At 42.9% G+C, this 516,455-nt stretch overlaps 3 protein-coding genes and 1 long non-coding RNA gene across 10 annotated transcripts; 1 reads left to right on the top strand and 3 right to left on the bottom strand.

Annotated features, from left to right (window-relative positions):
* The first annotated feature begins 35,432 nt into the window (after positions 1-35,432).
* Positions 35,433-301,058, top strand: USP34 (ubiquitin specific peptidase 34). The gene is made up of 80 exons (XM_084622930.1): positions 35,433-35,715; positions 63,772-63,859; positions 64,702-65,122; positions 70,966-71,016; positions 71,935-72,084; positions 81,354-81,421; positions 82,672-82,864; positions 99,537-99,598; positions 108,667-108,748; positions 108,841-108,933; positions 113,693-113,818; positions 114,264-114,393; positions 115,085-115,120; positions 115,533-115,663; positions 116,299-116,930; positions 119,180-119,394; positions 120,535-120,650; positions 120,733-120,860; positions 131,445-131,534; positions 132,332-132,427; positions 133,813-133,895; positions 136,705-136,859; positions 138,384-138,497; positions 167,973-168,072; positions 168,265-168,424; positions 169,661-169,787; positions 169,892-170,039; positions 177,954-178,054; positions 179,210-179,419; positions 180,079-180,204; positions 182,111-182,233; positions 182,360-182,443; positions 182,877-182,963; positions 186,400-186,600; positions 187,510-187,592; positions 188,414-188,454; positions 190,156-190,280; positions 191,203-191,355; positions 191,548-191,652; positions 207,492-207,547; positions 207,637-207,757; positions 215,762-215,945; positions 226,285-226,448; positions 227,772-227,837; positions 229,559-229,705; positions 229,796-229,852; positions 229,971-230,048; positions 241,336-241,430; positions 242,905-243,077; positions 243,881-244,034; positions 246,217-246,295; positions 247,685-247,738; positions 247,845-247,940; positions 250,522-250,586; positions 250,685-250,760; positions 250,857-250,904; positions 254,935-255,000; positions 256,752-256,832; positions 258,757-258,842; positions 260,875-261,043; positions 261,133-261,207; positions 261,968-262,119; positions 262,511-262,559; positions 262,656-262,760; positions 262,891-262,935; positions 264,454-264,558; positions 265,365-265,512; positions 267,900-268,534; positions 274,401-274,558; positions 276,235-276,313; positions 278,332-278,458; positions 279,015-279,122; positions 280,281-280,385; positions 280,511-280,635; positions 288,985-289,108; positions 290,501-290,580; positions 294,421-294,561; positions 294,686-294,832; positions 298,239-298,398; positions 299,771-301,058. Exons 1-80 carry the CDS (start codon positions 35,673-35,675, stop codon positions 300,379-300,381), a joined length of 10,671 nt encoding a protein of 3,556 aa, XP_084479056.1. The 5' UTR covers positions 35,433-35,672; the 3' UTR covers positions 300,382-301,058.
* Positions 301,059-317,256: 16,198 nt separating this feature from the next.
* Positions 317,257-337,880, bottom strand: LOC311517999 (activator of 90 kDa heat shock protein ATPase homolog 2-like). The gene is made up of 9 exons (XM_084623382.1): positions 337,282-337,880; positions 336,818-337,008; positions 324,943-325,028; positions 323,982-324,096; positions 323,242-323,330; positions 322,389-322,511; positions 321,060-321,161; positions 319,011-319,062; positions 317,257-318,705 (listed from the first exon to the last, which is right to left on the bottom strand). The coding sequence occupies exons 1-9, from the start codon at positions 337,359-337,361 to the stop codon at positions 318,530-318,532; spliced, it is 1,014 nt and encodes a 337-aa protein (XP_084479508.1). The 5' UTR covers positions 337,362-337,880; the 3' UTR covers positions 317,257-318,529.
* Positions 337,881-350,303: 12,423 nt separating this feature from the next.
* Positions 350,304-352,831, bottom strand: LOC311518973. The gene is made up of 3 exons (XR_014711167.1): positions 352,747-352,831; positions 351,907-352,016; positions 350,304-350,359 (listed from the first exon to the last, which is right to left on the bottom strand). It is a non-coding gene; the product is annotated as an uncharacterized lncRNA (long non-coding RNA).
* A 105,672-nt stretch (positions 352,832-458,503) lies between these two features.
* SANBR (SANT and BTB domain regulator of CSR) lies at positions 458,504-506,664 on the bottom strand. 7 transcript variants are annotated; one of them, XM_084622268.1, is made up of 21 exons: positions 506,334-506,661; positions 501,154-501,319; positions 496,409-496,595; positions 490,563-490,656; positions 487,788-488,026; positions 485,410-485,468; positions 483,679-483,839; positions 481,047-481,133; positions 480,825-480,935; positions 476,275-476,398; positions 475,582-475,734; positions 474,744-474,889; positions 474,243-474,342; positions 472,436-472,468; positions 470,762-470,861; positions 468,509-468,600; positions 468,366-468,394; positions 468,208-468,281; positions 464,072-464,160; positions 463,461-463,552; positions 460,289-460,462 (listed from the first exon to the last, which is right to left on the bottom strand). In XM_084622268.1, exons 2-21 carry the CDS (start codon positions 501,301-501,303, stop codon positions 460,426-460,428), a joined length of 2,157 nt encoding a protein of 718 aa, XP_084478394.1. In that variant the 5' UTR covers positions 501,304-501,319; positions 506,334-506,661; the 3' UTR covers positions 460,289-460,425. The 7 variants fall into 7 exon arrangements, with proteins under 7 accessions (XP_084478395.1, XP_084478394.1, XP_084478393.1 ...); XM_084622267.1 differs by having other exon boundaries at positions 480,825-481,133; positions 506,334-506,662; XM_084622271.1 differs by lacking the exon at positions 475,582-475,734 and having other exon boundaries at positions 506,334-506,662.
* Positions 506,665-516,455: the final 9,791 nt, after the last annotated feature.

Raw genomic sequence — 516,455 nt, 5'->3', positions numbered from 1 at the left:
AATGCTCCTGTAACTGCAATGACAAACTTTAACATGCAAGAGCTCTTCAAGAAGAGCTTACACGTGTTTTCAGTTCAGAAATTAAAAATGAGATGCCTGATTTTGACTAGGCTAGCATCAGCAGGTCTGAACAATATGAAACTATTTTCACCTACATTTTTGTAGTTTAATGCCTTTCAAAGGTATATGAAGTAGTGAGACCAAAGGCAAGAAAACTGAACACTTTGATTTGACATCCTGGCTTCCCCTCTCTAGCATTTCTCCTTTGCCATCTAACAAAGGAATGTATGTCTATCCAAACTATTGATGTCTTGATTCTTGGAACAGCTTGCATTCCTCTGGTCTGCAGTCTTAAGACTGTCACAATGATACTAAAATACAACATTCATGTGAAGTTGTAAAGGAAATGAGGTTAGTTGATTAGTGTGATCCTTTTTTATATAAAATTTGAATACTGTAGTTACTTTTTTGTATTGTGCGTTTATTTTCAAATCAAATTAAAGTTCATTAGTCAGCAAGTGTCTACGTAGAACATACTCAACCAAAATGTTTGTGGGTCTGGGCATTTTCCCCACAGTTGTGCCTAAGAACATCTCTGCTTGCTTGATTCCTTTGCCTAGTACTAATAAAGACCGATCCATACCTGTCTGCAGAACCTTTGGCAACACAAATGCTGTTAACCTGAGCCATTAATGCTAGAGGGGGGCAATACCAAGACCAGTGATTTTCAAACCTCTTGTGTCCTGGGACACGATATAACTTCGTTAGGTTGAGCCATAAGACTCTCAACTCCATACTGGCTGTAGTGCAGCTATTGCTCTCCCCCTTTATGCAGACATTTCTTCAGAGACGGGGCTACATTAATATCCATAATGAGCGTAACTTTGTTATCCACTAATTGAGCATATGTTGCAACAAGCAGATAAAATATTTCAGTTTCTAAATACAAGTAATGATGGAGAGGAATCTAAGGTAAAGTTTATTTGAAATGGATAAGTTAAACTACTTGTACATACTCTGTTCTGAGTTGGCTGTAATTTAAGAGAGCTAGGCAGTGAGAGAACTCATTGAATACACATGTGCAGCAGAAATCAAATAGACAAAATATGATCTATTAAAATGGAGAAAATTCAGGAAGTATTCTGTAAAGTGATTGTATCACATGAATGCCTCATTCTTCTGGTCAACAAAGAGCAGAAATAAGAAGTCCTAAAAATAGATGAAGGTAAGAAGTGCCTTCCACATAAAATTTAAAATAACTCAGCCTATTTAATGGAAAGAAAAATAGAATACTTTTTCCATAATAACAATTATGGAAAGAGAAGAAATCTTTCCATCATCTCTCTAGTTAAGGTTGAAACAACTCTCCCATTATGAAGCTGATTTCTCACACCCACAGCTTGATTTATTTTTCTCAGGTTAAATTGACGTTTCTCAGACCACATCCTACCATGATAATTTATTTAAATTGGGGCTCAGCAAACAGCTATTTTATTATTTGAATTAACATTTTGGAGCAGCTGCAACTTTAAAATGTTTTTGGATTCATTCTAACTTGAAGGTTCCTTTTAACCTAGAGACCCCACAGTGGTCTTACTTTGTTTTCCTGAATATTGGTGCCTTTCACTGTCTTCTGCAGATTTAATGGATCTATGAGGATTCATGCCTGTTACCAAGTACAGTAACTCCCCACTTAATGTCCTCTCACTTAACCTTGTTTTGATCTTGCGTCCCTGCTCCATTACAGAACATGCTCCATTTAAAGTTGTGCGATGCTTCGCTATAACGTCGTTTGGCTGCCTGCTTTGTCCACAGCTGGCAGCCCCCCAGCACCTCCCCTACGCACCACCCCCCCCCAGCACCTCCCACCTGCTGGCAGACCCCACGGATCAGCGCCTTCCCTGTGCTCCCCCTGCCTCCTGCCCGTGGCAATCAGCTGACTTGTGGCATTCAGGAGGGAGGGGAGAGGAGCGAGGACTCTGTGCACAGACTCCCCTTCCCTCCCCTGCCTCCTGAACGCTGCAAACCAGCCACAGGCAAGAGGCAGGGGAGGGGGGAGGCTGCGCACCAAGTCCTCGGTTCTCCCGTCATGCCCCCTGAACACCACAAGCCAGCTGATTGCCACGGGGATGGGGGGGAGGACACAGTGCGCCTCTCCGCTGCTTCCTGCCTGCGACAATCAGCTGGCTTGCGGTGTTCGGAGGGAGGGGGAGCTTGTGCCCTGTGTCCTCGCTCTTCTTCCCCCCTCCCTCCCGCCAGCAGCAATCAGCTGGCTTGCGACATTCAGGTGTGCCGAAAAAAGGGGGGGAAGAAGAGGCAGGTTAAGGGTGGGGGCTTGGGGAAAGGGGTGGAGTGGGTGGGCCGAGGGTTGAGCCACCTGCACATGGGCCCTCCTCCCTGGCCCCTATCTTTAAGAGATCCAAATGCAGGTATTTTGTGCCAACCAAGGGCCATGAATACTTACATTCCCTCTCTGCCCCCAATTCCCTTGTGGTAGAGGCAGTTAACCACAAAGAGAGGCAAGAGCAACCCGGGGTCACCCCCAAAAATAAAGACTCGAGGAGGCTGGATCTCTTTGGATGCAAAATTTGTCTTCCAGCCTTCAGCTGAGAGTGGCCAACCACCAAGCCCTCCTTGGCTAGTATCACTTCAATATGTGGCAAGCCATGGCCAAGTTTGAAGGGTTGCTCCCTGAGGCTTCCAAGAAGGGGTTTCAAGCAATCCTCGATGAGGGCATGACCGCAGCCAGGGTAGCCCTCCAGGCAGTGTCGGACGCCACTGATGCTGCCCACACCATGGCTTCCACTATCTCCATGCAGTGAGCCTCTTGGCTGCTCCTCTCTGGCTTGTCATCTGAGGCTCAGCAGTCAATACAGGACTTGCCCTTCGGCAGCCGAGCACTATTTGCGGAGCAAACAGATAGCAAGTTGAATGGCCTCAAGGACTCCCAGGGTTTTCAGGGTGGTGCAGGTCCTTATGTCCCAGCCCCGGCGTGTAAGCGGTTCAAACAGCAGCAGCCTCAGGGTCAGGGGAGCCAGCCTCGGCAGGACGAGTCCCACAAGCAAGCCAAGGGCTACAAGCGACATCCAAGCCACCTGCCTCCACCCTCTTCCCAGTTGGGCTCAACCCGTGCCAAGCAAGGGGCCAAACAGTCATTTTGAGGGTGCGCCTGAGGGTGACCTACCAGACTATTCCCCGGATCCATCTGTCCCAGTGTTCTCCAACTGCCTTTCCCTTTTTTTCTCCCTGCTTGGACTGCTATAATCTCGGACCAATGGGTCCTCAGCACAGTGAAACAGGGTTATACCCTCCAGTTCTTTTCTACCCCCCATTCCCACCCACCTTCCCCATCCCTCTTTAGGGACCCCTCTCATGAGAGTCTCCTCGCACAGAAGGTAAAGGGGTTGCTACAGCTGTGCAGACAGTCCCTGGCTGTAGTCAGAGGGAATGGGGAGACTTCTGCGATGAGGTTCGTCAGCCTGTGGAATCTTTCCTGTGGCAGGAACGCCCTGGTTCAGGTCGAGTCAAGGATTGTTCTGATGAACTCTGTCCTCTGCACTGGCACTAACATTGACTTTTTGTTGTCTACCAGAAGGCCCAGAGAGCAGCACGTGGCTTGAAACACTGCAACTCTTTGGACTTGAGACCTGTAACTGCCCTTGACGAGCCGCTTGTCAAGGTATGGGTCGATCTGGGTACACCGATGCCTGAGGTAAGCCACAAACACCGACGTGCACTTGGTAAACACCCTCGGTGCTGTCGCCAGGCCAAATGGAAGGACTAAAGACTAGTAGTGGTGGGGCCCCACCATAAACTGGAGGAAACATCTGTGTCCTTGAAAGATCACTATGTGGAAGCATGCGTCCTTCAAGTTGTGGGTGGCATACCAGTCTCCGAAGCCAGGGAAACCATGCAGACTTTTAACTTCTTTAGGTACTTGTTGAGCTCTCACAGGTCCAGGATGGACCGTACACCACCCTTGGGCTTTGGAATTAAAAAGTACCAGGAATAGAAACCCCTGTTCCTGTAGCGGCTGGGGCACCCAGACCTGCTGGGCTAAAGTGGCCCAGCCCCAGGCGTGGCTGGTGTGGCACAGCTCTCCCCCAGCCCGGACCTGCTTAGGCCGGGAGTGGGGTGCCTATCCTACAGCCTGAGCCCCAGAGCTGCCGCCACAGGGAAAGGTGCCTCTCCCCTGCCCCCAGCCTAGGTGCTGCTGCAAGGGGAGAGAGCTGGGGGAGTCCTTTCTCCCCACCGTAGCCCCTGAGCACCCTCCTGCACCCCAAACCCCCCTGCACTCTGGCCCCACCCCAAAGCCTGCACCCCCAGCTGGAGCCCTCAGCCCCTGCACCCAACCCTCTGCCCCAGCCCCGAGTCCCTCATTCCTGGCCCCACCCTAGAGCTTGCACGCCCAGCCGGAGCCCTCACCCCCTGCACCCAACCCTCTGTCCCAGCCCTGAGCCCCCTCCCACACTCCAAACCCCTCGGCCCCACACTCATCCCATGAATTTTATGTGCACCAATATGGAGGTGATGTGTCACACATCACCTCCATATTGGTATACATAAAATTCATTTCATACATGGGTGGGAAAAATTAGAGGGAACACGGGTCGCAACCTGTTCACACTACCATCAACTTGGGAGGCATTCGTGGCAGCCAGGGACCTACTTTTGTTGCCAGTATCTGTGTCTCTGGTGATGCAGGATTCAGCGCTGCTGGTACTATTGAGCAGCAGGGATGCATCCCCCAGCCACCACCTGGTACCAGGACTGTCTTCAGCGGAAAACCATCCATGGTTGTCATATCGTAGGCTTCACTGCAGCACTGATCGCCAGCACCAACAGGGTCCACACACCCCAGGACTCTTCATTGTTGTCTGAGTCAGGAGTGGGGTCCTACTCTTCTTGTCATCGCAGTGCCTGCGCTACTCCCATGGAGGCACTCCTACTCCACTATGGCCCCAAGCGGGGGGATACCACCAAGTTTGGCCACCTGGTCCATAGGGGTTGGCACCCATGCAATGGCCCTTCTGGAACCCATGGTGGTTCTGCCCAGGCCAGGGCACTCTCTTGAGACACTTCTTCTCAGTGGTCTCTGAGAGCAGAGGACTACTGATACCTCGCTGTGAGACTCCCAATATGGACTCCGGTACCAAGCTCAGCACTGCACCTCAAGAGGAGGCCCTGCAGATCCTGGTCAAGACAGGGAGGATTGGAGGTCCCTTAACCAGCTCCTCTTCCTCCTCCCCAGATGAGGCTGTGGGGGCAGTGGGCACGTCCCCTCCACAAGGCTCACCAAGACTTGCTAAAGCAGGTAGGCTCGAATCTATGTTTCCAGGCAGAGGTGGTCAAGGAGGTCTCCCACAGTCTGCTGGACATTCTGATGGTGACAGGTCCTTCAAAGGTGGCTCTATCCCACAACAAGGCTGTCATGAACCCAGTTAAGGTGCTGTGGGAGACCCACGCTTTCCTCCCTCCCACGGCAAAACATGGAGTGGAAGTATTTCGTACTTGCCAAGAGTTGTGAGTTCTTATGCTCTGATCCTCCTCCAGGATCCCTGGTCATGGTCGTTGCCAATGGGAGAAATTTCCAAGGACGGTCGGGCACAGTGCCTAAAGCAAAAGACCCAAAAAGTGCGACCTATTCAGCCGGAAAACCTTCATTATAAGAGGGTCGCAACTTTGTATAGCAAACCAGCAGGCGCTGCTGGGCCGCTATGATTTTAGTATGTGGGAAGCTATGCAGAAATTTAAAGATCTGCTCCCTTAAGATGTCAGACAGGAGTTCTCACTGATCAAGGATGGGAAAACAGTAGCTAGAGCCTCCTTAGAGGCACCACTGGGCACAGTTGATTCTATGGCCTGGTCTATGGCCACAGCTGTAACCATGGATAGAAGCTCTTGGCTACAGTCATTGGGTCCTCCCCAGGAGGTGCAACAAACCCTCTGAGATCTCCCCTTTGAAGGGTCCTCGCTCTTCTCAGAGCAAACCTATGCTAGACTCCATGGTCTTAAAGACTCTAAGGCAACTCTGAAATCCCTGGGGTTATGTACCCCAGTGGCTTCTAGAAAGCATTACAGGCCCCAACAGACTGGCTGATACTTTGCCCAGCCAGCCACTCAGGACCCGCAGGGGAGGAAGAATGGGGTTCAGGCATAAACCACCTCCACCAGCTCCCCCTACAGGGCTGGTGCAGGCCACCCCCAGGCACTCTGAGCTTGAAACACTCCTTTTGACGAGAGGCTCGAGGTTGACATCTTAGGCCCTGTAACATCGAATCCAGTTACCCCTCTATTTTCTGACCACCTGTCCCTCTTCAGTGCTTAGGCTCGCATTACTTCAGACCATAGAGTGCTCAGCACAATAGAAGTGGGATACATCCTCCAACTTGTGTCACGAGCAACTCTTGGTGCAAGAAGTCCAGTCCCTCCTTTGGGTGGGAGCCGTAGAAGAGGTTCTACATCACTTAAGAGGAAAGGGGTTCTATTTCCATTATTTCTTAATCCCAAAACCTAAGGGGGTCTCAGATCTCATCCTAGACCTGCATTGCCTCAACTGCTATCTCAAGAACTTCAAGTTCCAAATAGTCTCCCTGGCTTCTATCATCCCCTCCCTGGATCTGGGAGACTGGTATAACACCCTCAATCTGAAAGATGCGTACTTTCACATCGCCATCTTCATGGGACACAGATGCTCCCTCCAGTTTATGGTAGATCCCAACCACTATCAGTTTGCGGTCCTCCCATTTGGCCTAGAGACAGCACTGCAGATATTCACCAAGTGCATGTCGGTCGTGGCTGCCTACCTCAGACATCAGGGTGTCCAGATCTACCCATACCTCGACGACTGGCTAGTCAAGGGCAGAGCCAGGTCCAAAGGGATGTCGCGATGCTGTTAGCCACCTACCATTGCCTCAGTCTGTTGGTGAGCAACAAAAAATCCAAGTTAGTTCTGGTACAAAGGATAGAGTTCATTGGAGCGGTGCTCAACTCGACCTGCGCCCGGGCATTCCTGCTGCTGGAGAGATTCAGGGCACTGACGGACCTCGTTGTGGAGGTCTCTACGTTTCCCCTGATCATGGCCAGGGTTTGCCTGTGCCTACTAAGTCACATGGTAGTGTGTACATATGCGGTGCACTGCGCCAGGCTCCAGATGCGACCCTTGCAACAATGGCTGGCGACGGTTTAACTCCGAGTCCAGGGACCACCTGGAGAAGGTCGTCACCATCCCCGCGACAGTATTTACCTCGCTGCGATGGTGGACCAACCCCAGGAAAGTCCTGGAAGGAGTTCCCTTGGTCAGCACTCCTCACTCAGTCAAGTTGGTTTCGGACACCTTGGACCTTGGCTGCAGGGCACACCTCTCCACCCTCCAGACCCAAGGTATGTGGTCCCCAGAGGAATTGGAGCTACACATAAACATCAAAGAGCTCAGGGCAGTGCGCAGAGCATGCACAGTCTTCCTACCTCACCTTTCAGGCAGAGTAGTCAAAGTCCTCATGGACAACACAGCCTCAATGTTCTACATCAACAGGCAAGGTGGAGCACGATCCTCGGCCCTCTGCCAAGAGGCACTCTGGGACTTCGGCATCAATCACAGAATCTATCTAGAAGCATGTCACCTTTCAGTTGCCAGAAACACGCTAGCAGATCACCTAAGCAGGGATTTCTCCTCTCACCGCAAGTGGATGCTCCACCCGAAGGTAGCCAGCATGATCTTCCAGAGGTGAGGAACTCCCCAAGTGGATTTATTTGCCACCAGGCAGAACAGGAGGTGCCACAGGTTTTGCTCCAGACGGGGTCTGGGCAAGGCTCCCTCTCAGATGCTTTCTTCCTGCCGTGGGCAGGAAGCCTGATGTACGGGTTCCCTCTGATTCTGCTCATCAGCAAGGTCCTAGCAAAAATCAAGAGGGACAAGGCGCTGGTTATCATGATCACCCTGGCATGGCCTCACCAGCACTGGTTCGGGATGCTATCAAGCTTGTCAGCAATCCCTCCCTGGCCCCTGCCAAACTGACCGGACCTGCTGTCACAGGATCATGGCCGACTCTTGCACCCCAACCATGTGTCCCTCCACTTCACAGCATGGCTGAACCCAGATGAATGGGCCTGTTTGGAAGGACTCAGGAAGGTCGCCCTCAAGAGTAGAAAGCCCTCGACTAGGGAGACCTACTTGGCAAAGTGGACAAAGTTCTCCCGTGGGGCAGCCAAAAGGCGCATGTCCCCTTCGTATTCTTCAGTGCAGTCGATCTTGGACTACCTGCTTAATTTAAAGAACCAGGGCCTGGTACACTCCTCTATCACGTTGCATCTGTTGGCCATTTTGGCCTTTCATCCACCAATCCGGGGCAGACTGTGTTCTATCTATGACATGACGGTCAGGTTCCTTGGAGGCTTGAGAGACTCTTTCCTCAAGTGTGGTCCCCAGCCCCTCAGTGGGATCTCAACTTGGTTCTGCCAGGCTCATGGGCCCGCCCTTTGAGCCTTTGGTCTCATGCTCTGTCTCATCTATCATGGAAGGTAGCTTTCCTGGTGGTGGTGATGATGTTGGCGAGGCAAGTCTCCGAGCTGCAAGCCCTGACCTCAGAACCGCACCATACGTAGTCTGCTATAAGGACAAGGTACAGCTCCGGCCCCACCCGGCCTTCCTTCCCAAGGTGGTGTCTGCTTTCCACATGAGCCAGGACATCTTCCTTCCAGTCTTCTGCTCTAAGCCCCATGAGACTAGTGAACGCTTTGGATGTAAGAAGTGCTCTGGCTTTCTACCTAGATCAGACAAAGCCTTTCTGTAAGTCTACTCAGCTTTTCATCTCTACAGCTGATAGGATGAAGGGCCTCCCAATGTCCACGCAGAGGATTTCTAAGTGGATCACCTCTTGCATTCAGACCTGCTATGAGTTGGCGGGAGTCCCTCCACCGTGAAGAGTCAGAGTCCACTCGCCCAGAGCGCTGGCCTCTTCGGTGGCCTTCCTGGCACACTTCCCAATTTAGGATATATGTAAAGCTGCGACATGGTCCTCTGTGCACACGTTCATGGCCCACTACGCCATCGCTCAGCAGGCCAGGGACAACGCTGGGTTTGGAAGAGCTGTGTTGCAATCTACATATCTGTGAACTCCTTACTCACCTCTGAGGGGTACTGCTTGGGAGTCACCTAAGTTGAATGGACATGAGCAAGCACTCAAACAAGAAAAGACAGTTACCTTTTCCATAACTGGTGTTCGAGATGTGTTGCTTATGTCCATTCCACAACCTGCCCTCCTTCCCCGCTGTCGGAGATTCCTGCAGGAAGGAACTGAGGGTGCGGGGAACCAGCGGCGCCTTTATACTGCGACGTGTGTGCCACTACAGGGGGCGCCGGAGCCAGTCCCCTATGTATATTGCTGAGGGAAAAACTTCTGGCACTAGTGCATTTGGTGAGCACACACATCTAAGTTGAATGGACATGAGCAACACCTCTTGAAGAACACAAGTTATGGAAAAGGTAACTGTCTATTTTCCAACTCTGGGGGGCTCCCCAGATAGACGCAGATACATGTGTTTGGTACCCGAAGCAACAGGAAATGCCACCAGTTCTACTCTCTCCGAGGCCACAGCCTGGGGTCTCTTATGGATGCCTTACTGCTATCGTGGATAGATCATTTGTATTCCGCTTTTCTTCCTATCCCACTAATGTACAAGGTTCTGATGAAGATCAAGTGGGACTAGGCATGAGTCATTCTCATAGCTCCTGTATGGCCCTGGCAACATTGGTTCACCACCCATCTCTGTGGAGGCCCCGCTTCTGCTTCCGCTATACCTGGACCTGATCGCCTGAGACCACAGTCATCTGCTCCACCCAAACCTCAGCTCTCTTCATCTGACAGTCTGGATGATCCACAGCTGAATCCTGAGGAGCAAACATGGTTTGAGCAAGTCTGTAAAGTTTGGTTAGGCAGTAGGAACCCCTCCACCGGACCACTTACCTCCGAAAATGGAAGCAGTTCTCCGCCTGGCCTTCCCAGCGCAGAGTTCCACCTGTGCAATCTTTGTTGCAGTCTATATTAGAGTACTTTTTGCATCTGAAACAACAAGGTCTAGCTATTTCTTCAAAGTCCACCTAGCAGCGATTTTGGCCTTCCAGCCCCAGTCAATCTCTGGTCTTAAAGGCCTAGAGAGGTTATACCATGCCCAAGTTAGAGATCCTATTTCTTCCAGGTTGTATTTCTTCTTAGGCCCTGAACCTCATCTTATTTTAGCTTATGGGTCCCCCATTTTAGCCACTGGTAACGTGCTTGCTCGTTCACCGCCCTTGGAAAGTGGCCTTTTTAGTGGCCATCACCTCAGCCAGAAGGGCTTCGGAAATTCATGCCCTCACATCGGCACCCCCATATATGATCTTTAAGGATAAGGTGCAGCTGCATCCGCACCCACCTTTCCTTCTGAAAGTGGTTTCACAGCGCCACTGCAGTCAAGCAATCTTCCTACCAGTGTTTTTCCCGAAATTGCATCTGAACAGGGAGGAGCAACATCTACACTCTGGATGTTAGGTGAGCCCGGGCGTTCTATATACACAAGATGAAGCTGTTTCACAGATCAACTCTGCTATTCATAGCAATAGCAGAGAGGGTGAAAGGCCTTCCCTTCTTCAAGTGCTTGCTCATGTTGATTCCGTTCTAGGTGTGCACGCGCCCACATGCGTGGCTGTCAGAGATTTTTGCCTTAGCGGTCCCCATAGGGCTGGCTGCGGTGCCCTCTGGAGTGCCGTGCTCATGTCCTGGTATATCAGGCGCCACCATCCCTGCACCCTCTCAGTTCCTTCTTACTACCCATGGTGGTCAGTCGGAGCACCTTTCTTGCTTAGTAAGAGCTAGCAGTTGTCTACCATTCTGAACATCATGCCTTAAGGCCGTTGTACATAATTCACTTTTGCTAGTCTTAAGTAGTTAAATAGTTAAGTAGTTAAGTGATAGTAGTTAGGGTCCCAGCGGGACTTTGCCCCAGGCACAGCATGTCCCGGTCTGCCGGGTTTAAGCCCTGCTCAGACTGCAGCAGGCCTATTTCTGTGAGTGACCCACACGGCAGCTGCCTTAAGTGCCTGAGGGAGTTCCATGTTAAGGAGTGGTGCCGGATCTGCAAAAACTTTCGTCCCCACACCCCAAAGGAGCAGGACATCTGCCTCAGGGCTCTCCTGATGGATTCCACCCTCCGCCCAGCTTCTGAGCCATGCAGACAGGTTGTGCAGAATGCCACAGCCTCTATGCACAGCACATCGCCGGCACCCGGCTCCTCCTGGCACTATTTGCCATCACTGATGCCAAAGAAGAAGGCCAAGAAGCTCTCCGCGGCACCAAGCAAGAAGGCCCACGGTCATCTATCAAGGGACCTGGGCCTCCCTCCAGGCTGTTCCGGAGTCACAAGATTGTGCCTCCCTGGTTGGGGTGCCAAGGCCCCTTAAAGGCCTGCCACCGACTCCTGGGAGCGGTCTGGGACCCATACTTCTGCCTGCACCTTCATCATCCCAAGCTCCCTCAGTGCAGAGAGAGCACAGGTCTCCACCTGCTCCGATGACAACCCCAGTCTTGCAGGACCCAGCTAAGCTTCTCCAAGAGGCCAAGCCCACCATTAAGATCCCTCAGGGGACAGGGGAACAATGCCAGTCACTGGACAGGAGGCGTCAATCTTCACCGCCATGTCAGGGATCCCGGGGCAGATCCCCATTGTGTCGCGGGTCGCCTAGTCGAGCTCCCAGATCCCCGCGACGCTATTCTCTGGCACAGAGCCACCACTCCCATTACTATTCCTGACACTGCTCACTTTCTTGGTGGTCGTTCTTTAAGCATCTGTCCCGATCACCAGCATGGTGGGAGCCTTCCCCGTCCCAATACTGGTCTCCCCAGCACTGGTACTGCTCTCCACGCTACAGTTACTGTTCAGTTACACGTGGGCAATTGTCACTAGTAGCCACGATCACCAAACAAACGCAGGCGTCGACAACCCCTCCCTGGTTGCCGGAAGGGGGTTCCTCTGGGACGGAGGGCCAGTTTAGCCTATTGCCAAGGTCTCATTGGCATGATTGGGCACCGGAGCCCGCTCCCTCGTCTGTGGCACCGCACCTGGAGCATGGCCAGTGGCCAGCACAGTGGCCTTATTGGAGTGCATGGGGTGTACTGGTTGTGACTATGCCTCCTTCACAGCACTCCTCGGTGGCCATGGCAGAACATCGAGTGGCGACCCCACCGGACCCGGTACTGGAAGCCTGTTCTGAGGTCAGGGCGGAGGAACCTATAACCACCCCAAAGCCTTTTTCTCCGAAGGTGGTCGAGACTCCAGCACCCCCAGCAGTGGTCCAGTCTTCCTTGTTGTCCCCAGACAAGGCAGTCGTGGGACCTTCCACAGCCAGCCCGCTGGATGACTTTAGGGAACATCAAGCCCTTCTCCGGCATGTGGCTGAAAACTTGAGGATCAAAGTACAGGAGAGGGCGGAGCATGAGGACATTGTCTTCAACATCCTCTTGGCCTCTGTGCCCGCCCTGGTCGTCCTGCCTGTGCATGAGGGGGTCCTCAAGATAGCCAAAGATAGCTTTGTGGCAGACCTCCTCCTCCATCCCGCCCACCTCAAAATGGGCAGAGAAAAAATACTTTGTGCCAGCCAAAGGTTTCAATATCTCTATCCCCACCTGCCCCCGGGCTCAATGGTTGTATTTGCAGCCAATGAAAAGACAAGCAGGTCCCCATTTCTTGACTCCCAAAAACAAAGATGCTAAGAAGCTTGATTTATTTGGGAGAAAGATTTATTCTACCCCTAGCCTGCAATTTTGGGTTTTAATTTCTGGGATGGTCTCAAAAAGTTCTAGGAATCCCTTCCTCAGGGTTTGGCACTCTGATGGAGGAGGGTATGGTGGCAGCCAGATGCTCCCTGCAAATGGCATGGGACACGGACTCAGCGGAAAGGGTGGTCACATTGGCAGTGGTCATGCAACATAGTTCCTGGCTTCAGATGGCAGGCCTCTCCCAGGAGATGCAGGCCTCGATCCAGGACCTCCCCTTTGACAGAGTTGGTTGGTTCTCAGATCAAACGGATGCCAGGCTGCATGGGTTGAAGGACACTAGGGCTACCCTTCGCTCGTTGGGCATGCACACGCCACAATCAGCTAGGAAGCCTTTCTGACCACTGCCACTTACAAGACCCTGGTAGCCTTGTCAGGGACATGCAAGGAGAAGGGACATTAGTTTTAGTGGCTGTCGCCCTTCTTCCTCCCACTCACCAGCCCAGCCTGGGATGGCCAAACACGCAGGGGGCCAGAAATGATCATTTAGGGTGTGCCTGAGAGCTATGTCCCAGTTGACCAGACCTTACCTGTCTTTTCCTGAACTGCCTTTTCCCTTACCACTTGGCCTGGTTGCGGGTTACGTCGGACCACTGGGTCCTGGATATAGTGGCTCGGAGGTATACCCTGCAGTTTTTGGCCGCCCCTTCTTCCCACCTCTGCATTTTCCCGTCCCTCTTCAGGGACCCTTCTCACAAGCAACTTCTCGTTCCGGAGTTAGAGAAGCTCCTGGGCTTGGGGGCTGTGGAGGGGTTCTTCAGGACATGGAAGGAAGAGGATTCTATTCCCGCTACTTCCCCCCTTTGACCTTCAGGATTAGACCTCAGGCCCATCCTGGACCTGCATAGCCTCAACAAGTTTCTCAAGAAGTTCCGCATGGTCTCCCTGGCCTCTATCATTCCTTCCCTGGATCCGTGGGACTGGTACACTGCTCTCAACTTAAAGGATGCTTACTTTCATGTCTCCATATTCCCGGGCCACAGGTGCTTTCTGCATTTCGTAGTGTCCAGACATTATCCTTTGGCCTGTCTTCGGCCCCCTCACTAAGTGTGTGGCTCTGGTAGCGGCTTACCTGAGACGTCGGGGGCGGGGGGCTCCAGCTCTTCCCGTATCTCGATGACTGGCTCATTAAAGGCAGGTCTCTGGAGCAGGTCTGACGGAGCTTCGGCCTGGTGTGGTCCGTCTGCAATGATCTGGGCCTGTTAATAAACACAGAAAAATCCACATTAACACTGGTCCAACGCATAGTTTATTGGAGTGGTTCTCGAACTCCACACGAGCCAGGGCCTTCTTTCTGGAAGCTCGGTTCCAGGCCATGTCAGATTTCATTGCCCACGTGAAGAGCCAACCGCTTACCACAGCCCATACGTGCCTGCGTCTAATGCGCCACATAACTGCGTGCACATACATGGTCAGCCATGCCCATCTTCATCTACGACTTCTGCAGATGTGGCTGGCCTCAGTCTATATCCCTAGCAGACACGCCTGGACCAAGTGGTCACGGTGCTGAGTCACATCCTCTCGTCCTTGGACTGGTGGCTGGATCCCAAGTCGGTGCTACAGGGGGTTCCCTTTGTAACCCTGTCTCCATCGCTTACCCTGGTTTTGGACGCGTCTGACCTGGGCTGGGGAGCCCATCTGGGCAAGCTCAACACCCAGGGCCACTGGCTACACAGTGATCTGGCCCTTCACATCAATGTCAGGGAGCTCAAAGCAGTTCACCTGGCCTGCCAGGTGTTCTTTCTCCACCTGAAGGGCAGGGTGATGCAGGTCCTCATGGACAATATAGCCACGATGTACTACATCAACATGCAGGGTGGAACCAGGACTTTGGCCCTTTGTCAGGAAGTGCTCAGCCTCTGGGACTTTTGTGTGTGACATACCATTCGTCTGGTAGCTGCCCACCTGCCTGGAGCCAAGAACGTCCTGGCAGATCGCCTCAACAGGACCTTCTTGTATTGCCACAAATGGTCACTCCATCTGGAGGTGGTCAGCCTGATCTTCCGCAGGTGGGGGACTCCCGAGGTGGATCTTTGTGTGTCAAGACAGAACAGGAAGTGCCACATGTTCTGTTCTCTGCAGGGCGGGGACAAAGGTTCCCTGTCAGATGCCTTCCTAATCCTGACGTTGGGAGCACTGATATACAACTTCCCGCCAGTACCATTAATCCACAGAGTCCTGCCCAAGGGAAAGCAAGGCAAAGCAACGATCATCCTCATAGCCCCGGCATGGCCTCGTCAACACTGGTTCGGCATGCTGCTCAGTCTCTCAGCAGCCACCCTGATGCAGCAACCTCTTCGGCTGGATCTGCTGTCCAGAACCATGGCAACCTGCAGCACTCAAACCTAGAGTCGCTGCACTAGATGGCTTGGCTGTTCTGTGGCTGAGTACGGACGAACTGGGGTGTTCCACTGGTGTCCAGCAGATCCTTCTGGGCAGCAGGAAACATATGTGGCAAAGTGGAAGTGGTTCATGTGTTGGACCTCGGATCAACACATTCATGTGGAAGAGGCCCCGCTGCAAGACGTCCTGGACTATTTAATGAACCTTAAGCATCAGAGTCTGTTTCTATCTTTGATCAAGGTACACCTGGCAGCCATTTCGGTGTTCCACCCTCTGCTTCAAGGCCAATTGGTCTTCCCCCATCCCATGATGGGGCGCTTCCTGAAGGGTTTGGAGCACCTTCACCCGCATGTTCGAGACCTGGTCCCCCCTTGGGACCTGAATCGTGTGCTGTCCAGGCTCATGGGTCACCCCTTCGAACCCTTGGCTTTCTGCTCCCTTCTGCTTCTCTCCTGGAAGGTCTCCTTTGTGGTCGCTATAACTTGGGCCCGTAGGGTGTTCAAAATCAGGGCACTCATGTCAGAGCCCCCCTATACAGTCTTCTATAGGGACAAGTTCCAGCTACGTCCACACCCAGCCTTTCTGCCCAAGGTCGTCTCCCAGTTCCACACTTGTTCAAGACATTTACTTACCAGTCCTCTGTCCAAAGCCTCATGCGATGGATGAGGAGTGCAGGCTGCATATCCTGGATGTCATATGGGCGCTGGCCTTCTACTTTGATAGAACAAAGTCGTTCTGTAAGTCTACACAGTTGTTTGTTGCTGTCATGGATAGCATGAAAGGTTGCCCAGTGTCAGCCCGGAGAATCTCATCTTGGATCACGGCCTACATCCGCTGCTGCTACAAGCTGGTGAAGGTGCCCCCCGCCAGTGATCGTGATGGCTCATTCAACTAGGGTGCAGGCATCGTCAGCTGCCTTCCTGGCGCAGGTGCCAACCCACGAGATCTGTTGGGCTGCGACCTGGTTGTCTGTCCACATGTTTGCGTCACACTACGTGCTGACCCAGGAGGCTTGAGGCAATGCTGGCTTTGGCAGAGCAGTGCTGTGAGGCTGTGAACTCTGAGCCCACCTCCGCTGATCCTGCTTGTGAGTCACCTGGAATGGAATCAACATGAGCAAGCACTCAAAGAAGAAAAGACAGTTACCTACCTTTCATAACTGTTGTTCTTCAAGATGTGTTGCTCATGTCCATTCCATTACCCACGCTCCTGCCCCTTTGTTGGAGTTGTCAGCAAGAAGGAACAGAGAGGGTGTACGGGCAGCAACACCTGAGATACTGCAGCATGAGTGCGGCACTCCAGTGGGCACCACATCTGGCCCTATGGGTACCGCTAGGCAAAAATCTCCGGCTGCGCATGTCTAGAATGGAATGAACATGAGCATCCCATCTCAAAGAACAACAGTTACAAAAGGTAGGTAACCGTCTTGCCTCTGCCCAGAGAATCTCACCCTGGATTACATTGTGCATTCATACGTGTTATGAGCAGGCTGGCGTTCCGCCTCCTGTGAACCTGACCACTCATTCTATAAGATCGCAGGCCTCTTTCCTCGTGCAAGTCCCTATTCAAGACATCTGCAGAATGGCAACCTGGTCTTCAGTGCACATGTTCCCAACACATTATGCCATCACTCAGCAGGCCAGAGATGATGCTGGCTTCGGCCGAGCAGTTTTGCAATCAGCTTGTTCATGAACTCCGAGCCCACCTCCGATGCAACTGCTTGAGAGTCACCTACATTGGAATTGCAATGTGCGAGTGTGCCAAGAAAAAAAAAAGGTTAGTAACCTTTCTGAAACTGATGTTCTTTGAGAAGTGTTGCACATGTCCATTCCAAAACCCACCCCCCTTCTCTTGTTGGAGTCAGCTGGTAAGAAGGAAGTGAGGGGTGCAGGATCAGCAGGGCCCTTCATACCAACGCTATGGGTGCACGGCGCAGAAGGTGATAGAGCCGACCTAATGGATACCATGAGGGGAAAAAATTCCATCACCTGTGTTTGGGGTGCGCATGCGCCTCCATGGGACTGGACATCTTGAAGAACAGTTACAGAAAGGTTAGTAACCATTTTATCTCTTTTTTGTGTAAATAGGACAGGTGTGTGTCCCTGGACTGGAGAAGTCCTGGTTTTCAGGATCTGTCTTAGCACTATTATAGAAAGTAATGTTTGTTCCTAGCATTTGTAAAACCGAAGAGACTGGCTACCTGATGAAATCTGGTAAAACTGTGTACTGGTGAAACTGACAGCATGTTGGGTGAATGCATGTGCACCTCATGGACCATTCCCAGGTTTTGTGATATACTGTTGTTGCCATGCAGTCTCCTGATGACCATCCTTCTCACACTACCCCTTTTCTGGATCCATTTGGAACCTGAGACTGTGGGCACAGCTGCAACCGGTGAGCCTCTAGCTCATTGCCATATGCAGCACTATGGGACTGCTGGAAATGCCTCTGCTTATCTCCCTTGCACCACAGGTGATCACTGGATTGTGACAGGAGAAACAAAAAGGAGCGTGGGGGAGGCAGGATTGAAAATGGAGGTGATGGAGGATATGGCAGCGAGAGTGAGAGATACAAGGATGAGAATAAAAGGGCAGCAGAACCACAAGAAAATTAAAGCAAGATGGAGAAGAGGGGTGAGTAAGGAAAAAGGAATGAAAAGAGGGAGGAATGAGAAGCTTTTTTCTTCCCTGCCACCTCCTACATGCCAAAAACTTCCTGTGCACGCTGTCCTGACTCTGGTAAAATATCACCAGTGAGCTCTCCCACACCATGACAAGGGGTCCGATTTTTCACCTGAAAAATCTGACCACTCTGTAAATATTTTTTTAAATGCCATTGCCTCAAACTACTACTCTCAATTAGTTTCAGTTTTCTGTCTTAGACAAATCTGTATGTAAATTTAGTTGACATACTTGAAGCTTTCTGACCATTCATGTTCTGCTAGTATTATCACAAATCCTAAATCTTTCTTGATTCATTAAAGACTTTGAGTAGGTATTGATGAACTTAGCCTGGGGGTGGGGCAGGGCAGGAAGCTACATTCTACAGAAGCCATAGTAACTGGCTTTAGTGAAGGAAATGTGCTGTATAACAAGTGTGTGGATGGAAGTCTACTTTTTACAATAAAGATTTTTTTAGTGGTGCTGCAGATATAACCCGCTTCATTTCAGTAGAACTTTGTATCACCTTTGTCAGTGCCGAATGACGTAAGATTTTGTTTGGTCTGTTAGTGCTTCTTTGAAAGCTGAACTCTGAATCCAGACTTGGCATTTTTGGGTGGGCCTGCAAAACAATTTTTTGTATTACCTACCCACCTTCCTGTAAAATATTCCTGCCCGCCATGACCATACCACCATTCACAGGGCTGACCTGAGGATTTTGGGGAGCGCTAGCAAGGAGATACCTTGATATGGCACACACATAACTAATGTTTATATGTAATGTGTGTGGTGGTCTCTCTAGGTCTATTCCCCAAAATTGAGACCTATGAATAGGGTTTTCCACTCACAGAAGGGGAAGCCTAGTCTACAGTAGAACAACTTCCCCAATATATCTATACCAGCAAACCCTCCTAACCAGTGTTCCCTTATACTTTTTACAGCCATGTGTGGAATTAATTTTATTATGTGCACCAATATGGAGGTGATATGTAGTGGGGTTGGGACCGAGGGGTTTGACATTTGGGAGGGGGCTCAGGGTTGGGGCAGAGGGTTGGTGTGCGGGTGGGTGAGGGCTCTGGCTGGGGGTGCAGGCTCTGGGGTGGGGTCAGGGATAAGGGGATTGAGGTGCATGAGGGGGCTCAGGGCTGGGGCAGAGGATTGGGATCTGGCGGGGTGAGGGCTCTGGTTGGGGGTGCAGGCTCTGGGGGAGTGGGGGGAGAGGCTACCCCGGGGCTGCAGCAGGATGAGAGGACTCCCCCGAGCTCACTCTAGCCGCAGCAGCTCGGGGCTGGGGTGCCTCTCCCCAGCCATGGCAGCTCCAGCAAGGCTGGGCCAGGCTAGGCCGAGGGAGAAGCACCTCTCTCCGCCTGCATGGTCCTTGATAGCTGGCCACACAACTTAGAGGGAACTTAGCTCTGAAGGTAGATGCAGCCTATGCTGGGGTTAGTCTTGGCTGAGTTTCCTCCTGTGGACTGTCACAAGTCTGCTACATTGGACCCAATCTTTGGATTCCATATACTTGGACCCCATGAGCTTCAAAGTGGTATCCAGACAGTGTCTCTAGGTCTGGCCTCTCAGGCACACTCCTGGGATGCAGACTCTGTCTTGTATACCTTCTTGGAATGTGGGGTCCCCATGGCCCAACTTGCCTATACCTGAAGACCCATGCTGAACCCCACAAGTCTCCTCAGTAGCTTATGTACACTCTAGCCAGAGTGGGCACTAGTTTACAGTTTAACTCTTCAGGGACCACATGGCTGCTATCAGAGCACAGACTTTGCAAAAGAATTTCTTAACCACACACACTTTACTGATGAAAAGTATAAAAGTTACTGAATGCAAACTACCTGTATGCAATTGCCTGCCTGAGGATATGGTTACTCTGTCATAAAAACCCAGGGATGGTGTCCCTAGCCTCTGTTTTCCAGAAGCTTGGAATGGGTGATGGGATGGATCACTTGATGATTACCTGTTCTATTCATTCCCTCTGGGGCACCTGGCATTGGCCACTGTCAGAAGACAGGATATTGGGCTAGATGGACCTTTGGTCTGACAAGTATGGCCGTCCTTATGACACCACCTCTCAGTTGACTTGGGCTTACAGGGCTAAAAACTGCAGTGTAGAGATTTGGGCTCAGGCTGGAGCCTGGGCTCTGGGATCTTTCCCCTCATGTGGTATCAGAGCTAAGGCTCCAGCCTGAGCTCGAATGTGTATACTGCCATTTTATAGCCCCACAGCTTGAGCACTATGAGCCTAAGTGTTTGTCTACACTACAAAATTAGGTTGAATTTATAGAAGTCTATTTTTTTTCAAGCAACTTTATACAGTTGATTGTGTGTGTCCCCACTTAAGACCCTTAAGTCAGTGGAGTGCGTCCACAGTACCAAGGCTAGCGTTGACTTCCGGAGCGTTGCACTGTGGGTAGCTATCCCACAGTTCCCACAGTCTCTGTTGCCCATTGGAATTCTGGGTTGAGATCCCAATGCCTGATGGGGCAAAAAACATTGTCGCGGGTGGTTCTGGGTACATGTTGTCAGCCCCCCCGCCCCATGAAAGCAACGGCAGACAATCATTTTGCACCTTTTCTTCCTGGGTTACCTGTGCAGGCGCCATACCACAGCAAGCATGGAGCCCACGCAGCTCACAGTCACCGTACGTCTCCTGGGTGCTGGCAGATGCGGGACTGCATTGCTACACAGCAGTAGCTCATTGCCTTGTGGCAGCAGATGGTGCATTACGACTGGTAGCCAGCCTCGTTGTCTCCTGGGTGCTCTTGGCTGGCCTCGGTGAGGTCGGTCAGGATGCCTGGGCAGACATGGGTGCTCCTGGCAGACCTCGGTGAGGTTTGTCAGGGGCGCCTGGACATAAATGGGAGTAACTCAGGTCATTCTGTTCTTTAAGTTTTGTCTAATGGAGATTCAGTCCTGCCTGGAATATTGGCAGAGGGATAGCATTGGCCTGCTAAACCCCGGGCTGAGAGTTCAATCCTTGAGGGGGCCATTCTGCCTCAGGCTGCTCTCCCAGCCAGCAGCACCATGAGTACCCAGGAGACGACGACGGCTAGCAGTCATACTGCACCGTCTGCTGCCAGCCTACCCCTTGCTCCCCCCTCCCTCCACGAAAGCAACGGTCAACAATCGTTTCGCACCTTTTTCCGTGCGGGCGCCATATTGCTGTCAGCATCGTCATCTACCTGCCACTTCCTCTGCCACCCTGCTCTCCTGCAGATGCCATACCACAGCAAACATGGAGCCCGCTCAGATCACCGTGGCAGTTATGACCATTCTAAACACCACGTGCATTATCCAGCAGTTTATGCAGAACCAGAACCTGCAAAAGCAGGCGAGTAGGCGATGGCAGCACAGTAAGGAGAGTGATGAGGACATGGAAACAGACTTCTCTCAAAGTACAGCCTGGCAATTTGGCTGTCCTGGTGGCAATGAGGCAGGCTCATGTCATGGAACACTGATTCTGGGCCTGGGAAACAAGCACAGATTGGTGGGACTGCATAGTGTTGTAGGTCTGGGATGATTCCCAATGGCTGCGAAACTTTCAGATGCATAAGGGCACTTTCATGGAACTTTGTGACTTGCTTTCCCCTGCCCTGAAGCACAAGAATACCAAGATGAGAACAGCCCTCACAGTTCACAAGTGAGTGGCGATAGCCGTCTGGAAGCTTGCAATGCCAGACAGCTACCGGTCAGTCGGGAATCAATTTGGAGTGGGTAAATCTACTGTGGGGGCTGCTGTGATCCAAGTAGCCAACGCGATCACTGAGCTGCTGCTATCAAGGGTAGTGACTCTGGGAAATGTGCAGGTCATAGTGGATGGCTTTGCTGCAATGGGATTCCCTAACTGTGGTGGGGCGATAGACGGAATGCATATCCATATCTTGGGACTGGACCACCAAGGCAGCCAGTACATAAACGGAAAGGGGTACTTTTCCATGGTGCTGCAAGCACTGGTGGATCACAAGGGACGTTTCACCAACATCAACGTGGGATGGCCAGGAAAGACACTCGCATCTTCAGGAACTCTGGTCTGTTTCAAAAGCTGCAGGAAGGGACTTTATTTCCAGACCAGAAAATAACCTTTGGGGATGTTGAAATGCCTATAGTTCTCCTTGGGGACCCAGCCTATCCCTTAATGCCATGGCTCATGAAGCCATACACAGGCAGCCTGGACAGTAGGCAGGAGCTGTTCACCTACAGGCTGAGCAAGTGCAGAATGGTGGTAGAATGTGCATTTGGACATTTAAAAGCATGCTGGCGCAGTTTACTGACTTGGTTAGACCTCAGCAAAACCAATATTCCCATTGTTATTACTGCTTGCTGTGTGCTCCACAATATCTGTGAGAGTAGGGGGAGACATTTATGGCGGGGTGGGAGGTTGAGGCAAATCGCCTGGCTGCTGATTATGTGCAGCCAGACACCAGGGTGGTTAGAAGAGCACAGGAGGGAGCGGTGCGCATCAGAGAAGCTTTGAAAACCAGTTTCATGACTGGCCAGGCTATGGTGTGACAGTTCTGTTTGTTTCTCCTTGATGAAAACCTGCCCCCTTGGTTCACTCTATTTCCCTGTAAACCAACCGCCCTCCCCTCCTGCCTTTGATCACTGCTTACAGAGGCAATAGTCATTGTTGTTTCATATTCATGCATTCTTTATTAATTCGTCACACAAATGGGGGGATAACTGCCAAGGTAGCCCGGGCGGGGTGGGGGAGGAGGGAAGCACTGGCTGGGGTGATGGAGGAGGGGAGGACGGAAGGACAAGGCCACACTGCACTTCAAAAACTTACTGAATGCCAGCTTTCTGTTGCTTGGGAAGTCCTCTGGGGTGGAGTGGTTAGGTGCCTGGAGACCCCCCTCCCCCACTGTGTTCTTGGGCATCTGGAGAGGAGACTATGGAACTTGGGGAGGAAGGCAGTTGGTTATTCAGAGGCTGCAGCAGTGGTCTGTGCTCCTGCTGCCTTTCCTGCACCTCAACCATACGCTGGAGCATATCCGTTTAATCCTCCAGTAGCCTCAACATTGCATCCTGCCTCTTCTCTTGCTTGTCCCTCCTCTCCTCTCACTCGTCCCTCCTGTCCTCACGTTCATTTTGTGATTTCCTGGACTCTGACATTGTCTCCCTCAACGCATTGTGCTGGGCTCTTTCAGCGTGGGAGGCCTGCATGAGGTCAGAGAACATTTCATCGTGAGTGTGTTTTTTTCAGCTTCTAATCTTTGATAGTCTCTGGGACGGAGATGATATGTGGATTGATGAAACATTTGCAGCTGCGGGAGGGAAAAATGGAGATTAGTCTTTAAAAAGAGACAGTTTAGAGAACAATGGGTCGACTCTTTCACGGTGAACCAAGCTGTTAACATTACATAGCACGTGTGCTTTCTTTACAAGGTCGCATTTTGCCTCTTATATCAAGGGCCTGCTGGTACGGTGTGAGAGATCACACACGCAGGGCCAGCAGGCAACAGAATTCAGCTTGCAGGCAGACATGGTAAGCTAGTCTTTTGGCTTCTTTAACCTTCCTAATATGGGAATGGTTTCAAACAGCAGGGCCCCCATTTCACATACCAAGCACTCGTTGGGTTGGCCATTTAAAAGGAAGGGCTGCGGTTTTCGGGTTAACGTGCAGCACAAACCCAACTAACCACCCTCCCACCCCACACACCCAATTGTCTGGGATGATCACTTCACCCCTCCCCCCCACCTCGTGGCTAACAGCGGGGATGATTTCTGTTCAGCCACAAGCAAACAGCCCAGCAGGAACAGCCACCTCTGAATGTCCCCTTAATAAAATTCCCCTATTTCAACCAGGTGACCATGAATGATATCACTCTCCTGAGGATAACACACACAGAGAAAGAACGGATGCTGTTTGAATGCCAGCAAACACCGGGACAATACGCTGCCATGCTTTGTTATGCAATGATTCCAGACCACATGCTGCTAGCCTGCCACGGTAAAGTGTCCTACCAGGGAGGACGGAATAAGGCTGCCCTCCCCAGAAACCTTTTACAAAGGCTTTGGGAGTACATCCAGGAGAGCTTCATTGAGATGTCCCTGGAGGATTTCCACTCCATCCCCGTACATGTTAACAGACTTTTCGAGTAGCTGTACTGGCCGCGAATGCATCCCAAGTCTTCAGGGCAAATTAATCATTAAACACACTTGCTTTTAAACCGTGTATTATATTTACAAAGGTACACTCACCAGAGGTCCCTTCTCCGCCTTCTAGGTCCAGGAGCCCGCCTTCAGTGGGTTGGGAGGGTACTAGATCCAGGGTGAAAAACAGTTCCTGGCTGTCATGGAAAATGGTTTCTCTACTTGCTTGCTGTGCTTCAACCTCCTTATCTTCCTCATCCCCAAAATCCGCATCCCTGTTGCATGAGAGTTCATTGACAGAGTCCACGCACAGGGCTGGTGTAGTTGTTGGGGCACCCCCTACAATAGCATGCAGCTCATCATTGAAGTGGCATGTCTGGGGCTCTGACCCGGAGCGGCTGTTTGCCTCTCTGGTTCTTTGGTATGCTTGCCTGAGCTCCTTAAGTTTCATGTGGGACTGCTGCAAGTCCCTGTTATAGCCTCTGTCCTTCATGCCCTTGGAGATTTTTTTCAAATATTTTGGCATTTCGTCTTTTTCAACTGAGTTCTGTTAGCACGGATTCGTCTCCCCATACAGCGATCAGATCCAGTACCTCCCGTTCGGTCCATGCTGGAGCTCTTTTGTGATTCTGGGACTGCATGGTCACCTGTGCTGATGAGCTCACCACGCTGGCCAAACAGGAAATGAAATTCAAAAGTTTGTGGGGCTTTTCCTGTCTATCTGTGCATCTGAGTTGAGAGCGCTGTCCAGAGTGGTCACAATGGAGCACTCTGGGATAGCTCCCGGAGGCCAATGCTTTTGAATTGTGTCCACACTACCCCAAATTGGACCCAGCAAGGTCGATTTCCACGCTAGTCCCCTCATCGGGGAGGAGTACAAAAAACGGTTTTAAGAGCCCTTAAAGTTGGAAAAAATGGCTTTGTAGTGTGGATGGGTGCAGGACTAAACCAATCTAACGCTGCTAAATCCGACCTAAACTTGTAGTCTAGACCAGGGCTAAGTCAGCTAACCTAAGCCAGCAATAGCTCAGCTGTAGATCTTTTATCGGACTGTAAAGATACCCTTAGTTTCCTCACCATTCCTGAGAGCCTTTTTAGTCCTAGTCAGCATTCTTCTAGGTGTCCAGGCCCTTCCTGCCCAATCTTCTCCTGTTCTATTTTCTCATTCTGCCGATAGCATCTCCCCCTGGCTTAGAAAGACATCTCTCTTTAAAAAATCAGTCTGTGATACCTTCTCTTCTTTTCTTACTTTCTCTGTCACCCCTTGAGTGGAAGTGCTGACAGAGTGTCATTAAAAGTTAATGGATTTGCCAATAACCTCCATTGTCCCACCAGGGTGAGACTATTTAGGTGTTGATGGCACTTGATCCTCTCGTTTAGGGTCAGACACCAAAGCATCAGCTCCACTTCTACCCAACACAAGAGGGATGATGCACACTAGGGGTTTTGCCAGTATAGAAATATGGCAAAAAAATCAGTCCCCCAACTTGATATTACATTAGACATTTTTGCCAGTGTAGCAGACCTGGCCTGAGACTCATCTCTACATTGGGACCCCAGAATCTTTCAATATACGCACTATGATTCTTACCACACCCCACAGTAGTTGTTAACATTCATGCCTTTCTATTCAATATAGCACACAAAGGAGAGTTTAATTCATCCACTGAAATGTTGAAAAGCCAGTTAGACATCTTCTTCATTGTAAACTTAGTAAGACTCAGCTGTACCTGAGAGTTACCTATTGTTATATAACATGTTAAATATGTGTCCTAATATACATCACTAGAAATTACTTCCAGTTTATTCTCTCTAATCTAGGGAAAGTCAAATGTTGTGACTTTTCATCCTCACAAGATGTTGACTTAAAAGTCTAGTTGTGTTGGTTGAAACATAAGGCTTATAAAACAAATGGTTAAACATGCAAATACCCTGTTTGAGTCACTGAAGTATAATTGCAAGAGTGTAGTTTAGTTTAGTTTTGAAATTTAAATGGAGGGGTGGGAACCACTTACATTTATATGCACTGAGCAGACTGAAAAAATCTATCATATGTGGCCCTTCAAAAATATATATCATTTAAACTGGTGGTGAGCATTTTAGCCAGCTGTAGACTTTCACAAGTAAGTTTAACTTTTACTAGTGGTGAGATACAAAAAGGGAGATTTCTCTGTACGAGTTTCCTTTTAGTGAAATCAAGGATTCTCCACTGCAATGGATTCCAACCTTTCTGGATAACTGTACCAATTTACCAGAAGTACTGCCTTGGTTGAATCAGCCAGTGTCTGATGCTGCACACAATTGTGTACACTAAAAATGACCCATTATAGACTGCAAGACTGGGATTTGGACTTACCACACTCCATTGTAGACATTGGGTATGTCTACACTGCAATGTAAGCCCAGGGCTAGTGGGACTCGAGTCAGGTGACCTATGTTAGGGAACCCTGGGCTTGAGCATCTACATTGTATTTTAACCCTAGGGCAAGAATTTTCTGAACCGTGCTTGAACCTAGGGCTCTGGCATCCACACTGCAGTGTGCAGACCCAAGTCAAAGTAACATTATCCCAGAGTCCCTAGCAGGCCTTTTCTCCCCGACCACCCTGCCCCTGAAATGTGGCCACTCTATCCTTAAGACCATGGTGCACTTCGGGGGAAAACTTTACTGCATGCCCTGCATATTACCAGGAAACAGCTTGTTTTGCAAATAGCTTTATAGGTTTGCTCTCTTTTGCAAAACCAGGAGGCTCTCTGATAGTGTGCTTGCAGATTGGTGATCAGAACAGAATGGGTTAATGCTGTCATTAGTGGAGGTAAGCTGTGGAACAAATTGATTAAATTAAACAGTAATAAGTCACCAGGACCAAATGGTATTCACCAAGAGTTCTGAAGGAACCCAAATGTGAAATTGCAGAACTACTAATTGTAGTTTGGAACCTATTATTTAAACCAGCTTCTGTACCAAATTACTGGAGGATAGCTAATGTGATGCCAATTTTTAAAAAGGGCTCCAAAGGTGATCCCGGGAATTACAGGCTGGTAAGCCTGACTTCAGTACCAGGCAAACTGGTTGAAACTATAGTAAAGAACAAAATTATCAGACTCATAGATTAATATAATTTGTTGGGGAAGAGTCAACATGGTTTTTGTAGAGGGAAATCATGCCTCACCAATCTTCTAGAATTCTTTGGGGGGGTAAATAAGCATGTGGACAAGGGGGATCCAGTGGATATAGTGTACTTAGATTTACAGAAAGCCTTCGACAAGCTCCCTCACCAAAGGCTCTTAAGCAAAGTAAGCTGTCATGGGATAAGAGGGAAGGTTCTCTTATGGATTGGTAACTGGTTAAAAGATAGGAAATGAAGGGTAGGAATAAATGGTCCATTTTCAGAACGGAGAGAGGTAAATAGTGGTGTTCCACAGGAGTCTATTCTGGGGCCAGTCCTATTCAACATATTCATAAACAATCTGGAAAAAGGTAAACAGTGAGGTGGCAAAATTTGAGGATGATACAAAACTGCTCAAGATAGTTAAATCCCAGGCAGACTGTGAAGAGCTACAAAAGGATCTCTCAAAACTGGGTGACTGGGCAAAAAAATGCAGATGAAATTCAGTGTTGATAAATGCAAAGTAATACACATTGGAAAACATCATCCCAACTATACATATAAAATGATGGGGTCTAAATTAGCTGTTACCACTCACAAAACAGATCTTGGCGTCATTGTGGATAGTTCTCTGAAAACATCCACTCAATGTGCAGTGGCAGCCAAAAAAGCGAACAGAATGTTGGGAATCATTAAGAAAGGGATAGATAAGACAGAAAATATCACATTGCCTCTATATTAGGGCTGTGAAACAATTAAAAAAATTAATTGTGATTAATCGTGCAATTTAAAAAATAATAAATACCATTTATATAAATATTTTTGGATGTCTTCCACATTTTCAAATATTTGATTTTAATTACAACACAGAATACAAAGTGTACAGTGCTCACTGTATATTTAGATTACAAGTGTTTGCACTGTAAAAAAACAAAATAGTATTTTCCAATTCACCTAATACAAGTACTGTAGTGTAATTTCTTTATCATGAAAGTTGAACTAACAAATGTAGAATTATTCACAAAAAAAATCTACATTCAAAAATAAAACAATGTAAAATTTTAGAGCCTGCAAGTCCACTCAGTCCTCCTACTTGTTCAGCCCATCACTCAGACAAACAAGTTTGTTTACATTTTCAGGAGATAATGCTGCCCGCTTTTTCTTTACAATGTCACCTGAAAGTGCATTTGCATGGCACTGTTGTAGCTGGCATCGCAAGATATTTACGTGCCAGATGTGCTAAAGATTCATATGTCCCTTCATGCTTCAACCACCATTCCAGAGGATATGCGTCCATGCTGATGATGGGTTCTGCTCGATAACAATCCAAAGCAGTGTGGACCGATGCATATTCATTTTCATCATCTGAGTCAGATGTCACGAGCAGAAGGTTGATTTTCTTTTTTGGTGGTTCAGGTTCTGTAGTTTCCGCATTGGAGTGTTGCTCTTTTAAGACATCTGAAAGCATGCTTCACACCCTGTGCCTCTCAGATTTTTGAAGGCACGTCAGATTCTTAAATCTTGGGTGGAGTGCTGTAGCTATCTTTAGAAATCTGACATTGGTACCTTCTTTGTGTTTTGTCAAATCTTCAGTGAAAGTGTTCTTAAAACAAACAACATGCTGGGTCATCTAAGACTGCTGTAACATGTAATATATGGCAGAATGCAGGTAAAACACAGCATGAGGCATACAATTCTCCCCCACGGACTTCAGTCACCGATTTAATTAATGCATTATTTTTTTAACGCGTGTCATCAGCATGGAAGCATGTCCTCTGAAATGGTGGCCAAAGCATGAAGGGGCATCTGAATGTTTTGCATATCTGGCACGTAAATACATTGCAATTCTGGCTACAAAAGTGCCATGCAAACGTCTGTTCTCACTTTCAGGTGACATTGTAAATAAGAAGCGGGCAGCATTATCTCCTGTAAATGTATACAAACTTATTTCTCTTAGCGACTGGCTGAACAAGAAGTAGGACTGAGTGGACTTGTAGGCGCTAAAGTTTTACATTGTTTTGTTTTTGAGTGCAGTTATGTAACAAAAAAAATCTACATTGTAAGTCGCGTTTTCACAATAAAGAGATTGCACTATGGTACTTGTATGAGGTGAATTGAAAAATACTACTTTTATCATTTTTACAGTTCAAATATTTGTAATAATAATATAAAGTGAGCACTGTACACTTTGTATTCTGTGTCATAATTGAAATCAATATATTTGAAAATGTAAAAAAACATCCAAAATATTTAATAAATTGCAATTGGTATTCTATTGTTTAACAGCGCAATTAAAACTGCGATTAATCGTGATTAATTTTTTTTAATGGCAATTAATGTTTTTGTTAATTGCATGAGTTAATTGCGATTAATCGACAGCCCTACTCTCTATAAAACTATGGTACGCCCACATCTTGAATACTGTGTGCGGACGTGGTTGCCCCATCTCAAAAAAGATATATTGGAATTGGAAAAGGATCAGAAAAGGACAACAAAAATAATTAGGGGTATGGAACGGCTTCCATATGAGGAGAAATTAATAAGACTGGGCCTTTTCATCTTGGAAAAGAGACGGCTAAAGGGAGGATATGACTGAGGTCTATAAAACAAGACTGGTGTGAAGAAAGTAAATATGGATGTGGTGTTTACTCCTTCTCATAACACAAGAGCTAGGGGTTACCAAATGAAATTAATAGGCAGCAGGTTTAAAACAAACAAAAGGAAGTATTTCTTCACACAACGCACAGTCAACCCGTGGAACTCTTTGCCCGAGGATGCTGTGAAGGCCAAGACTATAACAGGGTTAAAAAGAAAACTAGATAAATTCATGGAAGATTGGTCCATCAGTGGTTATGAGCTAGGATGGGCAGGGATGGTGTCCCTAGCCTTTGTTTGCCAGAAGCTAGAAATGAGCGACAGGGAATGGATTGCTTGATTCTCTGTTCTGTTCATTCCCTCTGGGGCACCTGGCATTGGCCATTCATGTTGGAAGACGGTATACTGGTCTAGAGGGACCTTTGGTCTGACCCAGTATGGCTGTTCTTATGCTGACCTGAGCTGCTACCATTTGCAAAGGGGGTGTGGCTTCCACTTTCAATATAATGGATTACTAATTGTTGGGATAGCAAGGACTAAGGAAGTGGTCCCACAAAATTGTGGGATACTTCCAGCTGAATCCTGGGACCTCAGTCAACACTGCAAAGCAACAGGGCTCAGAGCTTGGATCCTGGCTTGATTCAAGCTCAGACCCTCCAGCCCTGGATCTCAGCCCTGAGTTAGCCTTGAGCCTGGGCTTAAGCATGGGTTTACATTGCAGGAAAGACACTCCCACTGAATCCTGAGATTAGGTCTGAATAAAGGCTGGGAGTGGTTGGGTCATTACAAAACCTAAACCTAATTTCCCCAGTACTAATTTCCCCCTACTGTTACTCATACCTTCTTGTCAACTGTCTGAAATAGGCCACTCATTACCACTTCAAAAGTTATTTTTCCTCCCTTGGTATCCTGCTGTTAATTGATTTGTCTTGTCAGACTGACCTCACACTTGGTAAGGCAACTCACATCCTTTCATTTTCCACTCCATGCATCTGATGAAGTGGGTTCTAGCCCACGAAAGTTTATGCCCAAATACATTTGTTAGTCTCTAAGGTGCCACAAGGACTCCTCATTGTTTTTGCTGATACAGACTAACATGGCTACCACTGTGACACCTGTCACCATGCAAGGCACTGAATTTAGCCATATGAAGTGGAAATCCATCAACTTCATGAAAAATCTCGTGAAGATACAGACAGACATCATCTTCCTTTCCAAATGCAAACAAATGGGCATCATACCAAAAGGACTGAAGGTAAAAAATCCATTACAATCAACATATCACACAGACTATAGTGAGAGATTGTGCCACACACTCTCAAAGAAACTGGAGAACCACCTGATCAACATCCTATACAGCAAACAGGAGAAGATCAAGAATGAACTCTCAAAACTAGAAACTCTCTTAAAAAAACAATCTTCCACACAAACGCCCTGGTGCCTGGACTTTACAAAAACTAGACAAGCCATTTACAACACACACTTTGCTTCTCTACAGAGGAAAAAGGACATTAAACTATCTAAACTCCTACATGCCACAAGGGGCCACAACAGTGGTTCCTGTAACTCACCCAACAATATTGTTAATCTATTCAACTATACTCTTAGCCCGACAGAAGAGTCTGTCCTATCTCGGGGCCTCTCCTTCTGCCCCACCGCCCCCACAAACATGATGCAGTTCTGCGGTGACCTAGAATTCTACTTTCAATGTCTCCGACTCAAGGAATATTTCTAACACACCACCAAACAGTACACTAACCCACAGGAAACTTCCTACCAAGACTACAAAAAGAAGGATTCTGCGTGGACTCCTCCTGAAGGTCGAAACAACAGACTGGACTTCTACACAGAGTGCTTCCGCCAACACACACAAGCTGAAATTGTGGAAAAGCAACATCACTTGCCCCATAACCTCAGCCGTGCAGAACACAATGCCATCCACACCCTCAGAAACAACTCTGACATTCATAATAAAAAAGGCTGACAAAGGAGGTGCTATAGTCATCATGAATAGGTCTGAATTTGAACAAGAGGCTGCTAGACAACTCTCTGACACCACATTGTAATGTACACACATTGTACATTACCCTCTGACCCCACTGAGGATTACCAAAAGAAACTATACCATCTGCTCAAGAAACTCCCTAAAGAAGCACAGGCACAAATCTACACTGACTGCATGGCCAGAGTTGAAACCCCTGTTCCTCAGTGGTCTTAACTTGCTTTGAGTACTGCGCTTCTCCTGTTATTGCTGTATATTGTTCTTCATAGTATAGTTGTCCGTCCTCGTTTTTCCCCATTCCTCAGCTTGTTAGTAGTCCATTTGTTAGATAGGAATTGGAATCAAAGCCTTCCCCCTTGGCGGGACTCTTCCTCAGCCGGGGATTATGCCCAGGCAAGCCAGGTTTAAGTACTGTGCTTCTTTGCCCTTGCTCATTTTCTGTGAGCAACAAGCATCAATGCTGCCTCTATTGCCTCGGTGAAGTTCATGTTTCTGTGTGCTGCTCTATCTGCAGCTCCTTCCCGCTCCGAACCCAGGAAGCTCATGAGCTTCGCTGCGGTAAGTTCCTGATGCAAGAAACAATGTGCCCTTGTGCGCCACAGAATCAGGCACCAATGGATCCGTCGGACCACTGCTCCACCCCAGCAGCCAGTCCAGCTCCCATCCCGTCCTGCCTGGCACTGGCAGCACCGCCGCATCTGCCCAAACAGCATCGTGTGCATAAGAAGTACACATGGGCACAAGGGTGGCTCCCCCAATGGAGTCCGCCCACAAGTGCAGCGTTTCCTCCCTGAGCCGTGCCTGAAGTCTCGCTTGAAGCATAAGTCCAGGCACCGTGCTCCGACAACATCAACGTCGGCCCTGGTGACTGCTCCCCAGCCCTTGCCTCCGCTGCTGTTCACTTCACTGGGACTATCCGGTCTCTCCCACTCAGTTCTGTGCACACCAGAACACCTGTCCCCCTTGACTGCTATGGCTGAGCTGATGCTCCCATTTGCTGGCTCCACACCGCGGCCCGCACTGGCGGCTACTGTTGGTCCTCTGTCCCCAGCTGAGGAGCCTTTCCTATTGATGGACCACCTTCCATTGCCTCCTGCTGCTACAACGGTTCCGCCTCTGCCGGAATCAGACTCGGACTGACTCTTTGATGCGGATCCTGCCTTCTCGCCAGCCCATTGCCACCCCAGATGGCAGCCCTACCCACCAGCTTCCAGGCAATTTGCCAACCCATGATTTGCCTACCCGTCAACGCTCTCCATCCACCGCCTACAGTGCTCATTCGGACATCCTTGCTCCGCCCGATCTGCTCATGCCACAGGCGTTGCCGGAACTGTAGGCCCTGTAGGTCTCTACTGGTGCCTCTTCCTCACCCAACTACGCACTCATCCCTCCCTCTCTCTTGCCTCCAGCCGACCATGCTCAATATCAGGCCCTTCTTCATCATGTAGCCACTGTCCTCAACCTTCCCATGGAGGATGTCCAGGACCCACAGGACCAGTTCCTGGATAGTCTTCAGCTTCCAGGTCCTCCTCATACTACCTTACCCATTCCTAATGCCATCCTTCAGCCTCCACAGGCAGTCTGGCATACAGTGGCTTCCTGCATCTACTCCTAAGCGGGCTGAATGCCACTACTCTGTGCTGCCCAAGGATATGGACTTTCTCTTTCAACACCTGCTTCTGAATTCCCTGGTGGCCATGGAGCGTGTCCCCTAACAACACCTTCACTCCATCCCCCCGACCAGGCAGCCAAAAAACTTGACCTTATCGGATGTAAGGTTCACTCTTCTGTGGGCCTCCAATTCCGTATCATCAGTTACCAAGCTATCCTGGCCAAGTATGATTCCCGTTCATATACCAAGCTCAGAGTTCCTCGACTTCCTTCCCCTGGAGAAACAACAGGACTTTCAGTCGCTCATGGATGTCTCATTTCAAGCTGCAGAGGACGCCACAGCTACCACCTCCTGATCGCTGGCCTCTGGGGTGGTGCTCCATTGCGACTCATAGCTACAATCCAGTGGCTTCCCTAAGAAGGTCCGGACTCCCTTTGAAGACCTTCCCTTCGATAACCACAAACTTCTCAGTGACAAGACTGATAAGTCCCTTCACTCCCTAAAAGACTCCAGAGCCACCCTCTGATCCCTGGGCCTCTACACCCCTGCCCAACTTGTAGGCAAAACCAATCCTCCTTCTGCCCCACCCCCAAAAAACATACCAATCTTACCCCCAATGCTAACCTGAGCAACCTCACCGCCATCTGCGGCAGTCTACCACCTCTACCGCTTCTATGTTCACCCACCGTTCCTCTAGACAAAACTTTTGACTCCTTCACAGAGAACCGCATGTGATGGGTTCCCTGCAGGGTGCCACCTGGAACTGAGGTACCACTGAGCCCTCCTGATCCAATAGCTTGGGCTCCCTCTCACGCTACTTCTGTGACAAGCTGCAAAGCCTTCCAGTCTGCACTTTCACCAACATTCACACAAGTGGGGATACACCCACATGCAGTTACACGCAAACTCTCTAATCACCAGCTTCCCAGCCTAGGACCCCTGAGCAGTACCGTCTGGCCCTTGTCAAATCTGGCCAGTATATGGGTTTAATATCCGGTCCACCTCTCCCTCAATATGAAGAGACAAATGCACACTTGTGGGGTAACCAAGCAGAGATTTTCTCCAAGCTCTCCAGTCAAAGCTCACTGATTTAGGCATTTTGGAGAGTGCATGTGGAAAGCCACATGGCCCAGGGCCTCTGATTGCTTAGGGAAGTGAGAATGCCCATCAATGTCCTTAAACTCCACACCATTTGCCTGGCCTGCAACTCCTCTACTCCTGCTCTGTCCAACTGCTCTCCAACAACATGGCGATGGTCATATATGTCAACAAGCAGAGTGGGGCCCACAAAATCCCAACTTTTGCATTGCATCTATTCTTTGGCACATAGCCTGTGAATATCGGTTATGTAAATCTATGTAGAACAATACACTACTTTACCATGGGGTGGAACAACATGAACGAAAAAGCAGTTTTTAAAATGTAGAAAATACTGGGTTTTGGGAAAGAGCAGTCCAAGGAGACCATGTGATACCTGCAATAGACGTATGTTTTGGTAAAGGTACGTTCAGGCTATAGGTGCCCTCTTCAGGTACTGAAAACTGCAAGGTTTATCTGAAAAGTCATGTTTTAAATGAACGCGTGGGTTGAGAGACTTAGGCTGAATATGTGATTAGGGCAAGTGACTGCACATGGGTAGCTGCAAAGGCAAGATGTCAGTACTAGATTCCCGTGTACACTTTAGGTTGCTTTTAAAAAAATTTTTTTGAAGTGTTAAAGAAATAAAATATTGTTCCCAAGACTGACTTTTTTCTAAAAATGTTAGATTTCTCACTGATGACAGGAGTAAGAATCGTGAAATTAAATGGCTCCAGGCAGCCGGTGCGTTTGGCAGAGCAGCTCGCTCTTCAATGAAGCCATGGAGGGCACGCGGGTGGGGGAGAGGGAGTTGAGGGGAGCCCCCCCGCGTGCACTGGCATTCGGGTGTGGGGGGGGTTGTGGGGAGCCCTCCCCTGCCCTGGTAGTCGGGTGGGGGAGGGGCAGCCTGAGCCAGGAGCAGCTGCAGCCGACGCCATTTTACGCTTCCGGCCCCGACTTCCGCCCCCCCCCCGCGCGCTCCGTCCGGGGTGGGAGGGGTAGAGGGCCGGCCCCGGAGGGAGGGGCGAGGGCGGCGGGACTCGGCTGCCTCCGTCCCCTGCCTGCTCGGAAATAGCCGAGCTGAGCCCGAGCGCCCTGCCCCCCTCCTCCTTCCCCCACAGCAAAATGGCGGCGCGTGGAGTCCCTGGGAGCCAGTGAGTGACTCGGCTTCTCCTCCCCGCCGCCGCCGCCGCCGCCGCCACAGGCTCATTTGCATTGATCAGCCGCCCCCTCCCCCCGCCCGGATCCCAGGCCGGCCCCTCTCCCCCCGCCCGGCCCCCCATCAATCATCAATCAGCACCGAGTGGATCAATCAATGGTCGGGAGGAGGCGGCGGCGGCGGCTGCTGCTGTTAATGAACAATGTGTGAGAGCTGCGCCGAGCTGCTGGAGGTGTTAAATGAGAGTAAGTGCGGCCGCCCCCTCGCCCGGCCGGGACCCCCCGCCGGGGTATAACGGCCTTCCCGCCCGGCTGGGCCTCCTGGAGAGCGGGGGTGGGCTGAGGAGACCCCTCCGTACGGGGAAGGGACCATCCGTCTGGCTGGGCCCCGGGCGGGGTCACAACTCTCCCCGCCTGGGCCCCTCAGTGCAGCGAGGTCGCGCCTCCTTGTAACGCTCCTGGGCCTCCCCCAAGGGCCCCTCCCGGGGCCGCCTAGTCCGCTCCTTCCATCGCGGCCTGGGAAGCCGCAGCGAGGCCTAGCGCTGCCGGGCGAAGAGCTGGCTGCGAGCTGCTCCCGTGGCTGAGGAGCTGGAGGCCAGGCCTGGGCAGGGTCCCTGTGAGCAGGCAAGGCGGCTCTGGTTGGGCGGATGATCCGCCCCCCCCACCCTTAGAGTGAGGTCCTCGGCTGGGCAACAGTCTTGTGTCGCTATTTTCAGACGGGGCTGGCTGCGGAGGACCCGGCCCTGACACGCGTCTGTCCCTGCTTTGAAACGGTTTCTTGGGCCGGCGAGCTCCCTGGTGTTTCAGATCTTGAGACTTGGCTCTTGCCTCCTTCCAAAGTTTCCGCATCACAAGTGGGAGTTACCTTGGGGGGGCCCCCCGCACGCTTGCAGCCCTGGGGGGTAGGCCCTTCACCCGAGCCCAATCCGGTACAAAGCATCTTTCACCTCCTGTGCAGCAGGCCTTGGGCATCTCTTGGAACCGGTTCTAGCTAAGTTGTCGGGGGCAGGCCCAGTATCTCTTCCGTGTTTTGTAATGTTGTGTACGTAGGCAGTGCTTAATAAATAAACCAACTTCATCAAATACCTTTGGTATGGAGATGCTGGGTCGTTTAATAAACATATCTGTCTAAATCTGTGACTAGAAGCAAGTTTGAAAAGGTTTACATTTAATAAATGCCATTTAGATATTAATGTATACACAGTTTAGAGGCAGATCTTACTATGATGGAGTGAAATGTAGAGCATTTTACAAGTACTGCCTTAGGACTCATTTCCTTTTTAACTCCTGAGAAGCCTGATCACAGAGGTTGTTCAGTTTTAAAATACATACATACGTATCTGTCTCTGTTTACATGTGTTTTAGTGCCCCCTTTTTTCTTGCTGTAAACCCTTGCAACTTAGCTATGATCAACATCACTATTTTTGAGAAATATTTTAGTTATAAACCCAAGTGTCAGTAGGCCTGACGGCCTGGAGACATGAGTAAATCAGATTACAAATTAACCTCAGGCAACTCTTGATTGTTAAAATCACTTTACTAGCTGGTTTGGTCAAGTTTGTAATTTTAACATCATGTTTTGAGCAGTGCATGTTTTGCATTGTTTACTTATGTTAATCATCATTATCCTGAGACACAAGGAGGGTGAGGTAATGTCTTTTATTAGACCAACTTCAGCTCTGTTTAAGCTTGAAAGCTTCTCTTACCAACAGAAGTTGGTCCAATAAAAGATATTACCTCACCCACCTTGTGTGTCTTTCTAATATCTGGGACCAACAGGGCTACAACAATTCTGCATACATATGCTATCCTATCATCCCTCCCCCAGTACAATATTTGGGGTGGAGAGTAGGGCAAAATTTGATAAAATGTAGATTGTGTGTTTGATCTGCCAGTTTATTTCAAACAGCTGATCTTTAACAGATTGACTGTAGGACTAGTTCAGTTATCAGTGGTGTATTAGTCTGATAACTTTATTGGAAGAGAGAATTCATTTGGTAGTGGCCTGATGGCTTCAATGTATAAGTTTAATAAAGATTGGTATGTTGAATGTTGATTTAACATTGAATGTTAATGTTTTAGGCTGGAATAAAACATACATTTCAATGTGTGAAGCCTAGTGTTACTTGATTTCTATAATTAATCTAGTTTGGAAACCATTTTTTAATTGGGGTTCAGATAATTTGATCATTAATTAAAGATAAGTGTTTGATGTATGCCTTTGCTTTTTAAGAGTGGCTTATCTGTAAATAGGGTAGTAGGTTCTCGATATATTAATGATGTGATTTTGCTATTCTTAAATTTGAAAAGGGAAGATGACTTTGGTAGTTAATTTCCTGGGGAAAATTATGCTTCACTGTTGTCTTACATTTAACCTCTATAAACTCTGTTCAAACAACATAAAAAGCCTGTCTTAAACGCACAGAAACAATGTCATTTGTAATAAGGCTGAATATAATTTTTTGTGTTTAGACGTTAAAATACTGGTGGTGCAATATATAAGCTACCTGGAAAACCTAAATGTAATAGAGTGAATTAAAGAGGGAGTCTTAGCTTTATTATTAATATCTTGATTTGTATAGCTTTACTTTAGAGCCCTTGCGTTATTTACATGAATTTTTAATTTACGTGCACCAAAAAAATCATTGCACTCCTCATTTTGAAAAATCATCATAAGAATGATGCCCAAAATGTGTGAGCCAGAGACTCCTAGCAATTTTCTTTCCTGTCTGCTGAGCATTTGGGGTTGCCGCTTAACTGTACTAAAACTACTGAATTAGTATCTTGACAGAGATCCAAGAATGTAAACTGAAGTTCAATGGCATCATCTTGCTTCACTGTTAGAGGGCAGTTATTATACATCATAACCTCCATGCAAAAATACTTCTGCCTTTTGTCTTTATTTACTTAAAAATTCATGATGTAATTATCTGGAATTGTTTGTATTACAGGAGATTCAACAGAGAAACAGACTGCTGAGCCTCGATGCTCTGTTGAGAGCACATAGGAATTCCCTTTTTTGTTCATAGAGCCGTGCCTGCTTTGGGAAGGACAGAAAGATGAATTTTACCAATTTAGGGTCTGATAGTGCAAATACTTATGCACAAGCTTATCTTTAAGCACATTAGTAGTCCTGTTTGACTTCAGTGTGATAAAGCATGTGCATAAGTGTTTGCAGGATTGGAGCCCCAGTCCAGCAATGACCTCTATATTGGTACAGGGATCTGTCTGCACAGAGAGCGCTCATTGCAGGATCTCAGGTCCTTAGGCTTGATTCTGTAACCTTTAGCATTTGTCAATGGGTCTACACATGAGTAAATACTACTCAGTTTGAGTAAATGTAGCAATATGGGGCCCATAATTTAAAAAAAATTGTAGTTTTTCATGAACGGTACTGATCAGCGTAATTATTTTTTAAAATACAAAGCTTAAGTGCTACATTTAAGCATGTCAAACTTAGCTGTGTAATACCCTGTTTTGCTAGGCATTGTACACACATTTTGAAATAAATGGTCCCTGCTTCAAAGAGCTTATGAGCCTAGAAACATGTGCATACTTGGTATACATTTACAGCATGTGGTGTGATAACACTTACAGCTGCTATGTTGTATACTGTGACTGTGTACCAACTCTCTGGAGAAAACAGAAAATGTTGTACGTGCATACTCCTAAGGATTCATGTGGGTACCAGACTAAAAATGGTAAATATTCCAAGAGTTAAGAATGGAATATATTTATAAGTCTTGCATCTTTAAAAAAACAAAACAAACTTATGAGTTGTGCATACAGAGTGTAGTGACTTTTTATAAACTCCAATGGCTGTCTTTCTTATTCGGCAAACATTACAAAGGCCTGTTCTTGGTTACTCTTGTCACTGGTCAGGGCTTGCTGCACCTTTGACTTCTTCTCACATCTGAGTGCACCCCTTCAGGTAACTGGCCTGTTGTCTTTGTCTGGCCTCCTTCCCTGCAGTTGCTGCTTCTCTCTCTCTCTCTCTCTCCCCTGTTCTTTAGGGGTTATCTTTTGATTAGTTCCAAAATTATTTGTTTCCCCATTGTCTCTTGAATCTGCTTAAACCAATTTATGTGGCCAACCGGGGGTCAGGGATAGACTTCACAGCAGTTGCTATTAACTAATTGTCTCCCTTCCTGCATAGATAGTAACCCCTCCCCTGTCTTGTAATCATATTCCAAACAGCACAATAACTAGCAAACAGATGGGCATATCATAAAATATTTACAGGCAGCTTCATGTCCTTCAGAATTCTCAGATGGTCTGCAAAATTTGTTACAAAATAAATTGATGCATTTTTAAACTAGAAACCTATCAAACACTTGAAACCAACTTCAGGGGTTTTGCTAGTTTTTATAACTTAGGTACTGAAGACAGCTGGTTTGGCCTTCTATCAAATACTCTTGAAGGGATATAATACATATCTAGTAATGCATGAGGACTAGACCTTCCTGGAGGATGAGGCAATCCTAGTAACATTCTGTGTGCAGTGAAACCTCCTTTTACTGAACCTTTAACACAGTAAAACTGTACTTACAATTAAGTAGAACAAAAATCCCAAATTTTTCCAGTACACTTAATGTTTAATTTTCTGTTACGGGAAAAAAATATCACTAAGGCTATGTCTACACTGGCAATTGAGCAACAAAACTTGTCATTCAGAGGTGCTAAACCTGCCCTGCCCCACTGGAAAGACAAAAGTTTTGCTGCGGCAAGTGTCAGTGTGAACAGCGTGTTGTCAGCAGGAGCGCTCTTCTGTCTACAATGCGAACGCTGTTCAGTGTGGGTGGAGGAAATTTGTTGCTAGGAGTGCCGACAAACAGCGGCTACGCTGCCTGACTCGTAGTGACACGGCTGTGTTGCTAAAAGCTGTGTAGTGTGGACAAAGCCTGAAAAGGATTTCATGGTACTTAGTTGGTTTCTCTGGGTTGTATATCACTAACACCTAACTATTTTAATCTCAACCTGTTTTCTCACATTTAGTGTGGTAAATACTGTTCCAGTGACCTGTTTGTGGATATTGAACACATTTCCTTTCAAACCAATAATATGAAAAAATTAAAATACTGAAAATACAGAGTACTTGTTTTGCAACTGTTGTAGGCAGAATCCTGCTACACCTCTCCTAGTCATTCAGTGGTTATCATTAAATTTGGAAGTTAATGATCTTACTTGTCTAGAGCCAGCCTTTGTAGTTTTGGAGAGGCCTGTAAAACATTTTGCTGTATCTATTGTGGCCAAATTAAATCGTTTCCTGTCCACCATTATCACGTCTCTATGTGCAGAACCTTCCAGAAGATTGTGGGGTGGATTTGTTGGGATAACTGACTCACTTTTATATAAAAAGTGTGTTAGTGCAACTGTGGGAGAAGTGGAGCCCTGCTGCTTGTTTCTTTTAAAAACTAGCAATCAATTTACATAGCCGTGAAAACATAAGGTAGGTATTCTTTGTAAGGGGCCAGGCTAGCAATTTTTAAAAAATGAAAATAGGTTCTTTACATTAGTAGGTTTCAGAGCGGTAGCCGTGTTAGTCTGTATCAGCAAAAAGAATCATAGAATATCGGGGTTGGAAGGGACCTCAGGAGGTCATCTAGTTCAACCCCCTGCTCAAAAGCAGGAACAATCCCCAATTAAATCATCCCAGCCAGGGCTTTGTCAAGCCTGACCTTAAAAACTTCTAAGGAAGGAGATTCTACCACCTCCCTAGGTAACGCATTCCAGTGTTTCACCACCCTCCTAGTGAAAAAGTTTTTCCTAATGTCCAACCTAAACCTCCCCCACTGCAACTTGAGACCATTACTCCTTGTCCTGTCCTCTTCTACCACTGAGAATAGTCTAGAACCATCCTCTCTGGAACCACCTCTCAGGTAGTTGAAAGCAGCTATCAAATCCCCCCTCATTCTTCTCTTCTGCAGACTAAACAATCCCAGTTCCCTCAGCCTCTCCTCATAAGTCATGTATTCCAGACCCCTAATCATTTTTGTTGCCCTTCGCTGGACTCTTTCCAATTTATCCACATCCTTCTTGTAGTGTGGGGCCCAAAACTGGACACAGTACTCCAGATGAGGCCTCACCAATGTCGAATAGAGGGGGACGATCACGTCCCTCGATCTGCTCGCTATGCCCCTACTTACACATCCCAAAATGCCATTGGCCTTCTTGGCAACAAGGGCACACTGCTGACTCATATCCAGCTTCTCGTCCACTGTCACCCCTAGGTCCTTTTCTGCAGAACTGCTGCCTAGCCATTCGGTCCCTAGTCTGTAGCTGTGCATTGGGTTCTTCCGTCCTAAGTGCAGGACCCTGCACTTATCCTTATTGAACCTCATCAGATTTCTTTTGGCCCAATCCTCCAATTTGTCTAGGTCCCTCTGTATCCTATCCCTGCCCTCCAGCGTATCTACCACTCCTCCCAGTTTAGTATCATCCGCAAATTTGCTGAGAGTGCAATCCACACCATCCTCCAGATCATTTATGAAGATAGGATGAAGTGGGTTTTAGCCTATGAAAGCATATGCGCTAATAAATTTGTTAGTCTCTAAGGTGCCACAAGTACTCCTTGTTCTTTTTACATTAATAGATCCCTCTCCAGGGGTTGCTTGTGACTGTGAGCTTTGTAGAGCCTGGCTCTGAGTAGGTGACAATAACCAGGAAAGAAGAAGAAACATAAAAGTAAAATGGCAAGAGAGACCCCCTCCCCCTTAATAAAACTGACATAATAAACGAAAACAATAACTTTAAAAAGCAAAAACTAAGGTGAGAGTAAAAGATAATGTCTAAACTTTCACGTTAATGTTTGTAATTGTAAAGCACTTTGAAGATGAAAAGCACTCTATAATTGGTAAGAATTCTAGCTTAAAGAGGTTTCCAAAATTAGAAAGCTGCCTTAGTTTTTTGTAAAAAGAAAAGGAGGACTTGTGGCACTTTAGAGATTAACAAATTTATTTGAGATAAGGTTTCGTGAGCATTTACTGAATGCATCCGATGAAGTGAGCTATAGCTCACGAAAGCTTATGCTCAAATAAATTTGTTAGTCTCTGAGGTGCCACAAGTCCTCCTTTTTGCAGATACAGACTAACACGGCTGCTACTCTGAAACCTGTCATTAATTTTTTGTGCATGCAACTTTCAGAATTTGCCATTATTTGGTCTTATCTAAAATAACACTGTTTTTTCTTTTGTCCTGAAATTTGTCTGAGTTATACTACTGAAGATAGGTCTTTCCCATTACACAAACCAGTCTATTATTAATGCTGAAGATTAGTTACGTAAATCCAATTCTACTCAGTTTTATCGTGTTATGAACCAAATCAAGCAGTTACTACAACCTTTCTCTTGTATATAATGAGTATTATGATTTAATCTTGAGATACATTTCTTATAGTAGAAAATGGTATTGGGGAAATCACATTATAGCAGTGACTCTCAAACTTCTTCATGTTGTGGATCTTTTTAAGATAGAAGTATTTTGATGGGCCACCTTCTTTCCATATACCTGATCATGATTCTGCACAGTCTCTACAGTAACAGCCCTTCTTGGTTACATGAGTAAATTATTCAAATAGAATTAAGGAGACAAGATAAAATAGCTTTAATATTATTATGGATGTCCCTTTGTCACTTCTGCTAGTGTTGAACTTGAGACCAAATAATTTCCTGTATAGGAAAGTTCCCACTCAAGAAGTTTTCTTCCAACTTTTTGTGGGGTGTTTGATTTTCACTCTGTTTAACAAGAAGTGGGTTTGGTGTCTTTAAACTTGTGGATGTTCCAAGCAGATCCTGAGACATGTGCCAGGTGTGTTGTGCTTCCATAAAAGTTCCTGACCATGCAGCTCATTACAACATTGATTCCTGTAAGACAGTGGTGGGCAACCTGCGGCCCGTCAGGGTAATCTGCTGGCCAGCCACCGGACAGTTTGTTTACATTTCCAGACAGTGGTTCACCGTTCCCGGCAATGGGAGCTGCGGGAAGCAGTGGCCAGTTTGTTGTAAACAAACTGTCTGGTGGCCCGTCAGCGGATTACCCTGACAGGCTGCCTGCGGACCGCAGGTTGCCCACCACTGCTGTAAGAGTTCTGCTGCTTCAACATCTCCCTGATGTTATGAGTGGTTGTCTGTCTGATTTAGAGTAGGATGGGCAGGGTGGATTGATTTAATGGAAAACGATTTAAGTCAGCAAGTAGGCAACCTTAAATTAATTGTTTTTAATTGTATTTTGCACTGGTACCTTTTAGTTATTTTCCTAAAGAGCGATTTATACATATTAGCTGATAGCCATTAAAACCTATTATTTACAACTACATTTAGCCTTCATGCAAATTTTGGTACTACTTTTTACTAACCAGGAGGCTACACTATATCTATATAAATTTATTTAAGCATCTACTTAGCTTAACTTACATTATTCAGATTCTTAATTTTTCCATCTTTTATTATGTTAGAAGATGGTGAATGATGCAGCTCTTATTTACTAAGCAATGCTTAATTTTTTACTTGAGATTTGTGTCAGCCTCCTTGGATGAAAATTTGTATCAGCCATTTGGCATTTAAAACTAACAAAAGTAGTAGTATCTGCAGTTGATGAATTAAACTGATTGTTTCTAGTCACCATGCCCTTCAAAATTTTAGAAGTAGTAGAACTCATCTTCTCAGATCCAGTTTTCATTCATAGATTGGAAGAGGAAAACGAGCTCTTCTGCTTTTTCATCCCCCATTTGGGTTCTTTACTTTGAACTAAAGGAGGACTTCGAAAAAAGAAAAAAGGTGCCACAAGTACTCCTTTTCTTTTTGCAATTACAGACTAAAACGGCTCCTACTCTGAAACCTAGTTTGAACTAGTCATTGAATTGAACTAGCTGAATAAGCTGAAAAGAAAATAGTCTCTCCGCACCTGCAGAGGAGGCTATTGCTGTAAAAAGCTGGTTTAGAACTCCAACTCTGGTTCCAGGTGCCTAGCCAGGAATTTCCACCAGTTCAGTGGCCTGATTTTCTTTAAAATTTGGTAGCAAACATATACTGCTTAATATTTTTTTGTATTTAATGATTATAGTAAGTTATGCCTTAATATAGGTTGTCACTTTCAAATTTAATTTTAAATGTTTAGTTTTAAAATTTTAACCTGTAGAACATAATTCTAATTCTTAAGAACATAAGAATGGTCATGCTGGGTCACACCAATGGGCTGTCTAGCTCAGTATTCTGTCTCTGACGGTGGCTAGTGCCAGATACTTTAGAGTCAATGAACAGAACAGGGCAAGCATTGAGTGATCCAATCCCTATCGTCCAGTCCCAGCTTCTGGCAGTCAGAGGTTTAGGGACACCTTGGACCATGGGGTTGTGTCCTTGACCATCTTGGCTAATAGCTATTTATGGATCTATCCTCCAGGAACTTACCTAATTCTTTTTTCAATCCAGTTTTACTTTTGGTCTTCACAGCATCCCCGGGCATCAAATTCTACAGGTTGACTGTATGTGTATGTGTGTGTGTGTGTGTGGGGGGGGGGGGTGGGTGAGAAGTATCTGCCTCTGTGATTCTCCTTTCTTGTTTTTTTAAGTTGCTACCCCTTTCTTTCCTATATTTTCTACCCTGTATATGTAGTTCCCGCTTTCTCTTTTTTATTTTTCCCTGATCTGTGGCCTACCTTGTTCATTGTTCTTCTCTTGTCTGTCCTCTCTTTCAGAGTTTTCTTTTATTTTTCTATGTGTATGTTTTTCCTTTGCCTCGCTTTCTCTCCTAATTTCTGTGCTCTCCCCATTCTTCATTCTATCCCCCGGCTTCCTGTTTTATTCCTGGCTATGTTCTACTTAAAATAATTCCACCTAGAACTGCCCTCTTTCATGGTAGCTGCCATTTCCAGTTGTTCTTAGTAGGACAGAGGACACAGACTACTTGCTTAACTCTCCCTGAAAATATTGTGAGGCTGTGGCCGTTTTGAAAGAAGGCATTTTACCTGAGGGCAGCTATGATCTCAGTCCAGCTGAGAATCATTGGAGGTGGCACCAGTTTTGAAATTTTTCTGGAGGAGGAGATTTTTATATACCAGCCTCCGCTGATATCTAAACTTTCAGTTTCAAAAACTAATGGCAGAAAAATAAACAAAACTTAATCCTATATATGTATTTTGAAAGGCTACCTGTTGCACCAGATCTCCTCAGCAGATGGTAGGAGGGGGAAACAAGGTGTATATGTGGAAGGGTGAGTGGAACAGGAAGCGGGGGGAACTGGTGTGTTGCATGTGTGCAAGGGAGTGTGAGATACAAGGAGGAGGGAGAAGTTGGATGGTATGTGCTGTGAAATGTAGGGAGGTGCAAGAGTTGGGGGATTTTTGGAGGACAGGAGCTAAGGAGAAACTGGGATCTGCAGTGCAGCTGGTTTGCACTGTGGCAATGCAAAGTAGTTGTAAATGCCAGCGATCTGGCAAGTATGTTCTGCTGCTTTGTGCTGCTCCAGAGTGACATAAAACAGCTATACAGTATACTGGTGAATATTGCCATAAAAATTAATATAAAAAAATTAATACTTCATATAATCAGATCATTACATTGTATGGTAATATTTTCATTGGGCTTCTTGTTTGCTATTCGCGTATGACGTTTTTAATACAAAAAAAATTGTTAAGATAGAGTTAAGAGTTGAGAATATATATCAGAAATTTAGTAAAATATCTTACAGGGATGTAGCAGTTAGCTCTATCCCAAGTATTATGTATGCATGAAATGCAGAGTTAGGATTTAATTTAAAGGAAGTTCAAACATGAATTTCCGATGAAGTGGGCTCTAGCCCACAAAAGCTTATTTCCAAATAAATTTGTGAGTCTCTGAGGTGTCACAAGGACTCCTCATTGTTTTTGCTGTTACAGACTAACACGGCTACGACTCTGAAACCTGTCAAACATGTTACTGAAATATATAGTTAAGGCACCCAAACAACCCCAATGCTACCATATGTGGAAATGGCAGAGGTGCTTAATGACTTCTTTGTTTTGGTTTTCACCAAGAAGGTTGGTGGCGATTGGACGTCTAACATAGTGAATGCTAGTGAAAATGAGGTAGGATCAGAGTCTAAAATAGGGAAAGAACAAGTTAAAAATTACTTAGACAAGTTAGATGTCTTCAAATCACCAGGGCCTCATGAAATGCAGCCTAGAATAATTAAGGAGCTGACTGAGGAGATATCTGAGCCATTAGCAATTATCTTTGAAAAGTCATGGAAGATGGGGGACATTTCAGAATACTGGAAAAGGAGAAATATAGTGCCCTTCTATAAAAAGGGAAATAAGGACACCTGGACAACAGACCAGTCAGCTTAACTTCTATAACCGGAAAGATAATGGAGCAAATAAATAAGCAATCAATTTGCAAACACCTAGAAGATAATAAGGTGATAAATAACAGTCACCATGGATTTTCAAGAACAAATCGTGTCAAACCAACCTGATAGCTTTCTTTGACAGGGTAACAAGCCTTGTGGATGCGGGGAAGCAGATGATGTGGTATATCTTGACTTTAGTAAGGCTTTTGATATGGTCTCGCATGACCTTCTCATAAACAAACTAGGGAAGTACAACTTAAATGGAGCTACTATAAGGTGGGTGCATAACTGGTTGGAAACTCGTTCCCAGAAAGTAGTTATCAGTGGTTCACAATCATGCTGGAAGGGCATAACGAGTGGGGTCATCCAGGGATCGGTTCTGGGTCCAGTTCTGTTCAATATCTTCATCAATGATTTAGATAATGGCATAGAGACTACACTTATAAAGTTTGCGGATGATACCAAGCTGGGAGGGGTTGCAAGTGCTTGGGAGGATAGGATTAAAATTCAAAATGATCTGGACAAACTGGAGAAATAGTCTGAAGTAAATAGGATGAAAGTCAATAAGGACAAATGCAAAGCACTCCATTTAGGAAGGAACAATCAGTTGCACACATACAAAATGGGAAATGACTGCCTAGGAAATGACTGCCTAGGAGTACTGCAGAAAGGGATCTGGGCGTCGTAGTGGATCACAAGCTAAATATGAGTTAACAGTGTAATGCTGTTGCAAAAAAAGAAAACATCATTCTAGGATGTATTATCAGGAGAATTGTAAGGAAGACATGCGAAGTAATTCTTCCGCTCTACTCCGCGCTGATTAGGCCTCAACTGGAGTACTGTGTCCAGTTCTGGGTGCCACATTTTAGGAAAGATGTGGACAAACTGGAGGAAGTCCAGAGAAGAGTAACAAAAATGATTAAAGGTCTAGAAAACATGACGTATGAGGGAAGATTGAAAAAATTGGGTTTATTAGTCTGGAGAAGAGAAGACTGAGGGGATGTGATAAGTTTTCAAGTACATAAAAGGTTGTTACAAGGAGGAGGGAGAAAAATTGTTCTTAACCTCTGAGGATAGGACAAGAAGCAGGGGCTTAAATTTCAGCAAGGGCAGTTTAGGTTGGACATTAGGAAAAACCTCCTGTCAAAGTGGTTAAGCACTGGAATAAATTGCCTAGGGAGGTTGTGGAATCTCCATCATTGGGGACTTAAGAGCAGGTTGGACAAACAACTGTCAGGGATGGTCTAGATAATACTTAGTCCTGCCTTGAGTGCAGGGGACTGGACTAGATGACCTCTCAAGGTCCCTTCCAGTTCTGTGATTCTTTTTAGTGATGTGATGGGGGTTGAGGGCTGGTAATCTATGTCTTTAAAAATCAGCTTAATCTCATTTGGGACCACAAATACTGAAATGCATTAATCATATGGCTGTTGCATTGTGTCACTACAGGGAAGAATTATAGTTGTTCGGGTGTATTCACTGTACATTTCCATACTTCAACATGCGTCTATAACATTTGAGTTTGAAATAGAGAATATATTTTCACTATGGTTTTTATATATATTGGATAGTACTTTGTGTATAATCTGTTTCCCATGTCATTTGCATGGATCGTTCACACAGCAATATGGAAGAGTGAGACTTTTTAAGTAGGTAGGAAAATCTGAGTGTAAAATCACAAAAGTTTGCAGGAGGATATGGGGGCACGTATAATACCTGAAACTACTTACATTGACAACATGAAGTTGACAGTGTCCTTTTAGAATTCAATACTTCTGCTCCTGTGAGGGCTGAGATAGCTGCCAATGCCCAAGTCTTAAACATTTAAGAATTCCTCTAACAAAAAACGGGAAGAGAACCTTAATACGTCTCATATTTTTAAAGGGACGGGAAAAAAGCAGAGTTTAGTTTTCAACTTTTCAGGCCTTTCTTATATACCAGAGAAAGATCTTTGCCAACACAGTGCCTACATTTGTGTTTGTTTACCATCAATAACAAAAGAGAGAAAACAAATTAAAATAAATAGTTTTCAATTTATGTGTATACGTACAAAACATGTGCTGCCTGAAGGCCTGTCCAGTTCACTGCTTGAACAAGACTGTAATTCTGTATGCACAACACAATTATATGTATGCTCTGAGGCCGATGTTATTGCCTTTATGCTTTTTAACATAGCTCACAATTTTCAGTTCTCTCTATTCAGTCTGTATATAAAAAGGAAGACATAATTTTTTTTACAGTTTTCTATCTTGTAGGTAGGTAGGTTCTGTCGCTGCATAAATATTAATTTATCGGTATAGCTTAATCACTAGCTTCCATATATTCAAAATTGCTGTCATCGCAATTTAACATCTTTAAAATTGTAATGTCTCTTTAATATCTACATTTGTGTTTTGTTTATTTGACTGTTTTGTGATTGTTTACGTTCTTCTAGGTTTATAATAATTTTTTTAAATGAATGTTTTTAACTACAATTTGATTTTGCACTTGTGTAGTGAGTAGAGTGACCAGGTCTCCGGTTTTTGTCCGGAACACCTGGTCTAAAAGGGACCCTAGCGGCACCGCCAGTCGGGCCGTTAAAACTTTACCTGTCCTGGGGCACCCTGCTGTGCCCTGGAAGCGGACAGCAGGTCCAGCTCCTAGTGGGGGGAGCCACGGGGCTCTGCATGCTGCCCCTGCCTGAAGCACTGGCTTTGTTCCCAGCCAGTGGGAACTGGGGGGGGCTTGCGGGTGAGAGCAGTGCGTGCCGTGGAGTCTCCTGCCCCCTCCCCTCTGCCTAGGAGCCAGACCTACTGGCTGCTTCCGGGGTGCAGCACGGAGCCAGGACAGGTAGCACCGTGGTGATGCAGACTGGGAGCTGCCCAAGGTAAGCCGGTGCTCCAACCCTCCAGCCCTGAGCCCCCCCAAACCCGGAGCCCTCTCCTGCAGCCCAAACCCCTCATCCCTGGCCCCACCCCAAAGCCCCCAGCCCAGAGCCTGTACCCCCTTCTGCATCCCAACCTCCTGCCCCAGCCCTGAGTCCCCCCAAGCCTGGAGCCCCCTTCTGTACTCGAAACCCCTCATCCCCGGGCCCAGCCCAGAGCCCTCACTCCCTCCTGCACCTCAACCCTCTGCCCCAGCGCAGAGCCCACTCCCACACCCTAAAACCCACATCCCTAGCCCCACCCCAGAGCCCTCACCTCCTCCTGCACCCCTGCCTCAACCCGCAGCCCTCTCTTGCAGTCCGAATCCCTTGGCCCCAGCCTGGAGCTCCCTCCTGCACCCAGAGCCAGCAGCCCCAGCCCAGAGCCCTCACCCCTCCCACACACCAACCCCCTGCCTCAGCCTGCAGCCCCCTCCTGCATTCTGAATCCCTTGGCCCCACCCCCCATCCTGGAGCCCCGTCCTGCACCCCAAACACCTCATCCCGCACCCCCAGTGGGAACCCTCACCCCCTCCTACACCCAAACTCCCTGCCTCAGCCTGGAGCCGTCTCCCGCACCCTGAACCCCTAATTTCTGGCCCCACTCCAGAGCCTGCACCCCCATTTAGAGCCCTCACCCCCCCGCACTCCTGCTCCAGCCCAGTGAAAGTGAGGGGAGGTTAGAGTGAGCCACTGAGGGAGGGAGACTGTAGTGAGTGGGGGTGGGGCCTCAGGGAAGGGGGGGCTCGGAGAAGGGGCAGGGCTAGGGTGTTCAGTTTTGTGCCAATAGAAAGTTGGCAACCCTAGCGGTGAGTGACCTTTAGATATAAGATACCCTGCATGATGGTTGTCCTTGAGGTCTAATTACAATCTGTTCTCTTCGCCCTGAAATTCTTGCTATAAATGTATATATAATCTGAGCTTCATTTGTTTACACTTGGAATTATACATTCTCCTCTTCTAGTTGATTTAAATTTCTCATCTTTTGCAGTCTCTTAGTACCCTGCAGGTTTTTAAATGTCCTTTTCTTGACATGGAAACTCATGGTGGTTTTTTTAGTACTATAGTGTATATCAGCTATTCATGTTATTATGGAGAGGTCTGATTGTGGTGCCATAGTTAAGATTGCATTTAATTTTTCACATGTAACAGGGTAAAAATGGTGTCTTAAATGTAAAAGGCATTTCCTTTGAGTCTTATGTTCGGGCCCCTCTAGCTAACAATGGCATATTATTAACCTATTAAACTTTTTAGAAAGTTGAAACACATTTGAATATTCTGGGAATAGGCACGCTTGAAGAAAGTAAACTGATATCAAGCAGTTATTAACAATAATTGTTTAAAGAAAAGGAGTACTTGTGGCACCTTAGAGACTAACCAATTTATTTGAGCACAAGCTTTCGTGAGCTACAGCTCACTTCATCTTTATGCATCCGATGAAGTGAGCTGTAGCTCACGAAAGTTTATGCTCAGATAAATTGGTTAGTCTCTAAGGTGCCACAGGTACTCCTTTTCTTTTTGCGAATACAGACTAACACGGCTGCTACTCTGAAACCAATAATTGTTTAACTTACTTTTAACTTTGGGGCCCATTCAGCAGCTCAAGTTATTCTTAAGTAGTGTCACAGTGACGACAGAGGTGGCTTAACCAGTCATCATCTTTCCTCTCTATTTAATTTGCATGTTATAGTTCTGTTTGAAATGAGTTGATGGTGTCAGGGAGCACTGTACAGCTTAGAGTCCTCATTCATCTGTCCATTATGGAAACAGAACACTGCATTGCCTCCCAGGCTTTGGGCCTGAAACACCAGCCCTCACTCTCCTCTTTGTTACAGCTTTGTATCAATGGGATTCTTGTATAGGCTGCAAAGTTCAGATGCTGCTGTACTTGTCTGCTGGTAGTCTTTAGCCCCACACATGTAGGTGGTAGTGTCAGGCCTGTCATGGGCGGGAGTGGGGAAGTGCCATCTCCACAGTACCCTCCCTGCCTGTGTTCAGCATTTTGTTTACTTGTGTTTCACTTTATGCTACTCCTGGGGCATCTTACAAGAAGGCTGTAGGCATGTTGGCCTATCAGGGCTGTCAGCTATGTCTTCACGGAGTTGAAACAACCATGGGATAGCTAGACAGGCATGCTGAAGAATTTCAAAAGCCATAATTTATATTCACCTGTTTGAAACGTGGGATGCAGATCCTGGGCTAAGATTAATAGACCATTGACTGGAACCGCCAGAGTGACTGTCATAATGCAGAAATTGGCTTAGCCCAGTCTTGATAGTGTGACTGTGAGGCAGCAATACAGACAGTGGGGGTGAAGTGCACAATTAGAAGGTTGGAAGGTGGACTACAACACCTTGCTACCCTGGATGATGCAGCAGTTAGATGGCTGAACAGTCTAGATACTGACTTGTGATGCATATGAAAGAAGAAATACCCTCCCATTGCTCCCTCTGTGTGCTGGCTGAGCTATAAATAGCTCAGGACAGCTATTTGTGTCTCAGCACTCCTACTCCAATGCTTCAAGCCCCTACCTGGCCCCCTGCAGCCTTCAATCCTGACACCTCCCCCTTCCTTCCCTGAGCAGCATGCAGCACCTTCCCCAGTAACCTTTAGCACCTGCCCTTTTCACTCTGTGATCTCCCAGCAACACCTCCTCCAGGAATCCCCCTGTTCCACATCCAACTCTCCTTGTGTGGCCTCCCGCAGTTTCTTTCTCTCCCAAATGGTCCCAGACTAGGAATGTAAGGGCACCTCTCTGTCCTGGTTCCCTAATTAACACCTTCACCCTTCTTTCAGAGCTCCTTTATCGTCACTCTCTCCTTCCCCCACTGAATTTGCCTTCAGTATGCTCAGTTCCTTCCTGTCTCTCTCTCTCTCCTTTCCCCATTCATTGTCTGTTCCCATTCTCAACCTTCCGAGGCAACAGCACTTTCAAAAAGATCTTATGGAATGAAAATAAAAATGAAAAATCATACACAAAAACACTACGTTGTCACTGTATACTAAAAGACCACACATTGTATCCTTAAGTACCTTTTTTGGGGGGTAATTTGGAGAAAGAGGTGCTGGAAGTTAGATATTCTCATGAATTTCTAGCACTATCCTCTGAAGCAGCTGTTACTGGCCATCACTAGAAACTGGATTCTGGACTTGATGGACTGATGGTCTGAGCTGGGATGGCATTTCCTATGTTTAGTTTGTCCATAACAGGTGATTAAATCTCTTTCATCTCTTAGGATGGTGATTCCAGATATTACAAACGCTTATTCATCCATGCACATTCAAAATTGGTATAATTTTATGGAACATCTTGCCAAACTTCTGTAGTACAGTTTTAATTAGAGGAGAGAAAAGGAAGGATTCTTAGTGTACACAAGTGTATAAATCTACATAAAGTTCAATACTACATCCTTAACTCTGAACTTCTTACACAGTAAGTTGCAATATTTTTTATAGATGCTGACCAAAATAAACTTGTCTAGGCTGAAATAAAAGTCTAGATGTTAATAATTTAATAGTACACCTCTCAAAACAAACTATTGCATGTGTAAAAAGAAAAGGAGTATTTGTGGCACCTTAGAGACTAACCAATTTATTTGAGCATGAGCTTTCGTGAGCTACAGCTCACTTCATCGGATGCATACTGTGGAAACTGCAGAAGACATTATATATACACAGAGACCATGAAACAATACCTCCTCCCACCCCACTCTCCTGCTGGTAATAGCTTATCTAAAGTGATCATCAAGTTGGGCCATTTCCAGCACAAATCCAGGTTTTCTCACCCTCCGCCCCCCCCAAACTCACTCTCCTGCTCAGGGCGGAGGGTGAGAAAACCTGGATTTGTGCTGGAAATGGCCCAACTTGATGATCACTTTAGATAAGCTATTACCAGCAGGAGAGTGGAGTGGGAGGAGGTATTGTTTCATGGTCTCTGTGTATATATAATGTCTTCTGTAGTTTCCACAGTATGCATCCGATGAAGTGAGCTGTAGCTCACGAAAGCTCATGCTCAAATAAATTGGTTAGTCTCTAAGGTGCCACAAGTACTCCTTTTCTTTTTGCGAATACAGACTAATACGGCTGTTACACTGAAACCTGTCATATTGCATGTGTGTAGAACTATTCCTTCCATTCAACACTGTCAAATGCTTTGTAGGCATCAAGAGATAAAATTATGAGCAGATTGAAAATACCCCCAGGGTTGAATTGATGTTCTCATGGTACTGGCTCCAAATCTTATTTTTATAAACCCAATTTGTTCTTTGATAATCTTTTAAAAATGTTTTGGTAAGCATCTTTTCCATTATCTTCAATTCCCCCTGAGGAAGTGAAACATGCTGATTTTAGGAGGAGGATTTCCAGGCCAGTTTAAAAACAAACAATCAAATAAAAACCAACAAACAAACCAAACATCTGATTACCTGGAGTTAAAATTCAGAGAAAAACAAAGCTTAAGAGAACATTGTAGTATCCTTTAAAAATAAAAATGGAAAGCATATAAATATACAGATAAACTCCTATTTTTCATTTCAGGTAGATTGTATACAACTAAATTTCCAAAATTCTGAACCCTTTCTGGAAGCTTTTAAAGCAGTTGTTTAAGCTGTTTAAGGGCATTTCTGCACTTAAAAAGCTGCAGTGGCATAGCTGCCCCAGTGTAGCCCTGCCACTGTAGTGTTTCAGTGAAGCCGCTGCTATGTTAACAGGAGAGCTTCTCCTGATGGTGTAGTTAATCCACCTCCATGAGAGGTGGTCATTATGTTGACAAGAAAAGCCCTCCTGTTGTCATAGTTCTGTGTACGCTGGAGGTTAGGTCAGTATAACTGCATTGCTCAGGGATGTGGATTTTTCACACACCTGAGTGACTTTGGTATACCAGTGTATGTTTGCAGTGCAGACCTGGCCTAAGATATCTTTAAATATGGTAGCATTTTGCTCGTACATGGAATATGGTAAGTGTACTGTAGTCAAGACTCTGTGTATTACGTGGCAAGCTTGACTTAACGTCTGTGGCAAGGTTCTTGGATTCTGCAGTGCTCTGGTGTGGTCTTAAAGAAACCAAGTATCATGGGAGTTTGTGTTGTAAAACGCAAACGCAGATGGATCTCTGATGTAGCAGTGTGCAAAACTAAAACATAACAAAAACTTTACTAATAGTAATAAACCAGTATTCTTTGAGAATCATGTTGTTATATGTTTCTGGTTATGTTTAGGAAGGTGATAAGTGGACAGAATTAGGGGACTTTTCCCTAATTTCCTGGTTTATTTTTAAACAGTGAACTTGAAATTGAGTCAGGTTTTTTTTGGCTTTACAATCACTTTTATTTTGTAAAGAATTTCGTTCCAAAGTGGCTATGCCTAAAACCCACACAAACCAGTGGGAAAACAAGGAAACTGACTTTGTGTTGTGTTGTCAAATATATAAATCAAACTGAAAAAAACCCCTATTTTTTCCCTTTTTCATTTATTGTAATCTTAGGTGTTGCTCATACGAGATATAAAAAAAGTGAGACAAGTGTGATTTTTTTTAAGTTGATGGTGTCTTTTCTGATACATCACATTTATAGGCACTGTAATTTCTCTGTGTGTAGTGTATTTATTTTAAAGGAAACTTCTGTATTCTCTTAATGATTGTTCTCTGAAGTGATATGTTTCTTAACCTTACTTCCAAGTTAAAAGGTTTTTACACTGGAATTTTTAATTTTTAGAATTGTGTAGTGGCAGTAGTCTATACTGGGGCTTGCAAAACTGTGAAGGAATTCAAGATGAGATTGAAAGCCAGAAAAAATGAGATTGGAGCCAGAAAAAACCCTTAGCCCCCACACCCAGGGGGGAAGACCCCTCAGATCAGTGAGTTTTATTAGGTTTTTCTTAGAGCTGTCAATTAATTGCAGTTAACTCAAGTGATTAATGCAAAACAAATTCACGAGATTAAAAAATTAGTTACGATTAATCACAGTATTAATAGCACTGTTTAATAATATAATACCAATTTAAATTTATTATATATTTGGATGTTTTTCTACTATTTTCAAATATATTAATTTCAATTGCAACATACAATACAAAGTGTACAGTGCTCACTTTATTATTTATGATTACAAATATTTGCACTGTGAAAAAGATAAATGAAATAGTGTTTTTCAGTTCACCTCATATAAGTACTGGAGTGCAATCTCTATTATGAAAGTGCAATTTACAGAGGTAAACTTTTTTTTACACATAATTGCACTCAAAACCAAAACCGTGTAAAACTTTAGAGCCTACAAGTCCAGTCCGTCCTACTTCTTGTTCAGCCAATTGCTGAGAGACACAAGTTTGTTTACATTTATGGGAGATACTGCCCAATTCTTATTTACAATGTCACCTGAAAGTGAAAACAGGTGTTCACTATTTTAGCTAGCATTGCAAGGTATTTACGTGCCAGGTATGCTAAATATTTGTATGTTCCTTTGTGCTTTGGCCATCGTTCTCGAGGACATGTTTCCATGCTGATGACAGATTCTGCTCGATAACGATCTGAAGCAGTGAGGACCAATGCACATATATTTTCATCATCTGAGTCAGATGCCACCAACCGAAGGTTGATTTTCTTTTTTGGTGGTTCGGGTTCTGTATTTTCCGAATCTGAGTGTTGCCTTTTAAGACTTCTGACAGCATTTTCCCCACCTTGTGTCTCTCACGTTTTGGAAGGCACTTTAGATTCCTAAACCTACTTTGTTTTTTTTTTCCTCCCAACTTCTGAGTGTCTGAAGTGTCTATATTTTCAAGTTGTTTGAAATTAGAGACCAGTGTTTCCACTATATAATCAGCGAATGAAAATGTTATTTTTAAAATTATAAAGGAAGTGTTCAGAATGTCAAGATTCTATTTTGTGCTGGTTGAAAAGCAATAAGAAAATTTTAGAATGATCTAGAAGCCTAAAGGGGAATAAGAATAGTTGGAGTTATTCTTGGCAGGAGAAAGGGATGGAACTAGTGGGTAGAATCATCTGTGACTTGATATTGAAGAGAGTGGAGTAGGTAGAATTGAGTACTGTTATTGGAGTTTGGCTTGCCAGAATCTATACACTTCTGGGATCTGGGCAGGACAGCTGATATGGTTTGATAGAAAACTGGCTAGCTCATCTTATTTTTAATTCTTCTCTGTGTTGAATTCACTAGGTAGTTTCAGATTCTAGCTCTAGTAAATGTGACAAATACTACAAATGGATGATTAATCACTGGTAAACGTCAGTGTAGAAATTTCTGACTCAACTGGTCTAAAGTTGAAGGAAATGGTCAGAAACAAACAGAAATAACAAAAATAGATAACATCTAAAGTGAAATGTAAACACTGTCAAGAATTGTTAAGTAGAAAGATAGGATGCATGGTTACCTCAAAAATTTCGGACAGTATATCTTATTCTTCAAGCTCAAGTGTGCTGCTCAGTGAAATTGTTGAAGAGCACTCATTTTAAAAGTGCTGAGCACCCGATAACTCCTGCTGAAGTCGATGAGAGATAGTTGGCGCTTAACACTCTTGAAAATCAGGCCACTTATATATGTGCTTCATTATATGGTTTTAAAAGCCTTACTCTAGTAGCTAGTTTGAAAAGCTTGCTTAGCATTTTCAGTTACACTCATAAGAATCCTCATCCTTCTGTTTGTAAGATTTTTGGTAGCTAGGAGCACAAAAACTTTCCAACCACAATATGCTTTTGCATAATTGGGTGCCTAGACACCATAGGGATCAGGTACATTTTAATTGCATGATTTATAGAGATTTTACATTCTGCTTGAAATACCTGGCATAGCTGAATTTTGGCAGAGGATAGTAGACTAAAAGGTAGGGGAGGTAATATCTGTTATTGGACCAACTTCTGTTTGTGAGAGAGAGAGACAAGCTTTCAAGCTACACAAAACTCTTCCATAGCACTAAGTCTGTGTCTGCACTACACTGTCGGGAGGCAAAACTTATGTTGCTCAGGGGTATGACTAAACCATCTTCCTGAGTGACGTAAGTTACACCGGTATAAGTGCTCATGTGCACAGCGCTATGTTGGTGGGAGAGCTTCTTCTGTAGAGCATCTTCACCACATGCACCACACTTCTTATACACTGCTCCTGCAGTGCTGTAAGATAGACAGACTCTTAGGGTATGTCTACATTGGCAGAGTTACAGTGCTGGCAGTTACAGCTCCGCTCAGAGAGCACTGAAGGGAAACTGCTGTTGTGTGTTCACACTGTCAGCTGCCTGCGCAATAGTGTGTTCACACTTGTGGCACTTGCAGTGGTATTCGGAGCGGTGCACTCTGGGCAGCTATCACATAGAACATCTCTTCCTCTTCTGCCGCTAAGAGTTGTGGGAAGGCGGAGGGGGTTGCGGGGCATCCTAGGTCCTGTCTCAGTGCCCTGTGATGCACTGCTTTGCATCCCAGCAATCTCTGTGCTTCCGTCCGCATTTGGCACCATCTTTCAATGGTTTTGTGTACTGCGTGCTCTGCGTCTTCGGTCTGCACAAATGGCTCTGTTGACCAGTATGCTGGTCGCTCTCACTAACACGGCAGAAGTGGTAGTGGGGTTATTCCTTAAACTACAAAGGCAAGAGCAGTTTGACATTGATCTCGCCACGCGTAGTAGCTCCGACACGAGATTGCATTTGGCATTCATGGAGATGCTGACCACAATGAAACTCTGCTTTTGGGCTCGGGAAACGGGAACTTAGTGGTGGGATCACATCATCATGCATGTCTGGGATGACAAGCAGTGGCTGCAGAACTTTTGGATGAGGAAAGCCACATTCATGGGACTGTGTGATGAGCTTGCCCTAGCCCTGTGGCACAAGGACATGAGAATGAGAGCTGCCCTGTTGTTGGAGAAGTGTGTGGTGATTGCAGTGTGGAAGCTGGCTACTCCAGACTGCTACCGATAGGTCGCTAACCAGTTCAGAGTGGGAAAGTCGACCGTTGGAGTCGTGTTGACGGAGGTGTGCAGCGCCATTAATCACATCCTGCTCCAAAAGAACGTGACTCTGGGCAACGTGCATGAGATTGTGGATGGCTTTGCACAAATCAGCTGCCCTAATTGCGAAGGGGCGATTGATGGCACGTATATTCCAATTCTGTCACCAGACCACCTAGCCACTGAGTACATTAATTGGAAGGGGTATTTCTCAATGGTTCTCCAGACGCTTGTGGATCACCATGGCCGTTTCACGGACATTAACGGAGGCTGGTCCAGAAAGGTGCACGATGCACACATCTTTTGGAACACTGGCCAGTTCAGGAAGCTGCAAGCAGGGACTTTCTTCCTGGACCAGAAGATCACCTTAGGGGAAGTCAGAAATGCCCATTGTGATCCTGGGAGAGCCTGCCTACCCCTTAATTCTGTGGCTTATGCAGCCATACATGGGGCACCTTGCCAGCAGCAAGGAGCAGTTGAACAACAGGCTGAGCAAATGCAGAATGACTGAGTATGCATTTGGCCATTTAAAAGCTTGCTGGTGATGCCTGTATGGGAAGCTGGACATGGCCGATGACAATATTCCTATGCTTATAGCCACGTGCTGTACGCTCCATGATATTTGTGAAGGGAAGGGTGAAAGCTTCACTCAGGGCTGGACCACAGAGGCTCAGCACCTGGAGGCTGAGTTTGAACAGCTGGAGACCAGGGCTATTAGAAGGGCACATCGTGGGGCCATCAGGGTCAGGGATGCTTTGAGGCAGCAGTTAGAAGCTGAAAGCCACTAATATTAGTTGCTATGCTCGGGATTGTGGTGCTTGTAATGCTAGGAGGTGATTTGTGCATATCATGCAAGAAGGGTCCTTAACATAACTGTATGTTGCTTTGCAGTGGTCTTTTTGCTTTCACTTAATAGAATAAAGATTGCTTTCAAACAAATACAATTCTTTTATTGAAAGCCAACAACCAGAGGAGAAAGTCAAACGAAAAAATTCATCAGCAGGGAGGGGGATGGGTGATGGGGGAATGGAAGGTCTCAAGAGGAGGTGGGGTCCCAGGACGGCTACAGATTTGTGTATGTCCAGGGATCATACCCAACCTTCTCCTTTGGAGTACGATGCAGCGGGTGCTGTACTTCAGCAGGGCCAAACTGCAGATGCATGGGTTTTGAGTGTAGTGGGTATTGGGAGTCCACATTGCTGGACTGTGAGGAGGGAGGAGTGGAATACTGTGGGTAGAGAGTGGAACCAGGAGGTTGATAAGAGTGTGTTGGCGGTGTGTGTGTGGGGAGGCGCATTGGAAAGAATTTTGCGACAGCAGCTGCAGGGGAGGGCAGGTGTGGAGTTGCTCGGTTTGAAGAGCTCGTATCGCCTGGAGCGTGTCCACTTGGTGCTCCATAACTGTTAAGAGCCACTGTATGGTTTTTTTCTGGTGTGCTGCGTTCTCCTTTTGTTCCCTCTTCTTGCTGTCCCACCACTCAGCGGCGGAGTGCATTGTAACGTCACGCATAAAGTCCTCCTTAGTTCTTCTTGACCGCTTCCTAATTCTTCGCAACCATTCTGCCGCTGATAACAAAGAGGGAGGCTGTGCTCCCAAGGTCATCTCTGTGAAGTTTAAATGCAACATTTTACAGAAGCAGTATTGTTTGCAACACAGACAACACTGTTTCAGTGCTTTAAAACACAGCCAGTACTCTCACACCTGTCACTAACTGGCTGACCCCAGGCAAGCGCACACAAGCCACAAGACCCCCAAAATGATGGGTAGCCGCAGGGTAAATCACTGTTCCCGGACCCTGCTGTACACTGGGCATGTGGTTCTTGGGCACTTGGAGAGAGCCAGCACTGTAGGGGGGCTCTGATAATCATTCCTGTCCCAACACTTACCACAGGTGGTGATCATTATGGAAGATATCTTGCTGCTGAGGGTGAGCAGGGAATCAAGGGAGGGTCTTCTCCAAGCCTGTGGCTTCCGCTCTGGCCCCTATGCGGCTAGCCTGTGTGCAGCAATGATCTCTCCCCCCCCACCCCCTGTGATGGCACAATGGCATGGGAAATTTACCATTAATGGGCCAAGAAACAAAGCAGCTCTGCCGAGGAACCTGTGGGAGCGGATTGCCCAGTATCTCCACGAGTTTCCTGGAGATCTCTGAGGGAGATTCCCGTGAAGTGAGGGAGTGTATCAACAGCCAGTTCCGCCGCTCAAACAAGGCATGAGGTGGGAGACAAGTCTGCTTTTTGCAACCCTCCTGTCCCCAACAACTCGCTTCAGCAATTCCCCAAATCAGATCCACTTACCGGGGCCTCCTCTCCCGTTTGCTCTTCGCCAAGGTCCGACTGCTGTGACTGGCTAGGCTCCTCTGGGGTAGAAAAGAGCTCCTGACTGCATGCATCTCTGGCCTCCGAGTCATCCTCTGCCTCTGGTTCTCCCTCCCCATCTTCATCCAAGATTGCCTCCTTCTGGCTTGGTCCACTCTCGACTGGCATGTGAGCCAATGAAGTATCCACAGGGGACTTCTCAGTGGAGGTGGGGTCACCACCGAGTATCGCGTCCAGCAGTTTGTAGAACCGGCAGCTGGTGGGGGCAGCACCGGAGTGGTGGTTTGCCTCCTGCACCTTGTGGTAGGCATTCCGCAGCTCCTTCACTTTAACCCTGCACTGCAATGTGTCCTGGTCATGGCCCTTTTCTATCATGCATCTAGAAATCTGTCCATAGGTATCATAATTCCGATGGCTGGAGCACAGCTGTGATTGCCATTTCCAGCCCACCTGATGATCACTTTAGATAAGCTATTACCAGCTGGACAATGGGGTGGGAGGAGGTATTTTTTCATATTCTCTGTGTATATATAAAGTCTGCTGCAGTTTCCACGGCATGCATCCGATGAAGTGAGCTGTAGCTCACGAAAGCTCATGCTCAAATAAATTGGTTAGTCTCTAAGGTGCCACAAGTCCTCCTTTTCTTTTTGCGAATACAGACTAACACGGCTGCTACTCTGAAACTTGCCAGTGTAGACAAGGCCTTAGAGCAGGGGTGGCCAACCTGTGGCTCCGGAGCCACATGCAGCTCTTCAGAAGTTAATATGCGGCTCCTTGTATAGGCACCAACTCGGGCTGGAGCTACAGGCGCCAACTTTCCAATGTGCCGGGGGGTGCTCATTAGGGTGACCAGACGACAAGTGTGAGAAATCGGGACAGGGGGTGGGGGTAATAGGAGCCTATATAAGAAAAAGACCCCAAAATTGGGACTGTCCCTATAAAATTGGGACATCTGGTCACCCTATTGCTCACTGCTCAACCCCTGGCTCTGCCACAGGCCCTGCCCCCACTCCACCCCTTCCTGCCCCCTTCCCTGAGCCTGCCATGCCCTCGCTCCTCCCCTCTCCTCCCCCAGAGCCTCCTTCATGATCTGGAGGTACTCAGGAGGTACGGGGCGGGGCGGAGAAGGCACTGATTGGTGGGGCTGGGGGGAGCTGGGAGGGAGGGTGGGAGGCAGGAGGAGCTGGGAGTGGCGGGGTCGGGGGGAGCTGATAGGGGGCTGCTGACATATTACTATGGCTCTTTGGCAATGTACATTGGTAAATTCTGGCTCCTTCTCAGGCTCAGATTGGCCACACCTTGCCTTAAAGTGTCACAGGTAAATACAAGATTGAACAGATAGTTTAGCATAAGTAGTTAGTACATATTCTAAGGAACCATTCTAAGGAACCATTCAAGGTGAAGTGGCTCATTAACACCCCTGTAGTCATAGGACAAAAATGGGAGTTAGTGGATTACAGATTGTTGTAATAAGCCATAAATCCAGTGTCTTTATTAAGACCATGATTTTTAGTGTCTAGCAAAGTTCTGAATTTATACTCCCAGGCTCGTCTTTTGAAACTGTTGTGCAGGTTTCCTTTGAGGATGAGGACTGATAGGTCAGATATGGAATGATTGCTTTGCAAGAAGTGTTCGTGATAGTGGCTTTGTTTACACTACACAGATCTTAGTGGCACAGCCATGTTGACACGTCTGTCGTTAAAAGTCGGGCAGCGTAAATGCTGTTTGTCGGCACTTTTGCGGACTAAATACTTCCACCCTGTAAGAGCAGTGTTTGCATTGTCGACAGGAGAGCGCTCCTGCTGACAACGAGCTGTTTACACTGCCACTTGCCGCGGCAAAACTTTTGTCTTTTGGCAGGGGTGTGTGTCTGTGTTTCTTTAAACACCTGTGAACAACAAAAGTTTTGTCATTCAATTGGCAGTGTAGACAAAGCCAGTGTGTTTTTGTCTTTTATCATTTTCCTGTGAGAGTTCATTTGAGAGTTTAGTGATTATCTGGTTTCACCCACATAGTTGTTATTGGGGCATTTAGTGCAATGTATGAGGAACACCACATGTGAAAGGCAAGTGTAGGACCCATGGATTTTAAAAGGCGTGTTTTGGGGGGTGTGGATCATTGTAACAGTGGAGATATGTCTGCAGGTTTTGCATCTGTTGTTCTGGCAGGGTCTGGTGCTGCTTTGAGCTGGTGTGTCCTGGTCTGAGGGGAGCTTGGAGATGTTGGGGAGTGTTTGAAAGCCAGAAGAGGGAGTTCAGGAAAGAGTTATTTCAGGATGGGCCCCACTGAGTGTGGGTTGTAGTTGTTTGATGATATCCAGTACAGATTCCAGTATGGGGTGATAGGTGACAACTAGGGGTGTTTGGCAAGAGAGGGTTTTATTTCTGGATTGAGGCAGGTTCTCTTGGGATATTTGGGTGGCCCATTCCATGGTATGATCTACTTCTCTGATGGAGCGTCCTAATTTGGTAAAGGCTGTTTTTGAACATGTAAGGTGTATATCCTGGACTTTCTCTTCAGAGCATATTCTGTGGTATCTGAGTGCCTGGCTGTAGATAACAGATTTCTTGGAGTTGAGGAGGTTACTGGATCTATGAAGGTAAGTGTGGTGATCCAAGAGTTTTGTGCTGGAAAAACATCTGTAATATTATGTTACTGTATTCTGGCTAGCAATGCAGTTCCTGTTCTGAGTCTAATTTTTCTAATTTGGTCCTTTTGGAACAAAATTTATGTTTGATATTTTATGTTTAATGTAGCAGTTAAAAGTCACATTAAATATTACATATGCCATTAACAACTTACTCTTTTTCTTCAGTATCTGACATTGAAGGTGGTGATGGATTGCAGCTCCGAAAGGAACATGCACTCAAGATATTTGCTTATATCAACTCCTGGACGCAAAGGTATTTTAATCAGTGTCTTTAAACTCATCATATTGGACCCCATTTATTGTAAAAACTATGCAGGTAGTAGAGTGAATAGAATAAGTAAAGTGAATACAATATTGTCGTGTGACTAAAATGATGGGAGAATAAAGGAAATTCTGGCCTTCATTTACATGTAACTACTTTTGTGCCATGTCTCCTGCTAGGTGTGTGTGGAGAACACACCTTTGAAGCACTGACTGGCATTCCAGAAGCTGTTGAAGAACATAGCAGTAAACAGGCTAAGTGATAGTAATGAAAAATATTATAAAACCTTATATATGCTGTTGCTTAATGTGAACTATCCTGCCACATACTTTTTTTTCTAAAGAAAATGTGGCAAAAATCAAGAATTATTACTTTGAATTTCAGTGTCTTATGAGGATTTTTTCACAATATCCTGGTGCTGTGACTCAACAAGATGAACACATGCAGTCCATAGCGACCATTGTAAAATACATAAATAATTTAAAACTGCTGAACAATAGTTGGCACCGTGTAGTTCTCTGTGAGTGTCTGGAAATAAATGGGATGCCCACAGGGATTAATGAGGTAGTCAGTATTGGTGCTTGACACTGGAGTCTCAGTGTCACTTTGAATTTCCTGTCTTTGTTGGTCTGTCACATGCTTTGTTACTTAAAATATATTTAAATGTGAAACTTCCTTATAATTAGTCACTTTAAAAAAATTAAGATCAGTCTTTTTTTCTTTCTATTTATTAGTTTCTTTAAGTTGATGGAGTCCAAACTTCTCATTTTTAGATATTTTAATTCTGAGCCACTCCAGGAATTTTCACTTTTTTATTTTGTTTTTGTTTGCAGACAATGTCTGTGCTGCTTCAAGGAGTATAAGCATTTGGAGATCTTTAACCAAGTAGTATGTGCGCTTATTAACTTAGTGATTGCCCAAGTTCAAGCTCTACGGGACCAGCTTTGTAAACATTGCACTATTAACATAGATTCAACATGGCAAGATCAGAATAATCAAGCCAATGAGCCACTGAACGTAGAAAGAGAGTCTCATGAAGAAGAAAATGGAGAACGACAAAAATGCATAGAGAAAAAGTTAGACTCTGCAAGAACTTGTATCCTGACAGAGGAAGAATCTGCAAAGAGCACTGATGCTTTTAGCTTATGGAGCACTGATGAGAAGGAAAAACTGTTGCTGTGTGTGGCAAAAATCTTTCAGATTCAGTTTCCTCTGTATACTGCTTACAAGCATAATACTCATCCCACAATAGAGGTATATCTTATTCTAACTTGTGCATATTTTGTTTTTTTGTGAAACACAGTGTAGTTATCATCAAAGGGTAGACTCTGCTTGAGTGATTGTAGTTTTCAAACCAGGTGGATGGGGATGATTCAGCTCTCCCACTGAATTCAGTGGGTCTTTCCATTGACACTTTTTGGGAGATGAGCCACTCCCTTAATTACTTTCTTAAAATAATTCTTGATTGGTCTAGGCAAAAGCAGTTAATAAAATGTTGGATATAATTGCATAATTTATCATATAGTCACAGTAGTAGGAAAGCAAAAAGGGACCATAAATATGGCTTCTTTCCAAAAATAATAGAAAGTAAATTTAACTCCTTTTAGTTAAATCTGTTGTTATAAACAAAATTTACGAACTAAAACTTGCATGAGACCACACTTTTTTTGCTATTCCGTAATCAACTGAATAACTGTTACAACTGCAGCTCTGCAAACTGGACTACTATCTTTATACATTTTTCATTGTGATGTTACTTTGTTACTGCTAAATATATTTTTTTACATAATTTATTTTGAAAAAGTCACTTTCAGAACTCTTTTTTTACCAACTTTTTATTCCTAGATATAGAAGGAAATGCTTTTGTATTTATATTTGGGACTCTAGTTGTCAAATTAAAATAATTTTGTTCTTGAAAAGGTTTATTTTTAGTTCCACGTGTGGAAATCTGTTCCTGACTAAATAGAGCACATGCTACACTTACATACTGAGATATGAGTATATTTGCCATTGTTAAGAAAGCTTATACTGAGAAAATGCGTGAGAACACATTAATATGTTTATGTGGGTGTTACAAAATATTGGCACATTAAAATAGTTATCCAAAACCACAAACTTAAAGTATGAAAAAGCTCTGTCACTGCTTTGAGTAGTTAAGCTTTCAGTTTCAAATTATTACACTATTTGCTCTTAACTTGTAAAGATATACATAAATGATATGTGATTTGGCATATGTGCTACTGTGTTTGCATGAGTTATATTCAGTCCGTGAATAAGTGGATCTCACCAAATTTGGCAATAAATGTTGGTTTAGTTTAAAATTATTAAACTGGGAAGATGAGTGATTTTTGTTTTGTTTGGGGCATATTTGAGTATCTTTGCTATATTCGATCATGTTGGAGTATAAATCTGTAAGTTAAAATGTCAAACTGTGTTTACAAATATATGTGATCTCAAGTATACCTATATTAATGAACCAGAGAATGTTAGAATTCCAGTAAGTAAGACTTTCCTACCACATTTCAGTATGGTCTTCATAATTCCTTTTAAACGTTATCATCATAAATAAATAGGTCTGTGATGCATCTGCCCACTAGTAGAGAACAGTGAGGGAAGGTCTATCTTTTTGTTTTTCATACTGGTTAAAACTAATGTTAAAACGAAAGGGATTTTGCCTCTGTGTTTCATGGGGTAATTAAAAAAACTGATCTTCAGTTTTTCTCCCTGCCTTCACAGGAACATGGCAGAAACAGCTCTGGAGCAATTTTTTATGTATAAATAGACTTGCTTCTCTTAGAGAGAAGACAACAATCTTTTTTTCTTTTAGGAAATATTTGTCTGCCTTATTTTTTGTCATTGTGCCCTGAAGAATTAGAAATCTCAAAAGGGACATTGGCAAGATTTTTTTGGCTGATGTGCTGACATAGTGTAAGAGGACCAGGTTCTAACATAAATTGGGTGGCTGCATTGTGGCTCTCCAGTACACTCAAAAATATGACATCTTGAATTACTGACCACTCAGATTAGCAAGCACTGTTACTCCACGAATATATCAAAATCGTGGTCTGGAGAGAGAGACGAGAGAGAAGAAAACTTATTTGCTGTCTAGGCAAGTCAAAAAAATGATTCCCACTTTCAACTAGTTTCTCATACCAAATTTGTAATTTCTTCAGAGCAAGGATTGATAGATCTGTGTTTTGAAATCTTCTAGCACATTTTGATTTCTATCATAATACTGTATAATAATGCTAATGACGAAATCCTTCAGTGGGTTTATGGGCAAATGTGAAGTGTGGTCATTCCTTCAAAACGTTCTGTATCAGGTATAAACTGAAACCCAAATATGTCTTTTTTTTTTTTTTTTTAAATATTAGAGAGACCAGGTGGGTAAGGTAATATCTTTTATTGGACCAGCTTCTGTTGGTGAGAGAGACAAGATTTTGAGCTTACACAGAATTCTTATTCAGGTCTTCGCAAGTCCCATAGATATCCCCAAGAAAATCAGATTAAAAATAAGTAGAGAAAGCTCCCGACTACTATATGTGAAAGTGGGATTTCTCTCCCCATGGAACATGTGCTCTGGGTACTGTGCACATTAACATTTTATTGAGTTATGAGGAAATGCTTTTAATCCTCACATTAACGTCTGTTCTGGAAAAAAGGAAGATTTCCAATTCAAAATAGATCATCTTCCGAGCTGTGTAGCTGGTTTCATGAGTTCCTCAGGTTTGTAGAGGTGCATTCACACCACTTCATTGTGGCTAAGAAGTCTGGTAAAATTTGACATGTAAAATTGTCATTCAGCAGTCTCATACAGAACAATTACAGCTGCAAACAATAATTTCTACTCATTTCACACACTCATTACCTGGTTATCTCGACCAAAAGGTAATGTTGGTTCTGGCATCAGTCAGAAGAGCTCTGATGCTCTTACCAGGTACTTGGTGGAATCTTTGCAGATACTCTCACATCTGGGAGAAGAGAGATTTATAATGGGGAGAATTCCCTTCTGTCAGAAAGGGTCACAAAACTGCAATATCTAACAAGAACAAGAAAACAAGAAAAAAAAAAGATCTGTTGGTGTATAAGCCTACTGGGGACTTTACTGTCCTGCTGTAAATTCCATGGGTTATGGGACGTTTCTACCCCTTGAATTTTTTTTAACTGGCAACATGCATCTCTATTATAGCAAACATAGAGGCTAAACTGGAAGAGACTAATGAGTTATCTGAGCTGAACCGTGAAAACATCCTGAAGGAAAATTTCATTTAGGAACCAGAAAGAGTGCAGCTGACAACGGACACCAGCCCAGAATACTGGGAGCCCACATAATCATATTGACAGCACAGAGGACATGGCCTTCAAGGACACAGAACTGGCATATACATTTGTTAGACTTGAGAGCAATAAGACTAGCAGTCTTAAACCTCTGGACAAGACAAGTACATCTTAGTTCAGACAAGTTTGTGGTTGTGGTCTGTTTAAAATCAACAGGGACCACAAAAACAGAATGGTGGTACAAAAGTCTACCCTGCTAATCAGATGAAAAATCTCCTTTCTAGTGAATCTGTGTGTGTCTTTGGGCACAGGAATACCACAATTGGACTTGGTCAGTTGGAAGAAAATCCGCTTGAGGGCATAAACCTTGAAGGAAGAAACTTATGTGGAAACAAACTTGTTTACCCCAATGCAAAAGTAGTATCTGCTAACGTTCTTGATATCCAAAGAGAGATCTTCGCTTGTGATACATTTTTATCATATAAACATTCAGTCTTGCATGTGCTCTTCACAGGACTGAGAACTTTGACAGCAAAAACACTTAAAAAAACCCACAAGGACCCAAACAAGGGTAATCTGGAGATCCCTGAAATGGTTGAGCTGCATGAGGTCTGCAGGCCTGCTGTGGCTGTTTTGAGACATCTGTTAATTTTAAATGTCCTGCATCCGTGACCTTCTGTCAGGTCTATTTGTTTATTCAGACTTAGATTATGCAGGGGGTCTGTGAGATAGGTATTTCAGAAAGTACAGAATATGCTTCTGTCTAGAAAGAGGAATTTTTTCATTTTACTTGAAGTGATTACTTTCTATAAACCATGTAGAAGAAGAGGCAAAAACCACAAAGTGAGCTCCTGTTTTCCTTACCTTTTAAAATCCCTCCAGGCAGGACTAGACAATGAACTTTAAAGGAGTTAGCAAACCGGTCTTTAGTGGCTCAATAGAGGGTAAAACAGTAAGGAAAGGCATCTGTCTACTTTATTTTTATGCTTCCCCCAACATTTTGGCTCAGAATGAGGCAATTAGCAGCTCTGGTGGCAGTTCCCATATAAGTCTTTTTCTAGTAGGATGAATTTGTTATAGCTTTGTTCCCATGGCTGTGTCCACCATCACACATCCCAAGGTTGTGTCCACCATCACACATCTATTAAGGTGTTTCACCTTTGAGGTTTTTGTGCTGCCTTTGGTTCTCATAGGGAACACTCTCTTCTGTTACTTGGCTCAAAAGGTGACCTTGTGGAAATCTCAATGCCCTGAATTTTCTGTTTAGAACACCAAAGCAGGACTGTCAAATTTTCAGGTTCGTTCTAGCCAAGTAAGTCAAATCTTTTGTCTCTCCAGTGCTGCAGAGATCTCTTGCCTCATTGTTGTCAGTGATTACTCCAATATGGCTACTTCATAGGAAGAGAATTCTTGAGACAAGAAGTATGCAAAGCAGCTACTTGACATTCCAGATATACTTTCACTAAACTCTAAGGGCTTAATGCATAGACTTCCACTGTCTTTCAGCTGCCGGGTGCTAAGAGCAGTACTTTAACTGATGAACAGTTTCTGCTTCCCTCAGCAACTGATAATTTTCCCATGCATAATCTGTTTCTGGTAGTGGCATGGGCAGAGCACAGAAACACCCATTTTTCTTATCTATTGGCCAGAAAAATGTGTTGTCTACTCACTACAAAGCTGTTTTAATATTTAAAAATAATTGACAAAGAACATGATTAATTTAGTGATGATTTGGAGTTCAACATGAGGGGGAAATATGTAATATATTTAGATTCCTATATTGTAACCTTAGTGAATAGTTTAAAGTTTGATTCCATCACAACTAAAATACCCCCAGTAATGTAGTTTTAAATGATACTCTGGAAATTAGTCAATTTGAAATTAACTCCAAAAACTTCAGTTAAGTTAAATGTTTAAAAACCTTCCCTCCCCCTATGAATTTAAAGGGAAATTGTGAACATGAAAACTAGTAATTTTTTAAAAAAAGTTAAAATTAGTTTGATAGTGTTTCAGTAAGTTTTTTGGTTTTATAATCACATTTTACAATTTAAAAAAAATGTTTTCTCCCTTGCTATGTGAAAGATTCATACAAACAATACGGAAAATTGATTTAATGGGGGAAACTGTAAAATAAACTGTCTACAAAATGCTATCCAATGCACAATGTAAACATATATCAAAAGAAGTTATTAAACTCTTTAATTATAGTAATCTTCAGTGTTACTTGGAACAATAATAGATTTAAAAATTGAGAGAAATGTGATTTGTAATTTGACAGTTTCCCTGAAAGGATACCAGATACTGATTCTACAAGCTGTCAATTAGATATTTGTGTAAAAATGTTACAGGTGGACTTGAAGAAGTTTAATAAACTGAACTAGAATGACTAACTTTAAACTTTTTAGCTCTTGAATATTCATTAGATTTATGATTATACAGTATATTCTCTGTTCATTTACCTATGGCAGTTCAGATGTTTGGGTACATTACTTTCCTGCTGGTAATGGAAACATCTGAACTGGTATAGAAGAACTCCAAGAAGGAAAACTATTAGGTAAGAAATTTCCACTTATGGCTGGAGCATTGTCCTCAGTTTATAAGTACATATTTGTAAATACAATGTAAAAAAAATAGTTTAATCGGAAAATGCAAAAGTCAGTTTGACAGTTTTAAAATTAAACAAACTTAAGCTGCTTGAGTTTTATAAAATTAGGTTTCTGGAGTGTGCATCATGAGTCTTTCGGTTTTGTTTCCTTCATACAATTTGTTTCTATTCCTACTGTTAGCTAATTATATTTATCTCTTTTCTTTTAAACCAGGATATTTCTGCCCAAGAAAGCAATATATTAGGGGCGTTCTGTGATATGAATGTAAGTCATATATATTTCATTGATTCATAGACTTTAAGGCCAGAAGTGATCAAAATTATCACGATAATCTAGTCTGACCTCCTGCACATTACAGGCTACACAACCTACCCACTACTGTAATAGGTCCATAATCTCTAGCTGAGTTGCTGGAATCCTCAAATCTTGATTTAAAGATGTCATGTTACAAGGAATCCACCATTTGCACTAGTTCAAAACAGTAAGTGCCCCATGCTGCAAAGAAAGGTGAAAGCCCTCCAGGGTTTCTGCCAATCTGACCTGGGGGAAAATTTCTTCCCAACTCCAAACATGGTGATCAGTTAAACCTTGAGCATGTGGGTGTGATCCACCAGCCAGACATTTGGGAAATAATTCTCTGTAGTAACTCAAAGCCCTCCCCATCTGGTGTCCCATCTGAGACCGTTGGAGATATTTGCTAATAGCAGTCATGAATGGGTCATACGCTATTGTAGGCAATCTCATCATGACATCCCCTCCATACACTTATCAAACTCAGTTTTGAAACAAGTTAGATTTTTCCCTGCAGTACTGCCTCGGAAAGGCTGTTCCAGAACTTTACTCCTCTGATGGTTAGAAACCTTCATTTAATTTCAGGCCTAAACTCACTGATGGTTAGTTTATATCCATTTGTTCTTGTGCCAACATGGTCTCTTAACTTAAGTAACTTTTCTCCCTCCTTTGGTGTTTATCCTTCTGATGTATTTATAGAGAGCATTATGAGATACAATTAACATGTTTTTGGTAACTGTAAAATAGTCATATTTAGTGTTTTATAAACGTATGATACATTGATATTGCTCATCTGAACTCTTACCTTATATGTATTTAGTTTTTTGTTTTCAATAGTAATTTGTTTTTCTTTTTAAATAAAACTTTTATATTCTTCTCCTGTTTCTATAGGATGTAGAAGTACCATTGCACTTGCTTCGTTATGTTTGTCTATTTTGTGGAAAAAATGGCCTTTCCCTCATGAAGGATTGTTTTGAATATGGAACCCCTGATACATTGCCATTTCTTATAGCACATGCATTTATCACAGTGGTATCTAATGTAAGTATTGCCCTGAGTTCGTTAAATTTTTAAACCAAAATGCAACAAATATAAAGTGGGAGAGACTAAGTCTGGGAAAATTTGAAGAAGAGGGCCCTGGAAGCAATTTTCCTCTAGTAGAGAGAAGGATGTCTGGGGATTGCCCTGTCCAGAAGGGACATCATTTCACTCCAGTCGTTACCCTGAGATCTGTTGGAGGAATAGTGGCATCTGTAGGATATCTTGTTTTCCCTTCTCTTCCCAGACATTCTGGTTGCAGCGAAACTAGGCTATCAAGGTATCCCTTTGTCACTGCTGGCAAGAACTGGAACACTCTGGTAGTGGGAGTTAAAACATGTCTGTGGAGGTGGTCATGTGGAGACTAGGAGTGGCATGAGGATGTGATGGAAAGGGATGTCTTGCTCAGGAACATGGGTGTAAAGGAAAACAGAATTTTGCCCCTTAAGTTTAACTGTAAATACTTAGAGTGTAACTAAAATGAAATGCTGTGTAATGACACTCTATGATTTGATTCCAGTATTAAGTACTTTGGATCAGATCCTGGGTGTTCCCCTCTCCCATATTCCTATGTTACTCTCAGGTGCCACAGGGTAGCTGGAAAGCTGTTCTAAGTAAAGCAGCTGAGATTTAATCTTATATAGCTGTGATTGAAAGAAAGCCAGCACTGGTGAGTCTACACCACCTGCTTCTGGTTTAGGGGGGGATTCTCAGGTGAGCCAAAAACTAGAGGGTCTTGGTTAGGGAATGCAGAACTCCCTCAATCTTGAGCTGTTGGAGTAGTCCTTAGGAAGTCATTTCAGCTGACCTGATTTAGAGTAGCTCTGAGGCTGTAAGTCGGGGTTCTCAAACTGGGGGTCGGGACCTCTCAGGGTGTCACGAGGTTATTACATGGGGGGTCATGAGCTGTCAGCCTTCACCCGAAACCCCGCTTTGCGTCCAGCATTCATAATGGTGTTAAATATATTAAAAAAGTGTTTTTAATTTATAAGGGGGGATCGCACTCAGGGGCTTGCTATGTAAAATGGGTCACCAGTACAAAAGTTTGAGAACTACTGCTGTAAGTTATACTGGGGTCGAAATCAGCCCCTGGCAGCTGCCAGAATGGGGAAATATAAAAATGCCTTTAAGTTGTCCTTTTCTTTCCCCACCCTTCCCTAGTACTGCATCAATTGTAGCTCAGCCAGACCCTTTACTATGAATGTCACACTGACTTTAGACTTAAGTCTGTAAGTTAAACATAGATGCATAGATGTAGATTATATTCCGCAAAGTAGATTCCTTTTATATTTACTGGAATATATATATTCTTATGCAGTGGTTCACTGAATTAGGCAGGGTTGTGCTTCTGTATGTAGTGCGCTTTATTTAGCCAGTTGTAACAAAACATTTGATATCTAAGGCCCTGCTTAATTTACGATATTGCGGAAATTGCAGATCCTACAATGTTAGGCTTCCATCTCAATTTTTATGCTCAATTCAGGTGTGTGTATGTTACATTTTAGCAGTCAGCCCCACTGACACCCCTGCGCATGGCGGGGGCTCCCGCTGTCAGCCCTGGGGCGGTGGGAGCTCTCTCTCTCTAAGCTCTGGGGACCGCAATTTTCTGGGTCTTGTCCACAACTCAGCTGCAATTATTTGACAATCATCCCATAATTCAAGTAGAACCTTATTGATGTCTCTGTTTATAATTACTATGGACAGTAATGCTGTTCTCTTTAAAATATAAGAAGTTTGATTAATTCTAAATGTGACATATAATGGTCTTGGCAAGATAAATTTGCTAAATGAATTTTCTTTCACTTAACAAAGGTACATAAGTTTAAATGTTTACTTAAATCCTTTCCCGTCTCCTTTCAGTATGGTGCACATATGCTTGATTGCTCATGAAATGAAATACTGAACTGCAATAAAACAAGTGCACATTTACCAGAGAATATTTACCATCATTTTTGTGGAGAAAATCGAATACCTTTTTAGTACAAACCCAACTACTATGTGACTTTTTGTCCCATCCACTTCAGTTTATGAGCTTCACAGATAAATTAATGCAAGATTTATGAGTGGCCCTGTGAATGATAGCCCAGTAAGCAGATCTGCAGGGTAGCTCTGCAGTCTCAGCTGTTGCATAATAATTGATGTGTAAACTCAGAACTGTAGTGTAATGTTAGTTAAATGCATTTTCACAATAGTAGCAGCTCTTGAGAATGGCAGTTAACCAGCTCTTATTGTAAAGTTTCTTAGGCACACTGAGTCTTGGATTTAATTTGGAGCCCTGGGGAAGGATATGTTGTTTTGTCTTCATAACCTGTCTAGCTACGATATTATCGGTTAAAAAATTGTTTTTCTGAAAATGATTAGATTGTGGAGAGACTGGTAGTCCTTCCATAGTCAAGCTGGCAATAAGTGTCTCATAGTACAAAATTTGATCACCACTATCCTTGTACATTTAAAATAAAGGGTTCTGCTTCCAAATTTTACAGTTAATTCACAAGGGCAATTTCATTTTTTTCCTGAACATTTCAAGGAAATCCAGCAAGTAGTTTTTTTCAGGTGAAGGCAATAAAAATTGTCTCACTTTGGAAATTTTTGAAAATTGTCTGGTTCATGTTCCTCTGTAGGGAAAACAGACCAAATATAACTAAGGATTCACAAGAGATATGTCCATCATTAACTTGTGAACAGTTTAGTTTTCAAGGCAGTAAAATCCAATCTATTCTTAAGGGCATTAGTCAAAAATTAATAATATAAGAACAGCCATACTGGGTCAGACCAATGATCCATCTAGCCTAGTGTCCTGTCTTCTGACAGTGACCAGTGCCAGATGTTTTAGAGGGAATAAACAGAACAGGGCAACTTTTAGACTGATCCTTTCTCTGTCACTCAGTCCCAGCTTCTGGCAGTTGGATGTTTAGGGACACCTAAAGCATGGATTAGCATCCCAGATCATCTTGGTTAATAGCCATTGATGGACTTATCTGCCATGAAGTTATGTAGTTCTTTTTTGAGCCAGTTATACTTTTGGCCTTCACAACATCGTATGACAATGAGTTCCACAGGTTGGCTGTGCGTTGTGTGAAGAAGGACTTCCTTTTTTTGTTTTAAAGCTGCTGCTTATTAATTTCATTGGGTGATCCCTAGTTCTCGTATTATGTGAAGAAATAAATAACACTTCCCTATTCACTTTCTCCACACCATTCTTGATTTTAAAGATATCTGTCTCATCCCCCCTTAGTTGTCTCTTTTCTAAGCTAAACAGTTCCAGTCTTTCTGATCTCTTCTCATATGGAAGCTGTTTCCTACCCCTAATTATTTTATTTGGCCTTCTCTGCATCTTTTCTAATTCTAATACATCTTTTTTGAGATGAGGCGACCAGAACTGCACACGGTATTCAAGGTGTCCGCATACCATGGATTTATATAATAGTGTTATGATATTTTCTTTTTTATTATCTAATCCTTTCCTAATGGTTCCTAACATTGCTAGCTTTTTTGACTGCTGCTGCACATTTGAGCGATGTTTTCAGAGCACTATCCACGATGACTCCAAGATCTCTTACCTATGCTCCTGTCTTGTATAGAAGCTGATTTAAGATTGTATAGAAGCTGGGAGTCAGTAGTTCTGCAATTTCATATTTGAGTTCCTTCAGAACTTTTGGGTGAATACCATCTGGTCCTGATGACTTATTACTGTTTATACTTATACTGGTCCTATGACTTATACTGTTTATCAATTTGTTCAATAACCACCTCTATTAACATCTCAGTCTGGGACAATTCCTCAGATGTGTCACCTAACAAGAATGGCTCGGATGTGGAGATCTCCTGTACATCCTCTGCAGTGAAGAGTGATGTAAAGAATTCTTTTAACTTCTCTGCAATAGCTTTGTTTTCCTTGAGTGCTCTTTTAGCAGCCTGATCATCCAGTGGCCCCACTGGCTCTTTGGCAGGCTTCCTACTTCTGATGTACTTAAAAGAAAAAAATTTGCTGTTTTTGTGTCTTCAGCTAGTTGCTCTTCAAATTTTTTTGGCCTGTCTTCTTATATTTCAGAAACATGAGTCTCTGAAAGCAAAAGTTTTCATAGAATCATAGAATATCAGGGTTGGAAGGGACCCCAGAAGGTCATCTAGTCCAACCCCCTGCTCGAAGCAGGACCAATTCCCAGTTAAATCATCCCAGCCAGGGCTTTGTCAAGCCTGACCTTAAAAACCTCTAAGGAAGGAGATTCTACCACCTCCCTAGGTAACGCATTCCAGTGTTTCACCACCCTCTTAGTGAAAAAGTTTTTCCTAATATCCAATCTAAACCTCCCCCACTGCAACTTGAGACCATTACTCCTCGTTCTGTCATCTGCTACCATTGAGAACAGTCTAGAGCCATCCTCTTTGGAACCCCCTTTCAGGTAGTTGAAAGCAGCTATCAAATCCCCCCTCATTCTTCTCTTCTGCAGGCTAAACAATCCCAGTTCCCTCAGCCTCTCCTCATAAGTCATGTGTTCCAGACCCCTAATCATTTTTGTTGCCCTTCGCTGGACTCTCTCCAATTTATCCACATCCTTCTTGTAGTGTGGGGCCCAAAACTGGACACAGTACTCCAGATGAGGTCTCACCAATGTCGAATAGAGGGGAACGATCACGTCCCTCGATCTGCTCGCTATGCCCCTACTTATATATCCCAAAATGCCATTGGCCTTCTTGGCAACAAGGGCACACTGCTGACTCAGTGATGGACTTCATTTAATAAGAGTAAATGAAGGACTTTGGACACAGAAGACACTAAAGTCATAGAGAACATTTGATGACAACATTAGTGGATAAGTTTGCATAGTTATCTATCATTTTAGAAAGCATTTGTCCCAAGGTGTGCAAGAGAGGAGGAGGAAGAGGAACAGCTCCTTGAGTGTCTCCTAAAGTGTGTATGAAGGGAAGCCATACACCAGAGATTCTCAAACTGTGGTCCACGAGCTCCATTCAGGGGGTCCGTGGATAATTCCCTCTAAGGTGCGCGCCTGGGCAGTTGCATATGAGAGAATGAAGGGCCACCCACCTAATTAGTGGAGCTGCGCGGGCGTGGCTCCAGTAATTAGGTGCCTGGACCCTGGAGAAGATGCACATGTAATGTGAGGTGGTGGCCTTAGGAGGAATAGGGAGTAGGTGAAAGGGGGCAGTGGGGTGAGAGGAGGGGGTGGGGGAATTTGGGAGGGCTGTGGTGGCCAGAGGAAGAGATGACTTTCCCCAGCTCCGGGGCTGCAGCTGCCTGGGAGAGATGGCTCTCCTTCCCAGCCTCAGCTCTGTGCTGCTGTGGCGGGGGAGAGACCCCACTCCTTCCCATCCCGAGCCATGGGGCTGCCGTGGCGGGGGAAGGAGGGAGAGACCCCCCTCCTTCCTAGCCCCAGCGGAGGAGAAAGGGCACATCCATCGCATTAGAAAGATAAGACTACTGATACTAAAATATGAGTTGTGTGCTTTATTTGTAGAACAAAAAAAGTTTATTAAGGTTTTTTTATATAGCACTTTTATCCAAAGCGCTTTACAATAGTTAGCTAACAGTACAAACAACATTTGGAAAGATAAGTGGTCCGCCGAGACCCTCAGCAAGTGGTCTATGAGAAAAAAAAATTTGACAACCACTGCCATACACCATAGGCTTTGAAAGTGAGAAAGAGCGATGCTGCACTAGGGCTGCTTCTTTTTGGCCATCTCGGTCATTCTCTGGCTTTCCCCTTTTTTTGCTATCCATCTGGTCTGGTTCCTTCTTCTCTTGACCTTTCCCTGGAAAACCCAAGTTTCAGCTCTAGTGCCTGTGCTCCTTCACTCCCTGTTGTTCTCCTGCTCTCCATAATGGAGGACTAGAAGCGTGTCCTGTCTACCAGCAGTTGCAAAGAAATGTGTTAACTTCTAGTTTCTTCTATGCAGGTGTGAAATTCTGACTGGAGAAGGCTATGATTACTTAATTCTTCACTATTGTAGGCCTGCAGTTGTCATGAAGAATTACTTAATCATCGCACACTAGTGATGAAGAAATAGTGAACAATGGTCTGATGACTACTTCTAAGTTGCTACTTTTAATTGTATTGTATAAAATTTAGCAAGTTATGTTTAAAAAAATCCTGGAGTGATGAAAACATATTGCCTTTTAGCAGTGGGCTGACGATAACGCAGAACAAAATAGAAAAAAAATCTAAGTTTTAAAAATAGAAAAGTTTGTGGTAAATTTTAATTATTAGCAGGCAGAGACAAGAAAAAAAAGTATAAAGAAAGATATGAAATGCTTATGAGTTCATATGCTTTGATTCAGGCGAATTATTCCCAGTCTCATTAGTGTATTCTAGTAGCTAAAGAAGACGACTTGAGTCAGACTCCTAGGTTCTGTTCCCAAGATGGCCACTGACCTTGGACAAGTCACTTAACCTCATTGTGCCTCAGTTTACTCCTCTGTAATAGGGTGTAGTACTTTGTCTCTCAACCTGTTTACCATTATGGGCAGCATATGCAGCTCTCTATGCATTATGTGGGCCACATTCACATATTATATATACTACCTGTGGGACCCTGAGGATGTCACATGCACTGCAGCTGTGTGCTGATTGGGCTGCAAGCAGGCTGCGGGTTGAGAACCACTGGTGTAATATTTATTTCTCCCACTGGAGTGTGGATTGATTTAAATTAGATTTAATTTTAATATGAAGTTTGACTTTAATTATGGTTTAAATCAATAATAAAAATAATGTGGAAATCAATTATTTTTAACCATTTCTTAACATTTTCGTAAGTTTCACTCAGTTGGGAGTAGAACCAAAACATTGTTATTCATTTGATGTATTATAACGAGTGCTCGCTTTGCAATAGTTGATGTTGAGAAGCCTTTGTTGTTTAAAGAACAACTGTAAAATCTGTGTACTTGCTTGGATTTCCTTGAAATTTGATATGCCTCATCGGGGTGCAGGATAAGGTTAGTAGTCCAAATTTGAGGTTGGTGGAGCAAGGAGTTCCCGAGACACAGCTCCCTGAAAAAAACAGCATTCTTAAAGGTTGGCAGATTCTACAACTTTTTGTGTGTGTGCAGACCCGGATGTTAAACCATGGCTGTGCTCGTGCCCTGAATAGTCAGTTGCTTGACATTTACCTCAGCTAGTGCATGACACCCATGGTCCCCTGCGGATGCACTGTTGAAAGTGTTTTTCAGGAAACAGTTAAGTTGTCTAGATAGACACACACTGCACACTCATGTGCCAAATTAATTACGCTGTACACGTGCAGACAGACTACCCAAGACAGTCACTAGCCAGCCAGTTTTCATAGGACCTGAGTAGCTCAAGGGGACGTGCTGAGGCCATTGAACCTGAACTATACCCAGGTATTGTAAGTTTGAAACCCACCCTTGTATAGGTGCTGGAACTAAGGGTACCGGTGGTGCTGCAGCACCCCCTGACTTGAAGTGGTTTCTGTTATATACAGGTTTCAGAGTAGCAGCCGTGTTAGTCTGTATTCGCGAAAAGGAGTACTTGGGGCACCTTAGAGACTAACAAATTTATTTGAGCATAAGCTTTAGTGAGCTACAGCTCACTTCATCGGATGCATTCAGTGGAATTCAGGGTTTACAGTTTAGTTCAATGGCTCTCAACACCCCCACTATAAAAATTGTTCCTGCACTCTTGGCAGAAATCTGGGAGTGATCTGGAGGCATGTTGCCAAACACTGCTGCTGAGTAGTGGAGATTTTATTTTGGGGAATTATAATCTTATGCACTGGAAGAAAAAGAAAGGCCTCCAAGGTCTTAGAGTAACACATGAATGTAAACTTGTGAGTACGTGCACAGCAAGTGGGTACACTGCTAGATTTTTCGGTGATCCACTGGTTCATCCTGTGTGCAAAGATATCCTGAGTAGGACATTTGGTTTAGAAGTCTTCTTTAATTTTTTCGTCTACACTACTGCACTTTGTGGGCCTGTGCACAGTGTTTCACGAGTGAGTCGGCAATGGCTACAGTAGGGAGCTACTGCCAGATCCAAGTGATGTGGTCAGGCATGGTGGAAGAGAAAGAGGCCAGTGAGTTGAAATACATCTGATATTACTGTTGTGCAATACCTCAGGGTGATGTGCTCTAAGGTTAGAGCTCCTGTTTGTCTCATGGCTTGGATGTTCAATTTCTGCTTTCAGGAATGCAGGATACAGATTTTTTTCTCTTACTGAAAAGAGCACTGGGTATTGCAAGGGGTCTCCAGGAATTGATATTGTGGGGAAGAGAGCACAGACATGTAGATCAGCTCTTGCCCTGAAGATGTGCTAACATCAGAAATGATGTGGCTTTGCCTACCCCTTCCGGTACAGACACGTACATATTCATGGATGTGGCTGGGATGCTGGGGGCGGAGGAGTAAAGGGTAGAGTGAGGATCGTGAGTAGGGCCAGCCTCTTGGGGGCACACTAACTCCACAACAGTGGGTTGCCTCTCAGAGGGTGTACTAATGACTTTGGGGATAGGTGGATAGTGAAGGGTAGTGTGAATTCAACTCATTTGCAGTGGGGCATCCCAGAGTACATTACTTATCACACATTCTGTGTATGTCTTTTGGACATTCCAGTCCTTGGCGGAGGGAGTATGAGATAGTTGCTCTGTTTTTTCCCAGAATGCATTGATACAAACAAGGTTAGCAGCCTGCTAAATATGGATGTGCAAACATGATGGCAGAAAAGCTGCTCTGAACCATGTTACATTTAGCTGGGTAAGATGGTCATGCCTCTAACTGGTAACAAAATCACAATTGTAGTTGTCATGTGGATGAGCCCAAAGTATCAAATCTTGCACAAAACTCAAATAAATGGGTAGGATCAACATGGCCAAAAAGGATGTAAGCTTCTTGTAGACCCCTTAGAAGACAAGTCAATTAACAAATGGAGGGTAGAATAGGAACTATAGAATGCATTAGGTTGAAGAAACAGGGAATACAGAGTTGAGAAATGAAAGGCATTAAAGCACAGCAGTGTATGTTATTTGTTTACACTAATTTTTATTTTATTTTTCCTGTTGATTAGCAGAAAAAAATGTGATTCTGGATCTGGGTTAATCTATTAGCTATAGAAACTTGCTCCAGACTATACTTTTCAAAATAGGAAACAATCTGATTGGAAGTTACACAAGTTCACAAAAAGGCAACAACCCCAAAGCCTTATTTCTTTAGACAAAGTTTTGCATTTTTAAACCTTATTACTGGCTTTTGCATTTTAATTGTTCTAGTTACAGTTTATCTATTTTTGCATTTGCTGTATAGATCAGGATATGGCTACACATCCCTGCTGTCATGCAACACATTATACCCTTTAGGACCTATGTTATCAGGTAAGCTTTAAATATAACAAAAAGTTTCATTGTTTGACAAAACACATTTAGAACTTCGGATTGTACTAGAATTCAGAGTTTCTCAAAGTTCAAGCCGTTTCTTTGTTTAGTCCACATGTTCAGGGTTTAACTGATTGGCCATATTTGGCATCGGGACAGAATTTCCCCCCGGGTCAGATTAGCGGAGACCCAGTGGGGTTTCGCCTTCCTCTGCAGCATAGGGAATGGGTCGCTTGCAAGTTTAAACTAGTGAAAATGGTGGATTCTCTCTAACTTGAAGTCTTTAAATCATGTTTTGAAGACTTCAGTAACTCAGCCAAAGGTTAGGGGTCTATTACAGGAGTGGGTGGGTGAGGTTCTGTGGCCTGCAATGTGCAGGAGGTCAGACTAGATGATCATGATGGTCCCTTCTGACCTTAAAGTCTTTGAATCTTTAAAATTTCAGCAGCCAGAATCAAAATATCAGTTAGTTTGGGGCAAATCCATGTCACAGTAACTTTAGTAATGGCTTTAACTAAGTAAGACCATTTTTAATATTGGATTCAGTCCTATTCTAAAGTCTCTTTCCCATTTTCTGTGGGGGACCAAAGAAATCTGTGGATGATATGAATTCTGCACCTGCACAGTGGTGCAGAATTCCTCCACAAGTAACATATTCCTAGACTTTACTGATATAAAAATGGTTATACAGTATGGAAGGTGTCATGCAAACACAGTTGACATATGGTTGCGAGAGAGAAATTCTGAATATGACATGTTTGCTCTAACTATGTCAGGACCTGGTTGTACAACAATGGTTCTATTAGTCCTGTAGGTAGGGCCACAGACAAGGATATAGTGTATGTCTATACTGCAGCTGGGAGCGAGTCTCCCAGTCTGGGTAGACAGACTCATGTCGGTGGGGCTCGAGCTAGTGCCCTAAAAGTAGCAGTGTGGATGTTGCTGTTCAGGCATCAGGTCAGTCTCTCAAGCCTTGGGGGTTGTGTGATCAGAATCATGTTTACTAATAGAACCTAAATTATTCTATACAACTCTTTCTTCTTTTTATCTATTATATGATTTATTAAGTTATAGATTGCCCATTGCAACTGTATTATATTAATATTAATGTATGTTTTAGGATTAATACTATCATAAAGACTGCTCGTAATATATATTTAAAATAATCTTGCTGGATCATTATTTCACATACGTTTTATTTGGAATCATGTCATATTTCTTCTTTCTTCTTTTTGTATAATTTATTTTAGGTATTTATGTAAACTGTCAGACCAAGAGTTGCGACAGAGTGCAGCCCGGAACATGGCAGATTTAATGTGGAGTACAGTTAAAGAGCCATTGGATACAGCCTTGTGTTTTGATAAAGAAAGTCTTGATCTTGCATTTAAGTACTTTATGTCTCCAACTTTAACAATGAGGTTGGCTGGATTGAGTCAAATAACAGTAAGATTTTTTTAATCTAAAATTATATTTAGGAAAAAATGTTTTATTTCCCCCACTGTTTACAAGTTGTTATTTTTTTCTTGAAACAGTAACAAAGGACAGCAGAACTATCTTATAAGCAGTCACAGAAAATGCATGATAAATAGATAGTCCTTAAAGTGGGGATTGTAATTTGTCCTTTGTCATACTCATCAGATTTTGACTGTGCTAAAATAAACTGTGTTCAGAGAGATGATTGAAGCATGGCTCAGTTTTTTGCAATATATTGGACCTTAACCTTTTCCCTGAACCATTTACTATACAAAACGGTACTGTGCTTTAACCATATTGTGGGACAGCCATGATGTAGTTAGGTCCTTATATTTGGTTGTGTTTGTAGTTTAATATAGGACTTAAATCTGGTTTTTTGGTTTTTTTTTGAAAGTTTTCCTATATCGGAAATCCTATATAAGTGGATTCCTCTGTATACTGTAGAATCTTTTATTGACAATTGTTCATTATAGCCCTTTTCCTCAGGGTGAGAGCATTCATGCATCATTAGCATCATTCAGAATTTGATTGAAACAATTGATATTAGCAACAGAAAACATTAAAAAAACAACAGAGGAAGAGGTTAAGAAAAAAGAAAAGGAGTACTTGTGGCACCTTAGAGACTAACCAATTTATTTGAGCATAAGCTTTCATGAGCTACAGCTCACTTCATCGGATGTTAGTCTCTAAGGTGCCAAAAGTACTCCTTTTCTTTTTGCGAATACAGACTAACACGGCTGTTACTCTGAAACCTGAGGTTAAGAAAGAAGTTTTTAATTTTGGAAACTTAGAAACTAAAATAATAAAATACAAACACAAAATAATAACTTGTAATTTTAATGGTTTTATCTTTGAATAACATTTTTAATATTTTCTACAAATTCAGATACATTTATATGAAAGTGGTAACTTTGTACATAATTGCTAAATTGACTCAAACATGCAAAGAAGCCCTTTGGATAAACTATTTTGAAACTTTTGAGACCTATGATCACAACTGTTTAAATATGTGATATCAATAACCTATATTCATTTTCAGTTGTAAAAATAACACCTCTTTGTTAAAACTGATTTGGAGTACAGTACATTTTTTGTAAAATAGTTGTGTCTTGCTCTGGGTGGTTTTGACGTATTTCCTACTTGCAGTATATTTTTTACTAGGAAAAAGTAAAGAAAAGATTACTAAGCCTAGCCATCATGTCTTTGAAACTCAGTTTGTTGTTATGCTGTTCTTTTAATTTTTTATCAGTTCTGTTCGCCAGCTCAGTCTTCCATGTTCTATTCAGTTTTGATAATTTTGTAATTCCTGCTGCCGTAAAGATTCCATTACAAAGTAATGATGGGCGGGGAGGAGAAAGTACTCTGACAACAGATGCATCTGACCTTGTAGTATAAAATATATATATTATGGGTAGGCTGGGCAGAATTGCATTTTTATTTTTTTATCACTTTAGTAGATAATATCAATGTTTATTTTTAAGCATTTTTTCTATTTTTATCTACACTTCTACCCTGATATAAGGCGACCCAATATAACACGAATTCGGATATAATGCGGTAAAGCAGCGCTCTGGGGGTGGCGGGCTGCATGCTCTGGCGGGTCAGTATGTCTGGCTCTGACCCACTGCTCTGAGCAGCATGTTAAGGGTGCTGGGCCAGGGCCGAGGGGTTGGATAAGGGGCAGAGGGTCACGGGGGGCAGTCAGGGGGCAGAGGGGTTGGATGGTTCGGAGGTTCTGGGGGTGGGGTGGTCAGGGGACGGGGAACGGGGGCTTTGGATAGGGCGTGGGAGTCCCGGGGGGGCCTGTCAGGGGGCGGAGGTGTGGATAGGGGTTGGGGCAGTTAGGGGACAGGAAGCACACTCCTAAGCATGAACTATGTCTTCCTCTAAATCCACTTCAGAGCAGTTGGATTTAGTTCTAAGTAAGCCCATCAGCTCAGCCCATGATGACTCTAGTACATCCTAAGTCCCAGAGGCAAGACAAGAAAGCTCATAAACATTGGGCTATACCTGTCCTGGATCATGATATGTCGGTACTGTCATCCTCGGCCCCTCGAAAGCCCCCCAGATCCGTCAGCACTGGCAAAGTCTGATCATCATCAACTCGGGCATTGTCTTCCTTGCTGGCTTCAGTGGCTTGAACAAGTGGAATCCCTCTCTCACTGGGGAGATCTAAATCAGTTGTTGCTTCACAGGAAATTTTTACTCTCCTGGACTGAGAATCTTCTCCTCTGTCAGGGCCTCTCTGTCTCCAGAGAGATAATAACACCATCTGCCCGCTGGACAGAGCTTGTTGCCTGTCCAATACAGAATACAGTTCCTCTCCAATGGCACTGACGGTACTGCCACTGGACCTGGAATCAGCATTCTGTTTATTGGGACATTCTGAACCACCCAATGAACCTTCTCTCTCCCCCGCCAAGCCTATGTATCCTCTGCCTCCCAAAAGACCTGCACTGGTTTGGGGCAAACCTCTTTCTCATGTAACTCTGAGCTATTGGTACCCTATGCAATAGGAGGCTCCCGCGACCACCTTTAAACCCTTTTTATTGGCCATATTGTGGGTCTTGAGACCAGTCCCCCCTTGCAAAGTCGATCCAATCTGCTAGTGAGTCATCCCTTGTCTCCCCTCTAAGAGTCACTCAGTTCTCTCTGATCCTACAGAGGAGGAGAGGGAATGCTACACACTGGATCTGGCAATTCCACTGAAATGAGTAAGACTGCTGGCTTCATCTCCGGACAAATAGGTTACTTCTATGTCTCCTCCTCCTGATGACTTCAGACAGTTTCAGGATCATCTTCGCAGAGCTGTTGGAGAACTTCATATTCTTCTCAAAGAGTTCCAGGACTTCCAGCACAAATTCTTAGACATTCTCCACTCATCCGGATCCAACAAAATAACTCTCCCCGTTAATGAAGACATACTGGAGCCAGATAGGACAGTTTGGCATACTACTACTACCTGTGTTTCCACTTAGAAAAGGGTAGGCTAAAGGAACAGAATTTTTGTTTTGTCCCCCCACTCCCTTCTCACTGGCAGTCCAGGCCATTTCTGAAAAGGCTAGACAGGAACATCCCTGGTCTACTCCTACTGATAAAGAGTTTGGGAGAAATGTCTTTTCTTCATCTAGCCTCCAGTTCAGCTTAGCTAATTACCAGGAACTAATGGCTCCATACGATTTTCTGAACTACACCAAGTTTGCGGAGTTTACTGACAGAGTTCCACAGCAGGACAGAGCTCATTTGCAAGCTCTGATAGATGAAGGCAAACTGATAGCCAGGACCACTCTCCAATCTGCAGTTGATGCTGTTGATACCTCCTCTAGAGCTCTGGCTACTGCTGTTATCACGTGTAGGGAGTCATGGCTCTGTGTCAGGGTTCCCTAGGGAGTTCCAGAATACTATTGAGAATCTCCCCTTCGATGAATCACACCTCCATACCCTGAAGGACTCCAGGGATACCCTCTGTTCACCTGGGGTATATATGCCTGCCCCAAGGAGAAATTTCACTGCTTATCGTTGAGACCTAAAGATATGGCTCAGCAGTTTTTCCATCAGAGGCCCTATGAATCTCCATGCAAGAGACAGAGGATTCAAAACTCCCACTTCCCTGCACTGTCTGCAACATGCTCTGCATCAGTCTGAGTCCCTGGCTCGACAATATTTTTGACTGGTGCTAGACAACTGTGAAACACTAAGCCCAACATCTCCCGACCGCCACACACCATTTGGGGCTCGTCTAGCACTCTTTCAATATCTGGAGTGCAATAACAATGGACAGATGGGTGCTGAGTGTCATCTGCTCTGGCTATATGATAGTTTGCATCCTTACCTCCTCCAAACCCCCCCCATCTGGAGACCACTCTTATGAGAGTATTCTGAAACAAGAGGTGAATTCCTTATTGCAGTGAGAAGTGATAGATCACATCCCTCCTCAATTCCAAGGGAGAGGGTTTTACTCGACTTTCTTCCAGGTGCTCCGAAAGAAAAGGTGGGGGGGAGGGGCAGTTGGGGACCAATCCTTGACTTCCAGTGTCTCAATCACTTCATTAACAAACTCAGATTTCGCATGATCACATTGACATCTATAATCCCATTTTTAGAAAAGGGTATGTGGTTTACAGCTCTTGACATGAAGGACTCCTATTTTCACACAGACATTTATCCCGCTCACAGACGTTTCTTCATATGCATGGTGGGCTCTGACCAGTCTCAATACAGAGAACTGTCTTTCTGAATAGTGATTGCCACTAGAGGTCTCTGTAGTAGCAGCTCACATCAGATGTCGTGGTTTCATTGTCTTCTTCTGCCTGGACTTCTGGTTCCTTGTCACCAGGTCCTGCCAGGAAGCCTACATGTCAGTTTCTATGATGCTACACCTCCTCTCCCCACTGGAAATCAGCGTAAATGCTAAAAAACCTGTCCTTGGGATTTCATCGGGGCAACCTTGAATTCTATCACTGCAAGAGTGTACCTGCCCAAGGACAGGTTCCAGACCATGAACAATATCATAGTTCAATCACAAACAGCCCTCGAGTACTGGTCAAGACATCGAGGAGTCCGGTGACATCTTAAAGACTAACAGATTTATTTGTGCATAAGCTCTTGTGGGTAAAAACCCACTTCTTCAGATGCATGGAGTGAAAATTACAGATGCAGGCATAAACATGAAGAGAAGGGAGTTACCTTACAATTGGAGAACCAGTGTTGACAGGATCAGTTCAGTCAGGGTGGATGTGGTCCACTCCCAATAATTGATGAGGAAATGTCAATACCAACAGAGGGAAAATTGCTTTTGTAGTGAGTCAGCCACTCCCAGTCCCTATTCAAAACCAAATTAATGGCGTTAAATTTGCAAATGAATTGTATCTCTGCAGTTTCTCTTTGAAGTCTGTTTTTGACTTTTTTTTTTTTTTTTGTTGAAGTATGGCTAGTTTTAAATCTGTTATAGAATGTCCAGGGAGATTGAAGTGTTCTCCTACTGGCTTTTGTATGTTACCATTCCTGATGTCTGATTTGTGTCCTTTTATTCTTTTACATAGAGACTGTCCGGTTTGGCCAATGTACATGGCAGAGGGGAATTTAACACCATTAATTTGGGCTTGAATAGGGACTGGGAGTGGCTGGCTCACTACAAAAGCAATTTTCCTTCTGTTGGTATTGACATCTCCTCATCAATTATTGGGAGTGGACCACATCCACCCCTGATTGAATTGGCCCTGTCAGCACTGGTTCTCCACTTGTAAGGCAACTTCTTATAGATTCATAGATACTAAGGTCAGAAGGGACCATTATGATCATCTAGTCTGACCTCCTGCACAACGCAGGCCACAGAATTTCACCCACCCACTCCTGCGAAAAACCTCTCACCTATATCTGAGCTACTGAAGTCCTCAAATTGTGGTTTAAAGACTTCAAGGAGCAGAGAATCCTCCAGCAAGTGACCTGTGCCCCATGCTACAGCGGAAGGCGAAAAACCTCCAGGGCCTCTTCCAATCTGCCCTGGAGGAAAATTCCTTCCCAACCCCAAATATGGCGATCAGCTAACCCCTGAGCATATGGGCAAGATTCACCAGCCAGATACTACAGAAAATACTTTCCTAAGTAACTCAGATCCCACCCCATCTAACATCCCATCACAGGCCATTAGGCCTAATTACCATGAATATTTAATTACCAAAACCATGTTATCCCATCATACCATCTCCTCCATAAACTTATTGAGTTTAATCTTAAAGCCAGATAGATCTTTTGCCCCCACTGCTTCCCTTGGAAGGCTATTCCAAAACTTCACTCCTCTGATGGTTAGAAACCTTCGTCTAATTTCAAGTCTAAACTTCCTGATGGCCAGTTTATAGCCATTTGTTCATGTGTCCACATTGGTACTGAGCTTAAATAATTCCTCTCCCTCTCTGGTATTTATCCCTCTGATATATTTATAGAGAGCAATCATATCTCCCCTCAACCTTCAAGAGCTCCTTGAGTCTCTTTTCATAAGACAAGTTTTCCATTCCTCGGATCATCCTAGTAGCCCTTCTCTGTACATGTTCCAGTTTGAATTCATCCTTCTTAAACATGGGAGACCAGAACTGCACACAGTATTCCAGGTGAGGTCTCACCAGTGCCTTGTATGACGGTACTAAAACCTCCTTATCCCTACTGGAAATACCTCGCCTGATGCATGCCAAGACCGCATTAGCTTTTTTCACAGCCATATCACATTGGCGGCTCATAGTCATCCTATGATCAACCAATACTCCAAGGTCCTTCTCCTTCTCCGTTACTTCTGATTGATGCATCCCCAGCTTATAACTAAAATTCTTGTTATTAATCCCTAAATGCATGACCTTACACTTCTCACTATTAAATTTCATCCTATTCCTATTACTCCAGTTTACAAGGTCATCCAGATCCTCCTGTATGACAGATATCCCTGTCCTTCTCTAAATTGGCAATACCTCCCAGCTTTGTGTCATCTGCAGACTTTATTAGCACACTCCCACTTTTTGTGCTGAGGTCAGTAATAAAAAGATTAAATAAGATTGGTCCCAAAACCGATCCTTGAGGAACTCCACTGGTAACCTCCCTCCAGCCTGACAGCTCACCTTTCAGTAGGACCCATTGTAGTCTCTCCTTTAAACAATTCCTTATCCACCTTTCAATTTTCATATTGATCCCCATCTTTTCCAATTTAACTAATAATTCCCCATGTGGCACGGTATCAAACGCCTTTCTGAAATCTAGGTAAATTAGATCCACTGCGTTTCCTTTGTCTAAAAAATCTGTTACTTTCTCAAAGAAGGAGATCAGGTTGGTTTGGCATGATCTACCTTTTGTAAAACCATGTTATATTTTGAATCTCAAAGAGTCCAGGATGCACAACAATATCCTGCAGCTGGCAAGCAGTCCAGAAAGCTTGCAAGTCCTTTCTTCCATTCATCCATGCTCACCATGTCCTTTTAATGTCAGACAACATTACAACTGTCTTCTACATCAACAAGCAATGAAGAGTGAGATCCATCTCCCTGTGTGCAGAAGCAGTCAGCTTTCGGAACTGGTGTATCACCAATCGAATCACCCTATCGGCGGCCTACCTTCCTGTGAAGCAAATGTGCTTGCGGACTTCCTCAACAGACATTTCACAGTCAACCACAAGTGGGAGCTTCATGACTTGGTATTGTGCAATATTTTCACTCTTTAGGGAACCCCAACCAGAGATCTGTTCGCCTCTTAAACAGGAAGTGTACCACCCTAAGGTGACACTGCTTCTTCCTTGGTCGGATCAGTTCAACTATACCGTCTGTCCACAACCGCTCCTGCCACGAGTTCTACGCAAAATCTAGCAGCACAGAGCACGGGTCATCCTGATCACCCGCTGCTGTTCCAGACTGTTTTGGTTTCCTAATCTCCTACATATGTCATCCCAACCACCAGTCATCCTCCCAATGTTTCCCAAGCACCCTGATCTGCGTCCATTCCATCTCAGAGCTTTGTATTTGCATGGGCATTGTCCTTAGAACGTTCATGCACCACAGCTGTGTGAAACATCCTTTCTCATAGTAGAAAGAACTTGGCAAGAAGATGTTTCCTAGGTAAATAGAAGCGCTTTTATTCTGGGGCACATCAAAGAGGCATCTCCCAGAAACTGTAGCTATTCCTTTCATCTTGGACTGTATGCTCTCTTAGAAGATGTCACGCTTGTCCTCAGCTCTTGGCAAGTTCACTTGATGACAATCAGTGCGTACCATCCACCTTTTTTAGGGCTGTTTGGTCTCCGCACATCCACTGATCAATGGATTCTGGAAAGGCCTAATCAGAACCTTTCCACCCATTCAGAAACCTCCTCTCCCCATTCTGAACTCTAGGGAACAGATGTGGGGACCTGCATGAAAGACCCCCTAAGCTTATTCTTACCACCTTAGGTTAAAAACTTCCTCAAGGTACAAACTTTGCCTTGTCCTTGAACCCTATGCTGCCACCACCAAGCGTGTTAAACAAAGACCAGGGAAAGAGCCCACTTGGAGACGTCTTCCCCCCAAAATATCCCCCCAAGCCCTACACCCCCTTTCCTGGGGAAGGCTTGATAAAAATCCTCACCAATTTGCATAGGTGAACACAGACCCAATCCGTGGATCTTAAGAACAATGAAAAAGCAATCAGATTCTTAAAAGAAGAATTTTAATTAAAGAAAAAGTAAAAGAATCACATCTGTAAAATCAGGATGGTAAATACCTTACAGGGTAATCAGATTCAAAACATAGAGAATCCCTCTAGGCAAATCCTTAAGTTACAAAAAGACACAAAAACAGGAATATACATTCCATTCAGCACAGGTATTTTACGAGCCATTAAACAAAAGGAAATCTAACGCATTTCTAGCTAGATTACTTACTAACTTAAGGAGTTATGAAGAGCATTCCTGATCTGTTGCCGGCAAAAGCATCACACAGACAGACAGACCTTTGTTTGCTCCCCCCTCCAGCTTTGAAAGTATCTTGTCTCCTCATTGGTCATTTTGGTCAGGTGCCAGCGAGGTTATCTTAGCTTGTTAACCCTTTACAGGTGAAAGGGCTTTGCCTCTGGCCAGGAGGGATTTTATAGCACTGTATACAGAAAGGTGGTTACCCTTCCCTTTATATTTATGACACCATTTCCACCCAGAGAGTCTCCAAATAGATCTCTGGATGCATTCTACTGTATCACCTTTTGATTCCCCCACTCCACACACCCCTGCGCTCATGGAATAAGCGCTCATTCCACCTGAGCACAAGCAGCAACTGCAGGAGGTACCCTTCCTGGACATCTGTGAAGTGGCCATGTGGGGCTCAGTTCACACATTTATGAGATATTTTAGCCTGGTGCAGGACTTCTCTGCTTATTCCTCCTTTGGGATGGCAGTCCGCTATACAGCTTTACTGTCTACACTCTTACACTCTCCTCTTACTTAAGTACTGCTTATCAGTCACCCACAGTGGAATACAATCGGACCGTCTCTCAAAGAAGAAGGGGCAGTTACTGGCCTGTATCTAGAAATTCTTCTTGATGTATGGTCCTTATCTGTATTCCACTACCTGCCCTCCTTCCCCTCGGCTTTGATCTTATCTGAATTGCAGTAGAGAAGGAACTGGAGAGGTGGTTGATCAATTCTGCCCTTTATTCCCTCATATGGAGGCATGTGGTGAACCAGGGTGCCCTTGCGGACCAACACACAGTACTTCTAAATTCTCCGGCTCTAGGTGCATGGTACGCATGCATTTAATACAGATAGGGACCACACATCTCAAAGAACTTCCAGTTACAGATCAGTAACCTCCCCTTCTACTTAGGGCCTGTGTATGTTTTTCTGACCAGGGTTTGGTTCTGTCCACACAGTTTTTGGTTAAATCACATTAGAATTCTGTTCACAACTGAGTTTAAAGCTAATATTAGACAACTGAGTTTAAATCTAATTCTAAGTCTAATTTAATTATACAATTGTGTAATATAATTAATATATAGAAATATTTGAAAATAATATTAAAAGTAGTGGATTTGAGCTAACCAGTGAATAGTTCACATACAATTATTAGTTTTCCTTGTGCAAGGAATGTGGTTAACTTACATTAGAGGAGATGCACTAATTGTAGTAAAGGAAACTCTGATTGTTCATACATTGCATCGAATCAGTATTATCCCAATCTTGTTTAAAAGGTAACTGAATCTACAGAACTTTGGACACATTTTCAGATCAATTTTTCATTTAAGTGAATGTATGGTTGCTTGTAATATAATTTTATTCATCCAGTTGGATCTTCAAAAACAAGCTATCCAGAAACATAACTTGTGGATGAAACATCAAAATGACAGCATTTTAATATATTCAGTGTCTGATTTTTAGATTTCTGGTTGTGTTTAATTAGTATGCAGTGAACTTTCAGAGTGTTTCTTTTCAAAGAAAAATTTTCAGAAGATTTAATTTAGGGTCGTCTAGTGATTAAAATTAATCGCGATTAATTGCACTGTTTTACAATAATAGAATACCATTTATTTAAATATTTTTGGATGTTTTCTACATTTTCAAATATATTGATTTCAGTTATGACACAATGCAAAATGTACAGTGCTCACTTTATATTTATTTTTGAATACAAATATTTGCATTGTAAAAAAACAAAAGAAATAGTATATTTCAATTAACCTAATACAAGTACTGTAGTGCAATCTCTTTATCATGAAAGTTGAACTTACAAATGTAGAATTATGTACAAAAAATACTTGCATTCAAAAATAAAACGAGGTAAAAACTTTAGAGCCTACAAGTCCACTCAGTCCTACTTCTTGTTCAGCCAATTACACAGACAAGCAAGTTTGTTTACATTTGCAGGAGATAATGCTGCCCGCTTCTTGTTTACAATGTCACCTGAAAGTGAGAGCAGGCGTTTGCATGGCACTGTTGTAGCCGGCGTTGCAAGATATTTACATGCCATATGTATGTGCTAAAGATTCATATTCCTTTCATGCTTCAATCACTATTCCAGAGGACATGCTTCCATGCTGATGATGCGTTCTGCTCAAGAACGATCTAAAGCAGTATGGACTGATACATGTTCATTTTCATCATCTGAGTCAGATGCCACCAGCAGAAGGTTTTAGAGTGGTAGCTCCTGTATTTTCACTCCATGCATCTGATGAAGTGGGTTCTAACCCACGAAAGCTTATGCCCAAATAAATTTGTTAGTCTGTAAGGTGGCACAAGGACTCCTCGTTATTTTAGCAGAAGGTTGATTTTCTTTTTTGGTGGTTTGGGTTCTGTAGTTTCCGCACCAGCATGTTGATCTTTTAAGACTTCTGAAAGCATGCTCCACACTTCATCCCTCTCAGATTTTGGAAGGCACTTCAGATTCTTAAACTTTGGGTCAAGTGCTGTAGCTATCTTTAGAAATCTCATGTTGGTACCTTTTTCGCGTTTTGTCAAATCTGCAGTGAGTGTTCTTAAAATGAACAACATGTGCTGGGCCATTATTTGAGACTGCTATAACATGAAATATATCGTAGAATGGATGTAAAACTGAGCAGGAGACATACAATTGTCCCCCACGGAGTTCAGTCACAAATTTAATTAACACGTTTTTTTAACAAGTATCAGCATGGAAGCATATCCGCTGGAGTGATGGCGGCACCATGAAGGGGCATATGGATATTTAGCATATCTGGCATGTAAATACCTTGTACTTCTGTCTACAAAAGTGCCATGCCAATGCCTGTTCTCACTTTCAGGTGGCTGTATAAATAAAAACGGGCAGCATTATCTCCCGTAAACGTAAGCAAACTTGTTTGTCTTAGTGATTGGCTGAAGAAGTAGTAGTACTGAGTGGACTTGTAGGCTCTAAAGTTTTACATTGGTTTGTTTTTGAGTGCAGTTATATAATACAAAAATATACATTTGTAAGTTGCACTTTTGCGATTGAGATCATACTACAGTACTTGTATGAGGTGAAATAAAAATACTAATTCTTTTATCTTTTTAACAGTGCAAATATTTGTAATAAAATAATATAAAGTGAGCACTGTACATTTTGTATTCTGTGTTGTAATTGAAATCAATATATTTGAAAATGTGGAAAAACATTCAAAAATATTTAATACATTTCAGTTGGTATTGTTTAAGTGTGGTTAAAACTGCGATTAATCATGGTTAATTTTTTTGAGTTGATCATGTGAGTTAGCTGCAATTAATCGGCAGCCTTAATTTAATTAATCTTCTGAAAAGGATAGACTTGTATTAATCTTATAATGGTATATACTGTATACGCAGTGGTAAGTGTATACTTTTATGTCTGTGTGTTATCATCTGACAGAGGTATTTTAAGGTATGACCATTAGTTTGAGGATAAATTTGATTTCATACAGAAGTGATAAATTTCAAATTGGGTTGAAGAATAAAAGTCTTACCTCAACTTAAAATAGTACAGTCAGATTCTCTTAAAGCCCCCCGAAAACCCCAAACAATCCCCCCCTCCATAGTTCATGAGCTACAGTAAGAAAAGTCTCCATGTTGCTTGAGATGTAATTTCTAAGCAATTTACTTACACCTTTGTATGCCATTATCCTCTTTCTTTGCTTTGAATTATGCACATACATATCTTCCTTTGTGTGTCCTTACCAAAAATGGATTTCAGAATAAAAATGTTCGAGTCTACAAATTTTGGGTGTGTGTGTATGTGTGTGTATATGTATATGTGTGTATATATATATATATAAAAATATTGGTGTTAGTATAAAATTGTATGAACCTTTGAGGATTTATAACTTGTTTGATCCTGGGAATTGCAAAAGAGATATCATTGCTGAAGAATGCTCTGTGTGTGTGTATAAATATATACACAGAGAACATGAAAAAAATGGGTGTTGTCCTACCCACTATAACGAGAGTGATCAGTTATGGCAGCACCCATTTTTTCATGTTCTCTGTGTGTGTGTGTGTGTCTGTGTGTGTGTATATATATCTTCCTACTGTATTTTCCACTGCATGCATCAGATGAAGTGGGTTTTAGCCCACGAAAGCTTATGCTCAAATAAATTTGTTAGTCTCTAAGATGCCACAAGTACTCCTTGTTCTTTTTGCTGATACAGACTAACACGGCTACCACTCTGAAACCTCTGTTGCAGAGGAACCTTGGTTACTATTCTCCAGCTTTCCATAGTCTGTATTTCTATCAATGTCTCTAGTTTGAAACTGTTTGGTAAATCATCAAGGAAACAGATTTTGAGTGCCCTGCTTCTCATACTCTCTCAATTTTAATTTCACATACAGCACAGATTAAGCTCCATTTTCTGTATTTCACCAAGACATTTGAGAAGACTCACAACTAAAATGATTTTCTTTCCTCAGTTTTTGACCTTATCCATAGTGTAGAGAGAATTTAGCAAAGAACCAATTTCCCATCTACTCTTTCAAAGTCTACAGTTTTAGCAGAGTTTTAGACAAGTAGTTATTAAAATTTGGTAAGATTTTAAAAATTCACTTTCTGTCAAAGATTATTGTCCAAAGACAGTATTGAAGTTTGGTCCTGGAGCGTATATCTACACAGCAGTAAATATTCATGGCTGGCTGGTGTCAGCTGGCACAGGCTGTGTGGCTGTAAAATTGAAGTGTATGTCTGAAGCCCAGGCTCTGGGATCCTCCCCCGTCATTAAATCCCAGAGCTTGGGCGCCAGCCCAAACCTGAATGTCTACACAGCAGTTTTACAGCCCCATGAGCCCTAATCAGGTGACAAGGATTAGCTAAAGGTGTGTAATTGCTGTGTAGACATGCCCTGAGACTCCAAAGTTCAATTCCACGTTACAAGATCTTCAATCTTAAACAACATTACGTAAAATGTAGCCACTTCCAGGACATGCCTCTTGGAAAATAGACATGTTTATCTTTCTTGTGTGGGAAGTATATATCCTTGACAATGAACATATGATTAAGTAGAGTTAAGCAGTGAAGTCTTTTCCATTTTCTTGCTTACTTGCAAGCAGCTTAATCTTTCCTCTACTCATCGTGGCCAGCAAGAAGCCCAAGCATTCACCTGTTCTCTAATACTTACAATATCTACAAGTAGGTCAGTAACTCAAAATTACTGTTTGGAAGTTTTAAGAAGTACAAATATATAAAGCTTGCTCATGTTTTTGAAATTACCTTGTCTACTGTATTAAGAAAATAAATTGCTAATAGATCCCTATAAACTATATACCATTTTTTGATACACAGTTTGCAACAATTCCCCCTCAGTTTTTGCCCCTTTTTTTTTTTATTGCTATTTAGGATTTTTAGTAAGATTTGTGTTGAAATTATGGTAAGAGTAATAATCTGAGAAGTCTGACCTTTCAATATCTGAGACAGTTTGCTCAAGATTCCTTTGTGCCAGAAACTTACATTTTGGGTTAGTCATACTGTAATTCATAAAAGTCTGACTTCCATAAGTTCAAAATTACTGTGTCCCTAATTCTCCTTGAAATTAGAGTATAAATTAATATTTGACCACATTTTGTTTAAAAAAAAGGTTATTACAAGTTTCATTACAAATTGACTCTGTTAATGACTGGGTTGAGAACTGAATGGATGTCAGCAAGTCTGGAAAACTGGTGATGCAGATATCTGGATATGAATCAATATGTGCTGCAGGAATTATTGTCGCTAGAACTTGGTAACTAGAAGACTAAAAGGATTTCTACAGCTAGTAATATACTGTGGAGAGTGCAATCTATGTCAGATTAGATACTGGAGAAACATGGCAATTTCATCTCTTCTGGGATCATGCCTCCAGTGAAGGGGCCTACATGAAAGAATTATTTATAAACACTAAGAAAATTCACACATTCAGAATATTCAATACACAGGATAGTACATTTATTTAGCCTACCAAAAAACCACATAGCTAGTAGATAGCTAGGATTTAGAATTTTGATAATGTTATGAAGTTTTGAGCTGAAGTTTAAAACCAACCTTAATTCTGTCTCTCTCCCTCTCCTCCTTTACTCTACATATAATTTCATGAAATGGGTTTACCCCTCCCATACCATCCTGTACTATTTTTTTGATAAATCACATAATCCCACCCATTCTGGCCTATATCAGTTGAATTCATTTTAACTGACGATATCAGGAGGATGAAGTAGTGGGCACAGAGATATGAGGGGATTCTCTTGGCAATATTTGGAGGGTGATTTGGAGCTCTGAGGAGGAGGATTCAAGCTCATATAGTAAATAGGCAAGATCTCTCTGCTTTATAAATGGAGCATAGTAACGGTCAGTGTTATAACAAATTAAAAAAAAACAACCAATTCCTCATTTAAATTTTGAACTCTAATGGTCTATTAACAAAGTCTTAGGTAATGTGAACAAAATTTCAACTCTAACTATACAATCAGAATTTTTTGCTATGGAAATTGTGTTATACCAATAAAATTAAAACCATCAGGATCTTATTAAAGGGGAAAAAGCAAAATGCCAGATTTATTGTGAATACAGAAAGAATCATAGTAAGCAGTAGTTATAGCTATAACATTCCAGTCAATTTCATATTTATTCACACACACTCACTCACACACATATATTCTGTAAGGTTGTTATCATAGGTACCAGCCTTAGAGTTGCTCATGCCAAGCCACTGGCCAGGTGGCCTGGACATGAGGAGGGAGCAGGGCCTTGTCAGATGCTCATCTGATGCTGCTGGAAGTTGGTTTGCAGAATCAGACCCCAAAGTTCTCCCTTTCTAGAGTCCATTTTTATAGGAATTTCTTCCTATGCCAGTCTATGGGAATTGCTTCATCATGCTGTTGCTGAATCAGTCAGCAGATGGCACATTCCTGACGGCTCCGTGCTGCCAGATGTTATCTTGTTCTTTGGTTCTCCCATTCTTAGGCTGTTGGGTGGATTCCAGTCTGCCTTCCGGGGATCCTCTGGTTATTTCCACTTGATGCTTTCTTCAGTCGATGGACACTGGATTCTTAGGCTGGCACCTCCCTGATCATTCAGTTGTTATCCACACCATGCATCCATCCACATACATCCTCTATCTCTATTTTAATCACAATTGTTAACAAAGCGAGATGAATACAGCAAAAGGGTGGGGAGTCTCTGGGTGCTGTTTCTGTTGTTACAGAGTATTGCTGTGAGTCCCTCTCTGTGTGAGTAGTAGTTGTTACAAAGAATTGCTTTGAGAACAGACTCCGTCTTAGAATGTACTAACACAATTAGCAGCTTGCAAGTTTCACACAGAGAGGGAGAGAAACAGTACCAAAAACCAAGAGACCTCTTAATTAGTAATATCCTGGAATTTAAACTATGGGGAATCAAACTCATTTGTGATTTTAATACAGAACTTTTTTAATATGATCCAACAATTTTGCTATCTGTTTTGCTGTTGGAGATGTTACTTATATAAAGTTGGGCTGGTGGACATAAGAGAGAGATGATATTTCTTAACTGAAGTTAGCTTTTTTTTCTTTTTCTTTCTGTGAAGCCATGGATCCATTAATTCAAAGCCCCCACAAGCCTTCATTATATTTTTTCAGTTTCATTTCCCTCACTCAGTTCTTTTTTGACTCTTTTATAAAGCTACTAATAAATCACTTCTGAGAAGGTATAGTAGGCAGGATCGGATAACGTGGTAGCTTCCCCTAAAATGCCCATCTGTATAATTTTAATTCCATTTTCAATAAAAACTGATTTACAGAATTACTGGTAGAAGCCTGGCTTGAGTTCTAGAATGGGTGAAGATTATATATGTCAAAACATTGGTTTAGTAAAAATAAGTGTTCAAAAAGCCATTTTCTGGTTTAATAAATAAACTTACCCTATCCCTATTACTTACCGAGAATACTAATTAGTATGTTGTTCTGTTAATTTAATCAGAAACGTTTCTAATTCTGGATTAGCAAGTTTTGAAAAAGTATTTAGTATTAGAATATTTTATGAAAATTATGGTAATGAGACAAATTATGCTGTACATACCTGTTTAATATATTTTTGTGATTAAATAATCTAATTATCCAAAACGTTAGCTTCACTATTTATTTCTTGTCACTGCTAACATTTTTATACGTAAGAAAAATTACCACACAAAATATTGTTAAAGTTAGATTTTAATTTCTTCTTCCTTTTTCTAACTCTAGAATCAACTTCACACCTTCAATGATGTGTGTAATAATGAATCGTTAGTTTCGGACACAGAAACGTAAGTAGGAACATTATTTTGAGTACTTATGTTTAAGCACACTAGATAACTGTAAGGTTTCTCCGATAAAATTGTTTTAAATTTTCGAGTGTGGGCAGTAAAAACATTCTGAGATTTTTCTTAGAAATATCCTATATAATGCCTCTAGACTTGTAAAGCATTTGAGAAGAAATAAAATACCAATTACCGGTACACACCTCCTTCCAGTTTAGCTAAAAATTAGATTAAAAATAAACCCTTTTCCATCTACCTTTGAAAATAGATTGAGAGTCAGAGTAGAGAAATAGTCTGGAAGAGAGTTTTAGGATTAAGAGGTATTCTAGTGATAATCATAATACTTAACATTTATATAGTGCTTTAAATTTTCAAGATATTTTACAAATATTAGCGACATGCAACATCCTAAGGAGAGAAGTGGTAAATGTCCTCCAGTTATCTGAAGTTTATTGGTGTCGACAAAGAACTTTATATAATCAGAATTGCACTGTCAGATTTCCACCACTAGAAACAAAAGAGAACTGTAGAAGAAAATGTGTATATCAGAAATATGGTATTACAATTTTGCATTAACTTTTTTTTGTGCTCAATGGAATGATCTCACGTTTAGTGTGTCTGGTTTATAAAAGTTGTCTGGTAACAGTATTTTGAAACATGGTAATAGGTATAACGGGTAAAGTGAATTTGTTCAGTTTATGTTAAGGACCTATCATTGCAACATTTTTTTCTACATTAAGTTCAAGATACTGGTCATTTGAAACTGGGAAAGAATGATAGGATGTCTTCTAGTTGAATATCAGACAATTATTTTGGAGAGAATGAGAATTAAATTTGTATAATTTCCAGACAAAAGTGAAACTTTGAACCCTTTGTCTAGAAGAAAATTCCTGCAGATAATGAATAAATAGTGAGACGCAGTGGACTGATGTGGATCCTGGGGAACTCCTATACCATGATAGAAGGCAGAATGAGTCAATAGCAAACTTCCTGCTTTTACTTACAAAATAAATATACACACAAAAGAAACCCAGAATAGAAAATAGAAAGGACAGTTGTCATGATAATTAGGCACTTACTTCATACCTTTCACTGTGTTTTCATTTATTATATATTTATAGGCTATTCTATAATGCTATCTGTGAAGCATCTCAGCAGCTCACATTCATTTAATGAACTAATCTTCCATAAAGTGGGAAGTGTTGTTATCCTCATTTGACAAATGTTATATTTAGGGAGAGTTCGTTTACACTAGGATTAGCAAATGAAGAGAAGTTCAGTTTATGTGCTACAGACAATGACTTTGCTCTTGTACTTATCAGTGTAACCCTACTCAGATTGATGGAATTAAATTATGATGGAGTTAAATCTAAATCGGGGTTTACATTTACATTTTAATAAATTGTGTTAATTTAATGTGGAAACAAAGATTAAATTTATTAATTTACATTTATGTAAGTGGGTCCTTAACCTTGTTTAATAGAGTGGACCACAGTTTTGCTAACTGGATACTTACTAATAACAACACCTGAAAAATCATGTGGCAATAGGGATGGCAACTACCGCAAAGGAGTAAAGAAAAAAATAAAATACCTGAAAAAAGATACCTTCTTAAACTGTAGGTGAAGTAGACTATTAACATCATATAAAATAATTTTAGTTGTAGAGTTAACATAGTAAATTACAAAATATAGACCATCCATTTTGACGTGGATGGTTTTACCTTTTTGTGTCAATGAAATATTTGGAAGGGCCTATCAACTGATTATATAGCTGGTGAAAGCACAGGATCAGTGTACAAACTATGGCTCATGCTTGTAATTGTGACGACTCCCAAAAATATGAAGAGAACCTTACATGTAAAGAAGATTCCTCACATACAAAGTATTCTATGCTAATTCCAAAAAAATGAACCCTTGTCTGTGGAATTTTTCTAATAATTCGAAAGAAAAGTACCCCATTTCATGTGTATCCAATCTAATATAAACATTGCAAAAGGATTTATACTTAATAGATTAAAAATGTTTGACTTGCAAAATTCTTGTATAACAGCACTTGTGAAACTGAATCAAGGAGGGGATGGGCATAGTCAATCATTCTGGCCTCTTTCCATCCTAATTTTTTTAATGTTACTAAAAATAAACTGAAGTTCAACTTTGAAACAGTACAGGTCACTGATAAAGAAAATCAGTAGCTAATTCAGAAAAGAGCCAAAGTACCAAATATGGTTATCAATTTTAAATTTAAATAGTATTATAGTCAGATAATCTTTTGACAAGTTTATCCAATGACCTCACTACACATTAAGTGGTAGGGGCTTGTTGGAAATGGTGTGTAAGGGCTGTTCAAGGGTGAGGGAGCCGGAGAATGACTTTCTGCTGCAGCTGCTGATCAGGTCAGCGTAGGGATGCAGAAACCTACCCACACCTCCCTCAGGTGACTGAGGTGGGGGGACTATATGTAGGTCCATGACAGTGCAGGAAAAGCCCTTTTTTACCTGGACCAGGCACAGCAGCACCTACCGTCCCACCTCTGAAAGTAGTTAAGTACTGGGTTTTGTCAGAATCTGCTGTGGGCATTGTGATAGTTGCTCCTTTCTCGGGTCGTGGTGGGGGCTGGGAAAGAATGAAGTGGGGTTTTTCACCTTCCCCCAGGGGGTTCAGAGGGGCTTAATTGGAGTGAACAGGATGTGTGACTTAGGCCATGATGTTGCAACTCATTATGTAAATTAGGGGTGGACATCCAGTGCAGGTATTCCATAGGGTAGGAATACAATGATCAGATAAAATGAATTGGTAAAGGATTTAAAGAAGTGGAAATAGAGGGGGTTCAGGGCTCCTATGACTGGTATGGCAGGGAGCCAATCCCCCCCTTCCTTTATAGTCCCTCATTAACCCTCATTGGAGCAGAGGGATGATGAGGTCCCAGCAGTGGGTTGGCTGGGAACCAGGATGGGTAGGTACTGATGGAAATGTCCTGGGTATATATTGAAATGATTATGGAAATACCTGCACTGTATCCTTTTATCTCCTGGGTACACATCTAAAGTTATGGCCTAATTAAACCACATCCAGTGTCTCCTGTCCTCCTTCTAGCTTAGCCAGACAATCATTCTTCTCTTAGAATTTACAGAAATCCTCTCTTTTCTTGGATTACAGAAGAAGGTGAATAGACCTGTTTTTCTTCTTAGCACCAGATGCTCTTAACTCTGTTATTGGGATCTTTACCTCTCAGTTGTAACCTCACTCCTCTTCAAACCACACAGCTAGAACCACATTTGTATGCTTCATATTTCCAGGTATTAATGTCTTGATCTTGCCACATGCTAAGCACCCTTAACTCCCATTGAAGTCAGTTAGTGCTGAAGGTGCTCAACACTTTGCAGGAGCTACCCTAAGAGACCACTAAAATTGCTTTTTTCAGTAATTCCTTCCATATCTCTCTAACAAATTTAGTGGTAGTACAACCAGAGTAAATCCACACAGATTCTTAGCAAATTGACACGAGTTCCTTGAACACTAAAGAATTATGAAATATGGATATTCTGGGAACATTGGGTAAGAGGTACAATGTATTGCCATACCCCTCAGGTATTTACTAATTTGTAATTTATCCTGACTTGCGGACATGTTATCATATGTGTATTTAGAAAAAAGTTTGGGAGTCTGGTATCTATAAATACTTGAGACATGGAACACAATAGTTTTTCTTCGAGTGCTAGCTCATGTCCATTCCATTTTAGGTGTGTGTGATCGCACATGCACTGGGGCCGGAAGTTTTCCCTCAGTGGTATCTGTAAGGGACCAGCTCTGGCGTCCTCTGGAGCGGTGCGCACATGCTGCAGTGTAAGGAGTGCTGCTGGATCCCCCCACCCTCGGTTCCTTGTTACCCCCAGTGACTGTGCTGGAACATCTCCTTGCTTCAGCAAGCGCTTACTTACCAGTGGTTTCTCTTAGTGTTGTACGTAGTTAGAAAAGTAGTTCTTTTGTTTTCTTAACAGTTAGGGTGTTAGTGTTGTAGATAGATTAGATAGTCCCCCTCTGGGACTTAGCCCAGGGACCAGGCGTGCCCCGTTTCCCGGCTTTAAGCCATGTGGTTGCTGTCGGAAGCCTATGGTGATTAGCGACCCTCATCAAAGTTGCTTGACGTGCTTTGGAGGAGCTCATATCAGTGATAAGTGTTGCATTTGTAAAAGCTTCAAGCCCAGGACAAACAGGGAGTGGGACATAAGACTGAGTGCTCCTCCTAGAATTGGCCCTTACTCTGGGCTCCGAGCCCCTGAAGTCAGACTGGACAGTGAGTGCGGCAGTGTCAGTGCAAAGCGCGCCTCCAGCACCGGCCTCCCGGCACCGGTCCCAGTCCCTGGAACGAGCAAAGAAGCAAAAGGAGCACCAAGGGAGAGGGCATTTCATGGCCTCCCATGTAGCAAAGGGAAAATCTGGGAAGGGAGCATAGATTCTTAAGGGACAGTAAGCCTCCAGAGGTCAGCCAGGCACTGACATTGCCAGCCAGGCCAACTAGCCCTTCTTGGGACCCATCGCAAACCCCAGGTAGTCACAGAGGTCCCCAGCACCTGGAAGTCCCGTCTACTCCAGAGGCCTTCCAGGGTGCAAAAGACATTGTCTTTGCCGGTGCCCCCATCCCCTTGTCCAGATGTGGTTGTCTCCAGGGGGAAGCGAGCACTGGGACCCATACCACAGTCCCCTTTGGTGCAGCATCGCTCCCAGGCATTGCAGTGGTTGGTGTTGAAGCGACAATCCCCGGGGATGTGCTTCTGACCTTCCCAGACCTACTGGAGTTCCCGGCACCATTCACGGGACTCTTGGCACAAGTCCCCCGTGGGATGGTGTTGGTCGTTCAGTGGCCGGCACAGGGCCACGGTGCACCACCGGTCACCAGAATGGCAGCGGTCTCCAGTTAGGAGACATTGCTCCCCGGCACACAGGACCCCAGTGGAGCCACGATGCGGCTGATCCCCACAAAGGCAACGCCTGGGAGGGACAAGAAGGGTCACGTGCCCCTCCCCAGACACCTCTGGAGGGGCACATTTGGCAGGGAACCGCAATGGCTGCAGCTCCTCTAGCACGGCTGTATCGCCCCCAGCCCTTTCACACAGCTGCGATGCTGCATCTCCTTTCTCCTGTCTGGGGTCTGAACAGCCCTGCCAGAGGACAGGGCTGGGGACTGGGGGCAGTACAGCCATGGTAGAGGAGCTGCTGGCATGGGGCTGGCCAGCAACCCCACATTCTGCTCCTTTTGCTGCTGCAGTTCCTTGCTGATACCCGTTGCTGATCCGCCGCTCCGTACCCTGGCCCCAAGCAGACGCCAGGATCTGGAGTTCTGTTACAACCCCCCATCCCACCATGAGTGTCATGGAAGCAGGCAGGAAGAGTATCCTGAGGCCTCATTGGCACTGCAGTGGTCCCCAAGGCAACACCCTTCTTCCTTCTCCTCGGAGGTACTGGATCCCTCAGGCCAGATGTGCCTGATTAAACCTGGGGGCGCTTCCCCAGTGCCATCGGCCCGTGCCTGGGCCCAAGGCCAATGGCCTACCGTATGGCGGTTCTGGAACCTATATGGGTTTCTACAGGCACCAGGGACACTCATGCAATGCTCTGTATCAGGGGCATCAGAGAGGAGGTCGACCACCGTTTCTTGACCACTCCCGGATTCAGGTGCAGGGTCTGAGCGAGGTGCCCGCAAGCCTTCTCCAGCTGCAGTGGAGGTCACCCAACCAGAGGAGGCAGTGCCAACCCCTGTTCCTTCCCTCGCCTTCTTGTTGTCCTCGTCTGATGAGGCAGTGGCGGGACCATCACAGATGGTGCCACAGGACGACGCCAGGGCACGTCAGGAGCTGCTGAAGAGGGTGGCAGTGAGCCTGGCATTACAGGCAGAAGAGTTGGCAGAACCCTCTGATGCTTATTTGACAGCTTGGCCGCGGTGGCCCCTTCCAGGGTGGCGCTCCCTGTGCATGAAGGGCTGGGAAAGCTTGTAAAAACTGTATGGCAAACCCCATCCTTTCTTCTGCCCATCTCTAAGAGGGCAGAAAGGAAGTATTACGTCCCTGCTAAGGGGTTCGAGTATTTATATCCTCTCCTGGCCCTGAACTCCCTTGTGAGCTCAACGGACAATGAAAGAGAGAGGTAAGGGCAACCAGGCCTGACTCCCAAAAATAAGGATGGCAAGAGGCTCAACTTACTTGGGAGAAAGGTTTATTCGTCTGCCAGCCTCCAGCTCCGAGTGGCGAACAATCAGGCCCTACTCGGGAGATATGATTTTAATGTTTGGCAGTCAGTGTCCAAATTTGTGGACTTGTTGCCTGAGCAGTCCAAGGTAGAGTTCCTTGCCATCCTTGAGGAAGGTAAAACTGTGGCAAGGGCCTCTCTCCAGGCTGCCTCTGATGCGGCAGACTCGGCTGCAAGGTCCATGGTCATAGCCATGGCAATGAGGCGGGCATCGTGGCTGATGTCCTCCGGGCTGCCAACAGAGGCTCAGAGCCCAGATTGGATAAAATTGTAAAACCAGAAAATTTTGAGAAGCCTTTTGGTTTAAGAATCACCTTACCGGTATTCGCAAAAAGAAAAGGAGTACTTGTGGCACCTTAGAGACTAACCAATTTATTTGAGAATAAGCTTTCGTGAGCTACAGCTCTCTTCATCGGATGTTGTAATTCTTTACCAGACATTCAGTAGCCAAGAATTTATATGAAATGCACAGCAAATAACAGTGTAGAAATTCTTAACGAGGCCCTGAGATTATGCATTTCCAGACCGAGAAGGTTTCTATCTAGACCAGTCTCAAGCTCCCATGCATTGTTTCCACAACACCAGAATTTAAAACTTAAAAACTTTAAAAATTTAAAACTGTTTAGTTTCTCATCCCTCTCCTAGCAGTTTCAGATATCCTGTCACATTGATCCTCCATAGTGCCTGAGGGCCTTGTTTTATGAAAGAGTACTAGCTGATTAGGATTGCCAACTTTCTACTCGCACAAAACTGAATGCCATTGCCCTGCTCCACTCCTCCTCTGAGGCCCTGCCCCCCGCTCACTCCATCTCTCCTCCCTCTGTTGCTTGCTCTCCCCACTGGAGCCCGCACCCCCTGCCGAAGCCCTCACGGGAGGGCTTGAGAGCTCCGGCAGGGGGTGCTGGCTCTGTTGTAGGGCCAGAAATGAGGAGTTCAGAGTGCGGGAGAGGGCTCCAGGCTGAAGGAGTGGGTGGGGATGTGAGAGGGGATGAGGGGTTTGGGGTGTAGGAGGAGGCTCAGGGTTTTGGATTGTGGGAAGGGGCTCTGGGATCGGGGCAGAAGGGGTTGAGGTGCAGGGGGGGGTGAGGGCTCTGGCTGGGGGGTACAGAAGGGTGCTTCGGGCTGGGGCTGAGTGGTTTGGAGGGCAGAAGGGGACTCTGGGCTGGGGCAGGGGGTTCGGGTGCTGGGATGTGTGAGGACTCTGGCTGGGGGTACAGGCTCTGGGCTGAGGCTGGGGATGAGGGGTTTGGGGTGCAGGAGGGTGCTCCTGCCTGGGATCAAGAGGTTTGGAGGAAGGGAGGGGGAGCAGGGCTTAGGCAGGGGGTTGGGGATTGGAAGAGGGTCGGGTGCAGACTCTGGACGGCGCTTGCTTCAAGCGGCTCCCAGAAGCAGCTGCATGTCCCCGTTCCGGCTCCTATGCAAAGGTGCTGCCAGGAGGTTCTGCGTGCTGTCCTGTCTGCAAGCGCCACCCCCGCGGCTCCCATTGGCCATGGTTCCCGGCCAGTGGGAGCTGAGGGGGTGGTGCGTGGGGCGGAGGCAGTGTGTGGAGTGCCCTGGTTGCCCCTATGCGTAGGAGCCAGTGCGGGGTCCAAGGTCCGCTTCTTCCTGGGAGCTGCGTGGAGGCTAGCAGAGAGCCTGCCAGTCCCACCGCGCCGCCAACCGGACAGTCAACGTCCCGGTCAGCATCCCTTTTTGACCGGCTGTTCTGGTTGAAAACCAGACACCTGGTCACCCTATAGCTGATAGCTGAGGAGATAGTCAGTAGACTGTGTGACATCTTGTAAGCCAGTTACGTCTCATATATTACTTTAGGTGATGGGACATTGTGTTCTCCAAAGGGTATAAGGCTGGTGAGTGTTTTTTTCCCTTAGGTTCTGGAATTACTACAGGAAAGGAAAGAGAAGGGCAGGCATTGAGCACTCATAACAAATAGCTTTTGATGGTGAAGGTCTCTTGAGGCTTACCATTAGTGACTGGGTTTTTCAGAACAGTTAGGGAATTGACAACCAGTGCTAGGAAATTAAGCTTTACTTGCAGGCTCAGCTCCATGCTGCGGACTCTGCCTCCCTCCTTTTTGAGCCTGTGGACTCTTGTTTCCTTACTGTAGGTGATCATCAGGACTGGAGATGCTGAGGCTGTAGTAGTGGCCATGAGGGCCTTTCACTCAAATTCCTGTAGCCCATCCCCGTGCACAACTGTCATAACTGGGTTGTGTGCAGGGAACAGGATTTTACCCCAACAGCACATCAACTACAGTCTGTGCTCTGAACACCAAAATTATCACACATTGATCCTGATGCCCAAATCTTGGCAAACAAATTGGTCCATCTGCTTGCGTGGGAGGAACAAGGATATATGTGTTCGTTTCCAGATTGGGGGGAACTCAGTTTTTAGTTAGGAAAATTCAATCCCGTTATCTCGTTCTATTTGACAATTTATTTTTTGATTGGCTCTTGGCAGGGAGTCATTCTGTTATGGATCAAACTAAAATGTGATTTTGAAATACCGTGCATGTGTAATTAACTAGGTGCATTGTCATGTAAATAACACAGACTTTTAAAACTATGTGAATTGCTATTTCAGCAAGATTTGATGAGAAGGTAAAGTTTAAAAATTGCTCCCCTAGAAAAGTAATTTGTATAATTTCTACTTTTGTCAGTACTTGTGAATACCAGCTGAACACATTTCAGATTCAAAAATAGTTTTCTTGTAATTGTGAATATACAAATAAAATTGAGTAAAAGAACACTGTATTAGGGAAATGACTTAATATGAAATATAGACAAATAAAGAATTTATATACATATCAATACTCTTTTTCATATGTAGGTCCATTGCAAAAGAGCTTGCAGACTGGCTTATCAGCAACAATGTGGTTGAGCATATTTTTGGACCAAATTTACATATTGAGGTTTGTGTAAAATAATCTGATTTTTGGTGTATTTATGGAGGAGTAATTCTTTATTCTGTTAAATCTATCGTAAATATGTTCTCTCTTTGCAGATCATCAAACAGTGCCAAGTGATTCTCAATTTTCTTGCAGCTGAAGGGCGACTTAGTACTCAGCACATAGACTGCATTTGGGCAGCAGCGCAGGTATATAAAATATTTATATTTGTGAGAAGGAAATAAAACAGCCAGTTGAATTCCAGTTGGTCTTAGATTCACAAAGCAATGTTTCTTACTCTTTCCTGTTCGTCATTTACCATACTACTACATACCATACTACAGGATTTACCATGCAGTCATCTCTGCAACTTGAGTAAGATATGCAGATTTTCCTATACTGCATCTACACTAGCGAATTTTGCATCTCTGATTTGCTACAGGCACAGCTCCACCATTGAGAGCAATGATGGAAGCTGTAGGGTGTGGCTCATGTATTTATACTACTGTGTTGTCTAGTGAAACTGTCTGAGTCCTTTGTGCACAATAATTTACCACTGATAGTGCTACTCTGGAAAACTGTGGCTGTGATATTTACTACTGTAAAAGCAACCCTAAAATCTGAAGTTATAGAAAACAGTGAGATGTGGTATTGAATTTTCCCTTGGCTATATTGAGAACAAACTATTTGTAGATCATATTTGCTGACTTGTTTGAATTATTTTGTTTAGTATGATGTTTTCAATAATTCACTAATTGTTTTCAATAATTCTTTTTTTGTTAGAGATTTAAGTAATGCAGACATTTGTGTATTCTGGTACACACACACACACTGTGCAAGGAAAAAACCTCAGTGTAGTGCAGAGGAATGAATAAAGATTAAGATATATTTGATCACAAGCAAAGAAAAGTATGACTTGGGAGTGCTTTTAAATTTATTATGATTTTGGGCTATAATACATGTTTTCTGTTTTCAAGAATATTTCTCATTTGTTTGATTCTGACACCAGAACAGATATATTAAAACCTATATCTGTATATTTTTATACTTGGTTATTAGTTTTCATAGAAATGGGCACCGATGGCTTCTTGTGTTATTAGTTACTGTAAGTTGGTTTTGAATGAAAGCTGCAATTAGATTGTCTGAAGAAGGTTGCTAGTGCTTTCTTTATAAAACATTTCCCAAGGTCACTCCTCAAAATGTTATTTTAAAATGACAGGTTTCAGAGTAGTAGCCGTGTTAGTCTGTATTCGCAAAAAGGAAAGGAGTACTTGTGGTGCCTTAGAGACTAATCATAGAATATCAGGGTTGTAAGGGACCTCAGGAGGTCATCTAGTCCAACCCCCTGCTCAAAGCAGGACCAATCCCCAATTTTTGCCCCAGATCCCAAATGGCCCCCTCAAGGATTGAACTCAGAACCCTGGGTTTAGCAGGCCAATGCTCAAACCACTGAGCTATCCCTCACCCCGAACAAGTACTCCTTTTATTTTAAAATGCCATTTATTAAAATAGTGTTAATGAAAATTAAGGCCTACATTTGTTTAATTAATAACATGTTTCTACAGTTTGAAATCAGTTTTTTTTCTTCATTGCTGATAATGGGTGCGGATCTTTGGCAGACTGTGTTAATTAAATGCAGAGAGCTGATACCATCTCTCTGTGGTTATCTCCTGATTTCTTTCTCCCATTTTCCTTCCTTATACACCTGTTTTCCTTTTCTCACTACACCGACTTTTGTGCAAGCACTCCAGTTCCATAGTACTGTTGGAATCCTGGTTTTAGACATGAGTTTTGTTGCTGTTGTGCTTTTCAAGGATCTTTTATATTCATGCAGCTCCATGGAGGTAGCAAGGAAGATAAACTGCCATTTTTAACTTTAAAAAAAATCTCTTAGCAGAGCAGTACTATTCCAAAGAGCTTAAAAGGGACAAGAAATAATGTTTTATCTTTATTACTGCTTCCCCATGTAATAGTTAAATCAGTGTCAAAGAGCCTGACCCATGGATAGCAATAGAAACACATTGGCGTTAGAGTTTAAGGCTACAGAACTCTGGGAATTGTGCTGCTTGTTCAAAAAGTAGAGATGGAAGGAAGAGTAAGATGGAGAGGGAATGACTGAATCCTGGGACTGCAGAAAGGAGATCTAGGCTGAAAGCATCATTTGTATTTAATTAATGTACTAAGCCAAAGCACTTCTCCACTTTCAAGAGTAACATTATCAATGCTGCAGCTTCAATGCCTAGATTAGAAGAGAGCTGAAAGATCTATTTAAAACTTAGCACTTTATTTTTGATATAATTTTAAGTTATAGCCTACTTTCATTGTTGCTTTCACATACAGTAACTACATCAGTATCAGTAGGTCTCATTCATTGGCAGAAGTTTAAGCTGCAGCTGTTAATTAGCTCTTTCAACCTTAAATCTGTGTTTCTTGCCTTTCATGTGTTTAATTTCCCAGACATAATGTTGCATTAATGTATTTTTCATAGAATTGCATTGTGTGTATTCTGTTAAGTAGGGAAATAAAGATGAAAAAGCCCTCTGAACTCCTGAAATAGGGATTGGAAATAGAAACTTTTTTCAAGTTTAAATTTGATGTTTGTTATCAGTGCTCACTAAATATAAAAGAAACTTTCCTTAACAATAGTATACTCCAGATATGAGACTTAATTCTTTCTTTGCTTTGTGCTCAAAAAGATTCCTTTTTGCTGTAAGAACCTAGCAGGTCTAAATTGCTTCCCTGAAAAGAGTTTAGAACAGGGTTTCTCCACCTGTGGGTCGGGACCCAAAATTCAGTCACCAGAATGTTTCAAAGGGTTGTGTGGCAGCTCCTGTTCCACAGGGATGGCTGGTCTCGCCTTCCTGCTCCAGGCACTGGGCGGTGCAACCTCTTGAGGTTCCAGCACCACTCACGTTTGGCCCAGCCGTCATGATAATGAGAGTCCTGGTAGGCCAAATTTGAGTGAGAGGTACTGCAACCCCATGAGCCAGGTCACAACTCCACTCTCACGTATTTGGTTCAGTCAGGGACATGGGGCCAAACCTGAGTGGCGCTGCAACCACAAAGGTTGCAGTGCCTAGAATGGAGAGCCAAACCCAGCCAGCCTCACAGCATAAGAGCTTCAGGAACTGCCACTGTGGGGTGAGTACCAGGCAGGATCCAACCAAAACTATCCCAGGGCCTCAACCCCCAGACTATTTACTGGGTCCCAACAGGCCATAAATGTTTACAGATGGGTCCTGAACCCAAAAAGGTTGAGAGCCATTGGTTTAGAAGATTAGCTTTTCCCACCTGTATTCTGCTTAGACAGAGCAATGGAAAGAGGAAGAAGACACACAATATTACTTGGACTGTGCAGCTATTTAGACTGGTGAAACAAAAATGTTCCTAAATTTGGAAGAGGCAACTTTTGCTTTTGGAGCAAGAAGTTTTCAAACTGGAAAAGGTAGTAAGTACGTTTTTGAATAGTCAAGCAACTTTTGGATCTAGCCAAACTATTTTGGAATGGAGATTTCAACAACAATTGGATGATGGTGGTAAGAAGATAAAGACAAAAAAAGGTCAAAAGGCACCTGTTAAAGATCTGTTTTGTTATTAACTAAGGTTCTGATCTTGCAGACACAGAAGAACATGCATAATTTTATACATATGAGTTGTTCCATTGGCGTCAATGTGACTATGCATGTGAATCGTTATGTATATGCTTAAGCGATTGCAGGACTGGGGCACAAAGTTGAAAAGGAGTGCATATCGATTTGATACTAGTTTTTGTCAAGGACAGATAGTTTTTTAACTATTCTTCAATTCCAGTCATATACATTTTAGAAATCTCATACAATAAAATACGCAAACTAATTTCAGTTAGGTGCTGATGAGAAAAATGTCAGTCTTATTCAATGTATCTGAAAATAGTGAAATTATGTCTCAAGGGAAAACTGGATCCTACTCTTATTTTGATACCTTTATTTATTTGATGGCTGTAATGATTTATTTTTTTAGAAAAGCAATAATTTTATAAAAACGTCATTAGAGAAGTTGAGAGCTAAAACATCTCTTGTCCCTCCTTCTTCATACTCTAAATTGTGACATAAATCTCTTTTTCTTAAATTGTACATCTTGACTTTTACGCTCAATGGATGAAATTCACCCTTGTGTAGAAAATTTGCACCATTTTATTCCCACGTGACCCCTGTACAGACCAATGACCACCCCCTACTCCTTTTTCTCTTTTAGGCTGACGGTAAAATGAAAGTCAGTTTTTTTTTAAATTATATATTTTTGAAGTACATACTTGCTAACCTAAATCCAGAGCCTATTATACTATTATGTATATTATTTACTGAGTGTTTGATCCATACAAAAATATATTAATCCTTCAAAGCAAAAGTGAAAGTTGGGAACATATTCATGCAACACTTTGAAGTCAACTTTCCATTGTTTTGCGTTGAGCGCTGTAACTTTCTGGTGCAATAGGAGGTTCCATTAAAAAAGTCAGTCACTACTATTTCTGTGGTAATTAAAAACAGTTTTGATAAATTCTGTTTTATAGTTTACGTCTTAATTTCTAGTGCCTTCATTTGTATTCACCGCAAATGTAAATACTCTTTTGTCCCTTGGGAATTTATACACAAAACTTAATTGATTGAATTTATAGTTAAATCAAAAATGCAGAATAAGTTCTAAACAATTTTCTTTACCTCCCCCAAACTCTTATAGCCTCAAAACTAAGCAGGAGTTCAGTGATTTTGTGTTTCATTTTACCAAAGTTCAGGTGCTTAGAAATGAGAAGTTAGGTTAAATAAAAACTGAAGGTTTGATACTGCTCAGAATTGTTTTTGAATAATAAAGCTTCCTGAGAATTTTTATGTGAAGAAGCTTTTTAATGAAGACAATTTTATGAATGTTTGAATAACTCTTACAAAAACATTATTTTTCTCTCTCTTATGTCTTTTTGTTTGTATTTTGTAGCTGAAACATTGTAGTCGCTATATACATGATCTGTTTCCTTCATTAATCAAGAACTTGGACCCTGTCCCGCTTAGACATCTTCTTAATCTAGTCTCAACTCTTCATCCAAGTGCTCATACTGAACAGGTAAAAAAAACAAAAAAACAAACCCTGAAGTACAATAGTACATGTTTTAATTTCTTCAGTGTCATTTGTGACAAGAAAAAGAAAATATACATGATATTAGCTCATTGGACATGTAAAGTCTATTTCTTTTCATAATTCTTATAATGTAGGAATATGCAATAGTGTACCAAATAGGATTTTTGTGCTGCATCTTAAAATAGCCTTTTTGGCTTTTAAATTTTGATAGTTACCTGTTTTAGAAAAGTATATATTTAGAAGTTGATAAAGTTCCTTATGTTTAATATTGGACATTTCTCCATTTTGTATAACAAAACATTCACTTGTTTTCATGAGTTATTTACTTTCATGTTCCATAGTATTGGAGTGCAGAAGAAGCAATAAGTGTATCTTTTGCATTGAAAACCAATTGCTTTTTCATTGTACTATAATCTGGTTTTGTTTATAGACCTTATATTTGGCATCAATGCTTATAAAAGCACTGTGGAATAATGCACTAGCAGCTAAGGCCCAGTTATCAAAACAGAGTTCATTTGCATCTTTACTCAGTACTAATCTACCCATGGGAAATAAGAAAGGTGAGTATATATTTTGCAGTGTAATGTTTATGTATTGTTCCAAAGTAGATAATATAGTTTAGTCTTTGATTTTTTTTTATCAATCAGTGGTAACTGGTAACTTTGAACCATAAGCTCATGTGTAGGGTTTTTTAGTAGACACCATATGAAAGTAAAATTGTAAAATGGAGCTTGCTGTATCATTGAGGCATACTTTTCAAGTAAAGGATAAAAAAGAAGATTACAAGGAGATTACATCTATCCCCACTCATATCCTGTAAAGAGACATTGAAGTTTCATGAACATCTTTGAAAACCTTTCCATTCACAAACAATTCTGCTTATACATTCTCTATTTATACATTCTCTATTGTATACATTTTTTTCCTTTCCTTTCCTTTCCATGGGGCACCAGCTGACTGCACCTATTCTGTTGAATGTTTACAGCTGTAGTGCATTCTTTTGTTTTTTAAATCTTTACCTGATGTTTCACTTAATTTTCATTCCTTGACATTACATACTGCTCCTCTTTTCTTAGGCTTTTTTGTCTAGACACTTACGGACGGCCACTTTGGAAGGTGGTGTGGACCTATTTTATTGTAGGTTTCCTTCCTTTGACACTGTTAATTATATACTATAAGCAACTGATATGCTGACCCAAAGAAGCTCAGTCACTTAGAATGTTTCCCTCCTGTTTTTTCCTTTCCCTTCAGAGGAAGAAGAGCTCAGAAGAGCAGCCCCATCGCCTTGTAAGTTGAGTACTAGAAATACTCTGCAACCTAAGTTATAATCTTTTGATAGCACGAATGCCATCTAGAGCAATAGGCTTTGTATTATCAGAAATGAGTTTGCACAATTTTTAAAGTATATTTTAATGAGAAGTCAGTAGAAAATTCCTTTTTGTATAGAAGCTGACAAATTGATATCACTGTCAGATTAGAAAAGTAACATTGGAACTCATGATTTGCAGCAAAATGCTGACTACGTTTCAAAAATATTGTATTTAAATGAGTCCAGCTTACGTTTTGAGTTACATCCCCTGTTGAGGTGTTGTTAGGAATATGGTGTTGAGATCAAGGAGACTAGGTAGATATGTGTAATACTGTTAACGTATAGGTTAGTGAAAGTAACATTGTAACTGGGAGCATGCTTTTAAAATAGGGTCACCTGCAGCTAGTCCTCAAAGTAGTGACAACAGTGACACCCATCAGAGTGGAGGCAGTGACATTGAAATGGAGGAGCAGCTAATCAACAGAAACAAACTTGTGCAACAACGACTTTCAGATACAGAGGTACAACTACAGATGTTCTGTATTTAATTATTGATTTGCTATTAATCAGTTATGAGAATAATTTTTCTGAGACTTTAGGATAGTTTTAAGAGACAAACACAATTCACGGTATGCATGCATATATTCTTTACTTACTTATGTCTGTGGCGGGAGGTCAGGAAACCTTGCTTCAAGTTACTACTCTGCCTGGATACCTAAGGCCAAGGCCCAGTCTAGCCCTAAGTAAACAGACACAGTAAAGTGAAAGAATACTGCATCATAAAATATTTTTAAGTGAAACTCTACTTTAGTGTATTTGTATCATCTATAACTTAGCAAATGACTGCATGAACTTGGGAATGAACTTTGGTACCACACTATATATGTGTGTAGAGTATGTGATCTATTATGAATAGGGTAATTTGATTTTTTTAATGTTTTGTGTACCTAAATCTTTTTCAGAACAAACGTTGTAGCACTTGCACAGCGAAAGAACTCCTAAAGAATCGATGAAAAACAGTAGATTTGATGTATATCCTTACAATTAAAGAATTTTGGAATTTGTCTAACAAATATTTTGTTAATGTTGATTTTATATATGTATAAATATGTTTTAAAATTTATTTTTGACATAATCAATTTTTGTAACATTATAGGAGTCTATGCAAGGAAGTTCTGATGAGACAGCAAACAGTGGTGAAGATGGCAGCAGTGGTCCTGGTAGCAGCAGTGGCCACAGTGATGGATCCAGTAATGAGGCCAATTCCAGTCATGCAAGCCAGTCTGCAGGAAGTCCAGGGAGTGAGGTGCAATCAGAAGATATTGCAGATATTGAAGCTCTCAAAGAAGAAGATGAGGAAGAAGAGGAAGATAGTGGTCATAATCCTCAGAAAAACAGTAGGAGCACGGAGTTACTCAGCAGGAAGATAGAATCACAAGCAGGCATTTGTTTAGGAGATTCACAAGGGGCAGCAGATAGGAGTGGTGCAAGCAATGGGTCAGGAAAGGACCATGTTTTTAACACTGAGTCTGTGCCTCCAGTGGATAGTCGAATTAGAATGCTAGATGCCTGTTCACACACTGAAGATGCAGAACATGATATGACGGGGGAAATGAATCCGGCTCACATATCACAAGGGTCTCAGGATTCTTGTATAACACATACAGGGGACTTCCTTGGGGAAACCATTGGAAATGAATTATTTAACTGTCGGCAGTTTATTGGGCCACAGCATCATCATCATCACCACCACCACCACCACCACCACCACCATCACCATCATGAAGGGTAGGTTGGTTATGCTTCTTTTAATTTCCTTTACAATAGCAATAAAAGTGATTGCTAAATGTACACTTCAAACATGTTCAGAAGATGTTCCATGTTCCTGGATCATTCAGATGATTACTTTTTTAATATCCTACAAATAGTTGCACAACAATCTATTTTATTGTCTAATTAAAGTTGCTTGCAAAGTTTTTATACTGGATGAAAAGATGTGCTAGAAGAAAACACTAAGATTCTTTTGTTGGTAAATTTACATTGTTCAGCTAGTAATAACAACATGGTGACTTCGTCTTTCATTAATGAAGCCGAAGATTTGCTTTTTAGTTGTCTTTCTAATTTCCATAGTGATAAACTATGTTGCCAGGTGGTTCATATCTGTGTTTATCTGTATATAAGTATCTCTTCATGTAGATAAGTTTAACAGACTCGTGTGCTGTGTTGAATTGCTTCATTACGTACAAGTTAGGGCTGTCAATCGCAGGTAACTCACGTGATTAACTCAAAAAAATTAATCGTGATTAACTCAAAAAAATTAATCGTGATTAATTGCACTTATAACAATAGAATACCAATTGAGATTTATTAAATATTTTTGGTTGTTTTTCTACATATTCAATATTGATTTCAATTACAACATTAAATACAAAGTGCACAGTGCTCAGAGTGCTCACTTCTTTTTTATTATAAATATATGTACTGTAAAAATGATAAACAAAAGAAATAGTATTTTTCAATTCACTTCATACAAGTACTGAAGTGCAGTCTCTTTATCATGTAACTTACAAATGCCGATTTTTTTTTTGGTTACATAAGTGCACTCAAAAATAAAACAGTGTAAAACTTTAGCGTCTACAAGTCCACTCAGTCCTACTTCTTATTCTGCCAATCGCTAAGACAAACAAGTTTGTTTACATTGATGGGAGATACTGGTGACTGCTTCTTATTTACAATGTCACCTGAAAGTGAGAACAGGCGTTCGCATGGCACTGTTGTAGCTGGCATTGCAAGGTATTTACATGCCAAGTATGCTAAACATTTGTATGCCCCTTCATGCTTTGGCCACCATTCCAGAGGACATGCTTCCATGCTGATGATGCTTGTTAAAAAAATAATGCATCAATTAAATTTGTGAGTGTACTCCTTGTGGAGAGAATTGTATGTCTCCTGCTCTGTTTTACCCCCTTTCTGCCATATATTTCATGTTATAGCAGTCTCGGATGATGACCCAGTACATGTTGGTTTTAAGAATACTTTCACCGCAGAATTGACAAAACTCAAAGAAGATACCGATGTGAGATTTCTAAAAATAGCTACAGCACTCCACCCGAGGTTTAAGAATCTGAAGTGCCATCCAAAATCTGAGAGGGACGAGGTGTGGAACATGCTTTTAGAAACTACAGAACCCAAACCACCAAAAAAGAAAATCAGTCTTCTGCTGGTGGCATCTTACTCAGATGATGAAAATGAACATGCGTCAGTCCGCACTGCTTTGGATCGTTATCAAGCAGAATCCATCATCAGCATGGAAGCATGTCCTCTGGAATGGTGGTTGAAGCATGAAGGGACATATGAATCATTAGCGCATCTGGCATGTAAATATCTTGCAACATCAGCTACAGCAGTGCCATGAGGATGCCTGTTCTCACTTTCAGGTGACATTTTAAACAAGAAGCAGGCAGCATTATCTCCTGCAAACTGTAACCAACCTTGTTTGTCTGAGTGATTGGCTGACCAAGAAGTAGGACTGAGTGAACTTGTAGGCTCTAAAGTTTTACCTTGTTTTATTTTTCAATGCCGGTTTTTTGTACATAACTCTACCTTTGTAAGTTCAACTTTCATGAAAAAGAGATTGCACTACAGTACTTGTGTGAGGTGAATTGAAAAATAATTTTTTTTTTTACAGTGCAAATATTTGTCATAAAAAGTAAAGTGAGCACTGTACTCTTTGTATTCTGTGTTGTAATTGAAATTAATATATTTGAAAATGTAGTAAATATCCAAAAATATTTAAAATAAATGGTATTCTATTGTTGTTTAACAGTGCAATTAATCGTGATAAATTTTTTAATCACAAAATTAATCACGATTAATTTTTTAATTGCTTGATAACCCTAGTAAAAATATTTATTATTTCATCTGTTGTGACAAATTATTTCTGAAATTATATGGTAATTGGAATTTATAAAATTAGCTTTATTGTACAAAACATGTTTCTGAAATTATTCATTTTAATGCTTGTCTGTATTTTATAGACACATGGTTGATGATATGCTAAGTGCAGATGATGTCAGTTGTAGTAGTTCCCAGGTCAGTGCAAAATCTGAAAAAAATATGGCTGATTTTGATGGTGAAGAGTCTGGTTGTGAAGAAGAACTTGTACAGATTAATTCACATGCTGAGCTAACATCTCATCTTCAACAGCACCTTCCTAACCTTGCTTCTATCTACCACGAACACCTTAGTCAAGGTAAGAGTTAGTAATAGTAAGAAAAAAACCCAACTCTTTTTCTGTACTTCTAACTTTAATTTTGTCTTTTTAAAAATAAACTCTCCAGTAATTTCAACAAATAGATAATTTTTAGAAGCAAAGCAAATGAACAAACAAAACCACCAGACAAATCTCCCCTCCCCCCATGGAGGAAGTGTGTAAAACTATTAACAATTCGGAAGATGCTATATTATTTCAAAGGATTTCTTTTTACATGTATGCTATATAAATATATTTCTGTATATGTTTTCTTTCATTTCTTTTGTCAAATGATTTTTATGCAAGATAAAATAGAAATTAGTGTACTGTAGATCACTTTTTTAGCATTCTGCTTGAGATCTTATCCAGTTGTTTTTCCTTATGAAGACCCAAATTATGAATTTGAAAAGGACCTTTACCTAATTTCTTTTTGGTATTTTTAATTTTGCATGTGCAAATAATTGCAACATAATACATACAATTGTTTGCAGACAGATGTATTTTAAACATCTACTTGGTTTTGCCTGCATTTTATTTTCTTATACATCTGAATGGTATCAGTTGTGCCCACACAATTTCAGAAGCAAAACTGCCCCTATAAGTGTTTGTGCCTTATGGATTCTAGATGCAAAAGAGTGGTTTTTAAAAAAATCTGTTATTGAAATATTAATTTTTAAGTGGAAAACTAAATGCCTGTTTTTATTGTTGCTCTGTTGGATGGAAGAGGCCACTTAAAAATCACAGTACAATGTAAGGGAGGAAAATTTTGACATTCCTTGTGTCCTCCCCAAGATGGTTGTTTATGAAGACTCCAGTCCTCAGGTCTACAGATTGACTTTTTTTTTTTTTTTTTTTTTTTAAAGAAGTGTATGCAAGCATGTCTTCCATTAGCAGATGCAAACTATGAGCCTTTGGTTAATCATTCTTGCATGGTTATGTTGCCTTGGTTTTCTTTTTGAGTGTTTCCATGTGTGCAGAAAGTTTTCAATTATGCTTTTTTTGGATTTGAAAATCTGACAAAATAATAAACAGAGTTTTTAAACAGATTTTTTGAAACTAATAATAGCCATACATTGAAGCACAATATTCAAATTATTTTTTTTTGTGCATATTCAATAATAGCACCTGTGTTTTGCTTAGGGCCAGCCGTTCATAAACACCAGTACAACAACAACGCAGTGACGGATATTAACTTGGATAATGTTTGTAAGAAGGGAAATACTCTTTTGTGGGATCTGGTCCAGGATGAAGATGCAGTAAGTTAAATATCAGAAAAGAATATCTGCCAAAAGAAAATAAATACATGCTTGTCAATATCTTTTCTCTTACTTTCTGTAGATTCATCTCTCTGAGGGGTTAATAAATGAAGCAGAGAAGCTGCTCTGTTCCTTAGTGTGCTGGTTTACTGATAGGCAGATCCGAATGAGATTCATTGAAGGCTGCCTGGAAAATTTAGCAAATAACAGGTAACTGAAATTATTTATGCTATCACAGATTATTACATTTATCAGTTTCTATGTTCATGTATCAAAATAGCCATTTCTTTCTTTAAGCATATGCCTTATAATGGTCATGCTGAATATATATTAGGTTCTTAATCTTACTCAAAGGCCTGTTAAAGCTGATATGGGTAAAACATCAAAGTAAAGGGAAAAAAATCAATCTGAAGAGTGATATGAACCTTTCTGATATTGCTTTGAACTGGGACATGCTGAAGTCTCTAGGCTTCAAATACTGTTCAGCAATCCCCACTCCAGCTCTGTAAAGTGCCAGTGTGATGGTCACATTACGTGTAAATGCCCTGTTTGCAAGGGATTCACTCTCTGGACCAAGACAGAGAAAGATACAAAAGTTGGGTCAGAGACATTCTTATGGAGGCAGCTTTGTGCCCCCATTCAGTATTAAGCCTTTTGGTATGTGGAGACTCAGATTCCACACCCTTTCTCAGCACACTGCCAGACTTAGTGGCACCCAATATTGAAGGGTGTCTGATAGAAGATATTGCTTTCCCCCTCTGGGGCCCTGCAAGGAGCAGGCAATCCTGCTTTTTCTTCAAGGGCTTAGTCCCCATTGGCCCACCATGAGAAGTCAAGTACCGAGGTTAGGGCAGCCTTTGCAAGATTGTCCCCAGTACCACACTTGGGTTCTTTTGAGTCATCAACTCAGATACTGTCAAGATAGCCGACTTCGTCTGCAGCACCAACTTCGTATACAGCTTTGTTGGTACCAACCACACCTGCAGCATACACAGCAGCATGGGACCTCCTGTGTTTGTCAGTACCAGATTCATTGCTCATGTAGGATGACTCACTTCCTGCTTCCCTCTCACTAACACAGGTGTTCAGTTTATGTTTTGCTTCAGTCTTTATTAAAAGGTTAGTGATGACCATATACTCAATGCAATACTAACAACAAGGGGGAAGGAACACAAACCAGAATAAGGAAATAACAGGTTAAAGAATGTTTAGATAAGTTAGTTTAGATATGTGCGTTCAGGTCAGCAGGGCCTGATGAAATTCATCCTAGGGTACTTAAGGAACTAGCTAAAGCAGGGGTTCTCAAACTTCATTGCATTGCGACCCCCTTCTGACAATAAAAATTACTACACGACCCCAGGATGGGGAGTGGAAGCCTGAGCCCACCCAAGCCCCACTGTCGGGGCGGGAGGTCGGGGGGTAAGCAAAGCTGAAGCCCAGGACCTGTAACTTGAGTCCCAACATGCAGGGCTGAAACCCTCAGGTTTTGGGCTTGGATGGTGAGGCTTGGGCTTCGGCCCTGGGTCCCAGCAAGTCTAAGCCAGCCCTGGCGAACCCATTAAAATGGGGCCATGACTCACTTTGGGGTCCTGATCCACAGGTTGAGAACTGCTGAGCTAAAGCAATCTTGGAATCATTAACAATTTTCTTTAGGAACTCCTGGAGATCATGTGAGGTCCCAGAAAACTGGAGAAGGGCAAACATAGTACCTGTGTTTTAAAAGGAGAACAAAGACGATCCAGGGAATTATAGGCCAGTCAGCCTAACTTCAATACCTAGAAAGATACTGAAACAAATGATTAAACAACTTGTAAGCACCTGGAGGATACTAGGGTTGTAAGGAATAGCTAGCATGGATTTGTCAAGAACAGCACATGCCAAACCAGCCTAATTTCCTTTTTCTTGCCTAGTGGATGGGGGCGGGCGGGAAGCAGTAGATCTGATATTTCTTGATTTTTAGTAAGGCTTTTGACACAGGGAAACTAGGAAAATGTGATCTAGATGAAATTGCTATAAGGTGAGTGCACAACTGGTTGAAAGACCATACTCAAGAGTTGTTATCAATGGTTTTCTGTCAGAGTGGGAGGGCATATCTAGTGGAATCTGGCAGGGGTCTGTCCTGGGTCTTGTTATTCAATATTTTCATTAATGACTTGGATACTGGAGTTGGAGGTATGCTTATAAAATTTGCAGATGACCCCAAATTGGGAGGGGTCACAAACACTTTGGAGGACAGTATTAGAAATCAAAATGCCCGTGACAAATTGGAGAATTGGTCTGTATTAAACAAGATGAAATTCAGTAAAGACAAGTGCAAGGAAGGAAAAATCAAATGCACAACTACAAAATCGGGAATAACTGGATAGGTGACAGTGCTCCTGAAAAGGATCTGAGGGTTATAGTGGATCATAAATTGCATTTGAGTCAACAATGTGATGCAGCTGCAAAAAAGGCTAATATTATTCTGGGGTGTATTAACAGGGGTGTCTAATGTATGACGTGGGTGGTAATTATTCCACTGTACTTGGCACTGGTGATGCCTCAGGTGGAGTTTTACATCCAACTCTTGGTGCTACACATTAGGAAAAAAGGTGGATGAATAGGAGATAGTCCAGAGGAGAGCAACAAAAATGATAAGATTCAGAAAACCTGGCTTCCCCGGAAAGTTTATAAAGAACTGGGCATGTTTAGTCTTGAGACAAGACTGAGGCGGGGACCTAATAAACCTTGAAATATTTCAAGCACTGTTATAAAGAGGAGAGAGATCAGTTGTTCTCCATGTCCACTGAAGGAAGGACAAGTAGTAATGGGCTTAAACTACAGGAAGGGAGATTTAGGTTAGATATTAGGAAAAGCTTTCTAAGAACAGTTAAGCTTTAGAATATGCTTCCAAAGGAGGTTGTGGAATCCCCATCATTGGAAGTTTTAAAAAACAAGTTGGACAAACACCTATCGGCGTGGTCTAGGTTTACTCGGTCCTGCCACAGCACAGGAGGCTGGAATTGATGACTTCTGAAGGTCCCTTCAAACCCTACATTTCTCTGATCCCTTGATTCTGTGAGGTTGTGGAAGGCACATGTGCTGCCCTGAAGGGTACTGCTATGGGAAAAAATTCTCTGGCTCTGGTGCACCGACACACGGATGCCTAAAGTGGAATGGACATGTACAATATATCTCAAAGAACAACAATTATGGAAGTGGTAGGTAACTGTTTTTCGAGTGCTGGTCCCTGTGTGGATTCCAAATGCAGGTGAGCATGTGTGCCATGCACCGGAGCTGGAAGTGTTCATAGCAGTGCCTGTTGACCCACGCATGCATCATGCGTCGGGCACGTGGTATGTCCGAGGCTTTAAGAGGCTGCTCCAGTTTCCTCCTACCGCCACATGGCCAGAGTCTGAACCCCAATTCCTCTATGCTCTTAGCCACCTAAAAGTACTGCGTTCTAAACTTTCATTGTATATAGTTTTCTTATCTAGTTAGTTGTCCGTTATTCATTGTAGCTAGTTAGGTTCTCTCTTTAGACTTCCCCTCCTGGGGACTCCTCCCTTCCAGCTCCGGTTCTATGTTCCATCCAACCGGCTTCAAAAATTGTGCCTCGTGCCCTCACGCCTTTACAGTGAGCGATGAACACATCCATTGCCTATACTGCCTGGGTGAAGCCCAAGTAGTTTCCCGCTGCTCCATCTGCCGTTCATTGCTGTTTGACCCGAGCAGCTCATGAACTTTGTCTCTGTAATTTTTTAATGGAGGGGGCAGTGGGTCCACATGCGCAACCGGACCCGGCTCTGATGCAACCACTGGAGCGGTGCCCATCACTGGCGGTGAGCACCTCATCAGGTCCCTCATGTGGCACCGACGGCACCGTCACATCCGCCTAAGCCCCACTGCGTGCACAAGTACAGGCACAAAGGTGGCTCCCCAATGAGGACTGCCTCAAAACGCAGCGTTACCTCCCAGAGCCATGATGAGTCAGATGAGAAATCACGCGTCACAGCAGAAGGTTCAACTTCTACTTCAGCCCTGAAGAGAGTGCACAAGGAGCTCTGCTCCAAACGCCATCACTCGCCATTGGCCCCGCCTTCCATCCCAACACTGGGACCTTCTATTTCATTCCCAGCACCATCAAGTCTAATGGGACCCTCGGGCTTGACACACCTGGTTCCACCTACTTGGGGCCGTTTATTGCGTCCGACATTGTCGACAGCGCTTATGTTGCCCTTTGCGAGTACTCCACCACACTCCAGACCTCCGCCCGTCTCCAGGCTCCCTTCTCCGGCCAATGAAATCCTTGTCCTCCATCATTCTCTGGTGACAGACGAGCCCCACTTGATTGTTGACCGCCCTCCTGCTCCACGCCTGGCACTGTGGGTCTCGCCGGTGCCGATGGCTCCTCCTTTCCCTCCTTGTCTTCCGACCCGGACATGGACCTTTCCCCAGCCTGTTCCTACAATCTGGACCCTTGGACTGTGGTCCTGTGGCTGACCCATGGTTTCAACACCCACAGATACTGCTGCTGCATGGTGACCCCTACTCCTGGCCTAACTGGCTGTCGTTGGACCCCTACCATCATTGCAGTATGTATCACCTGTGCTGTTCATCTTCTGCCCATACTGCCACTCTCCAGGAAGAACCCCTGGTTGCTCCCTCTCCGTCGGCACCATTGGCCCCAGCTGCACCGTCGGAACCACCCATCCCTTCAGGCACTTGGTCATCACTGGATGACGCCCTTATTCCACCTTCCCTCTCACAACCAGATGACCAGGGACAGAACCTGTCCCTGCTCCATCACATGGTTACCTCTCTCAGTCTCCTGGTGGAAGGTGTTTAGGACTCCAAGGACCAATTCCTGGACATCCTTCAACCACCCAGATCCTCTCGTATGGCCTTAGCCATCCATACCATCATATTACAACTGTCGCAGGCTGTGTGGCACATGCCAGCATCCTGTGCTCCTACACCAAAAAGGGCAGAATGCTGGTATTTCATTCCCTCTAAGGGCACCGACTTTCTTTTTACCCACCTACCACCTAACTCCCTGGTGGTCAAAGCCACCACTGAATATGCCCATCAGCAACATTTCAAATGCACCCCCCTGACTGTGCTGTCAAGAAACTAGACTTGATGGGTCGCAAGGTTTATTCATGAACAGTGTTACAGTTCTGCGTCACCAGCTACCAGGCTATTCTTGCCAAATACAACTTTCTGTCCTACTCCAAACTGGCAGACATCCAAGATTCTCTTCCACTAGACCGCCAGCAGGATTCCAGATGAGGGCAGACTGGTAGCCAAGGTCATGCTCCAGGGTGGGGTAGACACTGCATCTTGCTCCTTGGCATCTGGCGTAGTCCTCCACTGCAACTTTTGGCTCCAGTCTAGCGGCTTCCCTAAAGAGGTCCAGATGACCCTCTAAGACCTTCCTTTCGATAATAAATTATTCAGTGACAAAACGGATGAGTCCTTTCACTCCCTTTAGGACATGTGAGCTACACTTCGCTCCCTGGGCATCGATATTCCAGCCTCCACCCACTGACAACAACGTCCACCCCTCCGCCCTTGCCCATGGACCACTTACCAACCATACCCCCATTTGACTCACCTTGCCCTCGCTCTCAACAACCCCGACATTCCTCTTCCTCCACCTCTACCTTTCACTGACCATCGAAACAACCCTCGAGACCTGCGTACCCTCCCTGGACCCTCCTGTCTCGCCACAAGTCGTCTTGCCCTCTTTGCCCGGAAATCACTTCCGACTGTTGGGTGCTGGACATCATCCATCAGTGCTACCTCATCGAATTCCATTCCTTTCCTTCCCTTCTGGCCACCCTCCGGTCCTTTCACAAGACCATTTTCTCCACAATGCCCCTCTACAAGGGTGCCATAGAACCTGTTCCATGATGCTATCACAGCCGTGGCTTCTATTTCCACTGTTTCCTCATTCCAAAGGAAGGGAATGATCTTTGCCCCATCCCGTCCTCTGATCCCTGAACAAGTTTATTCACAGCTTTCGATTACGGTTGGTCACCTTTCCCCTCATCATCCCCTCCCTTTCCCATGGAGCTTGGTTCGCAGCTCTCGGTATGAAAGATGCATACTTTCACAGACCTCCACCCCACTCACTGCAAATTCCTTCACTTCATAATGGGCGGTGCCCATTATCAATTGTGCATCCTTCCCTTAGGGATTGCTACCACCAACCCCCCCCCCCCCACCTCTTCACAAAGGTCTTCGTGATTGTGGCTGCCAACATGTGCCAACAGGGCCATACCCTTTTTCCTTACCTGGACAACTGGCTTCTCGTAGCACCTTCTCGCTTCCACCTCCTTACCACCGTATTGATTCTATGCACCCTCCTCCACAATTTGGATATTGCATCAACAAGGAAAAGTTGATCCTTGTCCCTACCCGCACGCTTACTTTTATAGGGGCACAGCTGGACTCTGTTGCGACCCATGCCTTTCTTCCCAAGGACTGCTTCGTCACCCTCATTTCCCTTATTGTGATGCTCTGACTCCGTCTGCACATACACATCCGTCAGTGACTCTCCCTTCTGGGCCACATGGCGGCTTGCACTGCTATTACACCATGTGCCTGCCTCTATATGCATTTCCTTCAACATTGGCTCCGTACTGTCTAAGATTCGCAGTCAGACTGACTAAACGAATTGCTCGTCCTCCCCCCTTCTGTTAGCTTCCCCTGGCTGGTGGTGCAACCCATCCACAGTCCTAGCAGGCTACCGTTTACACCCCCCACACCCACCACCACCCTTATCACAGATGCTACATTGGTGGGCTGGGCCGCCCATCTTGGCGACTGCACAGCACTGGGCCTTTGGTCACCACGAAAAGCGCAGATGCCCATCAACATCATAGAATATCAGGGTTGGAAGGGACCTCAGGAGGTCATCTAGTCCAACCCCCTGCTCAAAGCAGGACCAATCCCCAATTTTTGCCCCAGATCCCTAAATGGCACCCTCAAGGATTGAAGTCACAACCCTGGGTTTAGCAGGCCAATGCTCAAACCACTGAGCTATCCCTCCCCCACGAGAGCTCCAAGCAGTCCGCCTTGCCTGTCAAGCCTTTCTACCCTGCTTCTGCTCCCCCCGCGTTCAAATACTGTCAGACAACATGACAGCAATCATATACATCAACAGGCAGGTGAGACACTGGCCAGCAGAGGGCACTCAGAGGCTGGAAAAGAGCTAATTCCCAGTCGACCAGCAGGAGGAGCCATGCCGGTGAGTCTTCTCTCTGCTACAGGCACGCTGTGCTAGAATCTCCTCGCAACACCAATAAATTGCAAGGGTTCCACTGTTCTACTCCTAAAGGGGTGTGGGGCTGGGCCGGGCTCTGGGGTGATGCCCTTCTCATTCCCTGGACTTCGGATCTTCTCTACGCCTTCCCGCCTGCTCCCATTCTCCCCCAGGTCTTAAACAAGGTACACTGGGACTGGGCAATGGTAATCCTTGTAGCTCTCTCCTGACTTCGCCAATAGTGGTACAGCAACCTTCTCCGCCTCTCTGCTCACCCCGCAATCCTGAATCTCCTGATGCAAGTCTGCAGACAACTGCAAACCCCAATCCATGTTCTCCTCACCTTACAGCCTGGTATTTGGTTGGGGATCACGTGTAGACCAGGCCTACTCTGTGCCCGTCCGTAACATCCTCACTAAGAGCAGGCTCCAAACCACTCACATCTGTTTCATTGCTAAGTGGCATTGCTTCACTGCCTGGGCATGCCACCACCACAGCCCAGCAGAGTTTGTCTCCATTTCTACTCTCCTGGACTACCTCCTCCATCTCCGCCAATTGTGCCTAGCACACTCCTCTGTCCGTGTTCACCTAGCTGTACTCAGTGCCTTCCTCCCACCCATGGATAGCTTCTCCATCTTTACTCACCCAACAACTTCCTGCTTCCTCTGGGGCTTCCTCAATGTTTTTCCCCTGTACAATAGCCCGCCCCACCTTGGGAGCTCAATTTCGTCCTCTTGACCCTCACCAAATCCCATTTCAAACTCCTTACCACCTGCTCCCTCACCCACCGCTCCATGAAGGTCATCATCTTGATGGCAATCACCTCTGCATGCCATGTCAGTGAACTGACAACCATTATGATGGACCCCCACCCCTATTCACCATCTTCCGTAAGGACAAAGTCTCCTTATGTCTACACCCCATGTTTCTGCTCATTGTGGCTTCCTCTTTCCACCTCAACCAAAGTATACGCCTCCCAGTCTTCTACTCCAAATCCCACGCCTTGCCCATGGAACGCTGCTGCCACTCCCTTGATGTTTGTCGGATGCTAACCTTTTAAATCCATCACACCCGTGCCTTCCGCCCAACCCCCTCGGTCTCTGTCGCCATCGTGGAGTGTCGCCGCAGCTCTGCCCTCTCTTTGCAACGTCTCTCCAAGTGGATGTCTCGCTGCATGGAGACCAGTAATGACCTATCGGGCACTCTGCTCCTACTAGGAATCATGGTCCACTCCACATGGGCTGACACTACCATGTCCGCCTTCCTCGTGGACATTCCATGGCAAGGCATATGTCAAGCTGCCACTTGGTCCTCCATCCACACTTTTTCCACTCATTATGCCATTGCTCCCTCCACAACGATGGATGCTGCAGTCAGTCACGATGTCATACAGACTTGGTCTTTCTGATAGTCCTCACATCCCCCTCTTTCCTGACCACTGCTCACTACTCTTCTGCCTTTGGAATCCACATAGGGACCAGCACTTGAAGTGAAGACTACTTTGCTGTAACTGGAGGTTCTTCAAGAAGTGTGGTCCCTATCTGGATTCCAATCCCACCCTCCTTCCCCTCTGTACCGGGCTCCTCTGTTGCTGGGTAAGAGGGAAGTGGATCAGCGTCGACCCGCGCAGCTTCTTAAAGCCTCGGCCGCACCTCTGTGCCTGACGCATGACACGTGTGGGTGAATCGATAGTACTATGAACAGGTCTGGCTCTGGTGCATGGCACGCATGCGCACCTCTGTTTGGAATCCAGATAGAGACCACATATCTCGAAGAAGCTCCAGTTACAGTAAATAACTTCCTCTTTTTTATACATCTTCGTTAAATTGATATGTGTGTATATATTTAGTTACATTCTTATATGCTTATTTTCGCCTCAGGGGATATTAGTAAATTTGGTTAACTTTCGTGGGAGTTATATATGCACACTTAGAAGACCTAGACCCACTTAAGCAAACCAGAAGAAGATGAAGCACACAGCCTGTGTTTACTGAGGCAGGACAAGTTTGCTGACTGCAGAGTTATCTTAATAAACCTTTGGTGCTTTTAACTATGGCTAACATAGAAGAGATTTAGACCTTCGCAGTGCCAACAAATCTTTTTAGACTTCAGTCCTCTTCATAATTTTGAGAGAGAACCTGCATGCCTGTAACTCAGAAGAAACATTTAGCACTTTTTGGACCACGTCTCATTCCAATTTGGTCAAAACCCTGGTCTAATTGAGTTTCTGAAACTGGATTTTTCATGAGGGTGACTAAGGCTGGTTGCTTGTCCTGGGAGACATTATGAAGTTCAGGCTCACATTATTTTGTGCAAAATAACTTTTATTTTGTAATAAAAGTTATTTCAAATAGCTTTGTAATAATTAATAGTTTAAACTACTTAAAGAAACAGGTTAATCTCCAATATGCTAATCCAGAACCAAACTGATAAAACTTCATAGCGGAATCTTGCTCATAGTGGGCTAACTGATTTACTAACACCATGATTTATGGTGCATAGTATTTGTCATGACAGATGTGGTTATGACACAAACACAGCCATAGATCTGACTATCTAGGGCCCTTAACAAACCAGTTAAGGGTCGGTGATTTCAGTCTTAGAGCTAAATTCTTCAAGCAGATCCACTGCAAAGATAAGATGCTTAAATGGAGAATTATTTTAGCTTCAGTATGTAAATGGAGATCCTCTGGGCCATTCCTTGCCCCAACTAGGGATCTGCAGTGGTGCTGTATGTCCTAGGCATGTAAGTAGCACATTATTGATTTATATTCTACTGTCTGAAGCTCAGCATAAATAAAAACTAATTCAGGTGAAATAGGTGACCAAGCTGTAGGGAAACAATGGCTGCAATCACTTCCCTGTTATGTTCTGTTACCATTTTTATTAGGAACTGTTTTTTTTTAGTATTAGACGCATTATATAAACCTCTTATAATTGTTTTTAAAAATGAAATATAATTCAGCACACCAAACAGCAGTGTGCAACATTAGGCCATTGGGGCACTTCTTGGGTTGTTGAAGTTTTCAGCAATTAGCCTTGTTTTTTGCCTGCTCCTCAGGTGTGCACCCACAACCTACATATACATATCTAATGTTACTATATTGGCAGTTTGGGGCAGATCTAATTCTATTTACATACATTTCATGTGCTTAAAACTGGACCTATTTTGCTGAAATTTCAAAAGAAAATATATATCCTCTCAGCATAATAATCCAATATATTAATGAATGTGTATTTGGCATAATCTTTTGAAATATCAGACTTCTAGAATGAACAAAGTGAATACTATTTTATTTTATACTTGAGAGCAATATTGTACGTAAAGTATTATTATATATAAATATTTATAATATTCACACTCCAAATTGTGTTCATGAGAGGGGTACATACAAAGGTGGACTTCACCCAAATCTGCCCAATACTTTCAATTGAAAGTGAATTTGTCAGTGAAGCGCATGCACCCTTGACAATAACTTTAAATACTGTCAGTGATTTTAATTTACAAAATCATATTCCAGTTATTTCTTTTTTCCTCCCTTTAGATCTGTAGTAGTTTCACTTCGTCTTCTTCCAAAGTTATTTGGTACCTTTCAGCAATTTGGGAGCAGTTATGATACACATTGGATAACAATGTAAGTAAAAGTACCTTCTCTCACCTACACCCCCCAAAAAAAGGAAAGTGATGATTGCCAAAGGGCTGTTGATAGGATAAAGAGCCTTTCACATCTAGATAACACATTCAAATCTGGTCCAAGTCTCAGACTGATTATTACTCAAAGTATTACCATCTGGTGGCCTATATGAAATGAGTTTGATGTCTTTAGTTCCTGATGAAAAGTCGAGGCTCTGTAGCGCTGTTCTGCCTTGGGGGAAAATCAGGTTCAGTTTTTGGTCCCTGAACTGGCAGAAGTTTTGAGTGCTGCAGAGGAAGCACACCTGGGTTTTTTTGAAGGGTAGTGCATTATGTCACTCATCAGCAACTCCTGTAGCCATTTAGACCTTTATTCAGCAAAGTACATAAACACATACTAACTTTTAAGCATGTGAGTAGTCCCATTGAAGATCTTAAAATTGGTCTATAAATATTTGGCTAAAATATAGTTTGTCATTGGAACTGCTATTGATGTTCTTAAAGTTAGACACTTAAATACTTTGCTGAATCAGAGCCTTAAAGAGCAGTGTTGATGGGCTCTGAAGGAAGTTCCATCTGTTAGTCCTAGGCCAGAAAATGATGGCCACACTATGGAGCCTTAAGGGTGAGAAGACAGAGCAGAGAAACATTGTGGAGACTTTTCAAGATTCTATAAGTGATGAGGCACACCTCCAGGCATATGGAAAGTGCATTGTTAGCTTTGTTAATTTGCATATGAATTTTCCTACAATATATTTCTCACTTAAGCAAAATATTTTTTCCCTTTAAATTGCACAGGTGGGCAGAAAAAGAACTTAATATGATGAAACTCTTTTTTGATAATTTGATACACTACATTCAAGCAGTGAGGGAAGGACGACATAAACATGCATTGTAAGTATAGTGTATGCATCTGATTTTGTGAGTATTGAATATAATTATATAATTTTAAACTAATTTTTCTGTTCTTGTCCTTATGGTAATTTCTTCTGAGACAATTCTCTTTTTATTATAATAATTAATAACTCTTGTTGGGGAAAAGTAGGTGCAAGAAAGATGAGCAGTAGGAAGACTTGCTGCAACCGTATTATGTCTTCAGCCAGATATTTATAGACTGATTTTAATAAAATCATCCTTTGTGTCTCATATTAGCATGTTACATATCTGCCTTTAATTTTAAAAACACGTTAATCTTTTTAATTCTTTCTAAGAGTGATCCTTATTAATCATTATTGCTTTGAATGTTTACATTTACTGATATAAGGTAAAGATTTCTTTACAGAAATTGATCAAAGGCATCTAAATTAGTTTATTTAAAAACCTTTAAGGTGTTTCTACTAATTTTCCTTCTGCTATAAAATCTCATTAAGACAGTACAGTTAGCTTCAAGTGCTAAAACTTTAGTGCCCATTTTCTAACCTGGGTGCCTAACATTAGGTACCTACGTCTATTTTTAAACCCAGTTTAAACCCAGTTGCCTAATTTATAGCAGTGCTGAGCACTTGCAACTCACAAGTTCTGCATCTATGAAAATCAGGTCACTTTTATTTATGTATCTATATATTGATATAGGTGCCTAACTTTAGGCATCCACATTTGAAAAGTTTAGCTTTCAATTAGGGTCTAATTTTCAGCTTCACAAAAACCTTCATCTGCACATGCAAATCCCATAGTTAGAGATCTGTGCGATTAGTTACAATTTTAAAGGCTGGTTTGAAGCTGACTGAAAATTTAGCTTTTTATCTGAAATAGTTCATTGTTGAAAATTAGGTCATATATTGTTCCATTCTTCTAATTTACGTTCATTAAACCTGCATCTCATAATAGGTGGGGAATATAGTTTAAATTTCTAGGCAGCACTTGCAAAGATTGCTGAAAGAAGAGTAATTCATCTTTATGCAATGATTGGAAGCTCAGACATTTCTGAGCATTTTGCAGGTGTATTAGAAACTTAGTGAAGGCGCCATTCTGCATGGTGCTGAGCAGATACAGCTCCTACTAAAGGTGCATAAAGTACACACAAAACTCACCTATTGCCCCCCTGTTCTCTTTTTCCTATTATTTTGTATTGTTTTACAATCTGTATGAGTGGGGTTTACATTACTTTTTGAACTTAGTTTGAAGTTTTGAAAGTAGTTTTAAAAAATTAATGAGAAATTATGTTCTTATGTTTGCTCAAGTTTGTGTGTGTAGGGATGGAGAAGGATTGATATAAGTAATTAAACATTTGCAAATGAATTACAAATATGTTTTATTTAAAAAAAAATATTCACATGTAGGTACAGCCACAGTGCAGAAGTTCAAGTGCGTCTTCAGTTTTTGACATGTGTTTTTTCAACTCTTGGATCACCAGATCATTTCAGTAAGTTTTTTTTATATTACCTGATAATTAATATCCCTTGAATTTTACAATTAAACACATCTATATTTTAACAATCTGATTATTTTTTGAATTAATATGACCATATTTTTTTTAAAATCACAATATCAAAGGTTAATCTAAAACGCTGTACTTTAAGCGGAGGACAGTCTTGTAGGTAAAGCACAGAACTGGAGATCAGAACTTTTGGATTCTATTCCCAGCTTCGCTTGGTCATGTCATTTAACTTCACTGAGCGTCAGTTTTCTTACAAATGGGCAGGGCCGACCCTAGACATTGTGGTGCCCTATGCAGCCCCCCTGTGGCGGTGTGTGTGTCCTCAGGTCTCCGCAGGGGGGCAAAGGGGGGCTGCGCCAAAGGTCTGTGGGGGGCAGGAGGAAACCGCCCCCCAGCACGAGCCGAGTGGGTTGGGGCCAGGTCACTCCATATCCTGCTGCCCAGTGATTACAGGATGGAAAGTGCAATATGAGTGCAAAAATGTTTTTTATTTTTGTGTGTTAATAATGTAGCTTACACATGGTTTTCTGGAATAATGTCTTGTGTGCTAAATAATGGTAATATTTGGGGACAATTAAATAATATTTTAGAATGAAAATGATCAGTATACAAATTTAATTCCTGTAATGACATTAGTTTATTGAGTTAGAACAACAATCAGTGAACACTGATTCTAATGAAGTTATGGCACTTAAACTAAAGTATACATGACTGGATTAAGTATGAAGGACAAACATGCTGCTCATGTATCCATTCAGAGGAAAAGCAGGCCTGGGGGGAATTTATTTAGCAGCAAAGTTCGATTTTCAATAGAAGATTGAGATCAAGGAGCACTTCACAGAATACTTGCACATTATTACAGTATAGCAAAACCAAGAAGTTAACGTGGCAGCTGGAAACAGATGCATACAAAGAGAATCTGGAATATGAGATTGAAGTGTTGGCACTACTTCCCTGAAGAAAATTAATACAATCACAATAATTAATTAAATAAACTTCCACTTCCGTGTGATAACATAAGGAAAGGCTGGAGAATAATCATTCGGTCTAATTAATTGTATTGCATAATTTTGTTGGAACTTGCTGATGAGCACATTAGAAGCACCTGGTCAGACGTGAACAAGGTGTTTCAGCAGCAAGAAAGAGAGGAAGGGGGAGATACTAATTATTGGCCTTCTCTTTCTAACAGCACCAAAGAAAATGCAACTCCATACACAACAGCAAATGAAAATGAACAGTAAGAACATGCTACGGCTTCCAAATAGTGAATAAGCCTAGAAATTCCTGTAGTAATTTCTTTTCTAGTATGAACAGTCAAGATTAAGCATTAAAAATACTCCAGATATCCCACTTGGCTGTCCAGTACTCTGTTTATCTTGTTTGGATGAGGCAGTCTCTGATGGATGATAAGATCTGCTGCATAGCATAACTAATCCTTCAGGCTTCTGCAGGTTTAGTAGTACACTCTCCTAAAGTTAACTTTGTTTTAATTTAAACTAATTTGATTTTTTTAAATGTAAAATCTACTGCTACCAACATAGAGGGTCTGTATCATCCCCAGGCCTAATACCAGTTTACAGGGGTGAAGAAAATATGAGGACTCTAGGTGGTTCTGCAGTTGCTTTGCCACAAAGATTAGAGTTAGAGATAAGATAGTAGTTAGTGAGACTGTCAGTAACAAGCGATACTTAGTCAACCACTCATTTTTGTCCAGTCATGCTTTTAGTAGCCATGTGGTTCCAGCTAACAGTGTGTAGGCTGCAGCTTTCCAAGTACCTCCAGAATCTGCATCATCAAAAGTAACCAAAATTCAAGACGATATTACTATTATTGCCACCTGCTGGTATGGCTGTGCTGCCATAATCTCTTTGATTTTGTCGATGCAGTACAATAGATAGAAAATTCCTAAAATAGAGAAAATATTAATTGTGAGTGAGTTCTTGTGGATAAATAGACTGTTCACTTTTAGAATTGTTGTGCTGATCAAGACTTCATTGGTACCATGATGTAAGAAAAGAAAGGTTACTTAGCTGTCAGTATGGCACAGAACCTCACAATTTCTCTGTGCCTCAGTTGGTCGTACTCCAAGTTCAGTTTCCACCAATGGCACGCTAGACTCTTTCCCCTTATAGTTCATCTGTTATAGGTTGTCTCTGAATCAAGGTGACCTCAGAATGGCACAAATAGAGGGGTATTTAGGAGCCATAATATCAATAGTCAAGGGCAAAAAATTAGTATAATGTCCTACAGTGCCATTGATAAAATAGTCCACAGTGTTCTCCCTTGAAGAAATCTGCAGCCTAACCAGGAACACCAGTTTCTGAGTGCAAACCAATGAAGTCCAGTGCTTTGATGAGAGCTAAGTGGCTTATTGATCTCCCCTTGAAGGAAGTAACAATCAAATCGTGATATATAATTCTTAACCACTAGCTCCATTTCCAAGTCAAAAATGAAGTCCAGAATGTGTCTAAACACATGTATAAAGTGAGAAACCTCCTACGGTTCGATAGGAATGAAATCCTGGGTGTGTTTGTATGGATATTCACATCATCAAGGACAAAAAGCCATGGCAACTACTCAGTTCCACGCTGCACAAAAATGCCAGAGAGAGAGATGCTTGTCCGTTGATTGCTACGTATGGGAGATAAAAGGTGGTTCTGCTGCTAGACATATTTTTAAAACTTATCATCCTGACAAAGGGTTTTATGCCTTTTCTACCTCTTGTCCTGTTTTAGATAGAATATGCAAATTTATATGACATTATAAAGAAGCATTTACAACATTTTATTTCTAGGGTTGAGTTTAGAACAAGTCGACATTTTATGGCATTGTTTAGTAGAAGATTCTGAGTGCTATGATGATGCATTACACTGGTTCTTAAATCAAGTACGAAGTAAAGATCAGCATGCTATGGGAATGGAAACCTACAAGCATCTTTTCTTAGAAAAGGTATATGAAAACAGTTTTTAATTGAACTTCATTCAAGTTTAAATTTTTTTTTCTGTATCAAAGTGATTTTAATATATTTAAAGTTACTTCTGTGGGAAATCCTGCCCTTTCTGCAGCAATGGTAGGTGCCAGGTGCAATGGAACTATTCTTCTGCATTGTGAGGTGGAGGGGAATCCTATTCAGGTGTCCATCCCATCCCGGTGTCCATCCCATCCCCTCTGCCTGTCTTAGATTTCTAGTCGGCAGTGTCTCTCTGTGCATATCGATGGAGTCGGGTTTCGGGACAGACCAGAGCCAAGCTGCGGGAAGAGGAGGTTTGCCAGTATATGGATCTACTGTTCTTGCCTTCTGTGGAGTGGAGGCACAGGAGCAGCAGAAAGCTTAGGACTTTAGTAGTGGCTGCAAATTGACTGTTACTGCTCCACTGACTTTGAGGGAAGATACCTGTTGTCTGCCACCCTTCTTTCTGACACACCCACTCCCTTTGCTAAAACCGTGACTATTCTGGTTTATCACATGGAGCAGGATTACTAATTGCATAGTAATCAGCCATTGAAAACCTTTTTTGCTAGTGACTTTCTGTCCCTTTTCTTCCTTGGTATACAGCATGGATTGTGTATCCCTCTTTATTTAAGTAGGGGGTGGGAGAAGGGGGAGAATGTCATTTCCCTTTTCTTAACCCCCCAATTTAATCTATTTTTACATTAGACTTCTCACTCCCTCTCTCTTCAGTTTGTAAAGTAGGAAGTATGTTTTCTTAGGTAATCAAATTGATAACTAAAGATTTCGTGTCCAGGATGGAGCGTTTAATTTGAACCATGTTACTTCAATCCAGTAAAATAAAATTATATTCCCCTGATGATATACTTGGAAATTACAAATACAAGGCTGAAAAGTAGAATTTTTCCCTTCTTTTGATACATAGAATTCTTTAGCCACACTTCTATGTGCAAATCAGAATGTACTCCAACAAGTCCTGCACTTTAGCAAATTGTTTCATTCATCTTCAGCAAAACTTACAATATATATCAATTAGTTTTATGTGGTAATGGTCATACTGTAATGGAACTTACAGTAGGCCATGTATTATCTTTTTTTCTATGTACTCTGCTAATTATATAAAGTAAGACTGTTACATCTTGGTATGCAATTCCATTGTCCATAGGTACCCTAGTTGTTTTTAAACCCTGAAGAGTCAGGTATGTTAGCAAATTATCCTGTTGATGACAACAGTTTAAGTGCTAATGTTACAGTGCTGAAAATGTTGTCCAGTCTAAACAGTTTCCAGCACCAATTCAAGGGGGGTCCATTGGGGAGGATTGTCATCATTGGTGGCTTTGTCTGTACAAAGAGATTCACATCTTTTGCTAAAACAAAACTTTACTGACCTTATAATTTTAAAGTCTGTTTTGTGGTGGTAGTGAAGTTATTGTGTGTTTTGAGAGAATAAGTGCCCTGAAATCATTGTCATCTGTATCATTGTCAATTTTCTTTTCATACTAAGGCATGTTTATTTTATTTAGATGCCACAGCTAAAACCTGAAACTATTAGTATGACTGGTCTGAACCTGTTTCAACATTTATGCAACTTGGCCCGATTGGCTACTAGTGCATATGATGGTGGCTCAAATTCAGAGGTAAGTATGGACATCATGCTACAATTTCCCTTCTTCCCTAAAATTAAGTTAATTCTCTGTACGTTTTTAGCTGTATCTTAATATCCTTATTTAGTGAGAGGTATTGATCATGAAGTGGCATTAAATCACAACGCTGTATTGGAGGCAATGCAGAAGTCCACTCTAGTGAGAGCTTTAATAACTATAGGTCTCAAAGTTTTTAGATGCATGGGGGACTGTGAGTGATGCCCCACTTCTTAATGCTTGCATTCCTCTTCTTCATCTGTTGTGGAGAGGAATGGACTATGATTGTGACTCCTCTCTATGCCCCCTGGCAAGGACTGCAGTTATGTGGGTTGTTTTCTAATTTCTCTGGGTAGGGGATTGATGAGAGGCCACAAAGAAAATGCAGGCTGCTTCTGTCCACCCCCTACTGCCCGTGCATGTCTACAGGGTTTTCTCACTCTGACCATAAATGAAATGTGTTAAATAATAATTTGTTTAGGTAGGTAAATCAGAATAGGTCTTTGTGATGTTTACCTTTAGTAATAATAAATGATAATCTTCACAGACTTAACAACATATTCATTTTGATTAGAAATATGTCATGATATAATCTATCTTATATTCATATAATATGCTGTAGATGATAGAACATCTCTCCCTGATAGATTCTTAAGGTGTTCTTACACCATAAAGCACCTCAGAAACGTAACCATATTTGAAGTGGACGTTAGCAACCAGTTGATACACTGATGAACAGTATCCTGTGGGGAGGGCCTGTGTGGATATGAATGTGAAAATTTTTATTGAGTTCACTGATGCAAACCTCTGTTCTTGCAACAAGTGCCATGAGATCTTTAATGTTCATGTGTGCCAGACAGGACCTCTGTTTTTAAGGTCTCCTCTGAAAGTATTTCCATTTATGAAAGATGAAAATTTAGCGTCCTGAATTTCACAAATACGCTTTCTCTCTACGATTTAAAAAAAAAAAAAAGCTGGGGGGTGGGGAAGGGGGGATTTTAATGCTGATAATACAAATAGCTTGTGGCTATTCTGCAGTGGAAGATACTTTTAAATAATAAATAACTTACAGTGCATACAAACAGTAACAAATCAGAGACAAAATAAAATAAGTCATTCATCACAATTACATCATTAAAGGTTCTGTCATGCCTATTAGGCACAGTTCTGGGTTGGGATGGTGTAAAACTATCTACTGGATGGGGCGATCCCAGTGGAAATAAGCCTTCTGGAAACAAAATTTCTCCTGGAGATCCCTGGAGATGTCTGGGATGTGACAACTCCATACCATTCCAGCATGAAACTGCCACACAGGAATGATAAAGTCCATAATGATATAATTGTAGCAGCTGGTAGAATTCCTCCATGCCTGCTACCTTTTCACTGGGTGTAGCATGCTAGTCCTGGCATACTGGTCTTGCCTTGCAGACTAATGCAGAAGGAGAACAGGATCGTGTTCCTTTTGGGTGGTGGTTGCCCACCAGAACACTAACAGAGACCAGTCGCTGCACTACGAAGTCAGGAAATGTGATTTATGACAAGGCTTGTGTGTGGGGTGCAAAGAGAGTGAGGAGTTTTTTTGAGTACTTTTTCCTCTCCCCCCCACCTTTCTCTGCACATATGTAAGAGTCTGTCAGAATCTGGCCCAAAATGTTTATATGAAACACTTGTCATAAATATTAAAAGCTACTAAACATGTTGGAAACTGTTTAAAAAAAAAAAAGAAGAGGAGAAATTGTTGAGCTTGCTTATGAAACACATTTTTAATCATTGGTGGTATTTCACTTTCGGTTACTGTACTTTACATTGTCTTTTATGTACAGTGTTGCACATATTAAGACCAAAAGTGGTACTGTTCTTATGAAGTATCCAGGCTGAATTTCTCATAGTGAAAGTTGTGTTTTGTGCTGCTGATGTAGTAAATAATAGAACTAGTTCAGGAACTATTTAAATAAAACAAGAAAGATGCAAATATTTATTATGATATAAATTATATAAATATTTCACTTGCATTGATGAAGCCCATCTAATTTTGGCAATCTATATATAGTGTATTAGAAACATAATTATTTATAATAATTTTTAGTTCTTTGAATGTGTCAATTTGGATTCCACTGTAGTACGCATGTGCCTCAAGCATGTGAGATTGGAGTCTTTTTAATAGCAGTGGCTGCTGGGCCTGCGCGTGCTGCCTCATGCTCACATGTGAGGGCATAAAAGGCAGAGTGGCCATGACCATCTGATAGTTCCCTTTTGCTGCCCCTGGCAGTGAGAGAGAGCTCCGTGGTGTGTATTCTGCTACTGTCTTTAGTGTTTGCTACTCTTCATTTTCAAAACCATCTTGTGAAGAATTTGTTCCCCTTTTTTCAAAACCCCAAACCATGACCTGGTTCAACAAACCCCCTGTACAGTGGGGTCAGGTGTGTAATACTAACTGCCATGCATCGTGACGGACTCTAATGGTATGTCTACATTGCAATGTAAGCCCAGGGTTATTGGGACTCGAGTCAGCTCACCCTGGGTTAGTGAACCCAGGGCTTGAGCATCTTCACAGATTGTTAACCCTATGTTAAGAATTTTCTAACCTGAGCTCGAACCTGGGGTTCTGGAGTCCACACTGCATCATGCAGGCCCAAGTGAAACCAACCGTATCCCAGACTCCCTCCCGAAATGTGGCCAGTCCAGCGCTTTGACGATGGTGCTCTATAGGAAAACTTGACTGTCCACCATGCATGTTTCAGGAAATTTTGCTCTGTAGGATGTGTTGGCAGGCTATTCAGTCATTTTGGTCTGTGCACTCCCAGCTACCATACCCAGCAATGTGGAGGACGGTGTCTTTTGAAGAACTTCTCCTGCTTGAGCTTTCACTCCTGTGTCTGGAAACAGGCAGAGCTTCCATCAGGTGCTGGTGGACGTTTTGATCGCGTCTTGTAACCTCACCAAAGGCACCTGTCAGAGCCTATGATGGAGCACAAGGAAGAGGCGGAGGAGACAGACACGGCAGACCCAAACTGGCTGATGCTGCTTATGATACTTCCCACAGCCACTGATGCGTGCTATGAGGACCAGTGCTTCTGGAGCACAGTCACAAACACAGACTGGTGGGACCACATCATCTTGCAGAGCTGAGATGACCAGCAGTTGATCCAGAACTTTCACATGAAGAAAGCTACATTTCTGGAGCTTTGTGAGCAGCTTACCCGGACCCTCCACTGTGAAGACCTCATGCATGAGGATGATGTTCCTGCTTCGTTGGTTGCTGTAACCCTATAGAACCTGGCCTCTCCAGACTGCTACATGTCCATTGCCAACCAAGTTGATGATGGAAAGTTGACTGTGGGTAAAATGGTGGCTGAAGTTTTTGAGGCAATTAGGTGTATGGTTTACTCCGCAGTAGCGGATATAACTGATATTCCTGAAGTAACTGCTGGCTTTGAGAGAATGAGGTTTCCAAACTGCACCAGGGCCATCGGTGAAATTCATGTGCCCATAGTTTGCCCTCCTCAAAGAGCACATGAGTACATAAACCACAAAGGGTACTACTTCATTGTTATGCAGGCCTTATGGACCACAGAGGTTGACATATTAATAACAATGTGGGTTGTACTGGGAAAGTTCACAATGCCAGGGGTTTTTTTCCCCCCCCATTCTGGAGTCTATATTTGTGACAGACTGGGACACTATTCCCACCAAATGATGGTGTCATAAATGTAGTCCGTGTCCCCATGGTTTTCTGGGGTACCCTGAGTACCCCTTTTTTCCTTGGTATATGAAACTGTACTCTGATTTCAGAGACCCTGGCAAAAGAAGTTAATTACACTTTCAGTGGTATAGAATGGTAGCTTTATGAATGTGCTTTTTGTGGCAGGGATATGGGGCTCATAGGTTTTGGGGAGTTACAGTGGTTGGGGAGGGGTGGGGGTTGACTGCATGGCAATCAACTTATGAATGACGTGACCACTTATCAAATGTAGCGTGGTGGGAGGTCTGGCATTGATTCACAGTTTGGATTGATGTAAGGAAGTGACTGAAGAATGGATTGATGTAAACAAATGTATTAAGGAATAGTGTTTGCATACTAATTCCTAATTGTCCCTGATCATATGTTTCCCTTTCTTATTTTAAATACACATTGTATGATGTGATGTAGTGATAATATACACTTCTTTGATAAAATAAAAAGCTTTATTTATAAACATGTATTAGAAAAGTACAACAATAACCCATTGCCCGGCATGCCATCTGCCATTACCACTCCAAAACACCAGGAACAACAGAACCTTCAAAAAATCCCCAAAAACCCCAAACCAAAACCACCAACAAAGTGCATGAACAAAAGCAAACAGTGAAACCATGTACATGACAGAAAACCCCTACCATTGCATGACCTCTGTTTTCCTTTCCCTTTCTTCCCTATTTGCTGTGCTCTTGCTGTCAAAGGGGGGGGGGGTGGAGGCATCTAAAGAGGATGGGGTAAATATGGAGGGCTACATGGGGCAAAGTTGCTCTGTCCAGCTGATCTTGTTGTCCCGATTGCATGGGCCACACCCAGCCACAGAGTTTTCCAAGATGCTTAGGGATACTGCACAGTTGACTCTTGCAGCCATTAGTGATATGAGTCATTCAAACAGTTCTTTCTGCTGAGCTCTGCCCTCTTCCCTTGCTTCGCAGTTCCTGGAACAGGAATGGTGGCGAAGTGCCTGCTCCCGTGCTGAAACCCTGTCCTCAAGCTGTGCATCCAGCCTGAACCTTTCCTTTTGCCTCTCACTATGCCTTTCCTCTAGCCATGTCTCTCTGTCTCTTTGGTACTGGACTGCTTGTTGACCCTCTCCAGAGCTTCAGCCATAAGTTCATCATGGAAATGCTTCCTCTTGGAATGGTCCATGAAGGTATGTTGGTCCAGACTTCTACTGCATGTGGGCAAGCTGTGGAGATACTGCAGCCACTAGAGGTCATGGGGCCTGGAACAGGACAAGACCCAAAGGGTAGTTGTCTCAAATAGGTCAGTGCAGGAGCACAGAAAAGTTACTTTTCAAAACTGAACTTCAGTATATTATGAGAGGGATGCTTCATACCAGAGAAGCTCCCTGGACACAGCCTGGTTCATCTCAGCGAAAGAAGTGCTGAGACAATTGTAAGTTAAAAATTCAGATCTGTTTTTTGTTTTCTAAAAATTGAAGAACTACGTGGGTTTGGGGTGTGTGCCATCAGTGGCCATGCTACAAAAGTTTTTTCTATTTCAGGCCTTCTGCATTTTGGAGGACATAATAGTTCTTGTGGTGCCCAATTGTCAGAGAGGGAGATGTTATTTTAAGCTGCTGGTGGGAAACCTCCCATGTATGTAGCTGAAGTATTCAAACATATAATGACTGAACAACGCATCTCTGAGTGGAGTGGGCTGGTCAACAACTGGGATGGCCTTAGAAAATACCCCCGTCCCTGATCTGATTACCTATCTGGAGTTCCTGCTTTAGGAAAAGTTTGCAGCTATCAGCACCTGGGACTGTGTCTTTCTCGTCGTCCCTCCTCTCCCCTGTCACATTTCTGGACAGAATTTCAAACCCCGGTTGAATTTGGCATAAACGATGTTGTCACCTATGGACTGCATGGACTACCTTTAACTGAAATTGACTAGATTTGTAAATGGAAAACATTTCCACCTCCCCCCCCTGCAGTTCGCTGGTTCCAGGCGGCTCATTACACCGTTGAGTGGTTATAGAGTGGTGTACTTACAGACATGGCAATGTAAGGTTATTTTTAAAAAACAGGCATGCCCTGGCAAAAATCTGTACCTTCTTAAATAAAAATTCACTTTCAGTGCATTTTTACTGTTTGCATTTATTTCATGGTTGCCATTTAGAACTCCAGTGGGAGGGAGGAGGGAGAAGGGGAGGGGGAGATACTGGTGGCGTAGAATCCTCTGTTAGCTGATATGAGCTGCTAGCTGGGGCTTCTAATAACTTTTGCATTGGTTCATAGAATGGAAGTTCCTCCCATTGCTGTATTAATAAACATTAAAATGGAGCCAGAAACTTACTGCACTCAAGGGTGGCTTCTGTCCCTTCCGTGTCTGCTGCAGGCTGCGCAGCGGGCTGTTCTTTGGGGGGTATCAAACAGCTCCTCTGAGTGAGGCCTCAGGATGTTCTGTTGCTGCTCTTGCCCCAGAGCCTTTTCTGGAACCGGTTTCAGCAACACAGTCACTTCTCTGTTCTCACTTGATGCCTGCCACTCGCACCTGTCAGTCCCCATGCTGGATTCTGGGGCTAACAGGTCACCATCCTGGCTGACCAGGTCATTGGTCACCACCAGGGCTCTGGCTTTGGCGCAGTGCTGAGCATCCAGTCAAACTCATCATAAAATGAGCATGATGTTGGTGAGTTACCTGTGGTTCTGGTCCCTGGTTTTCCTTTACTCAGTCTTGAGCTGCTTACTCTGCTCCCTGTGCTGGTCACAAGGTGGGAAATTTGCAACACTGCTAACCTCTTTGCTATTTGCTGGTATACATGGTCTGCTTCTTTCCGTGAAGTGGAGATTCTTGGGCTAGAGAGGACAAAGGAAATTGACTCATGGGATTGTGGAATATTTTTGGTGGATTTCCAGGACTCAAGTTGAGGGGTGGGAGGGGAGGGCTGCGTCAACACTGCAAAACAATAGGGCTCGAACCCTAGGTCCCAGCTTGACTCGGACTCAAACCCTTCAGCCCTGCAGGATCCTAGGACCCTAGGTTTGAGCCCAAGACTGAGAGATTTGTGTGTAGATGGAGAGGGGGTTTGGGCTGAAGCCTGAGTCTGAGCCCAGGCTTACATTGCAGTGTAGATAGACCCTAAGATATCTGGATTCAAACCCTGCTCTTCATGTGACGGTCTTATCCTACTTACAGATGGCCACATAATTGCTGTGGGGAAAGCCAAATCCCAGATGTATGTTCAGTTTGCCACTCCTTTTCCTCCAGAAACGAAGTCCATAGACCTTCATTTCAGACTGCGTCTACTAGAGCAGTCTATGCTGATTTGGAGGAAACTGAAACTACCAAACCACCCTTGGCTAGTGTCCCCTCGAGAAGGCAGCCCACACTGTGGTCCAGTAGCGGAAAAAGGCAGCAAAGAAAGCACCAAGATCCACTGGCACGAGCAGCCTTGACACCAGTCCAGTATTGTCAGACCTGGACAATTCCCCCAACACCAGAGACAGTCATTGAGAGGCAGGGCCAGACAGAGCATAGGCAGAAATAAAGCTCCAAACATCACATGGGTCTGTCTTAGCAGGAGGTTCGTAAACACCAGTCTTCCAGAGACACAACCTCAAAGCCCTCTGTGGCTTCAAGGACTAGAAAGACAAGCTCTGCTGGCAGAACACACACAAGGAATGTCCTGATACTGATCTTGACGCCAACATCTATACCTTCCAGCTCTAGCGCCAAGGATTGAACCCATCACTGCCACAACATATATACTGGAGGGGGTGTATCCCCACCTGAGACATCCTCAGCATAGAGACTATTGTTGGCACTGGCTCCCCTAGGACCAAGATCATGTCGTACTCTATCACCTCTGTTCAAGGAAATATGCTCCTTGTGATCATTGGCCATTTGTTCTCACCAGCATCGAGCAGGGAGCCATCTCCCCTGTGTTTGGGAGAGGATCCAACAGAAAATACTGAGGGCTCCCTGTTCAGTGCTCCACCACAAATGAAACACAAGTGGCAGTGGACTGGCCAAACTCAACCCAGCCAGTACCCGTACAACATGCTGCCCTGCCCATACTGGGGATTACCTTTACTCCTGTCTCAAAGCAGATTCCCCCTCCCACTTTTTACTAAAAAGTTCTAGCAGAATCATGAACCAGACCTTCCATGCTGGAGCCAGATTTCAGTCTCTTTGAACAGGTTGAGATGGCACTGGCGGTGCTTCAGCAGTTGTCATCACTGGTTGAGGCAATAACGACAGCTACAATACTGCCACCAGACTATTTCAAAAGTGTTCCAGGACCTCCTGGAACAGATTGACCCAGATTGAAGAGATTCTGGATCCCAAGACCTTGGTGATTCCAGGTAATATTCTGTAAGCTCTTTGACATCCTGAAATTAACTCCAACTGGGATTGCCCTCCCCATTAGTGGGGGCTGTGCTCAGCCCAGCACAGGAACTTTGGCAGACCCTGGCCACTTTCCCTTCTACATCAAAGAGGGCAGAAGAATGGTACTTAAAACATTTTATGGCTATCCTCATTCAGGGTCACTAGTGATATCTGTGGAAGAAGAAAAATAAACATTAAGGGCACACCGAAAGAGGAGACCATAAGCGGAATCTTTTCGGACACAAGTAATATTCTTCCACCTCTCTACACTTAGAATCATAGAATATCAGGGTTGGAAGGGACCTCAGGAGGTCATCTAGTCCAACCCCCCGCTCAAAGCAGGACCGATCCCCGACTAAATCATCCCAGTCAGGGCTCTGTCAAGCCTGACCTTAAAAACTTGTAGGGAAGGAGATTCCACCACCTCCCTAGATAACGCATTCCAGTGTTTCACCACCCTCTTAGTGAAAAAGTTTATCCTAATATCCAACCTAAATCTCCCCCACTGCAACTTGAGACCATTACTCCTTGTTCTGTCATCTGCTACCACTGAGAACAGTCTAGAGCCATCCTCTTTGGAACCCCCTTTCAGATAGTTGAAAGCAGCTATCAAATCCCCCCTCATTCTTCTCTTCTGAAGACTAAACATCCCCATTTCTCTTAGCCTCTCCTCATAAGTCATGTGTTCCAATCCCCTAATCATTTTTGTTGCCCTCCGCTGGACTCTTTCCAATTTTTCCACATCCTTCTTGTAGTGTGCGGCCCAAAACTGGACATAGTACTCCAGACGAGGCCTCACCAATGTTGAATAGAGGGGAACGATCATGTCCCTCGATCTGCTGGCAATGCCCCTACTTATACATCCCAAAATGCCATTGGCCTTCTTGGCAACAAGGGCACACTGTTGACTCATATCCAACTTCTTGTCCACTGTAACCCCTAGGTCCTTTTCTGCAGAGCTGCTGCCGAGCCATTCAGTCCCTAGTCTGTAGTGGTGCATTGGATTCTTCCGTCCTAAGTGCAGGACTCTGCACTTGTCCTTGTTGAACCTCATCAGATTTCTTTTGGCCCAATCCTCCAATTTGTCTAGGTCCCTCTGTATCCTGTCTCTGCCCTCCAGCGTATCTACCACTCCTCCCAGTTTAGTGTCATCTGCAAACTTGCTGAGGGTGCAATCCACACCATTCTCCAGATCATTTTTGAAGATATTGAACAAAACCGACCCCTGGGGCACTCCACTTGATACCGGCTGCCAACTAGACATGGAGCCATTGATCACTACCCTTTGAGCCCGACAATCTAGCCAGCTTTCTGTCCACATTATAGTCCATTCATCTTTAACTTGCTGGCAAGAATATTGTGGGAGACCGTGTCAAAAGCTTTGCTAAAGTCAAGGAACAACACGTCCACTGCTTTCTCTTCATCCACAGAGCCAGTTATCTCGTCATAGAAGGCAATTAGATTAGTCAGGCATGACTTGCCCTTGGTGAATCCATGCTGACTGTTCCTGATCACTTTCCTCTCCTCTAAGTGCTTCAGAATTGATTCCTTGAGGACCTGCTTCATGATTTTTCCAGGGACTGAGGTGAAGCTGACTGGCCTGTAGTTCCCAGGATCCTCCTCCTTCCCTTTTTTAAAGATGGGCACTACATTAGCCTTTTTCCAGTCACCTGGGACCTCCCCCGATCGCCATGAGTTTTCAAAGATAATGGCCAATGACAGTTGGCATTCGCCAACTCCTTTAGCACTCTCGGATGCAACGCATCCGGCCCCATGGACTTGTGCATGTCCAGCTTTTCTAAATAGTCCCGAACCACTTCTTTCTCCACAGAGGGCTGGTCACCTTCTCCCCATGCTGTGCTGCCCAGTGCAGTAGTCTGGGAGCTGACCTTGTTCGTGAAGACAGAGGCAAAAAAAGCATTGAGTACATTAGCTTTTTCCACATCCTCTGCCACTAGGTTGCCTCCCTCATTCAGTAAGGGGCCCACACTTTCCTTGACTTTCTTCTTGTTGCTAACATACCTGAAGAAACCCTTCTTGTTACTCTTAACATCTCTTGCTAGCTGCAACTCCAGGTGTGATTTGGCCTTCCTGATTTCACTCCTGCAAGCCCGAGCAATATTTTTATACTTATCCCTAGTCATTTGTCCAATCTTCCACTTCTTGTAAGCTTTTTTTTTGTATTTAAGAGCAACAAGGATTTCACTGTTAAGCCAAGCTGGTCGCCTGCCATATTTACTATTCTTTCTACACATCAGGATGGTTTGTCCCTGTAACCTCAATAAGGATTCTTTAAAATACAGCCAGCTCTCCTGGACTCCTTTCCCCCTCATGTTATTCTCCCAGGGGATCTTGCCCATCAGTTCCCTGAGGAAGTCAAAGTCTGCTTTTCTGAAGTCCAGGGTCTGTATTCTGCTACTCTCCTTTCTTCCTTGTGTTAGGATCCTGAACTCGACCATTTCATGGTCACTCCCTCCCAGGTTCCCATCCACTTTTGCTTCCCCTACTAATTCTTCCCGGTTTGTGAGCAGCAGGTCAAGAAGAGCTCTGCCCCTAGTTGGTTCCTCCAGCACTTGCACCAGGAAATTGTCCCCTACATTTTCCAAAAACTTCCTGGATTGCCTGAGCACCGCTGTATAGCTCTCCCAGCAGATATCAGGGTGATTGAAGTCTCCCATGAGAACCAGGGCCTGCAATCTAGTAACTTCTGCGAGTTGCCGGAAGAAAGCCTCGTCCACCTCATCCCCCTGGTCTGGTTGTCTATAGTAAACTCCCACCACGACATCACCCTTGTTGCTCACACTTCTAAACTTAATCCAGAGACTCTCAGGTTTTTCTGCAGTTTCATACTTGAGCTCTGAGCAGTCATACTGCTCTCTTACATACAGTGCAACTCCCCCACCTTTTCTGCCCTTCCTGTCCTTCCTGAACAGCTTACATCTCCATGACAGTACTCCAGTCATGTGAGTTATCCCACCAAGTCTCTGTGATTCCAATCACACCATAATTCCTTGACTGTGCCAGGACTTCCAGTTCTCCCTGCTTGTTTCCCAGGCTTTGTGCATTTGTATATAGGCACTTGAAGTAACCTGCTGATCGCCCCTCTTTCTCAGTATGAGGCAGGAGCCCTCCCCTCTCACGTGCTCCTGCTCGTGCCTCCTCCCAGTATCCCACTTCCCCACTTACCTCAGGGCTTTGGTCTCCTTCCCCCAGTGAACCTAGTTTAAAGCCCTCCTCACTAGGTTAGCCAGCCTGCTTGCGAAGATGCTCTTCCCTCTCTTCGTTAGGTGGAGCCCATCTCTGCCTAGCACTCCTTCTTGGAACACCATCCCATGGTCAAAGAATCCAAAGCCTTCTCTCCGACACCACCTGCGTAGCCATTCGTTGACTTCCACGATTCGACGGTCTCTACCCAGGCCTTTTCCTTCCACGGGGAGGATGGACGAGAACACCACTTGCACCTCAAACTCCTTTATCCTTCTTCCCAGAGCCACGTAGTCCGCAGTGATCCGTTCAAGGTCATTCTTGGCAGTATCATTGGTGCCCACATGAAGAAGCAGGGAGGGGTAGCGATCTTAGGGCTTGATGAGTCTCGGCAGTCTCTCCGTCACATCGCGAATCTGCGAATCTTAGCTCCTGGCAAGCAGCAGACTTCTCGGTTTTCCCGGTCGGGGCGGCAGATAGATTACTCAGTGCCCCAAGGAGAGAGTCCCTGACCACCACCACCCGCCTCCTTCTCTTGGGAGTGGTGGTCGTGGAACCCCCAACCCTAGGACAGTGCATCCCATGCCTTCCAATCGGTAGAGTCTCCTTCTGCTCCCTTCCCTCAGACGTATCATCTGGTCCACTCTCTGCATTAGTACCTGTGGAGAGAACATGAAAACGGTTACTTACCTGTATCTGCCCTGCTGGTACATGGACGTTCCCCTTTTTTCTTCTGGAGGTCACATGATGCCAAATTTCTTCACCATCCTTCTGTCCCCGATGTGCAGCCTGCTCTGAATCTTCAGAACCTTGTGCCCGTAGAAGCCTATCCTGACATCCGTCCAGGAAATCTTCAGTTTCTCTTATGCAACACAGGGTCAATACCTGTTGCTCCAGACCTTGAACCTTCTCTTCCAGTATGGAGACCAGCTTGCACTTTGTATAGACAAAGTCGCATCTGTCCTGTGGAAGAAAGACAAACATAGCACATCCAGTGCAGGTCACAACAGCTGAACACCCCCCCATCCATATTACCTTCCTTCTACGAGCTTCCTCAGGAGTTGTAGTAATTACTCAGAGAATCCGGCAAGATGTAAGCCTCAGTGGGCTCTCCCCAGGCAAACTCCCTGGCAAACTCCTTTTGTTAGCTGCTCTGCTGTTCGCTGCTCAGCTGGTTCGCAACTGACTGGCTTTTTGTGCAGTCAGGCCCACTTAAGGCTCACCTGGAACAAAGCACACCCAGTTCCCCCCCTTTTCAAACAACCAATCAAGCACACAGTCACACTGTCCTCACAACAAACACTCAGATACTCATCAACACAGCCTCCTTAATGCAGCCCTTAGCGTACCTCCTCTCAGGCAGATCCCAGGCAAACTCCTTTTGTTAGCTGCTCTGCTGTTCGCTGCTCAGCTGTTTCGCAACTGACTGTATCTCAAACTACCAGGCTGTCTTACATGAAACAGAATTTTCTTATTTGAGAATTACCTCCTCCTTAATCAGAATCCCACAGGAAACTGAGGAATTGAAAGACGTTATAAAGGAAGGCCAGATGGTTACAAAACCAGTTTTACAAATAGCCATGGATACATCAGACCTGACTGCCAGGTCAATGGTTGCTGCTTTCACCATGAAATGAGCCTCCTGATTATGAGTGTCTAACATCCCTAAGGAGGTGCAGTACACCATTGGGGAGTTTGCTGTTTGTGGGATGGAGTTATTCAGAAACTGAATGTATGAGGAATTCCATTCACTTAAAGATTCTAGGGTCATGCTACGATCACTAGCAGTTTATACTTATCTCTCTGCTATAGGCCCTACAAGTACCAGTCTCAACAGAAATGAAGAACACCATCATACTCTGAGTCCACAACCTGAGAACTCACCCAGAAAGAGACCCCAGTACTCCAAGAGACGCCCTCCTTTGTCATGCACCCAACACCACCTTAGAGGTCGCAGGTTTGATGGGAATGTCTGGAACTACACTTGAAGCAAAGTGAAGCCTCTTATGATCTTCGGAAGCTGCCTTGCCCCTTTCCACTGGGTTTCTTCACACTACACACAGTCAACCTGTGGAACTCTCTGCCAGAGGATGTTTTGAAAGCAAAGACTATAACAAGTGTGACCAGCTCGGGCCAGATGGCCACAGGAGAGTAATAGAAGGAAGATATATTAGCCCCAGGTTAATCAGGACCCCTTTCCCTGGGTAAGGTAACAGAACAATCAGGAACCCTCTGGAGACAATGAAGACCTGGAGTAGAGAGCGGGCCCGGGTTCCCCCCAAACCTCCCAACTTCTGACACAAGTCAGACACAGGAGGAGTCGAACTGGACTGTGGGTTCAGAAAAACGGCCAAGCTGAGGGCTGCCGTGAAGCTCCAAGGCAAGCAAATACGCCAATAAGCGCAAGACCCACCAAGGTAGAGGAGGAACTTTGTCCACACAGGGCTCAAAAAAACTACATAAATGAATGGAGGATAGGTCCATCAATGGCTATTAGACAGGATGAGCAGCGATGGTGTCCCTAGCCTCTGTTTGCCAGAAGCTGGAAATGAGCGACGGGATGGATCACTTGATGATTATCTGTTCTGTTCATTCCCTCTGGGGCATCTGGCATTGGCCACTGTCGGGAGAGAGGATTCTGGGTGAGACAGACCTTTGGTCTGACCCAATATGGCCATTCTTATGTCAGTGAAAGCTTATTTTCTTGAGTACAGAGTTCTGTCACTACCGTTGTTTAGTAAACTAAATAAAATCAGATCCATCGTTGAGCTGATATTTTATTGGTGGGGATTCCCACAATAGACCTGTTCACCACCAAGGAGAACATCAAGTTCCAGAACTTTTGCTGCACAGCGGGCATGAACCAGTGTTCATTTCTGGATGCCTTCCTTCTACTGTGGAATTGAAGCCTCATATATCCATTCCCGTGATTCCAAAGATGAAATCCAAAAATCAGGCAGGGCAAAGCCATGGTCATCCTTGCAGCTCCCTACTGGCTGAGACAGTTTTGTCTGACAGACCTACTAGAGATGTCCCTCCATCCCCCTATCCAGCTCCCAGAATGTCTGGACCTGATTTACAGAAGCACAACACTGCAACCTGAAGTCATTTAATCTGACTTCATAGATATTAGCTGGCTCAATACCTTTGAAAGAGATCCAAGAGATCCTGATCCAGTGCAGAAAGACCTGTGTACGAGAAGGATTTATTCCTCAGAATGGAAGGGGTTCTCTATATGGGCAGCCCAACACAATCTGGACCTGTTGCCGGCTCTGATCCCGAAGATCCTTGATTTCTTTTTGCGTTTAAAGCACTCTGGCCTTTTGTTCAGCTCCATTAAGGTCCACATTGCAATTGTTTCGGCTTGCTATCATCCTATACTGCTGCGCTTGGTCTTGTCTCACCTGCAGGTATTGAAGTTTCTCAATGGCCTGTTACATATTTACCCACTGGTCATGTTAATGGGCTAGTCAAGTTACTATTACAACACAAATCCTCTAGCAGGTCAACCAGATACACGCCCTTCCCCCCTCATCCTCCGTATCTATCACTGCAGGTGATGATGACTGTCAGTGTACTAGAAGGCAAAAGTAAAGGTGCGAACAGAACAAGGTTTATTAAACAAAGGATTCCATAACCAATAACAGTGAACAAGCAATAAAGGACTCTGATGTTAACAAACGAATAAGCTTGAAGCCAAGGAACCCAAGCAATACAGATGGTTGGTAGGTATACAATAAAGCAAGAAAACTAATACATCACCATGTCTCTGGCAAACATAGTACAGAACAGGATCATGCAAGGACTCAGGGACAGGAACTCGGGAATACACAGGAACAGCGCAGGAAATCAGGAACGATCGGGAACAACAGGTAAATAGGTCTTCTGCTCTTCTTATATGGTCTTTTGGTCTTGACTTGACGTCTCTGCTTGGATCACACACATTAGATACTCGGCTGCTACTGGGGTGGACATCACAGAGTGCTGTGTGCTAAGTCCTTATATAACCTCCTGTCTCTAGGCAGATTACAGTTGTTACATATGATCAATTACTGCCTTAATTTCAAAAGGGCACCAACTTAACAAACAAGAAGAGGTACCAACATGGAGGCCAAACAACAACCCTGGAAAAATAAAATAGCGATTTAGGAATTGGCCTTACAGTCAGAGAATCTACATTTGCATGAATTGCAAGGGGACTGGGGGAGACTCTTGACCACTCCATCCTTTATGCCCTCAGAGTAGTGTGAGGAAGCGCAAAGCACATGCACAACCCTCATGGCAATTGGTGTTCAAAAGATACTGAGATTGTGGACATCAGGCATATGCACATGTACCGTGGGATCCAACATGATGATAACATCTCAAAGAACCACAGTTACTGTAGGGCAGAGGTAGTCAATAGGGAGACCGAGGGCCAAATCTTAACTTCCAGACACTTTCAGTGGACCGTACAGGTTGGAGCCGTGTGGCGCCATGGCTGCTCCCCAGCCGGGGTCTAACAGCTGGGCTGGGTTGCAGGGCACAGTGTGTCCTTGGTGGCTGCTTGTGCAGCCGCAGCCACACGGGCAGTAGCACAGGGATGTGTGGGGGAAGCAGTGACACACCCCTCCCCCCGTGAGCAGCTTATTGTGTCTCCACTACGCCCTGTCTCTCCAATCAGGGAACGATGTGGTGTCACATGCTCACTCTGCAACTCAATCAGAGGGCAGTGCTGTCTGGGCCCTGATTCAAATTCTTCTCTGCTTTCCCTGGAGACAGCGGGGCTGGCTGGACTATGGAGCGGCCTTGGGCCCTACTGGGCAACCTGGCTGGTAAGTGCCTGACAGGGTCCCGCAGCATCCACTTGTGCTGGGGCATCGAGTTTAGCACAGCACCCCCCTCCCCCACTCGGACTCCTCCTGCCTAGCCTCATGTCCACGGTGTCCCCACCCTGGCCTAGCGCCCTTCCCACCCCCATCCTTCGGGGCTGGTCCACAGAGCCCCCTCCCGCCCCAACTGGCCTCTTTTCCTCCCCAGTCTGCCTCCGGTCATCCGCTTCTGCAACATCCTGGCCTCCCCACATCTCCCCACGGCTACTCTCTGGAGTCTCCTTGTTTCCTACCACTACCAGAGTCTCTTTCACTCCCTCTGCTATCCCAGTCCCCAAAGGGGCATTGCCCCACTAGCTGGATCAAAGGCCAGCAGCTTCACTGCCTGGCTCTGAGCTCAGAAGTACTCACCCACACCCACACCCTCCTTTGCTGCATATATCCCAGCTCATACCAATTCCTTTTCCTCCAGCCCACATCTCTGCCACTCGGCTCAGTTGGGGGCACAGGACCATTTGGAGGAAGAAGGGGTGTGGCAACAGCAGGTGGCTCAAGCCAGCCCCGTGCATCCCATTTTCAGTTTAGGAAAATAAGGTCACCCTACTGTCAGGTCAGGTGGGGAGCTGGCAGGAAATTGGTTGTGCAATCAGGAGCTATGGAGAGGAGCTGGGTAGGTGGGTGGGTGTCTGGATCTTGACTATACCTTGACCAAGAAATTTGAACCTTGACAAAAAATAATGTACTACCCCAGCTGTAAGTATTCTGTGTATCTATTACACCACTGTTAAACCTGAGTAAAGATTTCTAATAATTAGTGGATATAAATTGTATATTAAGTAGTAATATTTATTCTTCAAGTGCTTGCTCATGTGTATTCCGCAGTAGGTGTGCGTGTGTGCCACGTGCACCGGTGCAGGAAGTTTTTCCCTTAGCAGTACCCATAGGGAGGAGTGGCACCTCTGTATTGTGCTATAAGGGGAGCCGAGAGCTCCCCCCACCCTCAGTTCCTTCTTGCCGCCAGTGAAGGTGCGTCAGAACTTCTTGCTCCAGCGTTGCTGCAGCCTTTCCAGTTGATCTTAGCGGTACCTTTAGCTAGTTGTTAGTAACTCGTGGAAAGTAGTTTCTCAGTTGTTAGAGTGGGCCCGGGGCGTGCCCCGTGCTCCAGGCTTCAAGTTGTGTGACTCCTGTCACTGTTCCATGCCAAGGAGTGATCCGCATGCTGAGTGTCTCCACTGCTTGGGCGAAACTCATGTGAGTGAACGCTGTAAGATCTGCAGGTCTTTCAAGCTGCGAACTAAGAAGGAGAGAGGCATCTGGCTTCGTGCTCTCTTCATTGAATCGGCGCTCACTCCAACTCCAGTACCCCGTGTGGACTCGGCACTGGGCTTCGCATCGTCGGTGCACAGTGAAGCCCACTCCACCAGTCCGCACCTTTCCCCTTCCAAGAAACAAAGGAAGAGCTCGACTTCGCAGCGGCTCTGAGAGAAGGAAGTGGGAGAGCCTGGTCCTGCATTGGGTAGCCCTCGGTCCCCCCCGGGCTCAAAACCTCCGACTAGTGCTGAGCGGAGTAGCCCAGCAGCGCCGACACGCGCCTCTCCCGCGGTCAGGATGCCATCAATGCTGGAGGCTCTGCAGGCCACATGAGACATTCTGAGCTTGCCGGTGCCCGGGACGCCCCCAGTGGTGGGCCCCCGGTCCCGAGGCAAACCGCAGCTGGGCGCTCGACAGGCCTCCCCAGCACAGCGCAGCTCTCACTCTGAAGACCGCTCTCTACCTTGTTCGGTACGCAGCGACCGGTCCACTTGCAGTTCGTGTCCACCACCCTCGACACCAACCAGGATTCCATCTGGGCAGGAGTCCCCGGGTCCCTCCATTGCATGCAGCAGCGCGCGCAGGCACTGAGATAAGCAGGCGCTCCTCTTCACGATGCAGCTATCGTAGCCGGTCTTGGCACGACTGACGTCAAGGCTGGAGCTCCCGCTCTGTCAGGCGCTGCACACAGGGCTCCTGCCGCACGTCACCCGCACCGCAGCTCCAGGCGCTGAAGCAAGTCTCGAGACAGTACTTCCGGCGGGTACCGGTCCTTGACATCGAAGTCCCAGTCCCGTGGAAGACAGCATCATAGGCACCGCCACCCCCACTGCTCCTATGGTACCATTCGGTCGGTGGTGACCTTGGCCTCGGCACCCAGCCGCCCCTTGCTGGGCCGTACCGCTCAGCCGGACCAGATAGCGCCACCGTGCCCTCAGCATGGACAGTGGCAAGGGGCCCCATGGCAGGGACAGTGGTGTCAATGGGTACCGTGGCTGCCAATGCCCACTCAGGCGGGAACCCGCTCAGTGGCTGGGGCATCCGAGGGCCCATCGGCTTCATCTAGGTAGAGGGACAAGTCGACAGGTCATGAGTCATCGTCTCTGTGCCTGGACTCTGACCTGGGGGTTGATCCCCTGGCACAGGCTGAGGCCCACAGCCCAGTGCTGGCCTCCTCTCCTGCACCAGATGACACCATCACGGCACCGCCGCCCTCTGCTCCACAGGAAGACTTCAGGACGCATCAAGACCTGCTAAAGTGGGCAGCGTCGAGCCTCCAGCTGCAGGCCGATGAGATGGAGGGCCTGTCCGATTCCCTCTTTAATGTACTGTCCCCCTCGGTGCTGGACTGTGTGGCTTTACCCCTTCACAAAGGAGTAGCCAACAACTCCAATGCCTTGTGGCTAACTCCTGCCTCTTTGGCCCTGATTTCCAAGAAGGCTGAGAGGAAGTATTTCTTTCCAGCCAAGAACCACAAATACCTCTACTTTTACCCAGCACCTAACTCTCTTGTAGTGGAATCTGTGAACCACTGGGAGTGGCAGGGCCAGCCCGCGCCCACCCCCAGGAAAAAGACGCCAGGAGACTAGACACTTTAGGTAGAAAACTTTAGTGCTCTTTGAGTTTTCATCTCAGGGTGGCCAACCATCAGGCCTTACTGAGCCGATGTGATTTTAATTTGTGGGAGTCCCTGCCCAAAGTTTGAGCCACTCCTCCCAGAGCGGGATAGGAAGGACTTTAAGGCACTGGTGGACGAGGGGGTGACTGCAGCCAAAGCTGCCCTGCAGGCAGCGTTGGACACGGCAGATACGGCAGCTCGCTTGATGGTCTCCACAATCTCCAAGCGCAGGGCATCATGGCTCCTCCTGTCCGGGCTTTTGGCGGAGGCCCAGTCCCTCATGCAGGACCTGCCGTTCGATGGGAAAGTCCTGTTCACCGAACAGATCGACATCAGGCTGCATGGGATGAAAGACTCTCGCACCACCCTGCAGACCTTGGGCCTATACGTCCCTCTGGCTAAGGACAAGGCCAAACCGCAGACGTCTGCTTACCCTGCACAGAACAGATGTGAGCCCCCTTACAAGAGGCTGAGAGACCAAAAGCACTGGCCTCAACAACAGTCCCGCTCTGCCCCACAGCCTGGGCCCTTTAAGGGCAAGATGCAGGGAATGAGGCGGTTTTGACTATTTGCAGGGGGGCACCAGGGTAGTTGTCATGGAAATCTCCCTACTAATAAAGTTTGTGTTCGGCAACCGATGGTCTGCCTTCCACGGGGAATGGTCACGAATAACCTCGGACCGCTGGGTCCTCAACACCATTTCCAAGGGCTACAAGTTGCAGTTCAGTTCACCCCCGCCCAACCATGCCCCCATCCCTGGTGGGCTTGCGGGACCCGGAAGACGTTCACCTCCTAGGTCAGGAGGTGGAAGGACTACTACGCCTGGGGCGGTGGAGAGAGTGCCAGTAGAATTCCAGGACAGGGGCTTCTACTCCCGATATTTCCTGATCCGAAAGGCGAAAGGAGGTCTCAGGCCCATCCTAGATCTGCGGAATCTCAATCAGTTTATGGTCCGCTCCTAGTTCCCCATGGTGTCCCCTGGCTTCTATTATCCCCTCCCTGAACCCAGGGGACTGGTAGGTGGCCGTGGACTTTCAGGACGTGTATTTCCACATCCGTATTTTCGAAAGATTCAGGTGCTTCCTCCGTTTCCTGGTGGGGTCCAACCACTACCAGTTCATGGTTCTCCCGTTTGGCGTATCCATGGCGCCCAGGGTATTCACAAAGTGAATGACGGTGGCGGCGGCCTACCTCAGACGAGAAGGGGTCCAGATGTTCCAATATCTGGATGATAGACTTCTCAAGGGCAACTCACGGTCTCAGGTAAGGGCGCATGTGGATCTGCTCCTGTCTACATGTGCCAGTCTCGGCCTGTTAGTAAACAAGACCAAATCAATGCTCATCCCAGTATAGCGCATAGAATTCATAGGGGCACTACTGGACTCCTTAAGGGCCACAGTCTCTCTCCTAGTGGCAGGTTCGAAACCCTTAAAGGTCTCATCACCTCGGTCATGGCTTTTCCGGTGACAACAGCAAGGGTGTGCCTTCAGATCCTGGGACACATGGTGGCGTGCATATATGTGGTCTGCCACGCCAGGCTCTGAATGAGGCCCCTCCAGCAATGGCTAGCCTCCCACTTTTCCCAGGCACGGGATGGCCTGGGCAAGGTCCTCACAGTACTGACCCCAGTAATTGCCGACCTACAATGGTGGTCCTCCCCGGGCAACATGCTCCAAGAGGTTCCTTTCCGGGAGACGGCCCCGTCAATAGACCTGGTGTCCAGTGCATCGGAGTTGGGCTGGGGAGCCCACATAGGGAACATGCAAACCCAAGGGATGTGGTCAATCTTGGACATGTCCCTCCATATAAATATCAGGGAGCTCAGGGTGATACGGTTGGCGTGTGTGGCTTTCATCACGCAGCTTCACTGCAAGGTGGTCAGAGTCCTTACGGACAACACCACCGCGCTGTTCTACATCAACAGGCAAGGTGGGGCACGGTCCTCGGCTCTGTACCGGGAAGCTCTGAGCTTATGGGAGTTCTTTATAGGCCATGACATCTCCCTGAGGGCTTTCCACCTATTGGGTGCCCGCAATACACAGGCCTATTGCCTCAGCAGAGTTTTCTCCTCCCATTACGAGTGGTCGGTCCACTCAGAGGTCACTCACTGGCTCTTCTGAGAGTGGGGAATTCCCCACATGGACCTGTTCGCGACCTGCCAGAACCAGCGTTGCCCCTGGTTTTGTTCCGGGCAGGGGTTGGGAAGGGATGCGATCTCAGATGCCTTCCTCCTGCAGTGGTCGGACCAGCATTTCTATGCTTTTCCACCATTTCCCCTTATAGGAAATGTTCTAGAAAAAATGAAAACAGACAAGGCATGTATCATCCTTATTGCCCCAGCCTGGCCCCATCAACACTGGTACGGGACCCTACTGGACCTGTTGGCGGCCCCTCCAAGGAGGTTGCCGCTTTGTCCAGACCTCCTCTCCCAGAATGAGGGCCGCCTCCTTCATCCCAGTCTGGCCGCTTTCCACCTGACAGCATGGCTGCTCGGGGGCTAGACGTGGAGGAGAGGAGGTGTTCTGAGGAAGTCAGGCGGGTCCTCCTGGAAAGTAGGAAGCCGTCCATATGCCGGACGTACCTGGCGAAGTGGTCCAGATTTTCCAGGTGGGCAGGGGAGCGGGGAGTCTCCCCATTGTCTGCACTGCTCCAGCTTATCCTTGAGTACCTTGTGTCCGTTAGGACCCAAGGGCTGGCACTTGCCTCTGTCAGAGTACACTTGGCGGCCGTATCGGCCTTCCACCTGCCGGTGCAAGGTCACTTGGTCTTCTCCCATACTATGACCTCCCGCTTCCTGAGAGGCCTTGACCATTCTTTCCCATATGCTAGATCCCCTGTACTGCAATGGGACCTAAACCTGGTGTTGTCCCGCCTCACGGGGCCTTCCTTTGAACCCTTGGCCACGAGTTCCTGGTCTCACCATTCCTGGAAGGTAGCCTTCCTTGTAGCAATCACGTTGGCCCAACGTGTCTCAGAGCTCAGGGTCTTGACCTCGGAACCTCCATATATGGTCTTCCACAAGGATAAGATCCAACTTCGCCCACACCCTGCATTCCTCCCAGAGGTGGTTTCCGCCTTCCATATGGAACAGGACATCTTCCTTTCCGTGCTCTGTCCCAAGCCCCATTCTTTCAATGGGGAACGCCGCCTCCACACGCTCGATGTGCGCAGGGCACTGGCCTTCTACCTGGATTGGACTAAACCGTTCCATAAATCCTCGCAACTCTTCGTTGCCTCGGATGAGCACATGAAGGGGCAGCCTATTTCCACCCAGCACCTTTCTTGCTGGATCACCTCGTCCATACGCGCGTGCTAAGATCTGGCAGGGGTTCCCCCGCCATCGATCGTCAGGGTGCATTCAATGAGGGCTCAGGCCTTGTCGGCTGCCTATGTAGCCCATGTCCCTATCCAGGACATCTGTAGGGCTGCCACCTGGTCTTCAGTGCACACGTTTGCTGTGCGTTATGCGATCGTCTCCCAAACTAGGGATGACGCCGGGTTCGGCAGAGTAGTACTATGTCCCGGGAACTCATGAACTCCTACCCACCTCCAACAGATATAGCTTGGAATCACCTACTGTGGAATACACATGAGCAATCACTCGAAGAAGAAAAGACAGTTACCTGTTCAGTAACTGGTGTTCTTTGGGATGTGTTGCTCATGTCTATTCCACATCCCGCCGTCCTTCCCCGCTTTTGGAGTTGTCCGGCAAGAAGGAACCAAGGGTGGGGGGAGCTCACGGCTCCCCTTATAGCGCGATATAGAGGCGCCACTCCAAGTGTCGCAGCGGTGCTCCCCACCATAGGTACTGCTAAGGGAAAAACTTCCAGCACCGGTGCACTTGGCGCGCACACACACCTACTGTGGAATAGACATGAGCAACACATCTTGAAGAACACCAGTTACAGAACAGGTAACTGTCTTTTGTGTCACACAGTTTGTATTATGGTTTAAGTAAATGATTTTTATTTTTCATATATTGTAGCTAAGATTCATCATATACGTTTTTAGCAAATTAAATTTAAGTGACTGTTTGAAACACTCTGGTACATATATTTCTTTCATTTATATGTAAGTGTAAATCTAAAACAATTTATTTTGGACATACTTTTGAGGCCTACCCCTCCACCCTTTAAGTAGAATACTCAGTAAATAATTACATTCATTTAATTGAGAGGAGAATATATTATCAACTGCTTTGAAAAATAGCCTTTAATTATTTGCTATAAAATTTAAGTCTTTGTTTAAAATACTGTGTAAATTTGTCAACAGTATGTTAAATTGAAAAATCTTGACTCTTCTTGAAGAATTTGTTGATGGATATCTGTGTGTGCCTTAAACTTTTTTATATATTCTAATACTGCAGACTTCAGTGCCCTTTATTTCCCTGAAGTATTGGTTAGATTGAAAAGACACTTTCAGTTTATGTTTACTATCTTTATTCACTATTTCATATCTCTACTTGTTTTTTATTCCATTTATTCGCTGTTTACTTTCTTCCTGTTGAAAGCTCTTCGCACATCTGAAGCCTGTTCTATAGACACGTTTATGGCACCACAATATATAAATACAAATTAAGAATGACACGTAAGCTTTCAGTTTACAAAGAAACTGAAGAGTGAAAAGTACTGTGTAGCAGTGTCCTCTGAATCATTCACCTCAGCAGCTTAGCTTTGTTGTTTTGACTTTCAGTTTCTGTGGAGGTTGCCAACCAAAGCTAACAGTGCTATGGGCCTCCTGTGTTTGATAGGAATACTGGATATCAAAGTATTCCTCTATAATTAAATTTTGCTAGTGTTTAAAGTGTAGCATTAGCAGTAAGGCTTACAGGAGGGTTATGTTTGTAGATCATGACCTTTCCCCCCAGTCTGAGAGATTTGGGCTGCATCTCCCTTTGAATCATACTGAAAGCAGTTCATACTTTTCCAGGGGGCTCTAAGGCTTCGTCACATCACTTCCAGCCTCATGCCAGATTATCTTCCTCAGGCCATGCATACAGAATTGACCCATCATTCCTGCCTATTCCATTACCATGTTTATTTTTAAAGCTAAATTTTGGGGCAGACATGAGATGTATTCTCCCTTCCTCTATCCATCACCTAGGTGATGAAATTATTTTGAGGATTATATCCCATAATGCCACCTGCTGACCTCATTTCTTCCATTTGTTTCTATCTCCTCAGTAAAGTAGGCTAAAAATCCTAGGTGAAAGGCCAAGAGGTACTCCATTTGAGAGAAGGCCCTCTCAGGAGCCACAGGAAGGAGCTTTGCCATAGTTGCTCCCAGCTTAAAGACTCTTGTTTTGTCAGCAGAAAGGTTATAAAGGACAGCACATTGGGGCTCCCACACCACCCAAGGCACTTCCAGATATACCTTTGCAATGGTGGGATATGGCCTTCTTGGGATCCAGCAGCCAGGTCCTTCCTCAATGATCAGAGAATAAGTACAAAATTCTTTCAGCTTCCTCCATCTGTCCAGTCTACCTTGAAGGTGAAATGGTAAAAAGTATCGGCCTCCACTCTCATGTTCTTAGTAGAATCCCTTGGCATTTGTTGTGACTCTTCTTTTTTTACCAGGAGAAGGATCTCCTGATTGATCTCCTGCATTTCCTCTCCAGTTATACATTGGATAATGGGGGGAACACAGGGACTCAAAGCCATCCCTCTGACTTATCTCTCAAATGGGAACACCACTTAGGACAGATTCTCAGATGTGAGGGAAAATCCTCTAAGAGGCAAAAGGAGCAAAAAGTCTCCAAAGACCAGAAAACACAAAAAATACCAAGAAGCCTTTCAGATACTCATCTTATTCCATTAGGTTCTATCTGATCCCCTGCAAAAGAGAATTGTCAGCTTCAGACCATGCCAGAGATTAGAAGAAGTTTTTTCCTCCATACACATTTAAGACAATGGGGAGAAAGGTGGTGACCACCATCGAGATTTCATCAGGATAAAAAAAAAAGCAACCAAATCCAAGGGTAAATAACTCCATCCAAATCCAAGACAGAATTTTCCATCTATCTTCACTCCTCCTTTGAACAAGTCATTGTGAAGGAATAGGAGACTTACAATAATGGGGAAAGGCTCAGTTAGCAAGTCATTAAATTCTACTTACTTCATACTTCCTAATGTTGATTCACAAGGGGTCATGGCAGAAAACTCTGCAACTCCTCTGTGCTTTTTGGGTTTATAATACATGGAAAGAAGAGCTCCTTGTTCCCTTCTTAGAGGGCCGTCCACCTTGGCTTTGAAATAGACACAAGAAGAGTCAGTTTGTCTGACAGAGCAAAGTTTCAGGAAGATCCTGATCAGGTGTCCTGCATTAGAATATCATTCATTTGTTTTGCCTGTACACCTAGATCTTCAGGTCTCTTGCATAAAGATTACTCCATGGGCAAGACAGTTCATGAGAGTTTCAGGGATTGCTCTTAAAAGTCCCGGAACCATTCCCAAAGAGAGATGCAGAGCAAATTAAAGATGCCATCTAGAGTAATTATAACCCTCCGTTCATGAAAACAGAAGAACCATGGGGTGGTAGCATCCTCTATTCACAATCTGTACTCCAAAGTCCTGACCTCAGATGTGGCAACCTTGCAGGATGGTGAGCTTACTTGAGCTGCCATGTTATACAGGAAGTGTTGTCAGAAAGGCTCCAGAACATCAGCTTGCCACAGGTGAGATTTGGTCATGATAATTTTTCAGGGTTTCCAGGATCGCTTGAGAAAGGATAACATCTTGGTTCAAGTTCATGACACAATGACTGTGGCATACGTAAATCAGCAAGTGGGCACAAGGTCACATAGCCTCTATCTATCTGATCAACATAAGATACAATGTACAAAAATGCAGACTAAAAATTTGCTGGCAGATACATAACTGAGAGTGGTCCTTAAGCAAGGATTGTTGCAGCTGATATTTAGGGAGCCCTCCAGGTGGATCTGTTCACATCCAGTGCAAACAAAAAGGCCTGGTGGTTCTTTATTAGCTAAGACGACCAAAGGTCAATAGGAACAGTTCTTTGAGTGCTTGCTCATGTCCATTCAGCTTAGGTATGTGTGCTCGCCACATGCACCGGTGCTGGAAGTTTTTTCCCTCAGCAGTATCTGTAGGGGACCAGCTCCGGCGCCCCCTTGAATGGCACACATATACCGTGGTATATAGGGCGCCGCCAGCTCCCCCCACACTCAGTTCCTTCTTGACGCCAGTGATGGTACTGGAACTGTTGCTGCTTCAGCTAGCGCAGTTGCTTTCTTGTTTGTATGAACTCGTTAATTCTTGTATTATCGTGTATATAGTTTTCTGTTAGTGTTAGTAAATCCCTTATAGACTTCATAGCTCCCAAAACGGGACTTTGCCTCAGGACAGGGCATGCCCCAGTCCTCAGGATTTAACAAGAGGCCCATGCCCATTAGTGATTCACACAGCAGCTGTCTGTGTTGCTTGGGCGAAGGGCACATTAGTGAAAAGTGCAAAATTTGCAATTCCTTCAAGCCAAGGACTAAGAAGGGGCACAATATTCACTTAAGAGAGCACCTTGTGGAGTCGACTCTCACCCCAGCACCAAAGCAATGCTCCGACTCGGCACCGAGCACTGTGACCTCAGTACACAGTGCCACACCGGGTCCGTCCACTGACCAGCACCAGTCCCCATCTGTTGCTCCAGCTAAGAAGCCCAAGAAGATGGTGCAAGGTTGCTCTACAACCTCCCACAAGGGAAAGGATAAGACTGTGTGCGAGCAAGGTCCCATGCTAGGCAACTCTTCACCCCTGTCGGGATCTCGGGCCCAAGGTCCGGTTGAGTGGGATAGCCCAGCCCATTCACCAGCCACCCCAGATACTGGCAGAGGCCTCCGCCAGCTCCGGATACCGTCCACGCCAGAGGCCTTGCAGGTGGTGGAGGAGATCATGTCCCTCCTGATGCTGCCCACACCGGCTCCTGCGGTTCCCTGGACCGCCCTGGTCCCCCCCACAGTGGCACTGTTCCCTATCGCAGGGGACGTCCCACCAGCGCTCGCCCTCCCGTAGCTGCCACGCCTCTGACTGTGAACGACAGATGCAGGGCAGCCCCGTTCAGTCCCTGGAACTTGGGCATGGGTAGACAGGCTCGAGGTGCAGCTCGCCAGCGTCCGGGTGCAGACCTTTGGAAGCACGTGCCCCCCTGGCAGGAGTACCAGTCCTTGTACACAGTATCTCCAAGACCATGGTACCTCTCCAGAGATTTGTTGAGGGATCGACGCTACCATTCCTCGGACCGTCACCAATCCCCTAGGAGGGCATCACCGCGTGTGGGCACTTCCTGGCGCGGAGCTACCCCTAAGAACAAGGACTCCTAGGCCACGTCTACGTTACCCACTGGATCGGCGGGTAGTGATGGATCTATCGGGGATCGATTTATTGCGTCTAGTGTAGACGTGATAAATCAATCCCCAATCACTCTTCCATCGACTCCGGAACTCCTCCATGGTGAGAGGCGGAAGCGGAGTAGATGGGGGAACGGCGGCCGTCGATCCCACCCCACGAGAATGCGAAATAAGTGATTCTAAGTCGATCTAAGATACGTCGACTTCAGCTATGCTATTCTCGTAGCTGAAGTTGCATATCTTAGATCGACACTCCCCCGCCTCCTCCCAGTGTAGAACAGGCCCAAGAGACTAGACTTGTTACTAGACGCCCGTAAGGTTTATTTATCCTCTAGTCTCCAGTTGAGGGTGGCCAACCATCAGGCGCTCCTGGGACGCTATGACTTTAACATGTGGCAAGCCCTGGTCAAGTTCAAGGGCTCCCTGCCTGAGGCTTCTAGGAAGGAGTTCAGGGCAGTCATGGAGGAGGGCACGACTCTGGCCAGGGTGATGCTCCAGGTGGCGTTGGATGCAGCAGATACCACCACCTGAACCATGGCCTTGGTTGTTGCCATGTGCCGGGCATCCTGGCCGCTTCTCTCTGGCTTGTCCATGGAGGCTCAGCAGTTGATGCAAGACCTTCCCTTCGATGGGCAAGCCCAGTTTGCGGAACAGACAGACAATAATCTTTCCATAAGTCGACTCAGCTTTTCATCTCTACAGCTGACAGAATGAAGGGCCTCCTAATGTCCACACAGAGGATTTCTAACTGGATCACCTCTTACATTCACACCTGCTATGGGTTGGCGGGAGTACCTCCACCGCCGATCGTCAGAGCCCAGTCAACCAGATCTCAGGCATCTTCGGCAGCCTTCCTGGCACACTTCCCAATCCAGGATATCTGTTGAGCCACGACGAGCTCCTTGGCCAGAGATGACGCTGGGTTCGGCAGAGCTGTGTTGCAGTCTACACATCCGTGAACTCCTACTCATCTCCGAGGGGTACTGCTTGGGTCTCATCTAAGTTGAATGGACCTGAGCAAGCACTCAAAGAAGAAAAGACAATTATCTTTTTCCGTAACTGGTGTTCTTTGAGATGTGTTGCTCATGTCCATTCCACAACCCGCCCTCTTTCCCCACTGTCGGAGTTTGCAGCAAGAAGGAACTGAGGGTCGTGAGAGCTGGCAGCACCCTATATACCGCGGCATTTGCGTGCCACTCCAAGGGGTACCAGAGCTGGTCCCCTACAGGTACTGCTGAGGGAAAAACTTCTGGCACTGGTGCATGTGGCGAGCACACACATCTTGAACACCAGTTAGTAACTGTCTTATATTGGCTCGCAGATAGATGAATTGTCTTCTGTGTGTTTCCCCCTTCCTCCCTCCCCCCCCCTTTCCACTACTAGAAAAAGGGATCCAGAAGATTAAAAAGGGGGTCAGATGAAAGTGGCCATGTATGCTGTGATAGTCAAACCTAATGTAGCTTTCATAGAGATCTTTATTCCATCTCCCCAGCAAGCCAGGATCTCCCATCTCAGGGTTTGCTTCTTCATCCCACTTAAGAGTAACTGGGCCTAACAGTTTGACTATTGAGCAGCAAGTCCTATAAACAACGTGGGATATTCCTCTCTGAGCTTTTTGCAAGCCTTGTGTCATTTTTGCTTACTCAGGAGTTTACACAAAGTTCTCTGATGGATGCTAAGATACAAAGATTAACTTCAAGCAATCAGGCAGTCCAGCTTCCATAGGTTTCTTTCAGGATGACTTAGGCTTGGCTTTAAGATCTTCTACCATCATTTCTGACAGTCTCACTGCTGAATAGTACTATCACTTGAATGAGCTTAAGTTTTTGGGTAGATAGCACAATGTTGTCAAGGTTCCTTAGGGTAGCATTTGTTTCCAAACCAATAGTCAGACCTATCTTTCCTATCTAGAGTTTGCCCATAGTGCTTCAGATGCTCAGGTCCCACCCATTTGTGGCTTGGCCCAATCCCAGCATTCTGTGGGAGTATCTCCAGTATTAACAGGAAAAGACGCAGTGTAAATGTCTCAAACTTAGGGAGAGATGATTCCCAAGAGAAAATAACTACGTGACAAATTTTTCATTTGTCTTAACAGTTGTGTGGTATGGACCAATTCTGGGGCATTGCTTTAAGAGCACAGTCTGGTGATGTCAGTCGAGCAGCTATCCAGTATATCAATTCTTATTACATTAATGGTAAGAGTTCTCAGTTTTATTTACACGGGTATACTAAAATCCAAGGATATTGTACAAAATAATCTTAGTCATTTTTTTGTTAAAAAGAAAATCTTTTAAAGAATATTAGTTTATCTTGTTTTAATCTTGAGTGCTAAAACTTGCAGTTTTCAGTACATTCGGCACATAGTTACTTAAATATCTGACTTGCAGGTAAAACAGGTCTGGAAAAAGAACAAGAATTTATTAGCAAGTGTATGGAGAGCCTTATGATAGCTTCCAGTAATCTTGAGCAAGACTCCCACTCGAGTCTCACCATAATTGAAAGAGGACTTTTAATGCTAAAGACACACCTTGAAGCTTTTAGGAGAAGGTAAACAATTTCTTCAATATATTTTGAGTTGGGATTTATTGTAATTTATTTTCCTATCATTTGAAATTTGAGTTGAGTGAAATACTGAAAAACAGAGATGTAAATTACTCATTTGGTTTCCTCTGTGTAAAATGGGGATAATAATACATACTTTGCAAATATTTTGTGTGAAGCTTAGTCTGTTAAAGGTTTTTGGCCAGGAAAAAAAAGATGGTTGTCCTCTTTTGCTGTTTCATGATTAGGGCCATATCAAATTCACAGTCCATTTTGGTCAATTTCATGAGTTTTAAAAATCTAAAATTTCAGATATTTAAATTTGAAATTTCACATTGTTGTAACTGTAAGGGTCCTTACCCAAAAGAGGGTTGTGGAGGAGTCGTAAGGTTATTGTAGGAGGGTTGCAGTATTGCCACCCTTACTTCCGCGCTGCTGCTGCTGGCAGCGCTGCCTTCATCTGGGCTACCGGAGAGCAGTGGCTGCTGGCTGAGAGCCCAGCTCTGAAGGCAGCGCTGCCGTCTGCAGCAGTTCAGAAGTAAGGATGGCATGTTATGGTATTGCCACCCTTACTTCTGCGCTGCTGCCTTCAGAGCTGGGCAGCTGAAGAGTGGCAGTTGCTGGGCCAAGGCCCCAGCTCTGAAGGCAGCAGCGCAAAAGGGTTGCAATCATACCATACCATGCCAGTGCTGCTGGTGGCAGCGGAGCTGTCAGAGCTGGGTGCCTGGCTAGCAACCACCATTGTCTGGCCACCCAGCTCTGAAGACAGCGCAGAAGTAAGGGTGGCAATACTGTGACCCTCCCCCCACAAGAAGCTTGCTTCTCTCCCGCCTCCCCTTTTTGGCTCAGGACCCCCAGTTTTGGAAATGCTGATCTCCCCCATGAAATCTGTATAGTATAAGATTAAAGTACACAAAAGACCAAATTTCACAGGGAGAGACCAGATTTCATGGTCCGTGATGCATTTTTCACAGCTGTGAATTTGGTAGGGCCCTTTTCATGATGTTTAAAAAAAGGTGGAAAGTGTTTTGTGTTTTGTTTTGTTTTAAACTAAAGCAATTTCAGGAATACAAAGTCTTGTCTTTTTTCTTTTTGTGTCGGAATCTCTGCAGGACCAGAGAAGTGGAGCTGGGAGCTTTCTCAGCCTTCTTGTCTTCCTACTGTTTGTCAGGCTTTTGAGTTAAATAGATGTTAACAAAAACATTTGGTGTTTTTATGTGTGATTTTTATATGCTTCTTAAGGTTTGCGTATCATCTGAGACAGTGGCAGATTGAAGGCACTGGTATCAGCAGTCACTTAAAGGCACTTAGTGATAAACAATCATTACCACTAAGAATTGTATGTCAGCCAGCTGGACTTCCTGACAAGGTAGTTAAAAGAACTTTGGTTTTCCAAATGGATTTTATTCCTAGATCATTTTGTTTCATAACATTCATTGTTCATTCTGAAAAAATGTGTGCATTATGTTTCAGATGACTATAGAAATGTATCCTAGTGATCAAGTGGCAGATCTAAGGGCTGAGGTTACCCATTGGTATGAAAATTTGCAGAAAGAACAGATAAACCAGCAAGCTCAGCTTCAGGAGTTTGGCCAAAGCAGCCGGAAAGGAGATTTCCCTGGTAAGTTGTACAATACTCTTAGCCATAGCTTGTGCTTGGCTAATTGATCGTCCATAGAGGTTGAAAGATGATGTGTATTTGACAGATTAGGGTACCTGGGGAAAAATAGCAAGTATCACTGTTGGTTTTATTCCATTTGCTCCATTTATTTCATAACTAGCATTAGCCTGTCACACTTCATTATTAAACAGTGCTTTTGTAAGTGTTACCGTTTCATTTAAAGTAGAGAGAGAAAATTCAGAAGTAACAAGGGATATGCACTACTTACACATGGTTTTTCACATCACACGATTTTTATTACTTGTAACTTTTCATTCTTCCCTTCCTTCCACGATTATATTCTCCTTTCCCCATTGCCATTATTCTTTTTATTCATTTTATTATGTCTTATTTAGTGTGAGTTCCTTTACTGCATCTTTCAGTCTTTTTGCAACTATGTTAAAATAGTTAATTTATTACTGAACATCCTGTTGCCAAATTGATCATTTGCTTATTCTCATCTTCCTCGTTATGCTCCTTCAAAGCTCTCCTTTACCTACAGGATGCCTATAAAAATTTGACATTGGTTAGGCTTCTGGTGTGCTAAGACCATAGCTTACCTTGCAGACCAATACTGTATAATAGTTTCCTTACAGTCCCAGTCTGTATCCATCTGGTGTCTCTTGTTTTGTATTTAGACCGTGAGCTCTTTGTGGCAAGGACTATTTGTTTGTTTTGTGTTTGTACAGCACCTAGCACAATGGGGTCCTGGTCCATCGCTGGGGTTCCAACTAATAAATATTAATAATATTAATAATTGTATATGTTACACAAATGCTTACTTGAGGACAGGATTTGGACTTGTGTGATGCAGTTGATGATACCATTTTCTCATTAAATAGAAATATTTTAATCCTTTTTTCCCTTACTTATGCCTGATGTTAAAGAAATTGATTACTTTAGCCGTGTCTGTTTAAATGGTATTGTAAAGCTTCTGCTAAACCCAGCTCCTGTTTATTAGGAAACTCTGAAATGGTTGCTCTGTCATTCTAATTAAGGTGGAAATTCAAGTTGTGTTCAACAATTCAAGTTTCAACAAAAAGCATCCTCATTCATGGTGACAGAATATGTAAATGTTTTCACTATCCTCCTGCTTAAAGGGCCAAATCCTGGCATCCTTAAGTAGTTTTTTTGACTCAGTTCATTCACTGGGAGTTTGCTTGATTTTAGCAATTGTGTAAAAACTGAGTAAGTATTTAAGGAGTTGACCCTAGTACTTTAACTTTCAGATGTATGCGCATAACTTTTATTCCCCAAATGATGGGCCCTGTTGTATCCACTGACGGTAATGCGCAAGTGCCATGAAGCTGGAGCTTTTCAGAGTAGTAGTGTCAGTCAGTCTGCGCATGCGCCCTTGTGCCACCTCGTGGTTTCACCCGAGGCGATAAAGGGCAGGTTAGACCAACTTCGCTTTCAGTTCCTTCTCAGCGCTGCATGTTCAGAGTTGGAGCTTCTGCTGTTCTCTCACCCTTGGTGATGCACTTTCCTCCTTTTCTTTTTCCAATCTTTATAGAAAAACTGTTTTTATTCGTGTACATAGAGTTTTATTGTTTTTGTGGTAGTTTTAGTGTTTGTAGTAATTTCTTAGGATTAAGGACTTTGGGACGCTGCTTTGGTGGTTTCCTGCTACCTCCCACCCCCTGCCCAGCACCTGTATCTATATACTGGATTATGCTGCACTTCCTGCCCTCGCTCGTTTTCGATCAGCGATGCGCACCAGTGCTGTCTGTACGGCTTGGGGAAAGCCCATGCAGCATCTAGGTGCAGGATTTGCCTCTCCTTCCCTTCACCTTAAGAAGCACCTCATGGGGGTAGCCATGGGACTGCAGTCGGATCCTGGCCAGGGAACCCTCCCTGTACATCGGCCTGAGAACTCCAAGAGTGCGCCTCTTACTGCAGAGTCTCAGTCTGGTTCAGCTGGGACCAGTGCTATGGATCCTGCACTGAGGCCGAGCCATGAGTCACAGAAGCATGGCAATAAGTCTTCCTCCAGATCCAGTAAAGATGCTGCATTGTCCATGAGTTCCAGCCATGGAGGAGCGGTGTGTTCCAGGGCCCACAAGGGTGACAAGAATTTGCACTGCTTGACGGATGTGCCGTTCCTGGGCATCATACCCCTCCTGCATCAGTTTCACCAATGTCTCGTGGATCGTCGGTCCTGAGAGAGGTTCCCTAACCAGCTCCATTTCCATCCGTGGACCGAGTACCATTGATGCTGGAGAGACTCCAATGTGTCCCTGGACCTCATGAACTATTTGCCCTGGAAGGGATGAGGTCTCCATGTGCTCTGGTCCACTCACCTGCTTAGATAGCCCCCTCTTTTACATTGGATCTGCTGCCTTCTGGCCACCCTGCGATTGCTAAGCATTTATAAATCAGCGTCCAAAAGAAAATGTTATCGCCCGCTAACTACACAACTCTACAGAGCTCCCCATTTCTACCACCAGCAAGTCTTTGAGCCTCCACAGAAGCGCCCAAAGGTACAAAGATCCCATCTTTCTGGCCCACCAGGGCCATCCTCCACACAGCACACACTATCTTCTCATAAGCAATATTTCTGAGTGCATCTAGGGCACTGTCAGTCACTTTGCACTCCAGCGCTCTTGCCAGCCACCCTTTTCAGAGGCAATCTCAAACTTTCTGCCAGAATGGAGCATGATAACAATGGACAAGTGGGTCCTGGATGTAATTCGACTTGGCTATAACGATTGAGTTTATGATGCTACCTCCTCCACATCCGCCGCAACGGTCTCATCTCAGGTTCCGCTCTCGACAGTGGAAGTGGATTCCCTCCTTGCCATGGAGGTGGATTCCCTACTGCGGAGAGGAGCAGTAGAGCCAGTCTGTGCAAACTTTCAGGACACAAGGTTCTATTCCAATTATTTCCTGGTACACAAGAAGAAGGGAGGATGGAGACCAATCCTGGATCTCCGATGCCTCAACTGTTCCATTTGCAAGCCAAAGTTCTACATGGTCACACTTGCGACCATCATTCCCTTACTAGAAAAAGGCCAAGTGGGTTATGGCTCTTGATATGCAAGACACCTGCTTCCACGTCAACATCCACATGACCCACAGATAGTTCCTGAGGTTCACGGTGGGTCCTTGGCACTTCTCATACAGGGTTCTCCCATTCAGACTTACCACTGCTCCAGCAGTCTTTACGTAGGTACGTGATAACAGTTCACCTACTTGGATGCCTGGCTGCTGGCAGCATGGTCCAAAATGGTAGCTCAAGAATTGATTTCCCAGCTCCTTCTACTCCTCTACTCTCTAGGGATGAGTGTGAAAGTCAAAAAATTGTCTTTGCATCCTATGCATTTCCTGGAGTTCATTGGCATACCCATCGACATGCACATGTGCTAATCTCCTGAAGGACAGGTTCCAGACACTGCTGGACCTGATCACTTCAGTGACATCCAGCCCCTCGGTCTCAGCCAGAACTTCTGTCCCCCTCCTAGGTCATATGGCAGTGTGCACAGATGTCAAGGCCTTCACTCTGTTCATGGCTTCTGCTGTCTACAACTATGGCTGCTCCCCTATGCACCAGTCCATGGACTCCATTCTTACCATTCCACAAGAAGTCATCTTCTCATTTCAATGGTGGACATATCCGCTCCAAGTTTCCTCCAGAATGCCCTCCCTTCCATCCTTGCCAAGCATGACGATTATAAAGGATCACTTGATGGCTGGGATGCTCACGTGGTAGATCACATGACACAGGGAACTTGGAACACTTGGGAACCCAGGATGCACATCAACACTCTGGAACTTAGGGTGGTACGCAGGGCATGCCATGCATTTTTACCGTCCATCCACTCTTGTCATGTTCTCATGTCAGACATCACCACTGCGGTTTACTACATAAACAAGCAAGGAGGGACAAGGTCCCCAGCACAGAGTGTGGAAGTGGTATGCTTGTGGAAGTGATGCTATGCACACCATATCCTATTGTCGGTGACCTATCTCCTGGGGACCCAGAATATGATTGCCGATGTGCTCAGCAGGAATTTCATGACCGACTACGAATGGGAGTTGGGTGACGTGGTAATCACTGATGTTTTTGGGTGTTGGGGACCCTGGTCAGGGATCTCTTTTCCTCTCATGCCAACAGCAACTGCATACAGTTACTCCTGGGTGCATTCTGTGCCAAAAAATTTAAAATTCTGCACACAATATTTTAAAATTCTGCAAATTTTATTTGTCAAAATAACACTACATAATCATGCCGGTTTCAATTCTTTTGGTAATTTAGTTCAAAATGCTTGTCAGCAAGTATGTCTGTAACAATGCAGACACACACGAAAATTCCCCCAGGAGTAGAGTTTAAAGAAATCCCTATGACAACCCAGTTACTGTTTCTCTCCCCCTACCCCGAGGCTAGGGATCCACAGGAAGAAACAGCTTGATGCTTGGTAACAGGCTTGCATGGAGTTTCCTGCGTGCCACCCTCTCCTTCCCTTAGGACATGCTGGGAACTACAGCTGCCAGGAACCTTCTAGCTCCCTCTCCTCCCCGCAGCAGTGTCTTCCTTGTGCGAGCTGGGCTCTGCTGGGTCCAGTGGCCGCTAGTGGCAGCTAGCAGCACTGCAGCCCATTTCTGTTCGGGGAAAAGAAATTCTGCACGCTTAATAATTTCTGTAAAATTCTGCTTTGCGCAGTGGTGCAGAATTTTCCCAGTTTTTGCCAGAGGGGACAGAGCCTGCCCCCTACCTCCTACCTGCCTCCTCAGAAACACCCCAAAGCCCTGCCCCTCCACACTGTGCATATCACAATAGCGAGCAAGAGGGACCGAGTGTCACAATCACACACACGACTGCCTATCCCCTCTCCACCCCCCTGCCAGCTGCTCTGGACGCCCAAATGGACTCGCCTGTGCTGCCAGGGTGCTGCCACTCTTGTGGCTTCTCTTTGCTTTCCCATTAGAAGCCATTTTTCTTCAGGGAAGCAAAGAAATCAGTGGGGAACATGAATTCTGCGCATGCACAGTGATGCAGAATTCCCCCAGGAATAATCCAGTACTGTTCCAGGGGAGGGCTTGGTGACAATTCACAGGGCCACGCCTTGGTCATCAACTGGTCCGATCGAATAATTTACACCTTCCCTCCCCTACCACTCCTGCCCTATGTCCTTCACAAACTGTGACGAGAGAGAGTGACGGCCATCCCGATTGCCTCATTCTGGCCTTGCCAGTTCTGGTTTCCAACTCTTCTCCGCATGTCAAACCATCCTCCGCTTCTGATGTTCCAAGAACTGCTCACACAACGCAATGGCAGGTTCAGGCATCCTGATCCACGGACACTTCATTTGGGAGCTTGGTTTTTGGATGGACACCTCCAGTGGCACAGTAATGTTCATTGGCAGTGGGAAATGTCCTCTCGAGTAGCAGGAAGGATTTCATGAGATGATCCTACCAATTCGAATGGATATGTTTCACTTCCTGGGCCCAGCAGAAAGGTCTTGCTCCTGAGGCTGTGGGCATCCTGATGGTCTTAGACTACTTACTGTGTCTGATGGCCTCAGGGCTTGCTCTCAGCTCCATTAAAGTGCATGAAGCGGCTATCAGTGCTCTCCATCCTCCTGTGGAGGGGCATTTGGTTTTCACTCACCCTTTAACTGCCTGATTCTGGAAAGGCCTTGTATACAAATACCCTGCTGTTCAGCCTATTGTTCTTCAGTGGGACCTCTGCCTAGTCCTTATGGCATTGATGAGCTTGCCCTTTGAAACTCTGGCCTTTTGCTCCCTTTCTTTTCTTTCCATGAAGGTCATTTTCTTGGTCACTATTACCTCTGCAGAAAGGATTGGTGAACTGGGGCCATGATGGCCAATCCTCCTTTCACTACCTTCTATAAGGACAAAGTCTCATTGCACTTACATCCCATATCTTACTGAGAGTGGTTTCCTGCTTCTACCTTGACCAACCCATACATTTGCCCATCTTCCTTCCCAAACTGCACACCTCAAAGGAGGAAAAACAGCTTCACTCCCTTAATATACATAGGGCCCTGGCCCCTTACCTACAGAGGACGAGACCTTTCTGGAAGTGTCCTAAACTATTTATTGCCATAGCAGAGAGAATTCAGGGGCAGGCCTTCTTCACCCAGAGAATCTTGGTGCGGGTTCCACAGTGCAATCACTTGTCATGGCAGTCCCTACCAGGTGGGATATGGGCCCATTCCATGAGAGCACAAGCATCGACTATGGCCCTGGTCCATTATGTGCCCCTTATGAACATATATAAGCCAGCCACATGGAGTTCAGTGCATGCCTTTTTTTCCTCACTATGCCCTGGTGTAAGATTCTGTGATGGTTGCCTTGTTTGGTCCATCGGTCCTCCATTCTACTGTTCCATCATCGTCCTCGCACCCTCCTCCTATCAAGGTACTGCTTGTTAATCATCCTTAGTGGAATACAATTGGGACCATCACTCAAAGAGGAGGTGTTTACTTACCTGTATTCCAATCCCTCCTTCCTTCTCCTTTGCTCTGGATTTGGTAGATTAGTTGTGGAGAAGGAACTGAAGGTGTGGTCAGTCTGCCATGCCCTTTATTGCCTCTGGTGAAACCATGAAGTGGTACCAGGGTGCATGAGTGGACTGATGGACACTATTACTTTGAGAAGTTCCCGCTCTAGGCACATGGCATATGCAAATAACCCTCAGTAGAATATAGATAGGGACCACGCATCTCAAAGAACCTCCTGTTACAGGTGAGTAACCTCCTCTTCACTTTTGCTTTCTTTTTAATTTGCTCTGTTTATGACTGTGACTGGTGCCTTGCCACACCATTTGGCACTTTCAGTACTCTGTGACCTTTGCCAGCCCCGTTTCATCACTGTTTAGATAGCTATTCCACTGGCAGGGTCTTTGCTTTTGACAGAGCCTAAGCCATTATTTCACTCCAGCTTCTGCCTGCTGTAAGGTCAGAAGTCAGATTTTTTCTGGTGTTCACAAACAGATGTCACCTCCAGTTCACATTGACTTAATTATAAGTAAATTTTACTAGAGAGATTGAAGAGGAAATTATGAACAAAATATATGTTAAGCAGCATATAACAGAGTGAGACAAACTATTCATTGTGGAAAGTTGGAGGTAGATAGGCTCTAAGCTTGGTTACGCTGTTTGCTGGTTTTCCTTCAGGTGGCCTCATTATGTTCCCAGTCAGGGGCTGCACTGACCAATGCAGCTTGGAAAGTGAAACCTTCTCCTTATAGCAGTATGTGTTAAAGCTCTCACCTGCCCCTCCAGTTCTTCCATTCTGTGTTCCCATGTGTAACAAAGCAAGGCTACAAAAGGGAAGGAATGGTTCCCTCTGCCACCTGCGTTCCTTCCAGTCTTAACAGCAGATAGATGTGAACCTTTTTGGATCCTTCAGACCTAGAGCCTTCATTTAGAAGATTATAGTGCTTTATAGTGATTTAACAGTACACACTTTAGGGGCAATTAGAAGATAATTCCTGTGGCATTCAAACTTAGTAAAACTATCAGTATTTAAAATAAATGCTTATAGAATAATTTTCCAGCTCTGGAAGAATTTAATGATAGTTCTTTCAATGTGGAATTTATCCATTATCTCTCTTTCCTCCCTACAAGACAGATTTTTTTCCCTGTGCCTTTTTTATTACAAGATATAATTGAATCATACTGCTAAGGAAATATTTAGGGACCTGATTCAGAGGTCAATGAAGTCAGTGGAAAGATTCCCATTGACTTCAGGTGCCTTTGGGTCAGGCCCTGAGAGTTACCAGGGAGCTGTTTTTCTAAAAATTTTCAGCAGATGCAGTATCAATGTTAATATTCATTTTACTTTTAAAAATTATGCTTTTTAAGTAGTCAGTGAAATTCCAGAAATTCATTATGTTGTGCTTTATTGTAGGTGGTCTCATGGGACCTGTGAGAATGATTTCATCTGGGCATGAACTAACAACTGATTACGATGAAAAAACACTTCATGAATTGGGCTTTAAGGATATGCAGGTATTATCAGTGTAAAGATAAGACTTAAAGATAAAAAGATCATTTGGCATTCTGCTTTTGTCATGTGATGACCAGTAAGTGTATTAGGTGGTAAAATGTAAAATTCACTTTGGCAACATCTGACTGTTTTCTAAAACCATTATATTGTTTTCTGCTGTATAGCATAAATCCCCTTTACACCCAAAATAAAATTACAGTTAGTTCCTATTAACATACATTTACATTCTGCTGCTCTATTTCCTTACTGTTGTAAAAAGTAGTCGTTGTTTAAAAAGGCACATTCTGGGTGTATTAGTAAATGTGAAGTAGTACGTGCTGAAGGATCAAAGTAAAATTTGGAACCATTTATCTTTTGTAGAGAAAAGCAGGGGCTGGTGAAAATAACATCAAACACTAAGATTTTGGCCAAATGGTCACAACTGTTTGATTTTATGAACAGGATAGTGCCTCAAAGCATTTTGACATGAGAGCAGGGAAAAGAGGGAGGGCAACAGCCATTGAAGCTGTCAAGAGTCTCCTTTCTCCCTTTTGATGCTCAAATCCAAAATATCCTGTAAACCAACTCTCAAAAGTCCAGAATCCCTGTCACATCGTCATTTATTATAAGGCCTATCAAGGCTTGCAGCCCAGATCAGCCTACTGCCCAGAACATGAGCAAGCTTCCTTAGAGTGTGAATCCAGCCCCAGTGCCTAAGAAAGATAGGACATGTCTACTTTGCAGGAAGGAGGATTAACCTTACAACCACTGCAGATTGGAGGACTCGACCTTGCACAACCCTTCCCTTTGTCACTCCTCCCTGTCAAAGAAAAAGGCAACTTTAGAGGATCTGACTCCTAAGTTTAGCATACATTTGAATTAATTACTTTTTAATTAATCACTCTGCTGCTTCCACCTTTCGTACTTACCGTGTCAGGCAAAATCAAAGTAAATCTCCAGTGCTGCCCAATGTATATCATTTTTGAATTGTGACATTCTGTTGAAACATAGTTAGATAAAGGATCAACAGTGAAGATATTAATGTATCGTCCAAAACCAGGTTCTTAATTCTATTCTTATTTATGAGATGTCTCTGGTTTAAAAAATGGCCATTGTAGTTGTGTTGTTTAAATAGTCTCTTTCTATCTCCTCCACCCGGCCTCCCCCCTTGTTTCTAGATGGTGTTTGTATCCTTGGGTGCACCACGGAGGGAGCGTAAAGGTGAAGGTGTTCAGCTTCCAGCATCTTGCCTACCTCCTCCTCAGAAGGACAACATTCCAATGCTTTTACTTTTGCAAGAACCTCATCTTACCACCCTTTTTGATTTGTTAGAGATGCTTGCATCTTTTAAACCTCCTTCTGGTGAAATGGCTATGGAAGATAGTGAGGTAATTTAGTGATCTTTGATTAGGATGACTGAATATGTCTAGTTTAATTTCTGTCTGATCTGTTACTTCTGTTGGCCCCTGACCATGGTATCCAAACATCATATACATCTAATATTTCTATCTGTATATTTAATGTTGTATCTATAGATATAAATATATAAGATTTTTATAATCAAAATGGTATTATATTATTTACTAGTTACTATAAAAAATGTATTGCTCTGGAAAGGATATGTACTACTGAAAACATGTATGGTGGTTAGTAAGGGGATTTGGCTTGAAAACATATTTTTAAAGATATATTGTACAACTCAGTGACTCATATTCGTCTCTCGTATAAGTCCATATAAACCAATGGGATTTACATTGGGAATTTATTGGAATCAATAGTTGTGTATTTAAATCTGGGATTTATTTACACTGAATCTTTGTGCATGTCTTTATACTGTAGTGCATAAAGTAACTTAATTTTCTTCTGTTTCAGTGAGACCTGAACTATCATGCTGTATTTATAGATTTATTTAATAAACTTTAATTTGAGAATGAATTGCTTTTGTTTAAAATATTAATAAATAAATAAACTTCAAACCCTAAAATGTCAGTGAGGTTGCTTTTCTTAAGAAACTATGAATAGTAATAGATTTTTTTGTGTATGTTAGAGTGCAAGATGTGAAGAACTCCACCTTCATGCAGAAAACCTGTCCAGACGTGTCTGGGAACTGTTAATGCTTCTACCTACATGTCCTAACATGTTACAGGCATTCCAAAATATTTCAGATGAACAGGTCAGCCAACAGTGTTTGTTTTAAATGTATATAATCTGCAATTCAGTTAGACTTTTTACAGTTTACCCCAAATTGAATGATGATTGATCCAACAGAGTTAAGTAAAAAATAACCAATTTCTGCAAGGGGGACATTGTCTTGAATGAAAGGCAGAACAGTTTCAATAATAATAAATCAGGACAGGTCATAGAGACATATATATTCTCTGGCTTTGTCTTGGGTATAGTGAGAAAATAAATAAAGAGGGGACATTTTCACTTATTCTTCTCTTACTTTGTTGAAATAAAAATCAAAAGAAGTCTGTAGCTTTTCTAATTTAGTTTCCTGATTTGTGTCTTTAAAGGTAATGGGTTTTATTTAATAAGAATTAAATAAGTTAAATGATTAGTGAATGTTATCTCTGGTGACTTTACTGGTTCATGTTGAAATTAAATCTCATACATCTTGAGTTGTACAAAGCAGGTTGAAGCAATTTATTACTTTTTTTTCAAGAATTCTGTGGGTTTCATTTTAGAAGTAAATAACCTCAGATATACTTGATCCTAAAGCAATATTCTTGAACTCTAGCCTCCAAATTTTATGTGGCTTTAAAACTGAATCTTACAGTATTATTTGCCTTCCAGGTGCCTTGTTTTAAATCCCCCACTCCAGCTTTGCATAATTATAAAATACAATAGCAAGCAACCACCCACTGTTCTGGGTGTGCTTAGATTAGGTTAAATTTAAAACTGGCATTAATTGAGGTGTGAATTTTTTTGTAATAATTTTGAATGGGAGAGAATTTAGAATTTTATATTTTGTTAAAACAATATGGAGGATGTTGGGTAACATATGATTCAATTTCAGTTATACTTTTTTGGGGGTAAATGTTGTTGGGATAATTATCTTGAATAAGTATCTTGAATTCTGAAGTACTTCTGAGCATTTTTAATGTAAAAAGAGCAAATGTGTGAATTTTAAGCAACTTTCCAGTATGAACCAACCACATGTACATACACAGTTGAGTGTGTATAAAGTAACATGTTTTCTGATGTTTCAGAGATGATTGCTAATGAAAATAAAATGTTGGGTTATCATTTCAGTACCTGTTAATGGGCAGTAAAAAGTTCAGGTATGTGAGGGTCCCCCCTAATTGTAGCTGACTGAGGAAATTGTGAATAAGAGTTCTGGAAGATCGCTCTTTAATTGTGATTGAATGTACCTGAGGAAAATAAAACACTAAGAACAAAACAAATTTAAATGAAAGAATTGTAAGAGGCAAAACTACTGGGATTTTTGCCAGCAAAAATGTATTTGGCTAAATGGACTTCGTGTCAGCAAGTAAGTAGATGTTAACGGCAAAGAGAGAAGCTGGCTGCAGGGGTCAAAATGTTTGATTTTCCCTGGATAAAATTAATTGGACAGATTATTTTATTCTTTGATTAGGTTGGATTAAGTAGTGGGGTCTGATTCTGCTTTCCTGTTTGCCTTTTTGATGGTCTTTTAATGTAACAATCATGTTTTGAAACTCAGGAATCTAGCATATTGAATACGTGTTGAAGAGACCGGGAGGAAGGGTGGGTAGAAAAGAATAGGTTATCCATTCTCTGCTGTGCTAACCAGCAGTCATCATACCCTTCACAAATTTATAAATGGACCTGCAGAGGTTCTCCCAAGATTTAGTGAAGGCAGGGAGAGGGAAAGCTGTCATATAATCCCAATGTACACATGTTTAAAATACTTTAAAAATAGAACTTAAATTGTTGTTTAGATATTATGATAGATTTTGTAACTGTGCAAGCTTGAACTAGGATCTGTTTTGCCATTGTCTCTTCAAATTACTTGCCATTGTCTCTTCAAAAATGCAATTACTTTTGCCTCTATGGTCAGGCCAACATTGGATTTAATTTTCTTAACTTTTTTTAAGGGTAATGATGGATTTAGTTGGAAGGATCTCCTGCGAATAAAAAGTGCCCATAAACTTTTGTATGCACTTGAAATCATTGAAGCTTTGGGCAAGCCTAACAGAAGAATAAGGCGAGAGTCTACGGTAATATAACTTCTTCTTATGTAGTAGAAAAATAAATGTTTTTGTTTCTAAATTCTTATGGGTGAAATGTTTATTACTTTAAATTCTAGTATTGTTACAGTAATTTATTTTTCTGTTTATCCTCAGGGAAGTTATAGTGACCTTTATCCAGACTCAGATGATTCGAGTGAAGATCAAATAGAAAATAGTAAAAACACCTGGAGCTGCAAGGTTTGATTTACTTAAGTATTTTGTAATATGTAGTGTAGATTTTTCAAAATGACATAAAATGAAAGTTCTTTTAAGTTAGTATAAGATTTTAATATTTTGTTTCACTCCTTGGAGTCTCTCGATTTCAAGCTCATATCATTAGCACATAATACTTTTTGCATTAGGACACTGTCAGGAAATCCCAGTTCCTGGGCCTAAATGATTAATGAAAAATAAAATTCTTATCTAATTTTAGTGTTTTTTGCCAAAAGTCACGCCTCTCAGTTTATTATATTTTTATGCAAATTTTTCTCATGTCCTTAAAAAAATAAGTAACAGCATAATTTATCAGTGTTTTATTTCTGATTTTAATTGTGTATCTTGTAACTTAGACAAGGAGTTTTAAATACATTATGTACCTGATTTTTCTTACATTATTGTAATTTACTTACAGTTTGTTGCTGCTGGAGGGCTTCAACAATTGTTAGAAATTTTTAATTCGGGAATTCTAGAGCCTAAAGAGCAGGAACCATGGACTGTGGTAGGTGACAAGTCAGTGTTTACCAGCTATAAGATAGTTATCCCATTTGAGTGCTTCCATTGCTAGCAGCCTTTTTTATATTTACTTGCACCTTTTCTGTAGAAAAAAGAGAAGAAATGAACAATATAAAATGAACAATGAAAAGTATTGCTCATAAGCCAATTATTGTGCATTGAAAGTTGTTTATTGAGTGCTTCCATCTGTAATGGATACAAACCAGCTGCTAAATTGATGCCAATAAACACTAATTGTACAATGTAGTATTCTTTTTTTGGGAAATGTAAATTGTTGGAATAATTGCAGTTTTAATCTCCCTTTTAAAAACATTACTATTTTTATCATTCTGACTTTTTGCTATTTTGTGACCACACTTCTATATCTTTTCTGTATGTTATTTTATTTATTATTTTTTTCTGTAGTCCTAAGAAAAAATGTGCTGGTTTGTAGAACTAAAAAATAATACACCCCCCCCCCCCCAACGCCCAGATTGAAAACTAGTTTCTGGATTCATACATGCGGAGCTTTGCATCTGCACAGACCTGACTATGGGATCAGAGCTTAAGTTTGCAATAACGTGGTCAGAATATTGGAAAACAAAAGTATATTTAAAAGGGGGGTTGATCAGTGGTTTCAAGGGGAAACCTGTACTTCTCAATCTTACTTTAAAGCAGTATTGTGTTTATTTCTTGGTACATAACCCATTGTTGGCACTGAGAGAAATCACTACCACTACGGTCAAGGGGTTTATAAGGAAATTCCCTAACAGTGCACACTGGTGTTAGTCCATTTAATATATTTTGTTCATTCATTTCATTTTGTTTCCATTTTCACTAGAAAGTTTAGTAGTGATTGGATGTCTAACATAGTGAATGCCAGAGAAAATGAGGTAGGATCTGAGACTAAAATAGGGAAAGAACAAGTTAAAAATTACTTAGACAAATTAGATGTCTTCAAATCATCAGGGCCTGATGAAATACATCCAAGAATACTCAAGGTGCAGACTGAGGAGATGTCTGAGCCAGTAGTGATTATCTTTGAAAACTCATGGAAGATGGTAGAGATTCCAGACGGCTGTAAAAGGGCAAATATAGAGCCAATCTATAAAAAGGGGAATAAGTACAACCTTGGGGAATAATAGGCCAATCAGTTTAACTTCAGTACCTGGAAAGATAATGAAGCAAATAATTAAGCAATCAATTTGCAAACACCTAGAAGTTAATAAGGTGATAAGTAACAGTCAGCATGGATTTGTCAAGAACAAATCATGTCAAACCAACCTAATAGCTTTCTTTGACAGAGTAACAAGCCTTGTGGATAGAGAGGAAGCAGTAGATGCTGTCTATTTTGACTTTAGGGCTTTTGATACTGTCTTGCATGATCTTCTCATAAACAAATTAGGGAAATACAATTCCCTATTCATCTATCCACTGTAAGGTGGGCGCATAACTGGTTGGAAAACCGTTCCCAGAGCACAGTTATCAGTGATTCACAGTCAAGCTGGAAGGACATTTTGCATGGGGTACTGCAGGGATCACTCCTGCTTCCAGTTCTGTTCAGTATCTTCACTAGTGATTTAAATAATGGATAGAGAGTACACTTACAAAGTTTGCAGATGATACCAAGCTGCCCCATGAGGGAAGTCTGAAAAAAATTGAGTTTGTTTAGTCTGGAGAAGAGAAGACTGAAGGGTGGACATGATAACAGTTTTCAAGTACATAAAAGATTGTTACAAGGAGGAGGGAGAAAAATTGTTCTTTTTAACCTCTGAGGATAGGGCAGGAACCAATGGGCTTAAATTGCAGCAAGGGAGGTTTAGGTTGGATATTAGGAAAAACTTCCGAAGTTTCAGGGTAGTTAAGCATTGGGATAAATTGTCTTGGGAGATTGTGGAATCTCTGTCATGGGAGGTTTTTAAGAATAGGTTAAACGCCTTTAGAGATAAGATAATGCTTAGTCCTGCCTTGACTGCAGGGGACTGGGCTAGAGTTACCTCTTGAATTCCCTTCTAGTTGTATGATTCTATGAAATTCTATATCTTATCATCACTATTCATCTATCCATTAATGTGAGATAAACTCTCCTTATGTTGGTTATTACTTTGCAGTTTGGATTTCTTTTCAGTCTGTGTTTGTTAGACTGAGTTTGTTTTATCTGTTTGTTTTCAGTGTGAGCATTTTGTCATGTTGTAAATATAAAGTGTCATGGCTTGTGTATGTTTCAGTGTTTAGGATATTTAAAGTATCTCACACTTAAAAAAAGTAGCTTTATTTTTTATGGAAGGAGAATATTTTTGAGCTTTGTTTTTTCAGTTTTTTTCTCTTTCGAATCTGTATAAATACTTGTGATATACACTTCTCTAACTCTCTCATGATGCTTCGCATCTGTTGGTGCTCTCTCTGGAGCAGGTTTCAGAGTAACAGCCGTGTTAGTCTGTATTCGCAAAAAGAAAAGGAGTACTTGTGGCGCCTTAGAGACTAACCAATTGATTTGAGCATGAGCTTTCGTGAGCTATAGCAGTGAGCTGTAGCTCACGAAAGCTCATGCTCAAATCAATTGGTTAGTCTCTAAGGTGCCACAAGTACTCCTTTTCTCTCTGGAGCAGTGTCAGGAGAAGGGAGATGCTGTGTATTTCTCTCCATTCCCAGCATAAGCCGAAGAGTCTATTAGTGCCTTAGTTGATCTTGCATTTAGGTTTGCAAGGGGAGGAGTGGCAAATTGCAACTAAGGCACTGATCCTGCAAATAAATATTCTAGTGTAGACTCCTGCACGTGTGCAAAGTCTTATAGATTCAGTGGGATTCTGAATGGGTATAGAGAGCTAAGCTAGTGTATCTGTTTGTACGATCTGGGCCTATGATTGTGTTAGTTTCACTTGTATCGTACAACTCCTGCTGGTTGTGCTGGGCAAATGTACATGCAGGAGTAATAGTACATGTGAGATCTTGGAGATCAGAGTCCCAGAAGGAAATAGGAGGAACAAAAAATCAGAAATTACTGAGTGAATCAGAAGTTTTCATCTCTTTGTGATATTACAATACAAAATGGTATTTTTAATGTAGTTTGTCTCTACATAAGTAATTGTTTAATTTAAAAGAGTAACAAGCCATGTTAAATATTGCTTTCTGAGTTAAATGTAAGTGCCTAAAATGCTGTAGGCTGTAAAACTGAATCTTCTGCACAGAATATCATATCATCTCGTAACTGTACCTGTAATTTGGACTAGTTCTTGAAAATACTCTCTTCGTAAGAAATAAAAGATTTTAATACCAGCCCCAGTTTCTGTAATGTCTAGTACAAGTCTTGTTAGCTCTTGCCAATTAGTGCTTTAGTTGTTAGCTTTGTAGGACATTTACGTTTTGTGTTTCAAGTTCCAAAATAGACAAAGAATTACTAGAATTCGTGAAAAAGGAAAATTGCATTTTCTTCTTATCCACAGTGGCAGCTAGACTGTCTTGCTTGCTTGCTGAAGTTGATATGCCAGTTTGCAGTAGATCCCTCAGATTTGGATTTAGCTTATCATGATGTCTTTGCCTGGTCTGGTGTAGCAGAGAGTCACAGGAAAAGAACTTGGCCAGGGAAATCAAGGAAGACGGCAGGAGATCATGTAAAGGGCCTTCATATACCTCGTCTCACAGAGGTAAGAAACAAACTATATATACATACAAATACCCACATGCTGTAGGGGAGATGTTTTCTTTTATCAATCAAAGGGGGATGTGAAGTGAAAAATATTATTACTTTTTAATCAAATGAGGAAATAGCGTATTGAAAAACAATTATTAAAAAATAAATCTAAACGACATATCAGGAAATAACATAATTAACTAAAATTAGATTAAAGATGTGCAGTTTTAAAAAAGCTAGACTTTCAAGTTTATGTGCAGAATGTCCCAAAGACACAGAGTAAATGGGTATTTCTGAATGTTTCTGATGATTACTTTTTATGTTTTGTTTCAAGTATCAGAGGGGTAGCCGAGTTAGTCTGTATCCACAAAAACTATAAGGATTCCGCTGGCACCTTAAAGATTAACAGACTTATTTGGGCCTAAGCTTTCGTGATCCATGCATCTGAAGAAGTGGGTTCTTTACCCACGAAAGCTTATGCCCAAATAAATCTATTAGTTGTTAAGGCGCCACCGTACTCCTCATTGTTTTTATGCTTTGTTTCCTCCATCAATTCCTGCTTTGGAAGATGGCCCATCACACCTGGTGTTGAACAGTGCTAGAACCTACCTGTTAAGTCCCTATTATTCTTCCACCCCCAACAGTAACCTTTTTTTAAGCTTGGTTTTCATATTATATTTTACATGCTAAAGGGGACAACATATTAATATTAATAATGTTAAAAACAGTGAACTGTTGGAAGATAGGGATTTTGGTCCTGCTGTAAGTGAGAATTACAATGCAAAACTGTGTGTTTACTGCCAGTGTGTCTTGTATAGTCACTCACCCATGCAGTTTTTGGTTTGTTTTAAAATTGACATAATGAGTATAATCTAACCCCATTGTTATATTAACTTTTTTCTTTTAACTTCAATTTTTAAAGGTATTCCTTGTACTTGTCCAGGGAACAAGTTTGATTCAGCGACTTATGTCAGTTGCTTATACGTATGACAACTTGGCGCCTAGGTACAATAACTTTTTATTTATGTAGTAAGGTTTAAAAAATGTATGCATTTTCATGATAGCTTTAAACTTAAATCTATGGTTTTTCAAAGGTCAGAAATGAATAAAGGGTATGAAACATAAACTAAACTATGGTTGTATAGTTCCTCTCATTAATTTAGGCAAGTGGTTCTCAAACTTATTTCACATGATGGACCACAGTATGATCCTTTCATGAACCATCTCGCCTCCCAGAGCCACTTCTGTGCACTCTCTGCAGCTGTTACAGGTCTTGATTACAGGACAGTATGAAGGAGAAAAGATTAAAATAAATTTGCTTGAACGCTATGTGTCCTTTTCCTGTGCCCATTCGCTATTTGGTGTTGATAATGTGTGTGTACACTTACGTACGATGCCACCTGAGGACTACATTTTGACAGTTATTGTTTTGGCTTATTTAGATGAACCTTCTGTATTTGTTGTATAACGTTGTATCAAAAAACTTACAATTGTTGGTAATATGTGGTAGCACCAGAAAGAAAAGCACCTTTACTTTTTGATTCCAACTTGAGTTTTCAGGCCCAATAGTTAGAAAAACTGTCTTATTTATAAACTGAAATGAATTTATGTGGAAGCTATTGAGTGACAATAAACATGGAATCCTATAATGCCATTATAGTCACATCTGAGAGTAAAATTACTTTTAAAATTATACTTTATGAGAGGAAGAATATATTTTAAGTGAATATGAGAAAAGTACATTTTCAGTTCTTACATTTTCAGGTATAATATATTTATTTTGTTCTGTAGTAACATTTAATTGGTTTGATTTTCTTCCTGCACAGGGTGTTGAAAGCTCAGTCTGATCACAGGTCAAGACATGAAGGTTAGTGCTGTAGAAAATAGTTAATTTTTATTAATTGATCATAGCAAAAATATCATACAACTATTACAGACCATGGGTTTGATTCATCCCAGCTAATGCAGTTGAAAGGACAGAAGAATCCCATGCACCGCTACAGACTAGGGACCGAATGGTTAGGCAGCAGTTCTGCAGAAAAGGACCTAGGGGTTACAGTGGACAAGAAGCTGGATATGAGTCAACAGTGTGCCCTTGTTGCCAAGAAGGCCAGTGGCATTTTGGGCTGTGTAAGAAGGGGCATTGCCAGCAGATTGAGGGACATTGGCGAGGCCTCATCTGGAGTACTGTGTCCAGTTTTGGGCCCCACACTACAAGAAGGATGTGAAAAAATTGGAAAGCATCCAGCGGAGGGCAACAAAAATGATTAGGGAACTGGAACACTTGACTTATGAGGAGAGGCTGAGGGAACTGGGATTGTTTAGTCTGCAGAAGAGAAGAATGAGGGGGGAATTTGATAGCTGCTTTCAACTACCTGAAAGGGGGTTCCAAAGAGGATGGCTCTAGACTGTTCTCAGATGACAGAACAAGGAGTAATGGTCTCAAGTTGCAGTGGGGGAGGTTTGGGTTGGATATTAGGAAAAACTTTTTCACTAGGAGGGAGGATGGTGAAGCGCTGGAACGGGTTACCTAGGGAGGTGATGGAATCTCCTTCCTTTGAGGTTTTTAAGGTCATGCTTGACAAAGCCCTGGCTGGAATGATTTAGTTGGGGATTGGTCCTGGTTTGATCAAGGGGTTGGACTAGATGACTTCCTGAGGTCCCTTCCAACCCTGATATTCTATGATTCTGTGTGTTCCCTTGTGTCACTGGAGCTGCTTTGCCCTAGGTGGGGATTCACATCCCCAGAGCAAGGCAGATAGTATTTGCACCACAAATCTCCCCTGGAGCTTCTTTTAGACAAGTACAAAGCTTCAACCCGAGGCTCAGTCTACAGAAGAGTCCTGCCTGAGAGAGCTGCTTGGGGGAATTGTTGCCTTCCAAATAGGTTCACATTAAGACTGTAAAAGTGACATGAATATTCACCTGTATTTTGACTGGCAGCAGTCTTTGACTCCACCAGCAATCCCCCCATACCTCCCTAAGATTATTCCTGTGAGAATTATTTGTATAGGAGCCATTGTCAAGTTACAGCTTGTATGTTCACAAATACACAGGCATCTCCCCTTAGCCTTAGGCCTTGTTCTGGACTCCTCCTCTGTATCCTGTCACCAAGGGCCTGAGAGTGGTGTATCTGTAGATTTTGGAGCCAGAATTCTGACATCCTGTGTGTGTCACCTGCCAGAAATTGGCCCTTAGCTGGTGGGAAGAGAGGAGTAGGGAAAGCTGAGCTGGTTCAGGGAGTGCCATAATTTAGTGCTGATATGGTCTATCAGCAAATTACCTCCCACCTCTTGAGCAGTGAGGAAGCAGGGAAGGAATTGTGTTTCAGAATGATGTCTCATTAGTATAGTGTAATTAAGAAAGAGAATCAACATTTAGTAACCAAATGGATATATTACTTCAGCTTTGGTGGCATCCTAAATGCCAAAATGAGGGTCCTTTGTCACTCATTATCACAAGTGAGAGAGAGATGTTATATGCTTTTGTCCTTTGTGACTGTTCAACCCAAAAAGCTTTTTAATGTAGAAATTACATGGTGACTTTATTCCACCTCTTATCCCTTTAGTTACTCATTATTCAATGTGGCTCTTGGTGAGTTGGGCCCACTGCTGTTCTTTGGTGAAATCCAGCCTGGCAGATAGTGATCATTTACAAGATTGGCTAAAGAAACTTACCCTTCTTATTCCAGAGGTAAGATAATGGAAAGATCATTGCATATTAGTTAATAATTCATATGGACAAAATCCAGCCCTAGTGTCTTTTGATGTTACTCCATCAGAATTCAGAGGAGTGTGTTGCGTACTGATGCTATTACTTAAAAAAGACTCATGGGGTAGCTGTGTTAGTCTGTATCCACAAAAACAACAAGGAGTCCGGTGGCACCTTAAAGACTAACAGATTTATTTGAGCATAAACTTTCGTGGGTAAAAACTCAAAGTGAGGTTTTTACCCACGAAAGCTTATGGTCAGATAAATCTGTTAGTCTTTAAGGTGCCACCGGACTCCTTGTTGTTTTTTTAAAAAAGACTGTTCAACCTTTCTTTTTTTAGTCAAAATATAGCAAGTGCCAGTTGCAACATATACAGTTAAAGGTGTACAGTTAATCAGTTTCCATTATAAACTCCTGCTCTTCTTCAAGTGCTTGCACTTGTCCATTCCAATGTAGGTGTGTGTGCGCACCCCGGCACAGCTGCCAGAATTTTTTCCCTTTGTGGTATCTTTAGGGTTGGCTCCAGCACCCTCTTGTGTCGCATGCTCATAGCGTTGTTATAAAGGGCCCAGCCGACCTGCTCCCCTCAGTTCCTTCTTACCTCCCTTGATGGTTGCTGGAACCCCTCATTGTTTGGCAATCCTTCTCTTAGTGTTTTTTTCTGACAATTTTAGTGTAAATAGTTCTTGTAGTTTTAGTAGTTAGTTTGTAGTTTTTAGATAGTTTGGACGCCTCCACACTTTATAAAAGATACTTCCATAGAAATATACTCTGCCTAAGTTGTCTAATAGTGTTTGGAGAACTGTTATGTATGTACATATATTAGACAAAAGTGAAAAAGGAAATAGCATATGCAGTATTATTTTAACAATTTGATTTTATATGAAATTTTTTTTCTTGAAGACTGCAGTTCGCCATGAGTCCTGTAATGGTCTGTACAAATTATCTCTCTGTGGTTTGGATGGGGGAGACTCAATTAATCGATCCTTTCTGCTACTGGCTGCATCAACATTATTAAAATTTCTTCCTGATGCTCAGGCATTGAAACCTGTCCGGGTAAGAATTTAACTTTTCATTCCAGCTTTATGTTAAAGATGAATTGCAACTGCTTTCCATCATTCTCATTTAAGTCAAAAATAATAAGTCCTATAGCAGTTAATGGATTTATCATCTTGTTTTATCACAGTTTAAGTTAAGCAAGTTTTTTGTCAGGCAGATTTGTGAATAAAAAGGTGTTTCTTTTCACAGATAGAGGATTATGAAGAGGAACCAGTGTTACGATCTGGTTGTAAGGAATATTTTTGGTTGCTGTGCAAACTGATTGATAACATACATGTAAAAGATGCCAGTCAGGTAGGTACAGTTAATTTACATTCATTAAAATGGGTCTTTGTTTTCTTTTGGTTTTGTGAGATTGATTATTATGAGTATTTTAAGTTCAGCCAAAGTCAATGTAACTCCAAATCCAGTAATAGAATATTGTGTGGTAACTTGCATTTGATGAAATTTTTGCTCCTGAATTAAACTGAAAATTGTGCTATTTTAAATAAATGTATAACATTACAGCCAACATTATAGATATTTATTTAAAAAGTAATGTAGAGCCGCTACAATATATTTCCATCAAATAACTTTGTCTAGTGTTTCTTACATAAATAAAAAGATAAAACCCCAAACTCCCTCATGAATACTGACATTTATACAAGACTAATTTTTGTACATAGAGATCTTTTTGGAGAACTTGCATACTCATAGAGAGCATCTTAGTTAGCTGGGTTGCTATTTTGCTGAGGCTTTTTGCAGGTCGTACATACAGGGAACTCCTTACTCCCTTTCAACACCTGACTAAGGCCTGGTCTACACTTGGGATGGGGAGGCAAGCTAAGTTGGTCTAAGTTACACAACTTCAACTACAAAAATAGCGTAGCTGAAGTCGACGTACTTAGAGCTACTTACTGCGGTGTCTTCACTGTGGTAGGTCGACTGTTGACACTCCCCCATCGACTCCGCATACGCTTCTTGCTCCAGTGGAGTACCAGAGTCGACAGGAGAGTGCTTGGTGGTCGATTTATTGTGTCTTCACTAGACGTGATAAATCAACCCCCGCTGGATCGATCGCTCCGGAGATAAGTGTAGACATGCCCTAAGTGAGAGCAAGCAATTTGAAAACTTCCCTTAAAATTGGTCTTTTCTATTCTATGATCCTTTGCTCATAATTTTTACAGAATATAGATAATATTGTTGTCGTTTCTGGGGACTGAAAAAATAAATATCACTTTCAAAATATAACATTGTTGGTATATGCGCATTTATTGAAAAATGACATTTAGATGGCTGTACATTTTTCTTTGTACAGTAGGTTACTGAAATTGCGAATTCTTCAAGTAGTGTCCCTGTGGGTGCCCTACTTCAGGTACGTGTGCGCCCTGCACCTCTGGTTGTAGGTTTTTGGTAGCAGCGCCTGTTTGGCCAGCACATGCACTGTATACATCCTTGTGCCCAGTACTGAGGCTAAGTAGGACTGTGCGAGTGAACTGCCCTTGGTTTCTTCTCAGACGCTTTCAGCCAGAGATGGAGTTTAGTGTGTGCCTGTTTTCTCTTTATAATTATAGATACTGTTAGTTATTTAGTAGTTGTAGAATATTAGTACCTTATAGTTGTTGGAACTGTTGTTCCTGTTTTTCTTTTTCATAAATAAATAAATATACACGCACACACACTTTTCTATTTTCTCCTATTGTGAAGGGTCCAGAAGGCTTTTTTCTTCTATCTGAGATGCTGGGCTCCCCAGGTTTTAAAAGGTGCTTCTCCTATTGAGAGGCTATTCCAGTCAGTGACAGACATTCACTGTATATGTTGCTTGGGAGACTCATATCCTCAGGAAGTGCAAGATTTGCACTTCTTTTAAGGGAAGATCCTGTAAAAACAGGGAAATTAGGTATAGATTTTTAATGATGGCGCAAGCCTTAAGACTGGCTTTGGACCTTGGTACAGAGAACCCCCCTGTACAAGGACCTTCTGTTTCTGTTAGTGCTCTGACAACAGCATGGTCCCCAAGATCTTTCAAGAGGAAGGCAGCGTCGAGACCTGGTCTCTGGTACTCTGCACAAGTGAGGTACCAATAACCGCTCCAGCAATACAGAGAGCTTCCCACTCAAAGACTGGAGTGGGATAAGAGAACCAGAATAGAGAGTTCCTCCTCAAAGAGATTTAGGTCACTGGAGACCTCAGGCCCCAAGAGGCATATTATGAGGCTCTGAATACTCAGGTACTGTGAAGCACTCTAAGTCTTCATCTAAGTCCTGTACCTCGGTGGTAAAGGACACAGAGTCAAAAACCACTACTGCTACCAAGAGAGCGGCCTCGTTGGAATCCACAGTTCCCTTGGTACTGACACCAGCGCCTCTGACAACGGCATCAGGAACAACCTCGGTTGCTGTACCAAGCTCTGTTGTGGCCTGGTATCTCAGGATTTCCAGTACTGTAAAGACCTCATGGTACCAAATGAGCCTTCCTTGCAACCTCCAGACTCACTTTGGTATCTAGGTCTGCTGGGTCACTGACTGCTTATGACTTTTACTATTCAGGAAGAGGGGTTGTCACCTCCTGTACAATATGTGGAGAAGCATTCTGACTCAGAACTTTCGGTTCTTCTAGTAATGTCCCTCTGGGTGCTCCACTATAGGTGTATCTGCGCCCCTGTGCCTCTAATCAGAGATTTTGGGTAAAAGTGTTCATTCGGCCCACACATGTCCTCTCCCTCGAGAGGTTGCATCAAGGCTATCTAGCTCTGTGCAGGTGAACCACCCAAAGTTCCTTCTCGACAACCTTTGGCCTCAAACTGAGTGAGCAGTTGTCTCTTCATTCTCTGCGTCATTACCATAAGTTGTAATTGTTTATAGTTCTTTTATTTCCCTTAATAGTTAGAGTTTCCGTTTATCCCATTGGAATAAAAAAAGAGAAAGAAAAGAACCTCTATATCCTGCTTCCCACTCTTTTCAGGGGGGACCTCCCCTCTTCGGTGGTGGTAGTAGTTCAGACTTTTAATGTTTTTTTTTTTAAAGGGGGGGGGTAAAGAATGATCGGAGATTTGTGGTAACGATGCCTGGTTGGGCCGTAGCCGTCTTGCGCCAGTCTGAGTGGTTACATAGCGGTGTGCAGCCAACCGTCCCCCAGTTCCTTCTCTACCACCTTTGGATTGAGTCAGAGAAATCAGCAGCACCCTCTCTTACCTCAGATAAGATTTATAGTAGTTAGTTTATAGTGATAGGTTAGCTTAGTTGTAGTTAGTTTCCATATCTATTGACTTACTTTAATTTCTTAAATTAAAAAAAAAGTTTTTCCTTTATCTTCCCTATCTACCCTTGCCTCCTCAGCAGGCATACAGCCTTTACCTCAACAGGGTTTACCCCTGTTTTTTTTTCTCTTAAGAGACCACTCCCTCAAGCATGCCCAGCGCACCTGGTTTTAAACGCTGCCTGGCTTGCAGACTATCCATACCGGTTTCTGACGGCCAGGCTCAGTGTGTCCGCTGCCATGGCAAGACACACGTTACTCAAAAGTGCCCATGCTGCAGAAAATTGACAGCTAGGGCAAGAAAAGCCAGGGATCTCCAACAGAAGTTCCTCAAGATGGAGAAATCCCTCAGACCAGCCTCTGACTCTGAGTCCAGGTCACCCCCCTGGCCAACAGTTGCCAATGGCAGCCTCTGACAGGGTCTCTGCTTCAACTTCAGCTGCCAAGGAGCCTACTCCTAGAAGGGCTACCAAAAAGCAGTCACAGACATCTCTGCACTGAGAATCGCCTAAACAAAAGTAATCTCCAATGGAAAAATCTGCCCCGGTACCGAGAGCATCAGACCACGAGGCACTGGAAACCTCCGGCACTCAGTGTTCCCAAAGAGCTAAAGACCCTGTGTGGGCACACTGTAATGGAGGCTCATATAGCAAAGAGAAACCTTCCAGCTCAGCACACACAGAGCCAAAGAAGATCTCAATACCGAGTGGTACAATGGTACCTGTGCCGCACAGCTCTAAATCCTTGGCACCAGCTGCTTCAACTCATGCTCCCGTGCTGTCCACAATGCCATCCCTGGCACCGAGCCTCACGATACCACAGGAGTTCATAAGACATGCGGACCTGGTAGTGGCTTCAGCACCTGAATCTCCTCTAATTGGCACCAAGGGTACCCCATCCAGATCCCTACCTAGCCAGCTGACTACTCCCTGCAGATCAGCTCCCCCATCTCCAGTGACAAGGAAGAAGAGGATGATGCAGTAATATATGCTCATCATTCCTTACCAAAGCCAGGACCATTTTGTCAACAACCACCTACAGATATACGAGGATGATATGGTCACCTATGGGCACCACCCTTATACTGTTCCCAACTAACTGGTCATACTGGGTTCCATGGGCAATGTCTAGGACCCAGAACCGCAGTCCAGCTAGCCCACCGATGTCCAGAACAGCCGATTCCCCTTCACCTGCTGTCTGGCACCCTCTGAAACACAAGAGGAAGATGCTGAGGAACTTGAGCGCACAGCTGAACAGAACACTTCGCCGCCTGCTCACATCTCATCTTCGTCGCCAGACGAAAACATAATGCCATCACCCCCTACTACGGGGGATGATTTCAAATCCTTTCAGCACCTCTTCAAAAGGGTTGCTGAATCCCTAGACATTTCATTGGCACAACTAGCAGAAGCCCAACGTAAGCTCACTGACATACTCCAGGCATCCCCAACAGCAAAGATAGCCCTGCAGGTAAATGATGCTAATATGGAGCCTGCGAAAATCATCTGACAGACTCCAGCTACTTCATCACCCTCGTGTAAGAGGTCTAACAAAAAGTATTGTGTCAGCAAAAGGAGCTGAATTTTTATTCACACACCCTGCACCAAACTATGCGGCCGTGCTGGCAAAATATATACACAATCTGTTCTCCAAGATGTCAGCCTTTATTGAAAATGTCCCACATGACAAAAAAGAAACAGCACAAAGCAAACATTTCTGAAGGGTCTCTCGTCGCCAGGACAGCCCTCCAGACATGGCAGCATGATCCATTGCCACATCAGTTGTCATGTGCTGTGCATCCTGGCTCCATCTCTCCGGATTCCCAAGGAAGGTCCAGGCCACGGTTGAGGACTTACCTTTTGAAGGACAGAAATTATTTGCAGACAAAACCGATGTCTCGCTACACACCCTGAAGGACTCATGGGTGAGTGTGAAAACCCTTGGCATTTACGTACCTGCAAACAAAAAGAAACAGAATGGGTTCTACAATCAGAGATTCCGACCCACGCCATATTCCCAGTCACAAAGACAGTACGACCAACGGCATAAACTAAAACAGAACAGACGTCGACAGAACCAAGTTCAACCTGTGATGTCTCAACCATCAACCTCCAGACAATAATTTTGAAGATGTGGTCGAGGGCATGAAACCTCCAGTCTCTGATTCCAGAACCAGAAACCCTTGCGCATTCGGAGACTGTCTGTCACCATACTACCCAGTCTGGAACACCATCACGACAGACAAATGGGTTTTAGAGATTATTCAGAAGGGCTACTTCATCCCCTTTATTTCTATCCCATTTACCTGCTCCCCTTCCCCATCCCTCTTCAAGGACCCTTCTCATGAGCACCTGTTACAACAGGAAATAAACCACCTTGTACAATTGGGTGCTGTGGAACCCGTACCGTCACAACACAGGGGGAGAGGTTTTTATTCCCATTACTTTCTAACTCCAAAAAAGACTGGTAGGTGGAGACCCATCCTGGATTTACGAAAACTCAACAAATTCATGAGAACACAATGTTCACCCTAGGGAAACAGCATTTCCAGTACAGAGTACTACCCTTTGGTCTTTCCATGGCCCCAAGAGTTTTTTCCAAGCTTCTCGCTGTCATTGCAGCTCACCTCCACAGACAAGGAGTGATATTTCCATACTTAGACGACTTCCTGATTAGGGCACTAACACAGCAAAAAGGAATAAACGCCAGAGTACCACAACCCTGTTCATGGACCTAGGATTGCAAATAAATGTACAAAAGTCCACACTCATTCCTGTCCAAAAGTTGGAATTCACAGGAGCGTACCTCAATTGTCTCACGTTGTTTCAACGGTGATGGGCAGACCACACACATCTGCCAGAACATGCTTACAACTCCTGGGGCATATGTCAGCAACAACTTTTGTTGTACAACATGCCAGGCTCTACATGAGATGCTTTCAGGCCTGGCTTCAAACAAATGTATATACAGCACAGACATTCTCTCAACAGACACCTCACAATGCCACACTGGGTAAAAGACTTGCTAATATGGTGGACACAACCACAGAACGTCTGCTCAGGAGTTCCTTTCCAACAAAAAGCTCCAACCATGACATTCACAATAGACGCTTCCCTAGTAGGTTGGGGGCACATCTATACACCAATACAATCTAAGGCCTCTGGTCTCCAGCAGAGTCCAACCTGCACATAGACTTACTGGAGCAAAGGGCAGTCTGAAATGTATGTAAGCGCTTTCTTCCTTTAATCAAGAACAATGTCATCAAGATCCTCACGGACAATATGGCATGCATGTTCTATATAAATCGCCAAGAGGGAGCATGATTATACTCCCTGTGTATGGAGGCAATACACCTTTGGAATTTGTGCATCACCAGCAGCACAGAGATATCGGCATCCTATCTGCCAGGATATCAGAATACAGCAGTGAACCTACTAAGCAGGGATTTTTCACAAACCCATATGTGGGAGATGGATCCTGGAATTCTCAAATCCATATTCATACTGTGGGGGTTCCCCACCATAGATCTATCTGCAACAGCTCAGAACTCCAAGTGTCCACGATATTGCTCCCAGGCCAGATTGTGACACCACTCTCTAGGTGACGCTGTCCTCCTAAAGTGGAAGGTGCCACGGATATATGTATTTTTCCTGACTTCAGTCCTAAGCGGAGCAATTCAAAAGATCGTGCAGGACAAATCTGAGGTCATTCTCATTGCACCCACATGGCCCAAACAAATGTGGTTCCCATATCTGCACCATGGCAGTGAAATTCCCTCAAACCCTTCCCTTAGTGTCTCACCTTCTATCGCAAGTTGTGGGACGCATCCGTCACCCCAACCTCGCGGTACTCCACCTCAAGGCCTGGTTATTCCATGGCTGACAAGGGTCAAGAAGGACTGTTCTGAGGAAGTGAAAGATATATTACTGAACAATCGGAGACTATGCAGAAGAAAGACACATATCCATAACTGGAAACAATTCTGTACCTGGTGCCAGGACAGATAGCTCTGTCCATTGTTGGCCCCCCTACTGAGAATTTCAACTATATATTGGGACTTAAAAAATTGAGGCTAACCACAAGCTCCATCAGAGTACATTTGGCTGCCATGATCTCCTTCCACGACAAGGTGGACAGAATCACTATATTTGCTCAAACGCTTCCTTAAAGGCATAGAAAAGACTTATTCCACACTAAGAAACCCTACACCCATGTGGGACCTCAACCTTGTTCTGCGCCATCTCATGGAAAAACTGTTAGAATCCCTTGCAGCTTGCTCTTTGTTACACTTATCAATGCACTTTCCTCATTGCCATCATGTCCGCAAGACGGGTGGGAGAATTAGGTGCCCTAATGGCACACCCACCTTCTGCATTCTTTTAGGATGTGGCTGTAGGATTACTTTATCCTTAATTCATACCCAAGGTCGCCTCCCCTTTTCATTAAAATCAACTCATCTACTTACCTATATTTTTCCTGAAGCCACATGCTGATGAGAGGGAGGCCTCACTCCATATGCTACACTTCTTATAGCATTAGCTTGCTATACAGCAAGAACAAAAACCTTCAGAAAATCACCTAGACTATTCTTTTCTATAACAGAATTCTTGAGGGGCCAAACCATCTCAAAACAGAGACTATCCAAATGGATATATGGATGTATCCATTTGGGTTACCAAAACAACAATCAACAACCTCCGCCTGGAGTTTGCACACACTACACCAGAGCGTTAGCAACATCAGTGGCCTTTCTCAGTAATGTACCTATATTGACATTTGTAGAGCAGCTATCTGGGCATCAGCCCATACTTTCACTAAACACTATGCTTTAGAACAACAATCAGCAGCAGCTGTTCAGTTTGGACTTAGTGTTTTCCACAGTCAATAGACCAACTCCAAACCCCCTCCCCTCCACTGAGGGGCACTGCTCAACAGTCACCTAGAGTGGAGCACCCACAGGGAAACTCCTCGAAGAAGAGCTTACTCATCTTGTTCAGTAACTGAGGTTTTCAAGATGGTTGTTCCTGTGGGTATTCCACTACCCTCTCTTCTCCCCTCTACTTTGGAGTTTCACATCGATTATCTGAAGTAGAGAAGGAACTTGGGGGTGGTTGGCTGCACACTGCTATGTAACCGCTCAGAACGGCATGAGACGGGTACGGAGTGTGTGTGGCCCAACCGGGCACTGCTATCTCAAATATCTGATTACAAGCGCAGGGCACCAAGACACCCAAAGTGGAGCAGCCACAGGGACAACCATCTTGAAGAACCTCAGTTACTACACAAGGTGAGTAACCGTCTGATCTTCACTAAGAGGGTGGTGGATGAGCTGCAAATTCCACAACAGCAGGTGGCAGATACTCATCACAAGCTGGTGGATCATCTACATGCTTCCTCCTCATCCAAAATCGCGCCCCCCATTAACAAGGCGATTCTAAATCCGGCCAAAGTCATCTGACAGACACCACCCTCCATTGCACTGATGTGCAAGAGAGCTGACAAGAAATATTACATCCCTCCCAAAGAGGCAGCCTACTTCTTTCAACACCCTCAGCTCAACTTGATTGAAATAGACTTGGTCAATACATGGGGCAAACAATATCATAGTAAGTCAACCCATATGATTGAGATTGGAAAAGATGGCTCTCTTTGGGAGGAAGACATATTAGTCAGTGACTTTACTGTTCAGAGTCACGAATTATCAAGCGGTCATGGCCAAATTTGATTTTATGAATTATGGGAAACTCAGGGCATTCTCTCTACATTTACCAGAAGTGCAAAAAGAGCAGTTTCAGGCCATTGTCAGCAAGGACCCTTTTCACGAGACCCTGCTTAGATTGTCTGTTATGCCTATGGGCAATAGAACTGGTCCAAGCAAACTCTTACACCTGTCCATGAAGACAACATTTTTGATTGCCATCACCTCAGCTAGAAGCGTAGGAGAAATAGCAGCCCTGATGGCACACCCACCCTTCACTGTGTTTTTAAAAGACTTACTTATTACAAAGTAATACTGAGATCGTATCTCAGCTTTCTCCCTGAAGTGGCCTCTGCCTTTCATTTGAATCAATAAATCCATCCTCCATTTTTTTCCCTGAGCACACATCGTGACAGCAGGGAGGCGATTTTTCACATGAGATGTTAAACATTTTACTTAGACAGGGCTAAGGACTTCAGAAAGTCTCCTAAGCTCTTCCTCTCCTTAGTGAAAAGATCCAAAGGCTCCTCAATATCGGCTCCAAGATTATCCAAATGGGTCTCCGGTTGCATTCATCACTCTTACCAAGGGTGCAACCTGTCCCTTCCATCCAGAATCCATACGCGCTCCGCATGGTCAATCTCTACCTTGGTCACATTCCTTAAAGATGTCCCTATCTTGGAAATTTGCAGAGCAGCGACTTGGGCTTCTCTGCCCATACTTTCATGGAACATTATATGATCACTGGAGCCTCAGCCTCCAATGCCATCTTCAGCTTCACTGAGCTCTCTGCAATAACAGACTCCACTATGAAGTTCCAGCCCCCAATGGGGGATGCTGCTGTGAAGTTTCCTATAGTGGAACACTCATAGAGACACTGCTTGAAGAGGAAGAAGTTACTGACCTTGTACAGTAAGGATGGTTCTTCGAGATATGTGTTCCTATGGGTACTCCACAGCCCATCCTCCTCCTCTCTACTTTAGAGTTCTCAAGGTGGGACTCTGCAGTAGAGAAGGAAATGGGGGTGATTCACCCCCATTTAGTGCTAGGTAATCTCAAGGCACACCATCGAGGGAGGGAGAGCGCATATGTGGGCTGAATGACACTGCTACCTAAAATCTCTGATTAGAGGCACAGGGGCGCAGATACACCTACAGTGGAGCAAGACTTCCTCTTCAGGTCTGTTCAGTATACTCCAGGAGACATTATTCCCCTCTGCAGATGCAAAAAGGCCTCTGCCTGTTAACACTTGGGACAACCAGTGATCTATACATTGCCCAATGCCTTATGATTAAGGTTAAGATTTTGTCATGGATATTTTTAGTAAAAGTCACGGAAAGGTCACAGGCAAAAAAGAACAAAATGGGACAAAATGAGGCTCTGTGTGTCCCCATATGCCCAAAGTGAGGCAGCTGTGCAGGGTTGAGGAGCCGCCTGCAGCTGTCCGTGGGGGCTGGGAGCTGAAGGGTACTCCTGTGTCAGCCAGGAGCTGCGGGGTACCCCCACTACCCGCAGCTCGTGGGGCCTGTGGTGGCGGGACACTCAGGGGTTTTCCCACTACCTGCAGGGGCTGTGAGCTGTGGGGTACTCCTGCCGCCCGCAGCTCCAGAGGTCCACTACAACCGGGAGCTTAGAGGTTCCCCTGCCACCGCCACCTGGGATTTCAGGGATTCCTCTCCCCTGCCACCCCTGGCGGCCAGGCTCTCAGGGGTTCCCTCACCACCGCACACAAGCTCAGAGGTTCTCCGCCACCTGTGGGAGGTGGGAGCTGTGGGGTACCCCACTGCCCGCAGTGGCCAGGAGATGTGGGGGCCACTAGCGGCAGCAGGGGTACCTTGCAGCTCCTGGCCCCTGCTGGTGGCAGGAGACCCTGCAGCTCCTGACTGCTGAAATCACGGAGGTCACTGGAAGTCATGGACTCCGTGACCTCAGTGACTAAATTGTAGCCTTACTTATGATCCTCCTTATTGGCCTTATTGGGACTTCTGGGCAATGTACTTCCAGCAATTTAGAGGGGCCCTGGTTCAGTCTCATTAGGAACATAGAAGACCTCATTCTCTGGTACTGTCCATCTCTCCTTCCACTCTGGATCAGCAGAGGACTCCTTTGAGGAGCAAAAGGCAAGGACAGAAAAGGAACTGACTCCACTTACAAATATTGATTCCTCATTATCTTATAAGATAGCAATGCCACCACTGCAGGGCCGGCTCTCGGATTTTTGCCACCCCAAGCAAAAAAAAATTTGGCAGTCCCCACTTTTTTTTCATGCCCCACGGCTACACCCCAACTCTGCCCCTTCCCAAGCCCTTCCCCAAATCCCCAGCCCCGCCTCCTCCCCCAGGCATGCCACATTTCTCCCCCCCTTGCTTCCTGCAGCTCCCCCCCGCCCCCGCAACCACCTGCCCTAGCTCACCTCCGCTCCGCCTGCTCCCCTGAACATGCCGCCACTCCGATTCTCCCCCCTCCCTCTCAGGTGAGGGAGAGGCAGCGCGTTCAGGGGAGCAGGCGGAGCAGAGGTGAGTGGGGGGGGGGAGCGCAAGAACTAACGGTGCAGGGGGGTAGAGGAACCACTCCCTGTCCCAGCTCACCTCCGCTCCATCACCGCCACCTCCCCGGAATGCGCCACTGTTCGGCTTCTCCTCCCTCCCAGGCTTGCCATGTGGCAAGCCTGGGAGGGACGGGGGAGAAGCGGAGCGGCGGCGGCACGCTCAGGGGAGGAGGTGGAGCGGAGGCGAGCGGGGCTGGCGGGGGCACATTTCTAGGGGCTGCATGGCCAGTGCTGGAATGCCACCCCTAGAAATGTGCCGCCCCAAGCACCTGCTTGTTTTGTTGGTGCCTAGAGCTGGCCCCGCACCACTGCCATCTTTAGCTGATGACTTTTGGCAATTCAAGGACCTAATGAAGCGTGTCACCCAGTAGAGTTTCTTGGCTGTATGGGAGCAAGCATGCGAGGCTATGACATTAGACAAATGCGTATTGGAGGCCATTACATTGGGTTAGACTATCTAGTTTACCTGCCCTCCGACCTCCCTTCCCCGTCCCTCCTCAGGGACCCCTCTCACAATCAATTACTGAGACAGGAGATCACAGTGCTCCTAAGTCTAGGGACCATAGGACCAGTTCCAGCTCAACACAGAGGCAAATCATCCAAGATATTTTCTGATACCGAAGAAAAATGGGTGTTGGAGGCCTTTACTGGATTTCAGACAATTGAACAAGTATGTCAGACAACTGAAAATCAGGACATTGTCCAGCTATACCAAAAGAAGGGCGGGAGACACTTGATACGGTTTTAATCAGGCTGCAACTTTATTATTAGATGTCTGGGACTACCTGACAGATAAAAGTGTACAGGGCAGATATCTCCATTTTCATTCAATATCTATCCATGGGGGCTTCTGCCAGTCTCCCTCTTTTTCCATCCAGGTCCCCCAGCCAACCCGTTGCTGGGACCTTACCACTCACCCCCACCCCTGAACAAGGGTTAAGGTGGACTATAAGAAAAGAGGGTTGGCTTTCTGCCATAACAGTCATAGAAGCCCCAAACCCTCTCTCCCCACCTTTCACTCCTTTAACCAGCATCTCCTTTTTAAGTCCTTTACCAAGTCATTTATCCAGTCCCTGTATATTTTCCCTATGGAGCACCTGCACTGGACATCTGCCCCAGACTTACATAATGAGTTGCGACATCTTAGCCTAACTCCCCTCCCTACTCACCATAACAGAACCCTCCCTGAAACTGTTGTAAGGAAGGCGAAAACCCCCTCCCATTCCACCTAAGCCAAATCTGGTGGTGAGGAAAAAATTCCTTCCCAGCCCCCCTATAAAGGAGCGGCTAGCATGAAGCCCACAGCAGGTCCCGGCTAAACCTGGTATTTTTGCCACCTCAAGGGGAAGGAGGGTGGGTGCAGCTCTGCCTGGTCCAGCGAAAAGGGGCTTCTCTCCTGTTTTGAACTTCCCAGCCCTTCCGGTCCCTGAAGATGAGTCAGCATTGCCACACTGACCCACTCCCCCTTTTGCAGCAGCTTCTGAGCCTCGCTCCCCCACTCCTGGCATAAAGTGCTATTCCTTTCCCCCCCCCCCGGCAAGCTGGACAACTGCTCCTCCCTCCCCTCCCTGCTTAAAGGTGCAATGCAGTCAATGTCCCTGGCAGCTATAATTCCCTCCCTAGAGTCCAAGGACTGGTTTTCAACTCTCGACCTCAAACATGCCTACTTCTCCACATAACAATTCATCCATTTCACATTCAGTCACAATCACTACTACAAGTATCGGCTCGTATCCTGCAGCCTTCCTTCTGCCCCACGGGTTTTTCTCAAGAATCATGGGGGTCATAGCTGCTCACCACCAACAGCTTGGAAAACAGTGTTTCCCTACCTTGATGAGCGGCTCCTGAAATGCTGCTGATATTAGGAGGTGCAGTCAGCAGTTCAACAACAACTTCACTGTTCCATACTTTAGGCCTACAAATAAGTGAGAAATAAACCTTGACCCCAATCCTTTTTACAGGAGCGTTTTTGGATTCAGTGATGGACAGGGCTTATCTCCCTCCTGACAAACCTCCGCTCTGAAAAACCTTATCCAAAGAACGCAGCTCAGTCCACAAGTTCCAGTCAGGACATGTCTGCAACTGCTGGTGCTTATGGCAGTTTGTGTTTTTTGTAATACAAAACTCCAGGTTACATCTTTGATGTCTCCAGGTGTGCCTCAGGACAGTTTGCATACCCAACAAATCAGTCTGAACAAGGAGGTTCCTGTACTCAGCTGGGTCCTTGAGCCACTCACCTGGTGGAAGAATCCTTCCTAAAGGTTTGTGCAGGAATCTCATTCATCCAGAGTCCCCCTATGGTCAGGATAACAATTTACATCCCTCTTGGGATGGAGAGCACATGTGGGTCCTCACAGAGCCCAAGGCAAATGGTCACAACAAGAACAACGCTTGCACATCAGTCTGCTGGAGTTAAGAGTGGTCAGAAAAGCTTGGTGCTACACTCTTTCCCTAATCAAAAGCAAGTCACTCAAGATCATGATAGGCAATGGAGCTTGTATGTGTTTTATCAGTCATCAGGGTTAAGCAGGAGCATGTTCACCCTTGTTCTGCACCAAAGTGATAAAGCTTTGGAATTGATGCATAGCCATCCTGATAGTCATTTCAGCTTCTTACCTTCCGATATACAAAACATCTTGGCGGATGACCTCAGCAGACATTTTTTCCCTAAATTATAAATGGGAGTTGGACTTTCGAGTCCTCAACAAAATATTCCTAGTATGGGGATTTCCAGAGGGTCATCTTTTTGCCACTGGAGCCAACGTGAAGTGCAGCAAATTCTGCAGAGGAGAACTTTCAGAGGAGGACTCAATTCCCAATCTCTAGGAGATGCCTTTCTTATTACATGGACAAGGGATCTTTTTTTTATGCATATCGACCACTCCATTGTTTTAAAGGATCTCAACAAGATCAAGCAGGACCAAGCCAGTGTAACTTTGATTGCACCAACTTAGCCAAGACAAGTTTGGTTTCCTTACCTCATCACACTCACCTCTTGCCTTCTATGGTGGCTCCCAATCAATTCTCAACTGTTATCTCAGGATCTATTTCAGATGCTTCACCCTGACCTGATTGTTCTGCAATTCCAAACCTGGTCCCTCCGTTGTTCTCAGGACAGGAGGAGTCATGTTCACTAGCAGTACAAAATGTGGTTTTAAATAGCAGGAAGGAATCTACAGGATGCATGTAATCTCCAAAAATGGAGAGGATGCAGTCTTTTATGTAACCGCCATCTTTCATCTGTCAAGTCGTTTCTTTCCACAGTCTTTAATTACCTGTTGGAATTGAAGACATCGGGTCTTTCCATGAGTTCTATCAAGGTTCACTTAGTGGCAATAACAATTTCTCAGCTTTTTGCCCATCTGACCACAATGAGATCCCTGAAAGGTCTTGCGAATCTTTTCCTGCAGATTAGAGATCCAACTTTAGTTCTTAACTGTCTCATGAAACAGCCTTTTGAGCCCCTAGTTATCTGCTTTCTGTTACATTTATCTATGAAGGCTGCCTTTTTGGTGGCTATCACTTCTGCTTGAAGGGTTGGGAAGATTGGGGCCCTAATGGCAGGCCCTCCATTTACTGTGTTCTCTAAGGGGAAGGTATCATTAAAACCACATCCAAAATTTTGACCTAAGGTTTCTTCTGAATTTCACATTAGCCAGACTGTTCGCCTTTCAGTTTTTCCCTAAACCCCATCAGACAACACAGGAAGCTACCTTCTGTACACTAGATGTTAAGAGAGCATTAGCTTTTTTTACTTGAAGAGAAGTAGGCTATTCAGGAAGTCCCCTAGACTCTTTGTTTCTATTGTGGATGGGTCTGGGGGAGCCAATATCTTCACACAGACTTTCTAAATGGATCTCTGGGTGCGTTATTGCCTCCTGTGGTTTCGCTGATACTCAGCCTCCCCTACTAGTAACTGTGCATTCTACTAGATCACAGTCTGTCTGTAGCCCTACTCAAGGATGTTGCAGTTGCTGAAATCTCCAAAGTTGCAACGTGGATTTCGGTGTATATTTTTTCCAGCCACTACGTGTCAGTTCACGCTTCTAGATTGGATGCTGCAGTAGGCATCGCAGTTCTTTCTTCAGTGCTGGACACTGTTCTGAACCTGCCACCTCCTTAGGGGGGGTTACTGCTATGGAGTCACCTGAAGAGGAGCATCCACAGGGAAAGGAGAGGTTACTTATCTTGTGCAGTAACTGGAGTTCTTCAAAATGTGTGTCCCTGTGGTTGCTCCACTACCCGCCCTCCTTCCCCTCTACTTTAGAGTTTCCTCTGTGGGAATTTGTGGTAGAGAAGGAACTGAGAGCAGTTCACCTGCATAGCCCTATGTAGCCTTCGTATGGGGCACAAGGATGTGTAGGGCACATTCATGGGTTGGACAGGCTTTACTACCAAAAATCTCCAATCAAAAGCGCAGGGTGCATGGTCACCTAAAGTGGAGCACCCACAGCAACACACATCTCAAGTAAATCAAGTTACTGAACAAAGTGAGTAACCTCTCCTTCTCATGTGAAAATCCAGTCCAATTCAAATGTATACATAGCAGCAAACTAAGGTTATTTAGTTTGGTTTGTGAATCAAACAAGAGCGTATAAAATGTATGATTATTTTTTATTTGTATTCCATTTTCCTTTATTTTTAATTCAGACAACGCTGCTTGATTTAGATGCCCTAGCAAGACACCTCGCTGACTGCATTCGAAGGTAAGATTTGGGGATGTAAATTTTATTTTAAAGTTTGTATTTTATGTATTCTTAATGGGACATATTGACCTTAATTTTTTTTTCTGTAGCAGAGAAATCCTTGATCATCAAGATGGTAACATAGAAGATGATGGTCTTACAGGACTCCTGCGGCTTGCAACGAGTGTTATTAAACACAAACCACCTTTTAAATTTTCCCGGGAAGGACAGGTAAGAATAAAGGACTTGGAAAATACCAATTAACTGACGTTACCTCCTGTGACTGTAAACTACTTCATTTTAAGTTTTGTTTTACTCTCTTCAGTGTAGGGGGTTGCATAAATACTGTTCCCTTGTCATATGATGATTGAAGGAAACATATTTCCTAATTTGATATTTTATCACACACACACACACACTTTTCTTTCTAGCCATTTTTAACCTCAGGACAAAATTCTTGTCTCTTGGAGATCCTTTATTTATCTGTCTATCTAGCTATCTAATCATCAGCATTTTCAGGGCTGCTCAGCTTTTTCCAAGTTCGTACGAATCACTGATACCTGTTTTTCCTGGACCACATCCTGGGGCATCTCATGCACCTGTAGAAGATCCTAAAGTAGCTTAAAGCTGAAAGTCAGCTGCACATATGGACAGACACCTAATGCTATACTATTCTTTCCATCCCTACGTGTTGTGTAGATCCCCTGATGAGATGTGATTATGGAGGAAGTAGTGGACTTGTGTTTGTGATCCTTCCCTGTGTCCATGACCAGCTTGCATAGCACCTTGGCTTGTTGGGGCTGAGAATTCCATTCCTAAAATAAAAAAGCAAAGCTCTTGCACACAACTTTTGCTCTACTCTTCAGTGCTCTGTTCAAACTTTTGGTCTGACTATGGGAGTGATTTACAGAGGCATATATGAAACATGAGATCTGCAAATCTAAAGCTCATTGAAATCAATGAGAGTCTTTCCATTGAGTTCACTAGGCTTTGGATCAAGTCCATGATGAGGTTTCAATCAATAATTAGACCCGTATATGTGACTTCATTTAATCCTGTTTGGCTAGCTCAAAGTCCCTTTTTCTAATTTAGAAACGTAAAATGCCTCCTGGTAATTTTATTATCTGAAAGTATAATAATCTCTTTCTAACTTTGGCATTACCTAATGTAATATTAGTTTTCAGTAATAACAGTATTTCTACGTATTAGTGTAATCTCGTATGTGTGATACTTTTGTTCTAAATGAGTATTAATCTGTCCCATGAGGATTGTACGGTCTAAGTAGACAGCAAATAGTTGAAGGATGGGGGGATAGGACAGGTAAAAAAAACAAGTTACTAAGGAGTTGAATTTAGTACTTCTCATTAGAACAAATTTTGTTACAATGAATTTATGTGGCTTTCGGGTTTTTTGTGTTTCATTTTGCTAACAATACTTTGAAAAGACAAGAGTTTATAGGCCTCTTGGGAAAAGTGTGTTTTAAGGAGAGATCTGAAGGAAGAGAAGTTGAAAACCAGAAGGATGGGAATTCAAGGCATAGAGTGCAGTTTGGAAGACAGTACGGAGAGAATAGGGGAAGGAGGAGGACACAGAAGGCAAGGTCATGCAGCTTGGGTAAAGCAAAGGAGTGAGGAGAGGACTAAAAGAAAACGAGAGAGGAGTAAAATTGTGCAGAGCCTTGAAGCTAAAGAAAAGGACCTGAGATATATGTATGTTGAGGGGAAGCCAGTAAAGGGGTTTGAAGAAGAGCTGAATGTGATCAGAGCAGCAGCCACAACAGATGATTTTTCAAGCAGAATTTTGTTTTTGCTTAATGACTAGGGTCCCAACATATTATTTGAGAATAAGTCTTGACCAATATAATTAAAAAAAAACTATTTAAAATGTTATAATTTACTATTTGATTTGCCTATTATAAAATAGCCTGTGTCTATTTATTTCATTGTATTGGTGTGAAGCAAATGGGCAGTTTCCCTTTTAAGTACCAGGAACCATATTGGAGCAGGTTTGCTTGATCATAAACTTTTCTCCAGAGTGATACATTTGGACTCTCTCTCTCTTTGAAAAATATTGGCGGCAGCTCAGTCTTGTCCAGCGGATTCTGAAATATGGCCACTCCTTTTCCACCTTCACTTCAGATTCTCTTTCTTTGTTCATACAAACAAAGTGATGGTTTGGTGCTGCCACCTTACCTGTTACAAAACTTTTAAAAATTAAGTTCTGGGGCAGTAGCGAATGGTACTTTTGCTCCTTTGACTTCCTTCTTCTAGGAGAGTACACTGCTCATATCTACACTAGGAAGAAAGGTGTATTTTGAACACATTAGCAAACATTTAAAAAATGTACCTTTTTTTTTTCTAGTGAAGGCATGTCCATTTTTTGTCATTTTTTGAATGGGAGCACCTGCCAAGCTCCTCCCCTCCCCTCCTCTCTTCCAGCATGGCAGAATCAATAAAATAGTGTGGGCAAAAGGCCAATATTTGCAAGTCACAAAAGGGTAGATATCCCACTACTACCCTAGTCTATAGATCCTTATTACTCCATGGGAAGTGGCTCAGATGCTGACAGCTCCCCATCTTTACACAGCAGCAAGACTCCTGCAGAAACTCCTCTGCAATGGTAGAACTGTGGTCTTCAGCATGTAGGGTTCAGCAGCCAGAGTCATTCTCATCTGTTGAGAATTCTTGAAAAATCTACACAAATTCCCACCCTTGGCCCCTTCCCTCTCAAAAGAAAAAATTCCCAGTGTCTTCTTTCATGTACTCAAGTGTGAGAGTGAGGTAGGCTTTCCTATTCAGACTACCTGAGTCTGAAGGCTTGGCTATTGAGTGGCAAGGTGATATATTCCTCTCTTAGCCTCCTGCAGACCTTCTGCCCTTTTTGCTTGTGCAAGAGTTTGGACAAACTCTCCTATTGGTGCCAAAATAAAAGGATTTAACTCCAAGAAACCACGTATTCCAATTCTTCTGGAATTTTTACTAAAATGGATTTTTGAAGCATGAAAATGTCCTGAATATCATTAATTGCCAGGCAGATAACACATTTGTAAAGGCCAGTGCAGACACTCCCTAAATATTCATTGGTTAAGTACATTGACCTATAGAAGATCTCACTCAGGGTACTTTTCAGAGATCAGGATGTGGCTCTCTGACTAGAAGATTTCTGGGGAGAAATCTTTGTAATGTTGTTAGTGCTGTAGCAGGCGCCATACTCAGTGGACTTAATAGAATAAGGCACTGACCAAAGCCTCCCATATCTGGGGATTAGTTGCTGTTACTACAGTCTATAGATTGTAGTAGTGGACATGTAACATCTGTGTGGGTGCCCTGTGCTTTATCACCAAGTTAGAAGAGTATTCAGTTCCTCACAAACCTTGAGAAGGTCTCTTTTGCAAGATCCTTTTATTTAGTCCTGGTCCACATCTAAAACTTAGGTCAACCTAGCTACATCACTCAGGACTGCAAAATATTTCCCGCCGTGAGCACTGTATTTAGGTCGACTTAATCCCAGGTGTAGACATGGCTAGGTGGACAGAAGTATTCTTCCATCGACCTAGCTACTGCCTCTTGGAGATGTGGATTACCTGCATTGACAGAAAAACCCCTTCCATTGATGTAGGAAGCATCTACACCAGTGGTTCTCAACCTATTTACTATTGTGAGCTGCATATGCAGCTCTCTATGTGTTATGTGAACGGCATCCACACAATATATATACTACCTGTATGGCCCTGAGAATGTCACATGGGCCGCAACTGTGTATTGATTGGGCCACAGGTTGAGAACCTCTGCTCTAGGTAATGCGCTGGTTGTTGTGGATGGATTTGCAACTGTGGGATTCCTGAACTGCAGTGGGGTGATACAAGGCACATATTCCTATTTTCACTTTAGCCCACCTTGCCACAGAGTACATCAACAGAAAGGGCTATTTTTCCTACTGTTTTGAAACATAGATGGCTCACTGGGGATGATTCACTGATATCAGTGTGGGCTAGTCAGAGAAGGTGCACAATGCTCACATGTTTACAAATACAGGACTGTTCAAGAAGCTGAAAGCGCGTAAGTTTTTTTTCCCAATCGGGGATTACCATTGGCTACATTGAAATGCCAGTAGTGGTCCTGGAGGACCCAGCCTACTTCATGGTCCCCGGGACTCATGAAGCCGTATACGATAACCTTGACAGCCCCAAGGAAAGAGTCAGCTGTTGGCTCAACAGGTGCAGAATGACAGTTGACTGTGCTTTCAGTAGATTGAAGGGATGCTGTCAGTGTTTACTCACTAGATAGATCTCAGTGAAAAGAATATCCTGATGGTTATAGCTGTCTGCTGTGTTCTGCATAATATCTGTGAAGCAAAGGGGGAAAAATTGCTGCTGGGGTGGAGTGGTGTCTGCTGACTTTGAACAACCAGACCAAAGGGCCATTAGAACAGTTCAGCGCAGAGCTGTGTGGGTGAGGGAGGCCTCGAAAGAGCACTTTAATGGTCAGCCACAGTAATGTGCTGTGTTGGACATTTCGGGGGAGCGGGGGTGTGGCGTTAGGAATTGTGTAGTGCTGAGTCTACATTTCTGCATATCAAACTGTCTTTTAATGAACCTATCAATTATATGGTGCTTACTGTATTTTTATAATTATTACGCTGTTTGTTCCTGAATCTGTGTTCCCTGGCTCTGTTGTGGTTTTGTGTTTTGAGTAGTGCTAGGCGTTCTGTGGTTGATATGACCAAGTTATAAAGATTAATTTATTTCCAAAAAATAAAAATGGATTGTGTACCAAAAATAGTGCAAAAATAATGTGCAATTAAAAAACAATACAGTGCAAACTTATAAAACTTTACAGAACAGCGCTTTAAAATTAGAATGGTGGAAAACATTTGTGTCCATTTTAGTCCATTTCAGCCAAACATACACCAAGTGTTAGAGAGACAAAGTGGGTGAGATAATATTTTTTATTGGACAGACTTCTGCTGGTGGGAGAGTCAAGCTTTTGAGCTTACACAGAGCTCCCTTCCCTTTTACTCATAAAAGTTTTAATTAAGATATGCTTACTGACACTTAAGCTTTGGAGCACTTCTGCACAGCACTGCTCTCTAGCCGCAGCCATGGTGAAGATGGCTTGCCTGGGTGAGGGGTGAGGGAAATAAGGGAACTGTTCAGTGTGTAAAACAATGAAATTTGGCCCCTGTTTCCATGGATACAAGTACAGGGTAATGGCACTGGTTACTGGCACTATTTTCTGCAGACGGTGATTTTAGTTGATATTTCACTCTTGAGGGTCACAAAGGCACAGAAACAGATGGCGTCCTCAGCTGCCCAGGCCCTTATGCTGCTAGTCCCTTTAATGCAGTGGTGCTGCTGAAGTCATCATGAAGTGGCATAGAAAAGTGTCCTACCTGAGAGGAAGAAATAAGTCAGCCATCCTTAGAAACCATCGAGAAAGGATTGCAGAGTTACCCCTGTGAAAGTGTCATCAAGATCTCTCAGGAAGATACCAGGAATAGCCTATGTACATAAGCAAACTACTGCACTTGGTCCCCTCCTTAACCCTACAGGGAAATGAAACCCCAATAACAACTCTTCCTCTGTTTGTTGTACCTCTACCTCTTTTTTGTATGAGTAAAACAATTAACAATAGGTACCTGTGTCCTGATAGCCTGGTATTGAGCTGGCTGCCATCTTCACATTTAAAAATTTTAAGGGAGAATGCATGTACACACCGAGAGTCCTTTCCCTGGATTGGGTTTGCCAGTGCTTGGCTGGCTAGATTGTGGTGGAGTCTCAAAGATCTGGGCTCATGGTATAGCTGGAGGGGTCTCCATCTCGCCCTCCACTGAGGTATCCAGGGTCGTCTGCAGGGTGCTGGTGGGATCTCTGACAAGTATGGCATGCAGCTCTCTGTTCAAGTGGCAGTTTGTGCCTTGTCACCAGGTGAACTGTTGGTCTCTGTGGCCATGTAGTACACCTGTTGCAGTGCCTTCACTTTCCTTCAGCAGTTCTGCTGATCCCTGTCATACCCCTTCACCTGCATCCCATGTACAGTCTTCCTTAAATTTCCACATTTCTAAGACTGGTCCATAGCTGTGCCTGCCCAGCCTCTTCTCTCCACAGGTCTGGTTGGGCAGTTGCAACACAGCAAGGAAGAGCTGCTATGTGTGCTTGCTAAACTGGGCATTCCGGAAAAGGCATTTCAAAAATACACAGGAGTTTTAAAGCAACAGGGTGGCTTCAGGTCTCTGTGATGCCTGGGCGGTGGAGTTCACTGTTGTGACCAGAGCGGTCAGTATTGGGCATTGTGGGACAACTGCTGGGGAACTATTAGGGTCGACATACGTTGCAGTGTCTACGCTTGGGTTGCATTGATTACAGTAGATTGACCATGGCTCAAAGCCATTTGGGGAGATGATGATATTGCATTGCTGTAACTGGGCGCTTACATCAGCAGGAGATATATTTGAGTGTAGACATATGCACAAATAGGTGGACACAAGGTGACTTACGTTGACATAACTTTGTCGTGTAGACTAGTGCTCAGTGTGTTCAATGCACTACAGTGTTTACTTGTCCCCTCTCCTTCCTAAGTGTATATCTACACTAGATTATTTTTTTTTACCTGAAGCTAATTAAAGGCAGGCAGGTAACACATTTGTAAAGGCTAGTGCAGACACTCCCTAAATATTTATTCCTGGCTGCAAGCATTTGTGGTTTACAAAGTGTATTTTTAACACATTAGCCAACTGTTCAAACTATCCTGTGAAAATCTCACACAGCCTGTTTCATACCAGCTGTCAGCCCTTTTACCTCTACTCTCTCCCCCTTCTCATTAATAAGTACTCCCAACCTGTCTCTTGCTGTTTGCAAAAAAGCCTCCACTCCTCCGTTGCTACTTAAATTTTCTGCACACAACCTTCCCTCCTACTTATGACTCCCTACTATATATTTAGAAAAGTGGTGTAATTTTTTGAAAAATGTGGTCATCTTATTAGAGGGATGTGAATCCTAGGGCTTGTAATATGTGTCTTTTGTTTTTTTTTTATTTTATTGTTGTTGAATTAATGTGACTAAAACAGGACAGGGATAAGTTTAGACTTACTCTCCGCCCCCCCGCGTCCCCCTCCCTTCCGAATTTCTTGTCATACTGATCTGGTGTGGCAAATATGGGTAACAAATTACTACCTGTGTATCTGTTGCCTAATATCAACATGACTTGGAACATCCATTGTTTGCTCTCTTTTTAGTTCATTTAACATGGATTCAATTTGTTCATGGAGCATTATTTAAAATACAGCATTTGTCATTAAAATCATATTTAAAAACAAAAACCTGAATCTACAGCAGTGGGACACTTAAAATCAATTTTAGTATGTGAACATTAAAACACAGACTGATAATACATTACTTTTATGGATAAATAGTAATGGATGAAACTGACCTTTTCAAAGACACTTTTTTTTTTTTTAAAGGTGTGCCTGGATAGTTTTGTCAGTGTAAATTAAAATAACCTGGGTGAAATTCTGTCCCACTAAAGTCAATGGAAGTTTAGTCATTGACTTGGATTTTACCCAATCTTTTTATATCAGAAATTCTGTTGATCATTGCTTGTGTAGTATGTGTATTTCATGTGTAACATCAGTATGTATTTCTTTCTTTATTATTTAATTTATTTACAAAGAAAAAGAAAATAATTGTACAGAACTGTGAAGTGTATAAATTTCATAGTGTTATAACAGTTGTTTTTGGTATAATATACATGACCTATTATGTTAATATGATTTGTAGGAATAACGATGTTTTAAATTGGCAGTGTTACATAACATGAGTAATCTTCAAGTCTAACTTAAACCTGAATATAACTCAATTATGGATGTTTGGCAATCTTCATTAATTTTTTTCTGTTTTTTTATGCCAAATAACAGTGTTATGCTAGAGCTACAGATAATTTGTCTTAACTTTTTTTTGGTGGACATATTTATCTTTACATCATGATAATGTAACACATTTACAATGCTTCTCTTCAAATTATTTGAAGACTGCTTTTTGCTATGTTATATAATATACAGAGGATGGTGTAAAGGAGACACTGTCAAAGTTTGCAGTCCAAAATTTATCTACAGAACATTAAAATTGTTTTTATCTGATGGAGGAAGCCTCCTAGAAAGTTTGAAACTATATAAAATTATCTAACAGTGTTTTTAATATTTGTACAAACTGATATACCTACTGATTGAATTGTTTTACAGGAGTTTCTAAGAGACATCTTCAATCTTCTGTTTTTGCTGCCAAGTCTAAAAGATAGACAACAGCCAAAATGCAAGTCACATTCTTCAAGGGCTGCTGCTTACGACTTGTTGGTAGAAATGGTAAAGGGGTCTGTAGAAAACTACAGGCTGCTCCACAACTGGGTTATGGCACAACATATGCAGTGTAAGAATATTTATTCATGTTTAGTTTTTGTAAGTATTTTATGCAAGATAGATATTTTTCAGTATTAACATTTTGGGGTTGGGCTTTTGTAATACTTTTTGGATGTATAAAATCGCTTAAGGATAAGAAGAGTGTCCCTTTAGTGCACACTCCACTCTGTTGGCCCTTCTGCCCACTCTCATGCTGGGACAGCCTGGCACAGTGTCACAGTGGGGAATTACTTGCATCCATGATGGATCCTTTTGGGAGCAGAGAACCTTCACTTAACTCTGATGCATTGCCCCATGAGGAGGGGAGTATAACTTTCAGTCCCCTATATACTTTAGATACTGACACATTAAGGGATTCCCTCAGGCAGGTGCTCCAGGATAGGTACTCAACTGTCTCTCACAAGTGATCATAAGGCTTTCTTCCTTCCTAGACCATATTGCAGTGACTTTACCTCTAAACAATCTGAGACACACACAATCTAGTTAAAAACAAGATGTATTAAGATTATATAGACACAATCAGATTAAAACAAAAAATTATGCATAACATATCTAGTCTTATAGTTGGCAAGAGTTAAGATAGGTAGGCACATCTTAGAAAAGTTATTATAAAGTAAGGCCTTATCAGCACTACCATTTTTCTTAAAATTTTCCCCGATTGCACTGCTACTTGTGCAGCTCCAGTTGTGGTAGTAATGGAGGGAGTGCTTGTGTAGATGTGCTTTGCCCACCAATCAGCTGACTGGTTTGCTCCAGTTGGGGCTTTAAAAGCATGTACATAATTTTTAAAATAATGATATCTTTGAAATATTTTGCCCATTAATATAATCTGTTATCTCCCCTCCCCCCATTTCCATTGGTTATTTAGAGCATCTGGTCCTGGTAGGGGACAAGCAATAAATATGCAGATTGTTCATGGAGTGAATTTAATAGCATATATGTCATTCTTTTCTGTTGGCTATGGCCTGTGACTTTCCTCATCAAGCGGATGCTTGATGCAGTTTATTTTATTGTTCATAGGTGAAAGCTGCCCTTATAGAGGTACAGATGACCTCTGGTGGCTAATGGGGTAGTCATCCTTTTGGCAGATGTAACATCTCTTCCCAGTCTGCTCCCTGTGGTTGATCAAAATGTCTGCCTCTGCCTGGTTCAGGCTTTGTGCCCCTGTTGCCTGTCTGTTCCCTCTTAGGTTTTCTTCTCTGTTTTCACATGGCTGTTTTCATAGGGATTAGTTATCTTACCAGCTTGTGCAACATTTTGGGGAGTCAATATCCAATCATGCTCACAAGTCTAAATAACAATGTTGATAAAATTATTTCATGCCTGTTAGCTCCGACTCTTTCTCTATAATGGAAACCCTGTTCCTGTTTATCTATTTCCTTAGCTATTTTCCTGTTTAATTTGCAAATTCATAATAATTTTCATCACACTTTTGAGCTCCCCAAAATTTCTTTCTATGAGCCTCGAAATGTCAGTTCAGGTTTCTCTGGCCGTCTTAATTTTTCCATAATTCACGATATCCAGGTTTACATTGTCAGTACCTTACAGTTCAGAAAGGAAGTTAGAAACCTCATCTTATCCATTGTTGACTTCCTATTATATGCCCTCTTTCTTAAGGCCTTCTGAAAGAAACCAAAAATGTCCCCATCTCTATATTTTAGGAATAGTTTGTAATCTACATTGGATATGGAATTGAATGTGTTGTTTCTGTCTCCATTTAACTGAACTGTTCAGACACTGGTTATCTAGATTCTTAGGCCAAGATTCTCAAAAAATAGAAGCCTAATGTTAATCCTCTCCAACCCCGATCCTGGCCTTGATGTCCATTTCATACTCTCTCACACTTTCCTCTTACACTTAGCATGCCGCTTTTCCTTATGCTGGTGGACCTTCTCTCTGCCAGTTTCTCTCCAGCTGCAGTCTTTTTTCTTGCTCCAGCTGATGTTTCTCCCACTTCAGGTTCCAGTTATCCTAACCACTCATATTGTCCCTGGCTTTTCCTCCATTAATTGTGGACACTGCATTCATTGTTGCTTTCCTCTAACATAGTCTTCTCTAGATTGTCTGCCTCCTGCTCGGGTGCCCCACATCGATCTGGTCCACTTGGCAAGCCCACATTTGCATTGCTGTCAGTCTTATGAAAGTGGACTATCTCTTGGTACAAACTATGTTTGGTTAACCCCTTCTGAGGTGCCACCATTCTCTGTTGCTCATCTCCTGCCCAGCTTTGAGGGCCCATTTTCCTTATAATTCTGTTGATCCGTTGATACAATTCTGATCTTGCTAAGCATCTTAAAATTGGAATTTATCTCTTTGCTTGGCTCTGAGCCGCTGTTTCTTTAAAAAAATAAATAAATAAAATATGGTCATAAGTCCTCTTGTTTCTCTTCCTTACACTTTCTCCACACCCCAAAAACCAAAGCAAAACAAAAAAACTTTTCCCGCTTTTTGGTTTTAGTTGTTTATTTTTATTTCACTGTGGGGATTCTATATCTTTACACCAAATGTAGCCTTTGGTCATCTGATCCTGCCTCTGCATTGCCCCTGTTCTTGCCTCTTTACCACATTTCCTTGTGTCCCCTACTGACTGAAGCTAGTGGCAATTCCTGGGGGATTGCCTTAGCCAAGTGCTCCTGCACTAGGTACTGTTTTCTCCCTGGCTGCCTCTCATGTGAAGATATAATATTGTCTTCCTTTCAAGGATGCACTGCAATTTTTTTTAACTAAAAAATTATTCAAATGGTCTAATTAAAAAGAAGATTTATTAAGAGTCTCTACCGAGAATCAGATTAAAACAAAAGAAACTGTGTAATAAAACTGGTGGGCTTACACTCCGCAAGAGTCAAACTAGGTAGGTGCAACTTGGCATAATTACTGCAATGTAAGGCCTTGTCAGTGCTAGCATTTTTCTTAAAATTTTCTACAATTGGCATTATCACTGGTGCAGCTCCACTGGTGGTAGTAACGGAGGAAGTACTACTGTAGAAATCCTTTAGCCACTCAAGATCTGGTTGGACTGCACTATGTGGGGGCTTTTACCATGTATGTCATTACCAAATCATATTATCTTAGAAATATTTTCCTGTTAATCTATACCTCGTTTCCATTGGGTATTTATAGCATCTGGTACTGTGAGGGAACAAAAAGATGTTAGACACCATGGTGTGTGGAGTGAATTTGGTAGTGTACAGGTTAAACCCTATTTCTCTTATCTCACTAATTGTTCATATGGCAACACTACTGTGAATGAATGTTTCTGTCCTCCTCAGTTCTCAGCTGATCAGATGGTAGCTAGTCCTGGGAGCAGGATTTTTGCAACCTGTTTTTCATTGTCCTGGTGTGCAGATGGTTAGCCTATATATACTACGATAATTATCTAGTCACTTAGCCAGAGTCCAGTTGCGGCTGAGGCACCCTAGGTAGATATCCAAACTGGTGTGGCCACATCATAAAACATAAGGTGAGACAAAATTGTTTTTCAATGACGTTGCTGTCATTAATCTGGACGAATTGATGACTTGCAGTGATCATACCCAGGAAGGGAAAGAGTAACTACGGAGAAGCTAAAGTGGGCCAGGGTAAGGTGATGGAAGGGGAGAATCTGGGAGAACAAGTTAGAAAGGAGATCAGCCAGTCAGAGCTCATTAAAGTGAGTGGATCTACTCCCTAGGGCTGCTGGGAAAAAATCCCTCTAAAAACTTGCTGACTGAAGACACTGCAACTGTTGCTTGATAATCCAGCCAATAATGACTCAAGAAGTTAATTACAGCCTGACAGAGGATGTCTACCAATGGCCTCTATATTCTGCTTAGCACATAGCCTGGGTAGTTTGGGTAGAATGAACTTAAAACAGTTCTGAATAGGGGAGGCCTACAACCGAATAGGAGTGCTGAATGTAGGCTCTGATTCACTGGGAAAAGGTGTTTAGATACCTTTTCCGATTTATGAGGTCCTTCGTACTGTACAAACAGGGACCTAGACTTGCAGAAATGTTCAGAAAAAGCAGAGCTTAAGTGTTTGTTGGATATCCAGGAAATTCCACTGGATGAGTTCAGCTCCAATCTCAAGACCCAAAGTTGGGGAGTAAGATCTCCTAGTTAAGAAGGAAGACCTGAGGCCACCTTGGGGAGAAACTACTTTTTCTTTCTGTAAAATAATATATGGGGGATCATGAGCAATGTCTGTAATTTCCTCAGCTCTCATACCTAAGGGATGGCCACTAGAAAGACCACTTTCTATAACTGAGAGAGAGAGAATGGTGAGGATGAATTTATGGCATCTAGCACCAAGTTTGGGTTCCAAGAGGGAACAAGAGTCTTACCAGGCTCAGGTAAGAGACTGCTTTAAAAAACCTGGATGTGAAGTTGGATCCCACTGCGAGATCTCCTATGGAATATTTGAAGCCTGGACATTAAGGTCCATGTAGAGAGCCCTTTGTCAGACCCATCCTGAAAGAAATGTAGAATGGAAGGGGTAGGGAATCTCAAAGCCAAGATTTGATTATATCTGCACCAAAAGGAAAAAAGATAGGCTCCTCTTTCAGCAGTGGAGAAAGATGACAAGGACTGATTAAACATTCCTGGTTTTGAGGTGAGAGAGCATCAATGAGGCAATTCTTGAAATGGAGGGTAATCGCATCATGGTGGAGGGTTGGCCCTGTTATACGATATCCTATTTTTCTGGTTGGCAAAGGCTGTCTTGGTACTGCTTAAGGAACTCTATGAAGAAGACTCATCTTGGCTACTTTGAGTGTAGGGGAATTGGATGGCACTGAGTCCTGCCTATTTTCTCCAGAATGAGATCATGGGAAGAGAAGAGGGGGTAAACTACCTATCCCTATCCAAGGCTCACGAACCCTTCCTTCTTCCAGCAAGAAGTTATTCGAGAGAGGCTGGAATCAGACAACAGTTTTCCTAATAGAGGGACTATTTCCTTGGATAGATTTCCTTGTAGCTCAACCAATAACCTTGATCATTCAGATGGCCAGATACTTGTAGGACATTGAGGGATCCCAGTCTTTCTTTTCCCTGTGTAATAGGATGTTGGGTTCACTTTAGAGGGGAATACTCTAAAGCCTTCCTTGATCATTCAGGTAGGCCAGTTCAGCTATTCTATCTAACCTGATTGAGACATGGCTGAAAGAAGGATCTCCAAGAACTTAAGAACCAACCTGATGACCCTAAGTTCCAGGATGCTGAAGTGTGGTTTCATTCCTGTGAAGACCACAATCCTTGGACTTACTGTGAAGAACCCTTATTTGTGGAAGCTGCACATCTGTGATTAACTGAGGATCCCAGTTGTCCTGCAGTGGGGATCTCTTCATGGTGAGAAAACTCTGCTTTCCTGTCACCAAATGAGAGAAACTTTTATTGCTTGAAGGGAAGGAATTAGATGTTCCAAGTTTTCCTCTCTTGAGGAGTGACATGGGACGCTAACATATACTCAAGCAGACATTGAGAAGGGAACTTAGCAGTTTCCATCAGGTCTTCACAGTAGATGAGCCTCCAGCCAGGCCATGTACAACTGGATAGCTGCTGACTCCCTGAGCTCAAAAGGATGAATTGGGGCCTTGAGATGGAGGAGTTCAATCAGGGGAAGGGAATTACCTGTGTGTCTTCCATATTAATTATGGCTCCTAAGAGACAGCAGTTTCTGGGGAGGAGAGCCGTATTTTCATTTGCCACCAGACCAAGGTAACTACATGTTGTCAGGTCATGTGTACTGCTGCTGAAGTTTTCTGGACCATTGGGCCCAGATCCTAGTCCTTAGTGACAATCATGATGCTTTCTGAAGATTAGAGCTTTAAACTGGAAGTGCAAATGGCCTGCAGCAGAACCTCTGGTCTGGAATATGAGGATCTGAGTTCTCAATTTCAGTGGATGCCAGATAGTTATCTGAATTCTACAGCTGATAGCCTTGAGTGGAGAGAATCCATGTGGTATTTGACAAAGTAATTCATTTTAGATCTTCTGGCACCTTAGAGACTAACAAATTTATTTGAGCATAAGCTTTCGTGAGCTACAGCTCACTTCATCTGATGAAGCTTATGCTCAGATAAATTTGTTAGGTCTCTAAGGTGCCACAAGTACTCCTTTTCTTTTTGCGGATACAGACTAACACAGCTGCTACTCAGAAACCTGTCATTTTAGATCTTGGATCTTCTCAGCTTCTGTGGACTATGAAGTACCTAGAGTAAGACCCCTTTTTTCTTTTCTTGACTTTGGGATCTGGGCATGTGGCCTGGTAGGGATGATTAATAGTTTGCAGGATATTCTGCCTTGTCTTAGGGCCGTATGGGACGAGGTCAAAGGTTAGATGCCCCTAAATTGGCCCCTAAGCTGTTAAAATATTGGGCCATGTCTTTGGCCGCAGGAACAGAGATAAGCCCCCTTGCAAGGTTCCTGCATACCAAGGGGGGCAGCTCGGAGGAAACAACCTGTCTCCTTCTCAGTCAGCCACTTGATTGGTACTCTAGAAGTGCAAGAGGATTGTGATACTGATCTGAATGCTACGCAGCTCAAATGATCATTTAATAGCCTTTTTTGTTTTCCTGACCAGGGGATGTGAAGGGATACATTAATATGTGGAAGCAGATCTGAGCACCTAGAATGATCTGCTGTGGTGTGAGACTACCAGGCACTGCAGAAATCAGGGTTCATCTCATAGAACCTGAAGCAGTATTCACGCAGCTTGGGAACAGAATCAGGAGAAGCACACTTTGTTTCTACCAGCTTCACAAAAGCTTGTGGAAAGACAGATTCAACTCTGCGGGGTTGACTTGGAGGAAAATAGGGAACCTTCCTATATCTTTTGAAGATGGAGTTCCACCAGAGAGATTTCCACAGTGTTTCTTATGTGGGACACCAAGTAACTCTGTTCGCCTGAAGTGACCCTGTTGTAGTTATCTGAAGTGGAAGGGACTCTGTCATAGTGGATTGATCTTGCTGGTCTGATCCCAGCTCAGGTTTTTGGGAGACTTCCTGTCTGAGAGGGAATGGAAATGAAAGATGAGGCTTTTCCTCCCCTTAGTGGCAGAGAAGAGATCCCTTGTGATAGGGAAAGGGACAGAAAGCGTGTTTGCTGGGGAGGGTGAACTCTTTTGAGAAGTTTTGGGGGCATTTTTTGGAAGGGAGGAAAGGTTCTTTGTTGGGGAGAGTATGGAGACAGCAAAGGCAGTATTTATTCAGGTAATGACTAATAAGATAAAGATCGTTCCATTGTGATAAAGAGGGTGTCACAAGAGAGATTTGATTGTCTTTTCTCTCCAGCATATGATCCTGTGACCCCCTATCTGAGGTCAGGAACTCCTGGAGGCTCCTGTTCTTGGGTATCCAGTTGTACTTGAAAGCTGTTCTGCATGTCCTCGTTATCCAGGGTGGCTGCTGAAGTAAAACCCAGTTCTCTGGTCTAGAATTCTGCCAGTCACTGCTTGGCCATAGCTGTTGCAGTTCCAAGCCAGACAGTGGAGGGGCATGGTTTTGGGCAAACGGGCAGAATGGACCTGCTGCTGAAATTTGCCAAGAGAGGACACTCAAGAGGTGCATTTTTAGCCTTTTTTCCCTAAAGCTTTTTGGGAATGAAATCACCTTTATTATTCTTTGCTGCATGCTATTCCAGAGCTCTGCGGTGGCCTGGAAGAAAGATGGCATGTCAGCCAGAAAGGCAAGGCAGGAGAGCAACTGCAGAAAGCCTGCTGGCAAGCTGGGAAACAAAGAATGCACTAGATGTAAAAATCTTTTGTGTGGACTAGCTACCACCTGCCGGACTGGCAGATAGAACTCACCCCTTGATCCAGACTGTTGGCAGCCATATCACAGAACAAGATGTGTTAAGAAGAGAGAGAGACTGTCAGATTAAAACAGTACTAGTCTTACACTGTATAGGCATATCTTGGATTAGACATTGAAGATTAACATTACAGAAAGTGCATTCTCTGTCTCTTCTCTCTGACCCTTTAGGTCACTCATCACATCCCCTTTGGTTCTCCTTCCCCTAGTTCTGTTGTAGCATTTAAATTTCTTTGGTGTGCCTGGCTTTACTATAGCAGAAATTCCCCCACTGTCAAGAAAAAAGTGGTATTCCCATAGATCTGTCACAAAATTCATTCAAGTTTGTATTCAGCATTGTGGCTAAATAGTTATTCTGTTTTTCTGTTTCATCTTTGCAACTTCTCTCCAGTAAGGTTTCCACCCTTAAATGCTGGCTACCTTTTTCACTTGCCTTTGTGATCATGCTTGATATGTTTATTATCTTGGCATTTGATGTCACTCTGTAACCAGCTAAGCCTTCTTTTCAAGATGCGGGATTTATGCAATTCAGTAATTCATTCTTAACATTACATTTACTCTATTAAAAATATGAATCATGGACAGGTTCATTGCTTTATTACATCAAGAAGAATCCGTAGTAGGAGCCTCTGGGTGCAGACTCAGTTTGACTCCCTTCCAAGTGTGACACAAAGCTGAGTGTGAATGACTGGTGTGTATGTTGGAAAGTCCCAGTAGCTGGTGTTTGTGTGAGTGGTTTGAGTTGCTAGTATGTCTGAGTGTGTCTGTGTGTGAGGAGAGGGCTAGGTGTTAAACAACTGGCATCTTTTTTACTGTCAATTAGTTAAGCTAATAGCTAATGCTGGGCGTGTTTAGAGAAAGAGAGAGAGAAGAGGAAGGAAGGAAAAAAGAATAAGACAGAGAGGGCAAGGCAAAGGAAGTATATCCTACAGTATATTAAGGACTGCATTTCCCGTCAGACAGATAAGATGTGCTGTTTCCAGAAAATTTAGCTAAGGCATCAATAAGTGATAGGAGTTAGAGGCAGTCAGGGCCAAAACACACAATTTAAGAAATTGAATTAGACTGAGATCCATATTTTTATAATATGTCCCCTATTTTTTATATTTTATCACACATTTTTTGTCATAAATAGGAAAGACAACATTTCACAATTATGCTACATTTGGTGGTTGCCTTTTTATATTTATGAGGATACTAGAAGGGCCACCTTTCAGCAAGTCTGCAAAATGCACACACAATATTTGCAAGCGCATCAGTTTGTGTGTGCCAAAGTTGGCATTTTGAAGCACATCTGTTTGCATGCACAAATGGGTACACTTGCAGATTTCCTAAGTTCATTTCAGAGGCCTGCTGAAAATTTTTCGTCATACAAAACAGACTCTCTTAATATCCGTAACTTTCCAGAAATACATTTCTATAAGAGAAGTGAATAATATTTTGAAAACACTTTGGTAGGTATGAAAGACTCTTAACATACATAATTATAATCTATGAATTCCTTTGTTACTGATGGAAAACTATGCTATGTGTACTATTTTGGGCCAGACTGTGGCTTTATGATACAGTCTGGGGAGCTGTCAGAGCACCATTACCACAGGTAGAGCTCTAAGTGTACATCTACAGGGGGATAAAAGCATGTGACACAGCTGTGGCTGACCCAGGTCAGCTGACTTGGGCTCGTGGGGCTCAGGCTGCTGGGGGCAAAAACATTTAGACATTTGGGTTCAAGCTGGAGCCAGATGCCCAAGCCCTGCGAGCCCGAGTCAGCTGACCCAGGCCAGCTATGGGGTTTTTATCCGTGTGCAGACAAACCTTGAGACACTCTGCTTGTAAGGAGTCACAGTGCCTCCCAGAGCACATGAATAGTATATCTCTTGCAACAGTTTTAAAGAAGATGCAACAGGCATTCTCTCCTGCACCTCCACATAGCGCTGCTACTCAGTGAAGGAGGTGGGAAAGGATGCGTGAGCCATTACTACTGCCTTTCTCCTTTGGATTGGCTAGCCATCCTGAGGCCACTATAGGGGTATGTCTACACTGCAGTCAGGGGTATGATTTGCAGCACATGTTAAGCATTTCCAAGCTAGCTTTGAGCAACCTAGCTCACTAAAATTAGCAGTGAAGCTGTAGCAGCTTAGGCTGTGGCATGGGCTAGCCACCTGAGTACAACCCTGCCTGGGACCTAGCTATGTACTCAGTGGCTAGCTCATGCTGTTACAGCTTCACTGCTAGTCTTAGCAAGCTAGCAAACCTACATGTGGTATAATCACAGTTCCCGACAGCAATGCAGACACCCTAGGAGAGAGCATGTCCTGCACTCAGGAGAATGTGGGGACTGCAGCTGTGCTTCAGACTTCTGGGGAGGGCCTGTTTGTGCTCATTCTGTCCCCCCATGCACATGCTCAAGGTGCACGCACAATCTGGTTCATTATGTCTGTAAATCTAGAATATATAAACATATCTTAATGAAAGGCATAATGTTTTGTAATTATGTATTTTGTTGTCTTTGTAAAAATGTACTTTGAGTTGATTTATTTTTGTAATTCATACTTTTTCCAGCTTCCCATGCGCCTTACAAATGGGATTATTGGCCACATGACGATGTTCGAGCTGAATGCAGGTTTGTTGGTCTAACTAATCTTGGAGCAACTTGTTACTTGGCATCCACTATTCAGCAGCTGTATATGATACCAGAGGCTAGACAAGCCATTTTTACTGCTAAGGTATGATTTCATGTTTTATTTTTAATGAGTGTTCCCTTTATAAACATGCATACTATGCTATTAATTATTTCATTATGATCAAATGATAATTTTTTGTTAGTGGCTAAGGTGCAAAGAGATGTGTTTTTTTCTAAATATTTGTAATACAAAATATGATAGTTCTTTAAAGCACAGTTGTGATAAATCCCCACTCTTAAATCCATGCTGTTAGCATGCTACACCCATAGATTATTGTGAATTAAATTGACTTTTATGTAAATTGTATATAAACAGCCTATCATTCCTGTTTCTCTTACTTCTTTTTACTTATTTGTCCTTAAAATTGTGAGCTCCATGGAGCAGATACTATCTTGAATGTTTGAAAAGTGCCCTAGATAGAGTGGGTGCTAGCATAAATAAATATTTAAAAAATACTTTTAATAGATTAAAGTTGTGAGCCCGTTGGTTGCAACAGGGAACATTGCATTCTGCTCCCTGAAGTTAATAGGATGTGGATGGCATCTATGGCTCTAACTTCTAGTTCCTTTCTGATCAGTGTTGATGAAGGACCTCCTCTGAGCCACTGTTGTCAGCTGCTATTTGGATGATTTAGTTGGGGATTGGTCCTGCTTTGAGCAGGGGGTTGGACTAGATGACCTCCTGAGGTCCCTTCCAACCCTGATATTCTGTGATTCCACCTAACCACAGTTCAGCCAGGATTGCCCTGCTGGAAACTGAGGAAGCTCCTTGGCCACTCACCAGAACACTAGTAATTAGAGGATAAGGCCTTTAAGAACTCCAGCCCATTACAGCACCATCCTGGAGTCACCCATTGGGAGCCATCTACCTTTATGTCATTACTGAATGAAAGAAGTAGTAGTTCCTAATTTAAGAATACTTGGTTTTTTTTGTTTTTATTTTAATGAAGACTGGATTCATACACTGGGATCCAGGGGCGTCTGGCTAGCATGAATTTTTAGAAAGTACTAACCATTCTGTAAACTACATTTATCAGAAAGTAATCTAGGTTTCCAGTGAAATAATGTGCTAAAATGCAGAAAATGAGGTGGTAGTATTTTAGGTTAAAAAAAAAAAAAAGGGAATAGGTACACATGCACATTGTGTGTGCTTGCATGCATATGCATGTAAATATATATGATCATTACGACTGTCATTTATACTAAAATAAAGTATCATTAAATTTTTTATTCTTTTTTTTTTTTGTAAAGAGAAATGCAATAATTGGGCTAATTGTTCTATAACTTTTCAGTGCCGGTTTTTGGGGAGATTTCTAAGCAAAAAAATTAGAAAAAGTTGTAATCCTATTTTATGTATCTTTTTTAGTATTCAGAGGACATGAAGCACAAGACCACTCTCCTAGAACTTCAGAAAATGTTTACATATTTAATGGTATGTTCTGAGAAGCACTTAAGAGGGAGGAGGGGTGGAAGGGAAGAAGAAGAAGATAAAAATTATCTCTGTATGAGTATGTCTACGCTTGGAGCTTAGAGTGTAGTTTCCAGCTTGAGGACACAGACTTGTGCTAGCTCTCATTAAGCTAGTATGCTAAAAATAGAATGTAGCTATGGCAGCATGAGCTGCAGTGTGGGCTAGCTTTCCTGAGTAGATGCCTAGGATCTTGCATGGTCATGTACTCGGGGCAGCTAGCCAGTTCCACAGATCACATTGCTGCAGTTATATTCTATTTTTAGCATGCTAGCTAACGCGAGTCTGTCTCCTCGAGCTGGGAATCTCACCCCCAGCTCCAAGTGTGAAAGTCCCCTATGTTTTTGTAAGTTTATGGATCATAAATGTATTTGTACCCAATATTATTAAATAGGCAGTAGAGAAAATTTGTATATTTAAATATTTGTATGTTTAAAGTTAAGAAAATTTTAACACTGAGAGCACAATTGTGGTACTAAACAACCTTGCATTAAAGCACAGTGCTGATGTATACCATCTAAGACTATGTATACCATCTAAGCACTGTGCCTCAGCTCTAATGCGCATGCCCTCCATGTACCCTGTAGGGGTTCTGAGAGTATGTCTACACTGAAATTAAATAGTTGCAGCTGGCCCGGGCTATGGGGCTGTATAATTATGGTGTAGACGTTGGGCTTGGGCTGGAGCCTGGGACCCTCCTTCCTCATGTGATCCCAGAGGTTAAAGGTTACGTGCTCCTAAATTGGCTCTTAAAAAGCAAGAAATATCCAATGAAGGCATTTTTCCTTTAACATACCTTTAACCATCACACATCATTTTTACCACTTTCACTGACAAAACTCTTTGCTATAATTAAATCCCCCAAACCTCCAACATACATAGTAACACCATATGCAACACATTCTTCACAATCACATTATATATAATGGAGATCCTTAAATCTGGTCAAAATAACATTAACATAGATGTCTGTCAAACAATTTTGAACCAGTGAACTATATGATATGTTTCAGAGTGGTAGCCGTGTTAGTCTGTATCAGCAAAAAGAACGAGGAGTACTTGTGGCACCTTAGAGACTAACAAATTTATGTGGGCATAAGCTTTTGTGGGCTAAAACCCACTTCATCGGATGCATGCCGTGGAAAATACACCCATTTTTTTCATGTTCTCTGTATATATATATCTTCCTACTGTATTTTTCACTGCATGCATCCGATGAAGTGGGTTTTAGCCCATGAAAGCTTATGCCCAGATAAATTTGTTAGTCTCTAAGGTGCCACAAGTACTCCTCGTTCTTTCTATATGATATGTTGTTTGCCCCTGGAGAAGAAAGACTGAGGATTAAACATTTCTCAAGATCAAGCTTTTAATATCTGCTATCTGACATATGCTTATCTAATACTGTATTTGGTATCTGAACAGATCCACAAAATGTGAATCATCAACTCTCTATTGAAATGCTTTTATTTTACTTTTAATAAGTATTTATTTGTAATATTAATGGTACACCTGTATTCTGCTAGTGATTTTGAAACAATTTGGTAGCTAATTTTTTCAGAAGCATTTAAATTTCCTTTATCATATTATATTTTTTATATTAACTGTATTCATGTTTTTATATACATTTTATTTTAAAGTTGGGTTTTTTCATATATAATTTTGGGGGTCTTTTCTCCCCCCAAAAGGAAAGTGAATGTAAGGCATACAATCCAAGGCCTTTCTGTAAAACCTACACCATGGATAAGCAACCACTTAACACTGGAGAGCAAAAAGACATGACAGAATTCTTCACTGATCTGATAACAAAAATTGAGGAAATGTCTCCCGAATTGGTGAGTTCTTAAAACATGCTACAAATGGGGGCTCTTAAAGCTATAGATTTGCTCAAGTTTTGTTGACAGAATTCGTTCATTTATTCACAGAAAAATACAGTGAAAACTTTATTTGGAGGGGTCATTACAAACAATGTTGTGTCTTTGGTAAGTATCACTTTCTTTCCTGCCCACTTCATTCTAAGATTAGAATACCCATTTTAATGTATCAGAATAATTCGTTGACTTTCCTTTACCACTTTTCTGTTTTGCTATTTTCATTGAGGACTGTGAGCATGTCAGTCAGACTGCTGAAGAGTTCTATACAGTGAGGTGCCAGGTGGCGGATATGAAGAATATTTATGTAAGTTCTGCCATGATGGCAGTTGTAATATAGATCATAATGTTTTAAGGAAATTAGCTCAGTCATGTAAAAGAGATTTCTTATTTTACTGTATTGCATATGCTGCTGCTTTCCACACCTGCACTTTAATTTGAGCACAACTCTGGGCTTTGTTATGATTCCATAATTTTGTAATATTGGGTGACAGCTGTTTCATTGCAGCAGGCCATCTGTGAATGGTCCCAGGAGTTGATTTAGAACCCTTCAAGGATCCTGGACTATAAATTTTATTACTATAAAAAAGATCACTTCTTGTTCCCTGCTATGTTTTTTATGTTTTATATTCACATTTTAAGAGAAATGTGTCAAAATTCCAGGGTTAACTGCAGCTCTGCCTCCTGTGTGAGGTGCCCCATTGGGTCTTTGGCCTTCAGCCATCGGACCCCTATCAACAAGGACCCACGTCCCTCTCCTTCCCAACCAGGGATTTTACGTTTGCAGACCCCTTACAATTCACTATGTTTATCCCAGCAGGTCTGATCTTAATGCAGCACCTGCGATTCTCTCTCTCTGAAGAGACAAAGATAGTGTCTGCTAGTGACCAGAACAGTACATTTATTGTAGGGCAATAGCTTACAGAGAAAACATAGAATAAAACTATAAGCAATCTACACAAATGCTAAGCTTACCAGATGTCACCCATCTTCCACCTGGAGACTGTGGCAGTTTTCAGTCCTTCAAATCCTTCCAGCAGGGTTTTGCTGTCTTAATTACAAAGTCATGTCATTTTTTTGGTGCCAAATGAGCATCTGATTCAGTTCAGCCTCCCCATTTATACCAAAAAGCTTTTCTTAGGGCATGTCTACTCTAGAAATGTAATTCGACCTATGTTAGATTGACTTACAACCACCTCAATAATTACTGCAGTGGTTCATGTCCACACTGCCCTTCTTCTGGTGGTGGTGTGCATCCTCACCAGGACTGCTTCCACAGATTGAAAAGGGGCAGTGTGGGGGGCTGATAGCCTAGGCTCTGAGCAACACACGCAGCTCCCGACCAGCAGCCTGACTGCCCTCTCAGCTCTCCAGTCCCCTCCTCCAGGAGGCTGGCTCTCCCCTCAGGTCTTGGCTTCCCGTTCCCTGCCACCAAGAGCCCGGCTGCCCTGAGCTCTCGGTTCCCCACCCAGCTGCTGCTCTATGCTTGGAGTCCAAGTGGCTCCTGGGCTCCCTGGCTCCTCCCCTCTTCCACCACCACCACCCCCCGCAGGAAGCCGGGAACCTCTGGCCAGCTGCCAGGCTGCACCCTCCCTGCTTCTAGCCAGGCTGCACTGTGGGCTCCCCAGAGCCTTTTGGCTCTCTGCAGGGAGCCCGAGTGCTGCCCAGAGGCTCTCTGCAGGGAGCCTGGGTGCTGCCTGGGAGCCACCCGGACTAAGGGTGTGGAGGTCCCCACCAGGAGCCCCAGGGAGACAAGTGCCAGATGGGGGTGGGGGCAGCACCAGGGCTCCCTGCGGGGAGCCAGGAGCCTTGGGGCAGCAGCCAAGCAGGGAGTCCAAGCAGTAGCTGGGCTGGGAGCGGGGGCAGCCAGGCTCTGAGTAGGGCAGGCATAGCCCGGCTGGGAGCCCTGGATCAGCCAGGCTCTAGCCGGAGCCACTCACTCGCTCCAGAGACAGCCTGGAATATAATTCCCAGCTCACAAAGATTCAGATAACCTTCGCAGATACAAAAGTTTGACTGAGGCAGTTTGACACATCTCAGTATAGTAGTGTTTTGCAGTTCCCATACTTCCAAGATCTTGCATTTGTCGCAAAAGGTTTTTGTAGTTTTAAATGTCAAAACTGATGAATATATTAAGTGCTTTTGTTCATTTCATTTCTTATATTCTATATTGAACTATGTTTTAAGCCAAAATCGCATATTTGAGTATTGTCCATACAAGTCCCCACTCCTGTAGAGTGGGTCTGTGCAGAGCACCAAAGCTCAGAGGAAAGCTTGGACCTTGAGGGGCAGGGGTACATGTTGCACCCGGAGCTAGAAGGAACCAGTGATGTGATGGGTTTCTCCATCTCTAGATTGTTGACCATCTTGTCTGTTTTTTCCTGTAGTAGGATAGTTAGTGTTGTTAATAGTTACTAGGATAGGTTTAACACTGTTTGTTTAAAAAAAGAAAATCATTTTCTTAGTTGGGAACTACTTTGGATCCATCATCCTTACAGGAAGAGGGGTTCCTGGAAGAAAACAAAAAGGACTAAGTTTAAAGAATGCCTACTTCACAGTTTATTTCCTAGTCTCTGACCTCCATACCCAGTCATCTAGAAGTTTTGTTAAGGGACATTTACCTAGACTGTGCCACATCTGCATAAAGTTACAACCTGGGTGTGGCGTTTCATCTGTAATCCATGCTTATGGAAAACAACCTACAGCTTCCAAGACAGACTCACAACCACCTTCGGGCTTTTCTTCAAAGATGTATTCTTGGGTTTTCAGAAACCCAGTGCTGAGAGAGTATCAGAAACATCTGCTAGACCAGATAGGGCTTTGGCCTCAGTTCCACAACATTATTTTTTGATGTCAACAGATTGAAAGAAGAAAATATGGCACCATCAATCCACAGAGTCCTTTTCTCTTCGAAGAACTACTCCTGAGGGAATTATGCACCACCGTGAATGTGCAGTATTCATGTCTCCCGCAGATTTCTTTGCTTCCCTGCAGAAAAATGACTTTCTGACAGGGAAATAAAGGGAAGCTGCAAGAACAGTCACACACCACTCCCAAGCAGTGTAGGTACATCATTTCGGGCACCCAGAGCAGCCGGCGGAGAGGTAAATCTCTGCTGGTCTGGGGACACCCCCAGCCAGTGGCTCCTACCCGGAGCCAGGATCAGCTGCTCGTCCTGGCTGGGCTGGAGGCAGAAGAGGGCGGGACTTCCTCTTCCCCTGAAAGGAGTGGCTGGGGCTTTGTCAGACCCACCCCCAGAAACCTCCTGCAGCTGTAGGAAGCTCAGCATCCACCCCTGCTGCCCCCATCGCTCCTCAGCGATGGGGGGAGGGGTCACTGTACGGGGAGCTACTCCACCATCCACCCAACCCCCATGCATCCGGATCTCCCATACTCAGACACCCCTGCCAAATCTCACCTGGTACAACCAGAATCCCCCTAGCCCTCCATACCCGAACCCCACCCCACTGAACATCAGCCTCTAGATCCGGAGCCTCCTTGCACCCAGCCCCCCTGGCTCCAGACCTCTTCCCCCTGCACCCCCTGCAACCCTAACCCTGCACACCTCCCAGTGAGCCCCCCCCACTCAAACCCCCATCCTGATGCCCCAGCCCCTGCACCGCTCTGAGCCCCACATCCAGACCCCCATGCCACTGACCCTGAACTAGCTGCACCCAGACCCCCACCCAGAACCCCATGCAGAGATACCCAGACACCTCCACTGAGCCCCAGTCACCTTTACTTGGAAGCCCCTGCACCTGGAACCCCTCCAACGAGCTCTGTGCATCTAGATCCCCGCACACCTAGACCCCGCCTCTGAGCTGCCTGTACCCAGATTGTCCCACACATAATCCTCTCACCCCACACCTGAATCCCCTCACACTGAGCTCCTTCACACTTGGATCCTGCCTGGTTAAGCCTCCCTGCCCACACCTGGTGCAGAGGGCCAGGGCCCCAGAGTTTCTGGGGCAGGCCCAGGCCTTGTGCTGTGTCAGGGTCAGATGCAGCCTCACCGCTGAATCCATGTCCTGGGGCTAGGGTGGCTTCAGGGTGATCTTCCACCTTCATGCAGCCATTGGCCTGTGCTCCCCACTGCCATGCTGGAACCTCTGCATTTATTTATTGACAAATAAGACTTGCAGAATTTTAAAATGGATGCAGAATTTTAATTTTTTGGCACAGAATTTTTAATTTTTGGGCGCAGAATGCCCTCAGGGGCATAAGAACTAGACTCCCGTTTATCTCCCAGTCTCTGCCTCAGTTTCACATTCAACAAAAGAGGAGTACTCTGTGCGCTTTTCTCCATCTTGGAACTAGTTCTTGTTATCACTGAAGACAAGTTCTTCTTCGAGTGCTTTTTCATGACCATTCCAATCAGGTGTGCGTGCGTGCCGTGTGCACGCCAGCAGAAGATTTTTCCCTTAGCAGCGTCCGTAGGGTCAGCATGGGCACCCCTGGAGTCATGCCTTCATGGCACCCAATATAGGGCCCTGCCGACCCCCGCACCCTCTCAGTTTCTTCTTACCACCGGTGACAGCTAGCTGGAACAACTGTGGCTCTTGCATTGCAAGCGCTTTTGGCAGTGTTCACTTCAGTCTTCATTGTTAAATAGTTTGTTAGTTATTAGTTATTGTAGTTGTTGTGATTCTTGGGGTTTCCCCCCACCAACAACTTTTTCCCCAGTTCTGGGGTATGCCCTGGTCCCCAGGGGTTAAACTCTGCGAGGATTATGGCAAGTTTATGCCAAAGAGTAACCCGCACTCTTCTTGTCTACAGTGCCTTGGGGAGAGCCACCAAAAGGACAAGTGCAGGATCTGCAAGGGATTTCTCCCTAGGACCCTTAAAGACCAGGATCAAAAGCTCAAGATCCTGCTAATGGAAGTGGCGCTCCGTCCACAATCCAACCTGGGGTCCATAGAACCCACGCCGAGCATTTCCTCATTGGTTTGCAGTGCTCCGGTGCCGACGGTGAGCGAGCTGGTCCCGGGGAAGGACCCTAAGGACTCACAGCTCCACTCATAAGAAACTCTTCTGTCTGGCACCGTTCTCAGTCCCCGGTGCCACAGAAGAAGAAAAGGCTAGAAAAGGGTCGCTCTCCCCATCTAAAGACCAAAGGACCTGCGGCATCGAAGCACATCTCGAGTCAGGCCACCTCGTCTCTCCAGCCCTCCAGGGTCTGGTTGATTCCTGTCCCATCTGGGGTTCAGTTGAGTCTGAACCCTCAACGGTCCCTGGACTGCCAAGGTGATCACTTCTAGCTCCCCTTGACACCGGAGGCATTCGAGGTAGCCAAGGATCTTATATGGCTCTCAGCGCCGTCCTCCCTGCAGAGGAGAGACAAGTCACTGGTGACTGCGTGGCTCTAGTTCCAATCAAGGAGCAAAGCAGCGATGATGGCGCGCCGATCCCCATCTCCGGCGAACCTCTCCCTGGCACGGCCCACCCATGCAGGGGAGCCACACTGGTCCCCGACCTCTCAGCACTGCTCTCCGGCAGCCTAGAGTACTACTCCTCCATGGTCCTCCTACTCAGAGACCTTGAAGTCTGAGTCGGAATCCTATTTCTCCTATAGGACCAGGAGCCAGTGGTCCAGATCCTGCCGCAACCACCAGCACTACCTAGCAGTGGCAGCCTTCGACACAGTGGCCCTTTTGGACACCCTGAGCGCATCACCAGGGACAGGTCCAGGGTCTGGGCCCAAGGTCCAGGTCGGTGTCCTCTGCATCCTTCGTCCCCCGGCCAGCACCACCATTGTCCCCTGGGACCGACCCTCCCATCAGCGGCACTGCTGGCGGCTGCAGCATCGGTACCACCAGCGTCGACGATATTGGCACTGCCAGAACCAACAACTTTGGCACCACCTGCCTCAGCAGCAGTATTTCTGCCCCCAGCTGCCCTGGCACCGCATGCTTCGGACCTAGGAGCTCAGCAATACCGTGTGTTGCGGGACCCATGGGGTGCTGAAGGGAGTGAGCAGGGCCCGCTGCCAGGCCTCTCCTCCTCATCCTCCCCAGATGAAGCTGTGGCAGGGACGTCAACAGCCCCAGCTCTAGGATAACAGGGTCCTTCAGCAGCTGTTATGTGGTGTTGCCCAGAACCTGGGCACACAGGCGGAGGAGGTCGTGGAAGACTTTGACCCTGTTGTTGACATCCTCTCACCCTCTGGTCCCTCTCTAATCCCCTTGCCCTTAATAAGAACGATTACTGAGACAACAAAAACCCTATGGCACACCCCTGCATCTCTGGCCCCTACAGCCAAGAGGAATGAGAGGCGGTACTTTGTCCCTTCTCAAAGGTATGAGTATTTATACACACCCCTAGCCTCCTACCCCCCCGACTCCCTGATGGTTGATGCAGCCAATCAGCGAGAGTGCTAGGGCTACCAGGGACCCGCCCCTAAGAGCAGGGAGGCAAAAAGACTTGACCTTTTTGGCAGGAAGGTCTATTCCACCACGGGAATACAGCTCTGCATTGCAAATCAACAGGCCATAGTGAGCAGATATTCACACAGCGCCTGTGCTGCGATGGCAAAGTTTGCTGCACTACTGCCGCAGGACACTCATGCAGAGTTCTCGGCATTGGTGGAGGGGGGAAAGCTGGTCTCCCAAGATTCCCTACAGCTGCACTAGAGGCACCAAATGCAGCCTCACATGCTATGGCTATGGGGGTTGTAATGAGGAGGGGTTCCTAGTTGCAGGTCTCTGGTCTGCCCCATGAGGTTCAGCAAACAATCCAGGACCTCCCCTTCAAGGGTTCAGCCCTCTTTTCCGATAAGACGGAGAAAAGACTCCATAGTCTGAAAGACCCACCAGCCACTCAATGGAGGCATTTCTGGCCACAACCTCCCTCTAGGTTCTACCAACCTCAAAACTGCCAGGACGCTCCTTGTAGGAGAAATAGGATCGATAGAAGGAGGCAGCATCCCTCCTCAGGCCAGGGCTCGGGCCAGCCCAAGCCATTGCCTGGCCTCAGACCAGCCTTTTGAGGGTGCAGACGAGGACTGCGCACCAGTACTGGAACTGCATCCAGTCTTTCTTACCTTTTGTCCCGAGTGTCCCCTTTCTGGTCCCATGTCACCTTGGACCGCTGGGTGCTCTGCATGGTAGAGAGGGGATATTCCATTAAATTCGGTGCCTTCCCACCCTTCCACCCCCCTCACCCATCCCTCTTCAGGGACCCCTCTCATGAGTAACTTCTTATACAGGAAGTGCACTCACTCCTCTCAGTAGGGGCAGTGGAAGAGGTTCCTCAGGAGCAAAGTGGCAAGGGTTTGTTTTCCCAGTATTTCCTAATACCGAAAGCCAATAGTGGCCTCAGGCCCATCCTGGACCTATGGGAACTCAACAAGTTCATCAAGAAACTCAGGTTCTGCATGGTCTCTTTGGCCTCCATTATCCCCTCATTGGATCCAGGAGACTGGTATGCCGCCCTCGACTTGAAGGATGCGTACTTTCACATAGCGATAATTCCACCTCATAGAAGATACCTCAGGCCAGGGCATACCTCCCAGAAGCCAGGTTTCAGTCACTGGGCAACATCATATGGGGCCTCAGGCAGTTCCCCACCACTACAGCAAGGAATTGCCTGGAGCTTCTGGGGCACATGGCCGCGTGTACCTACGTAGCACAGGATGCCACACTCAGGCTTCATCCACTCCAGTCATGGTTAACATCAGTATATCAACCAGCTCAGGACACTTTGGACAGTATCATAGCCCTGCCTTGCCCGATACTAGGCTCCCTCCTGTGGTGGCTCGACCCACAGGTAGTATGTGCGGGGGTCCCCTTCACCAGCCTCCAACCATCCTTCTCATTAATGACAGATGCGTCAGATCTGGGATGGGGGCACATTTGGGAGACCTCAGGACCAAAGGCTTCTGGTCTCAGGCGGACCTTGCTCTACATATCAGTGTCAGAGAATTGAGAGCGGTGCACCTAGCGTGCCAGGCTTTCAGAGTCTATGGATCAGGAAGATGTGTATCAGTCCTCATGGACAACACCACGGAAGTGTTTTATATCAACAAACAATGGGATGTATGCTCCTCTCCCCTTTGCCAGGAAGCCCTCATGCTGTGGGACTTCTGTGTAGACCACTCGATACACCTGCGGGTATCATACCTCCCTGGGATACAGAACGAGCTGGCAGACAGTCTCAGCAGGTCTTTTCACGGCCACGAGTGGTCCCTCCAGCCCGACATAGTGAGCTCAATCTTCCAACACTGGGGCTTTACCCAAATAGACCTGTTCGCCACACAACGCAACAGGGATTGTCAACTATTCTGTTCCTTCCTGAATCACAGCCCAGACTGTATTCCTACTTCTGTGGGGAGGCCGCCTCCTATACTTGTTCCCTCTGGTTTCTCTCATTCACAAGGTGCTCCTCAAGATCTGCAGGGACCGAGCCCTAGTGATATTGGTAGCTCTGGCCTAGCCACGCCAGCACGGGTACACATTGCTCCTGGAAATGTCTGTGGTAACTCTGGTCACCCTACCACTCGTTCTGGACCTAATCACACAGGATTATGGCTGCCTCCGGTATCCAAACCTCGAGTCACTCCACCTCACAGAGTGGAAGCTTCATGGCTGAATGCTGTGGAGCTGTCCTGCGCTGATCAAGTCAGACAAGTTCTCCTTGGAAGTAGAAAGCCCTCCACAAGGGCGATGTACCTGGCCAAGTGGAAGAGGTTCTCCATCTGGTCAGAGCAGCACCATCAATCTCCGATGCTTGCCTTCGTGCCATTTATACTGGACTGCCTCCTCTATCTTAAGCAATAGGCAGTGTCCGTATCATCAATAAGAGTTCACTTGGCAGCTATCTCCGCCTTCCATTCAGGCACAGACGGCTACTCAGTCTTTGCAAATCCAATGATCAGCTGTTTCTTTAAAGGTCTTGACAGACTATACCCGTAAGTACGACAGCCTACCTGGCTTGCGATCTCAATCTAGTCCTTTCCAGACTTACGGGACCACCATTTCAACCACTGGCGATGTGCTCCCTGCTTTATCTCTCTTACAAGATGGCGTTTCTTCCCTATCTTCCTTCAGTGACCCTTCTCACAGGAGCTTTTTACAAACAGAAGTGACTTGTTGCTCTTAACAGGAGCAGTAGAAGTAGTCCCACAGGAATAAAGGGGAAATGGATGGTACTCCCAATATTGTCCCATTCCGAAGAAGAAAGAGGGTCTTCATCCCATTCTCAATCTGAGGAAACTCAACAGATACATGTGCCACCTCATATTCAGGATGGTAACACTTGCTTCCACTTGATTCCAGTGCTCCAAGCCCAGGACTGATTTGCAGCTCTTGACCTACAAGATGTGTACTTCCACATTGCCATTCATCTGGCCCACAGGAAGTATCTGAGATTCACGGCCAGGCCAGATCACTACCAATGCAAAGTTCTACCCTCCAGACTCTCCATAGCACCAAGAGTATTGCAATGGTGGCGGCAAACCTCAGGAAACAAGGGAAACATGTCTGCCCACATCTAGATGATTGTCTGAACTGAGGGTTCATCCTCGGATGAAACTAGCAGTAGTACAACAGACATTATCTCAGTTGGGACTCCTGGTGAATTATGAAAAATTGTCTCTCATATGATAGAATGCCTAGCAGCTCTGCTTGTCTCTCAAGCAGTATGAGCTTGCTTACCAAATGACAGATTTTAATCTATTCACTCCCACATATTCAAATTACTGGCAAAACTGTCGACCACAGTGAATGCCTGTCTAGCCCTGGCTCCATCTTGAATGCTGCTGGTGGACACATCAGGGAGGGTTGGGGAGACTCATTTGGGTCACTTCCAGGTACAAAGGCGTTGGTCCTCAGTCAACCTTAAACTCCATATGAACCTCTTAGAGCTAAAGTGGTAAGACTGGACTGTATAGCTTTCAGACATGCTCCACAGGACTTGGTAATGCAGATCATGATGGACAACACACTGGCAATGCACTACATCAACAAATCAGGCAGCATCTCTTCCCATTTATGTCAGGAGGCCATCGAACTCTGGAAATGGTCCCGGCTACATGAGGTGACCTCAGTGGCCCCTCACATTGTTGCCAATGTTGGTGTTACTATGATTTTAAGAGAATGAACAGAATATTCAGGTGGACTGAAACTATAAAAGGGAGGGGTGAACAAACTCCCCAAGGGACCTCTCCTCTCTCTCCCTGTCCATCTCTTTTGAGAAGCCAAAAGAAGCAGCCTTTGGACTCTGGGTGAGGGGTCCTGACCTAGAGGTTGGTCAGTAAGACTAATGGAAGCATGTGGTGAGAAACTTTGCTTGACTCTAATATAGTTTGTTACTTTAGGCACTAGAAAGCGTTTGATCTTTTTTCTTGTAACCGTTTTGTCTTTTATGCCTCATTGCTTGTATTCCCTTAAAATCCATCTCTTTGTAATTAATAAACTAGTTTCATTGTTTTATCTAATCCAGTGTGTTTAAGTTGAAATGTCTGGGCAACTCCATTTAAGGTGGCAAGTGGCTGTATATTATTCCCTTAAAAGAATAATGGTCTTAATATATTTGGACTGTCCAGGAGAAGGCTGGGCAGTACAAGGCATACATTTCTGGGGGGAAATCCAGGACTGGAAGTGTGTTGGGTCTCCCTGCAATATAACCAAGGCTGGTGAGAGCCAGGGTGTAACAAACACATCTGGAAGTGATCTGCATACTGGCAAACTGTTTTTGCCATAAACCATTAATATGAGCAAAGCTCCTTTACAGAAGTGCAAGGTCTATCAGTACATGCAGAATAAAGTGGAAGACCTCTCATTTGAAGGGCTGGATATCTTCTTAATTTTTGCATGTTAGTGTTAATTAATTTATTGTATGTTCTCCAATTAAACATTTTAGGTCAAAAGGAAAAATGGTAGATATGCTAATGATGATGAAATCAGCCATTTGGTTTTGTTTTTTCCTTTCTTTGACACTTGTGTATGTGCTGATAGTTAACAAAGTAAAACACTAATGCATTTTGAGAAGAAGTCTGACTCAATGGTCAGAGTGTTAGACTGGAATTTGGAACACCCAGGTTCAATTTCCTGCTCCACCACAAAATTTTTATGTGACCATGGGCAAGTCATTTAGGGTATATCTGCACTGCGATAAAAAGTGTCGAGTCTCAGAGCCCGGGTCAGTTAACTTGGGCTAGCGGGACTAAATATAGGAGCGTAGAAGTTCGAGCTTGGGCTGGAGCTCAGCCTCTGAAACCTTGCAAGAAAGGAGGGTCTCAGAGCCCAGACTCAGATCAAGCCCAAACGTTTACATTTTTAGCCTCTCAGCCTTAACCCTCTGAGTATGAGTCAGTTGGCCCAGGCTCTGAGACTCAGCACTGTGGGTTTTTTACAGCAGTGTAGACATACCCTTAGTCTCTCTTAGTCTCCTTTCAATTCACCATTTGCCAAATACAGATAATAGTACTTCCCTACCTCACAGGATTGTTGCGGGTGTAAATATATTGAAATATGGCGAAGAGCTCAGATACCACACTAATGTGTGCTATATATGTAGCTGATATAAACAGATTAAGTACCTAAGATAGATCTGAGCTGTGAAAGCACTTATTTGTTTTTCTTGTTCATTGTACACAGGAATCTCTTGATGAAGTAACTATTAAAGATACCTTGGAGGGTGACAACATGTATACCTGCTCTCACTGTGGGAAGAAAGTGCGGGCTGAAAAAAGGTATAATTGTGAAGAAACAAACGTTATTAGCATTTCTTTCTAACTATGAGTTCCATTAATTTCTGTTCGTAGTTTCCATCAAGTGAGAGTAGTAGTCCAAAAATAATCGATAATTATTTAATATTTGAATAACAATAATACTGGAGACCGAAACAGGATTCTAGCCCCACTGTCTAAAGCACTGTACAAACATATAAAGATGTGATCTCTATCCCAAAGAGCTTACAATATAAAAATATAATGACCTACCTAAAACATTTTAGGAAAAGGTCACCTACTCCATAATATCTGCCTTTCTAAAATCGTAACCTTAACGCTCTCGTTTTTCATCATAATCCTCACTGTTCCTTTTGTAGAAACAAATCTCAGTGTATTTTGAACTCATTTACTGTATATGTTTTTGATCAGTCAACTTTGTTGGAAGTTTATTCCATATTTTCATTACTCTTTACACAAAGTGATTGTCTGGGTTCTTTAATCTTGATTTCTGCTTTTAAAATTGTTCTGTAGCTTTTGGAACTCTTTAAAATATATAAAGAAAGTATGTGTGTTATCTGTATCCTCTTATTTTATTTTTAAAAACTTCACCTGATATTGGAAGCTTCACATTTGTTTTTTGCAGTGATTATAAGTGGCACAGGAGAAACGTTCCTTACTGTAAATCTTATAAATATGTTCAGGAGTCTAAAGATTTTAGTACAGATTATGTTCTGCGTTGAAATATGTCTACAAGAAAGAGTTTTGCACATAGATATATGAGTGGTGATGGCAGTGTAGTTAGCAGATGTTGATGCCAGGGTCTGCAAAAAAAACAGAGGCTTAGAACCTAATAAGTCTACCATCTTTTATTTTTGCAAGTAAAGAAAGGGCCTAGTCTTTATTAATGACTGTCCAGGTTGAAAAATTCAGATTATAGATTTCAGCCATGTGTGATTGGAATGAGGAAAAAATAGACTTACACTATTGGGAAAGTGTTCTCTCCCCCTCCCCCCCCATCATCTTTTCATAATTCAAAAATACTTATGTGATTTATTTAAAAAAAGAAAAAAATCCTTGGACTGAGACTAAGCATGGACATTTTCCATCAGAAAAGATTATTTTTTTCAGATTGTAAACGGAGTGTGAAACAGCACACAAAACAGGATCATTATTCTTTATAAGACGTCCCTGATGTAATCTTCACTGTAGGGAGTGCTATTATGTGCTTACTGTAATAAAGGCTGTTTTAAATTAGTCTTCTATCCAGTACCATAATGTAATCCCTGTTACATGTGTCATCTGATGACAAGATTTTTTATAAAATTTGACTAACTGATACTGTGTAAGGGATTGTGGTTGCTGATTTTTAAATTTTAGGTGACGATTTCTAACATGAACTGGAAATGAATGACAGGAGAGAAAGTTTTGAGAGATTTTGTGGCAGTATTATCTAAGCAATTCAGTTTTCTTAAATATTAATTCCTTGCATCTTTAGGGCGTGTTTTAAGAAATTGCCTCGCATCTTAAGTTTCAACACTATGAGATACACATTTAATATGGTCACCATGATGAAGGAGAAAGTCAACACACACTTCTCATTCCCTTTACGTTTGGATATGACACCTTACACAGAAGATTTTCTCATGGGAAAGAATGACAGAAAAGAAGGTAATTGATTTTGCTTTGTCCCTGTAGTTTTTCGACAACCGAACAGTGCTGAAAATTCGACCTTTTGAAAATTTTTGTCTAGTAGTGTAATATAGTGTCAGTTAAACTGCGTAGCCAGGTGGCCAGGGGCATATGGTGAAATTCATGGAAATTAAGCTCGAAAAAGTCGTGGAATAGTAATATTTCTTAGCAATACACACAAATCCAAATAGTTAATAATTCTAAACACATCTTTCATGTAATTAATCCCACATCTTTCTGTCTTCTCCTTCATGTGAGGTTAAAAAGCAACTAAAGGCTTATGAAGCCTATATTTTTATTTGTTTACAAAGAAATTGTAATTTATTATATTTAATATCCAGTGACTGCTAAATAATTTTCTTTGTAAATACAGCACAATAACCAATATAAATTATTGATAAAACTATTTTTATAATGAATTAAAAATTCCTGGCTTGTTATGTATAGTTTGTTGTTGACTTGTTTTATATTTTCAGGATAATATGGTGGCCAAATTCTTGAACTTTATAAAATGGTCCACCAGTAAGGAGCATACATAAACTGCAAAAGCATTACTGTGTATGCTTGTATTCTGGGTCAGAAGCAACCCCAGAAGAATAGTGACCCGTGCTCCACCTGTTGGGTGTGGGCTTTCTGGCTGCTACCTATTGCAGTGCCTAGAAGATATATGCTGTTTGTCAGTGTATTTGGCAAGAAGTATTTATTGTAAGTTATCTGTATTAATTCTAGTGTTGTGAAGGTTAAAGGAATAACTTGCTAAATATTGTATTAAATTATTTAAGGTTTTAAGGACGACAGTGAATATTTAAAAGAAACTGAAAGTTATGAGTACGATTTGATAGGCGTGACCGTTCATACAGGCACAGCAGATGGTGGTCACTACTACAGTTTTATCAGAGATATAGTCAATCCCCATGCTTACAAAAACAACAAATGGTGAGTTGTTAAGTGTTTAATAATTCTTGTTTGTGATGTATTTGTATTGTGATGTATTGGAAAATTCTTAAGATGACAATGTCATCTATTTCAAATAGGGTACTTTAACTCCCTTGCTTGAACTGTCCTGTTAAGTGATTGCAAATATATTTATTTATCAATTTATCTTCTTCCAGTCAACAAACATTTTCTCCTGGTTTTCGTGGGGCCTTTAAAAGAGGGTGAGCATTGGGTGGATTGATCAGAAAGTAGCTATTTAAAATCCACAGTATGTTCTCTATTAAACTATAAAAGTTTAAAGATAGGTCAGATTTGCCTACATTTCTTGCTTGTGTTACATCAGTTTTGTAAAGTTCATTGGCTTTGCCATGCCAATAGGTGCAGACCACCACATGCTATTAATCCTGTTTGCATATATTCAGCACAAGATGTTCTGATGCAGGTCATAAGATTGTAAAGAATCAGTAAAAAGAAAAGGAGTACTTGTGGCACCTTAGAGACTAACCAATTTATTTGAGCATAAGCTTTCGTGAGCTACAGCTCACTTCAGCATACATGCTTGTGTAATAACTTTGATGTATGCAAGACATATATGAAGCAGAACAAAATCATTACTCTTTACACTGTGGGCTTTCTTATGCTAATTAATATTGCAGTAAAATGTATTATTAGCAGTTCAATGCACATTAACAACTTTGGTAAAATGACTAGGTTTCTGTATGTCAGAGAGATGCCAACTGCTTTGGAAGAGAATGTTTAAATTTTCTTTTGTAAAGCAGATTCAGAAAAAAAAACCCAACTTGTTTCCATTATGATAATAATTATTCTTTGTCCTTCAACTTTGTCCTTTTTGTTTTCAGTTTTTAACTATCAATTTTCATGGCGGTGCTTAACTTTTCATTTTGCTTTTCTTTAAATCTATTCAACTCTACATCTGGGAAATTCTCAGTTACAGTTACAGTTATCAAAATCTGTCCTTACTGTTCTTTGATACATGCAAAATATTGTTTTGTCTCATCTGGAATTTACAAATTTGCTAGTGTTTTCCAATCTGTTGAATTTTTTCAGTGCTCAACACTTATCAGATGTAATTATCAGTGGTATGTCTGAAAATTTTGTAGCCTTTCTTTTTTCTAACCCCAATAGAAAAGGGAAAGGGAGGGAGGCAGTTTCTCTAGCAGAGGTCTTCAGCAGAGACTTCCTCTTGTAACAGTCATTGTGTCCATTTTAGCTGAACATCACTTTCATATTGTAATGTTCTTTAATGGGGTTACTTTTGGAAAAACCTTGCATCAATCTCCTTGCTTAGTGGTGTTGGATTTTAAGAGTCTGACATTGCCCTTTTCTTCTCAATTTTTTGTGACTTCTCTTGTTGATCATGTTTCAGAGGAAGGAAAGATGTCCTGTGACTTAGAAAAATAAATTTTGCTCCCTTCCTAAAACATTAAAGATCTAGATCCATCTATCCATCCAGGGTTCCTTTGGCTTTCAGTAGTCTAAATAATAATGTGCTGGACTCCCTCAAGCTGTCCACTAAGCTCCTCAGCTCCTCTGAATTTGTTTGCTGAGCATTATGAAATTTGTCCATGAAGGTGGGGTATCTTGTTCCACCTCTGTAAAATAGTATTTCCCTTAACAAGGAATAGCATTTTTGTGAGAAACAATGGATTCAACCCCCCTCTAACTTGTCAGGCAACAAATTTATATTTTCAGAAAAAAGGACTAGGTCCTCTTCATTGGGAAAAAGTCAATCCTTTGCAGTCAGATGTTCCTTCAGCTGTCTAAGTCTAGTTGCGGTATTTTGGGAGTGTGCCCAAGCCTTCCTTCTCTGCCCCTAAGAGTGGGTACAAAGGTTTTGGGCAATCAACCTGTTCCCTCCACAGACTTGTTTTTTTTTCCCTTGAGGGGTGGAATCTATGATTTTCTTTTCATTCTAGTGGAAAGCCATCTCTCTGAATAATAAGTCCTTTTTCTCTTGAGGGAAGGTGCTCGTGTCATTTTCCTGGCCACTGATTGACAAATAACAAATTAGCTGGTCAATGTGAATGTAATTTTGCCTTTACTTCCTCATAGTTTTATCTTTCACGTATAAATGTCATTCTTTTGATGTAGATGTTTGGTATTCTTCGTCTACTGTAAGAGAGGTAACAGACAACTGATTCAAAAGTTTAATCTTTTATAGGTATCTTTTCAATGATGCTGAAGTAAAACCGTTTGATTCTGCTCAGCTTGCTTCTGAATGTTTTGGTGGAGAAATGACTGTAAGTTGTAGCCTTTACCTCAAGACTTCTTCCCACCCCACCCCACCCTTTTTTTTTATTACAATCTCAGAAGGTAGTACTGGACAGTAGCCCTGCCCTGAGGACTCAGTCACTCGGGTTCCATAGTGCTCTGCCTTGCCCTCATACCCCTCCAGTTCAACATGTATATGAAGCTGCTAAGGGAGTTTCATTGAGAGGGTTGTGGTAGGGACAAGGAGACTGTACAGCCTGAGTCTGTTTATTTTCAGGCCATGGTGCAAAGTCTGTTTGGTTGCCCAAACTTTCCCTGAGAGGGAGTGGGTTACCTGGAGTGTAAGTTGATGAAGAGGGAAGTTCTTTTGGTGAATTGGGAATTTTTTGGGTGGAATGCAGAGCCAAATTAGTTTTTTGTATGTGTTTAAAAAAAAGTCTATTAGTGAAATAGCTGTACATTAACTTTATAAATACAGGTGCATTTTGCCAAATAAACAGTTGCATAGCAATTGATATCCTTTATAACTCGTGTATATTATTATTCACATTACATTAGTTTCCTGATCTGTACAATAGTGATAACTTTTTTAAAAGCGTTTGAGATCCTTGACTGAGAAGCACTAATAAGTATAAAACATATTAATATTAATGGTTCAGGAACCACCAGTAGCTGCCAGAAAATGTAGTTCTTCAGACTACTGGCCGGAAAGAATTGGCAAATCAGGCACGCACCAATCCCTAAACAATTGTTTAATGTTTGTGTATTCAGACCTATGCCTTGTATAGTTTTTCTTTCGGTCAGAGAAGGGAGTTTCATGGATTTAAAATAAATATTAAAAGCCAATTACTTTACAAGGCTGTTCCAGCTTCTTGCCTTGACTTTTGAATCTACCGTATGAATCAGCCTTTTGTCAGCAGGGTGAATATTTTTACACACCTTTAGTACAAAGCACTGTTAAACCAATTGCAAACATTCACAGTGTATAAAAAGCCTATGGCCATGTGTTTTCCTGATTTGCATGATTAATAACAGCTTATTACAACAATTCCATGAACAAGCTAAAAAATTCCACCTGGTAAAGTTGCCATGCCAAAGTACAACACAAAATTGATTCCATGCAGAAGATCTGCAAAACTTCTGCAGACTCCAAAAAAAGAGGATATGGTCTGGAGAAATATGAGAGGAGTCAGAGTCAAAATACTGTATATGCCACCTTGGAAAATGAAAGTAAGCTACTACAAAAAACTAAAAATTATTTAACGATGAGCAAGGAATATAATTGATGGCAGACCCTGCATGGAGGGCATAAAGTGGAGATGCCTCCTTGCATACTGAGACCAGAACCATCCACAATGAGGCCATAATAACTAGCTTGTAATGAATATTTTCAGTAACCCATGTTGTCTTTTTGACAGACCAAGACATATGATTCTGTCACTGATAAATTTATGGACTTCTCCTTTGAAAAGGTACCCTTTTCCCCTTTCATTTGCTAAGTAAATATATTTTTAAATTTATGACCTAAGTAATCTCTCTGTAGAGCAAAAGTTATACAGATTTCTTTTTCCCTTAAAGACACATAGTGCGTACATGCTGTTTTATAAACGGATGGAACCAGAGGAAGAAAATGGCAAAGACTACAAGTTTGATGTTTCATCAGAGTTGCTGGAGGTACAAGTTGGTTTGCTTTAACAATGTAAAAATATAGTAAGAAATCCTATCCCAATCAGTGGGATCTGAGTAAATATAGAAAATAAAATTTGATTTTAAATATTAAGATAATTGAAAGGCTTGCCATCTTTCATAGAACATTTTGTAATGTAACATTACTCTTTACATTGCTAAAATTAACATTGTGTCAGTGTTTCCATTATAATCCACTACTTTCCAGAGTTTGTAACCCAGCAGTAAAAATTAACTAAAACTTGGTCTCGTAACCTTTAAAAAAAAAAAAAAAAAAAAAAAGGGAAGGTTGCATTTTTTGTAAGTTCCATTTTATTTAAATAAAAAATAGCAATGCTGGCAACAAGACAAAAAGTGTAAAATGGATATTAAATTATATAAAATACTGAAATTCACTGATATTTCTAAAGTGAAAAGAATATGTAATTGAGAGCTGGCAGCATAATCATCAAAGAAAGCACAATAAAGAAGATGGTCCATTATACGTATAAGGCATAACACAGACTAGGTTGTGCAGTTGTTGTGACATAATTTAGCTGGGTGTCTTGTTCTGTAGTAAGGCCCCAGGCCAAAAATCAACTGTCTCCAGCACACCAGAAGTGCAGTTATATTACAACACACTATTTGAAATAGTCATAACTAGTATACTCCAAACAGGAAAGAGTTTGGTTTATTTAAAAAAACCAAAGAAACCCCAAAGTCCATTTCTGTTCTATTGTACTTACAAGTGGGCTGCAAGAAAAATAGTTAAACATTTATAATAAATTATTTCTATGAGATGAGAAAATCTTTCAGTTGAGCTAATATGCTTCAGAGATCTTAAACAGAAAGAATGGTTTCAGTGTAAAACAGGCTATAATATCTGAGGGCCTTCTATATCCTGTCAATTTTCAATGCATTTAAGCAACTACGGAATGGAAAATTATAGCGGGAATTCTGACTTGAGCAGTTTTTCTCTCGGTCATATAGACTAGACCAGAGCTGTCCAGCCTGTGCCTGGGAACCACCTGTGGCCTTCAAGGCTCTAAATTGTGGCCTTTGATCGCAAAATGCATTAAGAAGATTTGTATTGATTACAAATTGAAAGCTTGTATCTTGGGATTATGGCCTGTGATTGTTAAACTGAAGTGTTTAAATCAGCCCTGTTGCTGTGGGGAGAAGATGAGGCAATGCCTCTACTGTAGCTCTAACATGACAGACAGTGTTCTGAGTAACTGCAGCTGCTAAAGCGCTCATTCACTAGTTGCCTGTTGTGTTGCAGAGGGGAAATGAGAGAGTAGTTCTTTCCTGCAGACTTGTGAGCAGGATAGGAACTCAACTGGCTCTGCTTGACCTAGGGAAGTGCCTAGCAGAGGATGTGAGAGGAAGAGAAGAGAAGCTGAGAATCAGTCACCCATTGCATCTCCCTTATTTTATGGCACATAAAAGCACTGAGGGGTGCTCTAACTTGTCAGCTGGCCACCAAGGGACTTGGCTGTTGAGGGACTATATGCCAGCAGGAAATAGTTGGAACACATCATGCACTTGCCTCACATCCTCCATGTCTCTTAACCACCTACTCCATGCACATACTTTGCAAAAAATTGCAGGGAAAGAGGCATAGGAGCTGAACATGTCAACCCTGTGCCTGTTAGAGATGCATCTCTGTCTGTGCCAGTGGTATCCCTAATAGGGAATTTGCATTTGATTGGGGTTTTTTTTGTTTGTTTTTGTTTTTTTAACTCCTCTTCTGCCACCGGAGTGGCCCTAGAGAACAAAAAACAGCAGGGAATCTGTCCTAATGTACTGATTTGTGGCCACTTTTATGTTTTGGCTCTCAGTGAATGAACACTGAAAAACAGTGAAAACAATGAAAAAGTTGGGCATCACTGGTCTAGTCCTTAGCCAGCCAATCAGATTATGCTTTCAGTCCTGCCCAATTAAAAAATAATCCGTAGAAGACTTCAGCAAAGAGTTAAAGTTTCAAATCATTCATATTGGAAAAAAAATTGTGCAAACCAGTTTGGTCAAAAGCAAAATTTCAGTCAAGGAGATCTGGCACAAAATGTTGTTTTGGCCCAAATTCTGCCTTCAGGGTTTTATCAAAAGTTCATTGAAGTCAACATAAGTCTTTCCATTAATTTCAGTGAGCTTCGGATCAAGCCCATACTCCTTAATTGCACCCAGGCACCCCCATTGACATTACTTCTAATGTTTATTTGTTGGCTTTAATGGGGTTGCATGACTTCAGTGGGAGATGCTGGGTGCTTAGCATTTTTGAAAATTGTGCCACTAATTTAGACACCTAAATATGGACTGAGAAACCTAGTATTAGGTACTTATTTTTAAAAATCTTGGACAAGTAAGCAAGTATGTGGAAAGGTGTTTGTGTGTGTGTGTGGAAGGGAGGGGCGATTGGGAACTGTCATCTGCCATAGTAGAAATAAAACATTGAACCTATATTTTAAACTAAAATTGAGAGACAAGATTGGGTTTTTAGTCAACCAATATTAATTTTATTTTTTAAATCACACAAACTTTAATGAAGAAAACTGGTTTCTTGTATCTGATGTTAGTATTTTTTCTTCAGTGGATATGGCATGATAACATGCAGTTTCTTCAAGACAAGAACATTTTTGAACATACATATTTTGGGTAAGTTTTGCTGTAAATACATATTATTCTGAGTTGTTTTTACTCAATCCAGATTTTTAAAATTTATTTTAATTAACAAAATATATTACTGACTCTAGGTTTATGTGGCAGTTGTGTAGTAGCATTCCAAGCACATTACCAGATCCAAAAGCAGTCTCCCTAATGACAGCAAAGGTAAAGTATCTTAACATCATAAAACATTTCTTCTAAACGGAATATGTTTAAATGATAATTCTGGACACTGATTAATTGTATAACATTTTCTTGCAGTTAAGCACTTCCTTTGTTCTGGAGACATTTATCCATTCAAAAGAAAAGGTGTGTTGGTTTGCTTATAAATTCATAATAAGTAGTTGTATGAATTCAGTGAAATTTACCTGTCCCTCTGTGCTTTTATGTAAAAGGATGTGGTTTTGAGTCATGACATACACAGTGGTTTTGACATACACAGTAGTCACTACAAAGAATGTGTACAGTTTCAGATTTCATAGTGACCCTCAAATGAAAAGCATAAAAATGGGTTTGTGCCTCTTTGCTTCTTTCTACTGTAAATTTAAGGCTTGAAAAATTGTGTGTGGTAGGGATGGGGAGTGTTGGGCTGGGTTGGGTTGTTTTTTTCCCTTAGAAATGTCAGGACTGACAAATCTTGTATTCACTTTTTGATGGAACAATTACTGTATGATTCAGAGATGTGAATTAGAATCTTTTTTAGGCTCTAATCAAAGGGGCAGGGTGTTGAATCCTTAATAAAGAGAGTTGTGCTTGTAAGTGTTTCAGTTAAATAGATATTCACATAAACACAAAGCAAAGAGTTTCAATCAGGCTGAATAAAAATCCTTTTAACTCTCCGTTGATTTACTTTCTTTGTATCTGTGATGTCAGTTCTTCAGTCATCCAGGTTAGTCAAGACCTGTATTTCTAATATAAAAACAAGCAAGGGAAAAAAAAGTCAAAAAAAAATTTCAGACCTTTTCATACAGTATATAACACTTATGTTCAAGAAGATTGTGTGCCAGATACTCTGGTCCACCTGGACTGTGTTTGATACAGAACTGTTTCCAGTAGATTGAGGGTCTGGCCACAATTTGGCATAAATTAGTGCAGCTTTAGGACTGCTGTAACTTATGCCTAAACCCCGTTGTTTTCCATTTAAACTGATTTTTACTGGAAAAAACACCCAGGTTTTATAAAAAGTATTATTCATTTTTTCCGATTTTCACCCTACTTTTGTATTGTTCAAATATATAAAAATAACTTGTTTTATTAGGAAAATACTATACATTGCATGAGGTACATGTATTACAATAATACATTAATTTGTTTATACATGGAAAGTTGCCTGTTGAAGTAAGGCTCTGTATTAGTCTAGAAAAGCTGTTCTCAACCTTTTTTTTTTCCTGAGTCGCCCCTCCCCCCCCCCCCCCCCGCCCCCAAATGCTATAAAAACTCTGTGGCCCACCTGTGCCACAGCAGTTGTTTTTCTGCGTATCCAGTAGATTAAAAGCCCAGAGCCAGCATTAAGGGGTTGCAAGCAGGGCAATTGCCTGGGGCCCCAAACCTCAGGGAGCCCCACAGAGCTAAGTTGCGCAGGCTTTGGCTTCAACCCCACATAGTGGGGCTCAGGCTTCAGCTTTCTGCCATGGGCCCCAGTGAGTCTAATTCCAGCCTTGCTTTCTGTTTTATTTTGGAGGACCTCCTGAAACCTGTTCACAGCCCCCCAGCGTTGAGAACCTCTGGTCTAAAAGTTACACACAATAAACAAACAGGCACGCATGCACGCAAGCTCTGAAGTGCATGCGCATCTCAACATATTGACAAATCTCATGCCCACCACGTACACATTTCAAGCTGTTAGCAGATAACAGTTTAAAGATCGGACACACTCAAATGGGAAGAAAACGAAAATCTGTATCAGAATACATTTCAGAACACAAGGAAGTTTAAAAATAAAACAAAGAGAGGAGGAAAGGATGAAGTTGAGTGTATGCACTGCAAATGGTGTGGCCCAATTAATAAATGTAAATATTTATAGGCTAATAGTTCTAAGTCTACAACAGTTAACTTATTATTCAAATGAAAAGTTTTATTTGAGGTTTAGAGATATATTGTTTTCTTAGACCCAGAGGGGGCATTGTGTTTTGAGTTCTGTTTTAGTTCTGCAGCAAACCACATTGAATGCCCTTCATCAAAGCATTAATCGATTGAATAGTTTCCCCTGTCCTTTCATCCACCAAAATAAATCCCAATATTTACCCATAAAAATTATTCATACTTTTTTCCACTAATTTCCACCTGTTTTTGTTGTTGTAGTAGTAAACACTGATAAATCCCTGGGGAAAATTAAATAAAAAACAAAACAAAAGGCCCTACTTATGCCCAAGCTACTCACAGCTCCCAGGAGTTGTTCCAGCACCTGGCTATCAGTCAGATGCAGAGGCATCCTTGCCACAGTTCTTTTCACCTGGCTATCCCAGTTATGCCAGAGCAAACTAAGAGTAGTGTAGGAACTCCTATGACAACCATACATCTCTAGAAAAATCTCCCATGCCAGGGGGATTCTCAAGAGCCTGGTTCCTCCTTGTTTAAAGCTGTTTTGTTTCAGCAGACCAACGCAAACAGTAGCAGCAGGACCTAGGTCTGTGAACTTAAGCTGCTCCAGAACAATACCTGGACTCATTTTTCAAATGCCATCACTGTAATGGAGTGTAAGAGGTTACAGATACCACCTTTCATTAGATAAGAGGTTGTCTATCTCTGGTGGCTGTGGGCTTTTTTGAAAAGAGCAAAGGAAAAGCTCAATGTCTTGTTTAGCGCTTCATCTCTCATGAAATGTTTCTCATAACTGAAGCTGTTGTGAGCTAATGCTGAAATGTGTTATGGGCTTGATCCTGCAAGGTGCCCAGGATTCTGGCCCTGATCCAGCAAAGCACTTAGGCATGTGCTTAACATTAGGAGTTAAGTGGGACTACTTCTATCAGTTAAGCAAACAGGATTTGGCCCCCATCTCATTTTCTTTACTACTATTTATTGGCAATAAGTGTTAATTTTTTTTTAGATATGTATATATATGTATGTATATGTGTGTGTATATGTCTGTATATTCCCACATAAATCTAGTAATGAAATAGGATTGCTAATGTAGTTACATCAAGCAGAGCTGTGACAAAGCCTTTTACTAGCTCCTCAGATATTATTAAATATAAATAATAGAATATAAAATAATTTTCAGCTCTTCCTTTTTTTACTGAATGGTGATCTTTAAGGGCAAGATTGAGTCTTTAGGTTCACCCTTTAGTGTGCTTAGCTGCCTTGCTTCAGGCTCTGAGAGTCATTTCTTGCTCTGCATCTCTCTTGTCCCGAAGGAGTAAACTACTTCACTCATGTGGTCTGTGTGAGGGAAGAAAACAGAGCTATGGCTCCCCCTGCTCCTTGTCCCTCCCCCATCTTACTTGTGAGGTATTGGGGGGGGGGAGGGAAAGAGGCACCTGTAAGTGTATAACCCCTGCTCTTCTCCTTACACCCAGAGCCACAATTGAGGCATCTCTAATGCAGCCAAGCAGGTGTCCATACTTCCCCCTACATTCCTGCGTGGCTGTGTTAGATCTAGAGACAATCTAGTCCAAAGTTAGGAAGTAAAAAAATATATATTCAGTAAATTAAAGCTCTTTACTTATCAGCAGTTTCAACTTCTTTAAACTCTTCATACACTTCAATACAAGAACGTAGCATGTACATTATGGAGAACTAATGTGGACTTGTTTGTTCCTTAAAAATTAGCTAATTTTTTACCATCAATCACCTAATCTCACTTTTAAACTAAAATCAGATTCTAAATCTTAAAATGATACAAAATATTATTTCCACTTAATTAACTGAAAACTCTTGATATGCCTTTAGTTTTGGGATCATGTTGAGAATTAATTTTGGCAATTAAAATAGTGTTGTTTGGCAATTAAAATAGTGGTCTCCCTATTATAGTTGAGTTACAACTCTTGGTATTTGGAGTCATTGGATTTTAATATAAACATGGATTATGATTTCTCCTAAGAGTGCAGGAGGAGGATAAACAATACTTGGGAAAGATTTTTTTTAGGATGTAATTAATATCAAATCAGTTTAAATGTGAAAAATGCAGTGCCAGGATAGTGACTACACAATGCATAGTACTTAGTTCAATCTCCAAAATATGTATTACTTTTTTGTTAAGAGATTTATTTCAGTTTCATTAAACATTTTAATGGATTGTGATTGCATTTGTTCTTAAGACTAAATATATTAACTGGTTGTGTAGAAATTTAAGATTAAGTTGGAATTTGATCTTAAAATCTTTTTTCCTATTTCTCTTTAGCCCACAATGCTTCAGTGGATTGAACTGTTAACAAAGCAGTTTAATAACAGTCAGGCAGCTTGTGAGGTGAGATAAATAATGAGGTGTTGAACAAGGTAAAAAAGTAAAAAAACAACTTTATATAAAAAATTTTGCATTTTTAGGGATTAGCATCACTAGGTATTTTGGAGTATTTGGACATACGTGTACTAAGAGGTGAAATTCCTCCCCCGTGCAAAGCCTAAACTTTGTATGAAGAATGTTGCAGGGACTAAGAGGATGACATTGCTTCCCCTTCTGGTGAGCCTGTAGGCAGGCCATAAGGCAAAACGCTTTCATGACTGTAGTAGTAGACATAGTTGTCTACACCCTCTTGGGCTGACTGTTTAATATTGATAGGTTTTGCAGAGGGGTTTAAGTGGCATGAGGTTGGTCACTTGGCACAGTAGACATCAGAAGGGAGTTTCATGAAGAAGGCATGAAAACAAGGGAAAGGAAACAAAAGGAGCAGTGACATGGGAGGCTGGGGTGGAGTGAAGAGAGTAAGAAAGAGAGTAAGAAGTGGTAAGAGTAGAGAGATAGGCAAGAGCAAACTCATACAGAGCCTTGCTGGTGAAGATGAGGGACTTGAACTTGATGTGGAGGGCAAAGGAAAGCCTGTGAAAGGATGAGAAGAATAGAATGACATGGTAGGAGTTTTGTGGGAGGAGGATGATTTTAGCATTAATGTTTTTGTATGGACGAATGGGAGCATGCGGGGAAGCCAGGAGAAAGAGATTGCAGCCTGAAGATGAAGGCATGTCCAAAGAATGTTGCCATATGGCTGGAAAGAACAGAATTTTGAGATATAGGAGAGGAAAAATTGACAGAATTTGGTCTTAATCTGAATATGCAAGGAGAAGGGTGTCCAATATGACATTGAGATTGCAAGTCTTAATGACGGAAACCTTCTGTTACTGCATAATGTTATAATTTCAGCCATAATTAATATCCTGCAATAGATGTTATCTAATATATATGCATTAATTATAGTGTTTGTTTTCAAATCCAATCTTCAGATTGTTAAATTGATATTTAACATTCAATAATCTGGTGACACACATTCATCACTGTGGTTTGAGAATAAGACACCAAAAACAAGTTAAGTGAAGGACCTAGAAATAGAAGAACATGCTAAAATACTATTAAACCAAGAAAAAAAAAAGAAGAACCTGGATTGTTCATTCTAAAGTGGCAACATTGTGTAGTGAATAGAGCATAGTTCTATGATTCAGGAGACCTCGGTTCTACTCCCAACTGCCTTTCACCATCTGACTTTGGAAGAACATTTAATCTCACAGAGACTAATCTTCTCCAAATGTAAAATAGAGATAATAATGCTTACTCACCTTTGAAAAGCGTTTAAGGCCCTGATTCAGGAATCACCTAAGCATCCCTCTTCTGCAAAGCACTTTAGTATGTACTTAATCTTAAATACGTACTTAAATGTCACTGACTTTGATGGGATTTAATTGCATATTTAAGGTTAACCACATCCTTAAGCACCCTTCTGAAACAGGGATAGCTTCTCTGAATCCAGACCTTAGAAATCCTGGGATGAAGAGTATTAAAGATATTACATGCAAACTCGTATGTATAGTTACTATTTTCCCTCTTTCTTCCTTCCCCAGGGACAAAGGATTTTCAGATTTCTCTTGGACTTATGTTTTCTGTTTTAATAATAATACTTTCTAATAATCCTCTGAATTTTAATAGCATATTAAAGGATGACTGTAAGAAAAAATAATGACTTAATTTGAAATGTACAACAAAGAGCATATAATATGTATTTTATGCAGTGGTTTTTGGATCGGATGGCTGATGATGATTGGTGGCCAATGCAGATTCTAATCAAGTGTCCCAATCAAATTGTGAGGCAGGTAAGAAAAATATGATTTTATACAAAAAAATACCATTTGATCCATGAGCAGAAATGGTTGTTCATTACTAATTGTACAATATTATTGGCCATTCACATTACTGCACATAACTCTCATTTCCTGCTCCATGTGTATATATGATTTGTGAAGTTTATGTGGCTATGCAAACATCATATTATTCATAGCAAAATCCTATTCAGAGTCTTGGAATATAAGGCCAGAAGAGACTACAAGATCATCTAGTCTGATCTCCTGTATGTCACAGGCCACCAACACCACCCAGCACCCGCACTATAACTCCCCAGCTGAAATTAGACCGAAGTATAACAGCCCAAAAGAGACTAGACTGTTATGTGCCACAGATAGATAGTAGGAGGGACCAAGGTGCACCCGTGCTTCAGTCCCTGCAGTAGTAGGAAAATGATTATGTGATATATACTCAGATAATCCTGGCATATGACCCGCACCCACTCACTGCAGAGGAAAGTGAAAATCTGCCAATCCAACCTGGGGAAAAATTCTTTCCCAGCCTCACATGTGGCAATCAGTTACTCCCTGAGTGTGTGAGCAAGAACCATCCAGTCATAAATGCAGTGTTATGGTTCGCAGTCAAAATCACTAAGTCAGATAGGGCTTAATTTAAGATTCTTGCAACATCAACATAAACTCAGTCAAACTGCATATTTGTTTATATTAACTTATATTTTGTAACATAAAAAATGACATAGTGATCTACACACTTAACCAGAGAAACAGGAATAAAAAATAATACATACTGTAAGTACAACGCTCCCAAGTCAATACTTGTGTTCAAACCTTAACTTTTGCATTTTCTGTTTTTTTGTGTGCTATTTTTAACTGTGAAACATTTTCATTAACATAATTTTTGAATTTTATTTCCTTTTCTGTAAAAGTCATGAAAGTGAAAAAGCTATCTGTACTTAGTGTTAGTATTTGAATATTCACAGTTACTCTAAGTTCATAACTCACTAAGGTGGGAATGAGATAGAACCAAGCTGTTTGACTTTGGCTGCTTAGCTGAAGGCATTTTTTTATTAGCTTATATTACGACTATATCTTGCATCAGAAAAAGATACAAGTAGTCCCACTGACAACTTGCTTAGCTAGAATCTGCAAGATTCTGTACTTGAATTCTATAATTTGCAAAATATAGCAGAATGTATCAATAAAACGCTAAAATCGTAAGTGATTTTTTTCTCACTACCACAGTTTTACCTTTTTCTGGTATTAAGATGTTTTTGGGAGGATTTTGCTATGTGTGCCTCCTTTGGTCAGGTCAAGTGGGGAGAATGCTATGGTAATAGTTGCAGTGTAAAAGTATAACTCATTAAATATGCAGCAGTGTCACAATGGCAGTTGTGCTTCATTAGGTGCGCTTAAATATTAGACAAATGTGCTAGTTCTTAATGAGTACAATGTATATTTCAAATTTCAGCCATTTTTTGCTATAGACATTCTTAAAAAAAGTTTAATTAGAATTATTGTACAATGAAATAAATTTACGCACACCCAGAGACAGAGTATGCAAAATGTCAGGCAAAAAGTAAATAATGAATATGTAGGAACAGAAAATAATGGAAACTATTGTGTAACCTTTATGACAAGCACTGTCAGGTGCCCATTTCATTATAATCCAAAATACGCTAATAGTAAGACCGTATCTAGGTTCCAGCCATGAAGTGTGTTCATTAAAATCAGGTTTGACTGTCACATTAGAGTTTGATACTGCAACATGACAGCAAATAGAATATGGTCATCTTAATCGTGACTATAATTTTGAAACATTTAGTATTGGGAAACACAGTTTTTGGAACCTGAATATGCTTTACTATAAAAACACAGACCCACGCATACTTAAAAAAGTGAACAAAAGAAGTCTATTTTATAACTTATCCTTTTGCAGATGTTCCAGCGCTTGTGTATTCATGTGATACAGAGACTGAGGCCAGTGCATGCACATCTGTATCTGCAACCAGGAATGGAAGACTGGTAAAATATTTACACCTGAAACCTTTTTTTATTTTTAATTAAATGTGCTACAACTGTGTCAAAGATTTGCTTATTAAATTATCCTAAATTATCCTGTAAGCATGAGACAAACAACAGAGATGTAGGAGCAGGAGCAATTACAGACAGAGTGAAAGCCACTTGGCAACAAACACACCCCCAGAGCCTACGTGGCCCTGGCTGCTAGTATGGTTGATTGATGATGTTGGATACCCCACTGGGCTTGTGGGATGTCTCTCCCTTCATGGGGCTTGGATGCATCATGGGGCTCCCCTCTGACCTTTCAGCTCCACAGAAAATATGTCAGTCCTCTCCAGAATGGCTGCCACCTGTGGCACCAAAAAGAGACACTAACAGAGCAGTTAGAGCAGATCTGTCATCCTCCTCCTCCTTTCTTACATGTTTGGATAGCAGTGAAATAGTTAATGATATCAACATTTTAAATTGCCATCTTTGGGGATCTGAGTTAACACTCTCAATTCGGATTAATGGAACAGTTCATACCTCTGCGGGCTGTTCTTTTAGGCTCTTTGCAGATTCAGGCAGTAATCGCTGTATCTGTTCATACTCATTTCACGTTTTCTGGATTTTCTCATCAGGGCTACAGACATTCCTATAAATGAAATCTGAGATTTTAAAGAAAAAGGTGGCAGCCTCAAGAAATAGTGTCAGTTCGCTGACCCAGCATGACTTAGCCCAGTGTGAATTCTGGTCTTTTTCCCTCAGTGGGGTCGGAGAAATTCCTTCACTATGGGGGCAAACGCCATCACATGTTCCTTTTGTGGTGTGTGAAAGTTCTTGACCTATCCTCTTGCTGGTGGAGTGGGAATGTGAGGATCAGACCATATCATGCAGTACTGGGGAAGATTCTGCTATAATCTCTCTCTCCTCTGCAAGGTTCTGAATTTTTACCACCACATTTTGCCTTACAGAGTGTGGTGGTGCTTAACATTTCAGCATTAGAGTTGAAAGATAGCAGCATCCATACTCTACTGCTTCTAAAAAGACCTCATTAAGACAAGGCTGCTGCAAGAAGGATAAGGAGACCTGGTGTCTCAAACAGTGTCATATAGGTGTGGAAAGCCACTTCGTCTTTCCCAAAATGTGACACAGGTTGGGGCTCATTTCCTGATCTCTTCTTAGCACCCAGAAATAACTTCAGGAGACATGCCCCTCTGTGGAACTTCATTTTCCAAGGGAAGAGTAGAGGGAAGCAAAACTGACTCAGGTACTATGGTAGGGATATTAACAGTTTCTCTTGGTAGTGGTGTTGGCACAGGTACTGAAGCTAAAAACGTGTCTGAGGGAAATGCACAGGCAATATATATATTTGCCTGTCCCCTTGGGTGGGATGTGAGAAGGAGGAGAAGGTGCCATAAGCAGATAACTGAGTTAGTAAATCAGATTGCTTGTGGCTAGACAGTATTCAGGAAGAGCACAGCTGCTGAGGATGGAAGGGAGAGGATTCGGTTCATTTTAAGTTTCTAAGACAAAACATTTTTGAGATTAGAATATTTAAAAAGCATTAGAAGAAATTTTCGAAACATGATGAACACTTACTTTTTTCTGATCCTGGTATCTCTGTCGCTTGTCTAAAACACAGGTCTCATTTGCAAACAACACCATAACATTCCTGTACAATAATCATTGTCTGACTTGATAACTGAGAAAATTTGACATGGAAGTTAGAGAGAGACTAATTATGAAATCCCATTATGTTTTTTTATAAAATTCCTCTTCCGACTAAAACCATGCTTTAATAAATTCATTTTCACCCTCATTACACTGACAAGCATTTCAGTGGTAGGTGCCATTTATAATTTGGGTGATTATATTGTGATGTATAATTGTCTTCCATGGTATACTTACCATAGCTGATATAGTGTTGGAGCCTTGAATCTTTACAGTAAGAATGGAATATATAAACATAGATTCATTGAACTTCCATTTGGACTGGTTCAAGATCATTTTGTCTAATGCAAGTTTAACGTACTAAATAGAACTATGTTTTCAGTTCGGATGACATGGATGGTCCTGTGGAAGATATTGGTAGCCGCTCATGTGTAACTCGCTTTGTGAAGACGCTCTTGTCAATTATGGAGCATGGTGTTAAACCTCACAGTAAACATCTCACGGAGTACTTTGCATTTCTTTATGAATTTGCCAAAATGGGAGAAGAAGAGGTGAATATAGCTTTTGTAGTTTTAGAAATTGTGTTTGTATATATAAATGTATGTGTATTACTCAGATAACTCAATATTTACATTTTCAGAGTCAGTTCTTGCTTTCATTGCAAGCCATATCAACAATGGTCCATTTCTACATGGGAACTAAAGGACCTGAAAATGTAAGTTTAAAATATTTTTTTTTGTAGAAAAATAGATTTTCATATTTCAGACTAAGTAATCCTTGTTGCTTTCTTTTTTAATTTACCAGCTGATAAATAATATCAAAACTGTTCAGTAAATTTTGCACTTTAAAAGAAAAATAAATTAATATGGTCATCTCAAGTGAATGTAGCATTTCTGAAAAATGCTGGATTGATTATGCTGTATACTGACGTTTTTTGTTTAGTACAGAATTAGCAGCAGACATTCAGGTTCTTCATACTGTCCTATCAGTGTGCCTCAATTCTGGTTTAGAGTGACCCCTTCTAGACCTGAGAGGATAGGTCAGTTTCCATATCCATTTAATCCTTGGTTTTTCTGCTGAGACTGGCAGTAATATTGCCCTTTGTGTCAACAGTTTGTATTATGTAGACTGCTATCAGCTAAGATGTGAACTGAGACTACCAATTCACTTCATGTACACTTTAAACTTGCTTGCAATTTCTTAGTAATTAATTAAATTATCATAAAGAAATAAATAGGATGGTCTCAACCCAGCTTTTGAATTTATGTTGTGTAGTTTTCACATACAAATATTTGAACATGCAAAGCAGATAATTAGATGTCTGTTTGATTTGATTTGTGCAAGCAAATTAGGGTGTTTGGAATGCTCAAAACTGAGAAAAAAATTTAAAACATTTAGAAGTCTCTCTGAAACTCTGGTATATAATGTCATTATTGAGTTTATGGATCCCCTCCCAACCCCCCCTGTTTATCCAGCCACAAGTTGAAGTGCTATCTGAAGAGGAAGGAGAGGAGGAGGAGGAGGAGGAAGACATTCTTTCATTAGCAGAAGAAAAATACAGGCCTGCTGCACTTGAAAAGATGATTGCCCTGATTGCTCTTCTGGTTGAACAGTCTCGCTCAGAAAGGCAAGAACTTCCAAGGGACATATTCTGACTTTGGTTGTACTGTGTAAATCTGGAGTTACTCTGGTTTTACACTAGTGTAACTGAGATCGTACTCTGGCACAGTGTCTTTAGGCATTTTAAAGTATAATATTGAGTGCTTTGCTGACCAAACGACTGAAGTTCCTAGTAAGACCATTGAACAATCATTTTATAGGCCTAATTTTTAATTATTTAGCATGCTCAAATTATAGTATCAGTTTTAATTTAATTCATCTATTTTCTCTTAGGTGTAACATTAAAATTTATAGTAGAGAGCGCCTTGGGCTGACATACTCAGTTCCCTGGTTGCTAGTACATAAATCCAGTTTAATGGTTTCTATGCTAAAGTGATAAATATTTTGTTGTGTTTTAGGCACTTGACTTTGTCACAAAATGACATGGCAGCATTAACAGGAGGGAAGGTAATATTTCTAAATATGAAAATATAATCAACTACCTTGGGGGAAAAAAATCATTAAAAGTTGTCAGATATTAATAATACCTTGGTCCTTTTACAGGGTTTTCCTTTCTTGTTTCAACATATTCGTGATGGCATCAATATCAGGCAAACCTGCAATCTCATTTTCAGCCTGTGTCGGTACAATAATCGACTTGCTGAACACGTAAGTACCAGCCACTGCTGCTGCTTATTTGTTGAGAGGGTTTAACTGAACAGTGTACTGGGGTGATTTATTGTTACAACTGAACAAACATAAATCTAAAAGTGAGTTTTGTTTGTGTTTTGTTTTTAAGATTGTGTCCATGCTTTTCACATCTATAGCAAAGTTGACTCCTGAGGTATGTAAAGAAACTGCCTATCTAGTAAATGATTTGTCTTAATTTTTTTCTGTTTTAAATGACTAAATTAATCTTTTGATAGCCAAATGATCCATTAAAACTTACATAGAGGAAATAAAATCTTACTGCATTATATACCAGCTTTTCTAAAATAGATTACCCAATTCCAGATAATCACTTTGCTCAAAACCAAATCGCACTTTTCTAGATTCTTCACGTAGAGAGTTAAGAGAAATGATCTGATAAATAGAAATGTCTGTGGACTAAGATAAGTGGAGAGAACAGATTATCCTGTGATTGTGCAAGTCTTTCGGCAAAGTTCTGCAGTTAGATGCACACGAATGTTAGGTGGAATAAATCTCTGCTCTAAAAAACAAGCATATTGAGAGCTCTGTGTGCATTCCACATGATAAAGATATGCAAAATGGGAAGCGTATGCCCAGATAAGGCCATCTTCATTTGCTACTGTCAGAAACAAGTAAAGGGAAAAATAGGGGCATGGCAAAGGGAGGAGACCTGATCATGCTTGGAAAAGAAGCACGTGCTTAAAGCAATCTCATGATAACTTTGTGTATTAGAAGAGGAAATATCAGATGGTGACATCCATTTCCCTACATATGGTCTGACATGTACTAAATTTTAATGTTTTTTTCCCTTCACCCTGGTAGTATTTTGTCCTTGCTGAAGAGTAAAGTGTATAAAAAATCCAACAATGTTTAGTTTAGTTTTAGCAAACTTTAAAAACATATTTAAAATTAGAGCCAATATGATAGGTTACAAATGGCTGGGTAGTTTCAAAGGTAACCCTAAGCTAGTAATCAATTTGAACCCTGAATGACCAAATGATTGGTTGGTTTTGGGTAAAAGTTCAAGGTGTCAGGTTCCTGAGACAGACACATTTGAAAATGTTACCCTTCATGCAAATAAATTAAGATGATAATTTTACAGTGAGAGTGATACCATCTATATAATAATGTGCTATAGTTGTCTGTCCTCCAACACTGTGCAAGTGTACCACAGCCCTCTATTAAGAGAAATGTCCAAGCAGTCAAGTGTGTGTGATCACGTTATCCACTCCTGGCGAATACTGCTCCAGTACTGAGATCCCTAGTGCAGGGATAGTCAGTTATTTTTTGTCAAAGTCCAAATTTCTTGGCTAAGGTGTATAGTCAAGGTCCAGACTCCAGAGAAAATAATTAAAAAATAATAACAATAATGCATTTGGTGGTCTGGATTTGGCCTGCAGTCTACCTATTGATTATCCTAGTATGATCATTACTTGTTGTATTTCATTTCTGCAGCATACAAAGGATATAAGCCTTAGTCCTACTATATGCATGAATGTTTCAGAGGTTACAGCTAGACATAGGTCAAAGATTATTAAAAGTGTTCTGATATCTGGTCTGTTTTCAAAGATTTTTTATGCAAGTATTTGGTTTAACATAAGAACTATTTAGAGAAGTGTATCACTTGACTAAAAGTGATCAAAATGTATATATGTATCTTTTTGCATTGCAGGCAGCCAATCCTTTTTTCAAATTGCTGACCATGCTAATGGAGTTTGCTGGAGGTCCTCCAGGAATGCCACCCTTTGCTTCTTACATCCTGCAGAGGATATGGGAGGTACAGTATGTAGAACAAATCATATTGGATTCTTTTTGCCGTTGATCACTTTTTTTTTGCTAAAATACTGAGTTTGTTTTAAAGGGAGTGTTCATTGTTATCCTTCCTATTCCACTGTGTCAGTTTGAAGTTATAATTTAGTCATCGCTTCTCATTCAAAGAAACAGTGATAAGCTGATAGCCCATAACATTGAAATAATTCATCTGTTTTTATAATGCCCAAAATGTGCTGGGCAGTTTATAAACAAACAAGGAGACTCTCCGTCACCCTGTCACTTCAAGATAATAGGCCTTGTGGGAGAATATTTTAAGGAGTTGAAGGGACGGGGAAGAGGGTACAGGGATTGAAAGCCTTTCTCTTCAACATAAACTGTAAAGACTCATGCCTTCAGCTCTAGAGGTAATCAGTTCAATTCCTGGTATTGGCCATCATGGCAGCCGTCACACTGGGAGGTGTCCCACTTTAAAAGATGAGAGGTATGCGTCATCTTGCAAAAAGTACAAAAAGAAAATATTTTTACAAATGGGATTACTCTCAAGGTTGGTTAAGTATCAGCCTTGAAAGTATCCCCCTAAATTTGTAAACGTTTTTAAACAATACTGTAAAATGTAAATAGAGTTTATTTGCTGGATTTAATAATAGTGGAAGGAATTTTCAAAAGTGCGTAAGTGACTTAGGAACGCAAAAGCCATTGACTGTGATTTAATTGACCCATTATCTTACTAATTCTTAGTTGTTTTTGATATAATGAGTACTATAAAATATACTGTATTTTATTTGCTGCTGTTTTCCTCTTTTCTTCTAGGTGATTGAATACAATCCATCTCAGTGCCTGGATTGGCTGGCAGTGCAGACTCCTCGAAATAAACTAGCCCACAGTTGGGTGCTGCAAAATATGGAGAACTGGGTTGAACGTTTTCTTTTGGCACACAATTATCCTAGAGTCAGAACTTGTAAGTTTTATATAAGTTAAAGAAATTGGCTCTTCAGATTATAAATTGTTATTAGGGCCCTACCAAATTCACGGCCATGAAAAACGTGTCATGGGCCATGAAATCTTGTCTTTTGTGTGCTTTTACCCTATACTACACAAAAAGAAAAGGAGTACTTGTGGCACCTTAGAGACTAACCAATTTATTAGAGCATAAGCTTTCGTGAGCTACTGCTCACTTCCTCAGATGCATATCGTGGAAAACACGTCTGAAACCTATACTACACAGATTTCATGGGGGAGACCACCATTTCTCAAATTGGGATTCCTGCCTCAAAAGGGAGTTGCAGAGGGGAGGTCACAAGGTTATTTTAGGGGGGTCATGGTATTGCTAACCTTACTTCTGCACTGACTTCAGAGCTGGACAGCCGAAGAGCAGTGGCTGTTGGCCAAACCATGCCACCCTTATTTCTGCACTGCTACCTTCAGAGCTGGGTGGCTGGACAGAGGTAGCTGCTGAGGGTCCAGCTCTGCAGGCAGCAGCACAGAAGTAAGGGTGGCAATACCATACCAGGCCATTTTTACTTCTGCGCTGCTGCTGGTGGCGGCTCTGCCTTCAGAGCTGGGCTCCTCTCCAAGAGCCACCACTCTTCAGCAGCTCAGCTTTGAAGGCAGTGCCGCTGCCATCCACAGTGCAGAAGTAAGGGTAGCAGTACCGCAACTCCCCCACAATAACCTTGCAACCCCCTCACAACTCCTTTTTTTGGGTCAGGAGCCCTACAATTACAACACTGTGGAATTTCAGATTTAAATAGCTGAAATCATGAAATTTATGATTTTTTAAAATCTTGTGATCATGAAATTGACCAAAATGGACCATGAATTTGGTAGGGCCCTAGTTATTATATATAATGTTTTCTTACTACAAGTGAAAATGGAATTTTCTTGCTATTGTGCCTATCTGTTATCCACAGATTACTCACCTTGAAATAATTACCTTCATTAAAGCTAGCTTTAATTTGGTTGATACCTACTGTATCTCATCAGTAAATAGTAGGTTTCAGAGTAGCAGCCGTGTTAGTTTGTATCCGCAAAAAGAAAAGGAGTACTTGTGGCACCTTAGAGACTAACAAATTTATTAGAGCATAAGCTTTTGTGGATTACAGCCCACTTTTTTGGACGCATAGAATGGAACATATAGTAAGAAGATATATAGATATATATGTATATATATATACACACACACATACAGAAAAGTTGGAAGCTGCCATACAAACTATGAGAGGCTTATTAGATATATATATACATATATACACACACATACAATTAGCCTCTCACAGTTTGTATGGCAGCTTCCAAATTATCTGTATGTATATATGTATCTTCTTACTATATGTTCCATTCTATGCATCCGATGAAATGAGCTGTAGCCCATGAAAGCTTATGCTCTAATAAATTTGTTAATCTCTAAAGTGCCACAAGTACTCTTGTTCTTTCATCAATCAATGTTATCTTTATTCGATGAAAAACATAATTTGATTTATTAACCTGAATGATGATACATTTACATTTTCTGTGTCTGACATAGTTAAATTAATATGATCCAAATATCACATGGCTTCAGGGGAAGGGGTAGTCCAGGAGGTTATCCTTAGAATTTTAACCAAATAGTTGCATTTTAGGTGGGAGTGGTATTTGCTGTCCCTTTTACATTCTCCCCGCCACTCCCCCGACCCTCCAAAATTAGTAATTGGTTGAGCCCTTCAACTTGCAGATCCCAGAGAAGCCTGCACCGCTGCACTAGCTCCAAATTCTTCTGGGTCCCTGGTGTTGTGGTAGGAGCCATGCTGCCATGGTTGCCTCTGTCCTTGCTATTCCTAGAAACCTCACGTCCATAGGAATGGTGGTAATAGTAGTAGTAGACTTCATGCTGTTTTAACAGATTTCCTGTGGCTTTGGGTTGGGAGACAATGTGTATAAACTGGAGGCACAGCGTTGCAGCTCCCATTTATAGGGAACACTGAAGATCTAGTGAGATCTGATTAACTGATAAATATTTTAGTAATAAAAGAATAAAATAATCATTTTCATCTCAGCAACAGGCTGCAATTGGATGCATTGTGTTCTAGTAGATAGGGCAGGGCAATGAACAGGAAATTAGAATAAAAAGTTCTGAGGTCTGTTCTCGATTGTGCTCTTGACTCACTGTATGGCCCAGGACACATCTCAGGTTTACTGTATCTCAGTTTTTCCATCTCCAGTTTGATGGTAATAGTACTTACCCAACTTTGTAAAGTGCTTTTAGATCCACTAGTGAAAAGTGCTATAAATGGAAAGTACTCATATAAATATTAATCTGCATGTCCTGTTCAAAGATTTGACAGATTTGTTTTTTGTTTTATTTTGAAGCTGCAGCCTACCTTTTGGTGTCACTTATTCCAAGCAATTCATTCCGTCAGATGTTCCGATCAACTCGATCCTTGCATATCCCTACACGTGACCTGCCTCTCAGTCCAGATACTACAGTAGTTCTTCATCAAGTCTACAATGTGCTTCTTGGCCTGCTTTCAAGAGCAAAGCTGTATGTTGATGCTGCTGTTCATGGCACTACTAAACTGGTGCCCTACTTTAGTTTCATGACTTACTGTTTAATCTCAAAAACTGAGAAACTTATGTTTTCCACTTATTTCATGGACTTGTGGAACCTTTTCCAGCCTAAACTTTCTGAGCCTGCTATAGCCACCAACCACAATAAACAGGCTTTGCTCTCTTTTTGGTATAACGTATGTGTTGACTGCCCAGAAAATGTACGCCTTATTGTACAGAATCCTGTGGTGACAAAGAACATTGCCTTCAATTACATCCTAGCAGACCATGATGATCAGGATGTGGTGCTCTTTAACCGTGGGATGCTGCCTGCCTATTATGGCATTCTGCGGTTATGCTGCGAACAGTCACCTGCATTCACAAGACAGCTGGCTTCTCATCAGAATATCCAGTGGGCCTTTAAGAATCTCACACCACATGCCAGTCAATACCCAGGAGTAAGTACATTCATTCTGAATAGATATTCTGACACTTGTTCTAAATGCCTCCTCATTTGTATTGCTTGACTATATTTTTTTATAAAAAATACTTTGAACTAGACAAAAGCTCAACTTTACATACCTAAAAGCAAAAATATTATTGAGTCTTGCGTTCCTGATATGAATAACCATAAAGCTTATAGGGCCAGCCTCTGAGCACCAGTTCTTCTGCAGCAAAGCAGCTTGGGAATGAAAAGGTGTCTCTAAGCAACCTTTATGGTTCCCCCTGATCCTGGATGACTAGTCTGGTCATGAGAAACAGTTAAGAGCAACTTTTTTGGTGAGGCCAGGAGGTGGTATGGTGTAAAGTTAGCTATACCAAGGAAATCTCTTAAACTAGGTTTCTTACTGGTTTGAGCTGCTGGAGCAGAGCCTGCATTTGGCCCATTGTGTCCTGTGCAAACAGTGGGTAGTTATTTGTTCTGTTACTGTAAGGTCTATGTACCTCTTAGAAATTGTTGGTACATTGACCATTATAATATCTCTCCTTAAGAAAGAGTGTTGTCCGCAACTTATTTTCCCTTGTAAAATAATTAGCATGTCTTCTTTCAGGTTAATGTATATAATGATTTAAACATGATTTTTCTGAGCAACTTTGTTTGGCACTGGTTTATCTGGCACACAGTCACTTTTCAGAGTAGAACTGAACTGTAAATGGGCATGAAACTGTGTGACCATCTGGGAGTGATATCAGTCATATAGAAGGTGTCTGGTTGAAATGAATAGTTTATCCTGGTCCATCTTATTCAGGAGTTCTAAAGCTCTGGCCAGCTGAGGGGTGTGTTAACAAGCAGGTGCCCAAAGACCACATTTTATTTCCTAAGATGGAATAAAATTCAGCTGCCCTTATCTCTGTTACAGTGATGCTATCTAAGAAATTTTCATTCCCACCATGAGATGGAGCACTGTGGGATCAGTAGATGTTCTAAAAGCATGCTAAAGATGAGAGTAACCACAGGTGGTTCTTCAATAGTGTCCCTGACCATGCTCCATTTAAGTACACATGCACTCCATACATTTTTGGAGATTTTTGATAGCAGTGCCCATTTGGCCTGCATATGCACTCTTGACATCCTCATACCCCATACTGAAGATATAGAGCACCGTGCAGGAGAACTTCCCTTAGTTCCTTCTCAATAGCCCTACAATCTGAGATGGAGCATCTAGCATGCCTGCTTCAAGTTTAGCTTATTAGCTTAACCTTACATTTTTAGTGTTAGTTTGACATTAGTTTAGTTCATTTAGTTTTATACCTCTTTGGATTTAAGGGGTCCCTTTTTTGTTAATACCCCTTCCCCTCCTACATGATGGGCAGTCTTGGGGGTTGTCAGCAAGGTATGCCAAGATCCCTGGGATTCAAATGCTGCCTCTCCTGCCAGAAACTCACCCTAGTTAATGACTGAGACACCACATACCTTGCACTTGCAAGATCTGCATTTCTTTTAAAAGTAGATCACAAAAAGTAGGAATATTATGGTGGAGCAAGCCCTGCAACCGGCTTCAGATCCAGGCTCAGAAACCCCTCCCTGTACGTTAGCCTCTGAGTACACTTAGTGCTCCGTCAACCTCCAGATCCAGTCACCAAGATCTTCGCAGAAGAAGAATATGGAGAGTACTGCTGAGGCTTTGAAGTAGAGGAGCTAGATCTCCTAACAGAGACCCTTCATCAAAGGGAAGCTGTTCATCTCAGAGACTGACTACTTGGGAGATCTCAGATCCCTGGGGGAATACTGTTGAGGCTCCAGGCTGCTCCAGTACTGGGAGCTCTTTGAAGACTTTCAGTGCTTCGAAAAAACACAGTGCAAGACATACATTGTTACCAAAACCAACTCAGGTACTGTCTAAGCATGATAGCTTTATCAGAAACTCCAAGCACTCTGCCTCTTGGAGATCAGCACTACCTACAAACTTCTGCGGTACTGGTTCTGTTACTGACACCAAAGAATCACCAACATCCTCAGTACCGTCATCATCTATTTAACATGTACTGCCGAAACAATCGGCATCGACACCGTTTTCTAAAATGGGACCGCTGAAGCAGTCTGCTCTTGGTACCATGGCCATGATGGAGCCTCATAATACCTCTTCTCCCATACATCCAGTGCTACAGGAATTTAGATACTCCAGGGAGTTGTTTGTTTTCAGACAAAGTCTCCACTGTTAATGGGTACTGACAACTATCAATACCAAGATAACTGGGTCACCTGGTCCCTTATCTTTACCCAGTACCTTCTAGTTCTCTAGTATCTACTGCATAGGACAGACAGCCATCTTCACCTTCACTGTCTGCCCTGCCCTTGGACTATGTTGAGAGTGATTCCTCTGACTCCCAGATTTCAGTACATGGATCTCCTGTCCATCGTCAAAGGGACATTTTCCCAACCACCTTCACTGAGAGGGAAATTCCAAGCAAAAAACAGTTTTCTGTCCCTTCTCACTGGCATGGCCAACATCAGGTGCCCCCTCTTTTGCCTTATGGTCCACCTCATTGGCCATACTGGGATTCATGAGCTGCCTATCACCAGCAGTTCTCAAGACCTAAATCCTCTCCAGGAGATCATTGAAAGGATATTGTCTTGCTCCATCAGTCCTTCCTCAACAGCCCCAACCTCAGAAGTCTTTCAAGGAGCAAGAGGCTAGAGTGGACAAGGAAGTGACACTGAAGACTTAATATTTCATCATCGTCACAAGGTGAGGAGATAATGCCCCTTCCTTCTCTTGCTGACCATTTTAAACAGTTTCAGAAACCTGTTAAATGCATTGCTGACTCATTACAAATTCTGTTACATGAGAGCCAGGAGACACAACAAACTGTTGGACATTTTGCATACAACAGCCATTAGTCGCCTGGCTCTACCAGTGAACGAAGTGTTACTGGATCCTGCAAAAACCATCTGGCAAACTCATGCCACCACATCACACATGTACAAACAGAGTCTTAAATGAATTACATCCCAATGGAAAAATCAGAATTTTTGTTTTCCCACCTTGCACCAAATTCTTTAGTTGTGGAGGCTGTCGGCGAGCATGGCAGACAAATCACACGAAGTATATGCCCTATGAAAAAAACCAAAAGCAACTTGACCTGTTTGGTCTTAAGAGCTATTCTTCAATGACCCTGCAATTTCAGATTGCAAATTACCAAACCCATATGGAAAAATATAACCACGCCATTAAAAGTTCAATAATTTTGTTGAATATCTCCCTGCAGAACATCGTGGCCAGCTCAAGGCTATCATAGCTAAAGTCAGCTCTTAGCAAGAACCCCATTGCAGGACTCCATAGACACAGCTGATGCTGCGGCCCATTCCGTCTCCACTGCAGTCATAATTTCTAGAGCATCTTGGCTATAGCTGTCTGGGTTTCCTAGGGAAGTCCAAAATACTGTTGAAGACCTTCCTTTTGCTGGACTTACACTCCTTTTTGAGACCACCAAAGAATCTCTCCATACCTTGAAAGATTCCATGGCCACTCTTAGGTCCCTCTGCATATATGTACCTGCAAACAAAAGAACATGTAGCAGAACAAAAACAGCACTGAGAGCTCATCTGGCTTAGTTCTTTGCATACCATTCGCCTTTTGAGCCACCTAAGAAAAGGCCAAGATACCAAAAGAAATGACCACTTACCACGACTGATTCTGTCACCCAGATGTACACCTTATGCAAGCATCAATTTTGATGGTTTGGTCAAGGGTCTGGAATGTCCCCACCTGAGGACTATTCAGCTGCACCATTCCTCCAACATCCCTTTCTCTGGAGACCATTTCTCTTATTTCTGAACTCTGTGGCAGCAGATTATATCCAACAGATGTGTTTTGAAAGCCACAACATCGGATTACTCCATTCGTTTCATCTACATTCCCCTGCTCCTTTTCAGGGGCACATCTCACAATCATTTAATGAGACAGGAATTCATTTCCCTTCTATACATAGGGGCCATGTAAGTGGTCCCAATCCAGCACAGGAGGAAGGGATTCTATTCCAAGTATTTTCTGGTCCCCAAAAAGAATCAGGGATGGAGACCATATTAGATTTCTGACTCCTAAGCACTTTTGTGAGATCACAGAAATTCAGGATGGTGACTCCTGCAGCTATAATTCCAGCGTTAGATTCTAGGGGTTAGTTTGCAGCCCTCAACCTTCAGGATGCATATCTTTGCATTGCATTTCACTGGTCTTGCAAGAGATACCTTCATTTTACGGTCAGCCAGGACCATTTCCAGTATCAGTGCTTCCCTTCAGCCTCTCCTTTGCCCTGAGAGTTTTCTTAAAGGTCATAGGAGTATAGTAGTAGCCACTCACCTACATTGACTTGGAATAATTGTCTTCCCCTTCCTCGACAATTGTCTGCTCAAGGGCTGGTCGCACAACAAAGTTCTCTGCTGTACAACAGCAGTGTTCCTGTTCTGCAGTGGTACAACTTCAACTCAACATTGAAAAGTCCACTTTGATCCCAGTACAGCAGATGGACTTCATAAGGATGTCTCTGGATGCAGTGGCAGCCAGAGCTTACTGTCCCATCAACAGGTTTGAGTCTAACAAACCGACCTTTTCCAAGGTCCCAATAAGCCCCCAGAGATTAGCAAGAAGTTGTCTTCAATTGCTAGGACATATGGCAGCTTGGCAGTGCATATGTCCCTCAGACAGTTTAGCCCCCAACTAAAACCCCTCCAACGCATTATTAAGGATCTACAACCTATCCTGAAGGATGACCCAACACACACTCAAACCTACTACAGGCCAGTCCTTGCCTGCAGACAGCCCCCCAACCTGAAGCAAATACTCACCAGCAACCACATACCACACAACAGAACCACTAACCCAGGAACCTATCCTTGAAACAAAGCCCGTTGCCAACTGTGCCCACATATCTATTCAGGGGACACCATCACAGGGCCTAATAACATCAGCCACACTATCAGAGGCTCGTTCACCTGCACATCCACCAATGTGATAGATGCCATCATGTGCCAGCAATGCCCCTCTGCCATGTACATTGGTCAAACTGGACAGTCTCTACGTAAAAGAATAAATGGACTCAAATCAGATGTCAAGAATTATAACATTCATAAACCAGTCGGAGAACACTTCAATCTCTCCGGTCACGCGATTACAGACATGAAAGTTGCGATATTACAACAAAACAACTTCAAATCCAGACTCCAGCGAGAGACTGCTGAATTGGAATTCATTTGCAAATTGGATACAATTAACTTAGGCTTGAATAGAGACTGGGAGTGGCTAAGTCATTATGCAAGGTAACCTATTTCCCCTTGTTTTTTCCTACACCCCCCCTCCCCCCCAGAAGTTCTTGTTAAACCCTGGATTTGTGCTGGAAATGGCCCACCTTGATTATCATACACATTGTAAGGAGAGTGGTCACTTTAGATGAGCTATTACCAGCAGGAGAGTGGGGTGGGGGGAGGTATTTTTTCATGCTTTGTGTGTATAAAAAGATCTTCTACACTTTCCACAGTATGCATCCGATGAAATGAGCTGTAGCTCACGAAAGCTTATGCTCAAATAAATTGGTTAGTCTCTAAGGTGCCACAAGTACACAAGTACTCCTTTTCTTTTTTCATTTATGTTTAAGTACTCTTATTTTTTTAATAAGGTAATATTTAAAGAATATCAATGCTGTGTATTTTTCTGATTTTTCCCCTTCTCTAAAATACATAAAAATGTCTTCTAGATTCACACATATATATCACTTCAATGTATTGCTTAATAGAAATAATGGACAGTCATGAAGAGGAGAATATAAACCATAACTTATTAATTAAGAAAGATTACCTTAACCTAATGTTTATTTTGTTTGTTTTAGGCAGTTGAAGAGCTGTTTAACCTCATGCAGCTGTTTGTAGCTCAGAGGCCAGATATGAGAGAAGAGGAGATAGAAGACATAAAGCAATTTAAGAAAACAACCATAAGCTGCTATCTGCGCTGCTTAGATGGACGGTCTTGTTGGACTACTTTAATAAGGTATTACAGTACTGAAATGTTAGTGAGGCAGCTTAATCCTTTTTAGTTTAAAAAAAAAGCACTTTTTAGAATTTGAAATATAAATTATTCTTCAGTATAGTTTAGTTTATTATATACACTTTTTGAAAAAATCTATGATACTGTCTTTATAAAAGTCGCATACAAAACAGTAAAGTTGTAGTTTGTCTCTGAAATACAGAAATTGTCTCTTTATACATAAAAACCCTATTGTGCATGAAAATAATAATTTAATTTATAAGTTCCCAACATGCAAGGAACTACATAAATATAATAAATATCAGTAATTTAAAAAAATAAACATATATTATTGTTGTTATTCAAAACGAAATGTTAGAAAGCCATAACAAAGTGGTATCATTAAAACATTTTCTTTGACATAAAGCCTAGAAATTCCGTCGTAAAGCTGAAACTTCATTCTGTATCTTAACCCACCCTGTTTTGCATAGCTTGGTGAGCATGTACAATGTGACAATTTATCCACCCTTGCAAAATTGTGAGGCACGAGTAAGGTAGAAATGGTGGCTTTGTGGGCAGAGTTTCTGCATTATCTGAGATTATTTTATACATCAAATCTACAAAGAGTTTAAAGTTTTTAGGTGCATCTTTTTCTAATTTTAGTTCTGTGTTGAATATGTGAAACTCGTGATTTTTTTCCATTTTATTTATGGATATGACCATAAAATGGCTGCGTCACATAGGTCACATCACTGGGAGTGTAAACCCAGTAACAGATAGGCTGGAATGTTCTTGTGAGAAGAGAAAATCTCCTTTACTCCCCTGAGGGCATATTTGTAGTCATCTGTTTTAGCATGGAAGCAGATACTCTGCATAATTGGATGCTCAAACTTAGTAGAAATATTAGTGTGTAATTATTATTTTTTGTAAATACTCTGGTGTAATGCTTTATTTTGCATGGAAAATACCCTGGAAACCATTGTTTAAGTGAAAGAAATGGTAGCACTTAGAAGCTGTATGCATAAGCTTACATAGGAAGGAACACGTATGTAAATAAGAAGAAGAGGGGGTGTTCAATATATGATGAGAACAAGAACTATTCCCTAAATTATTTTAAAACTCAGTACTGCTTTTTAGTGTACAGTTGCACCCTTAATTTGAGTGCTCAGTTAAATGCTCAACTGGCCAGGAAAAATCCTTTATTTCTAGCTATATGCTTAAATGGCTCTTTCAGAAATATTTCTACTCATTTGCATTCTCAAATATGTGCTTAATTGCACCTTACCCTGCACTTAAAATGCATTTTTTTAAAAAACCTTAAACCTTCATCTTTGAATGGATTGTTCTTTTTAGTTTTTTAATATTTTCAAGCCATTACTTGTTAAAACAACTTTGGAGAGAATCTTCATAAAATACTTTTTGAAGAGATATTCTTGTATTAAAAAGATGGAAGTTGGTACTATGTCCATCAAAGCAGTTAGTTTTAGAAGTATGTTTGGCACAACTAGGAACACTTCTAAACTAATAAAGTGAAAGGACTGAAGGTGATAATTGTATTCATTTCATTTTCTCCTGATCTGTGCTTATACCTCAAAATACAATTTCACTAATGCTAAATTTAATAATTTTAAGACTTTGTGAGAATTATGAAAATCTGGTATCTTAAGCATGTTTTTTTTAAGTGTTTCTTTCTTTTCTAGTGCCTTCAGAATATTATTAGAATCCGATGAAGACAGGCTTCTTGTTGTGTTTAATAGAGGCTTAATCCTGATGACTGAGGTAAATATTTCATTGTCACTTAGTTCAAATGAGCATCTTCCTTTCCCATTGACTCATCATCTGAGAGGATAGGGCAGTCTCATCACTTCCTTATTGCTAAATATGCTTGCTTTAAGTATTTTTTTAAATACAGTATCAGTCATTTTAAAATTAGCTAAAAAGGGGAAGAGGGGTGATTAAATTCTAGGATACTTATAAAACCATCTTAAAGTGTTCATCATTAGCTAATTGATCTCAGAAGTTTGGATTTCCCAGTGATGACAATGTTAATAACAAAAGCTATATAAAAGCCTAAATAAATCTTTTCTTTTTTTAAAGAAAAGAAATCATAAAATCAAAACTCTGCAATACTATAAAACCCATGTAAATTTTTAAAACTGATATAAAAGTAAACCTACTAAGCTAAATTTGCGCTGACATTTTTGCTGCTTGCCTTTTATCTCTTAGAAATGTTTAGATGTAAGAAATTTGAGCTAACAAATTTATGAACCAAACTCTCTCTCTGTCTGTTTCTGTATCAAACTTATTTTTATGGGGGAGGTTTTGGCACAGGACATTACAAAGATATGTCTAGAAATAAAGTGTAACTAGATTTGTTGCTTAACAGCTAGGTTCACCTTCTAGTTGAAGGGTGCTTCATGCAGAAAGGCTAACACTGGACGCAATACAACTCCATTAAAGGCACTGGAAGCTGGATAAGGCCACAGTGTGGTATAAGCAATGTTTTGTCTGACCTGCTCTTAAACTTGTAACTGTTGTACTGTGTTATAGACCATATGCTGTCACTGTCTGCTGAAGGTGTTTTTATATGTTAAATAAACAGCATTAAGAATCTTCCACGTCAGCAGAATAGATTTCCTCACTGCAGAGGGTTGACAGTGTATCCTGAATCTTTCTCCTGGTATAAATATAGATCATAATTAAGGTTTTGCATTATAGTTTGAGGGAGATTAATATTATAAATAGTATTTCCTTATCTGTTCGATGTTTGAAACATAATTGGCATTCAAGCAGAGTAAACATCTTCTCAAATACCTTTTCTGCCAAAATCTTTGCAATATTGTGTATTGCCAGCAATATGAGTATCCTATACCACTACAATTTCTCTAAGTCAAAAATCCCCAGAAGATGCTTTTGTTAAAGCAGTAGTAATAATTCAGCTGACATAGAATTTTATATTGTATGTCTGTAAGGAATGCACATAAACTTAACTAGAATATATGATTACTGAAACAAATGTCCCTTTCCCATGCCTCCTTAATAGAATTTTGTAACTAGACAAATTGATTGGGATTAAAGATTTGTAAAATTTTATGTGTTTTGGGCTATACTTGGCTCTGGGTTTTAGACTTTAATGTCTCCACCTGCTACTTACGCAGACTTAAGTAATTGCCTTGAGCCAGAATTGTTTAGCTTATGCATCTTACAAACTGCATAGGCTAGGCATGCACAGATTGCATTCACCTTGAAGCAAATGTCTTCGTTTTACAGATTTTATAAAGTAAGCTGGATGTGTTTGCAAAGCTTTTTGTTTCCTGAATCAGTCTGTTTGCATGTACATGCAGAGTTTGTTCTGTTTTTCAGTAGCATTTTTAAACTCATTTTCCACGGGCACACAGTGAGAAATTTCTGATTGCTCTAGTATTGGCGAAATTTAGAATGGGATAAAAATCAGTCTTATAACCAAAAGCAAATCACAGTCTAAATCGTGGACAGACTACTGTCTCTCCATAATACCAAACTCTGTACTAGGGCAATGATATTAGAGCACAACTTAAAATTACTTTCTTTGTTCAAAGTTAACTAACTGTTCATTATTTGAACAACCTACTGTATATACTGAATTCTTCTTTGAATAACTTTATATCTGTCAGCATCGATCATAAAACATTTGATACATCTTTCTGTGGTTGTAAAATAAATGTAAAAATAGTATCTGTAGGATTAAATTAGAAATCATAATAAATTTTAATTTGTTAGTATAAACTTTTACTTTCATTTTACTTTCTTTTTTGTAGTCCTTTAACACCTTGCACATGATGTATCATGAGGCCACAGCTTGTCACGTGACTGGAGACCTGGTGGAACTTTTGTCAATATTCCTTTCGGTCCTTAAATCAACACGTCCATATCTTCAGAGAAAAGGTTTGGTAATGATTTTCTTTTATAGAGATTAAAGGCTTTAGTTTGTTTGAACGAATTAATTTTCATTGACAGAAATTCTTTCATAGTTTGTCTCGTGGCTATGTAGCCTTTGGGAATCCTCTTTTTTGAGACAATAACAGTGACTAAATTAATGAAATTATTAAAGTGTTAAAATGTATCTAAAAATAAATAGTATAGTTTTGACAGCAGTAGACCAGTGACAAGTCTTAGGTTTCTACTTTGATTAAGATCATGTTTATAAAATTGGTACGATTGTTTTAATTGCTCCAGGTTACCATTCTCTTTCTTTCTTCAGGAATTAAAAGTTATCAAGAATTTGGGTGACAGATAACTTAGTATCTATATTATGATATAATGCCTGCACCTGTAATTTTCACTCCATGCATCTGAAGAAGTGTTTTTTTACCCACGAAAGCTTATGCCTAAATAAATCTGTTAGTCTTTAAGGTGCCACCGGACTCCTTGTTGTTTTTGTGGATACAGACTAATACGGCTACCCCCTGATAGATAACTTAGTATGTTTTTGTATTTGCAGATGTGAAGCAAGCGCTAATCCAGTGGCAGGAGCGAATTGAATTTGCCCATAAACTCTTAACTCTGCTAAATTCTTACAGTCCTTCAGAACTTAGAAATGCTTGCATTGGTAAGTTGTATTAATGCTACTGCAGTCAGGAAAGATTCTTGCCAGATAACTAAATTAAAATTAAAATTCAGAAACAGTTCTATATTATGAGTATTTATGAATGTTCTGCACATTGGATTTGTTAATTTTTTGACATTAATAGAATTGTTTGTTTTCCCATTAATCTTACTAATCCTTGTATATCAAGAATAAAATTAATATTTAGGATTTGTTAGGCATCATTTTATATTATTCATCTAGCTTGTTTAAAAGCCAGGTGCCTGATTCTATTCTATTCTCCCTTATACTAGTGTGAATCAGGAATAACTCTGTTGAAATCAATAGATTTTCTACAGTGTTAGTAAAATCAGAATCAAGTCCCAGATCTTTAATTTAGCATCCACAGGGTAACTAAATTAATATTTAAAGTTAGTGGGAAAACTCATTTATTGTGAAGCACAGAAACCTCGTTACTCTGAGTAAGAACTCCCTGTGTCCATTTCTATACTCCATTTACTAAAAAATGCAACAATAAAAGTAAAAAGACAGGTTAAATAGCTTTTAAAAGTACCGGGCTATGATGTTTCTTGCTTCTTGGTTCCTGGTGGGGTGTTTAACTTGTAGGAATGGACGTCATACCAAGAAAGTCTTGTCGTCTTGCATTAGCAGACTTCTTCTGAAAGGCTTTATCTGATTTTTTTAAGGAGTAGAATTTGCATTTTTTTTCTTGTTTGTGAAGGCCTAACCCACTGTCCAAATTAAACCTATTTTTAATGTAATTTGTATGCCTTTTCCTGTTACTTTGAGTGCCCTTGTCATTGTCGTCCTGGCTGCTGCTGGTTGCCATTTTCCAGGCGTCAGACCTGATATGGTAAAGAAGAAGCAAAGAGGGTAATTTTCTTGAGCTTCTACTTCCTACAATTTGACACCCCTCTTATTGGTTGTTAAGGGAAAGTTGATATAACACTGATTAGGTTTTCTTCTCATGGTAGAGGTGAAGGAACCTTGATTAATTCAGGTGTTTTCACGTTAAATTTTGTTCACTTAAAGCCTGCCTCCACAATGTGCACTAGCAAAAATAATCCAAATAGATCAGGTTTGCAGATGCATGAGCTATAAGTCATGTTTACCCTTAAGAAATAACTTTGTGTAATAGCAAAACCAACTTCTCATTTGTAGATGTCCTCAAGGAGCTTGTGCTTTTAAGCCCTCATGATTTCCTGCACACTTTGGTTCCATTTCTGCAGCATAACCATTGTACATACCACCACAGTAATATTCCAAGTATGTATTTCTAATTGTTGTATTTTACAGTTGAATTTCAGTACAATTGATTTTTGTGTGCACTGGGGGGTGGCTAGTGTTGACCTTTTTAATTCATTATTATTTTGTTCTAATTTACACTATAGTGTCTCTTGGACCTTATTTCCCCTGTCGTGAAAATCTGAAATTAATAGGAGGGAAAAGTAATATCCGTCCTCCTCGTCCTGAACTCAATATGTGCCTCTTGCCTACAATGATGGAAGCCAGCAAGGTATGGACATAGGGAAACCTATTTTCCTGTCAGTGGCATTACATATTTGCAGCTTGTAAAGAAAACGTAATTTTAAGTGATTTCAAAATGATGCCTTCTACAATGTGTTTACCCACTAACTTACTGTGTAAGCAAATTTTAAAAACTGTACTTACGTAATTTAAAATTATCCTCAGTGGGTTTGAATTATGTGGTGGTGCCTGTGCCCAAAATGATGTAATATTATGAGTTTCCCTTACAAATATTTATGTAGTGTATGAGCCCACATTTTATAATTAATAATTCTTTAGCATTAAGAGCCAGTTTTAAAAGAAGTCTCTAAAATTGCACCGACCATCTTTCTTGCTAATATTTTTGCATATGTATTTTTCATGTGTGTTTTTTCATTAAATGGTATTTGCATGCATGAGTCTCAGATACTTAGATTCTAACTATCTGTGCATGCCAGTGCTTGAGCATTTAAATCCAAAAATTTGGATGCAGAAATTATATGTGAAAACTTTGGAATGCAAAACTGCAGACCTGATTTTATTGATTGAGCTATATATGCCTTCGAAAATTTGTTTTTTCTTCAAGTGATTGCTCATATCAATTCCAAATAGGTGTGTGCGTGCCGTGTGCACAGTCATCAGAAAGTTTTTCCTTTAGCGGCACCCATCGGGTCGGCTGTGGAGCCCCCTGGAGTGGCGCCTCCATGGTGCTCAATATATGACCCCACCGACCCAGTGCCTCCTCAGTTCCTTCTTACCACCAGTGACGGTCATTGGAACTGTGGCGACTTGCTTAGCAAGTTCTCCTCTCATTCTCCTAGCTTTCAGTTCATGTTAGTTTTATTTGTAGTTAGTTAGTGTTAGTAATTTTAGACATTGGGTGTGGGGGTTTCCTCTCCACCCCGACTGCCTATCTCCCCGTGGGGACACGGGGCATGCCTTGGTTCCAAGGGTTCAAATCCTGCAGTAAGCCCATGCCAACGGGCAACCCCGACGACGCTTGTCTAACGTGTCTGGGGGAGACGCACCAGGCCGATAGGTGTAGGATTTGTAAAGGGTTTCGCCCTAGAATAAAAATGGAGCGGGACTGCCATTTAAAGCATCTCCTTATAGAGGCAGCTCTCGGACGGCAGTTCACCTTGGCGCAGCAAGACACAGCACCAAGTTAATCGGTGCAGAGCATTCTGGCATCTGTGGTAGATGTGGCACCATGGAAGGTCTTGGGACATAGGGACCTGCGGCACTGCTGCCAAAGCCGACAGGCACCGTCCGGCACTGATCCCATTCCCTTGCGCTGCAGGAGCAGCACCAGAAGGAGGGTAGGAGTGGATCTCTGCCTTCAAGACCCACTCCCTTGGAGTCGGCCACTGGGGCGCGTCCCAGGGAGGAGCACCCAGTACCGTGACCTTTGGAACCAGCACCGTCGACTTCTGCTCCGCAAAGGGGACAGTTGAGTCCAGTACCTTTGGACTCCCTAAGTGGAAGAGGAGGGGATGCCATGCACTCCAGACACAGCACAGCATGGGGAGGAGGTGACCAGCCCTCTGTGGAGAAAGATGTGGTTCGGGACTATTTAGAAAAGCTGGACATGCACAAGTCCATGGGGCCGGATGTGTTGCATCCGAGAGTGCTAAAGGAGTTGGCGGATGTGATTGCAGAGCCATTGGCCATTATCTCTGAAAACTCATGGCGATCGGGGGAAGTCCCGGATGACTGGAAAAAGGCTAATGTAGTGCCCATCTTTAAAAAAGGGAAGGAGGAGGATCCTGGGAACTACAGGCCAGTCAGCTTCACCTCAGTCCCTGGAAAAATCATGGAGCAAGTCCTCAAGGAATCAATTCTGAAGCACTTAGAGGAGAGGAAAGTGATCAGGAACAGTCAGCATGGATTCACCAAGGGCAAATCATGCCTGACTAATCTAATTGCCTTCTATGACAAGATAACTGGTTCTGTGGATGAAGGGAAAGCAGTTGACGTGTTGTTCCTTGACTTTTGCAAAGCTTTTGACACTGTCTCCCACAGTATTCTTGCCAGCAAGTTAAAGAAGTATGGGCTGGATGAATGGACTATAAGGTGGATAGAAAGCTGGCTAGCTTGTCGGGCTCAACGGGTAGTGATCAATGGCTCCATGTCTAGTTGGCAGCCGGTATCAAGCGGAGTGCCCCAAGGGTCGGTCCTGGGGCCGGTTTTGTTCAATATCTTCATAAATGATCTGGAGGATGGTGTGGATTGCACCCTCAGCAAGTTTGCAGATGACACTAAACTGGGAGGAGAGGTAGATACGCTGAAGGGTAGGGATAGGATAGACAAATTGGAGGACCTAGACAAATTGGAGGATTGGGCCAAAAGAAATCTGATGAGGTTCAACAAGGACAAGTGCAGAGTCCTGTACTTAGGACGGAAGAGTCCCATGCACTGCTGCAGACTAGGGACTGAATGGCTTGGCAGCAGTTCTGCAGAAAAGGACCTAGGGATGACAGTGGACGAGGAGCTGGATATGAGTCAACAGTGTGCCCTTGTTGCCAAGAAGGCCAATGGCATTTCGGGCTGTATAAGTGGGGGCATTGCCAGCAGATCGAGGGACGTGATCGTTCCCCTCTATTCGACATTGGTGAGGCCTCATCTGGAGTACTGTGTCCAGTTTTGGGCCCCACACTACAAGAAGGATGTGCAAAAAATTGGAAAACGTCCATCGGAGGCCAACAAAAATGATTAGGGGGCTGGAACACATGACTTATGAGGAGAGGCTGAGGGAACTGGGATTGTTTAGTCTACGGAAAAGAAGAATATGGGGGGATTTGATAGCTGCTTTCAGCTACCTGAAAGGGGGTTCCAAAGAGGATGGCTCTAGACTGTTCTCAGTGGTAGCAGATGACAGAACAAGGAGTAATGGTCTCAAATTGCAGTGGGGGAAGTTTAGGTTGGATATTAGGAAAAACTTGTTCACTAGGAGGGTGGTGAAACACTGGAATGCGTTACCTAGGCAGGTGGTGGAATCTCCTTAGAAGTTTTTAAGGTCAGGCTTGACAAAGCCTGGCTGGGATGATTTAGTTGGGGATTGGTCCTGCTTTGAGCAGGGGGTTGGACTAGATGACCTCCTGAGGTCCCTTCCAACCCTGATATTCTATGATTCTATGATCATTCAAGGCCTCAGGCAGTACCCGACCACTACAGCAAGGGGATGCCTGAGTCTCCTTGGCCACATGGCAGCCTGCACTTACGTGGTCCGGGATTCCACACTGAGGCTCAGGCCACTCCAGGCATGGCTCGCTTCGACTTATCTCCCGGGGCGTGACAGCCTGAACTCTGGTCATGGTGCTGGAGCAAGTACTCAAGTCCCTCCAGTGGTGACTCGACCCTCCGACAGTGTGCGAAGGAGTCCCCTTCAACAACCTTCAACCCTCCTTGTCCCTGGTAACGGATGGGTCAGCTCTGGGATGGGGCGCGCATTTAGGAGACCTCCAAACACAGGGCCAATGGTCGCAGGATGAGCTGTCTCTCCGTATCAATATCAAGGAGCTGAGGGCAGTGCGGCTAGCATGCCAAACCTTTCAAGCCCGACTACAAGGCAGTGCGTGGCAGTTATGATGGACAACACCACTGCCATGTTTTACATCAACAAGCAGGGTGGAGCCCCTGCCTCTCCCCTGTGTCAGTAAGCCCTCCGGCTATGGGAGTTCTACATAGCCCATTCCATTCACCTGGAAGCATCCTCTCTACCAGGAGTTCAGAGTGCATTGGCAGACCACCTCAGCAGGTCCTTCCACAATCAGGAGTGGTCCATCAGGCCGGATGTCATACACTACATCTTCCAAAGGTGCGGGTTTCCCCAGGTCAATCTGTTCGCCACCCAGAGCAACAGAAAGTGCCCAATGTTTCCTGCCTGTTTTTTATCCTAAGCCTCATGCCAGTGGCCATGAGCAGAGGCTGCACTCCCTGGATGTATGGCCGGCGCTAGCTTTCTACATTGAATGTATTAAGCCATTCAGGAAGTCAAACCAGTTGCCCATAGTGGTGGCAGACCAGATGAAAGGTCTCCTGGTCTCATCTCAAAGAATATCTTCCTGGCTCATGTCCTGCATCAGCACGTAGTATGAGGTGTCCAAGGTATGAGCCCTGGCACTTACAGCACAGGCCTCATTGGCAGTGTTCCTGGCCCAGGTCCTGATACAAGAAATCTGCAGGGCAGCAACTTGGTCCTGTATGCATACGTTCATCTCTCATTATGCCATCATTCAACATGCCAGAGATGATGCAATTTTTGGCGGAGCGGTGCCCCAGTCAGCGATTCCATAACTCCAACCCCACTGCCTAGGTAAGGCTTGGGAATCACCTAATTGGAATCGATATGAGCAATCACTCGAAGAAGAAAAAATGGTTACTCACCTTCTCATAACTGTTGTTCTGCAAGTGGTGTTGCTCATACCCATTCCAAACCCGCCCATCTTCCCCTCTGTCGGAATAACCAGCAAGAAGGAACTGAGGGGGCGCTGGGTCGGCAGGGTCACAAATTGAGCGCCATGGAGGTGGTACTCCAGGGGGCTCCACAGCCGACCCAATGGGTGCTGCTAGGGGAAAACTTTACAACTGCTGTGCATGCGGTGTGCACACACCTAATTGGAATGGATATGAGCAATACATCTCAAAGAACAATAGTTACGAGAAGATGAGTAACCGTGTTTTCTGGAAGTTTATCTAGAAATAGGGCCCTACCAAATTCACGGTTCATTTTGGTCAATTTCATGGTCATAGGATTTTAAAAATAATAAATTTCATTATTTCAGCTATTTAAATCTGAAATTTCACAGTATTGTAATTGTAGGGCTTCTGACCCAAAAAGGAGTTGTGTGTGGGGGCGGGGGGGAGGGGGGTTGCAAGGTTATTGTAGCGGGGGTTGCGGTACCACTACCCTTACTTCTGCACTGCTGCTGGAAGCAGCACTGTCTTTTAAAGCTGAGCAGTTGGAGAGCAGCGTCTCTTGGCCAGGAGCCCAGCTCTGAAGGCAGAGCTGCCCCCAGCAGCAGCACAGAAGTAAAGATGGCCTGGTATGGTATTGCCACCCTTACTTCTGTGCTGCTGCCTGCTGCCTCTGTCTGGCTGCCCAGCTCTGAAGTCAGCGCAGAAGTAAGGTTGGCAATATCATGACCCCCGCCTCAGGGCTGGCCTTACCATGAGGTGAACTGAGGCAGCTGCCTCAGGTGCCAGACTGTGGGGGGGGGCACCACTAGGACCCAGAGTGTAGAAAATTGTGTCTGCTGCTGGTGCATATGTATTCTCTCTCCTCTAGATGCACAGAAATGGTGAAGTGCTGTGCTAGAGGAAGGAGGGCACAAGAGACATAACAGGCAGGCAGGAGAAAAGGTGAGAGGGAATAGCAGAATGCAGCAGGAGCTGCAGGGAGAGAGAGGAGGAGGAGCCTCTTATGTATCTCTCTAGCACCCCCAGGAGCCTGGACTGATTAGCACCAGCTTCTCAGGGAGCTTCCTGTTTCCTGCTGCTTCCCTGAACCCACTTGAGGAGAACAGGCAGTCAACTGAGGTAGTAGGAGCCAGTTAGGCCCTTAAGACGCTGATATCTTCCCTCACGCAGGCCCTGGTACCAGCCTGCTTATTTGTCCCCTTCAATTGAGTGTTGAGAGCCACTATAGCTGGCACAGAACAGCAGTCATGAATGAAAGAAGAAAACGCCCCTCTGGGGCAGCATTCAGAAAAAGAAAGACATCAAAGGAAGCATTTCTATCTAAGCAGGAAGGAGCTCTCCTGAGATACATAGACACAAATGTTCACGGTGAGCCTTCCGGCCCCAGTGAGGATGTGAGTGATGAGCAGATGCCATTGTGAGAATGCTTGCTACCCAAAATGTAGCAATGGAAACTTCCTTAGAATTGTGGAGCTGATGTCTGAGTTTGATGCTGTACTCCAGGAGCATCTAAGAAAAGTCACCACCCAAGAAATGTACACACACCACTACCTTGGAAAAACAATTCAAAATGAGATCATAGTTACTGGCAACAAAAGTCAAACAGAAGATTGTGGCAGATCTGAAGTCAGCAAGATATTACTCTATTATTCTGGACTGCACACCTGACATCAGCCGTACGGAACAGATGACTTTAATGGTGCGTTTTGTAACAACAACAGAACCTAGTGACAATGTCCCTGCAATGGGGACTGTCAGAGAGCATTTTTTAGAATTTATTGATGTTGATGATACTACAGGAGCTGGTATGACAAATGTGCTTTTTAAAAAGCTGGAAGATACGGGAATTGCAATAGCTGACATGAGAGATCAGGGCTACGATAATGGTGCCAACATGAGAGGAAAGAACAGCGGAGTGCAGACACTGATCCGAGAGTTAAACCCTTGAGCTTTTTTTGTCCCATGCAGTTCTCATTCATTGAACTTGGTGGTTAGTGATGCAGCATCAGCTTCTAGTGAGGCTGCTGAATTTTTTAATGTAATTCAAAGCATCTATGTATTTTTCTCTGCATCAACTCATCAACGGCAAATTTTGAAGCAACATCTGGAACATCCTCTCTGACACTGAAACCATTGAGTGCCACAGGATGGGAAAGTCGAGTGGAGGCGATAAAGCCTATCAAACTCCAAATTGGGAAGATAGCTGCCATTATGGAGGATAATGCTATGACAGGAACTGTTTGTGGGAGAACAGTGGCAGAGGGAAATGGAATCACCAGAAACATACATAACTTCAAATTTCTGTGTGGCTTAGTGTTGTGGCATGACATACTGTTTGAAATAAGTGTTGTAAGCAAGAGACTCCAGGGTGTTGACCTTGATATATCTGGAGCAATGGAACAACTGGACGAAGCAAAGTCACACCTACAGTGTCACCAGTCAGATGAGGGATTTCAAAACGTTCTGAAGAGTGCACAGAAGTTGGCAGAGGCACTGCACGCTGAAACTATTTTCCCACCCATTCAAGAATACAAGAGTCACTGAAGAAGAAGATATTTTGATTACAAGGCACGGGATAATCCCACAAGAGACCCCAAACAACAATTCAAAGTTGAATTCTTTAACCAGGTGCTAGACTGTGCAATACAGTCAGTTGAAGAACGTTTCATGCAGCTCAAGGAACACAGCAATATATTTGGGATGTTGTATGATATTCCAAAACTCCTCACTATACCTGAAGAAGGCCTACACCAGCAATGCAGGGCACTAGAGACAGTGATGACATGTACAATATTGATGCAAGTGATTTAGGTGATGAACTGAAAGCCTGTTCAAGATACCTTTCAGCAGGATCAACTCCAAAGGCTGTTCTGGAATACATGTGCACAAATAAGATGACCATCCTCTTTCCAAATGCTTTTGTTGCTCTGCGCATACTTCTAACACTTCCTGTAACCGTTGCCAGTGGAGAACGCAGCTTCTCCAAGCTGAAGTTAAATAAAAACACATCTATGCTCCACAATGACACAGGAGAGGCTGGTCGGACTTGCAACATTCTCAATAGAGCATGAGCTGGCCCAAACTGTGGACCTTCAGGAAGCAGTTCAAATCTTTGCAACCAAGAAGGCGTGGAAAGCACCACTTTGATTATTCAAACGGATAAAAATGCCAGTGTTTACTATGCAGACAAGAAAAGTTACATTTGCTGTTCAGGCGTTTGACAGTTAAGTGTTACTTAAAATTTTTGAACAAGGCATTTTAAGTTGTTAGTTCTCCTTTATTGGGGTAGGTAGCAGAGCAGTACCATGAGAGGAGTAGAACAGGAAGAAGGCAGAATTGAGACCTTTCAAAATTTTGGCCCAAGCGAGGGAGCATGGGGGTGTCATTTGAGCTCCCCGCCTCAGGTACCAGAATGTTGTGGGCCGGCCTCGCCCCACCTAAAATAACCTTGTAACCCCTGTGCAACTCCCTTTTGGGTCAGAATCGCAATTTGAGAAGCTCTGGTCGACCCCATGAAATCGGATAATATAGGGTAAGAGCACACAAAAGACCAGACTTCACTGTCTGTGACATGTTTTTCATGGCAGTGAATTTGTTAGGGCCCTATCTATAAAACTGACTTTAAAGTACATTTTGGGTGTTGCAAAAAGATATTAATCTGATTATTGATATGCCCTTTAAAAACTGAAAAATAGTATTTTATGCATTTAAATGTATGTACACTGATCTGCAAATTAACATCTAATTTTATTCACATCACATCTATTTTGAGTTAGTCTCGGAAATTCTCATCCAGTTTTACAGTAGTATATTATTAAATGCATTGAAAATTTATGGCTCTGAATAAGCTTATTAACTAAATTTTTAGGTATGTCATGTAGTTGCCCAGTTGCTTAATTTAAGCATAATCTATTTATAAATTGTCGTCTTAAATCTTCAGGGTAAAGATGATGTTTATGATCGTATGCTTCTAGACTACTTCTTTTCGTACCATCAGTTCATCCATCTATTATGTCGAGTTGCAATCAACTGTGAAAAGTTTACCGAAACTTTAGTTAAGATGAGTAAGTATGGCAGTTAAACAGACTTCCTTAGCCATTGAGGTGTTTTGTAGTGGCAATTATGAGACAACTGTGTACTTACTTTTAAAAATTTAATTTAGTATATTGATAGTCAATGGGGTTTAGGCTCCAAAATGCTTAAATCCCTTTTGAAAGTTAGATTTAGGCTCATGAATCAGTTATGTTTTGGAAAGCTGAGCACAGCAATACCTAAATATCTTTAAAAATCTAGACATTAATCCTCAGCCTTGCTGAGACTGCTAACAAGTGTGCCAATTAGTGCCAGCTCTGACAGTGGTTTCTGGGATGTGGACACCTCATCTGTGCAGTAATAGCTGAATTGAGACCACCAATTCATTTTACATAAGCAACCAAAAAGCCATCAGAGGGCACCAACTCTGTCACTATATATACCTGGGCCTGATTCTAGTTAGTGAGTTAGGGCCTGATCACACTACAACTTTTAGTTGAGTTTGTACTCAGCTAGTGGAAATGGTTTTTACCTCCACACATGGCAGCTGTGTTTCACCGCTGGCAGAGGCATAGAATAGCCTTTCTATAACAATTCCAGCACACTAATTTTTTTAGTGACTGTCTAGCTAGTTCAGCAGTCCTTCTTCATCCCAGCTCTCTCTGTGTAGGACATCCTCTGTGTATTCATCTTCTGGAATAGCTACCCAGATTTTCCCAGAATACAATATAGTTAGGCAGCATGGTAGGTGTAGATATGCAAACATGGTTATGTTGTGAGGAAAGTTTCTTTGTAACTGGGTAAGAGCTATCTTTCTGACTAGTTACCAAATTATGGAGGTAGTGTGGATTGGCTTTTACAGGTAAGAATTCATTAAGCCATTGAGTCACCCACTCATTCTTTGTTCAAGCCATGAACCACACAGCAACATTACTATTTAGTGTGGGATTTTTTTGCTGAAGTGTTTATCAAGAATGTGTATCCTTTGCTATTGGTCAGTCTGTCACCTAGCCAATGTTTCATTAAGTGTATGTAGGTAAAGTTGTGGCTTGAGGTGAAGATGAAGCTTAAGAAATTTCAAATCTGTTTGTTGTGCTCATGCTGTTTTGTTTCTCAAAAAATATGAAAACTGATAAATTGTTCCAGCTAAAGAATTAAAAGAAAACAATATTGAGATAAGATGCTACATTTTTGATTCAGCTGGTAAAAATGTAGAAGGAAGTCCTGTTCTGTAGACTAACTGTACTATAAAAACCATTCTAGATGCTAGACATTTGTGGTCATATGTAATTGGCTTAGGATATAGTCCTCTGAATTTTTATGGTGCTTCAAAACTATTCAGGTCAAAAAATAAATATATCCGACAAAGATCAGTTTTAGGTAGTTCTTTATGTTATCAGTTTTGTTTTCTCTTAAAATTTCAGGTGTCCTAGTTGCTTATGAAGGTTTACCGCTTCATCTTGCATTGTTTCCCAAACTTTGGACTGAGCTATGCCAGACTCAGGTAAAATTTAAATGAGTTTGAGAACTAACTGAACAAGAATATTTAGAAGATGTGACAGCTGTAAATTCTTTAAAGCTAGTTACTTTTTAAAGAGCAATTCATAAGACTAATTACTAATTAATTTCAGTACACTTTAAATTTATTGGGTGGTATTACTTTGTTCACAACTTTAACATTTTTTAAATTAACAATTAGTAACACCTTGTGTTTATATTGTGACTTTCATCCTGAAGGATCTTTTAAAAAAACAAACAAAAAAAAACTAACTGATATGCAGATCATGTATAGCCCTGATCCTGCAAACACTTTTGTATGTTAATAACTTTACACACACGCATAAATATGAGTAGGTTCTGAGCTTGTGCTTGTCGATAGAGATTGCTTTGCCCACCATTGAAATCCAGCCACTTCAGAGCCATAGTGTACCCAAATATCACAATGAAGAGTGCAATATATATATATTTATCAATAAATATCAAGATCAATAAATCTAATCTGTAGATCTAGATTAGAATTTTTTAATAGCGTACAACCATTTCACCCAACAGTTTAGGATAGAGAGTGAAGAATACCATACCCAGTTGAAAGTGCAGGAGGAATCTAGGTAATTAGAATATACTTAACTTAAGTTAGAATTTGTCCAGGAGACCCATCAGCACTCCTGCGCTTATGTGAAAACAACTACAAACTTTTTTCAAGTAAAGTTTAAAAAAATTAAATCACCCTAGATTACTTGTCGAGTTGCAGGCTTGAAGAGATGTATATAACCAAGTTTTAAATCACAAAAATACGCAGTTTATAGTGGAAATGCTGACACAGCGGTAACACTACTGACACAATGGCTACATATTCCCACTTGGGGGATATGGCACCTCTCCGTTCAGCTGCAGAATTTTTCTAGTGAGCAGTATGTTTTGGGGCTGCTTTCTCCTTCCCCTCCCTTGCAAAGGATGCCAGGGGTATAAAAGAGGGAGTGGCCCAGCCTGTATCTTTTATTAACCACTGAAGGTGCAGTGAGCTCAAATCACGCCCAGTGTCCTCAATGCTTTTCTTGACAGTTTCTCTTTTGATTTTGCCTTTTGGGGCTATTTTCTTTCTAGTTAGATTAACAGTTAGTTAGCACAGTCTTTCTTCAGTCCAAAAAATAAAGAAGAAACAGTACAGCAACGCTGTAAGGCAAACTGCTATCTGTAAGGTGGCATTGGCATTATATCAACCCTTTTCATGCAACAAAACCCAGCTCTGTTCTATCACTCCAGTTAATCACAAGTATCCACAAGATACTTTGCTTTTAAAACAGCATTAAAAAAATTGAGAACGCTGCTATCCTGTCCTTACTGTCTCAGACGTCAAATCATTCATGCAAAAATGTCTGTTTTTAGACTTTGGTCTACAGATAGGTCCTTATCAGTATAACTGATGATACCTTTTCTCCAAGCCTTTGTATGGCCTCCATAAGATTGATTACAAAGGGAAGCATGCCTTATTGATGCTACTTACACCTGGGCCATTCGAGATGCAGAAGGTAAAGATAACGCATGCTCATCACGAGATTTCTTTCTTGCTTCCCTTACTATCGACGGGTATTTCCAGATGGAGTAAGATGGTCATCTTGTTCTCAACCCTTTTACAGAATATGGTCACTGTTGGAAATTAAAGCTTCTACCTTAGAGTTCTGGAGTTGAAAACAGTTTGTCTAGCCTGTAAAACTTTCTCCCATTGATCAAGACCAGAGACTCATCTGCCAAAAATACCAATGTCTGTCTTAGGTCTCTGCCAGGTATTATATAAAGGGAAAGTTTATATAATACCTGGCCTGTTCATTACCAAGCCCATCACCCCTTATCTCCAGTTCTACTTCGGGGTCAGACAAAAGCCAGCGTCACTGGCAAAATCCATTTCTCAGCTGGAATCAGGAATTCCACTACATATTCCCTCTAGTTCCATTGGTTCAGGGGATCTGTCTGCAGATCAGATGAGACTCAGCCAAGATGTTGCAATAACTGTAATAGAATCTTGGCAATTTGGTTCAAGTATCCTGTGTCTGATGTTAGCACCACTTTCCAGATTACTAGATCTTTGTGGTAAGGTTGGATTAAGACTCTCCACCTCATCCTGAATTGTCAAGAGTTGACACCCTGACTTCTAGATTTTTGAACATTCCAGAACCATATTTCGAATAGCAGCGTTTGTGATTTCAGCTTCCCTCAGATGCTTGGGACAGTGGGCCTCCCTCACTTTGTAATACCCTAGTTTATTGAAGGATTTCTCCATGGACCAGTACGGTTACTTACTGCTTTGGCTTCATGACTGCACTAAGGAATCTGGATTTCTTTATTGTGCTGTGAGTATTACAGTAGGTGGTGTTCATTCCAGGGTTATTCCCTGTAGCGTATGTATTTCTTTTCAATTGGAATTGGAGTCTTCTTTCTCAAAGCTCTCTGGATCTCTGGTCTTCTATTGTCAGATTATCATCTGTACCATAAAGTGTAGAAGAGGAATTTCTCATATCCATAGCTACTTCCTGGACTTCGTTAGATACATACCAAATGGCCAGTTCTCTATAAACAGGAATCCGTATGAGAAGTGTGACATGCTTAGTGCCATCAATCCCCATTTGGAGTCTTAAATCATCTCCATTTCCATCTCAAATAGACCACTAACTTGTCTGTTTCCTCAGTTCTCTTTTACACCCTTGTTAAGACTTGTCAGATTTTCAGTCACCTGCATATATCAAAAGATATCCAATTAACCCAAAAGCAGCAGCTGTTGCTGGCCTTTTTCACAGCATTTCCAAGCTGTTGCTTTTAGCTCTATATGTGTCTCATGACCTCACAGAGGTCCCATGAGAGAGTAGAATGGTGGCCAGCATATTCTCTTGACCTGCCATATAGAGCTTATGCTAGTTTTGGTAGTTCTCACCCTCCTTGTTCACCTAGAATTTCCTAGGGGTTGTACTCTTTGCTAATCTCCCATGAGCGGGACTGTGCAGAGGCTACCCAAAGAAGACTGGGGGGTTACTTACAAGTAACTGTTCTTCCGGAATGTAGCCTCTGCATACTCACACCTTCTGCCCACTTTCACCACTTCTTCAGAATCTCAGCTAATGAATTCCTAAATTAGGAAACAGACTGAAGGGTAATTGGGGCTACTCCAATCCTCTGGGGGAGGGGAGATAGAGGAACTAGTGGCTCCAACAGACAGTGCTCGATAGTAATATTTCACAGCTCGATGCCAGAGGCACCATATCGCACAAATGTGAATATGTGGAGGCCATGCTCTTCAAGAACAACAATTACTGGTGAGTAACCCCTCTTTACTATAGTTTGTGACCATAAAAACTGTGAAGTTAAATTTCTATCATTATTCGTGGCTGAGGCCTCCCGAGATCTGGCTCCTGTCCCCTCTTGCAGCAGATCTCGACCAGTGCCACTGTCGGAGGACCCTTTACACTCACAGAAGAGGGGGCAGTAGTTGCTTTGCAGGCCAGGGGAGATGGATCTCAGTAAATACACACTACTCCTGACAAACTTCCATCCTCACATAAAATGAGGTGAATCAAAGAACACCTTTGAGATGATAACTCAGATTAATTTCTTTTTGTCCTTAGTAGTAGTTTATTTTAATTTAATGCCAGGCAAACATTTTCAGTATGAATGAATTGATTAGCAGACCCAGTTAGTTAGTTATGATAATTAATGTTGCAGGCATTATTCCCGATGGTGCCTATTCTTTCAGTTGCCCTTAATAGATAAATATGTACAATGCTCTCACAAGTGTCATAATTTCAGTGCTAATTTTGCAGCATTAAATTGCAAAGTTTTTTTCTTTCCTCTTTAGTCTGCTATGTCAAAGAACTGTATTAAGCTCCTGTGTGAAGATCCAGTTTTTGCAGAATACATTAAATGTATTCTAATGGATGAAAGAACTTTTCTTAACAACAATATTGTGTACACATTCTTGACGCACTTTCTTCTAAAGGTATGTGGTATTTTAAGTGTTCATATTTAATGGAAATGCAGTTATTATGCATCACATTAGTTTAGGGTATTACTTTGCACAATTCAAGTCTTCATAGCTTTGAAATAAATGCATTCTCTTACAGGTCCAGGGGCAGGTGTTTTCTGAAGCAAACTGTGCCAATTTAATCAATACTCTGGTTACAAATCTAATAAATCAATATCAAAGCCTTGAATCCGATTTCGGCAGCCAGCGAGTTGAAATTTCCAAAGCAAGCTCTACCTTAAATGGGGTAAGACTTTTCAAAGCCATTAAAATAATAAAACCTTTTAAAAACAAGTTTACTTTCTATGGCAGAGCTTCAGTAGATTGTATCCAGTGTGAGCATTTGCCTTAGAGAGCGGGCATACTGATTGAAACTATATGCATAGGCAGGGTCCCCTTTGCCAGCTGTTCAGAGACAGCAGGAGGTGTCCATCAGGTTGAACCCTGGATAAGGGGGCTGCTCACAAACTCCCTGCTAGAAATCTCTGCTCTGCTAAGGAAATAGGCAGATAGCTCTGGAATGCCATTCTGATCTCTTCAAAATTCTTCTATCTGTCTTTTTTAGCTCTCTGCTACCTACTTTTTCACTTTCTGTTTCCCCTTGTTCTCTTTCTGTGCATCATATGGATGGGCTGCTGTCACTCCAGCCCCAGGGACCCCTTCCTATGAATGGAGTCAAGCACTGATAAAAGTCATTCCTGAGTCCCCCCTGTGATCATATGAAAAAAGAGTTTCCTCTCTCTGCCCTCCATCCAACACCTCTGATTATTTCTCTGAAACAGACATTAGATCATCCCAAAGATTGAAAAATGTAGGAAAACATTAAAGAAGTTTAGGAAGTGCCCATTCTGTTTTTATTTCTCTTTGCATATTTTGTCAACCAAAAAAGGTAAACTCTCCAAATCTTGTTCCAAGAATTCCAGGGCTGTTTTCCCTGGGCCACTTTCTCAGAATAAAACAAGTTCTTCTTCAAGTGATTCCACATGTCCATTCCACTATAGGTGTGTGCATGCCTTGTGCACTCTTGTCAGAGATTTTTCCCTTAGCCGTACCTGTCAGTACACTATGAACTCCCTCTGATACCTCTTACCACTGCACACAGGTATAAAGGGCCACACTGCCCTCAAAACCTCTCAGTTCCTTCCTATTGTCAGTGACGGTGGTTGTTGGAGCTGCAATCTTTGTTTCTTCATATCTTTCCTCTCTCAGTGTATGTAGTCCCTATAATATTAGTTTTAGTCTTATATAGTAATTCTGTAAATAGTATTGTAAACTTATACCTAGAACTGTCTTTTTAGTTTGGGGTTACCAGTCCCTGGTTGGGTACCGGTATTGATACCCCCCCCTCATTCTCCTGGCTTCAAGGCCTGTCATTCATGTAACGTCTCTGCCAGTGCGTGACCCTCCTCCCAGCTTCCTTAAGTGTCTGAGAGAGGTGCATGTGAGAGACAAACATCATTCGAAAAAGGAGAAGGCTGCCGACTCAAGTACCTGCTCATGGATTCTGCACAATCCACCATCAGAACTCACCTGCTCTGAGTGGGTACCAAGCATGTCCATGTCTATCAGGAGTGCTCCTCCTGTTCTTACGAAGTCATCAGCCAGTTCTGTATTGCCGGTGCTTAAGAAGAGATTGCGTAAGTCTCCTAGGGATTCAGTACCAGAACCTTCCAATAAGAAGCTGCCAAGTGTTCACAAGAACTCATAGGAGTTCCCTAAAAAGTCCCCAGGAGCAGTCTGTGAGCCAGCAGGAATTGCTGATTTCGGAACCCAGGAAGGGTTTGTTGAGACCAGTCCCCGAAGCATCAACACACCTCTCAATCCTGCAGGCTCAAAAACACCTTTTGGTGCTATTGACACCTGAGGCATTTGAGGCAGCCAGGGAGTTATTCAGCTTGTTGGTACCGGCTTCTCCCGTGATTCAAGAGCCTCACAAGGAACCGACTTTGGAACCACATGCTCCTGCGATCCCGACTGAAGCCCCAGAGCATCACTTGGTACTGGTCACTTCTATGCTCACGTTTCCTCTGTGTAGGATTACATCTAGAGGCAAGCCAGCGATGATTTCATTGGTTCCCCCTTTTCCAGACTCTCAGCCCCACTCCCTGAAACTAATGAGATCATCTCCCCCAGGGGTGGAGGAAATGGACTCCTCATTGGACTCAAAAGTCAGATCTGTTGTGTCCGGTTGTAAGCTTGCCCAACAGCTCCAGTGGGGTGTCTGTCCACCTCAGCATTTTAGGAGTCAGTGGCCTTCTCAGAACTGCGTCCCACCTCCATGCCGTTGGCCCTTCTGCCTCACGGTTCAGAACTGCCTCAGAGTTCTAGGACGCATGGCGGTGCACACCTACGTGGTACAGCTACAGACTGCACTTCAAGCATTTGCAGGGTTGGGTGGCCTCTGTGTACTCGATGGCCCATCATCAGCTAGACATGGTGATTCAGGTGCCCCTTCAGTTCTTATCCTTTCTGAACTGGTAGATAAAATCTAGGAGTTGGCGAGGGAGTTCCCTTTGCCCCTACACAGCCATTCTCACCCTAGTTACAGATGCATTGGATAACGGTTGGTATCTTAGATCACTTTCAGACTCTGTACCTTCGGTCTTTCCCCCCCATATCTTTTAATATTCCTCTCTTGTTACATAACTTCCATGCGGAAAACATTCACCCATCTATTGAATATTTAGTAATCAATAAAAAGTTCTGTTTCCATTGTTCTAACTGAAATTGGTTCTACAAGAAAAAAGGGATTATTCCCTTCTCTTTTTATTTTTCTTCATTTTACTTGTTCTTCATTGATACAAAAAGTCATCACCATCGAAAAGAGGTCAGTGACATACTTTAATTAATAGTGGTCTAGACCCAGTATTAGTGACTTAACAAGTGGAATTTGCTAAAGTTTGCATAACAGAATAATGTAGACAAGCCAATGTATATTGTGATATCTTACAATTAACAACCCTCTCCACCCCTACCCCCACCCCGAGCAACAGGATCTTTTGGGTTTAGGAGCCCATACTTAATGAATGGTCTGGAGACTAAAAGTGGAACAACCTTTTCAGCATTCTCAACGTGCAGAGCACACTGGTCACACAGGAAATCAGTGCACGTGCAAACTCCTCTACTCCTGGCGCTTAGATACCAGCAGTGGTATGAAATAGCTGGGGGTTGACAGAAACACTCAAATAATTCTACATTTTGTTTATTCTTCCTATTCATTGCCACTTCTAAAGAACACAGCATTTCCAAAACTGTTGCTGCGTTTTCCACGGTCAGGTTGTCAACCATAATATGTTTTATTCGTTGTTCAGAACTAGTGTAAAACGCATTGGAATTAAGCATTAAGAAATCCTAACCAAGGGGGTTAATTCTGTTGTGTACAACTTAATATTGTCAACTCTTTCACAGTAGGTCTTTGTCTACATTAAGGATATTGCTAATACTAGTGGGAAAGTTTTGGGAAATTTCGGTAGTGTAAACAAAGTTTAGGAATCTATTCTGTTGGAAGCAGAAAAGCGTTCAGAACATCTGGTAAGGTCTCTGCTTATTACACAAATCAACCTATTTCAATTGCAAATAGTGTGTGTGTAGGATTAATGTAAATTTAAAGTTTGAAGTATTTTAGTAATTGTGTTTGTTTATGATGTTTCTAGGACCTTCGAGCACTTGCTTTGTTACTTTCAGTGCACACCCCTAAGCAGCTGAATTCGGCCTTGATTCCAACTTTGCAAGAACTGCTAAACAAATGCAGGGCTTGTCAACAACAGAGGAACTCGTTACAAGAGCAAGAAGCCAAAGAAAGAAAAACTAAAGGTTTGCCTTTTATAACCTTGGTGTAATCACACACCCACTCCCTCTCCTTTACCTCGCATATCCACACTGTTGCTGTATCCTGCCAGTTCTTCCTCCATATATCTCCAGCTCAATCATAAGACTACAGCAGCCAACACCTCTCTGGTTTACCTGACTCCTGCCTTGCCACCCCTCTGGATAATCCAAAATACTTCTGCTAAAGTCATTTTTCTTGCCCACTGCTTTTACTATATCATCCCCATCACTGGTTCACATTTGCAGCATGAAATTAAAACCTTTGTCCACACTTTCAAAGCTCCTCATACTACTACTCTTGTTTCATCCCCAACCGCTCCCGTCCCCCATACTTTGTGTCTTTCTCCTGTGTCATCCCTGAAATAACCTGCTAACTATGGAGCCTACCTCCCCTTTTAAAATATTCTAACACCGACTTCCTTGGACTAGCTTTCTAGTGCTGATTCCACTCCTGTGCCATAAAAAGAAGAGAAAAAAGCACAATCCTAATTTTGACAAATTTGCATACCGAAATGAGATAAACGAACAGGAACTGACACAGTATGTATGTGATGCAATAAATAACCTCATGAGGCTATAGTATGTAAATCTCACTTACCGGTTTCTTTGTGTGATACTTCTCACACACATCTCTTCCTGTTGTAATGTGTAAACTAGATTGTAAGCTTCTCGGGTAAGGGACCTGGTTTTATTTGCTGTACTGTATCATCCGAACTAATAATTCTGTACATATAATAACATTATGCATTGTCAATCCAAAACACACGGGTGAAATCCTGGTTGTATAGAAATCAAAAAGAGTTTTACCATTGACCTCAGTGGGACCAGGGTTAATTCCTTGGACCAGAACAATTACACTTAGTGTGGAGAGGAAAACCTTTTTCAAATCTGAGCATATTAAAGAGAGGTTATTTAATGAAATCTGTTTAAACAAACAACAATATAATTATTATTATCATCATTATTTATTATTTATATTGTGGCAGAGCTTAGGAGCACTAGTCATGGACCAGGACCCCATGACTCTAGGTGATGTACAAACAGAACAAAAAGACAGTCCTTGCTGTAAAGATATTATGTTACCCGCTTAACACTGGAGCTTCAGATTTGCTGATTCTAACCCCTAATGCAACACACAAGAATCTAAGGAAGTGAAATTTTAAGCAGGCAGTTACAGTTAATGAATCTCTCCAATCTGATGAGCCTCTGAGGAGATCTCTAGTGAGCGCTGTTTGCCTACATACAGAAGAGTATATGAAAGTGAAAAACATAAAATAAAAGACCTCAAGACTTGAATGTAAATATAAAACAAATCTGATAAATGTACTTCACTGCAAACTGCATGTTGGTTTTACAGATGATGAAGGAGCTACTCCTGTAAAAAGAAGACGGGTTAGCAGCGATGAGGAGCATACTGTAGACAGCTGCATCAGTGATATGAAAACTGAACCAAGGGAGGCATTGACTCCAACAAGCACTTCAGATAATGAGACAAGAGACTCTTCTATCATTGATCCTGGCACTGAGCAAGATCCTCCTTCCCCTGAAAATAGTTCTGTTAAAGAATACAGAATGGAAGTTCCATCTTCCTTTTCAGAAGACATGATGTTAACTACCAGGTCACAACACACAGAAGAGCAGTCAGGCAATGGTAAATTTGAAGAGTGCAAGGAATTTAAAGATCTGCAGAGCTCCAAGGATCCCAATGCAGTTGAGGATGACTCTGAGTTCCCCACCACATCAATTTCAGCAGTTCTATCTGACCTAGCAGATCTAAGAGGCTGCGACGGTCAAGCCTTACCATCCCAGGACCCTGAAAATAGTTTATCAATCAGTTGCGGCCATTCCAGAGGACTTTTTAGTCACATGCAGCAGCATGACATTTTAGACATCCTGTGTAGGACCATTGAGTCTACAATTCATGTGGTCACAAGGATATCTGGCAAAGGAAACCAAGCTGCTTCTTGACATTAGATGGAGCATGTCTGCTTTTAAGTCTTTTTTTTCTTTTTTCTTTTTTTTTCTTTTTTTTTTTTTCCAAAAAATGCTGTTTGTATAAGTTTTGCTTATTTCTGTTTTGTGCTTCAGTTTGTCCAGTGCTCTCTGCTTGAATGGCAAGATAGATTTATATGCTTAATTCTTGGTCAGGCAGAACTCCAGATTAAAACATTTTTTGCATCTACCGTACTTTTCTTAAAGGGCAATCAGATAATGGATATGTTTTATGTAATTAAGAGTTCACTGTAGTGGCTTTCATTTAATATGGCTGTATGGGAGAACAGGGCCTCCTTGCCCTGTATGATGTAATTTAAACTTATGGCATTTTTACTGTGTATAATATGGTGTCCTCTGTGCCAGTTTTGTACCTTATAATAGAGGCAGATTGCCTCAGATCGCTGTGGTTCTTATTATCAAAATTAAGTTTACTTGTATACTAAACAACCACAAGAAATTTGATTCTGTAAAGAATCCTCTTTAGCTGTGGCCTGGCAGTATATATATGGTGCTTTATTTAACAGAATACCTGTGGAGGAAATAAAGCACACTTGATGTAAAATTAATTGTTTTATTTTTATTGACATGATCAATCGCTATTCTGTGCACTTCATTAAACTGATTGTGATGACTTTTCATTTGTTTACATACGTTGCTTCAGTCTTCAGATTTCTAACCAAAGACAACTTGAGAACTGTGAAATAGTTGCAGAATAAGAAATGCTTCTCAAATACATTCTAAGCTGTGTAAATCTCAGTTCTTTCCCATTCGTTTTGTTCACTTCGCATTAACTTTACAATTGGGCAGTTCAGTAAAATGTACCTCATTCCAACAACTTAAAAATACAAAGAATCCAACTGAATCTTTTACCACTTTCCTCAATATTGACCTGTCAGCTAGGACTTGAGCCTTTGCTCCATTCTGGCCTCCTCTTCTCCCCCTCTTGCCATTTTCAGTCCCTCTTTCTGCTGCCCAGTGTCTCCCACAATTCTGATACGAATGGGCTATTCCCCTACTGTACAAAGTTTTCATAAACTGCTGCACAGCCTGTGCTAGCCACACTCCCTTTTCCTGCTTGGTGCTAGATCTTCTGTCTCCGTGACAATAGTCAAATGGTGGTTTGCTTCGCTCCCGTCCTTTTCTTGTAGAGTCATTATTTTGAGTGGTTAAATTGTTTGTTTTCAAGCCTCACTGTAGTATCTCCCTGCCAAGCTCATCTGCCCCCTTTCAAGGCATGACACAGCAGCTATGCAAGTACTGGCATCTGGGCAGCATGGTGATCATACCCACCTGTCACCTCCGCTGCATGCATCTCACTGAGCTCCTCTGCCCCGGTCAGGCCTGGCAGAGCAGCTGTGCAAGTACCAGGCAGCCAGCCAGCTGACCCTATCTCTGCAAGGGCACAGGGCTCTAAGTCAGACAGGCAGGTTTGGGCCTCTACCCCATAACTCCACCCCGCAAGTAGCTGCGACTCCACTGCAGAAAAACCCAACCAGGAGAGACAGAGCAGAACAGGAAGAGGCTCTGAGGACGAGGAGGACTTTATCCAGACAACTGGGGTAAGTCCTGCGACAACAAAGAATTATAAAGAAGAGATGCTTTCTGGGCTACTGGTGCCACCCACAAGTCCAGAAGTGGGTACTAGAATCCCTGGGGAGAGAAGCAGGGCTCCTACACAGCTCCCCTTCCTCGCACTGTGAATTGGGGGATTCTCCTGGTACTATAAGGTAAGTACCGCAAACCCCAGAGATTCTGGGTCCCAAAAAAGCAAAAGGCTGGCTCCACATTAAAGCTTTGTGCACTTCAGGCAGCCTGTGACCAAAACAGAGGAATTTGAGGATTCCACTCCCTATGAAACTGCACCTTTGTGGGATTAGAAAGGGGTAAGTGAGAAATCCTTCCCCTTTTTAGAATGATCCTGATTTCCTGATCAAAGCTCCAGGTGGTACTAGTCTTCGCCTACAGCACTTACTTGGATGCTAGCCTGGGGTAGCAGGCAGGCAGCCTTTCAGGCTCGCAGGGACAGCTAACAAGACATTTTCACATTGTGTCAGTACCCCTCCACTTGTGTGTGGTCCCTAGTCCAGGATGAATAATAAACTACATTCCCCCTGTAAATGGCATGGGGAAGAAGTACCACACATACAAAACAACCAAACAAAAACCCACACCAGCAACAACCTACAAGACTTTCCAAAGACAGGATACCAGTCAGTGGCCTGCAAGGAACTTATTTAATGTCAATACAGTATCTCTCCTTGTGAGCATTATTGTGATGCATGTTTTCCATTGCTGCATCTTTTGAAGTTATCATAAGATCCAAATGAGGACACCTGATTAAACCACAATATGGTTTGGGAATCTAAGATTGGCGCAGCAGTATCTCCACCGGTGAAAGACAGTGTCCACACCTTCAGAAGGAAACTTCCTTCCAAAAGACCCAACAGTGATGACTGTATCACTGCACCGATAGTCTTCATAGTGATATTAGTATGATATTATATTGTAATTATGATGTATTTATGTAAGATAAGACATGTGAGGTGTAATTGGAAAGGTTATGGTTTGCTGAATATGATTATCCTATTTGTATGCATGAATCATTTTTGTATCCAAAGTTACGAATATTGACTATGTATCTATTTCAAATGTAGCTATTCCTAGGCAACACCCACTAGGCAAAATGCTCTGTCTAGATAGCTAACTGGGAAGGGTCCATTCAGATTAATGGGCCATTAAGAAGAAATAATAGGCCGTAGGAGAAGCTTATCTCCCACCTGGTGAGCCTTCCTGTGAATGCTCCAAACGGCCAGTGGGGGATGGCTTGTGTGTCTACAGGGACATGTGACCAGGTCACCTGGTGCTGGACTCCATCTTGGGATGTCAGTATTTTTCCACTGACTGGCATGGAAACTAAGCTTTGAAACAAAGGGTTCTCGCGATATGCAAAACCTATATAAGGCAGGGGAGTTACATCATCTAGGTTCTTCACTGACTCCCCACCCAAGAAGACTCCTGGAAACACGTGAGGAACAAAGATTGAACTGGAGGAAGTGCTGGACCCAGGCAAAAGGGATTTTTAGCGTGTGACTGGAACACCTGGGGATTCCAAGCTTTAAGCTAGTGCAGCTTGCCCCTTAAGAATCTGCAGCCTGCTTGTATCATCACTTAGGGTGAGAATCTGCTATTCATATCCAGTCTATTTAGCAAATTAAGCTTAGTTTGCATTTTTTGTTTATTCACTAGGTGATCTGTTTGCTATCACTTATAATCACTTAAAATCTATCTTTTGTAGTTAATAAACTTATTTTTGCTCTATCTAAACCCATGTGTGGGAATCATAACTCAGGGCAAAAGACTGTAGCATATTCCTCTCCACGTTGAGGAAGGGGGAGAATTTTATGAGCTTACACTTTACAGTTCCCCTATGCAGTGCAAGATGGTATAATTTTGGGTTTACACTCCAGAGGAGGTGTGTGCCTGAGGAGCTGGGAGGTGCCTTAGCTGGAGCCTTCCCATGCAGGGGCTGGTCAGGAGTACTACAGGGGGCATGTAACTGCAGCTGGCTGTGTTCCTAACTATATATGTGGTGAAATTGCAGGCTAGAAAGGGCTTTGCAGCTTGTCACAGCAGTATAGTGTAAAAGGGACCCCAGGCTGGCTAGTGGGTAGGGGGGCTCAGCGGTACCCCAGTTTCAGGTGGCACCTCAGGGGGCGGGGGGAGAGCCAGTCACAGTGACACACAGCACACTGAGGCTATTGCCATTCAGACCAAAGTTTTTACATATATATAAAAAAGGAAAGCCTACTTCATATTAAATAAGCCGCTCATTTTCTAGGGGTATGATCCTTGCTTGGAGTGAGACATCTCGGATCCTGCCTTGGTCAAACCCTTGATGTGATTTGTGATGAGCAATGGATGCTAACTTGGTGTGGAAAAGGGCCTTCAGTCTAGCATTGTAGTACTACATTTCAGCGCTAAGTAGTGTACTGTTGATAGTATCCTTGCACTCATGGGCAAAACCCTCAGGTATCCAGATTTCTCAGAGCACTCAGTCTGCCAGATTAACAGTCAGACCAATCTTCCCTAAGTGGGACCTACCACTGGTGCTGAAAGCTCTAACCATCCATTCCATTGAGATTCTGACTTCCTTCATTCTGCCAATGGCCACAGCACCCAAATGAATGGCTAGCGGCACACCCTGAATATCAGAAAAGCACTTATATCAAGCACACAGAATCTACAAGGAAGTCAGCTCTCTGTTCATTTCCTTTCATTCTGCAGTGCCAAGGGCTTAAGAATGGCCAAATTATTAGATGGAGCATAAGAATAGCCATACTGGGTCAGACCAAAGGTCCGTCTAGCCCAGTATCCTGTCTTCTGACAGTGGCAAATGCTAGATGCACCAGAGGGAAAGAACAGAACAGATAATCATGAGGTGATCCATCCCGTTGTCCACTCCCAGCTTCTGGCAAACAGGCTAGGGACACCATCCCTGCCCATCCTGGCTAATAGCTATTGATGAACCTATCCTCCATGAACTTATCTAGTTCTTTTTTGAACTCTGTTATAGTCTTCGCGTTCACAACATCCTCTGGCAAGGAGTTCCACAGGTTGACTGTGTGTTGTGTGAAAAAATAATTCCTTTTGTTTGTTTTAAACCTGCTACCTATTAATTTCATTTGGTCACCCTTAGTTCTTGTGTCATGAGAAGGAGTAAATAACACTTCCTTATTTACTTTCTCTACACCACTCATGATTTTATAGACCTCCATCATATCCCCGTTTACTCGTCTCCTTTCCAAGCTGAAAAGTCCCAGATTCATTAATCTCTCCTCATATGGCAGCCATTCCATACCCCTAATAATTTTTGGTGCCCTTTACTGAAGCTTTTCCAATTCCATTATATCTTTTTTGAGATGGGGCGACCACATCTGAACGCAGTATTCAAGATGTGGGCGTACCATCGATTTATATAGAAGCAATATGATATTTTCTGTCTTCTTATCTGTCCCTTTCTTAATGATATCCCAACACTCTGTTTGCTTTTTTGACTGCCGCTGCACATTGAGTGGATGTTTTCAGAGAACTATCCACAGTGACTCCAAGATCTTTCTTGAGTGGTGACAGCTAATTTAGACCCCATTATTTTATGTGTATAATTGACATTATGTTTGCCAATATGCATTACTTTGCATTTATCAGCATTGAATTTCATCTGCCATTTTGTTGCCCAGTCACCCCATTTTGAGAGCTCCTTTTGTAGCTTGGGACTTAACTATGGTCAGTAGTTTTCTATCCTCTGCAGATTTTGCCACTTCACTGTTTACCCCTTTTTCCAGATCATTCATGAATAGGTCTGGTTGAATATGTTGAATAGGACTGGTCCTAGTACAGCCCCCTGGGGGACACCACTATTTATCTCTCTCCATTCAGAAAACTGACCATTTATTCCTACCCTTTGTTTCCTATCTTTTAACCAGTTACTGATCCAGAAGAGGACCTTCCCTCTTACCCCATGACAGATTATTTTGCTTAAGAGCGTTTGCCGAAGGTTTTCTGAATTCTAAGTACACTATATCCACTGGATCCCCCTTGTCCACATGCTTGTTGACCCCCTCAAAGAATTCTAGTAGATTGGTGAGGCATAATTTCCCTTTACTAAAACCATGTTGACTCCTCCTCAACAAATTATGTTCATCTATGCGTCGGACAACTTAGTTCTTTGTATTGTTTCAACCAGTTTGCTTGGTACTGAAGTCAGGTTTAGCAGCTCATAATTGTCGGGATCACCTCTGGTGCCCTTTTTAAAAATTGGAGTCACATTAGCTATCCTCCAGTCATTTGGTACAGAAGCTGTGGGGGCAAAAGATCTATCTGGCTTTAAGATTAAACTCGATAAATTTATGGAAGAGATGGTATGATGGGATAACATGATTTTGGTAATTAATTGATCCTTAAATATTCATGGTAAAAAGGCCTAATGGCCTGTGGTGGGATGGGATCTGAGTTACCCAGGAAAGAATTTTCTGTAGTATCTGGCTGGTGAATCTTGCCCATATGCTCAGGGTTTATTTGGGGTCAGGAAGGAATTTTCCTCCAGGGCAGATTGGAAGAGGCCCTGGAGGTTTTTCGCCTTCCTCTGTAGTATGGAGCACGAGTCACTTGCTGGAGGATTCTCTGCTCCTTGAAGTCTTTAAACCACGATTTGAGGACTTCAATAGCTCAGATATAGGTGAGGTTTTTCACAGGAGGGGGTGGGTAAGATTCTGTGGCCTGCGTTGTGCAGGAGATCAGACTAGATGATCATAATGGTCCCTTCTGACCTTAGTATCTATGAATCTATGATTTAAATGATAGGTTACAAACTAGAGTTAGTAGTTCTGCAATTTCACATTTGAGTTCCTTCAGAACTTTTGGGTGAATACCGTCTGGTCCTGGTGGCTTATTACTATTCAGTTTATAAGTTTATTCCAAAACCTCCTCTAATGACACCTCAATCTGGGACAGTTCCTCAGATTTGTCACCTAAAAAGAATGGCTCAGGTGTGGGAATCTCCCTCACATCCTCGGCCGTGACAGATGCAAACAATTCATTTAGGGCTGTCAAGCAATTAAAAAGATTAATTGTGATTAATCGCACTGTTAAACAATAATAGAATACCATTTATTTAAATATTTTTGACATTTTCTACATTTTCAAATATATTGATTTCAATTACAACACGATAACAAAGTGTACGGTGCTCACTTTATTTTTTACAAATATTTGCACTGTAAAAAACAAAAGAAATAGTATTTTTCAATTCACCTAATACAAGTACTGTAGTGCAATGTCTTTATCATGAAAGTTGAACTTACAAATGTAGAATTATGTACAAAAATAACTGCATTCAAAAATAAAACAATGTAAAACTTTAAAACCTACAGGTCTACTCAGTCCTACTTCAGCCAATCACTCAGACAAACAAGTTTGGTTACAATGTAATCTCACGTCTTGGTTACAGTGTAACCTGAAAGTGAGGACAGGTGTTGGCATGGCACTGTTGTAGCTGGCATCGCAAGATATTTACATGTCAGATGCGCTAAAGATTCGTATGTCCCTTCATGCTTCAACCACCATTCCAGAAGATATTGTCCATGCTGATGACGGGTTCTACTCGATAACAATCCAAAGCAGAGCGGACCGATGCACGTTCATTTTCATCATCTGAATCAGATGCCACTAGCAGAAGGTTGATTTTCTTTTTTGGTGGTTCAGGTTCTGTAGTTTCCACATTGGAGTGTTGCTCTTTTAAGACATATGAAAGCATGCTCCACACCTCATCCCTCTCAGATTTCGGAAGGTGCTTCAGGTTCTTAAACCTTGGGTCAAGTGCTGTATCTATCCTTAGAAATCTCTCACTGGTATCTTCTTTGCGTTTTGTCAAATGTGCTGTGAAAGTGTTCTTAAAATGAACATGTACTGGGTCATCATCCGAGATTGCTATCAAATGAAATATATGGCACAAAGTGGGTAAAACAGAACAGGAGACATACAATTCTCCTCCAAGGAGTTCAGTCACAAATTTAACTAATGCATTATATTTTTAATGAGCATCATCAGCATGGAAGCATTTCTTCTGGAATGGTGGCCGAACCATGACGGGTCATATGAATATTTAGCATATTCTGGCACGTAAATACCTTGCAATGCTGGCTACAAAAGTGCCATGTGAACACCTGTTCTTACTTTCAGGTGACATTGTAAATAAGAATCAGTCAGCAGTATCTCCCGTAAATGTAAACAAACTTGTTTGTCTTAGCCATTGGCTGAACAAGAAATAGGACTGAGTGGACTTGTAAGCTCTAAAGTTTTACATTGTTTTGTTTCTGAGTGCAGTTATGTAACAAAAAAAAATCTCTTTGTAAGTTACACTTTCACGATAAAGAGATTGCACTACAGTACTTGTATGAAGTGAATTGAAAAATACTATTTCCTTTATCATTTTTACAGTGCAAATATTTGTACACTTTGTATTTTGTGTTGTAATAGAAATCAATATATTTGAAAATGTAGAAAAACATTAAAATATTTAATAAATTTTAATTGGTATTCTGTTGTTTAACATTGCGATTAATCATGATTAATTTTTTTAATCATAGTTAATTTGTTTAATTAATAATCTGTTAACTGCGATTAATTGTCAGCCCTAAATTCATTTAGTTTCTCTGCAATGGTCTTATTGTCCTTGAGTCTCCTTTAGCATCTCGATCATCCAGTGGCCCCACTGGTTGCTTAGCAGGCTTCCTACTTCTGATATACTTACATTTTTTTTCCTTTGAAGTCTTTAGCTAGTTGTTCTTCAGATTCTTTTTTTGGCCTTCTTACTTATATTTTTACATTTCCTTTGCCAGAGTTTATGCTCCTTTCTATTTTCCTCACTAGGATTTAAATTCCACTTTTTAAAGCAGGTGGGCAAACTTTTTGGCCCAAGGGCCACATCTGGGTATGGAAATTGTATGGCGGGCCTTGAATGCTTGCAAAACTGGGGATGGGGGTGAGGGCTCCGGGCTCTGGGGTGGGTCCAGAAATAAGGAGTTCAGTGTGCAGGAAGAGGCTCTGGGCTGGGGTGGGAGTGAGGGCTCTGGTTGGGGGTGCAGGCTCTGGGGTGGGGCTGAGGATGAGGCTTTGTGGTGCAGGAGGATGCGCCGGTCTGGGACCAAGGGGTTCAGAGGGCAGGAGGGGGATCAGGGCTGTGGCAGGGGGTTGGGGTGTGGGAGGGGTTCAGGTGCAGGCGCCAGGCAGCACTTACCTCAAGCAGCTCCCAGAGGCGGCAGCATGTCCCCCCTCTGGCTCCTACGCAGAGGCACAGCCAGGCAGCTCTGCACACTGCCCTGTCTGCAGGCACCGCCCCGGCAGTTCCCATTGGTCATGGTTCCTGGCCAATGGGAGCTGCGGGGGTGATGCTTGGGGTGGGGGCAGCGTGTGGAGCTCCTTGGCTGCCCCTATGTGTAGGAGCCGAAGGGGGAACATGCCACTGCTTCCAGGAGCTGCGCGCAGGCACAGTTCACGTGGAGAGGGGAAAGCCCCCGACCCTGCTCCCTGGCGGGAGCTCAAGGGCCAGATTAAAATGTCTGGAGGGCCAGATGTGGCCCCCAGGCTATCGTTTGCCCAACCCTGTTTTAAAGGATGCCTTTTTGTCTCTCACTGCTTCTTCTACTTTGTTGTTTAGCCACGGTAACACTTTTTGGGTCTTACTGTGTTTTTTAATTTGGGGTATACATTTAAGTTGAGCCTCTAGTATGGTGTCTTGAAAAAGTTTCCTTGCAGTTTGCAGGGATTTCACTTTTGGCACTGTACCTTTTAATTTCTGTTTAACTAACTTCCTCATTATAGTGTAGTCCCCCTTTCTGAAATTAAATGCTACCATGTTGGGCTGCTGTGGTGTTTTCCCTGCCACAGGGAAGTTAAATTTAATTATATTACTGTCATTATTACCAAGCGGTCCAGCTATATTCACCTCTTGGACCACATCCTGTGCTCCATTTAGGACTAAATCCAGAATTGCCTCTTCTCTTGTGGGTTCCAGGACTAGCTGCCCCAAAAAGCAGTCATTTAAGGTGTCAATAAACTTTAACTCTGCATCCTGTCTTGAGGTGACATGTAGCAAGTCATATCAGGATAGTTGAAATCCCCCATTATTATTGAGTTTTTTATTTTTATAGCCTCTCTAATCTCCCTGAGCATTTCACAGTCACTATCACCATCCTGATCAGGTGGTTGGTAATATATCCCTTCTGCTATATTCTTATTATTAGAGCATGGAATTACTAGCCATAGAGATTCTGTGGTACAGTTTATTCATTTAAGATTTTTACTACATTTGTTTCTATGCTTTCTTTCACATGTAGTGCCACTTCCCCACCAGCACGAATTGTTCTGTCCTTCCGATATATTTTGTACCCTGGTATTACTGTCCCCCATTGATTATCCTCATTCCACCAAGTTTCTGTTATGCTTTTTATAGCAATGTTCTCATTTAATACGAGGCACTCTAGTTTACCCATCTTATTATTTAGACTTCTAGCATTTGTATATAAGCACTTCAAAAACTTGTCACTTTTTAGCTGTCTGCCACTACATGATGTAATTGAATGGGCCTCTTTCATTTGACTGTTTCTCATCAAATCCTACCCATATTTTATCATTTTCCCTCCTCCTTACTAGGACAGAGAGAATCTCCATTAATAGATCCTCCCCTAAGGGATGTCTCTGTCCAAACCATGTGCTCCTCCACACCTGTCGGCTTTCCCCCAGCCCTTAGTTTAAAAACTGCTCTACGACCTTTTTAACTTTAAGTGCCAGCAATCTGGTTCCATTTTGGTTTAGGAGAAGCCCATCCTTCCTGTATATACTACACGTTGTTGAGGTATAAAAGCCATCCGGCACATCTGTCCCAGAAGGAATCAAGTTGCATTCTTCAAGATCCACAGCAACCTCATGAGCTGAAAGAGCTTGTGCTTTCGCCACAGACATCTGCAAAGCAGCCACATACTCACCGGCTTACACCTCTATCAGACACTATAAGGTGGACTTGCTGATTTAACCGATGCCTTGTTTAGCAGGAAGATGCTGCAGATGGTGGTGGTTCAGAATAACCTTGCCATTTGACAGGTTTCAGAGTAGCAGCTGCGTTAGTTTGTATTCGCGAAAAGAAAAGGAGTACTTGTGGCACCTTAGAGACTAACCAATTTATTTGAGCATAAGCTTTCGTGAGCTACAGCTCAATTCATCGGCTGTAGCTCACGAAAGCTTATGCTCAAATAAATTTGTTAGTCTCTAAGGTGCCACAAGTACTTGCCATTTGAGCAATTCAAAAAGGGAGATCTTTCCTGTTTATGTTCACTTTTCTATCCCTTTCTGCTCCGGTTAACTGCTCGCTACTTCCCATATGTATCAGAATTGTGGGAGACCCTAGGCTGCAGCATGGAAAAGTTCTTAACTGATAATTTCCCTTCTGCTAGCAGCATCTCCCACAATTCTTCCCAACATGAGTAGCTTTACAGTCTGGGTCAGTAATTTATTTGGATAGTTGCTCCACAGGTAGTGGTCTACTGTACATAGTTAATTAGTTGGCACTGAAGTTATTGTTACTAATCATTGTCTAAGAATTTTTACAGGTTTGGAATGAATCCTCTGGCAGCAAACAGGAGAAAGGGGTATAACCTAGGACAGGCTGTGCTGCAGCTTTGAACCCGCTCTGGAGACTGGAGACAGGCAGGGAGTAACCCGTACGTCTCAGAGTTATGGGAGACGCTGCTAGCAGAAAGGAAATTATCAGTTAAGAAATTTTCCATTCTTCCATCTGTGCCTTCTTTGAGGTCCGTTCCTATCTCACTCTACTACTTCATTCTCCTTGCAACTCATCCTCCTTTTAACCTGATATGAACTATCTCTCTCATTGCACTGCCTTATCCTCATCCTGGGAGATTTCAGTTTCCACATTGACCCACTTGATTCTTGGTTCCCCTCCTTTAACTGTCCCGTTCAGTCTCCATTTTTGGACTGACTCCGCTACTCATCATCTCATTCACTTTCCTGGCTTGGGTCTTCTGCAAACACTGTTGTCTTTCTGATCCAGCTACCTCTGAATTCCCTCTTTCTGACTGCAAGTTACTGTCCTCCATTATCACTCGCTCCCCTCCCCCATTCTATCCCAAAGGGACTTAGGCTTTGAGACGCTCAGCATTGCAACGCCTAACGTTTAGACCCCTAGAAAACTCACAAGAACAACATTGTGATCCAAAGCCTGAATTAGGTGCCTACGCTCCTCAGGCGATGCATGGGATGGGATCTTAGGGGTCTTAGGATGGGATCCACAAAAGCCAACATGCTAGGCGGAGAGCTGCCTCAACCAGTTGACGGGAGACGCTGAGAAGAAGGTTGTGTCTTTACTGCCCCCCTCCTTCCCTCACAGAGTTAGGTGCCTAAATCAGGGCTGCAGGGAGATGCCTATCTCTACTAGTGATCCACAAATAGCAACCCCTATCCTGGAATCAAGCGGTTTAGGCACCTAAATCATTTCTTGTGAGAATGGGTTTTGTGCCTCCCTCTGTCCGCACAAACCAGGAGGAGGTCGCGGTGGTGTTCTTGTGAGAATGAGTTACGTGTTGGCCTCACTCCACACAAACCAGGAGGAGGTGGGGTTCCTACCTTATAACTTTTAGCCCAGTGGTTAGAACACTCACCTGGGAGAACCAGTTCAATTCTCGGCCAATGGGAGCTGCAAAGCCAGCAATCTGGGCTGAGGCAGCACGCAGAGCTGCCTGGCCATGCCTCCACCTAGCAGCTGAGCAAGGGGATGTCGCCACTTCCAGGGAGCCCCCCAGGTAAGCGCCACCCAGAGCCCGCCTCACCCTGTCCCATGCCCCAACCCCCTGCCCCCTCCCACACCCAAACTCTGTTGCTGGGGGGAGGGCGTGGGGGCCCAAGACTGCCCCAGCAGCGGCCGGTGCACCTGGCACAGGGGCTGCCTGAGCTGCCCCTGAGCCAGGCACCAGACGCTGCAGAAGTCACAGAATCCGCAACGTCTGTGAAACTCGCAGCCTTAGATATGACAATCCAGATTCTCAAAGGTATTTAGGTGCCTATCTCCCACTGATTTCAATGGCTTTTGGAGCATTCATAAACCATGCAATAATTACCCAAATAATGCTTTAGGACATGTTAGAGAAGGCCTGGGTTCCCTCTGACTTGCAAAACACCTTTTATATACCACACCACATGGAAAGTTTCATTAGTACCTGCTCCTGATCCCATTGAAATTGATCCAAAAAGAGTAAATTATTCCCTTTTCCTTTGGGCCTTAGATAGTCCCACCATTGAAAGAAGGTTGGCCTCTAAATTGAATTAATAAATACTAGAAAGGGTATCAGTGACTTAACCAGTGGGACTTCATAGTTTATGTAAAAGAAAAATGTAGGTTAGTTGATATATCTTGTGATGGCATGCAGTACATCCCTCAGTTTATCCCTGGGTTTGAGAACCAACAGTCAAAGAAGTGCCCAGTGCTTAGATACCAGCACTGGTATAAAATGTTTGTTATTACTCGTTCGTTCAGTGCCATTGATAGGCAACGTGGTAGGGAAACTGCAATTTGTTATGGAAGGGGGTAGGAGCCATTGGAAGGATGTGCTGGGGAGGGGGAAGAATATTTTTACCAAGAAAAATTGGATCTACTTGAAAGATGCTGTGAGAAGTGGGCAGTCCAGCGATGAGGTTGCAGTAGTAAAAATGATAAATAACTGGAGAATATCTGGCAGTGGGAACAGTGATGAAATGAGGGATTTTTGGAGAGAGAGAGGAAGAATTGGCATGATTTTCCAGCAGCTCAGTTAGGAAGGAAGAAAAATTGGATGAGAGAAGACAACTGTGACATACAGGCTGTAAACATGATTGACTGAAGAGGGTGACATTTCCAGCCATGATAGAATGGAGAGTTTGGGGCAAGCTAAGAAGTTCAGTTTGCCATGTGTAATCTGAGTTTGTGGCTGGACATCTAGGAGGAGATGTAACAGTTGCAGGTGTGAGGGAGGTCAGATGTGGAGACGGGTAGTCAATAGGCGGACCATGGTCCCAATCTAGGCAGCCAGATGCTTTTCCATGGACCGCATGGGTTGAAGCTGAGCTGGAGCTCTGCCCGCTCCCCAGCACAGGGAGAACCGGCTGCAGGGTGGAGTCATGTCTCCAGGCAGCTACTTCTGCAGGCTCAGCAGCACAGGGCTGAGGGGGCATTTCCCCCCACACACATCCCCACCCCCTGCGGGGAGCCTAATGTGTCTCCAATGCACCCTGCCCTTCCAATCAGGGAGTGATAGGGTGTCAGGTGCTCACTCTGCAGCCCAATCAGAGCACTATAGGGGCCCTAATGCAAATCCTTTTCTGCTTGCTGTTGAGACTGCATGGGTGGCTGGGCCAAGGAGCTGAGACTCCTGGGCCCTACCGGGTAACCTGGCTGGTAAGTGCCTGACAGGTCCTGTACCATCCCTTCGGGCAGGGGCCCCCTACCTGCAGACCTCCCTTCCCGGCCTTGTGCTCCCCTCCCCCTGGCCTCATACTCCCTGTCCCCAAGCATTCCACAGGCTCCCAAGCCCCCCACCCCACCCTTGTGCACCCCCCAATGATCCCTAGAGCTCCCACCCCCGCCTTGTGTCCTCCCCGTGCCTTGTCCTTTGGGCCCTGCCCCCAACTCCACCCTGCCGGTTGCCTGCTTCTGCCACATACTGGCCTCTGCCCTCCCCAGGGCTGCTACCTGGAGGCTCCTTGGTCCCTCCCACTACCCAAAGCCTCCTTCCTGCCAGTCAGCTATCCCAGCCCCAAAAGGGGAATCATCCCACTAGCTGGATCATAGTCCAATACTTCACCTCCGAGCTCAAAAGTACTCTCACACACACCTTGCTTTGGTGCCCAGATCCCAGCCCATACTCATTCTTCCTCCCCCTGCTTCCATGTCTGCTATCTGACATGCCTGGAGGAACAAACATTTAGGAGAGCAAGCAGCAATGCCAGGTGGCTTGGGCCAGCCCCGCAGGTCCCATTTTCAATGTAGGGAAATATAGTCACCCTACGCTCCAGGCAGGGCGGGTAGGGAGCTGGCAGGCAATTGGGGAGTTTGGAGGGGCACTTGCAATGTGAACCATGATTCTCTGGAGTCTGCACCTTCACTATATCTTGACAAAAAATAATCACAGCATACTGATGGCAGTTGAAAGAACAGATGAAGATATCCAGGGATGGGGTCTAAAGGATGAGCCCAACACAGGGAAGGGGGGAGGAGGGGAACCATTTGAAGGAGTGATCAGAGAACCATAAAAATCCAAGGAGTCAAGTAATCCATGGAGCCTGAGGCCGTAACACACTGAGGAAGATGGCCGTAAAGCCCATGGACCCTGTCAGAAGCAGAACATTAATTACCTTAGAGGACTCCTGTTAAGAGTGAAGCACAGGGGATCCAGAAGAGAGACAAGAGGCACAGAAAGAGCTTGGGAATGGGAGATGGTTAGTGGTTGCAAAAGAAGAAAGGGGGTTAAACCAGGATGATGTAAGGGAAAAATCCACATAAGCGAGTGAGGACTACAGAGGGAGCAAAAGAAGCCAGAAGATTGGAGGGGATAGTGTCAAAGGGTATCTCAACCTGTTAGAGAACAACTTCATGTCAGACAAAGGGGAACAGAGCTCCCGCCTGCTGGTATCCATTTGTTCCTAAAAATAAGTGCTCTCGGTCCTTCTCTCTTTGCACTTGAACCAGGATTTCATCCAAGAGAGTCAACAAGGACTGTAGACAGAGCTGGTCAAAAAAGGTTGATGGGAAACGTTTCTCCTGAAAAAGCAAAGTTGTAATGTTCCATAGGGAATGTGTCAATATTTTTTTAAAAATTACCTTTTATCTTATGGAAACAGAATGTTTAGATTATGTTTTGGAATATATTTGTTAAAATTTAAAAAAATAATTTTTAAAAATCAAAACACAATGATTTTGGTTGTTGCAAAGTGTGGTTTTTTTGTTTGTTTTTTCAAATTTTGTTTCAAGAGAAATTTTGAAATTCAACACTTCATTCTGATTCAGAATAGAAATTTCCATTCGCCACCAGGACTTAACCAGCAGAAGGTAGAGTGGCTTAGTAAAGAAGAGGCTGGAAATGTACCACAAAAGTGGTGCAAGCAGGTATTCTGCTATAGTAATTCCTCACTTAAAGTCGTCCCGGTTAACACTATTTTATTAGATTGCTGATCTACTAGAGAACATACTCATTTAAAGTCACACAATGTTCTATTATAAGGTTGCTTGCCCCATTTCACCCGCTTGGTGCTCCTGCTGGGGAGCAGGGTCGGGGCATGGGGGCTTGCCCCTTTCTGCCTGCCCGGTGTTTAAGGAGTCAGGGCACAGGGCCTTACCCCACTCACCTGGCATTCCACCCAGGTAGCGGGCAAGCCCCTGACCCCATTCCCCAGCAGGAATGTCGGGTGTGCGAACAGGGCAAGCCCCCACACCCCGGCTGAACGGCGGGCAGAGCAGAGCAAGCCCCTGTGCCTTGACCCTGCCTCAACCAAGCTTCACAGTCATCATTGGGGAGGACAGTATTAATTTGTTTAAAACTTATACTGTACATGTCTTTTGACTGGCAAAAAAAATTCCCTGGAACCTAACCCCCCCTTTTACATTAATTCTTAGGGGGAAATTAGATTCACTTAATATGCAAATAGAAGGGTTTAATTTAAACTTAGTTTGCAATGTCTTTGTAAAAGTTTCTGGTTTTCATTGCCCAAGCACTTTCAGTGCTTGCTGTGTTGCTCTCAATGGACATTCCGAACAACTAAATTCAGCCTTGATTCTATTTTATAAAACTGCTAAAGAAATGTACAATTAACCACTGGTTAAGAGAGTCATGATATCTCAAGCCTGCTCTCCTAAAAATCATGCTAATACCTTAAAAAGAGTGACTGAAATTTTTTTAATCAATTGCATTTTGGGGGGGGGTCTGACTCAGTTTTTTTTTTTTTTTTTACACACCATCCCATTTCAGGATGAAAACCACAGTGTACAATAAACATGGAATTCTCTACTTTCCCCTCTCATCACAATGCTGCTGTCTTTCCCTGTCCTCCTCCCCTGCTCTACTTGAGGCTGTCAGGGAGAAAAAACTTTCTTGTCCTGTATGTCATTTAAATTTACACACAATGTAAATGTCATTGGTATCCTGTCCAAGTTTGTGTGGTCTTAGTCTTATCACAATAAAACTGTATGCCGGAAACTTGATTCTCTAAAGAATCCTTTAAGCAGGGAGGGAGGGAGGAGGAGGAAGGAACTGGTCATATGCATGTGGTAGTTTATTGAACAGCATACATTAGAGGAAACAAAGCACACTCACTGTACAATTTTGTTTATTAACATGGCTGACTGCTATTCTGTGCATTTGATTAAAATGCCGTCTGTCACCTCTGTCACAATTTTGCCTTAAGTTCAGTATTGCACAGGTAAGTAATTTTTTATTCCAATTGTTTACAAAATTACTCAATGCATTTAAGAATTCTGCCCCATTCTTGCTAAACTGTTATAGCTTCACTATTAACCCATCATGGTTGACACAAATGCACCATAAGGGTTAAACGGTTGGGGTTTTATTTGCTTTGCTTTCATTACATTCCCATGGGTGGAATGGTTCATTAAGGTGAACTGAAAGGGTCTAAGCTAAAAACATTTTCAGAATTCCAAGAGAAGAAAACAGTCCAAGTCAGAATGGCTCTTTAAATAAATATGGAAATTGCTGAAATACAAAATTAAGTTACTTCCCTTACAGCCTTCCTGGAGCATCAACTCCCGTCACAGGTACCATTGACAGAGAAAAGATGAAGACAGGAGTTTAGAAAAACAGATCAAAATAATAGCATCTCCCACAGTCAACAAGGGTTGCTCTAATTTTGTTAACCCTCAGGACCAACAGCAAAGACTTAGGTGACTGAGTCTTTCAAAGGTGTAGCTGTGCTGTTTGAAAAGATAAGCCTGCAGCTTGTTTTGTTATGGTTTGAGATTAAATGCTTTATTTTAAGTGGCTGTATAATTCACTCATTTGATTTTACAGGCTCAAACTATGTCTGGGGTATTTTTTTAAGACTTTCCAATTCACCTTTTAATCAGGAGTGCATTTAAACACAGTATTCTACCCACCAGGAATGGATTCTTACTAAACAATGCATATGTCACTTATTTGCTCTAGCTACTAAGTAGGCCTAGTCCAGGCCCAAATTAGTCTCTACTAAATGGCCTTGCCAGTATGATGTAATACCATGAAGTCTATAGCATCTGAGTCACATTCACATTTAAGTTATAGATAAAACAGGGATCATGTCTCAAACTGAAGGTGTCTAAATACATAATCTCACTTATGGAAGAGGCCATTTAATTCACTGAAGATCCATAAATAGTACTTAAATTATATACAGTATCACAGATGTGGATCTTTATTCATCCCCTGTAAATAAATTAATTTTCTTAAAAAAAGGGGGGGGGGGCAAAAAAGGGAGAAACTTTTTTATATATATATAAAAAAAGTAATGCGTTAATAAAACTACAGTGCTATCGTCATTCAGCATTTACTTTGGTCTGTTCCAGTAAAACATGTATTTCTTTAAAATGCTGCTTCTGCCAACACTGTCTTGTACTGTCTTCATTACAGACAGGGACTCCTTTGCACTCTACCTGTAACTCAGTTTGAGTTGCCCAATCCTTGAAATTCAAAGCAACCGTTGCATAATGTTCTGGAAGAAGAGACGGTACAACAGTCAGTAATATGTTTATTAATAACCTTTGTTTTAACACCTGATTAATGAAAGTTTGTTTTACTATACTACTAAATGAAATTCAATCTTTCATGAACTCAGCTGTTGTATTATGTACATAAATGTACTTACAAGAACAAAGACAGAACAAACTCCTTACCTCAGGGGGACTAACAGCAGGCATTACATTGTGCTTTCTCAAACTTTAGCCACAATTTAAACTGGGCTTAGGCCCCTAACAAAATCCAACCCGTAAATACTATTGGGTTAGAGAAAAGACATACCATGAGGCCAGTTCCTGCATCTCCATTTCATGACAATCCTTTGGCTGGGTAACTGTAAGACAGATACAAATGTACAAAAATCATGACAAAACTTATAGTCCCCCCTGCCTTTTTTCAAGAATTTCATCTGAGGGCCTGCCACATCTCATTCCAAGAGAATCCTAGCTGGCACTGGCCAAGAATTTTCCAATGAGAAAGCTTTTTCCATCATAAAACAGGGTTTTATCAAATTAAGTTTTTTCTTTGAAAAAGTTGGTTTGGTAAAAGTTTGTTTTACAAAATTCTGAAATAAAATTTTGTGGCCTTCTCCCTTCAATTTCTGATTTTTCCACCTGGCAAAAGTTGGACAAATAGTAAATGTGAGAGAACACACTTTACTTGAAAATCCCAGCTTTTATCCAGGTCTAATCGTGACACTCATAACTGGGCACAATTCCCTACTTTCTCCTAGCAATGGACAAAGGTCAGTTGTTCATGCCTATAGCTATAGCTCTAATCAGCAGCCATTGATAATATGGACCTTAGCATGGGTGACTGGGATTACTGCAGTGGTTCTGTATTTTCCTCTGAGAAATCACAGAAAAAAAGTGGAGGGTAACTGATCCCCCATCTTGCTCAATGTACATTTGAGGCCACTGGAAGAGATAGATGGTTTGGGCTGTGGTACTATGTGTAAGATGACACACAGCTCTAGAGCTCCTTTCCATCAGTTCTAGACTGTGTGGAGTCTCAGCATTCTCAGCAACTGGCTGAAATAGGGAACTGAAAGCAAACTGGCAGAGGCTTAATCCGGAAGACAGATTTGACAGCAGTTGGTTTAGAGTAGTGGTGCATTCTCCTATTCAGGGAGTTTGCGCATCCTTCAAGGAGGTTTACAAATAGGGGTATTTTTTTATTCACAACTTCCCCTAGAGTCCAAGTAGGTTCAGTTCCATTTGTGCTTAACATAACCACTGTAACTATTTCTCTATGATGTGGAACTTGCCAGTTGTTTGATTGTTGACTGGGGATGTTGCCTAAAGAATTTCTTTAATTGTTACAGCTGGAAATGTGTGGAGTATCTTTTTTTAGCCAGTCACTGGCACTATCAAATGAATTATTTCATCAGTGTTTTCCCAAGTTTCAACATCTTTATTGTAACTGGAGCCACTGCACTCTCAGTCCATTTGGGGGAAAGGGGATCTCGAGCTTTAGGAAATCTGAGGCATGCCTAAAAGATGAAATACCTAGAACTAAATCCTTAGAATCTGCAGTAATTTTAATTCCAAAAAAATGTTTACTATCTTAAACTACTCAGGATTTGGTTTAAGTAATTAAGGGATTCGAAGCTAGAATTGACACACAGCTGAATGGTAAGTTAAAGGGCTTCCGGACAGAGCATTTTCCCTAGGTCGTTTTTTCGTTTAAGAAACAACTTTTGACATTCAGAATGGTGATACCACTGATCTCTGACAAGAGAAGAAGTGTAACTGGGACATGCTCCCACATCAAAGCAGAGCTCTCCATGGCACTACTCTTTGCTTCGTTTTGTGTGGAAATCCAGGAGGAGTTAATACAGGTCTACACTAGATTACCTTCCTCAGCTGCCCCTATGTAGCTCTAGGGGAGCGTAGCCAGGGACAGTATAGCTTCTGGCTCTGAACAGAATGGGATCTGCTTCTCCAGAGATCCACATGTTTGGTAAGTGGTACTACCGCTAATCTGTAAGCTCAATCCCAAACTCTTCTATTAAAAGAGACAGTGGTAGAAAAACTCTGTAAGGCAATCATACACAGTTTTCCTCTTCCCATGGTTCCAAGTGAGGGTTTTCCTATATGATAGATAATCTGGGCCAGAAAAGGAGAAAGTCAGGAATCTTCTGCATGGTCATATTTTGTTTTTTATGAACTAAATCTGCATTAGAGAAACTAAAGCAAGGTTACATTTTACAGTGTATTCTCCCCTGTGGAGTAGCAAATTAAGAACCTTCTGGACCTAAACATCACCAGTGTGAGACTCCAAAAGGGCAGAACATGGCATCTGATTTTAAACTTCAAGGTTTCAACTTACCAATTCTATATATTCACCAGTAATACAACCATCAAACATTTGAAGTTTCCCTCCTCTTTTGGCTTGGATCACAGCACAACTTTTAGAAAATTTCTGCACCAACTAGGGAAACAAAAAGCAAACATGCATAGTGTAAGAATTTAATCAGCTATTCAATAACACATAACTTCTACGATTTCTGGATAGCTTAGTGATATATAACGCATTCTTCCAGGATACTGGGATGAACTAAAAGGGCTACTGGACACTCCTAATGCCAATGGTTCTGTGATTAATGCATGGCTCTCTAAAAGCAATTTTATGCGTTTGAACTTTAAAAAGTGCTCTAGTCAAATCAATATATCATTGACTTCACTAAGAAAAATCATAATATGATTAAGTTACTGTGACAGGGTCAGACTAGATGGCTACAGGAGAGTGACAGAATGCAAATATATTAGCCCCAGATTAAGCAGATCCCTTTTTCTTGGGAAAGGTAATGGGTAGTTCCAGAACAATCAGGAACTTGCTGGAACCAATTAAGGCAGGCTAATTAGGACACCTGGAGCCAATTAAGAAGCTGCTAGAATCAATTAAGACAGGCAGGCTAAAATAAGGGCACCTGGTTTAAAAAGGACCTCAAGACCTCACTTCAGTCAGTGAGAGGTATACTGCTGGAGGACTGAGGAGTACAAATGCTATCTGGCATCAGGAAGAAGGTCCTGTGGTGAGGAGGCCATGGGGAAATGCTGCCTTCAGAGCTGGGCAGTTGGAGAGCGGAGGCTGCTGGCCAGGATCCCAGCTTTGAAGGCAGAACTGCTGCCTGCAGAGCTGGGACCTCAATCAGCATCCACCACTCTCCTACCACCCAGTTCTGAAGGTGGCAGCACAGAAGGAAGAGTGGCATGGTATGGTATTGCCACCCTGGCTTCTGTGCTGCTGCTGGCAGGGTGCTGCATTCAGAGCTGGGCACCTGGCCAACAGCTGCTGCTCTCCAGCCGCCCGGCTCTGAAGGCAGCGCAGAAGTAAGGGTGGCAATACCGCCACCCCTCTGCAACTCCCTTTTGGGTCAGGACCCTCAATTTGAGAAACGCTGGTCTACCCTGTGAAATTTGTACAGTATAGGGTAAAAGCACACACAAGACCAGATTTCATGGGAGGAGACCAGATTTCACAGTCTATTTCATTTTTCATGGCCGTGAATTTGGTAAGGCCCTACATATAATATTTCTGATTACTGATTATAATTAAACTCTTCAAATAAAATAACTTTTCTCCTTTCTGGAGCACCAATCTTTGCCGTTACATCACTAAGAACGTTTGGTCCTTTGCTATAAAAAGGCTTCTTACCTCCTTAGTTATGAAGATGCTATAAAGCTCCTCTACCGGAGAGTCAAACATCTCTTTCAGAAGTATCTTTACTGTTGGAATTTTTACACCAACTGTATCCAAAGAAACTGGTAAAACAGAATCCTGCAAAGCAAACTCAGGATAAAGTGCCATTGTATATGAATAGAAAATACATATATATTCCACACCAAAACTCTATACTAGAAAAACATCATTAAGTTTACAAAGTCAACCACTCAAAAGTTAGGAAACGCCAAGTTTAAGGCTGCCCAAGCAATAGTAAGCCTCCTCCCTTGTGCATATGCATTAATTACATGATAACATACTATTCTATATTAGGATTAGATTAAGTGAGCACCACAGTCAGGCACTAGAAAAATCTGTGGCAACCCTAACATGCTTTTGGTGACAGGCAACAGAATGTGGAATGAATTAATAATGACTGAGGAAATGAGGGAAGCAGACAAATTTCAGCCTCTCCCTCTTGAAGCTGTCATTGTTACTGACAGAACACTGGAACTGAAGAACAGGACACCTTTGATCTCCCTTTCACTGTCTGAAGATTCTGTGGCCCAGCAATTATTCTATTTCCACATTACCTGAGCACTACGCAGACTGGTCATAGCATTCATGTTGGTGAATTTACTGGTCTCCATCCCAAAGGTGATTTTAAAAGTGCACCAAACACTTACTGTTACAGATGAATGCTCCACATTATAGCACTATGTACATCTGACGTTAGTCACGGGATAAATCTTAAATTCTCTATTCCTCCTATGATGGCAGAGTTTGGGGCCAATAGCATCCACCTTTCCCAGTGAAACTTACATGGTAACTCCTAAAGCCAGCATACCTGCACGTTATTCTCACTCAATTTTTTTTTAACTGCTAGCTCCAGACCAGCTGAAGTTTTGGTTGGTAGGATCATTCCCAGAGTAAACTCTGTAAACAGAGGAAGTAAAAAATACCATCTAACATGAGACCAACCTGTACACACAACTATGCCCCTCGCCCCCACTACAACCAAGCCCTTCCCCCTCTGCTCAGAACCATATTTATTTTGGTAAAGATCTGAAAATGAGAATAGCCTGATTTCCACTAAATTCAGGCTTTTGCAGTTTTTGATTTTTCACCAAAATTAATAGAGTTCTGTCCACTTATGCCTAGAACATTCCCTGAAATTTTGGAATTGATTGGATACTGTTTTCAGAAGTTACCACATTACAGATAGAGAAATGCCATTGAGTTAAGTGTATGGCCTTGCTTTGCTCAGCCAATTAATTTGTAAGATCTTTAAGGCAGGGACTGTATCTCCTCATATGTTTGTACAGCGCTTATGACAATATGGTTCTGGTCCTGATTAGTGCCTCCTGGGCTTTACTCCAAAATAAACAACTTTGAATATCCTGACTTTGGTGAAATTAAAACCTTAATTATAATACTGCATTAAAATGAAGGCATTGGGGTTTTGTTTTGTTCTTAAAGTGATATGAAAACCGTTTCTACCAACTCAGATGAAAATGGATCAATCTATTCAAGCAGGGAGATTGCACATAATTGGCCCATATAGTCACAGAAATGATGTTAATGTACCTGTTTTAAGAACTTTCAGATAATGTCTGAGAGCCTCCCTGATTTTTGAAGTTCCTTCTGTTCTCATAAGATCCTTTAGCACATCTCCATCTCCTTTCTTTTTGCTTACACTTATCTGTAAACAAACATACAAATCTAAGAGATGCTTTGTACAATTTGATTTTTGGGGAACAACGGTGTTGGTTTATTCAGAGGACAGGTGCAGAATAGATATTTCAAGTGCAAACTTTCCTACTTTATCATGCCTTTAAGCTAAAACTGGATACTTTTTCTTTTTCTAAAAGGAAACACAAGCAATTTTGTCTCCATAATAAATCAAGAACTAGCTGAAGTTTAGATAGGTTTCTCCCCCTATGCAGGAGTTCTTTAGAGACCACAGTATCAACTATATCATTAGGCTAGCACCAAAGTAAAGGCCTTAAGATTAAAAAATGACAAACAGTGAAGCAAACATAGGGCTCAATTCTTATCTCAAACACGTGGCTCTGTATTACCACGAGCTGCATCTTTTAAAGTCTGATATTGTGTATGCTTAGTAGCTAACTTTGGAGGATATGTATTTACGTATCGGAGGACAGAAGTGAGCCATTAATGTTTTTGGTTCTTGACATCTTTTATCTTTAGATCACTAAAGACAGACTAGCTAAGTCATGTTTCAGAGTAGCAGCCGTGTTAGTCTGTATTCGCAAAAAGAAAAGGAGTACTTGTGGCACCTTAGAGACTAACAAATTTATTTGAGCAAAAGCTTTCGTGAGCTACAGCTCACTTCATCGGATGCATTCGATGAAGTGAGCCCCTAGCTAAGTCATGTTGTTCTCCCAGGTATTCACTAATTACGCTTTTTTTTTTAAACCCTTTGGTAACTATTATTCAGTTAACAGAAAATTTAATGGCAGCCAAAGTTATTAATTTTATTTCAAAATTCCTGCCCTATACAGCTATGTTAGTATTTATTACCTACCTCTGTATCATCCACCTCATTTTCTTCTGACAGGTTAGGAATTTCAACAAATCCCTCATGTTTCTCACCAGATTCTTTCATTGTACCTGCATTAACAGAATGAATTCTTAAATGTAATAACTAAATAACTGTATTTTCCATCGTAGCAGTTTTACCCTTGTAAATGCTTTCTGCAGAACTACTATTTAAAAGGATGGATTACTTACCTTGTAGTAACTTAAGTTTTTTTAAATGTGTTGTCCCTGCACATAGTACATTCAGGTTTTGCATGCCCTCCATGTGCCCAGAACTGGAGATTTTTCCCTAGCAGTGTCCATCTGTTCCACATATCTGCCCCCACACTCTTCATGCTCCACACCAAGGGAATAAAGGGGAATAAACCACTACCATTATAGTTCCCTCTCTACTGACTAAACAGGGGGGAGGAAAGGTGGGTAATGCACTACACAGGAACAACCCATCTCAAAGAACTCAAATTAAGATTAATGCATCCTTCTTCGACTGATTGTCCCTATATGTAGTGCACTTCAGGTGATTCACAAGCACTGTCTCTTTAAGGAGATGGGTGCCTGGAATCCTATGGCACAACAGATTGCAGAACTGCCCTGCCTAGAGAAATATTAGAAGCAGCTGCTTGCACCAGCACATAGTGCAGAGAACTCTGCAGATGTCAGTAATAGGGACATCGCTATGTGAAGCTACCAATGATGCCTAAACTCAAGCTGTGTATGTTCATATGCTATCCTCAAGGGAGAAATTGTTCATCTCAGAGTAGGATGCATCCCAAGATCTACTTTGACAGCCTGTGAGAGGAGATGGCATCTCCTTTCAGACATTCTGCAAATGTGACAAAGTCTAGGAGACTTTTGAAAGGACTTTGTTCTTTGCAGGAAAAAGGCAAGAGCCCTATGTTGCCAGTGAGTGCCATGCCACCTCTTCCTAGCTAGAAAGAGGTTTAGGCTAAAACACAGATCGATGGATACTTTGGTTGATGCACCACCACCTCAGAGACAAACTTAGCATGTCTCACAGATGCCTGGTCCTTGTGGAAAACTGTACAAAATTAGAGGGTCAGCCATGAGCACTTCTAGCTCCAAGTCTTCTGGCTGACATGATAGTTACCAAAAATGTTCCCTTCACAGACAGATCTAGTAAAGAGCATGATCCCAAGAGCTCAAATGGTGACTTAGTAATGGTTGAGAACACAAAGTTCAAGTCCCAGGTTGGTACTGGTTTTGCCACTGGAGGGAAGTCTCAAATCATACTCACCAGGAAGCAGACCGTGACAGAGTGGGAAAATATAGAGTAAGTGTCTACCAGCAGATGAAATGCACTGATGACCAAAAGGTGTACTCTAAGTGAGCTAAAAGACAGCCCTGAGGATTTAAGGATAAAAGGAGTCCAATACATTCAGAATCTTTGCCAGTGAAGGAGGAATTCCCTGTCAGTTACACCAAAACAAAAATATTTCCATTTTGCTTTGTAACATTTCCTGGTAGAGTCCTTTCTACTGCTGCTTACGATAGCCTGGACATCAGCTGAACAACCCCAACAGCCATACAAATACCATGTTTTCAGGTGAAGCGTGGCTGGGTCTGTCCTTTGTCCTGGGTTAATAGTTAAGGTATCAGGAGAATGCAGAGGGGAGCTCAGGCAGATAGTTGCAGAAGTGTAGAGTACTTTAGAACTGTTGGCCAACCTGGTGCATGACTTGTGCTTTATGTTGTCTGATTTTCCTCAATGTCTGAGGTAAAAGGGGAATCGGGGATAAAGGGGTATTGCAAGGCTCCCAACCACTGTCTGAGAAACACATCGCCCAGAGAGCCTGGACTACAACCCTCCGTGGAGTAGAACTTCTTGCACTTGTTGTTCACAAGGGATGCGAAAAAAATCCTTGGATGAGAGACCCCACACCCAAAAACATCTTCTGGAGAGTCAGATCACGTAGCTCTAACTCTCATTCTAAGGAGAACTGTTTACTCAGATAATCTAGGGTGTTTGTGGGTCCCTGGCAGGTGGACAGCAGTTAAAGTAATTTGCATGGGACTGCATAGTTCCAAAGGGTGATGGCCTCCACTCCTCCCTGCTTGTTATAGGCCACCTGGATTGACTGGCCACAGATACATGGGAGGAATCATTCACAGGCTCATCGGACTCTGATTTGAAACAGACTCCTGGGGGGACCATATCCCTTGGACTGTCCCTCCATGTCAATGCCCCAGTCTAAGAAGGATGTGAGTGTGATCATAGTCTTTACTGAAAGCAGGGAGTTGAACAGTATCCCCACACATACTTGTGCTCTGTCCTCCTACCAAATAAGGGAGGCTAAAATCCTTTGGCGAATCATAATTAGCAAGGTGAGATTGCACTTGCCTGGAGCCTTCCCAAAGCAAACGGCATTTATTCTTAAGGGCAAAAGCAGAAAAAAAACACATAAAAAACAAAAGTTCCTATATACATGGTAAAAGTTTACCAGAGGTCACCCCCATCAGTCTCATGGGGCTGTAGTAGGTCAAAGTCTTTCTAACCCTTCTGCAAGGGCTGGTGCTCTCTTAGACGAAAGGTTCAGGGAACAACAGGTCTTCTGGAGCTGGGATGCAAGCTGCAGCCATTGGAGTCAAGAGTCATTTCCACAGCTCAGGTTGTTGAAGTAAAGGGCAACAGATCCTTCAGTACGGAAGAGGATTTCAGTGCCAAAGAAACAGATTCTGCACTTGGATGGGATGTGCGTTTCCCCCAGGCATCCATGACAAACAGGTGTCAGGGAAGTCTGTGACCAGGAAGCGTTTGTGGCCCTTCATGCAGTTTTTGAAACTGTGTGCGTGTGCTTCCCCTCACACAGACCAAAAAATAGGAAACCAAACCGTTAACACTATCTAAGTATACTAAAAACTACTTAAGAAATTTTTTTAAACTTCTAAAACTATTTACAAAGAGAGCTGAAGTAGTCAGCAAGGACAGTGAAGCTCCATCATAGACCACAAGTGGCAAGAAGGAACTAAGATGGTGGTGATCCAACAGGCCCCTTTATTCTGTTGGCGTGCAGCTGATGGAGAATGGATGCATGTGTGTGGACCAGACAGACACTGCTAGGAAAAAACAGCCATCCTGAGCGCATGTGCAACCTGAAGTGCACTATACGTAGGAACAATCACTCAAAGAAGAATAATTAAACCAACTGAAAGAACTAAAACGGAATTAATAAAACACAAACTCATTAAGCTGCTTTTAAACTTAGGATATCATCTCAGTGAGTCACTGATACTTCTGTGTAGGTGCATGAGAGTACAAACACCTCCTCCCTAATCAAGCTTTGTGCTGCCATTCTGCCAATGTTCTTACCCTCATCTGTCCATTTGTCAACTTCTTGCACAATCACATTTGTGCTTTCTTCCATACAGCCCCTACGCATGTTGTGGCCTTCCCCATCACCATTATATCCTTCTTAAAGGCCTACTTCTGCTAGTGAATCCAACTGAATTCTGTATGGGAAAAAAACAACCCTATTTGTTGTTCCCTTTCTGCTAATGTCACTCTGTCTATCCTTAGAGTTTCTTGGAGCAGGGAGCATCCCTTTGTGAATGTCTGGAAATTGCCTAGCATATTAGGGCTGTTAACGTAAGTCAGCAATACTATGTATACATGCTCAGAGCTATATACATCTCTATTGAAGTTTAAAAATAAAAGGCTTGATCCTGCAAACGCTTCTGAGAGAAGTACTTGCTTTGCAAATAGTGCCACTGACCTCAACAGGGCAACTCGTGGTAGTAATCCCTATGCTAGTAAGGCCCTGCCTACACTTGCAGTAGCGTGCAGCGTATGTGTAGCTACACTCCACAGTGGAAAGCAGGGACAGGTTCTGGCAGGGGGAGGCAGTGAGGAAAGGTCAGAACCTCTCCCCACGGCCTCCCACCAGCCACAGCCTCTCCTTGCCACAGGGATGGGCTCCAGCAGCTCCCTGTGATGAGGAAAAGCTCCAGCAATGGGGAGCTCTTGAAGCCTTTTCCACTGCCTCTCCCCTGCCAGAGAGTCTTTCCCCACTGTCAAAACCTTTCACTATGGCAGGGAAAGGCTCCAGCAGCAGGGAGGCAGTAGGACACGACACTGCTAAAAACAGCAATGGGAGGCACTGTGGAGTGTAGAGAGAGCTGTGTAGGAGCTATGCCAGAACCTTAGGGTATGTCTTTACTTGTCTAAGCAGCGTCTCATCATCTACACTGCTGTTTACATCTGTTCTAGGCGTGTGCAGTGCTTGTACTATACATGCCATCATAAATGAAGCCCTAGATCATGATCCTGGAACTTGCACACACACACACAGACACTGACAGCAATGGGGCTCCCCACAGGCACAGCAGTGCACATGAGTGCAAGAAGTCGCAGGATCAGGCCCTTAGTCCACACTGTTCTGCTTTAATTATTACAGTTCTGTGAACAGCTTTTGTTTTAGTAAAGATTCCTCCTCTTATTCTTAAAAAGTTTCTCGTTGTTCATTAAATTTATTCACCCAGCAGATCTGGTTTAAATGCTCTTCAGACTGTACCAGTGGCATTTCCAGTCTGTCATAGCACCAATTACCTTTACAGTGTCTTATGTCATACCATTAAATGTTATTTTAACATGTACAACTGCCCAGCAGCAAAGATGTTCGTCAATGCTCACAGCAAAACCCTGTAACAAACATCCTGCAATATCATGTACTACATTTTTGCAGTAACACCCTGCAGGGACAGGCACTGCTGCAAAGGGGTGAATCAGCTTAAAGACACAAAGTCACTCAGAAGTTGCATCTTCCAAATATCCAGATCCAACTGTCACTTAACTCAATGGAAAAACTTCCTTTAACAACTTTATGCACAGGATTGTGCCCTGAATGAGCACCAGACTATCCACTGAAAGAAATGCCCATGCAGAAATATATCCTGACTTGCCGCAGGTGAAGCTCACACTAAAGTAGGCAAAAAGACATTTATGTGCAGTTTCTGTTAATATCTGAAGGAAAAATTAGGTTTTTTATTTCTTAGTCAATCAGAGTGCCCAAAGAAAATGTGTGTTTAGACTTCTTTTTTGAACAATGGGGCACATACCTGCAGGATGGCATTTCTAGCCAAGCTTGCTGGATGAATAAGAGTTTAGGGAAGTGTTGGGAAACCATGTAATCGTTACAAAAAAACCCAACAAAGATACAAATAATACTAACTGGAAGGTCTACTTTATGACTAACGGTAATAGAGGCTTTTTAAACATTCCATTTTTATTTTTAAAAAACTTAATAATGCTGTACATATCAGTCAGTTGGACAGAAAATATCTGTGCCGGTGAGCAAATTCTAATCTAAATATTTACTGGATAGAGCCACACTGCTCACTGGAGGTAATGCTTTGCATTGTAAATCCACTTTCAGGTAGGCACATATTATTATTGACATTTTACAGATGTGGCAACTAAGACACAGAAGGATAAAATGGCTTTCCAAAACCCCAAAGGTTCCAGTGTCAGAACTGTGATTAGTATTAATTAGGGATGTTGATTAATCACAGTTAACATGTGCAATTAACTCAAATTAATTGTGATTAATCGCACTGTTAAACAATAGAATACCAATTGAAATGTATTAAATATTTGAGGTTTTTCTACATTTTCAAATATATTGATTTCTATTACACACAATACAAAATGTACAGTGCTCACTTTATATTATTGTTGATTACAAATATTTGCACTGTAAAAATGATAAAAGGAATGGTATTTTTCAATTCACCTCATACAAGTACTGTAGTGCAATCCCTTTATCATGAAAGTGTAACTTACAAATGTAGATATTTTTTCTTGCATAACTGCACTCAAAAACAAAAAAATGTAAAACTTTAGAGCCTACAAGTCCACTCAGTCCTACTTTTTGTTCAGACAATCGCTAAGACAAACAAGTTTGTTTACATTTACGGGAGATACTGCTGACTGACTCTTATTTACAATGTCACCTGAAAGTAAGAACAGGCATCCGCATGGCACTTTTGTAGCCGGTGTTGCAAGGTATTTACATGCCAGATATGCTAAACATTCGTATGCCCTTTCATGTTTTGGCCACCATTCCAGAGGACATGCTTCCATGCTGATGATGCTCGTTAAAAAACTAACGTGTTAATTAAATTTGTGACTGAACTCCTTGGGGAGAACTGTATGTCTCCTGTTCTGTTTTACCCACTTTCTGCCATATATTTCATGTTATAGCAGTCTCGGATGATGTTCATTTTAAGAACACTTTCACAGCAGATTTGACAAAAAACGCAAAAACGGTACCAATGTGAGATTTTTAAAAATAGCTATAGTATTCGACCCAAGGTTTAAGAATCTGAAGTGCTGTCCAACATCTGTAAGGGACAAGGTGTGGATCATGCTTTCAGAAGTCTTAAAAAAGCAACACTCAGATGCGGAAACTACAGAACCCAAACCACAAAAAAAGAAAATCAACTTTCTGCTGGTGGCATCTGACTCAGATGATGAAAATAAATATAAAGTGAGCACTGTACACTTTGTATTCTGTGTTGTAACTGAAATCAATATATTTTAAAACGTAGGAGACACCCAAAAATATTTAGTGCGATTAATCGTGACTAATTTTTTTAATTGCTTGACTGCCCTAGTATTAATGAGTTTTTGGTTCCCAGTCCCATTTTGGATCAACTGGACCACATTACATTTCAGACACTGTTATTTCAATATTAGACAAATTAACATTGAAAGCACCTTCCTCAAAAGCAGGGCAGGTGTACTGGATTCCAGGACAGCAAGTCCATAGGTAGTTTTTATAGAACATGTACAAACACCTACTAAAACTACCACCATAATGTAAAGCTCTTCACTAAAATACTTATAATACCATGGGGATACAAATAATACCTTTAGAATTTAATAAAGAAACAGATGTTTTTAATTTAAATCAACTTACTTTATTTAAGTGGTGCTAGTTCTTCACTTTCTTCCCAGTCTATGTTGCTACAGTGGATTTTGGGACATTCAGGCTTTCCTAATTGTTAGTGAATTTCAGATTTACATAGATTTTGTTTCTGCTAAGAAATGCTCATTTTTAAAATAGTAGATTGAATGCAGAATATTACAGAAAAGGACTAGATGGGGGAAGAACTATTGCTTTAAGTTTGAGAATGTTCCATGCTGTCAAACTCCCCAGAAGTTCTGATCTTATTTCTACTTCCAATTGGTTAGAGAACATGCAGGGGGGAAGCACTGATACAGACCCAAACTCATGACCAATAGCAGCTCTTAGAACTTTCAGTGGAATACTAGAATCTTCAAGCAAATACTCTTAAATACAGGTTCACAAAGGAAAGTTGCATTAATATACGGTAGACCACTGAATGCCTGTGAGATTAAGTGCTCTTATCACAGTGTAAGAATAGCTCATAATTGTTAATCGCTTCTGGTTTTCACCTCAGAAAGTTGTGGCAGGTAGGAAAAAACTATTTATTTGGGAAACGTTTGTAGCAAGACAATTATATTTTGTTTTTCGCAATGTATAAAATTAAGCTACCCTAAATGTAGCATTTATAACTTAGTTCTTATAAAGAACGGCCATGTACCGGCCCATACGCAGCTGACATTAAAGCACTGCCATGGCAGCACTTTAACGTCGCTGTCCCTTTTGCCCCGCCCACCGGCAGCCCTTCTGGTAGGCCCTATGGGCAGGGCCACCGACGCGGGGGGGAAGCCCGGGCCCTTTTAAATCACCGCCGGAGCCCCAGGCAGCATGGGTCAGGCAGCACGGATGGGTTGGCTGGGGAAGCCAGGTCCCAGTACCTGTAAGTACTATTTAATATTACTTTCACCCCACCAAGGTCCATCTAGTCCAGTATCCAGTCTTCCAACAGTGGCCAATGCCAGGTGCACCAGAGGGAATGAACAGAACAGGTAATCGTCAAGTGATCCATTCTCTGTCGCTCATTCCCAGCTTCTGGCAAACAGAGGCTAGGGACACCATCCCTGCCCATCCTGGCTAATAGCCATTGATGGACCTATCCTCCATGAATGTATTTAGTTCTTTTTTGAACCTTGTTATAGTCTTGGCCTTCACAGCATCCTCCAGCAAAGAGTTCCACAGGTTGACTGGGCATTGTGTGAAGAAATACTTCCTTTAAATCTAAATTTACTTCCTATAAATCTAAAATTGCATTAAACTTTTTTCAAGGTAACCTGAGGCTTTGTAAAACTGACAAATAATGTTTTATATTTATTTTTAAAATATATTGGGTGATTTAAATATTGATTACAATTAATTTAAATTGAAATTATTTAAATAACTGCACCCTGCATGATGCTACTCCATGCCCCTCTTTACATTGTTTCATTTTAGTTATTTTCAACACCTACATTGCATGGATCTCAACAATTAAGAATGTTTTCTTAGCCCAGGGGTTCTCACAACAAATTTTTTCAACGCTTGCTGGTGGCGTTCTGACAATATTTCCTAAAATACTTAACTTTAGGACAAACAAATAAATAAGCACATATACACATCCAAATCAGTATAATTTATGTATGTTTTGTTTTTGTTTTTTTGCAAACTCAATAATAAAAATGTAAAGTTGTCTCCATTCTTTACTGAACCTAAACAGAATAGAAACAAAAATAAGGTGCTTTGCATGTTCTTGTCTTGAATTTCCTGAGTGTTATTGGGAGAGTAGGCCCCCAATCCTGGTCCTCCTTACGTGGGAACTAAAAGCAGTATAAACAATGCATTTTACAGTGTCAGGTGGTCAAGCTGCAGGAAAGCTGGACAGCAGGACTCTGCATGGCATGTACACAGCACTGGAAGGAACTTCATGAAATAGCTCATCAGCTAAATGGAGGGGGAGGGAAAAATTGCAGACACCCCACAGGAGTGGGGAGCAGGACTATTCACGGCACTGAACCACAATCCTATTTTGGGGCAAGGAGAGTGAGAGGGAAATGGGAGTAGTAGTGAATGCAGCCTCTCTCTTGCAGTAGTGATTGAAGTCTGGCTGAGAGCTAATTACCACATTTTGGGAATGAACACTCTACCCTTCAGCATGGCAATCTATGTGTATTATTTTACATCAGCCTTCTCTAGGATTTGGCCATGGGAAGGAAAAACGTGGAGCACACGTCTCACTGAAGAGATATGGTTACACAATACTCATTGAAAAGAATTGTATAATTTGCTAAAGAGAACTAATTACATGATCAATCAAGCAGTTGTATTAATTCACACTGGCTAGTGTATCTCAATAATTCACTTTTAAAAAAGTCTTGAAATTATTCACACTCCTTTTTGCAATTTTCTCTACATACTGTATTACAAAGATGTCTATATTTTCTTTACACTTTTCCTGAAACAGTTCCTCGTTTCCTCACTGCTACCATGAACACATTAATTGAATACCTATAATCTGTATGCTCGATAATTTTAAACAATGCAAACAAGTCATAAAAAGCAGATCAGGATTGTCACAATGAAAATGCCTGCTTCTTTCAGAGTAAAATGAGTCATGTTCTAATTTATTCAAAAATAATGAATGGGAACGTATCTGTTTTGGAGAAATAAAATTAAAGTATGGAAAAAAATTCAAGAAAAAGAGAGCGTTGTTTCAAGATTATTTCAAAATAACCTATTTTAGTAGCTGAGACTCACTGATTTTGTTCCTCTCTGTTTCCTTTGCCACTTCAATTCAGTTTATGAAAATATTACTGCTTCTCCAACCTATCAAAGAGTTTGCTTTCTAGAATAATCATTCCAGGAAATTTGTGTACACTACCACACAAAACCCCGATCCTGCAAGCAGGTTTGTATGGCCAGACCAACACAAGCACACAGAACATCACTGACTTCAGGGGGCTCCATGTAGGTGTAGAGTCTGCCTAGAGCAGGGGTGGGCAAACGTTTTGGCCTGAGGGCCACATCTAGGTATAGAAATTGTATGGCAGGCCATGAATGCTCACAAAATTGGGTTTGGGGTGCGGGCTCTGGGGTGGGGCCAGAAATGAGGTATTCAGGGTGCAGCAAGGGGCTCCGGGCTGGGGCAGCGGGGTTGAGGGCTCTGGCTGGGAGTGCAGGCTCTGGGGTGGGGCTGGGGATGAGGGGTTTGGGGTTCAGGAGGGTGCTCCGGGCTGAGCCCAAGGGGTTCGGAGGGCAGGAGGGGGATCAGGGCTGGGGCAGGGGGCGCGTGTCTCAGGGGTGCAGGCTCTGGGCAGCGCTTACCTCAAGCAGCTCCCGAAAGCAGCGGCATGTCCCCACTCCAGCTCCTACATGGAGGCACTGCCAGGTGGCTCTGCTGCGTGCTGCCCCATCCGCAGGCGCCACCCCTGCAGCTCCCATTGGCTGTGGTTCCCAGACAATCGCAGCTGCGGGGCGGCGGTTGGAGTGGGGGCAGCATGCAGAGCAGAGCCCCCTGGCTGCCTCTATGTATAGGAGCCAGAAGGGGAACATGCCGCTGCTTCCGGGAGCCACACAGAGTGACCCCCGAACCCTGCTCCCCAGCTGGAGCACCGGAGCGGCGCAAGCCCCAGACTCCAATCCTCAGCGGGAGCTCAAGGACTGGATTAAAATGGCTGGCAGACCAGATGTGGCCTGTGGGCCACTGTTTGCCCACCCCTGGCCTACAGGGCCCCATTCAGGTCTTAATGTCCAGATATGCTGTATTTATTAGCCACAGTTTTCAGCGCTCATGTGGAAATGTGGTAAACAAACCTGAAGCAACTTTTCCAGTGACACAAAGGATGGAAATTCATTACTATTTTAAGATTAGGTGACACAAAGACCTTCAGGGATGATGTACAAATATTTGGTCCCGCCTCAGTGTGGGAGGTGTACTAGATGGCATCGCGAGGTCCCTTCCAGCCCAATGTTTCTATGATTACGAAGTTTTGAGCAGAAAAAGTGAATCTTCTAAGAGAAAGGATAATACTGGGTAGTTTCTATCTTTTGGCCCAGAACAATCTCAAACCAAGATCTATGGAGACAGTGCAGCCAAGGGGATCTGAGCACGATTATTACCAGAATGCGTTGGAGCTGGATCAGTCACGTGCTTCAGATGGAAACTGATTCCATCACAGAGTAGCAATAAGATGGACACCTGAAGCAAGCAAAAACGAGGCTGCCCGAAAACAACATGGCGAAGAGCTGTGGAAGCCGAGCTGACAAATCTGGGGCACAGCTGGGGAACCACTGAAAGACTTGCCAGAAACAGACAGGAGTGCAGGAGCTTTGTCACTGCCCTAAACGCCAGAGGTGTAATAAGAACATAATGATGATAATCCTTCAATCACAGCTGTAAGAATGGATAGCACTTTTAGCTGGCCTAGCATCAGCAAGACTGACAGCAAGTGCTGAGAAGAATGTGAGAAATACACCCAAATATTAAGAAGATTATTGCCCTAATGCAGGGGTTCTCAATCTTTTTCTGATACATGCCCCCCCCCCCATGCTATAAAAACTCCATGGCCTGCTTGTCCCACAACAATTGTTTTTCTGCAAATAAAAGCCAGGACCAGCGTTAAGGGGTAGCAATCAGGATAACTGCCCCAAGGCCCCATGAACCTAAGTTGCTCAGGCTTCAGCCCTGGGTGGCAAAGCTCAGGGCCCTGGGCTTCAGCCCCATGCAGTGGGTGCTTTGAAGTGCTGGCCCCAGCAAGTCTCATGCCAGCCCTGCTGGGCAGACCCCCTGAAAGCTGCTCAGGGGGTCCCGGACCCCGCTTGAGACCCACCAGCCTAGCGCACCCCACAATCCAAAAAGGCTGCCGTTGCTGCCTGCACGAGTTTGCAGCCTCCAGGGGCAGCACATGACGCTCCGCCTCCTGCTGTATTTCTCTTGACACGAGAAGCGAGAAGGGGCATTTTTACCTTTCCAGCTAAGTGTTATGTTCCATTCGTAGAAGAAAATCAGTTTCCCTTTCCGGCTGTTGCAGGAGGCTTCGCCTTCCATTTGCTTCAGGTCGCTTATTTCACAGCTGCCCGCCTCACTGCCCACCGCGATCCCCACCAGCAGCTGCTCCAGTTGGGTTTTTGACCAGCCGGTCGCGTCCCGCTCCGTCCTGCGGCAGAAGGGCGGGCGGGGAGCGGGTGAGCCGCAGCCGGGCCCGGGGCAAGCCCCCGCGGCTCCCCCTGGCTCCAAACCGAGCGTGGCCTCGGGCCCCCGGCCAGCGGCCGCCGCCCCCGCCCGCGGGAGGCTCAGCGTGGAGCCGGCAGCAAACCCCGCGGTTGCCGGCGCCAGACTCGGTCCGGACAGCCCCAGCCGCGGCAGGGAGGGGGGAGAAGATGCCGCCCAGCCCGCGCAGCGGGACCGGGCCGCCGGGCCCCCCTCTCACCAGTGCCAGTTGTTCACGTTGGTGGCGTCCGCTCGCTCCTCCACGATCCAGCGCGGGTCCCCCTGGCCCCACTTGGCCATGGCGCTGCCGGCTGGCTCCGCCGCCGCCGCCGCTACCCCTGCCCGGCCGCGCCCCCCTCTGCCCGGCCGCTTCCGGCGCCGAGAGCCGGCGGGAAGGTGCCCGAACCGTCCCTGGGACTCAGAGCCGTCGTCGCCGGCGGGCAGCCGTACAGACACGCGGGGCCGTTACACGCCCCCCCCCCGGCTCCGGCGCCGTTGGGTGTGATTTGGTTGGGGGGGGGACTGGGGGACGTGGTGTTCGGCTGCTTCGGCGGTGGGGGTGTGACACGTGTGCGAGGGGCGGGCCTGCGGCGTGCTCCAACCCTGCAGCCGCAAAACTCCCTCCCTCGCTCCTCACCGAGCTGCTCTGCTCCCCTCCCTCGCCCCAATTTCCCTCAAGGTCAGCAGGGTGTGTTGACTTCCGTTCTCCCTGCGGCTACGTTTGAGATCCGAGCAAGTTACTCCAGTGCGGCTTTGAGTTGTAGCAAGTCCTGCTCGGAGTGTGGCCGCCTGCAGGAAAGGGTGACCGAGGCTGTGGCCAGTGCTCACACTGCCCTTCCCGAGTCCCGCCCCTCCAATGCCCTAGAGCATCGGTGCTGGAACTAGCGGGGGGGGGGGTGCTGCAGCACCCCCTGGCGGGAAGTGGTTCCCATTATATGCAGGGCGTACAGTTTGGTTCAATGGCTCTCAGCACCCCCACCATACAAATTGTTCCAGCACCCCTGCCACAGGGACACATCTTCAGTGTCCAGGGAGGGCTGCATGGAAGGGTGGAAACTGCTCCTCTGCAAGCAGAAAGAAAAGGAGTACTCGTGGCACCTTAGAGACTAACCAATTTGGTCGCTAAGGTGCCACAAGTACTCCTTTTCTTTTTGCGAATACAGATTAACACGGCTGCTACTCTGAAATCTGCAAGCAGAGTGGTCCACTAGTAGAGGGCACACAGGAGGGGATACACTAGGCCAATGGTCTTGTCTGTTCTGTGGACATAAAAATTTCCTTTGCACTTTTCATGAGAGTAGAGGGTTTGGTGCCGTGCCCTTGGCTACAATTTCACCTCACTCTATTAATGCTAGTTGTTTCCTTTCCTGATTTAGATGGGGCTCGATTTTAATGTGTAATCCTTAGGGATGAACCATGTTATATACATATAATATCTAATCCAATGATTTTGAGAACTGTTATAAGGGCAGTGTTTATTTGTTGTACATGGTTAACAGCAAAAGGATATAAAATGATTTGATAGTAGGGGACAATGTATTTCCTTAAATTATGAAAAGTCATCACAGAGGATATTTTCTTATCATGTCTGAAAGGGCACAAAAAACTAATCACATTTTAAAATATCATTGCTCTTAGGAAAACAAGTTTGAAGTATAATCATACACACTTTTTTGCTGAGCACAGCCTTGATTTTCAGAAGCTACAATGTCTCCTTAATGTAGTACTTATTTACTTCCCAGTCAATCTCTTACAGCATATACGTATAGGAATCAAAATCTGGACAATGTTCCTGTCTTTATTAGAACAACAAAATACTTTAAATGACTCTAAGAGCAAGGGTGGTGATTCTCACAAGGTGGAGATATGAGGTCCTTCGTCCTCCCTCTCTGTCAGTGCTGCCAAAATGTCAAGAACAGGGTCATTTTGTTCAGTCTTTGGCTCCAAAATAATTGCCACTTCTGAAAACCTTACTCCTTTCAGTCCTTTCCCATTGTTACGCATTGTTGGATCAGGTGTTAAGGAAAAAGCTGGTCCATCATTTGTTTCTGTTAGGAAGCAAGTCTGCAAGAAATTATAACGAATAATACAAATGAGACAAAATGTCATGAAGGTACAGAATTAGAGAAATTCTAAACAGGCAAAATCTCAAGTACATTTTTTTCCTGTGTTCTGCACTTGAAACATGCAGAGAGTGCATATCTGTGTAATGGTGAAGGTTGCTGGACCAGCAGTAAATCAGATGCCTTTCAGTACATACTGTAAATATAAATGACTCCTAGTCCTTTACTGCACCCAGTCTTCATTCTTTCATTTTTCAATGCAAATTACCTGTTTGGTAACCGCTTCTGTAGTGAGCTGAGGAGCTACATTATTAGGCTCAGTGGTCTCTTTGGGTGCTACATTTTCTTCATGTTTATTTTTAACATCTAATAGTAGAATGTCACGGTCATCACATTTTTGTTTCTCTACTAATATTTCCTTCTCATCATTGTTTTTATTGATATTTTTCACATCTTTAACCTCCATCACTTGGGCATCACTGAAAAAGAGTAAGATAATGTATGAGGCCCTGATCCTGCAAACACTCGTGCATGAAAACCTGGCTCTGTTGAAGTCAATGGCAAAACTTGCATTTACTTTGAAGTATTTCACCCACGTTGCAAACTTTATCTATGTGAGTAGTCTCATTGGAGGCATGTACATTCCTGTCTCCTATAGGGATGAATAGAGGTCAGTGTGGCTTGTCAAAGAGTACATGAAGTCTTGCCCACAGTACATAAAATTTGCTTTAAAAGATATCAACTTCCCTGATACTTTAAGAAGTTTTATATTTTAGTACAGCAACAGTTCATTGGAAATCAACCAGTACAGCTAACCATAGATGAAAGAAAACCTCCTATGATCTGAACAATTAAGCAATCACACATTTCAGTATGCTGATTTGTACAAGCTGTGGCATGTCTTCAGAATTATACTTACTTGTCATCTTGTTTCCTTAAATTTTGTGAACTTGCATCACTGTCTGCTGCATAAGGATTTCCTATATTTCTGTTAATTTCATTGTGTTCCTTGACTAAGAGTTGTAGTTTAGCATTTCTGAAAATGACAAATACACAACAAGCAAATGGTTTCCTATTTTTGTGAATTGGTCTTGCAGTATTTCTAAACGTTTACAATACAAATAATAATTTAAGTGAGCACATATTTTGAGCCACATTAATTCCTGAGGTAACTCTATCCACTTAAATAGAATTATCACAGGGATTAATTTGGCCCATTATTTCCTGTTTCACTGAAACAAACATTAAGTTCAGTTACATGCTGCTGATTATGATTAAACAGACACTGTCAACTTGAAATCTAGTCAGTTTCAAAAGGGCATTACCCTGCTGTCTTTGAAGTCAATGGCAGAATTCCCAATGTCTTCAGTGGTGCAGGATCAGGGGATAGTGAGTGAAGAGTATTATAATGTACTACATCTGTGTCTCCCTTCCATTATCTCTGACCTTGCAACCACATTTTCCTATTTTTTAAAAAAAGTCTCTGTCCACTGATCCCTTGTCACAAAACAAAAGAGGAAACTGGCTATAGAGGTTGTCTATATACAAAGTGCTGTCAAATGTAAATAGTGACAAAGTGAAAAAATAGAGAAAAATAGTTCTTGGCTCTAATCTTTCATTTACAGCATATTTTAGGTGATACTTTTCACATTATTAATTTTCCAGACAGAACTGATTTTCAAGTTGACACTATGCCTTTAAAGTTGAATTCTTAGTAAAGATTGTAATCTAAATCTACCTTGTTACTCTAAATAAAATATTTATTTATACCTTTTTCTATTAACAAATATGTATGTCACAAAGGCTATAAGAGTGCAGCCCAGCAGAATACTTAGAATTATGGTTGCTATAAGTTCAGAGGGCATTGAGTCAACAGGTATCTCTTCTACTGCAACAGAAACAGAAGTTCCAAATATTTTCTCCAGTTCAGTTTGAATGGCCTTCTCTTGTTCCTTACATTTTCTAAAAACAGACAAGTAAAAACGTTTGTATCAATTTATTTAACAAAAGGCCTTCACTTTGGTTTATAAAGCAGTGAAGGAAAGACTAAAACTAGAGAAGATTGGTGCTGTCTATATAATTTTTAGCCAACCTGTTAAATGCTATTGTAGGGCTCTAATTCTCATTTAAATCCAGAGTTGTTTAGAATAGTTCCTATAAACCCCTATTTAATTTCTGTAGAATGCTCTTGATTTCATCTTTCCCTTTTGAATTCTGTAGGATGTTTCCATAAGAGTTGCTTTAGCTGAACCATATCAAAACTTCCTGAACCTCCTGGAGTCTATAAAACCCTGTTGGAAATCTCACCAGGATAGTGTCTCTATGGTATCTTAACACTTTCAAATCCCGCAGGAACCACTTACAGGAAAATAGCCTTTTGAGAATGAACTGAACTTTTTGAAACTCAAAAGTGGTTCATTTTGAGTTTTGAGGGACATCTCAGAGCAGTTCTTACTTGATCTTAACAAGTTCATTCATCCCTAATCAAGATGTAAATATTTTAAAGGGAAACAAAATTCACCTTTGTAACTCACAATGATACACTTTGTACTATATCATACAGACCTTTTTACATGCTCCGCAGGTATTGCTTGGGCTGTCTGATCAACAGCAACAATCTTTACATGGGTTACATCAGTGCTTTCTCTTACTCTTCTGTCAACAATTTTAGATAACACATCAATGATGTAAACAGTCCATTCAAGTTTTTCTTCTAGAACCCTGCCACCAGATTGAGATAAACAATTTTAATTGACTGGGGAACAACAAATTATTTTTATCTAGAAATGACAGAAAGTAATCAATGTTATACAATGATAACATTTAATATAATATTATGCATTTATTTACCATTTTCATCTAAGGATTTCAAAGCACAATAGTGGTTCACGTTTATTATCATCCCTGTTTTATATGTAAGCAGTGTCAGGATGAGCTCCACCCTGACATCTGGTGGTGAGGTGCAGCAAGTTGTGGAAAAGAACTTCAGGGGCTGATCTCATTTGCATAGGCACACCCACCCCGCCTAGAATGAGACCATAGCTGCCCAAATGGTCACTTTGGCTGCTGTGGGATCCCCAGTGTCTCAGTTATTAGGGCAGGAAGAATAAACTGTTATTACCCTGATTATGGGGACTGTGCTTGGAACTGTACGTGGCCTTTTGTTATGATGGAGGGATTCACCATCAACTAAGTAGCACTCTCTAGGCAAGGATCATGGGTTCCAAAACTCTGTGAAGGGAGAGAGGCTGGGGACAGGTATTAATACTTGGTGGTATGGGCCTCTTGGTAAGGGCCTTACATGCTAATTGCACTTCCTCCTCTCTCCAATGTAGAATATCAGAGCTGATTTTGATTTCATTAGAAGTCTAGTTATAGGCTGCTGAGCTCACTTTGGGCTAACAGTGCACCAGCACTGGGGCTCCCCTACTACAAGCTGAATTCACCTAAGAGCTGAAATCACTGAGTGTTGTGTTAAGTAGTGGGGGAGCCTGAAGATATATTGTGGAGCAGTTTGCGGGACGGCTGGAGTGCCTTGTGGACAGGCTGGTGAAGCAGTTCGACGCGGAGCAGTTCGTGGATGGCAGGAGCTGCTTGTGGGCCGCGGAGCTGAGCAAAGGAGTTCGTGGGGCGGCTGGCGGAGCGGAGCGGAGCTGAGCGAAGGAGTTCGTGGGGCGGCTGGTGGAGCGGAGCGCAGCTATGGAGCTGTGGGGCGGTCAGCTTCAGATCATGTAAGATGCCTCTTACCCCCGTCCCATCTCCACCCAGGTTGGGAGGTAAAGCTCCGCAGATAAACTTTCGAACTCTGGGGCTGCCCTGACCAGGGACAGAGACTTTTGGGTCATTGGACTTTTGGGACTTTGGGTGATTTGGGGTTGCTGGACTCAAGAACCAAAGGGAAAAGGGCATGCCCCAATTTGCTTGGGGTGGGTTTTTTGCTCATGGGTTGTGTTATGAATCCTGTTGGTGGTGTTTCCCCAACATAATGCCACATTGTTTGTCTGTTATTAAAAGGCTTTTGCTACACTCAGACTATGTGCTTGCGAGAGGGGAAGTATTGCCTCTTGGAGGCGCCCAGCGGGGGTGGTATATATTTGTCCCAGGTCACTGGGTGGGGGCTCGAGCCGGTTTGCATTGTGTTATTGGAATGGATCCCCTAGATATTGAACCCAGCCCTTGTTGCTGCCAACTCTGACGGGCAGAAGGGTTACATATAGATAGGAAAATTGATGCACAGAGGTTAAGAGACTTGCCCAAGGTCACACAGTAGGTCAGTATCAGAGGGTACATCTACCATGAAAAAAAATTCCTTGCAGCAGCTGAGTCAAACTGACTCAAGTTTGCCGGGCTTGCACTACAGGCTACAAATAGCTCTGTAGATGTTCCCACTTAGGCTGCAGCCTGGGCTCTGAGACCCATTCCTCTCTCCAGGTTTCAGAGCCTGGGCTCCACCCTGTGTGGGAATGTGTATATTACTATTTTTAGCCCCACTGAGCAATCTCAAGTCAGACTCACTGCTGTGTTTTTTTTCCTCTTCAGTGTAAATGTACAAAGAGTCAGTTAGAGAACCCAGGTTTCCCAACTCTGAGTCCTCTGCTCTGATCACTAGACTAAGCTACTTCCCATTACTCTTTCATATGAAACCTGGAAACTCTTAAATATGTTAGCATAAATGAGCTCCAAAAGAAAACTTAAAAATGTAAACTGAAATAAATTCTCTTGCTTGCAGTTCACAAGCAATACTACTTAGCACAAGGAATATTGTGTCATGGTTTACCAAATGAATATTGATTTGTTTCCTGAAAGCATAGATATGAATCTAAAATATTTATAGCAATCAGATGTGGACTATTATTATGACCACTTAAAGGTGAAATGCAAGGCGGAAAACCTATTTTCCTTGAGCCCTTTATTGTTCATAGACAATTTCATACCAAATCAGACCAGTGGTTAACCCATAATCCGGTATCCTGTCTGTGACAGTGGCCAGCACCACCTGCTTTGCAGGACCAGGGATGGCAGAACTGGGGGAGCTGGGAGGGTTAATGACCCTGTAGTGGAAATATTGCAGGGCTTGACATATGTTTCTGCCTCCTCCGACCCCGCAACATTTGCCACACATACAACATCTCACAGATGCAAGAGCAGGACCCAGCTATGTTTCTGACCTCGTGCATACACAGGAGAGGGGAAGTGTAGTCTGTAACCTATCATTTAAATCAGCTTCTGTACCAGATGACTGGAAGATAGCTAATGTGATGCCAATTTTTAAAAAGGGCTCCAGAGGTGATCCCAGCAATTACAGGCCTGTAAGCCTGACTTCAGTACCAGGCAAACTGGCTGAAACTTCAGTAAAGAACAATATTATCAGACATATAGATGAGCATAATTTGTTGAGGAAGAGTTAACATGGTTTTAGTAAAGGGAAATCATGCCTCACCAATTTACTAGAATTCTTTGAGGGGGTCAACAAGCATGTGGACCAAAGGGATCCAGTGGATATAGTGTACTTAGATTTTCAGAAAGCTTTTGACAGGGTCCCCCACCAAAGGCTCTTATGCAAAGTAAGCTGCCACGGGATAAGAGGGAAGGTGCTCTCATGGATTGGTAACTGGTTAAAAGATAGGAAACAAAGGGTAGGTATAAATGCTCAGATCTCAGAATGGAGAGAGGTAAATAGTGGTGTCCCGCAGGGGTCTGTTCTGGGACCAGTCCTATTCAACATATTCATAAATGATCTGGAAAGAGGGGTAAACAGTGAGGGGGCAAAATTTGTAGATGTTACAAAATGACTAAAGATAGTTAAGAACCAGGCAGATTGCAAAGAGCTACAAAAGGATCTCTCAAAACTGGGTGACTGGGCAACAAAATGGCAGATGAAATTTAATGCTGATAAATGCAAAGTAATGCACATTGGAAAGCATAATCCCAACTATACATATAAAATGATGGGGTCTAAATTAGCTATTACCACTCAAGAAAGAGATCTTGGAGCCATTGTGGATAGTTCTCTGAAAACATCCACTCAATGTGCAGAGGCAGTCAAAAAGCAAACAGAATGCTGGGAATAATTAAGAAAGGGATAGATAATAGGACAGAAAATATCACGTTGCCCCTCTATCAATCCACAGTACAACCACATCTTGAATACTGTGTGCAGATGTGGTTGCCCCATCTCAAAAAAGATACATTGGAATTGGAAAAGGTTCAGAAAAGGGCACCAAAAATTATTAGGGGTATGAAATGGCTTCCATATCAGGAGAGATTAATAAGACTGGGACTTTTCAGCTTGGAAAAGAGACGGCTAAGGGGAGATCTGATTGAGGTCTATAAAATCATGAGTGGTGTAGAGAAAGTAGATAAGGAAGTGTTGTTTACTACTTCTCATAACACAAGAACTAAGGGTCACCAAATGAAATTAATATGCAACAGGTTTAAAACAAATAAAAGGAAGTATTTCTTCACACAACGCACAGTCAACCTGTGGAACTCCTTGCCAGAGGATGCTGTGAAGGCCAAGACCATAACAGGGTTCCAAAAAGAACTAGATAAATTCATGGAGGATAGGTCCATCAATGGCTATTAGCCAGGATGGGCAGGAATGGTGTCCCTAGCCTCTGTTTCCAGAAGCTGGGAATGAGTGACGGGATGGATCATTTGATGATTACCTGTTCTGTTCTGTTATGAAAAGGCAGAACATACACATCTTTAAGGCTAGAAATTGCCACCAGAGCTGCAGCCCGAGACTAGCTCTACTGGCCACTTATATTTCGGACCCACCGAGGCTAGATGTAATTACATCATACTTGTGCTATATTTCAGAGATGATGGGCCACCTACATGTTAACTAATTCCCTGGTGCCCCATGGATAATTGACCCCCACAGGAAGACAGATTTTGCTGCTGCTGCTGCCCTTCAAGAGATTTTCTGTTTGTGGGGAAGCTTTAGTTTGTGGCTTCATTTCTTGGAAGCCAAGCCAAGGAATGAGGAGTTGAATCAGTGCATGCCCTGGCCACATGCACTTTCCTGCCCAAGGTTGCCCACCATTGGGATGACTGACCTTTTATGACACCCTATCTACCTCTGCAACCTTCTCCAGCTCAAGCACATTTCCCATCCTCAGGGCCATGCACTCGCCAGAGCAGAACAGGGCTATTTTGCAGGATGATTTTTATTTCTTCAGGGAAAAGGAAGGTCAATATGGGAGTACAAATTGCAGAATATTAGCTACACCCATGATATGACTTCAACCCACAGAACTGAACAAACCTCACATCATTTAAGTGATGACACTACCTCAGTCATATGGCAACCCAGCAAAGTCAGAGCTATTAGACTACTTTGTCACCATCTTGGCTACTTGCTTTTCTGTTTATAAAAAGTGGAAATGGCTGACTTGATCATTTTTCCCTAATCTCCCTCCTCACTCTGAGAGACTTCTTTCTAGTCCATTGAAACGCAGTAGAATCTGTGGTCTTCCTCTCCAGCACGCTAAACTCTTGGAGCCAAATCCTCAATATCTGTAAATTGGCATAGCTAAACTGAAATAATTGGAGCCACTCTGAGTTACACCAATTGAGGACTTGGTTTCTGAGTGACTCATAGCTGTATTGGCCCCCCTAAGACTGCCATATCCAGATCTTAAGAGGATCCTGCCTTAATCTTTCCCTGGCATTATATCAGAATAAATTGTATAGCTCCATAAATACCTTTTTAATTCAGGAATGTTTCTTTCAACAATATTGATCTTCTGACTAAGGACAAGTACCACAATGTTATCATTGGAACTGGGATCAATGGTTACCTATAAAATAATAAATGAATCACATTAAGTCTATATTTCATGTTTCCTACCCACATTTATAATTTTTTTTATTCTCAAGACTGGCTTGCAGAAAACGCTTTCTGAGGGTTGGGATAAAAATGAGAAGACATCAAGTACACTTAGGACTTTTCCTTTCCATTACTTCAGTGGAACTGAGAAGTTAAGATGATTTTACAGGCAACGCCAAAAAGGGTTAAGAACCTACTAAATTATAGCTGAAGAAACATGGAACTATGCTATGCCTATAGATAATATCTAGAAGAAAAAACGGGCAGATACAAGATAAAACTAAAATTTCTTCCATCTTGTATTCCCTATCCATGCACGCAAATTTATAGACAGACTTCCAAAATTAGGTCCAAGCACATATTTGTTTGCACATGACCTATTTGTGCAACCAGGTAGGCATGTGAAAAATCAGATATCTGCATGTGCATATGGCCAGTTCAATGTGAACTCAGCAGCTAAATAGCCCTGCATCACATGTTGTAACTTTAAATGTAAAGTTTGTCATTTTAGTGCTTGAGATCTGCATTGTAGGCCAATTAATCCCTGGTGCAACTCTACTGAGTTACACCAATTTTCATACATACATACATACATATATACATACCACCATACATACATAAACCATATCCTGTGCGTTGTTTCTTTTAAATAGAAGTTACAACATAGTAACCCACATGCAGGTCTCAACATATACCCTACTCTATATAGTACATCCTACAGTTTCATTGTTTAATAGTAATAATGGGATAGACTTTTTAAAGACTAACCTTAGTTGTACACAGAGTTTTGAAATGGAAGGAAAAGAGGAATAAACCATATATATATTTTCTAATCTCTTACATCGACTGTTGCTTGTGTTGTAAGTCCTTTCCCTCCTTGGTCTGCAGCTTCGACTTGCAAAGGAAATGATCCAATCTTTCCTGTCACTGATACTGTATAAATCTGCCCTGTATTTTCATCAATGTCAAATTCACTGGTTTGATGATTCACCAAACTGTACAGCAGAAACCCGTTATCTCCAGAATCTGGGTCTGTGGCCTGGATTCAGAAAAGAAAAAGCAACAGTAATGTAGCGGAGCAGTACTCAGCCTCTGGCTTTTGGACTGTAAATTGCTCTTGAGAGCCTGTGGGTCTCTCCCCCATTGGTATTTATAAAATCCTGGCATCCTGGGACTGGTCTGTGTACTTTTTAAATGCATAGACTTGTACCTCCCTTCCATTAACACAAGTGAAAAGGGGGCAGAAACCATCAGAATCAGGTTGATGGAAGGGGGAAATAATGGCTCTATGAAATGCATCCTCATGAGCCCGCTGAAGAGTCTACAGCTCCTAGAGTCAAGGGGGCAGCACTCGGGTTGAAAGGAGCAGGGATGGTAGACCAGGTGCATTCTGCAACATATTCCCCATTGGGCCTGGTGGATAATTGAGTAGATACCAGTGGTTTGACCTGAAGAAGAGCTCTATGTAAGCTCAAAAGCTTGTCTCTTTTACCAACAGAAGTTTGTCCAATAAGAGATAGTACCTCACTCTCTTTGTGTCTCGGATATCAATGGGGAAGTTATTAGTGCTCTGTGCAGCATTAACTCCCATTCCACTCAGATGCAGGGGGAGAGTCAATGGCAAAATGACTCCAGAGGGAGCCACAGGACCTGGGCAGTCAAAGCAATGAATCTCCACAGGACTGCAGTTTCCCTTCCTCACAGACCTCTATATCTGAGGGGAATGGGTTTGGAGGGAGTGTCCTCTGCATTTGGCCACCCCAAGTCCCTCTCCTTAAGAAGCCTCAAGGAAATTCCCTGAGATGAACCTTGCAGAGTTTCATGGGCCCTCTGTCTCCCTCCTGAATGACTTAGCACTATTTTAGTAATATGATTTCCAGAGCATTGTGAAGGGCCTGCCCACAGTGGCAATTAAACTCTGTTAGTGGGCCGGTTTATCAACCCAGTTTACTAACAGCTCCTGCTATCATTATTTAAGGACCTCATTTTGCACCATTGAAGTCACTGTTTTCTCACTGACTTTAGTGGCAACAGGATTGGGCCCTAAACACAGTTAACCTGGTCTGTGCAGGGTAGGCATAATGGGCCAGATTTTTGTTTACGATCCAGCCCCTTTTATGCTACTCAAGCAGTGTAAAAGCAGCTGAATTCTGACTGTAACTGGGCAGCACCAGCTCTTGGATCCATGCCTACCCTGTGGATGGGATTATGGCAATCCTCAGTTGGCGTAGTGTCCTTTAGGTATCATACACCAGTGGCATAAGTTAGAGCAGACCCCTTAGGCTGCTCCAACTCATGCCAAGGCTGGGGCAGGCACAGACCAGCTCACAGCACCAGGGAACTATAACAAGCTCCCTGATGTCCCCCATCATTCACATTCACTGAGCAGATCTCAGATGCAGGGCAGATGATGACCCAATATTTTAAAAACATGTTTAAAAATGGCTCCACTAACCCAGTTTAATGGCCAGTGTGAATGGAGCCCAAGTCTTTCAGAAGCCTTCAGATACTCAGAAAGGGCAGAAATATACTCTACCTGAACTTTAACAACTGGGAATTTGTACGGCACTGAGTTCAAGATCCGAACAGAGTAGGAGCTGTTCAAAAATGCTGGCTTTTCATTTACATCTTGCACTAAGATTGTTAGTCTTGCCACATTTTGAGAAAACAGACCTTTTAAAAATAAATACATTAATGTAATTAAATCCTGTATCGTGCAGAACATATCACTGAGGCTACAGACATGTTTCTCCGTTAACTCCAAGCATTGCATTCAGATGTGAAAGCAGGCAGTTTTAAGATGATGGCTATACTGAATGGGGGTGAGGAGGGGTGGCACAGCACAGGAGTCCCCAGAAGAATTCTGGCTGACTCAACTTGAATTCCTCTGGGTGGCACATGCTGGAGTGATGCAGGGTGAAAGGGTACAGCATGTTAGCTCTATTAGCCAGGACAGACAGGAGCTGGGGCCCTAGCCCTATGCCATTTGGGAAGTCCAGTGCCAATAGCTGCGTTCCCATCTGTGGCTGTGGTGAGCCCCTGTGAAGGAATTCAAGGTTGAGGGAAGGCTCTTTGCCCTCCATTGCCTGCCTAGTGCCCATGCAATCTGGCCCTCAGCTTTTAATCTTTCACCACAGCTTTGTCATTTAAAGCAATTCACATTTTCTGTTTCTAAATTTAGTGCAAATATAGAATGCACAAGAAGTGTCCTGTGCTTAACACCCTCCAATTCAAACTGCAATGTCCTTCAAAGGAAAAAAAAATACCTGAATACTGGACCCGTGTGACAGAGGAGGGACTTTCATTTGCTTCAACTGTAATTGTATACTGAGAAATTTCCTCATAGTTCAAGTTAATTGCAGTTTTTAGCTGTCCACTTTTTGTATCCAGTATAAAATGGGCTGAAAGGAAAAATGTGCACTTTTCAGAGATATAGTCAACATTTTCATTTGTATCCTTCACACCTCTTCTATCTGTGTTGCTCTTGTAATGCTACTTACTGCCTCAGTTCTTGGGGACTGAATGGTAGCGTATTTCAACACTAATACAGGAGTGGCAAAAGCACCAAAACCTCAAAAAACTTTCAATCAGAAGTAGGTCACCAGCTGTGCTTTTTATGACTTCACACATTGCCTGTTAATACTTCTGTATTTCCTATACAAAAAGAGCAAAATGTGCACTTTCAATCTAGATGACTTATTCCAGTCCAGGGTCTCTCAACCCTTTTTCATAGTGTGATGACATCTTAAGGGAGATCTTGGTTTGTCACCTCACCTCTTCTCCTATTTGCAAGTGTGTCGACTACTATCCTTCCCATTCATGATTGCATAACATTCCTCAGGCAGCTCTTGCTTACATGGAAGAGTAATATTTGGTAAGCGTGGCGTGTGTTTTTATAGCTATCTTTTAGAAACATTTACCAGCTGGAAACAAGAAGGCAGAATGGCAGAACAAGTGACCAGCCAGCTTTTCACTAGCGGTGCTCCGCCGACCACCATTGTTTTCGATTAGGGAAGACACATGGAGGAAGAAAGACTATAACATCTCCATGAGAGAGAAAGCCGAGTGAGCCTCTCACTGGAAGACCCTCCCACACTGATTCTCTATCTTGAATCTCCTCAAAGTCCTTTTCCTGAACAGACAGACTTCTTACATTTAAAGGTGCAGTATACAGAAGACAGAATGTTAGCTATGTGTGCTGCACCTGTCTTTCTACTTGATTTGCATTTTTTTAACTCAGATTTTCATTATTCCAAGTTTTTAGACATAGGGGGCCATATTCCCAAGTGTTGTAAATGTCGATGTAAGTTGCACACCAGTAAATTGGTGTGAGTGCAAGCTGATGTCATAGAAAAGCAACTGGCAAACAACAAGGTACTTACTTACCCCTTCCTGTTAGTTGTTTCTCCTGAGACCCTTCCCCCTTTTGCTCTTTCGGCATGTAAATTAAACCCATGTAAGCCCACTTAAACCCACTTTGCAACGTGTAATTTATACCACCACCTAGGTCACTTCTGAACTTGGCCAAATAAAACTGGTGATGTCTTATACTAAAGACAGGTTTCAGAGTAGCAGCCGTGTTAGTCTGTATTCGCAAAAAGAAAAGGAGTACTTGTGGCACCTTAGAGACTAACAAATTTATTTGAGCATAAGCTTTTGTGAGCTACAGCTCACTTCATCGGATGCATCCAATGAAGTGAGCTTTAGCTCACGAAAGCTTATGCTCAAATAAATTTGTTAGTCTCTAAGGTGCCACAAGTACTCCTTTCCTTTTCTTTATACTAAAGAGATATAGTAAGAAATCATGTCACTCTCAATACCTACATTTTATTCCATAGTCATTATTCTCACTCAGTCTCATTGCTAAATACAATATGATCTCCCACCCAGAGCTAGTTTATGGTGCTATATTTGCCTACGTTAGGGTGTAAGAAGAAGCTGTACTCACCACGCTCATTGCCAGATACAATTTTGTAATCAATTTGTCTCCCTAAGGCTTCTGTCACAGCAAAAGTGTAAACTAAATGTGCAGCTCCTGTATCTTCCATCACAGCTGTGCTAACAGAAAAAAGACAACAGACTGTGATGATAGATCTTATTGTCACAAATGCCAATACCTGATTTGTTGGCAGTGCATGTTGTTGAACCTTTGAGACTTGGGAGAAGGGTGTTCTTGATGGAAGATCCTTGGCTGTGGACCTTTTTCCCCTCTGGAGGATGCCTACTGGAGTATGCTGGCCTTCAAAGAGCAATGCAAGGCTCATCTTTTTGGCCAAGCATTTCTTTGACCTTGGGTCAAGGCTAGGGAAGATTTTTCCATTTGGTGGTGGGTGGTTGATAGGGGGTTGATGCCCAGTATGTGTAGGACCAATTGCATTCAAAGCCCACAACAATATGCCAGTAAAAATTATTGACATAAAATCAATACATTTTTATACCAAAATACTGATTGATGGTGTGCAAAAGGAAGGGGGGAAAGGAGGGTGATCTTTACTCTGACTGGGTGAGTTTGGAGGACAAGTGCATTTTATAAGCTGAAGAATAAGGCAATAAAATGTAAAACATGGTTCCAAACATCAGATGCACAAAACAATTAGACTAGGGACATTTTCTGGCTTTGTTATTTAAAATTAATTGTTTGTTTCTTCCCAACACAAAGAAAAATGGAATTTCCATCTTTGGAAATACTACCCCCAATACTTTTAATGAATTCAGTGGCAATGTGGTCTCAGCTACAAGGAGAATTCAGAACAATGACACTCATGTAATTGAAAATAAAAACCCTCACCTGATGTCAGTCTGATTAAACTGTGGGACAAACGGGCGATTGTCAAGCACATTGAGCATAATCAAGGCTGTGCTATTTAATGGAGGAGAACCTCGGTCTTTAGCTATTATTCTCAAAGGCATCTCTCCAGGTTTGGACAGGTTTCCAATTGTTATTATTTTCCCCTCATTTATATCCTCAATCAGGAAGAACTGGCTGAAGCTAACATCCGGCAGGATATAGTATTCAATAAGAGCATTTTCCCCCTGCAATGGCAAGAACACATTAGTAGAATTTCAGAGAGAGAAGTGGGAGAAGACTATTATTAAGCACAGGAGATCTGTATACTATGCTCTGCTAGACGCTGGGCAACTGTGCCTTGGTTTTCCCATCTGTAAAACAGGGATAAAAATAAATCTTTACTTGCCACAGATGTTGAGAAGCTTTCTTTGTTAATGTTTGTAAAGGATTTTGAGATCTTAGAAGGTGCTACATATTACAAAATTTTATTAAATTTCCAGAAAGAATACACATAGAAGCAATAAAGAAAATTACAAGCAATTTGAGTAAGTTTCTGAAGGGTAGCATAAGCACTGTTTAATATAATAGACTTGACAAAATCTAAATGCATTCAGTGAACTTATTTAGAAAATTAAAATTTTGGATGAGTTTTGCTGGGTGTTTCAGAAAACAGAAAATGTCACAGGCAATTAGCCAATTACATAATAAGCATATGAAAAATGATCTTAGTATGTTTTCCCTGAAATAAGTCTTTAAAGGTTGGCTTTATGTTAGAGTTGGCTCTGTTACACTTTGCTCTGTATTTCTTGAAAGTATTATACACTGTGCTTCACTGGCTCCAGTGGGAGCAAGATTGGGATTTACCATGTGTTTATCGACATTAAGTAAGTTTCAGATTTATGGCTCTTTTTTCCTTTATAATAATCTCAGAAAGAGAAAGAAAAAACAAGGGAAAGAAGAAGAATTCACACCCTGTCCTTCTTAGCTCTCAGAGGTGCCCCATATTCTCTGAGTCCTATCTTGATGTCAGTGGTCATTCTGTATGAGGATGGAACACAGGATACAGATGATGTGATTTTCATCTGGGCCTCAATGCAGGCACAATTTTATGCTAATGTATAATTGTTTCTGTAAATTCGCACTCACAGTGAATTAGACACAATTATTTCCACTTACAAAGCTGCATCTGCCAAATTAAAATGGCTGAACATCAGGCTCTCTGGGTTTGAATCAAAGCCTACTGAAGACAATAGGAGTATTTCCACTGACTTCAGTGGGCTTCAGATCAGGCACCAAGTGTTCACACTACTACGCAGGAAGAGAGAAATGATTTAAGTTTTTTATTTTTAATACCTCCCAAGCACCAAGAAGAAAGAGCAGAAAAAAATCCCAAATTGCACTTTCAAATGCCTCTTTAATTCTGAAACACATCCCTGAGATAGGATTTGGTGGTCTTAGTCCAGTTCTCAGTGGCCGGGGGTTCATATGACCTAACTGCAACGGGACTGTTGCCCCCTTACTAACATTCAGTGGGGGTGTTTTAGTTGCTAGCTCCCAGTACTAAAAAGGGGGAAGGGTCGATGGGGAATCAGGACCCTGAGACTGACAGGCCCCAGGAACAATGGGGAGAGGACAATGCTCCAGGTCAGCCTGAATGACAGGGCAAGCAGGCTAATCAGGGAGTCAGGAGGCCAGGGAGGTCCCGTCCTCCGTGTGAGCTGGAATTGCCTGGGTCAGACAGAGTGGGGCCGAGCTAAGGAGAAAGCAGGGGCCCAAGCTAAGCTGGGGTGCAGAGCTTTGCCAGATCCAGAGGGACCGGAAAAGCAGCCCAGAGAGAGCAGACCCTGTCCTGGGAGCAGAGCTGCAGCCCCAAAGCCAGAGGCACAGCCCAGAGAGAGCAGACTTGCCCTGGGAGGAGAGCTGCAGCAACCAGAGCCAGAGAGGCCAGAAAAGCAGCCCAGGAAGCAGGTCAGTGCTGGGAGTAGAGTCACAGAAGCAGCCAGCAGAGCAGACCTGTCCTGGGAGCAGAGCTGCAGCAACCAGAGCCAGAGGGGCCAAAGAAGCAGCCCAGGGAGCTGGATGCAGAGCAGCAGCAGCAGTGCAGAGACAGAGTGGTGCAGCTGGGGCTGGAGCAGTCTGGAGCTGGGTGCGGTGAGCAGCTGGGGAGACCGAGGGGGACCCTGGGCAGCGAGCCCAGCACAAGGAGACGCCTCAGCCAAGAGGCTCTGCAGGCCAGGCTTGGATCATAACCCCGACATGGCTGGGGCGACACTGGGAAGAAGGGTCCTACCACTGAGAGCCTGAGAGCATGTGGCCACCACCAGAGCAAGTGTCCAACCCACAGCATCCCTACTGCACAGCCAGGGCCTGAGAAGAAGGCCTGGGACTTACAAGGAACAGACTGTGAACTGCCCTGACATTCCAGAGACACTGTTTGTGATGTTCCCCGCCACAGAGCGGGTTGATGTGTTTCCTTTAACCTTTCCCATTTTTCCTTATTCTTTTTAAAATTAATTGTTGATTAAATAACTTGCATTTGCTTTAACTTGTATGTAATGGTCAGTGGGTCAGAGAAGTGCCCAGTGCAGAGAGAGTACCCCGGAGTGGGGACACCCTAGCCCCTGTCCTAAGTGACCACAGCAGGGTTGGGGGTCGAGCCCCCCAGTAATTTTGGGCCCAGCCTTGTTGGGGTTACGAGGACTCTGCCAGACAGGAGAGTGGAAGGGGAGTCCTCAAGGGCAGGGAGGCCACTGGGTAAAGGAAGTGGGAGCGAGGACTCAGATCCTTTCGCTAGCCCATTTCACTGGGGTAGTGCAGAAGCCAGGGAAGTTCCCCACAATAGCAGGACTATTCCCCCGCTTACATAACCACCCCTTCCACAACTGGTGGTGATTGACACACTTCTAGGCAATCTTCACAGAGAGGCCAAGGACTGAACGGACATGGAGACTGAACTACTCTCTCTTTCTCCCTGATGCTCTTGGTCAGGAGCGTGTGGAAGAAGATTGCATTGCCAACTCCCTTGTTCCTGTTTTGTCCATTAAGAGAGGACTTGAGTCTCTCCAGCTGTCAACCCAGTATCTTTCATGAGCATTACATTCACACTGAGAGTTAAAAAGTATTATAAATAAAAGAAGAAGAAAAGAAATGAGAAGGAACATAGCAAAACAGAGCTTTTAGTTTTATTATAGCAGTAAGTTAGAGCTGGAGATACATAGTTTGACCAGATCTGTACCCCATCAAATAGGGAGGCAACAGCCACTGATATTTCTTTTGATGGCACTTCTGGAAGTTCCCTCTCCTGAAAGGGGTGTGTTCAGGAATGATGTTGCTATGCTGAGCTAGCAGACTGTCCAATACCACTCACTGTGCACAGTGGTAAGTGCACTAGAAATGCATAGATCAAATGCAACTATTCGTGGAAGTATTACTCTCAGGACTGGTGCTCCTGGGAGTAGCAACACAGTGAACAGTAGTCGGGTGTGCAGTGTAAAATATTTTGAGGATACTTGTGGAGAGCGTGCCCTTGTTCCCAAGAAGGCATACGGCACATTGGGCTGCGTTAGTAGGAGCACAGCCAGCAGATCGAGGGACGTGATCGTTCCCCCTATTCGGCACTGGTCAGGCCACATCTGGATTATTGTGCCCCGTTTTGGGCTCCTCACTACAGAAAGGATGTGGACAAATTGGAGAGAGTCCAGCAGAGGGCAATGAAAATGATCAGGGGGCTGGGGCACATGACTTATGAGGAGAGGCTGAGGGAACTGGGATTATTTAGTCTGCAGTAGAGAAGAGTTAGGGGGGATTTGATAGCAGCCTTCAGTTACCTGAAGTGGGGTTTCAAAGGGGATGAAGCTCGGCTGTTCTTAGTGGTGGCAGATGACAGGACAAGGAGTAATGGTCTCAAGCTGTAGTGGGGGAGGTCTAGGTTGGATATTAGGAAACACTATTTCACTGGGAGGGTGGTGAAGCACTGGAATGGGTTACCTAGGGAAGTGGTGGAATCTCCATCCTTAGAGGTTTTTAAGGCCCGGCTTGACAAAGCCCTGTCTGGGATGATTTAGTTGGTGTTGGTCCTGCTTTGAGAAGGGGGTTGGACTAGATGACCTTTTGAGGTCTCTTCCAACCCATATTTTCTATGATTCTATGACAGTCTGGTGGGTACATACCCCATATTCAGTATTTTTCACTTTTCTATTACCGTCCATCTGAGGAGTCCAAATAACTTTACAAACACTAATTAATTAAGCCGCACAACACTTCTGTGAGATAGGTATAACCCATATATTGCAAAGGAGGAAACGAAAGTACAGCTCAGTTAAATGACTTGCCCAAAATCACAGAGTGAGTCAGTGTCAGAAAAAGAATTCAGGAGTCCTGATTTCCCATTTTGGGTGGAGAAAATCTTACAACAGTCTTAAAATTAAAAACTAACAGTCACCTGATCTTTGTCTGTGGCTTTCACAGTAATGACATGAGCTGCTACAGGATTAGTCATGTTTATTGCAGCAAAATAGGAGTCCTCAGTGAATTCTGGAGCGTTATCATTTATATCAGCCACTACAACAGTGACAGTAGTATTGGCCTGGAAAACAAAATTATTTCAGATATGTTTAGAATATTTAAGATGACTCTTTTATCCTTGCTTGCAACAGTAAACACAAATTAGAATCCAAAGAACCCTGTGGTATAATATTAGCATAGCTTTAATTTCTTTATTCACTTCACAGAATTCTACATCCAAGATCAACACAGGACATGAATATGAGAACAGGCAACACGTTTACAGGAGCTGTTGGATTCTACACTGTAAAAGGTCTATAGCATTCTGAGTGAATAAGACATGGCACAATGTGATGTATGGGGACAGCATACCATACCTCAGATGCTATGAGGGAAAGGCAAAGTGTTGCTATTTTTTTTAATGTTTATATTATAGCTTTTCAAAATTAAAAATAGATACTACAGAACTGGAAAGATTTGCTGCAAATTAATTTTCACTGATCTGGAGATCAGTATTTGGTGGTTTGAAAAATATCAGTGTAATTACTATGCTAATTAATAGCAACAGCAAGCAATCCTCTTCCCCAGCAGAGGTTGGCTGGGAAATAATGTAGGCCCTGATTCTGACATTCATCCCCATGGGACTAGTTGTGGCGTAAGATACTACTCATAAATCATGAATACAGGTGGCAGAATCTGACCCATAACATGAATATGTGGACAGCCCCTTTCTGTGCTGCTTTAAACAGTTGTACCTTATAATAACTTAAAACATTTGAGCCAATGCTAAGGTCTGATTCTCCTCCCACTTAACACTGTGAAATCAGGAGTAACTCCATTCAAGTCACTGCACTTACACTGGTCGCAAGTCAGTATGAGAGAAGAATCTGTCCCTTTGGCCACATCCACCCTCCAAATTTTCTGATTAATAGATTCCAAAGCCACACTGTGATCATCTAGTCTGCCCTCCTGTATAACACAGACCATAGAACTTCCCCAAAATAATTCCTAGAGCAGATCTTTTAGAAACGTATCAATCTTGATTTACAAATCACCAGTGATGGGCTAGTAATTCCTTATTCAAAGTCAAAGAATTTCATGACCCCTAATATTTACTATAAAGGTAAAAAATGTACTAATGATAAATTAGAAGTTTATATCATTTGGATGTGCTTTGAGAAGTTGACCTAGAATGCTTAACCTTGAAAGGCAAGGGTGTGCGGTGAGTGGGGCACTGGGAGATTCTTTGCTTAAGATCATAACATTTTCAGTGCCTCACAGCCCCACCAACTGCTTTAGCACTGGAGCAGCTCCACAAGTCTTTGTTGCAGGGCGAGTGCTACCAGCTATGTGGTCTAGACCTGCTTTGAGCGGTAATGTTCCCATGTATTATAAAAATGCTCTTACCTGATAGAAAGGGGCAGATTTATTGTTGCATGCGTTCACTGTAAGGATGTATCTGTTCAGGGCTTCATAGTCTGGGGAATTCTTTACCTTAATGTTCCCATGTACTTCATCTATTTCAAATATATTTCCACCACCACCTAGGGTACATTCAAGGAAACATTATACATTAATACTGTCAGAGAGGCAGGTAGCTGGCAACACTCTCCAGTCAGCTGTTAACATCTTTCTTGCTCTGAAAGCAATCCTCTGTTTCACACAATCAAGGTAATGCAGTAGAAATGGTAAAGATATGAACTAAACAAATAATGTGAGTGAAATGAATATCTGCGATGGGAACCAAGAGAACGGGTCAACAGATACTGCATAGACACCAGCTCAACAAAGGGTTAAATAGCTCCATGCTTAAAGATACCTAAAGTGAGGACAATAAATGGCAACTGCTGTTGGACAATTCATGCCAATATATTGGACACCTTGGGCCAAATCCTGAAAACTAGCTATTCTGGGCCAGTGCAGCCCAGGGGATCTGGAGGGTACAAAGAGGGCTATCAGCCACCATTACAGTTTCCTGACCTTCAGCTTGCCGGTCACTGTTCAGTCTCAAGAAATAACTTGGAGCCTCAGTGTTGCTCCAAGTTTGCTGCCTGCAACAGCTTCCAAGGGCCATTACAACAGCTAGGGATTGCTGAGGCATAGCAGTGCTCCAGACAAGCCTCTTTCCCCAGTCACACTCCGAATGCTTTCCACCTTCTTTGTACTGCTGGAGCGGTAGTGGCCTGAGTCTATACTTATCCCATTTAGTTAAGAAGGAGCAGCTTTGACTCTCAATTGATTCTCAGTCCAGGCAGGTGAGTGACGCACATACTTGGAGAAGAGGTAATTATTATTTTTGACAACCAAAACATGCTACAGAAAAATCTCAATGACTTTCAGAAAGATTTATTCAGTATGGATATGAATATTCAGTATGAAGTCTGGTTAGGAACTTGAAAACAGAGCTGTTTTGCAGTTGATCTGGCCATGGTACTGCTATATTTGAGGAAACTTTGCTGTGGTTTTTACTGCTTTTTGCCCACACTTGTTCAAAGCCATAGTAGGAACTTTGTGCACATAGGAAATAAAGAGACAGTATGAAAAAATAAGCTGAATACATGTGCACTCATTCTCCCAACAAGGGGAAAAAAACATTGCCAGGACTGATTCTCTTGTGGCATCATTTACACCTTTTCAAAGCGAGTATAAAATGCCCAGAATCCACAAGTGTGAGTAGAGAATTCTGATTTGGTAGCATTTGACACCCCTTCTGTACAAGTAGGAATGCCAAGGTTCTACCCAGAGGAGAATCAGGCCTCAACCCTTTCCTCAACACACAGAAGCTGACACAGCATGTATTAAAAGTGTTCTTTCTACCAAAATGAATCATGTTGATTACAGTTTATGTGGCAGATCAGTTAAGAGTTTTCAGAATAGAAGAGAGGTTTTTTTCAGGTGGATGAAAGGTTATTTTTAACTGCAGTTAGTAGTATGATTTAAAAGGGAGCAACATTTCGGTCCAACAACAATTGCTACTCAATCAGTTTGAGTAAAAAGACAGTACAGTTGTAGATTGGTAATATATATATTTGGATTAAATAGTGAGGAGCTACAAGACTCTAAATATAATGCTGTTGATGCTCACAGGAGAGTGGACATTATGAATCAAAATTAGATAGTTGTTTCCATAAGAGAATCGCTTGTTACCTATGAGATTATACAGAACAAAGGCATTATCTCCCTCATCTTTGTCTGTTGCAGTGACTTTTCCAACAATGAATCCTACAGGTGCATTTTCCGTAACACTGAGTGTATTGACTGGGTCAAACACTGGTTGGCAGTCATTAATGTCAATGATGTTTATGATGATAGTGCAATAACCCCTTTTCTTCTCAGGGATCCCATTGTCTTCAGCATATATTACAACCTATAAATAACACAAATATAGCTACTGGGTCAATTGCATAATGGGAAGAGCTTTTTGATTTTTTTAAATTTAAAACGAGCATTTCAAGGTCACCTTAAAGACAATGCATGAAATGTGTCTGAAAAATTGAAACATTTTCTCATCCAAATGTTTCTATATATAAAGTATTATTATCAAATGAACCTATTAGTAAATTAGCTTTTGGTGAAAGAGAAAACAGAAGTAACACATGTGGCAACAAAAAATTGGATGGATTGTTTTTGAGCTCTTTTATCTCTAAGGCCCTGATCCTGCAAAGATCTGAGCACATGCTTAACCTTATGCCCATGGGCAGCCCAAGCAAATGAAGTCAAAGTTACTTACATGCTTAAATCTTTACAGAGTGGGGCCTAAGATCCTTGCCTTACTGTATGTTATATTAGTAATTATTACGTACTATCAGTGTTTGACTTGAATAGATATTATGTAAAGACGCATATCTTTTTAAGTGATACATAAAATGTTCAAACCCATCTGAACCCAAACAAAACAAAATCTCACTGATTACCCTGGGGTTAAAACAAGAAATCGGAATAGGGAAAAACTTGAAGTTGCAGTTTAAAGCAAACCTGATACTTTGTAGGTCCCTCTTCATAATCAACAGGAACAGTGGAGTAAAGAATCCCAGTAGCTTCATCTATTCTGAATTTCTGTCTATCTCCACTCAGAATGCCGTATGTGAGAAAACCGTTTCTACCTGTATCATTATCTTGAGCCTTCAGCTGAATGATTTGGGTAGAAGTTGAATTCTGTCAATACAGAATAGAAGGAAATGGTCAAAGATGTTTTGATTAGCTGCCTTTTCCTGTTTTAAATAAGAATAATTTTTAGAGCAACGTGTGTGACTTTGTTTTAAGGAGAAACTCAACAGCCTCTGCCCCCACCTTTTTGAAATTAAAGGAACACTGTCAACTGAAGAGTCATACTGCTTCTGAATATTGTTTGCCTAGCAATTTTACTTATAACTGAAAGATAAATAAATAAAAACATTTTTATGTAATTTCAGCTTTTTTACTATTTTTTTTTGTTCCTTTGACAGCACATTGTGCACAGTCAATTTCATTCTTTCAGTTAAGGCCTGATCCAAAGCCTCTGAAGCCACTGGGAGGTCCCTAGTTAGTCAATTACCTCTGTGAGAGTCTTTCACACAGAAATATGGCAGACAATTGTATACTTTTTTGGGGAGGTTGGAAAATGTGATTGTAACCCCCACCCTACCTCCAAATTAGCAGATGGGTCAGTGGCAGGGGTAGTAGCTAAATAAAGTTTTAACTCAATTTTGGAAACTGAGCAGGTTTCATATTGGCTGTGTTCCTTAAAGGGAATCTGTATGGGCCAGCTGTTAATCTTAGATGCAAAGCATGCATTACAGCATATATCAAAATAGCCTTGATGTGTGTTATTTTATTTTTTTATAGCTGGACGCTGAAAGGTACTGAGGTGTTATTTAAAAAAAGCAAATCACTAGTTGAAATATTGAGCTGGATTCATTTTCAGAATTAAAGTGTGGCTTCCTTGGCAGGCAAAAAGAAGTTTAGTGACAGACTAAATCAGAAATCTGGTTTGCTTGGAACACTGCTGTTAGTTTATGAGCAAGATAAATCATAATGGATACTGCTGGAGAAAGCAGAGGGGAAAGAGCTATTTTAATGGAGTCTTCCTTCTTATTCACTGCAGGAGGCAGAGAAAAGTCAAAGCAAGTATCTGCAGCCCAACAGTTCCCTAAATAGGTTGAGAAGGTGCAAGAGCAAACTCTAAGGGCAAACCCATGTGCAAGAAGGGTTTGATGTTTTCTTTCAGTGGAGTCCCGTTAGCGAAAGATCAGTGTTTCCTCAATGTGTTTATGTTTCCATGTACTTCTCTTTATGTGCTGGAGTTTTCAGTTTCAAATATATTATCACATGTCAAGACAACATTTTGAGTCTTTTCCCCTCATTGGATGTTTACTAGCACATTAACTTTCAGCGCAAAGGACAACATTTCATTGTTTGGGGGATAACATTTTCTCACCTCTTGTAATGTTGCTTCAAGCAAAGAGGATGGGAAAACAGGAGGGAAATCATTTTCATCAATGACTGTCACTTGCACAGAAGTTTGACTGTAGATGTTGGTTTCAGACAAATCTATTGCTTGCACGATAAAGAGGATTGGAAACTCTTCTACTGTCAGGTTCTTTGTTGTTCTTATTATGCCACTAAACTGATCAATACTAAAGTAACCTAAGAAAGAAAGAAAACACAGATTACACTATGTACCATTTTCTCAACTTTTGAAACTATCCGAGAGATACAGGTCTTATTACGCAAACCATCCCAGAAAATTCACTTGTTATAGTGCCTTCCAAAAAGAACACTTAGAGCCTGTCAAGACAAACAGGTAGTGCATGGCATGCTGGGCTGTAAATTTACAGCTCCCTATTGTGCTGTGCACTAACTGTCTATGTGGACCCGGTACTGCAGACTAAAAGTTCCCCAGTGCGTTTTGATCTACTTCATTTTGAAACAGGAAGTTAGCGTGCCCTAGGAAACTTTTACTGCAATGTAGCAGGATGCACATGACCGGTTAGTGCATGGCAGACCACAGTAGATTTACACCCAAGCTTACTGAGCACTAACAGCTCATCTAGACAAGCTCTAAGGGTGAAATATGGATTTAGACAGATATAAAGAATATCCAAAATTATCACAATTAATGACAACAAACAATTTGGAAGGCATAGTCAGCCTTGCACTTGAAGGCTTAAACCCTTCTTTATTAGAGATCACGATGAAACCTAATGTGGGAGACAAATTACCCCACATCTGCTTTGCAAGGTTCTTACACCTTCCTTGAAAGCATCTGGTGCTGGCCACTACCAGAGACAGGATACTTGACTACGTGGACTGCTAATCTGATCCAGTGTGGCAATTTCTATGTTCCTATGAACTCCTGGTTCCATTGAAGTAAATGGGAGTTTTGCCACTGAGTTCAACAGGGCTAGGATTTCACCTGAAATGCTTTATAAAAAGAGAAACAAACACAGAGAATGAGAGAGAGAGAAACATCCACACACAAAAAAGGGGGAGGGAATCAGCAGAGTATTTTGATGGATTGTGGAAGAGCTTCTTTATCACAAACATACCTTTATTCAGTGACTTCATATAAACAGCTTACCCTTTTCATTGCCTGATACAATGGTGTATATTACAGGACTCTTATACAGCACGCTGATCTGTACTACGAATGTCCCTGCTAATGCTTTCTCACTCAGAGCATCAGGCTGGTAGACAACTGCAGAGAACACTGGGAATGAAGTGTTGATGGGCGCAATCATCACTGACACCTGGGAGGAAAAACCCAACAGTAATGTTACTAGATTTTCAATGCAAACAGATTTTCTTTTATCATTTTGCAGCGGTAAAATAGTCTAGCAACATGTCAATGATTAAAAAACAGAGCAACAGCTGATATTGTTATATGTTGTTTGACATGTTAATCTCTTGAAGGTAATTTGAGTAAGTGAGGTACCAGCCTGATGATTAATTTAGTTCACCAGTATGATTTTTCTAATGATATAGAGGGGTTTCAGATAATAAAGCACACATCAGATAGCTCAGTTGCTAAACAGCTCAAGGAAAGGGATATTGATTTGTGTGATAGGACTTCTAACAAACTCTTCCACTGAAATTTGTAGAGCATGAGGAGAGATTTAAAAATATAAATATTTTAGAATATATTCGTTATTTTAAGATAATTGTACTTTATTTTATGAAAAAATGGCTACAAATTATGTACAGACAGTGCCTACTGGCTGATCATCTTTAACTGGGGTTTAGGTTTAAACTCCATCAGTTAGTTGCTGTCCTATTCCCTGAAGAATGCAGGCTTATGATTCTATATTTTTGAATTCTGTTTAATGTAACCATGCATGTTTTTTACCCATACAAATGTCCAATCCTTTTCTGAATCCTGTTAAACTCTTATCCTCAACAATATTTTGTGTCAATGAGTTTTACTGGCTTATTATGAACATTGAATAAAAGGGTATTTCCTTTTGCTGGGTTTAAATTTGTTGCCTAACAATCTAATGGAATGCCCCTCTTCTTGTATAATGAGAGGGTAAATATGAATACTTGATTTACCTACTCCTGTTCATTATTTTATATACCTCCACCATGTTCCCTCTTATTTGGTCCTCTCAGTTAAACAATCCCAATCTTTAGATCCCACAAAGAAGTCTCATTTCTCTCATTTTCTTCCCCTGTGTCCTGCACTCCTTCTATTTTTGTTAGGTGGGGGCATGCCATGTATGTATATAATGGCATTATAATATTTGCAGTATTTTCTATCTCACTCCTCATGCATGCAATAACATGGTTTGCTTTTTTGACTGCTGCTATGCATTAATCACAGGTTATCATTGAACTGTTCCCATAGATGCTTAGGTCTTTTTTCCTGTGTGGTGACATTCCATTTAGAACAAAGCAACTTGTTGAATATACTGTGTGAGCACTGGGTAAGGCAATATTGTTCAGTACCTTGACAGAGGTTGAAAGAGGTGGAAGACCTGAGTCTGTTGCAGTGACCATCAAAGAATACTGCACAGTGGTAGTTTGTTTCACTATGTCTCTTGTCAAAATGATCTGTCCCATGATACTTGAAATCTTAAAAAGGCCTTCAAAATTCCCACCTACGGAGAGAGAAATATGGCTATAGGAAACTTCCAATGGAGCCAACCTGTTCTATCCCAGATCCCCAAGTGAAAACAGAAAGTGGTGAAAGTGGATGGGATGGGGAGGCAAGGGAAAGGTGGAATAACGCAGTAAGGGGTTTGCGAATGGGCAGGCCTCCATGGTACCATTACAGCCCCAGATCACAATGACATCAGAATATTTGTATCATAATGGACCAATGGGTTTTCTGCCACCTTGCTTCTACATAGACCCAGCCCTGCCTTCTGGAGAGCAGCAGAGAGAATGGGAAAACCCTCGGGGGCTTCACACTCCTACAAAGACAGGCAACCAAGGGGGTGGGGGGGAATTCATAGATGAGCTAAGTATTATGATTATTTTCCATCATTTGAGGAACTTGTAGGGTTCGTTTTTCTTTCTGTTAAAGGAAGGGGACTAATAATGCAAGGTAGATGGGTGGTTGGAGAAAATCTCTATGGAAGGAAGGCAGAAATAATTAAGCAAGTAAGTAAAGTATTGAACTCAGAAGCAGTGCACCCAGGATCACCTATAGATGATCCAGTGCACCCAGGATCACCTATTCAAAGGAGAAGTGGGTGGTGTGACAGCCATGAAGGTTGCACATGGGCCTATGGCTCAACAGAGTATTTTTAAAATGATAATTAAAATGGAAAGTTTAAATGATTCAGAGGCATTAAGTGATGCATACTGAGATGACGGTCCAGCAATTAGGGCACTAGCCTAGGACTTCAGAGACTTGAATTTAAGTCTCTGCTCTGCCACAGACTTCTTGTGTGACCCTTGGTAAGTAGCTTAAGCCCAGATCCTCAAGGATGTTTAGGCACCAAAGGAGCCAAAACCTTTGTAGAAGTGTGTGTTGGGGGGAAGGCCAGAGTGCCTCCTTCCTCTCAGCGGCGGCTGATGCTCTGGCAGTGAGCCACCTGCCCTATCTTGTAATGCCACAGCAGCCCCTGATGGGCAAAAGGTGTAACTGCAGTGCCTTTCTGACAGAATGTATTATTTTGCGGGTGTGTGAGGGGGGGATCTGGGGGACATTAATTCTGTGCTTATATTTCTTTTGTTAAAAAGTGGGGGGCCATAGTCCCCAGGTTCCCAGCGCGGGTGTTAGAAAGTTGGCTAGATTGTCAGGCTCAACGGGTAGTGATCAATGGCTCCATGTCTGGATGGCAGCCGGTATCAAGTGGAGTGCCCCAAGGGTCGGTCCTGGGGCCGGTTTTGTTCAATATCTTCACAAATGATCTGGAGGATGGTGTGGATTGCACTCTCAGCAAATTTGCGGATGATACTAAACTAGGAGGAGTGGTAGATATGGTGGCAGGTAGGGATAGGATACAGAGGGACCTAGACAAACTGGAGGATTGGGCCAAAAGAAATCTGATGAGGTTCAACAAGGATAAGTGCAGGGTCCTGCACTTAGGACGGAAGAATCCAATGCACCGCTACAGACTAGGGACCGAATGGCTAGGCAGCAGTTCTGCGGAAAAGGACCTATGGGTGACAGTGGACGAGAAGCTGGATATGAGTCAACAGTGTGCCCTTGTTGCCAAGAAGGCCAATGGTATTTTGGGATGTATAAGTAGGGGCATAGCCAGCAGATCGAGGGATGTGATCGTTCCCCTCTATTCGACATTGGTGAGGCCTCATCTGGAGTACTGTGTCCAGTTTTGGGCCCCACACTACAAGAAGGATGTGGAAAAATTGAAGAGAGTCCAGCGAAGGGCAACAAAAATGATTAGGGGTTTGGAACACATGACTTATGAGGAGAGGCATATTGCAAGTTGGTGGCAAAACTCCCATTTAATTCAGTGGAGCCAGGATTTTACTCCATGTCTATCAATTTGTTTCTACAGCACGTGATACAATGGAGACCCTGATCCTGACTGGGGTCTCTGGGTGCTATTATCATATAAAAATGTATTAATAATAATAATAATAATAATAATTTTTCATTGAATTCCAATGGGAGTTTTATGCACAGAGGACTCCCAGGATCGGGCCCTTAAGGTTATCCCATTACAGAATCCTCAAAATGGGATGTTGCAGATGCACAGTTTCATTGTGCTTTACCTTCCAAAAGTCTCCACTCTAGTTGCAAAATTTTAAGAAGTATATTAGTGCTATCAAGACCACAGCAATTCATGCCAGAGGTGGTTATTTCCACTGTACCTGTTAGATTGTAGTAAATGCCTTCATCAAAACCTTTGCTTTCATCTGTTGCATTGATATCTATTACCATCATGCCAGCGGTTGAATTGTCTTGAAGAATCTTGTAGTATGAAGGCCTTTCAAATCTGGGTCCTTCTTCATTTACATCTTCCACGTTAACTAAATGAAAGGATATATAGACAAATGAAAATGTGAGTTTAGTCTAAATGACTATGGGCCAGATTCTCAGCGGGTGTAAATCAGTGTAGCTCCATTGAATTATCTTGGAGCTATATCGATTTACACAAACTAAGGATCTAGTGCTCTATTTCTGTATCTCAAATCTCCTGGTCTCATGGATCTATTCAGTTCTGTGTACACCTAAAATAAAGGTTTAATAAAGGAGCACATGGAGGTGTTAAAAAGTTGTAAGGCAGGATTTTTGTAGGACTCTTTGGATGTCCATCAGCTTCTGTTTCATACAATAATCAGAAGTACACTTACCAGAATCACGTGACCTGATTTCCAGAAGTGCTGAGCACTCAGTAGTTCCCACTGATATCTACCGAAGTAGTAATGACTATTTGTTGTGAAAAGTTTTGTTTTTGAAAAAAAAAATTTTTTTGGACAAAAGCTTGTTTTGAAAAATATTTCAGCCAACTCCAGTCAAAATCCCATTGCCATTAACTAAAATATTTTACTTTAGCGGGTTGATATTACTAAAGAAGACTTTATACGTGGTTTACAGTTATGTGTCTATGCATAGCAGCCTTGGAAAAATTTACAGCAAAAACTGGGGTAAATTCTCTGAGGTAAGTTTTCTCTACCTGTAACATTTGCTGTATCCCGGAAATGTGGATCTCCAGGATTGAAAGCTTTCAGTACAATTGTGTGTTGAGCACAATTTTCGTAATCCAGAGGCTGCAGGGTTGTAATATGTCCAGAAAGTTCTCCGAGATAAAATGAAGTTGCTTCGGTTAGGCCATAATGAATAATAGCATTGTAACCTGTGTCTTTATCTGTGGCTGTCACATTCAAAATCTAGACAAGAAAAAAAACAGAGCATAACTAACACAGTGACTGATTGACCAAATGGTTTGCAGGATTTTATATTTTACATTTACTGCCTTAATTATTGATATGGCATTCTCCAGTATTGCTGGAGTGGCAACACAATCTACTGCAATGCAGATGACTGAGATGTGGCAGAATCCTTGCTGATTTCTAATGAGATACCTTTCCCCCTGAGTCTTACAAATCTCTAATTAGTATCAGTAAGGCAGGTATCCAGGTCCACCAAGGATAAGGCAGCACTTCTAAGCTTTATATAAAGAAAATAATCCCACAACAGAAGGCTATTTCGTCTTCAGTTTACATACCACACTTGGAGGCTCATTCTCTTTCACAGTCACATTAAATGATTTCTGTAGGAACACTGGAGGGTTGTCATTCACATCTTCCACAGTGATGCTGAGAACTAAACTTGCAGATTGTTTGGGAAATCCAGAATCAGTGGCCTGTAAAGAAATAACTCATAAGTGAATATAGGGCTAAATTGTGCAGTCCTTAGTCAGGTGAAATTCCCATTAACTTTTGCAACTTATGCCTATTAACATAAACTAGTGTTTTTCCTAAATAAGAACGGCAGAATTTGGCCAATAATCAATAATTTAACAATCCATCTGTTATAGTCAGATCTATATATCTGAAATTTGAACAAATTAAATTCTACAAGATGATTGTGCTCTGCCATCACTCTGTGGTGCAGGGACTTTCTTTCTTTCTTTCTTTCTTTCTTTCTTTCTTTCTTTCTTTCTTTCTTTCTTTCTTTCTTTCTTTCTTTCTATATTCTGTAGAGTGCTTTAATATACTAGGTTATATTGATATATGAGTGTGAATGTATTATATCTATATTGTATATACAAACATACAATACTTAATTACTGGCAGACTTGGCAGAATTTGATTTTTTTAATAAATTGACAGATAATATCAATGTTTATTTTTGCATTTTTTCTATTTCTATCAATAAAAGTTTTCACAGTTGAAAATTATTATGGATTTTAAGCCTATTTTTAATCTATTTAAATTTTCACAGTTGTGGGAAATTATGAGGAGTCAGAAAATAGTTATTTAAGGACAGTAGACTCTGAGATTCAAAAAGTTAAAGTTTTAGAACCATAAAAACACAAATTGTCAATATTACATGTCAAAATTTACAAAGTAAATATCCTTAAATCAAACTCTAAGAAGTTCTCAAGCAGCATTTTTCTTATGTTGCCTATTTGTAAATTCCTATTATCATTGATGGAAATATTTTTTTCATCAATTTGCATGTGTACAGTGAAATCAACGTTTACAGATAATGTAATACTTCCAAGCCCAATTATTGATACAAAGTACTTCCTTTTATTAATTCTGAATTTATTGTCTTTTTAAAAGGGTCTGCTCAGTTTTGACTATGCCCCTACCCCATAGTTCTGTCTTCCTTGAATCTTCTCTTTGCCAGATTAAATAAATAAATGTGTTTAAACCAAAGAGCCCCTGAAAGTCTACATGTGCATGTGTGGTCCAGTGTGGAAATCTTTACTATGTTAATGAGCACTTCGTCACAGGAATAATCCGATTGAAATCAATGGGCTGACTCTCATGAAAACATGCCCACAATGTAAAGGCTCTTCAGTCAGGGACTATGTTTTCCTTTGGAAGCTTCATGAGGAAACACAAATAATTTATCAAGTAATATAAAAAGAAGATTTAAATATGTATATATTGAGAAAACATATTCATCAGCTGAGAGTGATGCCTGATATGGATTGGCCAAGCCATTAAAAAAAAAAGTTATGGTGCAGTAGTACTTCAACAACTGCAGCCTGAAATGAATTGAGGAACAATTTATTCACATCAAGTCATGCTGATGTTTTATGATAATATTTAATCTTTAAAATAGTAACTTCATTGTGCAAATTCTTTGCTGCACCAGTTTACATCAGTAGAGAATCAGATCCCATGAATTAACCCAAATTCATTCATTTAGTCACTCACTAAGGGATGAATTTGGCCCAATATTACAATACTTCACTGTTGGAAAGTGTTTTTCTTATGATGGGTCAGTATTCTCTCAGCCTCTCTATGCCTTGTGTTGAGTATCTGACAAACTGTTAGATCCATGTGACCACTTACTATTATTTTCAATTCATAACTGTCCACCATTTCCCTGTCCAAGGCTCTTTTTGTAGTCAGCCTGCCAGTGGAACTGTTAATATGGAAAGTTCCCTCAAAGTGATTCTCCAAAGAGTAGCTTATAAGGGCGTTCACTCCTACATCTTGGTCTACAGCAGAAAATATGCCAAAGTCTATAGTGTCTTCATTCTCAGGAGCTGATCGTTTGGTTTGAATCAGTGTTGAGAAAACAGGAGAATTGTCATTGGTGTCATTCACAATGATTGTAACCTGTATAAAAGAAAGACATTTTTCTGAGCCATAAAAATAGCACATAAGAGTAAATTCTGTCTCAGTCAGTTAGATTGTAAGCTCTCTGAGTCAGAGACTGACTTTTTGTTCTGTGTTCATGACTTGGGCTACTAGGCACTAATACAAATAATAACAATAAAAAGAACGGTAGTATCCAAACTTTTAGAATACTGGCTTTGCAGATTAGGAGCCTGACTGCCAACAAGAACCTAGCACCCCTGATTCAGATGCCATAAGAACATAAGAATGGCCATACTGGGTCAGACCAAAGGTCCATCCAGCCCAGTATACTGTCTGCCGACAGTGCCCAATGCCAGGTACCCCAGAGGGAGTGAACCTAACAGGTAATAATCAAGTGATCTCTCTCCTGCCATCCATCTCCACCCTCTGACAAACAGACTAGGGACACCATTCCTTACCCATCCTGGCTAACAGCCATTAATGGACTTAACTGCCATGAATTTATCCAGTTCCCTTTTAAACCCTGTTATAGTCCTAGCCTTCACAACCTCCTCAGGCAAGGAGTTCCACACGTTGACTGCGCGCTGTGTGAAGAAGAACTTCCTTTTATTTGCTTTAAACCTGCTGCCCATTAATTTTATTTGGTGGCCCCTAGTTCTTATATTATGGGAACAAGTAAATAACTTTTCCTTATTCACTTTCTCCACATCACTCATGATTTTATATACCACTATCATATCCCCCCTTAGTCTTCTCTTTTCCATGCTGAAAAGTCCTAGTCTCTTTAATATCTCCTCATATAGGACCCGTTCCAAACCCCTAATCATTTTAGTTGCCCTTCTCTGAACCTTTTCTAATGCCAGTATATCTTTTTTGAGATGAGGAGACCACATCTGTATGCAGTATTCAAGATGTGGGCGTACCATGGATTTATATAAAGGCAATAAGATATTCCCCGTCTTATTCTCTAACCCTTTTAAAATTATTCCTAACATCCTGTTTGCTCTTTTGACTGCCGCTGCACACTGTGTGGACATCTTCAGAGTACTATCCACGATGACTCCAAGATCTCTTTCCTGATTAGTTGTAGCTAAATTAGCTCCCATCATATTATATGTATAGTTTTGTGAGATCTTTTTGAAGTTCTTCACAGTCTGCTTTGGTCTTAACTATCTTGAGCAGTTTAGTATTGTCTGCAAACTTTGCCACCTCACTGTTTACCCCTTTCTCTAGATCATTTATGAATAAGTTGAATAGGATTGGTCCTAGGACTGACCCTTAGGGAACACCACTAGTTACCCCTTTCCATTCTGAAAATTTACCATTTATTCCTACCCTTTGTTCCCTATCTTTTAACCAGTTCTCAATCCATGACAGGATATTCCCTCTTATCCCATGACAACTTAATTTACATAAGAGACTTTGGTGAGGGACCTTGTCAAAGGCTTTCTGGAAATCTAAGTACATTATGTCCACTGGATACCCCTTGTCCACATGTTTGTTGACCCCTTCAAAGAACTCTAATAGATAAGTAAGACATGATTTCCCTTTACATAAACCATGTTGACTTTTGCCCAACAATGCCACTTATCTAAGGGGTTGTAGCAAGTGTTAGACTCACAAGTGAGCCTCACAAGCAAGATTCGGGTTTGCAGCAATCAAAACTCCATTGCAGGCCAGAGAGTACACAGCTGCATGGGAGACAGGCTGTGGCAGCAGGGCACAGCGACCCAGCATAGAAGGCCATTATTTAGGTCCAGATATTCCAATATTCACTTGGTCTAGGACTTCCTCACACAAATTACTTGTGTGTGAACATGGGCAACTCAAGGGTTACACACTTGGCCCTATAGTGGGAAAGTGGGGAGCCTAGATTACTAGTCACAAAATGCTGGTGTATTTGCTGTGGGTACCAATAATATCAGAGTTCTGATTTGGTTTGGATGTGTCTCAGGCTGATTAAACCAATTCAGTCTGCGAAACTGAGCACAAAAAGAGGTTTTCTTGTCAGTTTCAACTCTTCCACTTTTGCTTCTGGTTGGAAATGACACAAGAACGCGGCAGTGTTTCATCACTAAGGGCTCTATAAACTGAGTGTACAAAAAGAATTTGGCCTCTACGTTTTAGAACTAGCACATTTATTTGATTTCAATTCTATTTGTAAAATGGTAATATTCGTTGTTTGTGGAGAAGAGGGGGAAAGATGGGCTCAGTGTTATTTTTGAAAACCATTCCACTCTTCCCTCATTGGAAACTACTGTTTTAAACAATTATTTCAACCCAATAATTATTATCCCAAACTGCATAACTTAAAGTCACAACTTAGGCCCTGATACTGGAAACACTTACCCATGTGAGTAACTTTGACTTCAAGGGACAATGTATGTGCATAAAGTTACCCATATGCATAACTGTTTGCAGGATACTGATCTTAGTTTGTTATTACTACTTATCTCCCCCTTCACCTAGTTAATACAGTGCTGGGTGGGAGGCAGATAATTCGGTGGCAACCTTCAATTCAACCTCCAACATTCTAGAATTGTAGCAGCTGTGACATTCTTGCAGTTAAGCTCTTGCGATTTGCTCTGATAAACAGCTGCATGTGTGTCACTCTCGTCAAAGGGGAGTCAGCACTTCCTTAAGCTTTGGTTTGTACAGATGTATTGCCAAACCATATCAATGTTGCTCTCATTTGGAACCCACATCCCAGGCCACAGCCTAGGAATTTAAAAAGGGGGTCAAAAAAAAAAAAAAGAATGCAGCCAGTCTCACACAACTATAATGTGGGCTCCTTTCCCTGGAATTAAATCCCAAGGACTCGACCAAGCTGGTGCATCTTGGTCAAATTATGAAATATAATATGTGGACAGAATAGTATACAGTCTAGGCAAAACCAGTGTGTTCTATGTGGCTTTCAACCATGCCTGCACAGAGCATCAGTGAGCACTATGGGGGTGTAATTTCTAAAGCGCACTAATGTATTGTACACTAATTGGTCCATGTAGACCCTGGGGGTATGCAGTAAAAGTTCCCTAGTGCATTTTAATGTAGTGGTGTTTCAAACAGTCTTATGTTAAAGCACACTAAGAACTTTTAGTGCACACCCACAGGGTCTACATGGACCAATTAGTACGCAGTACTTTAGTGCACTTTAGAAATCACACCCCTGTACTATGCATTGCTGAGCCATGTAGACATGCCCTCAAGCAACTTTATTTGTCCAGGGGCAATCTTGACTGCACTAATGTTCTAGACAATGAATTTTTCCCTCCATCACTACTAAAATACAAAAAAGAAAAAAGCAGAGCAATATATGGTGAGATATATATTTAAATATAATAAATCACATTCTAATTGCTGCTCCAAAACACAGATTGAAATGAACAAGAATAATATGTAATTACAATGCTAATACAACTTATCAACAAATAAGCTCTGTGTGTGTAAGTCAGCAGCTTTTTATACTTTCATTTATATCTATTGCTTTTTTTATTTCTTCTTCCATCTCCCACTTTCTCTTTTTATTCTCTATTCAATGTTCTCCCACTCCTTGCTGCCCATTTCACCCTCGTCTCATTATTTTATTCCTCGTCCTGTCTCTCCATTCCTTCCCTTCAATTTCCCTCTTCTCCCATTTCTCATCTCACTCCATCCTCCTTATTTCCTTTGCTTTCTTCTGTCTCCTCTTTTCTCTGCATCTTTTTCCTTCTATCCCGTACACTTCCAATATATCTGTGCTTCCCACATACTGTATTTCATTCCGTGGGTTTTCCCTCCCCAACTCAATCCTATCTCTACAAAATACCAATGCAGTGGAAGAAAAAAAAATCCTGGCAAATACTTTATTCTTCTTACACTGTACTTGAAAGTTAAACCTAGTTTAGTTAAATTAAAGAAATTGCATTCATTATGATAGTTTCAGCCTGATATAAAAATAAGGAACTTAGCAAAACTCTTACAAACAAAATTTATAATGGAAAAAGCATTTAATCTTTACCTTCTGTCTAACATCAAAATTCTAATACTATAATTAAAGGGACAGAAGCAACTTAAATCTCACTGCTCTAGTTCCTTTCTGCCTAACAGTGATAGCAGTAACACCTAAAATTATTCTAACTGAAAGAGGTTAAAAAAAATTCTTTGTTTTTTCAACTTGTTTACTTTGTACACTTGACAGCACTTTGTATATAGTCAGTTTCAATCTTTCCCCAAAATAGGGAGTTACTGAGATTCCTTGTTATTTGTATGGGTCATTCACAAAGCAACCTTTTTTTAAAAAGAGGAAACTGCAGTTATAAAATCACAGAAATTTGCAGGGGGCTCTCCAGGAAAACTACTCTCTTTTTGAAGTCCAATTGACATTGTCCCTTTAAGAAAATCAGAAACTAGTTACAAATTGATTCTTAAAATACTTTTGCTAACCATCATTTCTCTATAGTATGTGACATTAAAAATATGGTGTCCTCTGGGTATCACTGCTTATTTTTAAACTATATATTCAGCATTTTCAAAACACTTTAAAATGCAATATACTGTACCAAAGTCACAGCTGAATTGGGTGGCATCGCAGAATCAACGGCTTCTACAATGATGCTGTAAAGATCCTGCTCTTCTCGATCTAAACTGACAAGGGTCATAATGTTTCCTTGGTCATTAACAGAAAACTTGTCAGTATATGACTTGAGAGAGTATATGACTCTAATGGCTATGCTTCCGGTCAGGGCCTTCACAGAGCCAACAGCAGTTGTGACTGGTTCCTGTTCCAAAACACTGAACTCATAGCTGGAGCTTTCAAAAGTCAGTCCAAAGTCAGTGTCATTTACCAGCAAATAGAGAATAACAGGAGCTAGTGGAGGAAAAGACAGATAAAAGCTGTGAAATATCTTGCACTGTGTTTTGTCTCCCTAAAGTAAATGTCTAGGATGTTAGGAGCAACAGACTGATGGAAATTGGCATGATAGGAAAAAGGAATAATAAGAAAAAGCAACAATGATAAGAAATAAGCTGTGACAGATATAACTCAAACCCTCGCAGCATCCAATGCTCATTCCAGAGTAATCCCACTTTGCTGAACGTTATGATATTGCTCCAATAAAAGAGAAGGGAGAATTTGGCTCACTGACTGGGCCTGAAGTCAATGGGACTTGGAGGTCCTTTACGCCAGTAGTTCTCAACCTTTCCAGACTACTGTACCCATTTCAGAAGTCTGATTTGTCTTCCATACCCCCAAGTTTCACCTCACTTAAAAACTACTTGCTTACACAATCAGACATAAAAATACAAAAGTGTCACAGCACAAGATTACTGAAAAATTGCTTATTTCCTCATTTTTACCATATAATTGTAAAATAAATTAATTGGAATATAAATATTGTACTTACATTTCAGTGTACAGCAGGGGTTCTCAAACTTCATTGCACCATGACCTTCCTCTCACAACAAGAATTACTAAATAACCCCAGGAGGGGGGACTGAAGCCTGAGGCTGCCCAAACCCTGTCACCCTGGGCAGGGTGTGGGGGGAAGCCAAAGCCCGAGCCCCAGCACCCCAGGTGGGGGGGCCAAACCCCTAGGGCTTCATCCCCTGGTGGGGGCCTGTAACCTGAGCCCTGCCACCCAGGGCTGAAGCCAAAGCCTGAGCCCTGGGCGGTGGGGCTTGGGCTTCAACTTTGACTCCAGCCAGTCACGCCAGACCTGGTGACCCCATTAAAACAGCGTCCTGACCCACAATTTGAGACCTGCTTGTGTATAGTATATAGACCAGTGTAAACAAGTCATTGTATGAAATGTAGTTTGTACTGACTTCCCTAGTACTTTTTACGTAGCCTGTTGTAAAAATAGGCAAATATCTACATGAGTTGATATAGACCCTGGAAGACTTCTAAGTAGCCCCAGGGGTACATGTATCCCTGGTTGAGAACCACATCTTTACCCACCCCAGGATCAGGATTCTAATTAGTTATTGTTTCTGGAGGTCAGAGAAGTTGAATGTTAGACCACAAGAATTTTGTATCAAAAGGAAAAGGATTCCCCCAAACTGTGTTTTGGCCATAATACATACAAATGCCCCTGCAGTCACTAATAGTGAAATTTAAAACAATTGTTTTTTCCTCCTATTCATCAATTATCAAAGTTATCCCCTAGGAACAAGTGAGAAAGATAGTCAGTGGGTGTTGTAAACAATACAAAATACCAGGTGACTCAAAATCTATTTTGAAAGAGCAGAAACTTGCTCAGAAGGATGTTTAGGATGTTGAAAGCTGACTGACTGCCCAGTTCTCTTAAGAAAATCAAAAAAGCTGGAAAAACGGAGCAGAAAATACTATACTGATATGCTCTTTAGTGCATGACTATAGCGTGCCTATCACAGTTGAGGTCTGATCCTTGACTGGTACCCCTGCCATAAATAAATAAGCAATAATTTTAAACAGAATTAATAAATCTTGCTCTGTGTTAATGTGATTCTGTGTCCATGTGATGGGAGGGCATCAGTGAAAGAAATACAATCAGAAGAGTAATGCACACCTCATTGCGGAATTGTAATATGGACTCCATATGGATGTGATTAATTCAAACTTGTGAAGTTTGTCAGGTTTACATTTGACATTGAATATTCACGCAGCCCAATACATTCTTGAGCACTACTTGGGAGAAAAATTGGTGAAAGCACATCACTTACCATTTGATGTTAGCTGAGGAACCCCATGGTCAGTAGCAATGACTGTCAATGTAATGACTGTGTCAGCTGTGATATGGGCTAGATCACTGGTGAGAGTGATCTCTCCAGTAAGATTATTTATCCAGAAATCATCAGAATGGTTCATGAAGCTGTATTAAAGAGAAGTGATTGTATCATTCATATTATTCACATCAGAAGTATTCTATCTTTATTATTAAAGTTTTATGATAAACAGCCTACCGATTATATTTACCTAGTTATAATGATTATAGGAGTGGTAGGATAACATGTTTTAGATGCTGTCTCATTAACCTAAACAAATGAGACTATATTTCCTAGCATGTCTTCCATCTTAGCCAAGATGGCATTCAGACTTTCAGTTTCTATTCCACCCACAAGTTTTCGATCCTTCTATGAATACAGAGCAGAGTACAAACTGCAAACTCAAAGGATTATAGATCAATTTGCAGACATGGCAAGAAAGGCAGGTAACTTTCATTGTAAGGATCTGGTTCTAGAAACAATTACTAATGTTCATAGTCCTGAAGCCAATTAAATCTCACACAATAGTAAGTGCTACATTTGGTGTGTAACCCCATAAGTTTCTGACACATTCAACCATCCATATCAACCTATGTATTTTGTTTTAATGCCCAGTCATCGTTGTATCCCAGGACCTTTTTCAACTAAAATGTTCCATGCACAATCTATGTCTTAAGGTTAATGGGTGGGAGTGGGGGAATGAGGGGAAGAATGGCAATCACTTTGCATTTCATTATTTCCATTTTCTATCCAGAAGTGCCAAACTTTTAGCCAGCTATTTCAGACTAAACAAGCTTGGCTTTTGATTAAGGTTGTCTTTTATTTTAGTGGCCCTCCAGTAGTTTGATCATCTCCAACAAGCTTGGTGAAATGTTTCTCTACTGTTTTTCTCTAAGCTTTAAAATTAGGCATATTGTTGTTGATTACACTAATGGCAAAATATAATAATGGGCATCGAATGAGTAGGTATGGGCAACTTGTGATCAACTGGGAAATACAAATAACACTGATTTTCTTTACTAAAAGATATTTATTTACCTTAGACAAAATTACCTGTATGAAATAAGAGAATTGTTCGCAAGGTCACGATCAGTAGCAGATACTGACAGAACAGAAACTCCCTCTTTTTCAGTTGCTACACGTATATTTGCAGAATACTGGGTCTTTGTAAACTGTGGAGGATTATCATTTACATCTAATACACTTATGGTGACATATGTGAAATTCTGGTGGACAACAGAAAACAAATGAATCATGCACAAGAGATGCATAGTCAGTCCATTTAAACTTCAGAAATCAAAGGCTGTTAATGTAAGAATAACCTAATCCTCTTCCTTACCTGTCTCTGAGGTACTCCATTATCAGATGCCACTAACAAAAGCTCATATTTCTCTTTGATTTCTCTGTCCATAAACCCATTAGCCAAAATAGTTCCATTCTACAGAGGAGAATAAAAATCAACACATATATCACATTTTTGACAATGTTTGTGTACATTTAGTTCTCAGGAAAAGTGAGGATGGAAGTCCTCTCTTCATCACAGAACAGGTACAGCCTGGTAGTATCAGGGCAATCTTCTTCACAGTGTCCTGCCAATATGTCTTACCCATGACCTGGAGGGATGGGAACAGGAGTCCCACACTCGTTCTCTGTGGATGGGAGTCTCCATACCCATTCACACCTTAGCTTCTTTGATGAGACTATCAAATAGGTGGTCAGTTATGGTGGTGGCTTCTGTAATGCAGACTCCTGTCCAGTAAGTACTGGACTGAGCCCACCTACCTCATTTACAAAGGCCACAGAAGCACCACTAGATGGTAATAATTCTCAGTCACTACAGATCTTGGCAGGACTTGAGTAGCTGGCAACCTAGAGAAGAAATACTTTTTCATTTCCATTACCCACCTTCTTAGCTACGTAGTCCCTTAACACACATACTGAAGGTTTAGACACCTGATACCAGACAAACATTAATGGAAGTTGCAGGTGATCAGCCCCACTGAGAATGGCTAACAGTACAAAGCCATACTCATGTGATTTATTTCAGTGGGATGACTCACGTGTGAAACTTTGCAGCATTGTTTCCAGGCCTTAATCAGGGTTGGTTCGAGAAAAACTGGGATGCCCTGAAACGCTGTTTGAATGAGCTCCCCAGCTGCAAGGCTCAACATTCGCCATGCAATCTCCTTCCCGATCCCACTCACAACTTCCTCCAAACTCCCAGACCAGCCAGTTTGGAAGGGAGCCTACTACAGGGTCCAGAACAGGTTGTGTGCACATGTATGTTTGCGGAGGCAAATGGGAGCATAGCAGTTGGAGGATTCCTGTTAAACGGAGGGGTTGCAATGTACTCTAGCTAGAACTGTACTAAAGGAAGGGACAGCCTGATTCCCCAGCAGCCTCAAATTATTATCAGAGCTCACAGTTGTCACAACGCAAGCACATACTCCACCCCATGCTGCGCTGCCGCAGGAGCAGTAAATATCAACCTTGCATTGCTGGAGTCCCCAGGTCCTCAGGAGCTTCCTAGGGCGGGACTGGCAGCATTGGCTGCGCTGGCCCTGCCCACATAGCCTAATTCATAACTCATTGAAACCAGTGGGAGTCTTCACATTGACTTCAATAGGCTTTGGATTTATATTCTTAGCTTCCAAAGACGTCGGTGTCATTATTGATATCAGAGATGCTACAATGGCTCATATCAGTGCATCATTTCTATCTGGCCAGGCTAACTGTCTTGGAGAAAGAAGCAGGTAGGCATCATTTTCTATGCCCCACCCAAATTCTTACTTGTTGGATGCTAAATGGATTCACCCCATCTTCTGCGAATAGGTGAAATGTGATGTGGGCATTTTCTCCCTCATCCAAATCTGTGGCAGCTACATGTCCAACTATGGTAGGTGCATCCTGTGTATAGTCTCCTTCCAGGGTTGTAAAACTGAAGGGCTGCATCTGAAACTCAGGGTTATTGTCATTGACATCCAGAACTGTGATATCTAACAGAGCACTAGAATTGAGCCCTTCCGTTTCAGCATCAACTGCCCATACCTGCCAAAATAATCAATGAAAACATTACTTGATTTTGACTGAGATTTCAATTGATTGATTAAGACACAAAAGGTGGACTAAACCATCTGAAAGGTTCAGAATGAGCTTACTTGCAAAGTTAACCTAGGTGTAGATTCTCTGTCGAGTTCTGTGTCATTCCTTATTGAAAGTATCCCATGTTTATTGACAGCAAACATAGTATTGTTAAGAATAAAATACCCCTGAGAGAAGCCGACCTAAAAGAGATGTAATAAGCACTTGAGTTATGGAGAGAAGATGGAAATACTTCTCTGTTATTAACATCAATACTTTGCATTTCTTTAGCACAAAGACCTTTATAGTATTTAACAAAGGAAGTTTAACCTCTCATAACACCCATGGGAGCTGGTAAGTCATATTACTCCCATGTTACAGATGGGCAAACTCACATGCAGACAAGAACAGACAGCAAGTGGAAGAGAAGAGAATAGATTCCTCCAAGAGTCCTGACTTCCGGTCCCCTCCTCTAATATACCCTCATTTAAAAGTCATTTCAGAGTCATGCCTGTGAGGTGGTGAACAGTAGTACCTAGTTCATTCCATTCTTGTTTCCTTCTGAATTGTTTTAAAACTCAGAGACATGCTAGGCAGCTACTTCAAAAAGGGGACCACTTCCCCTTGTGACCTAAAAGCATCCCAGTGCCAGAGGACAAGAGGCTCCTGGGTATCTAGCAGTGAGTCTCAGCTGGCCTGACCAACTCAGCATACCCCAACTCACTGTTGTCATAATCTGTATCTAAAAGGTGTCATGAAAGGCATCATAAGTGAACTGGTAACATGTTGGTCAGTATTATTACTGTGTGGTGTCTGTACAGGTGATAGATGAAAAATTATAAATGTGCACTGGAAATATGTTATTAAAGTGTGTTTGGCAGGTAGGGCGCCAGTCACGCTGCTCTAAACAAGGAATGTGGTTCCACCTACTTGAATGTGTCTCCGATGTACATGGAACAAGAGACAATGCAGAACATTTATCTAAAGAGTAAACAGAACCATCGAACTGGCGAGTGGGGGAGACAGCTGTGACGTTGCACTCTATATGATTTTATGGAAATATGCTAATGAGTATGAATATGATGTAACTGGAATATGCTTCATGCAAAAGATCTCTTGTAAGGTATCATTACAAATCTTTAAAAAGGAAAGGAAGACTTGTGGCACCTTAGAGACTAACCAATTTATTTGAGCATGAGCTTTCGTGAGCTACGGCTCACTTCATCGGATGCATGCAGATCCAAATTTTATAATCTACTGAGTGTGGTATTCCAATTTGTATAAATGTATCATTCTTCTATCTGAACCTAGAAATATGAAATATAACTCGGAGGTCTGATTGTAATTATGCAAAGTGTGGGCCATTAATGGTGGCTTGGGATCTTGATGGCTCCCATTAACCAGGACAATTGGTTGTAAATGGCTCTGTTTACTTGTACGTCTTCCTGTATACATCTGTGCTGGCAAGTGGGTAATGAAGTTTTACAGTGACATGTGATCATGTCACCTGAACTGGAATACATCTTTAACTTCATCCGATGAAGTGAGCTGTAGCTCACGAAAGCTTATGCTCAAATAAATTGGTTAGTCTCTAAGGTGCCACAAGTACTCCTTATCTTTAACCTGGTGCTTTTCCATTTAGAAGGAAGGGTGGGAACCCAGAGAGGGACAAAGGATTCCCACCTTGTGCAAAAGATATATAAGGGGGTGGAACAGAACGAAGGGGGCTGCAGTCATGAGAAATCCCCTATCTACCACCTGAGCTGGAACAAGGACTGTACCAGGGGAAAGGATTGGACCCAGGCTAGAAAGGAGTCTAGTCTGTGAAAGAAATTTATTGGAACATCTCTGAGGGTGAGGTTTCATCTGTAATCAGCTTCTTATTGTATTAGGCTTAGACTTGCATGTTTTTGTTTTATTTTGCTTGGTAATTTACTTTGTTCTGTCTGTTATTACTTGGAACCACTTTAATCCTACTTTTTATATTCAATAAAATCACTTTTTGCTTATTAATTAACCCAGAGCAAGTATTAATACCTGGGGGAGCAAACAACTTTGCATATCTCTCTATCAGTGTTACAGAGGATGAACAATTTATGAGTTTACCCTGTATAAGCTCTATACAGAGTAAAATGGATTTCTTTGGGGTTTGGATCACATTGGGAACTGGGTACCTGGATGTTGGAGGCAGGAGCACTTCTTAAGCTGTTTTCAGTTAAGTCTGCAGCTTTTGGGGGACATGGTTCAGACCCGGGTCTGTGTTTGCAGCAGGCTAGTGTGTCTGGCTCAACAAGACAGGGTACTGAAGTCCCAAGCTGCCAGGGAAAACAGGCTTAGAGGTAGTCTCAGCACATCAGGTGGCAGTCCCAAGGGGGTCTCTGTGACCCAACCCATCACAACAGCCACTTAACTATCACTACACGGGGAGGAGACATAGAATGTCAGGGTTGGAAGGAACCTCAGGAGGTCATCTAGTCCAACCCCCTGCTCAAAGCAGGACCAAATCCCCAATTTTTGCCCCAAATCCCTAAATGGCCCCCTCAAGGATTGAACTCACAACCCTGGGTTTAGCAGGTCAATGCTCAAACCACTGAGCTATCCCTCCCCCCAAAAAATTAATCTGGCTCTCTGGTGGACACAGAAAGGTGAGCCCCCAGGAGGGCTTCCTGACTTTGAAAACAAAGATAAAGTTTGATGATATAAGCAGAGAGAGAAAACCATTTGGGCATCCTTCACCTGAGAAGACAAAGAAACCAAGTGCTTTGGGCTCTGTGTTGGATCCTAGCTAAGGACTGGCCAGCTGTGTTGGAAGAATGACTGTGGTGAGAAAACTATTTTGAACAAAAGACTCTAGTTTAAGTTAGGTTTTAGTCTCAGAAGCATAGTATCCTTCTACTTAAGTAGCTAGTCTCTGTTAATAAACGTAATCTTTTCTGCTTACACAACCATCTCAGTGCAGTGTTTCAAACTGATGGGTAAAATCCTCAGCCAAACAAACTGGCTGGTGCTGTGGACTGTCTCTGTAAAGGAGCAGTGACCTGGACATGGTTTTGTGAGTGCTACAGTGAGAGGGGCTGAGCATTGCAGAGGAGATGGTTTTGGGGAGACTTGGGCCTTGAAGGGCTGTTGGTGTCGCCCTGCAAGGCGTACCCAGGCTGGGGGAAGCCAGGGTGAGGTGAGTGCACTGTAGCCAAGCTACTGGTGTCAGGGCGCTGATCCAAAGCAGGACAGCACAGAAGCATCCAGGATTACATGGCAGGCAGTGACACAACCCCTTAATGCTCTGGGTGAACCCCAAAGTGTCACCCCCTAAAGCCAACTTCTCACATGAGCAGGATTTTTCTTTAGGTAAAGGGGAGGGGGAAGAAAGAAAAGATTTGATGGACAACAGAGAGCAATTATGTGATTTCTTGTAAAGTAAAAAAAAGAAAATGAAAGTAACTCCTCTATGATTTCCTTTTTCCCTGATTGATGCAGTACAACAGCTAGATTCACTGCAGCACAGAAACACACTGCTAGGCACACTCATTAAGCAGAGATTTATAGCATATATTACAGTGGCGTTTCCAATTATTTTGACATAACAAGTGATAATCTAAACAGTTAATTACATGTCTGGTTTTTGTTCTCTAGTCTGACGGGCAAGCATCCATTCTGCTAGCTCTCTCTTGACTGGCCTACATAAGTATTTATATTGAATCTGGCTTCTCTAAGGCCACCAGATTGCTATATCTTGTACTTGCAGGGTTGCAGGGAAATAGAGTTGAAGCTCAGTCCTTTCCCTTACTGGGTCAATGAGACATTTGCCATTGGCTTCAATGGGAGTATCCTGGGCCCCATGATGCTCTAATAGATTTTCTCTCTTTTTCAAATCGTACCTAACATATTTACCACTGAGCATTTAAAACTCTCTCTTTGCCCTTCTAATGCCATATCATCTTGATTTCTAAGAACTAAGTAGTGTTGGACTTACCTGATCCTTGTCAGTAACATTGAGTGCGTAGATGAGGCCGTCCTTCTGTATGTTTTCAAGAACAAATATACTGTACACTGCCTGACTAAATTCAGGGGGGTTATCATTGACATCCAGTACATGGATAACAACAAGCACACTGGTGTTGAGGCTTGGGATCCCTTCATCTGATACCTCCACTCTTACTTCAAACAGTTTGACAGTTTCGTAATCCAGCTGCTGGCTCAGGGTGAGCTGGCCTGTGGTTGAATTGACAAGGACCATCGGCAAGGAAGTCAGAGGAAGCTGACTAATTATTCTGTACTTCACCCGAGCATTGGCCCCAGAATCCAAATCCGTAGCAGACACTGTCACTAGCACCTTCCCAATCATTTCATCCTCAGAGACGCTCACTTCGTATCCGCTCAAGGGAAAAGTTGGAGGGTTGTCATTCACATCATCAACAAAGATAGCAAAGTTCACAACTGCAGAGAGAGCCGGTTGACCTTGGTCACTGGCAATAACTGTTAAGTTATAAAATGCTTGTGTTTCTCTGTCCAGTTCCCTTCTCAGCACAATTAATCCTGTCACAGAGTCAATATCCATCTTTCCCTCTCCACCTTTTAGAGTATAAGACACTAGCCCATTAAAGCCATCATCTGCATCAGCAGCTGACACACTGAGAACAGTGGCTCCAACTTGCATGCTCTCTAGCACATTAATGGTAGCATTGATTGCATTGAACACAGGACTGTTATCGTTGATGTCTGTAACTTTGATAAACACTGCAGCATAGTCAATTGTTTTTCCGTCAGTCAAAGAAATGTTTATCTCATGAGATTTCTGGGATTCATAGTCCAGTTTGGTTTTTGTCCAGATGGTTCCATTGATGTCAACGTCAAAAATATCTGATTCTGTCAACACTTGCAATGCAACTGGAATGTGGGGATCCACAGAAACAAATTCTACCTGTGTAAGACACAGCATATTATTAATTATAATTAATAATATATCCTATTAATTATATTAATTACTTGATGTGACATTCTAAATAGGAATTTCAGGTTTAGATTACACCTAAATTAACAGCCTTAACTATCTCTCAATTGAAATAAGACAGATATTTTAAGATGCAATAAAACTTATTTTATTAGCTGAAACTAATAGTGATTACAATGCCATTTCTGTGTATCAAGACTTAAAATACTCAATAACTACAAGATACAGATATCTGTCCTTTTATCAGAACATCATACACGCCCATATACATAAATACACATGTATAATACCCATAATATACACTGAATATACATATATCAATGTGTGTCTGTATTTAGCTTTTCTGTCTTTCTCTCAGCAGCAAAAAATAATCATATGTAAATAATGAATTAATTCAGCCAGCCAATAAATCAAACCAGCAAAACAGCCCCCTATAATCTGCTCCTTCAGGATTCCACCTTCAGTCTGCCCCAAGAACCTCTCTAAGGCCTTTTCTACACAAAAGGGAAAAGTCAATCTAAGCTACGCAATTTGAGTTACGTGAATAGCATAACTCAAATCGACGTAGCTTAGATCTATTTATCGTGGAGTGCACACTACACAATGGCGATGGGAGATGCTCTCCTGTCAACTCCCCTTACTCTTCCCCATCAGGTGGAGTACAGGAGTCAACAGGGGAGTGATTAGTGGTTGATATAGCGGGTCTTCACTAGACTCACGAAATCGACAGCTGATGCATCTATCGCCACAGCATCGATCCTTTGGTAAGCGTAGACAAGCCCTAAGAAATGGCTTTTGCAGCTTGCCCAAAATATCAGCAACTTCAAGCAATTTTCACCTAAGGTGGGAACCAAGTTCCATGGTCCTCATGGTCCTCTCAGAGAATGTCCTGCTGGCAATCCCCTCATGGTAAGTCCCCTGTTCTGTACCCACCACGTGACATAATAGCAGACTTGTCACTAATGGAAGGTCGAATATTGTCTCTCTTGGGCTTTTGACCACTGAAATCTTTGAGGGAAAGGAGAGGAGAGGAGGAGGAGAGGAGGAGGAGAGGCAGAAAACATTTCTCTGGCACATGGTTTTATGTTTTACTTTTTAAACAGAGACTGAAGATGCTCAGAGCTCTGGAATAGTAGGAGCAGTCCCAGGAGGTGATGGCATCATTCAGCTACGGTAGTCAGGATGCATGACAAATAAATGGCAAGACTACATGCTACAGCATATCACATGGATCGAGACATCAAATCTAACAACCTATATATTTTACCTAGTGAGGTATTTACATTTACACTGGCCATGCATATCTTAATCCTATGTCACTACAAACTGTTCATAATTTGTGTGTTTGGTACAGGTGACAGTACAGAGCCTTTTGGTTCTTACTCTTGTTACTGGGACAGGGCTGTTTAATTCTTCCTCCAACGTCCCATCATATGTTTTGTGAATAAACCGAGGTCTAGAATCTCCAACTGCAAAGACCTGTACTGGAACTGATGAACTTCTTGGCACCATTCCACCTGGAAGCAAAATAGACCTTTATCTCTTACCAGACCTGTAAAATACCTTCTTCTTGTAAAGAAAATACATCAGCTGACACCTGGAACTGTATTAAATAGTAAATAATAATAAAATAACAATAACAATTATTAGAGTAGTGCCTAGAGGCCCCAACCAAGATCGGAGCCCCTTGTGTGGGCACCATACTTACCCAGCGAGAGCCTGAAGAGCTTACAGTCTAAGAGACAAGACAGACCAAGGGTGGGATGCTGCATTCTCTGAGGTGAATAGCAAAAGGTGTGTCACCACTAGAGGTGCAAGTAGGGCGGTCCGGTCTGGTCCACCGTACCATTAAGATATTTATTGCCAGTACACTGTACTGGAAAGATGCAGGAGCAGAACATGGGGCCACATGCTGGCAGCTCCTCTGGCACAGCTGTACCGCCCCCTGCCCCGCCCCCTGCCCCTCCATGTAGTTGTGTCTCCTGTCAGAGGTCTGTACAGCCTCGCTGGAGGACAGGACTGGGGGGTGGGGCTGCAGGCAGTACAGCTGCCCTGCAGGAGCTGCTGGCATGGGGCTGCTTGACAGTCCCACATTCTGCTCCTTTCGCTGCTGCGGTTCCGGAGAGCCATGCGGTTCAGAAGTCTGTATCTGGTGCAGCAGGAGGACAGAGCCCTCCCCTCCCGCCAAGATAACGTGGGATGTGGAGGGGATGGGGAAAGTGTGGGGCCCCAGACTGGGGGAGGGTGGGGACAAGTCACATGGGGGGATTATGTGGGGGGTCACTTGCCCACCCTTTAGCAAGTGTACCCCCTTTGTGTCCCTCCCATGAGTCACCTAGGCACAGCGTACCGTTAGGAAATAAATTCTACTTGCACCACTGGCCGCCAATCCCGCCCCCCTCTGTGAATCTGGGACCAAGTGGTTCCCCACCATCCACAATACAGGACAGTGCCTATAAGGTACAGGGCCCAGAATAAGCAAATCAGGGTAAGTGAAGTCAATAGGCTGAGAAAGAGTTAAGAGTGCCCAAGTTATCAGGAAAAGGATTCTATTTCCCAGATAAGATTTTCCTTTGGCCTTGTTCCAGTTATGCATGCTCATTTAGCTGAGTGGTTCTGCCCATTAGATGAGTAAACAAACATTCAATAATTCTTAGTTAGAACAACAACATCAAGACTGACAGCCCTACAATTAGCCTTGGTAGCTCTCTTTAGTTTGTATGTACTTGCATGTACATGTAAATAATCTTACTGCCGGCTCTACTCTTAACAGCAGGCCAATGGCTGAAATACACAAGAATGGAATGCCTCTTCGAGTACCTGTGAGAGCACAATTATAATAAATTTCAGTATTCTAGCCTGTGCACCAGCCTATTGCAAATCAGGGGAGATGAAGAAAGGAGTGAGATTCAGGCTAATATTATGCACACGCTAACAGTCATGAAGAAAACATGGATTTGTTATTAGGGCATCACCCTGCAGGGAAAATTGAGTTTTATCAATGTTGCAACTACTGCTGGGGAAAGTGACTTGTTTTCAGGAACTGCAAGGGCAATTAAAAATATATGGTATATTTAAAGGAATGTTAAATAGGTTCGGGCGTGGGGGGAAAGGGGCTGTGTGTTTCACCAGTGTCCCTTCAGGAAAGGAGTCTCCCAAGAAGTCTTGTATGTGTCTTACCATCTGTAGCGGTTATCCACAAGGTGAAGTTCTTCAGTTGGTTGACTAGTAATGGCATCAGTGTTTTCAAACTGATTTGCCCAGAGGTTTCATTCAGTTCAAAGTGTCCTTCTTCATTGCCGCTCACTAAGAGAAACCACGTCTCTCCATTTCTGCCATCATCTGGATCATGAGCCACAACCTAGGGAGAAAATATCATTTTTCTTCATTTTCTTTGTTGTTAGCGAATAACACACATCTCTAAATTCTGGTGTGGTTTGCAGAGAAACCATTCAGCTAGCTTGATAATTACATAACTGGAAATCTTGCTTGTTTGTCCATTCAAAATAAATAGGTCAGGAATTTTTGGTAAAGTCCAGCTAAATAAATTCACAATAATATTCAGCTGTTTCTTTATTTGATTGATCATTTGTTACATATGTTCAATATAATTCACTTTTATAAGACATAGTTTGTGGGGCAATTATAGCAACAACATGAATCAAACTAATGGGTCCAATACTGCCCATTCCTTGGGCACCCAAAATTCCCACTGAATGAAGAAAGAAAGAAAGAAAGAAAGAAAGAAAGAAAGAAAGAAAGAAAGAAAGAAAGAAAGAAAGAAAGAAAGAAAGAATTTGGCCTAATATTGGCAAGAAATATCCCAACATATGTTCTTTAAGATCTCAGCTTGGGTAGGCGGCAGAGAACTAATTATATCCAACAATATTTCTTTTAACTGTTTCCTCAGTAGATTTCTCAATTGACCTTTGGATTCAAGGAACAAAGTCACTGAAAGACTAGGAACATTGTAATAATGGAATTCTGGGCCAAATCCAAGACAGAATGTTTGTCCTCAGAGGCTGATGCATCAACATGCGAATACAATTTTAGAATCTAGAGGTAAAATTTTGGCCTCACTGAAGTCAGTGGCACAACTCCCATCAACTTCAATGGGGCCAAGATTTCACACTAGCAATGTTTTGTTTTGTTTTGTTGTAATCCTAAAAGTTATTGGGGGGCATAGTGTTCTAGTGCTTACAGCAGGAGATTGGACATCAATAGACCTGGGTTCAGGTTCTGCCAGTGACCCACTCTGTGGTTTGTGAAGATCTTAACAATGATCTCATTTTTCTGGGCTCTAAAACACACTCTACTCTGTTTTCATTAAAAATCTCAAAAATAATATATTCCAGAAGTCTCATTTAGGCTGTCGCATGGTCTCGTGTGTGCAATGCACCGCTATATGAGAGATGTGAGATCAAGACAAAGCCTCTATCCTTTACTGCCTGAACTGGCAGGCGCTGGGAGCATCCATGACACGAGGGTTACCAAACAAGAGGAGTGTGAGGCTAAATGAAAGGCAGAATAAAGTAAAGGGAACTGTGGAAAACTGCTAAAAAATGAACATCTCTCCTCCCAAGGATCACTGCTCAAGGGGAAGGGGCTAAGTGTACGCACACCCACACCCACACCCTATACTGACAGTGACATTGTTTTCAAATAAGCACTTTCAATACCTGAAGAATGGGCATTCCTGCAGTCATGTTGGAGAAAATCTGCTGTTTGTATGGTGTGCCTTCAAAGGCTGGAGTGTTGTCATTTTCATCCAGCAGTGATATGGTGACTGTAGAGTGGGCCTCAAAGTAGGGTGACAAATGATCTCTAGCTTTAACCTTGAAAAAGGAGGAAGTAAAAATTCGGCACTTATTTAAACAACACACATCTGGTAACAACAAGGAAGATCCCAAGTAGTTACAGGCCAAGTAAATTGCACCTTTGTAGTGATATTTTCCTCAAGTTTTCTCCAGCGTGAAATTCTGGGTCTGATTCTTTGGTGAAATTACTCCCAATTTACACCAATGTGATATCAGAATCTGGCCCTGTCTCTTTCCAGGTCAGCCTAGCTGTTATCTTATTTATTTGAGGATTTGATTTTAATTTTTTTTAATCATTATTTTTACTACCTGCAGGAGGATAGTTGCTGTTTTCTCCCTGTCTAAGGCACTGGAGTCCCTCACAGTCAGGATCCCAGTGTCACTTATTTGGAAGGGACTGTCATCCGGAATGAGACTGAATGTTCCACGGAAGCCATCCTGAGGGGAAAGATGTTATTAAATAAAATAACCACTTAACTAGATCTTTATTTCATTTTCTTCTTAATTCCCAGGGAGAGAACAACTAGCAGAACTTGGCAGCTTAAACATTTTGGCTTTAATTATGCTTTCCAAAAGGGTGAGTTCAGCTAGAGATGGGGAAGAGATGCACCACCCAAGCAGCAGGGTGACATTGTATGATTATCAAAGCTAACTGTTGCTACCACTGTTATACAATTTCAACAAATCTTGTGCAAAATATGTCATGTAAGGTGTTGATGGAAAAGTTATGATTTGCTAAGTATGATTATTGTGTTTATATGCATGTATCTTTTTTTATCTGAAGTTATGAAAATTGACTATATACCTGTATTTCAAATGTGTTTGCTCCTGGGGTAACACCCACAAGGTAGTTTGCATCCATTCAAATTGAGCCATAGAAGAATGGGCCATAGAAGAGCACAATGGGCCATAGAACAAGTTTATTTCCACCCAGTGGGCCTTCCTGAGGATGTTTTAGCCAGAATATGAGTAATGGCTCCTGCTATGACTCATCAAAGCATACAAGGGCATGTGACTTGCTCATGTGACCCTGGACTCCATCTTGTATGTGCTTTTCCACAAACTAAGATTGAGAGCTTTCCTCCACATGAGAGAAGGTATAAAAAAGATCCTGGAAGCATCCCCATTTTGCCTCTTTCCTGCCCTGATCTCTGGACTATGGATTTACACTAACAGGAGCATTACAGTCAAGGGGAAAAAGGACCTTCCAATCTTTTGGAAGTTACCAGGGACTTTACAAGCCAGCAGTTTATTCCATCACTACTACAGACCTGATCTGCAAACTTTGCAATGTGTGTAAATATTGTTTTCTTTGATCATTATAATTCTCTTCTTTTTCTTTTCTTTATAAATAAACCTTTAGATATTGGATACTAAAGGACTGGCAACAGCATGATTAATGGTTAAGATCTGAGTTATATATTGACCTGGCTACATGGTTGATCTCTTGAAATTAGAAGAACCCTTTGTTTGATGAAATTGGTTTTAAATCACCACTCATCATTCAGTCTAGTGTCTGGGTGGTGAAACAAAGGCTGGGATACCTAAGAAGACTGCATTTCTTGCTAACCAATGTGGTGAGGTAGAAGTTTGCTTTTGTTATTGGCTTGGTATATCTTATGGAAGAATAACCACCAGTTTGGGGTGGGTCTGCCCCATTTCTCAGCAGTTTGTCCTGAATCTGGTATTCTGTGACCCCCTGAGGCACGGTGACACCCATATTTTCAGCTGCATATCTCAGGAATCCCTATGCACCCCTGAGATTCTAGGGTGCCAAGAGTCAGTTCTGCACCTAGTGCAAATTAGAACAACTCCAGGGGCAGATCAAACTTATGCCTTAGCTGCAATGGTCCCCCCTGGACTATGCTATAACCTGGACTAGATGGAGTGGAGTGCACTCTGGTTACACGCCCTCTTTCCTCTAGCATGCCCCTACAGTAGGGGCTATAAGAAATGGCAGCATAGTGGTCTCAGTACACTTTCCGTTTTTTTCCAGTGGAATCCTCCAGGACTTGGGGAATCCCCCAGTAAGGCGATGACAGAAGAGGTGTAAAGAGGCTGTAACAATGCAGAATTGGAGTCTCTATATCTTTCTCTGGGTCCTCACACAGGTGCTGGGTGACAGTGTGCTGGGTATACCTTGATATACCTATTCAATAAGTATAGACAGTCCTTTCATAAGTGAAGCCTATTTGGTGGGTAGGGGTGGGGCCACGGCCTCTGTCTTGCCCCTGCTCCCTCTCAGGCCGATGGCAGAGCTAGACAGCCCCACATGCACCCTCAGCCAGGAAAACTAGTGGTTGAAGGGGCTTCCTGTGTACCCACATTACAGCAGCCTTCATTTGCCCACTACTTTTAGGAAAACTGCATTCAGGCAAACTGTCAGTGACGTTAGTGGGAGTTTTACTTGAATAAGTCATATACAATTAGAACAGCAAGTGGGTCCTATTTCAAGGAATAGGAACAGAAATGATGAGCATCTGCTGTGGCTGAAATTTGCAGTGCCCAGTGTTTTACACTGCCTTGAATCTTAAAGGAGAGGCCTTTAAAACTCCCCAAAACATTTTCCTAAATAGCAACAACCAGATGTAATTCTGTTAGTGTACTGGGTAAGGTGTACACCTTATGTAAAGGTACAGGTGCATATCAAAAGGAAGATACTTGCGACTATTATTTTTGTCTTTTTAAAAGCTTTTATAATGTATTTGTATTATGGCTTTTGTATAGTGCTCTAAGCACCTGGCCTGGGGTCACTTCATAAATATCATTATTGTTATACTATTATCTCATTGTTTACTTGTATTCCTTTGTCTGTCTGTATCTATCTGTTCTTTTGTTCTATACTTAGAAGGTAAGCCCCTTGGGGGAGGGAACATCTTTTTGTTCTGTGTTTGTACAGCAACTAGCAATGGGGTCCTGGCATGGGTGGCGGGCATAATAGGCCAGGGGAGGCTAAGCCTCCCCAAACAGCCTGGTCCATGGCCCCACCTGTTCTCTGCCCCGAGGCCTTGCTTCCGCTCTTCCCCCATGCCCTGCCTGCCTTGCTCCTCTTCCTGCCCCTGCTCCACCACTCCCCCCTGAGGCCTGTCCTCGCTCTGCCCCTTCCTCCGAGGCGCCCATCACCCGCTGCTTGCCGAGTTGCTCCTATCCTCCAGCCCTCCTCCCCCAAGGACCCCCTGCTCTCTGCTCGCTGCAAAGGAGAGGAGTGAGCAACGACAGCAAGCGGTGGGCAAGGGGGCCAAGCAGGATCGTGGCCTAGGGCACAGGGGGAGGAGGCTGATGCCAGCCTCCCCAAATGCCAGAGCCATGTGCCACAATACAAATAAATAAATAACTAAATGCATCATCATACTCTTATATCTATTTGAAATTAAGAGATTTTCCAAGGCAACGCATTTCCTCACAAAGACTAAAATATATTTTTCCCATTTTAACTGAGGTACAAAACAGTTTTAACGCTTTGGATCATGAGATTCCGTGTCTGTTTCTGTTAAATATATTTGGGTAATTTACATAAGTTCAGGATACATTTTATGACTATACACCATAGCTGTGTAATGTCAAGTGTATAATTTTATACATCTGAGAGGTAATGTTTGCATCTGTCCCACAGAATTGACATTTTACCTCATCTTTGTCAGTGGCAGTTACTTGAAGCACCATCGTCCCATCTGGGGAGTTTTCTGGAACCGAGACCATATAACTTGATTGTGGAAATTCTGGAGGATTGTCATTCACATCTTGGATAGTAACCAACACTATCGTGTTAGCTGTTTTAAGATCATTGTCCTGCTGAGTAGCCTAGAAAACAGAGTTTAATTCCATGAATTCCATAGACTGATAATATTCACCAACTCCAAGTGATTGGAACAACATGGCAAAATATACTGTTTGGGGCAGGAATTGTCTTTTATTCTGCTTTACAGTACCTAGCATAATGGGACCGCAATCCTGACTGGCCCCCTTGTCACAGCTATAATACAAATTAATGCTGCTGATTATTAACAACAATAGTAACAATAATAACCTCCAATTTTATTTTATGAAATTCAGACTCTTAATATTCAACATGCTCTGCTGTAATATGATCATTACCTTAATCTCAACAGTAAGGAAGGAGCAATTCTCTCTGTCAATTGGGGTCTTTAATTCCAGCACTCCACTGTCAGCCCCAATTGAGAAAGCGCTGTGGTAACCTGGAGGGTCCACTGGAATGCAAACAAGATGCTATTGGCTAGTGCAAATAAATCCTATCTGCAGAACTGATCCAGTCCTGGTGTAATTCTGGTGTCCTCTCAGGTATGCCAAAATGTACCAGACATTATAGATGGGAAGAAGCTTCCATGAGAACTGCCATTGTCCTTTAAAAAAATCTTATGAAGCACACTTGGATTCCAAGGGCCTCCCATTATTTCCATTTTCTTTCCCTCAAGGACTGTGCTTTGTAATGACTCCTTCTGCAGCAAGAAACCTGGATAGGACCCTCTTGGGAGACTGGGCCTCTTTCAAAGCCCACTGAAGAGAATGGGAGGGTTTTCACTGGGTGCAATGGGTTTTGAATCAGGCCCCTTGCTTGGGCTTTCTCCTTCTGGGGACAGAGTGAACCCATAGGAACTGAGAAGCCAAACATGGGCCTCCTGTGTGACAAAGCATTGCACTCCCACAAGGCTACTAGAGCAGCCTGATTAAATCAGACATCAGACAAATTCTCTTGTAGGAAAAGAGCTGCAGGAAGCCATGTGACAGGCAATCACATTGCTGTGAACAAGTCTCAAATGTTGGCACAGTAAACATTGGCTTTGCATCTTCCATACATTCACCAGGATCACTTCCACCTTGCCCAATTGCTTGCACTCAGCACTCTATTTCTTTTTTTATTTGTAAGGTGAATTTTATGCATCTGAAAGGTGTCAGATTGAGTGAGCCGAGGACTGGAAACCTCTATTTGTCCATGGAGCAGGTACAGCATTGCACTAGTAGTGTACACAGCCCCCCACTACCCCACCCATCTGCTTCAACCCTCCGCTGGAGGAACCACCTCTGGGACTAAAAGAGACGCCCATTTTTCAAAAGTTAGACTCCAGCGGTAAAGCACCTAGATGAGTTAGGAGAAGGGCTAATCAGGAAACAGTTTTCCCATCCTGCGAGAATTTTCAAGATTTCAAAAATGTTTCCCATCCTGCACTGGGACAAAAAGTTGAAATCTCATAAAATTTTATGAGAACAACAAACTGAAAAACATTTTGGTTTGGGTCCAATGAAACATTTTAGTTTGATAATTTTGAAATGTTTCATTTCAATTTTGCCCTTTTTTAAAAAAATTAATAGAAACTACATTAAATTTTGAAACAAAAAGCCATTTCGAACCAAATCCCTGAAACTTTTAACTTCAAAAATGTTGAACCAGGACCTTTCAACAATTTAAAAACTTTTTTCTCAACATTCCTTCAAACTGGGTAATTTGTCATAATCTACCCTTTCCCATGATCAGTTTAGGTTTTGACTAGTCAGCATTTTTGGCAAAAAACATTCAGTGGAAAAATTCCCAACCTGTTCTACTTAGGAACGTAAATCCCACTGATTTTCAATAGGGTTTGGTCTCCTAAGTAGTTAAGTTAGTTTTGAAAACGGGACTTATCTGTCTAAGTCACTTAGGCCTTACAATGCTGAGCAGAGCAATGCCTTGTGGTGCTTTTGAAAATCCCACTAGGTTTCTATCTGCATCTTTAGGTAGGTAGATACCTTTTAAAATCTGGCCCTAAGTTCCATTTTCAACAGGCTCTTAAGTCACATATATGCTTTTGAAAATTGCACCCCACACATGGCTCAGAAGTATGTTATTTTTGCTTACAAATCAGTATTTTAAATATTGATGTGTATGTGGAGAAAGCTATAACCTGCCTGTTCACTGCACTTCATTATCATCATCTTCACTGGTCTTAGCATAATAGGCAACTGCCTGAATTTATGCATTCAGCAGAGAATAAAGACTCTTACCATGTTGGATGCTGTATGATACTTTTTCATTTATACCTATGTCTCCATCTTTAGCAACAATCTTCTCTCGGAGAGTAGGCAGAGTGCCAGTCTGGAAAAGGTGATTTGCAACAGTACATCACTGAAGACTTTTTAAAATATACATGATTGATTTCTAATATTAATTAATAAATTACAATTTTCATCATGGAAACAAGATTCAAATGTGGCCATAAATCATACATAGTCAGCACTGGAACCTTGACAATATTATGACTCTCTTCCAGTTTTCATGGTGGAAAATTATAAACAAAGCACTTTATGAACAGTATTGTGCCCTTTTAAGGAACATTGGACTACATCAGAGTACTCAGTGATGAAGCTCACATTAAGAATACAGACAATAGCAGTATTACTCATTTCCTGGAAGACAATCTATGTTATAGGGAGCCTCAGTTATAGTCCTAATAAAAGCAGCAATGTGTTTTAAAAAAGGAAAACAGTACAATGGTTGTAAAATCATGATCATTTTGGACAATGAAAAGGTGAACTTTCTCAGAGTAAACGATATGTATAAGATTGACACTGGATATATGTATGGTTTACTGTACATGAATATGAAAGTAATGCAAATAAACCATTTTACATTTGTAGTATGTAGTAAAAAGCTGCTACCTTGTTTTCTAGGATTGTTGCCTTGTACATTGATTGACTGAAATAGGGATTCATTGTATCATAATCCCGTACATGAATTAGCAATGATGCTGTGCCATTGTTGACTCCAAGTTTTTCCTATATGCCAAAAGGAAAAAGAAAATGAGGAACATTATATCAATGGGACCAGAATCATTCACCTTCCATATGGATAATTCCAGTGGAGGATGTTACAGAATATAGTGATGTGCTTTACCGTATCTGTATCTCTGCTCAAGTAGTTTGATCTTATCTGAGTTTGTCATTTCTAAGAATCCAGATAATTCTCTTGAATAAATATTATTATGTATTATTTTTATAATAGTGGCACCTAGAGGCTCCATTGTGCTAGGCACTGCAAACACACATAGCAAAAAGATGGTTCTTTCCCCAAAGAGCATAAAATTTAAGTAAATACACAAATGTTCCCACACTCCAGTCCATAGGGGCAGAAACAGCCAAGGCAGGGACTACTGCACTGGGGGGTAGTGGGGAAAATAAGGCCCAGCCAGGGCCACCTTTGCCCTGAACCCAGAGAGACTCCGCCCACTTTATGGGAGCACTGGGACCCAGGTGATGTCTTTCCTTCCCACCATGTGGACTTGAAAGAAAGCTGCAAAGAGGAGCCAGCCAAAGACTCCAGCCAGTATGGGCAGAAGCAGCCAAAGCAGGGTCCTTTGGACATCGAGAACTTTCTACAGTTTTGACTGGACTTTCTTGATCCTTTGCTGATTGGCTGTTTGCTCCAACTCACCCCCTCCCCGCCTTCACAGTCTGTTCATCTCAGTGTTACTCTTCTTACCCTATTCTCCACTTCCTTGTCCACTCACCCCCTTCCCTTCAATGTCCCCTCTCCTTCCATTTAGCTTGTCCTAAATACCTTCCACCTCCAAACAACTAGCATGCCATTTGCTATCATCTCATTGTTCACGCTGCATGTTCTGCCCTCTTACCCACCCTGTGTCTGTCTTGTCTGTTTAGATTGTAAGCTGATTGGTGCAGGGACTATCTCCTACTCTGTGTCCGTACAGCCCCTAGCACAATGGGGTCACAGTCCATGACGGGGGCTCCTAAGTGTTATGGTAATATAAAATAAATAATAATAGACACATTGGCAAGAATGCCAGATGTCAGTGGATGATGCACACTCAGAAAGGATAAAGGAGCTCGTATAGAGTGGTTAAGTGACTATATGAAGGAATTATGGGCAGTAAAAACATACCATAGACATAATAGATGGATGTCAGGTATCCCGCCACAAACACAACACAGAAATAAATGTATGGTATTGTGTGAGTGGACGTTCAGTGGAGAGATCTCTTTCAGAATTTTCTGAGACCTCTGCTCAGGAGCGTGGCCTCAAAGAATGTATAGAAACCTGTAGGAGTTTAGAGGAAGCATGGTCTAATGGTTAAAATACACAACTTGGAGTCAAGAGCTCTGGTGTTATTCCTGGCTTTGCCAGAAACTTGCTGTGTGAAATTGGGCAACTCACTCATATTAATCTTTCTGGGCTGCATTGCAAAGACTTCATCCATACTGGTGAAGACAATTGAACTACTCGTATGAATAACTCCTCACCAGTGTAAGGGATTCAGTGATCTGCCCTCTGTACCCGAGCTTCCCTCTCTGGAAAATACTGATATTAATGTTTATCTCAGCGGGATGCTGTAAGACTCAATACAGTTATGTCTGTAAAGGGCTGTGAGCTCTTCAAATGGAAGTGCTGGAGTCAGGCAAAATATTGGCATTGTATCTCTTCCTATCAGATATGTATTTCTCAGATCTAGATCTAACTGAGATCTAGAAAATCTAGTGGGAATTAGCAAACCTGTGAAGGTGAGAGACAGTTACGTACTGGAGAAAGTGGTTCATCCTGCACATGGGATGTATTCTTAATGTGGCGTACCTTTGCTTGTACCGTTAGATTGAAACTGTTGATCTTCTTGTATTCCAAACCTTTTTTCAGCGTGATGTTCCCATCCCCTTCCTTTATGTGAAAGTAATCAGAGTTTGGACCCTATTAAATGAATTAGTCATATGGTTCACATGGATTTGTACAATTGTTAGAAAAAATGCATGCTTTTTTCTTTCACCACTTTTCTTACTGGACATCGTCTCATCATCAGGGAATGAGCAAACCCCACCCCATCATACTGTAAGATACTAGTTTCCCCCTAACAGATTCCATCTTTCCTTTTGGCACACCCTTGTATTGCACAGCTGACAGGAGGCGAAACAGAACAGGTGAATAAGTGGAACAATGTGCCCTTCTGACCCACTATTTATGGAACTGGCAGAGCCACTCAAAATTCCTTGACCCACAGAAACAGAGCACTTCCCCCATCTTGTAGAACAGTATCCATCTCTCTGTTCAGTCCCATGTGATGGGAACATTTAGGGCCTGATCTGAATTCACTGAAGTGGAAAATCTGCTATTGGCTATAGTAGGAGCAGGATCCTAAACCATAGCCCCATTGCAGCAGTGCTTCAGAGGCAGCCAGCATGAAGTATTATGGGATGCATTTTGGAATTAGGTGTACCAGCTGCTGCTACTGCTGCATACAGCTGAACAGAAACAAGGGGCCTTTGTGCAGGGCAGACCTAGGTGGAAAGAATCTCCACATCTGGAGAATAGAGCTTATGGACTGACCTACTGGTGAGTGACAGCCATGGTCTCGGAGCTATTCTGTTCCCTTCTTTACTGAGCTCTGTCAGTGTCTGCTGTAGAAGGCAGTCACCTACTTAGCTTACATCACATCTGCAAGGCAAGATCACTAGTCTCCCTTCATGTCTCTGTAACCAACATGCCATAGTTTCATGATCTCAAACTAATTTATGACAAAAAGTAATGTGTAACATGATGGAAAATAAGAAAAGGAGTACTTGTGGCACCTTAGAGACTAACCAATCCGATGAAGTGAGCTGTAGCTCACGAAAGCTTATGCTCAAATAAATTGGTTAGTCTCTAAGGTGCCACAAGTACTCCTTTTCTTTTTGTGAATACAGACTAACACGGCTGCTACTCTGAAACATGATGGAAATAGGAGAAGATATCATGCTTTGCAATACTGTTATTAGATCAACATTGGCATTAAAAATGTCACATCTGCATAACTGATTAGTAACTCTCTCTCTTGGAAAATTACAATGCACAAGGCATCACATAATGTTTCCTCATCTGCATCACCAAAGGAAAACAGACAAGACAAAACTCAGAGCTTCTTTGGAATTCCCATGATGGGGAGTCAGCTGTGAAGTGGCTCCTTCTTAGCCTTTTCTACTTGTAAGTATTGAAATCAATTAAATTAATCAGTTCAGACAGCAAAGGCCAGATCCACAGCTGGTATAATTTGATGTAGCCCCACTGACTTCAATTTACACCAGCTAAGGATCTGGCCTTATATGTCAAAGGTCTAAAATGCACTGCCAATTAATAGAAATGTACTGAAAACCCTTAAATATTATCTAGTAAAAGAGCAGATTATTTCAATCACAGTCATTGAATCTCTAAAGCTTTACTTCTTAGAAGCTGTGTACATTACTGTGACTAAGAGAAATGTTCTCTTTGCAATCACATTAATTTCCACCGCATTAACGGGTGTAGTATTTAAAGCACTACGTAACACACATGTTTTAACTTGTCAGGGGTTCTCCTTGTAAGTTTATTTCGCTGCTTAAATAAAGGAAGTTGTTTGCATAATTTGGTAATCAGAATAACAATTTTGTGATACATTAGTTTCACTCTATGAGGTTCCCTATTTGGCAGTAAAAGATTGACAAAAAAGTGTGAAAGAACAACTAACTATGAGGGGAGGCAATGAATCTAGTGGTTAAAGCAGAACTTAACGAAGTTGACTTAACCTCTCTTTGCCTCAATTTCCTCGTTTGTAAAAAGGTCATGATAATTAGAATTTGATGAATACCTCAAAGCATTTGCAGAGTATTTGCTTGAATAAAAAAATTCCCCAAGTTTCTTCAGCTGTGCTTGTGCCCCCTTTGCAGCAGTTTCTATAAATCTTATAGAAAATGGGTTTAGTGGTGGAAATGCTTTCAGAAAAACTGAATATTACAGAATATCTGTGGACAGTAGATCTTGAACTGCCAGTATTCACACTGGAAAACTGAGTCTAAGAGTTACACTCATCCAAGCAAGGAACAAAAACAATACAATGTGTCCTATGTATCCGATCAAAACAAACCAACATAACTTGAATTTTTAATATTGAGCAATTGCAAAGCACGGCTCACAGATCATCTCCATACAAAGGGCCAGATCCTCAGCTGGTGTAAATGTCATAGCTCCATTGACTTGGACTGAGCTACAATGATTTACACAAGTTAAGGACCCTGACCCAAAGAACTTTTCATAACAATGATTCCCCAAACAATTTTGGATAACAAAAAGATAAAAGAAAATCATAAGCTGCTCATGGACAACGGATTAAGAAAAATAGAGGCTACATTTCTCTGACAAATTATTCACTATGAATTATTTCGTTCCATTGGGCAGGTGGAGGACCATGTAAAAGCGGCTGACTGAAAGAATCCCTGTGTTGAACAGTACCCAGAGAGGGCAAACCTCTGGGTGGGGATAGCAAAGATGGCTTTAAGATCCTAGGCCAGCTGTGCACCAGGCTGGTCCCCTGGCATAGGTTAGAATAGCTTTCAGCCTGCTGTAACTTGTGCCTGCTCAACTGGCTGATCAGCGGGGCATAGGAAACCCCTGGTCAGACCCCACATCTTCCTACACTGACCACAGGGTGGGGGTTGGCGTAGGAGCTGTTTTGCTAGCTTTTTTGTCCCTGGATGATCCCCTTACACTGTGGTAATCCTTCTGATGCTGGCTTTTGGCACCTTTTCAGTGGTAATACTGTGCAGCATGGTGACAGGACAGTCCAGGACCTGGTCTGTATTTGAATTATTAAAGATAGCTTGATGTTCAGAATCTATGAGAAATGAAAGGCACTTACCAAAAGACTGTAACTAATGATGCTGAAATCAGGTGTCACATCTTTATCCTGAGCTTCCACTTTTATTACTGTCAGATTTACTTCAGTTGCCTAGATGAAACAAAGAACATCAGAAGTCTAAGTCTCAAATTCTTCCCTCTTCCTTCCTTACTCCCGGAAGGAAATAATCTTCAGCACCCCCTTTGCAGGTACAAATCACTCTTCCCAACATGTGCTAACTCAGCTCCACTTATCAGCGTGTCGAGGGCTCTGCCCATTCCCCATCCCATCCACCTGCTCAGGCAGGGAATACTGTGCATGCAGCCCCTGCTCACCTCTCCAGGCCCCAGCCAAGATTGTACCCAAGGGGAAGCTACACAAGAATTTGTGGGGTGCTTTCTCCATCTAACTTCTCTGAGTGGATGCATTAGGGCCAGATATGATCTGGCCCCAAAATAGTAATTAAAAAAATCAAGATTTCTTTAACACTTGCTATATGTGACCATAAACATCATTTCCTACCTCTGATATTGAAACGCTGTAGTGGGTTTGCAGAAATACTGGAGAATTGTCATTTATATCATTTAAGAATAATTTACGTGCATTTTTCAGTTTTTCATCCTTAATAATGGAAACAAAAGATATTTAGCAAGAGCAGCTGGGAATGGCCAACAATTGTCGTACGTGTCATCATATCAAACAGTAGCTTCAAAGGGACACAAAAGATGTTCTTTCAGTTTCAAACATTTATTTAACACATGGCACTCCCAATGTAACTCAGCAGTGAAAAAGAAGACTAGCATTGCTTATTAAGCTGGTGAAAGGTTTGTGAAAGTTGCTTTATTTTTAAAACTTGTATTCGGTTTCACAAAGACAATATTTTTATTCAACTTGGTAGCTTTAAAACAAATATATTTTCTGTAATATGCTCTAACAATTCTCAAGAAAATATCTGCCAAAGGGTAGCGCTATTGGGAAAATAACGATCGCTTAATTATGTTACACTTAGAAGGGGAAATAATTCTGTAGATATATAATGCCTTTTACTTACTATCCCAGTCCTTTGGCAAAAAATGTCATAAAAAAGGTAGCTGTTCTGGAAAAAAAAGAAAGAAACATTTACTAAATCATTTGTTCTCGATCATTCTTATTATCCATGAAGTTATAATACAATTGTCAATATGTATTTCTGTCAATAAATAAATGGCAATATGATCCAAAAATATTGTTGGCATCTGGCTCCACAGTCATGGCATACATGGTGGTGGGATTTTTGCAGTACAATATCTTAGCTAATTTTCCTATTTGAATAAATTATGTTAAAAATCTTTTTTCTTGTACTGCAGAGAACCTATTACAATGGATTTATTGTCATTTTTAATTGGATGCCATTCAACAACCTTTAATATGCACCCACACCATTCCCAATATTAGTGCCTCTGATTAGTGGCATAAAATTGACATGTAAATATTTGTACTTGTTTGAAAAAAAAATCTGAATGTGAAATAAGATTAAAGTTTGTTGGTAAAAATCAATTATTACATGAACTGGAAGCCTTGTTTTTAAAACATATACTCGTTAAAGTGCCATTTTATTCTGAAAAGTACCAATGGGACTCTTCTGCTCTCTCTCTAGATTCAGAGGCATATCTGCTAACTTCAGTGACAAAACCACATTATTATTGCTATATGTATTCCTATTCACCCTGCAGAGCTAGCCTGGGAGAAAGATGTGGGTTCTAGCCGTTCTATACATCACCAACAGAAGCCAATTAAACTATTCAAATGTGAGAAGTTAAGAATGTGTATAAATGTTTGTAGGATCAGAGCCTCCATTCTAATTAGTTATATCTTTTCCATCCCTCTTTGAAGGCGTGTTGTATAAATTTTAATAGAATAAATGGGACCAGAGAGTTAAAGGTGTTATTGTGACCTTGTTACTGTACAACACTAATAGCTGTAAATTTGGGGTAAATCTGAAGGCTCAATTATTACAACAGGCAGTGCGGTTGCACAGGTTTCACTGAGGCTACAATTTGAAGATGTGGGAAGACTGGTCCTAATTTAGCCTATAGGACTTTTATTACTGTTGATGATGCATAAGAAGGAAAAACTCCAGCTGAGTTTGCTGGGCTGGCCGTTACAGAAAACTGCTTATTGCTTGTAAACCAAGGCATTTAATCAAGAAATCTTTGAGAGACGGACCAGGATGCCCAGGATGCTTTTTACTGAGTCACTTTTTGGTGTACAGCCCCGCTCAGAGGGTAGATGAGCACTTTAAATGTGTATAGCCTTTTACCCTTTGAACTGTCAAAAAAATTACACCTAAGCCTTAAATGTGATCAACAGGTTACCTCAAGGGTGTCAGCGTCCAGTGGCTTAGTAGTCCTCACGGTTGCATTATTAGATCCAGGAGTGAATAACAGCTCCACATATTGTAAGTGTTCTGGGAATATGTTTCCTCCTAATGTCAAAATCACATTTGGTGGAATATTTTTAATCCATTCAATGTCCCCTATAAGGAAAATATAGTAAAATTGTTTGCTTTATTATAAATAAATGCATTGGTTCATTTCAATCCTTACATTTTGACATAATACATCAACTATGGATTTTTGATGATATTACTTGCTGAAAAAGTGTGATATATTTTTAAGGCAGAATTTATACATATTCCATAACTTGTAATTAAATCATTAATGAATGAGATATAAATCGATAACTTCCTAATGTACAGACCTGTATTTTGAATAGTTTTATAGCTTTTCAGTCATTCAAAACCACTTTTGTTCTATTATATACTAGTAGTCTATGGATATTGTGCCCAGAGCTAAGAAAACAATGTAATTTCCCCCTAGATTTACTGGAGATGCCGAGTTTAGTTAGATGTTTAGGCCCTCATCCTGCAACATCTACTGTGGGAGCAGATTCCTGCATGCTCGGGGAGCATCACCAACATCACTGGAACTCCGTGTGGGCCCACATGGAACAAGTTGCACGAAGAGGGAGTTGGGTTTGAAATCCTCTCCTCCACCAATGTTTGGGGGCATTTCAGCTCTAATGGTTCAGCCTATTATGCAGATGGGGCCCGATACAGATCTAGATTCAGGTTCAAGCTCTGAATCCCCACTCCATTGTTTTGGGTTGTTGAAGTTGGGGTTTTGGCGCTGGATAGCACCTCCATATCACAAATCTTTCCTCCACCCTATAACATACAGAAAAGTAAAACCCTGAAATCAGTGTGTATGCTCACCTAGACTCCCCCCACCCCAGCCACTTATTTACTGAGGAAGCTTTAAGAGATTTACAAATCATTGTCACATAAATATCAAACAAAATGATATTATTTTGCTTCAAGAACCATTCTGTGGTAATATTATCATCCAGTCTTTCTATATATCAGTGTATTACCATGTTACAGAGTGACATTTTGCACCATCCAAGACATGCTGTTTCTGGGGATTTTATTAAACTGAATGTAACTACACAGGCATAGCTTGACTTCTATACTGGGGGAGGTTGGCTCCAGTCAGGCCGACGGGGCCACAGGGCGGGAAGAAGAGGAATTCTGTGCCTGCCCACAGGGGAGCTATTTCAGATTCGGCAGGGGGGGGACAGACCCTGCAACTTTAACTGTGATTCCAGGGGCTACTTAGGCACCTGAACACTCTGACGTTTTTGCAGAAAATAATTTAGAAATATCTGACAGGAGCATTGCATCTAATTCCTATATCAAGAAAGAAAATTAAATAAATAGTAGACCCACCCAGCTCTTCTAATACTAACATGTTCTGACAACTTGTGGCAACTCACTTAAGGGACACTGGTTAGGTTTAAAATTGTAATGTATAGTCTTTCTCAGGTACTCTTACTGAAGTCAGAAGGGACCATCATGATCATCTAGTCTGACCTCCTGCACATTGCAGGCCACAGAACCTCACCCACCCACTCCTGTAATAGACCCCTAATCTCTGGCTGTCCTACTGAAGTCCTCAAATCATGGTTTAAAGAGAATTCACCATTTACACTAGTTTAAATCTGTAAGTGACCCCATACCCCATGCTGTAGAAGAAGGCAAAAAAAAAAAAAAAACCCACAAACCCCCCCCCCACCCAACAGCAACAACAAAAACTCACAGTCTCTGCCAATCTGACCCAGGGGAAAATTCCTTCTCGACCCCTAATATGATGATCAGTTAGACCCTGAGCATGTGAGCAAGGCCCACCAGGCAGATACCTAGGAAAGAATTCTCTGTAGTAACTCAGAGCCCTCCCCATCTAGTGTCCTGTCTCCAGCCATTGGGGATTTTTGCTACAAGCATTCACCGATGGGCCACATGCCACTGTAGGCAGTCCTGTCATACCATGCCCTCCATAAACTTATAAAGCTCAGTCTTGAAGCCAGTTAGGTATTTTGCCCCACATTGCTCTCTTGTGAGGTTGCTCCAGAACTTCACTCCTCTGATGGTTAGAAACAGGACTGGCTCTAGGCACCTGCAAGGCAAGCACATGCTTAGGGCGGCGCATTTCCAGGGGCGGCATTCCAGCCATCCTTTTTTTCCGGAAAAATCCACCAATGTACAGAAAAAAAAAATACATGAAGATCAAAAAAATCTCCAGTAGTGCCATAGGAGTGTGATGTGAAAAATATTGTGTCACGGTCATTCAGTGTGACTGTCTGTAAATGTGTAAATGTTAACGGTTATTGATTAATTAAATCAGGAATCGTGATTACTTGTGTGTACTGTGCAGCCCTATCTGCGACATTCACGCCAATTTCCGTGTCGCATCAGTGCCAGTGGTTATAGGGCTAAAATGCCGGGACAAAAATTTAAACAACTTTCTGGTGCTGCCTACCGGCAAAAAGAATTCGAAAAACTATCTCGTACTTCAAATAAGTATTTTTAAAAAGTTGACAATCAAGGAGAAAGCTCTAAGCAATGCATTGAAAGTGATTATTTATCAACTGATGAAGACCAATCGAACCAAAGATTATCTTTATCAACTGATAAAGATGAACAACAATTCGACCAAAGATTATCTTCGCTAACTGATAAAGACGAACAATCACAATCCATCCAAAGATTTACTTCTTCAGCTGAAGAGTCCAGAAACGAAGAACTGTTATCCAAATCTAAAACTGAAGAACAATTATTGGAAAGTGGATAGACTGACACAGGATCGGATCCAAGTACATGGCCGACAATAATTACTGATGCAATGCTAATGATTATTGTGAAAAAAGGTCCTTCAAAACTAGATCCTACATTTGAATATTCATTTAATAAGTCAAATAGTTGATTTATGCCATCCAGTATGAAGAAAAAAATGAAAAATGGGGAACAAATTAATAGATCATGATTAGTGTATTCACAGACCAAAGATGCAGTTTTTTGTTTTTGGATGTAGCTGTAACTTCCATTGAAGAAAGATTTTATCAGTTGCATGGTCACTGTGAAACTTTTGAATTTTTATATAATATTGGAAATATTAAAAATCAGTTTTTCAAAGAAGACCTCATGAAGCACTGCCAAGACCTACGTTTAGGGCTCAGTACTGATAACACTCCTGACACTGATGGAGTAGAATTGTATGATGAATTAATAGCTTTATCTGAGCTAATAAGTCCTAAAACTTCTCCTCTAAAAGTATTAGAATTTATAACAAGAAATGACTTTTCACTCCAAACACTGCTATAGCATTACACATTCTTTTAACTATTAGTATCAGTGGCTTCTGGTGAGTGCAGTTTCTCAAAACTGAAATTACTAAAAAATTATTTGAAGTCCACCATGTGTCAAAATTTTTTGTCAGGACTCGCATTAATTTCAATTGAAAGTACCACTGCAAAAAATTTAGATTTCACTGAATTATTAAAAGACTACACAAGTATAAAAACCAGAAAAATTCAGTTCATATAAATTCTTTTAATTTATGAGAAACTGGGCACACCGAAAGACATTAACGTTTTTCATTATAGTGTATAGTTGAACCTAAATTGTTTGTAATTGTGATTTTGTTAAAATTAAATGAGTACACTAGTAAGAAATTGTTTTATTTCACTAACTACAAATTCTCTGTTTTCATTTTTAAAAATTTTTTAAACAGTCGAACAAACAAGATAAACATTGCAAAGTGCAAACATGGTGTAAAAGCCAAAAAAAAAGGGGTGGCGGGGGCGGCCAAAATTTTTTTTGCTTGAGGTGGCAAAAAACCTAGAGCTGGCCCTGGTTAGAAACCTTCCACCAATTTCAATCCTAAACCTGTTGATTGTCAGTTTATTTCCATTTGTTCATGTGTCCACATTGGCACTTAACTTAAATAACTTCTCTCTCTCCCTGGTATTCATCGCTCTGATGTATTTATACATAGCAATCATATCGCCCCTCAGCCTTCTATTGGTTAGGCTAAACAAGCCAAGCTCTTTGAGTCTCTTCTTGTAAGGTAGGTTTTCCATTCCTCAGATCATCCTAGTAGCCTTTATTTGCACCTGTTCCAGTTTGAATTAATCTTTCTGAAACATGGGAGATCAGAATTGCACACAATACTCCTGATGAGGTCTCACCAGTGCCTTGTATAATGGCAATAACACTTCCCTATCTCTGATGGAAATACCTTGCCTGATGCATCCTAGGATCACATTAACCTTTTTCACAGATACATCACGTTGACGGCTCATAGTCATCCTGTGATCAACCACTACCCCCAGCTCTTTCTCTTCCACTGTCACTTCCAGGTGATAAGTCCCCAGCTTATATGCTTCTTGTTAGTCCCTAAATGCATGATCTTGCACTTTGCACTATTAAATATCACCCCATTTCCAGTTTATAAGATCATCCAGATCTTCTTGTATGATAGTCTGGGTCCTCCTTGGTATTGGCAATGCCTCCCAACTTTGTGTCATCTGCAAATTTTATTAGCACGCTCCCATTTTTTGTGCCAAGGTCACTAATAAAAATGTTAAATAAGATTGGTCCCAAGACTGATCCCTGAGGAACTCCACTAGTAACCTCCCTCCAGCTGGACAGTTCACCTTTCAGTATGACCCGCTGTAGTCTTCCCTTTAACCAGTTCCACATCCACCTTTCAGTTCTCATATTAATCCCCACTTTCTCCAATTTAGCTAATAATTTCTCATGTGGAACTATATCAAATGCCTTACTGACATACAGGTAGATTAGATCTACTGCATTTTTTTGTCCAAAAAAATCAGTTATTGTCTCAAAGAAAGATATTAGTAACTTTGTTACTTGAATACAACAATTGAAACAATTGTAGAAAAATCTACAATTACTTTCTATCATTTAGGGCAGCAGTCTCAACCCACGGCCTACATGTGGCCAATTAGCACACAGCTGCAGCCCAGCTGTGTGCTAAAAAAAAAATTCAAAATTTGCTGCTCTGGTCTGGCAGGGGGCGGTAAGACAGCGTCTTGCAGCCTGCACCAGTACTCCTGCCAGCTGGGGGCTGCTGAATGCTGCAGGGGGCAGGGGACGGGAGAGTGGGTCTGTGGGTACGTTGGTAGGGCGGGCTCTGGGCAGTGAGGAAGGGGAGTGTGCTGGAACTAGGGGTGTGCTGGGATGCTGCAGCACCCAGGTTTTAGGTGAGGCTCCGCTCCTGAGCCCCCTTCTTGGGTCCTGGCTGTCAGCCCACGCCGGGTGCTCTGCTACTGGCCCGGTGCCAGGGGTCCCCGCTGCCCATCTGTGCACTGAGGCACTTAGGTCCCAGCTGCTGGGCCACGCGCGGCGACGCTAGGGGAAAGGGTCCAGCTGCTGTCCGGCTGCTGCCGGGCCCCGTGAGGTCTGGGTCTGGCTGCCAGCTGCTGCCCTGCCCGTGCCCAGGTCTTCTTTCCTGGTCCAGCTCTGGGCATAGGGGATGGTGGCCAGTTTTAGTAGGGGGCGCTGTGGTTCTCAACCTGCGGCCCACAATGATAAACTGGTTGAGAACCACTGATTTAGGCTACTTACTTTTTTGCAGTTCACCAAACTTGGAACAGCTCATTTAACTTTAGGAAACATCCTAACAGCCCTTTCTTATCTTAATCACCTGTTAATCACTCTGTTTATAAACAAAATTCTGACAGAACTGATTACATTGCACTCTCAGGCTGCCTGCTTGAGGCTTGCAGTTTGGGAGGGGGCAATGCCCTCCCTCCCCCCCTCCCAGTCCCAAACTTTGCCTATGTGTAACTACTGACTCTACTCCTATTTACCAACCTAGGCCTGTCTATCAAGCCATTAAAGGTAGACAGAGGTGCTAGGTTTTCGCAAGTAAATGTACTTTGAATACTGAATAAACGGCAACCAAACATCTAAGTATTTGTCCTCTATCTGTATGCTGGGCATAAAATTGATGCATTTTTCCATAACAATCATTTGGAATCATTCCTCTAGTTCTGGACTATTTTTCTTTTCCCATTGAGAAGCTATCACTGGTTTAGCAATTGCCAGCGGATGAGAAATTAATTCTTCATTTCTTTGAATGTGCCCATTTCCACTAGACTTACACGGCTGCTACTCTGAAACCTGTCATTTCCACTAGGAAGCCCCAGGAGGATTACCAATGGTGTCTGCAATATTTGGTTATGAATCCCATCCCAATACTCCAACACATTCTTACTTGTTCCCCACACCCAACAAACAACTCCACTCAGCCTCAATACCCTGTTCGTTTGGTTCTCTCACAACTTTTTCCCATGCTGCCCTCTTCTCATGGAACACTCCAGCCTCCAAGAAACTTGCTAAGTAGATCTCCTGCTTATTCATTCTGTGCTTTTATCACATAATCAATCAATCAATAATAATAAGTCAATCAAGGTTTTCCTCCATTTTGCTGGGCAGTAGCCTTATTGAGTAACCATGTCACCTTATTGATATGGCCCCTGCCCTTCCTCCCGCTATCTCATCCCCCTCCTATCACTACAAAATTAGACCTCAGGCCTACAAGTTGATTTATACAAGCAGATCTTAGTGCCTACATGGAATCCCACTGACTCCAACCTGCCTGTGCAGATCAGCTAGCAGGGTTGGTGCCAGTCTAAGTTTCTCAGACTGGGAAATCTGATCCTTTATACGCCATGGGATGTGCCTGGCATGCTCTTGGGTACTAATATGAGAATAATAATTTACTCATTTTGTTTTGTATGGTTAGGACCCTACCAAATTCACAGCCATGAAAAACGCATCACGGACCGTGAAATCTGGGTTCCCCCCGTGAAATTTGGTCTTTTGTGTGCTTTTACCCTATACCATACAGATTTCACGGAGGAGACCAGCGTTTCTCAAATTGGGGGTCCCAACCCAAAAGGAAGTTGCAGGGGAGTCACAGGGTTATTTTAGGGGGGGTTGCAGTATTGCCACCCTTACTTCTGCGCTGCCTTCAGATCTGGATGGCTGGAGAGCAGTGGCTATTAACCAGGCACCAAGTTCTGAATGCAGTGTCCCGCCAACAGCAGAGCAGAAGTAGAGGTGATAATAACATACCATACCACCCTTACTCCTGCACTGCTGCTGGCGGCGGCTCTGCCTTCAGAGCTGGGCTCCCAGCCAGCAGCTGCTGTTCTCCGCCTGCCCAGCTCTAACGGCAGTGCTGCAGTCAGCAGCAGTGCAGAAGTAAGGGTAGCAGTACCACACCCCTCCTACAATAACCTTGTGACACGCCCCCCCCAGCTCCTTTATGGGTCAGGACCCCTAAAATTACAACACTGTGAAATTTAAGATTTAAATAGCCGAAATAATGAAATTTACTATTTTAAAATCCTATGACTGTGAAATTGACCAAAATGGACAGTGAATTTGGTAGGGCCCTATCTATGGCCCAATGTGTGGATTCTATTTGCATAGAAGCACAAAGTCCAGACAATAGCTAATTAAAAAATACTTCCTAAAGGTCGCTGAGAACAAGGGTACACTTGTTTTACTAGTGATTGGACTCAGATAACAAACATCTTAACTGCTCTCTCTTAAATATCAGGTGCTGTAGGTTGGGTCACCAACAGGTATTTCAGTCTCAACCCACCTCCATACCATCTACCCTAATCATCGGGGATCCTAGTTTTCCATGGTACAAAACCCAAAATTCTTCAGTAAAAAAACATTAAAATCCGTGTTTTTCTGCAATTAAAATGAAACGCTGAATTTTAGTTTCCCTAGGCAAAATATATAGGTATCAGTTGAACACAATATTTTATTGATATATTTACAATTTTTAAGCAAGTTCGAAGCCTACCAGTGCCATCAATCATTATAATAAAATAAAATTAATCTAATGATCCAGTCATAGTGCATTGTTTCTTTACTGTTGTCAATGGCCTTGCTGTTTCAGCCTCGTTTTCATTTCTTTTCAGTTTATGTTTAATGCTTTCCATATGTCCTATAATTGTCTACCTTCAAACCTAATCTACAGCCTTGCTGCGGACAGTATAGAACAGCAAATTACCATCAATGTGAAATTTGTCCTTGCCAAACTCAGGGACACAAGCTTTAGGAGTGGTTTTTAAAGTTTTTAGCATCTTTTCGTAACTTTAATTTCTCCTGTCTGGAGGCTGAAGTGATATTTGAGATGCATTAAAACATGAACTCCTATACGCCATTGAGTAACTTCTATATGCCAGAAGCAGTTTATTGGAGTATGTTTAGCTATGTAAATTTAAAGCGTATTCAAAAATCAACCACAAGAGGGGGAGGTTACATTGCATTGAATAAGTGACTGGTACTTCCAGTAAAATTTACTTAATCGTTAATATATGTTGTTGTTGTTGTTTTTCACAAAATGTAAAAACTAAAGAAACTCTGTAAAAATGGAAAATTCATATTTTTCCATGGCAAACGGATTTCTAGAATCTCTGCTGATCATCCATAGTTTGACACACTCAGTTAATTACATTCAAACTGTCAACCAAGCTAGGCACTCAGGCCAGAGGAATGAGAGCCACAATATCTCTCATGAAAAGTGTTTGGCTGTCAATTGGAGCTGATGCATATTGCTCATTTAGTAATACAGGTGTTTTACAGAGACCCACCTTTGCTAACTGTTCCTGCTAACAGGGCATTCAGTGTATATGTGTCTGCATAAGCACGTGTGCGCACTGTAGCCCAGTGGGCTGGTTTGCCTTTGTTATAGTCGCTGCTTTGCATTATATTCAGCAGGAATGCGAGAAACCTACAGGCCTATATCCTGGTAAGACATTAGCTTCAGCAAGTTAGCATAAGGCTTGAGGCCTATGAACTTTGAACAGATAAATGGCCCAATGGAAAACCCCAAGTATTTGGGGAGCTGAAAATAAAGTTTAAGGGGAAGTTCTGACCACAGGTACATAATTCAACCACAGAAGTGTGCTGGCAATGAACTGAAGTACATAACAGGTACATGAGATACATCTAAGGCTAGCCTGCTTGCTTGCCTATATATCTTTTCTTAGAAGTTTCTTATTTTCTTATAGATTTCATTATTTGTTTTATTATAATAGGTTTATACATTTATATTATATTTTGGCTGTAACACAAGGGGCCTGCAGGCCACATCCTGTATGTTGAATTAAGGCAAAGGTAGCATACATATGTTTGGGACTTTTCACCTAGATAGATAGTGATGAGCTAACGCATAAGGTCCATGTATGGCTGTGACCTTTAACATAGAGGATGCGTTAAAGCAGGTTGGCATAGGGGCTTTCCTACATTCATACCCTTTTAAACTTAACAGGTACACCACAACTTGGAACTTGAAAAGAACCAAAATAACCAGTGACAACAGAAATAACAAATGTGATACCTAACCACAAAAGGGCCATGGTAATGAATGGACATATGTGATGATAAGTTGAGATCACTGATATCCTAACCTATAGGAAAAAGACACTCCAACATTAGTAAGGTGAGGAAATACAAATAAAGAAAAGGGGGAAAATCCCATACTGCATATGCATCAAACATAGTGGCCTCAGCGTAACGTATTATAAAAGTGGCATCCCAGCCTAGGGGCGCCAGGAGAAAGAGATGTAGTCCTTGGGAGGTACCAGAATGATGGCCACTGGTGATGATGGAGAAGGTGATGGTGATGAGGAAGATGATGGCTCACATTTCAGGTTGTTCTACAGGAGATGATGTGGGTACATGGATGTGCAGATGTACATTCTGTAGTATCTCTATCTATCTTACTCAGTTGGGGTGTTTGTGACTGTGTTAAATGTATTAATAAACTATATTTGTAAATATAAATATAAAAGAGTTCCTATTGTGTGTGTGTTGCAACTGTACACATCAGAGTTCCCAATTATATAATAATTTGAATAATACTGGGCCTGATCCTGAAATTATATCAAGACAGGACAGGATACAAAAAACCTCCTCTCCTTTCTATCACCATGCAGGAGTCAGACACAGTAGTGCCCTTTTGCCCTCAGCTACTGCACTAGACTCTCCAAAGGGGGCATTGATGGAGAGAGGCAGAAAACAGGTCATACCTCTCTCCATCCACATTCCCTTCCTAGGTATAGTGGGGAGAAGGTGCTGTGCACTCTCCAGGGGCTGCTGTGCCCACACCTCCTTGCACTGGGAGGCACTGTGCTTGCCTGAAGTCACTGTGCTACCTCAGTGTGGAGCTTTGCCTTCAAGGCACATTATGTGTTCCGAAACGAATCCCATATATTAATGCATGGATGGACGTCAAGGTTAAGAAATCAAACATTCCAATATTAAGACTTCTACAGCAAGGTTAACTGCCATGTGGCACATTCTGTCATGGTACACGTGAAATAACCCTTAGTACAATACTTGGAGGGTTACCCTAACAAGGAAAACAAGTACAGAAATACAAGATATGTGCAATGCATAGATGAGTTTTTTAAATGAAGACTTAGCAAGCTGCAAACAGCCACCTTTTTTCAGCAGGCTGGTTTTTCTCCTGTCTGGGTTTGCTTGGTAGGGCTCCACAATACACTTGCCTTTTGGCTGAGTATCAGAAGGACACTCGTAGTTAAATGGATAGCATCCTTAGCTTGCTGCCACTTGTTGCCAATAGTGAAGCAGTAGATAGGGTACTGGACTGGGCCTCAGGAGACCACGGCTCTATTCCTGGCCCTGGCACTGACCGTCTGTGTCACCTTTGGCAAACCACTCCACCTCTTTGTGCCTTTATTTCCTCTCCCACCCTTCATCTATGTTGTCTATTTAGATTGTAAGCTCTTTGGCACAGGGAATATCTTCTCATGTGCATTTGTACAGTACCAGGCACAATGGACCCTAATCTCAGTTGGGCCTTGACACTCAACTATAATATAAATACTGTAATGATAATACAGATTCTTTGTAAAACATCCTTACAGAAATTCCATGAAATATTAAAATAGTGCAGAACTCATAAGATAAATCTAGGATGAACTTACCTGTATATTCGTCAGGCAGTGGTGACAGCTGTAGTTCTTTGGGTGTATTGTCACAACTTATGCTTGTGATTTCTAAGTAGAAAAGGGAAACATATAAAACTACTGCAAAGGTAACATTTCCAGTGATTGTACAAGGTAAAAATAATTATTTAATATCAGTTGGTGGTAAACTATTTATTCTGATGGATCTACAAAGCAGGGGACTATGGATTCCATCAGCCTCCTCCCCATTGTACTTCCCTTTCCTCCTGGCTAAGCGGGGACTATGTTTCCCATCAGCCCCTTCCCTGATGCTGTTCTACCTGCAGTGGCCAGGTAAGGGGAAAGACCCTGAACCAGGAGATGGCCAGCCTCTGTTTGGGAGCAGGAACTGCACGGCAGTAGGGGGCTGGAGGGAAGCCCCAGGAACTGTGAACAGAGCTGCTTGCAGAACAGACCGTGAGTGCCGGACATTACAGTGGGGGTGCAGGTCTAGTGGGGCTTATGGGAGAGCTGCAGCAGCTGGGCAGGGAACCAGGGCAGACGGGCCCCCGTGAGACACTGTGGATATGGCTACACTGTGATTAAAACACCCGCAGCGCTCAGTCTCAGAGCCCAGCTCAGTTGACTTGGGCTCATGGGGCTCGGGCTATGGAGCCAAAAATAGCAGTGTGGATGTTCAGGCTCAGACAAGAGCCCAGGCTCTGAGATCCTCTCCCCTTGCATGGCCTCCTAGCCCAGGTTCCAGCTTGAACGTTGCACTGCAATTTTATAGAACCCACAGCCTGAACCCCGTGAGCCCGAGCCAACTGACCTGGGCCAGCCGCAGCCATGCCATGCGTCTTTTATTGCAGTGTAGACATCCCCTAACTGAGCATGGCTTGGAAACCCATAAATGCTTGTTTGCTTGAATAGAGACTGGACTGGAGAAGGCACGGCAAGTGCTAGGCCTGAAGAGCCCTGACTCTCAAGTGGACTGCCCCAGGGACCTCAACAGGAATCTGTTACAGTGAGAACTGTAAACTGGTTAAGCCTCTGTACCTAGGGTAATTGCAACCTTTCCCCATTCCTTCCAGTCCTAGCAAAAACCTTTCTCTTAGCCATGTGACTAAGTGGTCATTGGGGCCCACCAGGGCTTGCACCTGCAAGGCCTAGCTGCTGAATCACCTAGTGTGCTTGCGTCTGAGACATGGCACAGTGAGCACACAACTGGCATCCTAGAGGTTTGGAATACAGAGTAACCCCAGTTATTACATTATATATTGTTTACAAAAAATTCCACATTGTGTCCATCACTGTGGGTATCTTGGCATAAATTAGATGGCTTAAAACAATACAATAAAATTCCTTTGAAATCAGGGGAAGACTCTGCACCAACCTAATTGCTTTGCACCAACCCAAGCATGCTCCAAAAATATCTATAATCAAAAATTGCCAACTTCAACAGAGAGACACATAATAATAGGGATATGACAAGCGGAGAAAGTCTGACCAAAAAACGTGTTCTGCTCCATGCCCTGAAAATAGCAAAAATCAGGTTTCATTGACCCACCACCAAGAACGAATCCCACAACCATTTTCTCCCTGTTGAGAATGTCCTAAACTAGCCCCTTGGAGTTCCACCCTGAGAACTAGAAACAAGAATCCACACTCATGCTCTGGTCCTGCACACATGTATGTGTGTGAGTAATCCCACTGAACTCAATGAGATTGTTCACATCTTAGATGTTGGCAGGACTAAGGTCTTTGTCTTGAGAGCTGTGATGTTACAGGGACATGAATTCCAGGGCAGCTGGACCTTAGACGCTTTTTGGTCTCTGTAGATAATAATCAGTACCTTTAAAGCCTGGTACTGTTCTGAAAAGTGTCTCTGTAAAAACGGCACCCTAGGCTTTTGTATCTCAGTGACTCAGGATCAAATGTACGTAGCTTACAATGAAAGAGATGTAAGCTCTTTTCATATCTATTGAATCGTAGAATCATAGACTTTAAGGTCAGAAGGGACCATTATGATCGTCTAGTCTGACCTCCTGCACAATGCAGGCCACGGAATCTCACCCACCAACTCCTGTAACAAACCCCTAACTTATGTCTGAGTTATTGAAGTCCTCAAATCATGGTTTAAAGACTTCAAGGTGCAGAGAATCTTCCAGCAAGTGACCCATGCCCCACACTGCAGAGGAAGGTGAAAAACCCCTAGGGCCTCTGCCAATCTGCCCTGGGGAAAAATTCCTTCCCGACCCAAATATGGCGATCAGCTAAACCCTGAGCATGTGGGCAAGACTCACCAGCCAGACACACAGGAAAGAATTCTCTGTAGTAACTCAGATCCCACCTCATCTAACATCCCATCACAGGCCATTTGGCATATCTACTGCTAATAGTCGAAGATCAATTAATTGCCAAAATTAGGCTATCCCATCATATCATCTCTTCCATAAACTTATCAAGCTTAGTCTTGAAGCCAGATATGTCTTTTGCCCCCAGTGCTTCCCTTGGAAGGCTGTTCCAGAACTTCACTCCTCTGAGGGTTAGAAACCTTCGTCTAATTTTAAGTCTAAACTTCCTGATGGCCAGTTTATATCCATTTGTTCTTGTGTCCACATTGGCACTGAGCTTAAATAATTCTTCTCCCTCCATGATATTTATCCCTCTGATATATTTATAGATAGCAATCGTATCTCCTCTCAGCCTTCTTTTGGTTAGGCTAAACAAGCCAAGCTCTTTGAGTCTCCTTTCATAAGACAAGTTTTCCATTCCTCGGATCATCCTAGTAGCCTTTCTCTGTACCTGTTCCAGTTTGAATTCATCCTTCTTAAACATGGGAGACCAGAACTGCACACAATATTCCAGATGAGGTCTCACCAGTGCCTTGTATAATGGTACTAACACCTCCTTATCTCTATTGGAAATACCTCGCCTGATGCATGCCAAGACCGCATTAGCTTTTTTCACAGCCATATCGCATTGGCGGCTCATAGTCATCCTGTGATCAACCAATACTCGGAGGTCCTTCTCCTCCTCTGTTACTTCCAAGGGATGCGTCCCCAGTTTATAACAGAAATTCTTGTTATTAATACCTAAATGACCTTGCACTTTTCACTATTCAATTTCATCCTATTACTATTACTCCAGTTTACAAGGTCATCCAGATCTTCCTGTATGATATCCCGGTCCTTCTCTGTATTGGCAATACCTCCCAGCTTTGTGTCATCCGCAAACTTTATTAGCACATTCCCGCTTTTTGTGCCAAGGTCAGTAATAAAAAGATTAAATAAGATTGGTCCCAAAACTGATCCCTGAGGAACTCCACTAGTAACCTCCTTCCAGCCTGACATTTTACCTTTCAGTGTGACCTTCTGTAGTCTCCCCTTTAACCAGTTCCTTATCCAGCTTTCAATTTTCATATTGATCCCCATCTTTTCCAATTTAGCTAATAATTTTCCATGGAGAACCGTAGCAAATGCCTTACTGAAATCGAGGTAAATTAGATCCACTACAGTCCCTTTGTCTAAAAATTCTGTTACCTTCTCAAAGAAGGAGATCAGGTTGGTTTGACACGATCTACCTTTTGTAAAGCCAAGTTGTATTTTGTCCCAATTACCACTGACCTCAATGTCCTTAACTACTTTCTCCTTCACATTTTTCCCCAAGACCTTGCATACTACAGATGTCAAACTAACAGGCCTGTAGTCACCCAGATCGCTTTTTTTTACCTTTCTTAAAAATAGGAAGTATGTTAGCAATTCTCCAGTCATATGGTACAACCCCTGAATTTACAGATTGATTAAAAATTCTTTCTAATGGGCTTGCAATTTCATGTGCCAGTTCCTTTAATATTCTTGGATGAAGATTATCTGGGGCCCGCGATTTAGTCCCTATCCATATCCAAATCGGATCCCGGCAGTCTATAGCACACCTCAAGCACTATCCCAAGGGAGGCTTTAGTAGCTTTCTTCCCCGATGTGATTTTTGCCCAGACAGACTCTGTCTTATCCATTCCATCACTTCTTATTTCTTTACACTCTAACTCATCATTGATACACAATGCTACTCCACCACCTTTGCCTTTATTTCTGTCTTTCCTAAACAGCACATACCCTTCAATACCAGTACTCCAGTCATGACGACTATTCCACCATGTTTCTGTTATCCCTATAATATCTGCTGTCACTTCCTGCACCAGTAGCTCAAGTTCCTCCATTTTGTTACCTAGGCTCCTTGCATTAGTGTACAAACAACTTAATTTTTGCTGTTTGGCTTCGCTCACATTCTTTACCCGATTGGGCACAGACATTCTACTGCCAATATTACCTATTAGATTGGTATGTACACTGCCCTTCTGCCATATGTCCATTCTCCTACCCACGGCTGTATCCTTTCTTACTTCATTTTCTTCCCTCTCAAAAACTCAACCAAGCTCTCAGCATCAAGTGGGTTCTTTCCTCCCTGTGCATCGCCTGTGCACCGCCTGTGCATCGCTGCCAGCAGGAAAGGTGCTTCAGGGCAAATTGTATCTTCATGGACACATATGCAACTCCATTGCCTTCCATCGGTTTGCACCCATGCAGCAGGTGCACCTTTCTCCCTTACCTGTATTTCCCCACACTCCTGTTGGTAGCTGATCAGAAAGGCAGCAGACTGCTATTCCCCTGCCATAGGTAGCTACTCCATAGGCTGCCTGCTGTCTTGTTGGGTAGGGATGAGGGATGTGGCTGCCCAGGGGTCATTGCTCACTTTGGAAGGAGGGACTGTGGATGCAGGAACAGCTCAGAGAGCTGTGGACTGCCGCAGGCTCTGGGATTTGTGTTAATTTTTCCTCTATTCAAATAGTATGTAAGGATTAAATACAAGTTCCTGTTGCTTTAGCTCAAAGAACAACACCTTCCCACCTGTAGTGGCTCCTGACCAGGCCTGTCAGTGACAGAGGAAAGGGATTCCTTGTAGTCCAACTGTTCTGCAGCTCTGAGCACCAAAACAATGTTGGGGCTCATGGTACAGAATTTACTCTTATGGTCACTGCTTCTATTCCCTGGGGCTTTGTGTAATGGATAGTCTAGATTTTTGCTTTGTTTAAGATTGCAGCAGATCCAGTGCCTGGGATTTTAAGTCTCTCAATGACACCCAGCTGCCCCATATGTCTATCCTTCTACAAGGGCCTGAGTACAGGCCTGAGCCTATGGGGACACTCAGCAGAACTCCCATGGAGTCTAATTGGGGATCGGGTACACAATTAATAATTATTCTCTCTGTTCTGGTATTTCTTCCCCTACCCTCCATGGTTCCTTTTCTTCTGAAAAAACCTCCAATAACAGAGATTACCTCCCTTGGTAATTTGCTCCAGTTAGGAAGTTTTTCCTAATGTCTAACCTAAATCTCCCTTGCTGCAATTTAAGCCCCATTACTTCTCGTCTTGTTCTCAGTGAATGAGGAGAACAATTTATCACCCTCTTCATAACAGCTTTTTATGTACTTGAAGACCATTACCATGCCCTCCCTGCCCCCCACCAGTATTTTCTTCTCCAGATTAAACACACACAGTGTTTTCTATCTTTCCTCATAGGTCATGTTTCCTAGACTACTTATCATTTCTGGACTTTCTCCAGTTTATCCACATCTTTCCCAAAGTATGGTGCCCAGAATGGGACACAATACTCCAGTTGAGGCCTTTTCAGTGCAGCGTGGAAGAATTACTTCTTGTGCCTTGCTTACAACACTCCTGATAATACATCTCAAAATGATGTTCACTTATTTTGAAACAGTATTACATTGACGACTCTTATTTAGTTTGTGATCCATTATCACCCCCAGAATCTTTCCTGCAGTACTCCTTCCTAGGCAGTCATTTCCCATTTTGTATTTGTGCAGTTGACTATTGCTTCCTAAGTGGAGTACTTTGCATTTGTTCTTATTTAATTGTATCCTATTTATTTCACACCATTTCTCCAGTTTGTCAAGATCATTTTGATTTCTAATTCTGTCCTCCAAACCGTTTGCAACCCTCCCAGCTTGGTATCACCCACAAACTTGAAATGTACTCTCTGTGCCATTATCCAAATCATTTATGAAGACATTGAATAGAACTGGATTCAGGACAGATCCTTGAGGGATCCCATTCAATATGTCCTTCGAGCTTGACTGAACCATTGATAAATACTCTCAGTATGGTTTTCCAACCAGCTGTGTACTCACATTAAAGTAGGTTCATCTCTAGACTATATTTCCCTAGTTTATTTATGAGGTCATATGAGATAGTGGTCCAGCACCAGCTGTAAACACAAGACAACTATCTAAAAATATTGAAAAGAATCTGTAAAAAGTCACTGTCCATTCCAAATATTTAAGCGGTGTTTCTAGGCAAGGGCAGTAGGAAAGTCAGTATAGTCTTAAGAAGTCACTGACTGTTTTTCATATCTCACTGAATGTATTTTTAAACTCTGCAAGATCATATAACTGACATAAATTTAGTAAAGGAAACTTTCAGGAAAATGTATGCACTGTGCTCTGTTTCAATGACAGCAGCAGCACCAGGCTCACAACCCTTTGTAGAAGCTTTGGTACTTACGTTGTGCATCAAGGCAGAAGAACGAAACCCAACAAAGCAGAACAAAACAGAGAGATCTGGAAACTTCCATGAGCTTCTTGGATGAGAAGGTCCTAGCACAGGGAAGAATGGATGACCATTTCTCCTGTGTGTCCTTGGTGCAGAAGAATTCGTTTTGGTGTGTCAGAACTCCATTAATAATATCGGCTGAGATTCTCTGGTGACAATAGACAGAAAGACTTATGAAAAGATGACGCAGAGACAATAAGTGAAATTTACAACCTGTTTATCAGTCTCTAAAACTGTGAGATCAAAGTCCCTCTGGGCAGTACAATTCAAATCAACCAGGAAATGCCTTGCTGCTATATAGTAGTCTATGTAATACAGTCACCGTTTCATTATTTTTTCATTTCACTTTATTTAAGGTAGGTATCAAGCCACTAATATTTAGGCTGATTCAGTACATCCAAGATGCCTCACTCGTATGGTGGCGAGCTAGTCACCCCCTTGTAAGAGGCAAAGCATCAGGTTCAGTGTTGCTCTATGGAGGATAAGCAGTATTGTCCTCAGACTCATAGAGTATAAGGCCAGCAGGAACCACAAGATCATCTAGTCTGACCACCTATATATCACAGGCCACCAGCATCACCCAGCCCCTGAACACCAAGCCCAACAAACAGTTTTAGACCAAAGTATTAGAGCCCTCAAGAGACCAAACTGCTGTGTGCCACAGGCAGAGACAAGAGGGACTGAGGTGCACCAATGTCCAAAAGCAGGGACTTGATTAAGTGATTATATTAGCTATACCTCTGTAATCTGATAACAATGCTGGGACATCTCTTTACAGCTGCACAGAAAAAGGCAGGGAATTCTCACTAGGGAACCACTAGTTACTATAAGGCATGGACAGACAATGAGTTTGAAACATGGCTGAAATCTCACTGTGTTCCAGTAGCCATATTTTGAGAACAATTTCTTCTTTCTCTGTATCTGGCAATGGAAGCACATGTAGTTCAACAAAATTATATTCCTTTGACCAGATTCTCTCCTCCAAAGGCAAATGGGACACATTGCAGGGTCCGAATGGACTTTCCAAAGACTACTGTACATTTAAAAGTGGCTCATTTGTTTGTATAGCTTGTTTATTCCAATAGTTTTGGGAGGTTTGATAATATGCTCACTATATCCTTAATACAAGAGAGAGACTTCTAATGGCAAATCAATGATATCACAATCAAAATAACTAGGTTCTTCCGTGTTTGCTTTTGGTGCTGTTTTGTTACCATGAGTACAAGCATCATTAGTGTAGTTTGTATTAATTTTTAACATGCACAGTATTGTGCTTGATGGATATAAAGAGGAATTCTTCCTACCTATGCATAATTGAAATGATGTGAGCTATTTATAAGCCATCAACCTTATAAAAACAGTTCAAAGATCATTGTAATATCTTCTGAGCAAAGGCCATGTTACATTTCAGAAATGTTTCCATGTCAGAGCCTATTTTTATGGAAATATATTCATGCAATAAGTCAATGGAAAGACACACACTGATTTCACTGTATTTTAGAGCAGACCCGAAAGCATCAATGTCAATTTACACCCCAGGAAATCATTTTTCAGAAAGCAATCCTAATTCTGTAATAAAAGAAATAATCTGTAGGAATTTATAGATTTATGAAAGGGAAAAAGATGTGTGATCCCTATCTATATGCATACACTTGGACTGAGGTTGAGATGGAAATAGGAGACAAACTTGTTGAAAGTCTCTGGGTAAGGATAAAAGGTAAAAAACAAGGGTGATGTCGTGGTAAGGCTCTACTATAGACCACCTAACCAGGAAGAAGAGGTGCGTGAAGCTTTTTATTACACAACTAACAAAATCATCCAAAGCACAGGACTTGGTGGTGATGGGGGACTTCAATTACCCAGACATCTGTTGGGAAAATAATACAGCAGGGTACAGATTATCCAACAAGTTCTTGGAATACATTGGAAACAATTTTTTATTTCAGAAGGTGGAGAAAGCAGCTACTGAAGAGGCTGTTCTAGGTTTGGTTTTGACAAATAGAGAGGAACTGGTTGAGAATTTGGAAGTGGATGGCACTTGGGTGAAGGTTATCATGAAATGATAGAGTTCATGGTACAAGGAATGGTAAAAAGGAAAACAGCAGAATAAAGACAATGGATTTCAAGAAGGCCGATTTTAGCAAATTCAGGGAGTTGGTAGGTAATGTCCCATGAAAAGCAAGTCTAAGGGGAAAAACAGTTCGAGAGAGTTGGCAGTTTTTCAAAGAGCCATTACTAAGGGCACAAGAGCAAACTATCCCACTGTGTACAGGAAATATGGCAAGAGACCACCCTGGCTTAACCAGGAGATCTTCAATGATCGAAACTCAAAAAAAGAGTCCTACAAAAAGTGGAAACTAGCTCAAATTATGAAGGATGACTATAAACAGGGCTGGCCCTACCCATACGCAAAGTACGCAGCCTGCGTAGGGCACCAGGAAATTTGGGGTACCAAATTTCCTGGTGGCCTACACAGCTGCGTGGTGCTCCAGCTTCTGCTCCGCCCCAGCCCCGCCTCTTCCCACCCCTGCTCCACCCCAGCCCCACCGCCCTCCACCCCTTCCCCAAAGCCCCCTCCCCTGCTCCACCCCGCCCTGCCTCTTCCTGCCCCTGTTCCGCCCCAGTCCTGCCCCCACTCCCTTGAGGACAGCAGCAGGGGTCGGGGCTGCACTCACCGGCAGCAGTAAGTGGAGCGACCCAGCCTCAGCCCGCTCTGCTCCCCTGGCTTCCAGCGGGTGAGTGCTAGGGTGGGGGTCCCCCCCGTCCCCAAGTCCCAAGGCTGGGAGCCAAGGGAGCAGAGTCGGCTGGGGCCGGGTCACTCCACTTCCTGCCGGCCGTGAGTGCAGTGAGGAAGTGGAGTGACCTGGCCCCAAACCACTCCGCTCTGCTGGCTCGTGCTGCGGGGCAGTTTTCCTGCTGCCCCCCAAGCCAGCCCTCCCACCCTGCAGAGGCCTGGGGCCCCAAACAGGGCACCAAATGGCTAGGGACTGCCCTGACTATAAACAAACAACACGAGCATGTAGGGACAAAATTGGGAAGGTCAAGGCACAAAATGAAATTAAACTAGCTAGAGACATACAGGATTAATAAGAAAACATTCTACAAATATATAAGACGCAAAAGGAAGACCAAGGACAGGGTATGCCCATAACTCAATGAAGAAAGACAATCACAAAAAAAAGTTTGGAAATGGTAGAAGTGCTCAATGACTTTTTTTTCAGTTTTCACCAAAAAGCTTAGTAGCAATTGGATGTCTAACATAGTGAACACCAGTGAAAATTAGGTAGGATCTGAGGCTAAAATAGGGAAAGAACAAGTTACAAATTATTTAGACAAGTTACATGTCATCGAGTCAGCAGGGTCTGATTCTAGAATACTCAAGGAGCTGACTGAGGAAATGTCTGAGCCATTAGCAATTATCTTCAAAAACTCATGGAAGATGGGAGAGATTCCAGAGGACTGGAAGAGGGCAAATATAGAGCCAATCTATAAAAAAGGGAATATGCACAACCTGTGGAATTACAGACCAGTCAGATTAACTTCAGTACCCAGAAAGATAATGGAGTAAATAATCAAGCAATCAATTTGCAAACACCTAGAAGATAATAAGGTGATAAGTAACAGTCAACATGGATTTGTCAAGAACAAATCATGTCAAACCAACCTAACAGCATTCTTTGACAGGGTAACAAGCCTTGGGTATAGGGGGAAGTGATAGATGTGGTATATCTTGACTTTAGTAAGGCTTTTGATACTGTCTCGCATGACCTTCTCATAAACAAACTAGGGAAATACAACCTAGATGGAGTTACTATAAGGTGGGTGCATAACTGGTTGGAAAATCATTCCCAGAGAGTAGTTATCCGTGGTTCACAGTCAAACTGGAAGGGCATAACAAGTAGGGTCCCACAGGGATCAGTTCTGGCTGTGGTTCTATTCAATATCTTCATCAATGATTTAGATAACGGTATAGAAAGTACATTATAAAGTTTGTGACTATACCAAGCTGGGGGGAGGTTGCAAGTGCTTTGGAGGATAAAATTCAAAATGATCTGGACAAACTGGAGAAATGGTCTGAAGTAAATAGGATGAAATTCAATAAGGAGAAATGCAAAGTACTTCAGTTAGGAAGGAACAATCAGTTGTAGACATACAAAATGGGAAATGACTGCCTAGGAAGAAGTACTGAGGAAAGGGATCTGGGAGCAATAGTGGATCACAAGCTACATATGAATCAACAATGTACACTGTTGTAAAAAAGCGAACATCATTCTGGGATGTATTAGCAGGACTGTAGCAAGCAAAACATGTGAAATGATTTTTCCACTCTACTCCAGGCTGACTAGGCCTCAGATGGAATATTGTGTCCAGTTCTGGGCACCACATTTCAGGAAAGAAGTGGACAAATTGGAGAAAGTCAAGAGAAGAGCAACAAAAATGATTGAAGGTCTAGAAAACATGACCTGTAAGGAAAGATTGAAAAAAATGGGTTTGTTTAGTCTGGAAAATAGATGACTGAGGGGGGACATGATAACAGTTTTCAAGTATATAAAAAGTTGTTACAAAGAGGAAGGTGAAAAATCGTTCTCCCTAACCTCTGAAGATAGAACAAGAAGCAAGGGGCTTAAATTGCAGCAAGGGAGGTTTAGGTTGGACATTAGAAAAAACTTCCTACCTGTCAGGGTGGTTAAGCACTTGAACAAATTGCCTAGGAAGGTATTAGAATCTCTGTCAGTGGAGATTTTTAAGAACAGATTAGACAAACACCTGTCAGGAATGGTCTGGTTATTATATAGTCCTGCCTTGAATGCAAGGGTCTGGACTAGATGACCTATTAGGGTTGCCAACTTTCTAATTGCAGAAAACTGAATTTTCTGCCCCGCTCCCTCACTGCCCCTTCTCCTAGGCCCCACCCCCATTCATTCCATCCCTCCCTCTCTCAGTCACTTGCTCATTTTCACCGGCAGGGGGTTGGGATACAGGAGGGGTGAGGGCTCTGGCTGAGGGTGCAGGCTCTGGGGTGGAACAGTGGATGAGGGGTTTGGAGTGTGGGAGGGCACTCAGCATTGGGGCAGCGGTGTGGGAGGGGGTGCTGGCTCCAGGAGGGAGTTTGGGTGTGGGAGGGGGTTCCGAGCTGGGGTAGTGGACTGGGGCATGGGAGGTGGTTCAGGATGCAGGCTCTGGATGGCTCTTAACTCAGGAGGCTCCTGGGAAGTGGTGACATGTTTCTCCAGCTCCTAGGCGGAGGGACAGCCAGGGGGCTCTGTGTTCTGCCTGCACCTGCAGGTGCCGCCCTGCAGTCCCATTGGCCATGGTTCCTGTGAGCCACGCGGAGCCAGGCACAAAGTCTGCCAGCCCTGCTGTGCTGGCAACACTGCCAACCGGACTTTTAATGGCCTGGTCAGCAGTGCTGACTGGAGCCACCATGGTCCCTTTTCGACCGGGTGTTCCGGTCGAAAACAGGACACCTGGTAACCTTATAGCCTATTGAAGTCCCTTCTAGTCCTACACATCTATATTTCACTACCGGTATGCTCCAAGTGCCTGAAACTGGAGAATTCTTGCAAGTAGTGTCCACTGGCCTGCACCTGCTGTCCTTGCACTCTGCACTGAGGATATCAGGCATGGGGCGGACTGACTGCCTCTCCAATTCCTTCTCTACCGCAAATCCAGTCATGATCCAAAGCAAAAGAGAAGGAGGGTGGATATGGACCACACATCTTGAAGAATTCTGGTTACAATAAGGTAAGTAAGTAACTTCCCTTTCTTCTTTGAGTATTGGTCTCTATGTTTATTCCCCAGTGGTTGACTCAGAGAGGAGGAGAGTGCAGGGATGCAGGTGGTGTAGTTGCTTGCAGGACCACTGTCCCAGAGGATGCATCATCAGTGGGGTCCTGGATCAAGGAATATTGTCTCGTAAATGTGTTGATGGAGCTTCCGTTGCTGCCCTGCAAATATCAAATGGGTACCTCTTGAAGTGATGGTACTGACAGGGGCAGCGAGTGGTGCCCAGGCTCCAGGAATATTCAGGGCCCAGGGGCTCAGCTCCACCAATGTTCAGAGCCTACCTGCTGCCCCCTGCGCTCCTCCCCTGGAGTGGCCCCCAGCCCCTGCCTGCCGCCCCTGTGCGCTTCCCCTGGGCCCTGGAGCATCCCTGCCTCAAGCGGGTGGCTGCCCTGGAGCTCCACGCTGCGCTCCCTTGCCGCCCCCGGCCACTGTTGCCGACAACACAAGTGCGGCGCCGGCAGCAGGCTGAGGTGGCTGCTGCACCTGAGGAGGGAGGAGGCAGCCCTCCCTTCCCTCAGCACCTACCAGGAGGCGATGCCAAGGGGGCTTCCAGGAGACAGAGTCTGGACCTCACCTGAGCAGCTGCTGAGGCTTAGGTTAGTGTCCGACCATGTGATCCTCCCCCGCCCGGCTGCCACCACTCCCGCCCCACGCTGGGCAAGGGGAAGCCCCATCCCCCGTGAGGCTATGGTGAGGGGCAGCAGTCTGCAGCAGGTGAGGAGGCCACATGTGATGGCAGCCCTCTCCCCTCCTGGCACCCACCACAGGGGAGGGGAGGGGAGGGGGCTTTCTGGACCTGAGAGGGGCCCGGCCCCTAGGAGCATGTGCAGTGATGGTATTGGGTGGCCCCTCCCCTGGAGCTCACTGCTGCTAGCAGGGAGAGGGCTGGGCGGACTGTGGAGTCCTTCTCTCTGGCCCCAGCCCCATGGCAGCCCGCCTTCACCCCAAACTCCTCATCCCCAGCCCCGCCCCACCCCAGAGTCCGCACCCACAGCCAGAGCCCTCACTCCACCCTCACCCCAACCCTCTGCCCCACCCTGAGCCCCCTCCCAAACTCCAGACCCCTCATCCCCAGCCCCACCCCAGAGCCCACACCCCCAGCCAGAGCCCTCATCCCCCCACATTGCGCAATACAGGGAAACTGTTAAACGCTTACTGTTTCCAATCCATTTTTACATTATTTTAAAAAATATATATCGGCTTACAAGACAGGTGTGGCGGGGCGTGGGGGCGGGACTTGGACCCATTCTGTGCACCACCAAAAATTATACAAACCTGCCACCTCTGGGTACTGAGGCTGCCTGAACTCTCAGAGTGAGCCCCTACCCTGTGCAGCAGAGGAAGCTGCATTAACGGATAACAGAATAGGATACAGCTAGAGATCCACTTAGAGATACTCTGAGAAGATACAGCCTGTCCTTGTATTTGTTCTGCTATGGCAACAAATAATCTAGGTGACTTCCTGATCTATTTTATTCCCTGCAGATAGAATGCCAATGCTCCTTGCACATTGAGGGAATGAAGTCTGCACTAGAGGCATGGGTTTTCAGGAAAATCACTGGTAAGTAAATTGACTGGTTTATATGAAATTCCAAAGCTAGTAATAAATTTCAGGTGTAGTCATAGCCAGGCCTTATCCTTATGGAATATTGTATATGGTGGATTGGCCATTAAGGCCTCCAGTTCATATACCTTTTTGGCTGAGGTTATGGCAACTAGGAAGGTGACCTTCACTGATAGGTAAAACACAGAATATGTAGCTAGCGGTTTGAAGGGAGGTTAGTAAGTGTCAAGTACCGAGGGAGCAAAGTCACTCGTCTTTCAATGAGTGACTCATCTGTCTTTTGGTTGAAAAAAATTAGCCTTATTGAACGGTAAATCCTCAACCACATTTTGAACCTCCAGTTCAGGCCAGGGTGGGTGAACAAGAACTCTGCTCCCTTAGTTGGGACAAAGTATCCCTTCTCTGGCCTATCAAGGATAGGGACACAGGTAGCGGGTTTGTGCCACACAGCCCTTACCAGTTTTCGAATGGCTTCATTTACCAGGAGAGCAAACTGACTGGAGCCCATAGGCTACAGGATATTCAGGAGCTTATGCTCATGGTTCTGGACCTCTTTTAAGGAGATTTGACATTCTTCCACTACTCATTGTGAAAGCTCCTGGAACTGTCTATGATTGTCCAGGGGAGACAGAGAGGCTGAAGCAACCACCCCATTGGATGCCAAGGATGATATCCTTGTTGGAACTGGTGGTACCTGGGGTTCTGGCTCATCTTCCTCTTCTTCTAGTGACTTAGGGGGTTCAGACTTGCCCGTTGGAGAAGATTCCCTTTTGGAATGGATGGATTCTGGGTAATGCATGTAAGAATCCTAAGGGTCCCAGTAAGGCTAGTATGAGGGGTTGAAGAGGGTTGTGGTGGTTCCTAAGACACTGGGTACCAACTGTTCTGAGGAGGAAGTTCCTGCCTATGTGGCCAAGGCCTGTCCCACAAAATTCTCAAACCCCTGCCTGGGCTGAATTCTCTGGCTGGAGAGGAAGCTGGCTCCACAAGCACAACCGACTCTCCCGAAAATTAAAGGGTTGGATTTGGGTCCACAGGCAGTGCCGATGGATCTGTGAAGAGGAAACAGCTGCTAGTGGGTGGACCCAGGGATAAACTTCTCCAAGAGTCCTGGATTCCCACAGGCATTTGTATCTCCCTGGGAGAACTGGTCCTAATAACAAGGAAGATTGTGGGTCTGGGAAGAGGAAGATTTTGTCAGGAGTGGTATAAGCCGCTGATACCTTTGGAGATTGTGATTTATCACTCCATACCACTGGAGCAGGTGTAGACAGTGCCTCCTTATGGGTCCATGATGGTACTGCTGGTGAATGAGACTAACCTCACGATCTTCGGTGGTACCAGCAGTTCCTGATCTTTTGGGTCTTGGTATTTCATTTTAGGTCGCATGGCAGTCGGTTCAAAGCCAGTGCAGAGGCTGGTATTGCAGGAGTTTTGCTCCTGTGAGTTTGCTGAACATACCTATGCAACTTAGACCTTATGACTTGGGTGTGAGGGCTCACCTGACCTGGATGGAGTCGGGGAGGGATCTCTCCTCTTTGAAGGTCTAGGAGGGGAATCTATTTTTGTGTTTGTGAGAGAGTACCCCTTAATCTTATGTGGGGTCCCAGCCAAAGGGTCCTTCCTTCTACCCCCCTCCCTTCTGGATTCTGACACAGAACTAGGGGATGTGCTCTTTGTCAACTCTGGTCAATGTAGAGGGTGAGAGGGTCTGGCTGGGGCCTCATTGTCTGCTCCATAAGGTGTTTCCAAAGTTGAACCGCATGCATCTGCTGCATTTGCTTGGGGAAGGAGCAGCAGATACTGCACCTCGCCGAGGCAGGAGAGGCAGCACTGGTGGTCATCTCTGAGCAAAAAGGAGTGGGGTAGAAAATACTGTTTTTGAAGCCTAGAATCTTGGGCATAATCCAAGTCCCACACCAGGAGACACTAACACTAGCTAAACAAGAACTATAAAAACACTAACAAAACTAAGAACAATATAAAAAAACCTTTGAATATTTACAGGAAGAAGTGAAAGGAGACGCTCTGGTCATTCAAGGATTCCAACTCAGGCCATGCAGCAGTAAGAAGGGATTGGAGAGACTGTTGGTCTGCTCTGTCCCTTACACCCTCCGTGCAGAACATGAGGAGTCCAGGGGCATAGCTGTAGACCAGCAGACACTACTTGCAAGAATTCTCCAGTCTCAGGAGCATAGAACACATGCATACTCACAGTGGAATACACGTAGGGACCAGCACTTGAAGAATGTCTTCTTAGGAAGGCATGATCTCAGTTTTCATCTGAAATTTAACCTTCTCATTTTAACTAAAAGACTGAGGAAAATGTAAGTTTGAACCAGAAACTTTAAATTGCTTCATCTGTTTTTTTAAATTATTGTTATTTGCTCTGCCATTGCAGAGAATTTGGAACCCTAACAATAATTTGACCTATCTATTTGGAAATTTCTGTTGTACATTTCTGCAGATCGGGATCTGAACCAGTTTCCAAAAATCATCTCCCCAACTTTGAAAGCTAGAAGTTCAAACACTCACCAATTTTATTAACCAGGCTAAAACCATAGCTATTATTTTTTGAGGAGGGGATTGTCTTTTTGTTATGTGTCTGATCAGGCCCCCTAGGCATTGCCAAAATAAAAATATACTTTTTATGTCATGTCTTGGAAAGAGCAATTTATTTACATGGTGCCATCTGGTGGAAGGAACTGAAGATACATATTGACACTAATGTGGATACAGCAGCAAAATGAGGACAGACATATGCATGGAATTAAGTGGCAGGCTGCAACTTTTATTAAACTTTTTAACGTAAGGGAGGGGCACTACCCACCCATCCCCCATACACTCCTATAAGTGAATATTGAATTGGTTCCAGTGCAGGAGTTCAGGGCTCCTTACCATATACCCCATAACTGGTGCCAGGTTTACTGGGCTCCCTACTATACCAAATTCACGGCCATGAAAAATGTGTCACAGATGGTAAAATCTGGTGTGTCCCCCATGAAATCTGGTATTTTGTGTGCTTTTACCTATACTATACGGATTTCATGGGGGAACCAGTGTTTCTCAAACTGGGGGTCCTGACCCAAAAGGGAGTTGCAGGGGATCGCAGGTTATTGGGGGAGGGGAGGGGTTGCGGTATTGCCACCCTTACTTCTGCCTTCAGAGCTGGGTGGCCAGAGGGCGGCGGCTGTTGACTGGGCACCCGGCTCTGAAGGCAGTGCCCCACCAGCAGCAGCACAGAAGTAAGGGTGTCAATACCATACCAGGCCACCCTTACTTCTGTGCTGCTGCTTTCAGAGACGGGTGGCCAGAGAGTGGCGGCTACTGACTGAGGGTCCAGCTCTGAAGACAGCAGAACAGAAGTAAAAATGGCAATACCATACCATGCCATCCTTACTTCTGCCCCGTTGCTGCCAGAGATAAAAGACCTGGAATTTTGGTGATGGGCCTCGGGCTCATGTGATAAGGTGATACCTTGTGGCTTTTGCGGGCCAAGGTTTGACCTTGTGGCCTGTGTGGGTTGGGGTCCCCACCCTGCCCATCACCAAAATCCCAGGTCTTTTACCTCTGGGAACCATTCATTTTATTCTCTTAACCACTCTGGAAATTGGCCACAGGGGGCGTCAGCGACTAGCTTGGTTGTTGCCCCAACACCCAACCACACTGCCTATATCACAATTCCTGTCCAGTCCATACCCTCACATCCTGTAGTGGACATAAGTCCTGTAACACCTCGATTTCCTGCACCTGCCATGGGCCAAAACCACCTGTAGTCACTGATGTGGCTGCGCTGATCCTGAAAGAATGAGTACTAAATTTTTTGGTGTCAAGACAGCAGTAGCTCAAGGTTTTTCCCAATACTGTGCTAAACTGGTACTTTGTCAGGCAACTGCCATCACACTGTCTGAAGAGTAGTCCCGGCTGTAGGCTTCAGATTTTTAGCAAGACTCTTATTGCCTTTACATTGCGCCATCTGCACATTCCTTCAACGCCACATAAGCCCCCTTTCCCCTCAGGTCTGTTTTTGAGTGCCTTAAATGCAGGGACACTGCTCCTGCAGATAGTTGCACATCTGTTACATTTAACACACGTTGGGATCTGTCCGCAGCTGCCATAGGCATCAGCTCACTCACTCTAAAAGTGCCAAAGAAGGCAACAACAAATACTGCCTTAAATAAAATGGCCTCGTTCCCACGGTTGCAGACCCAGTGCAGAGCCTGTAATAATCCTGTCAGGGTTTCCAGTGTGATGAGTACCCCTCTCTGGTACCCCTCTCTCCTGGCCTACCCTTCAAAGAGTTTCCACTACAAATATGCCCACATGGGTCTGGGAAACCTACCAACCTATTCCATAAAACAGGCCTGCTAGCTGAACAGAGATAATGGAGGGAGACAAACCACGGTGGGTCAAAAACACCACATATCGTGCACAACCTAATGTGTAGATATGGGCCCCCATGGTAAAGCCTCTCCTGTGCCCAAAATTCCCTGAACTTTTAGAGGCTGGCCTTACAAGCCTACAGAGCAACAAAGTCCTCTACTAGTCCCACAGCTGTCTTGAGCCAAGGTTCCAGAGTTCTTGGGGCATTGCCCACAAATCCTTGCTGGCCAACAGAGCGAGTCCCCGGAATCTGTCAGCCTGAAATCAAGATGGAGCATTGGCAACAACATTAACCAGGACATGCACTGGACGAAAAAGGGTGTTAAACCACAAGAGTGTAAAACCAAGGCTCTTACCAGCCTCATTACCCGAGCAGTCTTAGTCGACTGCCTGTTTACAATGTGGGCCATAGATTGGTTGTCACACAAGAAACAGACTTTTTTTTCTGAATGTTTGTTTTCCAAACAGTGAATGCCCCAAGCCACCCAGCTTTCTGGCCACCTCCGTGCACACCACTCTCCTTGAAAGTAAAGCTCCAAACCTATGCCTCCGAAGTTCTCAGGCTGTGCCTGTAGCTCAGTTCTGAGCCATCAGTCCGAATGCCATATTGAAATCCCATTAAACTCTTTCCGGTATTTTTCCCAAACTTCTAAATCTTCTTTCATCACCTTTATCATTCACACTCCAGAGGAGGCCGATGCTAGATGGGCACAAAATGCCTGACTGGGAGCCACCACCCAGCATGCAAAGTTTAGGTGCTCAATGCCCACCTGTAGTTCCCTGAGTAATTTTCTTTGCCCCTTTGAGAGCCTGTATCAGTGCTGTGACCGATTCCAACTTCTCTGTCCCAATCAGGAAGGACACACACTTCTGACTCACCACCACCTGCAGAATGAACTATCCCAGCTCTTATCTAGCTGCTCCCCTTGACCTGTGACATTCCTCTTTATATGGAAAAAATTCCCCAGACTCCATTTTGTAATCCTAACCTCCATTTTTGTGTCTCTGTCTTTGCTATTGAATAAGCAGGAGTCACTTCACCAACTAGAACTGCAGGTCACTTGCCACTGGATGATATAGACTAGAGCTGAGAAACCTCTGGGCTGAGGATACCCAAGAGTGAAAAATCACATAAAATGAAGTGTGGCCACAAAAGGGCCCAAGTCTGGCGCACGAGCAATAGGGACAGGTAAAGGAATCAAGGCTCTGAGGTAAACAACAGCAGAGAGCTTGGGAGGCAGGTGAAGCTTCCCCTTGGGGAGGCTAGCCCCCTGCCCTGCCTCTTCCAGCCAAGGCCCCTGCTCACTGCTCTCAGCTCCCCCCTCCCACCATGGCCCCAGCCAGGGGCAGGGCCCGGGGGGAGGGGCTGCGAGCTTGGGGTTCCCAGAGCCCCTCCCCTATTCCGCCCCTTCTGCCTGTGGCTCTGCCCATGGCCCCACCCCCATTCTGCCTATGGCCCAGTCCCGTCTCTTACCCTGTGGCCCCCTGCCCCTTTTCCACACCCACTCTGCCTCTTCTCCCCCAAGGCCCTGCCCCACTCGCTCCTCCCCTCCCCTGGCTGCAGCCTTCAGACTGGAAAAGCTCTCTGCCCCTGCTGGGGCCATGGTGGGGAGCAAGAGCTCCTCCAGCCCTGGGGCCATGGCAGGGGGAGATTTTTCCAGGGACTCCAAATACACCAATGTTCCTCCTCCCCACTCGGCTGCATGAGGTTTGGCTTCCCTCGGCCTCCATTACGTGCCACCCATTGCAGTGAGCATGTGCAAGGATACCAATAGGTAGCTACTGTGTGCAGTACGGGATGAGAGGAAGGTCAGCTAGCTGACTAGCTAGCTGGCCACAGCTCGTCCACATTGGTTATAACTTGTTCTAAAGGTCAGAGCTGTCAATCATAATTCTGAGGTAATGGTTGGTACTGAGCATATGCAAATGAGATAATTGCTTAAGGGTATGTAAGCAGTGTCAGGATGAGCTCCACCCTGACATCTGGTGGTGAGGTGTGGCAAGTTGTGGAAAAGAATTTCAGGGGCCGATCTCATTTGCATAGGCACACCCACCACGCCTAGAATGAGACCATAGCTGCCCAAATGGTCACTTTGGCTGCTGTGGGATCCCCAGTGTCTCTGTTATTGGGGCAGGAAGAATAAATTGTTATTACCCTGATTATGGGAACTCTGCTTGGAACTGTACGTGGCCTTTTGTTACGATGGAGGGATTCACCATCATCTAAGTAGCACTCGCTAGGCAAGGGTCATGGGTTCCAAAACTGTGTGAATGGAGAGAGGCTGGGGACAAGTATTAATACTTGGTGGCATGGGCCCCTTGGTGAGGGCCTTACATGCTAATTGCACTTCCTCCTCTCTCCACTGTGGAATATCAGAGCTAATTTTGATTTCATTAGAAGTCTAGTTACAGGCTGCTGAGCTCACTTTGGGCTGACAGTGCACCAGCACTGGGGCTCCCCTATTATAAGCTGAATTCACCTAAGCGCTGAAATCACTGAGTGTTGTGTTAAGTAGTGGGGGAGCCTGAAGATATATTGTGGAGCAGTTTGCGGGCCGGCTGGCGAAGCAGTTCGACACGGAGCAGTGTGTGGATGGCAGGAGCTGCTTGTGGGCCGTGGAGCTGAGCGAAGGAGTTCGTGGGGCGGCTGGCGGAGCGGAGCGCAGCTGAGTGAAGGAGTTCGTGGGGCGGCTGGTGGAGCGGAGTGCAGCTGCGCGAAGGAGTTTTGTGGGGCGGCTGGCGGAGCGGAGCGGAGCGCCGCTATGGAGCTATGGGGCGGTCAGCTTCAGATCACGTAAGGTGCCTCTTACCCCCGTCCCATTTCCACCCAGGTTGGGAGGTAAAGCTCCGCCGATAAACTTTCGAACTCTGGGGCTGCCCTGACCAGGGACAGAGACTTTTGGGGCATTGGACTTTTGGGGTTGCTGGACTCAAGAACCAAAGGGAAAAGGGCATGCCCCAATTTGCCTGGGGTGGGGTTGTTTTTGCTCATGGGTTGTGTTATGAATCCGGTTGGTGGTGTTTCCCCAACATAATGCCACATTGTTTCTCTCTGTTATTAAAAGACTTTTGCTACACTCAGACTATGTGCTTGCGAGAGGGGAAGTATTGCCTCTTGGAGGCGCCCAGCGGGGGTGGTATATATTTGTCCCAGGTCACTGGGTGGGGGCTCGAGCCGGTTTGCATTGTGTTATTGGAATGGAACCCCTAGATATTGAACCCGGCCCTTGTTGCTGCCAACTCTGACGGGCAGAAGGGTTACATTTTTGGGGGCTCGTCCGGGATCGCCTGGGTCAGTACCCCTCGCAAGCACCTGTTGAGTGATCCACTACATTGGGAAACAATTTATATATTTTTTTTGTTTGTGCTTATATTTTGAGGAAATTACTGTTTGTATAATGGCTAATATGTCAGGTTTGTTGGGCCCTGGCTCAGCAGCTTCTAGCTCGGAGGCTGCAGCCTCGGCTGATGATTGGACAAAAGCTCTGGGGCAAATATTGGAAAAGGTTGTGCTGCCCCATGCTGAGTCAGACTCTTGTCGTAAGTTAAGATTATTTGCTGGGGAGGAGGAGTTTGAACCCTGGTTAGAGCATACCACTGAAATGCTGCAAGAGTGGGCCGTACCAGATGCAGAAAAGCGAAGATGCCTTATAGAGAGCCTTGGCGGCCCAGCATTAGATGTGATTCGCACCCTGAAGCTCATTGACCCTGGGGTCAGTGTGAAGGACTGCCTAGAGGCCCTTGAACACAACTTTGGGAGCGTAGAGGGCCCTGAAGACAGCTACTGTAAGTTCCTTAATTCCCGACAACAAAAGGGCGAGAAGGCTTCAGCCTACATACAGAGACTGGAGAGACTGCTTCAGAGAGCTGTCATGAGGGGAGCAGTGACTGCTGAGCAGATGGATCAGACCAGACTGGCTCAAATTGTAAGAGGAACTCAGTATCAGAACCCGATTCTACTTCATCTCCGGCTAAGAGAACGACGGGAACATCCCCCAAGTTACTCCCAGCTGATAAAAGAGGTCCGAGAGGAGGAAGAAAGGCAGGCTGCCAGTGAGTTTTGGGAAGCCCAAACATCGGAGCCAGCCAGCACAACACCACTGCAAATGGCCAGTGTACTGATGGTGAGCACCAGAGAGGAACTTGCCCAACAAATGCAGGTCCTGACGGAATGGATAGCTGAGCTGCAAAGTACCGTTGACCGAGTTAAGACTTCTAGGAATAAGAAGCCTCAAACTGTGGCGATTGAGAAGCCCGCACTTAGAGCCACCATCCCCCCCAGGCGAAGGGGGAAAGGTCAATTCTTCTGCTACCGATGTGGTCAGGATGGACACAGTGCTGCCAAGTGCCGTAATGAAGAAAACCCCTCCTTAGTGTATGGAAAGCTGAGGATCAGTTGGGAGAGATCCGGTAGCTGCCAGAGGGTCTGGGGACGGGGACCCCCCAGGTCTGCAGGATTTGAAGATTCCCCCAGAAAAGACTGTCCAGCTGGGATCCCTGCAGGACTGATAGGGCCTCGAGCAGAGGTCATGGTGAGGATCGAAGGGGTGGAGTGTAAAGCAGTGCTTGACACTGGATCTCAAGTGACTATTATATTTCAGTCATTCTACCAACAGATGCTTAGGCACCTGCCTATACAGCCACTGACTGGCCTTGGCCTATGTGGCCTCAGCATGGATGAATACCCCTATCAAGGGTATGTCATAGTGCACCTGGAATTCCCAGAGGAGGTTGCTGGGGTGAGAGAAGAGGTAGACACAGCTGCCTTAATATGCCCTGACCCTAAAGGGACTTCTGATGTGTCTGTGCTGATAGGGACCAACTCCAGTCTCTTCAAGGTACTCGCGGATTACTGCAGAAGGCGGGCTGGGGACCAGTACCTGAATACCCTGATGATCCATACGCTTTGTGCTGAAGCCTATAGGAAAATTGAGAGCGCTAAAAGGGACACATCTGAGCTACCGCTTGGGGCACTGAAGTACGCGGGCACAACCCCCTTAGTAGTGCCTGCAAGGACGGAGCAAGAAGTGCTTGTCATGAGTACCTGTCTGAAAGGCAGTAAAGGGACGTTAGCAATGATAGAGCAGCCGATGGGAGGAGAGCTCCCTGAAGGAGTGCTGGTCCCCAGTGGAGTCATAACCCTACCTGCTGAAGCCCAGGAAAGGGTGACTATACTGATTGCTAATGAAACGAGTCGTGATATTTTTGTGAAGCAAGGACAAAAGATAGCAGACCTCTTTGAGCCTGAGTCGATTGTAAAACCCCAGTATGAAACTCCAGTTCCGGCAATAGACCCAGCAAAGTTTGACTTTGGAGATTCACCAGTGTCCGAGGACTGGAAAGATCGCCTGAGGAAGAAACTTTGTGAAAGATCCAAGGTGTTCTCACTGCATGAGTGGGATGTGGGATGTGCAAAAGGAGTAGAGCACAATATCAGACTACATGACTCTCGACCTTTCAGGGAGAGATCTAGGAAGATTGCTCTCTCTGAGATGGAAGATGTGCGACATCATCTTCAGGAGCTGGCTGCGAATGGCATCATTACAGAGTCCCGCAGCCCATACGCCTCACCCATCGTGGTAGTCCGCAAAAAGAATGGGAAAATCCGGGTGTGTATTGACTACCGCACCCTAAACAGCCGTACGGTGGTCGACCAGTACACTATGCCTCGAGTGCAAGACGCCTTAGACTGTTTGCTGGGAAGCCAGTGGTTCTCTGTGTTGGATCTTCGAAGTGGATACTACCAGATCCCTCTGGGAGAAGAAGATAAGGAGAAGACAGCCTTCATCTGCCCATTAGGGTTTTATCAGTTCGAACGCATGCCCCAAGGGATTTCTGGAGCACCTGCCACCTTTCAACGTCTCATGGAGAAAGTTGTGGGAGACATGAATTTACTGCAAGTGTTAGTTTATTTGGATGACCTGATTGTGTTTGGAAGAACCTTAGAGGAGCATGAAGAAAGACTTCTTAAAGTGCTTGATAGGTTGGAGGATTATGGTCTGAAGCTTTCAATTGACAAATGCCAGTTCTGCAGAACCTCAGTGAAGTACGTGGGTCACATTGTGTCCCAAGAAGGTGTGAGTACTGATCCTGATAAAATAGAAGCACTCACTACATGGCCACGTCCAAGTAACTACAGAGAACTCAAGACCTTCCTTGGATTTAGTGGCTACTACCGCAGATTTGTGAAAAACTATGCTACGATTGTAAAGCCTCTGAATGATCTTACCAGGGGACATCAGTCCAGCAAGAACAAATCTAAGTCCAAGAATAAGGGGAGGTCCCCAAAGCCTCCTGTGCAGAGACACAATGGCCCCTTTGCACCATTTGGGCCACGGTGGGATGAGAGATGTGAAAGGGCTTTTCAAGAAATCATTACTTGCCTAACTCATGCTCCAGTCCTAGTTTTTGCTGACCCAAGCAAACCATTTATCCTGCATACTGATGCCAGTTTGGAGGGTCTGGGAGCAGTCCTGTACCAGGAAGTGGAAGGCAAATGTAAACCTGTAGCCTTTGCCAGCCGAGGATTGTCTGATAGTGAAACTCGCTATCCCACCCACAAGCTGGAGTTTTTGGCCTTGAAATGGGCCATCACTGAGAAATTTCGAGACTACTTGTATGGTGCTCAGTTCCAGGTGTGGACAGACAACAATCCACTGACTTATGTGTTAACAAGTGCTAAGCTGGATGCTACAGGGCAGAGATGGGTGGCCGCCTTGGCTAGCTATGAGTTCAGCATTCAGTACCGATCAGGGAGAAGCAATGTAGATGCAGATGCATTGTCCAGGCGTCCGCAGGCTCCAGAAGTTGCTGTGATACCCACAGATGGAGTGAGAGCTATTTGCAGTGTGAGTCGCCGAGAGCCAGAGGCCCGTGAAGACTTTCAGGGATGTGTTGCAGAAGCTTTGGGCCTGCCCCCTGAATGCATGCCTTCTGCTTCGGTGAACTATATTGCATTAGACCAATCTCCTTTGCCCATGCTCAATGCGGCTGACTGGCAAGAAGCCCAGCGGCAAGATATTGACATTCGTGATACACTACTTGCCAAAAGGGAGGGGCGAAGCCCAACTGCGGTTGTCCCACCTAACCCGGAGGGTAAACTACTATTGAGAGAATGGACCAAACTAAAACTGATTCAGGGAGTGCTACACCGAATGACCACTGACCCTTTACAAAAACAACGAGCACAACTAGTACTGCCAAAAAAGTACAGAGCCCTGGCCATGAGGGCCCTGCATGATGACTTTGGGCATTTAGGGATGGAGAGGACCCTGGAACTTATTCGTAGTAGGTTCTATTGGCCCCGAATGGCTGAAGATGTTCGCAGGAAATGTGAGACTTGCGCTCGATGTGTTCAAAGGAAAACTCTGCCCACGAGGGCTGCATATCTCAAGAACATCACCAGCAACAAACCTTTGGAGTTGGTATGCATTGATTTCTTGTCTGTAGAGGTAGACAAGAGGAATGTTGGAAACATTCTAGTAGTGACTGACCATTTTACACGGTATGCACAAGCATATCCCACACGTGATCAGAGGGCCACCACCGTTGCTCGAGTATTGTGGGACAAATATTTCTCAGTCTATGGATTCCCGGCTCGGATACACTCTGATCAGGGGCGGGATTTTGAGAGTCACCTTCTGAAGGAGGTGCTGAAGATAGCAGGAATTAAAAAGTCTAGGACAACGCCTTATCACCCCCAAGGTGATCCTCAGCCAGAGAGGTTCAATCGAACCCTATTAGATATGTTGGGAACTTTGCGACCAGAGCAGAAGGCAACCTGGAGCCAGCATGTCGCATTTCTGGTGCATGCCTACAATGCCACAAAGAACGATGCTACGGGAGTCACCCCATATCTCTTGATGTTTGGGCGAGAACCAAGATTACCCATAGACTTGTGCTTTGGTGTATCAGAGGATGGAGATAGCTATGAAACTCATCAGCAATATGTATCCCGACTAAAAGAAAAGCTGCGGGATGCTTATCGCTTAGCTACCGCTGCGGCTCGGAAGAACGCAGACCGCAACAAACATCGATATGATGCTAGAGTGCGTTCACAGGAGCTCCAGCCGGGGGACAGAGTCCTGCTGCGAAATTTGGGTATTGCTGGCAAACACAAGATAGCTGACAGATGGAAGGCAATACCTTACCTGGTGATGGAAAAGCTGGGAGATCTGCCGGTCTACAAGATCAAACCTGAAGACGGTCCAGGGCAAATAAAGACGGTGCATAGAAACCTTTTGCTCCCTGTGGGGGAATTGGTAAGCACCCCTTGTGAGATGGGCCACGGCAGGGCCGCCGGGCAGAACAGAGGTGCTAGACCAAAGCCGCCATCCAACACAGACAGTGGGCCCCCTGCAGCTAACTTACCCCTATTCTGCACATCTGAGAGTGAGTCTGAGGAGGAAGACACAACCCTGGTGTATCCTGGGATGGAGACAAGATTTCAGTCTCGATCAGCTGAACCAAACGAGAGTTTTCCCTCTTCCGCCCTAAACCCAATGGCGGAACTATTTAGGCCCCTTTCTGATACCCCGGTGCTGCTGATGAGACCCCCCTGTGATGACACACACAGCTTATTGGACAATGGGGACAGACAGGTAGAGGATGTCCTGGGCACCTTGGACCCTCCAGCGTTAGAACTAGGAGTGCAGGGGCCTACGCCAGTAGCCGAGGGACCCTCCAGGGAAGCCTCTCCATCCGTCACTCAAGAGGATGTTCCCCTTACTTCGGCAACAGAGATTCTCAATAGACGAGACAGGGTGATAAGACCAGTGAAACGGTTAACTTATGATGCACCTGGGGTGACTAGTGAGGAGCCAATACATTTAGCACACAGGCTTGTGGAAGCTAAAGTGGGCTTCCTGAGGCCCTTTGGAGGAAACCAATGAGTTGGTATAAAGGGAGTGTGATTTGTCGGGACGACAAAGTCTCAGCTGGGGGGAGGATGTAAGCAGTGTCAGGATGAGCTCCACCCTGACATCTGGTGGTGAGGTGTGGCAAGTTGTGGAAAAGAATTTCAGGGGCCGATCTCATTTGCATAGGCACACCCACCACGCCTAGAATGAGACCATAGCTGCCCAAATGGTCACTTTGGCTGCTGTGGGATCCCCAGTGTCTCTGTTATTGGGGCAGGAAGAATAAATTGTTATTACCCTGATTATGGGAACTCTGCTTGGAACTGTACGTGGCCTTTTGTTACGATGGAGGGATTCACCATCATCTAAGTAGCACTCGCTAGATGAGCTCCACCCTGACATCTGGTGGTGAGGTGTGGCAAGTTGTGGAAAAGAATTTCAGGGGCCGATCTCATTTGCATAGGCACACCCACCACGCCTAGAATGAGACCATAGCTGCCCAAATGGTCACTTTGGCTGCTGTGGGATCCCCAGTGTCTCTGTTATTGGGGCAGGAAGAATAAATTGTTATTACCCTGATTATGGGAACTCTGCTTGGAACTGTACGTGGCCTTTTGTTACGATGGAGGGATTCACCATCATCTAAGTAGCACTCGCTAGGCAAGGGTCATGGGTTCCAAAACTGTGTGAATGGAGAGAGGCTGGGGACAAGTATTAATACTTGGTGGCATGGGCCCCTTGGTGAGGGCCTTACATGCTAATTGCACTTCCTCCTCTCTCCACTGTGGAATATCAGAGCTAATTTTGATTTCATTAGAAGTCTAGTTACAGGCTGCTGAGCTCACTTTGGGCTGACAGTGCACCAGCACTGGGGCTCCCCTATTATAAGCTGAATTCACCTAAGCGCTGAAATCACTGAGTGTTGTGTTAAGTAGTGGGGGAGCCTGAAGATATATTGTGGAGCAGTTTGCGGGCCGGCTGGCGAAGCAGTTCGACACGGAGCAGTGTGTGGATGGCAGGAGCTGCTTGTGGGCCGTGGAGCTGAGCGAAGGAGTTCGTGGGGCGGCTGGCGGAGCGGAGCGCAGCTGAGTGAAGGAATTCGTGGGGCGGCTGGTGGAGCGGATTGCAGCTGCGCGAAGGAGTTTTGTGGGGCGGCTGGCGGAGCGGAGCGCCGCTATGGAGCTATGGGGCGGTCAGCTTCAGATCACGTAAGGTGCCTCTTACCCCCGTCCCATTTCCACCCAGGTTGGGAGGTAAAGCTCCGCCGATAAACTTTCGAACTCTGGGGCTGCCCTGACCAGGGACAGAGACTTTTGGGGCATTGGACTTTTGGGGTTGCTGGACTCAAGAACCAAAGGGAAAAGGGCATGCCCCAATTTGCCTGGGGTGGGGTTGTTTTTGCTCATGGGTTGTGTTATGAATCCGGTTGGTGGTGTTTCCCCAACATAATGCCACATTGTTTCTCTCTGTTATTAAAAGATTTTTGCTACACTCAGACTATGTGCTTGCGAGAGGGGAAGTATTGCCTCTTGGAGGCGCCCAGCGGGGGTGGTATATATTTGTCCCAGGTCACTGGGTGGGGGCTCGAGCCGGTTTGCATTGTGTTATTGGAATGGAACCCCTAGATATTGAACCCGGCCCTTGTTGCTGCCAACTCTGACGGGCAGAAGGGTTACAGGTATATAAGGCTATGTCTACACTGACTGAAGAGGGGCAGTGTCAGGGACTGACAGTCAAGGCTCTCAGTTTCATGCAGCTCCCAGCCAGGAGCAGGGAGGGAGCTGCCTGGGGCTTCTTGCCTTGGGCAGGCAGATCTGCATCAGAAGTCCGGTTGGCTTCTCTGCTCCCAGTGGGGAGCAGAAACCCAGGACCTCAAGGGGCAGCAGGGCTCCCAACAGGGAGTGGGGAGCCTGGACGGCAGCCCAACTAGGAGTGGAGACTGGGAAGCAGCCAAGGAGCTGGCTTACAAGAATGACAGCCAACAGCCAATGTAAGGAATGCAATGTCTACATGGACATTGCATCACCCTAACTACACCAAAATAAGCCCTATACCCAGTGGTGAGCTGGAGCCGGTTTGCACCAGTTCCCGCGAACCGGTTGTTAAATTTTGAAGCTGGTTTAGAACCAGTTGTTAAAGGGGTGGGCAAACTCTGGCCTGTGGGACCGTCCTGTCCGGCCCACCTGAGCTCTTGGCTGGGGAGGCTCCCCTGAGAATCCCTTTTTAATTTTTACTCATCCTGGCGGCGCTCCAGGCGTTCGGCGGCACTTCGGCGGTGGGACCTTCACTTGCTCCGGGTATTCACCGGCACTTCAGTGGCAGGCCCTTCAGTGCCGGCGAAGACCTGGACCGACTGAAGGAACTGGTTCTTCAGCTTCTGGCAGCTCATCACTGCTGAAGGCATTGGTACAGGCCACTGCGACCCAACAAGAGGCTACCAGGGGGCAGATGGCTGCCCAGCAAGAGTCAGTACGCGTCCAACAGGAGACGAACCAATTACTGATGAACCAGGCGCCCCAAGATCAAGCCAACCTGAATGAAGTAGTGAACCAGTTAAAAGCCCTGACCACGCTGATGCACGGGCCCCAGGGGATCCGGCTGCTGCCGGCAAGCAACTATTTACAGAAGATGACTACGGATGACATATAAAGGCATATCTCCTCGCCTTCGAGAGGACGGCACTGAGGGAGGCCTGGCCCCAAGACCAGTGGGCAGGTATCCTGGCTCCATTTCTGTGTGGGGAGCCCCAGAAGGCCTATTTTGACATGACCACAGAGACAGCTATGGATTACCCCCAGCTGAAGGCGGACATCCTGGCAAGGTCAGGTGTGACGTCAGCCATACAGGCCTAGCGCTTCCATGAGTGGAAATACTGGGACAGCAAACCACTGAGGTCCCAGCTATTTGATTTAATCCACCTCACCCGGAAGTGGCTCTGCCCCGAGACCCATGGGCAGGAGAAGATAGTGGAAATTCTCGTGTTGGACAGGTACATGAGTGGGTTGCCGCTGGACATATGGGGGTGGGGCCGCCAAAACGATCCCTCCTCCTATGATGAACTAGTTGCCCTCGTAGAGAGACACCTAGCAGCCCAAGAACTTTCGCGGACCACTGGGGAAGGAAGGCGCCAGAATCGGAGACAAGTCTCTGCGCCGAAGCCCCGGTTTGCCCTAGCACCAGGCCAGACTATGGAGGGGAGGAAGGAGGCCGAAGAGCAGCCAGAGGTCCCGGAGAGACTTGAGGACTGGGGGAGAAAGGCTCAGGTGATAAAGCCCAGTAGCCTGAAAAATTGGAGGCTGCCCCGAGCAGGGTACCAATGTTATGCATGTGGCAAATTGGGGCATATCGCTGCCCAATGCACAAATCAGAAGAGCCCATGCAATGAGAACTGGGAGATATAGGGGGACCATGTGATCTAATAAGTCAAGTAGGGGTGCAATGGTCCCTCATAGATATACTAGACCCATTAAGATGAATGGTATAGCGACCACCGTGTTAGTAGACTCGGGAAGTGCAATCACGCTGGTCTCAGGAAAACTGGTCAGGCAGGACCAACTATCCCGGGCCAAACGCTCAGGAATATCCTGTGTGCATGGGGATGTCAGTTACTACCCAACCATCCCTTTAAAAATAGAAGTTCTCAGAAACCCCACTAAGGTGATGGTGGGAGTAGTTCCGAAACTCCCCTACCCAGTCCTTATTGGATAAGACTTCCCAGGATTTGATAGCCTACTCCCTGGGGAGAAGGTGGAAGAAAATAATGAACCCAGGGCCCAGGGGATGGCCCAGCTAGATAATTCCGTGTCCCCCGCCCCGCCCTCTGGCCTTCCACGAATTTGGCCAGGATTTGTTCTCCCCGCCAGGAAAGCCCCGGAAGACTCGGAGGGAACGGAGGGTGGATAAAAGGAGGGGAACGAGGATCTTGACCCAGTACCAGAAATCTACGCTTGTAGGGGAAAGAGGTGGCTCAACGGACAGCAGAGCGGGGCAGAAGATCAACGTCCCAATAGCTGGACCTTGTTCCCCGGGGGTTTTCCCTGCGGGGGAGACAGAGGTAGATCCCCCTGAGTTTGGACAAATGGGGACCTCACTCGGGAATTTTGGTCAGGATCAGGCCAATGATCCAATATACAGCAATATTCGTAAAGAAGTAGTTGAGGTAAATGGGGTCCCCGTGGAGGGGAGAGTCAAGGGCCCAGGGCCATATTATGTGATTAAGGGTGATCTGATATACAGAGTAGTCCAGGTCCAAAAGCAAGTCGTAGAACAACTCTTGGTCCCACAGAAGCATCAGAGGGGAGTGATGGATCTGGCCCACAGCCATCTGTTTGGGGGCCATCTAGGGGTAGATAAGACCCTTAATCGTATTGTGCAGAGGTTTTTTGGCCCAGCATTTATGCGGCTGTCTGGCAATATTGTACCTCCTGTCCAGAATGTCAGTTACATGGGCCCCGACCTCACCTAAGGGCCCCTTTGGTGCCTCTACCCATTATTGAAATCCCATTCGAGTGAATAGCTATGGATCTAGTAGGGCCACTGGAGAAGTCAGCCCGGGGTCATCAGTACATTCTGGTAGTACTAGATTATGCCACCCGATATCCTGAGGCCGTACCCCTACGGAACACCATGTCCAAGGCTGTTGGAGACCCCAGGGCATGGCCACTAGTTAAGTTGAGGGGATGGAAGGCCATAAGAGTCGGGGAGTTAGGCCCTGCTGAAGGCCTAAGGGCTTCTTCTCAACCCCCCTTAATAGAATTCAGGCCTGGCTGGTTTGAGTAAGCTCTTTTGCTCTTAAAACAATGTTGCAGTTGTAGATAATGCCTTATAGTGTAAGGTTTGCTGACGCCAAGTTAAAGATAACAGGAGAGACAGCTACAAGGCCAGACAGGATGTGCTGGTTGTTTAAGTTGCTGGGAATGCTTGTTAGAGGTTGCAGGAAATAAACATTGTTGTAACCCATATAAGGAAGGCAGAGTATTTGTGCAAAGGTTTGATTGGCTGATGTGTAGTGCAGTAGCATTAAGGAATATAAAAGTGTGTGTAATGATCTGCTCTGATGTGCAGGATTTGAGATTCTATTCTCCCTGTACCTTGTTTGCAGCTGCAAATAAACTTTTCATAGAATCATAGAATATCAGGGTTGGAAGGGACCTCAGGAGGTCATCTCATCCAACCCCCTGCTCAAAGCAGGACCAATCCCCAATTAAATCATCCCAGCCAGGGTTTTGTCAAGCCTGACCTTTTCTGCTTCTCCACCCCGTTGTGATTATTGAGTGATGCACACCGGGTAACGAACCCCCTGCTGTTGTTTGCCTCTGGCACTGGGTGCCGGCAACAAGACCATAGCCAACGAATTAGTCCGGATTTTTTCCAGAGTAGGGATACCTAAAGGGATCCTGATGGACCAAGGGACCCCCTTTGTGTCTAAGTTAATGAAGGACCTATGTACAATGCTCCATATACGGACCCTCAGGACATCAGTCTATCATCCCCAGACTGATGGTCTTGTCGAACGCTTCAATAGAACATTGAAGAACATGCTACGGAAAGTGGTTAGTCGCAACGGGAAAGACTGGGACGCCCTGCTGCCTCACTTGCTGTTTGCTGTACAGGAGGTTCCCCAAGCTTCCACTGGATTCTCCCTATTTGAACCTTATATGGTCGCCACCCCAGGGGCATATTGGACGTGGCCAAAGAGGGCTGGGAAGAACAGCCGAACACCGGGAGAAACATCGTTGAACATGTATTGCAAATGAAAGACAGGATAGCCCAAGTCACCCCGCTTGTGCGTGAACACCTGGAGAAGGCCCAAGGGGCCTAACGGGCATACTACAATCGCCAAGCAACGACCCAGAAGTTCCAGGTGGGAGACCGGGTAATGGTGCTCATACCCACGGCAGAGAGTAAGCTCCTGGCCAGGTGGCAGGGGCCATATGAGATAATAGAAGCCATAGGAGAAGTCAACTATAAGGTCCGACAGCCGGGTTGCTGGAAGCTGGAGCAGATATACCATATAAACCTGCTGAAACCATGGCAGGATAGAGACACGCATGTGGTTGCGCTAGGGGCACCATCCCCTAAAAGCAACCAGCCCGAACAAGTGGGAATATCCCCGGAGTTGGCTCCGGAGCAACGATCTGAAGTGATCAGCCTGATTAAACACAACCAGGATGTGTTCTCAGAAAAGCCAGGCAGGACTACTGAGGTTCACCATCACATCCTCACAGAGCCTGGAGTGAAGGTGAACGTCAAGCCATACCAGATCCCGGAGGCCAAAAGAGAGGAGATCAGGACAGAGGTCAGGAAAATGCTGGCCTTAGGAGTCATTGAAGACTGTCATAGCCAATGGTCAAGCCCAGTGGTTTTAGTGCCTAAGCCGGATGGCAGCGTGAGGTTCTACAACGACTTCCGAAAGCTGAATGAGGTGTCTCAGTTTGATGCATACCTATACCCCGGATAGATGAGCTAATTGACAGATTGGGAAAAGCACGGTTTATGTCTACCCTTGACCTGACCAAGGGCTATTGGCAGATCCCCCTGGCCAAGGCCCATAAAGAGAAGAGGCCTTTGCAACTCCAGAGGGACTATATCAGTACACCGTCCTCCCCTTTGGGTTGCATGGAGCGCCCGCTACTTTCCAAAGGCTCATGGACAAACTGTTGCGACCAGATGGCAAGTTCACAGCAGCCTATCTCAACGACGTTATCATATATAGCCCCGACTGGGAGACACACTTGGAGAAGGTGGAGGCAGTGCTGGATACCCTGAGGAAGGTGGGGCTGACGGCAAACCTCTCCAATTGTTCGCTCGGGCTAGCTGAAGACAAATACCTCGGGTATATAGTGGGGAGGGGCATGGTGAAGCCCCAACTCAACAAGTTAGAGGCAATACAGAAGTGGCCCCGACCACTCCAAAAAAATCAGGTCAGGGATTCCTGGGACTAGTGGGGTACTATAGACGGTTCATTCCCCACTTTGCCACCAGGGCATGCCCATTAATGGACCTAACAAAAGCTCGGGGCCCAGATATAGTAAGATGGACGACCGTGGCTGAAGACGCTTTTTCAGATCTACGGACGGCCCTCTGCACTGACCCCATACTCGTGGCCCCAGACTGGGGGAAGGAGTTTATCCTACAAACCGATGCCTCTGATGTAGGATTGGGGGCAGTACTTTCACAAATGGTCGGGGATGACAAACACCCCGTCCTCTTCCTCAGTAGGAAGCTCCTGCCTAGGGAACGGAAATATGCCGTTGTCAGAAAAGAATGCCTGGCAGTAAAATGGCCCATAGAAAGCCTCCGCTACTATCTACTGGGACGGAGGTTTACCCTTATCACGATCCATGCCCCTCTGCAGTGGATGCACCAAAATAAAGACAAAAATGCCAGAATGACAAGATGGTTCCTGTTGCTTCAACCCTTCCACTTCAGAATACAACATAGGTCTGGAATCCAACATGGCAATGCGGATGGCCTGTCGAGAGTGCACTGTTTGCCGACCCAAGTACCCCAACCCCATAGTGTTGAGCGGGGGGTGGAGGGGATATGTTGTAAACCCAGGACTAACAGCTACAAAAGGTAGTAATTAGTCCCAGGGGATTAAAAGGCCCCTCCCTATCCACTGAGGAGAGATAACCATGGGGCAATAAGGTTCATCTGGAAAAGGGGTTGCTAGGGAACCAATTAGGTTCAGCTGACTCCAACTACTTGGGACTTTTTTAAACCCTCCCCTGGGTGGTAGATGGGGGAGAGTGAGGGAGTGAGAGGAGCAGGGAAGCTGCCAGTAGGCTGTTTGCAGCAAGACACCAAATCTTCCCAGTAGGGAGGCTGCACTCGCTCCCCAGAAGGGAAGGAAAACAAGCACAAGGGACTGACTGAGGAGAGGAGTAGCAGGATCCTGTGCCACCTATAAGGATTTGCCTTGCCCCAAACCTGAGTCTCCAAGGCTAAAAAGGACTGAACCTACTGAGGTGAACAAGGTATTTTGCCACACTGCCTATACCTCTCATTGAGGTGGTTTTATGTCGGCATGGCTGGGGAGTTACATCGGTGGGAGAAACATTTCAGTGTGAACACCTCTACTGTTTTGTCAACAGAACGGTGTCATGTAGACAAGGCCTAAGAAAGTCCAGATAGAAAAGCATATAAAAGGTCAGCTGCCTGCGGGCAGAAGTCAGTCAGAAACCAGTTAGAAGAGCTGCTGGAAGAACTGCTAGAGCAGTGGGTCTCAAACCTTTTGCTTTGGTGACCCCTTTCACACAGCAAGCCTCTGAGTGACATTCCCCCCCCCCTTAGAAATTCAAAACACATTTTTATATTTAAAACTCTATTAAATGCTAATTTAAACTGTATTGCTTAAAATGAATTTATCTTTTCTCACTGCTTTTAAATTAAGATTAAAACACATTTTATCAAATTATTGCTATAAGCAGAGAAGTAATTTTTATGTAGAATTTTATTTTAATACTTGAGAGCAATTAATCAACAGAAGCAGTCAAAAATCAGTGAGAGATGATGCTGTTTATTTTACCCAAGTAATTTTATTCTTGGTGTTGTTTTAGAAGGGTGCATCTGATGTCATCCTTCGAATCAAGCTGGTTTTGAGATTTCGTCTTTATTGTGAGAAGGCTGGAGAATCCACTCTCACATTTAGCAGGAAACTGCAGAAGGACTCTCAGGGCCAGTTTGGTCACCAGTGGGTATTCACTTGCAACTGAGCACCAGAACTGGTTTGGAGGCAGCTGTGTGAATTTTGCTTTCACTTCATCATCGATCATGTTGACAAACTGTTCCTGTGCGTGAATATCTTCAGTAGGTAACTATTCACACTGAAAGAGTTCTTCACCAGGGAATGAAGTGCTTTTGGTAGCACTAGAAAGGAGCACAAGAACTCTTCATGAAGGGCTTTCAGGTGTTCACTAATAGCTGACTTGAGAGCACTATTGTTGATTTCCTCCTCCTCACTGAATGAGGAAAGTATAGGAAACATGCCGTATCTGTCTGTGTCCAACTTCTTGCACCATAGATCAAACTTCATCTGAAAGGCTCTGATTTTATTAGTCAAGCCTATTAATGTTGAACATTTTCCTGAAGGGACAGATTGAGGTCATTAAGGTTATCAAAGATACCAACTAGGTATGCCAAGCAGAGAAGCCATTTCTTATCACTGAACTTTTTGTTCAGCTCATTTCTCTTTTTGCAGAAAAAACGCTGCCATCTCTTCACAAAGTCATAGAATCATAGAATATCAGGGTTGGAAGGGACCTCAGGAGGTCCTCTAGTCCAACTCCCTGCTCAAAGCAGGACCAAAACAACTAAATCACCCCAGCCAGGGCTTTGTCAAGCCTGACCTTAAAAACTTCAAAGGAAGGAGATTCTACCACCTCCCTAGGTAACGCATTCCAGTGCTTCACCACCCTCCTAGTGAAAAAGTTTTTCCTAATATCCAACCTAAACCTCCTGCACTGCAACTTTGAGACAATTACTCCTTGTTCTGTCATTTAGTACCACTGAGAACAGTCTAGAGCCATCCTCTTTGGAACCCCCTTTCAGGTAGCTGAAAGCAGCTATCAAATCCCCCCTCATTCTTCTCTTCCACAGACTAAACAATCCCAGTTCCCTCAGCCTCTCCTCATAAGTCATGTGTTCCAGTCCCCTAATCATTTTTGTTGTCCTCCGCTTGACATTTTCCAATTTTTCCACATCCTTCTTGAAGTGTGGGGCCCAAAACTGGACACAGTACTTCAGAAGAGGCCTCACCAATGTCGAATAGAGGGGCACGATCACGTCCCTCCATCTGCTGGCAACACCCCTACTTATACATCCCAAAATGCCATTGGCCTTCTTGGCAACAAGGGCACACTGTTGACTCATACCCAGCTTCTCGTCCACTGTAACCCCTAAGTCCTTTTCTGCAGAACTGCTGCCAAGCCATTCAGTCCCTAGTCTGTAGCGGTGCATGGGATTCTTCCGTCCTAAGTGCAGGACTCTGCATTTGTCCTTGTTGAACCTCATCAGATTTCTTTTGGCCCAGTCCTCTAATTTGTCTAGGTCCCTCTGTATCCTATCCCTACCCTCCAGCGTATCTACCTCTCCTCCCAGTTTACTGTCATTTGCAAACTTGCTGAGGGTGCAATCCATGCCATCCTCCAGATCATTAATGAAGATATTGAACAAAACCAGCCCCAGGACCAACCCTTGGGGCACTCCACTTGATACCGGCTGCCAACTAGACATGGAGCCATTGATCACTACCCATTGAGCCCGACAGTCTAGCCAGCTTTCTATCCACTTTATAGTCCATTCATCCAGCCCATAATTCTTTAACTTACTGACAAGAATACTGTGGGAGATCATGTCAAAAGCTTTGCTAAAGTCAAGGAATAACACGTCCACTGCTTTTCCCTCATCCACAGAGCCAGCTATCTCATCATAGAAGGCATAGATGTATAAAAATGCACTTTAATGTGCATCCCCTAGAACAGGGGTGGGCAAACTTTTTGGCCCGAGTGCCACATCTGGGTGGGGAAATTGCTTGCAGGGCCATGAATGTAGGGCTGGGGCAGAGGGTTGGGGTGCAGGAGGGAGTGCGGTATGCAGGAAGGGGCTCAGGCAAGGGGTTGGAGCACAGGAGGGGTGAGGGTGTACAAGGGGGCTTAGGGAAGGGGGTTGGGGTGCAGGAAGAGGTGCACAGTGCGAGAGGGGGCTGAGAGCAGTGGTGCAGGGAGGGTTGAGGAGTGCAGGAGGGGGCTCAGGGAACGGGGTTGGGGTGCAGGAGGAGTGCGGGGTGTGGCAGGGGGCTCAGGGCAAGGGGTTGGGGTGTGGGGTGCAGGAGGGGTTCGGGGTGCGGGCTCCAGCCGCCGCTTATCTGGAGTGGCTCCGGGGTGGCAACGGCATGCACCGAGGCCAGGGCAGGCTCCCTGCCTGCCTGCCCGCCCTGGCCCCGAGCCACTCCGGGAAGTGGCCGGCACCATGTCCCTGCGGCCCCTGGGGGAGGGGCGCAGAGCGCTCTGTGCGCCTATGGGTACTTCCCCCGAAGCTCCCATTGGCAGTGGTTCCCGTTCCTGGGCAATGGAAGCTGCAGGGGAGGTACCCACAGGCAAGATCAGCGCATGGAGCTCTCTGTGCCCCCTCCCCCAGGGGCCACAAAGATGTGGTGCCAGCCGCTTCCTGGAGCAGTGCGGGGCCCACAGCACCACGGGGGTGGCAAATCTGCAGGCTGGATCCAAAGCCTGAAGGGCCGGATCTGGCCTGCAGGCCATAGTTTGCCCACCCCTGCCCTAGAAATCCATTGAACTTGAGTGTGGAAAAGCAGAACTTCATATACACCACCCATTTCATTGCAGAGCTCTTGAAAGAGATGAGTATTCAGACTATATGCCTTAATGTAGTTCATTGCTTGTATAAAAACATCCACCACAGCTCTGAGGCACGTTGGCAATGCCTTTGCAGCTAGGACTTGACGATGGATTCCACAATGAGTGACAATCACATTAGGTGATGCACACTTTACTGTCTGCTGAAAGCCAGACCATGCACCCATCATGGCTGAAGCAGCAGCATCGGTACAGATACCACAAAGATTTTTCCAGTCTTAAAAAAAAAAAAAACAAAAAAGACATTCACCTTATTGAAAATGGCCTGTGCTGTTGTGGTTGTTTCAAGTTGTTCATGGAATAAGAACTCAGCTTTAACATCCCCGACACTACCATACAGCATGAACACTATAAATTGTGCATCGTAGTATCAGTAGTTTCATCAAGTTGCAGGCCGAACATATCGAAAGCAGAAGGTTTAATTTCATGCATCACTTGTGCTTTGATATCTTCAGACATCTCACATCTTCTGTGTTTCACAGAATCACTCGACACAGAAAGTATATTCAGCTTTTTGGCAGTATCACTGCCAAGCATAAGCGACACTATCTTTGCACACTGGCAGAACAAGCTCCTCACCTATCGTATGCGGCATTTTGGCATGGGCGATTAGGAGCGACACAACATAAGAGGCCTCCACAGCTGAGGACATTTGCTGTCGGAAACTTCCATCTGCATCAGGCTGGGCTTTCTTTGTTGCTTCTTCTCTGCGTTTGAAAAAATCCACATTTTGATTTTTATGCTCAGGAAGTCTAGTTTCAAGATGTTGCTGCAGTTTGCATGGTTTTATCAATTCAACAGACAAAATTTCACAGCAAATGACACGTTGTGGTTTTTCAATACCAGAGGAAAACAATGCTGGTAAAACCTTGTTTAATGTAAGACTCGAGATACCTTTGCTTTTTAGTGGTTTTAGCAGTAGAGGTGGCCATTATTTTCAGGAGACGGTATGCACCCGTATGTCTGAATGTTAAATAATAAAGAACTTCTGCAGCTGCTGAACAATCAAGCCCTCTAACGTAGTTGCAGTCCCAGGGCTGGCCATAGGAAAAATGGTGCCCTGGGCAAACTTCTATTTGGCACCCTTTCTGTGGAGGCAGAGCAGGGCTGGAGGGGTGAAGCTGGGCTGGAGGTGCTTGGGGCTGTGAGCTCTGCACATGGTGGGTGTCGGGGCTCACAACCCCACGCCTGGCCAGACCTGAACTTCACAGCTCCGCAGGCTGACAACCACACATGTGGCGGGGCTCAGGACTCTCAGCCCTATGGCTGGCCTTGGTCAGGGCTCAGAGCTTGCGACCCCCACATAACCAGCTTGTGTCCCAATGTGCTAAACAGAGAGCTCAGAAATCTGACCAAGAGGACAGACGAGCTGCTGGAAAGACAGCTCAGAACTCTGAGGAAAGCACTGTGAAAGAAAGCACCCAAAGCAGCAGAGACAACAGCTGCAGCCACGTCAGCAACATTGAAAAAAAATGGTTAAGGGACAAAAGGACAGAGCCAGAGAAGCCGTGGGGAGTGAGCTGCACCGGCAACAGCAGCGAAGGGAGGAACTGAGATGACTAGCCGGGAGCTAAAGAGCTATAGTAGCAGCAGCAAACAGCAACATTTGTAACAGTGCCATGGAATCAATTAATAGAATGAGCTCGTCCGTTTTTAACTGTTTACTGTACAGTAGAGCAGTGGTTCCCAAACTTGTTCTGCCGCTTGTGCAGGGAAAGCCCCTGGCGGGCCGGGCCGGTTTGTTTACCAGCCGCGTCTGCAGGTTTGGCTGATCGCGGCTCCCACTGGCTGCGGTTCGCTGCTCCAGGCCAATGGGGGCTGCGGGAAGCAGCAGCCAGCACATCCCTTGGCCCGCACCGCTTCCCGCTGCCCCCATTGGCCTGGAGCAGCGAACCGTGGCCAGTGGGAGCCGCGATCAGCCGAACCTGCAGACGCGGCTGGTAAACAAACCGGCCCAGCCCGCCAGGGGCTTTCCCTGCACAAGCCGCAGAACAAGTTTGGGAACCACTGCAGTATAGTATAAATGTGTATGCTTGAAGTGCGTGTGTGTGTGTTTTAATTGTATTTTACTTATGTAAAACAAAGTATAAGTTACGAACTGCTGCCAGCAATTTGTTACAAACTGGACATTTGTAGCAAAGTGCCCAATTTAGAATTTAAACTGTATGCTAATGTAGTTTAAATGCTCATTAACTTGCAATAAGGGATTTGTGTCAATTTCTATATTTGGATTATATCCTAGTAGGGATTATTAGTTACATTAATAAAAAGACACTTTGTTTTGGAAAATGTACTGCTTGTGTCAATCACTGTATCGGAAGTTTATATCTGTGTCGTTCAAGTATTTCCTTAACTACCCTAGCGACCCATACCTCAGGAAGAGCAGATTAAGGGGGCAATAGGCAGGTTATTCAAGGGGCATCCCAAAGCTTAAATTTCAAGGTAATGCTCCTGTACCTGTGGCAGGCTATGGGTCCTCACTTGTTCTCCAGTTGTGCAAAGACTGAGCACATCCTTCCCCACAGGGCTGCAGTCCCAAACCCACAGTTCCCCGCAAAGCTGCTCAAATGAGCCCTCACCCAGCTCTGAGGCCACCACTCTCAGCAACTCCGTTAGGGCAGGGCTGGGTCCTCTACTACTGATGCCAACTCCTATGGCCTTGTCCTGGTGGGGGGGGGGAGGGGAGGAGAGGAGGAGGACGTGCATCCTATCTTGACTGAAGCCCCAGGAGCCCTTCCCCTCTCCATCTGTGGCTTATGGTGGAGGGAGGTGTAACAGGACACAAGGAGGAACCGGGTGTACATCTGCGGCCCCCCTCATGCAGTGGCAGATTAGCCACCTGGCCAAAGGGGCACATGCCCGAGGGCCCCAGCCAATTCGGGGGGCCTGGGAAAATAGGTGACCCCATACCCCAACTCTTCTCCAGCAGGAGCACCAGGTGGGCAGGGCGGGGGAAGCCCCCATGGCCAGACCCCATTTCCCCAGCAGGAGCATCAGTGGCGGGTGGGAAGACTGCAGGTGGAAAGGGGTGGGGAAGGGCCCGCCCACTTGCTGTGGCCCAGGGCACCACAAACCCCTAATCTACCTCTGCTCCCATGTGCAGATGCAGGGGCCAAAGCAGCAGACCCAGCTCTGTCAGGGCCACCTGGGGACTCCAGGCCCTGCCAACCATAGTAGCAGCACCACTGACTCTTGTACTCCATCCCAGTGAGTAGTTGGAGAGGAAGGAGCTGAGGGAACAGCCTCAGCTTAGGCAGGACTGCCTAGAGATTCAGCTCTCCTCCCCTGTCACAGATGCATGATGGGACCCTTAGGATTGCCAACTTTGGTTGATGTATTCCTGGAAATTTCATCACATTACAATCTAATTCCTGGAGACTCCAGGCCAATCCTGGAGGGTTCGCAACCCTAGGACCCTTGGGTTCCCCACCTGATAGGTGGAGGGGTAGAAACAGGTCCTCTTGAGCTGGCTCCAGCAGAGCTGTCTGGGCACAGAGTCAGGTCCTTCCTGGTCACCCTAATGGTACCATGTGACACCCCCCCACCCCAGCCCTTCCCCTCCAGCAGGGGGAATGGGGAGGGCCACAGCAGGAAACTGCCTCAACCTGGCCACTCACAGCTGCACCATGTGGCCCCCAGCCTCCCACCCTCCCCTGCATGAGGAAGGGCCTTGGCTTCAGGCCCAACCTGGGCTGCACTCTTCCAGACCACAGGGGCCGCAGCACTGAACCTTGTGGAACTCTACAACCTTCTGAAGAGAAAGGATTGGAACCAGCACATTACAGTTCAATCTCTCCTGCCAAATCTCAGCAACAGCCCCTGGTCAAATAGGTCAGTGCTGCTGCTCTATGCTCATACTATTAAGTTAGGGTTGCCATCACTAAAAGATTATTTGCAAACATGATCAGCACCCTGTAACTAGAAGGTGAAGTTGAGAATGTTTTTGGGTGTGGCTTCGTTTTAGATTTGCGCATTTTAGTCGTTACCATAAGAGGCTCGTGCGATACTGAACTGAAAGCCTGTTGAAGTCACTGGGTGTCTTTCCATTTATTTCAATAGGGCTTTTGATCTGGCCTGTAGAGTTGCACAATTCTTGTACACCAGGATATACTTCATATTGTATGTGTACTAAAGTTCAACCATTTTTTTTTCTGCTCTCAGAACTGGGGTAGGAAGTCTGTAACATAGTGCTTCAAGAAGAGTTAGACAGCTACTTTAAAGAACAAGGGGAGACCAAGAATCTATACATTTTTGAGGAAGGGACAATGACATACAAGAATCATTATGATTGATCTGAAACAAAAATAACATTTCCCACTATATGATGTATTTGACTTTGTAAGTCTACTAAAAACAAAGTGTTTTTAAATCAGTAACATTTATTTCAGTTAAACTGAGACATGACTTCAAAGTTAATACAGGATAAAAGTTAACGGAATTTGTCAAAGAAAATACTACTAATACTTAATAAAATATGAATTGCACTTCCACTATATATATTACAGGCATATGTTTAGAAAAAAACATTTTGAATAGATTATGATGAAGGATACTGGCATGTAAAAATGACATTTTGACATAAACCAAAGCATTAGACTTTCCCGTCCTGGAAAGAATTTTTTCCCTTTTTTCAGTCAGTAGTTGTTAAAAAATCTTTTACACACACAAACACCCGCCCCCTTGTTCAATTTGCTGAGCAAAGTTTACATGTACAGCTTGAGAGAGACTTCTATACAAGCTAGAAAACCAACACATTTTTGCACAGTGAATTATAAACCATTGGCTTTCAAATAATATTTAATATAAACAACTTCTAAAACACAAAACTGATTTTTTTTTTTTTGCAAACAAACAAACAATAGGCTTTGATAAAACCATGTCTCTTAGGAATGTAAGATAAAACACTGCTGCACCTACCAATCATACCCCAAGCCAAAGGTCACTGAAGTCAACAGAAGTCCTTCCCTTGGTTTCAGTGAATTCTGGATGGATGTTAACTTGGAAGAACACATGTAAACAGAGCTAACACTTATTTTTAATGAACCTGCACCCTCTCGCAATCACCACCATGCCTAATTTCCAATTTCAATTTATTATTTAAAATTCTAGAAACAAGCCAAATAAAGGCTTGCAAATAAAGAATACATTTTAAGGAAGGATTCCTCCCCCCACCCCCCAGCAGAGATTTTGAGCTTATTTCCAAACACACATTTTATTGAATGATTATGATCTGGAATAAGTTTTCCCTGAGTGCTCTTTTTACTTGGTTAGAAAAATTAGAATGTGGTTTTCAAAATACTGCTTTATTGCAATTTCCTTTGAACAAACATGATTTTTTCCCAGGCAAGTTGTTCCATTCCGGTACTACTGGACCGTGCACTAAAACAAACATGGACCCTACTGCTCCAGTAGAACCATATCAGAACCATTCAGACAGGTCTAGAAACATATTTCCTGGCCCAGATCTACATAGGCAAGATGTCTCTTTCAAAAGGTACAGAACTTACACCACCTCTGCTAGCAAAGTTACAGTGGCACTGGTATCATTAAAGGAAGAAACTGCTTTACTATGCTTCTAAAGCCCAGACAACAAAAGGGAACGAAGAACTGTGTGATGCAGGAGAAGTGTCACGAGCAAAATGAGAATGAATGTTGTTTTCCATGCATTAAAGTTGAGAAAATGAATACCTCATGCAAGATGTAAAGTTATCATACCCTTAGTAGGTTCATTTCACATGAATTTTAGGGGTCTAATCCCCCTGGATGTTCACCTTAGCACGAATGGAAGTTGTGTGGACATGGGGAGGAAAGCCTAGGGGCCTGATTCTGATTTAACTTATAGCCTTGTCAATCAGAAGTAATTCCATGGACTTTAATAAAGTTACATCAGTCAAACCAGTGTAAGCAAGAAAGATCACCCCCAGACTCAGCCCAAGATGTATAATTCAAATCACAATACTAGATGATGCATTTAAAACATTACTGATTGCACTCATAATTCAGTAGTTTCTTCATTTTAAAATGTCTAGCAGTTAAAAGTGATGGTCTAGAGTAGTTTATAAGCACCACTCCTCAATAAGCAAGGATTTTCAAATATTTTAACTTTGCTGGTTTATAAAATGTTTTCTATGTAGCTTAACACAATAGCCTAAAAAAGCAACCTAAGAAACTGTATTTACAATTAAAATAAGTATTAGACCTTTCTGGATTTTGCATTCATTCATCATAGCAGAATAATTTACATGGCTTACAGTAATAAATAATAAATAAGTCACTTAAAAGCTTTTGGAGAATGCATTCTCTGTATTGGAGTACAGTACAGTTCCAGGAAGTAGCAATGATTCTGGCTAGGATTTCTTCCTGAGGTTCCTCAGGTTGGACGGCCTTGACCAAAGCGAGATTTAGACCTGGATTTAAAATAAATAGTACATACACATGTGGAGATACTTTTATCATGATACAGGATTAATTGTTGCGAATTATAATAGTCAGTTTGATAGTTCACTGTATGAAACCATTTTATGATTTTTGTCAAAATCCTAAACCCTAAACATTCAAGTACAACACAGAAGGGAGAAACAGTACATTATACTGTTATGCTCATTGTCCCTTTATACCATGGCATCTCTAGTCACCCATTTGTATCCTTGTATAAAAGATAAATATTTATCAGTGCTTGGCCATCAAATACCTGCTTTTCAGAGAAAGCCCCGCAGAAGTATCTTCATACATGTGCGTGCATGCAGATGCAAAAAGATTTACAGGGACTCCTTACAGGTTTCAGTATGAAATGAAATCATATCAATTTTCACTGCACACTAGGCATGCTCTGGCTCTGGTTAAGAAAGAGCTATCAGCAGATCCATTATAAAACTCTATTTCTAAGATTCACCACTTGACCACCAAGTAGTGAGTAGAACATTGGCCCCAGACTAAATGCTCACATACAAGGTGTCAGACTCTCAGTGATTTTTTTTTTCTGATCCTCATGTAATAAGGATGGGGCTTTGGAACAATGCCAAATCGGTAACTGATGTGGGAATTTTTGAAGTGGACAGAGAGATGACTAATAGATCTGTTTCAGAGTAGCAGCTGTGTTAGTCTGTATCCACAAAAAGAAAAGGGAGTACTTGTGGCACCTTAGAGACTAACATTTATTTCATGGAGCAGGTCCTCAAAGAATCAATCCTGAAGCACTTGCATGAGAGGAAAGTGATCAGGAACAGCCAGCATGGATTCACCAAGGGAAGGTCATGCCTGACTAATCTAATCGCCTTTTATGATGAGATTACTGGTTCTGTGGATGAAGGGAAAGCAGTGGATGTATTGTTTCTTGACTTTAGCAAAGCTTTTGACACGGTCTCCCACAGTATTCTTGTCAGCAAGTTAAGGAAGTATGGGCTGGATGAATGCACTATAAGGTGGGTAGAAAGCTGGCTAGATTGTCGGGCTCAACGGGTAGTGATCAATGGCTCCATGTCTAGTTGGCAGCCGGTATCAAGTGGAGTACCCCAAGGGTCGGTCCTGGGGCCGGTTTTGTTCAATATCTTCATAAATGATCTGGAGGATGGTGTGGATTGCACTCTCAGCAAATTTGCGGATGATACTAAACTGGGAGGAGTGGTAGATACGCTGGAGGGGAGGGATAGGATACAGAAGGACCTAGACAAATTGGAGGATTGGGCCAAAAGAAATCTGATGAGGTTCAATAAGGATAAGTGCAGGGTCCTGCACTTAGGACGGAAGAACCCAATGCACAGCTACAGACTAGGGACCGAATGGCTAGGCAGCAGTTCTGCGGAAAAGGACCTAGGGGTGACAGTGGACGAGAAGCTGGATATGAGTCAGCAGTGTGCCCTTGTTGCCAAGAAGGCCAATGGCATTTTGGGATGTATAAGTAGGGGCATAGCAAGCACTTCGAGGGACGTGATCGTTCCCCTCTATTCGACATTGGTGAGGCCTCATCTGGAGTACTGTGTCCAGTTTTGGGCCCCACACTTCAAGAAGGATGTGGATAAATTGGAGAGAGTCCAGCAAAGGGCAACAAAAATGATTAGGGGACTGGAACACATGAGTTATAAGGAGAGGCTGAGGGAGCTGGGATTGTTTAGCCTGCAGAAGAGAAGAATGAGGGGGGATTTGATAGCTGCTTTCAACTACCTGAAAGGGGGTTCCAAAGAGGATGGCTCTAAACTGTTCTCAATGGTAGCAGATGACAGAACAAGGAGTAATGGTCTCAAGTTGCAGTGGGGAAGGTTTAGATTGGATATTAGGAAAAACTTTTTCACTAAGAGGGTGGTGAAACACTGGAATGCGTTACCTAGGGAGGTGGTAGAATCTCCTTCGTTAGAGGTTTTTAAGGTCAGGCTTGACAAAGCCCTGGCTGGGATGATTTAACTGGGAATTGGTCCTGCTTCGAGCAGGGGGTTGGACTAGATGACCTTCTGGGGTCCCTTCCAACCCTGATATTCTATGATTCTATATTCTATGATTCTATTTGAGCATAAGCTTTCATGAGCTACAGCTCACTTCATCGGATGCAAGTGAGCTGTAGCTCACGAAAGCTTATGCTCAAATAAATTGGTTAGTCTCTAAGGTGCCACAAGCAGTCCTTTTCTTTTTATCTTAATTACTGTTTGTTCCCCAAGGAAATCCCAACTTGTCAAAGAGGACATGAAATTGTATAAAAGATCCTTGGGTCCTGATTCTGTCATCTCAGATCTGCTTAGGCTTCATGGGGAAAGTTTGAGTTGCAAGACTGAGGTTCCATTATGGTGGTACGCCCTGAATATGATATTTGGACATTGAACTATGATGTATGAACAATTTCTGAAAGAACTCTTTGCAACTACAAAGCTCACCATTTCTGCTATGAATCTGAATCTTAAGAATTGAACTCATGTCTGTATGTATATTGATCTTTTAACCATACTCTCACTCTTATTTTTTAATAAATTTTAGTTTAGTTAATAAGAAGTGGCTGTAGCATGTATTTGGTTAAGATCTGGAATAATCAATAACCTGCGAGGTAATGTGTACGAGCCTTTGGGATCGGTAGAACCTTTTCTTTTACACGATGAAATAGGATTTTCAGAAATCATCATGTTTGACTTAGGTACCTGGATGGAGGCCTGAGGCTGGATCACTTTAAGGGAACTGTGTTGTTTGGACTTCTGAGTAACCAGTAAGGTAATAAAGAAGCTGTTTTATGATGGCTTGGTAAATCCAAGTATTGGAATATTCACCGGCTTTTTGGGGATTATCTGCCCCATTCTTTGCAGTTCACCCTAATGGAGTCACCACAGCTGGCTCCCCACTAGGACTCTGGTCACAGAAGGCTTTTTAAAAAAAAAACGCCCCAAAATACACATCCTGCCTTTTACTGCCACTTAAACAACAACTTACCTTATGTTTTTCTCTGTGCTATTTTGTCGAGCATTGACTTGCGCTGAGGCTTTTATCTGAGCTTCAAGTCTAGAGTAAATGCCACCTGCATGCTGCAGTACAGGGAGATCAAATCATTTAGCTATTCCAGTAGAATCAGTGACTTTCTAAAAGTTATTAGTTTTTAGGTAACTGATTTATATTTGCAGAAGCAAGTCTTCCAAAAGGAGATGGCAAAGATCATATTGTATCCCTTCAGAGCCCCATTGTTAAGGCGCATGAGCCTGCAATCATGCACAGTAGCCATTGATCTGGCTCTGATTAAGAAAGAACCATAAAGACTTTGCATCTTGCTGTGCTCCCAGTGCCTGATACTTGGCCCCTCCAAACCCATCCTACTTCTTGGGTCAACAGGTTTTGAAGTAGTGACCTTTCGAAACTTTTTCTGACCAAGTGTTTTAGGGAAAAAAAAATCACTTTAAACTATTAAAACCTGATCAAAGTCATGTTAAAACTTAAGTCTTCCAGACACCTGAAAAAACCTAAATCTCATTTTCTGGTACTGAAAATGCATGAATTCAAGAGATCTGGCTAAAATATCAAGCTAATATGACCGTAATATAAAGTTTTACTTCTTTGCCTTCCTTTGACTTGACCCGGTCCAGGTCTCCCAATCTCATTTTTATTAGGTGACCTGTGATCTCACACATCCTTCGCTGATCTGCAAGTAATAAAAGAAATATCAATATTCTAAATATTCCTTACTACCAAGATGAAGAGCCATAAACATGAGGAAGGAGATTATGCATATATTACTAATAATCCACTATACAGAGAAATGAGTGGCTTTATTCTTGGCTCATGTGCAAAGCATGAGCAGCTATGATCCAAAGTAAGGTCCTGATTCTGCAGTGTAACGCAGCTTCAGTTGGGCTCCATGCAGGAGCAGGGACCTATCTACATCCATTGCACTGCCAGATCTAGGAGAATGGTTTTGAGGCAGCATAGATTTCTAAAAGAAATGGAAAAGCAAAGGAAACTCGGTAGTTTACTGAGACCACAACTTTCAACTCCATACAGTAGTGAGGAAAAGCAACACAGAACAGTATGATCTTACTTCTTTATAAACTAAGAGATTGGGAGAGAGGCATTCACAAAGCATACATATGGAGGCAATATCCATGTGATAAACAATTTATCACATACCCATGCAATTTATATGCCCAGGCAATTACCACACACTTATGACCACATCACCTGCCCCCTCATCTGTCTCTCTCTCTCCAGGACTTCGTTCTGACATTCCAAACAGCTGCCATTTAATACAAACTAAAAATACAAAACCACAGTTAAGGAACTTTTCCGTCTCCTGTCTGTAACTGTGGAACTTCCTCCCAAGTTTACTCCTGCCAGGGGACCCAGGCTATCCATTTGCATTAGTCAATCTCTCAGCATGTGAGGTGATGAATATTTTCTCTTTACCTTTTGTTACAGAGAGAAAATATTTTTCTCCTGTGGGAAAGAAGAGACTAGTGCTAATCTGATCCTGAGGTATCATTGCCTGGAGTGCCATCCTTGCTGCACCAACATTTTGTGAGTTCAAGAAGATTTTGAAGTCATTGTGTAGCATAAAGCGTGGCTGCAACTGAATTCTAGCACTTATCACAATTTTTGAACAGAATAATATATGCTATACATAAATATTAATCAGAGTACATGCGGAGATCCACTTTAGAGATATCATCTGCAATGTTTTTTTCATATTTCATGGAATCAAGTACAGAATATCTGGGCCAACATAAAATTCAATAGACATGAGTCACTACAGGACAGAACCTCAGCTTGTGTAAGTCAGCATAGGGCCATTCTATTACATGGAGCTGCAGAAATTTACATCAGGTGGGGATCAGACCCCAGGGGTGAGAGGAGAATATGACATCAATGCAACTATTGACTTCAGTGGAATTACTCAGTGTTTTACACTGTCATGACTGAGATCAGAATCATGCCTTCCTTCTATCATAAGCCTTTTGTTGCAAAGGATAATCTCTTTGCTCTTGCAAAGCTACATGGACAGATGAGACCCAAAATTCATGCATAGTTGCTAATATGACTGAATAAAATATCAATAGGCTTGCATTAGGAATGGCAGAAATTAAGTTCCAGACTTGAAATGGTGGTGTGGTTTACTATCGTTTCCAGGTTTTTTTGCAACTGTCAATAAGCATTTAAAAATTTAACCTAACCAAGTTTCATAATATACAGTTTTTTAGAGTCATAAAGGACACCCAGTTCTCCTCTCACTAACTCATCTTAGTTAGAAGTAACTCCAAACAAGTTTCAGAGTAGCAGCCGTGTTAGTCTGTATCCGCAAAAAGAACAGGAGTAGTTGTGGCACCTTAGAGACTAACAAATTTATTTGAGCATAAGCTTTTGTGGGCTACAGCTCACTTTATCAGATGCATAGAATGGAACATATAGTAAGAAGATATATACATGTATATACACACATATATACGTACATACACATACAGAGAACATGAAAAGGTGGAAGTAGCCATACCAACTGTAAGAGGCTAATTAATTAAGATGAGCTATTATCAGCAGGAGAAAAAAAAACTTTTGTAGTGATAATCCAGATGGCCCATTTAGACAGTTGACAAGAAGGTGTGAGGATACTTAACATGGGGAAATAGATTCAATATGTGTAATGACCCAGCCACTCCCACTCTCTATTCAAACCCAAGTTAATGGTATCTCGTTTGCATATTAATTCAAGCTCAGCAGTTTCTCATTGGGGTCTGTTTTTGAAGCTTTACCCGTTGCAAAATTGCCACCTTTAAATCTTTTACTGAGTAGCCAGAGAGGTTGCAGTGTTCTCCTACCGGTTTTTGAATGTTAGGATTCCTGATGTCAGATTTGTGTCCATTTATTCTTGCGTGTAGAGACTGTCCGGTTTGGCCAATCTACATGGCAGAGGGGCATTGCTGGCACATGATGGCATATATCACATTGGTAGATGTGCAGGTGAACGAGCCCATGATGGCGTGGCTAATTTGATTAGGTCCTATGATGGTGTCACTTGAATAAATATGTGGACAGAGTTGGCATCAGGCTTTGCTGCAAGGATAGGTTTCTGGGTTAGTGTTTTTCTTGCGTGGTGTGGTTGCTGGAGAGTATTTGCTTCAGGTTGGGGGGCTGTCTGTAAGCGAGGACTAGTCTGTCTCCCAAGATCTGTGAGAGTGAGGGATCATTTTTCAGGATAGGTTGGAGATCTTTGATGATGCATTGGAGAGGTTTTAGTTGGAGGCGGAAGGTGACAGCAAGTGACGTTCTGTTATTTTCTTTGTTGGGCCTGTCCTGCAGTAGGTGACTTCTGGGTACTCTTCTGGCTCTGTCAATCTGTTTCTTCACTTCAGCAGGTGGCTATTGTAGTTTTAAGAATGCTTGATAGAGATCTTGTAGGTGTTTGTCTCTGTCTGAGGGATTGGAGCAAATGCGGTGGTATCTTTAGAGCTTGGCTGTAGACAATGGATCGCGTGGTGCGTCCTGGATGGAAGTTGGAAGCATGTAGGTAAGTGTAGCGGTCAGTAGGTTTCTGGTATAGGGTGGTGTTTATATGACCATCGCTTATTAGCACAGTAGTGCCCAGGAAATGGACCGCTTGTGTGGATTGGTCTAGGCTGAGGTTGATGGTGGGATGGAAATGGTTGAAATCATGGTGGAATTCCTTAAGGGCTTCTTTGCCATGGGTCCAGATGATGAAGAGGTCATCAATATAGCACAAGTAGAATAGGGGCGTTAGGGGACAAGAGTTAAGGAAGTATTGTTCTAAGTCAGCCATAAAAATGTTGGCATACTGTGGGGCCATGCGGGTACCCATAGCAGTGCCGCTGACTTGATATTGTCCCCAAACGTGAAATAGTTGTGGGTGAGGACAAAGTCACAAAGGGCAGCCACCATGTTTGCCGTGACATTATCGGGGATACTGTTCCTGATAGCTTGTAGTCCATCTTTGTGTGGAATGTTGGTGTAGAGGGCTTCTATAGCCACAGTGGCCAGGACGATGTTTTCTGGAAGATCACCGATGGATTGTAGTTTCCTCAGGAAGTCAGTGGTGTCTCGAAGATAGCTGGGAGTGCTGATAGCGTAGGGCCTGAGGAGAGAGTCCACATAGCTAGACAATCCTGTTAGGGTGCCAATGTCTGATATGATGGGACGTCCAGAATTTCCAGGTTTATGGATCTTGGGTAGCAAACAGAATACCCCTGTTTGGGATTCTAGGTATGTGTCTGCACAGATCTGTTCCTGTGCTTTTTCAGGGAGTTTTTTAAGCAGATGGTATAGTTTCTTTTGGTAACCCTCAGTGGGATCAGAGGATAATGGGCTGTAGAATGTGGAGTTAGAGAGCTGCCTAGCAGCCTCTTGTTCATATTCCAACTTATTCATGATGACGACAGCACCTCCTTTGTCAGCCTTTTTGATTATGATGTCAGAGTTGTTCCTGAGGCTGTCGATGGCATTGTGTTCAGCACGGCTGAGGTTACGGGGCAAGTGATGCTGCTTTTCCACAATTTCAGCCCATGCACGTCGATGGAAGCAATTTTTGTAGAAGTCAATGTAGTTGTACCAGTATAAAACTAGTTTGAAATCACATTCAGCCTTGACATACCTAAGCAGAGTACTTTACTGAAATAGTTATGTAGTTGCATAACAGAATTCTATTTTTTCCTCTAACATTATGAAAGCTAAACTAATGAAATCTTACCATCTTCTCTTTGAGCATCTTGGTTGAATCTCAGTGATCTAGAAGCATCCCACTTATTCTGCTGCATACTCACACTGGTAACAAGAGACAAACAAAAGTGTTGTCAGTAGTATTTTGCTAAGCAGGATGTTTCACCCAGGACTTGGAGAAATACTTACATGAATGGAGATGCATCTCGAGAATTTGACTGTCAAAAAACAGAAAAATGCATTAGTGAATACATTTAAGACTAGCTGCAAAAATTAAAGAAAAATTCCTCATTGGACTGAGTTGAACAGTCCATTTCACAACTTAGATTTACCTTCTCCATTGGTTTCTCCTTTTTTTGAACACTAGGTGAAGAAACTTGTTTCTTTGGATGTTTGATTAACTTCTTTGGCTTCTCTTTTCTCCCTGTTAATTAAAACACTATTTAGTAGCAAACAATTCTCAATATTTAAAATATTTAAATCACACTGGCTGCGCATAGTGACTTCCACATTCCTGCACACATATGAGTCAGTGACTTGGATATTCTCCCTCCTTGGTAAAGCTATGGGGTGGATAATGATAAAATGGGACCAACATCCACAAAGCACAAAGGCAAAACCCACTCACATGCTTCCCCTAAGAAAGCTGAAGCTTACAGTACAAAGAAATTATATGTAATATATACACTTCCTATTGTAAATATAATGTAAACATGCATACACTGAATACATCCCTAAGAATGCAAGTAGGGACCAAAAGTCTTGATGACATCATCAGAATGCTTTTTGAAGTTTTCACTGTGGACATTCTCTGCGCTGTGCAGACTGATTGCTCCAGCCCCTTATGTCCCCTTTCCTTCCTTTGTGTTTCCATCTAGTTAATTCCCTCTTATCATAACCCACCAAAAGGATTTAAACAACATAAGAAAACCATGGTCCTAAATACGCCATCTACCAGGCATCACACTCTTCACTCTGCTTGTATGTTATATTCCTTTTCCCACCCTTTGTCTTGTCTATTTAGATTGTTTACTCTTTGGGGAAGGAACTATCTTTTATTCTATGTTTGTATGGAGTCTAGTACAACAGGGCACCAATCTCAATTGGCCCTTAGGCAACACTATAATAAGCATGATCAACACACACCTCACTAATTTGCACTAATGTCTGGAAGATCCATTGCAAGTTGAAGAATTTTGTGAATTAGTTGAATAAGTGAATGATCAAAAAAGTCACAAGGGTAGTATCTCACAAAATGTAATTTGGTATTTTTTCCTGACATGTAATTTAGTTTTAACTAACACTTCATTGTTCACTAGCAAACATTCTACTATGTGATTTGTAAAAATCTTACTAGTGCACTCTAGAATTTTTGCTTAATGGATTACCCGTTTCCTGATTGAGAATTAGCAAGGTTCTGTTTGAGAGAATGTATTATTACACACACACAATATATATATAAAATATCAAACAACTGAATTTTACAAGAGGTCTGCATCATTTTTACATTAAAACATCACTCACTACATCTCCCTTGTTTTGGGATTTTCTTCCCTCCCTATCCTCCATTTAAATTTCTCTCTCTCTACTTTTCTTCTGTTGTATATGTTGGCTATTTTCTCCATGTGTCTTTTTCAGTTGCTTTTCCTTATACAATATAATACTCTACCTTGTTTAGTTTCCTCTTCTCCGAGGACATCACTTCTTAAGAAGCACTTTTCTGATTTTACCTCTCTCTATCCACGTCAACACACCAGTCTCCATCCTCCTCTCTACCCCCACCCTCACCACTCAAAGAACAGCAGAAAGTTCTTGGCCCTAAGAGCCCTCCCTCCTCTTTCCCAAAATCCTCAGTCTTCCACCCACCCAATTTGAAATCAAGGCCCTTCTTCACATCCTATCTGTTGTGATGGAAACTAAGAGCCACATGCTTCTTCATGCCTTCCTCTGGATTTCCTGTCTTGTCTCCTGCTTGGGTGGCCAGGAGAGTGGTCAGTCCTGCAGCACTTACTTCCTGCAGGCCATGGTAGGCCTTTGTATGTCTGAGTCAGACTGTGCAAGTCAGGGGGAAGAATCAGTGCAATCTTAGGAGAACTGAGGCAGCCTGCCTTTCACTTCTGGTCCTTACAACAGAAGATCAATAAACAGTGTGTGCGGATAAAGGAGTGGGACTCTGCAAATGACACAGCTACATGGCTAGTAACCTGAGGTCCCACTTCTGTAACATTAATTTAGGAGGTGACAGGAGGGATAAAACAGCTCTGATAGCAACCCTTCCAGGGAAGGGAATAGACCATACAGAATATAGCTTTAATCTGTCTCACTGGTATGAGAACATTGGATATGTGTACTTTCCCATTTGTGAGCGTTTACTGCTGGAGCTGATGAATAGAAGAATATAGGTAAATCTGTGTATTTAATACATGTCTCAGAGAAAAAAATAAAAATATAAATTCAAGTGAGACATTTTGTGATAGGGTTTATTTTATTTATTTCTAATTGAAGTTCTTTTACAAAAAAGAAAACTTCTGCCTTGTATTCTAATCCCTAATTACCAAGAAAAGATAAGAGACAGATAATTGTACCTGGTTTCTTGTAGACTTCCTCTTCGTCCCCCACTTCATCCTCAGTGACCTCTGAGCCAGTGGTATACTCCTCCTCTTCTGATAGTAATGACTGTTGTTTCTAAGCAACATGAATAAAGTACCAAAAAGGGTCACTATCTCCTCAAACGCTACAGGTTTTCCATATCATTAAGTTTTTTGTTGCAGATAAACAAGGCTGAGTGCCAGCTATTTTTGTTTAACTAGGCTTCCTTGCCTATGTGTTTTACATGTACTGGGTTCTGACCTTAGTCTCGAAGACAGGGAGAACAGCAACAATGCAACCTGCTCTGCCCTGGGGTGAGCATCCCTGGTGTGAAGCTGCTCAATGGATGCAAGGTTGTGTTGGATAAGTTGCACTGGCCTGTGCCAATATAGGTGATTCAAAATAAGCATGTTTGACCGTCACCATAGAGGCAAATGGCAGAAGGTACCCACACTCCTCATTTCATTAGGTTATATTATCTTCTCTGTATTTTGCAATCAAAGCACTCTGTGGCAGTGACCTTCTGTACTATGTTTGTACAGTGCCCAGCATAGCTGAGCTACTGTAAGACAAATTAATAAGCGAGATGCAATGTTGCTTTCACTAATTTGTGTACACATATGCACCACACATGAAAAGAGGTACTCATCAAGCACCACACACTGTGCTCCTGTATGGAGCTATATACATTGTTTTTATATGTTGGGCCAGATCCTCAGCTCTGAGACAGACTTTTGCACTAATGGAGCAATACAAAGGGGCCCCAAAAATAGCTTAATCAGATTCCAACCAACTCTCCTAGCATATCCAACTCTATGCCACCCCCTTTACAACATACTGGGGTGTGACTGGAGCATTGCTGCTTTCTGGCTTGGCAGCAGTGCAGGATTGAGCTCATCAGCCTACATTTCCAAGAATGACTAGTGATTCTGGGTACCCCATCTGATGCACTTTAAAAAGCCCTCCTTTTTGGAGGGTGGGTGCTCAGTACTTTCTGAAAAATCAGGCCCCTATAAAGATGTCTCAAGCAGGGCACCCCAAGTCATTAGTCATTTTTGAAAGTTTAGGCCATTGTTCTCAGCACAATGCAGCGTGGAAGACTGATGTTTGTCTGTTATTTATAAAGTGATTTAAAATAAGAACATTTTAATTCTTTTAAAATTAGTCCATAACAAACCCTGCTCCTCTGTGGAATAAAAAGAAAATATATATTGTTTTCCTTTTTTTAAAAAAAGAGTACTCTTATTGTAGTTAGCAAGTTTGCTGTAGGAACTTATTTTGGAACATCAATCTCAGAATCCGCTGTCTAGGACAATGAATAGTAAAGGAAATGCAGCAATAGGAAGGAAGAAAAATATATAGGACTGCAGCTGCCTAAAGATTTCATTGTAACATTTGAAAAAAAAAATTAAAGGAATTTTTAAAGATATTGATTAAATTAATGTTTAACCTCCAGATCTGCTACACTTATAAAGCAACAATTACTATAGCATCTCCACATATATAATGTTTAGAGCTTACACTGAAAATGCATTATCCTATAATTTAAAAATTAAAGCAGATATAGAAAAAATGGCAGTGACATCAAGGTTATTTGTTAACATAAAAGAGCAACAACATTTTTAAACACATTAAAATTTAAAGCAGGATGAACTAGTTATTTTACTAACCAGCTGAAGAGTCCAGTTTTTCAGAGAAAGAAACTAGATACAAAAGGCAGAGAGGTGGTCAAGTTAATATACACTGTGAAACAAAATAAGAGATTCAAATGGATTTATAAAAAACAATGGAGTATTGGTTTGAGCATTGGCCTGCTAAACCCAGGGTTGTGAGTTCAATCCTTGAGGGGGCCATTTGGGATCTGGGGCAAAAATTGGGGATTGGTCTTGCTTTGAGCAGGGGGTTGGACTAGATGACCTCCTGAGGTCCCTTCCAACCCTGATATTCTATGATTCTATGATTTGTTCAAGTAAACTACATCCTGGATTCTGCAAGGAGTAGCCCCATTGAAATTTTACTCAAGTGTGTAAAGTTAAGCATGTGCATAAATCTGAATTAGTATTCAATTAAATCTAGACATAGTAAATTAAAAGTCTTAGGTAAATCACTTTAGAATTTGCTTTAATACCTAAAACTATGTAGCCAGTAATAAACACTTATATTATGGTAGCAACAACCCAAGTTAACCACAAGATTCTGTCTAGGCCAGCATTTGCAAATATTTGTAGTTTTCTCTAGGCTGAGTCTTACTGCTACTGGCAGTTTCAGGCCAACTGTCTGGAACTGCTGTGTTACTCAGAAGTTATGGACTACAGTGCATGAAGACTGCAAAAATACAACAGACTGCAGAGGTTCTCTTTATACCATGGTTAGCATTATTAATGATCTATCCCAACTTGACTTAAAGTGCACTGGTGTAATGTGGGAGTGGATTCATTGGTAGGGAAGACCTGGGTTGTGTGTTACTGGGGGAAATAATCTAGTGTATCAACAGAAGAATGGACCAATGACCTTGGTATCTGTTTGCCCTTGGAAAAGGCTGTTTACACAATAAGAGGCTCTTCTGGGGACTTAAGAAAATACACAAGTCTTATATGGGGGTTTTAACATGTACCATTGGCACTGAAGTACTCAGTAGTTTACAAAATATCAGCTGTGTGCTTTGTGACAAGCAAGATTAGGAGGAGTTTAGAATGGTAATTAAGTATTTTATCTATTTTAAGTGTTATGCTTAATATGGGTCTTAAAATTTTTTGTTGATGTTCAATGCAATTTCCAATAAATGTAAATAAAACAAACAAACAAAAAAAATACAGGCAGACCAAACAGGGAAAGGAAGTCTAAAGCTAAGAGGCCTTAATGGTGAATGCCCTGCCAGCAGTCCCACCTCATTTAATAATACATACCTAGCTCTTATATAGCACTTTTCATCAGTAGATCTCAAAGCACTTTACAAGGTTTAAAGTGAGGGGCTTCAACTTGAGGAACTCTTCTGATCTCAAATGTGACATGAGACATGGCAGCCTCTCAAGTACCCAGATTTCAATTCACTTAGCGTTATACATACCACTTTGAGCACACTGAGGAGAAGAGAGCACTTGTGTAACAGGATCTCTACATGATTCACTTCTTAAGAGGATTGTGGGGTTCCTAACTAGCTTCAGTTTCTGAATGGTCTGTGTGTAGATGTGTGGGCATTAATTAATTCTAACAGCTTTTGTTTAAAATAAATAAATAAAAATAAAAACCTCCCTGCTCCCCACTAAACCCATAAATTAGCGGATAATGTCCCTGAAACCTAGGTTTTAGATTAACTAGGTTTATAAAGTTATAATATATAAACTTTTATATATTATAGGGTTTTTTGTTATTTTTAAGACAGCAGTAGGGCTCTTGATTGGATGCGTTTTCTAAGCGTCCACTACAATCATTAATAGAGAGAGACAAAACAACAAAACAAAAGCAGCAATTACTCACAGCATTGATTTCTCCAGTTTTTGGGTCCCACAGTGTATTTGGTTCTAACAGCACATCACATTCAATTCCTCTCTCATCACACAGCCCAATTCCAGAATCACTACAAGGAAGAAATGTTCATGAAGTATAAGACAATGATAGTTTTTCTATTTTACAAATCTTAGAATCTGACCTTTTTTCCTCCCCATTGTGCTATGGATAATCTGCAGAACAGCTACATGGCTAGTGTATTGGGAAGTACCTATATGAAAATATGAATAGAAGCAAGATTGAACTGTTACAAAGACAGAATTGCTTCAAGCATCTGCTTCAAATGCAACAGATAGCAACATTTCTGTTTCTTGTCCCAATTTCTAATTAAAATACTGGAAATATATTAGTTAACTTTTAAAAATTCCACTACATTGTCCGTTTAGAAGAGGGGAAAAAATCAAATGTAAATTTACTCAAGTGCTAATGTCAAATGTTAAGTAATTTCAGTAGCTTTAATTCAGTTCTCACCTATTCTGATCTTTAGAAAAAGGAACAACAACATCATCTCTATGCTGAAGCAGATCATTCAATATTTTAGTAGTTTGATATGGCAGAGTATCCCCACCTTCACCTCCAGCCGGTAAACCGATCACATGATCCCGCACTTTACAGCCCTGTCATAAAAGCGAGAGACTATGTTAGATATACTGGTTTACGACAAAAACTACTTTCACTAAGTACTGCACCGAGGGATTCCATATTCTAAGAACTATTTAACAGTCCCCAGCACTAGGCACCTTCCTCAGGACACAGAGCTATATACAACTCACTGTGTGTTTCAATTGATGGGCCTGACCCTACTCCAACTAAAGTTAAATGGGAACTTAGTTTTTAAACTCCCTGAGAAGCACAACTTGTTCCAAGAGGATAGTTCCTTTTGTGCTTACTGGCCCATTCTTTAAAGAATACCCTTTCATATCCAATTTCAGCATTAAGTATCTATAGGCCTGTTTTATGTGGTGGCAAATGGCATAAAGGACATATGTGCCCCATTATTCCAGCCACCTGAATCACAGCAGGTAGCAGCGCAGGAAGGGAAAGCAGCTCTGGAGAGCCTCCAGATCCCGCACTCCACATGCAGGTTCGGGGAGAGACTTCGCTCCCCAACACGCCTGCCAGGGAATGTACGATACACTGTGAACAGACTCAGTATATTGCACTCCCCCCAGAGCAGCAGAGAGGCCAGAAGGTCCGCAAAGAGTCAATCTCCCTCCTAGGCCACTGCCCCTGACATCAGTGAGGATCTTTACATCATGATCCAGCTCTAAGCTGAATCATTGCTAAAAGTGTAACATTAAAGTAGTACCTTTGGAAGTGGAGTAGGATCAAATCGAAGAATTTTTTGGTTACAGCAGGGATATATTCCAGTGCCAGTTGTACCCAATGAGCTTGCCACACCAGGATAAAGAACTGGCTGGGTATGGTACTGGCAGTGAGAAAATTCGGTACATAGGAAAGACTATATATACATTTAAAAAAAAAAAAAAAAAGAGTCACGTTGCCTGTTAAAGTCAGAATTTTGGAGTACATTAGATATAGATCAATTATTTACCTCTCGCAGACAGCTATGAGCTGCATATTCAAACCTGGTCAGAGATTAGTCCTAATTTAGTCATACTGTTTTCATTTAAACTTCAGATATTCCAGTACAAGCTCATTTCCCATTTTTTTCTGGCTACCTGAATTGTATTTGGGTGGGGCACAAAGAAGGAGCTTAAAAAGTTAGGGAGCAGCTGTTGCTCCGTAGTTTTTATAACAAATCACATTATGTTTCCCACTCTATAAGCTACACACACAAAAAAAGTCTTACTGGTCTCAAAATTGATAGATCAAATCTGGGGAAGAGGAAGGTATTTTTCTACCAAAATGAGGCCCTCTAGAAAAAGAGTTCTTAATTATGAGTTAAAGCACAACCCCTCTCCATCCACCCATAAAATTATTATGTTGGTTTTGTTCCCATGCTGCCACAAAACAAGTGAGTGAAAACAATAATACCCACTTGATTACATCTTGAACAACTCAGCCAATTGATAGTCCCCCAGAGGCGCCAGTACACATCTCGCCAAGATTTTAATTCCTCATAAAGACTGATCAAATACTCATGGACTTCCCAAGTTTTATCTCTGTAATAAAAGATGCACAGTCAGGCTGCACATTATATTGTGAAGAGTTTTTAGTCCTATATTTGTATCAATGAAGTTTGGAGAGAAAAACAAAAAGCAAGAAGAACAACAACACACCTTCACAGAAGAGCTACCATAGCAAGAACATGTTGTAGGACAATCAGCATTAAATTCAGACATCATGAAGCATCCCAAACTATTACCTAGTGCCAAGGGCATAAGTTAATATAAGAACAATTTCAGGACACTGCAACTCAGAGACATCAGACATTGCCACCGCCCACCTCAAGCTATGAAAGTCATAAGAACTAGAAATGATATAAAACTATCAAGTTAGTGCAAGAGCTGTCCGATGGTTAGTAGCAAAGTAAGAGACATACAAATAGTCTCTGTAGATCTCTTGCTCTCTGGGCTAGTGAGCATCTTCTTTGGTATCTAGTGGCAGGGTGGAATTGTATCATTCAAATGTTTGGAGGATAGAGGGAGTAGAAAAAAAAAACACACAAAGGTTGAGGGATATTTTAACTCCTTTGCCATTAGCCTCAGCTGATGTGGAACACATCCATGTTATTTTAAATACTGCCATTTCATTCCACTCTCTGCACTTCAAATGGCAAAGGAACTGGTTCCCAGGACAACACTGGAAGTGCATTTGTTCCTAGATACCAGGGCACAATAGGCAGCAATGAAATGGTTACGTAAAAATTGTAAAGTTAGATGATTTCTTGATCAATGTGTACTTTTGAAGCTTTTTTTTAAAAAATAGTTTTTAAAACTAGACTTGACTTAACTAGACTATACACTGTTCTAGACTTAATTTCCTCCCACTGAAAAATGAGAGAGACTGACTTTCTTTTAAACCCCAGAAAAAAAAGAGTATTTAGCAGTGAGGCAATCTGGTCTGTGAAAGATAAAATATGTTTTTTTTCCACCTTCACCCACTAACTTCATCTTGCCTTGGTTAGACTGTAAAATCTTGAGGGCAAGGGCCAAATTTTACTCTGTATTTGTACAAAGGCAAGCATAATGGGTACTGACACTTAGTGTCACCTCCACACCTATTTTTGTGTAATTGTGCTGCTATGGACATGCTAGCATTAGAGCTACTTCTAGTCACCATTAAGCTTAAATTAAGTGCAAGAAAGGACAAATTAACTGTGCCTAGGAAGGCAGCCATAAAATAATACAAGGTAAATGCTCAGAACTTAGAACTTAATATATATATATATATATATATATATAAAGTTCTGAGCATTTACCTTGTATGTATGTACACACACACACACACACACATTATGCTTGCCTTTGTACAAATACAGAGTAAAAGTTGGCCCTTGCCCTCAAGATTTCACAGTCTAACCAAGGCAGGATGAAGCTAGTGGGTGAAGGTGGATAAAAAATATATTTTATCTTTCACAGACCAGATTGCCTCACTGCTAAATACTCTCTTTTGGGTTTTAAAAGAAAGTCTCTCTCTCTCATATTTTTCAGTGCGGGGAAATTAAGTCCTAGAACACTGTATAGTCTAGTAATATATATGTTACACACAAACACAAGGAATTATGTAGCATCAACATATATGTATAAGAATGTAACTACGGTAACATAAGGAAGGTATTTAAAATTGGCTAATACACAATATTCTTAGACTGTCAGGATAAGGCTATGGCCCCAGCTGCCACTTTAGAGACTGCAAGGTGGAACCTACTTCACTGCTCTAGTCATCAGTAAGATGGTTCTTTGGATAGAAACCTCTCCCTGTTATTGGAATAACTGACAGGAGATAATATTCAGTTAATGCATATTATTTTGAGGGCTGACACTGAACTACTGTTAGGCTGATTTTAGTCCATCAGATCTGATGAAAAATGATGGAAATTAAATTAGCAACAGTAAAACTCTAGAGTATGCAGGCCCTCATTAAGCAGAGGCAGGGAAATCCAGCTACATAGGACCATGCCTGGACTAAAACAAAAACCAAGATAATACTTGTGGTGAGAAACTAGCCATAACACAAAGGAGAAGTTTGGAAAGCCTCTGACAAAAACATCTTAACCACTGAAGTTTATTTTTATTTGTTCTGAAACTAGTTGGGTGTTTGATTTGACATCTTCAGATTCGAGACACAGTCAATCCAGATTTCAGAGTAGCAGCCGTGTTAGTCTGTATTCACAAAAAGAAAAGGAGTACTTGTGGCACCTTAGAGACGAACAAATTTATTTGAGCATAAGCTTTCGTGAGCTACAGCTCACTTATCCGATGAAGTGAGCTGTAGCTCACGAAAGCTTATGCTCAAATAAATTTGTTCGTCTCTAAGGTGCCACAAGTCCTCCTTTTCTTTTTGCGAATACAGACCCTATAGTTCAGAGTGTGGCACCATCACTCTAACAACTCATTTTGAAATGTAGCCCTTAATTCCATTTGTCTTTGGCTAAACATATTTTCAAGTCCTTAGGATGATTAAGTGATTAGCTCTGAATATTTTACATTTTAAAAGGTTAACCCAGCAAAAACTCCCAGTGATTTCAATTGAGGTCTTGATGGATTAACAATAGTATTGTGGAATAAATTGCCAAGTACAACAGACTCAGACTTTACGGTCCAAAGGATACCATTGTGATCATCTAGTCTGACCTCCTGCACATTGCAGGCCACAGAACCTCACCCACCCACCCACTCTTGAAATAGTGCCTTAATCGCTGACTGACTTACTGAATTCCTCAAATCATAGTTTAAACTTTAGAGACTTAAAGTTACAGAGAATTCACAATTTACACTAGTTTAAACCTGCAAGTGACTCGTGCCCCAGACTGCAGAGGAAGGTGAAAACCCCCCAGAGTCTTTGCCACGCTGACCTGGAGGAAATATGGGGGGACCACTTAGACTGAGCATGTGGAGAAGACCCACTGGGCAGATACTACAGAGAATTCTTTCCCAGGTAACTCAGAGCCCTCCCTGTTTAGTATCGTGCCTTGTAGAAAGGTACTAACACTTCCCTGTCTCTCCTGGAAATACCTCACCTGATGCCTCCTAAGACTGCATGAGCCTTTTTCACTGCCGCATTACATTAGCAGTTCATAGTCATCCTCTGATCAACCAATACCCCCAGGTCTCTCTCTTCCTCTGTCACTTCCAACTGATAAGTCCTCCGCTTACAGCAAAAATTCTTGTGGTTAAGTCCCTAAATGCATGACTTTGCACTATTAATTTTCATCCCATTTCTATCACTCCAGTTGACAAGGTCATCCAGATCTTCTTGTATATTCCAGTCCTCCTCCATATTGGCTACACCTCCCAACTTTGTGTCATCTGCAAATTTTATTAGCACACTCCTGCTTTTTGTGCCAAGGTCAGTAATAAAAATATTGAATAAGCCTAGTCCCAAGACTGATCCCTGAGGAACTCCACTAGTAACCTCCCTCCAGCCCGACAGTTCACCTTTCAGTATGGCCCGTTGTAGTCTCCCCTTTAACCAGTTCCTTTTCCACCTTTCAATTATCATATTAATAAACCCCATCTTCTCCAATTTAATTAATAATTTCCCATGTGGAACTGTATCAAATGCCTTATTGAAATCCAGGTAGATTAGATCTACTGCATTGCCTTTGTCTAAAAAAATCAGTTATCTCAAAGAAGGAGATCAGGTTGGTCTGGCACGATTTATCTTTTGGAAAAACCCTGTTGTATTTTATCCCAATTACCATTCACCTCCATGTCCTTAAAAAGAACAGGAGGACTTGTGGCACCTTAGAGACTAACAAATTTATTTGAGCATAAGCTTTCGTGAGCTACAGCTCACTTTATCGGATGCATGCCCTTAACCACCTTCTCTTTCAAAATTTGTTCCAACACGTTGCATACAATTGAGGTCAAACTAACATCATAACCTTCCATTTGTAGGAGCCTAAGAAAGGCAACAAGAATTAAAAAACAAAAAATTGTTCAGGTGATTTGTGGGTTAATCCTACAATTTATAAATTTTGTATTGGATGGAGTACAGTAGAACCTCAGTGTCACGAACACCAGACTTACAAACTGACCGGTCAACCACATACCTCATTTGGAGCTGAAAGAACACAATCAGTTAGCAGCAGACACCCCTCACCCCCAAAAAGCAAACACAGTACAGCACTGCGTTAAAGTACTAAAAAGAAAAGAAAAGGAAAGCAGCATTTTTCTTCTGCATAGTAAAGACTGAAATCTGTATTGAGTCAAGGTTCAGTTGTAAATTTTCTAAAAGAACAACCCCAACATTTTGTTCAAAGTTACGAACATTTCAGGAGTTATGAACAACCTCCATTCCTGAGATGTTCATAACTTTGAGGTTCTACTGTATTTGTTAACTTTCTAAATACATAGTATTTGTAAACATACTTAACAGGATATATGTATACAGAAAAAGTTATGTTTTCAATGCATGAAGCACCTTATATGAACATAAATAATATTTCCATGTTGATCTATGTTGATTTTTCCTGGAACACAAGGGACTCTTCTTTCTGTTTCTTTAGTTAAAAGCTTCTTACATAAACAGCATCTACAAAAAATTGAAACATAAAATGAAATACAACAGTATGAGTGGCACTTTGGAATGCACATGTAGCCTACATAAATGAAGAAAGGAAGAAAGAAAAGAACATTACTACACCTGTACAATGTAGCTGCATTTCCCCGAGAATCTGGATTCTGGTAATCTGGATCAAACAGTCTCTCAATCTTCTTGCAGAAAAGTTTACTGTTGATAAACAGCCACTATTTATAAAAATTTGCTTAGAACTAAACTTTGCTTTGTTTGCAGTTAATCAATAATTACATTCTGCTACTTCAAAATGAGATGGTTTTAAGATGTTAGTTTCAAGATTTGACTTTTGTGAAGTTACACAATTTTCCTGTAAGAAATACAATGTGGAAAACTTGTTTCCAGCGTGGACATCTGCCATCTTTATATACATTTGTCTATAGAAGTCTTGGGCTGTGCTTTTTTAAAGTGGCCAAAAAGGACCTGATCCTACACTCAATTAATTAATTACAACAGTCCTGCCTTTATAAACATATTTAAGCCTATTACTTCAGTAAACCAAGCATTACGATTCTTGGTACCTATTCTGGACTATTAAATCTCCACCTTCCCCACCAACACTTAGCCCTCCCATTTCTCTCTTTGTGGAGTCCTGTAAAGAGACTACTACCTCCTCTTTCTCAAGAATAAACAGACAGACATGTAACTTGTTACTATCTTGACCCACTGATAGGTGGAACGGGGCACCAAGTTTTTCCTTCCCCCATTTCTAAATCTATTGAAGCTATCACCAAGGTAGTTTCAACTACTGAAAAAAACATCTTCCAACTTCGCTTGCTACCACTAACATTTTTATTTTGTTTTTATTTATTTTTATAAAATAAAAAATGCCTATATAAAGCTCTAGGTGCCCTAACACAAAACCTGCAGCAACATTAAAATAGTTATTCAAAAAAGGAACTCTGCCAGCCCGCCATCTACAAAAAGAGCTCCTTTCCACCCTATCATTCTGGAAAGCACACTCAGCCCTCCCAAAAAACCCTATTGAACCCACATATTAGCTCATCATCGGTCATCATAACATCTCCACTTAATATCTCTCTGATGGATTTGGAATTGTTGCCCTCAACCCATTTCCCAAATAAACTTTACATTCTTTGTAAGGCTCTGGAGTAAGTAGTTTCCTCTTGCCTCTTTTCTACTTTCAGCACCACCTCTTGGACGGTTTTCAACTTGCTCAAGAATTAGATAACTGAAGAGTTAATGACTTAGGGTAAAATTTTCAAAAGCTCTTAAGTGACTTGGGAGCCAAAGCGACCAAGTCCTACTGACTTCAAAAGCACTTAGGACCCTCATGCCACACCTACACTACGAGCTTTGATTCCCCTGTTCATGTATACATACTTGTATAGTTCTCATCAAGCTAGCCTGAGTATAAATAGCAGCGTAGCTGTGGTAACATGGATAGTGGCAGCAGAGCAAACACGAACCCCCCCTGAAGCTGGAGGGTACACAAGCAGGGAAATAACACCTCTAGCTTGCAGCGTAGGTGCAGTCTAAGTCTCGTAAGTACTGTTTTCACAATGTGAAGCATTTTGGTGATTTTCCAAAATGTCACCTCTAGACCCTATTTCAAGTAAAGTTACCGTACAAGTCTTCCGTACAGCTTTTCCTACACTTCTTTACTTCTTGGGTGTTTGGAGCAAGAATCTGTCCTCTCCCTACCTCCCTAACCATTCCTTTCCCATGTGGTAAAATCTTTACCTCTTCCCTTTGTTGTGTCTCAAGGCTCTTTCCTTGGCCCTTGTGTCCTTTACCTTTTCTCACTGACAGCAGAAGAGACATATACCAATTTAGGTATCGTTTCTATGCAGATGACACCCAACTCTACACCTCAATCAACTAACTAGCAACTTATATTGGTGCCAATCACAACAGAACCTGACATACCCCTAAGAGCAAGGTCACTTTAGGAGCACTACCTCAGTGTTTGCTTGTTAGATAATCAGCTTTTACCTTGACTATAAGCTTTCTACTACTGAATGCTTCCAAGATCACACTCGCTCTATACCTCTGGACTTTCCACTATTATTCTCCTTAACTTTAATCCTAACACCAGTAATGCTTGACAATTAAAATGCTTTCCTACCTCATCTTCCTTGTCTGCAAGACTGATTATTACAATAGTCTTTATCTTGATCCTAGCTCAGTTGAAATCCTTATACATGTTTTTAACTGTATTCCAGTCTATTTTAGCACCATCTTTCATAACCCTATAAAATTCCAACTCTAAAACTTCAGGGATTCCAAAATACTGCAACCAAACTATTAATTCTCCAGGAACTAGGAACACACTACTCCCATCCTCAGTTATTGTCAGTGGCTCCCTACCCATCTCTCAGTCCAAAATGTCTGTTTTCAAAGCTCACTCTAACCCTCCTTCTTCATAGTCACCTACTATCCCATCCGCTCAGTTCTCTCCTAATCTTGGACTCCTCATGATTCTTCACATTTGGAGAGTTGCCCTTTCACTTGTTGACTCCTATCTAGAACTTCTTACTTTCTCTTGAAATTTTGTCTTCTTCTTGAGCCATTTTAGTATATTGTGTATTAAGGCATTTTAAAAGTATATAAATTGCTAACATCACACTAATTCTTTAACAAGTCTTTACTACGGACTCCTGTTCCTTTTTTAGATGTTTTGTCAGAAAAGTTGAGGATCGATAGCGATTATTAATATTAAGCTGAAGAAAAAAATTACCTCTTAAATTTATCTTTTTTGTCTTTCACATCTTCCACTTCACTGTGTGTGAAAAGATCAGCTATACGCTTAAGGAGGTCACCACTGACACAGTTCATGTTGCATGGGGTGGCTATGATAGCACTCATGTTTTTGTGGCAATAATGAATACATTTTTTTACCTAGGAAGGAAAGGAGATACTATGAACACTGAAATTAATGATACACAAACCCATATCTCAGAAGACCTATTACTTTTATATCCGAAATTTCTTAGGAGCAGGATTCAGGATTTTGTTAGAATTAATGGCATTTAGCAAAAGCTGGCTCAGTTCAACTCTAAAAATACAATTTAATGGCTCAGAAAGCAAGTCACATTTTTTGTGTACATGGCTTAAATGCAACTCTGAACTACTGCAATCCTGAAGGGTCTTCGATTCTGACTACTACCCCGAATCATCTTCAGGAAGTGCCATCTCCATAGTGTTCATGATCCCAAACTAGAGGCCAATTTTGTAGCTTTAACATTATATACAGCATTGCACCCATCAAATTTAGCTTTACCAGTAAAATTTAAAATTTAGCATGAACTGCAAACAAATAATGACAGTTGTGACAGCAAGAAGATGCAGTACATTAAATTCTAAATTCCTTCCTTAACTTGGCTGCACAGTGTTTGTCTTTGCTATTAAACAATTGGAAAAAGAAAATCAAACGGATACATCACTGGTCTGTCCATTTACATGATGAACTATAAATAAGACAAGCTCTTTATATGAATTAAGGAAGTGAAAACTAAAAAGTAAAACTGCACATCTACACAAAAATATAACTAAGCAATCCTTTCTCCTCATTAAATGTGCACATCTCCAATTAAAGTGAATGGGGCTTAAATATGTTGACTGATTGAGAACTGCACTCCAGAGGGAAGAAGCGGCCCTTAGTATAAAACAGTGGTTCTCAACCAGAGATATGTGTACCCCGGGGGTATGCAGAGGTCTTCCAGGGGGATACATCAACTCATCTAGATATTTGCCTCGTTTTACAACAGGTTACAGAAAAAGGACTAGTGAAATCATTACAAACTAAAATTTCATATGACGACTTTTTATACTGCTCTACGTGCTCTATTACTGATATGTAAGTACAATATTTATATTCCAATGATTTATTTTATAATTATATGGTAAAAATAAGAAAGTAATTTTTCAACAATAGTGTGCTGTGACACTTGTGTGTTTTTATGTCTGATTTTGTAAGCAAGTAGTTATTAAGTGAGGTGAAACTTGGAAGTATGGAAGACAAATCAGACTTCTGAAAGGGGCACAGTAGTCTGGAAAGGTTGAGAGCCACTGGTGTAAAACACTGAAAATGTGGAGACTTTAGGTTTCCTTTAAGATAGCTGTCAAAAGTCAGATACTGCCATTAGCTCACACAGTGCAGCAAGCTATTATTTAGATTAATAAGTATTCATTTGGAGGTAGATGCTGGCTCCCCTAATCACATTCAGTAGTACCTTACTCTGCAAGCAGCCCCACTCAAATCAGAGAGTCTGTGCAATTATTAAATTACTACTTTTCATGAGCAAGGTGGCAGAATCTGATCCTCAGATTGTAAACTCTTTGGGACATGAACTATTTTCCCCTCTCTGTTTTATACAGTTATAATATAAGCTACTAAGGTTTATGCCAACCATTTGGTGGTAAAGTGTGCTACTATAGCATGGAATTTCTCAGCTCTTGCTATACTCACTAAGGAATCCATCTTCAGAAACTCAGAAGAAATAAGAATTGAAATGACATTTCCTGGTTCTAAAAGAGAAAACAGCAGAACAAGGTGAAAAGGTTAAGATTAATTTATTCCTTTGATAAATTGAGAATACCCTAAGAGACTCAATGCCTCTTTAAAGGAGGACATTATTTTACTAAACAAGTTCTTATCATTCCACTTTTCAACATGTGTCATGCCTCTGATCTTTGGAAACAGAATTCTGGTCCCATCTATACAGGCAACACCAAACAGTTATGACATGATCCCCAGAAATAATCATTTTCTTAGTATAGACAGGTCCTTAGTTCCTGTCAATACGTCAACTCAAACATAGATAAACAGAGCATTTTAACCGATCAAACACTGTTCCATCTAAGCCACTTTTTAACAGTTTGGTCAGCACATGTGCTAGAGCTAGCTAATGTTATTTTGCTGGAGCAGGGCCTGCTCCAGTGCCCATTCAGTGCTCCCAAATATGAATTTTCCAATTCATTTCAAGAGGATTTAGATCTGGACTGGCCAAGGTGGACGAATTTAAATCTGCAAGAAGGAAACCTTAGTTTAAATCTATTTTCATCGTGTTTTATATTTACACTTAGGTTATTTTCCTAAAGATTGATTCTCATTTGTTGGTACACATTAAAATATGTTAATTTGCAACTAAATATAGCCTATACACTAAATCTACTATTTCTTTTTGCCAACCAGGAGCATATCACATATCTATGCACATTTATTTAAAAGCAATAATATAGTTTAACCTTTTACTAGATGATCTTTTTTTTTATTTGTAACTTGTCAAACTTTATTTGGATGGAAATTCAAATCAATTAGAAATGCACAAAACAATCATTTTATTTTTTTTTATTAAATACAAGTACCTTCAATGTGTTGGATACATAAGGAAAAAGTTCTTCAAAACATGTTTTGGATTCAAAACTTTATTAAACAAAGGAAGTAATATGTGTAGTTAGTGACCTGAACTGACTGACTGATCATTGTCCTTCAAGGTTTTAGAACTAGAAGATCTTATCCTCTCACACCTAGTTTTTATTCATAGATTCAAAGAGGAAAACAAGCTTTCCTGCTTTAGCAGCTCCCAATTGGCTTCTGACCTTTGCATGAACTAGTCATTGAACTGAATTAGCTGAATAGACTAAAAAGAAGAAAACAAACATGTACTGTTTAATATTTTTTGTATTTAATTTAAAGGATTGTAATAGATATTATAATAAGTTTAGGCCTTAACATAGGTTGTCAATTTCAAATTTAATTTTAAAATAGCTTTTAAATATAAGCCTGTTTTTAAATTTAAATAAAAATATCCAATTAAAATAAATTTCTGACTTTTTTTAAAATGTATTTTATTCCATCCTTGGATGGGCTTAATTAACCCACTTAAGCTACTTAAAGACCCTCTCATTGACTTTAATAAAAGTAGAATCGGACTCAAAATTAAGTACGAGGGAAAAATTTTGAAAGGAGGATGGTTCTAGACTACTCTCAGTGGTGGAAGAGGACAGGACAAGGAGTAATGGTCTCAAGTTGCAGTGGGGGAGGTTTAGGTTGGATATTAGGAAAAACTTTTTCACTAGGAGGGTGGTGAAACACTGGAATGTGTTGTCTAGGGAGGTGGTGGAATCTCCTTCCTTAGAAGTTTTTAAGGTCAGGCTTGACAAAGCCCTGGCTGGGATGATTTAATTGGGGATTGGTCCTGCTTTTGAGCAGGGGGTTGGACTAGATGACCTCCTGAGGTTCCTTCCAACCCTGATATTCTATGATTCTATGACTTAAGCAACTTAGGGGCCTCACAATGAGAGTCAATGGGCTCCTGTCAATGCCAGGCTCTTAAGTCACTTAAGTGCTTTTCAAAGTTTTGCCCCACGACTACCAAGACGATGGTAGAACTGCTCCTTTACACTGCATTTACAATGAAGTTTTTAGGAAAGTCTCCAAATGTTGCTGTAGCCACAGAGAGAATGCTACTGTAGATTGGCCATTTGTGTTTATCACAGTGATGTAATCCTGTTACAGAGTGAGTCTAGATTACCTTGGTAAAGATACCAGCTGTCAACTTAGACTAGTGCTTTCACCACTGTAACGACCAGAGGAATATTTCCCTAAGATTATCAGTAGTAGCAAGACCAGGGACTTTCTATAATGGCCAGGGAAACTGTTTTAGCACATTTCCAACAAACCAGTGTTTCTGGCCACGGCAGACTGGGCCTAGGAGGCTGCAGCTGAAGTAAAGAGGGATATTAACTTCCAGACAATTTTGCACATATACTTTTAGTCTGAAGCACAGATCAGACAATGCAGATAATGAATCTGCGGCAAATGAACAACAGAATATCTTTTACCTAAAGTGGGTATTTCATACACTTCATATTCCTTAGTGTTCCTTTTAACATATCTTATTAACCAGTCAAAGATGTGAACGTCACAGTGAACTGAAATGTCCACCTCTTCCCAGCGCTGGGCATCCACAGACAGATATTCAGCAAAGTACTTCATTTCAGAAATCAAAAGATCTCGAGGACAAACAAAATCTTCCTTCAAATTTTTTGCTTCGTCACACACATGGATCACCATATTTGGCCTTGATTTAAAAAACAAAAACAAAAAACAAAACAGGAAAAGGAAAGTTATTATAGCTTAGGACCAGAAACCAATAAGAAAGTCAGTGTTGACTCATGGAGATTTTACCCATAAACTGCATGATTGGTCAGAACCTTGATCTCATCAGCCCAGGTTTTTGTAAAATTTTAATTTACAAGATAAACAAATCTTCACATTTAACTGCAGTGAGAAAGCTTCTATCTTTCCTCTCACCCCTGCATGTTATTCAGTGGCAAGCTATGTGCCCTGGGATGCATGATCAGTCTTATTCACAGGAGAAAGCGTAGATGCTAAGCCACACACTGGGACATTCACTGAGCTATATCATTGTTCACAGTTGAGTTATTGTGCAGGGAGTTGGTGCACTGTAGATTCACACCCTGGCTTGCAGTGTAGACAAGATCTAAGAGAGTGGGAGTGAGGATTTCTGGGTGCTATTCCCTGGTTTGCCTCTGGCTCACTGTGTGATCTTGGAAAATTACTTAAGCTCTCTGTTCTCCCTCATTTTATAAAATTATAGATCTATTGGCCTAGCTCACCAGGGTGTGGAGATGGTTAATCTGTATGTGTAATTTTATAGCATCTTCCATCTGAAGAATTTAAAATATTTTAGAGCAGAAGTGGGCAAATTTTTTGGCCCGAGGGCCACATCGGGGTGCAAAACTGTATGGAGGGCTGGGTAGGGAAGGTTGTGCCCCCCAAACAGTCTGGCCCCCTCCCACTTCCCATCCCTTGACTGCCCGCTCCTGGGACTCGCTCCCCCAAAACGCTCCCCCTGGGATCCCAAGCCCATCCAACCCCCCCTGCTCCTTGACTGCCCCGACCTATCCACACCCCCACCTCGACAGGCCCCCTCGGACTCCCACGCCCTATCCCACCCCCGCTGTTCCCCAACTCCTGACTGCCCCAGAACCTCCACCCCATCCAACCGCGCTTGCCCCCTGACTGCCCCCCAGGACTCCCCGCCCCAACCACCCCCTGCTCCTGACTGCCTTCCGGGACCTGCCACCACCTTACCATACTTCCCAGAGCGGCAGGAGCTCACAGCCCTGCTGCCCGTGCAACAGCATGGCTGCGGGAGAGGGGGAACAGTGCGGGAGGGGCTGGGGGCGAGCCTCCCGGGCCAGGACCTCAGGGGCCGGGCAGGAGGGTCCTGCAGGCAGGATGTGGCCCGCAGGCCGTAGTTTGCCCACTTCTGCTTTATAGTGTACCATTATTGTCTACTTCCTAACAGGAGGTCCAAGTTCAGAATAGATCAATAAAATATCAGTTTCCACGGAGACAGCAGTACGAGTCAAAGGTCTAAAATAAGTGCCCTTGACAAGCATGTCTAAAAACTTTTGTAAATTAATAATGCATTGGTACAATACAGAATTTAAATATCTAGCAAAAATATATAAGGTATTCTTACTCATCACTGCAGGGATTTTTTTTTAAAAGACCTACAGGTAAAAAACAACACATTTAGAGAATTTAATTATTTTAGGCTAGTGACCCTCTCTCACAATAATGAGCAGTGTTCACATGGGAGTAAATGCTCAGTGACACAGAGGCTCCTAGGCAAAAGGTTCCGTGTTCTTTGCAAACAACTCTCACCTCAGACCTGACAAAACTCACTACATCAAACGTGTCTTACAAGATATTTATCCATGAAGAGTAACGTGTAACTCGTAACTTGTCAAGATTCATAATCATTGCAAGATGTATTTATGAAATAACATTTAAGAAATAACTTATTTATACCTAAAGTGTGCCTTATGGACTTGGAGTAACAATTAGTCACCTGAGGATAATGTATCTCGGTGATGAGCCATTCAGGCAGAAGGGAGTCTCTCACACCTCCCAACAAATGCTTATGTTGTTGTTGTTACTTCTTGGTACTTCCTGCAATGCGCATATATTCTTTGTAATATTATTCTTTCGAAGTGCTGTTATTTTAGTTTTTTGACTGGTCTATGCATTTCATAATTTTATTTCTCTTTTACTTAAATTTAATTCTTTGAGTAGTGAGTTCTAAAATGCCCAACCTGTCCTGGCTAGAGTAATTATCCCTGTGATAACTTCATAAATTTGTTTGTATAAAAAGTGTTAGGCTGAACAGAGGCTAGTTTATGTTATTCAACTGTCTTGGCAATTTGGTTAACATCACAAATCACCAATAGGTCTTTCTCTACACCTAGAGTTTTCAGCTATTTCCCCATCATTGGTGTAGCACCACTGCAGCTCCAAAAGTCCTGACATTGGTGGAAGTGCTCGTGGAGCACAGGAGCAGGTGTGTTCACCACGCTGTTAGATGACACTATGGTAAAACACGAACAATTGATTAGATTACATGATGGTGAAAACACCCATGACTGATTTCCACGAGCATTCCAACTGTTGCTAGCACGGATGGAGCTGCACAAATACTAACTGACAAATGGTGGGAAAGTTGCTGAAAAGATGCAAATCTGTGAAGAGCAGATTTCAGTTTCACAGATATCAGCCTCCCAGATAGCAAACAATCATAATCTTACCCTTGACTTTCATCAGCATTTTCTCCACCTTTATGTGCAGAATGTTTCTCAGCTTCTGAAGAACAATTTCTTGTGGAAGCGACACTGGACCTTCCTTCAACATAATAAAAAGCAGCATTAGAATTTGAGGTTAAACTCGGACTCATATACCATTTGCTAGTGTTGCAAGTGTGTTGCTCCCATTCTGAAAAGAAGTTGTCATGATTATAACTGTCACAGGCTTCTCGAAAACCTGGTTTAAAGCAGCAATCTGGGTTAAGCTACAATGAAAAGGCAGACAGTCAAATCTTTTTCACTCAGGATTAGGTGTACAGCAGACACTGAAGTAAAGGGTAATTGACCTTTACCTTGGATAAGCTTTCCTCACTAATGTACAGCATGCAGTAGGGTGTGGATTCAAAGCACACCTCTGAACAATGTACTAATCCACAGAGACCTTCCTACCAACACAACAAAAAGAAGGATTCTAGGTGGACTCCTCCTGAAGATCAAAACAACAGACTGGGCTTCTACATAGAGTGCTTCCGCCAACTTGCACGGGCTGAAATTGTGGAAAAGCAGCATCACTTGCCCCATAACCTCAGCCATGCAGAACACACTGCCATCCACAGCCTCAGAAACAACTCTGACATCATAATCAAAAAGGCTGACAAAGGAGATGCTGCTGTCATCATGAACAGGTCAGAATATGAACAAGAAGCTGCTCAGCAGCTCTCCAACACTACTTTCTACAAGCCATTACCCTCTGATCCCACTGAGGGTTACCAAAAGAAACTACAGCATTTGCTCAAGAAACTCCCTGAAAAAGCACAAGAACAAATCCGCACAGACACACCCCTGGAACCCCAACCTGGGGTATTCTGTTACCCAAGATCCATAAACCTGGAAATCCTGGATGCCTCATCATCTCAGGCATTGGCACCCTGACAGCAGGATTGTCTGGCTATGTAGACTCCCTCCTCAGGCCCTACACTACCAGCACTCCCAGCTATCTTCGAGACACCACTGACTTCCTGAGGAAAACTATAATCCATCGGTGATCTTCCTGAAAACACCATCCTGGCCACTATGGATGTAGAAGCCCTCTACACCAACACTCCACACAAAGATGGACTACAAGCCGTCAGGAACACTATCCCCGATAATGTCACGGCAAACCTGGTGGCTGAACTTTGTGACTTTGTCCTCACCCAAACTATTTCACATTTGGGGACAATGTATACCTTCAAATCAGCGGCACTGCTATGGGTACCCGCATGGCCCCACAGTATGCCAACATTTTTATGGCTGACTTACAACAACGCTTCCTCAGCTCTCGTCCCCTAAAGCCCCTACTCTACTTGCGCTATATTGATGACATCATCATCTGGACCCATGGAAAAGAAGCCCTTGAGGAATTCCACCATGATTTCAACAATTTCCATCCCACCATCAACCTCAGCCTGGACCAGTCCACACAGGAGATCCACTTCCTGGACACTACAGTGCTCATAAACGATGGTCACATAAACAACTCCCTATACCGGAAACCTACTGACCGCTATTCCTACCTTCATGCCTCCAGCTTTCACCCTGACCACACCACACGATCCCTTGTCTACAGCCAAGCTCTGCAATACAACTGCATTTGCTCCAATCCCTCAGACAGAGACAAACGCCTACAAGATCTCTATCAAGCATTCTTACAACTACAATACCCACCTGCTGAAGTGAAGAAACAGATTGACAGAGCCAGAAGAGTACCCAGAAGTCACCTACTACAGGACAGGCCCAACAAAGATAATAACAGAATGCCACTAGCCATCACCTTCAGCCCCCAACTAAACCCTCTCCAACGCATCATCAAGGATCTATAACCTATCCTGAAGGACGACCCATCGCTCTCACAAAACTTGGGAGACAGCCCCCCAACCTGAAGCAAATACTCACCAGCAACCACACACCACACAACAAAAACACTAACCCAGGACCCTATCCTTGCAACAAATCCCGTTGCCAACTGTGTCCACATATCTATTCAGGGGACACCATCATAGGGCCTAATCACATCAGCCACACTATCAGAGGCTCGTTCACCTGCACATCTACCAATGTGATATATGCCATCATGTGCCAGCAATGCCCCTCTGCCATGTACATTGGTCAAACTGGACAGTCTCTATGTAAAAGAATAAATGGACACAAATCAGATGTCAAGAATTATAACATTCATAAACCAGTCAAACAACACTTCAATCTCTCTGGTCACTCGATTTCTGACCTAAAAGTGGCAATTCTTCAACAAAAAGTCCTCAAAAACAGACTCCAATGAGAGACTGCTGAATTGGAATTAATTTGCAAATTGGATACAATTAACTTAGGCTTGAATAGAGACAGAGTGGTTGAGTCATTACACAAAGTAAAACTGGTTTCAGAGTAGCAGCCGTGTTAGTCTGTATTCGCAAAAAGAAAAGGAGGACTTGTGGCACCTTAGAGACTAACCAATTTATTAGAGCATAAGCTTTCGTGAGCTACAGCTCACTTCCTCAGATGCATATCGTGGAAACTGCAGCAGGCTTTATATATACACAGAGAATATGAAACAATACCTATTCCCACCCCACTGTCCTGCTGGTAATAGCTTATCTAAAGTGATTTCCAGCACAAATCCAGGTTTTCTCACCGAAAACCTGGATTTGTGCTGGAAATCACTTTAGATAAGCTATTACCAGCAGGACAGTGGGGTGGGAATAGGTATTGTTTCATATTCTCTGTGTATATATAAAGCCTGCTGCAGTTTCCACGATATGCATCTGAGGAAGTGAGCTGTAGCTCACGAAAGCTTATGCTCTAATAAATTGGTTAGTCTCTAAGGTGCCACAAGTCCTCCTTTTCTTTTTACAAAGTAAAACTATTTCCCCTTGTTTATTCCCCCCCTCCCCTCCACTGTTCCTCAGACATTCTTGTTAACTGCTGGAAATGGCCCACCTTGATTATCACTACAAAAGGTTTTCTTCCCCTCTCCCTGCTGGTAATAGCTCATCCTAAGTGATCACTCTCCTTACAGTGTGCATGATAAACACCCATTTTTTCATGTTCTGTGTGTATATAAATCTCCTCACTGTATTTTCCACTGAATGCATCCGATGAAGTGAGCTGTGGCTCACGAAAGCTTATGCTCAAATAAATTGGTTAGTCGCTAAGGTGCCACAAGTACACCTTTTCTTTTTGAATTCAAAAAGTCTTTCCACTGACTTCAGTGGCTTTGGATCAGGCCTTGAGAGCCCCAGTATGCAGGCTTCCAGCAGATTTTTCTTGTGGTGATGTAATGACCCATCAAATGTGAAAAAGCCCCTTAAACTTCTTGTAGAACTTCAGTTTTGAATGTAGAGAAGTCGCCATCTTAAATAGTTAATGGGAAAGCCCGCAAAAGAACGCTTTGGTTCTCTCATACTGTCTCCTTCTGGCTACACTGAAAAAGTTAGACCTTTACACCAATATGGCTACATATACTGGCACTTTTTGACACAGATTAGCATGCGATACTATTATCTCACCTCCATGATCTGGCTGGGTGAACAGAATGCTTTAAGCTGTTTTTCCCCCCCTTGGTTCTTGAAGAGATTCCTGTTGATTGTGATGGATAGCAGCTCCCTCCTCCCCCAAAGAGCCCTCCCTTATGCAGGTAGTCCTATAGGTTGCAATTCTGTCACCCTCATTGTTCAGCATGTGAGGTTACTAGGGGAGACTGATTGTACATGAACTGAAGTACCAAGAACAAGCAGCTGACACCAAGCTATACTTCTCAATCAGCATGGATACTGTAGATCTTCTGATGCCCCTGAGCAAAGCAGGCACTTGGATGAAAGGTACTGGCTCAGGCTCATTCCAAATAAAATGCAGAGGATTGGGGTTCACAAGGGAAAAAAAGTTATAAAAGAACTGGCAGGATCAGCGACCCCACCATCAATTCTATGCATCTGTCTTTCAATTGTGAAAGTGGTGCACAAGGTCATAGCCTCTCTGGATTAATCAGTGCTCCAAGATTCACACAGAGGGAAAAGTTATTTCTGGACAGGATTGCTAACTGCCCAAGAGCATGCACTCTTATCCCAACCAAAGAGAACCTCGCTACAGTGATGCATGCCTTTATCACCTTAAGGCTAGATTACTACAATCTGCTGTAACAGTAGCAGATGCTGAAGGCCACCAGGAAACTAAGTGGTTCAGAACACAGCAACATGTCTTTTAACTCAGCAAGAACACATCAGAAGCAGCAAAACCAATGCTCAGTTCAAAGTTCTAATCCATCTTTAAGACTGTGAATGGACTAGGAACCAGCTCACTCAGACCACCTCTCTACACAATCTGCCATGACAGGTAAGATTGGTGAGGTCTATTTATCTGACAGTCCCTAGGGTGGTCTTGTGAGGGGTAGGGGCAGAGCCTTCAGAGTGGATGTCCCCAGGCTGTGAAATTCCTTTCCAGGAGACATATGACTGAGGTGGGGCCTTGGATTTTGCAGAGCACAGCAAGAGCTATCTTTTCACAGGTATTCACTCAATGAAGTTTTGGAAGTTCCTCTAAAATATTCCCCTCCACAGCCACCATTTGGCTCTGTTCCTTATTTAAGGTATGCCAGAAGGAGAGAAAGGAAGAATGTACATTTCTTTTTATAAGATTTTGTTGTGTCACTTATAAGTGTGACAGTCCCTGTAGAAGGCAATTACTACTACATACATTCTATGTTTGTTAAACTGCATTTTTCAGAAAATGCCTGTTTAACTAGCAGTAGTTGCATGTGATGTCTGAAGAGGCCAGTTGGTTTTTGCACTTAATTTCTTACGTTATTGAAAAAGAAGAAAAATCTGGAGTTATTCTGTTTGAGGAGTTTATAAGCAAAACTAATAAGTCACTAGCTGCTCACCTGGTAAATTCCCACCACCAACTGAGCACTCAACTTGCTATGTGTACACAACTTAAGTATGTGCCTGAAACCTTAAGGAAACATTTCTAGACTGCATACCCATTACGCAATTTGCAAATGTTCATATTTTGCAAGGCTTAAAAGATTTTTTTTTAAACTATGTATTAAGAACCATGTCTGTGTTTCAGCTTGCACACTTTAGCTGTTTTTACGGTAGCACTGTTAAAGAGCTCTAGTTAGAAAAAGCAATTTTTGCCACCACCCTCTTATCGTTCATAAACAAAATCATTTCAGTTGTTTAACTGTTTCTTTAAAAACTTTAGACAAAGACAAAATTGCTATTTTTAACCCAAAAAATAATGGTTTCTCGAAGTTGCAAGTCTGTGAAAAACTGGTCATAATCAGAAAGCACATCATCATCAAAGTGTCTCATGACACCAATCTGGTTAACTGGGGCACAATCCAAATTCCTGTTTTAGTAAACGGGAGTCTTTTCACTGACTACAGTGGCAGATGGATTGGACCTTTGGCTGGGAAAGAATAGTGAAATCTAAGAAATCGTCAACACAATGTTCTACTGCTCCTGTGTTTTCTTTAGAGATTTTCTACTCATCTTAAAGTCACAACTATTATCACCTCCAGCGGTAAGTTTTGACATTAACATACCTGTGGCTATAAAACTGCCAAGAACGTACCTGAAAGATTTAGTATAAAATCACGTACATCATTTTAAGCAGTTTAAAACTGACTGTTATTGTAACTACTTTTTAAAAAGCCACAAACATTTGTACTTGAAACACTAAATGGGTTGACTCAGTTGGAAATAATTATTTTAGTTTATGCAGCAGTATTCGTGGCAAACTACTAATTCCAGAAATAGGTTTACCAGACAAAAGAAAAACAGTGGACATAACACTATAATTAAAGTCACAGAATTTACCAATTATGGAAATTGAATTCTGCCCAATGGAAGGTTCTTGAAACTCCCCCTGTGTATCCAGCAGAGAGGATTTGATGTACGTAGCTAGGGTTTCAACAGGACTCCCGCCGGTAGCCATTAATGGATTGTACTGGTTGTCAACAGGTGAACTTCCACTACTTTTCAGTTCATCAAACCGTTTTGCACACTGTCAAGAGATAAAACGACGGGAATATGAAGCAGATACCTGAAACTATATCACTTTAAAGGCTGATATTGTTTCCTGATAATAGTTTCTGCAAATCGATTGTTACATCATAGTTAAAAAAGTTTATTAAAGCTAATGTTAAAATTATATCAAATACAGATCAAGGAAAGAGTGTCTATACATCTGGGTGTAGTACTTAGATTATCCAAAAGTACAAGGTTTGGTTTAAAAGTCATAAAATACATATACCAACTCCTGCTAAATGGCCAACATTGGAGTTCTGAATTGAAACCAAACCAATTAAGAATCTTCACGCTTAATATTGATTAAGCCACATGGTAACTCACTCTGCAATACCTAAGAAGGGCAGAATATCCATGCAATATCTAAGAGTTACCACAGTTTCAAGACCCAACCAACGTTCACACAAATTAAAGGATGGAGTTTCTGACTTAATCCTGCATTTCCCTCTTTACAGCTTAATCTTAACCTTAAAAGGGTAGTTAGATTTTTTTTAAACTTAGCTCCTTAAATTATAATACCTTAAATTACTCAAAGTAGAAATGTCTGTAAAATAAGAACATAAGAAATTAAGAATGGCCATACTGGGTCAGACCAATGGTCCAGCTAGCCCAGAATCCTGTCTTCTGACAATGGCTAGGGCCAGATGCTTCAGAGGAAATTAACAGAAGAGGGCAATTTTGAGTGATCCATCCTCTGTTGTCCAGTCCCAGCTTCTGGCAGTTGGAGGTTTAGGACATCTGAAGCATGGGGTTGCATTCCTGACCATCTTGGCTAATAGCCACTGATGCACCCATCTTCCATTAATTTATCTACTGTATATACTCATTCATAAGCCCAATACTTTTGTTAAAAAAGTGACGCATCAAAGAGCAGGGGGTCAGCTTATAAACGGGTCTACACCAAAATCTGATGATTTTAAATTCTATGGAATCATTGAATTGAATATCTAATACATTGTCATTTTGTTTACCTAGAGCATCTGCAGGCATGGAGACCCTCAGCTCCCTGTGGCCACGATTTGCCATTCCCAGCCAATGGGAGCTGCGGGAAGTGGCGCCACTTCCCGCAGCTCCCATTGGCTGGGAACAGCAAACCGCAGTCACTGGGAGCTGAGGGGCTCCAGGCCTGGAGGGGCTCCAGGTAAACAAAACGTCCAGGCCCACTAGCGGCTTACCCTAAAGGGCCAGGAGCCGAAATTTGCCAACCCCTGAAATATAGGGTCGGCTTATGAAAGGGTCATATCGTTTTTGCTATTTTTACCAACCCATCTTGGGGGGTCGGCTTATAAACAAATGGTCTAATGAACAAGTATATACAATAATTCTTTTTCGAACCCAGTTGTACTTTTGGTCTTCACAACATCCCATGGTAAGAAATTCTACAGATTGACTGTGCATTGTGTGATGCGCTTCCTTTTGTTTATTTTAAACCTGCTGCTTATTAATTTCATCACATGACCCTTAGCTCTTCTTATGCGAAGAGGTAAATAACACTTCCCTATTCACTTTCTCCACATCATTCATGATTTTATAGACTTTTATCATATCTCCCCTTAGTCATCCCTTTCTAAGATGAACTGTCCTAGTCTTTTTAATCTCTCCTCATATGAAAGCTCATTCTATACCTCTAATCATTTTTGTTGCCCTTCCCTTTATTGCTTCCAATTTGAATATATCTTTTTTTAGAGATGGGGCTATCAGAGCTGCTTACAGTATTCAAGGTCTGGGTGTACCATATACGTGCCAGTATGATATTTTCTCTCTTATTATTTATCATTTTCCTAATGGTTCCTGACATTGTTAGCTTTTTTTGAACTGATGTTGCTGAGTGGATGTTGTCAGAAAAAAACAGCCATGATGACGCCAAAAATCTCTTTATTGAGTGGTAATAGCAAATTTGGACCCCATCATTTTGCTATATAGTTGGGATTATTTTTTCCTATGTGCATTACTCTCCACTTAACATTGAATTTCATCTGCCATTTTGTTAACCAGTCACCTGGTTTAGAGAGATCACTTTGCAACTCTTCACAGTCAGCTTTGGAATTAACAATCTTGAGCAAATTTGTATCCTCTGCAAATTTTGCCACCTCACTGTTCACCGCCTTTTTCAAATCATTTATTAATATGTTCAAAAGCACAGGTGCCAGGACAGACCCATAGGTAACCACTGTATTTATCTCCATTGTAAAAACAATTTATTCCTACCCCTTTGTTACATATTTTTTAACTAGTTACTCATCCAGGAGAGGGCCTTCTCTCATTCCATGACTGCTTAGTTTGCTTAAAAGCTTCTGTTGTGGGATCTTGTCAAAGACTTTCTGAAAGTTCAGCTACATTGTATTGACTAGATAACCCTACACTACATGCTTGTTGATACCCTCAAAGAATTCTAACAGAAGGGAAATCATGTCTTACCATTTACAAAAGCCGCATTGACTCTTCCCCAAGATAGTGAGTTTCTCTGTGTCTCTGATAATTTTAACTTCCCATTTGCACAATTATTGTTCCTTTACTTTACGGACTTCTGCTCAGACTGGAAAATTTCATTTTATTTCTATTTAGTTTCCCTTCCTTGTTTTCATTACTCCTGGGGGAATTCTGTGCCAAAAAATTAAAAATTTTTACAAAATTCTGCATATTTCGTCAAAATAACCCAATATAACCATGTCAGTTTCAATTATTTTGGTAATTTATTTCAAAATACCTGTCAGCAACCAAGTCTGTAACAATACAGACAACAAAAAAGATTCAGGGCATTTTTTTTTTTTTTTAAACACAAATGTGCCCCATGCTGTCTGTCCACCCATATCCTGTGCCTCCTGACCTGGTCCCATGGGGCAGGGCGCTGTGCGGAAGGCATCCTCTTCTCTTCCCTATCTGCAGCTGGGGCTGGCCTGGGAGTGGCTGCTCTGTTCTGGCACCACAGCGGCCCTTGGTGGGCAAAAGGTGTAACTGCAGCACCTTTCTGGCAGAATGTATTTTCTGCAGAAAAAAATTCTACACAGCACATGAATGCTGCACATGCATAGTGGCTCAGAATTCTCCCAGGAGTAAATTTTCATGCAGTCGTGAACAGGCTAATGTTGAAATATTTGGGTTACCAGAACTGCAGGGAAAAGTTAAAATGCAAACAAAACAATATTAGGCTTTTAAAAATTTAATTTTTGTGTACAAACAGACTTAAATTTGGGCCTCACTTATTAGATGCAGATTTCAATGTAAATTAAAGGCCTTAATGCTTCAAACAAACAACTACACACGAGAGTAACTTTACGTATAAGAATAGTTTCATTAAACTGAATGGGACAATTCACATGGGAGTTTGAGAGAATGTATTTTAACTCTGTCAAAGTCTATTAGATTAAATAGTCACTTGAGATCATAGGGCTAAATTCATCACAGCAACTAACAGCCTTCTATAGAGGCTCTGCATATCCTAAAGCAGAGTGACCACTTTTCTACTGACCAGGGATATTATCTCAGTTGAGAAAAAGAGGTCAATAAAAAACATACAAAAGATTAATATACTTATAGTAGAAAGCATTGTATCACCAGATGAACAATTAAGTGACAGCATCCACAACTATGAATCTCTACTAAACACTATCAGCTTGTAGGACAATAAAGTTCCACATAGGCTTCAACTCCAGTCAATCATTTTTTATGTGATTCCCATGAACAATGTTATAAATTAAGTGAGAGTTGCCACATTCAATTACAACAAGATGTCTGTTTACTTGTTATTGTGAGTCACAAAAAAACAAAACTGCCTGGAATTTCACAACAAATTTTGGCCCTGGACTCAAAAGTATCTTGTTTGTCTCTTTTAAACAAAAAACACACACAAATGAGAGTTGTACAATGAAGCAGGCGAGATAAGATAAAATAAATCATCCAGGTGTTTCCTTTAAAATATGTGCATTGAGCAAATTTGAAATCCAAGAGCTTAAATTTTTCTGTAAACAGTTAGGGCCTGATCCTAGAGATTCTGAGTGCTCCTATCTCCCACTGAATAAGGAAGCACTCTGACTTGAAGGATCAAGCTAGCTGTCCTTGAAAATTGAAGCTTTGTTATTTCCAATTGGAAAGTATATCTGATCATATGCTAACACCATCTACCTCAGGAAAATTGTGTTTGCCGAGTATACCATAAACTGTGTGGGGGGGAGGGAATATGAAGTATGTATTTGCCTTCCTTGTCATAAGGCTGTATTTTACAGTGTAATCTGAAAGTTTCTTGAACCGTTACAGACTCTTTCTTTTCACTTCACTTGTTCTTTTGACTAATTCCCAGTAATACTGCCTTAGGCGATAAGATGCACATTCTGCATTCAAGTTATGAATTTTGTTTACTTCATTTCTAACACCTTCCTATTTGCATTTTTAACATATTGCTTAACTCTTTCAGGTCGTTTAAGTTCAAGTAACTTTACAAAACCATTCCCCCACCCTTCCAGCCCTCCCCTGATAAAAGTGTAGTTCTCTTGATAAAGCACTGTTTAAACAGACACACTGATGGTTAACAAAGTTACCTCTTTGGACGTAAATCCTGGAACCAGCCTTGCCACACTGTCCCAGTTGATAGGCTGAGGGACACCGATTAAAGAGTACAGGATCATATCCAAAACCATTTGATTGTTATCATATGGAAAGTTATTGTTTTCTGAGTATCCTCGACTCATCTTTTGGCTCTAAAAGCTAGAGAGGCAAATGTTGTAAATATGTATACATAAAGACGTAAAGTTTAATACTGCTCATGTTTCACAGCAGCAATAATTGCGTGATCAGTTAAAGTACAATACACATTAATGGCAGCACTACTGTTACTATACAAAGGCAGTACTAATACTACTACTTAAATAAATCATATACAGACATCTATGCAGCCCAGAGTCCATTAAAAAACGCACAATTGCAAAGTAGTTTGTTTCAGTTCCAACAGGTTTTCATCCTGATCAATACCTTAAGTAGTTCTATCATAAAAAAAGCCAAAAGATTCAACTTGATTTAGGGTTAAAAAGAACACTAATTAAACTACAGCAGGCTTTGTTTTAGAAGTGGCAATATTTAGAAATGTTAAGGCATTTGATAAAAGAAGACAACAGACGTTATTCTGAAGATACCAAGATGAGTCATACTATAGTCTGACATCTAAATCTAAAAGGAGAAAACTATTCCTCAATAGGGAACATGCAGTGTTATTAATCATCTCCTCTTCCTTGAAGTATGAATGAGTGAGTACATTAAATAGGAGACCATTCAGAAAAATCAGCAAGATGGTGGGTACCATTAATTCTTATTACAGGTTACAGGGAGTTCAGCTGGGTTTTCTTAAAAATATAAACCTGACAACAGTAATATAAAGTTATTAGCAAGAAATTGAGACACTGATTTTTCTAATTAGGTAGTAAATAGGAAAGACAGGAATCAGTATAACAACTACTGTATAAAAAGTAGAGAAAATAGTCTTTTAATTTAAGGTGTAGCTATGAATGAGTAGTGTATTATAGTGATATACAATTACTTATTGCAGCACATGCTTTGGCCACGGAAAGTAAATTCAGGTAAGCTTATGTAGAGGGAGTAGCTATTAAAATAGATATTCCAGCACTTAAAGTGGAAATACTAGCAACTGATGGGATCCACAAAGTGGAGATTAATAAGAAAGAAAGAAAACTGGACAAAACTTGCATGATGCGCAGTAGTTTCAAACGATACTAAACTCATCCAGTTAAAAACTTGGTAAATAAGTGCTTTACCATCCAATCACATGCTTATATGCCTACAGGGTAGGCCCAGTTATTTCAGACTCTCCATTAATTCTGCATGCCCAATCTAAGATATCTACAACTTGATTTTTCAGATGTTCTGAAGCACCCACAGCTCTGAAGTCAATGGGAGCTGCAGCTCTCAGCAACTCTGAAAATCAGGTCCTATGGGTTTCAACTTGAGCATCAAGGAACTGAGGCATACAATTCAATTAGTGAACAATTTTGAAAAATGTTGGCCTTAGTTATTATGATTGTCAATTCTGGTAATTTTTGATTCTTCTATACCACCGCCTCCTGCGAGCGGCACCCCAAGTTGTAAGTATATTCAAAAGGAGCCTGGTGGTGGAAAGATTTTAGAAACTAAGATTTTCAAATGCAACTATTAATTTTGGGTGCCCAACTGAGATACCTTAAGAAGGTCGGATTTACAGGAAGCGTTGGCCACCCACTCTCTGAAAATCAGGTCCTGTCAAGGTGCCTCAAATTGGGCACCTAAAAACTGAGGCACTCAAAATTACTAGTCATAGCTGAAAATCTTAATCTTGGGTTATAAATAATATGGCAATGGGAGGAGAGAAGACAGCCAAGAGTTATAACTATGGAGAATCCTCAGAAGGCTGCAGTTGGATGTAGTCTCAATGGACTTGCTTGCTACAGGGAAAGTCCTCTAAGAGTTGCTTCCTTTGCCCCACACTTACTTTTCTAGTAGCTAAAAGATGATTTCTTACAAATTTGTGCTGCAGTAGTAGGTAGCCCACTGATTTCATTTCAGAGTATATAAGCAATAAGGCATAACGTTTTGCCAGAAATTTGAACTGATAAAACAAACAAAAAAAACCCCAACATGTAACTGAGGAAGTGTTTATGTTGTGGGGAAAAGCAAATGAATTTGTAGAAAATATTTGGAAAAAGAAACAAACTGGAATAATTTTCTTAGGTTCAGAATATTCATCAAAAGAAAATTTAGAGAGAAAGTTGATTTTTCTTTTCAAGGTAGCTTTGTTTGAGAAAAAAAACCCAGGAAGTCATATATAGTTTTTTCTCTGAAATGTAGCACTTGCAAGAAGTCCCAAATTAACAGCTATGGAAAATATTTAGCTAAAGAGCAGATGTACCTTATAAGCAATAGCTGTCAAAACTTTCCTATGCAGGACTGCCAGTGTGTTTCAGCACTGTTCCAGAATTGCAACCTTTAGGAGTAAAAGTAATTCAGTCTCCACGGCCAATCAATAATTGACCTTCATTCTCCGAATACTGTCAAAATTGTGATGATTTTTTTTTTTAATTCAGACCTCTCTCCATTAGTGAATGGACAGAAACCAATAGAAACCATTGAATATTGCATAAGAAGTTACCAAAAGGGATGACCAAGGCCAAATCTGAATCAATGAGGTGAATGGTTATTAGATATTAAGCCTGTCTCCTGAGCTATCCAGTCTACCCTTAGCCGACAGTTAAAAAAAAAATCTGTCTGAATGACAGCAGGGTAAAGGTGCAGGAACGAGCTTTATTCTCTATAAAGTCAAGATGTAAGTATCGCTTATAGCTAGGCTTAATAAAAATACAATCACTATTGGTATGGATAGCCTATAAACGTGCTCCCTCATAAAGGTTTTACCTATTGTATAAATATACTATATATTCAGGTGCAGAGATAGAGGAACAGTGGTTATTCTCATTATTAAGTTATTCTTAATAACAGTAGTTATTCACATTTGCAAGAGTTCTACAATTTACAGGAAACAAAACCACAATGGGTTATAGTAGTCTTAACATTTTACTAGTAATTATGGTGAAGCAACTCAACAGTGCAACTATGACAGGTACTCCAAGAGGCAGTGACATTTCTTGAGAGGCATGAAGGTTTTGTTTATCAAGTATGCACTTTTCTATTTTAGTATTAACTGGAGCCTAGATTTGGCTATCCATGCAAATACAAAAAGAAAAGGAGTACCTGTGGCACCTTAGAGACTAACCAATTTATTTGAGCATGAGGGTAAGCTCATGCTCAAATAAATTGGTTAGTCTCTAAGGTGCCACAAGTACTCCTTTTCTTTTTGCGAATACAGCTGTTACTCTGAAACTGTTACACTGTTACTCTGGAACATGCAAATACACTAGATGAGGACCTGTTTTGGTCATAAAATGACTAGGAATGGGACTACAGTCTTAGCCACAAACTAAACACAGGTTAAACAGCATAACCAAATGACAAGTCAGTGTCAGAATTAGAACAGTTCCCAATCCTGTATGGATTAGATTAACCCCCATGCTCTAATTTCTTTCTTTCATACACAACACCGACATGTGCTGCCCTATGGGAGGTATCTACTCCCAAAAGTATATCACACGGTCAAATAAATATAGCTACTTAAAATCTGCATGTGCAATAATCAAAATACAAACAACTACTGCTGTTTGAATTAAATGCTCATTCTGATCATATACAAAGAGCTGGGCCATACATGGATCATCATACAGGCAAATGAATGAGCTTGCATATTGTATGCATGTAGTATGATATTAAGTCTCAGTATTTACTTCCTATTTTGGAATAAACACACATTGTGCTTGCCATTGTGGGTTCTCCAACACTGTTCTATTGTTGTATAATAAATCTTGTAAAAGCCATAGCTAAAGCCATGTTCAAGACTACTTCCTTTTGCAGCAATGGTACACACTTTAAGAGATGCAACCTGGACAAGGCCTACAATAAAGTACCACCACTCTCTAGAGATGACACGGCATCTTTGTGTTCTGCAGTCTACACTACTACAAGTGAAGATCAACTTAAAAAAAAACAATGCCACAAATAAGGTAAGTGAGACATAGCAGTTATGGGTGTGGCACAAAGTTTTAAAACCACTTACACTAGTACATTAAATACACACAGAAAGAAGGCAACTTCAGAAAGGTATAGAAGGTTTACTTACAGTTAGGGAAATCATAGAATACCAGGGTTGGAAGAGTCCTCAGGAGGACATCTAGTCCAACCCCCTGCTCAAAGCAGGACCAATCCCCAATTTTTGCCCCAGATCCCAAATGGCCTCCTCAAGGATTTAACTCACAACCCTGGGTTTAGCAGGCCAGTGCTCAAACCACTGAGCTATGTGGAGAATCATGTAAGACTAAAATTTTAAAAAAATATGCAGACAAATCCTTGGTATGGAAAGAAGACAAAGCACAATTCTAGGACTGGGATTTAACCATTTCCATGCAAAGAATTTACTAGAGTTGCAGAGGATTTTCTTTTTCTTTCCTTTTTTCTTTTTTTTTTTTTTTGGGGGGGGGGGATTTTTTGTATACTATATGTTTAATTAGCAAGTATTAACACATTTAAAAATCCTTGCCATGTAAATATCAGAAACAATAAGAATTAAAAATCAATCTGTTGTTTAGAGACATTAGTCATCAGACTTCTCTATTTAACAGGGTGTTATGACCATATTACAGTACAAGCATCCTTAAAACATCTATGACATGTCATTTCTAATATTTTATTAAGTTGAGTGGCATTTCTGATTATACATATTTAACAGACCAGGCATGTCTGTGAAATGTTTAGTATTCAAAAAAATTGGGCACGTGTGCTGGGTTTTTGTTTTTGGGGTTTTTGGGGGGGGGGCGGGCAGGTGAAGGTACTTTCTAAGTACTGAATAAAAGATAAAATATTTAAGTATTTATTTGTCCTCCAGCTATTTTTCTGGGTATAAAAGTAGTGTGTTAGTTTTACCACAACCACCCCACCTCCCAGGGGCCCCTGTCCACGGAAGCAGGGACCCCAAGACTGACGAACCACACCCCGAATTGTGGGGCTCGCTCAGCGGTGCCCAGCAGGTGGGCGGGGCGGGCCCAGGGGCAGCGTCCCCTAGAGAGCGAGGCGGGTGCTCAGCGCCTCCTGCCCAGAAGGAAAGAGGCGCTGAAAGGAGGGAGTCGGTTACCTGGGGCCCGATCCGGGCGGCAGCAGGAGGATGCGGACCTCTGGGTTTGAAGCCACTGAGGAGCTCGGCGAGCCCCAGCGCCGCGCTAGGGTAGGATGGAGAGGACCAAGAAGGCGCTTCCTGGGGGAGGCAAGAATCCAGGCAGAGCGTTACCGCAGCTCGGCCACAGACTCAGCGTCTCCCTCGGCCTCGCCCAGACGCAGCCTGCCACAGCCCGCCCGCCACCATCTCCCAGCCGCGCCGGCGCCGGGAGCCGCTGGCCGCGCAGAGGCCGCTCACCGACCCACCCCACCTGCCACGCCCGGGACACTGGCAGCCCCCGACAGAGGACAGCCAATGGGTGGTGAGGCGCGGCCTTCCCCAGAGAGGCGGGCCTTGGCGTGCGGTGTCACGGGGTCGAGTCTCCGCCTCCTTCCCCCGCCTTGTCGCAGTGCAGCGGCTCCGCCCTACCCCCAGCGTCTGGTCTCCTAGCAACGAGCCGCGCAAAGCGACGCCGGGCTGGGATCCGCCGTCTGAGGCCGGTGGCCGGGGAGGGCGGAGCTGCTCCCTTCCCTACCCAGGGCTGGAGGAGATGAGACCCCCCATCCGCTCGCCCCGGGGCCCCAGCCCTGTCTCGGCGTGACGTCACGCCCTTCAGCGTGATGTCGCTATCCGCATGACGTCACCCCACCACTCGACGTCACCCGCCTCACCGCCACCTCAGTGCGATGTCACCCAACCAACCAGCCCTGTACCTGGGCATGACGTCACCCCAGCACCCAACCTCACCGCGCGACAAAATCCTAACCTGTACATGTGCTGTTCCAAAAACCGGTGAAAAATCACTGCAGTGATTGGTCTCAATTTCACCACTACCACCAGGATGGCTCTGGGTAAAAGACACATTTTCAGCTCCTGTGGAGGCGTTATTGTCCTCCCAGGACCTAAATGCGATCCCCTTTCCTGCACAGAAGAGAGAGTTGGCACCTCATGTGCTGGAAGTGGGGAGAGGACAGACAGGCTGTAGATGTATGTACATTGCCCCTTCCCATCCCAGCTAGTAGTGGTGAATCTGCCAGTGGAGAATTCCCTGAGGACTTCATTAACTTTTGCCTGGGTCCCCCTGGGTGATTTCAGGGGCAGTGGAGCATGGGAAAGCCATATTGCCTGGAAACAAAGCTGGAAGAAAGAGATCCCTGCATCTGCACAGAAGCTAGGCACTTGCAGGCAGGCCTGTGCTTTTAGCAGATGTCTCCAGTTTTGTGCAGTTTTTGTTAACCTGATTCTTAGAGGGCTGGTTTATTATAGGGTTCACCAATGATCTGACCAGAATATCCTTAGGTTCTTCTCTCAAAATCAGACTACAGGATTAGAGAATGTAGAGCAGTGGTTCTCCAACTTTTGTACCAGTGACCCCTTTCACATAGCAAGCCTCTGAGTGCGACCCTCCTTATATATTAAAAACACTTATTTATATATTTAACACCATTATAAATGCTAGAGGAAAAGCAGGGTTTGGGGTGGAGGCTGGCAGCTCACGACCCCCCATGTAATAACCTTGCAACCCCCTTAGGGGTCCTACCCCCCAGTTTGAGGACCCCTGATGTAGAAAGTTCAATACCTTGTACCGACCATTGGAGTGTGTGGCAAGAACATTCACGCTGAGGACAGAGACAGGCTGCAGAGATTTTTATTAAAGTAAAAGTTATCAAAGCTCCAAACCACAGAATCAGAAAGAAGTAATACAGTTCGAACGGTACCAGTGGTGAGCTGGAGCCGGTTCGCACCGGTTCGCCTGAACCGGTTGTTAAATTTTGAAGCCGGTTTAGAACTGGTTGTTAAAGGGGTGGGCAAACTCCAGCCAACGGGCCACATCCGGCCCGCGGGACTGTCCTATCCTGCCTGCCTGAGCTCTCGGCTGGGGAGGCTCCCTTGAGAATCCTTTTTAAATTTTTACTCACCCGGCAGCGCTCCGGGTCTTCGGTGACACTTCAGCGGCAGGTCCTTCGGTGCCGCCGAAGAAGACCCGTAGCAACTGAAGGACCTGCTGCCGAAGTGCTGCCGAAGACCCTGAGCGACTGAAGGAACCGGTTCTTCAGCTTTTGGCAGCTCATCACTGAGTGGTACCCATGGTAACATTCCTTGCAGAAGTTACTTAGACTAGCATATCCATAGCCTTCCTTTAGATAAGAGACAGCCTAGTCTTTGGCATGTCACAGTGAGTCTGATGTTCCAGGTTCCTCAATGCTGAGAAGCTGGAGATAAGGGCTAGATTAGAGTAGCTAAGGTATACTTAAAAGTAAAGCTAACAGCTAAACAAAAGGAACTAACAAACTGAATGCTAAAAGAAGTAACTCCTCATGGTTGTTTACCCTCTTAAAGGGTCTTGGCACTATCCTGAATATTAATGTCAGTGCCCCACCTTCCATCACCAAGTCTCATTTCCTTACCCACATAAATCTTAGGGTACACTTAACCTACAGAACCTAAGAATGGCCATAGTGGGTCAGACCAATGGTCCATCCAGCCCAGTATCTTGTCTTCCAACAGTGGCCAATGCCAGGTGCTTACGATGGAATGAACAGAATAGGTAATCATCAAGTCAAGTGATCTGTTGCCCATTCCTAGCTTCTGGCAAACAGAGGCTAGGGACACCTCAGAGTATGGTTTTGCATCCCTGTCCATCGTGGCTAATAGCCATTAATGGACCTAGCCCCCATGCACTTATCTAGTTCTTTTTTGAACCCTGTTATAGTCTTGGCCTTCACAACATCCTCTGGCAGAGAGTTCCACAGGTTGACTGTGTGTTGTGTGAAGAAACACTTCCTTTTGTTCGTTTTAAACCTGCTGCCTATTAATTTCATTTGGTGACCCCTAGTTCTTGTGTCATGAGAAAAAGTAAACAGCACTTCCTTATTTACTTTCTCCACATCAGTCATGAGTTTATAGACCTCTATCATATCCCCCTTTAATTGTCTCTTTTCCAGACCGAAAAGTCCCAATTTTATTCATCTCTCCTCATATGGAAGCTGTTCCATACCCCTGATCATTTTTGTTGCCCTTTTCTGAACCTTTCCCAATTCCAATATATCTTTTTTGAGATGGAGCAACCAGATCTGCGTGCAATAAGAGGCCTTCATTTTATTGCTGGTATGACAGTTGGAATTCAAGAAAGAGAAAAGACACTTGTCAGTAGATCTATTCAGGTGAGAGATTTTCCTTTCCTGGTTTGAATTTATCTAGAAAAATCAGTAAAATATAATGGTTTCTACTGTAAGGAAAAGAATAATTGCTGCAGCTGTTGGGCATGATTACACTATGGCTTGAATCATGCTATCATATCAACAACTGTCAGGAAGACCATTTTCTGATATGGTGGTTGTTATACTAATTTAGTATTGTTTCCCTGTCCAGAGTGGACATGCTACTCAAAGTAAGGTATAGATTTCCCTGAACAAGATAGTAAATGTAGGTGATGTGCTTCTCTTAGCTGTAAAAAGATGCAGAAAGGACAATATTTACTACAAAATTGAGCTACATAAGTTGATGTATCATGTTATCAAGTTAGGAGTAAAAATGATTTGCGGTAAGCAAGATCGGATGGGAGTATAAATTCTACTGAAGAAATTAAAAAAAAATCAGAGAATATATTAGGGAAAATATAGAGTGCTGCACTACTACACATCACTGGTAAAAGGCTATGGTTTATGGAAATGGGCAAACAACTTTTCCAAGATCGTTGGAAATCTGATTCAGCCCATATACTCCACTCATAGCAGGTGGCTCATGTTCATGAATAACTAGATAGCCACTGAAACAGCTACATTTTGCCTTACCATGATGTTGATTTCTACTAATAGCAAGGTGATACCGCTTAGATCAGCTTTAACTTGCTATCATTTTTCTGTAGTAATGTTTTTTTCCCGGGTTCATATATATAGTACTACACCTTTGCTATGTCTCCTAAGTATCCTCAGTGCACACACCCCTTTGGAACGTATAGGTCTTCTAAAGGTCTTATTTTTATGGCAACATTTGTCTTGTAAGTTGTTGTAGCAGCCATGCCAAGGAGGTGGTTGATATGTTAAATTTTGAGCCAGGTTTTGCTGCACATTTTGGTATGCAAGCTATGGGAGCATATGTTAGGTAGTTACTATGCAGTATAGTTGTAGCCATGCCAGTCCAGGATATTAGAGAGACAAGGTGGGGTGAGGTAATATCTTTTATTGGACAAGCTTCTGCTGGTGTGAGAAACAAGCTTTCGAGCCACACAGAGCTGACCTGAAGAAGAGCTCTGTGTAGCTCGAAAACTTCTCTCTCTCACCAACAGAAGTTGGTCCAATAAAAGATATTACCTCACCCACCTTGTGTCTCAGGTAATTACTAGTCATCTTGTGGACAGGGCATCTGAAAGTGTTTTGAATATCAGAATTAAAACATATTAGTGACTTGAATCACTATAGCTCATTTTGTATAGTACTCACCCTCTGTGCTTTTTTCTGTTTTTTTTTTTTTAAATTGTATTACATTTTTACTTCTGTTCATTCTTTGGATGAAATCCTGGCTCCATTGAAGTCAATGGCAAAACTACCATTGACTTCAGTGGGGCCAGGATTTCACCCTTTGTGTTTTTAATTTTTCAAGGAACTGCTAGTGTTTATCCTTTAGGTCAAATGTGAATTACAAATTATTATTAAAATTATAACTAGTTAGTGACAAGGCTGGTTCCAAACACAGTTGGTATTCAAACAGCCTGGTTAATACTTGGTTAGTAATGGCAACAGGTAAAAATGTTTTGCCCTCACCAGATGCCCAAGGTGGGGTTGTCTATCTGTAACAGTTCAACACATTGTTTATTTGTAGATTGGACCCAGTAACCATGCCTCTGTTACAAGTTTGGCAGGTCTTCCTTCCTCCAGCTCATTTTGTGGCACCACATTCTAAGGGTACTGCCCCACATGCTGTTGGTGTTAGTCTGTGGGCATGTACTACATGCTCTCTATCCCCTCATGAGGCATTATGAGATTTTCCCAGAAGGAACTGGGACAAACTGAGTTAGGAAGTGTGGGTGACATGAACACAGAAAGATGGTTGACTCATTTGTTGCATTGTGAAAAAAGCTGTAGTATGCACAGACATCACCTGTTTTTGTTATAAATGGGTTAGATAAGAATGTCATGAACAGTTATAAAATCATTGCATTTTTAGTGTAGACAGGGCCTTACTAATTACATTTTATTAATGCTAAACAGAATAGTTGGTAGTATGTTAGTTTTTTATATATGTAATATAAATGATGAAAATGTAAAATACTTTGTGTGTGTGTATAAAAGAATGCAGCACATGAGTAGCATTATGGGTTATATCAATGATACTTTTTTAATTGGTTCGTCCCACTTGGTCCATCTTTTTCTCATTAGTTCAGCTGTTAAATTTATGGTGCAGCAAGTCTTTCCATTTCTCTCAATTCTTTAAACTCTACACTATATTTATCAGTGAGAAAGGAACGGAGTTTGAAGTAGCAACTATGGGAACATCACTGGGACTTTTTAATCGATTTAAAGATGAGGCAAAATTCTAGATTTCTTTAAGACTCCCTGTAATGGGATATTATAAGTAGGTTGAAGGGCAGTACTGGAAAATATTGATGATTAAAAATCCTATGGTTTCAAGTAGCGAAAATGGTCTTGGAGAAATGTATAGCAATATGTACTTTGTAAACTGGAATGCAGTATGTGTAACAAGGATCTCATTTACCATACATCTCTACCATGCAATTTGAGGGACCTTGTTACAATATAGTAACCCATAGACATGGTTAAAACTTGGTTTGGTATTTCGTGTAGATAGAACCATGGATTTGTACGGTGCTACAGATCTGGACCTTTGCAGGACTGTAGAACAACTCAGAAGCATGATTAAAAATGTAGTTTATTCCCATCTACACTACAACTTTGAACTTTGGTGTAATTGCGGCAGGGGTCTACTGTGTTGTAACCAGATCCTGTACCGGGAAATTTACAGCTGGAAATGTGATCTTCTTTGCTTAGAAATTGCAGTATGAACTGGACAAAATATATGATGGATACTCAAAAAGAAAAGGAGTACTTCTGGCACCTTAGAGACTAACCAATTTATTTGAGCATAAACTTTCGTGAGCTACCAGATATATTTTCCACAGTATGCATCCAATGAAGCTGTAGCTCACGAAAGCTTATGCTCAAATAAATTGGTTAGTCTCTAAGGTGCCACAAGTACTCCTTTTCTTTTTGCGAATACAGACTAACACGGCTGTTACTCTGAAACCTGTCATGATGGATACTGTTTGCTATTATTTAATTAAAAACCTTATTGAACATTTTAAAGTAGAAATACAACTTTCTTTAAAATAGTCATGTTACAACATTGTTGAAGGATATTTTTCATACAGCATAATTTTGTTTTCAAGATCAAATGAATGGATTAGCACTTCATAGAATATTTGTTGTATTATTGCATCTTCTATATTTCTTTGTATCAGAGTTTGATGTTCACTGTTTGTAACTGGATAGGCATCCTTACATGAAGAAAATAGCTATCTGGAAAAAATTAGAATCTTGCAGAAAGAAAATCTTCAACTCAAAGTTGCCCTAAAAGAAAAAGATTCAACAATGTCTAGGTTCATGAAAGTAACTGAGGACAAGGTACTGAAAATTCAAACCCATTTGTCTTTGTAATGGAGTTAGTCTAACATTTGTTCAATTTATCTTAACACCAGTGTGCCTTGGTTTGGGGAAGGAAAGAAAATCTTGCATTCCATCAGTAATGAAATGTGTTAATTCTGTAGCTAATTATTAATAGCACAATAAAACTTAACTCTACTTTTGATACTGTAGAGCATATTACAATTGGCCCTGTGCTTCTGTGATGCTTTGTCAGGCTGTGACTCACCTTATTACCCCTCTGCCTTCAGCAAGAGAGAGACATGCTGCTGCTTAACCGGGTTTGAGCTTCCCGATACCTCCAGTCTGTTAGCCACCCAAACAATCTCCTCTGGGCATGCTAGCCCTCACTTTGCTTTGCAGGTTAATAATAGGTACACACCACTCCCTGAACCCCTTTGAAGTGTTTTCCTATAATATCCAGACCCTGTCATTGGTTACTCACAGAAATATCGCGTTTGCCATCGCCAAAGAGACAGTGTACACATCAGCTTGTTTGAGTCAACAGAGGATCAGCTACTGTATAACCTCACATCACTGAGATATATTTATTATCAAAGGCTAAGACATAAGAGATAGTGAGTAAAGAGAATAATGGAAACAGAAAGGTTACATATAAAACAAAATCAATACATGCTTCCTTGAGATCAAACTTAACTTTAAGAGGCTAAACATTGTCTAAAATAAATCTAATCTCACCCAAAGTCATCTTGCAGCATTTCCAAGCACGGCAAGTTGGGATCCCATTTTCATGAATGTAATCACACTGACTGATCACTTCCTCAAGTGCAGGATAAAGAGGTATCCTTTTGCCATCTCTTTATACTCTCCTCTGATCCCCAAGTCAGACTGATGGCCCAGGATTTATTCCTGGTGTGTTCCATTGCATTGGCTTACAATGCTTTATTTACATGTGAACTGAGGCAGACAGGTTAATATTAGGGCTGTCAATTAATTGCAGTTAATGCATGTGATTAATGCAAAACAAATTAACTAGATTTAAAAATAATAGTAATGATTAATTGCAGTTTTAATCCCACTGTTAAACAATAATAGAATACCAATTTAAACTTCTTATAAATATTTTTGGATGTTTTTCTACATTTTCAAATATATTGATTTCAAATACAAAACAGAATACAAATTGTAGTATCTCACTAGTATCTGCACCTACATTTCACAATGCTATTAAAGATCAGTGTGATGCTGGCTTTCATTTAAGAGCTTACATGACATCATTTATGGATAAATACTATTAAAGTGGTATTCTACATGTAGTTCATCAGGCCTGACAGGAGTTACTGTTACAGAACAATAAAAGAAAAGGAGTACCTGTGGCACCTTAGAGACTAACCAATTTATTTGAGCATAAGCTTTCCTGAGCTACAGCTCACTTCATTGGATGCATAAATTGGTTAGTCTCTAAGGTGCCACAAGTCCTCCTTTTCTTTTTGCAAATACAGACTCACATGCAAGCACTGTTTAGACTGCTACTCTAAAACCTTACAGAACAATGAATCCTTTGCTAGTTGGCACTGAGCGGATCTTAGGATCACAGCTTCCCTCCACTGTAAGGCACAGAAGGAAGCAAATTAAAATAAAGAGGTGGAAAAACTGCAAAAGCAGCAGACTGAATGAGCAGACCCAACCAACATTGCTTATTTCTTCCTGCCTCCAAGCCCAGCGGGCTCTTCTGCCTAAACTCTCTGGGCTTGTGGTTTCATGAGATTTCAAGGGCAGCACTGGTGGTGAGACGGAATTAGGGACCAGTGACTCTCTGTGGCATGGGTGGGCAAAATATGGCCTGCGGGCTGGATCTGGCCCGTCTAAAATTTCTGTCTGGCCTGCCATGACTAGCATTTCTGTCCGGCCTCCGCTGCCCCCTCGCAATCTCCGAGTCCGGGCCACTAAAAGTCCTGCGGCGCAGCGGGGCGCTCAGACAAGCTGCCTGCCTACCATGGGCCCACGCCGCTCCCAGAAGCGACTACTGCTGGCACGTCTCTGTGCGCCTGGCGGGGGAGGCGGCTCCGCACACTGCTCCTGTACCCAGCACCTTCCTCACATCGGCTGGAAACCGGTCAATGGGAGCTACAGGGGCGCTGCTTGCGGGCACGGGCAGTGCACAGAGACCCACCGCCTCCCCTTGGGCCCCCCCCTCCAAGGGGCGCACAGAGACATGCCAGCAGCAGCCGCTTCTGGGAGCGGCGTGGGGCCACGGTAGGCAGGCAGCTTGCCTGAGTGCCCTGCTGCGCTGCCGGCTGGGAGCTGCCTGTGGTAAGCGTCTCCCAGCCAGAGCCTGCACCTCGCACCCCCTCCTGCACCCAACCCCCTGCCCCCAGGTCAGAACCCTCTCCTGCACCCAAACTCCCTTCCAGACCCTGCACCCCCTCCTACACCCTAATCTCATGCCCCAGCCTAGAGCCCCCTCCTGCACCAAACTCCCTCCCAGAGCCCACCCCTCACCCTCTCCTGCACCCCAACACTCTGCACCAGCCCAGAGCTCCCTCCTGCGCTCAAACTCCCTCCCAGACCCTGCACCCCCTCCATGAATATACAGTAGTAGAAATGTGTGGCCTGTGACAATTTACCAAAATTTGTGGAGTGGCCCCCCTGCGAAAATTATTGCTAACTCCTGCTGTATGGCATGCTACCTTTCAGAGGCAGTAAGTAAATGATACCTTTTGCAACATTGCCTTATGCTCTGTGCTCACAACCTCTTTGGAGGAGAGAAAGGAAACCAGTGGAAACTGTGGCTCCTAAGCAAGTCATGGTACTGGGGAAAGATGGAGGGGCTGGAGGCAGAAGCCCCTACGTCAGGGGTTCTCACAACACATTTTTGGTGGCATCAGAATGCAACCACCAACTCTTGCTGGTGGCCACTCTGAGACAATTTTTCCTAAAATACTTAATTAACTTTAGGAAAAACAAATAAATACACACATATACATGTCCTTAATCACTGTAATTTATTTATGTAGGGTTTTTATTTTTATTTTTTTTGCATACTCAGTAATAAAAATAATGTACAGTTGTCTCTATTCTTTACTGGACCTAGAAAGAATAGAAACACAAAAAAGGTACTTTGCGTGTTCTTATCTTTGTTGTTGTTCCTTTTGCTTTTTGGGTGCTTTTTTTTAGACTTGCTGGCTAGTGAGTCTGCTGCCGTGAAAAGAGATACTTGTATGTTTAATATCACTTTTAAGGGCCTCCTAGCTAGCTACTAAGTCTGCTGTGAAAAGTGGCATTAACACACAAACAAATATCACTTTTCACAGCAGACTTAGTCCCAGAAAGCCCAGGGACAAATTAAGCCCTGGATGGGGAGATGGGTGGGGAGGCAGCAGGAGCCAGAGACAATTATGGGGGTGAGCTTGGGGCCCAAGCCTGCTGCCAAAGCCCAGGGCTTGAGAAGGCAGCAGGGGACAGGGGGAGCGTCCGGAGC

Source organism: Lepidochelys olivacea, assembly GCF_965140295.1.
Source record: "Lepidochelys olivacea isolate rLepOli2 genome assembly, chromosome: 3".
Lineage (NCBI taxonomy): Eukaryota > Metazoa > Chordata > Testudines > Cheloniidae > Lepidochelys > Lepidochelys olivacea.
The sequence above is the reverse complement of the archived record's forward strand: the minus strand, read 5'-3'. Positions and strand labels throughout refer to the sequence as shown.

Excerpts from the sequence above, each read along its gene's own strand:
- USP34 (XM_084622930.1), top strand. The coding sequence starts at position 35,673 with ATGTGTGAGAGCTGCGCCGAGCTGCTGGAGGTGTTAAATGAGA. Across the intron at positions 168,073-168,264 it reads CAATTCTTATTACATTAATG|GTAAAACAGGTCTGGAAAAA; the intron begins GTAAGAGTTCTC and ends TCTGACTTGCAG. Across the intron at positions 268,535-274,400 it reads ATGCCAGTCAATACCCAGGA|GCAGTTGAAGAGCTGTTTAA; the intron begins GTAAGTACATTC and ends TGTTTGTTTTAG.
- LOC311517999 (XM_084623382.1), bottom strand. The coding sequence starts at position 337,361 with ATGGCCAAGTGGGGCCAGGGGGACCCGCGCTGGATCGTGGAGGAGCGA. Across the intron at positions 321,162-322,388 it reads GCATCTTCATAACTAAGGAG|TTGGTGCAGAAATTTTCTAA; the intron begins GTAAGAAGCCTT and ends TTGTTTCCCTAG. Across the intron at positions 318,706-319,010 it reads ATGCAGGAACTGGCCTCATG|AACATTATGCAACGGTTGCT; the intron begins GTATGTCTTTTC and ends CTCTTCTTCCAG.
- SANBR (XM_084622267.1), bottom strand. The coding sequence starts at position 501,303 with ATGAGTCGAGGATACTCAGAAAACAATAACTTTCCATATGATAACAAT. Across the intron at positions 468,282-468,365 it reads CGAGATGCATCTCCATTCAT|TGTGAGTATGCAGCAGAATA; the intron begins GTAAGTATTTCT and ends TCTTGTTACCAG. Across the intron at positions 464,161-468,207 it reads AGATGCTCAAAGAGAAGATG|ATCAGCGAAGGATGTGTGAG; the intron begins GTAAGATTTCAT and ends TATTACTTGCAG.